Genomic DNA, 473,990 nt, shown 5'->3' with positions numbered 1-473,990 from the left:
GTGAAGAGGGATCTTCTAAGGCTAAGGGAGGCCCACAATCAGCTCGGGTTCTGTGGGCTAATAACTCGTACAACCTTAAATTACACCATTACAGGAACATCAACAATGATAAACCGGACTGATCCATAAATGGCTACTTTTGGCTTGAAAAAAGGTAACAAAATTTGGATTATGGCATGTGAGGATTCTGCGGGAAAGTGCACGACTACGACAGGTAGTGGTATGTATGAAGAGTTATGGCCGGAGCATCTTAGGATTAAGTGATTTGAGATGGAGCGAGTTTGGGGAATTGACCACCCATGATGGAGCTACATTTATATATATTCTGGAAGAACTGAGGGCGATGGAGTGATTTGTGAAGGTGTGGGTATATTGATTGACAAGGAGGCTAAGATGGGCCTTATGGAGTGGTATCCTGTGTCGGCAAGGATAATTGTGGCACTTTTATGAGAAATGTTGTGCTGATGGTGTACTATGCACCCAATGAGACAGCAAAGTAGGAAGACAAACAGGCATTTTATATCAATCTAATTAGCACGATTAAGAAACTGAGGAGGAAGTATATAATTATAGTTGGAGGAGATTTGAATGCATATGTTGGCCAAGATAATGAATGACTTGAGCACATAATTCGAAGGCATGGCCTAGGAGAACGAAATGAGAATGGACAGCTCTTTGCGGACTTCTGTGTCAGCCACGATCTGGTTATTGGTGGTACGGTATTTCCACATAAAGGTTGCAATAATGTGACCCGGGTATCACTGGATCGTAGGAAATATAATCAGATAGATCATGTGGTGATCATGTGGACGAAGGTGGGAGCGTTCACTGTTGGATGTCAGGTATAAGAGAGGTGTAGACATCGGTAGTGATCATCACCTTGTAGTGGCTACCTTTAAGGTGAAGATCCAGGCAGATGAAAGGAGGGCAGAACAGACAAGGTAGTGGTATGATGTTGGAAAGCTGAAGAATGACAGAAAGGTGAAGGAAGTCTTCAGGGTAGAACTGAACAATCGATTTCAAGCACTCACTGAGGTGGAGGATGAAACTGTTGACGAAATATGGGTGAAGAATAAATCTGACTTTATGGAATTAAGTGAAAATATCCTGAGTTTTAAGGATAGGAGGGAAAACTGGATAACCGAACAGGCATAGTAAATCATTGGAGAGGATAAAGGAGGCAATGAACACATATAAGACACGAGCAAGGAAGGCAAAACTGCAATCAAAATATGCTGCAAAGGATAGGGAAGTAAAAAGAAGTATGAGGATGGATCAAAGAAACCGGACAGATGATCTGACTCAACAGGTACAACAGGCAGCCAACGCGGGAAATTTCAAAGAACTCTATAGCATCACCACAATTCCGACAAGGAAGCAGATGAAGAAAAACCGTCCAGTCAGGAACAAAGATGGAACCCTCTGAACTAACTCTGAGGATCAACTGAAGCGATGGCAGAAAATTTTTTCTGCAGTTCTAAACAGCTCCATGGAAGATCAGTCATATGGTGGGGAAGAAGAAGAATAATAATAAATTCAATCTGACCCAAGGATTTAAACCTGCATTCCAACAGTAGAGGAAATCAAGAAGGCATTGAAAGAATTGCATATTGGTAATGCAGCAAGAGTTGACAACATTCCACCAGAAGTCATGAAGATTAATATGGACACCACTGCCAATATACTGCAGCCGCTATTCGAGAAGGTATGGGTTAATGGAGAAATGCCAAAAGACTGGAATATGTACAGTAAGTCAAGGTGGAGAAAATATTTGATATTGTTTAAAAATATTAATTGGTATATGAATTAAGCTCAAAGACTAGAAAACGCTTAATGACCAAAAATAAAGGCCTATTACGCGTCGTTCTTCTTGCAAAACAGCTACAACACGAAATTTCTGGTTCTGATGGGTTTTAACAGCCACAATGAGTAATGTGTTCATACTAGGTGACAACTAATCCTCCGATGCAGATGACGTGTGCTCTCCCGTTTACTATCTCTTCAGTCAGCCTGGAATGAAGCGGGGCTTTGTACCAGAAATTGCCGAAGGTACTTTATCGATGCAAAGTGCTGATATTGGCCAAATAATATGAGATAAAAGGCTAAGTGTCATTCGAATAGCTCTTGTAAAAATTGCTGTTGAATTAATTAGACCTCTGTCTCATTTGGTTATTGTAATGAATTAACAAAGTTATAGGCGGATTTCTTTTTACACTTACCTTTCCTGAAACTGGCTGAAAATGGTCTCAACCGAATCCGTTGAAAACAAGGGCCTTTCTTAAGGAAAGAAATGTGCTAACTTTGAACACTGATAGAGGAATTAGAAAGGTGATTCTGAATACTTTCCTCTGGAGCGGGGCATTATATGGAAGTGAAACACGGGTAATAAGTAGCTCAGAATAAAAGGAAAAGGAAGCTTTTGAAATGTGGTGTTACAGAAGAATGTTGAAGGTAAGATGGGTAAACCGAATCACGATTGAAGAGATACGAAATCGAACTGTTGAGAGGAGAACGATTTGGCGAAATTAGACGCGAAGAAGTGAGAGAATAATAGGACAGCTCTTGTGACACATAGAACTTGTTCAGTTAGCTGTTAAGGGAAGTGTAGCTTGTAAGAACGACAGCGGTGGGCCAAGGTATAAATATGACAAACAGATTAGAAGTACACAGAAATGAAAGGTTTAGCACAGGATACGATAGCATGGAAAGCTACCTCAACGCAGCCAAGTTCGATATTTCTTGTCATTTTCATGGTCACCGTTATCAGTCAATTACCGCGCGGTTTTTCAACTGAGAAGAAGAATCTTAACAACAATGGCCTCTTTATGATTGCGGGTATGAGAGGGCCTGGAGCCCTAACTTCACCCCTCAACATGGTTCCACCATCGCCAGTTAATTCCTTACTATGACGACTAATCTTTATTTACACGTCAGCGATGATCGCCTTTCATGGTCTCGGTAAAAAATGTAACTACCGCTGTTATAGCTCGCACGGCAATAATGTGTTATTATATAAATGATTGAAAATGGAATTTTCTAGAATTTGTGTCATGTACATTTCCTAGGTGGAACATTAGGAGGGTAACGTTTAGCACTATTCGTTATCGAAGGCCAGGGTTCAATTCCAGGTAGTGCCAGAGAGGTAAGAATTGCAGACGCGTTGTTATGTGTATAAAATACGCGCAGTTCACTTACATTGCGAGTGTGTATGAAAAGAGCTTCACCAGTTCGGCTCTTTGGCTAAAGGGTCAGCGTAGTGCTCTTTGCTTCAGAGGGACCCGCGTTCAATTACCAGTCGGGTCGAAGAATTTAAGATCAATTCGTTGATTCTATTTGTCCGAGGACTGGGTACTTTTACCGTCCCCAACATTTCTGCAAATCACACACACAACACAATTTTCCATTGCAATAACACGCATTTAACCAAACGCAAGGTTTCATTTCTATTAGAGCATAGTAGGATAAAGTAATACTAAAGAAATAATCTTCTGTCTAGGCGTTTAACTTTGTTGGTAATCCTTCAGTACGGTAGTTCTTGCGAATTTTAAACTTTAGGCCTAATTGCAATTTTCTTTTCTATTTGTGCTTAATAATAACCTATTGTAATTACGATACATCTGAACGTAGTTTAAAAACTGTTGTATATTTTAGTGACTTATTAGAAATTAGAGTGCTTATTCTGTTACTTTGAGTAGTCTTGCGAATTTCAAACTTTAATTGTAATTTCCATTTCAGTTTGTGCTTAGTAATAACCTGTTGTATTATAATTAGGATACGTCTGAACGTAGTTTAAAATCATTGTACCGGTAGTGTATTATAGTAGGTATCCTTTTATTAATTAGTGTGTTTATGCTATTACTGTAAAATATTTGTGCAGTATAGTATCTGTAGTATATATAGTATCTGTTGTATCTGTATTAACTCTCTTACTAGAATTCTGTTGCAGTAATCAGGGTAGACTTAACTGCAGTTTAGAATTGTGTAGACCTAATTCTTGTTTACTACTTTCGGTTTTCAGTAATTAACAGCAATTTTCATTCTGTTAGGGTGTTGTAGAAAAAACTTCGTACAACTAAGTAGTATTGTAGCGTAGTAGTAGCTTATATTAATTACCTTGTTCTTGTGTAATCTTTGTGAACTATCCTAGACTATATTTCTTTCCTTTCATTTTATATGCAATTTTTTTTCCTTTCATTTTTATTTGCACAGATTAAGATATTTTATTTTTCCTTTTCTTCCCATTATTCCGTAAATAATGGCTCCGGAGTGCAAGTGTAGGAACTGTGGGTGTGGCCAGGCATTAAGGAGTATGAGGGAGGCGTTGGAAAGTTTGAGGGAGATAATTAGGATTCTCTCAGTGGACAGGATGGAAAGTATGCCTCCCTCAAATAATGTACGGGATACAGTAGGTGTAAAGGAGGGATGGGAAGGAAATGGGGGAATTGTAGAAGACAGGTGGTCTAATATTTTAAGGGGAAGGAGATTGCAGGCTAAGGGTTCTGTTCAGGATCAGAATTCAGGAGAGGTGTTTGTAAGAAATCGGTACGAGTCACTGCAGGTAGAACAACTGAGGGAAGTTGAGGAACAGGGAACTGCTTTTGAGATGTGTGGAGGTAGGAGGAATGGAAAGGGTATGAAGGGCAAATGTAGTGTAGTGGAAAGGAAAAGACAGGTGGAACACCGTCATGGGAGGGAGAAAAGGGAGGAGGAAATAGCTTCTGCAGCACTGAGAGAAGATAGGGCTGACCAGGAGGGGAGGGGATCAAAGGAGGTGGGTAGGGTTGAGGCTCTGCTCATGGGAGATTCCATCGTTAGACATGTGGAGAAAGACTGTGCAGGAAAGGGAACCAGGGTAGAGGGTTATCCAGGAATTAGGTTGAGGAGATGTTGAGGAAAGTAGAAGAGAAGAAAGAGGGAAAGGAGAAGGTGGTAGTGTTTCATGTCGGTAACAACGTAAGACAAGCAGGTATAAGTACCAACATAGTTGGGGAAGTGTGAGATCTACTAATTGCAGCACGGGTGAAGTTTAAGGAAGCGGAGATTGTTATCAGTGGGATACTGTGTAGGAGGGATACTGACCGGAAGGTGATAGGGGATTTAAATGAGACTGTGGAGTGGGTATAAAGGAAAATGGGAGTGATATTTCTAGATCCTAATGTGTGGGTAAGAAGCAGGGATATGCGCTCAGATGGCCTTCACTTAAACCGCAGTGGTACATATAAGTTTCGAAACCTGTTTAGAAGGGTAATAGGGAGGCACATTCAGGGAAACGGGGCGGCCTAGGGAGCGGTGTTAAGCGAACATACAACTGGAAATCAAGTAGGGATGACATAAAAATATTAGTGCTCAACTGTAGAAGCTTTGTAAACAAAGGAATAGAATTAAGTAATTTAATAGATATATATACTTACCAGATGTTGTAGCAGGAGTTGAATCATGGCTGAGAAATGATATAATGGATGCAGAAATATTCTCACGGAACTGGAGTGTGTATCGTAGAGATAGGAATGGTAGCAGGGGAGTATTCATTCTGGTGAAAGAAGAATTTGTAAGCTCAGAAAAACTTAAGGATGAAAAACATGAAATTCTGGGTGTAAGGCTCATCTCTAAAGATAATAGGCAACTTGATGTCCTTGAAGTATACAGACCGGGAAAGGGTAGCGCTGACGCTGATTCAGAATTATTTGATAAGATAATCAGATATGTTGGAAATGATATGGAAAGGAATGGGATAGTAGCAGGTGAACTCAATTTACCAAATGTCAATTGGGAAGGTATTTCGAACGACAGGAAGCATGAACAACAAATGGCAAATAAGTTAATATGGGAAGGGCAGATGATTCAGAAAATGATGGAACCAACTAGAGGGAAGAATATCTTGGCTGTGGTGCTGGTAAAACCAGATGAGCTCTATAGAGAAACCGAAGTAATAGATGGTATTAGTGTTCACGAAGCTGTTTTTGTCGTAGTTAAAAATAAATGTGAAAGAAAGGAAGGTATTAAAGTTAGGACAATTAGGCTGTACCGTATGGCTGACAAAACAGGCATGAGGGAGTTTTTAAAAAGCAACTATGATCGTTGGAAAATGGTAAATAAAAATGTAAACAGACTCTGGGATGGGTTTAAAGCAATTGTTGAGGAATGTGAAAATAGGTTTGTACCTTTAAAGGTGGTAAGGAATAGTAAAGATCCACTATATTATAACAGAGAAGTAAAGAGATTAAGAAGGAGGTGCAGGTTGGAACGAAATAGAGTTAGAAATGGTTATGGAAGTAAGGAGAAATTAAAGGAACTTACTAGGAAATTGAATCTAGCAAAGAAGTCAGCTAAGGATAACATGACAGCAAGCATAATTGGTGGTCATATAAATTTTAGTGAAAAATGGAATAGTATGTATATGTACTTTAAGGCAGAAACAGGTTCGAAGAATGCCATTCCAGGAATCATGATGACAATGACATTTACAGTAAGTTACAAAAGTTGAAACATAGAAAAGCAGCTGGAATTGATAAGATTTCTGGGGATATACAAAAGGCAATGGATTGGGATATAGTACCATATCTGAAATACTTATTTGATTATTGTTTGGTTGAAGGAGCTATACCAAATGAATGGAGAGTTGCTATAGTAGGCCCTGTGTATAAAGGAAAGGGTGATAGACATAAAGCTGGAAATTGCAGGCCAGTCAGTCTGACATGCATTGCATGTAAGCTTTGAGTAAGCATTCTTTCTACTTATATTAGACATGTTTGCGAAATTAATAACTGGTTTGACAGTAGGCAGTTTGGGTTCAGGAAAGGTTATTCCACTGAAGCTCAGCTTGTAGGATTTCAGCAAGATATAGCAGATATCCTGGATTCAGGAGGACAAATGGACTGTATTGCGATTGACCAATCTAAGGCATTTGATAGGGTAGATCATGGAAGATTACTGCCAAAAATGAGTGCTATTGGTCTAGAAAAAATAGTGACTGAATGGGTGGCTACATTTCTAGAAAATAGAACTCAGAGAATTAGAGTAGGCGAAGCTTTATCTGACACTGTAATAATTAAGAGGGAAATTCCTCAAGGCAGTATTACTGGACCTTTATGTTTTCTTATATATACCAATGATATGTGTAAAGAAGTGGAATTAGAGATAAGGCCTTCTGGAGGTGATGTTATTCTGTACAGAGTAATAAATAAGTTACAAGATTGTGAGCGGCTGCAGGGTGACCTCGATAATGTTGCGAGATGGACGGCGGGCAATGGTATGATGATAAACGGGGTTAAAAGTCAGGTTGTAAGTTTCACAAATAGGAAAAGTCCTCTCAGTTTTAATTACTGCGTTGATGGGTTGAAAGTTCCTTTTGGGGATCATTGTAAGTACCTAGGCGTTAATATAAGAAAAGACCTTCATTGGGGTAATCACATAAATATGGTTGTTAATAAAGGTTACAGATCTCTGCACATGGTTATGAGGGTATTTAGGGGTTGTGGTAAGGATGTAAAGGAGAGGGAATATGCGTCTCTGGTAAGACCCCAACTAGAGTATGGTTCCAGTGTATGGGACCCTCACCAGGATCACTTGATTCAAGAACTGAAAAAAAAATCCAAAGGAAAGCAGCTCGATTTGCTCTGGGTGAGTTCCGACAAAAGAGTAGCGTTACAAAAATTTAGCAAATTTTGGGCTGGGAAGAACTGGAAGAAAGGAGACGGGCTGCTCGATTAAGTGGTATGTTCCGAGCTGTCAGAGGAGAGATGGCGTGGGAGGACATTAGTAGACGAATAAGTTTGGATGGTGTCTTTAAAAGTAGGAAAGATCACAATATGAAGATAAAGTTGGATTTCAAGAGGACAAATTGGGGCAAATATTCGTTTATAGGAAGGAGAGTTAGGGATTGGAATAACTTACCAAGGGATATGTTGAATAATTTTCCAATTTCTTTTAAAGAGAGGGGAGTTAGGGACTGGGATAACATACTAAGGGAGATTTCCAATTTTTTTGCAATCATTTAAGAAAAGGCAAGGAAAACAACAGATATGGAATCTGTCACCTGGGCGACTGCCATAAATGCAGATCAGTAGTGATTTATTGATTGATTGATTGATCGATTGATTGATTGATTGATTGATTGATTGATTGATTGATTGATTGATTGATTGATTGATTGATTGATTGATTGATTGATTGATTGATTGATTGATTGATTGATTGATTGATTGATTGATTGATTGATTGATTGATTAATTGACGCAGTATCCTATAAACGTCAGATTCCGCATACCCTCGTCGGAGAGCCGGCCTCAAAGGCATAATGTACACCCCGGCTATATCTGAAGTCAAATACCGACTTTCGAGTAATTTTGTTCAATCATTTTTCCGTAATGTTTCTACAAACAAACAGACAAGCAAGCAAACAAATATATGATACCGTACGCAGAATCTATTGTCGGTTTTTCAGTACCTAATCCGCAATAAAAAGGGAATATCAAGCAAAAATTTGAAGCGTACAGTTAAAATTATTTATTTGCACTGGAATAGTAACAGCGTTGTAAAGTACGGGCTGGTACACCGTAAATGCATAAATAAATACACGTTATTTTATTTTTTTTACCGAAAAATATTACAGATTCGAAAATACCCGTTTTATCTTTATTATAAATTTAATTTATTTGTTAGCTGTTCGAAACCTTTATAATTAAACAAACTCACAGTATTTTGATAATATGATAATATAAAAATGCATTTTATTTCCTTTCCTGAAACATTCTCAGTTTTTTAGATGTGAAGCTTCTACGGTATGTTATATTTGTGATCACTTCTTACTTCCAAATCAATCAATCAATCAATCAATCAATCAATCAATCAATCAATCAATCAATCAATCAATCAATCAATCAATCAATCAATCAATCAATCAATCAATCAATCAATAAATCAATCAATCAATCAATCAATCAATCAATCAATCAATCAATCAATCAATCAATCAATCAATCAATCAATCAATCAATCAATCAATCAATCAATCAATCAATCAATCAATCAATCAATCAATCGTTTAGGTGTATCGCCTAGGTGGCAGATTCCCTACCAATTGTTTATCTGGGTTTTTCTTAAACGTTTTCAAAGAGCGTATAAATTTATCGAACATTTTCCTTGATAATGTATCCCAATCGCTTACTCCTCGTCCTATAAATGGTTATTTGCCCCAGTTTGTCCTCTTGAATTCCAATTTTACCTTCCTAATTTTAGAAGCTGCGTTCGAGCTTATTCTTCTACTTATGTCATTCCATGCCAACTCTTCAACGGACAGCTCGAAAAATATCACATAGTCGAACATCTCGTTTCCTTACTCCCAAGTCTTTCCAGTTTGAAAAAATTTCGTTACACTAGTCTTTTGTCGAAAGCCTCCGTGGCTCAGAGGGCAACGCGCCCACCTCTCACGCTGCCGTGGTTCAAATCCCGGTCACTGCATGTGATATTTGTTCTGGACAAAGCGGACGCGGGACAGGTTTTTCTTCGGGTACTTCGGTTCTCCCTGTCACCATTCACTCCAGCAACACTCCCCAATATCATTTCATTTCATCTGTCAGTCATTAATCATTTCCCCCAGAGAAGTGTCTGACGCTAGATGGGGGCTTCATTCATTCCATCCCTGTCCCGGTCGAATGAATAGAAACAGGCTGTGGATTTTCTCTCTTTTTTCACTCTATTGTCGGAAATCACGCAGAACAAATAGTGCTGCATACCTTTGGATCTTTTCCAGTTCTCATATTCTTTGCCGGGTTGTGTTACGTAATTTATGTACAGATGGCTGACGTTTCGAATACATTACAATATCTCGCTCTCGTCAGAGAGCAATCCATGGAGGCAGCCAGGGCGGATCCCGCTACAGGTACTGCAAGGAGACTGAAACGCTACGACACATTCTAGGTTATTGTCCGCATGAAAAACTCCTACGTAACGCACCTGCCCGCCCACAATCACCACCACTCGGTTAGGAACAGTAAGGCGGCTTAATTTGCTGAAAATAATTTTTAGTCTTCGAGGAAGTTGATTGCATCGCCGACAACGGGATTACGAACCGCGTTGATACTCTTGCAATCAACACGAAAAATGCATCGGGCTTCATGAATGACACAACCATACGTTTGAAACTGGTTTAGAACAGCTTCAGCTGGTCAGCCAAGAACCTACAGTGGACTACTTTAAAGGGCGATGTAGGCAAAGTTACACTACTGAAATTTATATTTCTTTTTCATCTATCAAACCTAGCAAAATGGAACTTGGCAACTGAAAAAAAGTATACGAAATGTAACACTGCCATGTTTTTCAGTGCCATGACTTATTATTTAAAATAATGAAATAAATTATGTTCAAAATTTCAATAAAAAGTATATGTATCTTTTAATCACTACTGATCTGCATTTAGGGCAGTTGCCTAGGTGGCAGATCACCCATCTGTCGTTTTCCTAGCCTTTTCTTAAATGATTGCAAAAAAATTGGAAATCTCCCTTAGTATGTTATCCCAGTCCCTAACTCCCCTATCTTTAAAAGAATATTTGCCTCAATATTTCCTCTTGAATTCTAGCTTTATCTTCATATTGGGATATTTCCTACTGTTAAAGACACTACTCAAATTTATTCGTCTACTGATGACATTCCACGCCATCGCTCCACTGACAGCTCGCAACACACCACATAGACGAGCATCTCGGCTCCTTTCTACCAGTTCTTCCCAACACAAACTTCGCTACATTTTCGTAACGCTACTCTTTTGTCGGAAATCGCCCAGAACAAATCGAGCTGCTTTTCCTTGGACTTTTTCCGGTCTTTGAATCAAATAATCATGGTGAGGGTCCCATACATTGGAACTATACTCTAGTAGGGGTCTTACAGGAGACTTATATGCCCTCTCATTTATATCCTTGCTACAACACCTAAATACCCTCATAACCATGTGCATAGATCTGTACCCTTTATTTACAATCATTTATGTGATTACCCCAATTAAGATCATTCCTTATATTTACACCTACGTACTTAAAATGATCCCCAAAATGATCTTCCACCCCATCAATGCAGTAATTAAACCTGAGATGACTTTTACTATTTGTGAAACTCACAACCTGACTTTTAACCCCGTTTATCATCATACCATTGCCTACTGCCCATCTCATAACATTGCCGAGGTCATTTTTCAGTTGCTCACAAACTTGTAACTCATTTATTTCTCTATACAGAATAACATCACCTCCAAAAGGCCTTATCTCTAATTCCACTTCTTTTCTCATATCATTTATATATATATATATAAAACAAAATATAAAGGTCCAATAATATCGCCTTCAGAAATTCCCCTCTAAATTATTACAGCGTCAGATAAATCTTCGCCTACTCTAATTCTCAGAGATCTATTTTCTAGAAATATAACAACCCATTGTCTGGTCCAATTGCAATCATTTTGGCCAGTAGTCTCCTATGATCTACCCTATCAAATGCTTTAGACAGGTCAATCGCTATATAGTCAATTTGACCTCCTGATTCCAAGATATCTGCTATATCTTGCTGGAATCCTACTAGTTGAGCGTCAGTGGAATAACCTTTCCTAAACTCGAACTGCCTTCTGTCGAATCAGTTATTAATTTCACAAACATGTCTAATATAATCAAAAAGAATGCTTTTCCAAAGCTTACATGCAACGCATGTGAAACTTACTGGCCTGTGATTTTCAGATTTATGTCTATCACCCTTTCCTTTATACACAGGGGATACTATAGCAACTCTCCATTCATTTGGTATAACTCTTTCATGCAAATAATAATCAAATAAATACTTCATATTTGTTAATATATCCCAACCCATTGTCTTTAGTATATCCCCCGAAACCATATCAATTCCAGCTATTTTTCTAGATTCCAACTTTTGTATCTTACTGTAAATATCGTTGTTATCATAGGTAAATTTTAATACATCTTTACTGTAGTATTAGTCACCTCCTCTATCTGACATCTTTGTAACAAACAATCTTTACATACTGTTGTCTGAATACTTCTGCCTTTTGAAGGTCCTCGCACACACACTCCCCTTGTTCATTAATGATTCCGGGAATGTCCTTCTTAAAATACCTATATGTACCCTTCCACCCTTCCATTTCTCACTAAAATTTTTAACCTTAGCTGACTTCTTTGCTAGATTCAATTTCCTAGTAAGTTCCTTCAATTTCTCCTTACTTCGACAGCCATTTCTAACTCTATTTCTTTCCAACCTGCACCTCCTCCTTCATCCCTTTACTTCTGTGTTAAAATATAGAGGGCCTTTACCATACCGTACCACCTTTAAAGGTACAAACGTGTATTCATATTCCTCAGCAATTGCTTTAAACCCATCCCAGTGGCTGTTCACCATAACCTTTATTGAACTTAGATGTGCATCTGTACAAATGATTAAGTTAAAATCTCTGATAGTTTCTGGAAAAAAGGTTCATGAATATGAAGTACTTCTAGCAGAGAGTTACCGTTGCTGAACTAATGATTGGCAGCCGTGGAATAACCCCAAAATCATGTTCAAATTTTTGTAGAATTTTTCTATCATCAAACAGCTAGTGATCCATACAGGTGTTGCGAAGTCATCTGCATGGTCGATAAGCATAGCTGGTAAGTGAAAACGAATGAAAATCCACAGCCTGTTTCCAGTCCCTCGCCAGGGTCAGGAACGGAATGAATGAAGCCCTCATCTAGCGGCGAGGATTGGAATTGTGCCGACTGCCGAAGCCTGTCACACTAATCTGGGGCAATGATTGATGACTGGCGGATGAAATGAAATGATATTGGAGAGTGTTACTGGAATGAATGATTACAGGGAAAACAGGAGTACCCGGAGAAAATCCTGTCCTACCTCCGCTTTTTCCAGCACAAATCTCAAATGGAGTGACCGCGTTTTGAACCAATGAGCTGGGAAGTAATTGAGTAAAAGTGATGGAATTTCTTCTCACGATTACATTCTAAAAAAATTTTGCTTATAATATTTACATTTTAGAAAGTCTAACTTTCACTTGTAATTTACTTCTTGTAATAACATATTAATCTTTTCATTCCAGTAATTAATATACATCGCACAAAAGCAGAAGTGTGAAAAAATAAATTATGATGAAGACAACGTTTTCAGTTTTACTACAGAACCAGTAGCTACGCCAGGGCTGGATGAAGCACTTTCTTATCTCTTCAGTACTTTCAAAGACATTCCAACCATGTTCTTAAAATTAAACACAGGTATTCTTTCAAGTGTCCCTGCAGGTCGTCTTTTTGGTAAATGCAAAGATGCACTTCCCCCTTAAGACGTCGAGGATTAGCGATGAGAATTTTAAGAACCAATAAAATGTATTTGCAAAGTGAATAGAAAATCGCTTCAAACGTTAAGTCATTAACTAAAATAAAAATGATGGGAAATGATCATTTTGATCATTCAAAGGTATGTTTTATAACCACTCAGTGCCGCTATGCTGAAAAACACACACAATAGAGTAATATATTCGTTTTACTTGCCAACGTTTGTATTATTCCAGCCCGAAACGAAAAAAAAAAAAAAATAGTGATTTCCTTAAGACTAACATTCTGTAATCATTGTAATTTTATTTTCTTCCTTTCTTAATCCGTTTACTCTCCAGGCTTTGTTTTTTCTTGGACTCAGTGAGGGATCCCACCTCTACCGCTTCAAGGGCAGTGTCCTGGAGCGTGAGACATTCGGTCGGGGATACAACTGGGGAGGGTGACCAGTACGTCGTCCAGCGGTTTCATCTGCTATGCTGAACAGGGGCCTTGTGAAGGGTTGGGAAGGTTGGAAGGGATAGAAAAGGAACAGGGAAGGAAGCGGCAATGTTATTAAGTTAGGTACCATCCCGGCATTTGCCTGGAGGAGAAGTGGGAAACCACTTCCAGGATGGCTGAGGTGTGAATTGAACCCCCTTCCCCCTCTACTCAGTTGACCTCCCGAGGCTGGGGGACTGCGTTCCAGTCCTAATACCACTTTTCAAATTTCGCGGCAGAGCCGGGAATCGAACACGAGCCTCCGGGGACGGCAGCTAATCACAATAACCCTACACCACCCAGGCGGACATTGGAATTTTAATTTTACGGATTACTTTTTGTAAAAGCAATTTCTAGTCGTAATTGAATAAAATATTTCTCAAGTAAATGTAATCGAGCCCAATTACTTTTTCTTGTTCTCTACCCATCAAACCCCTGTGGGTAGGGCTGTAGAATAACACCCACGGTATCCCCTGCCTGTCGTAAGAGGCGACTAAAAGGGGCCTCAGTGGCTCTGAACTTTGGAGCGTGGATTGGCGACCACGGGGCCCTCAGCTGAGTCCTGGCATTGCTTCCACTTACTTGTGCCAGGCTCCTCACTTTCATCTATCCTATACGACCTCCCTTGGTCAACTCTTGTTCTTTTCTGACCCCGATGCTATTAGGTTTCCGAGGGCTAGGGAGTCTTTCATTTTCACGCCCTTCGTGGCCCTTGTCTTCCTTTAGCCGATACCTTCATTTTTCGAAGTGTCGGATCCCTTCCATTTTTTCCCTCTGATTAGTGTTATATAGAGGATGGTTGCCTAGTTGTACTTCCTCTTAAAACAACAATCACCACCACCACCACCACCTCTCTACCCATCACTGTCTATGAGTAAAGATAATATCCATAATCTCATTAATTATAAATTTAGAGAGATAACCACAAACTAAAGTTGATTGTTCTTTTTACGTTTATCATTACTAATGTTCATTATGGCATCTTTGTCCCTTACTGCCGTATCGGGGATGAGATGAGATGAGATGAGATGAGATGAGATGAGATGAGATGAGATGAGATGAGATGAGATGAGATGAGATGAAATTTTAAGGCATGCTTTTTACGGCCGGATGCCCTTCCTGATCGCCAAGCTCAATTGAGAAGTTAATGAAGATGAAATTAATGATGGGAAATGAAAAGGGCAGGGGGGTGGAAGGAATCGGCTGTGGCCTTTGAATAGTAAATGTCCCAGCATTTGCTTGGAAGTGAAAATGTGAAACCACACAAAACCGTTTTCAGGACAGTAGGAGTTCGAACCGGCGCATCTCCCGAACCCGCGCGGACACTCCGCTCGGTATTTTGGCATCTTTGTAGTGTAGTCTACAGTCATTATTCTTTGTCTTGCGGCAATCTGCAGTGGCAGAAAGAAGAAATAAAGTACCAAGACGCCTGATCCGAGGTAATCAGGTACGAAGTTCGTCCGTCACTGTGCCTTGCCTGACCGTCGTGCAAGAAATATATTCAAAATGTTTTCAAGGTCCTGTTGTGGCCGGATAGAAGAGAGAGAGAGATAGCTCTGATTTTAGTAGGACAACAGTCGTTTTGTGTCATGGTCAGCGTTTTCGCTTTCAGTTCAGAGGGCCCCGGTTTCGATTCCCGGCCGGGTTGGAGATTTTAATCCTAATGGTTATTTCCCCTGGCTCGGGGACTGGGTGCTTGTACTGTCCCATACACGGCAGATGCCACCTACCCTTACATTGCTGACTATTGCTTTGTTATTATATGCACCGACACAGACAGGTCTTTTGACGACGATGGGATAGGGAAAGTCTTCGAATGGGAAGGAAGTGGCCGTAGCGTTAAGTAAGGTACAGCCCAAGCATTTGCCTGGTGTGAAAATGAGGAGCTACGAAAACCATATTCAGGCCTGCCGACAGTGGAGTTCGAATCCACTATCCAGTAATCGGGAGATAGTGGGTTCGAACCCCACTGTCGGCTGCCCTGAAGATGGCTTCTGGTGTGTCATTACGTGTGAGTGAATGAGAGAAGCAGACGTGTTTCGTTACCAGTTGAATGCAACACAAAATTGTGCTCACAATAAATAAAAACGCGTGTTCATTGTCGAGTGTTCTGCGAAGCACGAATCGTGGAAAACCTGTGCGCTAGAGTTTAAGACTAGAAATGTTTTGGCAAAATATCCAGCGAAGTCTACAAATGCAAACCTTAGCGGCAAAATGGTGTGAAACAGGCTCTGTAGCGAGTAAAAACTGTAACTATCCGAAAAGATTTCCAACTGCAGAAGACATTGTTCGAGTGAATGAAAGCCTGGAACGAAGTCCGACGAAATCTCAATACCGTTTATGTGTGCAAGAGGGAATTAAGAGTTCGTCGTGTCAAAAAATTATCGAAAAAGACGTGCATTTGTATCCTTACTAATTTACTGTTGTGCATGCGTTACAGCGTCCAGACGAACCTTCACGTGCTCAGTTCTGCCGGTGGTTTCTGAGTGAAGTGGAGTCAGGACTTTTGGTTGCTCAGTTTTTCTTTTTTCAGAAGAGGCAATTTCCCTCATCTTCTGTGATGTTCATTAACAGGAGTCAATCCCGCGCCAGTCTTACTGTAAACACTTTCCGGAACAGTTTACTATTGCCCGCCCGGTACTTCAAAAATATTTATTTATTTACTTTCCTAGTACTGCAGTTTAACTTCGCGCTAACACTTCGAAAGTTTTCGGTACGGCAAGGATGGGATAGGATTAGTTTTGAGAAGTTAGCGGCCGTGGCCTTAATTAAGGTACACCAATTTGCCTGTTGTGAAAATGTAAAATCAGGTAAAACTATCCTTAGGAAGGCCGGCGGTGGGATTTGAACCCACCATCCCCCGAATGCAAGCTCACAATACTATGCACTCATTCCTTTCTTGAGTGACTGTAGATCTCCGACATTTGCTGATATAAAAATATTGAAGCACGTAAAGTCATCTTCCAGGTTTCAGATGGTGGAGTTCGAACGTATCTTCTGCCAAAGATAAGTATATCGCTCAGTCGATTCCCTTGGTGTGGTAGAATCTAAGAAGATAGCGCAGATGCCTTACGTCATTTTTCTACAGAGTAGGTCGCTTGAGGTCTTCTCATCCGGTGCCAAACTGTAGGAGTGTTTCTTTCAGAAAACATGTACCACTTAGCACATATTTCAAGATACAAAGTTGATAAATGTTGTCAGATGTCTAGTGGTTATAAGTTATGTATCCTTCCAACACCGCGTAGAGCTTCCCTCTATAATTAATAGCTTAGAAAGCCGCGGATCGAGAAGCAACCTCGAATTGGTTTTTAATGCGATATGACGAGACGCGCTATAAATAGCACTCCACTTTTAACATTTCTTTAATTAAGCAGTAGCAGCTGCAGAATGAAATTTATAAAGTCACATAGTAAATAATTATTCCACATACAGTACATGCATATATCAATACGTTTAAAATCGTCTTTCTCACAGTGCTTTTTGAATATTAACTTGATATCTGGTTTTAATACCGGACAGGGCAAATATTAGCCTGCGTCGGGTTCAGTATAATTTTTGTCTCTCGCTTTATACGTTACAACATCGCGGGAGAGTGGATTGGGGCACCTTCATGAAAAATTGAATGGAAAAAAATTCACAAATATCTTCAATGTTTTACAATATTTCACGCACCTAGCCACATTTTCCCACAAATATTACAGATATTGCTAGAACACTTGAATACAAAACAAACGACACCTTGTGTTATGAGCCATCATGTCTCAGTCCCGAGTTAAACAAATTGTACCCCACACTCCGAGCCCATCCGCGACATACAGTGTCGAATCGACGGCGTTTTTAAAATGTAGAAAATATTTCATAGCAGACAAAGTAGGAGACACCATACCACGAAAACGGTAAAATTCAGCTACTTTCTCGTTGTGCCGAAATCTGAAGGGCTCAGAAGCTCGGAATGGTTTCAGATTGGGAGTCTTGGATATCTCTCATCATCATCATCATCATCATCATCATGAGTCGTGTAACACATTGCTGAGCTTCGTGACCCCATTTGACTTCACACAATATTCTCCACTAAGCGGGGCCAACTTTGACGATGTTCCTCGTGGTCTTCTGCCGACAACTTTGCCTTCCATAATACACTACTCCAGATTTTCACTATCCCGTCTTACAATATGTCGGAAGAATTGGACGACTCTTCTTATGACGCGAGAAGAGAGACGTTCGGAGATATTTTTCTTGAATAATAGATGCATTAATTCTTCTTTCCGTCCAAGGTACACAGAGCATCCTTCTCCATCACCACATCTGAAAGGCGTCGATACCGTACTTATCTCTTGCCATGAGGATCCAAGTATCGGAACCATAAAGGAAGACAGAGAACACAAGAGAATCAACTAGTCTAATCTTTGTACTGTTTGCTATTGCTCTGCTCTGCCATATTTTGGTGAGTTTGCTCATGACAACGCGCCCTGAAGTGATACGTCTCCTAATTTCATTGTCAGAACTTCCAGTATCACAGATGCTCGACCCAAGGTACAGTATATAAAGCCATTTACAACCTTCAGTCCCCTTAATCAACCTGTCAGCTGGATCTGTGCCGCTCTGTCTATTACCATTTGTTTGGACTTGCTCAGGTTGATCTCTAGCCCATATTATAAACTTGCATCTCTTAATCTTGCTAGTAATTCTTCAAGTTCATTTTCATTGCTGGCAAAGAGAGCGGTGTCATCAACAAAGCGAAGGTTACTGATTTTTCGTCCACCAATTCATATGCCTCCAGTCCAGCAGTTCAGGGCTTTCTTCATCACATGTTCAGCATAAATGTTATATAGAATAGGTGATAATTTGCAGCCCTCTCGGACACCCTACGAAGTACTGAATAATTCTGAAATGATGCCATCTGCCTTTATAGTTGCAATGTTCTTTCCATACAGACTTTTAAGTAACGATATTAGATGTTCTGGAATGCCAAATTCACCAAGAACCTGCCATAGTTTATTCCAGACAACACAATCAAAAGCTTTTTCGTGGTCAAGGAAGCATATTAGCACAGGAACACAGAACTCACGAGATTTTTCAATTATCTGCCTCCTATTAAAAATCTGTTCCCGTGTTTCTTTTCCTGCTCAGTGGATATGTGAGGCATTATGTAAAACTTGAGGCGCTGGTTTATGATATACGATAAAATCTTACTTGCATGAGATATCAGATCAATTGTACTATAGTTGGGACACTTCCTCACTGACCGTTTCTTATGGAATGGGATTAAGGTAGAGCATGTCCAATCTTTCGGCCATTCTCTCGTCGTCCATATCCTATTACACAATGAGTGCATCACCCATTTCTTTAAGCATCTCTCCAGAAATACCATCCAGTCCAGGGGATTTCTTTACAAATGTTTAATGGTGTTCTTGATTTCGCTTTGTAAAATGGTAAGTTCCAATGCTGAAGGCCCTCCTGGTTGCTGGACTTCTACATCATCATTTCTTCCAGAGTACAGCTTTTCAGAGTATTGTTTCCATCTCTCTAACGCTTCTTTTCTATCTCCAATTAGACGTCCATTCTCGTCTTCTATAACCCATGTGTGTGGCTTAAATTGACGATTAATGATGATTTTATTGAAGAGATCATTTGTTTGATTTTGGTTCTGGTTTTGTTATATTTACTCACAAACACTGTGGATGAACTGTGATTTATCATTCCTACAATTACGCAGCACCTCTCTACACAGGATCCTGTACCTATTTTAATACTGAATGAATTGGATACCATGCTTCTTCCGACTATATCTTTCTTCAATCAGTTGCAAAGTATTGTTTGCTATACAGGGATGTTTTGCACTAGTTTTCCTCCTAACTGGCTCTGGGAGAGATAAGGAGACAATCTCTTTCATTCTGTCCCACGTCTGACAAGGTGATTCTTCTTCATTTGGTAGCAAATCTGGAAGCTTTGGCCGTAGAAGTTGCCTGAAGCGTGCAAGAGATTCCTTATTAGTGAGTCTAAACTGTCTTACTCTTATCCTCTTGGTGACTTTCAGTTTTAACCGTATTTTCATGGACAACATATTATGGTCACTGCCACATTCCGCTCCAGGAAAGGTCTTACAATCTAGAACAGATGTCTTCCAACGTTGTCTCACCAACATGAAATCGATTTCATTCCTTACTCTATCACCAGGCGATATCTAAGTGTACAGACGCCTTGGGTGATGCTGGAACAGGGTGTTGCAAACTACCATGTCATTGAAAACAAAAAACTCTAGTAGCTGCTTTCGTCGTTCATTCCGTTCGCCTAGGCCATAACGACCAATCACAGATCTGATATCAATGTCTCCAGTAGTGTCTCCAATCTTAGCCCTGAAGTCACCTTGGATTATTACTATTTCCCTATTTGCAAACAGATTGGTGGTATCTTGTAATATTTCATAGAATTCTTCTATTTCAGTATCTGATGTTAATCCTGCAATAGGAAGCATTCAGTTTGATGGTAATGGTTCTATCACTGATGGGTTCATAGCCCTGGACAGTATTGTTCAGCTTTCAGGAACAACAATTGTAACACTTTTTCGACTCATATCATCGCTTTCCGAAAAGTATACAGTATTCCTTCCATGAGTTACAAAATGTCCATATCCTTTCCAACGAGTCTCACTAAGGCCAAGGGTATCCACATAAAGTGAACTCATTTTTCTTTCTATTATTGCAAGTTTCCCTGGCTGTAGGGAACCACGGACGTTCCATGTTGCAATCCTTCTAATGACTCTCATAGGGAATTTACTTTGGCGGGTTAAATTAGGGGCTTGTCTTAATCCTGTCAATCCGGAAGATCCGACTGGGAGAGTTACTCCGGAACATTTGGAATAAACAAAGCCATCATGGGGTTGTCGAGGGAAAAGTACACTGGTGGTTTCCCGTTGCCTTCCACTGCCACCAAATCCATTGGCTCACCGACCCAGTTTCCCGCAGGGCTTGGTTACCCAGCCTTCTACTGGGTTGCTCGGCTTAAAAAGGGCAGCGCGAGTAGGTTGGAAATTGGAGGATTGAGGTGAGAGAGGCTATGAGAACCCTCTTGTTGAGTTCTTACATTCGCATCACATCCCCATTTTGCCAGAGTCTCAAGATCGTAGATACTCTCCATAGGTTACTTCCCAGGGCCCCAGATATCTCTATCAAACTTAAAAAAAACAATTTCGAACATCACTTCTGGCCTAAATGCAGAGCCGAAAAAAAAAAGCCTAAAATCGCTTGTTTCTTTACTAGCCTTCATTTTGACTCAAATTCTAGCCAAATTAACTTATTTACATAATCCTTTCTGTAATGTGCTCTTTGGTTCAATATTCTCAGGAGCATTCCGATTCTTTGAAAAATATTCACACGGAATGTATTTATAAGGGCTTAAGTGAAACAATACATTGACTCACATCAGCGCTCGTAGTGGTAGAAAAGACAAACTTCCAATCTATTCGAACGGATAACGAAGATTAAGAAAAGGATTGAAATTTTTAGGAATAAATCAAAAATATACTCTCATACTTTATTATAGTTATTTTTCTAAAATCCGTAGCCCTTTATCCCCAGCATGTTTTCAGCACTGAGTTGGTTGCCTGGAGGGCTGGAACTGTACATTTTCCGCAGTACAAAAGTATGACTACCTGCATCGGTTCTGAACCCGCGATATTGGGATCTCAAGGCCGACACTCCACCACTAATCCAAAGAAAAGACGATGATGGTGTAGAAATGATCTTGGACTTGCGCTGCGGAAATATACTGATAGCTCTATTTTAAAGAAATGTATTCTTCTTTCTTTCTTTCTTTCTTTCTTTCTTTCTTTCTTTCTTTCTTTCTTCCTTAATCTGTTTATCCTCCAGGGTTGGTTTTTGACTTGCACTCAGCGAGGGATCCCACCTCTATCACCTCAAGGACAGTGTCCTGGAGCGTGAGACTTTGGGTCAAGGGGATACAACTGGGAAGGAGGACCAATGCCTCGCCCTGGCAGCCTCACCTGCTTTGCTGAAGAGGGGGCCTTGTAGGGGGATGTGCAGATCGGAAGGGATAGACAAGGAAGAGGAAAGGAAGCGGTCGTGGCCTGGAGGAATAGTGGGAAACGACGGAAAATCACTTCGATGATGGCTGAGGTGGGAATCGAACCCGGACCTCCGGCGTTGGCAGCTAATAACGGTAACCACTACACCACAGAGAAGCGGGCTGCTTCTTCTTCTCTTCTACTTCTACTTCTACTTTTACTCCCGTTTTCCCCATATATGTGTGGTTGCGGGTGTGAACTGTGTCGCACATGTGGACTTGGCCCTGTTTAATGGCTGGATGCCCTTCCTGACCCAACCCTAAATGGAGGGATGTGTTCTTGTGGTGGCTGGTAGTGTTGTCTGTACATGAAGAGGAAAGTGTTCGGACAAATAAAAAATACCCTGTCCCAAAGGCAGAAGAATTAATCAGACGCGATGAAAATCCCCGACCCGGCCGGGAATCGAGCCCGGGACCCTCTGAACCGAAGACCTCAACGCTGAACATTAAGCCGAGGAGTCGGACATTTTAATGAAACATAATAGGAATATTATATTGAAAATTATATTTTGACAATAAGAACAGAATTTCACACTGTCTAAACCAATTTTACTAAGACGTACAGAATATGAAATAAAAATTCACAACCTGTTTCAAGTCATTCGACCGGGTCAGGAATGGAATGAATGAACCCCCCTTCTTGCACCGAAGGTAGGAATTGTGCTGGCTGCCGCACTTCTCTGGGGCTATGATTAATAAGTGGCAGACGAAATGAAATGATATTGGAGAGAGTTGCTGAAATGAAAGATGGCAGGGAAAACCGATGTACCCTGAGAAAACCTGTCCCACGTTGGCTTTGTCCAGCGCAAATGTCACATGCAGTGACGGGGATTTGAACCACGGGACCCAGCGGTGAGGGGCCGGCGTGCTGCCGGCTGAACCACGGAGGATCTACGTAAAGGTAATGAATACATCTGAATATTACGGTTAAAACTGGATACAACTGGGAGGGGGACGAGTACTTCGACCAGGCGGCCTAACCTGCTATGATCAACAGGGACCTTGTGGGGGGGGGAGGGCATGGGATGATCGGAAGGGATAGACAAGGGAGAGTGAAGGAAGCGGCCGTGGCCTTAAAATAGGTACCATCCCGGCATTTGCCTGGAGGAGAAGTGAGAGACAACGGAAAACAACTTCAGGATGGCTGAGTTGGGAATTGAACACCCCCTCTACTCAGTTGACCTCCCAAGGCTGAGTGGACCCCATTCCAGCCCTCGTACCACTTTTCAAATTTCGTGGCAGGCCTGGGAATCGAACCCGGGCCTCCATTAATGGCAGCTAATCACCCTAACCACTACAGCACAGAGGCGGACCTTTTCTCAGGTATTGTTTAAAATTTAAAAGTCTTTCATTTCTGTATTCCTAACCTTTTTTAATGCTTTGTACATAACAGTCTGCGGTTGGACCGCCCTGTGGGTGGGGGCAGTAGAATAACACTCACAGCAACCCCTGCCCGTCGTAAGAGACGACTAATAGGGGCTCCAGGGGCTTGTATCTTTTAAGCGTGGGTTGGCGACCATGCAGTCCTCAGCTGAGTCCTTGTATTGCTTCCACTTACTTGTGCCAGTCTCCTCACCTTCATCGATTACATCTACCTCCCTTGATAAACTCAAGTTATTTTCCTACCCCGATGCTATTAGGTTCCGAGGGCTTGAGAATCTTTCATTTTAACGCCCTTTGCGACCCTTATCTTCCTTCGGTCGGTATCTTTATTTCTTGAAGTATCGGACCTCTTCCATTTTTTCCTCATATTATTGCTATTAGAAAATGGTTGCCTAGTTTTACTTCCTCTTAAAGCAGTAATCCCCACAACACCATCACCAACTCCGGCTGGAGGGAGCAGAATTTAGAAATACATTATTATTTTTATGGATTAGTAAATAGATATTGTAAACATTTTAAAATTAAACAAACATGAAATAAAATTTTCCCTGAATATTTTGTGACTTTACTCATACTTTTTATTGTATGGACTCCACAATTCTTTGAATAACAGGTTTTATGCTGATTTAAACACATATACCAGAATGTGATCTTCTTGTCCCACGGGTTGCAGAACACTAGCCACGGTACAACATTCCTACCTCGGCTAAGCCAAATGCTTGGCAGATGCAGTGTGAGTCTCGGCCCACAGGTGGATATGGCTGGTCGAACTCTGCACCGTCGGCTGTCCTGAGAATGGTTTTCCGTGGTTTTCCATTCTCCTACAGCAAGGCGAATGCTTGAACAGTTCCTAGTAAAGGCCACGGCCGCCATCCCCCTCACCTTCACTGCCCATCTCCATGTCAGATACAAACCTCCTGGCCTGAGAGACTGCGTCACCCCTCAGGGGAGAAATGAAAACATTTAAGGTAATCGGTACGTAAGACTACACATTAAAAAGCAAACATCGCTACCTCATTTTCTTTTTATGGCTCATAAAATATTCCAACGAGGCATATTGAGATCACGAGACATAAACATCAACAAACTACGTCATTGTAAGTAACAATAATGGAGGTACTCTTCTTTAGCCAAGTAGATGATCAATCAAGATATTCATAATAAGGAATTAAGGAAATAAACACTCTCTCACCATCATTGATATATATTTGTGCCATTATTTTCATAGCCGCATTACTATAATTGTATTCTTCGGTGTTTGTCTGGTGTAAATAATTCACCTCCCTTCTTGAAATTTGGTGTTAACTTGTCGGGCTGAAGTGAAGCCACGCTATAATAATACACAGAAGAAAATATGTTACATGTACATATGCCGTAAGTCAATAAGAATACACAAAGGCTAAGTCTTCAAACCGTTCAATAGTCGTGACAAGACAAGTTTAAGTTAGGTTAGGTTTGGTTAGGTTAGTTTTGGTTAGTTTAAGTTGGGTTAAGTTAGGTTAGTTTAGGTTTGGTTAGGTTAGGTTAAGTTAGGTTAGGCTAGTTTAGGTTAGGTTAAGTTAGGTTAGTTTAGGTTTGATTAAGTTAGGTTAGGTTAGTTTAGGTTAAGTTAGGTTAGGTTAGTTTAGGTTAGGTTAGGTTAGGTTAAGTTAGGTTAGGTTGATAACGAAATTTCCTTCCATTTGAAGTGAATTGATTTTAGAAGAGGAGGAAACGTAGCTTTCCTCTTCGGAGCAGTTCCTGCAGATTTTTCTTGCTTCTTATACATCGTAGTTGAGTTCTATTCTTACGAAATGAACGAAATAAAGAGTATTAATGAAATGATGCGTTCGTCAATTCACACCAGCTACGTTTTAAAAGCATTATTAGAACATGCCACAATTATATTTATCTGGTATTAGGCTACCCAGCAGACTTATAATCCTACAGAAAAAGAAAATATGCTTTACTTATTCCCGAAAATGTAACACCAGTGATTTTCATAATACGGCACTACCAGTACGTTTAATTTTGCAAGTCAGGAAATTAATACATAGTGCCAACCTGCAAGATTAATAGTATATGTAAAACGTCGTATCGGCAAGTAGGGTCCCTAAACTGTATGGTTTGCGATACTGAATCGGACCCAATTGTTAGAAAATAACTATAAATCACTACCTTCAGTATTAACAGGGGAGAAATTGTAAGGTCGGCCCTTAATTTATAAGCTTACATGGCAGGAAGTATAATAGTAGTAGTACTATGGCCAATATCACCTGTGGCTCAGTTCGCCATGCCTGGTTTAACTTGACAGATTTAGTAGGCTATTCCGGATACATGATATAGTAAAATGCACCATTACTTCCTTGGAGAGCCGCCCGGGCCACAGTGATCAGTAACTTCTATCTCATGGTTGTTTCCGCTGTCACTCGACCATATCGCAGTAAATTGCTGCCTCTCTGAAAACATATAGTTCAAACAAGACTTCAAACATGTACTACTCCATTGACAAAATGTGCTCTTAATAGCCCGAAGTGTCGAGGTTTGGACCGGATGAATCACAGCTATTTTTTTTTTTTTTTTTTTTTGCGAGTTCCTTTCTAGCAATCTTCCTAAATATCAAGACATCTTCGAAGTAAAATTGATTGTCAGACCGGACACGGGTCTCTCTTTTCTATTCTGTCACGCGTGTATCTCTCAGCGTAAAGGAACTTGCTCTACGAGTTTCATAAATCATTGTCACTGCTCGAGGATATAAGGGTTCCTCAACTGAAACCCATCATTCACCACATTCAGCTTCGCGCGGAATGACTGTCGCTTGTTTACTTCTCGCGAACTTCTCGAGGAGGACGTGGTCGGGCGGTGCACAATGCTGTCAACCTGTCTAGTTAGGAACTAAGATAAGCACTAATTTGAAAGGTGAACTAAAATGAATTTCTTGTCGTGCGGACAGTATACGCCGCGACCATAGACAAAGCCTCTCGAAGGGAGTGTGGTCCGGAAGGGGCCACTGCTCTCATGACAGATGTTGGCTTAGGGCGATAGCAACGCATCTTCTTCTTGTTACGTTGAGGCCCCTTGGACCACGTGGTACCTTACTCTGGTGAGCTTTCTTCTTAGCCCAGAATTACTTCATCTTTACGCTGTGGGTTACATTCCGCTCCTGAGTCCACTTGACTGCAACTCCAGGACGCAGTGTTTTAGCTGTCAGTGACTGGAGAGTGTCGGAAGATCTGATGATCATTCTAAACTTATTCCTGTTGAATATATCTTTGGGATCCATTCTTAAAAGTTCTGAACAAGTTTCGACCATTTACCATTTGTCCCTTTCCCTCCAGAAAGGGTGTTGAAGATTCTTGAGGTCAGTCTGTTGTTGTCCAATCTGACAGTGACCATAGAAAATAAGTCCCCTCTATCTCATGGCTGATGTTATGCTCTCAAAATGTTGGCAAAACTCGTTCTTATGCCTAAGTCTGTATTCACCTCCCTCATTAATGGGGCCCATGATTTTCTAAGAATCCTTCGTTCTTTCAGTTCCATATTCCTGAGCTGTCCCTTTTGATCATGTTCAAGCATTCTGACGCATACAGTACCGAAGGTCTTACTACGGTTTCATAGTGTCAAAGTTTGAGGCGAATAGAAAGGGATGTGGACTTCTAAACGTTCTTACAGAGATGGCCTCCCCTGCGAACTATGTGGCCTTGCCACGGAGGGGAGGCTTCCGTGTCCCAACGAAGTAAATAACCGAGCCGCAGGTGCAACCATATCGGATGGGTATCTGTCGAGAGACCAGACTAACGAATGGTTCATCGAAAGGGAGGTAGCAGCCTTTCGGAAGTTGCAAGGGCGGCAGTCTAGATGTGACTCATATGGCCTTGTAAGAATACTCAGCATGGCTTAGCTGTGTTTATACTGCTTCACGGCTGAAAGCAACGGAAAAATACAGCCGTAACTAACTTCCGAGGACAAGCAGCTCTCTCTGTATGAATGATGTACTGATGATGGATTCCTCCCGAGTAAAATATTCCGGAGGTAAACTAGTCCCCCATTCGGATCTCCGGGTGGGGACTACACGAGAGGGGGCAATCATCAGGAAGATGGATACTGACATTCTACGAGTCGGAGCGTGGAATGTTAAAAGTTGAATCGTTGTGGTAGGCTAGATAATATGAAAATGGAGATAGAGAGACTGAAGCTAGATGTAGTTGGTCTAAGTGAAGTACATTGGCAGGAAGAACAGGACTTTTGGTCAGGCAACTACCGAATTATCAGCATAAAATCAAACAGGGGAAATGCAGGAGTTGGTTTAATAACAAACAAGAAATTAAGGCAGCGGTTAAGCTACTTCGACCAGCATAGTGAAATAATTCTTACCGTCAAGATAGACACCAAACCCATGCCCACCACAATAGTGAAGGTCTATATGCCTACTAGTACAGCGTATGATGTGGAAATCGAAATAATATGTGAAGAGATAGGAGATTTAATATAATATCAATCAATCAACCAATCAATACTGATCTGCATTTAGGGCATTCGCCCAGGTGGCAGATTCCCTATCTGCTGCTTTCCTAGCTTTTTCCGAAATGATTTCAAAGAAATTGGAAATTTATTGAACATCTCCCTTGGTAAGTTATTCCAATCCCTAACTCCCCTTCCTATAAATGAATATTTGCCCCAGTTTGTCCTCTCGAATTCCAACTTTATCTTCATATTGTGATCTTTCCTATTTTTATAGACGCCATTCAAACCTATTCGTCTACTAATGTCATTCCACGCCATCTCTCCGCTGACAGCTCGGAACATACCACTTAGTCGAGCAGCTCTTCTTCTTTCTCTCAATTCTTCCCAACCCAAACATTGCAACATTTTTGTAACGCTACTCTTTTGTCGGAAATCACCCAGAACAAATCGAGCTGCTTTTCTTTGGATTTTTTCCAGTTCTTGAATCAGGTAATCCTGGTGAGGGTCCCATACACTGGAACCATACTCTAGTTGGGGTCTTACCAGAGACTTATATGCACTCTCCTTTACATCCTTACTACAACCCCTAAACACCCTCATAACCATGTGCAGAGATCGGTACCCTTTATTTACAATCCCATTTATGTGATTACCCCAGTGAAAATCTTTCCTTATATTAACACCTAGATACTTACAATGATCCCCAAAAGGAACTTCACCCCATCAACGCAGTAATTAAAACTGAGAGGACTTTTCCTATTTGTGAAACTCGCAACCTGACTTTTAGCCCCGTTTATCAACATACCATTGCCTGCTGTCCATCTCACAATATTTTCGAGGTCACGTTGCAGTTGCTCAAATTCTTGTAACTTATTTATCACTCTATAGAGAATAACATCATCCGCAAAAAGCCTTACCTCCGATTCCACTCCTTTACTCATATCATTTATATATATAAGAAAACATAAAGGTCCGATAACACTGCCCTGAGGGACTCCCCTCTCAACTATTACAGGGTCAGACAAAGCTTCACCTACTCTAACTCTCTGAGATCTATTTTCTAGAAATATAGCAACCCATTCAGTCACTCTTTTGTCTAGTCCAATTGCACTCATTTTTGCCAGTAGTCTCCCATGATCCACCCTATCAAATGCTTTAGACATGTCAATCGCGATACAGTCCATTTGACCTCCAGAATCCAAGATATCTGCTATATCTTGCTGGAATCCTACAAGTTGAGCTTCAGTGGAATAACCTTTCCTAAAACTGAATTGCCTTCTATCGAACCAGTTATTAATTTCACAAACATGTCTAATATAATCAGAAAGAATGCCTTCCCAAAGCTTACATACAATGCATGTCAAACTTACTGGCCTGTAATTTTCAGCTTTATGTCTATCACCCTTTCCTTTGTACACAGGGGCTACTATAGCAACTCTCCATTCATCTGATATAGCTCCTTCGGTCAAACAATAATCAAATAAGTACTTCAGATATGGTACTATATCCCAACCCATTGTGTTTAGTATATCCCCAGAAATCTGATCAATTCCAGCCGCTTTCCTAGTTTTCAACTTTTGTATCTTATTGTAAATGTCATTGTTATCATATGTAAATTTTATTACTTCTTTGGCCTTAGTCTCTTCCTCTATCTCGACATTATCCTTGTAACCAACAATCTTTACATACTGCTGACTGAATACTTCTGCCTTTTGAAGATCCTCACATACACACTCCCCCTTTTCATTAATTATTCCTGGAATGTCCTTCTTGGAACCTGTTTCTGCCTTAAAATACCTATACATACCCTTCCATTTTTCACTAAAATTTGTATGACTGCCAATTATGCTTGCCATCATGTTATCCTTAGCTGCCTTCTTTGCTAGATTCAATTTTCTAGTAAGTTCCTTCAATTTCTCCTTACTTCCACATCCATTTCTAACTCTATTTCTTTCCAGTCTGCACCTCCTTCTTAGTCTCTTTATTTCTCTATTATAATAAGGTGGGTCTTTACCATTCCTTACCACCCTTAAAGGTACAAACCTGTTTTCGCATTCCTCAACAATTTCTTTAAACCCATCCCAGAGTCTGTTTACATTTTTATTTACCGTTTTCCACCGATCGTAGTTACTTTTTAGAAACTGCCTCATACCTGCTTTATCAGCCATATGGTACTGCCTAACAGTCCTACTTTTAAGACCTTCCTTTCTATCACATTTATTTTTAACTACCACAAAAACAGCTTCATGATCACTAATACCATCTATTACTTCAGTTTCCCTATAGAGCTCATCTGGTTTTATCAGCACCACATCCAGGATATTTTTCCCTCTGGTTGGTTCCATAACTTTCTGAATCAGCTGTCCTTCCCATATTAACTTATTTGCCATTTGTTGGTCATGCTTCCTGTCGTTCGCATTTCCTTCCCAATTGACATCTGGCAAATTCAGATCTCCCGCTACAATCACATTTCTTTCCATGTCATTTCCCACATAGCTGACTATCCTATCAAATAATTCCGAATCCGCATCAGTGCTACCCTTTCCTGATCTGTACACTCCAAATATATCAAGTTGCCTATTATCTTTAGACATGAGCCTTACACCTAGAATTTCATGTGTCTCATCTTTAACTTTTTCGTAGCTTACAAATTCTTCTTTCACCAGAATGAAAACTCCCCCTCCCACCTTTCCTATCCTATCTCTACGATACACACTCCAGTGCCGTGAGAAAATTTCTGCATCCATTATATCATTTCTCAGCCATGATTCAACTCCTATTACAATATCTGGTAAATATATATCTATTAAATTACTTCATTCTATTCCTTTCTTTACAATACTTCTACAGTTCAGCACTAACAATTTTATGTCATCCCTACTTGATTTCCAGTTCCCTCTTCCCTTATCACCGCTACCTAGGCCATCCCGTTTCCCTGAATGTACCTCCCTATTACCCTTCCAAACAAATTTCCTAACTTATACGTACCACTGCGGTTTAAATGAAGGCCATCCGAGCGCAGATCCCTATCTCCTACCCACCCATTAGGATCTAGAAATTTCACTCCCAGTTTCCCACATACCCACTCCATAGTCTCATTTAAATCCCCAATCACCCTCCAGTCAGTATCCCTCATACACAGTATTCCACTAATAACAATCTCCGCTTTCTTAAACTTCACCCGTGCTGCATTTACCAGATCCCACACATCTCCAACTATGTTGGTACTTATATCAGCTTTCCTTACGTTGTTGGTACCAACGTGAAACACTACCACCTTCTCCTTCCCCTCCTCCCTCTCTTCTACTTTCCTCAACATCTGCCTCAATCTAATTCCTGGATAACATTCTACCCTGGTTCCCTTTCCTCCACACACTTTCCCCACGTGTCTAACGATGGAATCCCCCATGACCAGAGCCTCAACCCTACCCACCTCATTTGATCCCCTCCCCTCCTGGTCAGCCCTATCTTTCCTAATAGCTGCAGAAGCTACTTCCTCCTCCCTTTTCTCCTTCCCATGACCCTGTTCCACCTGTCTTTTCCTATCCTCTACTCTACATTTCCCTTTCCTACCTTTTCTCTTCCTCCTACTTCCAAGCATCTCAGCAACAGTTCCCTGTCCCTCATCTTCCCTCTGTTGTTCTACCTGGAGTGACTCGTACCGATTTCGCACAGACACCTGTCCTGAATTCTGATCCTGAATAGAGCCCTTGGCCTGCAATCTCCTTCCCCTTAGAACATTAGACCACCTGTCTTCTACAACTCCTCCCTTTCCTTCCCCTCCCTCTTGTACACCTACTGTAACCTGTACATTGTTTGAGGGAGTCCTATCTTCCTTCCTGTCTTCTGTGAGAATCCTAATTATCTCCCTCAAACTTTCCAACTCCTCCCTCATACCCCTCAATGCCTCACCACACCCACAATAAGTACACTCGCGCTCCTTAGCCATTCTTTACGGGGGAAAAATTTTAAATTAAAAAATAAAATAAGTTATTTGCAAAAAAAATGAACGGAGGGATATATTGTCTGGGATAGTACACAACAATAAGGTAATTAATATACGACTACACTACAATACTACTTAGTCGTGCTCTATTTTTTTATCCTACAACCCCTAACAGGATAAAAGCTGCTGTTAATTACTGAATATCGAAAGTAATACACAAGAACTACACAATTCCAAACTGCAATTAAGCCTATCCTAATTTCAACAATATTTTATTAAGAGTTTCTACGGATACCTCTACTACACCAGTACTACACAAATATTTTACAGTAATAAAATAAGCACACTAAATTCTAATAGGATATTACTCGTATATGTGAAAGGTGACGAGAATCTAAATGTATTGCGAGACTGGAATGCAGTAGTAAGCCAAGGAAGAGAAGGTAATACAGTTGGAGAATTCGGATTGGGACAAAGGAACGAAAGAGGAACTCGGCTGATTGAATTCTGTACTGATATTAATTTAGTCCTTGCCAATACTTGGTTCAAAATCCACAAACGAGGGCTGTATACTGCACGTGGACGAGACCTGGAGACACTGGAATGTATAAAATAGAGTTCATTATGATTAGGCAGAGATTCAGAAACCAGGCGTTAGATTGCAAAACCTTCCCAGGAGCAGACGTGGACTCTGACCACAACTTGTTGGTCATGAAATGCCATCTGAAGTTGAAGAAATTGAAGAAAGGAAGGAATGCAAGAAGATTGGATCTAGACAAGTTGAAAGAAAAGTGTGTGAGGGATTGTTTCAAGAAACATCTTGCACGAGGACTAAATGAAAAGGCTGAAGGAAACACAATAGAGGAAGAGTGGATAGTCATGAAAAATGAAGTCAGTAGGGCTGTTGAACAATTGATAGGAAGGAAGAAAATAACAACTAAGAATCAGTGGATAACTCAGGAGATACCAGACCTGATTAATGAACGACGAAAATACAAGAATGGTAGAAATTAAGAGTGTAGAAAAGAATACAGGCGATTAAAGAATGAAGTGGATAGAAAGTGCAAGGTACCTAAGGAAGAATGGCTGAAGGAGAAGTGCAAGGATGTCGATGGTTGTATGGTCGTAGGAAAGGTAGATGTTGCGTACAGGAAAATCAAGGAAACCTTAGGAGAAAGGAAATCTAGGTGAATGAATATTAAGAGTTCAGATGGAAAGCCACTTCTAGGGAAAGAAGATGAAGCAGAAAGGTGGCAGGGACATATCCAACAGTTGTATCAATGTAAAGATGTAGATGATTTGGTTCTGGAACAAGAAGAGGCTGTTGATGCTGATGAAATGGGAGACCCAATTTTGAGGTCAGAGTTTGACAGAGCTCTGAGAGACCTAAATAGGAACAAGGCACCCGGAATTGATGACATTCACATTCACTCTGAATTACTGACAGCCTTAGGAGAAACCAGCGTGGCAAGGTTATTCCATTTAGTGTGTAAGAGGTACGAGACTGAAGAAGTGCCATCCGATTTTCGGCAATATGTTGTTATACCTGTTCCCATGAAAGCCAGTGCTGACAAGTGTCAAACCTACCGCACCATTAGTTTAGTATCTCATTCCTGCAAAATTTTAACACGTATTATTTACAAACGAATGGAAAGACACGTCGAAGCTGAGTTGGGAGGAGATCAATTTAGCTTCAGAAGAAATGTAGGAACACGTGAAGCAATCCTGACTTTACGTCTGATCTTAGGGGATTGAATTATGAAGGATAAGCCCACGTACATGGCATTTGTAGATCTATAAAGGACATTCAATAACGTTGATCGGACTAAGCTATTTAAGATTCTGAGGGTGATTGGGATCAGATACCGAGAACGGAGAATTATCTACTATCTGTATAAAACTCAGTCTGCAGTGATAAGAATCAAGGGCTTTGAAGAAGAAGCGGCAATCCAGAAAGGAGTGAGGCAAGGCTGCTGTTTGTCCCCCTCCTTTTCATTGTTTACACAGAACAGGCAGTAAAGGAAATCAAAGAGAAGCTTGGAAATGGAATCACAGTCCAAGGAGAGGAAATCAAAACCTCGAGATTTGCCGATGATATTGTTATTTTATCTGAACTGAAGAAGATCTCGAGAAGTTGCTGAATGGTGTGGACGAAGTCTTGGGTAAGGAGTACAAGATGAAAATAAATAAGTCCTAAACAAAAGTAATGGCGTGCAGTCGAACGAAGGCAGGTGATGCAGGAAATATTAGATTAGGAAGTGAAGTCTTAAAGGAATTAGACGATTATTGTTACTTGGGTAGTAAAATAACTAAGGATGACAGAAGTAAGGAGGACATAAAATGCAGACTGGAACAAGCAAGGAAGGGCTTTCTTTAGAAAAGAGATTTGCTCACTTCAAACATTGATATAGGAATTGGAAAAATATTTCTGAACACTTTCATCTGGAGCGTGACATTGTATGGAAGTGAAACATGGACGGTAACTAGCTCAGAAAGAAAGAGAATAGAAGCTTTTGAAATGCGGTGTTACAGAAGAATGCTGAAGGTGAGATGGATAGATCGAATCACAAATGAAGTGATACTGAATCGAATTGGTGAGAGGAGATCGATTTGGCAATTTTGACGAGAAGAAGAAATAGAATGATAGGACACACCTTAAGACAACCAGGACCTTTTCAGTTGGTTTTTGAAGGAAGCGTAGGCGCCCTAGAACGGTAGGGGTAGACCAAGGTATGAATATGACAAACAGATTAGAGCAGATGTAGGATGTAGTAGTTACGTAGAAATGAAAAGGTTAGCACAGTATAGGGTGGCATAGGAGCTGTATCAAACCAGTCTATGGACTGATGACCAAACAAAAACAACAGAGATGGAAAGCTTTCTCCAGCTTGGTACACTTGGCTTCCATGGCTAGATATTCACTAACGTTCGAGGTTATCCATTCTCAGAGATATTAATTTGTAGGAGTTAGTCTTCTTTATTACTGTATCCCCATGTTGGGTGCACCTCTCGTGTTGGTGATGAACTCCGTTTTGTTAATGGTAATCCTCAACCATATTTTAGTTGCTATTTGACTGAGGAAGGGGCGCATGTATTTATTTGTGCTTTTGTTCTGCCGTGGTTGGTAACGGAATCTAATTATCACCATTGATAGAAATGACGTCACATCTCATTTTACGCTGGCCGATAGGAATGCTAGTAGCTACTTCAGCAATGGAAAATGACGGGTGCTGCTCTTTATTAGTTTATAAAAGTAAATGTACTTATGGAGATAGGCTGGTGGGTTCCTGGACATCGCGATGAACACATCCCTACTCTGACACTCATTCCAAGTAAGATTTCATTAACTTCTACTTCCTTATAAACCGGGCGAGTTGGCCGTGCGGTCAGGGGCGCTCGGCTGTGAGCTTGCATCCGAGAGATAGTGGTTTTGAATGCCACTGTCGGCAGCCCTGAAGATGTTTTTTCGTGGTTTTCCATTTTCACACTAGGCAAATGCTGCGGCTGTACCTTAATTAAGGTCACGGCTGCTTCCTTCCAACACGTAGGCCTTTCCTATCCATCGTTGCCATAAGACCTATCTGCGTCGGTGCGACGTAAAGCCACTAGCAAAAGTATCCTTATGTTAAAAACCTTGAGTTGCACGGCGTCAGTTTTCGCCATGCCGATAAACGATATAAAGGTCTTGGCATGTTTCGAACAAGTTTGGAGGCTGTGCTTCAGCATAAAAGTACTTGTAATATATTGCAACGGTCGGGAAAACGATATATTCATGCCACGAGAACTTGAATTAAGAAATTAGCATGCTAGGGACAACGAATGTCAGCAGTAAAGCATGGTTCTGTTACAGGCTACAACCTCAGTGAATTACATGGCTGCCTATTATCAGAACCATCAGAATGTAATGCTTTACTGCTGACATTCGTCGTCCCTATCATGGGGCTAAAATGGCGTCCCTATTACATCCTAGGGCACCATTTTAAGTACTTTATTGCTTTCTCTTAGCAGCCATTGATGCGTCCTCTTTCCAGTTTCTGTCTTTCCCTGATGAGGAAAGTAAAGTACCTTTTGAAACGCGCGTCGAGTACGTTTATGCACTTTACTAGCAAAATACCAGTGCTTTGCTATGGGTTTTAACTGAAAGTTATTATTCAAAGTTCTACTTTTTGGAGAGTCCACTGTCGGGAAAGCCAGTAAAATACACCCTCAATTAATACGCCAAACGATTTTGGGGGAATGGTTATTTATTTTCTGATCTAACACTCATTTGAACCCCGTACAGAATAATTTGTATGTTTAATACCCTAACTTATTTAACATCTAGGACCTAAAATCGTCCAGCTTCTCATATTTTGATTTTGTAGGTAGGTCGAACAGTAATGGAGAAATGCATGCTTTTTTCTGGGGTGAATGTTTTTAAATATTTACTAACATCTAGGATACAGAAGACCACCCTTCATGTAAAAAAATAATTTTGTGCCTGAGATGGTTTCAGAAGAATGGGTACTGGGTTTTTGAGAGATAATCACCGTCTAAACGGGGTTAAATATTTTGAAGTATACAATGGTTTACACCTAGGACATAAAAAGAAGTAAAATTACAACTTTGTATTGAACCCATAATTATACGATGATAAAATATTACAGATAAATATTTCAGCTACAAGTAACTTTTGGCGCAGCCATGTTTTTATTACGAGATTATCTCACCCTCCAAGACCGTGGGACAGAACTCACCGCAGCGAGCGATCCACCCGCTCGTGAAATGCCGGGATACTTCGGCTGATTTCGAGTACTGACTATCTAATAATTTATATAAAACCTTCATAATGAGATTTTTTGGCAACATGGTTAATCCAGGAATAAAGAATTGAAATTAATAAATATTAAATGAAGATAGAAGCCACAGGGCGAAAATAAATGTAATTAAGCCTGGAGGGAAGTTGGCGTCTGCATCGGCAGATCAGTGACAAGTGTAAAGGTCAAATTCCCAGAAAGCGCGCGTAGTTACATGTCAGAAATTAATTAGTTACACCCGGTGCAAGTACGGGAAACACATAAAAACGCCATTGTGAATTGCAAATTTTTTGGAATTTTTGGAATAAATTTCAGGAAGATTGGTCCAGTGGTTGTGAAATTAGAAGATTGCACCACAAGCCTTCATGATCAGGGTAGCGTCATCTCAGGCCTTATAAAAGGAATCCCCTCCTCCAACATTGACAAACTCGATCTGAATGTTTGGACAGAGGAACCCACGTTACTTGTCTCCGAGAAAAGTGCGGGATTTGTTTCATCAGAATAACTTTTGTTATACATTCATGTAGGCGGCTCGAATTAGAATATTTAGTTGAAAGTGATATAAAATTTCCTGAACTTCCGCCGACGAAAACAGTGAAGGCATAGATATTTAACTGAAATACGTAGCTGGTTTCATTTAGGCGATTGTGTGTTGGAAATTGTCAAAGGAAGTTTGCAGACTAGCCAGAGACAGGGTCGAGTATCATATCTCGTGAACACCTGGCCTAACCGTGGTGTGAGAATGTAGCTTCCGCAGACAGTTTGCTGTCGTCCAACACAGAGAAAATACGTTCGCATGACAACGGGCGAGAAAAAGTGCATCATTTGTGTATTTATTAATAACGAATGTAAAATCTGTGTATAAGTAATTTATAAGAAGATAATGTGTTCCCCAATCATGTGTGGCTGAATCTGAGGCAAGCTGGTTAATATGTAACCAGGACTCCATGATGACTCCATGAACATTTGTATTAATGTTGTAGATAGTGTAATTTGTTTGTCCCAATAAAATTTTCCAATCCGTGTGTCGAATAAGTATTTAAAAATGTGCAGGCGAAATGTTTATTGTTCTTGTCGGCGTGCGGAACTCTTCAGCGCGGTAAAAATCACATTAAGAAACTGTAAAAATGCGAAGCTTAAATATCGTGCCGAAAATCGAAGAAATATTGTTCAAGCTGATAAAAATCAGGAATGTGATAACGGGAGAGAGAGAGAGAGAGAGAGTCGTGGTGAACATGATAAATTCAAATGTCATATTTGAATTCAGATAATAATAATAATAATAATAATAATAATAATAATAATAATAATAATAATAATAATAATAATAACAATAATAATAATAATAATAATAATTACATCAGGATAAATTTTTTCTGTGTTAAAACATGTATTTTAACAGTAATGTCGAGTGAGAGTTGCGTTCTTTTTCGAAATCCAATGAAGTCTGATAAAGTTATATTTATTTTTGGGAAGCTTAAATTTTTGTAACACAGTGTATTTTGTGATACAGAAATTCTCACAGAATACAGGAAGGAAGGTAGACCTCCCTCAAGCAATGTACAGGTTACAGCAGGTGTAAAAGAGGGCTGGGGAGGAAAGGGGGGAATTATAGAAGACAGGTCTAATGTTCTATGGGGAAGGAGATTGCAGGCTAAGGGCTCTATTCAGAATCAGAATTCAGGACAGGTGTCTGTGAGAATTCGGTACGAGCCACTCCAGGTAGAGCAAACGAGGGAAGATGAGGAACAGGGAACTGTTGCTGAGATTCCAGGAATTAGGTTGAGACAGATGCTGAGAAAAGTAGAGGGGAAGGAGGAGGGGAAGGACAAGGTGGTAGTGTTTCGCGCTGGTACCAACAACGTAAGGCAAGCAGGTATAAGTACCAACATAGTTGGGGATGTGTGGGATCTGGTAATGCAGCACGGGTGAGGTTTATGGAAGCGGAGATTGTTATCAGTGGAATACTGTGTAGGAGAGATACTGACTGGAGGGTGATTGGGGATTTAAATGAGACTATGGAGTGGGTATGTGGGAAACTGGGAGTGAAATTTCTAGATCCTAATGGGTGGGCATGAGGTAGGGATCTGCGCTCAGATGGCCTTCACTTAAACCGCAGTGGTACGTATAACTTAGGAAATTTGTTTGGAAGGGTAATAGGGAGGTACAGTCAGGGAGACGGGGTTGTCTAGGGAGCGGTGTTAAGGGTACAGAGATCTGGAAGTCAAGTAGAGATGACATAAAATGTTAGAGTTGAACTGTAGAAGTATTGTAAAGAAAGGAATAGAATTAAGTAATGTAATAGATATATATTTACCAGATATTGTAATAGGAGTTGAATCATGGCTGAGAAATGATATAATGGATGCAGAAATTTTCTCACGGAACTGGAGTGTGTATCGTAGAGATAGGATAGGACTGGTGGGAGGGGGAGTATTCATTCTGGTGAATTTGTAAGCTGCGAAAAAGTTAGATGAGAAACACGAAATTCTAGGTATAAGGCTCATTTCTAAAGATAATAGTCAACTAGACGTATTTGAAGTGTACAGGCTGGGAAAGGGTAGCGCTGACACGGATTCAGAATTATTTGATAGGATAATCAGCTATGTGGGAATCGACATGGAAAGGAATGTGATTGTAGCGGGAGATCTGAATTTACCAAATGTCAATTTGGAAGGAAATGATAACGACAGGAATCAGACTAACAAATGGCAAATAAGCTAATATGGGAAGGACAGCTGATTCAGAAATTGACGTAACCAACTAGAGGGAAAAATATCCGGGACATGCTGCTGATAAAACCAGATGATCTCTATAGAGAAACCGAAGTAATAGATGGTGTTAGTGATCACGAAGCTGTTTTTGTCGTAGTTAAAAATAAATGTGATAGAAAGGAAGGTTTTAAAAGTAGGACTATTATGCAGTACCATATGGCTGATAAAGCAGGCGTGAGGCAGTTTATAAAAAGTAACTATGATCGGTGGAAAAGGGTAAATAAGTATGTAAACAGACTCTGGGATGGGTTTAAAGAAATTGTTGAGAAGTGAGAAAACAGGATTGTACCTTTAAAGGTGGTTAGGAATGGTAAAGACCCACCTTATTATAATAGAGATATAAAGAGGCCAAGAAGGAAGGAAATAGAGTTAGAAATGGCTGTGGAAGTAAGGAGAAATTGAAGGAACTTACTAGGAAATTTAATCTAGCAAAGAAGGCAGCTAAGAATAATATGATGGCAAGCATAATTGGCAGTCATACAAATTTCAGTGAAAATGGAAGGGTACGTATAGGTACTTTAAAGCAGAAACAGGTTCCAAGAAGGACATTCCAGGAATAATTAATGAACAAGGAGAGTGTGTATGTGAGGGTCTTCAAAAGGCAGAAGTATTCAGTCAGCAGTATGTAAAGATTGGTGGTAACAAGGATAGAGGAGGTGACTAGTACTAAAGAAGTATTAAAATTTACATATCATAACAATGATATCTACAATAAGATACAAAAGTTGAAAACTAGAAAAGCGGTTGGAATTGATAATATTTCTGGGGCTATACTAAAGACAATGGGTTGGGATATAGTACCATATCTGAAGTACTTATTTTATTATTGGTTGGTTCAAGGAGCTATACCAAATGAATGGAGAGTTGCTATAGTAGCCCCTGTGTATAAAGGAAGGGGTGATAGCCATAAGCTGAAAATTACAGGCCAGTAAGTTAGACATGCTTGCATGTAAGCTTTGGGAAGGCATCCTTTCTGATTATATTAGACATGTTTGCGAAATTAATAACTGGTTCGATAGAAGGCAGTTCGGTTTTAGGAAAGGTTATTCCACTGAAGCTCAACTTGTAGGATTCCAGCAAGATATAGCACATATCCTGGACTCAGGAGGTCAAATGGACTATATGGCGATTGACCTGTCTAAAGTATTTGATAGGGTGGATAATGGGAGACTACTGGCAAAAATGATTGCAATTGGACTAGACAAAAGAGTGACTGATTGGGTTGCTACATTACTAGAAAATAGATCTCAGAGAATTAGAATAGGCGAAAGCTTTATCTCACCCTGTAATAATTAATAGGGTAATTCCTCCAGGCAGTATAATTGGACCTTTATGTTTTCTTATATATGTAAATGATATGAGTAAAGAAGTGGAATCAGAGATAAGGCTTTTTGCAGATGATGTTATTCTGTGTAGAGTAATAAATAAGTTACAAGATTGTGAGCAACTGAAAAATGACGCCGATAATGTTGTGAGATGGACAGCAGGCAACGGTATGTTGATAAACGGGGTTAAAAGTCAGGTTGTGAGTTTCACAAATAGGAAAAGTCCTCTCAGTTTTAATTACTGCGTTCATGGGGGCGAAAGGTCCTTTTGGGGATCATTGTAAGTATCTAGGTGTTAATATAAGGAAAGATCTTCATTGGGGTAATCACATAAATATGATTGTTAATAAAGGGTACAGATCTCTGCACATGGTTAAGAATTACCTGATTCAGGAACTGGAAAAAATTCTAAGAAAAGCAGCTCGATTTGTTCTGGATGATTTCCAACAAAAGAGTAGCGTTACAAAAATCTTGCAAAGTTTGGGCTGGGAAGAACTGAGAGAAAGAAGACGAGCTGCTGGACTAAGTAGTATGTTCCGAGCTGTCAGCGGAGAGATGGCGTGGAATGACATTAGTAGACGAATAAGTTTTAGTGGCGTCTTTAAAAGTAGGAAAGATCACAATATGAAGTATAAGTTGGAATTCAAGAGGACAAATTGGGGCAAATATTCTCATATGAAGATTGAGTCATACATAAGATTGGGCCAGAACCCCTGTTTCAGATATCCCTGATAGAAAATTCAAAAGCATTAGTAGGTCAAATTGTAACACAAAAGAAGCAACCCCGAAGTGGACAAAATCATAATCTACATCATTTAGTGACTAACTGTTTTCCTGTATCTCCCCCCTCCCTCACCAGATGATGCAAAGAATTTTGAAATTCTGTTAGACTTCTTTCTCTGCCAGTGGTTATAGGATACCATTCTACTTTTCCAAGTTTACACAGCAATATAAAATAATAGGCTGGAAGAATTTGGGCTTGGAGGAAGTGTAGTCCTACCTCTTATTGGTGCAGGTGGAACTGAATCAAACAGGGGTATGCAATATTCTTTGACAACTACTTTACATTCCTGTAATTCGTAAGAGATCTGGCTTCAACGGGACAAAAGGAAACAAGGACATTTCAAGAAAACTAGACAGAGAAGTGTCCCCTTCAAAGAAAGGCGGACAGTGGAATGAAGAAGGGGATGAAGCGACTGCAGGAGTTTTGGTGGTGCGTTGCTGGTGCACTGGAATGACTACAGTGTTGTCACTGCTGGTACGAACTACAAACAGATGGAGATAAACGGTGCATCATGGTGTATCATTGCATCATAGTGGTCCAGCGTAAACAAGTATGCAAAGTGTCTGCACCGCAATGAAAGCTGTTCAAGTCCTATAGTGGCAACCGATGAGTGGACCAGATTTTTTTGTACTTCACCCGAAATGCTTCTGTGGATAGATAAATATAAATAGCGTATACAATATTGTGATAAGTCTTTAGTGGAAATTGTAGATCTACTGTACGTTGTAAATTGGATAAGATAATCCAACTCTCTAACACTTTCTAGCTTGCAACATTATTGTACAATATAATACTGAGTAACTAGTGTTGTTATACTGACCTGAGTGCATAGCGTCCGATACATCGGACGGCCTGTGTAAATAAAAGTATCACTTGTATGATTGTTGAAACGTGTTTCTGCAATTATTAAGAGAAGAAATGTGTAGATAAATTGAAATAAAACGCAAGAAATTAACTTTATGCGCTAATGGTTCATTATTTCTATTTTAATAAGAATGGTTTGTTGAATTACTTTTTTCCTTTAGTAGCTTGGTTTACTTAGATGAATATTTTGGTTGATGTCTGTTCTGGTCGAAATCTACGGCCTAATTTTAACACAGCTTTGTTTTCTTCGACAGCGTCTGGGGTCTCTGCCTTTGTTTATTTTGTACTTGAATATGAGCATTCGCTGGTTTCCACTGGATTGGTGGTCCTAAATGATAAATATTTTAGGGTTTGTTTCATTCATTGAAAATCAATTTTGGCCAGCTACGGACCACGTAAATAACTCTTCATGATTTCAGTTTTCTTTGGCGACGGTTTTCAGTCATTCTCTTGCGTACAGCTTCTTTCTTTCCAGCCGTACAATGTTGCATCTTCTTGGTCGCTGTTTCTGGCTCTAGGAACTCCTCAAATGTGTGTATCTTGTTTCTGAAAGTGGTTCTGTTGTGGATGCCTTCATCCTCAATCTTCATTTCTTGCAGAACCTTCTTGGTGTTACCAAACCATTTGTCATAAGAGTTTCCCTTCCTGCTGTGCTTGATGAAATGGGAAAAAAGTTCTTAGTGAGACGTCGGGCATTCTTGAAATATGTCCAAAGAATTTAACCCCTCGTTTGCGTACTGTATCTGAAATCCTGCTGCATGGTTTGTATACTTCTTTGTTACTGCGTAATAGGTATGTGTTAGCACATTTATTTTGGTTCTAGACTTTTTCTTAAAATATTTCTTTTCTTCTTCTCAATTTATTTTATGTATTTTCTGATTGTTAATCCTAGGTATTCTGAAGCATACAGGCACTCTGGTTGGATCACAGTAATATCTAATAGTGTCGTAGATTAGTCCTATGTGTTTTTCGTAAGGTGGAATGCAAGCTTCAGTTCCTTTTTTTTGGCTCTCTCGCGGTGTCTTTTATACCGAACTCGTTAGGATATTATTTCTCACCAAGGTACATGAATTTAACAGTTTTATTTATCTTATTCTCCTTTGTTGTGAATAAGTATCCCGGGGCTTCTTTAATGTTGGTCCTGAAATGGGCCTTTTCATACGATATCTGAAGGGAGGTTTTCACTGCTATCTTTCCCAAAGTGTCAACTCTCATTATCACTGATTCGATGTCGTCTGACAGCAGCACAAGATCGTCAGCAAATGCTAAGCAGTTCATAGCGATGTTCTCTTTCTTGTAACCTATCCTTAATTGGTTTTTGATTCCTTTTTCCGTGAGTTCTAACATGTAAATAAAGCATTTCCACGCCCATGTCCATATAACATATTTTATTCTTCTGCATGTGAGAAATGTGTTCTTATAGTTTGCATATGTGTGTGTGTGTGTGTTTCACTCTGTTTTCCAAACAGTACACGTTCTATTCAGCCAATCCTCCAAATAACTCGGATAGCCTGAATAGGGCACCGCAATTTCGGTTAGAGATTCACCTCATTTTGACCGTTCTATTTTCAGACAGTCCGATGTCGAGGACAAAGTTCCTTCATCGTCTTGCGTTAGTTTGGGCATCTCAGATGATTGCGCCACTAGGTCTTTTCAACCACTGTGCAACAAGTGCTCGCGGGTGGGGAACTATTCTCAAGAGTTCTGCCGGAAAACCAGTCTCCATGGACTGCAGTACCTCGGAGAACAAGAGCGTCCTTTAGCTGAGAGGTAAGTGATATATTGCAATAAATTACCATGCCAATTTCTTTCGCGTATAACCAAATCTGTCCACAATGGCACATACGGTACCAAAGTTCGTATTCATTCTGCACAGCTGTCCGTTGACAACAGGTATTTGTTATTCACATTAGAGTGCCTAAAGGTGGGGTTTTATATATGAGTCGGCGATTCCGGAATTTCGGAAAGAAAGTATTAGTAATATTTGATCACCATAATTTGTGTGCAGAAATATGGAAGGTCTAGAGAAAAAGACTGAGCCCCCATGAACGTATACAATGTTCCCTAGACCTATCTTAAGGTCAGATATATTTTAAAATATTAATATTGTACTTTTCAAAATACTTAAATAGTACTGTGAAATATATACGTGTATATCTGTCATTAATTTATAACTCATGTGCTCACATACTTCCTTTTACTCTGTCAGTCTGCCATTCACTCATCCATTTTCCAACATAGTTCCTTTCACTCTAGCAATCTGCCATTCACTCATTCACACACACACTCACGGACGCATGCAGTAGTTCCATTAAATTACATTTTTTCTTTACATACACATGAAATTTCGGAAAAGGCAATTTCTTGACATCCCCTGACAGCGAGTTACATAGCTTTGGGATACGCCAATAAACGTGGACAAAGTATAACTCTGAGGGAAGGGATACATTTCTATAGAAGCAGAGAGGGATTTCCGGAGAAAGGTCAGATCAGTTCGTTCTTCTATTTTCTCAACTGAAGGTAACCTTATTGGATGGGAGGGGAAGTGTTCGCTCTCGTATTCGAGGTAGTAGACCATACCGCACGAGGCCTAGCTCTTCCCACAGTCCACATAAATGTATGACAGTAAGTACAAAGGGAAGGCCAAAAGAATGCACATTTTATAACTAATTTATTCATGACGCTAAATACCAATCCAAACCCCATGCTAGTACCGTCTCGAACTGAAGCCACGCTAGAGAGTGGAGTTACCTCGCATCCCCTTCCATGGAGGGTGCAGTATAACCACTGTCCTTGACCTGTGCTGCCCTCTCGGGGACAAACATATACCTGGTGTTCAAACAGGGAGTGACGGTTAATTAGCCTTTCGGCGCGGCGCTGTACTCTCTGCAGCCTACTCATGTTCTCCGCTGTCGTCGGACACCAAGCAGGTAGATCATACGTCAGTACGGGCTGACCTTATTGTTCATTGACTGAAGCCTCTTAAATTCCTATATAAGAAGCCCAGGATTTTTGTTGTCTTGCAACTTGGAACGGTTTCGCCCGGGTAAAGTTATCAATATCATCATTTCCTAAAGGCCAGGCGTTGTCGTCCAGCCACATTTGTCAATCCTCTGCAGTTCACTTCACGGTAACATATTGTTACGTGCTAGGGTTGCCGTAGCCCATTTCGGTATTTCCTGGAATGGACTAGTGAACCAACTGTCCGGAGATCTCCTAGCCAGCCTGGAGGGCATGACTGGTATTTACGTGTATTGCTCTCGTCGGCTGGCTTACCTGTGACATTCCTGGAGATTCAACGGGAAGGTTCCGCCACTAGACACCTCGCGAATATTCTGGTTCCCATCACCCTAGCTATAAGAAGGAAGGCTAGCAGCGGACAGTCAGTGAGGTGGAGCTTTAGTCAGTGTTTGTGCTAGACGCGGAGTCAGTGTCGGAATCCGTAGTGGAGACAGTGTGAGACTCAATGTGCTGGAGGTCGGGGCTGGGCTGATGGCGACAAAGGGATTGGCTGTCGCTAGTGTCCCACCGAGGTCTGACCGCGGAGCTGTGGGTGTTGGAATCGGTGTGTCCAGAGAGTGGCTGGACTGAAGACATGTAAGAAGGGAAGACTGTGTACTTCCTTAGAGTGGTGTGTGTTTGTGTATTTCTGTGGACTGAGGATCGACGTGAGTGAGCGAGGGAAGCCGCTATCGTGAGTGTGATGGCAAATGAACTTGTTGTGAGTATCGTTCTGTTGAGCTTTTGCTGTTTGGTCGTTCACTGCATGTGGCTGTATGAATTACTGGATTGTCTTTGAAGTCGAACCAAATAACAGTCTTCGTGTGTTGAGTGGCCCGTAGCCCTATGTTCAGATCCAGCTGTCTACACACAGCTGTTGTATGAGGGGACTGGACTTGAGGAAGTGAATGTAGCGATTAGCCGTCCCAGGTATAGCAATGGGCCGAACCACCTGCTGCGCCGTAAGCATGGTTATACCCTTGCCAATGGACTGCAACCTTTAACAATATTAGGCTTCGCAGATGATACGGTTATTGTAGGAAAAAACCGAGACACTGCAATAGAACTGACGAAACTAGCTCTATAAAAGTTTTGTGAACTTGTTCTAACAATAAACCCTGAAAAATCTAAAGTTATTAATATCAGTGGAGGAGAAATAAACGAAGGGCTCATTACAGTCGAAGAAGGTATGGAGATTAAATGTATTCCTAGGAACGAATGTGTCAAATACTTAGGGGTAAATTATGCAGATACCATGTTATTTGATCCCAAGAAATCAATGACACTCCTTCAGCAGAAACTCAGCTCGTTATTATCCTGTCCCTGGCTTCATCCGGAACAGAAATTTTTAATTCTAAATACTTCAGTCTGCCCTACGTTGACTTACCAGTTCCTCTGCGTTCCTGCAGGTAAAATACCACTGCGATTTCTGGAAGATGCCGATAAACTCGTTAAGAGTACACTAAAGGAGATCTTATCCCTTCCTACTGACACTCCGGATTTTATGACTTACTCAGATAAACGGTACAAAGGGTTAGATGTTTTTAGAGCAAGATGGGAAGCCTTAATTCAGAACATAAACAGCTGCAACATTCTGAAACGGGAGGAGAGCCGATATATTGAAGCTACCAGAAACCTAGACGAAGAAATTAACAGATGTTTAACTCGCCCGTGGCTTAAGCTGAACTGCTTAAGCCACGGGCGAGTGCGGACGTATTGAGTGGAGGGTCCCGAGAGTGGGAGTAGGGACTGGAAGTGCTGAGTGCAGGAAGGTAGCGAGGAGCTAACAGGCCATGATTGGTGTAGAACAGTACAGGGCGACCATAGGGATATGGCAGGGAAGAAAGAAGAAAGAAGAAAGAAGAAGTGACGCTAGGAGGGCACATAATAGAAATAGAAAAGAAAGGTGAATTAATGCTATCAGCGGCGGTGATTATAATATTATTATGGATTGCGGGGGTCGAACTGAACCCGGGTCCGACCCATAGTGGAAATGAGAGCAGGGAAGACTTCGAAGAATTCAGAAGAGTGGTAAAAGAGGTGATTGTAGAAGTCTGCCCCTTTGAGCAAATCAAAAATATGATATAAGAGCAAACAAGGGAGTTTGAGAAAATGAAGATATGGTTTCGAGAAAGGGCACAGGATACTACATCGCAAGTGAGAAAAAATGCCGAAGAAGTTGTAGCATTAAGGGAGAAAATAGGACGATTAGAAGAGGAGACGCTGAAACTGAAAACAGAAGTGGAAGCCAACACTCTAAATTGTAGGAAGAAATGTTTATTTATTTATGGTGTGCCTGAGGAGAAAAAAGAGGACAAAGTGCTTACAATTTATAAGGTGGTGGACCTAATACAGGAAAAAATGAAAATTAACTTTAGTCAAGTGGATATAGAAGACGTGCAGAGAGTGGGAAGAAGGAGAGGTAACAGACCGATCAAAGTACAACTCTTTTCTACGTTGATGGCGGATATTGTGGTAGGCAATGCGGGTAATATGCAGGAGAAAAAAATATGGATAAAGAGGGACGTGGGGATGGAAGTGATCAGGAACGAGCGAATTCTTAGAAAACACATGATACGAGCGAAACTGCAAGGGCTGAGAGCAATTATCAGAGGACAAGAGCTGGTGGTGTCAAGCAACAACTGGAGGAGGATCTGGTCTGTGAAACAACTGATGGACTTAGAAATGAAGATAAAACAAGACGAAGAAGCAGAGAGAAGTGCAGAGATCAGTGGGAAAGATAGGCAAGTGAAAGGCAGGGATATGGTGGAAGAGGGGGTAGGCAGTAATGTGAATACCAAAAGTATCAGTGTATGGTGTGAAGAGAGGCAGGAAGAGGTGCCAAGTGAAAATGGGACCATAAGCAGTGAAGAGGACAGGCAAGGAGGGGAAAGCAGTGAAGTAAGGGAAACGCAAAGGCTGGGAAGTGAAAACAGTGGAGTAAGGCAAGATCAGGGTAAACAAGCAAGGTCAGAGGTAACCCGGCAGAGTTACTGGAAAAATTACAATCAGAGTCGGGGCAGATTGAGAGATAGAGACTTAAGGGCCATGATGGTAGCTGCGAAAAGTAATGAGGGTATTGTAACAAGAAGCAAAGCAAAAGGCAGTAGTGGGCGTAATGTGGAAGATGGCTTGGTAGGCAAATCTGATAATTTAAATAGGAATACTGGAGATTAAGATGAAGTGGTATTTTGAAGGATGCGATGGTATATAGTGTGGATGCAATAGTATTGGTGTGTGGTATGAAATTTATTTATTGTTATAATATGTGAAAGGTGGTGTTGGAGAGGCGATGGTATGTAGGGATGGAGAAGTGGTATATAAGTTATGATGTGTTATAGGGCTGAAATATGGTGTTGGAGAAGTGGTGGTTTAAGATGGTGGTTGGCAGAAGGTGAGTGTAATGGTAGAAGTAGAGGTGGTATAGGAGGTGGAGTTGGTGTTATATTGCTGAAATGTGGTGTTGGAAGTTTTAGAGGGCTTGATTGTTATAATATGTGAAAGGTGGTGTTGGAGAGGCGGTAGACATGAGTGTTTGGTATCTATAGGTGAAATTTTGGTTTGGTGGCGTAATGTGGAAGATAGCTTGGTAGGTAAATCTGGTCATTTAATTATGAATACTGGAGATTAAGATGAAGTGGTATTTTGAAGGATAAGATGGTATATATTGTGGATGCAATAGTATTTGTGAGTGGTATGAAATTTATTATTGTTATAATATGTGAAAGGTGGTGTTGGAGATATGAGTGTGTGGTATTTGTAGGTGAAGATGAAGTGGTATTATGAAGGATGCGAGGGTATATGAGGGTGTGGTATTTGTAGTTGAAGATGGCTTGATTGGTGAAATTTGGTGACAGAGAGGTGATATATGAGATGGAGCGGAAGTGGTATTTGGGGGTATGAAACGTGGATGCTGGATGTTTATTTATTGCTATAATATGTGAGTGCGGAGAGGGAGTAGAATTATGAAGGTGGAGGTTGAAATGTGGTCAAAAAGAAGTGATGGTACGAGAGAGTTTTGTTAGCTACAAGCGAAGATGGTTTGATTGTTAAATGGATTATTGATTGCTGAATTTTTGGAGTCGGTGAGGTGATTTTTAATGCGGGTTGGTAGAGGTGGTTTTATTTATTGCTGTAATTTTTGGATTTAGGAGGTGATATTATTGCCTTTGTGTTTGGTCTGCAAGTGCTCAAATGATGATTGATTAGTTGTATAGTGATGTAAGTGTTGAGTGAAATAAGGGCAACTTAAGAGTATTGGAGTAAGTATGTGTAAAATGTATGTGAGTTTGTAAGAGTGAATACGGGTTGACAAATGGTGAGTTATTGATGTATTGGGTAATATATAAACCTATTGGTGGCGAAATTGTGGAGACGGAGGGGTGTAGGAGATATGCATTGTTAAAGGACAAAGTTGCAACAGGCGAGGTGTGAGGTAAACATAGTTATGGCTGGCGAGACAAGGTTTGCCTAAGCACAGCAATGCAGAGTAGGCCATGTAGAAAAACAATGGCTGTGTTGGAATGTGCAGAGTCAACAAGGACACTTGGTAGAAAGTGTCGTCTGGCTCCTGGATCGCGCATGTGATATTTTATGTTTAAGTAAGGCAAACGGTTCATAGAGGGAATCAACCGTTGGCCAGCTGATTATTAATAGTATTATTAATATTATTATTATTATATTATGATGATTATTATCATTTTATTATTATTATTATTATTATTATTATTATTATTATTATTATTATTATTATATTTAGTTATTTATTTGTGTATTTATTCAGCTATTTATTTAATTGACGTGATAGTTGCAGGGTGGCTTAGGAAGAACTCTATTGTGAACATGTATTGGGCCTAAACCCCTGTGTTGTTCATTAATAAATACACCACTATAACAGATGTTTAACTGAGTTAAACGTAAATGGTAAAACTGAGGATATGAAGAACAGACACGGTGAGTACGAAACCAAGAATCTCAGAAACAAATTACGAGAATCTGAATTTGAAAAATGGTGCCAGTTGAGAAGTAAAGGTCAGGGAGTGTGTCTGTACAAGGAGTTCCCTCCTGCAAACCGCTGGGTTAGAAACCATGATGGCCTTTCTAGCACGGAGTGGAGAGATGCGCTGAAAATGGCATGTAACGTTGCACCTGTAAGAGCTGTACCAGGAAGGTCCTTTGATGGTAACCGCTGCAGAAGATGTAGTGAGACTGAAACATTACCTCACGTCTTGGGTTCCTGTGCCTTCGGTGAAGCCCTTCGAAACACGAGACATCATAACATCAGGTCATCCATAGCACAGACGCTCCGTGAGAAAGGATATCAAGTGCATGAGGAAGTCCATGGCATCGGAGTAAATGGCAACACAAGAAGGATACATATGATCGCAATCAAAGGGAAGACAGGATATATATTAGACCCCACAGTAAGATTCGGAACACACTCCAACCAACCAGACGAAGTGAACTAAGAAAAGAAGTCTATCTACCAGCCTACAGTGCCGTATTATAAAACAAATACGAACTGGACGACATAGAAGTGAGGGGTCTCATGATCGGTGCAAGAGGGACAGTCCCTAAGAAGACGATAGAACTGATGAATACCTTTAACATCAATACCAAGGAGTTCATCGACTGGGGGCTGAAAGTGCTCAGGGGTTCTCTTTTGATACTCAGACACCACTTATACTCGCCAGACTGAAACTCTCCAGGTTGAGACATAATTTACTCATTTTATTTTTGAATGAATTATTAGTGTATTCTTTGTCTTTGGAAGCCTTCAAGTGGAGGAAGATTTTGAAAAAAAAAATTAAAATTAAGTGTGGCCATTCATGGTTAATTAGAATTTTGTGTGTGTGTGTGTGTGTGTGTGTGTGTGTGTGTGTGTGTGCATTTATTGGGTAGGTAGCCATGAAATATATTAGGGTAATAAAACAGACGCAGTTTCTTCGTAACAATATGATGGACACCGCACTTCTTCTGATGTGTTTCTGAAGCAGGAGTGTCTTGGTCGGTCTCTCGGAACTTCTTCCCAGAACTTTGCCTTCAAATATGTTGTTGAGAAAGATGTGACTCAGAATATTACCCAAGAGCTTTGAATTCCTAATTGTTATGTCTGAGAGTGGTTTCCAGTTTTCCTTTAGTTCCATCAGAACCTGTCTAATGCTCTTTCTCTATATTCAACTTGATTTTTTAATCCGCATCCGAAACACATTTTTAGCTGATTCAAGTCTTGTTTATTCATGTTTTCCTTAGGTCGAATTTCACAAGAATAACTCATCACATTTCAAACAAAGGTTTTAGTATATTTCTTCCTAATCTCCAAATTTACGTGCGATTTTTTGAGCAATTTTTAATGGTATATTTATGCGGTATTTCATAATGAACCCTTGAAATTACAGTTCTATCGTTAGTTGTCTGCCTCGGCCACTTCGGTAGAGCAATGCCGTCTCTGGGATCTTGGGGTCGTTACGAGTTTTTCTATTACTTCATTGACCAATAGATAGGGTTCAGAGGAGACGGGCACATCTGGTTCACATACGGGGCAGAAATGTACTTACTAAAACTTTTATTTAATGGAATCACGATGATTAATTTTACTAAATAGGCAATAAAAATAATTAAATTTTTTTCACAAGAAGTTACAACGCAGTCACAATTCATAACATGAGTGCTAAAAGTATCTTGAAATTTTTTATATTATTGTCTTCCAAGGAATGAAAACGCAATGTAATATTTGTGGACAGTAAAACCAGAAAAAGAATAGAAAATATGAAAAACTGGCAACATTGATCCCAACGATAACTGAGAGTTAATCCACACGATCCTTGGAAAATCTAACCTTCAACAGATTTATATTTAATTAAGGTTATCGACCAGTCGACTATCATCTCGTATATTGGATCATCTCCCGAATGGATCCTCAATCAAACCAAATTGACTATCATTTGCTTCGGATAGGTTACGAAATATTACTTGAAATCATGGGGTTGATTACAAGATAACATCAATTGTCAAAGTCGATTACGAGTTAACAGCAATTGTCACAATCAAAAATAAATTTCCACCATATATTGTCATCTCGTGACACCCTTAAGTTACAGAAGAATCCCGATGCTGAAACATGCATCAACCCATGCAGATGTTCAGAAGATACCAAGAACAATTGTTCCGAGGGATCATACGTTACATCGTTCTGAAGGAACGAACTGCGAAAATGTAGGAAATCATTAATTCATTATGCGTTTAGGAGAAACGCCAAACACTGAAGTTAAAGGAAAATGATAAATGTTCCTTCAAAACCAACTTTCAGGTTGTGAAAGAGTTACGTCGTTAAATTCGTTAAAATACAAATTCAAAATATATAACAAACGAAATGAAATATTTCCAATTCTCTATAACTACGACTACAACTAAAAATCATTTTGTCCGATGACCTTCGATGTTAGGACCCTTTAAACAACAAGCATTAACAACAAGCAAAAATCTGTCTAACCTACACTCTTGTCCCCTTAAAGCAAGCTACAAGTGATCGGTACATCATCGTCTCACATAAAAAATGTGAACAGCGAAGAATGACAAATAATAAAGTGTAATAACAGCTGAGGAATTGAAACCGCATTCGTAGTGTAAATTCTACGAAAATTAACTAAGTGTCAATACACTGCACTAGCATAATATACCGTACACCCGAACAATGCATCTTAAAGTAAAGAAAAAGAAACGAATAGAAACGAAAGGTGATCGAACTTGAACGCCCGCGGCTAAGTAGTAGGGATCAGTCTACACGTGGGACAACCCTTGCATTCATGCCGCTACTGATACAACTCTATAATGGGAGCACCTTTCGGCTAGTAAATATTATGCTGAAACATGACCTAAAAAGTACCTGCTAATATCTTCCAGACTCGTATCCACTACATCGAACACTAACATTGTTCAAGTCGATTCGCTAAAATGCCTAGCCTGTGATTTGGCTATGTACAGATGGCGACCTAATCCTGTCGTTGAGCCAACGTTACAGTGTCTACTCATTCTTTAAAGATAATTATAATAGACGCAGCATCCTGAATCTATCATTGAGCCAACGCTTTGTTATCTACACATCACTCATACTGCCAGGCGAAATCGAAACTTTAACACAATGTCCGAATATTTAAATCTGATCCTCATTGAAACTCTAACACATGAAGTGAAATTCCCTACAGAAGTGAACTCCAATCAGGAAATATTACTGTGTCTATTTCCTACGATAAAGCGTGAAATCGAAATTAAACAACAGGTTCGAATAGCTCAATCTATTCCTCATGACAATTTGAACACATGCGGTGAAGTTCGCTAAATAAATATAAACTAAAGGCACGTTTGATATTACATAATATCAATGAAAACAATAATCACAACCATCGCTATATTAACGGCATAACTCAAGTGTCAGCCTCCAACTGACTTGCAATGTCAACACTCCAAACATGCATCATCGTGAACTGTCCAGTGAAGTAAATTCTCATCAACATACGCAGACTAAACTCTCAATCTAATAAAATTCATTCTCGGAGCCGCAATGTTTCACTCCGTGATATTTTCGTCTTGCAAAGATACAGAATAAAATTTAACTTACAATAATTAAGTATTATCTTGACCTTGTGTCAGAATGTATTTTGTTCGTGAGGTCGGCTATCACACAATACACTCCGCTGGTATCATATAGAATCGTCACCTTGGCTTAACTGCCGTTACCTACGGTCTTACATAAAATAATAGCCATGGAAGAGCATCAACTTGTATTTAACGAAGGCGTTACAACGCACTCACTTGGATTTGACAACACTTACATTTTTCAATCGTTCTGGATCTGTACAGGACATCACTCCTCTTATACAGCCTGGCTCAGAAATATTACACATCAACTGATACACCATGCCGCAGAAAATCCTTTCCATCGAACTACAGGGCCTCTTGTCCCCGGCGTAATGCTTTTTCTACATCACTCATTAAACAGGTTTACTCCGCCTTCAACTTTTTCACTCCTGAGGTATGGAAATATTTGGCATGTTGGAAAATTTAAATTTCAATTTCGGGAAGTTAATTTTAAGATCATTATAACAAATACACGGTACCACGAAATCAAAATTTCACAAAATGCTAAACTTTATCATGCTTCACTGGATTTCGATATAAACTGCAAATCTCGCTTACCTATGCGCCGAACGCATTATTATTATCTCAACTTAATCCTGGCTTGAATATTGTGATAATAATAGTATTATTATCAATACTGGAAACGTTGTTACTCGACTTTTTCACACTTATAATGGCTATTTTCATCGTTACCATTATTTTTACTTTTACCGGCCCGAAAATTATTTCACTGACCAAAATATGTCTTCCGATTGAGATAGCTAAAAATAAAATTCAGGAAACTCAATCGTCAAAAGTTACCAGTGTCTCGCCCAGAGTGTGGCATGGGCTCATCAGTTGGATACCGCACCTTTTCCAAGACACTGCTCGGCTAGCACGCCGCTAGCGACACCACTGCAAGCCATACATGTGATAAGCACAATGCAGTGCCGACGTACTAGGGGAGAATTGCATCTCCACTTGCTATATTGCCCTCCCGGGCTAGCATGACCAAAATATGTCTTCCGATTGAGATAGCTAAAAATAAAATTCAGGAACTCAATCGTCAAAAATTACCAGGAATGAATACCCATTTAAGGGATCAATGTTTTGAAATATTTATTAGCATCTAGGACACTGAAGACCACAAAGTTATGTTCGTGCTTGAAACGGTTTTGGATGAATCGATCTTGTGATTTTGTGAATCAACTATCGTCTAAACCTCTTAGGGGAGAAATGTTTTGAAGTATACGGTATTTTAGACCTAATACATAAAAGAAGACTCTTTTCAAAAATTACAACATTGTACGCCAAACGGTTTTGGAGGGACGAATAATTTAATTTATGGAGCTAACCTCCTTTGACACTCTAACGGTGGAACGTTTAAAACATTTCCTATTTCACACCTAGGATTTAAAATACACACGGCTTTTAGGAATTTTGTCTCCGTACGTTAAACCGTATCGAAGGAAGGAATTAATATATTTTGTTTTGGATCTTAACCCGCATTTAATTCTCTGAGGGGTCAAATTTGTTTCAAACCTTCTGTTATTTAACACCTAGGATATCATTTGACATTTTAACTCCGTGATTCAAACGGTTTCATATAAACGTATATTTTCGGCATCATTCTTCATCCCCCAGCAAAAACCCCTTGGGGGTGTATGGACTTAAGTCCACTTCTTTTTTGTATTCTCATAGAAATAATTCAACTCCTTTTACACCCCCCTTAAGATGATTCCTTCCCCCAACATGAAAGCGTGTTCCTTTACTTTTAAAGGAGATTCCAAATACTAATTTTTACGTCCGTAAATCCTCCGTTTTTGTGATATAAGTGTCCTCATACAAACAACTGATTTATTTTTCAATTCATTTACCCAACCTTAATTGGATTTTCCGAAAACAAAAGAGGGCAAGTTTCTTTATTTTTAAAGAAGAATCCGAATACAAATTTTCATTTTTGAGATTAATGTATCCTCATTAAAAGACTGTCACCGCATTTCCGTCCTTTTTACGTGCCCTTTATTTTGATTCACGGAAAAACAAAAGAAATACGGGTCTCTTTATTCTTGAAGGCAATGCCAAATACCAATTTTCAGGTCTGTAATATCTCCGGATTTTGAGATACCAGTATCCTAATAAAAAGAATTCAACCCCTCAGTTTGTCCTTTTTACTTCCTCCCCTCAAAGTGATTTTCCCGAAAACAAAAAACTATGCGTTACTTCATATTTAAAGGAGATTGAAATACCCATTTCCAGGTCTGTTACATGTTCCGTTTTCACCCACTTGGCAGTCCTGTTTAGCCCCCCCCCCCCTCCTTTGAGTAGATTTTACAAAAAAATACTTGTTTCTTTATTTCCAAACGAGATTCTAAATAATAATTTTCATGACTGACACATCTTCAGTTTTTAATATATATTTGGTCACTCCTGTTCACCTTCCCTTAAGTAGATTTTCCTAAAACAAAAAAATACGTGTTTCATTACTTTTAAACGTGATTCCAAATACCGGTACCAATTTTCATGACTGTAACATGTTCAGTTCTTGATATATAATTATCCACATAAAAGGTATTCACACAATTTTCACCTTTTCAGCCTCCTTAACGTGATTTTTCGAAAACAAGAAAATGCGTGTTTCATTACTTTTAACGGAGATTCCAAATACCAATTTTCGTGTCTTTAAACTGTTCAGTTTTCGAGATTTCGATGCAATCATTTTAAAATTTCACCCCACCCCCCTTTATCCCTTTAGCTACTGAATATCCTAACATACTCCTTTAGTCAGTACCTACATTGTAATATGAATGTATCGCCAAAATTTCATTTCTTTATGTCTAGTTGGTTTGGCTCGGCGATGGTGAATCAGTCAGTCAGTCAGTCATGACAAGATATTTTATATATACAGGGTGTTAGGTGTATACGTGCAGATATTTATTGTAGCAATAGAGAACGATGTGACGAACCACTATATATCAAACTTTTAGTAATCCTCGGAAGTTATTTTCGAGAGCAAAGGGGTACGATGTTTTTAGAATAGGTAGTATGCCTTGTTCTTGTGAATGAATAGCTTTCCTTTGATAACAGGCAAGTCACGCGCCATCCCTGCCAAACTGGTTTCTGTTCTGTTTATGTTTAAGAGCAACTGTACTACTGTGACAGCTGAGCGCTCCCTATTCCATGCCACGTGATGTTACGTAATATACTTGCCAAACTGGTTTTATGTTTACGAGCAACTGACCTACGGTAACAGCTGAAGGCTACCAGTCTACAACATGTTACGTTACATTATCGCCAGACTGGTTTGTTGTTGTTAGTATTTAGTTTCCGTCTTAGGGGTTTCAGACAACACTAGTTATCGGTTTCGGACCCTGGAGATGTATTGAATTCTCAGCGTTAATACTGGTTCATTTGCTGTTACGTCCTTTAGGGGATAGGGATATCTGTGGTCGTCAGCCCTGTGGTCTAGTGAGTATGGAAATGACCTGAAAACCTGTGTCGGTGCGCGACCTGTACGAGCGTGTGATATAATTATTGGTTGGGATACGCACGCCGGGACGTGAAATGCGGTACGATCCCCGTTGTGCATTGCGTAAAGGTAGAAGAAGGAAGACAGTTCCTTGCGCCAACGAACAAATGCATGGCATAGGATATCCATATGAGTAGAATCAGAATTGAATTATCGAAGCACATCGAACGTTTTGTTTCAAACGAAAAATGGATATATTATACAACTAAGTAAATTAAACGTACCTACATTTCGTGCTTCCTGCCTGGTTGAGTGGCTAAAACGGTTGAGGTGCCAGCCTTTTGACTCCAACTTCGCATGTTCGAACCTGGCCCCGTGCAGTGGTATTTGAAGGTGCTCAAATACGTCAGCCTCGTGTCGGTATATTTACTGGTACACCGAGCTCGATAGCTGCAGTCGCTTAAGTGCTACCAGTATCCAGTATTCGGGAGATAGTGGGTTCGTACCCCACTGTCGGTAGCCCTGAAGATGGTTTTCCGTGGTTTCCCATTTTCACACGAGGCAAATGCTGGGGCTGTACCTTAATTAAGGCCATGATTGCTTCCTTCCCACTCCTAACCCTTACCTGCCCCGTCCTCGCTATAATACCTATCTGTGTCGGTGCGACGTAAAGCAACTTGTCATTCGAGCCAAGACACCACTGTGGTTCAGAATATCCTCTGTTGCTTAAACATACGTTCACGGAGGTCATCCGAAGTGGTTACCTCAGTTCGGTATACTTTGTTTCTCATGTCCCCCCAGGCATAACAATCCACTGGAATAAGGGCTGCCCAATTGATAGTTCCACATCGTCCTGTCTACCGTTGAGGAAATGTCTGCACCATCGTGTAAAATCCACGTGGTTCGGCGTAGTCGAAGCAACACGTCCTCTGAAAGCTCCAGTAACGTACTGTATCTACTGTACAGGAGCAAGATAACATTAATAAAAAGATGTAACCGACCTCCTACTACACCCATCCTGATATTAATTAGAACCGGTGCTGGAAACTGCCTTGTCCTATTGAATGGGGATATTCCACAGCTCATGAGTGGGATATAGTGGGTTCCAACCCCTCTGTCGGCAGCCCTAAAGATGGTTTACCGTGGTTTTCCATGTTCACACCAGGCAAATGCTGGGGCTGTAACGTCATGAATGCCACGATCGCTTCCTTTCCGATACTAGCCCTTTCCCGTCCCATCGTCACCATAAGGAAAGCTACACCGATCAAATTTATGCAAGTAAGGTGATTGGTACCGGTCTGAGTGTCTGAGACCGTTGAGGTCCTTATCTTCCGACCTCCAACTTGGCAGGTTCAATCTTGGCTCAGTCTGATGATATTTGATGGTGCACACATACGTCAGTCTCGTGTCGTAGAAATACTGGCACGTAAATGAACTCCTGCGATATGAAATTTCGTCACCTCAGCGTCTCAGAAAACGGTATAAATAGTATGTGGGACGTAAAGCAAAATAACGCTAATAAAAAGACGATTGGTCAAAGAGACAGACTTCCCACTGCATCCATCCAGATATTAATTGAGAGCCGGTGCTAGAGGTTGCCTTGGTACACTAAATATTAAACACTCCTTCTATAAAAATTGCCTCATGTGTCACTAATACACTTGACAGAAATTCTGGATTGAGTGCTTGATCAATTAACCAGCGGCAGAAATCCACTCTTAAATCATCACCGAGCTTGATAGTAGCAGTCGCTAAAGTTCGAACAGTATCCAATATTCGAGATGTACTGGCTTCGAATCCCTCTGTCGGCAGCTTTAAAGATGATTTTCCGTGGTTTTTTATGTTCACACCAGGCAAATGCTAGGGCTGTACCTTAATTAAGACCACGGTTGCTTCCTTCCAACTCCTATGCCTTTGCTATCCCATCGTCCTATAAGACCTATCTGTGTCGGTGCGTCGCACCGACACAGATAGGTTTTATGGCGACAGATATAACTAAGGACTAGGATCGGGAAGGAAGCAACCGTGGTCTTAATTAAGGTACAGCCCTAGCATTTGCCTGGTGTGAAAATGGGAAACCACGGAAAACCATCTTCTGGGCTGCCGAGAGTGGGATTCGAACCCATTATCTCCGGGATGCAAGCTCTCAGCCACACGGCCAACTCGCCCGGTAATAATAATAATAATAATAATAATAATAATAATAATAATAATATTTTTTGCTGCCGGGCAGAGTGGCTCAGACGGTTGAGGCGCTGGCCTTCTGACCCCAACTTGGCAGGCTCGATCTTGGCTCAGTCCGATGGTATTCGAAGATGCTCAAATAAGTCAGCCTCGTGTCGGTAGATTTACTGGCGCGTAAAATGAACTCCTGCGAGACTAAATTACAGCACCTCAGCGCCTCCAGAAACAGTAAGAGTAGTTAGTGGGACGTAAAGCAATTAACATTACCGGTATTATTATTAACAAGTCATTAGGAGCTGAAAGGCAGGGAAGAAAATAGTAAAATATGCGTGGTGTAGGAGGAAACAAGATGAAATATACTTCACCCGTGCCTACATCGCTCGCAGTAGTTTACTACAGGATAGAATGCGTAAGACCAGAACCAGGTCTCTTTGCGATGAGTCAGGTGTATCTTCCTATTGTGGTTAGCATTAGAGGACAAAGTGTGACAAACAGGTTTTGTGTATAAATATCAAACATGCACATCAACAGACACACACACGCAATGTACCCAAACCAGTACAGTGTAGAATGAAGAACTGCCATGCTGTGTTCAAGGTCAATATCTAGCGTTTTAACAAGCACGTCTTCCGTGTGTTTTGTTCAGCTTGCGCCACGTACAAGGCAATCGCGAACTGAAACTCTAGATTTATAATTTTTGTTACCGGTACTTCAATTTTTCTGCTCGGATTTATGAGAATATCGAACTATCGAGACTCAAAATACTACATCGATTGAGAACTGAACTCCCAACTCAATACGCTGCAGAAATGGTGTAACATCTGACATACCAATGTGAAACACGTAGCAATTGTTCAAGTGACCTCCCTGGACTACTCTGCAGGCTTCACTTCTCCGTACCCGGCGAGTTGGCCATGCGGTTAGGAGCGCACAGCTGTGAGCTCGCATCCGGGAGATTGGGGCTTCGAACCCCAATGTCGGCAGCCCTGAAGATGGTTTTCCGTGGTTTCCCAAGTTCACACCAGGCATTGCGGGGATTGAACCTTAATTAAGGCCACGACCACTTTCTTACCATTCCTAGGCCTTTCTTGTCCGATTGTCGCCATAAGACCTCTCTGTGTTAGTGCGACGTAAAGCAACTAACAAAAGAAAATCACTTCTCCGAATCCAGTCTTCCGTAATATCCATTGGAGATCTGGCGGGCCAATTGATGGGTCCATGTCGTCCTATTCGCCATAGACCAAAGGACTGATCCAAATGATCACGCAGTAAGCGGCTTATATCAGGTGGTGTACCATCGTGTAAAAACCACATGTTTCGGCGTAGTCGAAACGGAGCGTCCTCTGAAAGCTCTAATAACGTACCTATGAGGAACTCCAGGTAAGATACCCCTATGAACTGTGCAGGTAAGATGATGATAATAATGTCATTGGCTTTACGTCCCACTAACTACTTTTCACGGTTTTCGGAGACGCGGATTTGCAGGAATTTAGTACCATGGGAGTTCTTCACGTACCAGTAAATCTACTGACACAAGGCTGACGTATTTGAGCACCTTGTCAAGACTGGACTCAGAAGGCCAGTGCCTCAACCGTCTGAGCCACTCAGCCCGGCAAGATGATTGGTGCAGCACTGCGTAAAGTGCTGGCCGTCTGAACCCAACTTGGGAGGCTAGGTCTTGGCTCAGTCCGGTGGTATTTGAAGGTGCTCAAATACGTCAGTCTCGTGTCTGTAGATTTATTTGCATTAAAAAATACTGCGATAAAAAAATTCTGGCATTTCAGCATCTCCGAAAACCGTGCAAATTAGTTAGTGGAACGTAAAGATATTATTATTATTATTATTATTATTATTATTAGTAGTAGTAGTAGTAGTAGTAGTAGTAGTAGTAGTAGTAATATTATTTTTACGGAAGTTCTAATTAAACGGGTCCATTACAGTCATCATTTTACCTATCGGTACTTACTGTTCAGTAATAAGCCTTCCGTCCGCCTCTGTGGTGCAGTGGTTAGTGTGATTAGCTGCCACCCCCGAAGCTCGGGTTCGATTTCCAGCTCTGACAAGAAATTTGAAAAGTGGTACGAGGGCTGGAACGGGGTCCACTTAGCCTCGGGAGGTCAAATGAGTAGAGGTGGTCCGATTCCCAACTCAGCCATCCTGAAAGTTGTTTCCCGTAGTTCCCCCTTCTCCAGGCAAATGCCGGGATGGTACCTAACTTAAGGCCACGGCCGCTTCCTTCCCTCTTCGTTGTCTATCCTTTCCAATCTTCCCATACCCCCGCAAGGCCCCTGTTCAGCATAGCAGGTGAGGCCGCCTGGGTGAGGTACTGGTCATTCTCCCCAGTTGTATCCCCGATCCAATGTCTCACGCTCCAGGACACTACCCTTGAGGCGGTAGAGGTGGGATCCCTTGCTGAGTCCCATGAAAAACCAACCCTGGAGGGTAAACAGATTAGGAAAAAGAAAAATAAGCCTTCTATTAGAAATACCCGGCGGCAATTCCACAGTAGGTCTTTTTCCTTCGAGCAATGTTCACTACGGTTTTTGAAATTTGTCTCATTAATAACAATTTCACTGAATACTTATAGCCTTTTCTTTCAGTGTCCACCGTCCTTTCAATGACCTAAAATGTTTATGAATAAGCATAGACAACCCGCATTGTCTATTGTCAGAAATTCATCGTAGACTGTCGCAATAACAGCACAGAAATGTTGCGCCCATATTTCATTTACTTATTAACCATTTCCTTTCATTTTGTCAGCTTGGATCACTGAGTAATGCCATTGACGTCTTAAAAATCGCACACAAATACACAACACTTGATTCGCACGTATGTGCTTGTACGGATCTTCGACGTCACTGTAAGGATTCTGTGTACTTTTCACACAGAGTACCTTACACCGGTTTTCGAGTACAGCAAGTGACCTGGCACGTGAGTCATCCTCTTCTACTTGCCAAGCCTTTAGGGGAAGTGCACAACAACATGTGTTGGCCTGCGATAAGAAACAGGTTCAACAAGCCCTATACTCGGCTACTGTACTTCCGCTACGCGTGGACAGAATGACATCACTGGCGTATCCTGCTACGGCCGTTCAAAACACATTAGGTCCTGAAATATTTGGCTCAGTTATGGGCAAACTAATAGGACAAGGTAAAAAGTACATAGCATATATTATGAGATGTATTTTTCTTAGCCGACTAGCTTAATATCTGCACGTATACACCTAACACCCTGTATAAACTTAAAGGGACAAGCATTCACATCTCTAACTACAAAAATATATTATTTGAATTAGACAGACATGCAATTGTGCCGCTTGACGTGGCGTTATCTTGGCTACATCTTGCACGCCAGCAACCTGTGAATTTAGGCCAACATAATGGCAGGAGGCATTCTTCGCTTAAACACTACCTTATCAATACAGTGTTTCTGCACTCATCTTGAAGCAACACACATTCACTTTTTATGTAATTAACCTAAAAAGACATTTTATTAAATACATACAAACAAAATTTAAACCACACAGCCGCGTGTCGAGTATTCAACTGACGCAGTTTGTGGAAAATACTCACTTCCCCTTCACCAGGTGTTCCACAGATGTGAATGACCGTGAGACAAATTATGTATCTCTGCCAGACCCCAACAGTTCTCCGTTACAGATTTTCAAAGTAACCTTGTCCGAAGAATTCCTACGCAGAAGTTCATGAATCCTACTACTACATTCCTATGATATTTCCACCTACCAGAATGGATGTCGGAAATATCATGTTTCATTATTTGAGTTTTTTTCACTCCCCATTACCACTTTGTAAAAGTTTCGTATCTCAAGCCAACTGGCTTTTGAGATTCTCCAGTCTATCTTACATATTTTAATTTTAGAAGTCCTCTTCTTGATATCACTCGACGCAGGTACACCCTCTCGGACAAATGAATGATTGACTGTCCCGCTGGTAGACGAGGTATTCATGCATTCTCTAGAGACGCGGTGCGTTGCATTATTTGTTCATGTGCAATCGTTGCATTTGATGGCCTCTGAGACTTACCCCAGGGGTTCACCCTATTTTTCCAATCACAACGGCGTAGTTTGCTGATTTCTCTTCTTCTTTAACGGGCATAAGAAATTAATTCCCTGTACAATGATTTTAGTGCATTTTTACGGCATGCCCTTGACGCGTCTAATCCTACTCTGCCAGGATGGATGCTAATTTCTCTCCTAGCATAATTAAATACATTTCCACCCTGTGAATTTAGCTTCATGAAATATTTCCCAAAATTCTTAATTGATTACTTCCTCGTTAATGACTGTGCCGAAATCTCTTACAATGAGGGTTATTACCCAGACCATCATTATTAATTTCCAGAGGTTTTCCGAAATGTTCCGACCTCGTTCGATATTTTTGGGGATCGCCTACCGCTGTGAGTTGACAAGCCCCGGAAACCAAAATGAGCTTGTAATGAAAATGCGGAGGCGCGTATTTTCTCCATCGCGCAGTCGGCATTTCAGCAATTTAGAATTATGGGCTAAATACTACGTTGAATGTCCTTAATGAAGTTATTTTAATGATATTAAGATGAACCCACAACGTTCAGTTCAGGACCCAACATTCGAGCAAACGACCCCATCCATGAAAGTATCGATTTAATTGAAGAACCGGTCGATAGATATGTTGACCCGCGCACATGACGCAGTGTAGTGATCTGGTGATAATACAAGTAATTCTTTTACATGCCTTGCAAAATACACTGACTGACAGAGCAAATGCAACACCAAGAAGGAGTGGTTCGAAAGGGATGAAACTTGGGGAAAAAACAGAGACGGCACGGACGAATAATTGATGTTTATTTCAAACCGATATGCAGGTTACACAATGCGCACGGCATCGACTCAGTAGGATGTAGGACCACCGCGAGCGGCGATGCACGCAGAAACACGTCGAGGTACAGAGTCAATAAGAGTGCGGATGGTGTCCTGAGAGATGGTTCTCCATTCTCTGTCAACCATTTGCCACAGTTGGTCGTCCGTGCGAGGCTGGGGCAGAGTTTGCAAACGGCGTCCAATGAGATCCCACAAGTGTTCGATTGGTGAGAGATCCGGAGAGTACGCTGGCCACGGAAGCATCTGTACACCTCGTAGAGCCTGTTGGGAGATGCGAGCAGTGTGTGGGCGGGCATTATCCTGCTGAAACAGAGCATTGGGCAGCCCCTGAAGGTACGGGAGTGCCACCGGTCGCAGCACATGCTGCACGTAGCGGTGGGCATTTAACGTGCCTTGAATACGCACTAGAGGTGACGTGGAATCATACGCAATAGCGCCCCAAACCATGATGCCGCGTTGTCTAGCAGTAGGGCGCTCCACAGTTACTGCCGGATTTGACCTTTCTCCACGCCGACGCCACACTCGTCTGCGGTGACTATCACTGACAGAACAGAAGCGTGACTCATCGGAGAACACGACGTTCCGCCATTCCCTCATCCAAGTCGCTCTAGCCCGGCACCATGCCAGGCGTGCACGTCTATGCTGTGGAGTCAATGGTAGTCTTCTGAGCGGACGCCGGGAGTGCAGGCCTCCTTCAACCAATCGACGGGAAATTGTTCTGGTCGATATTGGAACAGCCAGGGTGTCTTGCACATGCTGAAGAATGGCGGCTGACGTGGCGTGCGGGGCTGCCACCGCTTGGCGGCGGATGCACCGATCCTCGCATGCTGACGTCACTCGGGCTGCGCCTGGACCCCTCGCACGTGCCACATGTCCCTGCGCCAACCATCTTCGCCACAGGCGCTGCACCGTGGACACATCCCTATGGGTATCGGCTGCGATTTGACGAAGCGACCAACCTGCCCTTCTCAGCCCGATCACCATACCCCTCGTAAAGTCGTCTGTCTGCTGGAAATGCCTCCGTTGACGGCGGCCTGGCATTCTTAGCTATACACGTGTCCTGTGGCACACGACAACACGTTCTACAATGACTGTCGGCTGAGGAATCACGGTATGAAGTGGGCCATTCGCCAACGCCGTGTCCCATTTATCGTTCGCTACGTGCGCAGCACAGCGGCGCATTTCACATCATGAGCATACCTCAGTGACGTCAGTCTACCCTGCAATTGGCATAAAGTTCTGACCACTCCTTCTTGGTGTTGCATTTGCTCTGTCAGTCAGTGTATATTTGTAGAAGTTATATGCAGTACGTAACTGCAGCATCGTTAATTTCTACTGTGCACATTATTATGAAGAAAATAGTAATTTACGCAATTGTCAGCGAAAGTGGTCTTTTACGTTACGAACAGAGTAACGTAAACTTATCACTTTAGTGGCAGGTCGACTTAAATGTTGTTCATCAGACACCCTCTTAAACAAGTAAACTCTTTGCAATTTACAGCGATAATAATCGTGGATGCCAACGGCGTAGCCTAGTTTAAACACGGGTCCCTTAAGATCTTGAAATGTAAGCAAGATTGGGTATGGTCACCATTTGGATGGGTAGCTTACTTGCTGCTGGCTAGAGTAGGAGCAAAAATGAACAGGTAAACTGTGACTCAGGATGGCCGAGGCTGGTCAGTGATTGCTGGCTTAGCTCATCAACGTCCAGGTTTGTATGAGTCATTTTGAAGAGAAGTTAACATGGAGGATATTAAGTAACAAGCCAACAAATAGCTCCCTCTGTGGATTCGGATCGAAATATTACGACTTAAACCCGGCAAAATGAATAGCATTTTTGAAGGGTGGAATAAAACCCATTCGACACTCACTGTCGTTGAATTCCGGCATGTGGAAGATCTCTGGTGACACATTTGTTATCTACCCGTCACAATTAATTAACAGTCTAGCTATCACAGATACTGGTGCCGCTTGGTAGAGTAAAATGGAATAACGAATTTGACTCTCAGTCTGACTAAGTGGCTTCAAGTCAAAGTTACCGCATTTAGACAAGGGCTAATCCCAATGTACACTATCAAATAATGTCGCCAGGAAAAATGCCAGGATAGTTCACTAATAAAATAATGTCGGGAGAGTAGAAATCTACGAGACCCGAATTTCACACCAACACTGTCTGCAATATCGTTCATTATCCTCCGACGATCCCCAGGCACAAGTTCTTGAATTCGTATCACTTTTTGGGGGCTGGTGCTCGTGGAAGGTCTTCTATATAGCGTTTCTTCAATGGACGTTTCTTCCACCTGCGAAGCTCCTGTGCCACACAAAACATAACGAAAAACTCACTCCCTCATCGTCATACGGTTGCCGAAGCGTTTTCAAATTCTCCGTGACCAATTTGCCCAGTTCAACGCAAAATTTCATATTGATTTGTCGTTTCGCCCTTCTGTCCATAATTTAATTGCGGACCATGTGTTCACGTAAGCACCACTATAACAACTCCGTATGTTAACACAGTGGTGTCTCCTGGTACACTGTCACTACCGCTATGGCTGCTAGCGTAGCGCAACCCTATGCTGCCACTATCTGAAGCAGTACAGAGCTAGTTCGCGAATATTTTGATACGACCTTGCACAACATAGAAAGGCCAAGGTAATCAAGCACCTCGAGCTGCACCCAAGTAGGTCTTAACTTGCTAGTCCCGTCTAGCTTTTGTAGATAGATAAACCGAAAACCACCAGAAAAGTAATCCAGTCGATCGAGACTAGACATAGATTTTAAATCACGAAAGGAAAGCCATGACAGAGAAGAAAGACTCTTTAAACCTCACCTCACGCATTCACTTGTTAGTCCGGCTCCACGGCTAAGTGGATAGCGTGATAGCTTTTGGTCCAAGAGTCCAGGGTTCGATTCATGGCCGGGTCGGGGATTTTAACCTTCATAGGTTAATTCCAATCGCTTGGCGGCTGGTTTTGTGTATGCCGCCTTCAGCATTAGAATTCACCATAGGTTGGGCCTCATTCTCGTAGACGCGTAGGTCACCTCTACGGCGTTAACTCGAAAGAACTGCACCAGGCCTCTTTGGGGACCAAACATTATTATTATTATTATTGTCCGACTCGTTGGCTGAATGGTCAGCGTACTGGCCTTCGGTTCAGAGGGTCCCGGGTTCGATTCCCGGCCGGGTCGGGGATTTTAATCGCTTCTGATTAATACTTCTGACTCGGGGACTGGGTGTTTGTGTCCGTCCCAACACTATCCTCTTCAAATTCAGACAACATACCACACTTCAAACCACCACAGAAACAGGCAATAGTGAATACATCCCTCCATATAGGGTTGGCGTCAGGAAGGGCATCCGGCCGTAAAACAGGGCCAAATCCACATGTGCGACCCAGTTCGCACCCGCGACCCCACAGGTGTGGGAAAAAGCGGTAGTAAAAGAAGAAGAAGAAGATTATTATTATTATTATTATTATTATTATTATTATTATTATTATTATTATTATTATTATTATTATTATTATTATTCCCTTGTTTGTAACGCCCCACAGGCGCTCACGTGACATATTCAGACCCAAAAGACCTACAGTCGTGGCTTCGACACAGACAATCCCCCCCCACACACACACACACACATTATTTCCCAACATTTATCACAAATTCCCCAGAGAATTTTTAACTTGGCACTACTACTCGTATTTATGCCAGTTAATTGCGTTGCGTGATGTCGGAGCGTGAGCTCAAGGCTGGTTCATGACCAATATCCATAATTAAGAGCGCCTGCTGTGAAATTAGCACCAGAGCGTTTCATCATAATGATATATTTGAGAATAATTTTAACTAGGCGTTTTAATCAGTGACTAATTCTAGATATTTGTACATTACTTGGCTCATGCTTCTGGTGTGCAGTGACAGGACTGAGATATACTTTTCTCGAGTTATACAGGAAATTTCTCAATTATACCGAGAGTTTCATGGGCAGCTGTAGCAACAGAACTAATGTTTTATAATCTGCATTTAGTTCTACATTCAAGACTGGGCTTTATTTTTAAATAGCATTAATATTGGTGGGGAGAAAAGCGGCGCGTTCTCAATATTACCTGACCCAGAAATATTACAAACCTAGCTTCATTTCTCAGTAATTATTTATGTTACTTGAGTATCAACAATGAAACGCATTGCTATACATCTATATACACTAGTGTCCAGAAGTTAAGCATAATCACTAAACGAAGCCATACCGCCTGATAGGAATGTAGGAATGTCACACGGATTGCTGAACAAACGGAAGCTGAATCACACACCATATGTCACACAACGTGTCCAAAAATACAGTGTCATAAAGGTTCTCATACCTAAGGTACACCTTCGACAACAACTAACAAAACTTGGCAGTGTCTTCCACAACTAAATATGCTATTAATAGGGTGTATGGTTACCCCTATCGGCCACACATGCTTCGCAGAGACGTGGCATGCTCTCTATCAGACGGTTCAACAGCTCTTGTGGCAGTCGATCCCATTCTTCCGAAAGGGCAATGCGAATGACTTGGAGGGTCCTTGGTGGAGACTGACGGGATGCAGTTCGCCTCCCCAATGCATCCCAGGCAAGTTCTATAGGATTCAGATCCGCAGACCTCGCTCGCCTGTCCATGCGATGAATGTCTTCCCCAGCCAGAAATTCATCCACAAGAGCAGCGCGTTGCGGTCGGGAATTATCGTCCATTGAGAGGAAGTCTAGATCAACCGCGACTCTGAAAGTCGACCATGTGGTCTCAGTACCTCATACCTGTATCTCCGAGCGTTAACAGTGTTCCTCGGACCACCCATGAAGATGTGTAGGTCCGTACGACCATTCAACATGATGCCGCTCCACACCATGACGCCACCACCACCATACTGGTCCCGTTCCACGATGTTCCTGTGGTTGTATCGGCTGCCCGGTTCTCTCCAGATTAATGTGCGATGGGAATAGTTCTGCAAACGGAAATGGAATTCATCTAACATGCCTCCATTCATTCATGGTTCAGTTTCGATGTTGACGGCTCCCCAGTGTACGGGCCCGTGTCTGTGCTGGAGTGAGCAGGACGCACACCGCTGGACGTCGAGCAAACAGTCCTGCTGTTCTGAGCCTCCGATACACAGTGTGCCGGGAAACCGCAACCCCTGAGACTGCTGCAAGCTCCGCCGACAATTGTCTTGCAGGTGCACTCCGATTTCGTCGGGTGGTTAAGGCCAGATATTGGTCCTGCTGTGGGATGGTTACCCTTGATCGACCTGGTACTGGCCTACGACTAACACCTTCTGTGTCTCGAAATCGTCTCCAAAGCCTGGAAATGACACTTTGTGGCACACTCAAGGATAAGGCGACTTCGGTCTATGTCTGGCCAGCTTCCAGGCGGCCGAGTATTCTACCCTGCAAAACGGGATCCAAATGGCGTCGTTGTACCGTTATGTTGTCACGTTCACCACGAGGCTACACTGCACACACGATAACAGGAAAAACACGACTGAGGGAATATGGGGTGCAGGCACTGGCAGTGTTTACCTTGCGGTTACGCCGCCAGTCAAAGCAGGGAACACTCCTTTCCTATACAGAGCGAACCCGTAAGTTTAGTAGGTGCATATGTCGTGCCATTTGTGGTCTATTTCCTGTTGCCCTGCTTACTCGTAACTTATACTTAACTTTTGGACAGTATTGTAACAAGAAGAAAGTCAAAATCAGAACTCACCATCTAATTCCCCGCCCCCCCCCCCCCCCAAGATTTCGATCTCCAGTAAAAAAATAACAGTTATATTTTTGGTTGGGATTATTCTCGTCCATATTAATCCCCTGCTTTCATTACAAGGAAATTAAAATACTGGTTATTCATTTGTACAGATATAATTGGATATATGTATTATGGTAATTGCGAACTTCCACAAAATGTATTAAAACTCACAACAACGAACTGCATTCTCACCGAAATGCATACCATAGTAATTAAATGACTAAAGTTCATACGGAGCACTACGTCTCTTGAATTGACATCACTCACCTGTTAACATACCTAATCAAAACTATGAGGTCTCGTTAAATTCGAGCTATTTACATATATCCTGATGTAATAAATTTAGAACAAGCATGCAATATACCTTAAAATAAAGGTCTGCCTTTATATATCCCCATTTTATTTTACTGTAATTGCGTGCAGCCTCCGAAGAGGTCTGGCCTTCCTCCTCTCCAGCTGTGTCCTCGACCAAAAGTCTCACCCGCCAGGACACTGCCCTTGAGGCAGTAGAGGTGGGATCCCTCCTAGGACCTGAACATTTTCCATTCCCCTCCCCCGAAGGGGAAGGACGGGTCATCTAGAAGGCGTCGCTTTCTCTCTTGCCAGGTGGGGGATCCCTCGTTAAGTTCGGGGGGAAAACCAACCCTAGAAGTTAAAGAGATTAAATAAGCTCGTGGTTTATCTTTTTCAGATAATTTTCTTCGCGCTTGGCGATCGTTATATTATTATTGATAAAACGAAACAGACCCGTTATATTACCGTTGATGATATCTAATATCACTTACGCTGAGAACTAGAAACTGAAAGAAACTATCCCGTTTATTTTAAGCCGGGCTGAGTGGCTCAGACGGTTGAGGTGCTGGCCTTCTGAACCCAATCTGGCAGGTTCGATCTTGGCTCAGTCCGGTGTTATTTGATGGTACTCAATTACGTCAGCCTCGTGTCGGTTGATTTACTGGTACGTAAAATAACTCCTGCGGAACTAAATTCCGGTACCTAGGCGCCCCCGAAAACCGTAAAAGTAGCTGGTGGGACGTAAAGCCTGTTACCATTATTACTATTCATGCTGTATATTATGGGTTTATGCCGATGCGTCCTGTTTCATTTGTCTGTTTTCTCCTGATGAAGAAAGGCACGGTTCCTTTTGAAACGCGTTGAGAGTGTTCATATAGTTCATTACACGGCATAAACCCAAAATATACATCATGAATTGTTACACGGGCCGTGAACGTCTAATTGACACCATTATTATTATTATTATTATTATTATTATTATTATTATTATTATTATTATTATTATTATTATTATTATTATTATTATTATTATTATTCATGTTTAAACGAAAATATGACGACCCGGCATGAATCCTGAAGGAAGAGCAGTTCGTTCAAAAATAGAGGGGAAATGAAAAGAATTAATTTAATTGGTTACGCGTACTAAAGCTCAACAATTTCTTTCGATGGCTCCTCTGTGGGAGAGGTTAGGTGCAGAGTTCATTTGATTGGCAAGCTCAGCGTACGGGCTACTCACATACACATACAAAGACTGCATTAACAAGCTAATTGGCTCACATTTGAGTAATGAAACACTGTGCCTGTCTTCAAAGATCCTCTTGTTCAAAGGATATAACACAACTCCGTACTATGATTCAACATTTCTGTCCTACACTGGTTGAGCGTAGAGCTATGGCCTCGCTTCCACTTACAGCGAGGGCACTGTTACTGAATTGTCCTTCCTAACTCACAGCTAGCTTCAGTAAATGAACACCATTTGCTCCAGATGTAACATCACTTCATTTAAAAGCTTAATAGGCATTAAAAATAGAGGAATTTGCATACGCCCCCATTTAATACACTCTCTAGAGAAATGTATGTATGTTTCTGATATTGAATACCTCCCCGTAATAAGGAAGTAACCAACAAATGTGTAATTTTTGAGAAGGTAAAGTTATTTTTGTGGTTTATTTCATGGTGGAAACTAGCTGAACGAATTGCATAATATGCAAGTGTACACATGAGTTCATCTCTCAAAAGAAAGCATTGATTCATGACATCAAACGTGGATTCACCAGAAAATTTCCCACGGGATGGTCCACAAAAAAGTATACAAGAAGCTAGTAATATTTGTATAGTAAATTTTAACTCTTACTATACTTTAAAATTGTTCTCAAAATGAAGGTACGGTAGATGATGGTTACAACAACTCCGAACGGGACCGCCAATCAGCGGTCGTTGTAGTCGATAGTCGCACAAACCAGTTTCTTGTTTCGTTGCTAAAAATATCATATCTGTAAGGTTAAGGCTGTGCACAGTTACATTGCTAATTAACAGAAAAGTTAAAACTTCTAAAAGAGTGGCTGAAATTAGTGTTGTGTTTACAACACAGTATTAGTTGAATAGGACTGAGAGGAATTTCGTTGGCTTTCGCTTGAAGAATAGCTCCACCTTTTCATGTCCAAAAAACACTTTTTTTCGTTTTTCATATTTTTTGATAGTTTAGACCTTATTTTATAAAGTACTGCTTGTTTATTTTGTACAAGCCATCCCGTAAGGTCTCAAATGCCATTTAAATGTCCCTCTGACAGCTGTGGACACGCCCACTTTTTGTATAACAGATATAGTTTTGCCGCATTTAAAAAAAATTGAATTTCGCGGCATGTACTCACGTTCTAGGGTTGTTACAAGTGTTGCGGCTTGGCGGGTGGCGCATGTCTTTTGTTTTGTGTCATGGCTGTTGTTTTCAACACGTCCTGTTGTGGAAAGTAAACAAAATGTAAAGGAGTAATTTTTTTAGGATGCCTAGCTCAACTAGATTGTTCAAGAAGTGTCGATGAGGGCAAATAGATCTGTGTCTACTCTTCTGCTAAATTTCGTCTTTTCCTTTTGGGCATTCACTTGTTGTATGCTTGGCAGATTTATAGTAGTATCCACGGACAGATGATAGTGCTGGAAAATTTAGGAATTAATCCTGGCAGAAAAATGCGAAAATTTGTAGTGAAATTGATGCAGAGCAGTGAGAAAGGCTGACTTACAGGCTGATATGGTGATCCAGAGAAACAGGGTAATGAGCAGGAGCAGGAAGAGAGCAAGGGAAGATGACTGCGATGATAGAGATGATTCAGCATATGGACCAGGGATGCATTAGGCAGTGTGTTACTTTAATTCAATTTTTCCGAAGGTATAATTTTTAAAGACATTCAGGTATTTTTCTCAGTATATATTTAAGCTAGGTAAATGAAATTTTTACCACATATTTTACTGTGCTTGATGAATATACTGACATTATTTTATGCCTCTAACTCAAATAGTTCCAAAGTTATTGAGTATAACACTTCACATAAAGCAATTATTTTTAGCAGTAAAGTTAAAAAATATGTTTCTGCTATGTGTGGGGTTAGATGAAGTTATAAAATTGTCAGTATATAAAATAAACATTCCTTTTGAGCCATACCAAGTTTCACCATTCTAAACTTCATAGTTTTGTAGGAAAATACTTTTAAATATGCACAATTTAACATTGCCAAGATAGGGTGTACCACCTCCCCTAACCACCTAAGTAAAGATTCTTCAAATATCTTTTTACTCAGATATTCTGGCACGCTTGATTTTTAAGGAATTTTCTTCGAAAAGAGACTGCATTTTCTCTGTGTCCTTCAAAATTGTAGAAATCATTCATTGAGACACACACAAATCCTTCGCGATGCTGACGTATGTCTCCTCATTTTACAATCCCAGAATGTGTGACTTTCGTATATTAAACACTTTTCTCTTACTTAGTGGCGTCTTCACAGCGATGATTGCGTTAGATATTTAACAGACAGACTGATTTGAAATCTACAATAGTAAGCGTTAGGCCTAAATTGTCATCAGCGATTCTCAAATACGTAACAAACAAAATAATTGGACATTGGACGTTATAGCCGATAAAATTTATACGAAAAAGTGATCAAAATATGTCGCTTTATTCGATATGTCATAATAAGCGATGTCGTACTAAGCGGGATTTTAAACACAGTGTTTCTATAGGATTTAGGCGGGACCGTTAGATCTCACCGTTATATCCAATACGTCGTTAAAAGCGATGTCGTTATAAACGGTTTCAACTGTATTTGAAACTGAACATTCGAAAATCTGTACCTTCTACACTATTTTAAATTCTGAAACCAAATACAAATCACATCGTTCAGAATTATCACACCTGTATGATGTTTGGTCCAAGTGGAAGCTAAGTTCCCTATTTCCATGGATTGTCATATTTAATCAGCGATGGTAGGAAAGTAATTGGGCTGAAATACACTCACCCGATAAATATTTTACTCAATTACAAATTACTTTCACAACAAGTAATCAGTAACATTACAATTACTTGACAGAACGGCTGTCTTGATGAGATCAATGACATTGTTTCACATGGGTCTGGAATGATACCAAAGTTAACAAAAAGAAATACATTACTTCATTTTGTGTGGTCTTCTTTTTTAGCATAGAGGTAGTAAGTGGTTATCATCACTATGTGAGGCTAAGCATGATACTTAGGAATTTCGTAAATGGCTTTTCCCATAATTATCATTTTAGTCAGTGATTGGTATAATTTGTCAGTTACTTCAGAAAACAATTGGTTCTTGAAATTCTCATCGCTAAACCCAAGAAGAATAAAATAGAATACTCCCATCCCCTAGTTCCAGATCGCCTGAAACTGGAGAGAGAGCCTTCACCTTTTGCCATTCATTTATTCGATACATGCATTAATTTAATCTTCTTACAATTATTTGACTATTACTATGTTAAATATTGTACTTTAAATTAATAATTTTTACATTCCTTTCCATTGCCTTTTTTACATATTTTTAAAAACTTTACATAAACATGTAAATAAGTAGAAATGCCTTATGCTATTCTTCCCTTTTAATCCTGTTTTTAATTTATATTCACCATCTAAATATTTCTAAATGAGTCCATTCTCCTACATACATGCACCTCTTCCATTATTTATCAAAATTAAACAATGATTTTCGTTATGTTTCTCTCTCAGGCACGTATTTTTATAAATCCCCATTTGCAACCAGCCCCCACACTTCTTAGTTCTCAATTTGAAAGACTTTCTTTCCTTATTGACATAGTTTGAATAATTTCACAGAGTTCGGATAATGTTCTTTCAGTCTTACATTCTGCGATAATCATTTACTTGTCAATATCTTTCACTCTAATCGTTACTTACTTGCTGAATTCCTTGTCTTTGCTCTGAAATTTTTACCCCAGTAGTATTCCTGACCTGTCGAGCATCTTTTTCACTTCCGTTAGCCAATAATCATCATTTTAATGTTTCATCTGGTGTTTTGTATGCTAAATTGAATATTTCTCTCCCATCTCTCCTTCTGAACATAAGTACATATTTGCATTTTCTGAAAAGACGCTTTACAGGGTCACTTGAAAGAATATCTGTATTATACCCGCAGCGGTGGTGGAGATCTTAGGATAAGTATGATGTCTTTGAAAGTACTGGAGAGGTAAGAAAGCACTTCCAGCACTACTGGGGCTTTTGGTTCTGCTGTAGTAAAACTGAAAAGATTTTCTTCATCAGCACTTGTTTTTAAGTTTCTACTTCCATGTGATGTATATCTATTACTAGAATGTAACGATTACCATTATATTTCATGAAGTATATTACAGTAAAAATTACATTTTTTAAATTGTTCATTATAAGTCATCCGATTATTTTTACTCAGTTACTACCCAACTCTACATTTAACATGAGGGTATTTTACAGGGTGACCCAAAAGCCTGTTAACATTTGACGAAGCAATACTTCGTGGAATATTGAAGGTAGAGAGGTAATAATTGACACGCATGATTGGCATGACATGGGGTTTTGTTGACAACAAAATCTTACTATATATAAAAATGGATGTATGTGTGTAAATGACACATCTCCTCCTAAACCACTCGAGCAATTTCAACCAAACTTGGTACACTTATGAATTACAATCCGGAGACGAGCACTGTGGGGGTAAGCCATCCGTAGCTCCCTTAGGAGTGGGGGGTCAGGGGGCAAGGAATAAAAAAATTGAAAAAGGTGTCAAATCCACAGTTTTCGGGGTCACTGAGATAAATAGTGACATTCCCGATTTTAAAAAGTAAAAGTTCAGCTCCCTTTTGGGTAGGGGGCGAGGGGGGAGTGATATATAAAATTAAACGAAAGTAGTGTCGAATACATAGTTTTCGGGCTCGCCGAGGTTGAATTGTACACTCCGAATTTTTAGTATCATGAGACAAAGCACGTGGGGGTAAGACAGCCCAGGAACCCTTACGGGAGGGGGGCGAGGTGGTCATATATTACAAATTAACGAAAATGGTGTCGAATCCATACTTTTCGGGGTCGCTGAGATGAATAGTGACACTCCGAATTTTTTTAAAGTCCATGTTCAGCCACCTCTGGGGTGTGGGGCGAGGGGGAGTGATATATAAAATTAAACGAAAGTAGTGTCGAATACATAGTTTCCGGGCTCGCCGAGGTTGAATTGTACACTCCGAATTTTTAGTATCAGGAGACAAACCACGCCGGGGTAAGACAGCCCAGGTACCCTTACGGGGGGGGGGGCGAGGTGGTCAGATATTACAAATTAACGAAAATAGTGTCGAATCCATACTTTTCGGGGTCGCTGAGATCAATAGTGACACTCTGAAATTTTTTAAAGTCTCAGATCAGCCCCCTTCTTGGTGGGGAGGTTGATGGGAGAGTGATACATAAAAATAATCTAAAATAATTTTGAATCCATAGTCGTCGGCGTCGCTGAGATGAATATTGAGAAACCGGATACTTTATAAGTCCAAGTTCATCCCCCTTTGGGGTGGAGGGTGAGGGGGGAGTGATATATAAAATTAATCAAAAATAGTGTCGAATACATAGTTTTAGGAATGGCCGAGGTGAATTGTACACTTCGGATTTTTAGTATGAGAAGACAAACCACTTGGGGGTAGGACACCCCAGGAACGCTTAAGTGCGGGGGTCTAGGGGATATACTGTAAAAATCTTCAAAATAGTGTCAAATGCATACTTTCCGGGGTCGCTGAGACGAATAGCGGCACTCCGGGATTTTTTAAAGTCCGAGTTCAGCCCCCTTCGTGGTGGGGGCGATGGGAGAGTGATATATATACAAAGAATCGAAAATAGTGTCGAATCCATAGTTGTCGGGGCCACTGAGATGAATAGTGAGACTCCGGATATTTTACAAGTCCAAGTTCATCCCCCTTTTGGGGAAATAGTGTCGAAGACATAGTATTCGGGGTCGCCGGGGAGAATTGTACACTTCGAATTTTTAGTATCAGGAGACAAACCACGTGGGTGTAGGACACCCCAGGAACTCTTAGGGGCGGGGGACGAAGGAGCTGAGATAAAAAAAGTAATCGAAAGTAGTGCCGAATCCATACCTTTCGGGGTCGCTGAGATGAATAATGATACTCCGGATTTTTTTTCAAGTTCAGTCCCCTTCGTGATGGGGGGACGATGGGAGAGTGGTATATAAAAATAATCAAAAATAGTGTCGACTCCATAGTTGTCGGGGTCGCTGAGATGAATAGTGAGACTCCGGATATTTAAAAGTCCAAGTTCATCCCCCTTTGTGGTGGGGGCGAGGGGATTGAAATTAAAAATAATCGAAAATAGGTCGCTGAGATGAATACTAACACACCCGATATTTTAAAAATCAATGTTTAGCCGCATTTAGGGTGGAGGAGGTGGGGAGTGAGATATAAAAATAATCGAATATACTGCCGAGTCCATATTTTTCCGGGTCGTTGAGATGAATAGTAACATTCCGGATTTTTAAAGTCCAACTTCAGCCCCCTTCGGCATAGGGGATGAGAAGGTTAGAAAATAAATTGTCAAAAATCACCGAGATAGTGGACGTGTGTATGTTCCAGTGTGACTTTCAAGTATGACTTACTACCTGGAAAACATACTTTGGGAGTAAGACGCCCCTAGAACCACTAGGGAAGCGGGTGAAACATAATCTGTATTAATGAATGGAAGTCAGTTGGAAGCGATCTATATATACAGTACTACATATATATATATATATATATAAATTAAGGCATTAAAATGAAAACAGACGTGATTTGATGAGACCATTCTAGGCACCTTAGAAACTTAAAACTTAGTACCATACAAGCTGATGACTTTGGGATCCCTAGAAAAATCTAAAATTCTCATAATTCTCTGAGGGGGACACGCTGGGAGTTTCAAATCTGCTTAAGAACACAGTCGGTGATATTTATCCAGAACGATAACTTATAGGTTTCATGGGCTTAAAAGTTTCCTGAAAGTCCTCATTTTTAACCTCCTCCTCCATATGAAGATGGAGGCACAATCTCCCAGACAAGTTAGAAATTTGAAATTTGGCAAAATTATAGCTTTTTTGTACGTTAAATTTGGCTGTATTTCTGGATTTACCTAAATTTTCCACTTTGTACACGTGTAATTGATGGTTTGATTCACTTATAGGAAAGACGGGATCATCAACTTCTACACGAAGATTGGCCCACCCAGTAGCCATATGTGAGCCAAATTCTATGTTTGAAGCTGTATGAAAAGTAATTCACTGTGTGGAAATCTCACACAAATTTCACCCTATTCAACGTTTCTGCTCAATCATACCTTTAAATAGATGAGATACGAGGAAATATGAGGCCAGAGGTGTCTTACCGTACAATCCGCTTTTCGATATCATGCACCGTTTAGCAGCAGATATTCTGTAAATGTAGGTGAACATGCATACACTTCCGTATGTCGATCTACGTTTATTCATTGAAGTCGATTTGTTGCGATCTAGAAGAGGGTGTGTCTGGCATTGTAATTAATACTTTACAAATCAATAGTGAATGTCAGCTGGAGGGCGTCTGTTGTTATAATCAGTACTCCCCACATCGACTTTAATTGGCAGTAGGAATGGGGACCTCCTCCAATGCCTGTGTACAATTTTAATGTATAATTCCCTTCTCGATTTGACTAGCAGACAGCAAGGGAGCGTGCATTTTTCAAAACTCTTTTAGCTGATTCTCTTTATCGTTAGGAATAGGTGCACCCTTGCAAGGGTGCCACCGATTATAAAAAAATTTACCCATCAAAATGTGACTGATGTTACGCATTGTGAATTGCGGTAGACAAGTGGACCTGTTATTATCATCACAACTCCTCAACTCGCACTTTACATTGGAAACAACGTCTGCGTACCTTCCTATGCTGTTTCTCGGATAACGTCAAGAGACATGCAGTTTTAAAAAATTTATTCACTTCATGTACAGTAATTTACTTCGATATCGATATACAATGTAGAATACCGTAGCGAAGCACGGGTACATTTGCTAGTAAACTAAATAAAGCTTCACTACCAGTGCCTTTTCTGTTAACGTCAACATGCTGCGATTGCAGAAGCATCTGATTCCCTCTCTGTCTATCAAAGTTTCCATTCCCCTCCCGGAGTGGAAGGGGTGGGCCACCTTAAGGGTGCCCTCTCTCACGACAGTTCCTTTTATACTGTACACAGGTGTTATGTGGCATCACTGACGTGTTGCTGTCCAACGCCATATGGTGATCTGTTTGTGCACTCGTTGTTGGTGTCAATAAAACCCCATGTCATGTGAAGCATGTGTAGTCATTTGTACCAGACGTGTTGCTGTCCAGCGCCATCTGTTTGCCATTTTGTGTACTTTGTTTTGGTGTCAATAAATCCCTTTGTCATGCCAATCATATGTGTCAATTATTACCTCTCTACCTTCAATATTCAATGAAGTATGGTCTCGTCAAGTGTTAACGGAATTTTGAGTCACTCTGTACATTAAGAAATAGGCAGCCGAGCTGAGTGGCTCAGACGTTTGAGGCGCTGGACTTCTGACCTCAACTTGGCAGGCTCGATCCTGGCTCAGTTTGGTGGGTGCTCAAATACGACAGCCTCGTGTCGGTAGACATACTGGCCCGTAAAAGAACACCTGCGGGACTGAATAACGGCACGTCGGTGTCTCCGCAAACCGTAAAATTGGTTAGTGGGACGTAAAACAATTATTATTATTATTATTATTATTATTATTATTATTATTATTATTATTATTATTATTATTATTATTATACCGGGAGGTACACCTCAACCAACGCCGCGCAATTAAATCTAGCGCCTAAATGAACTCCTCTATTGGTAAAACAGTGAAACTGAAATTACACCTACTTAGAAATTTAATCAGAAGGTGTCACCACTAAAATATCGAGTAATTTTGTTATTGTGCAGTTGCCTACACTGACTGAATTTATCAGTGTGTTGGTTGCCATTCATCAAGAAGTTTGGACATTTTCCCACAGATGACACTACAAAAACTATGATTATGCACCCTGGTGCGAAGTGAAAGAACCTTTGACTTAAAGAAGTTTTGTATTCATAAGTTTTTTTACTGATTGATGTTCATTTATTTTTGGGTTGGTAATATTTCCTTTTTATTTCCGCCAGTTTTGAATCTAGCCAAACTCTAATTTCTGTAATTAATTTTCTACCAATGACAGACTTCTTCCTCGATTTTGAGTTAACTTTTAAATTGACCAATAAACGTGAGATAGTGTGGCTAGTTTAATCTTGAATGGTATCGAACTTTCCCCGAGGGTTTATAAACTGCGGATGTTCACGTTTCTTGGCCAATTGATCGTCATCGTACTAAGTGTGTGTGTCAAAGCGGGAGGCGGGTGGCCTCTTTCGTCAGCTGCTAGAACTTCTACAAGGTAATGGCCACATAACATCTTTCTTTCTTGCTAACTCCGCAGTTTAACCTGAGGGAAAGGTCCGAATCATTAACTATGTAACCTACTTTTCTAAAAATGTAACTTTCTGCCGGCTAATGTAAAAACTTCATGGAATCTTTAACTGTAAATCGGGGATCGAGAGTGAATTACGCTCTCGAGCTCCCCTGCATCTTGATTTGAGGTGACTACGTTTTAATAACTGTTTTTCATTCTGTAATGTGGTAAAGTAATTTCTATTCGAGTCACCTCAGTAGTTTGGGAATAGCCCCTGTTTCATCGGCCTAGAGCCCCTTAGGTTGTTTTAGTGTTCATTTCTAGGAGTGCAAGTATACGCCTCCATTCAGTTTGTGTTTCGGGCCATTTACTTAACCTATTCTTATCCCACAAAGGCCCAGTAGGTTGGGTATTTAATACCCCTGTATAATCATTTTCCAATTGTAAATTGTGCCTTGCGAGGCCAGAAATTGTAAGATGATGTTGCCTTGAGTAGGCTTGGAAAACTGAGAGCTGGTTAGCTCTTTTTCAAAGATTTTGTAAGATTAATGAATGCCTCTTGAAGGCTAGATGTTGTAATTTTGGGAGCAAGTGCTCTTTGAATTAGGGGATTTCTGCCCTTGTACAAATTTGTGCTCTTTCGTAAATTTGAGCTCGTAGCTCAGGAAATGTAAAGCAAGGGGCTTAAATCTCAAAGAATTAAGGTTCTGAATCTTGGATTTTCCCCACTCTTGTTTGATAATTGCTACTTGTACCTGTAATATTGTCAAAAAAATTGTTAAGTTTGACATTCTGAAAATATAACCTTTAGTTTAAGTTTTAAATTCAATTCTTACATTGTAGTTAGACCCATTCACCCCAGCACCTTCTTTCACCTCTGCTTTCCACGGGAAACCCCGGGAAATAATAATAATAATAATAATAATAATAATAATAATAATAATAATAATAATAATAATAATAATAATAATAATAATTTATATTATTATTAATAATTTATTATTAATATTATTAATATTAATAATATTATTAAATTTATTATTAATTAATAATATTATTATTAATTAATTAATTATTATTTATTATTATTATTATTATTATTATTATTATTATTATTATTATTATTATTATTATATAAAGAATAGTCGCTTTGTTTGAAAATACAAAAGTGAGTATTTAAATAATGACAATTAAGAGAAGGATTTATGGACGAATGGAGAATTGCATTGGACAAGAGCAATATGGCTTTCGGCATGGTGCAGGCTCAAAGAATGCTATAGGTTTACTGAGAGTTATAGGGGAAAGGCACATAGATTAGAACAGACAAGTATGGTAGTCTTTATTGACTTAGAGAAGGCGTTTGACAGGTTGAGGTGCGATAAGCTCATGAAAATAATTGAAAAGCACGGGCATGAATGCAGAGAGAGAGGGAATACTGATCGAGGAATTGTCTTACAATGAAACAACAAGAGTGAGAATAAGAGGGGAATTAACAGAAGGAATCGAACTAGGAAGAGGGGTCAGACAGGGCTGCGGCTAATTACCAACTTTGTTTTGACTTTTAATTTGCGGAAATCATTTTCGAAAGTTTGAATGGAAAGCGAGGAGTCAACATTGGACGCAAGATAACTGAATGCATCCGATTCATTGATGATATAGCAATAATAGCTAAAAAGACTAATGCCCTCCACAAAAATACTTACAGAACTAGACCCGTAATATTCAAAGAAGCGTTTTGACAATTAAGACTGGAGAGAGGAGCAATTCTAGTGCCATTGAACGTTGTTGCCACATTCCTTTCACCTTCCCCTCGCTTCTGGTTCACTTGTTCGTTTGTTCAGACCGCTCAGAAGTGAGACGTTTGGCAACTCCATACAAAACCAGCCGGCCAGCAGCCTTACCTCCATGGCAATGGCAGTGGGTCCAGTCACGTTTCCATGGCAACCATACGCCTTAATCCCTTCTCCCCACCCAGGCGGCCAGTTAACGGACCTCTCTCTAAGGACTGTCAGAAATTACCTTTCAATATTGCGACAATCAACACTAAGTGCACAGAGTAATATACCTCCGAAGCATTATATATGAAGACCTCTATTCTCTAACCTATAAAAATCCACAGTCGTAGCCCTTCAGCCAAGCAACTCAATGTTGGAAAGGTAAGGGTCATTCTGCCCGAAGGCAGGTACGAAACTCCGCAGAGGTGTTCCTGAGCCGGAGTTTACGTGCGGTAGGGTGGCCTGTTCCTTTCCGCTCCTCCATTCCCTTACCCCCACCAACAGCGCGTGGCAACCCATCCAACTCCTGACCACGCCCAATGTTGCTTAACTTCGGAGTTCTCACGCGATCCGGTGTTTCAACACGGCTACGGCCGTTGGCTTCTGAGCTGCGAATTTTAGATAAATAAAATATAGTAAATCATGTGAATATTTTCTTTATTTTCTTAACCATCGTTATCCGGTTTATTAGATTAGCAGTTTGCCTTTATCTACCACCATGAGCGCTAATGTGAGTCAATGCAGAGTTTCACGTAAGCCCTTATATCTACATTCCGTATGGACATTTTTCAAAAAATCATTAATATCTGAGAGTATTGAACTAAGGCACACATTACAGAAAGATATATGTAAAATAAGTTAATTTTGATAGGATTTTAATAAAAAAGGGAATGAGTACAGAAAAAAGCGATTTTAAGGCAGTTTTTCCGGAACTGAAGTGATTTTCGAAATTTGATTCTTTTGTTAGAGCTATCCATGACTCACAATTTGAAACCCATCCGGGCCCATTAGCCCTTCAACTTTCGGCACAGTTGAGGACATTGCTCAATTTTACGTTTTTCGTTTGTCTGCTAAGAAATTTCTCCGCACTTATTTTTTGCTCGCTAGAGAAAGAGTTCAGAAAGCGACTAGCGCCGTATTATGTGCGGTGCATAGCTGTACACGCTGTAGAAACATGGACGCTGAGGAAAAAAGAACAGAGAAGAATAGAGGTAGATTTAGAGGAAAACAGAAGGAGTGGGCTGAAGGAATGTACCCGGATGTGCTGTAGAGTGTGGCAGAAGAGAGAACCATGCTAGATGTCATTTGAAAAAGAAAGCAAAATTGGACAGGACATAATCTACGGCATTATTCCTTATTGCGAGTGGCGATGGAAAGAGATGTATACAACATTAGAAAAGAAAGGGAAGGATATGCAGAGGTAAAGAAAAGGGTACAAGACGGAGAGAAATGGAGGACACAGCCACGATTGAACCTGCTCAAAGGCAATGCAACCTATGAAGATGACTGCAACTCGGGTGAAAATTCCTGTAAAAGGCGATAAGCAGGTCTCGGAAGTCGAAGTCCTATAAATTGCCTAAAAAGACCTAGAAACTAACAAAAAAGTAAAAATGCGACCCAAATTATTTATTCATAACTTTAATTATATATTTAATGAAGCAATATAATATTTTAAAATAAAAAATTCTGGTGGTATACAGCAGACAGTGCAAAAATATATGAGTGAAATATTTCTTACTTCAGATATTATAGATTTTTAGATTAACATTATTTTCACAAAGGACTTCCGTGTTTGTTAACAAAATACTTGCGGAATTTAGAATGAAGTGTTTTTTCCATCTAAAATGAATTCAGCGAACTCGCAATGGACATCCCGGACAAATAAATTGAAATTAGTATAACTGGAATCATATTTGGCTTCTAAGGTTACAGAAACTGGAATTCGGAAATCTTACCTCATTTGTCTTTGCAGTATATCACAGCAGTCATCTACAAGTTCTTAGGTGTAAAGGATCATCGGTTTTCAGACAGCACGTTGTGAAACATCGATAAAGTTCTGTCCTCATCAACGGGTGTTAAGGGTTCATATTTGAAGCAAGTGAGATCTTCCTCTACAAATACATTCACATCAAAATTTCCTCCTTTCAATATTTCACTTATCTTGCACATGATTTGATACCCTTGTTTTTTTAAACTTCAGCTTTACTTTTTTTTATATCATTTCGCTTTATTTTCGTTTCATTTTCTCCCTTACTACAGGAAAGATGTTTAAGAGGTGACATATGAACTAATAATAGGCAGTACAAATGGAGTCGGAAGGAGGTGAAGTTGCAAAGAAAGGCCTTTAGGACCAAACAAGGAAAGGCTAAAAATGGTCCAAAACGAAACACGCCGAAAAAGGCAGAAAAGGACAAATAAAGCGCATGATTTCCTGGCCTATAATGACCTACAATGAAAGTAAATTATGCTGGGCCTCGGCTTCGGTCACTAGTGAAGAAAAGGGATTTTTCTCAACTTCCGAGGCATAGTGATAAGATAAACATAACATACGAAACAATAAAATACATACAAAATAAACGCAAGAGGTTTAGAGATCTGTATATTTACTAATGTACTTGGAAATCTTAATGGTGTGCTTTTCTAACAACGTGCGGTCTGTATAAAAACTCCAGACTAGCTATAGCAGACAGAAATAAACACAAATGTTCCAGGCTCCCTTGAGTCAAGCGATGCTATCATAAATGAGAGATCGCTCTTTTTGAGACTTCTTGAGTACACTTAAAATTCTTCCTCTCCATCTCTTATCGCAAAACAACGTGCGAGGCAGTGCAGAACGCCATCCATGTTCTCGTCACTTCGCTTTATAATTCAAGAAATGTTTCATCATGAGAAACATATGGTTCGCATGACTCACCTTACGGATACAGTCTAGCTGTAGTATCCGTGCACTTAGCATGTACATGATTGAATTTTTGTCGATCCTTTACTGAATGTTTGCCTGTATCGGGTGCGATGGATAGAGTACCCATCTCCAGGCCTGAAATTAGGATAACCAGTGGAAATCGGTTTTAACTACTCCGAAGGGACCACCAATTAAGTGTCGTTACAGGCGATAGTCACACAAATCGGTTTTTCTCCTTTGCTAAAAATATCATATATGTATGTTTCAGGCTGTACACTAGCATGGTTAATCTATATAAATAAAGTTGTAGGGGGTCCGCTGTCTGTAATTTCTTTTGTTTTGCCAGTTTTTCAGTCATTTAACCGTTTTAAGTCAACTCAAGACCGAATCGGTGGTTTTTACTTTTCGTGTCTGTTTGTCTGTTCGTCTGTTTGTCTGTTCCACCATCACGTCGAAACGGCTGGATAGATCTCAACCAAGCTTCATATTTAGAGTATACTCATCCCGGGGAAAGTTTTGATATGCATGTCATTTTAAAATCTTTGAATAGACGGGGGTTTATAGGAAAACCAGAACGGTTTTCCTACATTTTCTCTTACACTATTGATTTTTATAAACTCCGTGGACCGTACGAGAAATGTCTCTTCATTATAAACAACTTTTGTTATGTTCATAATTTGCCTTACTCTTCACATGACGGAGAAATTTACTATTTTCTATGCATTGAGTGACCGACAGACCGACAGCGAACCTACAGGTTACCATGGCAATGTGCCTGACGGTTTGCAGCAGGGAAGTAACGTATTGCAATTTTCCTCATCATTCCTATAAATTCGTTGTTGTTCCTTGGGTAGAAAGCAAGAGAGTCGTCAATCGGCCATTCTGCGGGATATTGGCGGAATATCGTTGGAGGTTATAACCGTCCTCGAATAGCTTAAGTAATAACACCATTAGTCATCTTCTTATCTGCTCACCTAGGAATCCCTGCGCCTAAAGTTTTTCTATTTTACTGCTTTATTATATCCATAACTCACACCGGCTTAATTTATTGAGGGGCATTTGATTTTCCAATACATTCACTTGGCATTTACGTATTTGTCGTTATCCGGCTGTCCTCAGTTATAATCCATTTTCTATTAATTTCAACTTTATTAACTGTATCATTTTCTTCCTTAATTACTCCGTATATACGCGAGTGCTAGAATCTACTGGATATATTTCCACCAGACTTCATATTTAGAACCCACCTGTCCTTGGGTAGGCTTTAGGGTAAATATTGTTTCTAAATCCCTGAACTGATTGGGGGTTTATACGAAACCGAAACCGTGATTTCAAACTCCCACAATATATACACAACCAAACTTAATGGAAATCTACCTGCCTTAATGAAAAATTAATTTCTAAACTTTTATTCTCACGTACATCATTTCGATGCCGACCCCGTGGTGTAGGGGTAGCGTGCCTGCCTCTTACCCGGAGGCCCCGGGTTCGATTCCCGGCCAGGTCAGGGATTTTTACCTGACCTGAGGGCTGGTTCGTGGTCCACTCAGCCTACGTGATTAGAATTGAGGAGCTACCTGACGGTGAGATAGCGGCCCCGGTCTCGAAAGCCAAGAATAACGGCCGAGAGGATTCGTCGTGCTGACCACACGGCACTTCGTAATCTGCAGGCCTTCGGGCTGAGCAGCGGTCACTTGGTAGGCCAAGGCCCTTCAAGGTCTGTAGTGCCATGGGGTTTGGTTTTTTTTTAACATAATTTCGATACGAAGATTAATACGGGAGATATCATTAACGGACCGTTTTTCGGTACAAGTCCCATCGGACTTAACTCAAGAGCGGGTACGTGTACAGCGATTTTCATACAACTTGAAAATTACTGAAGATATTCGAACAAACCTTCTATTTAGTATCCACCTGTCCAAGGGTACGTTTTAAAGGTCAATAAGATTTCATGTTTCCGGAATGGACTGGTGGTTTATAGGCAACCGAAATGGTGACTTTACTCTTCCACAATATATACAGTACAAGACCAACCTGACTGGAAATCCACCAAACGTGGTGGAATTCCATTTCTAAAACTTTTTTTTTCATGTGCATTTTTTCGTCAGGAGGATTATTAAGGGACGTATCATGAATGGTCAGTTTTGCAGGTTAAGTCCAGCAGACATATTCCAAACGATGTTGTACGTGGAGCAGATTCCTTTCCTATCTATATAAATAAAATCGTAACGACTGTGTGCCTGTACATTGACTATTTTGGCGAAATTTTCGCACAGCTACCCGTTTAAGGGGTAAAAATGACCATCTGCATATTTTTTTGGTTTAGTTTCCTGAAAGTCCTAATTTTTACCCTCCTCGCCCAAAATCCAGATTGCTGCATAATCTGCCAGACGAAAAAGAAATTTGAAATTTGACAAAATTGTACGTTTTAGCCTGTAACGAACGGAAAACTGCCAAGAACTTTAAATTTTTCACTTTTTATCCCCGAAGAATATCGAAATATGGAGGCAATTTTAATGATGGTGCAGACCTTCGGGAAGTCCTATCACTTAATGGATTGCACAATATCCCTTCAATTTGGAATGATCTACAACCTTGGTGTTATGACTTTTTGTCGTATCTGCATCCCTTTTTACGTTTGATTTTTCTCTATTAATCGATGTTAAGTAAATTTGGACTTTTCACATGCATAATTCATACTTTCAATCACTTATAGGAAATATAGAATCATCAAACTCTTCACGAAAATTGGCCCACCCAGTAGCCATATGTGAGTCAAATGCCATGCACTCTATGTAGCTGTCACATAATTATCCGAAAAGCAATGCAGTGTGAGATAATCTTACAAAACCTTTACCCTGTTCAACGTTTCTAACTCACTCTGACCCAAGAATAGATGAGATATCATAGGACCAGCCATTTAGGCCACTAAATCCGGCATCTTATGGTACAATCCTTTGTCGATATGATGTACGTTTAGGAGCAGTTAACCTGTAAATGAAAGTCTGCAATATTGTAAACACGCATATACTTTCGTATGTCGATCTATATATATTCACTGATGTCGATTTGTAGCTATCGAGAAAGGGTGTGTCTGCTATTGTAATCAGTACTCCTTACACCGACTTTGACTGGCAGTAGGAACGGGGTCCTTCTCCAACTCCTGTGTAACTGCCATTAGTTAGGAAAGCCTACCATTGTAATGAATAGTTCACTTCTCGATTTGACTTGCAGAAGGCAAGGGAGCATACAGTTTTGTTTAAAACTCCTCCACCGGATTGCGTTTGGTAGTAGGCAAGGATGCCCGCCATTATAAACAAATGTACTCATCTAAAATGTGACTGGCATTAGGCACAGTGGCCTGCTATTTTGAATGAAACTCACCAACGTGGTATGACTGGCAGTAAGCTGGCTAGCAGTAGGAAAAGGGGCCTGACATGATAGTGATAACTGCACAACTCAATTTCGACTGATAGTAGGGTAGTTGCCTGCCATTATAATAAAAACTCCTCAACTGTTATCTGTCTGGAAGTAGGAAAGGGGATTGCCATTGTAACGAAGACTCCCCAAAATCGATTGTGACCGCGCAGTAGACAATGGGGCCTGCAATTATAATATAAACTTCCCCACTTGATTGTGAACGGCAATATGCAAATGAGCCTGCCGTTATATATATATTATCTAATATACATTATCTTCACTACAATTCTTAACTGAAATGTGGTTATGTGATTAACCTCTACGGCGTTAACTCGAAAGAACTGCACCAGGCCTCTTTGGAGACCAAACATTATTATTATTATTATTATTATTATTATTATTATTATTATTATTATTATTATTATTATTATTATTATTATTATTCCCCACAGGCGCTCACGTGACATATTCAGGCCCAAAAGACCTACAGTCGTGGCTTCGACACAGACCATCCCCCCCACACACACACACATTATTTCCCAACATTTATCACAAATTCCCCAGAGAATTTTTAACTTGGCACTACTACTCGTATTTATGCCAGTTAATTGCTTTGCGTGATGTCGGAGCGTGAGCTCAACGTTGGTTCATGACCAATATCCATAATTAAGAGCGCCTGCTGTGAAATTAGCACCAGAGCGTTTCATCATAATGATATATTTGAGAATAATTTTAACTAGGCGTTTTAATCAGTGACTAATTATAGATATTTGTACATTACTTGGCTCATGTTTCTGGTGTGCAGTGACAGGACTGAGATATACTTTTCTCGAGTTATACAGGAAATTTCTCAATTATACCGAGAGTTTCATGGGCAGCTGTAGCAACAGAACTAATGTTTTATAATCTGCATTTAGTTCTACATTCAAGACTAGGCTTTATTTTTAAATAGCATTAATATTGGTGGGGAGAAAAGCGGCGCGTTCTCAATATTACCTGGCCCAGAAATATTACAAACCTAGCTTCATTTCTCAGTAATTATTTATGTTACTTGAGTATCAACAATGAAACGCATTGCTATACGTCTATATACACTAGTGTCCAGAAGTTAAGCATAATCACTAAACGAGGCCATACCGCCTGATGGGAATGTAGGAATGTCAGACGGATTGCTGAACAAACGGAAGCTGAATCACACACCACATGTCACACAACATGTTCAAAAATATAGTGTCATAAAGGTTCTGATACCTAAGGTACACCTTCGACAACAACTAACAAAACTTCGCAGTGCCTTCCCCAACTAAATATGCTGTTAATAGGGTGTATGGTTACCCCTATCGGCCACACATGCTTCGCAGAGACGTGGCATGCTCTCTATCAGACGGTTCAACAGCTCTTGTGGCAGTCGATCCCATTCTTCCGAAAGGGCAATGCGAATGACTTGGAGGGTGCTTGGTGGAGACTGACGGGATGCAATTCGCCTCTCCAATGCATCCCAGGCAAGTTCTATAGGATTCAGATCCGCAGACCTCGCTCGCCTGTCCATGCGATGAATGTCTTCCCCAGCCATACATTCATCCACAAGAGCAGCGCGTTGCGGTCGGGAATTATCGTCCATTAAGAGGAAGTCTGGATCAACCGCGCCTCTGAAAGTCGACCATGTGGTCTCAGTACCTCATCCCTGTATCTCCGAGCGTTAACAGTGTTCCTCGGACCACCCATGAAGATGTGTAGGTCCGTACGACCATTCAACATGATGCCGCTCCACACCATGACGCCACCACCACCATACTGGTCCCGTTCCACGATGTTCCTGTGGTTGTATCGGCTACCCGGTTCTCTCCAGATTAATGTGCGATGGGAATAGTTCTGCAAACGGAACTGGAATTCATCTAACATGCCTCCATTCATTCATGGTTCAGTTTCGATGTTGACGGCTCCCCAGTGTACGGGCCCGTGTCTGTGCTGGAGTGAGCAGGACGCACACCGCTGGACGTCGAGCAAACAGTCCTGCTGTTCTGAGCCTCCGATACACAGTGTGCCGGGAAACCGCAACCCCTGAGACTGCTGCAAGCTCCGCCGACAATTGTCTTGCAGGTGCACTCCGATTTCGTCGGGTGGTTAAGGCCAGATATTGGTCCTGCTGTGGGATGGTTACCCTTGATCGACCTGGTACTGTCCTACGACTAACACCTTCTGTGTCTCGAAATCGTCTCCAAAGCCTGGAAATGACACTTTGTGGCACACTCAAGGACAAGGCGACTTCGGTCTGTGTCTGGCCAGCTTTCAGGCGGCCGAGTATTCTACCCTGCAAAACGGGATCCAAATTGCGTCGTTGTACCGTTATGTTGTCACGTTCACCACGAGGCTACACTGCACACACGATAACAGGGAAAACACGGCTGAGGGAATATGGGGTGCAGGCACTGGCAGTGTTTACCTTGCGGTTACGCCGCCAGTCAAAGCAGGGAACACTCCTTTCCTATACAGAGCGAACCCGTAAGTTTAGTAGGTGCATATGTCGTGCGATTTGTGGTCTATTTCCTGTTGCCCTGCTTACTTGTAACTTATACTTAACTTTTGGACAGTATTGTAACAAGAAGAAAGTCAAAATCAGAACTCACCATCTAATTCCCCGCCCCCCCCCCCCCCAAGATTTCGATCTCCAGTAAAAAAATAACAGTTATATTTTTGGTTGGGATTATTCTCGTCCATATTAATCCCCTGCTTTCATTACAAGGAAATTAAAATACTGGTTATTCATTTGTACAGATATAATTGGATATATGTATTATGGTAATTGCGAACTTCCACAAAATGTATTAAAACTCACAACAACGAACTGCATTCTCACCGAAATGCATACCATAGTAATTAAATGACTAAAGTTCATACGGAGCACTACGTCTCTTGAATTGACATCACTCACCCGTTAACATACCTAACCAAAACTATGAGGTCTCGTTAAATTCGAGCTATTTACATAAATCCTGATGTAATAAATTTAGAACAAGCATGCAATATACCTTAAAATAAAGGTCTTCCTTTATATATCCCCATTTTATTTTACTGTAATTGCGTGCAGCCTCCGAAGAGGTCTGGCCTTCCTCCTCTCCAGCTGTGTCCTCGACCAAAAGTCTCACCCGCCAGGACACTGCCCTTGAGGCAGTAGAGGTGGGATCCCTCCTAGGACCTGAACATTTTCCATTCCCTCCCCCGAAGGGGAAGGACGGGTCATCTAGAAGGCGTCGCTTTCTCTCTTGCCAGGTGGGGGATCCCTCGTTAAGTTCGGGGGGAAAACCAACCCTAGAAGTTAAAGAGATTAAATAAGCTCGTGGTTTATCTTTTTCAGATAATTTTCTTCGCGCTTGGCGATCGTTATATTATTATTGATAAAACGAAACAGACCCGTTATATTACCGTTGATGATATCTAATATCACTTACGCTGAGAACTAGAAACTGAAAGAAACTATCCCGTTTATTTTAAGCCGGGCTGAGTGGCTCAGACGGTTGAGGTGCTGGCCTTCTGAACCCAATCTGGCAGGTTCGATCTTGGCTCAGTCCGGTGTTATTTGATGGTACTCAGTTACGTCAGCCTCGTGTCGGTTGATTTACTGGTACGTAAAATAACTCCTGCGGAACTAAATTCCGGTACCTAGGCGCCCCCGAAAACCATAAAAGTAGTTGGTGGGACGTAAAGCCTGTTACCATTATTACTATTCATGATGTATATTATGGGTTTATGCCGATGCGTCCTGTTTCATTTGTCTGTTTTCTCCTGATGAAGAAAGGCAAGGTTCCTTTTGAAACGCGTTGAGAGTGTTCATATAGTTCATTACACGGCATAAACCCAAAATATACATCATGAATTGTTACACGGGCCGTGAACGTCTAATTGACATCATTATTATTATTATTATTATTATTATTATTATTATTATTATTATTATTCATGTTTAAACGAAAATATGACGACCAGGCATGAATCCTGAAGGAAGAGCAGTTCGTTCAAAAATAGAGGGGAAATGAAAAGAATTAATTTAATTGGTTACGTGTACTAAAGCTCAACAATTTCTTTCGATGGCTCCTCTGTGGGAAAGGTTAGGTGCAGAGTTCATTTGATTGGCAAGCTCAGCGTACGGGCTACTCACATACACATACAAAGACTGCATTAACAAGCTAATTGGCTCACATTTGAGTAATGAAACACTGTGCCTGTCTTCAAAGATCCTCTTGTTCAAAGGATATAACACAACTCCGTACTATGACTCAACATTTCTGTCCTACACTGGTTGAGCGTAGAGCTATGGCCTCGCTTCCACTTACAGCGAGGGCACTGTTACAGAATTGTCCTTCCTAACTCACAGCTAGCTTCAGTAAATGAGCACCATTTGCTCCAGATGTAACATCACTTCATTGAAAAGCTTAATAGGCATTAAAAATAGAGGAATTTGCATACGCCCCCATTTGATACACTCTCTAGAGAAATGTATGTATGTTTCTGATATTGAATACCTCCCCGTAATAAGGAAGTAACCAACAAACGTGTAATTTTTGAGAAGGTAAAGTTATTTTTGTGGTTTATTTCATGGTGGAAACTAGCTGAACGAATTGCATAATATGCAAGTGTACACATGAGTTCATCTCTCAAAAGAAAGCATTGATTCATGACATCAGACGTGGATTCACCAGAAAATTTCCCACGGGATGGTCCACAAAAAAGTATACAAGAAGCTAGTAATATTTGTATAGTAAATTTTAACTCTTACTATACTTTAAAATTGTTCTCAAAATGAAGGTACGGTAGATGATGGTTACAACAACTCCGAACGGGACCGCCAATCAGCGGTCGTTGTAGTCGATAGTCGCACAAACCAGTTTCTTGTTTCGTTGCTAAAAATATCATATCTGTAAGGTTAAGGCTGTGCACAGTTACATTGCTAATTAACAGAAAAGTTAAAACTTCTAAAAGAGTGGCTGAAATGAGTGTTGTGTTTACAACACAGTATTAGTTGAGTAGGACTGAGAGGAATTTCGTTGGCTTTCGCTTGAAGAATAGCTCCATTGATCGGCTCCTTAAACCACCTAAGTAAAGATTCTTCAAATATCTTTTTACTCAGATATTCTGGCACGCTTGAATTTTAAGGAATTTTCTTCGAAAAGAGACTGTATTTTCTCTGTGTCCTTCAAAATTGTAGAAATCATTCATTGTGACACACACACATCCTTCGCGATGCTGACGTATGTCTCCTCATTTTACAATCCCAGAATGTGTGACTTTCGTATATTAAACACTTTTGTCTTACTTAGTGACGTCTTCACAGCGATGATTACGTTAGATATTTAACAGACAGACTGATTTGAAATCTACAATAGTAAGCGTTAGGCCTAAATTGTCATCAGCGATCCTCAAATACGTAACAAACAAAATAATTGGACATTGGACGTTATAGCCGATAAAATTTATCCGAAAAAGTGATCAAAATATGTCGCTTTATTCGATATGTCATAATAAGCGATGTCGTACTAAGCGGGCTTTTAAACACAGTGTTTCTATAGGATTTAGGCGGGACCATTAGATCACACCGTTATATCCAATACGTCGTTAAAAGCGATGTCGTTATAAACGGTTTCAACTGTATTTGAAACTAAACTTTCGAAAATCTGTACCTTCTATACTATTTTAAATTCTGAAACCAAATACAAATCACATCGTTCAGAATTATCACACCTGTATGATGTTTGGTCCAAGTGGAAGCTAAGTTCCCTATTTCCATGGATTGTCATATTTAATCAGCGATGGTAGGAAAGTAATTGGGCTGAAATACACTCACCCGATAAATATTTTACTCAATTACAAATTACTTTCACAACAAGTAATCAGTAACATTACAATTACTTGACAGAACGGCTGTCTTGATGAGATCAATGACATTGTTTCACATGGGTCTGGAATGATACCAAAGTTAACAAAAAGAAATACATTACTTCATTTTGTGTGGTCTTCTTTTTTAGCATAGAGGTAGTAAGTGGTTATCATCACTATGTGAGGCTAAGCATGATACTTTGGAATTTCGTAAATGGCTTTTCCCATAATTATCATTTTAGTCAGTGATTGGTATAATTTGTCAGTTACTTCAGAAAACAATTGGTTCTTGAAATTCTCATCGCTAAACCCAAGAAGAATAGAATAGAATACTCCCATCCCCTAGTTCCGGATCGCCTGAAACTAGAGAGAGAGCCTTCACCTTTAGCCATTCATTTATTCGATACATGCATTAATTTAATCTTCTTACAATTATTTGACTATTACTATGTTAAATATTGTACTTTAAATTAATAATTGTTACATTCCTTTCCATTGCCTTTTTTACATATTTTTTAAAAACTTTACATAAACATGTAAATAAGTAGAAATGCCTTATGCTATTCTTCCCTTTTAATCCTGTTTTTAATTTATATTCACCACCTAAATATTTCTAAATTAGTCCATTCTCCTACATACATGCACCTCTTCCATTATTTATCAAAATTAAAAAATGATTTTCGTTATGTTTCTCTCTCAGGCACGTATTTTTATAAATCCCCATTAGCCACCACCCCACACTTCTTAGTTCTCAATTTGAAAGACTTTCTTCCCTTATTGACATAGTTTGAATAATTTCACAGAGTTCGGATAATGTTCTTTTAGTCTTACAATCTGCGATAATCATTTACTTGTCAATATCTTTCACTCTAATCGTTACTTACTTGCTGAATTCCTTGTCTTTGCTCTGAAATATTTACCCCAGTAGTATTCCTGACCTGTCGAGCATCTTTTTCACTTCCGTTAGCCAATAATCATCATTTTAATGTTTCATCTGGTGTTGGTATGCTAAATTGAATATTTCTCTCCCATCTCTCCTTCTGAACATAAGTACATATTTGCATTTTCTGAAAAGACGCTTTACAGGGTCACTCGAAAGAATATCTGTATTATACCCGCAGCGGTGGTGGAGATCTTAGGATAAGTATGATGTCTTTGAAAGTACTGGAGAGGTAAGAAAGCACTTCCAGCACTGCTGGGGCTTTTGGTTCTGCTGTAGTAAAACTGAAAAGATTTTCTTCATCAGCACTTGTTTTTAAGTTTCTACTTCCATGTGATGTATATCTATTACTAGAATGTAACGATTACCATTATATTTTATGAAGTATATTACAGTAAAAATTACATTTTTTAAAATTGTTCATTATAAGTCATCCGATTACTTTTAATCAGTTACTACCCAACTCTGCATTTAATATGAGGGTATTTTACAGGGTGATCCAAAAGCCTGTTAACATTTGACGAGGCAATACTTCGTGGAATATTGAAGGTAGAGAGGTAATAATTGACACGCATGATTGGCATGACATGGGGTTTTATTGACAACAACAAAATCATACTATATATAAAAATGGATGTATGTTTGTAAATGACACATCTCCTCCTAAACCACTCGAGCAATTTCAACCAAACTTGGTACACTTATGAATTACTATCCGGAGACGAGCACTGTGGGGGTAAGCCATCCGTAGCTCCCTCAGGAGTGGGGGGTCAGGGGGCAAGGAGTAAAAAAATTGAAAAAGGTGTCAAATCCACAGTTTTCGGGGTCACTGTGATAAATAGTGACATTCCCGATTTTTTAAAAGTAAAAGTTCAGCTCCCTTTTGGGTAGGGGGCGAGGGGGGAGTGATATATAAAATTAAACGAAAGTAGTGTCCAATACATAGTTTTCGGGCTCGCCGAGGTTGAATTGTACACTCCGAATTTTTAGTATCAGGAGACAAACCACGCCGGGGTAAGACAGCCCAGGAACCCTTACGGGTGGGGGGGCGAGGTGGTCAGATATTACAAATTAACGAAAATAGTGTCGAATCCATACTTTTCGGGGTCGCTGAGATCAATAGTGACACTCTGAAATTTTTAAAGTCTCAGATCAGCCCCCTTCTTGGTGGGGGGGTTGATGGGAGAGTGATACATAAAAACAATCTAAAATAATTTTGAATCCATAGTTGTCGGCGTCGCTGAGATAAATATTGAGAAACCGGATATTTTATAAGTCCAAGTTCATCCCCCTTTGGGGTGGAGGGCGAGGGGGGAGTGATATATAAAATTAATCGAAAATAGTGTCGAATACATAGTTTTAGGAATGGCCGAGGTGAATTGTACACTTCGGAGTTTTAGTATGAGAAGACAAACCACTTGGGGGTAGGACACCCCAGGAACGCTTAAGTGCGGGGGGTCTAGGGGATATACTGTAAAAATCATCAAAATAGTGTCAAATGCATACTTTCCGGGGTCGCTGAGACGAATAGCGGCACTCCGGAATTTTTTAAAGTCCGAGTTCAGCCCCCTTCGTGGTGGGGGCGATGGGAGAGTGATATATATACAAATAATCGAAAATAGTGTCGAATCCATAGTTGTCGGAGCCACTGAGATGAATAGTGAGACTCCGGATATTTTACAAGTCCAAGTTCATCCCCCTTTGGGGAAATAGTGTCGAAGACATAGTATTCGGGGTCGCCGGGGAGAATTGTACACTTCGAATTTTTAGTATCAGGAGACAAACCACGTGGGTGTAGGACACCCCAGGAAATCTTAGGGGCGGGGGACGAAGGAGCTGAGATAAAAATATAATCGAAAGTAGTGCCGAATCCATACTTTTCGGGGTCGCTGAAATGAATAATGATACTCCGGAATTTTTTTCAAGTTCAGTCCCCTTCGTGATGGGGGGACGATGGGAGAGTGGTATATAAAAATAATCAAAAATAGTGTCGACTCCATAGTTGTCGGGGTCGCTGAGATGAATAGTGAGACTCCGGATATTTAAAAGTCCAAGTTCATCCCCCTTTGTGGTGGGGGCGAGGGGATTGAAATTAAAATTAATCGAAAATAGGTCGCTGAGATGAATACTAACACACCCGATTTTTTAAAAATCAATATTTAGCCGCATTTAGGGTGGGGGAGGTGGGGAGTGAGATATAAAAATAATCGAATATACTGCCGAGTCCATATTTTTCCGGGTCGTTGAGATGAATAGTAACATTCCGGATTTTTAAAGTCCAACTTCAGCCCCCTTCGGCATAGGGGGTGAGAAGGTTAGAAAATAAATTGTCAAAAATGACCGAGATAGTGGACGTGTGTATGTTCCAGTGTGACTTTCAAGTATGACTTACTACCTGGAAAACATACTTTGGGAGTAAGACGCCCCTAGAACCACTAGGGAAGCGGGTGAAATATAATCTGTATTAATGAATGGAAGTCAGTTTGGAGCGATCTATATATACTGTACTACATATATATAAATTAAGGCATTCAAATGAAAACAGACGTGATTTAATGAGACCATTCTAGGCATCTTAGAAACTTAAAACTTGATACCAGACAAGCTGATGACTTCGGGATCCCTAGAAAAATCTAAAATTCTCATAAATCTCTGAGGGGGACACGCTGGGAGTTTCAAATCTGCTTAAGAACACAGTCGGTGATATTTATCCAGAACGATAACTTATAGGTTTCATGGGCTTAAAAGTTTCCTGAAAGTCCTCATTTTTAACCCCCTCCTCCATATGAAGATGGAGGCACAATCTCCCAGACAAGTTAGAAAATTGAAATTTGGCAAAATTATAGCTTTTTTGTACGTTAATTTTGGCTGTATTTCTGGATTTACCTAAATTTTCCACTTTGTACACGTGTAATTGATGGTTTGATTGACTTATAGGAAAGACGGGATCATCAACTTCTACACGAAGATTGGCCCACCCAGTAGCCATATGTGAGCCAAATTCTATGTTTGAAGCTGTATGAAAAGTAATTCACTGTGTGAAAATCTTACACAAATTTCACCCTACTCAACGTTTCTGCTCAATCATACCTTTGAATAGATGAGATACGAGGAAATATGAGGCCAGAGGTGTCTTACCGTACAATCCGCTTTTCGATATCATGCACCGTTTAGCAGCAGATATTCTGTAAATGTAGGTGAACATGCATACACTTCCGTATGTCGATCTACGTTTATTCATTGAAGTCGATTTGTAGCGATCTAGAAGAGGGTGTGTCTGACATTGTAATTAATACTTTACAAATCAATAGTGAATGTCAGCTGGAGGGCGTCTGTTGTTATAATCAGTACTCCCCACATCGACTTTAACTGGCAGTAGGAATGGGGACCTCCTCCAACGCCTATGTACAATTGTAATGTATAATTCCCTTCTCGATTTGACTAGCAGACAGCAAGGGAGCGTGCATTCTTCAAAACTCTTTTAGCTGATTCTCTTTATCGTTAGGAATAGGTGCACCCTTGCAAGGGTGCCACCGATTATTAAAAAAATTACCCATCAAAATGTGACTGATGTTACGCATTGTGAATTGCGGTAGACAAGTGGACCTGTCATTATCATCCCAACTCCTCAACTCGCACTTTACATTGGAAACAACGTCTGCGTACCTTCCTATGCTGTTTCTCGGATAACGTCAAGAGACATGCAGTTTTAAAAAATTTATTCACTTCATGTACAGTAATTTACTTCGATATCGATATACAATGTAGAATACCGTAGCGAAGCACGGGTACATTTGCTAGTAAACTAAATAAAGCTTCACTACCAGTGCCTTTTCTGTTAACGTCAACATGCTGCGATTGCAGAAGCATCTGATTCCCTCTCTGTCTATCAAAGTTTCCATTCCCCTCCCGGAGTGGAAGGGGTGGGCCACCTTAAGGGTGCCCTCTCTCACGACAGTTCCTTTTATACTGTGCACAGGTGTTATGTGGCATCACTGACGTGTTGCTGTCCAACGCCATATGGTGATCTGTTTGTGCACTCGTTGTTGGTGTCAATAAAACCCCATGTCATGTGAAGCATGTGTAGTCATTTGTACCAGACGTGTTGCTGTCCAGCGCCATCTGTTTGCCATTTTGTGTACTTTATTTTGGTGTCAATAAATCCCTTTGTCATGCCAATCATATGTGTCAATTATTACCTCTCTACCTTCAATATTCAATGAAGTATGGTCTTGTCAAGTGTTAACGGAATTTTGAGTCAACCTGTACATTAAGAAATAGGCAGCCGAACTGAGTGGCTCAGACGTTTGAGGCGCTGGACTTCTGACCTCAACTTGGCAGGCTCGATCCTGGCTCAGTTTGGTGGGTGCTCAAATACGACAGCCTCGTGTCGGTAGACATACTGGCCCGTAAAAGAACACCTGCGGGACTGAATAACGGCACGTCGGTGTCTCCGCAAACCTTAAAATTGATTAGTGGGACGTAAAACAATTATTATTATTATTATTATTATTATTATTATTATTATTATTATTATTATTATTATTATTATTATTATTATTATTATTATTACACCGGGAGGTACACCTCAACCAACGCCGCGCAATTAAATCTAGCACCTAAGTGAACTCCTCTATTGGTAAAACTGTCAAACTAAAATTACACCTACTTAGAAATTTAATCAGAAGGTGTCACCACTAAAATATCGAGTAATTTTGTTATTGTGCAGTTGCCTACACTGACTGAATTTATCAGTGAGTTGGTTGCCATTCATCAAGAAGTTTGGACATTTTCCCACAGATGACACTACAAAAACTATGATCATGCACCCTGGTGTGAAGTGAAAGAACCTTTGACTTAAAGAAGTTTTTTATTCATAAGTTTTTTTACTGATTGATGTTCATTTATTTTTGGGTTGGCAATATTTCCTTTTTATTTCCGCCAGTTTTGAATCTAGCCAAACCCTAATTTCTGTAATTAATTTTCTACCAATGACAGACTTCTTCCTCGATTTTGAGTTAACTTTTAAATTGACCAATAAACGTGAGATAGTGTGGCTAGTTTAATCTTAAATGGTATCGAACTTTCCCCGAGGGTTTATAAACTGCGGATGTTCACGTTTCTTGGCCAATTGGTCGTCATCGTACTAAGTGTGTGTGTCAAAGCGGGAGGCGGGTGGCCTCTTTCGTCAGCTGCTAGAACTTCTACAAGGTAATGGCCACATAACATCTTTCTTTCTTGCTAACTCCGCAGTTTAACCTGAGGGAAAGGTCCGAATCATTAACTATGTAACCTACTTTTCTAAAAATGTAACTTTCTGCCGGCTAATGTAAAAACTTCATGAAATCTTTAACTGTAAATCGGGGATCGAGAGTGAATTACCCTCTCGAGCTCCCCTGCATCTTGATTTGAGGTGACTACGTTTTAATAACTGTTTTTCATTCTGTAATGTGGTAAAGTAATTTCTATTCGAGTCACCTCAGTAGTTTGGGAATAGCCCCTGTTTCATCGGCCTAGAGCCCATTAGGTTGTTTCAGTGTTCATTTCTAGAAGTGCAAGTATACGCCTCCATTCAGTTTGTGTTTCGGGCCATTTACTTAACCTATTCTTATCCCACAAAGGCCCAGTAGGTTGGGTATTTAATACCCCTGTATAATCATTTTCCAATTGTAAATTGTGCCTTGCGAGGCCAGAAATTGTAAGATGATGTTGCCTTGAGTAGGCTTGGAAAACTGAGAGCTGGTTAGCTCTTTTTCAAAGTTTTTGTAAGATTAATGAATGCCTCTTGAAGGCTAGATGTTGTAATTTTGGGAGCAAGTGCTCTTTGAATTAGGGGATTTCTGCCCTTGTACAAATTTCTGCTCTTTCGTAAATTTGAGCTCGTAGCTCAAGAAATGTAAAGCAAGGGGCTTAAATCTCAAAGAATTAAGGTTCTGAATCTTGGATTTTTTCCCACTCTTGTTTGATAATTGCTACTTGTACCTGTAATATTGTCAAAAAAATTGTTAAGTTTGACATTCTGAAAATATAACCTTCAGTTTAAGTTTTAAATTTAATTCTTGACATTGTAGTTAGACCCACTCACCCCAGCACCTCCTTTCACCTCTGCGTTCCACGGGAAACCCCGGAAAATTATTATTATTATTATTATTATTATTATTATCATTATTATTATTATTATTATTATTATTATTATATAAAGAATAGTCGCTTTGTTTGAAAATACAAAAGTGAGTATTTAAATAATGACAATTAAGAGAAGGATTTATGGACGAATGGAGAATTGCAGTGGACAAGAGCAATATGGCTTTCGGCATGGTGCAGGCTCAAAGAATGCTATAGGTTTACTGAGAGTTATAGGCGAAAGGCACATAGATTAGAACAGACAAGTATGGGTAGTCTTTATTGACTTAGAGAAGGCGTTTGACAGGTTGAGGCGCGATAAGCTCATGAAAATAATTAAAAAGCACGGGCATGAATGCAGAGAGAGAGGGAATACTGATCGAGGAATTGTCTTACAATGAAACAACAAGAGTGAGAATAAGAGGGGAATTAACAGAAGGAATCGAACTAGGAAGAGGGGTCAGACAGGGCTGCGGCTATTTACCAACTTTGTTTTGACTTTTAATTTGCGGAAATCATTTTCGAAAGTTTGAATGGAAAGCGAGGAGTCAACATTGGACGCAAGATAACTGAATGCATCCGATTCATTGATGATATAGCAATAATAGCTAAAAAGACTAATGCCCTCCACAAAAATACTTACAGAACTAGACCCGTCATATTCAAAGAAGCGTTTTGACAATTAAGACTGGAGAGAGGAGCAATTCTAGTGCCATTGAACGTTGTTGCCACATTCCTTTCACCTTCCCCTCGCTTCCGGTTCACTTGTTCGTTTGTTCAGACCGCTCAGAAGTGAGACGTTTGGCAACTCCATACAAAACCAGCCGGCCAGCAGCCTTATCTCCATGGCCATCGCAGTGGGTCCAGTCACGTTTCCATGGCAACCATACTCCTTAATCCCTTCTCCCCACCCAGGCGGCCAGTTAACGGACATCCCTCTAAGGACTGTCAGAAATTACCTTTCAATATTGCGACAATCAACACTAAGTGCACAGAGTAATATACCTCCGAAGCATTATATCTGAAGACCTCTATTCTCTAACCTATAAAAATCCACAGTCGTAGCCCTTCAGCCAAGCAGTGTTGGAAAGTTCCTAGGGTAGGTAGGTAAGGGTCATTCTGCCCGAAGGCAGGTCCGAAACTCCGCAGAGGTGTTCCTGAGCCGGAGTTTACGTGCGGTAGGGTGGCCTGTTCCTTTCCGCTCCTCCATTCCCTTACCCCCAACCAACAGCGCGTGGCAACCCATCCAACTCCTGACCACGCCCAATGTTGCTTAACTTCGGAGATCTCACGGGATCCGGTGTTTCAACACGGCTACGGCCGTTGGCCTCTGAGCTGCGAATTTTAGATAAATAAAATATTGTAAATCATGAGAATATTTTCTTTATTTTCTTAACCATCGTTATCCGGTTTATTAGATTAGCAGTTTGCCTTTATCTACCACCATGAGCGCTAATGTGAGTCAATGCAGAGTTTCACGTAAGCCCTTATATCTACATTCCGTATGGACATTTTTCAAAAAATCATTAATATCTGAGAGTATTGAACTAAGGAACACATTACAGAAAGAATTATGTAAAATAAGTTAATTTTGATAGGATCTTAATTAAAAAAGGGAACGAGTACAGAAAAAAGCGATTTTAAAGCAGTTTTTCCGGAACTGAAGTGATTTTCGAAATTTGATTCTTTTGTTAGAGCTATCCATGACTCACAATTTGAAACCCATCCGGGCCCATTAACCCTTCAACTTTCGGCACAGTTGAAGACATTGCTCAATTTTACGTTTTTCGTTTGTCTGCTAAGAAATTTCTCCGCACTTATTTTTTGCTCGCTAGAGAAAGAGTTGAGAAAGTGACTAGCGCCGTATTATGTGCGGTGTATAGCTGTACACGCTGTAGAAACATGGACGCTGAGGAAGAAAGAACAGGGAAGAATAGAGGTAGATTTAGAGGAAAACAGAAGGAGTGGGCTGAAGGAATGTACCCGGATGTGCTGTAGAGTGTGGCAGAAGAGAGAACCATGCTAGATGTCATTTGAAAAAGAAAGCAAAATTGGACAGGACATAATCTACGGCATTATTCCTTATTGCGAGTGGCGATGGAAAGAGATGTAAACAACATTAGAAAAGAAAGGGAAGGATATGCAGAGGTAAAGAAAAGGGTACAAGACGGAGAGAAATGGAGGACACAGCCACGACTGAACCTGCTCAAAGGCAATGCAACCTATGAAGATGACTGCAACTCGGGTGAAAATTCCTGTAAAAGGCGATAAGCAGGTCTCGGAAGTTGAAGTCCTATAAATTGCCTAAAAAGACCTAGAAACTAACAAAAAAGTAAAAATGCGACCCAAATTATTTATTCATAACTTTAATTATATATTTAATGAAGCAATATAATATTTTAAAATAAAAAATGCTGGTGGTATACAGCAGACAGTGCAAAAATATATGAGTGAAATACTTCTTACTTCAGATATTATAGATTTTTAGATTAACATTATTTTCACAAAGGACTTCCGTGTTTGTTAACAAAATACTTGCGGAATTTAGAATGAAGTGTTTTTTCCATCAAAAATGAATTCAGCGAACTCGCAATGGACATCCCGGACAAATAAATTGAAATTAGTATACCTGGAATCATATTTGGCTTCTAAGGTTACAGAAACTGGAATTCGGAAATCTTACCTCATTTGTCTTTGCAGTATATCACGGTAGTCATCTACAAGTTCTTAGGTGTAAAGGATCATCGGTTTTCAGACAGCACGTTGTGAAACATCGATAAAGTTCTGTCCTCATCAACGGGTGTTAAGGGTTCATATTTGAAGCAAGTGAGATCTTCCTCTACAAATACATTCACATCAAAATTTCCTCCTTTCAATATTTCACTTATCTTGCACATGATTTGATACCCTTGTTTTTTTAAACTTCAGCTTTACTTTTTTTTATATCATTTCGCTTTATTTTCGTTTCATTTTCTCCCTTACTACAGAAAAGATGTTTAAGAGGTGACATATGAACTAATAATAGGCAGTACAAATGGAGTCGGAAGGAGGTGAAGTTGCAAAGAAAGGCCTTTAGGACCAAACAAGGAAAGGCTAAAAATGGTCCAAAACGAAACACGCCGAAAAAGGCAGAAAAGGACAAATAAAGCGCATCATTTCCTGGCCTATAATGACCTACAATGAAAGTAAATTATGCTGGGCCTCGGCTTCGGTCACTAGTGAAGAAAAGGGATTTTTCTCAACTTCCGAGGCATAGTGATAAGATAAACATAACATACGAAACAATAAAATACAAAATAAACGCAAGAGGTTTAGAGATCTGTATACTTACGAATGTACTTGGAAATCTTAATGGTGTGCTTTTCTAACAACGTGCGGTCTGTATAAAAACTCCAGACTAGCTATAGCAGACAGAAATAAACACAAATGTTCCAGGCTCCCTTGAGTCAAGCGATGCTATCATAAATGAGAGATCGCTCTTTTTGAGACTTCTTGAGTACACTTAAAATTCTTCCTCTCCATCTCTTATCGCAAAACAACGTGCGAGGCAGTGCAGAACGCCATCCACGTTCTCGTCACTTCGCTTTATAATTCAAGAAATGTTTCATCATGAGAAACATATAGTTCGCATGACTCACCTTACAGATACAGTCTAGCTGTAGTATCCGTGCACTTAGCATGTACATGATTGAATTTTTGTCGATCCTTTACTGAATGTTTGCCTGTATCGGGTGCGATGGATAGAGTACCCATCTCCAGGCCTGAAATTAGGATAACCAGTGGAAATCGGTTTTAACGACTCCGAAGAGACCACCAATTAAGTGTCGTTACAGGCGATAGTCACACAAATCGGTTTTTCTCCTTTGCTAAAAATATCATATATGTATGTTTCAGGCTGTACACTAGCATGGTTAATCTATATAAATAAAGTTGTAGGGGGTCCGCTGTCTGTAATTTCTTTTGTTTTGCCAGTTTTTCAGTCATTTAACCGTTTTAGGTCAACTCAAGACCGAATCGGTGGTTTTTACTTTTCGTGTCTGTTTGTCTGTTCGTCTGTTTGTCTGTTCCACCATCACGTCGAAACGGCTGGATAGATCTCAACCAAGCTTCATATTTAGAGTATACTCATCCCGGGGAAAGTTTTGATATGCATGTCATTTTAAAATCTTTGAACAGACGGGGGGTTTATAGGAAAACCAGAACGGTTTTCCTACATTTTCTCTTACACTATTGATTTTTTGTAAACTCCGTGGACCGTACGTGAAATGTCTCTTCATTATAAACAACTTTTGTTATGTTCATAATTTGTCCTACTCTTCACATGACGGAGAAATTTACTATTTTCTATGCATTGAGTGACCGACAGACCGACAGCGAATCTACAGGTTACCATGGCAATGTGCCTGACGGTTTGCAGCAGGGAAGTAACGTATTGCAATTTTCCTCATCATTCCTATAAATTCGTGGTTGTTCCTTGGGTAGAAAGCAAGAGAGTCGTCAATCGGCCATTCTGCGGGATATTGGCGGAATATCGTTGGAGGTTATAACCGTCCTCGAATAGCTTAAGTAATAACACCATTAGTCATCTTCTTATCTGCTCACCTAGGAATCCCTGCGCCTAAATTTTTTCTATTTTACTGCTTTATTATATCCATAACTCACACCGGCTTAATTTATTGAGGGGCATTTGATTTTCCAATACATTCACTTGGCATTTACGTATTTGTCGTTATCCGGCTGTCCTCAGTTATAATCCATTTTTTATTAATTTCAACTTTATTAACTGTATCATTTTCTTCCTTAATTACTACGTATATACGCGAGTGCTAGAATCTACTGGATATATTTCCACCAAACTTCATATTTAGAACCCACCTGTCCTTGGGTAGGCTTTAGGGTAAATATTGTTTCTAAATCCCTGAACTGACTGGGGGTTTATACGAAACCGAAACCGTGATTTCAAACTCCCACAATATATACACAACCAAACTTAATGGAAATCTACCTGCCTTAATGAAAAATTAATTTCTAAACCTTTATTCTCACGTACACCATTTCGATGCCGACCCCGTGGTGTAGGGGTAGCGTGCCTGCCTCTTACCCGGAGGCCCCGGGTTCGATTCCCGGCCAGGTCAGGGATTTTTACCTGACCTGAGGGCTGGTTCGAGGTCCACTCAGCCTACGTGATTAGAATTGAGGAGCTACCTGACGGTGAGATAGCGGCCCCGGTCTCGAAAGCCAAGAATAACGGCCAAGAGGATTCGTCGTGCTGACCACACGGCACTTCGTAATCTGCAGGCCTTCGGGCTGAGCAGCGGTCACTTGGTAGGCCAAGGCCCTTCAAGGTCTGTAGTGCCATGGGGTTTGTTTGTTTTTTTTTTTTTACATAATTTCGATACGAAGATTAATAAGGGAGATATCATTAACGGACCGTTTTTCGGTACAAGTCCCATCGGACTTAACTCAAGAGCGGGTACGTGTACAGCGATTTTCATACAACTTGAAAATTACTAAAGATATTCGAACAAACCTTCTATTTAGTATCCACCTGTCCAAGGGTACGTTTTAAAGGTCAATAAGATTTCATGTTTCCGGAATGGACTGGTGGTTTATAGGGAACCGAAATGGTGACTTTACTCTTCCACAATATATACAGTACAAGACCAACCTGACTGGAAATCCACCAAACGTGGTGGAATTCCATTTCTAAAACTTTTTTTTTTCATGTGCATTTTTTCGTCAGGAGGATTAATAAGGGACGTATCATGAATGGTCAGTTTTGCAGGTTAAGTCCAGCAGACATATTCCAAACGATGTTGTACGTGGAGCAGATTCCTTTCCTATCTATATAAATAAAATCGTAACGACTGTGTGCCTGTACATTGACTATTTTGGCGAAATTTTTGCACAGCTACCCGTTTAAGGGGTAAAAATGAACATCTGCATATTTTTTTGGTTTAGTTTCCTGAAAGTCCTAATTTTTACCCTCCTCGCCCAAAATCCAGATTGCTGCATAATCTGCCAGACGAAAAAGAAATTTGAAATTTGACAAAATTGTACGTTTTAGCCTGTAACGAACGGAAAACTGCCAAGAACTTTAAATTTTTCACTTTTTATCCCCGAAGAACATCGAAATATGGAGGCAATTTTAATGATGGTGCAGACCTTCGGGAAGTCCTATCACTTAATGGATTGCACAATTTCCCTTCAATTTGGAATTATCTACAACCTTGGTGTTATGACTTTTTGTCGTATCTGCATCCCTTTTTACGTTTGATTTTTCTTTATTAATCGATGTTAAGTAAATTTGGACTGTTCACATGCATAATTCATACTTTCAATCACTTATAGGAAATATAGAATCATCAAACTCTTCACGTAAATTGGCCCACCCAGTAGCCATATGTGAGTCAAATGCCATGCACTGTATGTAGCTGTCACATAATTATCCGAAAAGCAATGCAGTGTGAGATAATCTTACAAAACCTTTACCCTGTTCAACGTTTCTAACTCACTCTGACCCAAGAATAGATGAGATATCATAGGACCAGCCATTTAGGCCACTAAATCCGGCATCTTATGGTACAATCCTTTGTCGATATGACGTACGTTTAGGAGCAGTTAACCTGTAAATGAAAGTCTGCAATATTGTAAACACGCATATACTTTCGTATGTCGATCTATATATATATTGACTGATGTCGATTTGTAGCTATCGAGAAAGGGTGTGTCTGCTATTGTAATCAGTACTCCTTACACCGACTTTGACTGGCAGTAGGAACGTGGTCCTTCTCCAACTCCTGTGTAACTGCCATTTGTTAGGAAAGCCTACCATTGTAATGAATAGTTCATTCTCGATTTGACTTGCAGAAGGCAAGGGAGCATGCAGTTTTGTTTAAAACTCCTCTACCCGATTGCGTTTGGTAGTAGGCAAGGATGCCCGCCATTATAAACAAATGTACTCATCTAAAATGTGACTGGCATTAGGCATAGTGGCCTGCTATTTTGAATGAAACTCACCAACGTGGTATGACTGGCAGTAAGCTGGCTAGCAGTAGGAAAAGGGGCCTGACGTTATATTGATAACTGCACAACTCAATTCCGACTGATAGTAGGGTAGTTGCCTGCCATTATAATAAAAACTCCTCAACTGTTATCTGTCTGGAAGTAGGAAAGGGGATTGCCATTGTAACGAAAACTCCCCAAAATCGATTGTGACCGCGCAGTAGACAATGGGGCCTGCAATTATAATATAAACTTCCCCACTTGATTGTGAACGGCAATATGCAAATGAGCCTGCCGTTATATATATATTATCTAATATACATTATCTTCACTACAATCCTGAACTGAAATGTGGTTATGTGATTATTACAGATGGTGGATTACTATTATTTTCCCCACTCCACGGGACGGAGAATAAAAGTGTCCTGAATTAGGCCTACTGAAGAGTACGAGGTTGTCTACGATAATTTCTCAAAAACATTTCTGTCAACTACTCCTACTACTCCTACTACTCCAGGGACTTGAATTGCAATTACTGGGATATATGAACTTTATTATTATTATTGTTATTATTATTATTAGCTAACCGCTCATAAATACTGCAAGATCGAGGGAGCGAAATATAAATTACGGATACTTTAACAACCTACTGAGAACTACAAATGAATGGAATACAAGATCAGCAGATAATATCTGCCTGTTTTATTCGTGTTTTTCTTTGTGTACGGCAATCCTTTCGTTACTTAAGTATTTAACCAAACGCAAGGTTCCATTTGTATTAGAGCATAGTAGGATAAAGTAATACTAAAGAAATAATCTTCTGCCTACGCGTTTAACTTTGTTGGTAATCTCTGAGTACGGTAGTTCTTGCGAATTTCAAACTTTAGGCCTAATTGCAATTTTCATTTCTATTTGTGCTTAATAATAACCTATTGTAATTAGGTTACGTCTGAACGTAGCTTAAAAACTGTTGTAGTGTATTGTAGTGATATTAGAAATGAGAGTGCTTATTCTATTATTCTGAGTAGTCTTGCGAATTTCAAACTATAATTGTAATTTCCATTTTAGTTGTGCTTAGTAATAACCTGCTGTATTATAATTAGGAATCGTCTGAACGTAGTTTAAAATCATTGTAGTGTATTATAGTAGGTATCTTATTATAAATTGGTGTGTTTGTTCCATTACTGTGAAACATTAGTGTAGTATAGTATCTGTAGTATCTATAGTATCTGTGGTATCTGTATTAACTCTCTAACTTGAATTATGTTGCAGTAATTAGGGTAAACTTCACCGCAGTTTAGAATTTTGTAGCCCTAGTTCTTGTGTATTACTTTCGGTTTTCAGTAATTAACAGCAATTTTCATTCTGTTAGAGCGTTATAGAAAAAAATTCGTACAACTAAGCAGTATTTTAGTGTAGTAGTAGCTTATATTAATTACCTTGTTGTTGTGTGATCTTTGTGAACTATCCTAGACAATATTTCTTTTCCTTCATTTTATAGGCAATATTTATTTTCTTTCATTTTTATTTTGCACAGAATAAGTTATTTTATTTTTCCTTTTCTTCCCATTATTCCGTAAATAATGGCTAAGGAGTGCAAGTGTAGGGACTGTGGGCGTGGCCAGGCATTAATGAGTATGAGATAGATAATTAATATTCTCTCAGAGGACAGAAAGGAAAGTAGGCCTGCCTCAAATAATGTACAGGATACAGTAGGTGTAAATGAGGGATGGGAAGGAAATGGGGGAATTGTAGAAGACGGGTGGTCTAATGTTTTAAGGGGAAGAAGATTGCAGGCTAAGGGCTCTGTTCAGGATCAGAATTCAGGACAGGTGTCTGTGGGAAATCGGTACGAGTCACTGCAGGTAGAATAACCGAGGGAAGATGAGAAACAGGGAACTGTTGCTGAGATGTGTGGAAGTAGGAGGAAGGGAAAAGGTAGGAAAGGGAAATGTAGTGTAGTGGAAAGGAAAAGACAGGTGGAACAGGGTCATGGGAGGGAGAAAAGGGAGGAGGAAGTAGCTTCTGCAGCAGTGAGGGAAGAGATGGCTGTCCAGGAGGGGAGGGGATCAAATGAGGTGGGTAGGGTTGAATCTCTGTTCATGGGTGATTCTATCGTTACACATGTCGGGAAAGTGTGTGGAGGAAAGGGGACCAGGGTAGAGTGTTATCCGGGAATTAGGTTAAGGCAGATGTTGAGGAAAGTAGAAGAGAAGGAGGAGGGAAAGGAGGAGGTGGTAGTGTTTCACGTTGTTACTAACAACGTAAGGCAAGCAGGTATAAGTACCAAATAGTTGGGGATGTGTGGGATCTGGTAAATGCAGCACGGATGTAGTTTAAGAAAGCGGAGATTGTTATCAGGGGAGTACTGTGTAGGAAGGATACTGACTAGAGGGTGATTGGGGATTTAAATGAGACTATGGAGTGGGTATGTGGGAAACTGGGAGTGAGATTTCTAGATCCTAATGGGTGGGTAGGAGACAGGGATCCTGCGCTCAGATGGCCTTCACTTAAACCGCAGTGGTACATGTAAGTTAGGAAACTTGTTTAGAAGGGTTAAAGGCAGTTGCATTCAGGGAAACGGGGTGGCCTAGTGAGCGGTGTTAAGCAAACGGGGAACTGTAAATCAGGTAGGAATGACATAAAAATATTAGTGTTCAACTGTAGAAGCATTGTAAACAAAGGAATCGAATTAAGTAATTTAATAGATATATACTTACGAGATATTGTAATAGGAGTTGAATCATGGCTGAGAAATGATATAACGGATACAGAAATATTATCACAGAACTGGGGTGTGTATCGTAGAGATAGGATAGGATTGGTAGGACGGGGTGTGTTCATTCTGGTGAAAGAAGAATATGTAAGGTACGAAAAAGTTAAGGATGAAAAACATGAAATTCTGGGTGTAAGGCTCATCTCTAAAGATATTAGGCAACTTGATGTCTTTGGAGTTTACAGGCCGGGTAAAGATAGCGCTGACGCTGATTCAGAATTATTTGATAAGATAATCAACTATGTTGGAAATGATATGGCAAGGAATGTGATAGTGGCTGGTGATCTCAATTTACCAAATGTAAATTGGGAAGGTAATGCGAACGACAGGAAGCATGAACAACAAATGGTAAATAAGTTAATATGGGAAGTGCAGCTGATTCAGAAAGTGATGGAACGAACTAGAGGGAAGAATATCTGGGTGGTGCTAATAAAACCAGATGAGCTCTATAGAGAAACCGAAGTAATAGATGGTATCAGTGATCACGATGATGTTTTTGTCGTAGTTAAAAATAAATGTGAAAGAAAGGAAGGTATTAAAATTAGGACTATTTGGCAGTACTATATGGCTGATAAAACAGGCATGAGAGAGTTTTTAAAACGTAACTATGATCGCTGGAAAATGGTAAATAAAAATGTAAACAGACTCTGAGATGGGTTTAAAGCAATTGTTGAGGAATGTGAAAATAGGTTTGTACCTTTAAAGGTGGTAAAGAATGGTAAAGATCCACTATATTATAACAGAGAAGTAAAGAGACTAAGAAGGAGGTGCAGGCTGGAACTAAATAGAGTTAGATATGGTTATGGAAGTAAGGAGAAATTGAAGGAACTTACTAGGAAATTGAATCTAGCAAAGAAGTCAGTCAAGGCAGAAACAGGTTCAAAGAAGGACAGTTCAGGAATCATTAATGAACAAGGGGAGTGTGTATGCGAGGATCTTCAAAAGACAGAAGTATTCAGTCAGCAGTATGTAAAGATTGTTGGTTACAAGGATAATGTCCAGATAGGGGAGGTGAGTAATACTAAAGAAATATTAATATTTACCTATGATAACAATGACATTTACAGTAAGATAAAAAAGTTGAAAACTAGAAAAGCAGCTGGAATTGATAAGATTTCTGGGGATATACTAAAGGCAATGGGTTGGGATATAGTACCACACCTGAAATACTTATTTGATTATTGTTCGATTGAAGGAGCCATACCAAATGAATGGAGAGTTGCTATAGTAGCCCTCTCACGACATAAAATACTAAGGTAGAGCGTATAGCACGACCAGGGATTGAACCAAGAAAACAAGAATAACATGAACCAGATAACTTACCGTGCAATCCCAATAGTAAGGTCGTCGCAATGTGTAGAAGCAACCGGGGCCAAGAGGCCAGGCGAATCAATAAAAAAATAAAATTAGCTAAAGGCTGGAATAATAACCACTGAATAAAATTTGAAGAAAAGAAAACTTTAATTAATATTAACCTCTAAAGAAAAATAACCGACCTCTCAAACTACAATTGTTTTAAAATTTAAAAGTTGCAACTGGATCAATTAAAAGGCAAAATTAACTGAAAATTAAACCATCAAGGTCGATGCATTAATTTAAAGAATCAAATCACAATTAAAATCTATAAATTCACAGTTACAGTCTTGAAGGTGAAAACTTCTCCAATGACAATCTCGGTCATACCCTACCAACCCATATTACTTCGGTAATCTTCAAGAAATAACCCAAATGAAGGTACATGATCCACAAGAAGGATAACAAGAGAACATTACATCAGAGACCGAAACTTAAATCACTTGAATATCATCAAACAGCAACCGGTCCACCACAAGGCGACCAAATCAAGACCATTACATCACACGGTTCTAGCCGTCAATAATCAACTCAGATCCTCGCCTGTCACAGGCAACAGGACAACGCCCACCCACGTGTGCATTCTATTACATCGTACAGAAACAAAACAGAGTCACCGTAATTCAAAATGGCTACGCCAGTACCGAGTAGCTCAAAAGAAAAGTTTTCATCTTAACAATATTCCAATATTACCAAACACCCTCGAATAGGTTTGAAAAATTTAGTAATCAAATAATTATTATTATTATTAAAAGGGAAATAAGAAAAATGAATTAGGTTACACCGATACTACATACATATTTACCAATGAGGAGCTCCCCAAATATAAAAATCTTGTTTCATGCGCATGAAACCTTAAGTGACAGAACCAAAAGTTAAAATTAATATCATAGTTACCATTGAACCTTGAAACCCCAAACCTAGATTGAATTTTACAAGCTCATAACAAGACCAGTAGGAAAAGTCCTTCATTTTAAATACGCAAAAGAAATGTCCGAAACATCAAATATTCCATTTCTCAGATTTCATAGCCATAAATTTTCTTCATGTCTTCAAACGTCATTATTAGTAGTTTCTTCGGCGATATCAACCCAATTCAGAAGTACATATGAATCTACTTACGAGGTCGGCTAGTTAGAAGAGAATATTTTTTTAAATGACAAACCAAACAACGAGCCTAAGGCTCAGGTGGAAGTCCTTTAACCCGGATCAAAATTCACCAACATCTTCTTTCTTGAATAAATAACTTGTTGTTAAACCACAACCAAGAGCTTAGCTTCAGAGCGTCTCTTCAATTCAGTCCCAAGAATTAAAAACAAAAACGCTCAGACATCATTGTCGAGGACGGAGCCTCGCCAGGTAAACTTCACGTTTCGCAGACAGATCGCAGCACACACTAGCCACCTCGTGTTTCTATAACCAAGTCCACCCCAAGATGGCTCCCCATGCGCAAATCCAAGAAGGGACCATGGTATCTCGAACTCTTAATTCGTGGACACGCACACCATAATATTAAACTATATAAATGGAATCCAATATATGTAGTTCTAAGGTAATGGAGTAATACAACTCCATTACAGCCTCCCCCTCGAAAAGATCTACAAGGGGTGGGGCATGACGAGCAGGTCCGATGAAAATTACAATTATATATATGAAAATTTGGTTTCCTCCAACAACCAACACTGACATGTCACGAAGCGAGTAGAGGCACATGAACACACATGCCAAACCAAGTGCTACAGCTCACCCACAGTTCGTTAAAATTTCTTTAAGTTCTTTTTTTTTTCACATTACAATCTTCCTTGAAATGTTCACTTAATTCCGAAGCGATTGACCTAATACGAGTAGTACATGAGTGCACAAGTTCGTTGTAACACAATTAAACCTCAGGAACACACTACGCTGAGAAGACTGGTCTTACAATAATTTTAAGAGTAGCATAAAAAATTCTCTGGAACTTGTTTTGGGGGTTTCTCTTACGTAGGAAAAAGGCATGACTTTCTGAATGGTAAGGTATTACCACATTAAGTAATAAGATAAAATACAAGGAGAAGAAAAGAAAAGAAAAAATAAGATAACTAGGAAACACAAACATCTTCAAGACATAAGTCAGTGCACCAAATTCTACATAATCCTTAAGTGACGTTTCCACACTAATCTCCTTATAATCAGTTTCCTTTACCATAGAGGCACGTACTCCAGATCAAGGAATATTACATAAATAACTAGACCACACAATCAATAATCATGCCAACAGCAAGAATTAGGAGGAAATAACATTACAATACAGTTAAATTTAACACACATATACATCTCCGTGAAATCAAGGGCCAGCAAACAAGTAGAATTACATAGTCCCCCACAAAATTTTCTTTTAAAATCATATCTAGTTCAGAAACCAACAATTACTCAACACTAACTCAGGATCAACTTCCATACCCCAGTACACATAATCTCATTCCAAAGAGAAGCTGAAAGACTAGAACAAGAATCAATAGAAGGACACGGAACAAACATGCTTAGTATAGAAAAATTAAACTAGAGTAGAAGATATCAATGTTCAGAGCCATGGTAAAAGGTTAATTACAGTTGGAGACATATGCACAATTCAGATGTAGGGTACGCGTAAGGTGGGTCATCAACAACCGAACTAGCAGCAATTACCAGACAATTAACATACAATATGAACACCTACACCGGGACAGAAAATGACCAGGAGAAACACGGGAGACAACACAATTCTGAAATCACATATTCCTTCTACAAGCCCCCATATGCAGGTAGAGGATCGATGACTGCAATACGGTCAGAATGAGCAGAATAATCCCATACTTATTCTTCTTCATGACAGAACGATAATTTACTATACCAACGACATCATTCAGATGTAACTCCCATTATAAAAGGCCTTAGATAGGCAGGTTACTTAAAATGAACGTTTAAATCCACAAGCATAAGCAAGATGACCACAGGTGAACAAGACATGGCAGAGAATATAAGAAGTTGAAACACAAGTCAGGTGACAGACCCGAAATAAACACCTACTTAAGAATTTTTCCCAAAATGAGTTGTAGATACATAAAATGAGTTTTCACCAAATCCACCTTTGACACCCAGAGAAAAATAAAAAGTCAATGTACAACCTCCTCAAGGTGTCCATACTACAACAACCCACATAATAAGTAACTCAAATAACAACAATACATCACCACTCAAATGACCACCAGTGCCGATGTGTCAGCCACGCAGGTAAAGGACATACAAATCCTCGACAGCATCTCACAAATCACAGAGTGCCCACCCAATATCATCACAACAACCGCAATAACCATCATGACTTCAGAGGAACACAGTCACCTCTCAACGAAACCATAATGCCACCCAAATATAATTCCCAAAATCAAACCCATAATACCAAAAACTCACATCCATAATAAGGATCAGAAACCGTACCCTACAGGTCAAAGGAGGTACACTCCTTAGGTCATGAATCCTTTAACTATCTCAACATCACTTCACCATAACGGACGGAAGAAGTAAAACTCTAAGTACATTACATGAATCTACAACTCTAATTAAACAATATACAATAAAACAAGTCGCAATTTCCCTCGAAACACCTTAGAAAATGATGATAACAGCGATGAATAGGCAGGGTACCAGATCACCTTACAACGAGAAGTCCACACGGATATACAATACTTCAACAGGAAGAAATCACTTAACACAACAATCCTTACACTTCACCTTTTCAATAAGATTCGAACTCCACCAGATATGCAAGGCATCAAGATATAGTTACACCAATACTTAACTTTTCCAATATTGATACGGACCGAACAAGTCCTACGCTTATATCACAGTTTTAACTAAAACAATTACCTGATCAAATACCATCGACTTCCCACAAGATATTGAACTCAACCATCTTAGGTGGTGATAACCTATAGGGCGGAGATCTAACAGGAATCTTGTCCGTAATATCAATGTGGTATTTAAGCACATTAGTTAATCCTAATTTATCAGTGAAAACTTCAGGATACATAGCACAAAGATCACGAATTTTGCTAGCTTGGTCGGGAGGCAGATGATCAAGATCTAATTTATTACCACTGCTGTCCTCAATATCCTCATCAAGAGCACAAGCAGGATACCTTTGAAATATTATATCCTCATTAAAATTGAAAATTCTACCGGGACAAAACTTGAAACTAAAATTTCTATCTTGAAGGTTCAAAATCATTCCAACCTTGCCCATAAAATCAGCACCTAAAATTATTTGGTGAGATAAATCAGAGGCAACCAAACAATCAGCTTTCCAAGTGAAATCACCAATTCGGATCTTAACCGAAACCGAACCCAGAATCCTTAATCCGCCTCCATTAGCAGCCACACATTGAAGTTTAGAAGCTTTAATAGTGGGTAATTTACAACAATTCTTCATCTTCAAATACCAAGCTTCACTGATAAGTGACACCACACTACCCGAATCAATCAACCCCAATGCAGGTTCATTATTAACTTCAAGACAAATGGTAGAAGATTTCGGAACAGTATCACTAGAGATACCTAAGATTTGAGGAAAGGGAATCCTATTCTTTCCATGATCTTCAACCAATAAGTTCTTATTCACTGCACTGGGTACACTAATAGGTCATTGTGAATTACCGTTCCTCATTTTAGGGCACTGTCTTTTCATATGAGACTTAGATCCGCAAACATAACAGCTAGCGTTTTGATTTGAACTCACATTACCACTTTTCCTCACTGAAGGACAATTATTTCTTAGATGATCTCTGGATCCACAAGCGTAACATTTTTTTGATGATAAGGGAGTGACATGATGGTTAGAAATATCATTAGGTCTATAAGAAACACAGGGAGGAGGATACCTAGTGTGCCGAGACTCATCTCCATGTTTTACGTCTTCAGCAAAGGTACATGCTTCCTCAAGTTCTGCAAAATTACTCGGGCACTTAGTCAAGGATAAAAAGGACCGATATTGAGGAGTAATGCCTTTGATTATACGAGCTACCATCTCTTCTTCCTGTACCATGATTTTAAAAACCTCGCAATAAAATTTCAAATCCAAGACATAGGCCAATAGATTTTCATGCAAGTACTGCGTCCTATAACAATGTTTTGGAACTAGACCTTGTAACGCAAGGGACGGAATAAACTTTGCCAAGATTAACTCGTGAAATTCATTTACACTTAAATTGCTGCTAATAGCCTTAGAAATTTCCTTTTTAAGGACACCTTGACAGTTAGGAAATAACACTCTAAAAATCCCCAGAGCATCCATGCTATACACATTAGCCGACTCAGATAATTCTACCAGAAACCGCAGAAATCTGATGGTTTCGTGAATGGAATCTACAGAAAAGACCTTTACATCCTTAAAGAGATCTTTAATAGAGTTTGGGGCCGAACATGACCTAACCAACAAATTCTCTAGCACAGGACTTAGCCCACAGCAATGAGATGAGCACGGATTAGTTACGTTTTGGGGAGAAATATTCTCATTAGATTGACCAAAGCAATTACTTTCATTATTCTCAATTTCATCATTCAACGACAATTGACCAACCTTTTTGGTACTAATCATTAAGTCAAGTTCCACAGAAATGTTGATGACGAGGAAGTACACTGGGAAATCAACTCTCCTTCAGGCCCAAGGGAAATTAAATCCTGAACCCTGTTGATAAGGTGATTAGTTCGAGCCTTTAGCCTTCTCAACTGATAGTCAGATGGATTGCATTCTTTAAGCTGATTTAAAAAGACTAACAATTCACTAACTGAAACTGAAAGACAATTCACTGACTCACCCACTTGGATGTTCATGTCACCTGGTTTTACAGCAGAATCCAGGGAAGCCTGAAGCAAGGCAACGTCACCCTCCATGGAACCGGTTGATACCAAGCCGCGGACTTGCAGTTCGTACTGCAGCTCCCCTTTTCGTAACATTCGCGGCAACAACACAGCACGTGCAGGCATAATGATATGAAACAGAAAACACAGAAGTTACCACCCAACGTAAGTCTGCCTTTCCCTTCACAACCTTGAATTTTTGTCTCAATCTCCTTATTATTCCAGCCAATAGACCATTGTGACTTGGCTAAATTAGCCAATAATTCACAAGAAATATGAAAAGAAAAGGTGATACATCAGGTATCAATTAGTAGTTCAGTAAATTACACGTGCTCAGAACTAAGCACAAATAACGAGGATAACAGAACGTAGTTGCTATGGCAACCACGCAATCTGCTACCAAATACACTCTCACGACATAAAATACTAAGGTAGAGCGTATAGCACGACCAGGGATTGAACCAAGAAAACAAGAATAACATGAACCAGATAACTTACCGTGCAATCCCAATAGTAAGGTCGTCGCAATGTGTAGAAGCAACCGGGGCCAAGAGGCCAGGCGAATCAATAAAAAAATAAAATTAGCTAAAGGCTGGAATAATAACCACTGAATAAAATTTGAAGAAAAGAAAACTTTAATTAATATTAACCTCTAAAGAAAAATAACCGACCTCTCAAACTACAATTGTTTTAAAATTTAAAAGTTGCAACTGGATCAATTAAAAGGCAAAATTAACTGAAAATTAAACCATCAAGGTCGATGCATTAATTTAAAGAATCAAATCACAATTAAAATCTATAAATTCACAGTTACAGTCTTGAAGGTGAAAACTTCTCCAATGACAATCTCGGTCATACCCTACCAACCCATATTACTTCGGTAATCTTCAAGAAATAACCCAAATGAAGGTACATGATCCACAAGAAGGATAACAAGAGAACATTACATCAGAGACCGAAACTTAAATCACTTGAATATCATCAAACAGCAACCGGTCCACCACAAGGCGACCAAATCAAGACCATTACATCACACGGTTCTAGCCGTCAATAATCAACTCAGATCCTCGCCTGTCACAGGCAACAGGACAACGCCCACCCACGTGTGCATTCTATTACATCGTACAGAAACAAAACAGAGTCACCGTAATTCAAAATGGCTACGCCAGTACCGAGTAGCTCAAAAGAAAAGTTTTCATCTTAACAATATTCCAATATTACCAAACACCCTCGAATAGGTTTGAAAAATTTAGTAATCAAATAATTATTATTATTATTAAAAGGGAAATAAGAAAAATGAATTAGGTTACACCGATACTACATACATATTTACCAATGAGGAGCTCCCCAAATATAAAAATCTTGTTTCATGCGCATGAAACCTTAAGTGACAGAACCAAAAGTTAAAATTAATATCATAGTTACCATTGAACCTTGAAACCCCAAACCTAGATTGAATTTTACAAGCTCATAACAAGACCAGTAGGAAAAGTCCTTCACTTTAAATACGCAAAAGAAATGTCCGAAACATCAAATATTCCATTTCTCAGATTTCATAGCCATAAATTTTCTTCATGTCTTCAAACGTCATTATTAGTAGTTTCTTCGGCGATATCAACCCAATTCAGAAGTACATATGAATCTACTTACGAGGTCGGCTAGTTAGAAGAGAATATTTTTTTAAATGACAAACCAAACAACGAGCCTAAGGCTCAGGTGGAAGTCCTTTAACCCGGATCAAAATTCACCAACATCTTCTTTCTTGAATAAATAACTTGTTGTTAAACCACAACCAAGAGCTTAGCTTCAGAGCGTCTCTTCAATTCAGTCCCAAGAATTAAAAACAAAAACGCTCAGACATCATTGTCGAGGACGGAGCCTCGCCAGGTAAACTTCACGTTTCGCAGACAGATCGCAGCACACACTAGCCACCTCGTGTTTCTATAACCAAGTCCACCCCAAGATGGCTCCCCATGCGCAAATCCAAGAAGGGACCATGGTATCTCGAACTCTTAATTCGTGGACACGCACACCATAATATTAAACTATATAAATGGAATCCAATATATGTAGTTCTAAGGTAATGGAGTAATACAACTCCATTACAGCCCCTGTGTACAAAGGAAAGGGTGACAGACATAAAGCTGAAAATTACAGGCCAGTAAGTTTGACATGCATTGTATGTAAGCTTTGGGAAAGCATTCTTTCTGATTTTATTAGACATGTTTGCGAAATTAATGATTGGTTTGACAGAAGCATTTTGGGTTTAGGAAAGGTTATTCCACTGAAGCTCAGCTTATAGTATTTCAGCAAGGTATAGCAGATATCCTGGATTCAAGAGGCCAAAAGGGCTGCATTGCGATTGACCTCCCTAAGGCATTTGATAGGGTAGATCATGGAAGACTACTGGCAAAAATGAGTGCTATTGGACTAGAAAAAAGAGTGAGTGAATGAGTGGCTATATTTCCTTTCCCTGTGCGACCACCAGTCCCTCGATGCTACATCCCTCCTTCCCCACCCCTCCTCAAAACCTCACAGCAGGACATCCTACCGCCCTACCTACATCTGGCGTCGTGCCGACTAGCCTGCAATGTGTCGTGCCCTGGAATGCCTTCCCTGGAGTCTGCTCGAAATAGCTGATATCGAATCGGCTCTTGACCTGCTGTACGACTGGCTGCAAGCTGCAATTAAAGACGTCGTACCTGCCCAACGGGATACTACTAGCCAACATCAACACTGGATATCACAAGAGACCAGACTGATACTATTTAATAAGAGAGCTTGGCGCCTGTGGAAAGACTTCCCTAACCCACACACTCACAATACCTTCGTTAAAATCCGCCGCCACGCGAGGTTTATGGTCAGAAGAGACTACAAAACACACGTAGACACTGTCACTGAAAACGTCCGCAGCAATCCCACGCGCTACTGGAGTCTCATCAACACACGCGAAGAAGGACGGAGCGGATTCCTGTCAGCGTGAACCACAACGATGCAACAGCAGATGGCGCCGATCGCAGGTATTTCTACTCCAACTTCTCCCCTCCCTTACAAAACCAAACGCTCCCTCCCGTTGGTACAGCTTCAAACAGAAACCTATCAAGCATAACTACCACACCAAGTGAAGTTCATAACCTTCTTCAAACTCTTCGTACCAACAAAGCTACCGGTGCCGACACTATAGGTCCTCTTTTCCTAAAAAATACTGCCAGCACTCTTTGCGTCCCTCTCTCTAAATTATTTAACAGGTGTTTTGCCGCAGGCTATTTTCCTATTGCCTGGAAACAGGCAAATATTGTTCCACTTCTCAAATCGGGCAAGAAATTTAATGTTTCATCTTACCGACCAATCTCTATTCTCCCCACACTATCCTTTATCTTTGAAAAAATTATACACCAGCGTCTCCTCGCATTCACTTTGCCGTATATCTCAACCAATCAGCATGGTTTTTACCAGGTGGCTCTTGTCTAACAAACCTGGCCACTCTGCATAGCTTTGCATCACACGCCATTGCAGCTAAATCACAGATGGATATCTGCTACGTAGACATTTCAAAAGCTTTCGATTCTGTAGACCATACTCCTTTGCTCCATAAACTCTCCGAACGATTTAATATACATGGCAGTCTTCTGACCCTTCTTGCTGGCTTCCTACATAACCGTTGGCAGAGAGTGGTAATATCAGGCACTTCATCCTCATGGTTACCAGTCATCTCCGGTGTCCCACAAGGCAGTACTCTTGGCCCCTTGCTGTTTTCTTTGTTTATGGACGATCTGCCGTCCGAACTCAGCGAAACAGCGAATACCCTACTCTTTGCTGACGACTGCAAGATATTTAGGGAGATCAGGAATCCAGCAGATGCAGCTCTGCTACAGTCCTCACTTAATGCCCTCTCGAACTTGTGCCGTACTTGGAAACTTAACCCCAATCCACAAAAATGCAGCCACATGACCATAACACTACGTAAATCTCCTCTACCGTCATCATATTACCTACTCGACAAGCCCATCACCGTGGTTACGCAACAGCGTGACCTAGATGTAATATTCGATACAAAATTACAATTAAGACCCATGTAGAAACATATACAACCAAGGCTATGAAATTACTAGGCATTCTCTATCGCTTCACAGAAATTTCTGACCCCATTGCTCTTCGTCACTTCTTCCTCACGATCATTCAACCTCTCTTAAACTACTGCTCCCCAATTTGGACAACAGCCGCCCCCTCCAAAACTAAGCAGTTAGACAGAGCAGTGTCCTTCTTTGCTGCAATTGTAAGGAACAGAAACCCCAAGCTCAGAAATCTGTCTACACAGCAGGTATTAATGGCAATTAATGTGTCACCGCTGCACATCAGGCGACAGGTAGCTGACCTGAGTTTCCTCCACGGGATCTTAAATGGACACTACCGCTCGGAACATCTTGTCTCATTCTTTTCTCTCCGCGTTCCTTCCCGCTCCACCAGAACCAAAGATCTTCTCCACATTCCCCACACTCAGCACTCAATACTTCAACGATCTTTCCTAATCCGCCTCCCAACACTCTTTAACAATATTAATAGGAGACAAGAGCTTGATTTAGCATCAAATAAAAGTGTATTCGAGAGGTGTGTAAATAGTATCTTAAAGATAAGTTGATGTGAAGGGATTATACCGCCATCTTGACCCACGACGACTTGGCTATGAACATGGACATTCTCATGGTTTTCGATTTGGACAGTTATTAGTAGGATGTGCACCTGATCTTGTTATATTTTGTTATGTTTGTTATATTTTATTATGAAAGTTTACGTTTGTTAAATAGTCTGTTGACAGTGTAAGTGAAATTTGATCAGTGTAGCTGTATCTTGTGCTTCGTGAATAAATAAAAAATAAATAAATAGAAAATAGAACTCAGAGAATTAGAGTAGGCGAAGCTTTATCTGACCCTGTAATAATTAAGTGAGGAAGTCCTCAAGGCAGTATTTTTGGACCTCTATGTTTTCTTAAATATATCAATGATATGTGTAAAGAAGTGGAATCAGAGATAAGGCTGTTTGCAGATGATGTTATTGTGTACAGAGTAATAAATAAGTTACAAGGTTGTGAGCGGCTGCAGGGTGACCTCGATATTGTTGTGAGATGGACGGTGGGCAACTGTATGATGATAAACGGGCTTAAAATTCAGGTTGTGAGTTTCACAAATAGGAAAAGTCCTCTCAGTTTTTATTACTGCGTTGATGGGGTAAACGTTCCTTTTGGGGATCATTGTAATTATCTAGGTGTTAATATAAGAAAAGACCTTCATTAGGGTAATCACATAAATATGATTGTTAATAAAGGGCACAGATCTCTACACATGGTTTTGAGGGTATTTAGGGGTTGTAGTAAGGATGTAAAGGAGAGGGCGTATAAGTCTCTGGTAAGAACCCAACTAGAGTATGGTTCCAGTGTATGGGACCCTCACCAGGATTACTTGATTCAAGAATTTGATAAAATCCAAAGAAATGCAGCTCGATTTGTTCTGGGTGATTTCCGACAAAAGAATAGCGTTTCAAAATACTGTAATATGTGTATTTTTCTTTCCTTTGCGAAATATGTAGGCAGCAGGTTTAGAAGTCATGATTCAGTGAAAGAAATACTGTACACACGCACGCCAAAGGATACGAAAAAGCAAGCTGATACTCCGTTTTCTTGGTTCCTTTGTAGGAAACCAGAATGAGAACTGAAATATATGATACTGAATGTATGTATAAAGTGTTAATTTACTTACTGTAGTTCTGTCAGTTTGTATGATTAAATGTGTTTGCTTTGTTATCGCTTGTCTTTTGTGCCAGGTTTATTGTTAGTAATACTTGCTACCTATCCTTAAACTGTTTGTCATATTTTACCTTTTCTTTCCTTCTTTCTTTCTTCCTTTCTTAATCCTTTTACCCTCCAGGGTTAGCTTTTCCCTCGTATTCAGCGAAGGTTCACCTTTCTTCCGCCTCAATGGCGTGAGACATTTGTTCGGGGATACAACTGGGAAGAAAGACCAGTACCTCATGCAGGCAGCCTCGCCTGCTATGCTGAACAGGATTCTTGTGAGGGATGGGATTGGAAGGGACAGACAAGGAAGAGGGAAGGAAGCGGCCGTGGCCTTAGGTTAGGTACCATCCCGTCATTTGCCAGGAGGGGAAATGGGAAACCACGGGAAACTATTTTCGAGGATGGCTCAGGTGGGAATCGAAACCCCCCCTCTACTCAGTTCACCTCCCGAGGCTGAGCGGACCCCGTTCCAGCCCTCGTACCACCTTTCAAATTTCGTTGCAAAGCCGGGAATCGAACCCAGGCCTCCGGAGATGGTAGCTAATCACACTAACCACTACACCACACAGGCGTACATTTTTCCTTTTTCGGGTCATATTTATCTAGTTTTAGGACTTATTTGCTCGCAGATTTTGTACTTCTTTAGGTTATAAACTTCCGAGCTCTAGTAATAACAGATGCGCCTCAAGAGCTTCTTTCTGCTCTCTTGTAAAGATAGTGACATGTCACTTACGACAGTTTATGCTCAGAATTGTAATCACGTAGATTGCGTGGACCTCCAACCAACCCTCAGATCCAGATAAACATTTTTGACCTGGCCTGGAATCCAACCAGGTGCCACCGGGTAAGAGGTAGGAACAGCTATCCCTACACCACGGAGCCGGCTTAGGGTACGCTTATAGGCGGTATAAAATAAATGTATTTGGCGGTATGAAATTCCAAAATCCGGGCCAGTTGGCCGTGCGGTTGGGGGCGCGCAGCTGTGAGCTTGCATCCTGGAGATAGTGGGTTCGAATCCCACTGACGGCAGCCCTGAAGATGGTTTTCGGTGGTTTTCCATTTTCACACCGGGCAAATGCTGGAGCTGTACCTTAATTAAGGCCACGGCCGCTTTCTTCCCATTCCTAGGCCTTTCCTGTCCCATCGTCGCCATAAGACCTATCTGTGTCGGTGCGACGCAAAAGCAAACAGCAATAGAAAATCAAAAAATTGAAATAATAAGGCATTCGCATTTCTTCCATTCTTAAGTTACAGTCTTATTATTCGAAACGTGATTGCGACTGAGATCCGAATCCTTGGCTGAGTGGTCAGCGTTGAGGCCTTCGATTCAGAGGGTCCCGGGTTCGATTCCTGGCTGGGTCGGAGATTTTAATCCTTCTTCATTAATTCTTGTGGCTCTGGGGACTGTTTGTGGATGCCCCAGCAATTTCCTCTCCATATTCAGACAACATACTACACTAAAAACCACCACAGGAACACGCAATAATGATTACATCCCTCCGTAAGGGATTGGCGACAGGAAGGGCATCGGGTCATAAAACAGGCACAACATTCACATGTGCGAAAAAAGTTCGCACCCGCGACCCCATAACTATGTGAAGAGCGTGGAAAAAGAAGAAGAGGGAGAAGTATTTGTGACTGAGGTATGAGCGACGCTAATAATACCATCACTTATGCAGTCAGTCCCTGTAGTGATTGGTGCGAAAATGATCGCTCATAGAGTCGCTTGATGTGTCCATTTCAGTGGACTGAAATGTAACAGCAACTTCTAGCTCGATAAAGAAAGCAATGAGAAACTGCCTCACTCCCAATTTCCCTAATATGCCTCCTTGGTGGCGCGTATGCCATCTGTGGCACTTGATAGCGGAGCTATTGACGATCAAGCCACCGTTTGGGCTGAATACTTAACATACAGAATTGCTATGATAATTCGAAATTCAGAGAGAAAATAAGTATGAATATTTATCCTTTCTGATTGATGGAAGTTCACTGGTTCAGTTTGTGTTCAGGCCTATCTTTCTGCAGTCCTTCCATTTCACGCGGATTGCAACATTCCTAAAGTAGATGTCAAATAATAGGATAATACGTACAGTCAGATACATGAAACCTTTGGAAAGTTGCCAGGACGATATTTATAGCAACACTCCACCGAGTTAGTTACAGGCTCTTACACTACCATCGCATACAGTTCCTTACTTTTCCTTGTAGACGAGAAAGATGAAAACTAAGGTTACAATTAGGAATCTAAATAAATTTTGCACTGAACAATTTCACTGTATATCAAACTCTAAGGAACGTACATGGTTTTCACGTTTTAGTCTCCTCCTGAAGCCCATCATCTACTGCACTTTTGAGCAGCGTATAGGAAATATCGTACACATATCCTAATTTAAATTTCAAATTTCATTTAAAATTCTTCTGTTTCACTTCTTTCTTTCTTTCTTTTTCTTTCTTAATCCGTATACCGTCCAGGGTTAGCTTTTCCCTCGGACTCAGAGAGAGATCCCACCTCTACCGCCTCAAGGGCAGCGTCCAAGAGCGTGAGACATTGGGTCGGGAAAACAACTAGGAATGAGGACCAGTAGTTCACCAAGGTGGCCTCATCTGGTATGCTGAACAGGGTCCTTGTGAGGGGATGGGAAGACTGGAAGAGACAGACAAGACGGAAGGAAGCGGCCGTGGCCTTAATTTATTTACCATCCCGGCATTTGCCTCGAGGATGGCTGAGGTGGGAATCAAACCCGGGCCTCCTAGGGTGGGGGTAGATAATCACACTAACAAATGCACCACAGAGGCGAACTTCACTCCTCTCGAATAAAGATAGTTACCTTGCCTTAAAAGAATACTAAGTAATGATTGACAGCATTTTTTTTCCGACATCCTAGCTTCAAAACTCTTCCGTCTAAATTCATGGGAGCCATGATTATTGCCATCTTGTATCCATGAAGGCCAATTAATAGAGCTGAAATGTACTGCCCAATAATACTGTTGAGTAGATGTTATAAACTTTTACAAAGGCTTCTCTATAATAGAATAGGACCCAAAGTAGTCAAGATGCTCCCATTTAACTCACTGGAGCTGCAGGAATCAAGTCCTGGCCTTGAAAGGTCTGCAAAGAGGCTCAAAGCCTTCAACAGCATTTGTGGATCTAAACGCTGAGTACGACGCTGTACGGTGAGAAAGCTTAATCTACAAACTTCTTCGTGTTATGTCATAAAGAACAACAGACAGACTTGTGGGAAAACCTTTTTAATCGTAGTAGAACATTTGAAGTTGTTATTGGAAATGACACCCGGTATAGAAAACAAAGAATAACGGCCGAGAGTATTCGTCGTGCTGACCACTCGACAGCTTTTAATCTGCAGGTCTTCGGGCGGTCGCTTGGTAGACCATGGCCCTTCGGGGCTGTTGCGCCATTTCGTTTGGTTACTGGAAATGGCATGAATGCAATAAGGTCTGCCTCATTGCTCAGTTCTGGTACAGCTGCTATTTCATTTTGTATTGTCTTGCATTTATGTTATGTTGTATTAGTCGCTAGGCAGCAGACTGACAATTGTCTGACAGAAGACCTCTCTCTTCTTGGGGATTACTTCTGCACATGGTGAATGACGTGTAACTGTCACTTTCAATACTATCGTATTTCAACATGGAGCCTGGCAGTGAACTGGGTCTTTTTCCTGAATTTTAATACATTCTTACACAAGAACGAAACAAAATATATACCTGTTTTTGTATAATATGAAGCTATCAGCCATCCACATTGAAGATGTTAATCAGGAAGTGAAATTCTAAAGTAATTTAATTATACTAGTCTTATGAAAATCATAAAAAATATACGAAAACATTTATATTACACTTATACCAATAAGCCTGCTCAAAGAATAAAAAATGAGACATTTACTGCGGCTACGTAAGCCACAAATAAAGACAATTACTTTTAAATACAAAATGTACCTTTTTAGAAATAGTTTGTTTTGATATAGTAGCCATGAAATTATTGGACTATGCACAGTCCAGCCTTGCCCTCCCTGCTTCACCATCTATTTTCTTCTCGGGTGCAGGTGAATCATCAGCCTGTACCTCTTAGTATAAACGAAAAAATAGGCCCACATTTATGGAAAGGCGAAGTATTTCCATCATTTTCATTCGAAGTAAAATAATGCAGCTATAATCTTGCATTCGAAAGTGACATGACAAGTAAAATTCTTGCCCGGACTATCACTTACTGTAATATGTTATCTGGTTCGAAAGCAGAGTCATCACTGTCATCTATTTCTGAAACCACTTCTCCGGATACAATATCCAAGATATCATTATCATTGAGCCGACGTGAGGACATTTTGTACAGTAATACAGCTGACAGCGCGAAATATTTGGGCGTGATTTTTGCGAGTGTTTACAGGCATACGGGCGCCGACCACAATGAGGAGAGCAGTCCGCCCATATCCCGTACGGGCATAGTGTTGACGAAGTGTTAAACAGAAGTAACTGCTTTCACTAGCGACACGTAGAAGAGGCTTCGCCTAGAGTTAGACAACACTTTGAACATATTGCTTCAGTGACATCTAGCGGCGAACAGCTTAACTACGTCGTACTACGAGTCCTCTATCGCTTTTCACACACCTGTGGTTTTGCGGGTGCAAACAGTGTCACACGTATGGATTTGGCCCTGTTTTACGGCCGGATGCACTTCTTGATGCCAACCCTATAGAGCGATGTCATCACTATTACGCATTCTTGTGGTGGTTGGTAGTATGGTTTTGTCTGAATGTGCAGAGGGAAGTGTTGGGACAAACACGAACACCCAGTCCTCGAGTCAGAAAAATTAATCAGATGCGATTAAAAATCCTCAACCCGGCGTGGAATCGAACAGTGGACCCTCTGAACCAAAGGCCTCAACGCTTACCATTCAGCCAAGGAGTCGTACTCGGCAGCAATTGATCATATAACGATAAATTTTCTTAAAGTCGTACCGACACAGATATAAATTATGGCGACGATGAGATAAGGAAAAGCTAGGAGTGGGAAGGAAGAGGCCGTGGCCTTAATTAAGATGCAGCGTTATCCTTTGCCTGGTGCTAAAATGGGAAAACACGGATAACCATCTTCAATGTTACGAATACAAGCTCACAGCCATGCGTCTCTGACCGCACGGCTAACTCACTCGGTTAATCTATATACATTGAGTGGTCAAAAGTCATGAGAAGACGCTGAATGTGATGTTAATAGTGAGTTGCTTCTACGCGAGCCCTCAAAACGGCAGCAGTAAGACAAGGCATCGACTTTACATGGTGTTGGAATCGGTCTGTACCCTCAAATGCTACCCACAATTGGTCTTGTGTAGTTAGTGCGGGGTTCATGGAGCGTACACCAGCAACGACAGCATCCTTTAAATGCTTGATTGGATTAAGATCGGGGATGTGGAGGGCCAATCCCTGGTCGTAACTTTACTGGAGTGCTCCTCCAACCACCTGCGTGCCACCACAGAGCGATTATATGGCGCAATGTCCTGTTGAAAAATGGCATCTCCATCAGGGTACTCTTAGGCCAGAATGGGGTGCAGGTGGTCTGAAAGAATATCCACATGACGTGCATCTGTCAGCGCTTCCTGGGGCCTAATTGCGACCATGAGAATGCCCCCCCGACCAGAACTTAGCCACCTCTCGCCTGGACACAATCTTGTTGACACTCAGGATCTATAGATTCATGGGGCATTCATCACACTGTTACGCGCCCATCAGTTCGAAAAACAGGAACCGGGATTCATCGGACCATAACATACGCCGCCACTGTTCTGTGGTCCATTGCCGATGTTCGCGGGCCCATGCACGTCACTGAACTCTGTGTCGAGGTGTTAGCAAAGGGACACGAGTTGGTCGTCGGCTGGTGAAACCTATGCGATGCAGTTGCTTCCTTATAGTCCTCATAGAAATGGGTTTCTGACTCCCAACATTCAACTGTGTGGGGTGATCTGACTCACAGTAGCCCGTCGAGAGCCCATTATGATTCTGCTGAGGCGATGTAATGTCCGTTCGTTAAACAACTGTGGTCTTCCCGTGCGATATTGATGATCTAACCTCGACACTGTTGACCTCGGAAACCCGAATTCGCGTGTAATCTCCGCAATGCGCCGTGCGCCGATGATCATCCCTCGATCAAAGTCGTTTAACTCGTGACGTGTAGCCATCTTCACGACACTGGTGTCTGTGACAGACTGTTCAGCTACACCGCGGCTTGCCGCAACACTCCAAGGTCATACATGGCACATTTTCTAAGGGGTTACCCCTTCCCGTGACATTTGGCCACTCAGTATATATAAGAGTTTTGTCTGTACATTGCTCATAATTGAAAAAGTTAGTATTCCTGTGTCGGGCCAGTCTACAGTAACAAGGAAGTTTTTCGTCATGTCTGTCTGTCTATCTGTCTATATATATGTATGTTATTTATGTACGTGCATCACGAGAAAATGGCAGGTGAGAATTTAATGAAAATCCATATGTAAAGTTGGAGAGTGATGTACTACAATACAGGCTAAAAGTATTTTATTCGCGCTGAGTGAAATGGTAGTTTAGGGGAAGGCCTAAAATCTATTCATTCATAATCAATTTTGGCCAACAAAGGACCACATAAATAACTCTTCATGAATTCAGTTCTCGTTGGCGAAAGTATTCCCTTGCTAACAGCTTCTTTCTTATCAGCCATCTCTTTAGTCGCTGTTTCTGGCTTAAAAATATATGTTATTAGTGGTTCTATATATAATTACTATGTAACTAAAGTAATACATAATAAAATTCCCGATCATTTATGTCTTATACATTTTTACTGTACCGGCTATGATAGCAGAAATAATATTCATGAATTTCGATTTTCGCTGCTAAGTCCATATCAACTCCGAGCCACGAAAGAATGGGCCAACATTATTTAATACAAATTGGAATGTAATGACAGGGAATAAGGCCATATATTCTAAGCCAAAAATAATAATTTTATTCACGCAGGATGAATTGGTAGTTTAGGGGAAGGCATGTAAAATTTAATTTTTAAACACCTATGAAAGTCCAAGTCCCGGGAACTAGCTCTGTAGACTCTAAAGAGAGTTGCTATGAAGGTAGTTTCGACAAAGTTTTGAAGGCTTTGTACACTTGTAAGTATTTGTTTATGTAAATATAATATATCAAGATCAGCAACAGTGACACGAAATATGAAACTGCAAAAGGCTCGAGAGAACAAGGAACCGAGTACGTCACGATAAGCCGCTGACAGGGAGAGGCATGCCACTTACATGCCTCATATACTGGGGAACAGTGTGAGGAATGGACAAAAATGAAATCATGCACATGCTACATGCACCACAGCTAGTTGATTATAAATAAATTTGAACATCAGTCGTACGGTGTCTGAATATATTGTTTGGTTGTGCACAGATGACATAGCCTGGAATTGGTTAGAAAGACATGTCGGAGTATGATTGTATGCAATTTTTAGTACTAGTTCTGCAGTACGTAGCACCTACCGTTCTTTTGATTTCGCCAGCAAAGTATTCGACAATACGGAGTAATGTGACTATCGCGTCTTACGTTCAGTATAGAACATACGGATGATTTCTGTGCCCTTTGGAGACGTATACTCAGAGTGCTCGATAAATCACACAAAACTGTGAGAGAATATTCCTAAATTGGAAATATTAAAGAATGGACCAGAATTTCTCGAAGCTTCGAAGGCGAAAGGCCATTTGCATGAATACAATTGAATGATCGTTTTTTCTGTTCGTTGACTACTCTTGTGCAGGTAAATTATCAGAAATTAATCCAAGTTTTAAGGACTTCACTTTTTTTTGCTAGTGGATTTACGTCGCGCCCACACAGATAGGTCTTATGGCGACGACGGTATAGGGAAGGCCTAGGAGTTGGAAGGAAGCGCCCGTGGCCTTAATTAAGGTACAGCCCCAGCATTTGCCTGGTGTGAAAATGGGAAACCACGGAAAACCATCTTCAGGGCTGCCGACAGTGGGATTCGAACCCACTATCTCCCGGATGTAAGCTCACACCCGCGCGCCCCTGACCGCACGACCAACTCGCCCGGTAACTTCACTTTCATACGTTGTATATTTCACAGGAGGTAAGAAGTATATGAGGGACTGTACTGTGACCGTTCATGACCTCGTCATAGGGACATAGAGACATCCTGTATAGAGAATATGCCGTTTTCCGCGCAGTTCTACGTTAAATAGCCGCCAAACGAGGATACCCTTGACGGTTCCGGGTCTCGAGCCGCTCCCCGTAGAGTCGCGGGCCCCTCCTCTCGTTGCGCGTAATTGAGGAAAAGGGAGTACAAGCGCCCGTAAGTGGAGTTCGTGCTCTCTCTGAGCGAGAGAGCTGGAGCAAACAAGATGTCACATGACTGAGAAGTGAGGTCACGAAACAGCCTCAAAGAAGTCGTCTCAACATACGAGACGATATCACCCCATGTATTCCCTTAAATATCTAGTGGCACCAATGCGTAGTTGTCAACTGTTTCGAGGGTATTAACATTAATAACTCGGAAATACTTGATAGATAATTTCAAGTTATAGCTTCGATGAATGAGGAGATTTTATGCGGATTTATCATGCAGAGAACTATTCTACATAATAAGAATAATGGGAAGTGCGCAGGTAGTTAATGTCTTGAAGTGAGTACAGCCAGATGCCCAACTCTGACAGGACCAGGAAAACTAAAAAGAAACCGGAGTCAGGCTCCACCTAGTGGGAATTGATACTAACGCTTTGATAATTACAGACAAACCCGCGAAGGATTCGGAACGAAAATTGATCAGTGGAAAGTGGGATGTACAGGCTTTAATTTGATATTAAATTCGAGTGTAAATATATCTGCCAGCGGACCGATGTTTGACAAGGGGGCGTGGACTGATTCCTCCACCAGAAAATAAGGCTTTCCACTATATAGGCGAGAGGGAAGAAGGCAGTATATTACAGTACATCCAATGCATTCGGTCTAATCAGCAGACCTATTCGTTAGTGAACAGTCAGTTTAATATTCAGTGTTTTACAGTGTGAAGATTCCTTTTTGAACAGTGTTATGTATTGGTAACCGACAACACTCAGTGAGTGATGGTGCACTGCGTGCTAAATATTTATTAATTCCTTAATGCAGTTTGCTACGATCTGGATGTGAAAAGAATTTTACTGTGATTATGTGTCAGAGAGGCGCGGGGTGGTAAAAAGAGGTGATCGGTTGAAGTAAATTATTACGTGCACAGTTATGAAGCCGATCTAAGTGAATATAGTGGACTGTGTCGCATTATCCGAGATATATATAAACGAGGTTAAATGAAGGAAGTAATCCAATAAAGAGATAGTTCGATCACAGTGTTAAAGTAAGGCTTGAACCAACGCTGACAGTGAGCGATCAGACATCATTTTTGTAGACCGGGCAGCGTCCTCCGTATTCTCTCTAACGCAGTGAGTTGTACATCGTACCGATGATTAGTGAAGTGGAGTGGGTCAATTGATGACCGACAAAAAAATATATAAAACCTAATATTCATATCCTGTGAGTGCGACCGGTCTGTGTGTGGTACTCCGAGATCAAACAAATTTTGGAGAACTAGTGTATGCAAATGAGAGTATCGATATTGGCTGCAGGACAAACTCCGATGTGGGGCTGAGGTGCTTAAATTTATGAGTATCCTTAGTCATAACAAAGTTATAGTGCATGACACAATTAGTGCATTTATAACAAATTCGCTCTTCCTCATTTGCATATTTGACCTCCGAGAACTTCAGGTTTGAAGAGAGCTGGTTAGCGGTCCGCTGTACAGTCACTCCAACGCATCAGGGATACTCTGGACCTTCTGACGCTAGCCGAGGATTCAACCAGCATGCAGGCGAACCGACATAGGAGGACTCTGGAAGCCTTCGCAAGTGAAGACGCCCTAATGACAGCCTAAGCTGATGGCTGTATTCCCTGAGGAAAGCTGATTACAGATACCTGAGTGTTGAGTACATTGAATTTCTTTGGCATGACAGTTAGTCACATTCATATAGATAAATGGCTTGCATGTAAATACTTTGAATATTATTTGAGTATAACACAAGTTTCAGGGGATTATAGTTTGTAAGATTTTTCTGTGAGATTTTTTTTGTGGCTTGAACCACTCATTTCATTAATTAGAGGATATAGTGCATGGTAGTTAATAAGGCCCTAGTATAATTTACAGGTTACGTGACGTAAATGAAAGGGAATAAAATTTCGTAATATGATCTGATCGTCCAAGGCTAAGTTTAAATGCTATGATTCATCACAAGGATTCCCGATTAGTTATCCTGGATGGCATGTCACATAATGGTAGAAATTCCTCCTCTATAGATTTAAGACGGCATACTACAAGACGACAAAGTGCCAACTGTGGGGTGTAACTGAACTACATAGATCGCGATTAATTATAAAGACATTTCTTTATCCTGAAGGCTAGAGTCTTCTATTTAAATGTGCATGGTTTCGGGATATGAGGAATGAAAGGACGGTACTTGATTTGCAAGCTCGTAAGTATGAAAGTACAGTGGTGTTTCAATATGTGGATTCCCCTGTAGAACAGATATTTGGGACGATGGATAATGCCGTCTCGTGAACAAGATGATTGAGGCCATATGTATGATGTTACGCTGATAGCGCTAATGAATCGCAGAGAGAGAGTTATTTTACGATAATATGAGTATTTAAAATAGCAAGTAACGTGAAAAGCCTTGCTTTGCGGGGAAGGGAAAAGAAACAAAAGGGAACGGGCGGGCCGACCCGTCTGACAGTTTTATGGCCCTGTGGGGCGCGAACGAAGTTTGCTGGCCACTCTGTAACGGGATGCATTCAGTTCATTCTTTCTTTCCGTAGTAGAACGGAGACATTCATAAATCAAGAAATTGACATCGTCGTACATATCTCAGGTTTGACAAATGAATGAAACCCTCCCCATCTTTGTTATTTTTTATTAAAAATAAAATCCGTTATAGGGCTTTCAGGTTTCTACACCCCACATGTGGGAGTCCGGGGTTCGAGACCCCAGGTTCGGGCGGAGACTGGTGTCCATCTGTGAAACTGAGATGGACCGTGCCAAGATCCTGTCTTTTTTTTGGGCATGGATGCAAGGCAGGGTGTAGCGTTATTTCTTCCAGTGAGGGTATTATATGTTATATGATGTAAACTATTGGTTGTCGATTAGTATGCCTGTTATTTTAAGGACACCGTTGAATTCGAAAGGTCGTGTGTTATATCAGTGTACAGGTAATCCCTGTGAAGCAGGTGTTATGAGGAGTTAATACTCCGTATGATAAATTGGACGAGGTTATTAACATAGAGAATGTGACATAGCTGTCATGTGGTTTAAATGCGCTCAAGATATTTCGTAGTGAACCTCAGCTAACATGATATATAAATTGCAGGATAAAATTGAATGAAATGATTCATGCCATTAGGGAGATATGTCTTGGTGAAATATATATAAAATGCTTTAATGTGTTAGCTGATAAGGTCTTCGTGTGTTAAATGGTTCTGGAAGGGGACGCCCTTTCGATGTATTTTCAATAATTTTGAAGGTTATGAGGTGTTAAATGCTAATCTAGAAAGGACAGGAACAGAAATTCAAAACTCAAACCTAATTTAGGAATTAATGCTATGGCATATGAAAATATCCCGGCGTATCTTTGTGTAGCATACTACACAAGTGTTTCCTTAGATAATAAAAAAATGTTTTTGCAAAAATATATCATCTCCCTTCTTATTTGATATATTCGTATTCCTATGATGTCAGAGACTCTTTCCCCCTACTTAGAATTAAATAGTTTAAGCCCCTTTCCGTACATACCACGTACCCAAGCTCTTGAGCAAGCCGAGGAAAGACTCAAGTAGGGGTGATGGTCTTCGATTCCAGGGAATGTCCGAGGGTCTCGTTAAATAAATCTTTCCAGCCACTTCATAAGCCAATTAATATAAATTGTCATGCACTGGAACCCTGGACATGTGCAGTACTAGCATACATATAGTTTTCACTGATCTGGAAATAATAGTAAAGCATATGTTTATAATAAACGAAGAGTAAGGAAAAGGAGCAACAAGCTAGAAGCGAATGAGGTAAGGCTGCAGATTATCCCCCCTTCTTTTATATGTTTGCATAGATCGGGCGGTAAAGGAAATCAAAGAGGACTGTGGAAAGAAAATCACAATCCAAGGAGAAGAACTTGATCGTATTATTATTCACCTGAGTCTGCAGAAGATTTGGAGAAACTGCCGAATGGCACGGAAACAGTCGTGGAGAAGAAGTACAAGTAAATAAATTCAAAACAAAAATACAGTCGAACGAAATCAGGGAAAGCAGGAAATATTAGATTACTAAATGAAGTGTTAAAGGAAGTAGATGAACATGGTTACTTGGAAAATAAAATAGCTAACGATGGAATAAGTAAGGAGGGCATAAAATGCAGACCAGCACGAGCAAGGAAGACCTTTCTCAAGAAAATAAATTTGCTCATTGCGAACATTGATATAGGAATTACAAAGATATTTTCGAAAACTTTCGTCTGCAGCGTGGATTTGTATGTAAGTGAAATATAGACGAACTCTAGTTCAAAAAGAAATAGGATAGACGCTTTTGAAATGTGGTGTTACAAAATAATAGTGAAGGTGAGACGGGAATATAGAATCGCGAATGAGGAGATACTGAATAGAATAGGTGAAAACAGAACGATTTGGTGAAATCTGAACATACGATTTTCAGGTAGAATGATAGGATACTACACCCTTGCTTACCGATTGTCAACATCTGCCTCTGGCTCTTACAAATGTATATTCTTCTATTCTCAGGGGGTTCCGGGTTCTTCTGTCACTTGCTGACATAAATCGGCGGGTGGCATAAGGAAATCTAATTACTACATAAAATAAAATTTAAGAAGTTGGCTAAAATGGATTTATTATAAGATGAAATTAATTACGTCCAATAAATGTGAAGCATCGACCTACAAAAGAAAATTTGTTGTATTAACAAAACAGCTGACATAATACTGACACAGATAAAAATATGAAGACCTCAGGAATTATTTTATTGGTATTCAGCTAAGTTGAACGTTAATTGTCATTCCGGAATATAATTCAATATCAAAAACAACGAAAAGAGAAAAATCCTAAAAATTACTATCGGATTTCTAGTAACACCGTCGATCGATTCACTTGATCCGTGAAGATTCAGTTTCCGTAACCGGACTCAAGAATTTTTCTTTAATTAAGTTTATCCGCCGATCACAAATACCACGTAGGATATCATCAGCCACCGAATGGACCCTAAATCGAACCGAAACAACCTCTGGTTTTATTTGAACCGATTAATTATACACAATAAAAAACTTATTTCACATGTTAACTTGCTTCTTGGCAAGGCATAGTGCGCAAAAATTCAATGTTATCATTCCCTAATATCTCCATTAAAAATACGTTATCGCACCATGTTGTGCCACAACCAGACACCCAGAAATAAATTTACTGCATTAATTAATTATTCAAAATGATATAGAATATTGTTCCATTGAACTCCAATATTTATAAAATGTAATTAAATGCTTGAGTTTACATTTAAGTTAACACGCAAATAACTTTCAGATTATGTTAGTTTATAATAAACTGATTTAAATAGAATAAACCAATAAGCACGGATTTCTGAAAATCAATCTTATCGTTTCACTGAATAAAAATTAAATTACTTTAGTACAGCCATTTACGAACGGTACCAACAAACCGACCTGACAAGAGTTACGTCAATGGACGGTGCCTTAGTAAACATCACCATGTCATCAATAGCAACTTAAGCGAATTTATTAGACAAATGGCCTTCATCAGAATGCAGAAAATATTCTCATTACAATAATCATGACCACTACTGTGGTAAGGAGCACGGATGAACGTCTCACTCATATAAAAATGTTATTTTATTTTAGTAATCACAACCATCATCTTGACCAACGAATAAATGTGCTACTCAGAAAAATATGGTTAGTGCTGTCATAAACAAAAATACAATTTTATCACAAACACTTAACTTTAGTGATCATCATCAATAAAATTTAGCTAACGCACTACTATCGCAGATTAAACAGATAGTGTAGTAATTATCCACAAAATGTTAACTCTTACCGGAATGAACAAATCAGAAATACTCGAAGACTGACCTAACCATATAACTTGGATAATGAACATTAAAAATAAACCGGACACTGGTCATTGCAGACTGAACTAGCCGTCTAAGTAATTCATGAACATTGAAAATAAACCGGATACTGATCATTTCAGACTTAACTAAGCATCTGACTGAATTCATAAACATTGGACTGGGAGTTTATAAGAACGAAACAGTGATTTTAAACTGCCACTAAATATGTATGACCAACCGTATTGGAAATCAATTTCTAAAATTGTTTTCCCATGTTCATCTTCTCGATAGGAGGACTATTAAGGGAAATACCATTAACGGACGGTTTTGGAGTCTAAGTCTCAGTGGACATAGATCGAAAGCGGGTGTAATTTGTAATCTACTCATTCAGGATTGTGTTATCATGTGCATATGACGTCAAGGTATCACTTGGCGTTAGCGTTTATAGAAAGATTATTCCCAATACATGTTCGTTGAATGAGGGCTATCAAAGGACTGTATAAAAATTAAGAATAAGTTATTTCCATTATTTTTTTGCCGTATACACTTACATCCTAGTACGGATGGGGGATAATAACGGAGATGTTTACGAAAAATTGTTTTTTTTTTGCTAGTGGCTTTACGTCGCACGGACACAGATAGGTGTTATGGCGACGATGGGATAGGAAAGGCCTAGGAGTTGGAAGGAAGCGGCCGTGGACTTAATTAAGGTACAGCCCCAGCATTTTCCTGGTGTGAAAATGGGGAAAAACGGAAAACCATCTTCAGTGCTCCCGACAGTGGGATTCGAACCCACTATCTCCCGGATTCTAGCGCACAGCCGCGCGTTCGTAACCGCACGGCCAACTCACCGGCTCGTAGATAATTATCAATTTAACATGTTGTATTGAACGTTTGAATACAGGCATGTAACTTCGCATATGTTCATGAAGGAAACATATCATCCATTACAAATTCCCCTGCAAAGATCGGGTACAAATGCTAGTATGGAGTAAATTCTCTTATTTTTAAAGTAGTAGGAAATGAAAGATGAACTACCTCCAAACATGTTCTGTGATTGGACAGAAGTTTGACGGCGGTCATTCGAAATGTTTAAAGTTTTATCTATTGTACGACTGAATGAATCTGATCACAGTCATCAGTATGGTGCACTTTCTCTATGAATGTCTGTTTTATGCTCTCTGTTCCAGAGCCTGCTGGATTCTAGTCATACTCATCAGCATAGCTTCCTGTCTCGTGGTCATCATGAAGCAATGGGATAAATGGCAGACTTCTCCAGTGATAGTCACGTTCTCAGAAACTTCCACCCCGGCCTGGAACATTCCTTTCCCCGCAGTTACTTTCTGCAGCGAGATGCAGTTTAAGCAGTCTACTTTTAACTTCACAGAATTTTATACGAGACACATGGAAAATAACATCACTGAGGACGAGTGAGTACAATCAGTCATCGAACTCATTTCAAAAGTTTAATAATAATAATGTTAACATTGATGCTTTCACGGCCCGTACTTGTAGACATGATATGGGCTTTTGGACTTATGCCGTGTCAAGAAAACAAGGTGAAGCGTTTCGCAGAGGACTTTGCTCCGCGTCTTCAGAAGAAAATCTTCACTGTTCACCAAGAAGTCTTCTACAATAATGAGGGTTTGAATTTAAGAATATATTTTACCGTTGGAGTGGTAGTAGTAAGCTCGTTGGTCACCAGGTGGCTCACTGTATGCTGGCACAGCGCTCCAAGCGGGGGCTGACGGCAACATTAAGCTCCAATTAAGATGTTTATCACACCGTGTGTGTGAGAGGAGTAACAGAAAGGACATCAGACGAACTAGGGACGAATATTGTAGAAGAAATAAACAGAAACTAATAAAATGAAGTCCAACGAAAGACACAAGGATAGAATAGAACAGAACTGAAGAACGGAAAGGAAGTATGTAGAGAAAACGAGAGGATGGTAATGATATGAAACGGTGTCAGATGTACGTCATCACCAGTTGGTTCATTCCAAGCTATGTGTTATGTGTTTATGGTGTAACTTCATAACGTGTGTGCACCTGTTATGCCCCTCCCTATAACAACAATAATAATAATAATAATAATAATAATAATTGTTACCGTGTTTTAGCGGTAGGTAGAGGCGTAAGAAGGTGCGGGCGTGAATGGGTTTCAAACTACGGAATCAAGGTTAATGTAAAATTAATTTAAAATTTAACTAGGTTATATTTTTTTTTCAAAAACAAAGCAATAACAGACATGGCAGGTACAATGTAGCAAAACAAGGGGAGATACAATATTTACAGGTTTTGGGCTTCACGCCCTAACTTCAGTGATCAGCTCAGTTTTACCACAAATACAAGTTTTAACAGAGGGGCAGAAAACCCCATTCATCCCTAGGAGCCCCTGGCTCCGAATTACACAGAAAAGCCTGCACGAGGCATATGACACTCCATTTTCAAAAGAGCGATCCGCTCTTAAAATTTAAGCCTCTCAAAGGCCACACCAAACTCTACCTTCAAGATGTCCTCTAAGGACGTATTCACAGGGGTAAAATACCCAACCTACAGAGGTCTATTACATGAAAAGAAGGTTGATTACATGACCTCTAAAATAACAATTTGAGAGGAGGCGATCTTGCACTCCTAATACACTTTGTTTTTAAAACCTAATCTGGCTCTGGGCCGCTAACGCAAGGGCTAATCCCATACTACAGAGGTGACTTAGAGAAGAACACTTTACATTACATAAACGAAGAATAGTTTGAGAAAATAAGTTCACCTCAAAACAAATGTGAGTGGGAGCTCGAGAGGGTTAGCACTCTCTATCCCAATATGTAGCTTTACAAGAAAAGATGAAAAGAGTAATTACATTTTAGGAAAAGGTTACATGATGGAAATGCTTCGAACCCGCCGCGAGTGTTAAACTGCCGACCTAGCAAAAAAAGAAGTTATTAATAGGCCATTACCTGGTGTTGAACGGCTGAAGAAGAAAGAGGCGCTTCCCGCCTCCTGCTATGTACTTAATACACTGAAAGATGGAACAGAAGTGGCCTGGAGACCCTAAAATCAGCAGTTTATATCCTCTCGCGGAAGATTCTAGGCGTTAGGGGAAATAAAACACCCTCCCTCAAAGTTTTTATTGGCTAGGGAAAAGAAACCCCTACATAGAGGAAGAAGAAACACATTATTGGTGGAAAATTAATTAAAGAAATTCGGGATTGGCTAGATCCAAAATAAGGGGGAAAAGAGGGGTATACAGCCAACTTAAACCATGACAGAAAGAAATTTAACAAAGAACAAACTCTTGAAATAAAAATTTCTCCAACAAAATAGTTCTTTGATTTCGCACTAGGTTGCACTATTGTAATTCTTCAGTAGTGTCCTCTAGAAGAGAAAGTTCACACTTCTTACTTCAAGCGAAACAAAAACACATCAAAAGTGACACAGTTCAAAAACTCAAAATTTTCCACGTGGTGACATCTTCTGAGAAAGTAGAGAATTAATAGAATAGATAAAGTTCAACCTTCCTCCAGAAGAGGAGTTTCAACTGGCGCAACTTTTAAATAAACGGTGTAGAGGTGTACCGCCCGGTACAGACCTCCCCCCCCCAAAAGTTCCTCCAGGGGTGACACATGAAATCAGTTTGAAACAAAGTCCAAGTAATGATGTTGATACGAAGATAGATAGCAGAAGCATTTACAAGATTTCTTAATTCAGTTTCAAAATGTTGTTGTTGCAGGTGAATGAAAGTCTTTATGTTTGTAGAATTTGAATTTCTGAAGATAAACTTTTAATACTTAAAGGTGAAGAAAAATTTTGCAATGTCCACCAAATATTGTAGTTGAATTCCCAAGTGTAGTTATTGCTTATGGTGACTGTCCATGTAGTTGATGTAGATTGAGTCGAATGGCCGGACCGGCCGTTGCAGCTTGCGTCCAACGGAGGCCGCTCGGACCCCTCAAGTACCCTGAGATACCGCTCGCCCGCACTATGAGGGGAGCAGAGGTGTTGAAGTACGCCGCGCCCGCGGTGAACAGATACAGGCTGCGGGCATGTAGCAGGTCGTGCGCCGCACATCAGCCTTGGCCGGGAGGTGAGCTCCGGCTCGCCGTGCACATGTCGTCCTCGCTGGAGAGGAGGGGGCCCATCCCCCTCCCCAGTCGCTGCACGGCGCTGCGCGGCTGCGGGGGCGCTGAAACATTAAAGCTAGGCGGCAGAATTGTGTTGGGCAATCATTTTCTTTGAGGGTACAGGCTTGTGGAGAGGTTGAGGGGCCAGCGGCGTGTAGATATCCATGGCATTTACTATTATGAAGCCACAGTGTAAGGTGGAGCAGGAGACGGGAGCGTGGTAATGGCCGTGGCAAGAACAGGATGGCAGTTTAACGGGTCGGGGCAGGTTTTACACCAGGCTTACATCCAAAACCAAAATATTACAGAAGGGGCAGAATGCCTTAAAGTGAAACTCAAAAAAATATATAACCTTCATATCCTTTCAAAATAATATGAAGCAAGTTAACACAGAAATTACACCGGTTTCACCTGGGACAGGTGAACTCTAAATATCCTCTCGGTGACTGGATTACTTAGCAATAAGGTAACCGGCGTAAGAAAATCGAGAATGATACAAGGCCCATGAAATCTGGGGGCAAGCTTGCCCGCGGGAACAAAATTTTTGACCATAACCTGGTCACCTACCTTCAAGGTGGTGGGTCTCCGTCCACGATCATACCTTTCCCTAACCTTTTCATGAGATACTTTAAGATTAGCTTTAGCCTTCTTCCAAAGATCTTTAATGTTGTCCGGATCTATTGTCTCGGGCAGAATGTCATTCAGAGACCAGAGGTTAGAGAGCGGCGTGTTGGGAACGAACTTAAACATCAAAGAAGCTGGAGTAAATTTGTGAGATTCATGAACCGCCGAATTCAAAGCAAAAGCTAACCAATGCAGGGACGTGTCCCACCTAGAATGATCTTCATGATGATAGGCAATAAGTGCGGACCTGAGATTACGGTTAACCCGTTCAGCCAGAGATGGTTGAGGGTAATAAGCAGATGTAGTTACATGAGAGATGGACAAGTCAAAACAGAATTTACGAAACAGATTTGATGTAAAAGCTTTAGCATTATCAGATACAATGTATTGGCACGGACCAAAAGAAGCAAAAATAGAATTTAGGCAAGTAATGGTGGACTGAGCGGTAGCCAGCTTAGTCGGAAATAACCAGGAAAATCTTGTAAAACCATCTACACACACAAAGATGAACTTGTTGGCATTACCCTTTGACTGGGGGAAGGGTCCCACATAATCGATATACAGGCGTTCCATGGGGCGCGACGCTTGATGAGAAGACAAAAGGCCTACTTTAGTGGACATGGTGGGTTTACTGATCAAACAAGATTTACAAGCTTTTACAAGTTCTCGAATTTCACCGTCCATACCTTTCCATATGAACATTTCACGAATCTTTTCACGAGTTTTAAAGATTCCAAGATGCCCCCCCAATGGGATCTCATGATAGTATTTGAAGATCATAGGTACAAGAACCGCTGGAACAACAACTTTCATCAACTTATCATGCCTCGAAGGGCAACATAGAACACCATTCCTCAGAACATAAGGGACAGCATGTTCCCCAGAAGAAAGGGTTTCCATTATCGGAGCCAGCGTCGGATCTTCACGTTGGTATTTCTCAATATCCCTAAAAAGCATGGGAGCATCTGTTAAGATGGCATTAACACCAGATAGTATGGACTCGGAAGGTGATGAACTGTCGACCGGTTCGTGGGTCTCTACGTCGTTATGAAAACATACGGCTGAGTCCATCAGCAACAACATTTTCAGTACCTCTGATATGTCGTACATCGAATTGGAAGGCAGAAATACGGATGGCCCAACGGGCTATACGACCAGTACGACGCGGCCTACCTAAGACCCAGCTTAAGGCTTGATTATCTGTCTCCAGATCGAATTTGACGTGTTCCAGATAGAGACGGAACTTTTCTAAGGCGAATAAGACTGCCAAACCTTCAAGCTCATATATGGAGTACTTTGCTTCTTGAGCTGACAATGTCCTAGACGCATAGGCGATGGGTCGCCTCCCTAGTTCAGTCTCTTGAAGAAGAACTGCAGCTACTGCTGACGACGATGCGTCGGTTTGGACGATGAATTTCTTCGAGAAATCAGGCATAGCAAGTACAGGGGCATTACAGAGAGCTAATTTCAGATCTTCAAAAGCGGCTTGTTGAGAAGGTCCCCACTCGAATTTGATGCCTTTCCTACGAAGAAGGTTTAAGGGCGCCGCTCTATTAGCAAAATTAGGAATGAACTTCCTGAAGAAATTCACCATGCCAATGAACCTGGCGATACCTTTAATGTCCTTGGAAGGTTTAAAATCACGGATGGCCTGTGTTCTAGAATGATCGACTGCTACTCCATCGGGTGACACAATATGCCCTAAGAATGACATAGAGGGCTTAGCAAAGGCAACCTTCGACAACTTAACAGTTAACCCAGCCTTACGAAGGCGATCGAGAACTTCTCGCAGATGATCTAGATGTTCTTCAAAAGTCTCTGAAAATACGACGACATCATCCAAGTAATGATATAAGTACTCAAATTTGATGTCGGAAAAGACCCTATCTAGTAGCCTAGTGAGCACAGCTGCCCCCGTGGGGAGCCCGAAAGGCACGCGGTTGTATTCATATAAATTCCAGTCCGTGGCAAACGCTGTAAGATGTTTAGACTCTTCGGCAAGGGGAATTTGATTATAGGCCTGATTCAAGTCCAAGATGGTGAAGAACTTGGCCTTACGAAACCATGAAAAGCAAGAATGAAGGTCAGGAAGGGGCACAGATTGCAACACCACCTTCCGATTGAGAGCCCTGTAATCAATGACAGGCCTGAAGCCTCCTTGGGGTTTCGGGACTAGAAAAATAGGCGAAGAATACGCTGACTTAGAGGGCCTAATAATACCATCCTTCAACATCTGATCGATGATTTCTTTCAGAGCCTTCATTTTAGGTGGAGATAGCCTATACGGTGGAAAACGGACAGGAATTGAATCCGTGACCTCAATTTTGTATTCAATAAGGTCAGTAACACCAAGAGTATCAGAGAACACCTCGGGAAACGACTGACACAGTTTCCGAATACTATCAGCCTGCTCCTCAGGTAGATGTCTAAGGTCTAACAACATCTCATCCTGGGTAGGCGAAATAGATGAACATGATACAGAATTACACTTTAACAAGGGAATTCTACAATTGGACGCAAATTTGAATGTGCACGACCTACTCTGGAGATCGAGCACCAGACCAGTGTGAGAAATGAAGTCCGCTCCCAATATGATGGGGCAAGACAAACGCTTGGCCACAAACAATTTGATCTTCCATGTAAATTTAAAAACCCGAATTTTGACATGTAAGGAACCTAGAATTTCTAATGGAGATGAATTAGCCGAAACATATTTAACAGGAGATGAGTCATAGTCAGGGAGTTTACAAACAGATTTCAATTTAGAATACCAATCAGCCGAAATAATGGAACAAACACTGCCTGAATCTAAGAGGGCTGTTATAGGCTCGTTATTTAACTCAATCTTAAGAAAAGGAACAGGTGCGGGGGTATCCGCCGCAATCCTAAGACACTCTTTAGGGCATTCAAAAGATGAATTTGAAGGCTGGTCGTTCTCTGCATTTACAACCTGTTTAGTAGGGGCTAAGTCTCGGGAAGATGGATTAGTCGGCTCAGCCGACGCCACTAGTCACTTTTTATTATTGGAATAGCTGGAATTTGCACCAGAAGTTGAGCAGGAAGGGGTGCTATTTGAGTTTGGGCAATTCTTGGCGATATGTGAGAAGGCCCCACACTTAAAACAGCCTTGTGATGACCCTGCTCCATTCCTTGTCCCACTTGACTTGATCAGAGGACACTTATTCCGCTGATGTTCAGGCGACCCGCAAGCATAACATTTACGGGGATTGACTGGTCGGCGAGGTGGAGGCCGAGTGTTACTAAAGGAAGGCGGGGGTTCTTTCGCGACACGCAAAGAATCGGCGTATCTAACTCCTTCCGCTGAGACGGCCAATGCTTCAAGTTCAGAGAAGGTTTGCGGACACGCCGCGAAACACAAATATGACCTGTAGGATGGTGAAATACCTTCCACAATAGCTTGTACAATTTGATCCTCAGGGAAGTGAAGAGCAAACACCCTAGTATAAAACTTAATATCTTGGATGAAGTCTGCCAGGTTTTCATCCAAGCGCTGTACCCGATAATAGTATTTCTGAATAAGGGAGGACCTGGCCCTAGCCGGGATGAAGTTAGCTAGTAAATGGGCATGGAAATCCTCAATAGATGATTGCTCGGCAATGGCTCTTACGATTTTATCAGAGAGAATACCAATAGCATACGGATAGATAATTTGCAAAATTTGACATGGCGAAAGAGAAAAAACCAGAGCATGATCCTGAAATTCCACTAGAAATCTTAAAAATGAAATTACATCACTGGTGGTGTTGACGGAAAACTTAGAGATACCTCTAAGCAACATTGCCAATGGATGAGGCAAGCTACTGAACCCAGGTGACATAGTCGTTAAAGGTTTCAATGGCAAAGAAGTTAATTCCGAGCGGATGTTACCCAATGACGCACGGCGTTCAGATTCGTTGTTCGATGGGGCAGAGATAGTTTGAGCAGCAACGGTTATCCTATTGGCTTCTCCCTGAGGAGGCTCTTCATCACTACCTACGTTCACTGTGGCGGGTTGATCAGTTTTGGGAGGAACTTCGCCGGTTAGCAATTGAGTGACCTTATTAGACAATTCAGAAATAGTTTCAAGGAGCGTATTAGCGTCCTTCCTCTGAACGTCATTCACCTTTAGAGACAACAGATCATTAACTCTATTTGCAAAGTGATACAGCCTGCCTTGCACACGCTTAATTTGATTAGGAGACGGATCGTTTTCATCAAAAAAGCTGACTACAGATGCTAGCCCAGTAATATTCTCGACGATCGTGGAAAGAGAGTCATCAATTTCTTTCTCTCCCAAATTGGGGATGGAAATGGGCAAATCAAGGGATTCTCTAAGCTTGTTGGTGTCGATTGCAACCGTGCCTCCAGATTGCACATTTCTGATAGTTAACTCGTATATCAACTCCTCTTTGCGCAAATAGTTAAGGAGGAGAACATCGCGAGGGCCGGGCATGATGACAGAACAATTTTGAAAAACTCAAAAAATTCCAGCAACTGAGACAATTGTTAGAGTTCGAATTAAAGCAATGTTTAGCCGTCAAAAGGGGCTAAATTGAGACCCATTCAACCACGCTCTGCTACCACTTGTTACCGTGTTTTAGCGGTAGGTAGAGGCGTAAGAAGGTGCGGGCGTGAATGGGTTTCAAACTACGGAATCAAGGTTAATGTAAAATTAATTTAAAATTTAACTAGGTTATATTTTTTTTTTCAAAAACAAAGCAATAACAGACATGGCAGGTACAATGTAGCAAAACAAGGGGAGATACAATATTTACAGGTTTTGGGCTTCACGCCCTAACTTCAGTGATCAGCTCAGTTTTACCACAAATACAAGTTTTAACAGAGGGGCAGAAAACCCCATTCATCCCTAGGAGCCCCTGGCTCCGAATTACACAGAAAAGCCTGCACGAGGCATATGACACTCCATTTTCAAAAGAGCGATCCGCTCTTAAAATTTAAGCCTCTCAAAGGCCACACCAAACTCTACCTTCAAGCTGTCCTCTAAGGACGTATTCACAGGGGTAAAATACCCAACCTACAGAGGTCTATTACATGAAAAGAAGGTTGATTACATGACCTCTAAAATAACAATTTGAGAGGAGGCGATCTTGCACTCCTAATACACTTTGTTTTTAAAACCTAATCTGGCTCTGGGCCGCTAACGCAAGGGCTAATCCCATACTACAGAGGTGACTTAGAGAAGAACACTTTACATTACATAAACGAAGAATAGTTTGAGAAAATAAGTTCACCTCAAAACAAATGTGAGTGGGAGCTCGAGAGGGTTAGCACTCTCTATCCCAATATGTAGCTTTACAAGAAAAGATGAAAAGAGTAATTACATTTTAGGAAAAGGTTACATGATGGAAATGCTTCGAACCCGCCGCGAGTGTTAAACTGCCGACCTAGCAAAAAAAGAAGTTATTAATAGGCCATTACCTGGTGTTGAACGGCTGAAGAAGAAAGAGGCGCTTCCCGCCTCCTGCTATGTACTTAATACACTGAAAGATGGAACAGAAGTGGCCTGGAGACCCTAAAATCAGCAGTTTATATCCTCTCGCGGAAGATTCTAGGCGTTAGGGGAAATAAAACACCCTCCCTCAAAGTTTTTATTGGCTAGGGAAAAGAAACCCCTACATAGAGGAAGAAGAAACACATTATTGGTGGAAAATTAATTAAAGAAATTCGGGATTGGCTAGATCCAAAATAAGGGGGAAAAGAGGGGTATACAGCCAACTTAAACCATGACAGAAAGAAATTTAACAAAGAACAAACTCTTGAAATAAAAATTTCTCCAACAAAATAGTTCTTTGATTTCGCACTAGGTTGCACTATTGTAATTCTTCAGTAGTGTCCTCTAGAAGAGAAAGTTCACACTTCTTACTTCAAGCGAAACAAAAACACATCAAAAGTGACACAGTTCAAAAACTCAAAATTTTCCACGTGGTGACATCTTCTGAGAAAGTAGAGAATTAATAGAATAGATAAAGTTCAACCTTCCTCCAGAAGAGGAGTTTCAACTGGCGCAACTTTTAAATAAACGGTGTAGAGGTGTACCGCCCGGTACAATAATAATAATAATAATAATAATAATAATAATTAAATAATCACATGAAAGTAGTAACGGGGTACCGCTACGTTTATTTAACGCTATTTAGGCTATCTGCGTCTGCGTGTCAGTTTCGACCTCCCATTTTATTCTGCCTGAGTTTTAATTTACGTTGTCGGGTAAACAAGGAAAGTGTCATCAAACACCTTTACATGCCGGCATCGTACGGCATAGAGGGCCGAATTGATTTCTTTTCCTTATTCAAAAAATCCCGTCAATCTCTGTCGGTTTTGGGATTCCGACACCGACACACTGCCTCTGATCCACAGCAAGTCCGCAAGATGTCTGATCACACAAGTCAGAAGCCACGTTAGTAGGATATCGTAGTGGAATAATTAATCTCATGATAATTGTTACGGGGTTTTCTGGAGCACAGAGGTGTAAGAAGATGCGGGCGTGAATGGGTGGACAGAGAAAATATCAAAGTATAATTTAAAACTCTAAAAATTTGAAATTTTATTTCTTTCCTTTTTTGTCTTTTCCGAAGTCAAGGCTTGATGAACAACACAAAATAACAGTTGGATAGACAAGGTGAGCTCGTCAGCTCTTGTAACAATAATGATTAAACTTCAGGAACACAATAATTTCCAGAATGAGCTCGAAGTTCCAAGTTACAATTTCAAAAGAGCACCATTGCTCCATTCAATTAATACTCAAGGAGACTACTCTCCAAAACTTGTTAGAATCAAGCCTCTCCAAAGCAAAATCTAAATTTTACATTAGATCAACTACAAACAGTTTTCACCGCCTTACTCGCTCGGCAGTCTAAGTTATATTTAAATAAGAATAATTAAACTTTAGCAGAGGCCAGAAGTGCCCATTCATGGCCTTAGTGGAAAAGAAAATGTTTAAAATATCGGCCGTTACCCAAAATGCTAGGAGCTTTCTGAGACTATCACATGATTAAAAGATGTCTGGCATTACCTTGTACTGGTGGGACTTCCGACGACGGGCAACGCTTTCCCCCTGCCTCCGCTACGAGCACACACTAAACCTCTTGACTGAAGTGATTGAGAAAGACAATACAGCCCACAAGGTCCTAGCTTGTATAACGGAGAGGAAGGTTCCAGAACTCTCTGGACCGAAGCCCTGTACATACCCTCAATTTTGATTGGTGATTTTAATAAATAACAAAAATATATGACCGGTGGAAAATTTTCATAAAGAAGGAAGGCATAGCAATGCTACTAACTTAAGAGCTCAAAAGGAATCTACAAATATTTCAGTTTAGCCAACGGATAAATACCAAAATTCTCTTGAAAATTAATTGCGCATCCCCTCACCAGACTGGGCACATAAGTCGACAATAGAGACGCCTGAAGTAAAGTTAGAAAATTCTTCTGATAGACAGTTCAATGTTCGTATTACAGATGGCCTTCTAAAAGGCTCTCGGTTTAAATGTACCGAGTAGGTGTACCTCGGGTACAATAATAATATCCGCCTCTGTGGTGTAGTGGTTAGTGTGATTAGCTGCCACCCCCGGAGGCTCGTGTTCTATTCCCGGCTCTGCGTCGAAATTTCAAAACTGGTAAGAGGGCTGAAACGGGGTCCACTCAGCCTCGGGAGGTCAACTGAGTAGAGAGGGGTTCGATTTTTCCTTCAGCCACCCTCGAAGTGATTTTACATAGTTTCTCACTTCCTCTCCAAACTTAAGCCCACGGCCGCTTCCTTCCCTCTCCCTTGTCCATTCCTTCCCATTTTCACATCCCTTACAAGGCCCCTGTTCAGCATAGCAGGTGAGACATCCTGGACAAGGTACTGGTCCACCTCCCCAGTTGTATCCCAGACCCAAAGTCTCAAGCTCCAGGACACTGCTCTTGGGGAGGCACAGGTGGGATCCCTCGCTGATTCCGAGGGAAAACCAACCCTGGAGGGTAAACGGATAGAGAAAGAAAGAAAGAAAGAAAGAAAGAAAGAAATATTGATACTACAAATAATAATAATAAGAAGAAGAAGAAGAGGAAGAAGAAGAATACGAATAAGAATAAGAATAGTAATATTTGAGCCCGAATGCCCGACTCCCTGGCTAAATGGTTAGCGTACTGCCCTTCGGTTAAGAGGGTCCCGTGTTCGATTCCCGTTTGGGTCGGGGATTTTTAATCGCTTCTGATTAATTCTTCTAGCTTGGGGATGAGTGTCTGTTATTGTGCCAACACTCTCCTCTTCATATTCAGACAACACAGCACACTACCAACCACCTCAGAAACATGCAGTAGTGATTAAATACCTCCATATAGTGTTGGTGTCAGGAAGGGTATACGGACGTAAAACATGGCCAAATCCGCATGTGCAACTATGTTCACACCCGCAACCCCAGATGTGTGCGAAAAGCGGTAGAGAAAGTAGCGGAAGAAGAAGAATTCAACCTGACGGTTTAGACAGTAATAAGAATAAATCGAAACAAATTTGGCTGGTAAGAAGTGTTGTCTACCCCGGTCTGCCGTAACGTAGAAAGAATAACATACATTCTAGGAGTAATAATAGGCCAGCCTCTTTTATGTACATTTAAAAGCAGAGCTTTCGTCCGGGCTACTGTATGCAGAATTTGGTATCTATAAGCTTGACCATAATGGCCACCAATGGTTCATATTGACGTAAATTGCTGCTAAATAGGAAAGCCCAAGAGGGCGATAAAATGTCAACTCCCCTCCTGTGCTGCAAACTCCTCCCACTCCACCCCTCCAGATATTTAACTCGCTACGTAGCTAGTGTCGGCCAATTGAGCTTATTGAACGAGCAGGCCATTTCATCCAATGTAAGTCACTTTTAATTTCATCATAGGCTCCTTATTTCGTTATGTTGCATTAGAACCATTATATATTAATTCTTTTTTCCTTTTCTTACAGACAAAGAAAGTTCAATTTAACCTGGCAGGGTTGAACTTCAAATACGAATATAATAATTTCCGTTAGTTGCTTTCTTTCATCATCTGATTACCCTCCAGGCTTGGTTTCCCCGCGGACCCAGCGAGGGATCCCGCCTCTACCGCATCAAGTGCAGTGTCCTGGAGAGTGAGATTTTGGGTTGCGGTATACAACTGGGGAGGAGGACCAGTACCGCTCCAGGTGGGCCTCACCTTCTATGCTGAACTGGAGCCTTGTGTGGGGGGATGGGAAGATTGGAAGGGATAGAGAAGTAGGAGGCAAGGAAGCGTCTATGGCCTTAAGTTAGGTACCATCCCGGCATTTGCCTGGAGGAGAATTGCTAAACCGCGGAAAACCACTTCCAGGATGGCTGAGGTGGGTATCCAACCCACCTCTCCTCACATGACTTCCCGCGACTTAGTGGACCCCTTCCAGCCCTCGTACCACTTTTCAAATTTCGTGGAACTTCCGTGAATCGAACCCGGGTTTCCGGGGAGGGGGTGGCTGCTAATCACTCTAACCACTACACCACTCCATTAGACGCGTCGAGATAATCGATTTCGAATAAGCATACCCATCCTGTTTTAACTATCTGTTACCCTCGGCTTCACACGCGTGGATTTCGTAATTTGATAAAAGTAATCATTCCTCGGTACTGCACTAAGACGTTATCTGAAAATCCCTTAATAAAAAAAATACCGGAAAATTGAGTTCCATGTACCCCAGAACCTTTAAGTAAATCACGTTTGTTGTATTGCCTTTTAAGGAGATTCTAAAAATACCTACTTCCACGTCTGTAACATCATCAATTTTTGAAATATAAGTACCCCCATAAAAGTTCAACACCGTTATCAGTCCTTTCCTTCCCCTACCCCCCCCACCCCACAACCTAAGTGTATTTACTGAAAATAATGTTTTTCCTAATTTTTAAAGGAGATTTGAAATACCAATTTTCACATTTGTAACATCTTAAGGTTTGAAATATAAGTACCCTCATAAAAGGAATTCAACTCCTTTTTCACTCCTTTTGACCCCCGGTAAATGGCTTCTCCGAAAGAAAAAAATACATGTTAATGTATTTTGAAAGGATATTCCACATACCACTTTTAACGCCTGTAACATGTTAAGTTTTTGAGATATACTGTGGATACATTCATTTTAAAAATTCACCCGTTTCCAATCCTTTTCACCCTCTCAAGTAGATTTACCGAAAACAAAAATGTACGTGGCTTTTAAGGGAGATCTCAAGTACCAATTTCGCCGTCTGTAACCTCCCCAGATTTTCAGATACATGTATCTTCTTAAAACTAATTAAAATCTTCCACTTCTTTTCAGCCCAATCCTCCACAAGTAGACTTTCCCGAAACAAAAATACGTGTTTCTTTATCAAAGGCGATTTCAGATACCAATTTTCACGTCTGTAACATCGTCAGTTTTTGAGATATAAATATTCTCATAAAGAGAATTCAGCACCTTTTTCTGCAACCGCCACGCCCCCTCCCCCCGGCCACTCCCGGCACATAAACGGATTTTTTAAAAAGAGATTACTAATACCAATTTTAACATCAGGTACATGTTAAGTGTTTGAGTACTGTAGATATACTCAGCTTAAAAATCTGCCGAATTTTTCAATCGTTTCCGCTCCCCTAAGAGGATTTTTAAAAAATACCTCTTTAGTTATTTTTACATTATCACGTCTGTAAAATCTTCAGGTTTTAAGATACAGTGCGTTTGCTTACGGGTAACAATAATTTCGTGTGGCTATTTCTGGCCGAGTGCAGCCCTTGTAAGGCAGACCCTCCGATGAGGGTGGGTAGCAACTGTCATGTGTAGGCAACTGCGTGTTATTGAGGTCGAGAATAGTGTTATGTGTGGTGTGTGAGTTGCAGAGATGTTGGGGATTGCACAAATACTCAGCCCCGAGCCAGTGGAATTAACCAATGAAGGTTAAAATCACCTATCCGGCCGGTAATCGAACCCGGAACACTCTGAACCGAAGGGCAATACGCTCACCATTCAGCCTACGAGTCGGACTGCTTGTGGGTGGGGCCGAGAGATACCTCGCTAGCCACGGGCGGGCGCTTGAGAAGAGCCAGTTACGGCCGAGAAGGCCGCAGTTGTAAGCCAGGCAGCGGTGCAGCGCAGTAAGAAATGCAACAGACTATATACCTACATGGACAGAGAGTTTTTATGTACGATACATGTGTAAAAACAGAGGAAAACCCACAATTTGCAGTGTGATATGCGCGTGCTCCAATTCCAGGTAGAGAAACTGTTTGACGACTTGTCAGCTAAATAAGGAAAAGAGGATGGCTAAATGCTTCAATTCCCAAGCGATAACAAAGAGTATTGACGGAGGACAAAATTGGTGAAACCAGTGCATCATTCATACGCTCTCCGAATACACCTCTAAGACGTGTTTCACAGGAAGTTAGTGTTTAAAAACATCCGTTTTTACTGCTACTACACTTCTAAAATTAAAACCATATAGAGTGCATATCGTGCATGAATTGTGGCCCAGAGACGATTAAAAACGAGTCCAGATTTGTAATTGGATATTACAAAGTATTGTGGATTGTAGTGCGGATCCTCATTTAATATTTTTGTCCGATAAGACGTGGCTTCATCTACGAGGACATGTTGTCTCACAGAACAATCGGTATTGGAGTGTACGTAATCCCGATTTAATACATGAGGTTCCATTGCATGACGAAAAAATTGGTGTTTGGTTCGCCGTTACAGCGAAGTGAATTATTGGGCCCATTTTGATTTTTCAGGATACAATAAATGCACAAAGATATCGCACTCTAATACTAGCGTCATTTTTCCAAATGTCTTCAGATAGGGAGAAATTTTATGGGTATTTCCAACAAGATATGGCTCATGGTGTGGGTTACTGTAGTCATGTCGTAGTTCCTGAACCATGGGCAACGGCTGAGTGGCCTAGTAAGTGGCCCTGAGAGTCGGGAAACCAGTTACTACGGGATGGGAGTGGGCATCTCGGACACATTCTGAGTCATGGCCCTCCTTGTGCTCAGGCGGCTAGCACTACACAATCCAGCGGTGGTCCCTAACCCGTTAGAGGAGAGATCCTCACTTGGACTATGTGTCAGCACGGTAGCATCCTGCTTCCCTAATTAACCGAGCTCAGAACATTTTAAGCAAGCCTCGGACGTATGGGAGTAGCGGAGTCTCACTCCCATTTGACAGGCGAGGGAATCCATGGAAACAACTTAGCGAACGAATTGAAATTCGAAGGGGAGCTATAAATATTAATGGGGCTTATGGTCAGCAAAGAGGATGCATATGGATGTGCTAGGTGTAAGTGATATTCGGATAAGGGGAGATAACGAGGAAAAGATAGGAGATTATAAAGTGCACTTGACGGATGTTAAAAAGGGAAGGGCAGAGTAAGGGGTAGGCCTCTTCATCAGGAATACTGTTCCACGCAACTTAGTTTCCGTTAGGCACGTTAATGAGAGTATGATGTGGGTAAACTTGGAAGTTGGAGGAATTAGGATGAGAGTTGTCTCAGTGCATTCCCCATGTGAGGGTGCAGATGAAAATGAAGTTGACAAGTTTTATGAAGCATTGAGTGACATCGTAGACACGGTCAACAGCAAGGATAGGATAGTGGTAATGGGCGATTTCAATGCGAGAGTTGTATATAGAACAGAAGGATGCCAAAAGGTGATTGGCAAATGTGGGGAAGATATGGAAGCTAATAGGAATGGGAAGCGTTTGCTGAAATTCTGTGTTAGTAAGCGTTTAGCAGTTATGAGTACATTCTTCAAGCATGGCCTCTAAATAATAGTTCCTGATTGTCGACCTCTAAGATCATCAATCATAAGGCTATTAGCTCTACACATGGGAGGGTAGGTGTACATGATCTATAACAGACTATATCTTAAACGACTTCGAATTCGGGAAATCCGTTAGGAATGTACGGGTTTTTCGGAGATTTGTCGATGATACAGACAGATGATCTGTAGTGAACTAAGTATCTCTATGCCTAGGATGGAGACAGTAGCATATGTCCGCAAACGAATAAGGGTAGCCAATCTCCAGGACGGCGAAATTAGACAGGAGTTCATGGATGTGATTAGTGAGAAGTTCCGAACAGTGGACAGTAAGCAGACTCAGGATACAAAAAAAGAATGGGTGGCATACAGGGATGCTGTAGTGGAAACAGTAAGGGAATGCCTAGGAACAACTGCGTTTAATGATGGCAAAAAGCAAACATCTTTGTGGATCGATGAAGTGAGAACAGCTTGTAAACGTAAAAGGAAATGTCTCCAAAGAAGGGCTGATGCATACAGGGAATTGTACGTGCTGTACATGAAAGAAACAGGGTGAAACAAATCGTTGCTGGATACAAAAAGAAGTCGTAGGAAGATTTTGGAAATAACCTGGAAAGGCTAGGTCCAGCAGCAGGGAAACCTTTTTGGACAGTATTAAACAATCTTAGGAAGGGAAGAAAAAAGGAAATGAACAGTGTTTTGAGTAAATCCCAAGGAATCACTGGACAGGTGGAGGGAATATTTTGAAAATCTTCTCAACGTGAAAGGAAATCTTCCTGATGGTGTCACGAACATCAGAGCTCATGGAGAGGAGGAAAATGATATTGGTGAAATTACGCATTAGGAAGTGGAAAGGATGGTACATAAACTCCATTGACATAAAGCAGCAGGAATAGATTAAATGGTGAAGTAATGTGGGAAGGCACGGATGAAATATCTTCATGGAGTAGTAACATTAACATGGAGTGTTGATAAGATACCTTCAGACTGGACAAATCAGTAATTGCACCTATCTATAAGCAAGGGAACAGGAAGGATTGCAACAACTATCGAGGTATCCCATTGATTAGTATACCAGGCAAATTATTCACTGGCATCTTGGAAGGGAGAGTGCGATCAGTGGTTGAGGGGAAGTTGGACGAAAACCAGTGTAGTTTCAGACCACAGAGGGGCTTTCAGGATCAGATTTTCAGTATGTGCCAGGTAAATGAAAAATGCAACGAGAGGAATAGGCAGTTGTGTTTATGTTTCGTAGATCTAGAGAAAGCGTATGGGATGGTACCGAGGGAAAAGTAGTTCACCATATTGAGGGACTATGGAATTAAAGGTAGATTATTAAAATCAATCAAATGCATTTATGTTGACAATTGAGTTGCATTGGAGAATTGATGGTAGAATGATTTTTTGGTTCAGGGTACTTACAAGGGTTAGACGAGGCTGTAATCTTCCACTTTGTTGTTCATAGTTTATATGGATCATCTATTGAAAGGTATAAAACGGCAGGGAGGAATTCAGTAAGGTGGAAATGTAGTAAGCAGTCTGGCCTATGCTGACGACTTGGTCTTAATGGCAGATTGTGCCGAAAGCCTGCAGTCTAATATTTTGGAACTTGAAAATAGGTGCAATGTGTATGGCATGAAAATTAGCCTTTCGAAGACTAAATTGATGTCAGTAGGTAAGAATGTCATATTGGTCATCCAAAACTGGAACAGGTAGATAATTTCAAGTATTCAGGGTGTGTGTTCTGCCAGGATCGCAATATACTAAGTGAGATTGAATCAAGGTGCAGTAAAGCTATTGCAGTGAGCTCGCAGTTGCGGTCAACAGTATTCTGTAAGAAAGAAGTCAGCTCCCAGCGAAAGCTCAGGATATTTAGTTCATAAGTTAGAAGTAACAGACATGAAAGTAGCGAGAATGATTGCTGGTACAAACAGGTGGGAACAATGGCAGGAGGGTACCGGTACCCGGAATGAGTTGATGAAATATCTAGGAATGAACTCGATGGATAATGGTGGAAGATAGGTTATGTAGGATAATAATGGACTCTGTTATGGAGGGTAAGAGAGGTAGACTCAGTTTCTAACGTTTTGAAGATAAGAGGTACAAAACTAAATGAGGCCACAGCACTAGTAGCAAATAGAGGATTGAGGCGACGTTAGTAATTTCAGAGACTCTTGCAGACTGAACGATGAAAGGCATAACGGTCTAAAATGATGATGTATGTATGTTCCAACAAGGTTCAGCAACAGCCCATACAGCTCATGAATCCATGAACGCATTAACTGACGTGTTTGGAGTAAGGATCATTTCTCGGGGTTAATGGCCGCCACGTTTCCCGACCTTACAGTGTGTGATTTCTATTTGTGGGAAACACTAACAAGTAGTGTTTATAAGAATAATCCGCAGAGCATAGACGAACTGAAGGAGAATACAACAACAGGAACTGTGAAAGTTATCGAACAAGAACTTACCCGTGTGAACCGTTATTTTATTAAACGCTGTCAGAACTGTGCGTCAGCAGACGGACATCACTTCCAACATCGCCTGAAACAACGTAAGTACTGCGTAGACGAATTAATTACTTAATGTGCCTTGGTAGCACTGTAATAAAGTATTGCCCCCTTACTCCCGGTCCAGCTTAGCCTGTGCACGAGGAATCCCAAATGTGGACCGTTCGTTCACCGCTGTCCTTCTATCGAGGCATTTAAAAAGAGGTAGGATTGACGACCAAGGAAAAAATATATAAAAACCACAGGTGTACATTTAAGCAATCATAAATTATAATTACAAAATATTCTTGCTGGCTCAAGACTGTAATATTTCACGTGGATAACTTCTGATCTGACTGTACATTAATCTGGAATTACACTTCGGCACGGTAGGCAAAATATTATCCGCTAGAAAATAACCAAAAATCAAATTAGGCCTCTACTGGTTTCAAAGAAACCGAGCTCGATAGCTGCAGTTGCTAAGTGCGGCCAGTATCCAGTAATCGGGGAATAGTGAAATACCATTAAATACGACTAAGTGTAACAAATACTGCTAAAAGATGAAAGATCATCTAGTTTCTACAAAGATGGGACAGAAACAAATTCAAAATTTACTTACATTTTACGGTGGGGTTCGATTCTCGATTAGCACCTTCCTTACATCAGCATGTCCTTCACGTCCATCCCCTCGGCGTTAGAGGTACCTCACATATTTAGTACATCATGCTGGCAGGGAAGCTGACGTCCTTCGATGATCTTGAGCCTCTTGATGCGGTGAAATGCATTTTAGTAGAGGCGATGATTTCCGTTGTCTACTTCATGTGCTGAGTCGAAAAGTAGCTGTAACTGACACAATGAAATTTTAGTATACGTCCGAACCAGGTAATACTGCACTGAATTCAAGAGTACGAGACTTACTGAGGGCTCGACGATCGTACAAAATAACGTGATTAAATTATATGATTCAGCATGTTAGTCGAAGTGGTGGAGGGAATTAATGTTCACATTTGAGAATGTGACAAAACCCACGTTAACTTTCATAAGATTTAGTCCGGCTGGCAATCGTACTGGTTTGTGTTCTGCTCTTAGTTTGTAGACGATGATAGCCGAAATATCGGAACGTAAGCGTACCAGAACGCAAAGTATAGGAAGAAGTTCAGATATAAGATTAAAGAGAGTGATTTATCGACTGCATGGTGTCCTACAGCCTCTGGTTCGGAGGTGTGTCTGTAGCTCGACAGGTCATTGATTCGCTGGTCCATTTTTATTGGCTCAGATTATTCCAGAAGTGTGGCCCGCTCTCAGCTGTGCACACGCGCACATCCCTGCGGACGGAGTCGCGAAGAGTCGAGACTGCTACCTCTGGAACCGACACTCTCGACTCCAGTGTCGATTCCACTGATGCACTAACGCCATCTAACAACTATTGTCGGGACTGCTTGGAATTATAGTTCCACGTTCCTCCCTTGGTAACCCGTGATACGATGAATACAAGGTGATTATTAGCCAGCAAACATTAAATATTGTTTCGGGATTTTATCATCGTTAGTGTTAATGTTGTAGGTCTATTTTGGCGACGATGATGATAATGATGACGATAACTGTAGTGGTAATAATAATCTGACAGTATACGTTTACATAATCGCCAGTATTAAGTTCAATGAGTTCAGCCCCGCGGCGTAGAGGGCAACGCATCCGCCTGTCATCCGGCGGCCGCGGGTTCGATTCTCGGCCAGGTTAGGTTTCTTTAAAATTGTAAATGATTAATACCCCTGGCCTGGGGCATGAAACAAAAAACAAAAGAAGCGAGTGCCTGGAGTATTACTTTGCAACAAATATTTTACCAAATATTGTGCGTCATAATAGCCGCCTCCGCAGTCTAGGGAGGTCCCGGGATCGATTCCGTCCAGGTCAGGGATTTTTACCTGTATCTCAGGTTTCGTGATGACGGTGAGGTAGAGACCGGGTCTAGAGAGCCAAGAATAACGGTCGAGAGGACTCGTCGTGCTGAACACACGTCACCTCGTAATCTACTGGCCTTCCAAGCCAAGGCCTACCAGGGCTGTCGCGAAAAGGGGCTTTTGTGAATAATAATAATAATAATAATAATAATAATAATAATAATAATAATAATAATATATTCTGACAGAATAATCTTCAATAATCGCCAACGTGAACTTGAAGTACATAATACAAACAACTTTCATGTTCTAATGGAATATTACGTCCGCCTCTGTGGTGTAGTGGTTAGCGTGATTAGCTGCCACCCCCGGAGGCCCGGGTTCGATTCCCGGCTCTGCCACGAAATTTGAAAAAGTGGTACGAGGGCTGGAACGGGGTCCACTCAGCCTCGGGAGGTCAACTGAGTAGAGATGGGTTCGATTCCCACCTCAGCCATCCTCGAAGTGGTTTTCCGTGGTTTCCCACTCCTCCTCCAGGCGAATGCCGGGATGGTACCTAACTTAAGGCCACGGCCGCTTCCTTCCCTCTTCCTTGCCTATCCCTTCCACTCTTCCCTTCCCTCCACAAGGCCCCTGTTCAGCATAGCAGGTGAGGCCGCCTGGGCGAGGTACTGGTCATACTCCCCAGTTGTATCCCCCGACCAAGAGTCTGAAGCTCCAGGACACTGCCCTCGAGGCGGTAGAGGTGGGATCCCTCGCTAAGTCCGAGGGAAAAACCGAACCTGGAGGGTAAACAGATGATGATGATGATGATGATGATGGAATATTACAACAAATGTTCCACCAATTGTTGTTTCAATTATTAAATCCTTGGCTTTGACAATATGAAAGTGACTGAGGTATGAGCGACGCTAGTAATGCCAATCCTTCTGCAGCCAGTCCCTGCAGTGAATGGTGTGAAAATGTTGCTCATAGGGTCGGTTGGTGTATGCATTTCAGTGGGCTTGGCAGACTGATATGTAATAGCAACTCTGGCTCGGTGAGGAAAGCAACGGGAAACTACCTCACTCCTCCTAGTACGCCTCTTCAGTGATGCCTAGGCCATCTATGACAGCTGATGGCAGAGCTGTTGAGGATCCAACCAGCCTTAGGGCTGAGGACTCAACATACATACATTATGACAGAATCGTAAGTAATCGCCAATATGAAATTCAATTACGTAATAACAAAACGCCGGCGAGCGTATTACTATGACAACAATTTCTTATCAGTTATTACTTATAATAATAATAATAATAATAATAATAATAATAATAATAATAATGCAACAAGATTTAACGTGGTCCTTGAATTATAAAGAAAACCTGCAACCTCTTTTCCAGTCAGTGACCGGGTCAGGAATGGAATGAATGAAGCCCGCCTCCTGCGGCCAGGATAGGAATTGTACCGGCTGCCGTGGCCTGTCGCACTCCTCAGGGGCAGTGATGAATGACTGACAGATGTTGGAGAGTGTTGCTAGAATGAAAGATGACAGGGAAAACCGGAGTACCCGGAGAAAAACAAATCTCACGTGGAGTAACCGGGATTTGAACCACGGAAACCAGCGGTAAGAGGCCAACGCGCTGCCGCCTGAGCCACGGAGGCTTGTAACGGTGTAATCTATGTTCGAATTATGTTAGTGGATTCACCCATATTAGATTTGTTTTCATCGTTCATGTGCAATTCATAATGATTTACCATCGATATCTGTTTATCAATTTTCAGATCACGACAAATAAAGACGTGAAATTAAATGTCCATGGTCTGCTATGCCGATACTTTCTGACTTGACACGTTTAATTTTATTTCACCTACACCATTACGCTCGTCGTCTTCGTTAACGATATCGTACTTCATTCTACAATACTCTTTTAAAAAACCCAATGGGAAAATGAGCAACAACATGTATGATATTTCATGTTATTTTCCGCGCCTCGACAGGCAAGCGGTCCCGCAATGAGAGTCAAGTTAGCTTAGATTCGCGAGGCTACATGCGAAGCGAAACCGGTGTTTGGAGTCGATGGAGTCGACGCTCTCGATTTCAGGCTTCAGTCGCGCCCATCCCTAATTTCTGCTCGCTGATCAATATTTAGCTCCCCAGAACTTGTTAGACGACTTGACATATGCTGGGAAGACATAATGTTAATAAAATGTGGCCCTTTACAATAAACCAAATGTTTTATGCTGGCACACGAGTAAACGATTAATCGCCAAATTTGTCGGGTACAGTATAGACAGTGGAAGCATGCATATAGCTGATTCCCGCCAGACAGCGATTCCTCGACCTTTACTGGTGTGTCTCAAGCCTACAAGTGGCTAGTTCCAGGCAAGCGAGGTTTCTCCCAGCCCCACCCGTCAGCGAACGCACTGTATAAGTACACCTTCATTAAAAAAAAATCCAACACTTTTTCGATCCTTTTGAAAGGAGATTCCAAATATCAATTTTCACGTCTGTAATATCTTTAGTTCTTTTTTTTTTTTTTGCTAGGGGCTATACGTCGCACCGACACAGATAGGTCTTATGGCGACGATGGGATAGGAAAGGCCTAGGAGTTGGAAAGAAGCGGCCGTGGCCTTAATTAAGGTACAGCCCCAGCATTTGCCTGGTGTGAAAATGGAAAACCATGGAAAACCATCTTCAGGGCTGCAGATAGTGGGATTCAAACCTACTATCTCCCGGATGCAAGCTCGCAGCCGCGCGCCTCTACGCGCACGGCCAACTCGCCCGGTATCTTTAGTTCTTGAGATATAGCCTGATAGAAAAAAATTCAACCCATTATTCGGTTCTTTTCACCCCCCCCCCCCCGAGGGGCTGCCTGGCCGAGGCGGTAAAGGCGTGCTCGTTTCGCCCGGAAGTACGTGGGTTCGAATCCCCGTCAGGAAGTCGTAAAATTTAAGAAACGAGATTTCCACTTCCGGAGGTGCATATGGCCCTGGGGTTCACTCAACCTACACCAAAAATGAGTACCAGGTTAACTTCTGGGGGCAAAGGCGGCCGGGCGTAGAGCTAACCACTACCCCATCACGTGCCGAGGTTAACAATGGTGGAAGCCTTTACCTTCCACTTCTCCAAGGGCATTCATGGACTGTACGGAGGTGACTTTGCTTTTCTGCTTTTCACCCCCCCCCCCCCCCCCCGTTAAATGGATTTTCCGAAACAACCCGTGTTTCTTCATTTTTAAAGGAGATTCCAGACACAAATTTTCATGTCTGAAACCAATTAAGTTTTTGAGATATACTCATTTTAAAAATCACCATATATTCACTTATTTTAAACCCCCTTAGCTGGATTTTCCGAAAACAAAGAAGTGCGTGTATCTTTATTTTAAAGGAGACTCTAAATACCAATTTTTACATATGTAATCTACTAAGTTTTTGATACACACTTATTTTAAGCACTCAACCCATTTTGAAGTTAGTTTCACCCCACCCCTGAAGTGGATATTCCGGAAACACAAAAGATGTGTTTCCTTATTTTTAAAGGAGATTCCATATAGGCCTACCAAATCTTCAGATTTGAAATGTAAATATCCTCATAAAAAGGATGGAATCATTTTTTGCACCTATCTTTATCCCCTTAAATGGATTTTCCGGAAAGAAGAAAATACGTGTGTCTTTACTTTTAAAAGAGGTTCCAAATTCAATTTTTACGTCTTTAAACTGTTCAGCTTTTTTTAGATATGGAGATAGGGATATATATAATAAATAATATTACGGAATCCTCTCATGGTGAGGCGGTAAATACCAAGATATCCGGTGGTGTTGTCTGAGCACACCGGCAGAGCAGGTGGTTTCAGGAGGAAACTAATATTACGGGTTGCACAAAACTACATTGGAATGGGGCGGCTGAATCACACGGTAAAAGTACATACAATATACATTATTGTTATTAATGGGGAAAATGGCGTCATCCTCTCGACAGTGGTTTGATTCCTGGTGTGAGGAAGGGCAAATCATCGGCTACTATTATTTTATGCCTCAGTGTGTGCAGTGCTTCGGAGCAAGCGGGATAAACTGCGCAAGGTGAAGACAATGACCATTTTTTTTTTTTTGCTAGTTGCTTAACGTCGCACCGACACAGATAGGTCTTATGGCGACGATGGGACAGGGAAAGGCTAGGAGTGGGAAGGAAGCGGCCGTGGCCTTAATTAAGGTACAGCCCCAGCATTTGCCTGGTGTGAAAATGAGAAACCACGGAAAACCATTTTCAGGGCTCCCGACAGTGGGGTTCGAACCTGAATATTTTTAAAATTCACCCCCCTTTTCACCCCCTTAGCGACGGAATATCCAAAAATTCTCCCTTAGTGAGCACCTACACTGTAATGTAAGTATATTCCCAAAAATGTCATTTATTTATGTCCGGTGGTATTGGCTCTGCGATGATGAATGAGTCAATCAGTCAGTCAGTCAGGACATGTTTTTATATATACTGTAGACAGATAACAACTTGAGAGCCATGAAGGACGAAGGGTCTATGAAGGTCATAAAGATGCTACACCATAACAACATTAGATAATTATTAATCAGCTCAATTTTAGTACCAATAATGAACTGTTTACAGGACAATATGGACATAACGTGAATGATAATCATTTGTGAACTTTTAATATGTTTTTATTTTATTGCTGTTTTTAACCAGTTCTATGTGAGGACATTTTAAAATAAGGTATTTTACATGCACGTGATTTTAATCTGTAAGCTAAAGAAGAGAATATTAATTATCGAAACATATATATATTTATGTATTTGATGTATTAGTAAATATACTAGACATTTAATTGTATTGACAAAGGGGACCTTGAGTAATTGAAAGAGTACTCGTTTAGTAAGTTTGAGTTCTAAGTTATAAATGCTTAAATATCCGAGCTCTGATAATAATTATTATTATAATTGGGTACATGCATATTCATTATAGACCAGTGATAACCGAGCTCGATAGCTGCAGTCGCTTAAGTGCGGTCAGTATCCAGTATTCGGGAGATAGTGCGTTCGAACCCCACTGTCGGCAGCTCTGAAGATTGTCTTCACCTTGCGCAGTTTATCCCGCTTGCTCCGAAGCACTGCACACACTGAGGCATAAAATAATAGTAGCCGATGATTTGCCCTTCCTCACACCAGGAATCAAACCACTGTCGAGAGGATGACGCCATTTTCCCCATTAATAACAATAATGTATATTGTATGTACTTTTACCGTGTGATTCAGCCGCCCCATTCCAATGTAGTTTTGTGCAACCCGTAATATTAGTTCCCTCCTGAAACCACCTGCTCTGCCGGTGTGCTCAGACAACACCACCGGATATCTTGGTATTTACCGCCTCACCATGAGAGGATTCCGTAATATTATTTTTTGTTCCTTTCTTTCTTAATCGGTTTAACCTACAAGGTTGGTTTTTCCCTCGGACTCAACGAGGGATCCCGCTTCTACCACCTCAACGGCAGTGTCCTGGAACATCAGACTTTGGGTAGGGGTATACAACTGGAGAGAAGTGCCAGTACCTTGCCCAAGCGGCCTCACCTGCTATGCTGAACAGGGGCCTTGTAGGGGGACGGGAATATGGGAAGGGATAGACAAGGAAGAGGGAAGGAGTTGGCCGAGGCCTTAAGTTGGGTACCATCCCGGCATTTGCCTGGAGGAGAAGTGGGAAACCACAGAAATCCACTTCGAGGATGGCTGAGGAGGGAATCGAATTCCCTTCTACTCACTTGACCTCCCGAGGCTGAGTGGACCCCGTTCCAGCACTCGTACCTCTTTCCAAATTTTGTGGTGGAACCGAGAATCGAACCCGGCCCTCCGGGGGTGTCAGCTAATCAGGCTAACCACTACACCACAGAGGCGGACGTCGTAATATTATACTCGCATTAAACACTGGAAGGCATGTTTTTGCCTTCTAGATCATATGAACCTAACACGCCGGCGAAACACTAAATTGCCATGTGACCGTAGTAACCTTATACATGCTATAAGCCGCACAGCCTGCGGTACGGAACCGTAGAGTAGTCGGTAAAGGGCCGGGGGAGAAGGGTTGCGTGTGAGGATAGAGGTTCGATTCAGGGGCGAAGATAAAACTTTCTTGAAATATTTGTTTAAAACGTATCGCACGTAATGTAAGTTCAATACCCGCTTGCATGCAAATTGTGTGTGAATAAATGTGTTTGTAGGCCCTAAGAAGGGCCGATTAGTTAGCAGGCCGGACACACACAGACCTGAAATAACAGGAACACAACTGTCGTGACCATGTTTTATCGCAGCTTATGCTCGATGTGATGACTATTTTGGATTATGCAATTTTGGGCCCGGTGTCCTACAGATCGTTTTGCGCGCTGAAGCATTCCAGTTGTAATTGTTCGGCAGGCGTCCGTAAAGAGTTGCCGAAGATGGCCGGAGTTTTCCGGCAGGTGAGTGTAAACGACGTCCTTCAAAGGTACCCACAAGAAGAAGTCTGACGGCGTTAAATCCGGTGATCTGGCGGACCAAGAATCATGGCAGTTGCTCGTTCATATGGTTACGAACGGATGAACTCGAATGTGGCGGAGCTCCATCCTGTTGCAACCACATCGTCAAACGATCGTGCAAGGAAACGTCTCACAGCAGCCGTGGGAGTTTCTGACGCAGAAAGTGCAGGTAGCGTGGGCTCGTCCACTGGCCCTCAAAGAAATAAGGTTCAATCAGGCCATCCCCCAAGATTTCACACCACATATTCACTCCCCATCGTATTTCATGGGACGCCTGTCGCACTCAGTGACGATTGTCCGGACTCCAACAGTGCATGTTGTGGCGATTGACGTTCCAACTATTGTGAAAGCGCGATTCGTCCATGAACAAGATCTGCATCATTGTCCAACCTGCCTAATAGCCATAGGGAGAACTCCATTCGAACTTTGAAATCCCATCCGTGGAGCTCTGGTGTAGCTCAATATGGTATGGGTGAAATTTATGTTCAAGCAGTATTCGCCAGACGGCTGGTGTTCACTTGTTGTGCAGTCGCGCTTATAATGATGTATGGATTATTACGAGCTGCCTCCAGAACGGCCTCTTCTGTTTCACCCGATGTAATGGGCCCATCGCGGACTGCTGGCTGGTTGGAAATCACGCCTGGTCCTTAGGCATCTTTCAACACAGCGGCATGTCGTACCTCGCTCGGGTTTTGTCTTGCTCGCCCATAAATGAGGAGCATGTCAACGTATTCTTCTGTGGAAAACATGCCGAATGACAGCAGAGATTACATTCATGTAGCGCTGTGAAGAGGAGGTGGCCCACTTGTTGACTGAATCGGTAATACGTTTACGATTACAGCGCTCATCCGGCGATGTCCGGTACTACCGACGGAGGCAAAGGATTTACGGAGCTTCGGAGGTTAACCGGAGGGCAGCCTCCTGTTCGCAGGACTAGTTCCGACTGAACGGACGTATTGGGCCGTAATTTTCAAATTTAAAACCATGAGTGTAGGCACCATATAAAAAAAAAGCGTTGCCTACATACACAGAAATTTATCTATCTCACTGATATTCTATACAATATCATTTAACAAGGAACGTATAGTCATTCAGAAAAATGAATACATCCTAGCATTAAAATCTTTAATCAAAGAATTATCATCGACATATAATTCAAATCTCATTTAGATAAAAGCCCTGTGAATACTCACAACAAATATATCTTCATAGGTTCAATTGTTTCTCGGAAATGTGTAGGTCCTACCCGTGAAGAACTTACACACAATACCCTGCGTTTAATATTATCATGATGATTATACTATTTGGAGCTTGTGTGGCTTAGGCGGCAGCACTCCGACCTCTCGCCGCTGGGTTCGTGGTTCAAATCCCAGTCAATCCATGTGAGGAGGCCAAATGGACTGTATTGCGATTGACCTATCTAGGGCATTTGATAGGGTAGATCATCTAAGACTACCGGCAAAAATGAGTGCTATTGGACTAGGAAAACGTGTGACTGAATGGGTGGCTATATTTCTAGGAAATAGAACTCAGATAATTAGAGTAGGCGAAGCTTTATCTGACCCTGTAATAATTAACAGGGGAATTCCTCAAGGCAGTATTATTGGACTTTTATGTTTTCTTATATATATCAATGATATGCGTAAAAAAGTGGAATCAGAGATAAGGCTGTTTGCAGATGATGTTATTTTGTACAGAGTAATAAATAAGTCACAAGGTTGTGAGCGGCTGCATGGTGACCTCGATAATGTGAGATGGACGGTGGGCAATGGTACGATGATAAACGGGGTTAAAAGTCAGGTTGTGAGTTTCACAAATAGGAAAAGTCCTCTCAGTTTTAATTACTGCGTTGATGGGGTGAAAGTTCCTTTTGGGGATCATTGTAAGTACCTAGGTGTTAATATAAGAAAAGACCTTCATTGGGGTAATCACATAAATATGATTGTGGTTATGAGGGCATTTAGGGGTTTAGTAAGGATGTGAAGGAGAGGGTGTATAAGTCTCTGGTAAGACCCCAACTAGAGTATGGTTCCAGTGTATGGGCCCTCACCAGGATTACTTGATTCAAGAACTGGAAAAAAAACAAAGAAAAGCAGCTCGATTTGTTCTGGGTGATTTCCGACAAAAGAGTAGCGTTATAAAAATGTTGCAAAGTTTGGGCTGGGAAGACTTGGGAGAAAGGAGACGAGCTGTTCGATTAAGTGGTATGTTCCGAGCTGTCAGTGGAGAGATGGAGTGGGAGGACATCAGTAGACGAATGAGTTTGAGTGGTGTCTTTAAAAGTAGGAAAGATCACAATATGAAAATAAAGTTGGAATTCAAGAGGACAAATTGAGGCAAATATTCGTTTATAGACAGGGGAGTTAGGGATTGGAATCTTACCAAGGGAGATGTTCAATAATTTTTCAATTTCTTTGCGATCATTTAAGAAAAGGCTAGGAAAACAACAGATAGGGTATCTGCCACCTGGGCGACTGCCCTAAATGCAGATTGATTGATTGATTGATTGATTGATTGATTGATTGATTGATTGATTGATTGATTGATTGATTGATTGATTGATTGATTGATTGATTGATTGATTGATTGATTGATTGATTGATTGATTGATTGATTGATTGATTGATTGATTGATTGATTGATTGATTGATTGATTGATTGATTGATTGATTGATTGATTGATTGATTGATTGATTGATTGATTGATTGATTGATTGATTGATTGATTGATTGATTGATTGATTGAGATTTGTGTTAGACAAAGCGGAGGGGCGACAGGTTTTTCTGTGGGGCCTCCGGTTTCCCCTGACATCCTATATTCCAGCAACACTCCAATATCATTTCATTTTATATGTCAGTCATTTATCATTGCTCCAGAGGAGGGCGACAGACATCGGCAACCGGCACAATTCCTATCCTCGCCGCTAGAAAACGCAAAATATGCGACCGAATATATAGGATGATTAGTTTCGAGGTGACGGAGAAGTTCAAGTGTATAAGTGCTGCGCTGTAAAACATGGCAGAATGGAATTGGAATCAATCTGTCACCGCTAATGTGCATTCAGGGCAGTCGCCCAGATGGTAGATTCCCTATCTGTTTTTTAACTAGTCATTTCTTCAATAATTGCAAAATAATTTGGAAATTTATAGAAAATATCTTCTTCTTCTTCTTTATCTGTTTACCCTCCAGGGCCGGGTTTTCCCTCGGACTCTGCGAGGGATCCCACCTCTACCGCCTCAACGGCAGTGTCCTGAAGCTTCAGACTCTGGGTCGGGGACACAACATAAAGGATGAGCAATACCTCACCCAGACGGCCTGAATTGCTATGCTGAACAGGGACCTTACGGGGGATGGGAAGATTGCAAAGGATAGACAAGGAAGAGGAAAGGGAGCGGTCGTGGCCTTAAGTTAGTTACCATCCCGCTATTAGCCTGGAGGAGAATTGGGAAACCACGGAAAACCACTTCCAGGATGGCTGAGGCGGGAATCGAACCCACCTCTACTCGGTTGACCTCCCGAGGCTGAGTGGACCCCGTTCCAGCCATCGTACCACTTTTCAAATTTTGTGGCAGAGCACGGAATCGAACCCGGGCCTCCGGGGTGGCAGCTAATTACAGTAACCACCACACCACAGAGACGGACATTGAACATCTCGCGTGGTAAATTATTCCAATCCCTAACTCCTCTTCCTGTAAACGAATATTTGCCCCAATTTTTCCTCCTGAATTCAAAGCTCCGAATGAAAGTGCACCTCCGCTCCGTTAAGAACACTAGAAACTTTCCGCTGTTCGCAAGATTCATTGAAAGAGGTTATGACTAGTACAGTAGCGTAGGCAGGATAAGCGGATGGTGAAGGGTTATACAGTAGTTATAAAATGATGATAGAACACAAGGAGGGGCTTGTGCATGTGTGGTGCGCGCATGCCAGACTTGTCATTGTAAGGTCACTGATACAAGTGAATTATGTTGTTATTCAGATTGTAGCACACTACAAAATCTTACATTAAAATATACAAGGAGAACAACATGATCAAGGTCAACAGTTTTACAGCAAATGGAATGTTCAGTTTACAATCTAGAATCTAACTTTCGAGGCTTCTTAGAAAATGGTTTGAACAGATCTGCTTGTCTGTCTGAAGCTCCAGGACACTGCCCTTGAGGCGGTAGAGGTGGAGGGTAAACAGATAGAAAAAGAGAACACTAATACAACAATTACTATTGCACTATATGCACTGCTTACTTACTTACTTAATCTGTTTTCACTCCAGGGTTGGTTTTCCCCCGGACTCAGCGAGGGGGGTTGGGAAGATTGCAAGGGATGGACGAGGAACAGGGAAGGAAGCGGCCGTGGCCTTACATTATGTACCATCCCGGCATTTGCCTGGAGGAGAAGTGGGAAACCACGGAAAACTACTTCCAGGATTGTTGAGGCGGGAATCGAACCCATCTCTACTCATTTGACCTCCCGCGGCTCAGTGGACCCCGCTCCAGCCCTCTTACCACTTTTCAAATTTCGTGACAGAGCCGGGAATCGAACCCGGACCTCCGGGGTGGCAGCTAATCACGCTAACCACTACAACACAGAGGCGGACATATACACTGCTACTGAAAAAACTGAAGTGAAGGAGTAGATTTCGAAATTACAAATAAAAAGAGCAATGCGGCTTGAGTGAGTATTTTCATACACCTTGTCAACGGGAGGTACAAAATAACATATTATAGAATGAGCAGTTCGAAGAGGGGACTGTGTAATGGAAGATTTTATTGAAACTTTTACTAATTCTGTGCCAGGCTGAGTGGCTCAGACGGTTGAGGCGCTGGCCTTCCGACGCCAACTGGACAGATTAGATCCTGGCTCAGTCCTGTGATATTTCGAGCTGCTCAAATACGTCAGCTTCGTGTCGGTAGATTCACTGGCACATCAAGTTTTGAAATACTTAAGGTACGTATGAATTTGTATATGACGATGTTGTAATGTTAAGCTAGAAGTAAACTCAACCTAAAGTACTGTAAGCCGTAGTGTTAAGCACGGGAAATACTTAAGTTGCATGTTAATTTGTATATGGCGAAGCTGGATTTAGAATGTTAAACTAGTAATAAACTAGTAGTATATGACGTAATATTTTCTTTCCGTGGAATTGCATCGTGTACTCTTGTTGTTTTTGCTATAGTAGTAGTTGTTGAGTTATTATGTTTTAATTTTACTTTATTACCATATTACTGTAATAATTGATCATTGCCGCCGGAATATTTCCCAGTTGCGATGTATTTGTTAATAAGAATAAGAATACCGGGCGAGTTGGCCGTGCAGTTAGCAGCGCGGACCTGTGAGCTTGCATCTGGGACATAGTGGGTTCGAACCCCACTGTCGGCAGTCCTGAAGATGGTTTTCCATGGTTTTCCATATTCACACCAGGCAAATGCTGGGGCTGTACCTTAATTAAGGCCACCGCCGCTTCAATCTCACTCCTAGGCCTTTCTTATCCCATCGTCGCCGTAAGACCTATCTGTGTCGGTGCGACGTAAAACAAAAAATAATGAAATATATCCTGCGGAACTAAATTCCGGCACCTCGGTGTCTCCGAACACCGGAAATGTAGTTAATGGAATGTAACGCCAATAACATTATTTTTATTATTAGTTCTATGACTTCGTTCAGTTCCACACCTCTTATTTTTAAACCATTGGTCACCATGGTCTATCTCTTCTTCTCTTACCCTCCATGGCCGAGTCCATTATTCTCGTAGGTTACATTTCATTTGCTTCACATGGCCCTACTACAGGCGGCGATTTATACGTACCACTTCATCCACCGAGTTAGTTCCTAACTTAGCCTTTGTCTACCTTCCTGCCATTATTTCCAACTGTTTGTGCCAGAAATTACACTCGCGACTTTAATATCTGTTACATATCCTGAGTCTAGCCGGCTTTCAGTCCCGTGCAGCAAGTTGGTCTCAAAACAGACCGGTGTAATGGCAATTTCGTCCGGGAGCTGACTTCTGAATATTGTTGATCGCAACTGCTTGCTCACTGCAGTAGCTTTGAGTGGTATTACCATCATGGAAGCATTCCGTGCCAGTAAGTCTACGGACCCGAGGCTAACGTATTTGAGTATCTTCAAAGTCTACCGGATTTAGCGAGAATCGAACCTGTCAAGTGGGGGTCAGAAGGCCAGCGCCTTAACCGTCTGAGCCAATCAGCCCACACGAGAGAACATTGAATAGCCTGTAGAATTGTTCATTGGAGTTAACAGAGGTAATTTAGAAGTATTTGCAGTGTCATTTGATACAGTATAAGAACTATAGTAAAAAGATACGCAACATTCTCATTGCCCATATTGTACCCGCTCAAAGCCTGAGTCCCAACCAACATTTATCTCAGGGAGTGTTACGGTCCGAATCTATCGCAACTCATAAACAATAAAAAATATTTTGAGATATAAGATCTCAAACTAAATGTAAGGGCGCCATCCAATCAGTACTACAGGGTTGAACGGGACACTCTAATCTTTAACTTTAAGGCTCATCATAAAACACGCAAATTATATATCTATTCAGATCAAAGGGAAAATTATGAAGGCTCCATCCTAGGGATGGGGACGGATATTTAAACGGTCACCAAGGGTTTACTATTCTACAAGAACAAGAACCTGGAACTGTTTCCTTGCAAATGCTAAAGGAGCATTTTATTTAAGTAAACAAGATAATTTTTACACACAACAAAATCTGTTGACCCTTGATTTGCCGGTAATTTGGCAAATTATTCCTGAAAAATGATTACATAATATTTGTCACTTTTGACCACCCTTCCATTTGGGTGGTGGAACCGTTGATATCTGAAGGTATCAGGTATCAGATGGACCATATTATCGCCTCCACTTTGATTTAGATGAGACCAACCCGGGAAACTACAAACTCTCCCCGGGTTCCTAACCAAGATATGCTAATCGTTAGTTGAAGGAATGCGACAAAGGGACTCTAACCTAATGGTCCAGATGTAGGGATTTGCCTTCATTTTACACATATTAACTTAACTTATTATTTACAACCAATTGACATTATTACGTTAATTCGCCAGCTGACTTCCCTAGTATCATCCATCATCAGCATCCGAAATAATAAGAAAAATAAATAAAATTGAAAAAATATTTTATTAAATATTATTATTATTATTATTATTATTATTATTATTATTATTATTATTATTATTATTATTATTATTATTTGTGGATATCATGATTATCGTAACCCGTAATCATCCTCGGACTAATATTTCAACTTTTCGCGATTTTTATTTTCATCTGAAATAAATAAAAGTAGCTTCTTTGATAATTCTTCTTCTCCTTCTTCAAATATTCTCATTATTATTATTATTAGTTAAAAATCTCAAATTTTTCATTTCAACTCCCAACATCATTATTATGTCCAAAATATAAAAAAAGTAAATTCTTCTTCAAAAATAGTTTTTTATATATATTTATTATAATTTTAATTTAAAAAAAAATAATTTCGCCTGTTACACGGTAGTCCACTCTTAATATGTTTAACGCATAACCCCTTTTACAATTTCGATTTATTTTGGCACTAATCAATCCAGATATGATTTACTTGGAATATTATTATTATTATTAATAGTATTATTATTCTTTCGAGAATCTTTATTTTTATTCCCCATCTTTATAATTTAGTCACATACGTTCTCTCCCAAACAGAAATCACCAAGATCCGAATTCACATCGGTCGGGACATAATAGTGTTCGAACCCGCAACCTTATTTTCGTACTGTCGTTAATTCATGGAGACCATATGCTCCTAAGACAATTCTCAAATCCCCTAACACCTCGCAGTTGGGCAAATACCTCCAATCTCTGCAAGTGTTAAATTATTCCTTCTTTTTCCATTTTGAAGTCCATTTATCCATTGGAACTCTTCAAAACATTTTCACTAATTAACCCTCGGTGTGTGGACTCTATTCTGCCACTCAATACACCGGTATATAAATACAACCTCTATGTGGGCCTTAAGATCCATCTATTTCTTCATCAACATCAGTATAATTCACTTTCATTTCGGGCCGGATTTCTGTCCCACAAAACTCCAAATCTCAACTTGTGGCTCATATCACTCTGGGCTTCAAACATAGCGTGACCATATTATCAAAATGCCTATCTCGTTTCTACCAAAATTATTTTATGATTATTATGGAGTCCAAAAACGTTAAATCAACAATTTGTGTTAAAATCGGATTCAATGCCCAAATTAATTATTCACGGCACATGTGATCTCCACATTTAAATTACTTTAATTTGCAATCATTCTATCCAACTAGGCCCGTGCCTTTATTCTCAAAGATTATTATTAAACACGCCTTTACACATTACCAAATTTTAATGTACTACTTCGACACTTGTACAGATTATTATTATTATTTTGTCCACTGGCGAACTTCGCGATATTTACAAACAAATCAATGGACTTCATTCCGTCCCACAACAATTTAAATCACTTGGCAATACTACCTCTGGATTATCTTAACAACATGCCTTAATATCTATAAAGGTTCCGATAACGGAAAAACACTTTGGAAGCACTTCTGAATGAATATTAACATTATCTGTACGTGAAACGTGCTCCTTATCATATCAAACAACTCAAGCACTTGAATGAACAACTCAACCCTACTATACTCTATTTAATAATCAAAATTATGATGAGTGCTCGATCTAATCATGTACATATTAATTTGTCCCTTTGTCTATCTATCTTTGAATTTATACGAGCCGGAAACGGCTCGTTTCACAATCAAGTTACCATGATAAAATAATATGATTTCCTCCCCCTAACGATAGCAATCTACAAATATTTTAAAAGGTTACTCATCTCTGCCATTGTAGTCTGCTAAAACCGGACAAGAAGCACAGGCCCCGTCCAGTCTTTAGCCCTGCATTCCACTGGTATTCATGCCAGCTTGAAGAATTAATCCTTGACCCTTTTCAACTTTACACATTTTGAATAAAAACAAATAAAATAACTGTTGCACTTTGGAATAATTTCCACCCTAAGTTCTACTCACAAATTTTACACTCTCGGCCTTGTATCTAGCCCACTTAATGTAGATATACATTCTTCATTCCTTTCCCGGACACTAGGAACATGTGATACCTCGGGATTCCCTTTACAACGGCCCGTGCGCGCACTTGAATTTCCCGTCTCACGTTCGTGTAGCTGACCAGGTATCAGTTTAGAATCGACTGTTTACTAGGTGACATAAACACTCGTGACCGTTCTCATGTAACGCACTTCCTAATCTGTTGGTAGAATCTCACACTCCGTAAGTTATGCTTTACTGAGTCCTGTCTATTTGAAACACTTCATACTAGTAGACTGCTCAAGACTGTAATATGAGCTACATCACGTCATGAATCACTGTACTATGTAACAATATAATACTTCGAACCCTACTCCACGAGTAAGTACACAATCGCACCCCTGGCGTAATCACGGCTCGAACAAATATCAGAGGTTGTCACGCACCCCTGGCGTGGTGACCGCTCGAACGCTTTGTCAAAAGTAGTTGTCAGTCCTTGTCCACGACCTCATATTTATACTTGTATCCCCTCTCTTCCGAGTTCACCGGAGTTCATCTTGGGACGCGCAGTCCCGATATCTTCATACGACACTTTGCGGTTCGGCCCGTGGCTTAAATATGTGATCCAGTGATGTAATTATGTTCTCAAAGGCTCTATACCAATTCTCAACTATTATCGTTCGCTGGTAATGGATACATTCGCGAATTTAGCTGCCGTATCCCGGCTTGGGATTTCGCGCTCTTTTGTGGCTTCCTTTGCCTTCAGCCAATCAACGAATAGCGTCCATGAATTCTCAGAATTACACCATGCAATCTCCCGCAATTATTAACTTTTTATAAGTTTTATGATATAGTAAGGCTCCTAAATTCCACTTTATTCTGAATTGATAATTCACTTCCTTCTATCAGTTTAATCCACGGAGTTAGCCTCGCTAGTGCTTCTTACAATACGAAGTTGTCGCCTTGCTTTGGTCAAGTGAATTTTTCCATTAGTCCACCTAAACCACGTGACCGGGAAGGCTCATATTTTTTTCTTCCAGTGCCAACCCCGCGTTCAACTCCCGCTAGTTACATGGAGATACCCCGCCAATCATTTCTCAGAAATTTGCACCCGGCTCTCTGCGCTCTTGTCACTACCTATTCTGCTCGGGGCTATGAAAACCTTCCGCAACTAGTCAACAACTCGTGCCTTTCTCTTTCGCCCTCGTCACGATTTCTGAGAATTATAATTCTGCTGTTCATTGTTTTTGTTAATCTCAATGGAGACAACGGTCTGTGGTATGGTGAAACCTGCCATCTCGGCCTGGCCTGCCCTTACTGTATGTACAGTAAGATACTATTTATTCTGAATATGAAATATATATTCCTCAATAATTCATCATAATTATAAATGCATGACGCTTATCACACCCCCATCAGGGCGCAATATATGGATCATAAAATAGTAATATGGCTTTCAATTATTGCTTGGAAAACACCTTTCAATAAATCACGAGAAACTTTGTACTTCAGTCTGTTTAGAATGCCGATAGCCAGGATCAGTTTGTCGCAGATCGATTCGACATGGTAATTCCACGTTAGTGATTCATCTAAAATTAGCCCAAGAAATTTAGTAGCATTCGCTCTAGGTATGAACTGTCCAAAAATTTCAATTGTAAATGAATTAATTTTAGGTTAATGAAATAGAATTGGTTTTGTCAGATTAATTGTAAATCGCTTTTTACAGAACTATATTTCAACTAAATTTGCACCATGCCGCCTGCATATCTTGTTTAAGTTTTTGAATGTCCTAGAATTCATTGGTGTCATCAGCAAGAAGTCATAATCTACCTTTAACAAGGAAGGATACCCAACTGCTGTACATAGTGCGTTGAATAAACAATATCAAAATATGCGTACTGTGCAAATTGCAGCTGCTATGGGCAAGAAACGTAGGAGCTACGAGCTGCCAAATCTAGACAATGAGTACAGTACACATAAAGACTGGATCATGGTGCAGATTAGTCCAAACGCTGCTGAATATCGTAGGTGTGCGAGCAAATGCATCCAGTGACGCTTAAATACTGGAAATAAAATACATTACGCACCCATGGCAGTTTAAGTGCAGTAGATATGAAGGTCGATAAGTAATCCGTGGTCTAGACATAAACATTCTTACAGTGAGCACATCGAACGAAAGCGAACTGAACACAGTCACCTTTGAAACATACTTCTTCCAAACCACTCTCGAAACGGTATTCGGAAGTTGTCTGAAATGATGCCAAATGTATCGTGGTTTCATAGGTATTCTTCAAAGCAATCATGTTATGCGTTACAGAAACGGAGTATAGTGTGAACCTCCCAGTCTTTCAGTAGGGTCGTCAGCAACCTAGTACCTCAGCAATCAAACTGATGCAAAACATTTCTTCATGTGTGAACTTTTATTTTGCTAGTTGTTTTACGTCGCACCGACACAGATAGGTCTTACGGCGACGATGGGACAGGAAAGGGCTAGGAGTGGGAAGGAAGCGGCCGTGGCCTTAATTAACTCATTGCGGACCGTGGACGGCGAAAGACGTTTAAGCTTGCTCCTATGCTGCGGGCCGCGGACGGCGTAAGACGTTTAATGTTCCGCGTGAAGCAATGCTGTTTATATTCGTCATCTATGCATTCCTACACCTTAGTCAGCATTGCTGGTTGTAGCAGGAAGTTGGTTGATCTTTTTGAGATAACCCTCGCGCTGAGTGGGCTCATGTTTATCTTAGCAGTTTTAGCGGGAATATCTCAGCACTTTCTCGCGCGTCAAGTCGGTACTTCAGATTCCAATGCAGTGCGTGTCGTTCTTACCGAGTGTAGTATAATGGCTTATAAAACACAGTTTCTTACGGAAGATTAATTCTTAGATATTGTTCACAATGATTATTCTGGTGATGAGCTTATTCCTGAAATAGACTCAGACAGTGAAAGTGAGAGTGACGAGGAAATTCCGATTCCCGAATCCGATAGGCCTATAGAGGAATGTGCTGATAAATATCATCCTAGTTATTGTCCACCCGTTCCACCATTTACAGAGAATTCAGGTATAAACTTTCAAATAGAAAATAAGCAGGATATTTTGAGTTACGTGAGTATTTTCGTGAATGACGAATTTTATCAGTATGTGTATGAGCAGACCAATCTATACGCGAGATAAGTGGTAAGTGCGGCGCCCCGGCCTTTCACAAAGAATTCGATCATGCAATCGTGGAAACCGATTAGTCCAAAATCCTGATATAAAAATGTACTGGACCGAAGATCCTGTTTTTCATACTCCGATATTTTCTAAAACAATGTTCCGAATACGCTTCCTTCATATTCTTTCATTTCTTCACTTCGGTGACAGTAATCATTATGCCGAAAATACAGATAGGCTGTATAAAATTAGACGTATTTTGAAACCTGTGACACCAGATATCACACCCTAAATATTTGCTAGAGGTAAGCACAAAGTATCATTTTTCTAACATTTGTAGGTTAGGAGTAATTTTAAATTGTATTAAGTGATGCACATCAAGAGGGCCGGGCATGAAAATGGCTGGTCCAGGCATTCAAGTGTCCCGCTCAGAAGCAGGTACTGAACGTGTTAAGGTACAGCTCCAGCATTTGCCTGGTGTGAAAATGAGAAACCACGGAAAACCATTTTCAGGGCTGCCGACAGTGGGGTTCGAACCTACTATCTCCCGAATACTGGATACTGGCCGCACTCAAGCGACTGCAGCTATCGAGCTCGGTCATGTGTAAATTATTGACTTGTTGAGTTTCACTCGTTTCTTAACGTGCAGTTTAATCAGATGTTCTTTTATTACGTTTCAGATCAAAGAAATTGTACTACACACACCTGCTCTGCGAAACGAAGATGTATGATCTTCCCTTCTTAAATGGAACTGTGGACGGAGGAATATTTGAGCACTTCCTAAATGTAAGTTTCATTTCTTTAAATCTATGATAAAGTATTCCTGTCAAAAAGATATATGCTAAATCTCTCATACCACGTGACACAAGGAAAGAAATACACATTCGAGATGTCTACAGAATACAGGTCCAAATTCATGATTTCTTCCTTGACAGTTAATTGGATTTACTTATTACAGTTCTAGGGAGTGTGATAGCCGACTGACGAATTCTACTGGCTTTCCATCGAGGCAGCTACTCTTTTTCTTTACAATCCACTTTACGTCGCATCGACACAGATGAGTCTTATGGCGATGATGGGATAGAAAAGGGCTAGGAGTGGGATGAAAGTGACCGTGGCTTTAGTTAAGGTACAGCTCCAGCATTTGCCTGGTGTGAAAATGAGAAACCACGGAAAACCATTTTCAGGGCTGCCGACAGCGGGATTCGAACCCACTATCTCCAGAATGTAACCTCACAAGTGCGTGACACTAACCGCATGGTCAACTCGCTCGGTGTTTCCACCTTTTGAATTCCAGCCAATACAGAGTGGTGTCTTCAGATGAAAATTGCATCCCGGTGGCGAGATTTCCACGCGAAACTGAAGTTCCTCTGGCGATGATCACATCACCAGTCACGAGAAATAAGAAGAATTGTAGCTTCCACATTCAAAGAATCACCACCAAAGAATTATTGTCAGAATGTAGAATACGTCTTTCAAATCGTTCGGGTACCGTGCCAAACGCAGAAATTCGAGCATCACACGCGGATGCGTTGTGAGTTCGGGTTTAGGAAGTATTAACCCATTGAGGATCAGTTTGTAGGACTGCCGCACGATAGAGCATATACAGGAAGTATTTTACCTCAGTGAGGATCAGCTTCCAGGATCACAGCATGATATAGCATACACAGGAAGTAAACTGACTTAGCAAATGTCATGGGATAGTCACCTTATAGCGTGTGGGGCCTCCTCTGGCCCTGCGAACTGCAGTGAGATGCCGTGGAAGTGAGTCGACAAGTCCCTGGTAGTCCTCTGGACGCAGCTGACACCAAATCGTTTGCAGAGCGGCCGCCAATGCTGGTCTGTTCGTGGGTGCAGGATCCATGGCACGGAGCCTGCGTTCCAGGACATTCCAGATATGCTCGATAGGGTTAATATCGGGATTCCTGGGTGGCCATGGCAGTCGTTGGACCTCCGCTGCATGTTCCTGGAACCATTCCCGGGCGACGTGGGAGCGATGTGGCGGCGCGTTATCATCTTAAACACCGCAGAACCGTCTGGGCGCTGGAAGGCCAAAAATGGGTGGAGGTGGTCTCCGAGAAGCTCAACATACCGCGTACCATTCAAAGTCTGTTTCAGAACGACTAGGGGGCCCATTCCATACCAGTAAAATGCACCCCACACCATAACAGAGGCACCAGCGCCCTGGACCACACCTTCGAGGCAGGCGGGATCCATCGCTTCATGTGGTCTGCGCCAAACACGGTGCCTCCCATCGGCATGGTGCAGTTGAAATCGTGATTCGTCCGAACATATCACGTTACGCATTTGTTCCAGTGTCAATCCCTGGTGACTTGCGACAAATGCGCGTCGTTGTGCCCGATGACGTTAGGTTAACAGTGCCACCCGTGTGCGGCGCCGGCTTCCATACCCCATAGAACCCATGTTCCTAAGGATTGTCCCCTGGGGGACGTGTCTAGCACGGCCTGTGTTGAATTGAACCGTGATTTGTTGCACAGTTGCCCGTCTGTCACTCTTGAAAATCCGTCTCAGGAGTCGCCAGTCACAGTCATTGAGGGTGGCTGGACGGCCGGTCGTTCGTTTGTTGTGGACGGTGACACCCGCATTCAACCATCCACGATACACCCTGGACACGGTTGATCGCGTGAGGTCGAATTCCCGCACCCCTTCAGAAATCGCACTTCCCATCTGTCGGGCACCGACCACCATACCCCGTTCGATCGGTGTCAGCACACGACGACGTTCCATCTTACACCTGTCACATGCACAGCCACTGCTGGCCGCTGGCACAGAGGATGTGTGGTGCGCAGAAAACACACCTGCGCATCAGTGCTCCGCTATCCCATGACATTTGCTCAGTCAGTGTATTTCCCCAGTGCGGATCAGCTGGTAGGATTACAGCATGATATAGCATATACAGGAAGTATTTCCCCAGTGAGGATCAGCTTGTAGGATTACAACATGATATAGCATACACGGGAAGTATTACCTCAGTGAGGATCAGCTTGTAGGATTACCACATGACAAGCTGGTCCTCACTGGGGAATTATTTCCTGTCTACAAATATCATCTACGTAGGCTTGTCCTTCCTAGTTCCAACAACTTGAACAACCTATTTCTACTTTTCTTCTGAAGCCAAACTTATCTTCTCCAAACTCAGCTTTAACTTGTCACTCCATTCTTTTGTAAGTAATACACGTTAAAGTTTTGCGAGCATGAGATACTAAACTAATTTTGCGGTAGATTTGACACACTATGTATACAAACTTAATATGTCTTGTCCTTGTACTGCTTTATGCAAAATGGTTTTTCATGTGCTCATGTATTGGAGTAACCTGTGTGCTCCTTGTAGATCACCTTACCCCCGCAGGAGATGATTTCAATATGCATATGGAGAGGCGCTGCAATTAACTGCGAGGTGGTCTTCACCCTGACCATCACTGATGAAGGTGTCTGCTACAGCTTCAACAACCTCCCCGCCAGCGAGCTCTTCGCTGATGATGTGTAAGTTAATTAGTGTTCTCCAGATATTTAAATTATTAATCGAATTTTGTCCCACAGGAGTTCTTTACTTGTTATTATTACGAGATTCCAAATACCAAATTACACTGACTGAGCAAATATCATGGGACAGAGAAGCACTGATGCGCAGGCGTGACGTCTGCGTAACACACGCCCCCTGTGCTAGCGGCAGTTGCATAGGAGACCTTGTGAGCAGTAGCTGTGCATTGACAAGTGTAACACGGAACGTCGTCGTGAGCTGACACCGTCCGAACTGGGTAAGGTGGTCGGTGCCCGACGGATGGGAAGTGCGATTTCGGAAATGGTGCGGGAATTCGGCTTCACACGATCAACCGTGTCAAGGGTGAATCATGAATGGCTGAATGCGGGTGTCACCGTCCACAACAGACAAACGACCGGCCGTTCAGCCACCCACGATAACCGTGACCAGCGATATCTGAAACGGATTTTCAATAGTGACAGACGGGCAACCGTGCAACAAATCACGACTGAATTCAACACAGGCTGTGCTAGACACGTCTGCCAGTGGACAATCCGTAGGAACATGGGTTCTATGGGGTATGGGAGCCGGCGCCGTACATGGGTGCCACTGTTAACCCAACGTCATCGGGCACAGCGACGTGCATTTGTCGCCCCTGCTTCATCGGCCTCACGCCTCTTAGGTTTTAAGAAGTTTCTTGTAGGAGTGCAAATTCCCGCCTCCATTCATTTTGCATTTTGGGGCCAGTAACTTAACCTGTTATTTTTCTACTAAAGCCCAGTAGGTTGGGTAAAAGATACCCCCGTTTCATTTGATGTAAGCTGTGCCTTGATGGCAATTTTGTGTAGAAGTCTGGTATTGCCTTTAATAGGCTGGAAAAATTGAGAGCGGGTCAGCTCTTTCTTGTACTTAGATATGTGCCTCTCGGAGGCCGGACAGTGCTAGGTGGGAGCAAGAACTCCATGAAATGAGGGGATTTCTGCCTTTTGGTAATATGTGGTTGTGAGCTGAGAGCTCAGAAATGGTAAAAAGTGGGGCTTGAAGCCCAGATCGTTAAAGTGTATCTAAATCTTGGCTTTCCTGGTCTTGTACCTGATTTGTTAACTTGTTGTTATTTGTTGGATGTTCAAATTCTATGTCAAAATTGTTATGTTTTGATAATTTCGAAAATATAACCTTTAATGCAATTTTAATCAATATCTCGGCTTGGTAGTTAGACCCATTCCAGCCCACACCTTCTTTCACGTCTGTATTCAATGGATAAACCCGTAACAAGTGGTAGCAGAGCGTGGTTGAATGGGTCTCATTTAAGCCCCTTTTGACGGCTAAACTTTGAATTTAATTTGAACTGTAAAAATTTTCTCAGTTGCTGGAATTTTCCTTTTTTTTCTAAATTTGTCAAGTTTTTGTCATCAAATCAAATCAAAATCTCTTTATTTGCAAATGAGGTGTCTACCTCGGTGGCAAATGGTACACTAAAATACATTATTGTCAAGCACTAAATTTTAAATTAACAATAGAAGAAATTATTTTTTCTAAAATACGATAATATACATTTTATGCTAACAATTTTTTCTATTAAACAAACAGATCATCCTTAATAAATTTATATTGTTTACAAAATTCTACTTATAATATCTCCTATACTTACAAACATAGTCAACTCATATACAGTATGTGGAATCACTTCAAATAATACTATACAACTGGTATAAGGTTAAAATTTACATTGCATTTATTTACTTTTTTTTTACCCATTTTGGAACCTAAGTAGCATAACGACCTGCTGCGTCTTAACCAGAGCCCCCTTTTGCCACCACTTTTCAGAGTTCCTGAAGGGCCTTCACAGCTACCGTAACGGTCCCAGGGCCCTCGAAGTTCCCACTGTACTTCACCCCTACAGGCAGTCCCCTACTTTGGCTGTCCAAACTCCATGGACCATGGGATGGAATTAATTCTTTTAACACACATTTTTTATTTACAATAGCCTGCACTGGTCGAATGCCCTCTAACATTTCATTTATTTTCCCTGTTGCTGTTTATTCTCTTCTTGAATACCTGTATAGATTTTGGAAAAAGATCAAACACTACCCCTGGTAAACTGTTCCACTCCTTCACGCCCTTCCCAATGAATCAAAATTTACCCCAGTCGCTTCTGCTAAAATTCCTTCTAATTTTATACTTGTGGTCAGTTCTGCCAATATAATTATTTTCCAACTGAAGCCTCTCACGGATTTCTCCCCGTGCTTATTCTCCTGTATAGGCTCTATATAATCCTAGAAGTCTAGTTTTCTCCCACCCAAGTTCCTCTAACATTTCTGATACACTACTGTTTCTCCTGAAATCCCCTGTTACAAATCTTGCTGCTTTCCTCTGCACACTATCTATTTCTTTTATTAGGTATTCTTGGTGAGGATCCCAAACACTGTTTGCATATTCCAATAATGGACGAATCATACTTAAATAACTTTTTTCTTTTAATTCTTTGTTGCATCCTTTAAGTAGCCTCATTATGACATGTAACGATCTGTATGCTTCCCCAACAATATCATCAACATGACCCTTCCAGTGCAAATTACTTTCAAATCTCACACCTACTGTAAGTATTTTCACTTGCCATCTTTTGGGATAACTACCTCATCCAAAGTATATTCAAATTCAGTTTTAAAGCTCCTGTTTGTAAATGTTGTAACAGTTGATTTATCTCCATTAACCTTCATATTATTTTCTTCAGCCCACTGTAGGATACATTCAAGGTCCCTTTGTAATTCTGAACAATCCTCAATGTTATTTATTTCCCTATAAACAATTATATCATCTGCATACAATCTTATTTTTGATGTTATATTGTTCCCTAAATCATTTGTGTTTATTAAGAAAAGTAACGGACCGATTATGCTACCCTGTGCGATTCCCTTCCAAACTTTCTCTACCTGTGATATATTATTTCCTACTTTGACTTTTTGAACCCTTGAATTTAGAAATGTTCTTATCCAATGTATAACCCTTACATCCAATCCTATTCCCTCCAATTTCTTTAATTATATTCCATGTTCCACTCTATCAAAGGCTTTGGAAAGTTCTATGGCTATGCAATCTAACTGGCCTCCTGAATCCAACTGATCTGATATGTCCTGCTGAAATCCCACCAGTTGTGCCTCACAAGAAAATTTCTTTCTAAATCCATACTGGCTCCTCATGAACCAATTTTTATCATCACATATCCCTCTGATGTACTTTTCTATTAAACTCTCCAGTATTTTAAAAATTATACTGGTCAGGCTGATTGGTCTGTAGTTCTCTGGTTTCCTTTTATCACCCTTTCCTTTATAAATTGGTATTATTATAGATTCCTTCCATTCTTTTGGTATTACACTATTATTTATGACATAGTCAAAGAGAAATTTTAAATAAGGCACTATGTACCACCCCACTGTCTTTAATACCTCTCCTGTAATTTGATCTCTTCCTGCTGCTTTTCCTTGCTGAAGCAGTTGGATTTCTCTGGAAATATCTTCATTTGTGATGGAGAAGCTTCTTGTTTCCCTATGTGTCTCTCCCTCTCTATCTTCTGTTACTGTTTCCAACTCCTGACAATCTTCTACTGAATCTCTGAATTCCCTACTAAATAGATTTGCTTTCTCAGTATATGTTGAATAGTGTTCACCCCCTTCTCCCACCATTGTAGGAATTTGGATTCCTTTTCCTTTCTGATTCCTAATATATGAATACATCTTTTTCCATTTCCCTTTGTGGTCATTACCCTCTTGAAGTATGCCATTCATTTATTTCTCTTTTGCTTCCTTTTTCACTCCATTCAGTTCCCTCATTAGCTGTTTTCTAGTTTCTCTATTCTCCCTACCCTCTTTGATTTTCCTGTTTACTATTCTACATTTTCTTTTTAATTTACTTATTTCCCTTGTATAATAAACAGGGTCTGAGGTCATTTTACCCTTCTTAACAGGTACAAATCTCTTCTCTCCTTCCCAAATGATTCCTTTAAATTTAGCCCAAAGTGTATCCACATTACTCCCTTCACGTATCCAACAACTGAATTGTGATTTAAGGTAAGTCCCAAATTCATCAAGTTTGGTTTTTCTGTATAATTTCTTGTCTTGTGTGACCCTCTTATTAAGCATTTTTGGTACAAGTCACACATCCATTATTACAGCCTTATGGTCACCTATTCCTTCAATTACCTCAGTTTTATCAACAATTTCCCATGGTTTAACCAAGAATACATCTAGCAAGTTGTTGAGACGAGTCGGTACTTGTACTACTTGTGTAAATCCTCCCTCCCAAATTAACTTATTTGCCAGTTTCTGTTCATGGGCTTCACTTGCATCTCCATTCCATTGAACTTCAGGCAATTTTAGATCTCCCCCAATTATTACCATATCATTATTATTGTTTTTATGAGTATAATCTATTATTTTCTCAAATATTTCCATGTCTCTTTCCTCTCTTTCAGGCCTATATGTTCCCATAATTCCCACCTCCTTCATATTATCACAAACTAATTTTATCCCTAATATTTCATCCCTTTCATCGGTAAACCATTCATGTGAACAATAAATTTCCCCGGCCCTCGCGAAGTCCTCCATCCCGACTATTTGCACAAGGAGGAATTAATTTATGAATTAACCATTAGAAATGTTCAATCTGGAGGCACGGTTGCGGTAGACACAAACAAACTGAGGAAGTCATTAGAGTTGCCAATTTGTATCCCAACATTGGGAGAGAAAGATATTGATGAGGCTCTCTCCACTATACTGACAATACTACTGAGCTACCATCTGTAGTTAGTTTTTTGAAGTGAGTGATCCATCTCCAAATCAACTCCAAAGAGTACAGGCTAGATTGTACCATTTTTCCAATAGAGTTAGCGATCTATTGTCTCTTAAGTTAAATGAACTTCAGGGTAAGGAGGCTAGTGCTCTTGTTGAACACATTTCTAAAATATCCAGTAAAGTTGGTCAATTGTTATCTGGATCCGCTACTCCCAAAACCGACCAGCCCACCGTGGTAACCGTAGCTAGCGAGGAGGATTCGTCCAAGGGTGAAGAAGGTAGAAAATCCGTGGCAACTCAACAAACTTCTGCCCCATTAGAAAATTAATCTGAGCGCCGTATCTCAATACCACCATTTGTGTTGAATAATGCACCCTCTGAAGCACCTTCTCCACCCCTTAGGCCTTGACCTACCATGTCGGTGGTTTGCCTCATCCATTAGCGATGTTGCTTAGTGGTATTTCCAAGTTTTCCGTTAAATCTACAAGTGATGTAATTTCATTTTTAAGATTTTTAGTCGAGTTCCAGGATCACGCCCTTGTCTTTTCTCTTTCCCCATGTCAAATTCTTCATATTATTTATCCCTATGCCATCGGTGTCCTTTCAGACAAAATAGTAAGAGCCATAGCTGATCAATCCTCCATAGAAGACTTCCATGCCCACCTGTTAGCTAATTTCATTCCGGTTCGAGCTAGGTCATCTCTAATTCAAAAGTATTATTATAGAGTACAGCGACTGGATGAAAATTTTGCCGACTTCATCCAAGACATTAAATTTTACACTAGGGTATTTGCTCTACATTTCCATGAAGATTAAATTGTACAGGCCATTGTGGAAGGAATTTCACCATCCTACAGGTCATATTTGTGTTTCGCATCGCGGCCGCAAAATTTTGCCGAGGCAGAGGCTATGGCTGTCTCAGCCGAAGGTGTTAGGTATGCTGACACATTACGTGTCACGAAGGAGCCCCCTCCGTCTTTAAGTAATTTTCGGCCTCCACCTCGCCGAACTGTCACTGCTCGCAAATGTTATGCGTGTAGGTCGCCTGACCATCTCCGGAATAAGTGTCCATTGATTAAAGCAAGTGGGACAAGGAATGGAGCAGGGTCATCCCAAGGCTGTTTTAAATGCGGCCCGTTTTCCTATATAGCCAAGAATTGCCCTAATACTAATAGCACCCCCTCCTGCTCAACTTCAGGTGAAACTTCCACTAATAATCAAAAGTGACTAGTGGCACCGGCTGAGTCGGCACATTCATCTCTCCAAGGCTCAGATCCGGTTAAAGCCTCCGAAAGCTTGGAACCGGATAGAAGTTCTTTTAAACCGGCAGTTGAATGCCCTAAAGAATGTCTTAGGATTGCGGTGGACTCCCCCGCAACCGTACCATTTCTCAAAATTGAATTAAATAATGAACCTGTTACTGCTTTATTAGATTCTGGGAGTGTTTGTTCCATTATTTCGGCTGAATGGTACTCTAAATTAAAGTCTGTCTGTAAAATTTCTGATATTTGTTCGTCTTCGGTTCATTGCATTTCGGCTAACACTTCTCCATTAGAAATTTTAGGTCTCATCTTTGCCAAAATTAGGATTGCTAAATTTACTTGGAAAGTAAAATTGTTTGTGGCTAAGCATTTGTCTTGCCTCATTATATTATGAGCGGATTTCATGTCTCACACCGGTCTTGTGCTCGACATTCAGAGCAAGTCGTGCACTTTCAAATTTGCTGGTAATTGTAAAATTCCTTTGTTAAAATGTAATTCTGTATCATGTTGATCTATTTCGCCTACCCAGGATGAGATGTTGTTAGATCTTAGACATCTACCTGAGGAGCAGGCTGAGAGTATTCGTAAGCTGTGTCAGTCGTTTCCAGATGTTTTCTCTGAAACTCTTGGTGTTACTGACCTTTATTGAATACAAGATTGAGGTTACGGATTCGATTCCAGTCCGATTTCCACCTTATAGGTTATCTCCACCTAAGGCTCTGAAGGAGATCATAGATCAGATGCTGAAGGATGGTATAATCCGGCCCTCTACGTCGGCATACTCATCGCCTATTTTCTTAGTCCCGAAACCCCAAGGTGGCTTCAGGCCTGTAATTGACTATAGGGCTTTAAATCGGAAGGTGGTGTTACAATCTGCGCCCCTTCCCGACCTTCACTCTTGTTATTCATGGTTTCGAAAAGCTAAGTTCTTCAGTATTTTGGACCTTAATCAGGCGTATAACCAGATCCCTCTAGCTGAAGAATCCAAACACGTTACAGCTTTTGCCACGGATTGGAACTTTTATGAGTACAACCGCGTGCCTTTCGGGCTCCCCACGGGAGCAGCTGTGCTTACGAGACTGCTAGACAGGGTCTTCTCCGACATCAAATTCGAGTACTTATACCATTATCTTGATGAAGTCGTCGTATTTTCTGAGACCCTTAAAGAACATCTAGACCATCTGAAAGAGGTCCTTAATCGCATTCGTAAGGCAGGGCTAACTGTGAAGTTGTCTAAGGTTGCTTTCGCTAAGCCTTCCATGTCATTTCTAGGGCATATTGTGTCGCCCGATGGTGTCGCAGTGGATGATTGTAGAACACAGGCTATCCGTGATTTCAAACCTCCCAAGGACATCAAAGGTATTGCCAGATTCATTGGCATGGTGAATTTCTTCAGGAAATTTATTCCTAACTTCGCTAACAGAGCGGCGCCCTTGAACTTACTTCGTAGGAAAGGCGTCAAATTCGAGTGGGGGCCTTCTCAAAAAGCCGCTTTCGAAGACCTCAAATTAGCCCTTTGTAACACCCCTGTCCTTGCTATGCCTGATTTCTCGAAGAAATTCATCGTCCAAACCGACGCGTCGTCGTCGGCGGTGGCTGCAGTCCTTCTTCAAGAGACTGAACTAGGGAGGCGACCCATCGCCTATGCATCTAGGACGTTATCGGCTCAAGACACCAAGTATTCCATCTATGAACTTGAAGGTTTGGCAGTCTTATTTGCGCTAGAGAAGTTCCGCCTCTATCTGGAACACGTCAAGTTTGACTTGGAAACAGACAACCAAGCCTTAAGTTGGGTCTTAGCTAGGCCGCGTCGTACTAGTCGCATAGCCCGCTGGGCCATCAGGATTTCTGCCTTCCAGTTCGATGTTAGGCATATAAGAGGGTCTGAAAATGTTGTGGCTGACGGACTAACCCGTATGTTTTCCAATGATGTGGAGACTGTTGAACAGGAAGACAGTTCTTCACTTCCCGAGTCCATACCTCCTGGTGTAAATGCCATCCTAACTGATGCTCCCATGTTGCTTAGGGATATCGAAAAATATCAACGTGGAGATCCAACGCTGGCCCCTATCATGGAAACCCTTTCTTCTGGGGAACATGTCGTCCCTTGTGTATTGAGGAATGGTGTTTTATGTTGCCCGTCGCGGCATGATAAGAAAATTAAGGTTGTGGTTACAGCTGTTCTTGTACCTATGATCTTCAAGTATTATCATGAGACCCCATTAGGGGGCATTTAGGCATCTTCAAAGCCCGAGAAAAGATCAGAGAAATTTTCATTTGGAAAGGTATGGACGGTGAAATTCCTGAATTGATAAAGGCTTGCAAATCTTGTTTGCTTAGTAAACCCTCCATGTCCACTAAGCCGGGACTATTAGCTTCTCATCAAGCGTCGCGCCCCATGGAACGCCTCTATATCGACTACGTAGGACCCTTCCCCCAATCAAAGGGGAACGCCAACAGATTCATCCTTGTGTGTGTAGACGGCTTCACTAGATTTTCCTGGTTATTTCCGACTAAGCTGGCTACCGCTCAGTCCACCACTTCTTGTTTAAATTCCATCTTTGCTTCTTTTTGTCCGTGTCAATACATAGTTTCTGATAATGCCAAAGCTTTTACCTCCAATCTCTTTCGTAAATTCTTTTTTGATCTGTCCATCTCTCACGTAACTACTTGAGCGAATTATCCTCAACCATCCCTGGCTGAGCGGGTCAATCGTAATCTGAGATAATCTCTTATTGCTTATCATCATGATGATCATTTCCATGTGGGATACATCCCTGCATTGGTTAGCCTTCGCTTTGAATTCGGCGGTTCATGAATCTCATAAATTCACTCCAGCGTCATTGATGTTTAAGTTTGTACCCAACACGCCGCTCTCTAACCTTTGGTCTCTTAGTGATGTTCTACCTGCGACAATAGATTCTGATAATATTAGAGATCTATGGAAGAAGGCTAAGGCCAATCTTATTCTCATGAAAAGGTTAGGGAAAGATATGATCGTGGACGGAGCTCCGCCAATCTGAAAGTAGGAGACCAAGTAATGATCAAGAACTTTGTTCCCGCGGGCAAGCTTGCTCCCAGATTTCATGGGCCGTGTATCATTTTAGATTTCCTTACTCCGGTTAAATTATTAGTGAGCAATTCAGCCACCGAGAGGATCTTTAGGGTACGTGTAAAATCCTAGTTAACCTTGCCACTAAACATTGCTGAAACTCTGAAGGTTATATTTTTCTATTAATCTTGGGCCTTCTGCCCTTTGCCTCTTACCTACTCTGTATAAGTATGTAAGATTTCCCCCCTGGTTACTCTGCTGTCCTTCCCGTGCGGCCATTACCAAGCTCCCGTCCCCTGCTAAACCATACCAGTGGCCAACCAAATTTCTACGCCGCTGGCCCCTCTGCCTCACCAACAAGTTCGTACCCTAAAATATCCAATCACCAACAACAATACTGCCGCCGAGATCTTATTGTTTCAGTGCCCCGCAGCCGTTCGTCGCCTTACCGCCACAGTGGTGGGGTAAGGGCCCACTCCACTCCCGTGATGACCTTCTGTGTACGGCGCGCCGGAGGCTATCTCCCGGCACAGGCTGAAGTGCGGCGCACCAACCGCAAGCTTATCTGGGGACTGTAAACAAACTTCGCATCTGCGGCGTCCTTCACCACGACTACCCCTCTCATAGTGCGGGAGAGAGGTATCTCGACTGAACATCGGCAGCGGCGGCTGATCTTGCCGTCAAAAGTTTCATCGTGTGGTGGGCATTCTAAGGCAACAAAGACACTCTCAAGCTGGAATTCAACTAATTTCAAATTATCAATCACAAAACATGGAACTTTTTTGGAAAATAACTTTTGTTAAAAAACTTCTTTTGTGTCACCCCAGGGAAGGACATTTGGGGGGGAGGTCTGTACCGGCTGGTACACCTCTACGCTGCACATTTGAAATATCCTCCTTAAAGTACTCCTCTACAGGAGAAACTCTGAACTTTAACAACTGTATCAACTCATAAGTTTTTTCAGAAGATGTCACTACCGTAAATTTTGTGATTACAAAGTTGTCAAGACTGTGTGGATTTCAACTTGTTTTGTTTTCCATTAATCAAGAAGTGTGGACATTCTCTCATAGATGTCACCGCCTAAAACTATGATCATGCAGCCTGGTGCGAAGTGAAGGAACTTTCCCGAAGCAATTTTGTATTCGTAAGTTTCTGTTTTTAGTAAATTTCGTTCTCTCATGCGTGGGTTGGCAATATTAATCCTTTCTTTCCGCCTGTTTTGAACTTAGCCAATCAAATATTTCGGTAATTAATTTTTGACCAAACGCGTCTTTCTTCTTCTTCGAATTTGCATGTAACTGTGTACTCTAGATAATAAACGACTGTGGGTGTGTCTTCATTATTCATGAAAGGTCTCGAATCTTCCCCGAGAGTATAAAAACTGCTGATTTTCTTATCTCTCGGCCAGATCATCAACATTTAGCTTAGTGTATGGACGTGTAGCAGGGGGCCGGTAGCGCCTCTTCCTTCGGGCAGCAGCTCTTCAACAAGGTAATGGCCGTTTAACATCTTTATTTCTGCTAGCTCAGCAGTTTAACCCTCGGGGAAGGTCTGAAACCTTTCTATTATGTATCCTATCTCTTAAACATGTAAAATTTTGTAAAACTTCACAGATCTTTAACTGTAAATCGAGGATAGAGAGTGCTTTACCCTCTCGAGCTCCCCTTCCTTTTGATTTGAGGAGACTACGTTTTCGTAACTGTTTTTCTACTCTTCCTTAATGTGTTAAATTTATTCTGTATACGAGTCACCTCCGTATTTTGGGAATAGCCCCTGTTTCATCGGCCTTGCGCCTCTTAGGTTTTAAGAAGTTTCTTTTAGGAGTGCAAATTCTCTCCTCCATTCATTTTGCTTTTTGGGGCCATTAATTTAACCTGTTATTTTTCTACTAAGGCCCAGTATGTTGGGTACAAGATACCCCCGTTTCATTTGATGTAAGCTGTGCCTTGATGGCAATTTTGTGTAGAAGTATGGGAGGCCTCTAGGAGGCCTGACAGTGCTAGGTGGGAGCAAGAACTCCATGAAATGAGGGGATTTCCGCCCTTTGGTTAATATGTGGTTGTGAGCTCAGAAATGGTAAAAAGTGGGGCTTGATGCCCAGATCGTTAAAGTGTATCTAAATCTTGGCTTTTCTGGTCTTGTACCTGATTTGTTAACTTGTTGTTATTCGTTGGATGTTCAAATTCTATGTCAAAATTGTTATGTTTTGATAATTTCGAAAATATAATCTTTAATGCAATTTAAATCAATATCTCGGCTTGGTAGTTAGACCCATTCCAGCCCGCACCTTCTTTCACCTCTGCATTCCACAGATAAACCCTTGACAGAAATCGTAACGACCGTGTATCTGTGCAATGACTGTTTTGGTGAAATTTACGTACAGTTATCCGTTTCAGGTGTAATAATGGCCATCTGCATATTTTTCAGCTTTGGTGTTGTTTTGTCTGTTTTTGTCTGTTTGTTTGTCTGCCTGTTTGTCTGTTTGTCTGTCTTTCTATAGCTGGAAAACTGCTGGATATATTTCCACCAAGCTTCATATTTAGTATCCACCTCTCCTTGGGTAGGTTTTAGGGCAATTATTTGTTTCTAAATCCCTGAACTAACTGGGGGTTTATACGAAACCGAAACCGTGACTTTTCACTCCCTCAAAATATGCACAACCAAACTTAATGGAAATCTTCCTGCCTTAATGGAAATTAATTCCTAAACCTTTTTCTCTCGTGCATCATTTCGATACCAGGATTAATAAAGGAGATATCATTAACGGACCGTTTTTCGGTACAAGTCACACCGGACTTAACTCAAGAGCGGGTGCGTGTAAAGAGTATTTCTTACAATCTGAAAACTACGAAGATATTGCAACCAAACTTTATATTAAGTATCCGCCTGTCCAAGGGTAGATTTTAAGGTCAATACCATTTCAAATTCCCCGAATAGACTGGAGTTTTATAGGGAACAGAAATGGTGATTTTACTCTCCTCCAACATATACAGCACAAGACCAACCTGACTGGAAATCAACCAAACTCGACGGAAATCCATTTCTAAGTTTTTTTGTAATGTGCAGTTTTTCGACAGGAGGTTTAATCAGGGAGATATCATGAAAGGTCGGTTTCTCAGGCTAAGTCCAGCGTACATAGCCCAAAAGAGTTATGCGTGGAGCAGATTCTTTATCTATATAAATCAAATCGTAACGACTGTGTGTCTGTGCATTGACTAATTTGGCGAAATTTTCGTAAAGATTTCCGTTTAAGGGGTAATAATGACCTTCTGCATATCTTTTAGCTACACTTTCCTGAAAGTCTTAAATTTTACCCCCCTCGTCCGAAATCAAGATTGCCTCACAATCTTCCACACGAGCTGGAAAAATGAAATTAGGCAAAATTATACGTTTTAACCTACAGAAAACATCCAAGTCATTTATATTTTTCACTTTTTATGCCGAAGAATATCGAAATATGGAGGAAAGTTAATGACGGGGCAGACCTTCGTTTCAAGGTATTTCGCTCCTAAACTGTAAGTCCTATCACAAAACAGATGGTACAACCTCCGTTCAATTTGGAGTGATCTACAACTTTGGTCCTATGACACATTGCCGTCTCTCTCTCTCTCTCTCTCTCTCTCTCCCTTGTAGGGTAGATTTGGCTGTATATTTCGATTGTTCGTCAATTTTGGGCTTTTTACACGTATTGTACATAGTTTGAAACAGTTATAGGAAAGATAGTCATCGAATTGAATTTGGCACGCACATTTTACACGACCAATGGCTATATGCGAACCAAATTTCATGATTCTAGCTTCCACATAAGTATGTGAAAAATAATTTAAAATGTTTAAAATGTACCCAGATTTCACTCCATTCAAAAATCGTAACTCAATCGAACCCATAAATATGAGAGATACAAGAAAATGTTTTAAGACCATACATGTAGGGATGTCTGAGGGTACAACCGTTTGTTGATATGATATACCGTTTAGGAGCAGTAAATCTCGAAATGAAGGTTTGCACTTACAAACGTGCCCATAATTATCAGTCATCTATATAAATGTAATAGTAACGATCGTGTGTCTCTGCAGTGACTATTTTGGCGGATTTCCTTAAAGTTATCCGTTTTTGGTGTTATAATGACCATCTGCATTTTTCTTAGCTTTGGTGTCTGTTTGTCTGTTTGTTTGATTGTATGAGTTCTTATAACTTGAAAACCACTAAACATATTTCTACCAAACTTGATATTTATAATCCACCTGTCCCTGAGTATGTTTTAGGGCCAATATTATTTCTAAATACCTAAATTTACTGGGGGTTTATCCGAAATCGAAATTATGCTTTTGCATTCCCTCAGAATATGCATTCCTGAATTGATGGAAATCTGCAATCCTTCATTGAAATCCATTTCTAATTTTTTTTCTCATATGCACTTTTTCGACAGGAGGATTAATAAGTGAGATATCATGAACAGTCAGTTTAGCAGAATACGTCCAGTCGGCATAGCCCAAAAGGTGTTGTACGTGGAGCAGATTTCTTATCTATCTATGTAAATAAAATCGTAAAAACTATGTGTGTCTGTACTATTTTGGTGAAATTTTCGAACAGCTACCCGTTTGTGGGGTAATAATGACAATCTGCTTATTTTTGGTGTAGTTTCCTGAAAGTCCTAATTTTTACTCCCCTCACCCATATTCCAGGTTACGGCATAACTTGCCAGGCAAGCAAGAAAATTGAAATTTGGCATAATTATACGTTTCATCCTGTAACGGACGGAAAACTTCCAAGATCTTTAAATTTTTCACTTTTTAATCACGAATAATGTCGAAATATGGAGGCAATTTTTAATGATGGTTCAGACCTTCGTTTCGAGGTATTTCGTGGGATAAACGGGAAGTCATATCACATAACGGACGGCACAATCTCCGTTAATTTTGAAGTGATCTTCAAGCTTGATGTTATGACATTTTTGTCGTATCCCTTATACGTTATATTCGTCTCTAATTCTCGATTTGGAGTAAATTTGGAATTTTTCATGCATAGTTCATAATCTCAATCATTTACAGGAAAGATAGAATCATCAAACTCTACACGAACATTGGCCCACCCAGTACCCATATGTGAGCCAAATGATATGTCACATAATTATCCGAAAAGTAATGCAATGTAAGATAATCTTACACAAATTTCACCCTAATCAACGCTTCTAACGCAATCTGACCCATGAATAGAAGAGATGCAAGAAAGTATCATAGGACCAGCCATTTAGGCCGCTAAATGCTGCGTCATATTGTGCAATCCTTCGTCGACATGACGTAACGTTTAGCAGCAGTTAATCTATAAATGAAGGTCTGCAATATTGTAAACACGCATATACTTTCGTATGTCGATCTATATATATTCATTGATGTCGATTTGTAGCGTTCGAGAAAGGGTGTGTCTGCTATTGTGATCAGTACTCCCATTACCGACTTTGACTGGCAGTAGGAATGGGGTCGTTCTCCAACTCCTGTGTAACTGGCATTAGTAAGGGGGGCCTACCATTGTATTGAATAATTCACTCCTTGATTTGAATTGCAGAAGGCAGGGGAGCATACAATTATGTTCAAAACTCCCCTACCCGATTGTGTTTGGCTGTAGGTAAGGGTGAACTCCATTATAAACTAATGTAACAACCTCAAATGTGACTAGCATTAGGCATAGTGGCCTGCTATTTCAATGAAAACTCACCAACTCTGTGTGACTGGCAGTAAGCTGGCTGTCAACGGGAGGAAGGGCCTGTCATTAAAATGATAACTGCACAACTCAATTTTGACTGCTAGTAGGGAAGTTGCCATTCATTATAATAAAAGCTCCTCAACTGTAATCTGTCTGGAAGTAGGAAAGGGGGCCTCCCATTGTAACGGAAACACCCCACATCGATTGTGACCGCGCAGTAGGCAATGGGGCCTGCAATTTTAATGTAAACTTCCCCACTCGATTGTGAAAGGCAGTAGGCAAGTGAGCCTGTTGATATCATCACAAATCCGTAACAAGCACTTTACATTGGAAACAACGTATGGGGTCCACCCCATGCTATTTTTCGGATAACGTTAAGAGACATGCAAATTTAAAACAAATTTACTGCACGTAGAGTATTTACTTCGATATCCGTATACAATGTAGAATACCGTAGCGAAGCACGGGTACATTTGCTAATTTAGATATAAGTATCCTCATAAAAAACTCAACCCCTTTTTTCAGTCCAGTGAACATCCCGAAAACAAACAAAAAACCTGTTTATTTTAAAAGGAAATTCCAAATACCAATGTTGACGTCCAAAATTCCTCCCTTAGTCAGCACGTACACTGTAATGTTAATGTATGCCCAAAATTTAATTTCAATGTTTCGAGTAGTTTTGCCTGGGCGTTGATTGACAATCAGTAAAAGCATTGCCCTTTATATATGCAATTGTTATTATTAAGCGTATGGCACTATAAATAGTTATTGCATGTTACATTTCACTATCACGTACGAAATAAAAAGAAAAAAATAATTACGACAACATTTTTTTGCAAATGACCAGTTATATTTTTATAGGTGTATCGCTTCTGGTATTGTGTCTAAGAAGTTTCCGGTGTTTGAGCGTAGTAGCTCAAAATGTATTCCTTATTATGAAGCTAAGCGATCAGTATTTACACCTCTACCTATGCACGCAAGAAATCTGTATCGTTCTGCCCAATAAGTCCGTGCGGAACATCGCACGGTCCCAAGAAGCTAACATCAAGGGCTGTAGAGGACTGGATATCATGTAAGGGGGTCCCAGAGGTAGGTTAGACACAGATAAAATTTATTCCCTGTCATGTGACGGTGATGCTAGTAGTATGAGCTATGTATGTTCTACGCCACCTCGTCAGCATTTTTTGTGCTGAGTCAGCACCTGAGGTCATTGATCCCGTCCAAAGGTCATTGACCCAGGCCACGTGACCGTTACGTCACGAGCACGTGCTATTGTTTACCAAGAAAGTCACGTGTTTATGACAGCTGTCAAGATGAGAGCTGTCAGCTTGACAGACGCTAACCTCACCTTTATGAGCACGTGGGCGCAGCTAACTTCACTGCTGTCATCTCGACAGGTCCTAACCTTACTTTTTGTGAGCAAGTGAACGTGGCTAACCTCACTGTTGCCATCTTGACAGGTCCTATTTTTTAGCCGCTTGGACTCCTAATTTGATAAACGAACGTGGCTAACCTGACAACCGTTATCTTGACAGGTCCTAACCACGTGCACTTGCTTTGGCGCGGAGTTAGAAAAAGTATGCATGGCTAACCTCACTGCTGTTATCTTGACAGGTCGGCGCGGAATTTCTGAACAAGTGAATGTGGATAACCTCATTGCTACCATCTTAACAGGTCTTAACCTCGTGCACTTGCTTTGGCGCGGAATTTTGGACGACCCTAACCTTTGACGGGACTTAGCCATGTGCGACACCACCTTAGAGGGGCCTAACCTCAGAGATCCTAGTTTTATGGCTACCTGCCCTTCTCGACACCATCTTTGAGGGGCGTAAGCACCATAGTTTAATGCATGTTGCCCTTATCGACATGTTACTATCTTCGAGGGGGGCCTAATCAGAGAGGACCCTAGTTCTAAAGTTAGCTGCCCTTTTCGACATGCGACCGAAGTTTTAATGAGAGATGCCCTTCTCGACAGCAGCCTAAGGACCCTAGTTTTATGACTATTCGCCCATCTTGCTGGATAACACCTTCCCCGACACTATCTTGGAGGGGACTAACCTCAGAGGATCATAGTTTTATGGTTATCTTACCTTCTCGTAACCATCTTGGATGGGCCTAACCTCAGAGGACTCTACTTTAAGGCAAGCTGCCCTTCTCGACACCATCTCTCTCTGACGCATGACCTTGACCTCCTGAAAAAAGGCTAAACATGTCGCCAAACTGTACAGGCTCAAACCTGTGTTACAGAGGACCAGAAATGCATTGTACTGCGCGGTATATTGTACATAAAACAAACCAAAAGAAATTAACACGCAGGCAGACGATCATTGCATGGAATAAAACTCAGCGGGACACTACCTCTCTCCCCTTATTTTGCGAATACAACATAATCTTATGGAATCGAACACTGAAACTCTATGTCCGTCGTCTAATGTAGTTTGCAAAGAATAACGGATGTAAGGATCAAAGCAAATAATAACACCTATTAGCCCATTTTGCTGTAGATATACACTACTTACGTTATGTTATCAAACTGGTAAGCATGGTGTAGAGTTACCCTCTTGTTCTTTTCATCTCCTGATATGATATGTTGTATAAGATTTACTTATATTTTAAACTCTTTTTGTTAGACAAAAGAAGAGGAGGGTGCTGCAGATGAATAAAGAGGGTACGGTAGGGGGAGAATGTGTTATCATTTTTTACCTTTTCGATTTTTCACTTATTCATAACAGGTTTTACTACATATAATATTAATTAGATGGACAAAGGAAGATGAATAGACGTGTGTGATGTTAACCTATTATTGCAAAAGTAAAATAATATAGCATTTTTATTATTCATCATCATCATTATCATTAACATCATCAGCATTATCATTCTTAGTGATTATTTTGAATATTGCAAACAAATATTAGTATTATTATTTTTCGGGATTTTATAAAAATATAGAAATGCTATAAGTTCTTGAAAATGTTTTATATACTCATTATTCTTTGAAAACAAACATAATGTTACATTTTGAATATGTGAATGATGCTTTACATCTTGTATATAGAATATGATTTTATAAAAATATGGAAATAACACAATTTTCTGAAAATTGTTTACATATTCATTTTTTGAAAATAAACCTAATGTTATATTTTGAATATGTGATTGATATTTTACATTTCGAATATAGAAAAAATAGAATTTTTAAAATGAATGATGATGTAATAATCTTTTTAGATAACCTTTCCCCTTTTTACACATGTTCACAATAATAAAATTTTTATGAATATTACTTCCATTCAAAAATTCATGGCATAATAAACAACTATATGTCATTGTACCCACGTGGTACACTCGTAAAAGAAACACTATTCCACACACGTTTATTATCATATGGAATTAACGATTATTTATTCTGCTCAATAGTAAAACATGATGCCTGCCCGATTGTATTCATATCTGTCTACAAAAAGCAGCATTTTTAGATGCTAGTACATTACGATGGTGTTGAACATGTAAATGGCTAACTACACTTGAACGTATGCCTTTTGCTTTTTTACACAGATTGTGAATTTTTTGTCCCATATGCATGCATTTTTTGTGCTAAACCAATAAACTCTGTCATAATATTTGTACCGGGCGGTACACCACCACGCCGCTAATTTAAAATGTGCGCCTGTTGAAACTCCTCTGCTGGAGGAGGGCTGAACTTTATCTACGCTGTTAATTCTTTACCTTCTCAGAAGATGTCACCACGTGGAAAATTTTGAGTTTTTGAACTGTGTCATTTTTGATGTGTTTTTGTTTCGCCTGAAGTAAGAAGTGTAAACTTTCTCTCCTAGAGGACACTACTCAAGATCAACAATAGTGCACCCTAGTGCGGAGTCAAAGAACTATTTTGTTGGAGAAATTTTTATTTCAAATGTTTGTTTCTTGTTAAATTTCTTTCTGTTATTGTTTCAGTTGGCTGTATACCCCTCTTTTTCCCCTTGTTTTAGATTTATCCAATCCCGAATTTCTTTTAGTAATTTCCGACCAATCCGATGTATTTCCCCCCAACTTGGATATGTTTCTGTAACCTAGCCAATAAAATAATTGTGGGCGGGTGTTTTCATTCCCCTAACGCCTAGAACCTTCCACGAGAGGATATAAACTGCTGATTTTTGGGTCTCTGCGCCACTTCTGTTCCATCTTTCAGTGTGTTAAGTACATAGCAGGGGGCGGGAAGCGCCTCTTTCTTCGGCAGCGGTCAACAACAAGGTAATGGCCGATTAATAACTTCTTTCTTTGCTAGCTCAGCAGTTTAACTTTCGGGGCGGGTTCTAAGCGTTCAACCATGTAACCTTTTCCTAAAATGTAACTACTCTTTTCATATATTCTCTTTTAAAACGACATATCGGGATAGAGAGTGCTTAACCCTCTCGAGCTCCCACTCACATCGTCTTGAGGTGAACTTATTTTTCTCAACCAATTCTTCCGTAATGTAATGTAAATTGCTATTAAGTCACCTCTGTAGTATGGGATTAGCCCTTGTATTAACGGCCTAGTGCCAAGTAGGTCTTAAGCAAAGTGTATTAGGAGTGCAAGTTCGCCTCCTCTCAAATTGTATTTTAGAGGTCATGTATTAACCTTCTTGTCATTTAACAGACCTCAGTAGGTTGGGTATTTTACCCCTGTGTATATGTCCTTTGAGGACAGCTTAAAGGTGGAGTTCGGAGTGGCCTATGATAGGCTTGTATTTTAGGGGGAAGTTGCCCTTTCTTGAAAATTGTGTTTCTGCCTCAAGCAGGCTTTTGGGTGTAATTGGAAGCAAATGTTTCTGGCATGTTTGGGGGTTTTCGGCCCCTTTGTTGTATGGTGTTCATTGTAAGGTTGGGCTCATTGCTCAAGAATTATGTTTCTGACTTTTGAAGCCCCAAATGGGGTACCTATGTAAATGTATTTTTCAATCGTGTTTCGGCTACTAAGTACCTGTTCTATTTGTTATTACCTAATTTTGAAAAGAAAATATAACCTTGTTAAATTTTAAAATTAATTTCACTTTAGTAGCTTGAGACCTATTCACCACCCAGCACCTTCTTTCATGCATAACTACCACAAAAACACGGTAACAAGTGGTAGCAGAGCGTGGTTGAATGGGTCTCAATTTAGCCCCTTTTGACGGCTAAATATTGTTTGTTCCGAACTCTAACTATTTTCCCAGTTGCTGGAATTTTTTGAGTTTTTCAAAATTGTTCTGTCACCATGCCCGGCCCTCGCGATGTTCTCCATCTTAATTATTTGCGCAAAGAGGACTTGATCTATGAATTAACTATCAGAAATGTGCAATCTGGAGGCACGGTTGCAGTAGACACTAACAAGCTTAGAGAGTCCCTAGATTTGCCCATTTCCATCCCCAATTTGGGAGAGAAAGAAATTGATGACTCTCTTTCCACGATCGTCGAGAATATTACTGGGCTAGCTTCTGTAGTTAGTTTTTTTGATGAAAATGATCCGTCTCCTAATCAAATTAAGCGTGTGCAAGGCAGGCTATATCATTTTTCGAATAGGGTTAACGATCTGTTGTCTCTAAAACTGAATGACGTTCAGAGGAAGGAAGCTAGTACGCTCCTGGAAAATATTTCCGAATTATCTAGTAAGGTCACTCTATTGTTGACTGGGGAAGTTCCTCCCAAATCTGATCAACCCACCATAGTGAATGCAGGTAGTGAGGAAGCGCCTCCCAAGGGAGAAGTTAATAGGATAACCGTTGCTGCTCAAACTATCCCTGCCCCATTGGACAACGAATCTGAACGTCGTGCATCATTGAGTAACATCCGTTCTGAATTAACTTCCTTGCCATTGAAACCGTTACCTACTATGTCACCTGGGTTTAGCAGCTTGCCTCATCCATTGGCAATGTTGCTCAGAGGTATTTCTAAGTTTTCTGTTAATACCACCAGTGATGTAATTTCACTTTTAAGATTTCTAGTTGAATTTCAGGATCATGCCCTTGTGTTTTCTCTTTCTCCATGTCAAATTTTGCAAATTATTTATCCGTATGCTATTGGTATTCTCTCAGATAAAATCGTAAGAGCCATTGCCGAGCAATCATCTATTGAGGATTTCCATGCCCATTTGCTAGCTAATTTCATCCCGGCTAGGGCCAGGTCCTCCCTTATTCAGAAGTACTATTATCGTGTACAGCGCTTGGATGAAAACTTGGCTGATTTCATACAGGACATTAAGTTTTACACTAGGGTGTTTACCCTTCATTTTCCTGAAGATCAGATTGTACAGGCTATTGTAGAAGGCATTTCACCATCTTATAGGTCATACTTGTGTTTCGCGGCGTGCCCGCAAACTTTCTCTGAACTTGAAGCGTTGGCCGTCTCAGCGGAAGGAGTTAGGTACGCCGATTCCTTGCGTGTGGCAAAAGAACCCCCTCCTTCGTTTAGTAATACTCGGCCTCCACCTCGCCGACCAGTCACACCCCGTAAATGTTATGCTTGCGGGTCGCCTGACCATCTTCGCAATAAATGTCCATTGGTCAAAAGTAGTAGGGCAAATAATGGAGCTGGTTCAGCACAAGGCTGTTTTAAATGTGGGGCCTTCTCACATATCGCCAAGAATTGCCCAAAGTCGAATAGCACCCCCTCCTGCTCAACTTCTGGTGCAAATTCTACCTATGCCAATAATAAAAAGTGACTAGTGGCTTCGGCTGAGTCGACTAATCCACCTTCCCGAGACTCAGCCACTGGTAAACAGGTTGTAAATTCAGAGGACGATCAGCCTTCAAATTCATCTTTTGAATGCCCTAAAGAATGTCTTAGGATTGCGGCGGATACCCCCGCACCTGTTCCTTTTCTTAAGATTGAGTTAAATAACGAGCCTATAACAGCTCTCTTAGATTCAGGAAGTGTTTGTTCGATTATTTCGGCTGAATGGTATTCTAAATTGAAAACGGTTTGTAAACTTCCTGACTATGTCTCTTCTCCTGTTCAATACGTATCGGCTAATTCATCTCCATTAGAAATTCTAGGTTCCTTACTGGTCAAAATTCGTATTCTTAAGTTTACATGGAAAGTTAAATTGTTTGTGGCCAAGCAATTGTCTTGCCCCATTATATTGGGAGCTGACTTTATTTCTCACACTGGTCTTGTGCTCGATCTCCAGTCTAGGTCGTGCACATTCAAATTTGCTTCTAATTGTAAAATCCCACTATTAAAGTGTAATTCTGTGTCATGTTCGTCTATTTCGCCTACCCAGGATGAGATGTTGTTAGACCTTAGACATCTAACTGAGGAGCAGGCTGATAGTATTCGCAAACTGTGTCAGTCATTTCCTGAGGTGTTCTCTGATACTCTTGGTGTTACTGACCTTATTGAATACAAAATTGAGGTCACGGATTCGATTCCTGTCCGTTTTCCACCTTATAGGCTATCTCCACCTAAAATGAAGGCTCTGAAAGAAATCATCGATCAGATGTTGAAGGACGGTATTATTAGGCCCTCTAAGTCAGCGTATTCTTCGCCTATTTTTTTGGTCCCGAAACCCCAAGGAGGCTTCAGGCCTGTCATTGATTACAGGGCTCTCAATCGGAAGGTGGTGTTGCAATCTGTGCCCCTTCCTGACCTTCATTCTTGTTTTTCATGGTTTCGTAAGGCCAAGTTCTTCACCATCTTGGACTTGAATCAGGCCTATAATCAAATTCCCCTTGCCGAAGAGTCTAAACACCTTACAGCGTTTGCCACGGACTGGAATTTATACGAATACAACCGCGTGCCTTTCGGGCTCCCCACCGGAGCAGCTGTACTCACTAGGCTACTAGATAGGGTCTTCCCCGACATCAAATTTGAGTACTTATATCACTACTTGGATGATGTCGTCGTATTTTCAGAGACTTTTGAAGAACATCTAGATCATCTGCGAGAAGTTCTCGATCGCCTTCGTAAGGCTGGGTTAACGGTTAAGTTGTCCAAGGTTGCCTTTGCTAAGCCCTCTATGTCTTTCCTAGGGCATATTGTGTCACCTGATGGTGTAGCAGTCGATCATTCTAGAACACAGGCCATTCGTGATTTTAAACCTCCCAAGGACATTAAAGGTATCGCCAGGTTCATTGGTATGGTGAATTTCTTCAGGAAGTTTATTCCTAACTTCGCTAATAGAGCGGCGCCCTTAAACCTTCTTCGTAGGAAAGGCATCAAATTCGAGTGGGGACCTTCTCAACAAGCCGCTTTTGAAGACCTTAAATTAGCTCTTTGTAATGCCCCTGTACTTGCTATGCCTGATTTCTCGAAGAAATTCATTGTCCAAACCGACGCATCGTCGTCAGCAGTAGCTGCAGTCCTTCTTCAAGAGACTGAACTAGGGAGGCGACCCATCGCCTATGCATCTAGGACTTTGTCGGCTCAAGAAGCCAAGTATTCCATCTATGAGCTCGAAGGTTTGGCAGTCTTATTCGCCTTAGAGAAGTTCCGTCTCTATCTGGAACATGTTAAATTCGACCTGGAGACAGATAATCAAGCCTTAAGCTGGGTCTTAGGTAGGCCGCGTCGTACTGGTCGTATAGCCCGTTGGGCCATCCGTATTTCTGCCTTCCAATTCGATGTCAGGCATATCAGAGGTACTGAAAATGTTGTTGCTGATGGACTCAGCCGTATGTTTTCAAACGACGTTGAGAACCATGAACCGGTCGACCGTTCATCACCTCCCGAGTCCACACTATTTGATGTTAATGCCATTTTAACTGATGCCCCCATGCTCTTTAGGGATATCGAGAAATACCAACATGAAGATCCGACGCTGGCTCCGATAATGGAAACCCTTTCTTCTGGGGAACATGTTGTCCCTTATGTTCTGAGGAATGGTGTTTTATGTTGCCCTTCGAGGCATGACAAGATGATGAAGGTTGTCGTTCCAGCTGTTCTTGTGCCTATGATCTTCAAGTACTATCATGAGACCCCATTAGGGGGGCATCTTGGAATCTTTAAAACTCGTGAAAAGATTCGTGAAATGTTCATCTGGAAAGGTATGGACGGTGAAATCCGTGAACTAGTAAAGGCTTGTAAATCCTGTTTGATTAGTAAACCAACCATGTCCACCAAGGTAGGCCTCTTGTCTTCTCAGCAAGCGTCGCGCCCCATGGAACGCCTGTATATTGATTACGTAGGACCATTCCCCCAGTCAAAGGGTAATGCCAACAAGTTCATCCTTGTGTGTGTAGATGGTTTTACCAGATTTTCTTGGTTATTTCCGACTAAGCTGGCTACCGCTCAGTCTACCATTACTTGCTTAAATTCTATTTTTGCTTCTTTTGGTCCGTGCCAATATATTGTATCTGATAATGCTAAGGCTTTTACATCTAACTTATTTCGTAAATTCTGTTTTGACTTATCCATCTCTCATGTAACTACTTCTGCTTATTACCCTCAACTATCTCTGGCTGAACGGGTTAATCGTAATCTCAGGTCCGCACTTATTGCCTATCATCATGAAGATCATTCCAGGTGGGACACGTCCCTGCATTGGTTAGCTTTTGCTTTGAATTCGGCGGTTCATGAATCTCATAAGTTCACTCCAGCTTCCTTGATGTTCAAGTTTATTCCCAACACGCCGCTCTCTAACCTTTGGTCTCTGAGTGACATTCTACCCGAGACAATAGATCCGGATAATATTAAAGATCTTTGGAAGAAGGCTAAAGCCAATCTTAAGGTATCTCATGAAAAGGTTAGAGAAAAGTATGATCGTGGACGGAGACCCACCACTTTGAAGGTAGGTGACCAGGTGATGGTCAAGAATTTTGTTCCCGCGGGCAAGCTTGCCCCCAGATTTCATGGGCCTTGTATCATTCTCGATTTTCTTACGCCAGTTACGTTGTTAGTAAGCAATCCAGCCACCGAGAGGATATTTAGGGTTCACCTGTCACAGGTGAAACCAGTGTAAATTTTGTGTCAACTTGTTTCATATAATTTGAAAGGAATATGAAGGTTATATTTTTTTTTGAGTTCAACTTTTAAGGCTTTCTGACCCTTCTATAATATTTTGGTCTTATATGTAAGCCTCGTGTAAAACCTTCCCCGATCCGTTAAACTGCCATTCTGTCCTTGCCTCGGCCATTACCACGCTCCCGTCTCCTGCTTCTATACACACTGTGGCTTGATTTGAGTAAATGACATGGATATCTGCACGCCGCTGACCCCTCAACCTCCTCACCAAGCCTGTGCCCTCAAAAAAATGATGATGGTCCAACAATATTCTGCCGCCTAGCTTTAATGTTTCAGTGCCCCCGCAGCCGCGCGGCGCCGTGCAGCAACTGGGTCCGAGGACGGGCCCCCTCGGCCCCAGCGAGGACGACGTGTGCACGGCGAGCCGGAGCTCTCCTCCCGGCCAAGGCTGATGTGCGGCGCACGACCTGCTACTTGCCCGCAGCCTGTATATGCTCCCCGCGGGCGCGGCGTGCTTCTACACCTCTGCTCCCCTCATAGTGCGGGCGAGCGGTATCTCAGGGTACTTGAGGGGTCCGAGCGGCCTCCTTTGGACGCAAGCCGCAACGGCCGGTCTGGCCATCCCACTTCATCACCATCAACTACATGAACAGTTACTATAAGTAATGACTACACTTGGGAATTTAACTGCAATATTTGGTGGACTATGCAAAATTTTTCATCACTTTTAAGTATTAAAAGTTTATCTTCAGAACTCAACTTCTACAAACATAAAGACTGTACTTCACCTGCAACAACAAATGTTGAAACTGAATCAAACCAAATTAAGAAATCTTATAAATGCTTCTGCAATCAATCTTCATATCCACAGCATAACTTGGACCTTGTTTCAAACAATTTCATGTGTCACCCCTGGAGGAACTTTGGGGGGGGGGGAGGTATGTACCGGGCGGTACACCTCCACGCCGCTAATTTAAAATGTGCGCCTGTTGAAACTCCTCTGCTGGAGGAGGGCTGAACTTTATCTACGCTGTTAATTCTTTACCTTCTCAGAAGATGTCACCACGTGGAAAATTTTGAGTTTTTGAACTGTGTCATTTTTGATGTGTTTTTGTTTCGCCTGAAGTAAGAAGTGTAAACTTTCTCTCCTAGAGGACACTGCTCAAGATCAACAATAGTGCACCCTAGTGCGGAGTCAAAGAACTATTTTGTTGGAGAAATTTTTATTTCAAATGTTTGTTTCTTGTTAAATTTCTTTCTGTTATTGTTTAAGTTGTCTGTATACCCCTCTTTTTCCCCTTGTTTTAGATTTATCCAATCCCGAATTTCTTTTAGTAATTTCCGACCAATCCGATGTATTTCCCCCCAACTTGGATATGTTTCTGTAACCTAGCCAATAAAATAATTGTGGGCGGGTGTTTTCATTCCCCTAACGCCTAGAACCTTCCACGAGAGGATATAAACTGCTGATTTTTGGGTCTCTGCGCCACTTCTGTTCCATCTTTCAGTGTGTTAAGTACATAGCAGGGGGCGGGAGGCGCCTCTTTCTTCGGCAGCGGTCAACAACAAGGTAATGGCCGATTAATAACTTCTTTCTTTGCTAGCTCAGCAGTTTAACTTTCGGGGCGGGTTCTAAGCGTTCAACCATGTAACCTTTTCCTAAAATGTAACTACTCTTTTCATATATTCTCTTTTAAAACGACATATCGGGATAGAGAGTGCTTAACCCTCTCGAGCTCCCACTCACATCGTCTTGAGGTGAACTTATTTTTCTCAACCAATTCTTCCGTAATGTAATGTAAATTGCTATTAAGTCACCTCTGTAGTATGGGATTAGCCCTTGTATTAACGGCCTAGTGCCAAGTAGGTCTTAAGCAAAGTGTATTAGGAGTGCAAGTTCGCCTCCTCTCAAATTGTATTTTAGAGGTCATGTATTAACCTTCTTGTCATTTAACAGACCTCAGTAGGTTGGGTATTTTACCCCTGTGTATATGTCCTTTGAGGACAGCTTAAAGGTGGAGTTCGGAGTGGCCTATGATAGGCTTGTATTTTAGGGGGAAGTTGCCCTTTCTTGAAAATTGTGTTTCTGCCTCAAGGAGGCTTTTGGGTGTAATTGGAAGCAAATGTTTCTGGCATGTTTGGGGGTTTTCGGCCCCTTTGTTGTATGGTGTTCATTGTAAGGTTGGGCTCATTGCTCAAGAATTATGTTTCTGACTTTTGAAGCCCCAAATGGGGTACCTATGTAAATGTATTTTTCAATCGTGTTTCGGCTACTAAGTACCTGTTCTATTTGTTATTACCTAATTTTGAAAAGAAAATATAACCTTGTTAAATTTTAAAATTAATTTCACTTTAGTAGCTTGAGACCTATTCACCACCCAGCACCTTCTTTCATGCATAACTACCACAAAAACACGGTAACAATATTAATACCACATTCATCTATCACAAGACCTATAACTTTCTTATTAAGTAGCTCAATGTCAAATTGATTACATGGTGAAAAGGAAGAAGTATCGAATTATTCAGAATGGTTTCCATTACATTGTAGATGTCTTTATTCCGAATATGATAAATAAAACTCTCTGTGTCCATTTACAAAAGTGAAGGATCTGAAAACTGACGCTTTTCAAAACCATAATGAAAATCGTACATTTTTATTTTTGAGTAATCTAGTATGACCATTCCCAGATAAATCGGCTTTGCATAAACTATTTCAGGTTTTCATTTCAACAGTAATAAGTAATAATGACATGATATGATTTGAAATTCGGGTTCGACATATACTTGCGTTTCCCATACCGTCCATCCCACTTATTAATTATATGAATGTCGCGATGTTTGCGAACATTTTCCATATATTTTCCATAGATTGAGTTATTCATAAGTTTGAAAAACGTACTTTCGGATGTTGATGTAGCACGTTGATGATGCTCTGTATTTAAATCCATGTAAGTTTTAAGCCATGCTTCCTGCTTAAACGCAATAATACGATGAATATACTCTAAGTGTAAACCGTATTCTAGACACTGAACAAGACATTGAATGTGAAGAACATACCGCTTTTTTGGAAATAATGTAACTAGCAGCTTAACATGCGTTGATGTATTATCAGGCGGAATCATTTTTACAACACAAAAATGAACGTCAGATTGTGAATTATGCAGATTAAGGGGTAGGCAAGAGAGACCTCTAACACGAAACACGAAACCGCGATTAGGATCTTTAGCAGCTAGATATACATCAAGATGTTCAATTTCATTTTCTGTTAGCCATACCAAACTTTTATATAGTAAAGCCTGAGACATGGCATGCCCATACAGATTATTAACTTCAAAATACATAAGATAAGAATCATCTTTCTCTGAATCATAATTCTTGAGGTATGGATTATTTGCAATTGCATGTCTGTTAACAAGCGAAACAAGTCCACTGCGAATTCCGCATTCAAAAAATTAAGCGTATCAACATCAGTTAACTCGATCTTTAAGGCTCCGAACACACGACCGGAGCTCAAATTTTCAGACCACGGAGTATAGGATATGATAACCAAAATTAACGATGATAAGTGCCCAGAACCCCTATGGAATTGATGGAGCAATTGTTGAAAGTATACACAATACCCTAACAAATTTTTTGAAAACTATTTTCAATGATTGCTTGCATTTGGGTGCTTCCCTAAAATATGGAAAAACGCTAACGTAATATCAATTCTAAAGCAGACAGAGGAAAACTGCAGTCAGCAGCAGGATACCGAGGGATCAGCTTACTATCAGTCCTTGGTAAATGTCTGTAAAAACAATCTATGGAGAGGTTAAACTACTTTCTTCAAGCGAACGGGCAGGTACCATCACAACAGTACGGATTCACAGCAGGAAGATCCACTACAGATGCAATAAAAGCAGTGTCAGATTTTGTTCACCAGTTTAAAAGACTTGGCCTGGAAAGCTGTCTTCTTGCTTTAGTTTATGTAGATGCTTTCGACAATGCATGGCACCCTAGAATTCTAGCTCGCTTACGGGAACAAAACTGCCCTTCGAACATTTTTAACATCATTAAGGACTTCTTACAAGATCGCGCAACCAAATTCACTCTAGGAAAGACTTCAACTTCAAAAGCCATCACCAAAGGATGTCCCCAAGTTTCTGCCGCTGGTCCCACTCTATGGAACGTGATCATTAGCGGCTTAATCGTACAGCTATCAAATGAGCCCGATCTGGATATTGCTCTTCATGCTGATGATGTTATGCTCATGTTCAGAGGTCCTTATCATTCTCACATCCTCTCCACGCTTCAGACAGCCCTCGAAATCGTGCGGGACTGGTGAGTAAAACACAAACTTGAAATATCTAAGGAAAAGTCAGCACTAATGCCAATATATATCAGGAAGAAGGATGAATATACCAGTCATCCTTCAGTTACAGTTTAGGATCTCAATGCTGTGCAAAACATGAAGTGTTTGTGAGTAACGCTGGACAACAAAATTGACTGGTACCCACACATGCAATACCTGGACATTAAAATACTGCAAATCCGGAACAACTTAGTCAGATGTTCCAAAGCGACTTGGGGCATGTCTTATCATCATTTGATGACGATATACAATCATGCTATTCTAGCCGTCGTATTGGAGCATCTCCATATCAGAAAGAGCCAAATTGAAATTGCAACAAATACACCAGTATTTTCTGATATTTGCAACAGAGGCATACATAACAGTCTACAACAATGCTTTGAAAACTACAGCCTGTACATTGCCCATAGGTGCAGCCATTCTTTTACATAACGACATCAAAGCCATCCCCAGAGGTCAACCCACAAACGCATTAGTTCCTTCACTGAAAGAAACTCAAATCCAAACAAGATCAAGAAGAAACCATCTCAGAGAGAATCATATGAACATAAATACTTCAGGAGCTGTAGATAAAGCAGACGTTCTTATCTTCACAGACGTATCGAAAACGCAAAACCATGTCGGAGCAGGAATGGTGGTCGAGAAAAACTCGAAGGAAATCTTCATTGGAATAAAAAGGTTAGATATTAATTGCTCGATATTCCAAGCCGAACTATTCGGCATCATCATGGCTGTGGAATGGATAGAACAACATAAAATCTGTACTTCAACTTACGCTATTCATGTTGACTCAAAAGCTACAACTTTTGCCTAGCTAATGAGAAAACTACCCAACCCCTCGCCACTCATATCACAGACATTCTAATTACCCTCAACAAAACAAACAATATTAATCTTCACTGGATTAAAGAACACACAGGACTTCGGGGGAACGAGAGAGCTGACTATCTTGCAAAGATTGCCGCCGGCTATAAATCTACAATAGACTACAAGTCACCACCTCTAATTAATGCCAAACAAGTAATAATAGAATACTATACAACAATTTGGAACACCATATATACAAGCTTCTGAGATTCCTTCCATAAAAAATTATTCATCCTTAATATACCACACAGACTGTCTTCATCTTTCTGGCCCAACTTCATAACCACCCAGTTTATTACACATCATGGTCGCTTTTAATCCTATCTCCATAAAATGAACATAATGGATTCACCACTCTGCAGCTGCCCGGGAAAATCTCCACAAACTGCTCGACACCTGTTGACTGAATGCACCACGTAATCAAGAGAACGACCAGCTGTGCTACGATCAACACCCCTACCAACGATTCTCAATTACCACTGGAACACTGTCAAAGTAACAGAATTCCTTAAGAAAATCTTCCATTCACTTCAATAATTTATCTATATGTTGTTATCATAACGGAAAATATCCCGTGATATACCTGTAGGTGAAACACGGGTTGTAAATATATTAGCTAAATAAAAAAAGATCAAGTTTAACTCCTGTATACTTTAACATTGCATCCCACGAAAGAGCGGAAGTCGTATAGTAGTAGGAGGGGTCTAGTCCATAAATAGTTAAATAGTTAAAAAAGTCAGCAAATTCACGTAATTCCTTTATATTAAATGTAGACCACACCTTAGATGTAAGCAAATAGTCTTCATCTTAAATCGATATTGTATGCTTATCATATGAGGATGAGCCTAGCGATGGTGTACTACATTCACTTAATACACTAGTAAATGCAGACTGAGGCGGTAATTTTGTTTCTTCTAACGTTTGAAAGCCTTGAACATAGTCATATGGCAGAATACTTTACCTTATACAAAGTTTGAATTTCTCTGGATTTAGAAAATACTCATGAATGTACTTTAAGTCCTCGCTCGAAAGTTCATTTACAAGTGTATCAAGAGAAAAGTTTATAAATTTATAGGATAGAAAGTGAATGCTAATATCGCCTACAAGTTGACTGAATGGAATGAAGCGCTCATGATTTTGTGCAATTTAATCGTGCAAATTCTCGAACAATGAAGTGGCTCTCATAGCCTGACAAGTTATGAAAAAGCAAGGAATAAATTTAGGAGCACGATACGACATGTTGCATGAATGATGTGCAGGTCCACGATATTTTCCAGTAAAGTGGCTGTGATCTCTAACCTTAATCTCTGGGAATGTAATAGGCCGTTTAGACATGTGACATTCATCTGTTTCATCAGGCATAATCATATCATCCAATGACATTTGAATTGGAACTGGATGTGATATAAGAAAATGAACACGATGTGCTAACTCTTGTAATTCATTTAACAGCCATTCAGTACAGTTTTCCCCACGATACATCTTAAAAATGATAATGATGAATAATATGAACAAAAAACTTTGTATGCTACAGAAAACTGTGTATGCTTCAGTATATAATCAGTATATGGTTCAGACAAGCCTGGTTGGCAACTATGAAATGGTATTGTAAAAATTCAAAATCTGCACAAACAATAAACGGAACAGTTTCTAACAATAATAATTCTCAAATTTCATTTCTGGATTTTCACTATTTGGAAGAACAAGCTTTACGGCTGGGTGTGTTGTAGAATCAATTATATGCGTAGCTAACATGTCTTCCGTTGAAAAGTATTGCAATCATCTGTCACATATAAACTTCTTTTCTTTGTGCGATGAAGGTTGTGAGCTTAACAAACGTGAAAGTTTTGTTATAAGACAGTAGTGGCTTGTATTTTCAACGCAAACGTATAAAAGATGTATATGGTGTAGTTTTGGAAAAGAAGCTGTATAAAGTGTTCCGACAATATTATCTCCCTTTACACCGTACACAGAACATAAAAAATTCGGATTGATTTTCTCAAATTTGGAAATGTTTGTTAAGTCCATTGGAAAAGTAACACTGTCAAAATTTAATGTATGTCGCAACTCAATAAACACATCTTTATACCTTGAAGATTTTGGAGGATGATGTGTTGCTGGTTTTAATGCCATTGCGACACACCATAGAAAGCAAGAGTCATCATTATTCTGCATATTGATAACAGCTTTCTTATCTGCAATGGCTTTGGGAAGTTGGATATATTGTCTTCCTGAATTTAATAGATCAAATTTACAGATATTAATCTGAAGATGAAAAATAATTTTTACAGCTTGATGGCTCACACCCTCTTCAAACTTTTGGAATTTTGCAAGCAATTTGTTTACAACGTGTTCGCGAAACCATTCTGGAATATTATCAGAACATAACAGTTTTTTTTCATTTTCGATGACATATAAAAAACGTCATGAATTTCGTCATTATCTTTAAAAAGAATAAATGAACATGCAAGTGAGGCATTTAACTTAAGCGCAGTATGCGTAGTTAACAAAGAAGTCACTTTCTCTTTAAATACATTAGAGCATGATATTAAAAACTAATTTGTATCTAAAATATTCGATGAATTTTTATAGTACCACTTATTGTACGTGATGAAAAACATGTATTAATAGTTTCCAAATTAGATGCCATGACATTGAAAATAAAAAAATTATTTCATATTGAATTCATGCTATGTGTGCTTTAATATTTTACTTGATATAATATTAATTAATTATCAACAAAACCAAGAATACAGTACATGTATTGATTTCTAATCAATGATATGACAAGGCAATTGTTCGTTGATTTATATGTTGTAACTCTGAATCTGCAAACGCATGAAATCTATTAGGTAGAAATACCTTAAATTCTTCACAGATACACAATATTCTATCACCAAATCTCGTAGATAATTTCTGAAGTGAAATAACTCTAAATTGTTCATTAACAGGTAGATCAGTTAGTCTTATTGAAGGTGTCCCTGTGAACCGCCCCAGATTATTAACCCATTCCATTTATCTAAAAATCAAATACTATTATTAGACCATTTTTATAACAATCGCATAATTGAATAATAAAAACATACAACATAACTTTAAAACTGAAATGATGTACGCGTTGAAAATGGATACAGCAAAGCACCCCCCCCCCCCCGTCCTTTCTGCGATTGTTGGAAGTGGATACAGCAAAAATACTCCAGTCAGTAAGCGTTTGTCGCTCTGATATTATGTGTCTTCTTTTTACAAATAAAGATAATATCTAAAAAGAAAACAAAAAGAAAATAATAATAATAATAATAATAATAATAATAATAATAATAATAATGAAAATAATAATAATATTTTATACAATTTAAAAATCAACTTACTTTTTCAGATTAATGTTGAAAATCAAGCCGCAAGATTTTTGTTAATAAGAGTAGACAGCAGATAACAATCACCGATGATAATGGAGTAGACAGCATATAACAATCACCGATAATGATGGAAATGATGATGATGATTTTATAAAAAGAAACATCGTTAATATATAATTCATTTTAGTTTAAATATAAATATATATTATTTTTACAAACAGAACACACATGTGCTTACCATTAGCTGAACTTGTCGCGAAAGCTGCTTCGATAAAAGTAAGCGAGGGGGGGAATTGATTGTCCGCTTATATATATATATATATATATATATATATATGCACGTATCGATCAAAGTTCATTATCCGTCATGATTTTTGTAAGACGATGTGCACATTGAATTGTGGTCTGCCCCCACATTTTACACACACCCAGATATTACATTTCTTCACTGCTGTTAACGAATAACAAATAATAATTTTTCAATTGTACTATAAAATAAAAAATGCACAGATAAACACAGCTAAACAGAGCAAGTGTCTATGCGTAACTGTTTTCGGAAAAATATCTTCAGGGCTGGCGACTAGCATTCGCCTGGTATGAAAATGTGAAACCACGGAAAACATTTTCAGTAGCTGATAGATAAGTACATTGGTTTGTGACCACCTCCACGTTTACATACATACACACGCACAAGATATTTGTTTACTGCTGTTAACGAATAAACAATAATAATTATTCAATTTTACGATAATATAAAAATGCACTGATAAAACACATCCAAACAGAGCGAGTAACTAAGCCGTAACTGCACTGCGCAGAAGTACTACTCCACTCCTGTCATTTTTTCACATGATACGGCATAGACAGGGGAAGCCAGTAAAGATTGTATGGCAACACATGAATAATTCGTTCAATAATTTATTTTGGTAGTGCCTTTACGAAACCCCGACACAGATGGATCGTATAGCGACGATAAAATAGGTGATAAAAGAAGCGACCAGTGTCCCTAATTAATGTATAGTCTAGAGCAAACTAAGGAAAACTAAATTTTTGCGCTGTTAACAGTAGGATTCGAAACTGCCATCTTCCGAATGCAAGCTTACAGCCGTATGCCCCCTAACCGCACGACAAACTCGCCCGGTACCACGAAATTAAGAGTCATTCTAGACCTCACACATATAGTGTTATTATTATTATTAATATTGCGTGCCTCTTACCCGAAGGTCCCGGGTTTGATTCCCGGCGTGGTCAGGGATTTGTACAAGCGACCGTGTCCTTAATTAAGGTACATCCCCAGCATTTGCATGGAGGAAAACTACTTTTGCGCTGTCGACTGTGGGATTCGAACTTACTATCTTCCGAATGCAATCTTCCAGCCGTGAGCCCCTAACGGCATGGTCAACTCGCTCAATACATTTAGTATTTCAACAGACATGTTAAAACCTCAACACTGCATGCTGATTACCTACAAAGGCATTAAATGAAACAGACCTTCTCCGAGGGGAGCGGCTACATGCTATTATTATTTTAGAAATTGCTTCTTAATTATCATAATATGACTGTTGTAAAAATAGTGTATCGTACCCAGGGGTAGGAACCGTCTAGGACGATACCTCCATTTCCTGACTAAACATCAGACTAACTGAGAAGGGTAGAGAGTGGGTTAAGTTGTCGCGGGTAAGTCTAAAAGTCGAAGTTTAAATTTACCTCTACGAATCATGACAGGAATAATGGAGGTTTGTATCGAATGAGAAACACTAATATGGGTAATGATAGGTTTATTGCACAAAATAATCCGAACCATTCTAATGTTGACAAAGTGAAAATCAAATTAAAACGGCTTGAAACCGGCATCGAAATGAGATTAAATTCAGCAAATTAAAATATAAAAAACACAAACATTATCCACGCAAAACAAAACAAAATAAGAAGAAGTAAATTCAAATTACAAAATTAACTACTGAGAAGTTTTATTATGAATCAATGTGATAATCCAGAGTTCCTGTTCACATGGAGTAACACCGTCGTATGAATCACAAGTTAACGGATTCGATTAATTTCGTGACGTTTGCCGCGATAAGCGCATCTAGACGTGATCTAATTCCGGATGTATTGGGACATGACGATATGAAATACGAAAAATGCTAGTGACATTTCCCTACTCTATATTTACAACAATCATAACAAGCTAAGATAATCAAGGTATTTACACTGGATCAGGTGGATGAAAAACTAACAAAATACACTGACTCGACCTGTGAAACGCGGTTCACCAAAGATCTAGTCGGAACTGGATTAACCTTAATCATCAACTCAGCACTCGGGCTGTTCCCCATTAATCAACAAGACATCAAACCGAAATCACAATGAAATCACACAAATACACAATCCTGTAAAATTATAATTCAATAAACACAAGGAAAACAACGGGCAACAATCCCGTTCATTTAACTGCATCGGAGTGGAGGCTATCCCCCTTCGTTAATTATGGAATTTGGTCTCTGTGTTGACAAGATAACATCGCGGAAATTACTCTTCGCTTCACAACTACGGTATAATTTTGGCTGCTAAACTGACTTTCATAGCGATCTAATATTTCAACAACCGCACGGAAACTCGCATTCAGACGTACACATTGCCGGCATGCTAGCACATTCCTCAACACACATGTAATAACCTCTTGGACTGACATTTACTTCACGGCACACAGTGGTCTAAACGTCGATTCTAGCCGGCAATAAATCGTATCATCCTTCCGGGTTCGCGAAAGCCGATGAAAATTCATACTCGGAGGTTTTCGAGGTCGCTGATTACGAATCCGTTAACGGATTTTCGATTAACATAGTAGCGGATCCACTACGCGTCCTCTAACTGGCAACATTTAAGGTAGCCGGAAAAAATTAGTATTCCGCGAACGGATTCATGGTAAACGGCGCGCTACGCTCCCATTAAGAACTCTTTAATGAAATTATGAACAGGGTTTAGAAAGAAAAACGTATGGAGTCCTTGAAAAATTACATGATTTTATTTTCATGAGGATCGGTCCTCTAAATCCATGATGTACTACATATCAACGGTTGTATAAATTAGGCCATTTTGGCGAGGAAAGTAACCTGAAAATGAATAAGAATATATTACGTTATATTTGAAAAGATTCAATTTCTTAGCGCCATCTTAATGAATAAGACTACTTACGAGACATGCCTTGGGTTCACAATCTGTATTTGACATTTCAACGTTGTCTCCTTCTGCTTTGGAAGTCTCTTCTTCGGAAGTCTCTTCATCCGAAGCCTCCTCTTCATGTGTGTCCTCATCGAACACGAGCAAAGCGTGTACTTCAGGGGGCAGTACATTAAAGTGAATTTCTGCTTTGATGAAGTGCCTTGTAACTACTGGGTCCGACGAAAACAGGAGACTGTGTATTAGATTAGTTGTTGTGTCCTTTCTGGAGGACTTCCTGGTTTGGTGCTCCCGGAAGAACCTGTAATCCTTATTTCGGGATTCTTGGGCCTCCTCGGACAGCTTTCCGATTGGCATTAGGGCGTAACTGATCGCCTGAGCACCATGAATTAAAACTTTGTGTACGGTCGGAGGCATAGGATACCAATTATACAAGGACGCGTACAATTTTGCAGTGTCTAAAGCGTACTCGCTGAAAGCCTCATCGTTCACCTGATGATCACTGGACAAAAACTAAAACCCAGAGAAGAGTATAAATATCGTGATGCGAAGGAACTAAATCCATATATAGTTGAATTGGATTTTGGTGTTGTACCTGCAATATAACAGCAAATCTGATTATTGCAACGCCCTTAATAATAAAACAATAAAATTACGTACGTCATAGGGATTGCGCACACAATACCAACATAGAAGGAGCAATAATTCAAAACAAATCAGAATAATAACACAACAAGCAAGGGAGAGTACTGGAACCAACCCAAAAGTAACGAGAGAGGAGTGGATCAGGGGACTACGTGACAAGCAACATCAAAATGACACCCAAAAGTTTCATAAAATTAAAATAGTAATATAGTTAATAAATAATGGTTTCCACTATACATCAATTTTAAAGAAAATTAAATACCTCAGAGGAATCATTAAAAAATTGCAAGAGAAAACCAACACATTATTAAGAGGTAAGATAAAAATTCATTAAATAAAATTAAATAAATGTAAATTAAATGATATCTCTAATAAATAGTACCTTTCTGTTCCCAAAAATCTATATACATATGTACCGATGCATTAGCTTAACTAAATAATTATTATTAATAGACACATGTCTGGGGAATGTTAATATTAAGTTAATTTAAAATTTAATACAGGAAAGGGAAGCTTTTAGAATGAAAATCAAGAGCTTTTGACAGCACCCCAGTGGAAAAATAAGAACCCACCAACCCACATATAAATGAAGAAACCCGACGTATTACCATTAACACAGAACACAACCAATACAGACATAATGTCCCCTCAGGAGACACGCCCAGAAAAAATCTACGACATAAATAAAACCAAAATATAAGACCTCGACGTCATGTTAGGGAGAGGCAATAAATAAAATACTGGCACATAATTTACAGGATAGAACCAGTTTACAATAATTGACCATAGCATTACTAATGGACAGGAGGTATTAGAACAATTAAACAATATGGATTCACAGATTAAATTTTCTTTTGAAAGTAAAAATAATAAAGCATTAAACTTTCTTGACATTACAATTATTAATGACTCTAATAAACTTAGATTTAAAATATTTAGGAAACCTACTCAAACGGCAAACGTAATTAAACAAAATTCCGTACACCCGGCAGCACATAAGAGAGCCTCCTTTTACAGTATGATTTATAGAGCTTATAATATACCCATGTCAGAAGCAGATCGTAAAAATGAATTGGATACTATTTATTTTATAGCAAAAAAAACGGGTTCAACAGGCAATTTGTAGATAAAATTATTAGCAAAATTGAGAAAAAATCATTTTCCACATTAACCAAAGATACCAAAAAGAAAGAAGGTAGTTACGCCCTTTTTACTTATAGTCACAGTAAAATATATGAAATTACGAATGTTTTCAAGAAACTTAATATGACAGTTTCTTTTAAAACAACCAATAACAACACTCATCTTTTCTTCAATCAGCACACTATCAATAACGGCAATAGCAAATTTCAGAAATCAGGTGTTTACAAATTAAAGTGCCAGCATTGTCCCGCCAGTTATATCGGACAGACAGGCCGCAATTTTAACATAAGGTATAACGAACACGTTTATGCGTCAAAGTACGGAAGATTCTCAGCATTCGGTTCTCATATGGACGATACCAATCGTACATTCACGGCCATACAACAAGACCTTCAAATTCTCCATTTATGTAAGAAAGGAAATCTATTGAATATTTTGGAAAACATATTTATAAATATTGATCAAAAATGCAACCCGATTTATAATCTTAATGAGATATCGGGGGATATCAATATACTTTTCGAGGAGATAATCAATAAATTCTTTTCACGAAGGCGCGTGAGTATTACGTCACCTCACGCCTCTCCTCTTACGTCAAACTCCTCTCAACCTCCCCTCACAGTCAGTCCTCAACGACCTTCGAGGTCGTCACTTAGTTAGCCTTAGCACTTGAGGTGGAGTGGTCGATGTAGGACGGGCAAGGAGGTGAGTGACTGGATGGGCACTTAGTTCACATTTTAACGGCATTTTATTCTTCAGTTCATTCATATTTTCTTTTTCTTTTTAGGCCCCTATTGTCAACACACAATCAGGTTCAATTTGCATCAGTATTACTCCACCTCCTAATCAAGAAATCTATTATAATGTGGCATCACCACAACACTGTTTTATGTACAATATGCACATACAGTAATTTTATTTACATAGCCACTTACGGTGTTTTATAATTGACAATCGTTGTTTTGAACAACAGTTTTAACATATGATTTTAATTGGACTTCATGCTTCATATCATGTTCACACCGCACCATTTTAACATTGAAGATTGACAAGACGCTATCACGCCGCGTCACAAGATACAAAGACTTTGCATTTACTTATTTTAATGTGTCCTCGCCCTATTTTTAATGTTATGTATTTGGATTTGTGACTGAAGATGTCCTAGAAGAGGACGAAACATGTTTCACGAGTGTAATTTAATGTAGTCTTTGTAATAAAGACAATTACAGTATTCTAAAGGTGGAATTATAAAATCTAAATTTTTACAAGTTGATACTTTGACAATACGGGCTCTAATATGAAATTTATAACGTGCACTGTGCTGTTATCATTATAAAGACAGGCCTCTTTCCTTAATGGCAGACACACCGAGTCGGTGAGTTTCCATTATAATACCGAGGCCACTATGCCTAATGCCAGTCACATTTTAGATGGGTACATTTGTTTATAATGGCGGGCACACTTGCCTACTCCAAAACACAATCGGTTAAGGGAGTTTTGAACAAAATTACATGCTCCCTTGACTTCTGCCAGTCAAATCAAGAAGGGAATTATTAATTACAATGGCATTCCCTCCTTACTAATCCTAGTTACACACGCGTTGGAGAAGGACCCCATTCCTTTTGCCATTCAAAGTCGATGTGGAGAGTAATGATTACAACAGTAGACGCCCTCCTGCTGAGAGTCACTATCGATGTAAAATATTAATAATAATGGCAAACACAACCTTTCTACGTCGATACAAATCGGCATCGCGAATATATCGTCCGTGTTTGGGCAAAAGGACATATCTCACAATGCTCTTCCTATCCATTACTCTCCTTAAGACTGGTCACGCCTCCCAACCGCATATGTACTCGTATATTTATTCCATCAAAACTATATTCGTTGCGTAAATTTTCCTATGCTTACGTATAGAAGAAAATGAACCTTATCGTACCGCACTCTAGGAATATATGTTTGCATGACTTACTTACGCACGCCTACAGTATACTGTACTTAAGGTTAATTTTCCTTTATTCGTTAGCATACGAAAATGAACACAAGGAAATTGTTCTGATGGACTGCATATCCATGTGTGGCTGGGAGGCGTGACCAGTCTTAATGAAAATAATGGATAGGAAGAACATTCTGAGTTATGAGCTTTTGCCCGAACAGCGACGATATATAGATCGACATACGAAGTATATGCATATATTGCAAAGTTTCATTTACAGATGAACTGCTGCTAAACGATACATCATATCGACAAACGGATTGTACCATAAGACGCCTCATTTAGCGGTCTAAATGGCTGGTCTTAAGATATTTTCTCCTGTCTCATCTATTTATGAGTAAACTTGGTTAGAAACGTTGAATAGTGCGAATCTTGGGTAAGGTTTTCTCACAGTGCATTATTTTGGGTCCTAATATGACAGCTACAAACATAGAATTTGGCTCACGTATGATTACTGGGTGGGCCAATGTTCGTGTAGAATTAGATGATTCTTCCTTTCGTATAAGTGATTCGAACTAAGAATTATACATGTACAAAGAGCAAAATGTAGGTAAAATCGAGAAATAGAGACAAATCTATTATATAAGGAATAGAAGTACGACGAAACGTCGTAGGACCAAAGTTGTAGATCACTCCAAATTGAACTGAGATTTTGCAATCCGTTTTATGATACGACTTACAGTTTAGCCACGAAATACCTCGAAACAAAGGTCTGCGCGTACATTAAAATTGCCTCAATATTCCAAAAATTTTCGGGGGTAAAAATGAAATATTTAAGATCATGGAAGCTTTTCGTCGATTGCAGGCTAATACATATAATTTTGCCAAATTTCAATTTTCTAGCTCGTCTGGCAGACTGTGCCTCAATCTTACTTTGAGGGAGGGGTTAAGAATGAAGACTATCAGAAAACTAAGCCTAACAAATACGCAGATGGTCATTATTACACTTGAAACGGGCAACTATATGAAACTTTCGCTAAAATAGTCAATGTACAGACACACGGTCGTTACGATTTTATTTAAATACTTAAAAAATCTGCTCTACGTAAACACCTTTTGGACTAATCCGCTGCACATAGCCTGCAAAACCAACCGTTCATGATATCTCCATGATTCATCCTCCAATCGAAAATATACACATGAGAAAAAAGTTTCCGAAATGAATATCCATCAATGTTGGTCGATTTCCAGTCAGGTTAGTCTTGTATATATTGTGGGAGAGTAAAATCACTATTTCAGTTGCCAATAAACCCCCATTCCATTCCGGGAATTTGAAGTGTTATGGACCTCAAAACCTACCTTTGTACAGGGAGATGCTAAATATGAAATTTGTTTGACATATCTCCAGTAGTTTTCAAGTTATAAGAAATATGCTTTACACGCTCTTGAGTGAAGTCCGGTGGGAATTGTGCCGAAAAACGGTCCATTAATGTTATCTCCCTTATTAATCCACTTATCGAAATGATGCACATGAGATAACAGTTTAGAAATTGATTTCCATTAAGGCAGGGAGGTTTCTATTATGTTTGGTTGTGTATATTTTGTGGGAGTGTAAAATCACGGTTTCGGTTTCGTATAAACCTCCAGTCTGTTCAGGGATTTAGAAACAATATTTGCCCTAAACCCTACCCAAAGACAGGTGGATTATAAATGTGAAGTTTCGTAGAAATATATCCAGTATTTTTCAAGTTATAGAAAGACAGACAAGCAGACAAACAAACAAAAAGGCACCAAAGCTAAGAATTATGCAGACGGCCATTATTACACCTGAAACGGATAACTGTACGGAAATTTCGCCAAAATAGTCAATGTACAGATACGCGGTCGTTACGATTTTATTTATATAGATAAAGAGGAAAAATTTGCATATTTGTTTGTAACGGATAGACTCAAAAACTACTGGACCGATTTTAAAAATTACTTCACCTATAGAAAGCTACATTGCCAGTGAGTAACATGGGCTGTATTTTATTTTCAAAAAATTCGAGGGAGTTGCTATGGGGGGAGATATAAAAATATCAGACTGATATGGGCGAAATATCGAATTTGTCGTACAAGGACGAGGCAAAGCTCATTTTAAGCCCCTTGATGCAAAGAACAAAACTCGGTAAGACCTACGGATCCGAAAACGATGTTTTAAGTCCCTAAAACTAACCGTTGTGGATACATTGTCACCACACTACCTCTGCTCTAGGAATCTGATAGAAGAAATGAACTGCCGTAACCATGGCAACGCCAGCTCCAGGATTCTAGAGCAGCGAGATCATGCATGTACGTTTGGGAATAGCTGCCTACCAAAATTGATACACATATGACTTTCTATCTGGAAAAAATATACTTTTGTGTAAGACACTTACAGGACTCCTTTGGGCGGGGTTGGAAAGAGGGTGAAGTAAAAAAATAATATATATAAATGTCATTGTTTGTTTGTATGTATTATATCTCCTCCTAAACCACTGGAGCGATTTCAACCAAATTTGGTACACTTATGACTTAGTATCAGGAGACGAACCGCGTGGGAATAAGACACCTCTAGCACTCTTACGGGAAGGGGGGCGAGGGGGTATAAGAATAATCTAGAATAGTATCGAATCCATAGTTTTCGTGGTCGCTGAAATGAAAAGTGACACTCAGAATGTTTTCAAAGTTCATGTCCAGCCCCCTTTGGGGTGGGTGTGAGTGGGGAGTGAGATATAAAAATAATCGAAAATAGTGTCGAATCTACAGTTTTGGGGTCACTGGGATGAATGGTGACAATAGAGATTTGTTAGCTCTTTGGGGTCGGGGGGCGGGAGGGGGACAGTCTCATTGCCAGTTGAAATGCCGCACATCGTATCCATAGTGCGACGGCTAAATACACTGACTGTCAGAGCAAATGCAACACCAAGAAGGAGTGGTCAGAACTTTATGCCAATTGCAGGGTAGACTGACGTCACTGAGGTATGCTCATGATGTGAAATGCGCCGCTGTGCTGCGCACGTAGCGAACGATAAATGGGACACGGCGTTGGCGAATGGCCCACATCGTACCGTGATTTCACAGCCGACAGTCATTGTAGAACGTGTTGTCGTGTGCCACAGGACACGTGTATAGCTAAGAATGCCAGACCGCCGTCAACGGAGGCATTTCCAGCAGACAGACGACTTTACGAGGGGTATGGTGATCGGGCTGAGAAGGGCAGGTTGGTCGCTTCGTCAAATCGCAGCCGATACCCATAGGGATGTGTCCACGGCGCAGCGCCTGTGGCGAAGATGGTTAGCGCAGGGACATGTGGCACGTGCGAGGGGTTCAGGCGCAGCCCGAGTGACGTCAGCACGCGAGGATCGGTGCATCCGCCGCCAAGCGGTGGCAGCCCCGCACGCCACGTCAACCGCCATTCTTCAACATGTGCAAGACACCCTGGCTGTTCCAATATCGACCAGAACAATTTCCCGTCGATTGGTTGAAGGAGGCCTGCACTCCCGGCGGCCTCTCAGAACACTACCATTGACTCCACAGCAAAGACGTGCACGCCTGGCATGGTGCCGGGCTAGAGCGACTTGGATGAGGGAATGGCGGAACGTCGTGTTCTCCGATGAGTCACGCTTCTGTTCTGTCAGTGATAGTCACCGCAGACGAGTGTGGCGTCGGCGTGGAGAAAGGTCAAATCCGGCAGTAACTGTGGAGCGCCCTACCGCTAGACAACGCGGCATCATGGTTTGGGGCGCTATTGCGTATGATTCCACGTCACCTCTAGTGCGTATTCAAGGCACGTTAAATGCCCACCGCTACGTGCAGCATGTGCTGCGGCCGGTGGCACTCCCGTACCTTCAGGGGCTGCCCAATGCTCTGTTTCAGCAGGATAATGCCCGCCCACACACTGCTCGCATCTCCCAACAGGCTCTACGAGGTGTACAGATGCTTCCGTGGCCAGCGTACTCTCCGGATCTCTCACCAATCGAACACGTGTGGGATCTCATTGGACGCCGTTTGCAAACTCTGCCCCAGCCTCGTACGGACGACCAACTGTGGCAAATGGTTGACAGAGAATGGAGAACCATCCCTCAGGACACCATCCGCACTCTTATTGACTCTGTACCTCGACGTGTTTCTGCGTGCATCGCCGCTCGCGGTGGTCCTACATCCTACTGAGTCGATGCCGTGCGCATTGTGTAACCTGCATATCGGTTTGAAATAAACATCAATTATTCGTCCGTGCCGTCTCTGTTTTTTCCCCAACGTTCATCCCTTTCGAACTACTCCTTCTTGGTGTTGCATTTGCTCTGTCAGTCAGTGTACATATAGTTATCACGTATTAATTTTTGACAGGATCAAATACTTCCCCGTTGATTCGACCTTCCATAAGGACAAAGTTTTACTCGAAAATTAAATAATCCAAAACTTGATATCGAACCCATCTAAATAATTCTAAAACTACATAATAGATCGTAACATATTAATCTGCAAGGCATAAAGGAATTCTATAAAAATTCACTTCACACATAACTGACTGGTAATACAAGTCTTAAAGGTAAAAATTCAGAAACTCTCTGGGCAATGCCGGGTACTACATCTAGTTTGAGATAAGGAACCATAGTCCGTAAACGTTCGAGTCAAAAGTTATTAATAAATCAATATTGTTTAACGTCCGTCCGTTCGTAAAAGACGCCGGGGTGTCAAAACTTTGTGCGAAGATGCCGTGCCTGCATTGACGCAGGGGGACGCCATTTGGAATATTTCCCTGAAAGTTTATAACATCATCACGAATACACCCTGTATGTAAGGGATTGGGATATTCACTTTCAATTCGTTTTACACTGAGCACATAATTAAAGGGAGACATACGAATGGTGTTCATAAAGAAGCCGAACTTTTGAAATAGCGCGCTACTGAGCACACGTAGCGTCAAGTTTAGACAACAGACTGCCACATGAACGGCCGACTGGATCCCTCGCATCAAGTCGGCCGTGCCATATGCCTTGTTTCGCTCTGGCCGTCAGTTGGCGAACTACAGCCGCTGAGGAGAGCACGAGCACAAGCTGTTTGTCGGATTAGTGCCATAAGGACAGAGAAAGAGCTTGAAGAACAAGGTGTGGGTGTAAAATTTTGCTACAAACTTGGCAAAACTTTCACGGAGACATAATCACAACAGGTGATGAGACACGGGTTTATGGCTGTGATATTGAAACATACGTAAATGGTCACAGTGGGTGGGCAAAGGGTCTCCTCGTCCAAAAGATAACGCACGAGTCGGTCAAATGTCAAGGTGATGTTGGTTATGTTTTTTGACTCCAAAGGCATTGCTCATCAACATTTTGCACTACGTGGTCAGATGGTAAACAAGGAATTGAAAAGATAGGACAGGAAAAGGCTAGGAATGGGAAGGAAGTCACCGTAGCCTTAATTAAAGGAACAGGAAAAAACAGAAAACCATTTTCAGGGCTGCCGACAGTGGGGTTCGAACCCACTATCCCCCGAATGCAAGCTCACAGCTGCGCGCCCCTAACAGCACGGCCAAAACATTCGGTAATAATAATAATAATAATAATAATAATAATAATAATAATAATAATAATAATAATAGTTCTCCTAAATCTTCAGTAATCTAACATCGTTTTCCTCGGTACTCTCACATGCCTTCTCCAGAACTACGAAACATAACTGTCTATTCTCTCGCGCAGCACTTTTCAATTACCTGGTGCATACTGAAAATCTAATCCCGACAGTCCCTCTTGGCCTGAAACCACAGTGGTTATCGTCCAAGTTACCCTCATCCATTAATAATAGTATTAATAATATGCTTTCCTGTTGCTTAGCTCATATTGTATGAATTATGATTGTGAGAAAAGGAGTGAAATGTATTTTTTCAAATACTTTCTCACCATTCAAGGATTCAGGCGAACTTAACCAATAACACGCCGCCGACTAAGAACTGGAGTCCAGAGAATGGCTACAGTCTGAAGAAGGATCTGCCGGAGACTTACCCACGTCGCACAATGTCTGCTGGGATTGGAGCTGGGTTAACTGTTTACGCCATCACGCAAGATCAGGAGGCCGACTTCAAATGTAGAATGCCAATGGAAGGGTTTAAAGTAAGTACATTTACCAGTGAAATAAGCCATATTAGTATAACTGTTGAAGAGATTTGTTGAGGATATGAACCAGAATACCTGCAGGGTAAAGAATGGAAGTCCACCGGATGATAGTGAATAAGATTTGAAAATTGGAACAAAGACTGGAAACACAGATTAACAAATTTCTGCGTTTTATTGCTAATTTAACCAACAGTAACAATAGTTTAAGCCGTAAAAGACCATTTAATGTAAGATAATTAATTAATTCATTTATAGAGGCTAAGCCTGACATCTGAAGGCAGAGAAGCTGCAATTTCATTTTACATGAGCCATCTTCTTAAGTATTCAGCCCATGGATTGGTCTGCGGAGTTCTCCAGTCGGCTCTATTCATAGCTTTCCTCTTCATTGCTTCATAGCTTCTGCATCCTATATCAGATATTATTTGCTGTACATACTGCAGGCGTGGTCTTCCTCGACATCTTTTGCCTTCAATTATTCCCTCTAATACCGTTTCCAACAGGCTATCGTGCCTCAAAATATGTACTATCCGTCTAGTTCTCTTTTTACTTTTCCAAAACGAATAGTTTTCCTCCACCATCTTAAATACTTCAGCATTCGTTACTTTTTCTGTCCAGGTAATTGTTTTATAACATCATTGCCAAAAGAATGTAACCTCCTCCTCCCTTCTTCTCCTTCTTCTTCTTCTTCTCTTCTCAATCTGTTTACCCTCCAGGGTTGGTATTTCCCTCGGACTCAGCGAGCGATCTCACCTCTACCGCCTCAAGGACAGTTTCCTGGAGCGTGAGACATTGGGTCGGGGATGCAACTGGGGAGAATGACCAGTACCTCGCCCAGGCGGCCGCACCTGCTATGCTGAACAGGGGCATTGTGAGGGTTGGGAAGATTGGAAGGGATAGACAGGGAAGAGGGAAGGAAGCGGTCGTGGCCTTAAGTTAGGTACCGTCCCGGCATTCCCCTGGAAGAAAAATGGGAAACCGCGGAAGTAGCTGAGGTGGGAACCGAACCCACCTCTACTCATTTGACATACCGAGGCTGAGTGTACCTGGGTCCAGCCCTCGTACCATTTTTCACATTTCGTGGCAGAGCCGGGATTCGAACCCGGGTCTCCGGGGGTGGCAGCTAATCACACTAACCACTACACCACAGAGGCGGACCTCCTTTTTCTTCTTTTCCAATTGGCCACGTTTCGCAACCATAAAGGGCAATGCTCCAAACATACACTTTCAATAATCTTTTTTTTTTCTTGTGTGTGTTTTAATATTAATGGAATTTGTAGCGAATAAACATTTTTTTTGTGAAATGCTAAATTGGCTTGTAAAATTCTACTTTTGATTTCCTTCTTGCTTCTTCCATATTTGGTATTTTTGCTTCAGAGGTATTTAAATTCGTTAACATTTTCCAGTGTTTTGTTGCCCACCATTGTTTTCATACTTGAGTCTGCTCTTTTGTCACAGACAATAACTTTCCTCTTTGCCTTACCTCTTTTCATGTTGTATTCATTACCCATGATTTCCTCCAATTTTACTATTATTTGTTTGAGATGTTGTTCACTGTTGCAAACTATGGCAATGTCATCTGCAAATATAACCATATTTATTTGTTCACCCTGTATCTTTATTCCTGTATTCAAATCCTCTCGAACCTAATTCAATGCATCCTGGATATAGGCAATAAAAAGAATGGGAGACAAAGCAAAACTTTGTCTTACTCATTTCCTTATTTTTGCTTCCTCTTGTTCATTTCCAATTTTAATTACGGCAATTTAATTTTGGTACAAATTCCAAATCATTATTTTATATCGATATGGCACTCCTATGTTTTTAAGAATTTTAAACATTTTTATCCAGTGTACATTATTGAAAGCCTTTTCATTATCCACGAAGCATAAATAAGTTCTTTTGCCCTTTTCTAAATTTTTTCAAGTATAAGTCTCATTGCCAGTATAGATTTACTTGTACCCTTAACATTAACAAACCCAAATTGGTCTTTAGTCAGATACTCTTCAATTTGCTTTTCAGTTCGTTTTAATATTATGTTAGTGACAATTTCTTTGGTACAGGGATCATGGCACTTTTTTCAAAGCCAGGAGGTAATTTTCCTTATACGTAGATGTACATGATTATGCAATCTCTCCTTCATACGAGATCCGTTTTTCTTGAGGAGTTCAGCTTAGAGTTTATCAATGCCTGGCGCCTTATTGCCCTTCAGTCTTCCTAGAGCTAATTCAAAATCCTCTCTCAGTACGTTGAAGCCTAAATTAACTTCTGCTACGTAGTCTTATTTCTCAAGAACTTCATTTTATTGTAGATTTATATCCTCGCAAAGGGTTTCAATGTAATTTTTCCACCTCTTTGCAATCTCGCTATGATCATCGACAATTACTCCCTATGCATGTCCTTTAGCAGTTTATTTTTATATCATTGAGAATATATCCCCGTAATAATTTTCTCTTGCTATTCTTGCTTTCCTGTTTATAGCATTGCGCAATCTTCTATATTCTTCTTTGTCTTCCGTCCTTGTTGAGTTCTTGGGTCACAGTTTTTAATCTGTTGCATGTTCCGACTCGTTGGCTGAATGGTCAGCATACTGGCCTTCGGTTTAGTAGATCCTGGGTTCGATTCCCGGCCGGGTCGAAGATTTTAACCCCCATTCGTTAATTCCAATGGCCTGGGGGCTGGGTATTTGTGCTGTCCCCAACATTCCTCCAACTCACACACCACACATAACACTATCCTCCACCACAATAACACGGAGTTACCTTTCCTATACAGAGCGAACACGTAAGGTTGGTAGGTGCATATATCGTGCAATTTGCGGTCTGTTTTCTGCTTCCATGCTTACTCGTAACTTATACTTAACTTTTGGACACTAGTGTATATTGTATAAAATCACCATACTATTAAATAAATAAATTTTTAAAAAGTAGTAATAGCTGGGAAATTTTTAAAAATAAGTTTGGGATAATGAGCACAGCTAAATAAATTTTTATAAGTTTCAACTACAATCATCATGGATTATAACCCATGAAAATAGAAATAACGTATACACAGCCTAGTAAATTCTGAATTCTTTCAAACAGTAACATTAGTTAAAATATAAATAGGCCAAGCCTACAAACATCGCAAAGAACGGCAAAGGCCATAAAAAGTAATCGCTAGCGAACCATAACAATTGATTTAACCCTAATGGGTATGAATTTATCTTGAGGAGATTTCTTGAATAGTAGATAAAAGTGCTTGGTCAAACCCTTCTTGTGACTTGATAGAAAATGTAAATAAGGCCAGCAATATCTCTTAATTCATGTTAAGTCCTTGCACCTTACGAGATGAAGCATCTTTCAAGGTAGAACTATCGGTTAGGCCGCATGCCTAGTTAGCAAGCTCGTAGAATAGATGCAGAGTGAAGGTCCAGTCCGGCCAGCGCTAAGAGGAAGACTAGCAAGCAGTTCGAAGAGTAAGGCCTAGAGACATTACTACTACTAAAATGTTCTCATTCCTCCCCTGAAGGGGGAGGCGAGCCTCTTAGACGGTGATGCCGTTTCTCAGACCGGGAGATTTGTTACGGTGAGGGAGATCGTCGGTGAAAGTGAAGATGTTGGTGGCCGCGGCCTATAATAGGAACTGTCCCGACATTCACCTTAGTGCAGGAAAATGGAAAACCACGAAAACAATTCTCAGGACAGACGACGGTTGGGGCCTGCCGTGAGGTCCAGCCCTGTCCCTTCTTCCGAATGCAGAGGCGTAGAGCCACGGTAGAGCCGTGGCCACTCCTCCTCTGCTCGGTTGGTCAGTCAGAGTGCAGAGCTGTTGGACCACGGACCAGCCGTGACCCAAACTGCATCTACTGAACCCCCAAGAGACAGGTCAGGTAAGTTCTTTATATTCGGTGAATTGCGTGACGGAGAACACACAAAACAATAGTACTGAAACAGACTAAACTAAATTTACTAATAACGTAATAGGCTTTACGTCCCACTAACTACTATTTCGCTTTCCGCAGACGCCGAGGTGCCGGAATTTTGTACCGCAGGAGTTGTTTTACGTGCCAGTAGGCCTAAATCTACCAACACGAGGCTGACGTATTTGAGTACCTCCAAATAACACTGGACTGAGCCAGGATCGAACCTGCCAAGTTAGTGCCAGAAGCTCAGCGCCTCAACTCTCTGAGCCACGCAGCCCGGCAAACTAAAATTACTAAACAGCAAGTAAATAAAATTCAAAGTCTTGTGCACCGGTAATCCTTAAAGGAATATAAGAATCAGTCGAAAGTAACGAAAGAACCTAATTAATACAGCCAAACAAAAAATAATGACTGCGGCTGAATACATTACGTCACTCTCACCCAATCAAAGGCGAAGTTACCGTTTCGTCATGATGACGTAAATAGAAAGACCTCGAAAACAGATGTAGACATATTGAACAAGCAGCAAAAGCTGCAGTGTGAAGTGAGTCGCTAAACGAGCCGTGTCGATCAGGGCAACTTCAACAACGGATGGTTAAAGATTAAGACATCAATAAGGAACACGCAAGTAGAAATTTGAATTTATAAATACGTGACGCGAGGTAATCACACTAAATCATCATAATTTAGATTTAAACAAATAATTTAAATGCAGCACTCCAATATCTTCGTGAAAACACGAGCGACTATTATACAAATACATGACACTCAAATTAGCCCACCTGGTGTCGTTGATCGTTAAGGTTCCAAGTCTGTACGGTCTGACACCGTGCTTAGCCGGTTCGAGGCCCTTCGGCGGGAAATAATTTCACCATTAGAATGTTGGACGGCAGGGCAGGAGAGGAGGTGGCATAAAAGTTACAATCACTAGATTGCGGGGCAAAAGCTTGGATTCAATTTCAGGCTTCTCCGCAGTATTCATATAGAGTGAGGACATGACGCTATTGGTCGTGATTCGTCCGCTGGACGGAAATGTTAAGCCATGAGCAGACGCCTTGATGTATATTCGTCAGCAAGTTTCACCCTCTCCCTTCCTACTATCACATGGTCGTTGCTACTATAAAAACCGCTATGTGATTCTATTTCAGCTTAAACTCTGACCAGAAAGATTCCGTCATCTAAGGTTCGGTATTGCACGAGGTGTATCAACGAAGTGATACCTGTGCTGCGGGTCAGTATTTCTCCCTTCAACACTTTCACATAACGGTATTTGGAGGCGCAACGACGATATATTGCTTCATTAATTTCATTTCATTGTCTCCTCCGTCCATCTCCTTAGCTGAATGGTTAGTGTAGTGCTCTTCGAATCAGAGGGTGCCAGGTTCGATTCCCGGCTCGGTTAGAGAATTTAACCTTAACTGGTTAATTCCATTTGCCCGGGGACTGGGTATTTGTACTGTCCCCAATATCCCTGCAACTCACACACCACATACAGTATCATCCTGCACTACAATAACACACAGTTTCCTACACACCGCAGATGCAGCCCACCCTCTTCGTAGGGTCTGGGTTACAACTAACTCCACTGATGAGGTTGACGTCAGAAAGGGCATCCGGTCATAAAAACTTGTTACGAAGATTCATCTCACTTCATACCCGAACACAAGGAACGAGTTGGCCGTGAGTTCGCATTCGGGAAATGGATTCGAACCCCACTGTCGGCAGCCCTGAAGATGGTTTTCGGTGGTTTCACATTTTCCCACCAGGCAAATGCTGGGTCTGTTCGTGAATTAATGCTACGGCGACTTCCTTCCCACTCCTAGCCCATTCCTATTTCATCGTTGCTGTAAGATGAAAGATCGTTCTCTGTCGGAACGGCGTGAAGCAACTTAAAAGAACTGAACAAGTAGAGAAATGGGACAATGGTTTGGCATATATGCATACGTACAAATATCTGGTGATCAAATTAGCCCACCTGTGGACTTGATCGTTAACAATAATAATAATAATAATAATAATAATAATAATAATAATAATAATAATAATAATAATAATAATAATAATAATAATAATAATAATAATAATAATAATAATAATAATAATAATAATAATAATAATAATAATAATCGTATGGCCTCAGCTACCGTGTGCAGACATTTCAATTTGACGCCATCTGGCTGTCTGCTCGTCAATTTCGACGTTCCGTTTTACTCTAGGTCCCCACTAGATGGCAGACCGAGTAAACCGAAACTCTCTTGGGCGTCTATGGCTGAGTTTTATAATAATAATAATAATAATAATAATAATAATAATAATAATAATAATAATAATAATAATAATAATAATAATAATAATCGTATGGCCTCAGCTACAGCGTGCAGTCATTTAATTAATTTGACGCCATCTGACTGTTTGCTTGTCAACTTCGACGTTCTGTTTTATTCCAGGCCTACTACATTGCAGACAGAGTAAACCAAATCTCTCCTGGGCGTCTGTGGCTGAGATTTAATGAATTTTGTCGGGTAAACACCAAATATGTCACCAGAGATCTTTCTCCGCCCTTCAAATATCCGTCTACCTGTGTCGGCTTTTAACCCGCTATCTTGGGATCCGGAGGCCGACACTTTACCAGTGATCCACAGAGGCGTCGTCTATATGGTCAGACACCGTGGTTAGGCGATTCAAGTCCATTTTCATGCCAAATGCCTGTATTCAATTCCAAATATATCCTCAGTGTTCGTATGAAGTGACGACATATGATGCTCTAGATGGTGATTCGCCCGTCGGACGGCAGCGTTAAGCCTTGATGTAATTTAACAGGAGTAGGCTATGTGCCGAAACCGGGTTGCATCCAATTCCTATCTCGTTATCATAAGATCACATCCAGACGTGCAGGTCGCCCGTGAGCGTCAAATATAAACACCTGCACCAGACGAGCCAAACATCCATTCGCTTGTTATAGCGGCTTGCTCCACGCTGGGCTCCCTGCATATTCCTCTGACGTAAGATAATTGACGTCTTTACCTTAGGCCGTAAGTCTACATGACCCTTTCAGTTGAATACAGGGGAGGCTCGGTTAAATCCGCAAAAACTGAAAAATAACTTTACTGTGACTTTATTCCACCGTGAGAAGGATCTGATCGGCTTAATACCAATTTTGAGGAAATGTAGGTTCCAACTTCCAAGATTAAAACTAGACATGAAATGAGCTTTAGGGCTTATGTCGTGTCAAGAAAACTAAATACTAAACACTACAGGTCTAGTATTATATGGAAAGCTGTGGAAATACGTAAAAATCCTAACAATTTCAACAGGGACACTGGCTATCAATTACGTAATACGTGATTGCCGGCAATTAAGGATTTACGTAGGTAGTTCTCTTCCCTGTCTTTCTATATTGTTATTTCGTTTCGGTGTTTTCCAGATTCGTACGTTCGTCATCACCAACTGGTTCATTCCAAGCTACGTTGCTTGTTGTGTAAAGGGGCCTAACATCTAGGTCATCGGCCCAGTAGGTGTGTACACCGGCTATGCCCTCCCCCTCTCTCTCACACACCGTCTCACATCATTATGATCCTCTCGTGTTCTCCACATACTTCCTTCCCATTCTTCAGCTCTCTTCTATTCTGTCCTGGTCTCTTTCGTTGCATTTTATTTTATTAGTTTCCATTTCCTGCTAGCACGTTCGTCCCTGATTCGTCTGATCGATTCTTCTCCAGCACACACGGTGGAATAGAACTTCTTAATTGGAGCTTAATGTTCTCGTCATATCCTGCTTGGAGCGCTGTGCCATCATAGAGCGAGCCACCTGGTGACGAACTAGCGTAACACTACAGCTCTCCAACGCTAGAACATTCTTAAATTCAAACCCTTATTACTGTAGAGGTCTTCCTCGTGAAAAGTTGAGATTTTCTTCTGAAGATGCGGATCAAAGTTCTCTGCGAAACGTAAAGAGTTTCACTCTGTTTTCTTGATACGGCATAAGACAAAAAGCCATACATACCACGTCTAAAAGTACGGCCGTGAAAGCGTCAATGTTAACAACAAGACGAAAACTTCCCATACCCATAACCCTATGCAGCATCTTCCTTTCTCTCGGCCGCCTTCCTTTTTACCTTACTAATGTTTTGTATTCGAGCAATAGGGTATTAGAGTAAACCAGATAGATATCCATCATCAAATACAGAAATAGCATCTAAAACACCAATTGTATTTGGGTCTTTGACAAAAGATTTATGGCATCTGTTCCAGATTTTATTTATTTAGAGTAGGCTACCTCACTAAAAAAAATATTTAACTGCAATGCGCACAATCACACGCAATTAATATTCAAACACAACAACAAATCAAACAGAATTAATATTCGAACACAACAACAAAAATCAAACGACACATGTACATGGTACAGAATTTTGCTTGCGCTTCTATCTGTGAGGAGCCTCCGTGGCTCAGACGGCAGCGCGTTGGCCTCTCACCACTGGATGCCGTGGTTCAAATCCCGGTCACTCCACGTGAGATTTGTGCTGGACAAAGCGGAGGCGGGACAGGTTTTTCTCCGGGTACTCCGGTTTTCCCTTTCATCTTTCATTCCAGCAACACTCTCCATTCTCATTTCATAGCATCTATCAGTCATTACTACATCACTTCGGGAGTGGCGACCCCATCGTACTAATAGCCTATATATGATTCATTCATTTCATTCCTGACCCGGTCAATGACTGGAAAACAGGTTGTAGGTTTTTTCTATCTGTGACTATGAAAAACGTACTAATCTCATTAGAGGGAAACGCAAAGAAATGAGCGGCTGAAGTTTTCCGAGTCCAGCGATGTGCACGGCAATTTTTTCTAGTCGCCATGAACCACTTCAAACTTTATCAGCGCATAACTTCGAAGTGTCGTAGCCTCCGTGGCTCAGGCGGCAGCGCGTGGGCCTCTCGCCGCTGGGTTCTGTGGTTCAGATCCCGGTCACTCCATATGATACTTGTGCTGGACAAAGTGGAGGCGGGACAGGTTTTTCTCCAGGTACTCCGGTTTTCTCTGTCATCCTTCATTCCAGCAACACTCTCCACTACCATTTCATTTCATCTGTCAGTCATTAGTCATTGCCCCAGAGGAGTGCAAGAGTCCTCGGCAGCCTGCACAATTCCTATCCTCGCCGCGAGATGGGGGCTTCATTCATTCCATCCCTGACCCGGTCACTGACTGGAAAACAGGTTGCAGGTTTTCATTTTTCTTTGCAACTCCGAAGTGTCACATATATTAACTCGAAACTACTTTTCCTGGAAAGTTTAACGTCTACATCATTCAAAAATACAAAAATGTGAAACTTGAAAATAAAATAAAAACCCACGAAAACATAAAGATCATGGAAGTTACTTTAAAATGTTAAAAATACTCAGGAGAAAGCTTGAAAAGTTATACACACCTCTTTTCATTTTTCCGTTATAGAAACAGTTGAAACGGTCTGAGGGGCTCAGACGGTTGAGGCACTGGCCTTCTGACCCCATCTTGGCCGATTCTATCCTGGCTCAGCCCGGAGATATTTGTAGGTGCTCAAATATGTCAGCCTCGTGTCGGTAGATTTACTACCACGTAAAAGAACTCCTGCGGGACTAAATTCCGGCTACTCAGCGTCTCCGAAAACCGTAAAACTAGTTAGTGGGACGAAAAGCATATTATTATTATTATTATTATTATTATTATTATTATTATTATTATTATTATTATTATTATTATTATTATTAGAAACTGTTAAGTTTTCCCCCTAGAATCCGTTGTGTTTTCACATTCAACGGCATTTAATGCTTGTCGAATTCCTAATTTCTTTACCACCTGCCCACCACTTATCCTTTCTTTTATTAGTTCACGTGTCCTTTGGCACTTCAAATAGTTTTGTTTCCTTAATGTTGGTTTTGAAATTCCATTTTATGCATTGTTCAGCAATTATTGTGATGGTACTTTGCATACCAACTGATGTTAGAAAGAACGGAAGGAAAACCTGATCAGGAATGACTTTGTTTAAATGTAGGTTCGCTTTACTCTCCATGTCTTTATATTGCAATATATATTACAATATTACAATATATCAACAAAGCTCTCTACACTCCTCTTTCAACCTGACAAAGGATGTCGTTATTTTTTTGCATTATTACGCAGGTTTTCCTTGCCTGCGTGCTTGCTCAACATACTGATTTGTTATTATTATTATTATTATTATTATTATTATTATTATTATTATTATTATTATTATTATTATTATTATTCGTGTTTTAGATGATGTTACACAACCCAGCTGTGTTTCCAGAAGTTAAAAAACAATTCTTCCGGGTTCCATCCAACCGCGATGTAGTGATTGGAGTCCATCCGAAGATCATCAAGACAACCATAGAGCTACACAATTATTCTCCACAGTTACGGCAATGCTTTTTTGTGCATGAAAGAAGGCTGCGATTCTTTAAAATCTACACGCAAGAAAACTGTGAACTGGAGTGTGTAACCAACTACACCTTAAAACACTGCAGCTGCGCACAATATTTCATGCCAAGTAAGTTCAACAGATTTCATAATAGGATATTATGCACGGAGCCCATAATCAATCAATCAATCAATCAATCAATCAATCAATCAATCAATCAATCAATCAATCAATCAATCAATCAATCAATCAATCAATCAATCAATCAATCAATCAATCAATCAATCAATCAATCAATCAATCAATCAATCAATCAATCAATCAATCAATCAATCAATCAATCAATCAATCAATCAATCAAATCACCACTGACCTGCATTTAGGGCAGTCGCCCAGGTGGCAGATTCCCTACCTGTTTTCTTACCTAGTCTTTTCTTAAATGTTTGCAAATAATTTGGAAATGTATTGAACACCTCCCTTGGTGATTTATTCCAATCCCTAACTCCTCTTCCTATAAACGGATATTTGCCCTAATTTGTCCTCTTGTATTCCAACTAACGAAGTTGCATCGGTGGAAATTGTTTCAATTTGTACAGCATTATCGAAATGGACCTTCGCTGGTTGACGAAGTATATTCATACGACCATCTTAATTACCGTACGACTGTTTATTGCTCAACCATAACTATAGGCCTAAGTTTTGCGTTTTTACTATATGTCTCATCTTGTAACATTACCTTATTGGACTACTTCTACTACACAAATTTTCATTCCGTCCATGAAGGGGGAGGCGGGCCTTCTAGACGGTAACGCAGTAACTCAGGCCAGGGAGATTTGATTCGCTGAAGGATATGTTCAGAGAAGGTGAGGGGGTTGGTGGCTGTGGCTTATACTAGGAACTATCTCGGCATTCGCCTTAGTGCAGCAGAATGGTAAACCACAGAAAACCCTTCTCAGGATAGCCAACATTAGGAACCAGCTTCGCTCCGACTCCAAAATACAGAGGTGTAGAATCGTGACCACCGCGCCTCTACTCGGTTGGAGGCTGTGGAGCCTCGGACTAGCCGTGACCACTTCGTCTCTGCACCCACCGACCCTTTCTTGAACTACTACTGAATGTTTCCATTCCTTCCCTGAAGGGGGAGGCGGGCCTCCTAGAGGGTGACGCCGTCCTTCAAACCAGGGGATTTTTATCGGAGAAAGGGGGAGCGGTGGCGGTCGTGGCTTATACTAGAAACTGTCCCGGCATTCGCCTTAGTGCAGGAAAATGGAAAACCACGGAAAACCATTTTCAGGTCAGCCAACGGTAGGAACCAGCCCTTCTCCATCTCCATTTCGAGCCGTGGCCGCTCCCCTATGCTCGGATGGTCAGTTGGAATGCAGAGTTGTGGAGCTTCGGACCAGCCTTGGCCACTCCGCAAAGTTTTCATTACCCTCCCTGAAGGGGAGGGGGGCCATCTAGAAATTACGCCCTCTCTCTGGCCAGGTCTTTATTGACTTCTACCTGTATGCTGTAGTGTAACACTGAGTGTACAACATCCACGAACACTTTCATAAAATCTAAAAACGAACAATGTTTTCAAGAAATACCTCGTAACAAGATATACATCACTGAAATTAAAATATTGATATTCATGGAACACCTTTAATGGTTTTACCAGAAATGACTAAATGATCCAACATAGTGGAATATCGTGTGAAAAATATACAGATCCATCCACACTGATCAGTTCAGTTTCCAGCTTAGAATAATCTTTTGTTAAGCTTTCATTCCTGAAAGAGTAAGTTGGGCCATTTAGAAGGTTCTGTCCACTCTGGCCAGGAGGTGTGCGGTGGTGATTTGAGACGCGATGAAGGGTGGGAAGGGATCGGCTCTGGTCTATATTAGGAACTGTCCCAGCATTTGCCTGAAGTGAGAATGGATAACCATTGTAAACCATTCTTAGGACAGCCTTTATAACCCAGTAACTGTGCCTTTTTCATAATAATAATGTTATTTGCTTTACGTCCCAAAAATTACTTTTACGGTTTTCGGAGACGCCGAGGTGCCGGGATTTTGTCCTGCAGGAGTCCTGTTTTTCGTGTCAGTAAATCTACTGACACGAGGCTGACGTATTTGAACACCTTCAAATACCACCGGACTGAGCCAGGATCGAACCTGCCAAGTTGGGGTCAGAAGGCCAGCGCCTCAACCGCCTGAGCCACTCGCCCGGCACTGTGCCTTTTTTTGTGTGTAATTCTATATATATAAAGAATCCGCTACGTGGTAACTGATCGCACACAAAGGGAGCTTCTTGTTAGACGGGAAATCACTATTGGATGCGTCGGTCTCCTCAGATTATAAAAGGGAAAGCGTGAGTGCAACCTCTCTCCAAAGTGTCACAGATATCCGTACTGTGCGTATCGTCCGCGAGTTCCGGATAAACAATGGTTTTCACCAGGCAGTGATACAAGAAAGTCTTGCATTCTTATTTCAGTTCATCCGAGCAGTGTTAACTGTACTAAATAGTGTAAATTATGCAGAGTCGCTGAGGACTGAAACGTAACCGGGGGATATCCCATAATTAGGTTGCTATTGGTTAACCGTACCAATGTCGTAATAGCGGATATCGTAATATGTATACTAATCTAGGTTTTGAACGTGTATTTCTGTTACAAGCTAAGCAGTGAAGAGTTCCGATATTAGCCTGTGTCACGAGGTTCTAGGCAGCTATCTACGGTACGAGAAAGAAGACGACTCATCATGGACCCATGAGGAGTCAATGCGATGACTTCTGAACCACTTAAGAGCACCGCTGTCATACACTAGACGCAAATATGCATTGGCTAAGAGCGCGTCTCAGGTGGCTTTGGGGACTGAAAGATAAGTTTGACTAATTCATATTTGGATGAAGTGTAGTGATTAGATTCGGATTAGGGCCATCGTAAGTAGGTAGATATTAGCTGTAAATGTAAGCCAGGCTGGCATTTGTGTTTTGCTCATTATCTATGTAAATAAAGTTGTAGCGGGTCCACTGTCTGTAATTTTGTTAGTTTTGCCAATTTTCCAGATATTTATTCGTTTTAGGTCAACAAAAGTCCGCATCAGTCGTTTTCATTTTTCCTGACTGTTTGTCTGTTTGTTCCACCACCACGGCGAAACGGCTGGATAGATATCGTACAAACTTCATAATTAGAATATACTTGTGACGTACCGGTACCCACTTTTGCCCACAGATGTGTGACAAAATTGTGACGTGGCGGGTCACTTTAGTTTTAATATAAATTAATAGTATCTCATTGTTTCTCCATAAACAATATCCCATGGGCGCAAGCCTTCAATCTTATGGCTTGAAAACGATAGTTGATAATTAATAATGATAATAATAATACGTAATGGGACTCTAAATACTCCCAGGGGTGGGGTGACGGAACACTAACCATTAAGTACACTCACTTGGAAGTTAAGGATCATTAATAAGAATTTCGGAAAATATAAATTAAAGCAACTATTTATTAGGATGATAAACTTGACGTAAAAGCGTATTAACGAAATCTGAACTTACGGAAAAAAAGAGAAATTGAATGAAGTAAAATCTAAGAACATGAACTGTAACGCGGAGACTTGCATTAATTTATGCCATTAGATCTGATGTACTATCCCTTCTCCTATCCCTTGCTGTGAATCCATCATGTTGCTTCATTACGTCCATTCACATAGGTTGAACTTTCCCGCGGAATCAAAGCGTCAGGTAGCTAACTTCGAAAAGTAGACGTTAACAAGGCTTGAACTGTCTTTTCATAACGTGGAATGTGTAAGGTCTCTCGTAAGCTTGATGACGTACATTTCCTGGCAATGGGCTGAAATTAGCCTGGTGACTCCCTTTACCTTACCTCGGCTATTGGAAAATTTACTGCAAGCTATAAATACGAATGATGATGTAGTACTTTACTCAACAAGTCGTTCGTTCAGAAAAGTTATAGCTGCGGTACGAAGAAATGAAATGATGATGTGAAATGGGTGATTAAAATCCTAGGTATATATTATACCCGTAACACGGTTCTAAGTTAAAGTCCCCGATGAGTTTGGAGTTATGTTACCGACCGAACACGCCTCCCCTGCGAGCATGTCAGCTGAGAGCAGCGCGGAAGTGAGACGTCTCAACTGGGTAACTTGGTCAAAGTTGTATTACGTCAGACGACGGAATGTTTTGTTTTCTTCCTTCATTAATTTCTTCTAAATGAATTAAGATATGAGGAAATGAACTTCATCACAGTGTAGCCTATTTTTTATAATCATGATATGCAAGTTTCAAGAAGTTCTGTTGAAAATTACGGATGATATTAGCCATTACAATTTCTTGGGGATACTGAATAAAAAGGCAGGCATTTCGCTTGTCAAGCCAGTTCATCTTGTACCACAGCCGAGATCGGACGGCCGGCTGTTGGCTATTCTGTGGTCACGATGTAAGCCGTCAGTTCGACTCTCTACGAAAGTTTAAGTCCGCGTGTTACGACGCACTACAAGACTTAGAATATTTTCAGTGTCGTGTGTGTGGTGACAGAAACTGCGCCTTAGAGGAAATGTGAACAGTTGAGGAATATTATCATTTACGAGAACAGTGTGACTGAAACTTACATTTTTCACCAGTACGATGTAACACTAATATAATTTGATGTTTGTATTTGAATGAAAGAGATTAACTTAACTGAAAGTGTTGAAACGTGATCGTCAGTAAGACGTCAAACTGTCCATGATTTTCTATTTGATCTTGACAAATGATAAACTGTGCTAGTAGTGGAATATAATCCGATATCTTCAGACTGTTCAGGTTATTGAATTTACGGTAGTGAAGCACCACAGTGCGCAGTTGGTATACCAAAGGTGTTAGAACATTTTTCATACTGTACGACTATGTTACGAACGACTGATACAACTAATCGTATTTAACAGTGTCATCGAACTTTGATTCTATTTTACAAGTGACCAGATTCTTAAGTGAGCATAAACTGAGTACTGTATTTAAACGATCTGGTGCGTTTAATATTCCTTAACTATCCCGATAAGACTTGTGTCGAACCCAGGACGGCTCCAGGAAGGACAGTGTTTCCTTTTCCATTTTCGATAGTAAATAGGACTAAATTCACGGAACTTATTCCTATTCATTTGAAGTTGTGTGAAGTATTAAAACGGATACCTTGTTTTCTACATCGTTAATCGAACAATATTCTCACACTTAAATTTAATAAGGTGACTTTTGTTTGACGTGATTACTACGTCACAAGTTTTAATATTGAGTTCAATTTTGACTGTGTTCTTCTAACTAATCAGTGAAAACCCACTGTGAAGACAATTGAGTGTAGCTTGTGACTCGTTAAAGATCACTACTAATCGTAATTTCATTTGTGCAGACCAATTACTTTGAATTCATTTCACGCTCCAGTGCCACGTTACAACCAAGACCACGAGTGCTCCTAGACCATTCAGACCTCCGAGATATTCGAGACTTTCCAGATATTCGAGACGGGCTCGGAAGATGCTGGCACCATGAGCAAAGATTGCGACCCCTCAAGGTATCAGAACCAGTTCAACCCCAAGGAGATGTAATTATTGTAACTGCTGTGCTGAGGCGATGTTCAATTCTGAATTTATTTCATGAATACACTTGTTTAAACAATTAGTGTTCAATTATAGTTATCTTATTTCCCTCTCCACTCTAACAAGTCAGATAAGGACCGGTCACCCCTGTGCCGAGTCTTGTGTTCAGTTAGCCATCAAAACGAACTTTTACGGTTACAATATACATATATAATTTTAAAATGACCTACCAGTGTTTAAATATATACATCTTTTCTATTAATTACACGGTTCAATAATTTAGTACATGCTGTGATGTGCCTAACATTACATTCACTCCTCTGAGCCCGAAACAAGTGGCACTTCCGTTGAAGGCTCACACCTACACTCTGCCACTTACGTTTCACTTGTTTTTAAAGCAGCTCCACATTCCCTTATTGTATAACATAACATTGAAATAACATTTTACAAAATTACGTCTTGGTCTCTTCAACGACCAACTGTTTGTCATCTTGATGATTCCACATACAACTTAATTACAACAGATAATATTTAACACTTCAAAATTTCCTAAAAAACATAATATTATAAGTTAGCGAACTTCTGATGTCTCACTTTCTCAAATGTTCATCATATCTTCTTGATTTCATGAATCCAGTGTATGCAACACTTGACAATTCTATTTATACTTGTACAAATTTAGCACAAACACCTTCCCGAGAATGATCACTCCTCACCGCGACAGGTACATTCTGTAAGAGATAAGAGTGGCCTGGCCTACTGACCTATATCCCATCTCTACGGAAAATCCATCGGACTCGTAATATATTTACCTAGACTCCTAATGTTGTACGATCCCAGTAAAATGCTATCGCCGTCGGCTAATTTATAAGCAAAAATATGTTTATTCTTCTCTCTCGCGTCAATACAAAGTATTACGCTTCCATCACTCTTTGGCACACCGATTAAAGAATTTAAATACTGGCTATTTGACACTTCAATAACCCCATCGGCTAACATCGTTTGTATCTGATCGTCAACTGCCTTGGCATATTTGTGTTGTATTGCATACCGTGGCCCGCTGAAAGGACTGTCATCCAGCACTGAAAAATAATGTTCATAAACATGTTTTCTACCGGGTTTTTCAGAAAAATCTTAGTGTGTTCACATAACACTGCCAACAATTCGTCCCTCTGGACTTCCTCTAATTTACCGTTACTCGCAGCTTCAAATAAGGCCCGCTTCTGATACTTTTTCAACCACAACTGGCATAAATTAAACCCTTCACTGGGTTTCTCCTCATATCTAGAAACCTCAGTAACATTCCACATGGCGCGACCATTCGTTTTTCTCTGAATTCCATTTTTCAGTTCGAGTTCGACATACTTATTATCATACTTCAGATTTACCATTGCTTCTTTGTAATCTAACTGGGCCGATTTCAAAGTCAGCCAGTCACATCCCAAGATGAGATCAAATACCAGGTGAGGAATAACCAAACATACCTGTACTAAAATTAAACCCTCTATACTAATCGGCACCACGACTTGCTTGCAGATTAGTTTCGACTTTTTACCAACAGCTGTAATAATGAATGTTTACTTAACAGGCATCTCTTCAACCTTAATACGTTGTTTAACTAAAGAATCATACCATTCTGAGCAAATGCATGATTTCGGATTTCCTGTATCAATTAACCCATTAACATTCGCCCCCCATACTTCTACTTGAACCACAGGATTAACCACTTCATCACCCGAATCTAAATAATTATGATCTGATTCACACATAAGATCTTCCTTAACATCTAGGTCATTTGGTAATAGTTTCATAACACAGTTTGTAACTATTTCCCGATAAGGCTGCAATTCTGACCCTTCATTACAGCCTGCATTTAATTTAAAGGTAGCGCTCGTGTACCTAGTGTACCTACACTTGGATCGTTAGTAACTTGTCCTCTGACTTGTTGGGCATTTCCCGTTCTATTTTCAAGTTCTCCGCTCCTACCGTTATTCCTTGGCTGAAACTGATTACGATTCTCGTAGTTCTGCTGTCTCCTATTGTCCCTTGGCTCACTATGAGGAACAAAATTATGTGAGTTTCCTGTTCTATGCCCAATGTTCCCTAATGCAGCAAAACTCCCTAATAACTGCTCCATTTCCTGAATAGTTTTAATACTTAGCATGCACGCTGCTTCACGTACCCTGTCCGGAAAATGTTGTAACAGTAATCTGACTACATCTGAATCAACCGTGATTCCGTCTAAATTCTGGCCAATCATACCATGTGACGGGAAATACTCAGTCATAGAGACGCCTTCATTATATTTGAACTTCCCAAATACTACCCCTTCTCTTTCGCGGATTCTAACGTGTTTGTTCCAATATTTGTCTGTGAACTTCGTCTTAAATTCCTTCAGACTTTTCATGTTGCTTTCATCGACTGAAAATCAGGAACGCGTCTCTCCCACAAAAGCATGATCAATAATGTCGATCGCCTCTTCCCAGTCTATATACCCTTTCTAAATCCGTTTCCCAAACCGTTTTCCTACTATCACAAGAAATTCTAGTGGATTAGTTTGTTTCCAATTGAACTTCGGTAATTCTATTTCCTTACTGTAAAACCCTCCATGACTTTGTCTCTCAATGTTACCTTGTATTTCTCTTACTTCTGGTCGTATGCGTGTTTCTGCTATCGCTATGAGGTTATCTACATCTTTATCTCTTCTTTCAATTTCATTCACTACAGTATTATGTTTTCCTTTAATCGTCTTAATTTCCACTGTATTGCCTTCTACCATCGCAAACTTTTCTCTTTGTTCCCTAGTGCTGATTTCTATTATGCTTTTAACAGTATCGATATTGTTTTGTACCTGTTCCTTAAATTCTCTTATTTCTTTGTTTTGGGTATCAACTTTATTTTTAATACCTGTCACATGTGTCTCTAACTCCATTCTGGTGTTGTTGCTTTCTTTTTCCATTAATCCCAACAACTCACTCCTCTGCTCTACAAATTTCTTTTCTATCTCTTGTTAGTTTTGCTTAGTTGTCTCTTTCTATTCCTTTATCTCCTTGTTAATTTTTCATTTTGTTTAAATAATTCCTTTAACTGTTTGCTGTGTTCGTCCATCCTTTTAATACCTTCGTCCTTGTGTTCATGCCATAGTTAACTCTCGTTTAGTTTGTTCTACTTCATTTTGAACTTCAGATTTAGTTTGTTCCAATTCCTTATTTATTTCACATTCATTTTGTTCCATTTCATTTTTTATTTCAGATTTATTATCCTCAATTTTGTTTAACATTAACTGCATCATTTCTAATAACTTATTATTATTTCTTTCACTGTTTGGGCTAACCTCCACCACGCCCCCCATCGTACCATCATCTGAACCTAACTTAACTTCGTCAATCCTACCCTAATTTCCTTCGCTATCTTCGCTCCTATTATTTGTTTCCTCCTCTACACACTCATCTACATCTCCCGTAGAATTACTTAAAGCACTACCCTTCAGCACGTGGCCACTACGCAGCGTCATGTCTTTCTCCTTTTGCTCAGCCATTCTACCCACAAAATCAAACACACAAGGAAAATATAATGTGTATACACAACAGTTACTCCCAAAATACTGATTCTATCCGTTCTATACACGTACTGAATGGTTTACGAGTTCCACGCTTGCGGTGACAATATGTGATGTACCCACTCTTGCCCACAGATGTGTGAGAAAATTTTGACGTGGCGGGTCACTTTAATTTTAATATAAAATAATAATATCTCATTGTTTCTCCATAAACAATATTCCACGGGCGCCAGCCTTCAAGCTTACGGCTTCAAAACGATAGTTGATAATTAATAATGACAATAATAATAATAATACGTACTGAGACTCTAAGAACTCCCAGGGGTAGTGTGACGGAACACTAACCATTAAGTACACTCACTTAGAAGTTAAGGATCATTAATAAGAACTTACAAAAGTTCAAATTAAAACAACTATTTAATGGGATGAAAAACGTGACGAAACGGCGCATTAAAGAAATCTGAACTTACGGAAGAAAAATAAAAATTGAATGAAATAAAATCTAAGAACATGAACTGAAACGCGAAGACTTGCAGTAATTTATGCCACTAGCTCACCATTTGTAGACTGTGTTATTTGCATACGATCTACGTAGTAGCTGATGGTTGATGGACCTCTCGTATAGACGACGTCATCTCTTGTTGTGAATTCCAGGCCTACTTCTGCTTCATGCATAGTACATTAGCTGTACTACGACTTTCCTGACTTTAACACTTCCTACAGTACTCCTTACATAAAGCCGTAATGAGTCCTAATTTTAATAGTAAAACCACCATGGGTTACGTTCATGGAAAGAATACACTTGTATTCTTCCGTATTACGGAAATGTAGCGTAACAAAATGTATAATAAAATCTCTCCTGCCTATACCAGTCAAAACCGGTCTCCCGTTGACTTTAACTCTCGTATTTGAGATAACAGGTCACAATGAGAGTAAACTTTTAGTAGTACACTACTCAGATGCGAAGTGAACTAAGTTAAGATCTTCTCCGATGTCAAGACGTACAGCCCTCCTCTAATGATAGATTAGAATCGTCCTTCCAAGTAGTAAGTAAGACCCCAAGTGCCTCCCCAGCTCTTGTCGTCGGTGTATATGTTCCAAAGCTTCCCTCCATCAACCGTATCACATGGTCCAGTAAGATCTGATGTACTATCCCTTCTCCTCTCCATTGCTGTGAACCCATCATGTTGCTTCATTACGTCCATTCACATAGGTTGAACTTTCCCGCGGAATCAAAGCGTCAGGTGGCTAACTTCGAAAAGTAGGCGTTAACAAGTCTTGAACTGTCTCTTCATAATGTGGAAAAGGTAAGGTCCCTCGTAAGCTTGATGACGTAAATTTCCTGGTAATGGGCTGAAATTAGCCTGGTGACTCCCGTCACCTGACCTCGGCTATTGGAAAATTTACTGCAAGCTATTAATACGAATGATGTTGTAATACTTTACTCAATAAGACGTTCGTTCAGAATACGTTATAGCCGCGGTACAAAGAAATGAAATGATGATATGAAATGGATGATTAAAACTCTATATATGTACATTATAATTTAAAAATGACCTACAAGTGATTAAATATATACATCTTTTCAATTAAATACACGGTTGAAAAATTCAGTACATGCTGTGATGTGCCACACATCACATACTCATCCGGGGGAAAGTTTCGATATGCATAGGCCTATCATTTAAAAATCTCTGAACGGACGTAGGTCTTTTAGGAAAACCATTAGAGTTTTCTTTCATATTCTGTTATACTATTGTTTTTTCAAAATCTGTGGACTAAATGTGAAACGTCCCTTCATTATAAATAACTTTTGTTATGTAGGCTTACATAATTTCGGATATTCTTCCAATGACGGAGAAAATTACTATTTTCTGATGGTCTCATGCTCTGCACTGCGTAACCGACAGACCGACAACGATCCTACATGTTACCATGGCAAATTCTCTGTCTGCTCGCCAGCAGGAAAGTAACGTATTGCTATTTTCGTCATTATTCCGGTAAACTTGTGGTTGTTCCTTGGGTAGTGTAACGGTTCTAATCCTGTTACAAGCATTCATCTATATTATTATTATTTGATTTGTATTATTATTGTTGTATGTGTATTATTTTTACAATTATTTTAACTATTATTATTGTTTGATTCAATTCTATAATCTGATTTCACTATGTATTATTTAATTAATTATTGCTTGATTTATTGTTTTTAATTATGTATATACTGTATATGTGTGTGTGTGTGTGTTAGCATTAAAATTATGTAAAGCAAGAGTTGCTGCCTAATATCAGAGAGATATACAGTATTTTGTAATAACTGTTAGACATTCCAGCATATGGTGTAATATTTTTTCAGTAACTGTCGAGTCATCGCTCTGTCATTGTATGCTTTTAGATGTGATATGATGTGGGAAGTTTCTAAGTTTGCCTGCGGCTATTTCAACACAACTGTAACACTTTGTAGTTGGGTGGGAGTGACATCAAGGCTTTTTTGAGAGATAATGTAGGAGTGACAACTAGTGTCTATATGTACAAGGACCAGTCTTCTATAGAAGTCAGTCAGATTGATGGAGCCTTGGTCGGTGAACCAGTCAGAAGGAAAGTGAGGCCGTAGGTGGTCAGGGAGTTGAATGAAGAGGTTTTCCATGAAGTGTTGTATTGAGATGGATGGTGAATAGTGAGGTGGATAAGAAGTCAGTTCAGTTGGTTGGAAGTAGTTGAATGGAGAGACTTGCCATGAAATCAATTGGAGTCAATTAGAAAGAGACGGATGGTGAACGGTGATATGGGTACATAATCGTCAGTGACCAAATGGATTACATGTTCGAAGTGTGTTTCGTGTATCTGTTCGGTCGAGTTCTTGTGTCAGTTCGGTGACAGCCGAATATTGAGTCGTCATTATGCAGACTAACAGTTATCAGTGAATTACTTGTAAAGTTCATTATGAAGAGTGTATGTAATTTCAAGTCATGTTATATCTCGCTTGTGAAACGAAAATGATACATCAACAAATTAGGTTTGAGATACCTACAGTTGATACCAACTCAAAAGAATGCTCGTAATAACACTCAATGTGTTGAAGGTACTGTTACGTGAACAAGGGAGGGACAAATTTCTTGTATAACTTTTAAATGTCCAGTCAAGAGGATTTTAATGCCTAGAGTTTCCTTCAGTTGTAATTTGAGAAATTTTTATCATACATATATTATCGCAACAAGTCTTGCCATTTCAATTATCAATTTAAAGAGTGTATTTCGTCTAGTATCAAATATAATTAATTGTTTCGATTCAATGTTAGATAAGATAACCTCAAATTTTAACTGGGAAACCAATCGACCATGTCCTTTTCCCAGAACCTATATTTTATGTTGTCAAAGTAATCTTACTACCTTACACCCTAGATATATTCAAGATTCCCATTCTATTATCGTTATATTTATTTGTAACTGGCGCCCATCAACAATTGTATGCGTAAGTAATCAGATAAGTATTAAGTGAGAGTACATAGTCCGACGATTGAATATTTTATTTCATGAATATTTTAATTTAGTTTCATTTTTAAATGTTTCTTCAGTCAAAGTAGAAAGCAAGAGAGACGTCAATCGGCCATTCTGCGGTATTTTGGCGGAATATCGCTGGAGGTTACAATCGTTCTTAATTAGCACTAAGGAACATTGTTAATATTTGAACAGTACCGCGGAGTGTAGACCATTAATTCGCACCGTAAGATGTTTTCCGGCATTTGCTATAGTAGTATAATTGGGTGGTTCGGCCGCCTCCTCCTCCTCCCGCGGCGCGGGAAATTTGAATTCTGGCGGGAAATTTGAATTTTGGCGGGAGATTTGAATTTCGGCGGGAGATTTGAATTTGTAAACAAAGCCACGTGCTTTTTGACAGCTGTCATCGACAACAACGCATCGCTAACCTCACTGCTGCCATCTTGACGGGCCTAAACCTCAGTAGTGCCAACTTAACCTAACTAGCGTGAGGTAAACAAAGCCACGTGTTTTTTGATAGCCACGTGCTTTTTGACAGACAACAACGCATCGCTAACCTCAGTACTGCCATCTTGACGGGCCTAAACCTTAGTGGTACCAACTTAACCTAACTAGCGCGTGGTAAACAAAGCCACGTGCTTTTTGACAGCCACGTGCTTTTTGACAGATTTGTAAACAAGGCCACGTGCTTTTTGACAGACAACAACGCATCGCTAACCTCAGTACTGCCATCTTGACGGGCCTAAACCTTAGTGGTACCAACTTAACCTAACTAGCGCGTGGTAAACAAAGCCACGTGCTTTTTGACAGCTGTCATCCGCCATCTTTAATACAGAGAGAACAGTACTGCCCTCTTTAGCTACTTACCTTTGACAGCTGTCATCCGCCATCTTTAATCTAGAGAGAACAATACTGCCCTCTATGTGGTGGCGGCAAATTCCACGTGCTCTTGTTTGGAAACAAAGCCACGTGCAGCTGTCATCCGCCATCTTTGAGCACCGTGCTGTCCTCTTTAGCTACTTACCTTTGAAATGTGGTACGTCATCCGCCATCTTGCATCCGAAACCACAGTGCTGCACTCTATGTAGTGGCGGCAAATTCCACGTGCTCTTGTTTGGAAACAAAGCCACGTGCAGCTGTCATCCACCATCTTTGAGCACCGTGCTGCCCTCTTTAGCTACTTACCTTTGAAATGTGGTACGTCATCCGCCATCTTGCATCGCAAACCTCAGTGCTGCACTCTATGTAGTGACGACAAATTCCACGTGCTCTTGTTTGGAAACAAACCTATGCGCTTTTTTGTCAGCTATCATCCGCCATCTTTAATCTAGAGAGCACCGTGCTGCCCTCTATGTGGTGGTGGTAAATTCTACACGCTTTAGAAACCCATGTGCTTTTCTGACAGCTGTCATCCGCCAGAGAGAACAGTGCTACCCGGTGGCGGCAAATTCCACGTGCTCTTGTTTGGAAACAAAGCCATGTGCTTTTTTGACAGCAGCCATCTTTAATCACCGTGCTGCCCGGTGGCGGTAAATTCCACGTGCTTTACAAACCCATGTGATTTTCTGACAGCTGTCATCCGCCATCTTTAATCCAGAGAGAACAGTGCTGCCCTCTTTATGGCTACTACCTTAAGCACGTAGTAGCGGGCAATTTGAAAAGTTCTGTTAGCTATCATCCGCCATCTTTGAGCACCGTGCTGCCATCTTTAGTTGAAATGTGCTGGCGGATAATTTGAAAAATGCTTTTTGACAGCAGCTATCTTTGAGCACCGTGCTACCCTCTTTGTGGTGGCGGTAAATTCTACGTGCTTTACGAACCCATGTGATTTTCTGACAGCTGTCATCCGCCATCTTTAATCCAGAGAGAACAGTGCTGCCCTCTTTATGGCTACTACCTTAAGCACGTAGTAGCGGGCAATTTGAAAAGTTCTGTTAGCTATCATCCGTCATCTTTGAGCGCCGTGCTGCCATCTTTAGTTGAAATGTGGTGGCGGATAATTTGAAAAATGCTTTTTGACAGCAGCTATCTTTGAGCACCGTGCTACCCTCTATGTGGTGGCGGCAAATTCTACATGCTTTACAAACCCACGCGCTTTTTTTTGACAGCCATCTTTAAGCAACAGAGTACAGTGCTGCCCTCTTTGTTGTGACGGCAAATTCCACGTGCTCTACAAAGCCACATGCTCTTTTGACAGCTATCACCCGCCATCTTTAACCAACGGAGCACTATCATGCGGGCAATTTCGTTAGCTGTCATCCGACATCTTTAATGAACAGAGCACCGTGCTGCGGGGGCAATTTCGTTAGCTGTCATCCACCATCTTTAATGAACAGAGCACCGTGCTGCGGGAAATTTCGTTAGCTGTCATCCGCCATCTTTTAATGAACAGAGCACCGTGCTGCTCTCTATAGTAGCGGGTAATTTGAAAAGTTCTGTTAGCTGTCATCCGCCATCTTTGAGCACCGTGCTGCCCGGTGGCGGAAAATTCCACGTGCTACGCGCAGCTGTCATCCGCCATCTTACATCGCAAACCTCAGTGCTACACTCTTTAGTTGAAAAATGGTGGTGGATAATTTAAAAAGAAAAATTCTACAGCAGCCATCTCTCGACGCTAATTACACAAGATGGTGGCTATACATGACTCCTTAAAGGTGCTTATGCAAGATGATCGCTATACATACACGCCCTTGGGATGCTTGCGCAAGATGGCAGTTATACATGGCTCCTTATGAGACACCCTAGGGATGCTTGCGCAAGATGGTGGTTGCTCTTATGAGGCGGCTTAAGGATCCATGGCTAGAGACGCCCCCTAAGGATGCTTGCGCAAGATGGCGGACGCAAGATGGCGGCTATACATAGCTCCTTATGAGACAGCCAGTACTCGATACAACACGTGATCAGAACATTGATTGATGTGTTCAGAACACAAAATAAGTAGAATCGAACACTGTACTCGATGTCGTTAACTTCAACATGTGATTAAAACATTGTTTGGTGTGTTCAGAACACTACATAAGCAGAATCGAACGCTGTACAACATGTTAGGGGATACCTTTGTTCTAAGAAGATCAGATTGAAACATAACAAGACTAGAATTGAACACTGCACTCGATGTCGTTACATGTGAACAGAACAATGATTGACGTGTTCAGATCACTAAACAAGTAGAACCGAACACTGTACAACATGTTAGGAGGATACCTTTGTTTAGATTGAAACATAACAAGACTAGAATTGAACACTGCACTCGATGTCGTTACATGTGATCAGAACAATGATTGATGTGTTCAGATCACTAAACAAGTAGAACCGAACGCTGTACAACATGTTAGGGGATACCTTTGTTCTAAGAAGATCAGATTGAAACATAACAAGACTAGAATTGAACACTGCACTCGATCTCGTTACATGTGATCAGAACAATGATTGATGTGTTCAGATCACTAAACAAGTAGAACCGAACACTGTACAACATGTTACGGGATACCTTTGTTTAGATTGAAACATAGCAAGCCTAGAATCGAACATTGTTTGATGTGTTCAGTACAACTTCAATGATTAACACACACACTGTACACATATCGCATAGCTATCTCGCCTAGTATGAAAATCAAAAAACACACTGTGTACATATCGCATAGCTAACACTTCAAATGATTTGCTTAGTACGAAAAAAAAAATCTATACCGCGTCAGTACAACTTCAATGATTAACACACACACTGTGCACATATCGCATAGCTATCTCGCCTAGTATGAAAATCAAAAAAACACACTGTGCACATATCGCATAGCTAACACTTCAAATGATTTGCTTAGTACGAAAATAAAAAAAATCTATACCGCGTAGCTAACTCGTTCATCACACTGCTAAGACGCTTAGTAATTGTGAATACACTCATACGAAAATCAAGAAAGCACACTGCGTAGCCAACTCGCTCGGCTCACTCGCTTAGTAATTACAACACACGCGGATAAGAATGTTGTGAGATACTACATACTTACATGTTTTTTAAGGGGGGTGAAAGATCATAAATTATATGTACACATGTTGTCTCCTCCAAGTTGTAAGACGAAATAGACGCAGTACTGCGAGTTTCCGCTCTAGCTCGCGAACGGAAGTAGAATGATATCTCAGCAAAAAAAAATACGCGTGAGCTTGCAAGTCAGACACAATGATGTATACCGCGATTCAAATCCTGGCAACTTATGCCCGTCGGGAAGGGCATCTGGCGAGCATCTAGCTGTAAATCCCCGATTCTCGACAGATTCTTAATCCGAGTTCTTTGACGTCAGGAAGGGCAACCGGTTGAAAACAATAGTGTATGATGTAAGAGGCTAGATACTGCTAGTTTTGCGTCAGGAAGGGCAAATCAACAAATTCTTGCGAATTAAAATCTTAGTCAGGAAGGGCATCCGGCTGTAGTGATACAGCGATTTAAAATCTAAGAAAATCCTAGTCAGGAAGGGCAACTAGTCGTAAAACTATGGTGTATGATCTAAGGGGCGGTGTGTGCAAAAAAGCTAGCAATAAGTAAGGGCAGTTGATGGCTGCGTTAAACCGTGTGCAGACTCCTTCGAGAATGATTTTTTGAGTACAAGACGTTGAGGGTGATTCATCTGTCGGATGGAGGCATCAAGCCTTGTGCAGGCTTCTTTGGTAGGAGTAGGCTATGTGCCGGCACCGGGATATCTAGTTATAAAACCCGCTATAACAAATTTATCGCGTATACTGCGATTTAAAATCCTAGTCAGGAAGGGCAACCGGTCGTATAAAACTATGGTGTGAGGCGGGGTGTGCAAAAAAGCCAGCAATAAGTAAGGGCTGTTGATGGGGGCGTTAAACCTTGTGCAGACTCCTTCGAAAATGATTTTTTGAGTGCAAGACGTTGAGGGTGATTCATTTGTCGGATGGAGGCAATAAGCCTTGTGCAGGCTTCTTCGGTGGGAGTAGGCTATGTCGGGATATCTAGTTATCGATTTAAAATCCTAGTCAGGAAGTGCAACCGGTCGTAAAACTATGGTGTATGATCTAAGAGGCGGGGTGTGCAAAAAAGCCAGCATTAAGTAAGGGCTGTTGATAGGAGGCGTTAAACCTTGTGCAGGCTCCTTCACCAGGAGAACCCTATATGTCGGTACCGTGCAGGTTCTTTCGATAGGAGTAGGCACTGTGTGTGTTTTAACCTCTCCGTACAATCATGATAGTTTACGTTAGGAACTTACATAGGCTAAATGCTACACATTCCGTAGCAGAGCCGGGAATCGAACTCGGACCTCCGGGGGTAGCAGCAATCACACTAACTACTACACTACAGAGGAGGACTATTTCAGAATATTTTACAACCTTAATTAGTACTGTGTTTTAAGAGCTTACATAGCTGAATGCTACTCAGCTAAGAAGACGTTCGTGAGTTACAAGTCGCTTATCAGCACACCGTGTTTTCGTTCAAGGATACACAAGCCGGAAGATACGTGTACAATTTCAGCTAACACATGCATTCCGCTCCTCGCCCAGAATGACTGTAGAACAAACCTATAGCCTACAGTGTGCATGCCTCTCACCCAGTAGTCTCGGGTTCGATTCTCTTGGGAATAAAAATGTGTTTAAATCGCAAGAATTTGTTGAGTTGTCCTTCCTGACACAAAACTAGCAGTATCTAACCTCTTACACTATAGTTTTCAACCGGTTGCCCTTCCTGACAACTCGGATTAAGAATCTGTTTTGTTTTAAGACTAGTTGTCCTTCCTGATGCAAAACTGACAGTATCTAAGCTCTTACATCATACGCTATTGTTTTCAACCGGTTGCCCTTCCTGACGTCAAAGAACTCGGATTAAGAATCTGTCGAGAATCGGGGGTTTTACAGCTAGATGCTCTTCTTAGATTTTAAATCGCAGTATCACGAACTATTGTTTTACTGCCGGATGCCCTTCCTAACTAAGATTTTTAAAATCGCAAGAATTTGTTGAGTTACCGTTCCTGACGCAAAACTGGCGGTATCTAGCCTCTTACACTATGGTTTTCGACTAGTTGCCCTTCCTGACAACTCGGATTAAGAATCTGTCGAGAATCGGGGATTTACAGCTAGATGCACTTCTTAGATTTTAAAACGCGAACTATTGTTTTACTGCCGGATGCCCTTCCTGACTAAGATTTTTAAAATCGCAAGAATTTGTTGAGTTGGTCTTCCTGACGCAAAACTGGCAGTATCTACCCTCTTACATCATACACTATTGTTTTCATCCGGTTGCCCTTCCTGACGTCAAAGAACTCGGATTAAGAATCTGTTTTGTTTTAAGACTAGTTGTCCTTCCTGACACAAAACTGGTAGTATCTAAGCTCTTACATCATACACTATTGTTTTCAACCGGTTGCCTTTCCTGACGTCAAAGAACTCGGATTAAGAATCTGTCGAGAATCGGGGTTTTACAGCTAGATTTTAAATCGCTGTATCACGAACTATTGTTTTACTGCCGGATGCCCTTCCTGACTAAGATTTTTAAAATCGCAAGAATTTGTTGAGTTGCCCTTCCTGACGCAAAACTGGCAGTATCTAGCCTCTTACATCATACACTATTGTTTTCATCCGGTTGCCCTTCCTGACGTCAAAGAACTCGGATTAAGAATCTGTCGAGAATCGGGGGTTTTACAGCTAGATGCTCTTCTTAGATTTTAAATCGCTGTATCACTACAGCCGGATGCCCTTCCTGACTAAGATTTTAATTCGCAAGAATTTGTTGAGTTGCCCTTCCTGACGCAAAACTAGCAGTATCTAGCCTCTTACATCATACACTATTGTTTTCAACCGGTTGCCCTTCCTGACGTCAAAGAACTCGGATTAAGAATCTGTCGAGAATCGGGGATTTACAGCTAGATGCTCGCCGGATGCCCTTCCCGACGGGCATAAGTTGCCAGGATTTGAATCGCGGTATCCATCATTGTGTCTGACATGCAAGCTCACGCGTATTTTTTTTTTTTTTTTTTTTTTTTTTTTTGCTGAGATATCATGCTACTTCCGTTCGCGAGCTAGAGCGGAAACTCGCAGTACTGCGTCTATTTCGTCTTACAACTTGGAGGAGACAACATGTGTACATATAATTTATGATCTTTCACCCCCCTTAAAAAACATGTAAGTATGTAGTATCTCACAACATTCTTATCCGTGTGTGTTGTAATTACTAAGCGAGTGAGCCGAGCGAGTTGGCTACGCAGTGTGCTTTCTTGATTTTCGTATGAGTGTATTCACAATTACTAAGCGTCTTAGCAGTGTGATGAACGAGTTAGCTACGCGGTATAGATTTTTTTTATTTTCGTACTAAGCAAATCATTTGAAGTGTTAGCTATGCGATATGTGCACAGTGTGTTTTTTTGATTTTCATACTAGGCGAGATAGCTATGCGATATGTGCACAGTGTGTGTGTTAATCATTGAAGTTGTACTGACGCGGTATAGATTTTTTTTCGTACTAAGCAAATCATTTGAAGTGTTAGCTATGTGATATGTGCACAGTGTGTTTTTTGATTTTCATACTAGGCGAGATAGCTATGCGATATGTGTACAGTGTGTGTGTTAATCATTGAAGTTGTACTGAACACATCAAACAATGTTCGATTCTAGGCTTGCTATGTTTCAATCTAAACAAAGGTATCCCGTAACATGTTGTACAGTGTTCGGTTCTACTTGTTTAGTGATCTGAACACATCAATCATTGTTCTGATCACATGTAACGAGATCGAGTGCAGTGTTCAATTCTAGTCTTGTTATGTTTCAATCTGATCTTCTTAGAACAAAGGTATCCCCTAACATGTTGTACAGCGTTCGGTTCTACTTGTTTAGTGATCTGAACACATCAATCATTGTTCTGATCACATGTAACGACATCGAGTGCAGTGTTCAATTCTAGTCTTGTTATGTTTCAATCTAAACAAAGGTATCCTCCTAACATGTTGTACAGTGTTCGGTTCTACTTGTTTAGTGATCTGAACACGTCAATCATTGTTCTGTTCACATGTAACGACATCGAGTGCAGTGTTCAATTCTAGTCTTGTTATGTTTCAATCTGATCTTCTTAGAACAAAGGTATCCCCTAACATGTTGTACAGCGTTCGATTCTGCTTATGTAGTGTTCTGAACACACCAAACAATGTTTTAATCACATGTTGAAGTTAACGACATCGAGTACAGTGTTCGATTCTACTTATTTTGTGTTCTGAACACATCAATCAATGTTCTGATCACGTGTTGTATCGAGTACTGGCTGTCTCATAAGGAGCTATGTATAGCCGCCATCTTGCGTCCGCCATCTTGCGCAAGCATCCTTAGGGGGCGTCTCTAGCCATGGATCCTTAAGCCGCCTCATAAGAGCAACCACCATCTTGCGCAAGCATCCCTAGGGTGTCTCATAAGGAGCCATGTATAACTGCCATCTTGCGCAAGCATCCCAAGGGCGTGTATGTATAGCGATCATCTTGCATAAGCACCTTTAAGGAGTCATGTATAGCCACCATCTTGTGTAATTAGCGTCGAGAGATGGCTGCTGTAGAATTTTTCTTTTTAAATTATCCACCACCATTTTTCAACTAAAGAGTGTAGCACTGAGGTTTGCGATGTAAGATGGCGGATGACAGCTGCGCGTAGCACGTGGAATTTTCCGCCACCGGGCAGCACGGTGCTCAAAGATGGCGGATGACAGCTAACAGAACTTTTCAAATTACCCGCTACTATAGAGAGCAGCACGGTGCTCTGTTCATTAAAAGATGGCGGATGACAGCTAACGAAATTTCCCGCAGCACGGTGCTCTGTTCATTAAAGATGGTGGATGACAGCTAACGAAATTGCCCCCGCAGCACGGTGCTCTGTTCATTAAAGATGTCGGATGACAGCTAACGAAATTGCCCGCATGATAGTGCTCCGTTGGTTAAAGATGGCGGGTGATAGCTGTCAAAAGAGCATGTGGCTTTGTAGAGCACGTGGAATTTGCCGTCACAACAAAGAGGGCAGCACTGTACTCTGTTGCTTAAAGATGGCTGTCAAAAAAAGCGCGTGGGTTTGTAAAGCATGTAGAATTTGCCGCCACCACATAGAGGGTAGCACGGTGCTCAAAGATAGCTGCTGTCAAAAAGCATTTTTCAAATTATCCGCCACCACATTTCAACTAAAGATGGCAGCACGGCGCTCAAAGATGACGGATGATAGCTAACAGAACTTTTCAAATTGCCCGCTACTACGTGCTTAAGGTAGTAGCCATAAAGAGGGCAGCACTGTTCTCTCTGGATTAAAGATGGCGGATGACAGCTGTCAGAAAATCACATGGGTTTGTAAAGCACGTGGAATTTACCGCCACCGGGCAGCACGGTGATTAAAGATGGCTGCTGTCAAAAAAGCACATGGCTTTGTTTCCAAACAAGAGCACGTGGAATTTGCCGCCACCGGGTAGCACTGTTCTCTCTGGCGGATGACAGCTGTCAGAAAAGCACATGGGTTTCTAAAGCGTGTAGAATTTACCACCACCACATAGAGGGCAGCACGGTGCTCTCTAGATTAAAGATGGCGGATGATAGCTGACAAAAAAGCGCATAGGTTTGTTTCCAAACAAGAGCACGTGGAATTTGTCGTCACTACATAGAGTGCAGCACTGAGGTTTGCGATGCAAGATGGCGGATGACGTACCACATTTCAAAGGTAAGTAGCTAAAGAGGGCAGCACGGTGCTCAAAGATGGCGGATGACAGCTGCACGTGGCTTTGTTTCCAAACAAGAGCACGTGGAATTTGCCGCCACTACATAGAGTGCAGCACTGTGGTTTCGGATGCAAGATGGCGGATGACGTACCACATTTCAAAGGTAAGTAGCTAAAGAGGACAGCACGGTGCTCAAAGATGGCGGATGACAGCTGCACGTGGCTTTGTTTCCAAACAAGAGCACGTGGAATTTGCCGCCACCACATAGAGGGCAGTATTGTTCTCTCTAGATTAAAGATGGCGGATGACAGCTGTCAAAGGTAAGTAGCTAAAGAGGGCAGCACTGTTCTCTCTGGATTAAAGATGGCGGATGACAGCTGTCAAAAAGCACGTGGCTTTGTTTACCACGCGCTAGTTAGGTTAAGTTGGTACCACTAAGGTTTAGACCCGTCAAGATGGCAGTACTGAGGTTAGCGATGCGTTGTTGTCTGTCAAAAAGCACGTGGCCTTGTTTACAAATCTGTCAAAAAGCACGTGGCTGTCTAAAAGCACGTGGCTTTGTTTACCACGCGCTAGTTAGGTTAAGTTGGTACCACTAAGGTTTAGGCCCGTCAAGATGGCAGTACTGAGGTTAGCGATGCGTTGTTGTCTGTCAAAAAGCACGTGGCTGTCAAAAAACACGTGGCTTTGTTTACCTCACGCTAGTTAGGTTAAGTTGGCACTACTGAGGATTAGGCCCGTCAAGATGGCAGCAGTGAGGTTAGCGATGCGTTGTTGTCGATGACAGCTGTCAAAAAGCACGTGGCTTTGTTTACAAATTCAAATCTCCCGCCAAAATTCAAATCTCCCGCCAAAATTCAAATTTCCCGCCGGAATTCAAATTTCCCGCACCGCGGGAGGAGGAGGAGGCGGCCGAACCACCCAATTATACTACTTGCTATAATTTTTACTGCATTTATAATCTACTTTTGTTTTCCGCTTTAATTCCTTGCCTCTTCCTTTGTCTCTTTAGGCGAAAGTAGTTACACCGTAAGTCATCTTCTTATCTATTTGCCTAAGAATCCCTGTACACAAACGCCTCCTCTGTTACCGCCTTAATATATCTCTAACTCATACCATCACAATTTATTAAGGGTCATCTATTTTCATATATATCCGCTTGGTATTTAAGTATTTGACCTATGCGGCTGTCCTCAGTTATAATCCAATTTTCTATTAAATTCAACTTGCTCAACTGGATCACCTTCCTCCTCAATAACTCCGTATGAATGCGAGTACTAATCCCTTAACCTGGACACTCTTTCCTTTGGGGAAAATTCCGAACTGTTCAAATATATAACTTGTGGCCCCGAATATGTCGAAGTATGGATGCAATTTTAATGACAGTTCAGACCTTCCTTTCTGGATAATTGGTGGCTAAACGGTAAGTCATATCACGAAACAGATAGCACAGTCAGCATTAAATTTGAGAGATCTACAACTTTTGTTCCTATGACTTATTGATGTGTCTCGATTGTTGATGTGTTAGATAGTGCTGCATTTCTCTCGTTTATAATAAAATCTCTCCAGCTCGATTGTGATTGGCATTAGAAAAAGGGGCCTGCCTATATTGTGAAAACTCTCCGTCTCTATTGTGTAGGGCATTTACCAAGTGAGCCTGCCGTTACGGTAGAAACTCCGGAACTCGATTGCGATTGGTAGTACGAAATGTGGCCTTCTTTTATCAGCAAAACTTCCCCAATGCCTACCTTACACCGGAAACAACGTATGGTGTCCTCCCTGTTTTGTTTCTCGGATAGCGCTAAGAGAATGCAATTTAATATATTCTTACTCAATGCCTTTAAATTATTTCACGAAGAAATCCGTGTACTATGTAGAATACCGTAGCGAAGCACGGGTACATTTATTAGTATCCAATAAATATGTTTGGGGCTGAGTAAAATTTCCTTTACCCTTATTTTCATTAGTAAGTGGTTATAATGAGTCGAGGGTTGTATTAGGATTTCTTTTATTAGGTGTGTTTCATAGTATTTCGAAAATGTTTTTCGGACATTCAAATTGATGTATTGTTAATGTCATAACAGTAAATTGGATGTCATTACGCCTCCCGAGAATCGACGGGAAATCTAGAGAGAATGGTACATCAGCCTGAGGATATGCATGAGCAGAGTTGATACATGTATTACAGCTAGCAGGATAAATGCAGAGAGGTTACTTTCAACGTTAAATTTATTACGGTCATCCTAAGAAAGCGGCAGGCGGATCCTAACCGTGCGCAGACTTTTAACCGGGGACTATTGAATAAGGGGCCGTGATGAGCCATTATTATTGGGTTTAGCTCTAGAATTGAAGAAAATATTGTGGCTGACTTACCTGCGAGATTGTGTACCCAAGACCATGTGTTTGCAATGAATGATTAATTTAAGGCCATAGTGCTGAGATTTCCTTCCGCTAGGCAAGCGATCTTGCAGGTATAGGGCGATGCTATTTGTATCCCCATTGAGGACGAGGCCATTGAAGCACAGTTGTACACACAATCCCGTTAGTCGAGAGTAAAATACAGATTGCAGGGCGCCTGGACCACGGAACTAGGGTTGTATTTGTCTCCTCTGCGGCCAGCTGATGTCTTGTTTGGAAACATGAAAACCGGATTAATGCCTGCGTGTTGGAACGCAACCTACTGACTACCAGACGATCGACAACTCGTGGGATCGTTTCCCGCTATCACCATCCAGTCAACTGTAAATATTTTTGGGTGCTCAAGTGACCGTCAGCTTTGTCGAAGCCCCTTCGGTATTACCTGAAAGAGGGTGACTAAGCCAGCTCGGGGAACTTCCCAGCTCGTCCGAAGACGTGCCACGGCCCTTCCTCTATTGTTCCCGTCATCTAGTTTCTCCATGCAATTTCTGGCAGATACGACGGTAAGGTTCGATCTCCAGCTGAACCCTAAATGTTCTAGTGGCCCAACATAGAGGTATAAATACACTGACTGACAGAGCAAATGCAACACCAAGAAGGAGTGGTCAGAATTTATGCCAATTGCAGGGTAGACTGACGTCACTGAGGTATGCTCATGATGTGAAATGCGCCGCTGTGCTGCGCACGTAGCGAACGATAAATGGGACACGGCGTTGGCGAATGGCCCACTTCGTACCGTGATTTCTCAGCCGACAGTCATTGTAGAACGTGTTGTCGTGTGCCAGGCCGCCGTCAACGGAGGCATTTCCAGCAGACAGACGACTTTACGAGGGGTATGGTGATCGGGCTGAGAAGGGCAGGTTGGTCGCTTCGTCAAATCGCAGCCGATACCCATAGGGATGTGTCCACGGTGCAGCGCCTGTGGCGAAGATGGTTGGCGCAGGGACATGTGGCACGTGCGAGGGGTCCAGGCGCAGCCCGAGTGACGTCAGCACGCGAGGATCGGCGCATCCGCCACCAAGCGGTGGCAGCCCCGCACGCCACGTCAACCGCCATTCTTCAGCATGTGCAAGACACCCTGGCTGTTCCAATATCGACCAGAACAATTTCCCGTCGATTGGTTGAAGGAGGCCTGCACTCCCGGCGTCCGCTCAGAAGACTACCATTGACTCCACAGCATAGACGTACATGCCTGGCATGGTGCCGGGCTAGAGCGACTTGGATGAGGGAATGGCGGAACGTCGTGTTCTCCGATGAGTCACGCTTCTGTTCTGTCAGTGATAGTCACCGGAGACGAGTGTGGCGTCGGCGTGGAGAAAGGTCAAATCCGGCAGTAACTGTGGAGCGCCCTACCGCTAGACAACGCGGCATCATGGTTTGGGGCGCTATTGCGTATGATTCCACGTCACCTCTAGTGCGTATTCAAGGCACGTTAAATGCCCACCGCTACGTGCAGCATGTGCTGCGGCCGGTGGCACTCCCGTACCTTCAGGGGCTGCCCAATGCTCTGTTTCAGCAGGATAATGCCCGCCCACACACTGCTCGCATCTCCCAACAGGCTCTACGAGGTGTACAGATGCTTCCGTGGCCAGCGTACTCTCCGGATCTCTCACCAATCGAATACGTGTGTGATCTCATTGGACGCCGTTTGCAAACTCTGCCCCAGCCTCGTACGGACGACCAACTGTGGCAAATGGTTGACAGAGAATGGAGAACCATCCCTCAGGACACCAAGCGCACTCTTATTGACTCTGTACCTCGACGTGTTTCTGCGTGCATCGCCGCTCGCGGTGGTCCTACATCCTACTGAGTCGATGCCGTGCGCATTGTTTAACCTGCATATCGGTTTGAAATAAACATCAATTATTCATCCGTGCCGTCTCTGTTTTTTCCCCAACTTTCATCCCTTTCGAACCACTCCTCCTTGGTGTTGCATTGTCACTGTCAGTCAGTGTATATGGTCCCTGCGAGCGAGTTGTGGTTGTAGTGTCGGAGGGACCAGTGAGTGTGTAACTGGAGGCGTCAGAACGAAAGACTGTGTACTGCCTTAGAGTAATGTGTGTGTGTGTGTACTTCTGTGGATTGAGGACGGCCGTGAAACTGCGATTGAAGCAGCTATCGTGAGTGTGAAGGTAATTGGACGTGTGTTAATATTCGTTGGTGTGAGTATCGTCCTGCTGTTGGATACTGCTGAGCTGTTGCTGATTGTTGTTCACTTCATGTGATTGTGTGAAGTACCGGACTATCATTGGAGTTCGAACCAACGAACAGTCGTCTTGTGTTGTAGCCTATAGCCAGAGACACTGTGTTCAAATCCAGCTATCCACGCACAACCGCTGTATGAGTTGATTGACTGGACTTGGGGAAGTGAAAGTGAGGCTTAGCCTTCACAGGTAGACGAGCGGGCTAGACTTAATACTGTGTGTACATAAGATAGATTTGCAAATAGGCTGTAATAGTGTGGCCGTTCATAACTGGTTAGAATTGCTTGTGTTAAATATGCGTGTGTGACTATTTATTAGGCCATCTTGAAATAAATTAGATTCATGAAGCACGTGAAGTTTTATTCGTAACAATATTTATATCTTTCTTTTCAGGTACAGTATGTTTTGTGATTTGTCTGTTGTTGTTTATGTCTTGTGATTATGTCAAATTGGTGTGTGTATTACAAGGAATGTTAGCACACTGGGTGTTTTCTGGGGGGGAAACGAAGTTCTGTCCTTGATTCAAATGGAGATGGCTTTGGTTCCCGTCAGTCGAGCCAATGTAATTTTGGAAAGGTATTTTTGTGGACCAGTCCCAAACAAGTGTATTATTGCTGTATGTGTGTATCCGATTAACTAGGAAAATAGAGTAAATTGGCCCTTACAATTCCAGTCTATCATTGATTTTCACATGTCTGATGACGGCATTAAATTGAAGCCTGTGGGCTAATGTTTCAGTCAAATTGATCGGGATCTCCGCCACGATGACATAAATTCATTTTGTACAATGTTATTTAAAACACTATTCTCTCGGGTACGTGAGACGATGTATTTTAATGACCGATGGAGTCAAGTTATGTAATTTTCCACGTACCTTTAAATTCAGTTTGAGCCTATTAAGGGATATGTTCAATTTGATCTGATCTTAATGTTTTTGGTTAAACCCGCTCTTTTTACCCCCTGTATCTTGCCAACTTGTCATACACCCAGATGTATTGTAAAACCTGTCCCAATATTTGATGATAACTTTAGTTAGACTTTTTTTGACCCATTCTTTCGGACGCACCACGCAGCGTCTCCGCTGAGCTAGGCTAAGTAGGGACAGGGAAAGTACACCATGAGTGTTCCCGACTAGTTCAAGAGATGGCCTCCACGAGCAGTGGAGTTGTTCTTGATCTTTTAACTTTAAAACAAGGCACTTACAAACAAACAAAGGCAATGAATTCAATTTTTTCTCCAGTCCATGAATTGCGCATACAGATTGTCATACATTTTCCTTGTCTTTTGCTGCTATAAATTGTTATAGATCATTCCATGTAAAGAACGCAGTATTTCTCTTACATGGTTGCCATTTCGAACGGCTCTGCTCGACAGTATCACGCGAAAAACGTGACATGTATATTGGTGAAACTCAGTACTCAAGTTCAAAGTAAACGAAGGAAGAAAGTAAGCAGCAAATTATTTTTACAGTAACATGGATAAACTACTGCACATACAAAACCTCAGTATTGAAATTCAAGGCAAACTGGGAGAAAATAGACAACAGACCATTTTGATAGGCTCGGAGTGGGGTATGCAGTTAGTTGCATTTATTAAATTTGCCCAGGCAACGCCGGGTACTACTGTGCTGGCATATCGTCCCACGAAAAGAATGGTATCAACTAAACGCTTGTGAAAATGTTGTAACAACATAGCAAAAGTAAATTGTCCTTAAGAAGCAAAAATTAATGGCAAAAAAACCAAGCAGAGATCAAAATTTTCAGTAACAACTGCTATACAGCAGTGGCGGCTCGTGGCTGTAAAGTATGGTGAAGAGCTATTACCCGTTCGGTTTCGAGCGACAGATTTAGGAACTTCTTTCTTTCTTCCTTTCTTTCTTTCTTTCTTAATCTGTTTACCCTCCAGAGTTGGTTTTTCCCTCGGACTCAGTGAGAGATTCAACCTCTACCGCCTCAAGGACAGTGTCCTGGAACTACAGACTCTGGGTCGGGGGATACAACTGGGGAGGATGACCAGTACCCCGCCAGGCGGCCTCACCTGCTATGCAGAACAGGGGCCTTGGTGGAGGATGGGAAGATTGGAAGCGATAGACAAGGAAGAAGGAAGGAAGCGGCCGTGGCCTTAAGTTAGGTACCATCCCGGCATTTGCCAGGAGGAGAAGTGGGAAACCACGGAAGACCATTTCCAGGATGGCTGAGGTGGAAATCGAGCCCACCTCTACTCAGTTGATCTCCCGAGGCTGAGTGGACCCCGTTCCAGCCCTCGTACCACTTTTCAAATTTCGTGGCAGAGCCGAGAATCGAACCCGGGCCTCCGGGTTGGCAGCTAATCACACTAACCACTACACTACAGAGCAGGACAAGATTTATGAACTACGTGTTGATTTTGGTTGTTTTGTACTCGTACCTCGTACCTGTGACTGGCGGAGGGTCCAGCACGTGACCACGATTTATTGAATTTAATGTTTCGTCATGACCACGAAAAGCTAGTTCTTGCTTACTTAAATAGAGCACTGCATCAATTACCAACTGAAGGAAAAGCCTATTTAAATGTACATTTTCACTTAACTGTACAATTACAATATACAGTCTGGCATTTTCCTTCAGGACATCAGAGATCGTATTTTGGTTTGTTTCCAATGTCTTGAAATCTAGCTGCCGTATTTTATGTTCTGCAGAGTCTGAGTGCTTATGTAAAGAACGTGTTATGTTCAAAAGGGCTGAAAATCCTTCTTTATTCCAAACGTGACTTTTATTGATAAAAGGCAAGCAGGCCCAACAAAACAACTTCTGTAGAGCTGGAAAGGAGCACAACCATGGAAATTCCTTAAACCACGACCGTTTGAAACTAAGATTGTAAGATTTACCGGAATGTTTCACTTCTTTTATAGTACAAATTTGCAGTGATTCAGTAGGGCGATCGAAACGTAGAACTTCATTCTGATCTTCGTTTCTCCAACGTGAAAATGGTGTTTATAATAAAATGCACACTATGTCATAAATAGGACACATATTTAAATAAAACAGCACAACACTACGAAATGAAATGAAATGGCGTATGGCTTTTAGTGCCGGGAGTGTCCGAGGACATGTTCGGCTCGCCAGATGCAGGTCTTTTGATTTGACACCCGTAGGTGACCTGCACGTCGTGATGAGAATGAAATGATGATGAAGACGACACATACACCCAGCCCCCGTGCCAACGAAATTAACCTATTAAGGTTAAAATTCCCGACCCTGCCGGGAATCGAACCCGGGACCCCTGTGACCAAAGGCCAGCACGCTAACCAGTTAGCCATGGAGCCGGACACAACACTACGAACGAACCACGATGCGTAAGTACTCGTACTTCACACAGGATGACGCACGGAAGAGGAAACATTCTGCTCTTCCGACAACTTCACTAGCACATTCCGCTATGTAGAAAGTACGCGGGTGACGTCACGGTTGTCATGGCAACCGCCAAGGCCAAGCGCTAGGAGGGAGCACTTGGGAGGTAGAGGCAGCTGCGGAATCTCTCGTCTTCACTCAGTCTCACGCGCCGTACTGTGGACGACAGCCGGCGCTTTCGTGAGTTCCCCTGGTTCTCATCAGATGATGAGGTGCTCCAAACGCCGTACAATAAAACATTTTCTTTCCGTAAAACCAACAAATGTCATAAGAAAAATAAATTTCAGTAATTCATTATGGTAAAAATAAGTGGTGAAGTGGCACTTCACCTACTTCACCTGAAAAGCCGCCCCTGCTATACAGTACAAGAATATTAGAACTCGCACATAAATAGATGACTTGTCTTCAACAGCGATAAGCTGCCGGCTATTCACAGAGTAACGGATTACGCGTTGCATGTACCAGAGCGACTCGGAATTATAATGAAGGAAGGTAATAAAGCGATGGTTGTTCCCGCCATTTTGCTTCCTCCCTGCGAATGTATTTATTAAATAGAGAATGATAATTAATTATTTTAATAACTCACGGGCAAAAACGTGCCTCATTCATTTTCTTTCTTCCATAATACAATAGAAAGTACATTATGAAAAATGAAAATTCACAGCCTGTCTCCAGTCATACGATCGGGTCAGGAGTGGAGTTAATGAAACCCCATCTAGCGGCGAGGATATGAATTGTGCCGGCTGCCGAAGCCTGTTGCACTCCTCTAGGGCAATGATTAATGTTTGACAGATGAAATGAAATGATACTGAAATGATGTGACAGGGAAAACCGGATTACCTGGATAAAAACCTGTCCCACCTCCGCTTTATCCAGCACAAATCTCACATGAAGTGACCGGGATTTGAACCACGGGACCCAGCGGTGAGAGGCCGGCGCGCTGCCGCCTGAGCCACAGAGGCTCTTGGTATAACGTATATTATTTAATTACGAGGAATTATGAGTGTCTATTAGGGAGTGTATTCACTCCTTGTAGGTCCATACGAGCAATACTGTTTCCTTAACATGGAATGAGCTATAGCAACATTCAACACATCCGCCGCAATTTTCGGCGGTGGATTCGAAATCATTGTCGTTTTAAAAATTCGCATTTGCTATTTTGGATTGTTGGGTCTCGTGATTTCAATATGTACCTAGTCAAGTTGGCAGCGGTGATGAGCCAGTAAGAAAAGAGAATAGGGCGGCAAAATTTACCTTTTAGTGTATAGACTTACGTTTGCTATAGGCTTTTACAGGTTTATTGTCCACCTCCATAGCGTAATTACTGTTAGCTGCTGCCCTCGGGGGCCCGGGTTCGATTCTATGTACAGGCAGAAATTGAAGATAGGCAGGAGAATTGTTATGTGGTTTAGAACATGTATGCAGCTCACCTCCAACGCGGGTGTGCCTGAAAAGGGCTACACCACCTCGGGAAGATTACACGAATTTACTTTGCTATTGGCCTTTATTCAAATTCCCAAATTAAGCCGTTGTCAGTCACAACATGTTCAATATTTTTCTCACAGTTACATTTCAATTTTACTCCTCCCTCATCTTTGCGGCCAGGTTGAGTGGCTCAGACATATGAGGCGCTGACCTTCTGATCCCAACTTGGCAGGATCGATCTTGGCTCAGCTCGGTGATATTTGAAGGTGCTCAAGTACGTCAGCCTCGTGTCGGTAGATTTACTGGCACGTGAAAGAACTCCTGCGAGAAAAACCGATGTCTCTGAAAACCGTAAAAGTAGTCCGTGGGACATAAAACCAACAACACGATGCTAATTATTATCATTATTATTATTATTATTATTATTATTATTATTATTATTATTATTATTATTTTTAATTTCATTATTATTACTATTATTATTATTGTTATTAATTTACATACATAGATAATCATTATAGATCGTTATGCCTTTCAGCGCTCAGTCGGCAAGCCACTGTGAATTTTACGAACCGCCACAATCTCTACTTCCAAACTAGTGTTGGGGCCTCATATATTTGTAAACCTTGAGTCTATCCATCGTCGTATTGGTCTTAACCCTCCAAAACAGAGCCAATTATTCTCCTAGGTAACCTATCCTCCTCCATTCGCCTCTCTTGACCCCACAACCGAAGCCGGTTTATGCGTGCATCTTCATCCATCGATTTCATTCAGCACAAATCACCAAATTCTAAGTACCTTATTGCCATTGTTCCCACCAATTTGTACCAGCAATAATTCTTGCTAAATTCACGTATGCTTCTTCTAACTTACGAAAAAGATATCCTGAGTGCACACAGCTTTTGCTCCCGTAAAGCAAACTTGGTAATGATGACCGTCTGCAAATTTATTAGCTTTGGTGTCCGTTTGTTTGTTTGTTTGTTTGTTTGTTTGTTTGTTTGTTTGTTTGTTTGTTTGTTTGTTTGTTTGTTTGTTTGTTTGTTTGTTTGTTTGTTTGTTTGTCCGGTTTTCTGTTTGCCTGTTTGCCTATAACTTGAAAGCTAGTGGATATATTTCTACCACACTTCATATTTGGAATCCACCTGTGCTTGGGTAGGTTTTGAGGCCAATATTCTTTCTAAATCACTGAATTTACGGGGGATTTACAGGAAACAGAAACCGTGATTTTGCACTCCCACGAAATATACACAACCAAACATAGTAGAAATCTACCTGCCTTAATGGAAATCAATTTCTAAACCTTTTTTTCTCATATGCATCATATCAATACGAGGATTAATAAGAGAAATATCGTTAACGGACCGTTTTCGGTACAAGTCCCACCGGATTTAACTCAAGAGCGGGTGCGGGTTAAGCCTATTTCTTATAACTTGAAAGCTACTGGAAATATGTCAACCGAACTTTATATTTAGCATTCACCTGTCGAAAGGTAGGTTTTGACGTCCATACCATTTCAAATTCCCGGAATTGTTTGGGGGTTTATTGAGAACCGAAATAGCGATTTTAGTCTCCCACTATATATACAAGACTAACCTGACAGGAAATCGACCAACTTTGATGGAAATCCATTTCTAAATCGTTTTCGTTATGTGCATTTTTTCGATAGGAGAATTAATAATAGAGATAACATGAACGGCTGGTTTCGCAAGCTATGTACAGCGGATACAGCGCAAACAGTGTTGTACGTAGAGCAGAATTTTTGTGTATATAAACAAAATCGTAACGACCATGTGTCGGTAAATTGATTATTCTGGCAAATTTTTTGTACAGTTACCCGTTTCAAGTGTAATAATGACCATCTGCATATTTGTTAGCTTTAGTTTCATAAAAGTCCTCATTTCTAACCCCTCCCCAAAATCATGATTGAGGCACAGTCTGCTAGACGAGCTAGAAAATTAAAATTTGGCCAAATTATATGTCTTAGCCTGTAATCCACTGAAAGCTTCCAAGATCAATAAATATTTCATTTTTTTTACCCCCAAGAATTTTCGGAATATTGAGGCAATTTTAATATGTGTGCAGACGTTTGTTTCGAGGTATTTCACGGCTAAATGGTAAGTTGTATCACAAAACGTTTGTCACAGCCCCGGTTCAATTTGGAGTGATCTACATCTTGGTCCCATGACTTTTTGTCGTATCTCTCTCATTTATACGTTAGATTTGACTGTATTTCTGGATTTTTCGTAAATTTGGTGATTTTTACACGTACATTTCATTGTTTGACACACTTTTAGTAAAGACAGAGTCATCAAGTTTGGTACGCACATTGACAACTTGGACCAAATTTCAATGTTTCTAGCTTATACATAAGATTGAAAAAATTATTTAAATCTTTAAAAATGTACCCAATTTTTACACTATTCAAATTTTCGAACTTATTTTAACGTATAAATATGGGAGATACGAGAAAATATTTTATAAACAAACAAATAGAAAGAAAAAGGAGGCGTCTGATGGCACAAACTGCTTGGTAATGTGATGTACCGTTTAGGAGTAGTGAATCTCATAGTGGAGGTCTGCACTTTAAAACGTGCTCATGCTCATTTGTCATTTATCTTTATAAATAAAATCGAAACCACCGTGCGACTGCATATTGACTATTTTGGTGAAATTTCCATACACTTATCCGTTTCAAGTGTAATAATTACCACCTGCATACTTTTTTAGCTTTGATGTCTGTTTGTCTGTTTGCCTATAACTTGAAAATTACTGGATATATTTCTACCAAACATCATATTTAGAATCCATCTGTCCTTGGGTAGGTTTTAGGCCCAATATAGTTCCTAAATCACTGAATTCACTTGGGGTTTATGCGATACCGAAAATCGATTTTGCACGCCCACAAAATATACACAACCAAACGTAATGTAAATCCACCTGACTTAATGGAGATCAATTTCTGAACCTTTTTTCTCATATGCACCATTTCGATACGAGGATTAATAATGGAGATATCATTAACGGACCGTTTTTCAGCACAAGTCCCACCGGACTTAACTCAAGAGCGGGTGAGGGTGAAGCCTATTTCTTATAACTTGAAAACTACTGGAGATAATATGTCAACCAAACTTCATATTTAGCATTCACCTCTCCAAAGGTAGGTTTTGAATTACATGCCATTTCAAATTCCCGGATTGGCCTCTTGGATTATTGGGAACCGAAATAGTGATTTTGCTCTCCCACCATACATACAAGACTAACCTGACTGGAAATCGACCAACCTTGATGGATATCCATTTCTAAATCGTTTTTGTCATGTGCATTTCTTAGATAGGAGAAATGATAAGGGAGATATCATGAACGGTTGGTCTTGCCGACTATGTACCGCGGACGTAGCCCAAAAGCTGTTGTACGTAGAGCAGATGTTTAATATATAAACTAGCAAATGTACCCGTGCTTCGCTACGGTATTCTACATTGTATACGGATATCGAAGTAAACTACTGTACATGAAGTGAATAAAAAAATTAAACTGCATGTCTCTTGACGTTATCCGAGAAACGGCATGGGAAGGTACGCAGACGCTTTTTCCAATGTAAAGTGCGAGTTGAGGAGTTGTGATGATAATGACAGGTCCACTTGTCTACCGCAATTCACTATGCGTAACATCAGTGATATTTTGATGGGTAATTTCTTTTATAATCGGTGGCACCCTTGCAAGGGAGCACCTATTCCTAACGATAAAGTGAATCAACTAAAAGAGTTTTGAAAAATGCACACTCCCTTGCCGTCTGCTATTCAAATCGAGAAGGGAATTATACATTACAATTGTACATAGGCGTTGGAGGAGGTCCCCATTCCTACTGCCAGTTAAAGTCGATGTGGGGAGTACTGATTACAACAGCAGACGCCCTCCAGCTGACATTCACTATTGATTTGTAAAGTATTAATTACAATGTCAGACACACCCTCTTCTAGATCGCTACAAATCGACTTCAATGAATAAACGTAGATCGACATACGGAAGTGTATGCATGTTCACCTACATTTACAGAATATCTGCTGCTAAACGGTGCATGATATCGAAAAGCGGATTGTACGGTAAGACACCTCTGGCCTCATATTTCCTCGTATCTCATCTATTTAAAGGTATGATTGAGCAGAAACGTTGAATAGGGTGAAATTTGTGTAAGATTTTCACACAGTGAATTACTTTTCATACAACTTCAAACATAGAATTTGGCTCACATATGGCTACTGGGTGGGCCAATATTCGTGTAGAAGTGATCATCCCGTCATTCCTATAAGTGAATCAAGCCATCAATTACACGTGTACAAAGTGGAAAATTTAGGTAAATCCAGAAATACAGCCAGATTTAACGTAAAAAAAGCCATAATGTTGCCAAATTTCAATTTTCTAACTTCTATGGGAGATTGTGCCGCCATCTTCATATGGAGGAATGGGTTAAAAATGAGGACTTTTAAGCCCATGAAACCTATAAGTTATCGTTCTGGATAAATATCACCGACTGTGTTCTTAAGCAGATTTGAAAATCCCAGCGTGTCCCCCTAAGAGAATTATGAGAATTTTAGATTTTTCTAGGGATCCCGAAGTCATCAGCTTGTCTGCTACCAAGTTTTAAGTTTCTAAGATGCATAGAATGGTCTCATTAAATCACGTCTGTTTTCATTTTAATGCCTTAATTTATGATGTGACCGTATCGGTCATGTACATATTTATTTACTAATTATTTTAGGCAGTGCAAAACCTTTGTTAAGCTCCCTCGTACATGTTACAGAAAGTTACATTAGGTTGCACATGCTTACACAACCTTTCTAGCCTGGTAAACACCACTCCGTCTTAACCAAAAGAATCCCCAGACAGAGAGAGAGAGAGATGAAAAATGTAAAGCCGGATAAACCGATAATGATACCTCCTCCCTTTGAAAAAATGGCCGAACGCAGCGATGCTAGCTTGCAAGCTTCATTTGTACGATAATATTTCGAGATATGGATAACAATTAGTATGGGAAACCTCGGGACGTTATATGACTTCATTACCGTATAATTAATTAAATCTCAGCCATAGACGCCCAAGAGAGATCCGGTTTACTCTAGGTCCGCTAGATGGCAGACAGAGTAAGCCGGAACGTCGAAATTGACGAGCAGACAGCCAGATGGTGTCAAATCGAAATGTCTGCAAACGGTAGCTGAGGCCATACGATTATTATTATTAATATTATTATTATTATTATTATTATTACCGTATAGACCTCTGCCAAAATTCCAATTTTTATAAAATATTAACGTGTGGAAAAATACGCGATCATCTGGGTTATATAAAAGCTTAGCGTCAGTACGCTTACTATGTGCGCAGAACTACCATGGAAGACTCTGTAGGGGAAATATTTGAATAATTAATTGTAAATAAACGGCAAATCGACGCAGTTCCGCACATAACTAGACTACTTAAGAATCTGAGTCACAGTCACACGTTTGAGTGCATTACCGATGTCATACGACACGTTGAACTATTAATTAAAAAAAGTAGTGGGGATTTGCCACTGTCTGTGGCGTGAGTAGGGGAAATCTTTTAAAAGGGATGGCGGTGATGACACCAGTATCCACTTGACGCGAAGGATTCAAGGCAGAACCACGGTTTGCTGGTGTTCTGATTTTATTAGTATTTCAGACTGGAAATATACATTTTACATCTTCGAGACTATTATGATTATCTCCAAATGATAGTATTAAAAGGGTTGAAGTAATGTGACCGCAAGAACAGTGTTATTGTAGTTTTGTAAAAGTGACGAAATATATGTTAATATCATTAAAGTGTTACAGTATTGTTTTTGTTGTTAACATCATCAAAGTTGTTATAAGTGTAGAAGAGGACCATGGATTATGACGCGCTCAACAGGAGTAGCAGTGGACACGAACCTGTGACCAACCTCAGTGCCATGGAAGCTTAAAAAGTAAATGAGGGCCTTTTCCTGGGCTCTGACCTTGGATTTCACGACATGATGATAAGTACTAAAATGGAATAATTTTTCTAAATAAATGCGCGGTTATTAACATGTAGATCACATAAATTAGATTACAAATGTAAATTGCATGTATTCTTGAATTAGAGAGAGAACTTGTGAGTGGTCTTCATATCGCTTATATTCATCTAGATGGAATTAATAGTCTACTACATAGGCTTCAATATATATTTAACGTAATGCATGTCCATGATTTGATGAAAAATATTAGTTAGTCTGAGAGTGCTTAGATTAGATAAAAATAATAAAAATGCAGATTTGTATTTGTACTGATCCCAAACCGTGATACGTATAATTTATTTACGAGATATCCTAGCTTATTGTGATAATGCATGGTGATTATCTCTTCAAAAATGGACTATCGGTTCATTATATCAAGATAGGAAGGCACTCTTATTTCCACGTAATTTGCATGATAAAATTTGTAGATGGCTGTATTAATTATTTGCGTAACTTGTGACAAGCCTGGACAACGAACAAACGCTCTCCCATTGAGGTTAGTGTTTTCCTTTAATGTCAAATATGCTCACTTTCTGTATACGAGAATAACATTATGGAGATGTTTAAAATCCATATTTGATTTTATTTGTCTGAGTTTAAAATGTAGGAAAACCTAGGCTGTGTACCTCTGTAATCGGATGGATACGAACCCGGTCATTCTAATTTTAAGGATGTGAATATGAGAATATAAAAGGTGGCTTGATATTGAGTTAAAGAATTGTGATAAGGCGGTGAACTAATAAGCCAGTGGAGCTTTGGAAATATGATATGAGAATATGTATTGAAATGAGATTATATAACAATGATGAATTCTAAGGGAGACGATTTGGTCTCGCCTTGAGCTGTTGACAAGAAATTTCTGCCACACCAGGCCATTACTTGCTATGGCATTGACGTCGAAAGATTTACAACTTGAAGGGGGACGAGAGAGCTTGTCCATTGTAAAGGGTTACTGTATATTGTATTGTTCGAGCTATTCCACTTAGAATGATGGCAGGGAAGTCTGCACAAAACCGATTATAGTTTAAAGGATTCTATTAACTTTTTCATGTTTAAATTTATAATGAAATGAACTAACTGGAACGCCAGTGTTATTATTTATTTTGTGGACCCTATGATTAATTAAGAAAGGGAGTTCTTATAAACCCGTTTGTCGATGCCATCCTGGAAATCATCGGTTCGAGTTCTGAGGCAACCATGGATTTTTGTTGTCACATGATTTCTTTTTCTTTTTCATTATACAGCCAATTGCATGCGTATATTGTTAATTGTTCTTTTTAAATTGTGTGTACATATTTTCCTCTTTTATACGTTCTTTTAATTGTGTTTTACAATTTTATTTGGATGACAAAACGAGCTCTATTTCGTTATTTCGTCATTAGATACTTTGGGATATGGGTTCGATTTCTGGACCCGACATCGGTCATTGTTATTTATTTTATGATTATGATCTCATCGACTAGTATTCACTTATTCTTTTGTTTACTTATTTGTAATATAATTAATTTAGCTATGTGACCACTTTAAGTTATCTTCAACTTTTGTTGTATAGATAATTGTTTCTTCTGATTGTGAAGAAAGTTCTTAATGATAACCGTCGCATTTATGAGGATATTTCAGATTTTAAAAAAATATGTTATACAAATTTTACATACACATACATTATCATTATAGACTGTTATGCCTTTCAGCGTTCAGTCTGCAAGCCTCTGTGAATTTACAAAAGTCACCACAATCCTCGATTAGCAACTAGTGTTGTGGCCTCATTTAGTTCTATACCTCTTATCTTTAAATCGTTAGAAACCGAGTCTAACCGTCGTCATCTTGGTCTACTTCTACTTCTCTTACCCTCCATAGCGGAGTCCATTATTCTCCTAGGTAAACTATCCTCCTCCACTCGCCTCATATGACCCCACCACCGAAGCCGGTTTATGCGTACAGCTTCATCCATCGAGTTCATTCCTAAATTAGCCTTTATCTGCTCATTCCGAGTACCCTCCTGCCATTGTTCCCACCTGTTTGTACCAGCAATCATTCTTGCTACTTTCATGTCTGTTACTTCTAACTTATGAATAAGATATCTTGAGTCCACCCAGCTTTCGCTCCCGTAAAGCAAAGTTGGTCTGAAAACAGACCGATGTAAAGATAGTTTCGTCTGGGAGCTGACTTCCTTCTTACAGAATACTGTTGATCGCAGCTGCGAGCTCACTGCATTAGCTTTACGACACCTTGATTCAATCTCACTTACTATATTACCATCCTGGGAGAACACACAACCTAAATACTTGAAATTATCGACCTGTTCTAGCTTTTTATCACCAATCTGACATTCAATTCTGTTGAATTTCTTACCTACTGACATCAATTTAGTCTTCGAGAGGCTAATTTTCATACCATACTCATTGCACCTATTTTCAAGTTCCACGATATTAGACTGTAGGCTTTCGGCACAATCTGCCATTAAGAACAAGTCGTCAGCATAGGCCAGACTGCTTACTACATTTCCACCTAATTGAATCCCTCCCTGCCATTTTATACCTTTCAGCAGATGATCCATGTAAACTACAAACAGCAAAGGTGAAAGAATACAGCCTTGTCTAACCCCTGTAAGTACCCTGAACCAAGAACTCATTCTACCATCAATTCTCACTGAAGCACAATTGTCAACATAAATGCCTTTGATTGCTTTTAATGATCAGCCTTTTATTCCATAGTTCCCCAGTATGGCGAACATCTTTTCCCTCGGTACCCTGTCATATGCTTAAACACAACTGCCTATTCCTCTCGTAGCATTTTTCAATTACCTGGCGCATACTGAAAATCTGATCCTGACAGCCTCTCTGTGGTCTGAAACCACACTGGTTTTCATCCAACTTCCTTTCAACAACTGATCGCACCCTCCCTTCCAAGATGCCAGTGAATACTTTGCCTGGTATAATAATCAGCGAGATACCTCGATAGTTGTTGTAATCCTTCCTGTTCCCTTGTTTATAGAAAGGTGCAATTACTGCTTTTGTCCAATCTGAAGGTACCTTACCAACACTCCGCTAATTTTACTACTCTATGAAGCAATTTCATCCCTGCCTTTCCACTATACTTCACCATTTCAGGTCTAATTTCATCTATTCCTGCTGCCTTATGACAATGGAGTTTATTTACCATCCTTTCCACTTCCTCAAGCATAATTTCACCAATATCATTTTCCTCCTCCCCATGAGCTTGGCTGTTCACAACACCACCAGGATGATTTCCTTTTACATTGAGAAGATGTTCAAAATATTCCCTACACCTCTCCCGTGATTCCCTGGGATCTATTATGAGTTCACTTGAATTACTCAAAACACTGTTCATTTCCTTTTTCCCTCCTTTCCTAAGATTCTTTATTACTGTCCAGAAAGGTTTCCCTGCTGCTTGACCTAGCTTTTCCAGGTTACCAAAATCTTCCCATGACTTCTTTTTGGATTCAACAACTATTTGTTTCGCTCTGTTTCTTTCATCTACATACAACTCCCTGTCTGCCTCGGCCCTTGTTTGGAGCCATTTCTGATAAGCCATATTCTTACGTTTACAAGCTGCTCTAACTTCATCATTCCACCAAGATGCTCGCCTTTTCACATCTTTACACACAGTTGTTCCTAGGCATTCCCTTGCTGTTTCTACTACAGCATCCCTGTGTGCCACCCATTCACTTTCTCTATCCTGAACCTGCTTACTGTCTACTGTTCGAAACTTCTCACTTATCATATCCATGTACTTCCGTCTAATTTCCTCGTCCTGGAGATTTTCTACCCTTATTCGTTTGCAGACAGATTTCACTTTCTCTACCTTAGGCCTACAGATACTTAGTTCACTACAGATCAGATAGTGGTCTGTATCATCGAAAAATCCCCGGAAAACTCGTACATTCCTAACAGATTTCCTGAATTCGAAGTCTGTTAAGATATAGTCTATTATGGATCTGGTACCCCTAGCCTCCCATGTGAAGCGGTGAATAGCCTTATGCTTGAAGAATGTATTCGTAACAGCTAAACCCATACTAACTCAGAAGTCCAGCAAACGCTTCCCATTCCCATTAGCTTCCATATCTTCCCCACATTTACCAATCACCCTTTCGTATCCTTCAGTTTTATTCCCAACTCTCGCATTGAAATCCCATTAGCACTATTCTATCCTTGCTGTTGACCCTGACCACGATGCCACTCAATGCTTCATAAAACTTGTCAACTTCATCCTCATCTGCACCCTCACATGGTGAATACACGGACACAATTCTAGTCCTAATTCCTCCGACTGACAAATCTACCTACATCATTCGCTCATTTACGTGCCTAACAGAAACTATGTTCCGTGCAAAGGTATTCCTGATAAAGAGCCCTACTCCAGACTCTGCCCTTCCCTTTCTATCACCCGTCAAGTACACTTTATAATCTCCTATCTCTTCCTCGGTATCCCCCCTTACCCGAATATCACTTACTCCTAGCACATCCAGATGCATCCTCTTTGCTGATTCAGCCAGTTCTACTTTCTTTCTTCCATAAGCCCCATTAATATTGATAGCTCCCCATCGAATTCCATTTCGTTCGCCAAGTTGTTTCCAATGAGTCCCTCGGCTGTCAAATGGGAGTGGGAATCCGTTACTCCCATAGGTCCGAGGCTTGCTTAAAATGTTCTGAGCTCGGTCGATTCATGAAGCAGGATGCTGCCCTACTTGCACATAGTCCAAGTGAGGATCTCTCCTCTAACGGGTTATGGACCACCGGTGGATTGTATAGTCCTAGCCGCCTGAGCACAAGGAGGGCCAGGACTCAGAATATGTCCGAGATGCCCACTCCCATTCCATAACAACTGGTTTCCCGACTCTCAGGACCACTTACTAGGCCACTCAGCCGTTGCCCATGGTTCACGAACTAGGACGTAACTACAAATTTTAATGTAATATTTATCGTCATGTCGGGAAGAGGAAGAGGGAAAGGAGAAATCAATTTTGTATTTAGTCCATTGGACATTGCATATTATATTAAGATTATATTATAAGTATTCAGGGTCAATTTTAATTAATTTGATTTATCAAGGAATAATAAATAGGTAATTAAACTTTTGTTTGCCTGTCATTTTGCCGCAAAACATTGTAACCCAAGTTCCCTTCCGTTCATTTATGCCTTTAAGCTAGTTATGTGTTATTTTCTTTGATCTTTTGCCGCGAACGCACCATGGCCCTGGGAGGTCGGTGGTTTGATTCTATGGAACGGAAGGGTGCTGTTGATCCTTATACGGTCGGAAGAGCTTTTTCTTACCCATCATTCTGAAGATTTTCCTTTCCGTTCTTTCCAGATATGGTGGCAGTTGACTCTAGACTAAAAATGTCCCTTTCCATCAAGCGCCTTGGCGTATGGTGCTATATGGCGGTATACCGATATTTTAGGGATTATCACGCAGTCATTTGGTTCTATGGGGCAAATGGCGTGGGGTGGAAAGGTAGCAATATGTAGTACAGTATATATAGATCGCTCGAAACTGACTTCCATTCATTAATACAGATTATATTTCACCCGCTTCCCTAGTGGTTCTAAGGGCGTCTTACTCCCAAAGTATGTTTTCCAGGTAGTAAGTCATACTTGAAAGTCACACTGGAACATACACACGTCCACTATCTCGGTCATTTTTGACAATTTATTTTCTAACCTTCCCACCCCCTATGCCGAAGGGGGCAGAAGTTGGACTTTAAAAATCCGGAATGTTTCTATTCATCTCAACGACCCGGAAAACTATGGACTCGGCAGTATATTCGATTATTTTTATATATCACTCCCCCCCTCATCTCAGTGACACTGTTTTCGATTATTTTTAAGTTCAATCCCATCACCCCCACCACAAAGGGGGATGAACTTGGACTTATAAAATATCCGGAGTCTCACTATTCATCTTAGCGACCCCGACAACTATGGAGTCGACACTATTTTTGATTATTTTTATATACCACTCTCCCATCGTCCCCCCATCACGAAGGGGACTGAATTTGAAAAAAAAATCCGGAGTATGATTATTCATCTCAGCGACCCCGAAAAGTATGGAATCGACACTACTTTCGATTATTTTTATATCTCAGCCCCTTCGTCCGCCGCCCCTAAGAGTTCCTGGGGTGTCCTACACCCACGTGGTTTGTCTCCTGATACGAAAAATTCGAAGTGTACAATTCTCCCCGGCGACCCCGAATACTATGTCTTCGACACTATTTCCCCAAAGGGAGATGAACTTGGACTTATAAAATATCCGGTTTCTCAATATTCATCTCAGCGACGCCGACAACTATGGATTCAAAATTATTTTAGATTATTTTTATGTATCACTCTCCCATCAACATCCCCGCCAAGAAGGGGGCTGATCTGAGACTTTAAAAAATTCCAGAGTGTCACTACTCATCTCAGCGACCCCGTAAAGTATGGATTCGTTACTATTTTCGTTAATTTGTACATCTGAACCCCCCGCCCCCCTCACCCGTAAGGGTTCCAGGGCTGTCTTACCCCCACGTGGTTTGTCACATGATACTAAAAATTCGGAGTGTACAATTCAACCTCGGCGACCCCGAAAACTATGTATTCGACACCATTTTCGTTAAATTTTATATATCACTCCCCCCCACCCCTACCCAAAAGGGAGCTGAACTTTGACTTTTAAAAAATCGGGAATGTCACTATTTATCTCAGGGACCCCGAAAACTGTGGATTCGACACATTCTTCATTTTTTTAGAGCTTGCCTCCCCTCACCCCCCACTCCTAAGGGAGCTACGGATGGCTTACCCCTACAATGCTCGTCTCCGGATAGTAAATCATAAGTGTACCAAGTTTGGTTGAAATTGCTCGAGTGGTTTAGGAGGAGATGTGTCATTTACACACATACACACATACACACATACATCCATTTTTATATATAGTAAGACAAATTCGTAACGACCGTGTGTCGGTACATTGACTATTTTGGAGAAACTTTCGTACAGTTGCCCGTTTCAAGTGTAATAATGACCATCTGAATATTTGTTAGCTTTAGTTTTCTGATAGTCCTCATTTTTAACCCCTCCCCTAAAGCAAGATTGAGGCAAAGTCGGCCAGGCGAGCTATAAAATTGAATTTTGGCAACATTATTTGTCATAGCCTGTAATCGATCCAAAGCTTCCAAGATCTTTAAACATTTCACTTTTACCCCCGAAGATTTCGGAATATTGAGGCAAAGTTAATGTCCGTGCAGACCTTCGTTTCGAGGTACTTCGGGGCTAAATGGCAAGTCGTATCACAAAACGGATGGAACAATCTCATTTCAGTTTGTTGTGACCTACAACTTTCCTCCTATGACGTTTCGTCATATCTCTGTTCTTTATATGTTAGATTTGTCTCTATTTCTCGATTATACCTATATTTTGCTGTTTGTACACGTAGAATTCGTAGTTCGAATCACTTATACGAAAGGTAGAATCATCTAATTCTACACGAACATTGGCCCACCCAGTATCCATACGTGAGCCAAATTCTATGTTTGTAACTGTCATATTAGTACCCTGAGGTAATGCACTGTGAGAAATCCTTACCCAAATTTCACCCAACTCAACGTTACTAACTGAATTTTACCCGTAAATAGATGAGGCAGGAGAAAATATCTTAAGACCAGACATTTAGACCGCTAAATGAGGCGTGTTATGATACAATTCATTTGTTGATATGATGTATCGTTTAGCAGCAGTTAATCTGTAAATGGAGGTGTGTAATATTGTAAACAGCCTTTTGACAATTTGCTTTACGTCACATAAACACAGATAGGTCTTACGGCGGTGATGGAATAGGAAATGGCTAGAAGTGGGAAGAAAGCGGCCTTGGCCTTACTTACTTTAGGTACAGCCATACAACATGCATATACTTCGTGTGTCGATCTATATATATTCAATTAAGTCGATTTTAGCGATGTAAGTGTGTGTTTGCCATTATAATAACTGTTTTACATCGATAATGACTTTCAGCAGGAGGTCGTCTGCAATTGCAACTATTACTCTCCACATTGACTTTGACTGGCAGTAGGAATGGGATCCTTCTCCAACTCCTTTGTAACTACGATTAGTAAGGAGGGACTACCATTGTAATTAATAATTCTCGATTTCACTGCCATAAATCAGGGGAGCATGTAATTTCGTTCAAAGCTCCCCTAACCGATTGTGTTTGGGAGTAGGCAATTGTGCCCGCCATTATAAACAAATTTACCCATCTAAAATCGAAATGGCATTAGGCATAGTGGCCCTGCTATTATAACGGAAACTCACCAACTCGTTGTGAATGTCATTAAGGAAAGGGGCCTGTCATGGTAACGATAACAGCGCAACTCAATTTTGACTGGCAGTAGGGAAGGTGCAGGTATTATAATAAATCTCCTCAACTGTAATCTCTCTGTAAGTACGAAAGGGCGCGTGCCATAGTAACTAAAGCTACGAAAATCGATTTTGACCGCGCAGTAGGTAATGGGGCCTCCCATTATAATGAAAACTTACGTACTCGATTGTGAATGGCAGTAGGAATGTGAGCCTGCCGTTATCTTCACAATTCCGCAACTCGCACTTTACATTGGATACAACTTATGGGAACCTCCCCCTACTGTTTGTGGATAACGCTAAGAGACATGCAATTTAAAAAAACTTACAAGAATTTGCTTCGATATCCGTATACACTGTAGAATACCGTGCGAAACACGGGTACATTTGCTAGTACATATTATAATATCTTCCTCGTTTACCCCCGTACACGAATATCATTACTCCTAGCACATCCGGATTCATCCACATTGCTGACTCAGCCAGTTCTACTTTCTTTTTTTCCATAAGCCCCAGTAGTACTGAGAGCTCCCCATTGAATTCTATTTCGTTTGCCATGTTGTTTCCGAGGAGTCCATCGCCTGTGAAATGGGAGTGGGACTCCGTTACTCCCACAGGTCCCAGGTTTGCTTAAAATGTTCTGAGCTCGATAAATTCTGTGAAGCAGGATGCTACCCTACTTACACATAGTCCAAAGGGAGCATGTTCGAGATGCCCACTGCCATTCCGTAGCAATTGGTATCCCGACATTCAGCACCACTTACTAGACCATTCAGCCGTTGCCCATAGTTTACGAACTAGGACGTGATTACAGCAACCCACACCATGAACCATATTACTATTATTACTATTATTACTATTATTATTATTATTATTATTATTATTATTATTATTATCTCGGCGTCACATCTACACACCAAGCTACATCGTACAGTTACCTGTGATGACGTCAACTACCGCGATGACGTCGTTTGTTTTCATACTTCATCTTCAAAGTATAGTAACCATATCCATATATAAAACATTGTTTCAACTAAGCACTTCTTAAAATACAAAAGGAAGAGATAAACTTTAAAGTTTATGAAATGATAGTCACCTCAATACCAAGTTGAAGGGGAATAAAAGAGTGTTTACACTCTTTACTTCCTAAGTTAGACTAAGGACTTTAGACCTGGTTGAAAAGAATGATTATATTAAGATAGTATTTTGAAACCTTCCCCTCGAGTTAGCTTTTGAGACTATTACATGATTAAAAGATGTCTGCCATTACCTTGAACTAGTGGGCCTTCCGGAGATGGATGAAGCAATTCCCGCAAACTTCTCTATGAACACATTCTAAACCCCTTGACTGGAGCGATCAAAAAGACTACATGGCTCCAATTTTTAGAGCGGAGAGGAAGGTTCCAGATTTCTCTCGGCCGAAACCTTGCACACACCCCAAAATCATATTGGTTGATTAAATAAATAGAAAAAATTCATTATTGGTTACAATATTAAGCAGGCGGGAAGAGATAAAAGTACTACGAAGGCCATTCGGAAAGTGATACCCGTTTGCGCACTAAATATACAGGAGTAAATATTAACAAATATGCACATTTTTATTGGAAGGAGCATACTTTACACTACTTCTCCACATAATCTCCAAGCAAATTTGGGCATTTGTCATAACGTGGGACGAGTTTTTTGTATTCCAGCGTCATAGTACTCCGCCGCCAGCGTATTGAGATACGTAGTCACGGCTCGTTTAAGTTCTTCATCGCTGTCAAATCTTTTTCCCGCCAGAAAGCCTTTAAGCTTCGTAGAGAGATGAAAATCCGAAGGGGCCAAGTCCGAGCTATACGGGGGATGGTCGAAGGTTTCCCACTTGAATTGCTGCAAAAGTTGTTGTGTTACCGCAGCTGCATGAGGCCTGGCATTGTCATGAAGGAGAACGACGCCTGTAGACTATAGACCTCGCCGTCGATTTTGTATTGCCCGCCGTAATTTCTTTAATGTTTCACAATACGCATTAGCATTAATTGTGTCTTCACGGGCCATACAATCAACGAGCAGTACACCTCGGCGATCCCAGAAAACGGTTGCCATGAGTTTCCTGGTGGACAGAACTGTCTTGAATTTTTTTGGTTTGGTTGGTGAATGAGCATGATGCCACTCCATTGACTGTCGTTTATTCTCAGGTGATGCATAACAAACCCATGTTTCGTCCCCAGTAATGATGCGAGTCAGGAAAGAGTCTCCTTTATCGAAATAACGTCCCAGAAACGTCAGTGCTACAGCCATACGCTTGGTTTTGTGCTCCTATGTAAGCATGCAGGGACCCACACTACACACCTCCATTAATTGGCGATGAATATCAAAAGGTCGAATGTTTCGTGTATTAAGAAATTTAATCACGGCTCTCACTTCACAACTGGCGGGGTTCTCAATTTATTTAAACAATCACAGACACAACACAGGCAATGCTAGCGTCACGCAACCTCGCACAGAGCAGGCAGACAAGCCACTGACGCGGTCTGACCTTGCCCAGCGGCTACCCGAGTCGTCAGCGCTTCATGTGGCGCTAACGGGCACTATTTTCCGGATGGCCCTCGTAGTAACCTTAGAACACCACGAACAATATACAAACAATTCATTTAGGTAACCAAACAATACCAAAATACACTTGAAATTTAAATGTCCATCCTCTCTCCAGAGAGAGCACATAAATCGACAGTAGAGACATCTGACAATAAATGTTCAAACATTTTCCACTAGGTGTTTCACTGTTCTTATCACAGATGGCCTTTTAAAAGGCGCTTGGTTTAAATGTACGGAGTTGGTGTACCTCCAGTGCAATAACAATAAAGATAATAATAATTATAATAATATAATGTTACTTACTTTTAGTCCCACCAATTACTTCCATGGTTTTCGGAGACGCCAAGGAGGCGGAATTTATTCCCACAGGAGTTCCTTTACGTGAGGCTGTCGTATTTGAGAATCTTCAAATACCACCGGACTGAGCCAAGATCGAATATGCCAACTTGAGTTCTGAAGCCCAGCGGCTCAACCTTCTAAGACATTCAGCCAACCTAACCCCTATTTGAACAATATTTCTCGTCGATATAAAATCAAAAATGCTATACAGAACGTTGCAATAGAAATTCGTGGCTCTCAGGTCATGTCCGATGATTCGCGAATTCCGGTGGTGGGTTTTACCCAGCGTTGAGAAAACTACAAGGTGGCTTCGAAACTTCTAGAGACTGCCTGGCTTGGACGATAAAGGGGTGTTCGGTTTACACGGAAAAAAAGTGGCTTCGATTCTCCGTTAGGAAGTCGAAAAATTTAAGAAACTATATTTACACTCCGGAGGTGCACATGATCCTGAGGTACACTCAGCCCGAGTACCAGTTTAATTCTTGGGGGCAAATGTGGCTGCCCGTAGAGCTAACCACTATACCCCATCAAGTGCCGAGGTTACGGATAGTGGAAGCCTTTACCTTCCACCCTTCCTTGGGCCTTCATCGTCTGTATGAAGAAGAGTTTGCTTTTAGTTTGAGAATTCTACGATATCGCCTACAAATCACCTGTTGTTCCAATGACCGTTGTGGTCGAGTAAATCTCTGATTTACCTAATGGTCAGTCCTTGAAAAGAGAAAAGTATCAATTTAGGAATATATTTCAACATTTCGTTGCGGTAAAATTCTGGGTTCCTGGCGTAATGAAAATAATTGGCATGTTCCTCGTCAGTCAAAAATCGTTTTTACTGCATGATGTACGTATGCTGGGTTTTCAGGCCGAAGGCTGGCTTGATCCTCCACAGCAAAACTAACAGCTGCAACAGATATCCTAGGCGCAACTGAAGAGGCATACTAGGGAAATGAGGAGTGAGGTAGTTCCTGTTGCTTTCCTCACTGAGCCAGGATTTGCTATTACACACCAGTCTGCCAAGCGCACTGGAATGCATGCACCAACCGACCCTATGAGTGACATTTTCATACCAATCGTAACAGGGACTCACTGCATAAGGAATGACTTTATTAGCAACGCTCATACTTCGGTCACTTTCATATTGTCAACTAGCAAATGTACCTGTGCTTCGCTACGGTATTCTACATTGTATCCGGATATCGAAGTAAATACTGTACGTGCAGTAAATGATTTCTTTTTAATTGCACGTCTCTTAGCGTTATCCGAGAAATAGCATGCGGAGGTCCCCATACTTTGTTACCAATGTAAAGTGTGGGTTGCGGAGTTGTGATGATAACTGCAGGCTCACTTGCCTACAGCCATTCACAATCGAAATGGGAAGTTTACATTAAAGTTGCAGGCCCCATTTCCTACTGTGCGGTCACAATTGATTTGGGGAGTTTCCGTTACGATGGCAGGCCCCCTTTCCTACAGATTACAGTTGAGGAGATTTTATTGTAATGGTTGGTACCTTCCCTACTACCAGTCAAAACTGAGTTGTGCAGTTATCATTTGACTGACCAATTTTCCTGCTGCCAGCCAGGTTATTGCCAGTCACGCAGAGTTGGTGAGTTTCCATTGATATAGCAGGCCACTATGCCTAATGCTAGTCACATTTTTGATGGGTATATTTGTTTATGAGGGCGGTCACCCTGGCCTAAAGCCAAACACAATCGGGTAGGGGAGTTTGAACAAAACTGCATGCTCCATTGTCTTCTGCAAGGCAAATCGAGAAGAGAATTATTGATTACAATGGTAGGCCCTCCTTACTAATGCCAGTTACACAGGAGTTGAAGAAGGACCCCATTACATCTGCCAGTCAAAGTCGGTGTGGGGAGTACTGATTACAATAGCAGACACACCCTTCCTCGATCGCTACAAATCGACATCAATGAATATATATGGATCGACATACGAAAGTGTATGCATGTTTACAATATTGCAGACCTTCATTTACAGATTAACTGCTGCTAAACGGTGCGTCATATCGGCAAAGGATTGTACCATAAGAGGCAGTAATTAGCGCCCTAAATGGCTAGTCCTATGATATTTGCTCGCATTTTTCTATTCTTGTGTCAGATTGAGTTAGAAACATTGAATAGAGTGAAATTTGTGTAAGATTGTTGGATAATTATGTGACATAGCATTTGGATCACATACGGCTACTGTATGGGCCAATGATCGTGTAGAGTTTGATGATTTTTTCATTCCTGTAAGCGATTGAAAGTATGAATTATGCATGAAATAAGTCCAAAAATAACTTAAAATTGAGAAATAGAGAAGAATCTTACCTATAAGGAATACAGATACGATAAAAAGTCATAAGACCAAGTTTGAAATTCTCTCCAAATTGAACCAAATCGTGCCATCCGTTATGTGATAGGACCTCCCGTTTATCCCACGAATTACCTCGAAACGAAGGTTTGCACCATCATTAAATTGCCTCGGTATTTCGATATTCTTCGGGAATAAAAAGTGAAAAATTTAAAGACCTTGGAAGTTGCTCGTCTGGCATATTATGCCGCAATCTACATTTTGGGCGTGGGGGGTAAAAATTAGGACTTTCAGGAAACTACACCAAACATATGCAGATGGTCATTATTACCCATAATACGGGTAACTGTACGAAAATTTCACCCAAATAGTCAATATTCAGGCACACATATTCGATACAATTATATTTACGGTATACAGATAGATAAGGAATCTGCTCCACGTACAGCACCTTTTGGGCTATGTCCGCTGGACTTAACTTGAAAAACCGACCGTTAATGATATCTCTGTTATTAATCCTCCTGTCGAAAAATGCACATGAGAAAAAGTATACAGCCATTAAGGATTGTAGATTTCCATTAATTTCGGATGTGCATATTTTGAGGGAGTGCAAAATCATAGTTTAGGTTTCAGAGAAATCCCCAGTAAATTTAGGTATTCAGAAATCATATTGGCCCTAAAACCAACTCAAGGACAGGTGGATTCTAAATATCAAGTTTGGTAGAAATACGTAGGTGTATCAAAAGCTTAGTTGCACTAACGCGTCGCAGCAGCGCGCTGTGTGTCGAAAACTTGGGTACCGCGCAGAAAGGGACAGACACTGCCCACACGTCTGTTAGGCAGGTCGCTGTGGTGTCTCGTCTGGTATTGTGTAAATAGCGGCCAAATGCAATGATGAGTCAACTGGACGTTCACTCCAAATATGAGGTGCGTGTGACAATCCGATTCCTATGGGAAAAAAGGAAGAATTGCACGGACATTCATCGTGAAATTAGTGTTGTGTATGGAGAGCGGACCATTTCCCGGCAAGGTATCGTAAAGTGGTGTCAGCAATTCGAAGCCGGACGCACGGATATCACGGACAACCATCGCGAAGGCAGGCCCGCAACGTCCAGGACCCGTGCAAAGGTCAACAGTGTGAATGCGATCATTAGACAGAACCGGCGCATTAAACTGAGAGAAATCGCGACGCAGCTGAACATGTCGTATGGCAGTGTGTTCGCCATTGTTCACGAGGACCTTGGATATCGTAAGCTGTGTCAAAGATGGGTCCCACGTCTTCTCACCGATGAGCACAAGGGACAACGTTTCCAATCCACCCTGGAATTTTTGCAACGCTATGCCGCAGACGGCAACGGGTTTCTGCGGCGAATCGTCACAGGCGACGAATAGTGGGTCCACCTCTTCACCCCCGAAAGGAAGCGAATATCAATAGAATGGGTGCACCCCTCATCACCACAACTAAAGAAGGCCAAGGTTCAACCTTCAGCCGGTTAAGTTATGGCGACAGTGTTCTTTGACATGGAAGGTTTGCTGCACGTGGAATTCATGCCGAAAGGAACGACGATCAACGCGGCGTCGTATTGTCAAACGTTGTACCAGTTGCGTAAAGCGATTAAAGAGAAGCGCCGGGGGAATTTGAGCACCGGTGTGATTTTGTTGCACGATAACGCAACACCCCACAAGGCCCGCCAAACGAGAGAACTGCTGCAGCGATTCAAGTGGGAGGTCTGGCAACATACACCCTACAGTCCCGACCTAGCGCTATGTGACTTTCATCTGTTCGGTAAGCTCAAAACGGAGCTCGGTGGTCGACGTTTCCAGACCGATGACGAGGTGAAGGCCGTTGTCTCCGAGTGGTTGCAGAACGCTGGAGGAAATGTCTATGCATCCGGCATCGATAAGTTGGTTGTGCGTTCGCAAAAATGTTTGGAGTCTCTTGGAAACTATGTGGAAAAGTGACGTTACAGTGTATGTCGTTATAGTCGTGTTGCTGTTGTATAGGTGGTGTAATAAATGGCCATAACTGGGAAGTGCAACTTATTTTCTGATCTGCCCTCGTATATTGAGTAGTTTTAAGTTATAAGGACTCATACAATCGAACAGACAAACAGACAAACATACACCAAAACTATGAAATATGCAGATGGTCATTATTACACCCCAAACGGACAACTGTACGTAAATTACGCCAAAATATTCAATGTATAGACACACGGTCGTTACGATTATATTTATACAGCGTACCAGGAATGCATATGGCCTGGCACATCATTATTTATTAAAGAACTGCTGAGTTTTAGTGTCAAGAACAGCTGTACGAACGAAAGTTCTGGACTCCGTTGCTTACTGCAGGAATGAGAGAGACAGCGCGAGGGGGGAACAGGCTGAGTGACGTAATCGCCACACGTTCTCAACTTCCCCTATGGAATACTTTGAACAGGTTGTTGTAACTTTTGAATGGCCTAAGACACAGAAATGAGAGCTACATCAGCGTGTAACCCACATTTTGAAAGGATAATAGCCGAAATTTCGGGTTAATACATCCAGTGACTTGGGAGATATTAATGGTAGAAGTTTTTCGTACGAAACCACTTTTCTGTCGCTTGGCGCAGTGAGCCAGCACACAGCGGGGTATATAAAGTCAACGACTTGACAGGTATACTCATTTGAAATCCGCAACTCAAACATGAGAGAAGATTATGGTGCTGTATCGCTTTACGCGAAGTTAAAGTGAATCGTGCCGTAATACATAGAAGTTCGTCGTACAAGACCACGATACTTAGAAATTTCTATCGCGTCGTGAACGTGTGAAATATTTTAAAGGACTTCAAAATTTAACTTCATGTTATAAGACTTAAGAATTTTCCTAACAAGTTGTAAACTTGTTATTTCGAAGGTGTATTCAGGTTTAATCCAACACAAGTGCTAGACTTGTCAGTTTACAGCGCATTGTGGACTTAACTAGTTTCAATGTGTATTTGAACTCTGTCACTATCACGCACTGTGATAAGAACATTGAAGGACTGTGCGCGATAATTTACACTTGTGACTGTTGACAAATTCATGAATTTCGAGATGTTTTGACGTGTGTTTTGTCGGTAAAATATGATTTTGAACTGTTCAAGGTGTTATGCTAGTCAAATACTCAGTGATTAATAAGATTAAATGTGGTCAATTTTCAAGTATTTTGTGGATGTTTGAACTGTCATTAGAAAAGAGACTGAACCTTAAGGACAATTTATGTCGGTAATAGGAAATATGGACTCTTGTTAGGCTAAATTACACAGAAAATCTACTTAAGAAGTGAACCCTGGAATTTTTAGAGACTGTCGCATACATCGTGTGAACTGACTTTACGCATGATTTTCCATTGAGTGTGGTCCTAATATTCATGCTGAACTTTCTACGTGATTTTTGAATATTCTGAACTGTGCCCAGTATTCAATTCCATGCTATAAGAACTGTGCATTTAAATCTGTGCATTTAACTTCGTAACTTAAGAAGTGATTTCATTTTTATCATACGTACTTCCCACAGCGACCTGACTTTTATTTCAGACTGTGCTAAAAGACTGTGTTATTTTGTGTGACCTGTTAACTGCTGCATTATAAAGTGCAAGTATGAACTATGCCTTCAAACTCATGTAAGTGTAAAGTGCCACACTAATCACTCTCAACTGACAGTGCTACGTCTTGTATTAACGAGCCAACTGAACTTTCCCGTGTGTCCATTTTCTCTCTGACAAACACCAGAAATCGTGGTAAAGTGTAGAAACCTCGTATTACTTTAAACATCGCATCCAACGTGAGACAGGCTACATCGATGGAGGTGCGTGGTGACATCGAGGCATGATACGTGGTAACATCGAGGGATGAAACGTGGTGCGCCGCTGTTGGTGCTGACTTCGATCTCAGCTTGATCACCGTGGGAGTTCCAGCCGCCGATCTGCGGAGCCGCATTTCAACCATTCCTGTTGCTGAATTCAGGTGATATAAGTGCATTTTACAATCTTTTTTGGGTGAATAATCTCATCATATTGCACTAAAACATTAATTGACTTATTACCAAGGCACTCTGTCAACCAAAATACTCTAGTGCTACGTTAGTCAAATGCAAGTGCCTAATCCATAAACATATTTTGGTCGTGTGAATTTCAATCCTACTACCTATTGAAATTGTAGGAGGTAACTTAACAGAACTGTAGGTCTATTTATAACGATTTAAAAAGACTTTAGGAATTTTGTAAGCAAAGTGTAATTTGAAATCATTCTATTACAACTTAATTCAACTCTAGGATTTTCTAAAACAAGTGTATAATTTAAAATCATGATTAATCTATTTAAAAAACTTAAAAATTTCTGAAGCAAGTGTAATTTGAAATCCTATTTAATCTATAATGAATTAGACAGACTTTAAGATTGCATAGAAGTGATTTTTAAGATTTAATATTTAATTTGAACTTTGAAAACTTAGTCAGTTGATGAAGTAATTTAAACTTTAAGTTTATTAACAAAGTGTTTATTTTGAATTTTAGTTTGGATATATGAGTGAAATTTAATTGGACTTTAAGGTGTATTTAAATGAAGTTAATGAGAACAATAATTCTTTCTGCACATTTTACAAACATCAAGAGGGTACATGCAACGAAGATTATATTTTGTCCAATCTTAACAGCTTTTAAAATTCTGCAATTTGATTTCAATCTGAACATGTTAATGGAAGAATTACTTTCAAGACAATCTTTACTATTTGAATGAATAATAGAAGCAGGGTGATTTTTTTCAAATAATTAATACATACATTACATACATTATCATTATAGACTGTTATGCTTTTCAGCGTTCAGTCTGCAAGCCTCTGAGAATTTACTAAACGTCGCCACAATCCTCGATTTGCAACTAGTGTTGTGGCCTCATTTAGTTCTATACCTCTTATCTTTAAGTCGTTAGAAACCGAGTCTAACCATCGTCGTCTTGGTCTCCCTCTACTTCTCTTACCCTCCATAACAGAGTCCATTATTCTCCTAGGTAACCTATCCTCCTCCATTCGCCTCACATGACCCCACCACCGAAGCCGGTTTATGCGTACAGCTTCATCCATCGAGTTCATTCCTAAATTAGCCTTTATCTGCTCATTCCGAGTACCCTCCTGTCATTGTTCCCACCTGTTTGTACCAGCAATCATTCTTGCTACTTTCATGTCTGTTACTTCTAACTTATGAATAAGATATCCTGAGTCCACCCAGCTTTCACTCCCGTAAAGCAAAGTTGGTCTGAAAACAGACCGATGTAAAGATAGTTTCGTCTGGGAGCTAACTTCCATCTTGCAGAATACTGCTGATCGCAACTGCGAGCTCACTGCATTAGCTTCACTACACCTTGATTCAATCTCACTTACTATATTACCATCCTGGGAGAACACACAACCTAAATACTTGAAATTATCGACCTGTTCTAGCTTTGTATCACCAATCTGACATTCAATTTTGTTGAATTTCTTGCCTACTGACATCAATTTAGTCTTCGAGAGGCTAATTTTCATACCATACTCATTGCACCTATTTTCAAGTTCCAAGATATTAGACTGCAGGCTTTCGGCACAGTCTGCCATTAAGACCAAGTCGTCAGCATAGGCCAAACTGCTTACTACATTTCCACCTAACTGAATCCCTCCCTGCCATTTTATACCTTTCAGCAGATGATCCATGTAAACTACAAACAGCATAGGTGAAAGATTGCAGCCTTGTCTAACCCCTGTAAGTACCCTGAACCAAGAACTCATTCTACCATCAATTCTCACTGAAGCCCAATTGTCAACATAAATGCCTTTGATTGATTTTAATAATCTACCTTTAATTCCATAGTCCCCCAGTATGGCGAACATCTTTTCCCTCGGTACCCTGTCATATGCTTTCTCCAGATCTACGAAACATAAACACAACTGCCTATTCCTCTCGTGGCATTTTTCAATTACCTGGCGCATACTGAACATCTGATCCTGACAGCCTCTCTGTGGTCTGAAACCACACTGGTTGCCATCCTACTTTCTCTCAACGACTGATCGCACCCTCCCTTCTAAGATGCCAGTGAATACTTTGCCTGGTATACTAATCAATGAGATACCTCGATAGTTGTTGCAATCCTTCCTGTTCCCTTGCTTATAGATAGGTGCAATTACTGCTTTTGTCCAATCTGAAGGTACCTTACCAACACTCCACGCTAATTTTACTACTCTATGAAGCAATTTCATCCCTGCCTTCCCACTATATTTCACCATTTCAGGTCTAATTTCATCTATACCTGCTGCCTTATGACAATGGAGTTTATTTACTATCCTTTCTACTTCCTCAAGCATAATTTCACCAACATCATTTTCCTCCTCCCCATGACCTTGGCTGCTTGCAACACCACCATGATGATTTCCTTTTACATTGAGAAGATGTTCAAAATATTCCCTCCACCTCTCCAGTGATTCCCTGGGATCTATTATGAGTTCACCTGAATTACTCAAAACACTGTTCATTTCCTTTTTCCCTCCCTTCCTAAGATTCTTTATTACTGTCCAGAAAGGTTTTCCTGCTGCTTGACCTAGCCTTTCCAGGTTATTACCAAAATCTTCCCATGACTTCTTTTTGGATTCAACAACTATTTGTTTCGCTCTGTTTCTTTCATCTACGTACAAATCCCTGTCTGCCTCGGCCCTTGTTTGGAGCCATTTCTGATAAGCCTTCTTTTTACGTTTACAGGCTGCTCTCACTTCATCATTCCACCAAAACGTTCGCCTTTTCCCATCTTTACACACAGTTGTTCCTAGGCATTCCCTTGCTGTTTCTACTACAGCATCCCTGTATGCCACCCATTCACTTTCTATATCTTGAACCTGCTTACTGTCTACTGTTCGAAACTTCTCACTAATCATATCCATGTACTTCTGTCTAATTTCCTCGTCCTGGAGATTTTCTACCCTTACTCGTTTGCAGACAGATTTCACTTCCTCTACCCTAGGCCTAGAGATACTTAGCTCACTACAGATCAGATAGTGGTCTGTATCATCGAAAAATCCGCGAAACACAGGTACATTCCTAACAGATTTCCTGAATTCGAACTCTGTTAAGATATAGTCTATTATGGATCTGGTACCCCTATCCTCCCATGTGTAGCGGTGAATAGCCTTATGCTTGAAGAATTCATTCGTAACAGCTACACCCATACTAGCACAGAAGTCCAGCAAACGCTTCCCATTCCCATTAGCTTCCATATCTTCCCCACATTTACCAATCACCCTTCTGTATCTGCTCCAGAAAGACCGTACACTACCTGAGATCCTTCCCATGCTCTTGTGCCCAATACCTTTTCCTGGTAAAATATATGACTGATAAATTTGGGCACGTTTGTAAGTGCAAACCTTCATTTCGAGATTTACTGCTCCAAAACGATAGATCATAGCAACAAACGGTTTGCACTCCCAGACGTCCCTTTCATCGCTCTACATGTTTGGTCTTAAAACATTTTCTCGTACCTCCCATATTCATGGGTTCGATTGAGTTACGATATTTGAATGGGGTGAAATTTCACATACTTATCTGGAGGCTAAAATCATGAAATTTGGTTCGCATATAGCCACTGGTCGTGTCAATGTGCGTTTCAAATTCTATGACTCTATCTTTTCTATAAGTGTGTAAAACTAATTAACATACGTGTAAACAGCACAAGACTTACGAACAGTCGAAATATACAGCCAAGTCTACCCTATAAGGGAGAGAGAGAGAGAGAGAGAGAGAGAGAGAGAGAGAGAGAGAGAGAGATTACAAAATATCTCAGGACCAAAGTTTTAGATCACTCCAAATTGAACGGAGATTGTGCCATCCGTTTTTGATAGCACTTACCGTTCAGCCGCGAAATACCTCTAAACGAAGGTCTGCACCGCCCTTGAATTGCCTCCATATTTCGATATTCTTCGCAATTAAAAGTGAAAAATTTAAAGATCTTGGAATTTTTATGTAGGTTACCGGCTAAAACTTATCATTTTGCTTAATTTCAGTTTTGCAGCTCGTGTATCAGATTGTGAGGCAATCTTGATTTTGGGCGAGGGGGGTAAAATTTAGGACTTTCGGGAAGCTATATGTAAAAACGGTGCAGATGGTCATTATTAACCCTTAAACGGAAAGATGTACTAAAATTTCGCCAAAATAGTCAATGCAAAGACACACGGTCGTTACGATTTGATTTATATAGAGAGATAAGGAATGCATTCCACGTATAACATATTTTGGGCTATTTCCGCTGGACTTAGCCTGAGAAACCGACCTTTCATGATATCTCCCTTATTAATCCTTATATTGACAAAAATCACATGAGAAAACGTTTAGAATTGGATTTCCATCAAGTTTGGTCGATTTCCAGTCACGTTCATCTTGTAAAATGATATGGCGTATGGCTTTTAGTGCCGGCAGTGTCCAGGGACATGTTCGGCTCGCCAGGTGCAGGTGTTTCGATTTGACTCCCGTAGGCGACCTGCGCCTCGGGATGAGGATGAAGTGATGATGAAGACAACAAATACACCCAGTCCCCGTGCCAGAGAAAATAACCAATGATGGTTAAAAATTCCTGAATTAGCCGGAAATCGAAGCTGGGACTCCTGTGACCAAAGGCCAGCAGGCTAACCATTTAAGCCATGGAGGTTGGTCTTGTACTTTATATATTATGGGAGAGTAAAATCACCATTTCGGTTCCCTGTAAAACCCCAGTCCATTCCTGGAATTTAAAATGCTATTGACCTTAAAAACTACCCTTGGACAGGTGGATGCTAAATATAAAGTTTGGTTCAAATTTTTGTAGTAGTTTTCAAGTTGTAAGAAATACGCCTTACACGCACCCGCTCTTGCGATAAGTCCGCTGGAACTTGCACGTAAAAACAGGTCGTTAATGATATCTCCCTTATTAATCCTGGTATCGAAATGATGCACGTGAGGAAAGAAGGTTCAGAAATTAACTTTCATTAGGCAAGTAGATTTTAATTAAGATTGTTTGTATATATCTTGATGGAATGCAAAATCACGGTTTCGGTTTCGTATAAACCTCCAGTCAGTTCAGGGATTTAGAAACAATATTTGCCCTGAAACCTACCCAAGGACAGGTGCATTCTAAATATGAAGTTTGGTGGAAATATATCCAGTAGTTTTCAAGTTATAGAATGACAGAAAAACAAACAGCCGAACAGTCACCAAAACTACCTACCCTTGGACAGGTGGATGCTAAATATAAAGTTCGGTTCAAATATCTTCAGTAGTTTTCAAGTTGTAAGAAGTACGCTTCACATGCACCCGCTCCTGCGTTAAGTCCGGTGGGACTTGTACCGAAAACGGTCCGTTAAAGGTATCTCCCTTAGATAGATAGATAGATAGATAGATAGATAGATAGATAGATAGATAGATAGATAGATAGATAGATAGATAGATAGATAGATAGATAGATAGATAGATAGATAGATAGATAGATAAAGAATGGGTGAGCCCTGCTTTCGCAGGGCTCCACACGTAGGTCTGTGAAGACCCTTTGTGTCCCTTAAACGGGTTTGCCTAGTCCAGTCATAGTGCTCCTATAAAGGATACCAGTGTCCGGATGTTGGCATACCTGATGTCTTCCAGGCTCGCGAAATGTGAGCCAAGGTATCGATGTCTAGTGCTTGCAAGAGCCTCGTACTGATGTAACACATGCGCGGAGGTCTCCTCCTCCTTACCGCATCTTCTACACATCGGATCCTGATTGATTTTCATGATGTGTAGGTGTCTCTGTAAGGTATTGTGGCCTCTCAACAGTCCAACTACCATTCGCATTCTGGTCCTATTCAAATTTATCAGAACCTTTTTATAACTTTGGTTAGGCCCTTTGATAAGTTCACGTACCTACCTTGCTATAGTTAACCTCTTCCAAATGTCTAAGTGAGACTGGTTTGTCCACTGGGATATTACCAGTTTCACGATTCGGAGTGACACTCCCAGGAAGGGCTCTGGTCCTGTGAAAGAACCTTTTGAGCCTTGTTTCGCTAGTTTGTCAGCTTCTTCATTTCCACTGATACCTGTGTGCCAAGGGACCCTTAATAGGGTAACTGAGCTAAGTTCACACAGCTGATCTAACATCCTTTGGCATTCCCATACCATTTTTGATGTTGTTTTAACTGCACATAGTGCTTTTAACGCTGCCTGGCTATCGCTGCAAATGGTGATGCATCTTCTGTGTCCAGGCATCTTCCATATACATACAGAACAGACCAGTATTGCGTATACTTCGGCCTGGAAAACAGTAGCGTATTTACCCATAGGAAGGGAGAGCCTTGTCTTAGGCCCCCACACCCCGGCGCCTGTGCCCATCTCTGTCCGCGAGCCATCTGTATACCATGTACAGCCCCCAGACCTAAGACGGGCCCCAGCATCCGTGGCCAATCCTCCCTTGTGGGTATCACCACAGTGAACTTATAATTCAAATTAAAACTAGGCTTCATCAGATCCCCGACCATCATTGTCGTAGGGCAGGTCTGGTGAAGCCTTGTAAGAATAGAGGCATGACCTCTATTCGGATTCTTGAAGGACCATCCTCCGAGTGACCAGAGGCGGTAGGCACATATTCCCGCTATTTCCTTAACATATAAATGTAAGGGGGCAAGACCTAAGATGGCCTCCATTGCACATAATGGTGTAGTATCCAGTGCCCCTGTTAATCCTAAACACGCAAGTCTTTGGACACTGTTTAACTTGGTGGTCACAGTTTTACTCACCGAACCCGGCCACCAGACTAAAGATGCGTAGGTGATTGTGGGGCGTACAATAGAAATATAGAGCCACTGGACCACCTTAGGTCCTAGGCCCCAAGTCCTTCCGACAGCCCTGCGACAGGCCCACATAATCTTGCGAGCCTTATCCACCTTATGGTCTATATGTTTCTTCCAACTCAGTCTTGCCTCAAGGATTACCCCTAGATACACTGACTGACAGTGACAATGCAACACCAAGGAGGAGTGGTTCGAAAGGGATGAAAGTTGGGGAAAAAACAGAGACGGCACGGACGAATAATTGATGTTTATTTCAAACCGATATGCAGGTTACACAATGCGCACGGCATCGACTCAGTAGGATGTAGGACCACAGCGAACGGCGATGCACGCAGAAACACGTCGAGGTACAGAGTCAATAAGAGTGCGGATGGTGTCCGGAGGGATGGTTCTCCATTCTCTGTCAACCATTTGCCACAGTTGGTCGTCCGTACGAGGCTGGGGCAGAGTTTGCAAACGGCGTCCAATGAGATCCCACACGTGTTCGATTGGTGAGAGATCCGGAGAGTACGCTGGCCACGGAAGCATCTGTACACCTCGTAGAGCCTGTTGGGAGATGCGAGCAGTGTGTGGGCGGGCATTATCCTGCTGAAACAGAGCATTGGGCAGCCCCTGAAGGTACGGGAGTGCCACCGGCCGCAGCACATGCTGCACGTATCGGTGGGCATTTAACGTGCCTTGAATACGCACTAGAGGTGACGTGGAATCATACGCAATAGCGCCCCAAACCATGATGCCGCGCTGTCTAGCGGTAGGGCGCTGCACAGTTACTGCCGGATTTGACCTTTCTCCACGCCGACGCTACACTCGTCTGCGGTGACTATCACTGACAGAACAGAAGCGTGACTCATCGGAGAACAAGACGTTCCGCCATTCCCTCATCCAAGTCGCTCTAGCCCGGCACCATGCCAGGCGTGCACGTCTATGCTGTGGAGTCAATGGTAGTCTTCTGAGCGGACGCCGGGAGTGCAGGCCTCCTTCAACCAATCGACGGGAAATTGTTCTGGTCGATATTGGAACAGCCAGGGTGTCTTGCATATGCTGAAGAATGGCGGTTGACGTGGCGTGCGGGGCTGCCACCGCTTGGCGGCGGATGCGCCGATCCTCGTGTGCTGACGTCACTCGGGCTGCGCCTGGACCCCTCGCACGTGCCACATGTCCCTGCGCCAACCATCTTCGCCACAGGCGCTGCACCGTGGACACATCCCTATGGGTATCGGCTGCGATTTGACGAAGCGACCAACCTGCCCCTCTCAGCCCGATCACCATACCCCTCGTAAAGTCGTCTGTCTGCTGGAAATGCCTCCGTTGACGGCGGCCTGGCATTCTTAGCTATACACGTGTCCTGTGGCACACGACAACACGTTCTACAATGACTGTCGGCTGAGAAATCACGGTACGAAGTGGGCCATTCGCCAACGCCGTGTCCCATTTATCGTTCGCTACGTGCGCAGCACAGCGGCGCATTTCACATCATGAGCATACCTCAATGACGTCAGTCTACCCTGCAATTGGCATAAAGTTCTGACCACTCCTTCTTGGTGTTGCATTTGCTCTGTCAGTCAGTGTACTTAACTGCGGTTGTCCAGCTATTGTTTTCCCAAATAGGAAAGGCTCTGACAGTCCGTCTAGCCTCCTCCTCCTGGTAAATACCACGAGCTCCGTCTTGTCGGGATTAACCGACAAGTCCGTGTCGTGGCACCATCTTTCCACCCTACGTAGGGAGCTCTGTACGAGCTCTGAAACCGTACTGGGGAAATTTCCCACCACCATCTGTCTAATGTCATCTGCATAGCCTTGGGCGTAAATTCCTCCAATATTTAACCTGGTAAGTAATTCATCCACTACCAGACACCATAATGTTGGTGATAATACTCCTCCCTGTGGACACCCCATGTCTATATTAGCTCTCAACATTACTGCGTTGAGGGTAAACAGAACTTGACGGCCCTGCAGTGAGGCCATAATATATTTTATGAGAATCTTGCTCACTCCTCTTCTCTCTAGACTAAGTTCTATGGAGCCCAAAGATGTGTAGTTAAAGGCCCCTTCTATATCTAGGAATACAACCATAGCAAGTTGTTGCTGATCCAAGGCACTCTCCAGCCTAGAAACAAGCTGGTGTAGTGCCGTCTCAACCGACTTCCCTGGTTGATATGCATGTTGATAAGGATGCATGGGACAGTCTCTTAATATTTTATCCCGGATATGTCTATCCACCAGTCTTTCTAAGGTCTTAAGAAGAAAAGACGTTAGACTAATGGGTCTATAATCCTTAGGTCTAGTATATGAAGACCTTCCGGGTTTGGGTATATACACTACCTTCGCCTGACGCCACAAGGGGTACACGTACCCCATAGTGAGACAGGCTCTAAAAATTCTGACCAGGTATGGTATAAGGACCCCCCCGCTTCCTGAAGAAGCGCCTGGAAGATCCCATCCATTCCTGGGATTTTGTAAGGGGCAAAAGTTTCTATTGCCCACTTCACCCTTCTTGGAGTAATAATCTCTGCGGCTTCCTTCCAGCCACTTCTATCGGGTCTGAAGGATCCGCTCGATTCTACTTCACTATTCGTGACTACTGAACCTGGAAAGTGGGCATCAAGCAGTACGTTCAGGGTCTCCCTCTCTGTGAATGTATATCCACCCGAAGGTGACTCCAGTGAGCCCAGCCTTGCCCTTCCATCCAAGGTTAGAATTTTATGAAGCCTTGCCGCTTCATGTTGACTTTCAATGGAGTCGCAAAACTGTCTCCAAGATTTCCTAGAAGCCTTTTTGACTTCTGACTTATACCTTCTTTTGATTCTTTATAAGAATCTAGGCTTTATTGATCCTGAAGTTCCCTATCTTTATTCCAGAGCCTTTGTGTGTTTCTCCTCAGGTGTTCAAGATAGCTGTTAGACTTGAAGCTTCCTGTTATTCTTTTTGCCTTAACAACTGGGCAGTTTAATTCACAAGAGGTAACCAGTGTCTGTGTGAGAAAGCTCACACTGAGCACCAGCTCCTCTTTGTTCTTAATTATATTTGAGGGTCCTCCTTCCAGTCCCCTCCTCACGTCCTCCCTGAAAGACGTCCAATTGGTTCGTCTAGGGTTTCTATAAGATGGGATCTCGAAGGAGCCATCTATATGAAACACAATGTGTCTATGGTCTGACAAGGAAGGCTCCAAAGAAACTTTCCAGTCTTTAAATTCCTGTATGATTCCCATGATACCCAGGGTAAGATCTATGATCCCCTCACTCCTATTATTGATGAAGGTAGGGGTATCACCTGTGTTCATGATCTCAAGATCAGCTGTACATAGAAATTCTATGAAAAGCTCTCCCCTTCGGTTTGTGTGTTTACTTCCCCAAATGCTGTGATGAGCATTGGCGTCACATCCTACTATAAGGTTTAATCCTTGTTTCCTACAGTATATCACCAGTCTCTTGAACTCCTCCGGCGGGGGTGAAGATTCAGACTCTCCTGGGAAATATGCAGAACAGACAAGCAGGTCTCCTGGCTGTCCGCCCTCTTCATATCTCACTAGAATTGCTACAATGTCTCTAGTAATGAAGCCTGGTATAGCCCAAGCGTTATGATCCTTAACTAGTATACATGCTCTAGGTTTATCCTCTGCTACTCCACTGAATAGAGTGAAGCCTGCACATTTTAGTCCCATGATATGCCCCTGTCTCAGCCAGGGTTCTTGTATCAGGGCGACCGAAAACCTGCCTTACTGGATACTTCTAATAAGTACCCTGGAGGCCGCTATACAATGTTGTATGTTTGCTCGTATGAAAGTAATCATTCCTTACTTTCATGCAATACTTTACCTTATGCGGTCTCCGCAACGTGCAGCTCCGTCTCTCGCGATGTATCTTGAGGCTTGGCTGTCCCCGGTTCCTGTCCGGGCTCCCGCTCTTCGCCCCTGCTAGTCTCAGTGTTGTCTGTGGTGGGGTTGGTCCTCTGTTTGTCGCGCTTGCCCTCCACCAAGGTGAAGGTAGCAACATGCACCCCGCAGAAGATCTTCTTCCCCACCACTTTCTCCACATCTCTGGAGTCCATGCTGACCACAAGTCGGACACCTCTCTTCTCCTCCTTGCGGTCGTAGACCCTCCAGCTGTTGGGATTTAAGTCATGGTTCTGGCGTGCCATTCTTCCCAAAAGGACGTTATTGTCCTTTGGTTGTCCTGGTATCCAGACCATGACTCTCTTATAGGAAAGGAGTTTATCCATGCCCACAATTGTGAGCCTGGCTCCTTCCCACGGTTGTATACCTGTAACAAGACTAGAAAGCCATGCTACAGTCTCATCATTCTCTGCGATAATGACGGCAGCACCTCTCGACAGATTGCAGTCCAGGAACTGACGCTTGATGGGCCCCTGCTCCGGAAGCTCGTCTATCAGATTGGTGATAGCCTCTTCCACAGATTCCACCTGTTTCTCATTTATCTGCTGGTCAGGATATCCTACAGGTACTATGGCCATCCTGATCCCAGCTTTAGCTATCCTGGCATACTCCACCTTGAGTTTTTTGTGGGTCTGCCGATCTTCTTTTGGGGTTGCCCCCGACAGAAGTTGTTTCCCCACTGGCATCTTGGTGGGTGGAGTCCTCTGTGCCTTAGAAGCAGAGCCCTTTTCAGGGTCCCGCCTCTTGTGCCCATTGGATCCCCCCACCGTCGTCGCTGTCGTGGCAGTAGAAGGCCTCTCAGCTCCAGGAGTTAGGCCCTCTTTGGCCTGCTCCCGGGCCTTTAAAGCCTTCTTAAACCTTCTCTTCTCAGAGCTGAAGCGCTGTTTATTCTTCTTCTTCTGGACTAGTAGATTGCCCACCTCTAGAGTGAGCTCTCTAACTGTCGAGGTTGTACTATCCGAGGGTATCTCCGAAGAGTCCCCATCGGTTGTTGTTGAACTGGTGTTTCTCTCGGAGGCCCCAGAAGAGCTCTCCGGTTTATGGGTAGCTACGGTACTCATTTAGGTCCCACGAGTAGCTAGGAAAATATATGTCCGCCCAGGCAGAGCCCCGCATACCTGGGTAAGGCTACTTACTTCTAGAGGGCGCCAAGTATCTCGAGGGCTCCGTTCAAGACACATCTCCCATGTGCCATGCACCCCATCGGCACGGGTCGCGTTACACCTTAGGGTTGGGTGGTGCTTTTTAGCTTCCTCCTCCTTGTATACCGAATGGTTACCCAGTAGGGCTCCATTCGGCATCGCAAGAAAGGAGCTACTAGTCCCCCTCACCACGCAGAGGATCTTCAATTGAAGAGGGTAACCAAGGTTAGCCCCCTACAATTGTAGAAGCACACACGAGGGGGTGTATCTCCCTTATTAATCCTGTTATCGAAACGATGCAAATGAGAAAAAAGTTTTAGAAATTAATTTTCATTAAGGCAGGTAGATTTCCATTAAATTTGGATGTGCATATTTTGGCAGAGTGCAAAATCACGGTTTCTGTTTCGCATAAATCCTCAGTGAGATCAGGGATTTAGAAACAATATTTGCCCTAAAACTTATCCAAGGACGGGTGTATTCTAAATATGAAGTTTGGTGGAAATTTATCCCGTAGTTTTCAAGTTATACAAGGACAGACAAACAGACAAACAGACACCAAAGCTAAAAATTATGCAGATGGTCATTATTACACCTGAAACGAATAACTGTACGGAAATTTCGCCAAAACACTCAATGTACAGACACACGGGAGTTACGATTTTATTTGTATAGACGCTAAGGGTCCGAAAGTATATTATATTCCTCTAAATTACGTTTTATCCGTGTCGTAATTTTTATTTTATTTTTTACTGCTCAGTGTATCATGGTCAAAAGAACGAATGTTTCACATTTTCCCAGGAGTGGAAATTTCTTATATGCTGAAGAATGGAAATAAACTTTTAGAAGTTTACAATCTCCCTCACAAAGAGCTGAAGACCACCATAAATTATTGTGTAATGTACGTTTCCATTCTGGCGGAAAGAAACTTTTATCATAGCTGTTATTGATTTTCTTCATGAAAGATATCTCTAACGCCGAACTTGAAAATCGTTATTTATATTTTTGAAGTTCGTTTTCGAGAGAGATCCGATTCCTGTATAACCCTTCTTTGGAAAAAGAAAGTAAAGTTATGACACCTGATGGAAATGAAGACCTGCATTTATCACGAGCACAATAACCGCCTATACAAGGACATTTTCTTAGCCAACAGAACATGGAAAATAACACATAATAAGGACACTGAATTAGGAGAAGTTTGGATAAAAATATTGAGGTAAATTGTATTATTTCCCTAGCCTAACTTGTTTTATAGAGTAGAAAGTAACAATGATATCAAAGTATATGTTATAATTTGTTGAACTTAAATATTATTCAGACATTTTTACAGAGAGGTTGTGACTAAAGAAACGTAAGTCTCTACGAATTAAGATGTTTTTTTTTTTTTGCTAGGGGCTTTACGTCGCGCCGACACAGATAGGTCTTATGGCGACGATGGGATAGGAAAGGCCTAGGAGTTGGAAGGAAGCGGCCGTGGCCTTAATTAAGGTACAGCCCCAGCATTTGCCTGGTGTGAAAATGGGAAACCACGGAAAACCATTTTCAGGGCTGCCGATAGTGGGATTCGAACCTACTATCTCCCGGATGCAAGCTCACAGCCACGCGCCTCTACGCGCACGGCCAACTCGCCCGGTAAGAATTAAGATGTGAGGCTGTGTGTTGCTTAGAATAATCATAATATAGAGTTCAATAAAATAAATACAGTTCATTTAATTCCAGTTAAATCTAACCCGATTATTCAAGTTAGAGGTTGTATTTCTTAACGGAAGTTAAGTTTATAATTAAATAAAGAATATGATCTTTACTTGAAGGTGAAAATTTGTTTGATATAACATCCCATTATAACTTAACAATCAAAAAAACGAAAATGCGTACATTGTACTTAGTTGATTCTTCATACAGTGTTTGGTATTTTCTCAAATGTTTTGTCAGAATGACATACGCCCCTCTTTTCAAAAATCTATTTATTTACGGTCATTTGATTTTCCCATAGGGCATATGATACTATTTTTTCTTCTCTTTATGTGAGGACATTCCTCAAATTGATAAACACTGTATTATTTATTTTACCGGATAATGATTAGGAGCTCGTGAATGAGTCGTTCAAAGCTCCAAAGAAGTGTGAACTACTGTAACCACTCAATTTCAATGAACTGGTAGTTCAAATACTTCATAGTTCTCATACTTCACAACGTTCATAACATTCGATTCGTTTGTCGCTCGCTCACTTGCTCTATTTCCGCTCCAACTAACTGCGTGCCTTATTTACCCTTTCACTCCCAGGCCCAACCTACAGTACCTGTCAGCTATGTTCTTACACGTATTTTCTTCTTTGGTGAGACAGGCTTCACTGTTTATCTTTTCCTCGTTCGTATCAACCATTACCTATAGTTCCATTTCCATAAGATTTAACTTGACAGTTAACCGGAAGTCAGACATTGGGGCCAAATCGGTACGAGTACAAAACGCTGATTCCTAACACACAGCACGAACGAAAACTCGAATATAAGTCCAGAAGCAATTATTCTTTGTAACAAAATGCGTAACTCACATTAGATGAACAATAACACATAATATATCTAGGATAAGGCTATAAGATAAAAACGATCAATGCTTGAACAGATAAAACGCTAGAAAATGAAATGAAATTTCTACTCACCATCTAGATGAGCTCGTGTTGATGATAGATTTAGTTTCTCTATGGAAGGAAAAATATCCTACAAAGGGAATACAACACTCGTTTCTGAGTCACTATCACCATTGTCATCGTCTGTTGGGGTTCCATTCTTCTGGCTATTTCATCCCCCACGTAAAATGGGTACTAGGGCTTTCTGTATCACAAGGTGCTCGAGTTCCCCCTTCCTTATATATATCACGAACCGAAATATTGTGCTTCTTCAACCGCTCAATCAATTCATTATTTCTAGCCCCTAGTGTTGGTGCTTTGTCAAGAAAGACCGACTGAACTGACAAAGACCTCAAAAAGAGCTGAGCACAATAAAATACACAGTTGATAGTACGCGGTTGCAGAAAACAACAGATCGACAACACTGGTAATGGAAACTAGTGTCTAACGCGCTTTATCGGAAAGATCGGCTGCCTATGATTGGCTGTTTATTTATACACTTAGCGTCCGCCAAAAGGCAGCGCTCAAATGTCAAGTCGAAACTCTTAAGAACTGAAGTATAGGTGCTGTAAGCGGCTAAGCGTTAGGTGTCCATAATTACACAGGGCGGCCATCTGTTGGTAACATTAAAGTACAGTACCATCAAGCTTTATTGAATGAGTGAGACACTGTGAACAAAGTCACTGCTGAATGACATGATGAGGAGCTTCGGCAGGCTTCATTACTTCATGAACGAACTATTTCATTTGAACGATTCACAGTAGAGAGTGCGAATGGGTGATGCAGTTCATACGAATTAACTGCTTCGACCCATCGCTAGTAACGCAGCTATCTAAGCACTTACTGAAGCAACGATATGTGTGCCGCACTGCATTACCTTCACATCTTACTTTACTCATATCCCAATCTTTACGATATCATAGTGAACCCATAATTCTATGATGAAAAAAAAAATCCAAATATTTATTTCAGCTACAAACAACTTTTTTGAGAGTAGCCATGATTTTATTTCAAAAGCCTTGTTCGCTCGTGGGGACGAACTTACCGTGACAAGCGAGCCGCGAGTTCGTGAAATGCCGGGATACTTCGGTGGACCTCGAGAAATGAATAATGTATCGATGTCGAAAATCCTTCATAACGAGAGACTTTGGCGACATGATAAATCCTTGAGTAAAGGATCTAAATTATTTATAAACCGTATGTGAAAATAGAATCTCCAGGATAAATATAAATTCAGTTAAGCCTGGAGGAAAGTGCGTCCTGCTCGCGGATTCTGCGACACGTGGCGAGGCCATTTTTCCGAAGAAAAAGCCGCGAAACTACACGGCAGAAATAATTCATTACGCCCGTTGCAAGTATGGGAAAAATATAAAATTGAAACCATAATGAATTATAAATCTATCCGAAGTTATGGAATAAATTTCAAGAAAATTGGTCCAGTGGATGCAGAATTAGCAGATTGCATAACCAAGCCTCATGGAGAGGGTGGCGTCCGTCTCAGAGGGTATAAAAGAAACCCCCTCCGCCTATTTTACACATTCTGTCTGTTCGTATGAACGGTAAAACCCACGTCACTAGTCTGCAAGAAAGTGCGGGGTTTTCTTCTCAAAGTAACATGTTATATATTTGTGTCACTGGTTCAAGTAGAATATTAAATGGAAGGTGATAGAAATTTTCCTGACCTGCCGCCGATAAGAACTTTGAAAGTTTACATATCTGGTTAAAATACGTAGCTGAGTTTCTCTCCGTATTACAATTGCGTGTGTGTGATGTTGTCAAAGGGAAGTCTGGAGGCTAGCCGCGAGGTCTGATTTTTGTTATCTATTTGAAACCACCTGGCCAGCAGTAGCGTGAACGAAAGCAGGGACCTGGGAAAAAAGTGGCAGTCGCCAGTTGAGAAGGGTGCTCGGTGCATGTTAAAAGCGAAGAAAGTGTCATTTGCGATGTTAACCGATGACGAGTGTAAAATTTAAGTTATATATATAAGAAGATGATGTCAAATGTAGCAATGAAAGGCTAAGCACGAGGCCTGCTGGCTAAATGTGGCCAGAAGCTCCAAGTCGACTACGATTACAAGTCTGTGACTATATTTTTATCAATGTTGTAGTTAGAATTTGTTTGTCCCAATAAAGTTTCAGTGCGTGTGTCGAATTAATATTTAATAATGATCAGGCGAATGTGTTACATTTCTGGTCGTCGTGTGAAACTCTTCAGGGCTGTTAAATTCACGTCGAGAAACTATAAAATGCGAAGTTTGAATAATGTGTTAATATTCTTTAAGATATTGTTCAAATTGAGTAAAATTAGGAAGGTGGCAACCCTGATGTAGTTGTGGTGAATGTCTTAATTTCGAATATCGTTTGAGTTCAGAAAATGTTTGTCGGATTAATAATAATAATAATAATAATAACATTTACCGCAGGATAGAAATTTTCTGTGTTAAAAGTGTATTTAACAGATATGTTCAGTAAGATTTGTGTTGTCTCTAAATCCAGTGAAGTCTGATAACGTCATGTTTTTTGTGGGAATGTTATTTTTGTGACATCGTGTATGTCGGTGATATAGAAAATCAGGGTGTGTTATTGTATTCTTGAGGTACGAAAGTTGTAGTGAAAATAAATAAAAAGGATTCTTATAAAAGTTGTTTGCCACGGGAGGATTGAGGTAAATAAGTTTTGGAACAGGAAGAAATGGATAGTGCCAGAATGATATGTTGAGATAAGAGTTGCATAGATGTTGAAGGTAGAGGAAGCCTGTATTTCATGCGCGATGCCGCCGTGAAAGGCGATGAAGATGAATTTTTATATTTGTTGATGGCGAAGAATTTTTGAGACAGGCTGTATATTAAATGTGATATTTCTGAGGAAGGCTGTAGTGATATTCCGCTAACAATCCGGAACAGCTGGCTGGGTGAAGGTTGGTTCGAGATGAGTATTTTGTGATGCACAGTAAGAATTCAAGTTAAGATCCCCAGTGAAAAGCAATTTCTGTTGAAGATTATAGCTCTTGGCAGTTAAGTCCAAGTGACGAGTTTACGTAAAGTCAGCATAATGAATATTATATTATACGACCTCATGGGTAGAAGAGCATTCTCAATACACGTTTGGTGTTATTTGACTGTAATAACAAATTTCCAATCAGTAAATTTCATATATTATGAGACGATAATTTATCATTAATTCGGAAACATTGTGGGATGAGATATTGGACGTTATTAAAGCGATAGCTTGGCTATGTAGACTTATTGAATTTCGCTTCACTGGATAGTTCATAGATACGATATGTTTGGAATAGTGAGATGGTTGGCGATTTGTGGGCCTCACCCCAGAATTACAGTGTGGATTTTTGCGGTGGTGATGATTATGTTTTGGCGATATTCACGTATTGTTAGACGTGTGCTAAAAGTCGGTATTATTTTTCCAAACTTCATTGCGTATGTCGAGATCGTGTTTGTGTTGCGAATTGTTTGCCACGCGTTATTTATTTTCAATTTCACGGTTTATTAACAAGATAGGGACTTAGTTGCATTTCCCGACTTGCCTTCATTCATTGGTAAGATTCATTTCATTGTGTGCTATTAGTTTCGACTAGGTTTACAGCTAAAATATCAAGGAGTGTGTTTGAAGTCACGATTTCGCCTGACATTCTAGAGGAAGCGTAGACAACCCAGTTTCCGCTCGACAATGGATTTAGGACGACACATGTTATCCTAGGACTATACTGATGATAAGACGTCCCAGTTTACGCTCAACGATAGGTTTAGGAAAGTGTGTGTGTGCATAGAGGTTAGTGTTAGGGTGTGCAGACATTATGTAGGCCCGACGATAGGTTTAGGATGTCGGCTGTATATACTCAAGTCTTAGATTAGGTGTTTTTGCGAAGTGACTTGAGCGATGGTAGTGTCTGCAGTAGTGTATGCAATGCGAAGAGTGTTAGCGATGGTAATATTGAGGCCATGTCTTGGCACAACCCTTACCAGCTGGAAGGTGTTTACCTAAGATTTGGAACCACTAGTGGCATGAACGTTAGGGCTTTCCAATATTGGATACTGAGCTAACGGTGAACGAATATTAGTGCGGTTTGCCACGTGCGTTTGAGTTCATTGGGCTTCAGTATTTTATTTCAGTTACGGACTTAATTGTTTTGTCGTTCAGACGTTTGATTGCGTTGCTAGTGTGCGTGTTGACACTTAGGTTATTTATGTGAGACTTGAGTTACGAATGCGGGTTCGATTCGTCAGTCGGGAATATATATTTTATTTTCAATTTTTCGTTCTTTCAGTTTCATATACTTGATTGTGGTCGATCAATAACTTCGTAGTTAGTTTGTTGCGACAAACACTAAGTAGATGGATCTGTAATGGTAGTCGTTGTTGTAAAGGAAAGAATTCCTAGATTTTTGATTTTATTTTACCATGTGGACTTGTAATTTTATTAAGCGTAACGTAACCATTTATAACCTGAATGTTGGTTTTATAAGAATATTTTCCAAGTGATTTACCACTTTTATTTTGACTTCAGTGTTTGGCATTTCTTCTAAATGCGTGATAAATAAGTGTTTCCTGCATTTCGCAGTTTTGTTCCTTCAGAACGACGTAACGTAAGATCCTCTCGGATCAGGTTGTTGTTGGTTCCTTCTGAACAGCTATTTGGGTGGTGCACGTTTCAGCATCGGGATTATTCTATAACTTAAGGGTGTCACGAGATGACAATACATGGTGGAATTTTATTTTCAATTATGAATGCTGCTGTTAACTTGTAGAGAACAACATGCTTTCCAATAGTATTTTGCAACCTATCCAAAGCAACTGATAGTAAATTTGGTTCGATTAAGGGTCCATTCGGCGGGTGTTCCCATATGCGACAGGGTATTTGACTGGTGGATAACCTTAGTTAAGAGTATATCTGGAATTCTACTTGTTGAAGGTCAGATTTTCCACGGATCGTGTTGATTAATTCTCAGTTATCGTTTGGATCAATAGGTGCCCGATTTTCAGGTTAATTTTCTTTTTTCTAGTTCGCTGTCCACTAATCTGTGATGTTTCTACTTTTCTCCGAAGAAAATTCTTCGATAATGTAACTAATAAAACTAACGCCATGCATTGTGACTGCGTTTGAGACATTAAATAATTAATTTTTCTTGATCAATTATTTTTTGTGCAGTTAATTGATTCAATAAAAGTTAGTAAGCACATATTTACTCCTCATTTCAAGCAGTTAGGCTCTCTTCTGAACCTCATCGTTTGGTTACGATCGTGAACGAAATATTCCCGCTACGACTCCAAGATTTAAGAGTTCGATATTGCACTACTGCAGCAGCTGTGACCAACCAACGATGGAATGTTAAGTCAAGGGTTCCATAGACCAGTCAGTTGTGACTGGTTAGTTTCTCTATGCCTAACTTGACGAGTAGTTCATCCCGATTAGACAGATGGCACCTCATGTAACGGTGGATTTCCAAAGCATTCCTTTCTATCTATCTTTGACTCTTTTGATCAAGTGACAATAATGGCTTGGATAAAAAGGATGGAGACATTAGTGTACGAGATGATTTTCATCTGATATAATTGATATTTCCAAAAAGATTCTTACTTTAACTCGTATGGCTCTCTCAGTTCAGAGTCAATGAATATGATTACTTAGAATCAATGCAATTGATTTCTTCAAACTCTAGGTAATTATCCTATTTTTTCCTTCATTGGCTTGCCATAATTATGCTGGTTTCGTTTACTGAGAGATCCCTGTTCTGTGTATTATTCTTTTATTTATTTACTGTAGACTTATTTCAGTGTCCTTCATTTTTCTTCGTGTCTGCTTATTGTGTTATCGTTCTACGTTGAGCGAAAGGTAGCATTGATCTAAATGTTTCGTGTGTGTGATGAGTTTGTTTGCGGTTTTTGATTGGAGACGTTTTATTTCTTTTCGGCTTCGACGTTTGACTTGTGTTTATGTTCTGTCACATGGTTTAACGCTGATGCTGTAAGACTCATTTTCGCCTTGATGTGCGATATGAATGCGTGGCATGCGGCGTGTAAGTTATTTTGCTTACGGTGTCGACTTGGTGAGCTAGGCCTATTTGCTTCGACCCAAATATCTGATATGTGCTCTCAGATCAAGCTCATGAGCCATCGACTGATTCTTGACATGCTGTCACGACTCTTATCGTAATGTGTCTGATGATATATTATCTATTCATTCTGATTCGCATATTTGGTCTCTCTCTCTCCGTGTGTGTGTGTGTGTGTGTGTGTGTGTGTGTGTGTGTGTGTGTGTGTGTGTGTGTGTAGTACAGTTATCGGGCCTGTGTTACTTTTCAGTATCTTATGGATATTTGCTTTCATCATTATTCTTGTTTCTTCTCGCTATTGTTTCCAGCTTGCTCAGCCGATTTACATTTTTGTTTCCGGATTTTACTCTCATTTTACTTGTTTCATTTGACTCATATTTATTTGTTTCCGTAACTATGACAACACTTTTAACCTCCTTGTGTTCCATATTTGTTTTCTTTTTAGCCAGCATTGCTTCTCTGGCGTTTTTTTTATTTCTGGGAATACTGTCTCTATGGAGATTGTTGGGAGCCACGCTTCCTTTTATAAAATCCTTGACTTTATCTGGGAATCTGTGATAACATTTCCTTGTTTTCACACAAGGCAAACGCTGGGGCTGTACCTTAATTAAGGCTACGACTGCTTCCTTCCAACTCCTAGGCCTGTCCTATCCCATCGTCGCCATATGATCTATCCCTGTCAGTGCGACGTACAAAAAAATTCTTGTGTGAAAGGTGTTAATTTCACCTCTTTATGACATCTGGTCCCTAAGAAAGAAATAGTTTCGATCACGTTTTAATTATCACTCTCTGGTAATGATTGAATATAATTGTATCGCTGTTCATGATACCTCTGTTGCGACAGTGTAAAATTTCATGAGATCCAATTTGATGGGTCAAACGACTCGATTGCGATTGATATATCTTCCCAAACTACGTATGTGAGTATTCGACTCCCTGTGTCTCTCCATTTTGCTTGTTCTATGTTCATATCTTAACCATTCCTTGCTAAGCTTATGTTAATAAACCTCATCCGTTTTAACTGACCTATTCTCTAAGTTATTGTCTCTCTGCTTTGGGGACATGCCTTTTACACTTTGCTTGTCTACTCTAAGAGGCACGGATTCAGCTCCTGGCAGTTTCTAACCGGTTTCGAAAGACATAGAGTAAATAGATAGGTGGTGTAAATGGTATGCAGAGCGTGGTTCGGTTGGAATATTTCATCGAAAGATTGAATTTCGGTGAAGCAGATCTGAATTTTTTCACGACCAAGATTTCCCTAGCGTAGTGTATGTACGTCATTGTCATTGTACTTCGAACCAACATAGTTTCTCTGTATGCATTTTGTTATGTCCCGCGCGTAACCTCCGTGCTTTTATTTTGGTTTTCATCATTGTTCTGTGATATTCCCTTTGTGCTTCCCCGCCAACTTTATCTGTCAACTATGGATAATGAAAGTAATACTATACCCAAAAGTCCTCCCAGTGCTGATCCACATAAGAATAATGATATATCGAATGATTGTTCCTCCGCTCAATCCAGTGCAAATCGCAGAAATGCTGATGTCGTTGTTAACAATTGTTGGAATGAACTTATCCCAGATTCGAATATGAATGTTGTAGACCAGATTTCTCATTCTGTTACATGTTGTCCATACATTTTAGTCCTGCTTTGGACATCGTTCGTAAAAGGGACTTAAAATTCTCTGGAGAAGAAAAATGACTTTCAGTTGTAGAATTCTTGGAAAGGGTTAAAGACATGGCGGAATATACCTCAATGTCCCTAGGTCTATTTGTTTCCGTCATTGCTGGTACGTTAGAAGTGTGTGCTAGTAAATGGTTTCGGTTGCACAGATAGAAAACTCGATGCTGGGATAATTTAGCAAAGGAACCTAAGGTAAGGTTTGGCCTATCTGATATGGGCTTCATCCTTAAACAAGAGATACTTAGAAGAACGCAAGGTCAAGAAGAACCTATCGAAGAATACGCTACCTTATTCAATCGCCTTGATGTTAGCATACACGAAGCGGAAATCTTCGACATTTTCTATCTTAATTTAGCCCGTCGGTACATGCTCTTCATAAAGAGGTTTGAAGTAAATCGTGCGGACGGCATAATCAGTCTTGGTCATGAATTCGAGTTGACTCTTCACTTGAACAATCTATATCAACCTTCTGTCGATAACCAAGCACTATCCTGGATGAGCGCTAATGTCAAAAAGATTAGGAAGGACAGCTCGTTGGATTCTTCGATTATCATCCTATAAGTTTACTGTGGCGCATGTAAGAGGTAAAGACAATTTCGTTGCCGACTGCTTATCACGCATGTTCGAAGACATAGGAACAACTGACTGTGACGTCTGATGTAGCCCCGACACTCATCTTCTCGTCTGTATTCTTCAAAATTAACCCTTTAGTTTTACTGATATGGCTGAATTTCGAAAGAAGGATGATGAGTGTGTTTGTATAATCGGCAGAATCTCTAGGAACGAACAAGATTGGGAATCTTTCGAGATGATAAAAAGGTCTGTTATGTCATAAGAGTCCTCGTAACAAAACTTCAGAAATATTCGTTCCCCATGCCTTAAGGCCTATGATTTAAAATTATCATCATGATTCTCATCTGAGTGCTCATCTTGGGCAATTTAAAACCTTCCTTAAAATCACTCGGGTCTATTAGTGGCCGAATTTATGGAAGGATATTTTCGAATACGTTAAGACTTGTGACGTTGTCAAAAAATAAGCCTGTTCAAAATGGTCAATTCGGTTTTCATACCTCCGATGTTAGCAACTCCCTTGGGGAGAAATTGTTCATCGATTTTTGGGGCCGTTAAAAAATCGCAAACTGGTAACATCGGTATACTATTTGTCATTAATGGTTTCTCCAAGTTCATTTGGTTGTTTCCTGCTCGTAAGATTAATTCCAATGTCACTATAAATATGTTAACTAAACATGTGTTCGGCATCTTTGGCCCTGCTAAGATTTTAATATTAGAGAATTTTTCTGTTATTACTTGTGCTAATTTCCAGAATATGTGTTTTTCTTAGGGAATTAAACACGTCTGTCTCAACCCTCACCATCCCCAACCGAATCTTGTCGAAAAATTTCGTCGTAATATTAAAACATGTGTGTCTGCATTTCGCCATAATAATCAGCCCCATTGGGGTTCCTATCTGTCTTTTTTAGTCTAGGGTTCAACGCACCCATCCATGAGTCCGGCCGATTTACTCCTGCTGAACTGTTCTTGGGGAGAATCCTCTACGATCCACTCGCACTGAAATGGAATACTGAATACCTCTCTGGACCTTCCCGCCACCTGGATGTTAAAGAGAAATGGAAAATAGCTTCTGAACACCTGATCAAGGTCAGAGACAGAGTTGCCTAAAGACACAATGAGGGAAGAAGACCTGTTCCTTTCCAAGTTGGAGATCTAGTCTTAATCAAGAGATTTCCCGTTAGTTCGGCTACGGACCACATCAGCGGAAAGCTATGCCAAGAATGGTCTGAACATTAGAAGATCGTTGAATTTCTGGGGCCTGTGACGGTCAAACTAGAAGACGTCGCCAGCCATGCTTTTCCACGGCCGTACCATTCAAAGAGCCCGTAATAATTTAATTAGTATATTTCTCCTAAATTATTATACCATTTAATTCTGCTGAATTAAAGTAGAATAAGCCTGTAGTGGAGAACAATACGCTCAGACTTTTTTGTTTCAGGTGTGTACATTCCTTTCTACAAAGGAGGGTTATGACAGAAGGTGACATAATCTGAGTACTATTCCAAATCGGCAAAATGAAGATGAAAAACAGATCAGTCAGTTGTGAGTGGTTAGTACTCTCTATGTCTAACTTGACGTGTAGTTCATCGCCATTATACAGATGGCACCTCATGTAACGCCGGATTGCCAAAGCATTTCTTTCTAGCTTATCTTTGATGCTTGTGATCTCAGATCGAGTTGGCAATAATGGCTTGGATAAAAACGATGGAGACGTTAGTGTACGAGATGATTTTCATCTCATAAAATAGGTATTTCCAAAAAGATTCATACTTTACTTTGTATGACTCTCTCAGTTCAGAGTCAATGAATATGATTAAATCAATGCAATTGTCTTCTTCAATCTCCAGATATTTATCCTATTGTTCCTTCCTTGGCTTGCCATAGGAATGATGGTTTCGTTTACTGAGAGATCCCTGTGCTGTGTATTAATATATTATTTATTTTCTGTAGACTTCTTTCAGTGTCCTTCAGTTTTCTTCATGTCTGTTTATTATATTATCGTTCCTACGTTAGGCGAAATGTAGTAAAAGGTCTGCAATCAAAAACCACAAACTCATCACACACACGAAACAATCAGATTATTACTATTTATTACTCTTCGGCTTCGACGTCTGGTTTGGGCTTTTGTTCTGTCATATAGTTTAACGTTGATGCTGTACGATTCATGTTCAACTTTATGTGCGATATGAATGCGTGTTATGCGGCGTGTAAGTTCTTTTTGTTATTCTGTCGACTGGGTGAGCCAGGTCTATTTGCGGCGACCCAGATATCGGATCTGTGCTCTCAGATCAAGCTCATGAGCCATCGACTGGTTCTTGTCATGCTGTTACAACTCGTATCATAACGTGTCTTGATATTATATTATTTATTCATTCTGCTTCGTATATTTGGTCTCTGAGTGTGTGTGTGTGTGGGTGTAGTATAGTTATCGGACCTGTGTTACTTTTCAGTACCTTATGGATACTTGCTTTTATCATTATTTTTATTTTATGTCGCTATTGTCTCCAACTTGCTCAACCGGGTTACATTTTTGTTTCTGGATCTTCTCTCATTTTGCTTGTCTCATTTTACTCGTATTTATTTTTTCCGTAATTATGGCAACTACATTTTTAACCTCATTGTGTTCCAAATTTATTTTATTTTCTGCTAGCATTGATTCACTGGCCTTTTTTCATTTCTGGGAATACTGTCTTTATAGAGATTATTGGGAGCCATGTTTCCTTTCATAAAATCCTTGTCCTTGTTTGGGGAGCCGTGAAATAATTTTCTTGTGTGAGAGCTGCTACTTTTACCTCTTCATGATATCTGGTCCCTAAGAAAGAAATTCTTTCGATCGCGTTTTAATTACCACTGTCTAGTAATGATTGAATATAATTTTACCACAGTTCATGATACCTCTGTTAAGACAATGTAAGATTTCATGAGATCCAGCTTGATGAGTCAAACGACTCGATTGCGATTGATATATCTTCTCAAACTATGTATGTGGGTATTCGACTCCTTGTGTTTCTCCATTTTGCTTGTTATATGCCCATATCTTAAACTTTCCTTGCTAAGCTCAGGTTAATAAATCTCATTCGTTTTAGTTGACCTCCGCTGTATGTTATTGTCTCTCTGCTTTGGGGACATGACTTTTACACTTAATTTCTCTAGTCTAAGAGGCCTGGATTCAGCTCCTGGCAGTTTCTAGCCAGTTTCGACCAATCCAGAGTAAATAGGTAGGTAGTTAGGAATGCGGTGTATATGTTGTCGGCATGTATTGCACAATGTAATAAAGTTCCTTTGTTTTAGTAACGTCTGCGACTTCTATAGCGATAGCGATAATGCTGTAGGCTACTTACCTTCAGTGGCTGTCATCATAGTGCCCTTTCTGTGTCAAACCGATAGAGCCGGGAAGTATCGACAATTTTATCTCACTCCTTTCACTAATATAGTATTTTCCACTAGCCAGGGGATAGTCTGTATCTTTGATATTTTATAGTTATTCAGTGATATGTGGATGCAGTTTCCATGCTTACAAGCTATTCAGTGTGTTTTTAAGAAAATTCTTAATTGATAAGCGATCTCACCGAGGTTTCATTGTCACCATTCCGTTGTCATTGTCAAGTGGTTAGTCACGCATGTGCGGAAATGGCTCGAGAAGAGCTAACGTATCCAGAGAGAAAGTATTCGGACACAGCAAGCTGTAAAATGACATCTATACCTAGGTATTATATAACATGTCCAGACTGACTGACTGACTGACTGATTCATCATCGCCGAGCCAAACCTACTGGACATAAATAATATAAATTTTGGGATAAGTATATATTACAGTGTAGGTGCTCACCAAAGAAGGATTTTTGGATATTCCTTTGCCAAACGGGTGAAAAGTGGGTATGAATTTTAATAATGAGTATATCTATATTTCAAAAACTGAACAGTTTAATGACGTGAACAGTGAAATTTGGAATCTCCTTCAAAAATTAATAAAAACGTATTCCTTGAGTTCGGAAAATCCACTGAAGGGAAGAAAAATAAGTGAAATAGTGGTTGAATCCTTTTTATGGGGATACTTACATCTCAAAAACTGAAGATGTTAAAGACGTGAAATTTGGTACATGGAATTTCCATTCAAAATAAGGAAAGGCGTATTTGGTTTTTTTTCAGTGAATCCACTTTGGGGAGGGATGAAACAAGGGCCGGATTTTTAGAATGATTGTATCTCAATAGCGTAACATGTCGCAGGCTTAAAACTCGGTATTTTTAATCTCTTTGGTTGAATCCTTTAATTTGGATACTTATATCTCAAAAGCTGAATATGTCACAGACGTGAAAATTGGTATTTGCAATCTCCTTTAAAATAAAGAAACGCTTTTTTCGGAAAATCAATTTAAATTGGGTGAAAGGGACTGCGAAAAGGGTAGATTTTTTAGAGGATACTTATATCTTAAAAACTTACAGATGTAGAAATAGGTATTTGGAATCCCGTGCAAAAATAAATATACACGTATTTATTTATTTCGGCTTGAGAGAGGACTGTTTCTCACATATCGCATGTTCCAGAGTTAGCTCTGCCAGTAGCCTGGTCGTCTGAGTCACAAAAGGCAATACCACAAACTTGGTTTATAAGGTGTTTCTGGGGTGAATGTAACTATTTGGCGAGTTTTTATACTTTAAGGGTTTTCAGATAATTTCTTGATACATTACCGAGGAACGATTATATTTATAGAATTACGAGATCCACGCGAGAGAATACGCGGGTAAGAGCTAGTTATACATATGTGAGCTTGAATACACAGTCATACATAGTATCGGGCACTTATACCTTCATGAAGCACTGACGAAAGTAAGATACAATATAAATAACAACATTAGAAACAACAGGTAAATAGATGAATGTTTGCACAATTGGTCCTCTTGAATTCCATATTTTCCTTCATACTATCATCTCTACTACTTTCTAAAGCTCCACTCAAACTTATTCCTCTATTAATATCATTCCACGCATTCTCTCCACTGACAGCTCGAAACATATTAGTCGAGCATCTTGCGTCTTTACTGTCGAGACTTATCATCCCAAAGATTGCAACGTTGTCCAAACATTATTCTTTTGTCGGAAATCACCAGGAACAAATCGTGCTGCTTTCCTTTGGATCTCTGCCCATTCTAGCATCAAGTAATCCTGGTGGGCCACCCATGCACTGGAATCAACTCTACTTGTGATCTTACTACAGACACATACGCCCTCTTCTTTATACTTTTACTACAACCCCAACTCTACGTGGTCCAGTAGAGTAGTGAATTTTGGATGTTCCTTGTCATTTGGTTTTTGTATGTATTCTCATTTGCAAAGAATGTTAACCTTGTTTTAGGGACCCCTTTCCCCTACATCTGTTCCATTTTGTATTATATATTATTAATAAAGAAGCACGGAGGGAGGGCACCCTTCTGGGACTCCCTCGCTGCCTCTCTCGCGGCTAACGCCCGTGCTGCCTTCTCGTACACGCGAGAACCCGATTGCCTATAAAAGGCCGGGTCTCAGGCAGCTCGGGGTCAGTTGGTCGTGAGAGAGGTAAGCAACTATATATAAGTCTAATAAAAGAAGCATTAGAGAGGGACATTTCCCTCTCGTGGTGGCCTGTCGCCTCCGCAGCCAATCCCGCTGATGCCCCGTCCAGGGATGTGCTTTCATCCCTACACGCGCATCCCGACTTGCTATAAAAGCCGGGAGCGCCCCTGGACGGGAGCTCAGTTGAATGGTGGCAGCGGAGGAGACAGGACATCACAACTTATATACAGTTGGTACGATCTCGTGCCCTAAGTTGTGGTGTCACCTTGAGAGCGAGTCTCTCACTCCCCCCTTCCTTGTTGGAGGGCCATGCTGAATGTAGCCGTGCGACGCCATGAGTCGTGACTTGAGCAAGGCAGCACGGGCGTTAGCCGCGAGAGAGGCAGCGAGGGAGTCCCAGAAGGGTGCCCTCCCTCCGTGCTTCTTTATTAATAATATATATAATACAAAATGGAACAGACGTAGGGGAGCCTTAAATTTGCCACTGCTGAAGATATAAATAAATAAGATTTTTCGTTCTTAATTAACATTTGGTGTCTTTATTCCACAGGGGCAAAAGGCAATAAGATCTGTGGTCCGATGGATACAGGCTGTACCATTGCAGTACAAGGTAAGAACAATTTTTTGCTGACTTCTCTAAAAGTTAAGAGCGTTATTTGAATTTTCAGTGACTGAATATTAGGCATGACATTGATAGTTATTTCATGTTGTCACGTTGGTGACGTGTTTCTTGCTCTTCCCCAACCTTATTTCGAAACGGCATTCGTGCTGTAGAAATTACAGTAGTATCTTTCGGAAATTATTTCCGTCTTGTATTCCCCTATTACCTTCTGCGTGACGTTGCTCACATTATTCAGTTAATACCATCTTCGTCATGGAGCCTATGCGCTTATATTGCTTTAATGTTTTCTTCTGTAACTCTTAAACTTGTGTTTGGTACGATCTCGTGCCCTAAGTTGTGGTGTCACCTTGAGAGCGAGTCTCTCACTCCCCCCTTCCTTGTTGGAGGGCCATGCTGAATGTAGCCGTGCGACGCCATGAGTCGTGACTTGAGCAATTATTTAAAAATCAAACCAAACGTTATATTTCATTAGCACACATCGTTTTTAAATAGGTAATTGAATTAAGTAGAGTATTTTTATTTTTAGTAGCTGTGCCCGCGACTTCGAACGCGTTGATCTTTTTTACTTATAAAGCTTCCTTGTCAACTTTTGAATAATTTGGATTTTCTTTGCCTTTCTTATTAATCTCATTGGAAAATCTCTGTATATGCAAAGTTTGGTGTACGATTTCCTTGGGTTATTTTGACTTATAAATCTTCCTTTTCAACGTTTGAACGTTTGAAATAGTTCGATATTTTCCCTTTCCTTTCGTTTTTGGCTTTTCGTATTAAACTAATTGAAAATCTCTTCATATACTGTTTGGTTTACGATTTCCTTGGGCTAAGACAACAACACTAGTGGCAACCCTCGCTCGTGGACATGCGACGTATACAGTAGCTGCCCATGGGTAAAACAACCCTTAGTTAAATCTATGCCAGCTTTGCTCAACGTTTGCCCTTGTGACTTGTTGATTGTCATAGCAAAGCCTTTGAAATCAAAGGCAGAATTAGACGGCATGATGGGAACCCGTGGTATAAATACCGCCTCACATTATCGTAATCCGGTTATAATAAGACCTTCTATAACGTTTCTTTGCAATGGCACTACTCGCAATCTAGTGACCACTCCAAAGTTTCAGGGGGTGTAAATAACCGAGTAGTATGAAGGGCACGCCAACGTTCTAGTTTGTGAGAGCGTAGACCAGGCACAATTGTACCGTTTAAAATTTCTGTTGGATAATTAACAGCTTCATCGAGATTGCAAACTGTATTGATGGAAAGGTATGCTTGCGATTCACCAGGGAGCTTATCTAAAAATAGGCTGATTAAGCGCAGTAAGCTGGTCATACATAGGTGCTAACATTGATCTTTCACACAACCACAAATCTTCTTTTATATTGAGATTTTGAACATCATCGTAAATAATATAACTTTTCAGTGTCCGCCACAACCTGACAAAGACCGGTTGGCCTTTCTATATCATGAATATCATTCACTTCTGGACACTTCCCTTCTCGAACATCAAGGAGAATTTTGCTAAATGTTGAATCAGCTGAATTTGCTCTCATGTTTTCTTTTAAAGAAAGTTTATTCAATGTGTCCAAAGTATAGAAATTTTTAAAGAGGCGTTAATTTCATCCGCTCGCGTACTTTTAGTGAAAATTGGTAATATTTTCTGAAAACTCCGGCGAATAAAAATGTTACTCCTCCAAATAATAGAGTATTACCTCTTGGGTCTTGCACTGTTCTGTTAATGGCTTCGACTGAAAGTTTGTTCGCCATAGTGCATTCATCCCACACTACAAAGACACACTCTTGTAATACTTTGGCATCACGACTATTTTTCGATACACTGCAGACTGGATTTTCCATACGCTCTGCTTCTATTGGTATTTTAAAGATAGAATGTGCTGGTTTTTTCCCACACAAAGTAAAGTTGCAGCTATTCCCGAAGATGCGAGTGCTATGAAAATCTATTTTCTGAACGTATTTTGGCCAGTAAAAGATTTATCAAAAATGTCTTGCCAGTACCACCTCGAGCGTCTAAAAACTATACACCACCAGCGTTACCAGCATTCACACTGTCAAAGAGGAGTCGTTAAACTTGATTTTGACCGAGCTCGATAGCTGCAGTCGCTTAAATGCGGCCAGTATCCAGTAATCGGGAGATCGTGGGTTCGAGCCCCACTGTCGGCAGCCCTGAAGATGGTTTTCCGTGGTTTCCCATTTTCACACCAGGCAAATGCCGGGGCTGTACCTTAATTAAGGCCACGGCCGCTTCCTTCCACTTCCTAGGCCTTTCCTATCCCATCGTCGCCACAAGACGTATCTCTGTCGGCGCGACGTAAAACAAATAGCAAAAAAAAAAAAAAAACTTGATTTTGTTCGTTGCTTAATCTTGGTTCATTCTAATTTATCGTATGTTGAAGTTCAACTGGATCAAAATTTGTGTTTTCTTGTGGTCGCTTGTGGAGATGGTAAACCATAATGAGGCAGAGTATTGCCACCTATGGAAAGGAGAATGTCTTATAACGCAATAAGAGCACGATTAGTAACGTTTTGTAAATGAGCATTTATGTCTGCATCTGGGTAATTTCGTTGGAGCTCTCTTACATAATCTTCCATGAAATGACCCTTAAACTTGCCCATAATTATGAGGAATTAGAAACATTGCAGAATACCAATATAATGACAAATAGCTCTCGCATTTGAGATGTATTGCTGCTTATACTGGCATCTGTTAATGTGTCGCACCAGTGATTATCGCCTTTCAGTAAGCCAAGTGCAAGGCACGCTGCTTGATATGTAGGATGTAAAAAACCATTCATGCATTTGAGACTTTCGAAAAAAGCTGGTCCTTTGACGACATTTAACAACATCCTTGGATGATAACATTCCCGATTATTAGGATGAATTGTATAAATTCTACCAAGAGTATGCTCGTGAAATATTCCGGGATGACCCTCCATAGGAGTACTTGGGCGTCGCCGCTGGAATGTGCCATTTTCCTTATTAAATGTGTAATAAGCAGGTACTTCTTCATACAATAAACTGGCTGCGAATTCGTCGTTATGGCACACATCGAAAAAGGCCATCAATGTGGTATTCCTCGTATTCTCTACCTCTCCACAGACATTGTTTGGATCAAAATAAATTCTCTCAACATTTTCTAAATGGATAACCAGGTGTGTTACTGCGGGGAAACGATCATGAATAGAAAATGACAATATGTGCCAGATTGCTTCGGAAGTACTAATATATCTAGAATTTTGATATGATGCCACTTCATGGTTAACATTTATACATCAAATACAGTACTGCCAAGTCTGAACTGTTTGTTAAAAATGAAGCCATGTTTTCCAGTGTTGACTTAGTTAAATGTAGCAAAGGCTTTTCAGTCTGTCAAACACATAGCAAATACAATGTAAATTAAAACACTAAAAGCATATCTGTAAAACACACACTAACATACAAAGAATGACATGTTTCGTTCTACAAGAACATCCTCAGATTCTATCAAATCACTTAAAATAAGCTTATATATGTACAGTATTGTTTACGTAGCGTAAACTTGTCAATGATAGAGAGATGAGTGATAACATGAAACAGTAATGACAAAAAATAAAATATATACAATTATAATATAGTGAAAAACTTACGTATTTATCTAGACTGCCGATGTTAAGTCTGTTGTCACCAAACACTATTTCAGGACTGTGGTAATGGAAAGTTTGTGGTGAGCCACGCTGTGCGTGGGGAGGGGAGGGCAGGACAGGGAGGGGCCTAGTAGATCGATGTGGATCTCTCCTATTGGATGATAAAAACGGGTAGACTATAGAGTGGTGAGGGGGGGGGGGAGATGTGCAGGGCGGAGCGGCTGGAGCGCTGTGGAACTTTCCATCAACATTGGAGGGGGGGAGAGATGTTATTGACCTATTTCATGTTAATTGTACCTGTATGTAATATGGATGAATGTAATTATTATAATTTTTATTATTTATAGTAGGTGAATGAAGTACGGAACGGTATTATTATTATTATTATTATTATTATTATTATTATTATTATTATTATTATGAAAAAAGCAATTCACCTTCCGTCAACATTGGAGAGGGGAGAGAGGTTCTTGACCTTTTCCATGCGAATGTACCTTTATGTAATATGGATGAATGCAAATTAAAAATTTTTAGTTGAATAAAGTAAGGGACGTTATTATTATTATTATTATTATTACTATTAATATTTACGATAGAAGCAATTTAAGGAGTAGGTGTTGTCAGATATTATGCGAGTAGAGCAAATAGGGGGGAAATTATTTAAATGTGTATTATTATTATTATTATTATTATTATTTACGATAGAAGCAAATTAAGGAGTAGGTGTTGTTAGATATTATGTGAGTAGAGCGAATAGGGGGGAATTATTTAAATGTGTATGCTCATTCAGGTTATTGGCATTAGTATTTTTGCGACGTAAATTTCTATTGCCTCTTTTATATTCAAAGATTTACTTTTATTTTCGAAGTGTAAAATTTTTAGATCAGTGTTGATGTCTGTGAAATGGTGTGAACAGTCGTAGATGTGCTCCCCGAAGGCTGAATGCCGATTATATCTGATCGCGTTTTTGTGTTCTTTGTATCTTGTATGGAAATTACGTTTTGTTTGACCTATGTATGTGGCGTTGCAGTTAGGTTCTTGGCATTTGAGTTCATACACTCCTGACTTTGAGAAAGGGTCCTTTTTGTTTAAGTTGCACCTGCTGAAGTGTCTCTGTAGTGTGTTATTCGTTCGAAAAGCTACTTTTAAACCTTGTTTCTTAAAAATGTTAGCTACTTTGTATGTGTTATTGTTAACATAGTTGAGAACCACGTAGTTTTCTTTGTCGTGTGTGGTGCTTTCCCGGCGACTTTTCTTATGTTTATTTAAAAGTTTATCCACTGTGCCTGGAGGATGGTTGTTTTCTTTCGCGATTTGTTTAATTATTTGCATTTCTTCATTGAAATCTGTTGTGCTCATTGGTATGGAAATAGCTCTATGTATCATTGTATTCAGTCCTGCTATTTTGTGTGTGTATGGGTGGTTCGAGTTGTTGTCAATAGTGTGTGACGTCTGAGTGGGCTTTCTGTATACCTTGTAAGATAGGTTGTCATTATTCCTGTTGATTGTGATGTCCAAATAGTTTATTTTCTTGTTATTTTCTGGTTCCATTGTGAAGCTGATGGATTTGTGTAAAGAATTTAGAGTGTTTAATAACTGGTCTGCATTAGTGACGTCATTATCATATATGCATATGACGTCATCCACAAATCTGCTCCAATGTAAGATTCCTTTTGAAAGCTGGCCCATTAAGAACATGTTTTCGAAGTTATTGAGAAAAATGTTTGCTATTATACCTGATAACGGTGAGCCCATGGCTAACCCTTCTGTTTGGCAATAGATTTTGTCGTTAAATGCAAAGCAATTTTGGTGTAGTGTTGTTCTAAGAAGGTTAATAATTTCTTTGGTTTCTTGTAGAGAGGTGTTTTCCTTAAGAAGGTTTTCGATAATTTTAATGGATTCATCTATTGGTATGTTGGTGTACATGTTAGTGATGTCAAAGGATATCATACGTGTGCTCTCTGTTATTTTAAGTTTATTTAATTCTTTAATTAGTTCTAGGCTGTTTTTAATTGATCTGTCTCCTTTAAGTGAAATTTTCTCTTTTAGAATGATGTTCAGTTGTTTGCTTACATTGTAACTTGGCGCACCTTTAAAATTTACTATTGGTCTAATGGGACAAAGCTCTTTGTGTATTTTGGGCAGGGCTCTTAGTGTGGGGAGTTTAGGATTTTTGATTATGAGGCTTTCTTTTTCTTGTTTCGTGAAAATTAAGTCTGTTTCCTTGATAGCTTGCTTTATTTGGTTTTGAAATTTATTTGTAGGGTCGCGTTGCAATTCTTGAATACCGTTGTTGTTGATAAATTCTATTGTTTTTTCTATGTATTCGTCTTTCTTCATTATGACTGTTGTGTTACCTTTATCCGCTTTCGTGATGATAAGGTTGTCGTTTTTAATTTTGTTCTTAACTGTTTTCATTGCCGAGTATTGAGTGGCGTAATTCGGTTGCTTAGTGGAATTTTCATGTGCGATTATTTTTAGGGCTTCGTTGGTGGCTACGTTTTTTATTATTTCTCTTTGTGGAGAGGGTATTTTGTCGCAGGCAATTTCTACGTCAGTGATGAGCTGTTTTATGTTGTTTTCGTTATGACGTTCCTGGCAGTTGAATTTGAGACCTTTCTCTAGCAGATCTATTTCATTCTTTGAAAAGGTAGTGTCTGATCTGTTAATTAATCTAGGGTGAAAATTCGCGAGTTTGTTGTGCTTAGCGTTATCTGGACTTTTCTGTTTAATCATTAGGTTACGTATTTTATTGTCAATAACCTTCTGTTTCCGGACTGCTTCCTTTTTAATGTAATCGTGTAAAAAGTTGGAATAGGATGTCCATTGTGTGCGGTGCCAGAAGTTGCTTAGGTTTAAATGGATGCGTAGAATTTGTTTATTGATTTGCTGTTTCTTTATGTACGCGAATTTGATTTCGTTTCTGATCCATAGTAACTGTGATTGAGATGTTGATATTTTAGCAGAAGTTGTTGTGGGTTTAGCTTTTATGGGTATGTACTTAGGAACGAGCTCTAATTCTAGACATTTCTTATTAAATGTGATTGACTTGTCAATGTTCATGATTTTAATTTTAAGTGATTTGAGCTTTTTGGCTTCGTAATTTGCCTGACTGGCCGAATAATTTGTTAAAAATGAAGCCATGTTTTCCAGTGTTGACTTAGTTAAATGTAGCAAAGGCTTTTCAGTCTGTCAAACACATAGCAAATACAATGTAAATTAAAACACTAAAAGCATATCTGTAAAACACACACTAACATACAAAGAATGACATGTTTCGTTCTACAAGAACATCCTCAGATTCTATCAAATCACTTAAAATAAGCTTATATATGTACAGTATTGTTTACGTAGCGTAAACTTGTCAATGATAGAGAGATGAGTGATAACATGAAACAGTAATGACAAAAAATAAAATATATACAATTATAATATAGTGAAAAACTTACGTATTTATCTAGACTGCCGATGTTAAGTCTGTTGTCACCAAACACTATTTCAGGACTGTGGTAATGGAAAGTTTGTGGTGAGCCACGCTGTGCGTGGGGAGGGGAGGGCAGGACAGGGAGGGGCCTAGTAGATCGATGTGGATCTCTCCTATTGGATGATAAAAACGGGTAGACTATAGAGTGGTGAGGGGGGGGGGGGAGATGTGCAGGGCGGAGCGGCTGGAGCGCTGTGGAACTTTCCATCAACATTGGAGGGGGGGAGAGATGTTATTGACCTATTTCATGTTAATTGTACCTGTATGTAATATGGATGAATGTAATTATTATAATTTTTATTATTTATAGTAGGTGAATGAAGTACGGAACGGTATTATTATTATTATTATTATTATTATTATTATTATTATTATTATTATGAAAAAAGCAATTCACCTTCCGTCAACATTGGAGAGGGGAGAGAGGTTCTTGACCTTTTCCATGCGAATGTACCTTTATGTAATATGGATGAATGCAAATTAAAAATTTTTAGTTGAATAAAGTAAGGGACGTTATTATTATTATTATTATTATTACTATTAATATTTACGATAGAAGCAATTTAAGGAGTAGGTGTTGTCAGATATTATGCGAGTAGAGCAAATAGGGGGGAAATTATTTAAATGTGTATTATTATTATTATTATTATTATTATTTACGATAGAAGCAAATTAAGGAGTAGGTGTTGTTAGATATTATGTGAGTAGAGCGAATAGGGGGGAATTATTTAAATGTGTATGCTCATTCAGGTTATTGGCATTAGTATTTTTTGCGACGTAAATTTCTATTGCCTCTTTTATATTCAAAGATTTACTTTTATTTTCGAAGTGTAAAATTTTTAGATCAGTGTTGATGTCTGTGAAATGGTGTGAACAGTCGTAGATGTGCTCCCCGAAGGCTGAATGCCGATTATATCTGATCGCGTTTTTGTGTTCTTTGTATCTTGTATGGAAATTACGTTTTGTTTGACCTATGTATGTGGCGTTGCAGTTAGGTTCTTGGCATTTGAGTTCATACACTCCTGACTTTGAGAAAGGGTCCTTTTTGTTTAAGTTGCACCTGCTGAAGTGTCTCTGTAGTGTGTTATTCGTTCGAAAAGCTACTTTTAAACCTTGTTTCTTAAAAATGTTAGCTACTTTGTATGTGTTATTGTTAACATAGTTGAGAACCACGTAGTTTTCTTTGTCGTGTGTGGTGCTTTCCCGGCGACTTTTCTTATGTTTATTTAAAAGTTTATCCACTGTGCCTGGAGGATGGTTGTTTTCTTTCGCGATTTGTTTAATTATTTGCATTTCTTCATTGAAATCTGTTGTGCTCATTGGTATGGAAATAGCTCTATGTATCATTGTATTCAGTCCTGCTATTTTGTGTGTGTATGGGTGGTTCGAGTTGTTGTCAATAGTGTGTGACGTCTGAGTGGGCTTTCTGTATACCTTGTAAGATAGGTTGTCATTATTCCTGTTGATTGTGATGTCCAAATAGTTTATTTTCTTGTTATTTTCTGGTTCCATTGTGAAGCTGATGGATTTGTGTAAAGAATTTAGAGTGTTTAATAACTGGTCTGCATTAGTGACGTCATTATCATATATGCATATGACGTCATCCACAAATCTGCTCCAATGTAAGATTCCTTTTGAAAGCTGGCCCATTAAGAACATGTTTTCGAAGTTATTGAGAAAAATGTTTGCTATTATACCTGATAACGGTGAGCCCATGGCTAACCCTTCTGTTTGGCAATAGATTTTGTCGTTAAATGCAAAGCAATTTTGGTGTAGTGTTGTTCTAAGAAGGTTAATAATTTCTTTGGTTTCTTGTAGAGAGGTGTTTTCCTTAAGAAGGTTTTCGATAATTTTAATGGATTCATCTATTGGTATGTTGGTGTACATGTTAGTGATGTCAAAGGATATCATACGTGTGCTCTCTGTTATTTTAAGTTTATTTAATTCTTTAATTAGTTCTAGGCTGTTTTTAATTGATCTGTCTCCTTTAAGTGAAATTTTCTCTTTTAGAATGATGTTCAGTTGTTTGCTTACATTGTAACTTGGCGCACCTTTAAAATTTACTATTGGTCTAATGGGACAAAGCTCTTTGTGTATTTTGGGCAGGGCTCTTAGTGTGGGGAGTTTAGGATTTTTGATTATGAGGCTTTCTTTTTCTTGTTTCGTGAAAATTAAGTCTGTTTCCTTGATAGCTTGCTTTATTTGGTTTTGAAATTTATTTGTAGGGTCGCGTTGCAATTCTTGAATACCGTTGTTGTTGATAAATTCTATTGTTTTTTCTATGTATTCGTCTTTCTTCATTATGACTGTTGTGTTACCTTTATCCGCTTTCGTGATGATAAGGTTGTCGTTTTTAATTTTGTTCTTAACTGTTTTCATTGCCGAGTATTGAGTGGCGTAATTCGGTTGCTTAGTGGAATTTTCATGTGCGATTATTTTTAGGGCTTCGTTGGTGGCTACGTTTTTTATTATTTCTCTTTGTGGAGAGGGTATTTTGTCGCAGGCAATTTCTACGTCAGTGATGAGCTGTTTTATGTTGTTTTCGTTATGACGTTCCTGGCAGTTGAATTTGAGACCTTTCTCTAGCAGATCTATTTCATTCTTTGAAAAGGTAGTGTCTGATCTGTTAATTAATCTAGGGTGAAAATTCGCGAGTTTGTTGTGCTTAGCGTTATCTGGACTTTTCTGTTTAATCATTAGGTTACGTATTTTATTGTCAATAACCTTCTGTTTCCGGACTGCTTCCTTTTTAATGTAATCGTGTAAAAAGTTGGAATAGGATGTCCATTGTGTGCGGTGCCAGAAGTTGCTTAGGTTTAAATGGATGCGTAGAATTTGTTTATTGATTTGCTGTTTCTTTATGTACGCGAATTTGATTTCGTTTCTGATCCATAGTAACTGTGATTGAGATGTTGATATTTTAGCGGAAGTTGTTGTGGGTTTAGCTTTTATGGGTATGTACTTAGGAACGAGCTCTAATTCTAGACATTTCTTATTAAATGTGATTGACTTGTCAATGTTCATGATTTTAATTTTAAGTGATTTGAGCTTTTTGGCTTCGTAATTTGCCTGACTGGCCGAATAATTTGTTAAAAATGAAGCCATGTTTTCCAGTGTTGACTTAGTTAAATGTAGCAAAGGCTTTTCAGTCTGTCAAACACATAGCAAATACAATGTAAATTAAAACACTAAAAGCATATCTGTAAAACACACACTAACATACAAAGAATGACATGTTTCGTTCTACAAGAACATCCTCAGATTCTATCAAATCACTTAAAATAAGCTTATATATGTACAGTATTGTTTACGTAGCGTAAACTTGTCAATGATAGAGAGATGAGTGATAACATGAAACAGTAATGACAAAAAATAAAATATATACAATTATAATATAGTGAAAAACTTACGTATTTATCTAGACTGCCGATGTTAAGTCTGTTGTCACCAAACACTATTTCAGGACTGTGGTAATGGAAAGTTTGTGGTGAGCCACGCTGTGCGTGGGGAGGGGAGGGCAGGACAGGGAGGGGCCTAGTAGATCGATGTGGATCTCTCCTATTGGATGATAAAAACGGGTAGACTATAGAGTGGTGAGGGGGGGGGGAGATGTGCAGGGCGGAGCGGCTGGAGCGCTGTGGAACTTTCCATCAACATTGGAGGGGGGGAGAGATGTTATTGACCTATTCCATGTTAATTGTACCTGTATGTAATATGGATGAATGTAATTATTATAATTTTTATTATTTATAGTAGGTGAATGAAGTACGGAACGGTATTATTATTATTATTATTATTATTATTATTATTATTATTATTATGAAAAAAGCAATTCACCTTCCGTCAACATTGGAGAGGGGAGAGAGGTTCTTGACCTTTTCCATGCGAAAGTACCTTTATGTAATATGGATGAATGCAAATTAAAAATTTTTAGTTGAATAAAGTAAGGGACGTTATTATTATTATTATTATTATTACTATTAATATTTACGATAGAAGCAATTTAAGGAGTAGGTGTTGTCAGATATTATGCGAGTAGAGCAAATAGGGGGGAAATTATTTAAATGTGTATTATTATTATTATTATTATTATTATTTACGATAGAAGCAAATTAAGGAGTAGGTGTTGTTAGATATTATGTGAGTAGAGCGAATAGGGGGGAATTATTTAAATGTGTATGCTCATTCAGGTTATTGGCATTAGTATTTTTTGCGACGTAAATTTCTATTGCCTCTTTTATATTCAAAGATTTACTTTTATTTTCGAAGTGTAAAATTTTTAGATCAGTGTTGATGTCTGTGAAATGGTGTGAACAGTCGTAGATGTGCTCCCCGAAGGCTGAATGCCGATTATATCTGATCGCGTTTTTGTGTTCTTTGTATCTTGTATGGAAATTACGTTTTGTTTGACCTATGTATGTGGCGTTGCAGTTAGGTTCTTGGCATTTGAGTTCATACACTCCTGACTTTGAGAAAGGGTCCTTTTTGTTTAAGTTGCACCTGCTGAAGTGTCTCTGTAGTGTGTTATTCGTTCGAAAAGCTACTTTTAAACCTTGTTTCTTAAAAATGTTAGCTACTTTGTATGTGTTATTGTTAACATAGTTGAGAACCACGTAGTTTTCTTTGTCGTGTGTGGTGCTTTCCCGGCGACTTTTCTTATGTTTATTTAAAAGTTTATCCACTGTGCCTGGAGGATGGTTGTTTTCTTTCGCGATTTGTTTAATTATTTGCATTTCTTCATTGAAATCTGTTGTGCTCATTGGTATGGAAATAGCTCTATGTATCATTGTATTCAGTCCTGCTATTTTGTGTGTGTATGGGTGGTTCGAGTTGTTGTCAATAGTGTGTGACGTCTGAGTGGGCTTTCTGTATACCTTGTAAGATAGGTTGTCATTATTCCTGTTGATTGTGATGTCCAAATAGTTTATTTTCTTGTTATTTTCTGGTTCCATTGTGAAGCTGATGGATTTGTGTAAAGAATTTAGAGTGTTTAATAACTGGTCTGCATTAGTGACGTCATTATCATATATGCATATGACGTCATCCACAAATCTGCTCCAATGTAAGATTCCTTTTGAAAGCTGGCCCATTAAGAACATGTTTTCGAAGTTATTGAGAAAAATGTTTGCTATTATACCTGATAACGGTGAGCCCATGGCTAACCCTTCTGTTTGGCAATAGATTTTGTCGTTAAATGCAAAGCAATTTTGGTGTAGTGTTGTTCTAAGAAGGTTAATAATTTCTTTGGTTTCTTGTAGAGAGGTGTTTTCCTTAAGAAGGTTTTCGATAATTTTAATGGATTCATCTATTGGTATGTTGGTGTACATGTTAGTGATGTCAAAGGATATCATACGTGTGCTCTCTGTTATTTTAAGTTTATTTAATTCTTTAATTAGTTCTAGGCTGTTTTTAATTGATCTGTCTCCTTTAAGTGAAATTTTCTCTTTTAGAATGATGTTCAGTTGTTTGCTTACATTGTAACTTGGCGCACCTTTAAAATTTACTATTGGTCTAATGGGACAAAGCTCTTTGTGTATTTTGGGCAGGGCTCTTAGTGTGGGGAGTTTAGGATTTTTGATTATGAGGCTTTCTTTTTCTTGTTTCGTGAAAATTAAGTCTGTTTCCTTGATAGCTTGCTTTATTTGGTTTTGAAATTTATTTGTAGGGTCGCGTTGCAATTCTTGAATACCGTTGTTGTTGATAAATTCTATTGTTTTTTCTATGTATTCGTCTTTCTTCATTATGACTGTTGTGTTACCTTTATCCGCTTTCGTGATGATAAGGTTGTCGTTTTTAATTTTGTTCTTAACTGTTTTCATTGCCGAGTATTGAGTGGCGTAATTCGGTTGCTTAGTGGAATTTTCATGTGCGATTATTTTTAGGGCTTCGTTGGTGGCTACGTTTTTTATTATTTCTCTTTGTGGAGAGGGTATTTTGTCGCAGGCAATTTCTACGTCAGTGATGAGCTGTTTTATGTTGTTTTCGTTATGACGTTCCTGGCAGTTGAATTTGAGACCTTTCTCTAGCAGATCTATTTCATTCTTTGAAAAGGTAGTGTCTGATCTGTTAATTAATCTAGGGTGAAAATTCGCGAGTTTGTTGTGCTTAGCGTTATCTGGACTTTTCTGTTTAATCATTAGGTTACGTATTTTATTGTCAATAACCTTCTGTTTCCGGACTGCTTCCTTTTTAATGTAATCGTGTAAAAAGTTGGAATAGGATGTCCATTGTGTGCGGTGCCAGAAGTTGCTTAGGTTTAAATGGATGCGTAGAATTTGTTTATTGATTTGCTGTTTCTTTATGTACGCGAATTTGATTTCGTTTCTGATCCATAGTAACTGTGATTGAGATGTTGATATTTTAGCAGAAGTTGTTGTGGGTTTAGCTTTTATGGGTATGTACTTAGGAACGAGCTCTAATTCTAGACATTTCTTATTAAATGTGATTGACTTGTCAATGTTCATGATTTTAATTTTAAGTGATTTGAGCTTTTTGGCTTCGTAATTTGCCTGACTGGCCGAATAATTTGTTAAAAATGAAGCCATGTTTTCCAGTGTTGACTTAGTTAAATGTAGCAAAGGCTTTTCAGTCTGTCAAACACATAGCAAATACAATGTAAATTAAAACACTAAAAGCATATCTGTAAAACACACACTAACATACAAAGAATGACATGTTTCGTTCTACAAGAACATCCTCAGATTCTATCAAATCACTTAAAATAAGCTTATATATGTACAGTATTGTTTACGTAGCGTAAACTTGTCAATGATAGAGAGATGAGTGATAACATGAAACAGTAATGACAAAAAATAAAATATATACAATTATAATATAGTGAAAAACTTACGTATTTATCTAGACTGCCGATGTTAAGTCTGTTGTCACCAAACACTATTTCAGGACTGTGGTAATGGAAAGTTTGTGGTGAGCCACGCTGTGCGTGGGGAGGGGAGGGCAGGACAGGGAGGGGCCTAGTAGATCGATGTGGATCTCTCCTATTGGATGATAAAAACGGGTAGACTATAGAGTGGTGAGGGGGGGGGGGAGATGTGCAGGGCGGAGCGGCTGGAGCGCTGTGGAACTTTCCATCAACATTGGAGGGGGGGAGAGATGTTATTGACCTATTTCATGTTAATTGTACCTGTATGTAATATGGATGAATGTAATTATTATAATTTTTATTATTTATAGTAGGTGAATGAAGTACGGAACGGTATTATTATTATTATTATTATTATTATTATTATTATTATTATTATTGTGAAAAAAGCAATTCACCTTCCGTCAACATTGGAGAGGGGAGAGAGGTTCTTGACCTTTTCCATGCGAATGTACCTTTATGTAATATGGATGAATGCAAATTAAAAATTTTTAGTTGAATAAAGTAAGGGACGTTATTATTATTATTATTATTATTACTATTAATATTTACGATAGAAGCAATTTAAGGAGTAGGTGTTGTCAGATATTATGCGAGTAGAGCAAATAGGGGGGAAATTATTTAAATGTGTATTATTATTATTATTATTATTATTATTTACGATAGAAGCAAATTAAGGAGTAGGTGTTGTTAGATATTATGTGAGTAGAGCGAATAGGGGGGAATTATTTAAATGTGTATGCTCATTCAGGTTATTGGCATTAGTATTTTTTGCGACGTAAATTTCTATTGCCTCTTTTATATTCAAAGATTTACTTTTATTTTCGAAGTGTAAAATTTTTAGATCAGTGTTGATGTCTGTGAAATGGTGTGAACAGTCGTAGATGTGCTCCCCGAAGGCTGAATGCCGATTATATCTGATCGCGTTTTTGTGTTCTTTGTATCTTGTATGGAAATTACGTTTTGTTTGACCTATGTATGTGGCGTTGCAGTTAGGTTCTTGGCATTTGAGTTCATACACTCCTGACTTTGAGAAAGGGTCCTTTTTGTTTAAGTTGCACCTGCTGAAGTGTCTCTGTAGTGTGTTATTCGTTCGAAAAGCTACTTTTAAACCTTGTTTCTTAAAAATGTTAGCTACTTTGTATGTGTTATTGTTAACATAGTTGAGAACCACGTAGTTTTCTTTGTCGTGTGTGGTGCTTTCCCGGCGACTTTTCTTATGTTTATTTAAAAGTTTATCCACTGTGCCTGGAGGATGGTTGTTTTCTTTCGCGATTTGTTTAATTATTTGCATTTCTTCATTGAAATCTGTTGTGCTCATTGGTATGGAAATAGCTCTATGTATCATTGTATTCAGTCCTGCTATTTTGTGTGTGTATGGGTGGTTCGAGTTGTTGTCAATAGTGTGTGACGTCTGAGTGGGCTTTCTGTATACCTTGTAAGATAGGTTGTCATTATTCCTGTTGATTGTGATGTCCAAATAGTTTATTTTCTTGTTATTTTCTGGTTCCATTGTGAAGCTGATGGATTTGTGTAAAGAATTTAGAGTGTTTAATAACTGGTCTGCATTAGTGACGTCATTATCATATATGCATATGACGTCATCCACAAATCTGCTCCAATGTAAGATTCCTTTTGAAAGCTGGCCCATTAAGAACATGTTTTCGAAGTTATTGAGAAAAATGTTTGCTATTATACCTGATAACGGTGAGCCCATGGCTAACCCTTCTGTTTGGCAATAGATTTTGTCGTTAAATGCAAAGCAATTTTGGTGTAGTGTTGTTCTAAGAAGGTTAATAATTTCTTTGGTTTCTTGTAGAGAGGTGTTTTCCTTAAGAAGGTTTTCGATAATTTTAATGGATTCATCTATTGGTATGTTGGTGTACATGTTAGTGATGTCAAAGGATATCATACGTGTGCTCTCTGTTATTTTAAGTTTATTTAATTCTTTAATTAGTTCTAGGCTGTTTTTAATTGATCTGTCTCCTTTAAGTGAAATTTTCTCTTTTAGAATGATGTTCAGTTGTTTGCTTACATTGTAACTTGGCGCACCTTTAAAATTTACTATTGGTCTAATGGGACAAAGCTCTTTGTGTATTTTGGGCAGGGCTCTTAGTGTGGGGAGTTTAGGATTTTTGATTATGAGGCTTTCTTTTTCTTGTTTCGTGAAAATTAAGTCTGTTTCCTTGATAGCTTGCTTTATTTGGTTTTGAAATTTATTTGTAGGGTCGCGTTGCAATTCTTGAATACCGTTGTTGTTGATAAATTCTATTGTTTTTTCTATGTATTCGTCTTTCTTCATTATGACTGTTGTGTTACCTTTATCCGCTTTCGTGATGATAAGGTTGTCGTTTTTAATTTTGTTCTTAACTGTTTTCATTGCCGAGTATTGAGTGGCGTAATTCGGTTGCTTAGTGGAATTTTCATGTGCGATTATTTTTAGGGCTTCGTTGGTGGCTACGTTTTTTATTATTTCTCTTTGTGGAGAGGGTATTTTGTCGCAGGCAATTTCTACGTCAGTGATGAGCTGTTTTATGTTGTTTTCGTTATGACGTTCCTGGCAGTTGAATTTGAGACCTTTCTCTAGCAGATCTATTTCATTCTTTGAAAAGGTAGTGTCTGATCTGTTAATTAATCTAGGGTGAAAATTCGCGAGTTTGTTGTGCTTAGCGTTATCTGGACTTTTCTGTTTAATCATTAGGTTACGTATTTTATTGTCAATAACCTTCTGTTTCCGGACTGCTTCCTTTTTAATGTAATCGTGTAAAAAGTTGGAATAGGATGTCCATTGTGTGCGGTGCCAGAAGTTGCTTAGGTTTAAATGGATGCGTAGAATTTGTTTATTGATTTGCTGTTTCTTTATGTACGCGAATTTGATTTCGTTTCTGATCCATAGTAACTGTGATTGAGATGTTGATATTTTAGCAGAAGTTGTTGTGGGTTTAGCTTTTATGGGTATGTACTTAGGAACGAGCTCTAATTCTAGACATTTCTTATTAAATGTGATTGACTTGTCAATGTTCATGATTTTAATTTTAAGTGATTTGAGCTTTTTGGCTTCGTAATTTGCCTGACTGGCCGAATAATTTGTTAAAAATGAAGCCATGTTTTCCAGTGTTGACTTAGTTAAATGTAGCAAAGGCTTTTCAGTCTGTCAAACACATAGCAAATACAATGTAAATTAAAACACTAAAAGCATATCTGTAAAACACACACTAACATACAAAGAATGACATGTTTCGTTCTACAAGAACATCCTCAGATTCTATCAAATCACTTAAAATAAGCTTATATATGTACAGTATTGTTTACGTAGCGTAAACTTGTCAATGATAGAGAGATGAGTGATAACATGAAACAGTAATGACAAAAAATAAAATATATACAATTATAATATAGTGAAAAACTTACGTATTTATCTAGACTGCCGATGTTAAGTCTGTTGTCACCAAACACTATTTCAGGACTGTGGTAATGGAAAGTTTGTGGTGAGCCACGCTGTGCGTGGGGAGGGGAGGGCAGGACAGGGAGGGGCCTAGTAGATCGATGTGGATCTCTCCTATTGGATGATAAAAACGGGTAGACTATAGAGTGGTGAGGGGGGGGGGGGAGATGTGCAGGGCGGAGCGGCTGGAGCGCTGTGGAACTTTCCATCAACATTGGAGGGGGGGAGAGATGTTATTGACCTATTTCATGTTAATTGTACCTGTATGTAATATGGATGAATGTAATTATTATAATTTTTATTATTTATAGTAGGTGAATGAAGTACGGAACGGTATTATTATTATTATTATTATTATTATTATTATTATTATTATTATTATTATGAAAAAAGCAATTCACCTTCCGTCAACATTGGAGAGGGGAGAGAGGTTCTTGACCTTTTCCATGCGAATGTACCTTTATGTAATATGGATGAATGCAAATTAAAAATTTTTAGTTGAATAAAGTAAGGGACGTTATTATTATTATTATTATTATTACTATTAATATTTACGATAGAAGCAATTTAAGGAGTAGGTGTTGTCAGATATTATGCGAGTAGAGCAAATAGGGGGGAAATTATTTAAATGTGTATTATTATTATTATTATTATTATTATTTACGATAGAAGCAAATTAAGGAGTAGGTGTTGTTAGATATTATGTGAGTAGAGCGAATAGGGGGGAATTATTTAAATGTGTATGCTCATTCAGGTTATTGGCATTAGTATTTTTTGCGACGTAAATTTCTATTGCCTCTTTTATATTCAAAGATTTACTTTTATTTTCGAAGTGTAAAATTTTTAGATCAGTGTTGATGTCTGTGAAATGGTGTGAACAGTCGTAGATGTGCTCCCCGAAGGCTGAATGCCGATTATATCTGATCGCGTTTTTGTGTTCTTTGTATCTTGTATGGAAATTACGTTTTGTTTGACCTATGTATGTGGCGTTGCAGTTAGGTTCTTGGCATTTGAGTTCATACACTCCTGACTTTGAGAAAGGGTCCTTTTTGTTTAAGTTGCACCTGCTGAAGTGTCTCTGTAGTGTGTTATTCGTTCGAAAAGCTACTTTTAAACCTTGTTTCTTAAAAATGTTAGCTACTTTGTATGTGTTATTGTTAACATAGTTGAGAACCACGTAGTTTTCTTTGTCGTGTGTGGTGCTTTCCCGGCGACTTTTCTTATGTTTATTTAAAAGTTTATCCACTGTGCCTGGAGGATGGTTGTTTTCTTTCGCGATTTGTTTAATTATTGCATTTCTTCATTGAAATCTGTTGTGCTCATTGGTATGGAAATAGCTCTATGTATCATTGTATTCAGTCCTGCTATTTTGTGTGTGTATGGGTGGTTCGAGTTGTTGTCAATAGTGTGTGACGTCTGAGTGGGCTTTCTGTATACCTTGTAAGATAGGTTGTCATTATTCCTGTTGATTGTGATGTCCAAATAGTTTATTTTCTTGTTATTTTCTGGTTCCATTGTGAAGCTGATGGATTTGTGTAAAGAATTTAGAGTGTTTAATAACTGGTCTGCATTAGTGACGTCATTATCATATATGCATATGACGTCATCCACAAATCTGCTCCAATGTAAGATTCCTTTTGAAAGCTGGCCCATTAAGAACATGTTTTCGAAGTTATTGAGAAAAATGTTTGCTATTATACCTGATAACGGTGAGCCCATGGCTAACCCTTCTGTTTGGCAATAGATTTTGTCGTTAAATGCAAAGCAATTTTGGTGTAGTGTTGTTCTAAGAAGGTTAATAATTTCTTTGGTTTCTTGTAGAGAGGTGTTTTCCTTAAGAAGGTTTTCGATAATTTTAATGGATTCATCTATTGGTATGTTGGTGTACATGTTAGTGATGTCAAAGGATATCATACGTGTGCTCTCTGTTATTTTAAGTTTATTTAATTCTTTAATTAGTTCTAGGCTGTTTTTAATTGATCTGTCTCCTTTAAGTGAAATTTTCTCTTTTAGAATGATGTTCAGTTGTTTGCTTACATTGTAACTTGGCGCACCTTTAAAATTTACTATTGGTCTAATGGGACAAAGCTCTTTGTGTATTTTGGGCAGGGCTCTTAGTGTGGGGAGTTTAGGATTTTTGATTATGAGGCTTTCTTTTTCTTGTTTCGTGAAAATTAAGTCTGTTTCCTTGATAGCTTGCTTTATTTGGTTTTGAAATTTATTTGTAGGGTCGCGTTGCAATTCTTGAATACCGTTGTTGTTGATAAATTCTATTGTTTTTTCTATGTATTCGTCTTTCTTCATTATGACTGTTGTGTTACCTTTATCCGCTTTCGTGATGATAAGGTTGTCGTTTTTAATTTTGTTCTTAACTGTTTTCATTGCCGAGTATTGAGTGGCGTAATTCGGTTGCTTAGTGGAATTTTCATGTGCGATTATTTTTAGGGCTTCGTTGGTGGCTACGTTTTTTATTATTTCTCTTTGTGGAGAGGGTATTTTGTCGCAGGCAATTTCTACGTCAGTGATGAGCTGTTTTATGTTGTTTTCGTTATGACGTTCCTGGCAGTTGAATTTGAGACCTTTCTCTAGCAGATCTATTTCATTCTTTGAAAAGGTAGTGTCTGATCTGTTAATTAATCTAGGGTGAAAATTCGCGAGTTTGTTGTGCTTAGCGTTATCTGGACTTTTCTGTTTAATCATTAGGTTACGTATTTTATTGTCAATAACCTTCTGTTTCCGGACTGCTTCCTTTTTAATGTAATCGTGTAAAAAGTTGGAATAGGATGTCCATTGTGTGCGGTGCCAGAAGTTGCTTAGGTTTAAATGGATGCGTAGAATTTGTTTATTGATTTGCTGTTTCTTTATGTACGCGAATTTGATTTCGTTTCTGATCCATAGTAACTGTGATTGAGATGTTGATATTTTAGCAGAAGTTGTTGTGGGTTTAGCTTTTATGGGTATGTACTTAGGAACGAGCTCTAATTCTAGACATTTCTTATTAAATGTGATTGACTTGTCAATGTTCATGATTTTAATTTTAAGTGATTTGAGCTTTTTGGCTTCGTAATTTGCCTGACTGGCCGAATAATTTGTTAAAAATGAAGCCATGTTTTCCAGTGTTGACTTAGTTAAATGTAGCAAAGGCTTTTCAGTCTGTCAAACACATAGCAAATACAATGTAAATTAAAACACTAAAAGCATAACTGTAAAACACACACTAACATACAAAGAATGACATGTTTCGTTCTACAAGAACATCCTCAGATTCTATCAAATCACTTAAAATAAGCTTATATATGTACAGTATTGTTTACGTAGCGTAAACTTGTCAATGATAGAGAGATGAGTGATAACATGAAACAGTAATGACAAAAAATAAAATATATACAATTATAATATAGTGAAAAACTTACGTATTTATCTAGACTGCCGATGTTAAGTCTGTTGTCACCAAACACTATTTCAGGACTGTGGTAATGGAAAGTTTGTGGTGAGCCACGCTGTGCGTGGGGAGGGGAGGGCAGGACAGGGAGGGGCCTAGTAGATCGATGTGGATCTCTCCTATTGGATGATAAAAACGGGTAGACTATAGAGTGGTGAGGGGGGGGGGGGGAGATGTGCAGGGCGGAGCGGCTGGAGCGCTGTGGAACTTTCCATCAACATTGGAGGGGGGGAGAGATGTTATTGACCTATTTCATGTTAATTGTACCTGTATGTAATATGGATGAATGTAATTATTATAATTTTTATTATTTATAGTAGGTGAATGAAGTACGGAACGGTATTATTATTATTATTATTATTATTATTATTATTATTATTATTATTATGAAAAAAGCAATTCACCTTCCGTCAACATTGGAGAGGGGAGAGAGGTTCTTGACCTTTTCCATGCGAATGTACCTTTATGTAATATGGATGAATGCAAATTAAAAATTTTTAGTTGAATAAAGTAAGGGACGTTATTATTATTATTATTATTATTACTATTAATATTTACGATAGAAGCAATTTAAGGAGTAGGTGTTGTCAGATATTATGCGAGTAGAGCAAATAGGGGGGAAATTATTTAAATGTGTATTATTATTATTATTATTATTATTATTTACGATAGAAGCAAATTAAGGAGTAGGTGTTGTTAGATATTATGTGAGTAGAGCGAATAGGGGGGAATTATTTAAATGTGTATGCTCATTCAGGTTATTGGCATTAGTATTTTTTGCGACGTAAATTTCTATTGCCTCTTTTATATTCAAAGATTTACTTTTATTTTCGAAGTGTAAAATTTTTAGATCAGTGTTGATGTCTGTGAAATGGTGTGAACAGTCGTAGATGTGCTCCCCGAAGGCTGAATGCCGATTATATCTGATCGCGTTTTTGTGTTCTTTGTATCTTGTATGGAAATTACGTTTTGTTTGACCTATGTATGTGGCGTTGCAGTTAGGTTCTTGGCATTTGAGTTCATACACTCCTGACTATGAGAAAGGGTCCTTTTTGTTTAAGTTGCACCTGCTGAAGTGTCTCTGTAGTGTGTTATTCGTTCGAAAAGCTACTTTTAAACCTTGTTTCTTAAAAATGTTAGCTACTTTGTATGTGTTATTGTTAACATAGTTGAGAACCACGTAGTTTTCTTTGTCGTGTGTGGTGCTTTCCCGGCGACTTTTCTTATGTTTATTTAAAAGTTTATCCACTGTGCCTGGAGGATGGTTGTTTTCTTTCGCGATTTGTTTAATTATTTGCATTTCTTCATTGAAATCTGTTGTGCTCATTGGTATGGAAATAGCTCTATGTATCATTGTATTCAGTCCTGCTATTTTGTGTGTGTATGGGTGGTTCGAGTTGTTGTCAATAGTGTGTGACGTCTGAGTGGGCTTTCTGTATACCTTGTAAGATAGGTTGTCATTATTCCTGTTGATTGTGATGTCCAAATAGTTTATTTTCTTGTTATTTTCTGGTTCCATTGTGAAGCTGATGGATTTGTGTAAAGAATTTAGAGTGTTTAATAACTGGTCTGCATTAGTGACGTCATTATCATATATGCATATGACGTCATCCACAAATCTGCTCCAATGTAAGATTCCTTTTGAAAGCTGGCCCATTAAGAACATGTTTTCGAAGTTATTGAGAAAAATGTTTGCTATTATACCTGATAACGGTGAGCCCATGGCTAACCCTTCTGTTTGGCAATAGATTTTGTCGTTAAATGCAAAGCAATTTTGGTGTAGTGTTGTTCTAAGAAGGTTAATAATTTCTTTGGTTTCTTGTAGAGAGGTGTTTTCCTTAAGAAGGTTTTCGATAATTTTAATGGATTCATCTATTGGTATGTTGGTGTACATGTTAGTGATGTCAAAGGATAACATACGTGTGCTCTCTGTTATTTTAAGTTTATTTAATTCTTTAATTAGTTCTAGGCTGTTTTTAATTGATCTGTCTCCTTTAAGTGAAATTTTCTCTTTTAGAATGATGTTCAGTTGTTTGCTTACATTGTAACTTGGCGCACCTTTAAAATTTACTATTGGTCTAATGGGACAAAGCTCTTTGTGTATTTTGGGCAGGGCTCTTAGTGTGGGGAGTTTAGGATTTTTGATTATGAGGCTTTCTTTTTCTTGTTTCGTGAAAATTAAGTCTGTTTCCTTGATAGCTTGCTTTATTTGGTTTTGAAATTTATTTGTAGGGTCGCGTTGCAATTCTTGAATACCGTTGTTGTTGATAAATTCTATTGTTTTTTCTATGTATTCGTCTTTCTTCATTATGACTGTTGTGTTACCTTTATCCGCTTTCGTGATGATAAGGTTGTCGTTTTTAATTTTGTTCTTAACTGTTTTCATTGCCGAGTATTGAGTGGCGTAATTCGGTTGCTTAGTGGAATTTTCATGTGCGATTATTTTTAGGGCTTCGTTGGTGGCTACGTTTTTTATTATTTCTCTTTGTGGAGAGGGTATTTTGTCGCAGGCAATTTCTACGTCAGTGATGAGCTGTTTTATGTTGTTTTCGTTATGACGTTCCTGGCAGTTGAATTTGAGACCTTTCTCTAGCAGATCTATTTCATTCTTTGAAAAGGTAGTGTCTGATCTGTTAATTAATCTAGGGTGAAAATTCGCGAGTTTGTTGTGCTTAGCGTTATCTGGACTTTTCTGTTTAATCATTAGGTTACGTATTTTATTGTCAATAACCTTCTGTTTCCGGACTGCTTCCTTTTTAATGTAATCGTGTAAAAAGTTGGAATAGGATGTCCATTGTGTGCGGTGCCAGAAGTTGCTTAGGTTTAAATGGATGCGTAGAATTTGTTTATTGATTTGCTGTTTCTTTATGTACGCGAATTTGATTTCGTTTCTGATTCATAGTAACTGTGATTGAGATGTTGATATTTTAGCAGAAGTTGTTGTGGGTTTAGCTTTTATGGGTATGTACTTAGGAACGAGCTCTAATTCTAGACATTTCTTATTAAATGTGATTGACTTGTCAATGTTCATGATTTTAATTTTAAGTGATTTGAGCTTTTTGGCTTCGTAATTTGCCTGACTGGCCGAATAATTTGTTAAAAATGAAGCCATGTTTTCCAGTGTTGACTTAGTTAAATGTAGCAAAGGCTTTTCAGTCTGTCAAACACATAGCAAATACAATGTAAATTAAAACACTAAAAGCATATCTGTAAAACACACACTAACATACAAAGAATGACATGTTTCGTTCTACAAGAACATCCTCAGATTCTATCAAATCACTTAAAATAAGCTTATATATGTACAGTATTGTTTACGTAGCGTAAACTTGTCAATGATAGAGAGATGAGTGATAACATGAAACAGTAATGACAAAAAATAAAATATATACAATTATAATATAGTGAAAAACTTACGTATTTATCTAGACTGCCGATGTTAAGTCTGTTGTCACCAAACACTATTTCAGGACTGTGGTAATGGAAAGTTTGTGGTGAGCCACGCTGTGCGTGGGGAGGGGAGGGCAGGACAGGGAGGGGCCTAGTAGATCGATGTGGATCTCTCCTATTGGATGATAAAAACGGGTAGACTATAGAGTGGTGAGGGGGGGGGGGGGGAGATGTGCAGGGCGGAGCGGCTGGAGCGCTGTGGAACTTTCCATCAACATTGGAGGGGGGGAGAGATGTTATTGACCTATTTCATGTTAATTGTACCTGTATGTAATATGGATGAATGTAATTATTATAATTTTTATTATTTATAGTAGGTGAATGAAGTACGGAACGGTATTATTATTATTATTATTATTATTATTATTATTATTATTATTATTATTATGAAAAAAGCAATTCACCTTCCGTCAACATTGGAGAGGGGAGAGAGGTTCTTGACCTTTTCCATGCGAATGTACCTTTATGTAATATGGATGAATGCAAATTAAAAATTTTTAGTTGAATAAAGTAAGGGACGTTATTATTATTATTATTATTATTACTATTAATATTTACGATAGAAGCAATTTAAGGAGTAGGTGTTGTCAGATATTATGCGAGTAGAGCAAATAGGGGGGAAATTATTTAAATGTGTATTATTATTATTATTATTATTATTATTTACGATAGAAGCAAATTAAGGAGTAGGTGTTGTTAGATATTATGTGAGTAGAGCGAATAGGGGGGAATTATTTAAATGTGTATGCTCATTCAGGTTATTGGCATTAGTATTTTTTGCGACGTAAATTTCTATTGCCTCTTTTATATTCAAAGATTTACTTTTATTTTCGAAGTGTAAAATTTTTAGATCAGTGTTGATGTCTGTGAAATGGTGTGAACAGTCGTAGATGTGCTCCCCGAAGGCTGAATGCCGATTATATCTGATCGCGTTTTTGTGTTCTTTGTATCTTGTATGGAAATTACGTTTTGTTTGACCTATGTATGTGGCGTTGCAGTTAGGTTCTAGGCATTTGAGTTCATACACTCCTGACTTTGAGAAAGGGTCCTTTTTGTTTAAGTTGCACCTGCTGAAGTGTCTCTGTAGTGTGTTATTCGTTCGAAAAGCTACTTTTAAACCTTGTTTCTTAAAAATGTTAGCTACTTTGTATGTGTTATTGTTAACATAGTTGAGAACCACGTAGTTTTCTTTGTCGTGTGTGGTGCTTTCCCGGCGACTTTTCTTATGTTTATTTAAAAGTTTATCCACTGTGCCTGGAGGATGGTTGTTTTCTTTCGCGATTTGTTTAATTATTTGCATTTCTTCATTGAAATCTGTTGTGCTCATTGGTATGGAAATAGCTCTATGTATCATTGTATTCAGTCCTGCTATTTTGTGTGTGTATGGGTGGTTCGAGTTGTTGTCAATAGTGTGTGACGTCTGAGTGGGCTTTCTGTATACCTTGTAAGATAGGTTGTCATTATTCCTGTTGATTGTGATGTCCAAATAGTTTATTTTCTTGTTATTTTCTGGTTCCATTGTGAAGCTGATGGATTTGTGTAAAGAATTTAGAGTGTTTAATAACTGGTCTGCATTAGTGACGTCATTATCATATATGCATATGACGTCATCCACAAATCTGCTCCAATGTAAGATTCCTTTTGAAAGCTGGCCCATTAAGAACATGTTTTCGAAGTTATTGAGAAAAATGTTTGCTATTATACCTGATAACGGTGAGCCCATGGCTAACCCTTCTGTTTGGCAATAGATTTTGTCGTTAAATGCAAAGCAATTTTGGTGTAGTGTTGTTCTAAGAAGGTTAATAATTTCTTTGGTTTCTTGTAGAGAGGTGTTTTCCTTAAGAAGGTTTTCGATAATTTTAATGGATTCATCTATTGGTATGTTGGTGTACATGTTAGTGATGTCAAAGGATATCATACGTGTGCACTCTGTTATTTTAAGTTTATTTAATTCTTTAATTAGTTCTAGGCTGTTTTTAATTGATCTGTCTCCTTTAAGTGAAATTTTCTCTTTTAGAATGATGTTCAGTTGTTTGCTTACATTGTAACTTGGCGCACCTTTAAAATTTACTATTGGTCTAATGGGACAAAGCTCTTTGTGTATTTTGGGCAGGGCTCTTAGTGTGGGGAGTTTAGGATTTTTGATTATGAGGCTTTCTTTTTCTTGTTTCGTGAAAATTAAGTCTGTTTCCTTGATAGCTTGCTTTATTTGGTTTTGAAATTTATTTGTAGGGTCGCGTTGCAATTCTTGAATACCGTTGTTGTTGATAAATTCTATTGTTTTTTCTATGTATTCGTCTTTCTTCATTATGACTGTTGTGTTACCTTTATCCGCTTTCGTGATGATAAGGTTGTCGTTTTTAATTTTGTTCTTAACTGTTTTCATTGCCGAGTATTGAGTGGCGTAATTCGGTTGCTTAGTGGAATTTTCATGTGCGATTATTTTTAGGGCTTCGTTGGTGGCTACGTTTTTTATTATTTCTCTTTGTGGAGAGGGTATTTTGTCGCAGGCAATTTCTACGTCAGTGATGAGCTGTTTTATGTTGTTTTCGTTATGACGTTCCTGGCAGTTGAATTTGAGACCTTTCTCTAGCAGATCTATTTCATTCTTTGAAAAGGTAGTGTCTGATCTGTTAATTAATCTAGGGTGAAAATTCGCGAGTTTGTTGTGCTTAGCGTTATCTGGACTTTTCTGTTTAATCATTAGGTTACGTATTTTATTGTCAATAACCTTCTGTTTCCGGACTGCTTCCTTTTTAATGTAATCGTGTAAAAAGTTGGAATAGGATGTCCATTGTGTGCGGTGCCAGAAGTTGCTTAGGTTTAAATGGATGCGTAGAATTTGTTTATTGATTTGCTGTTTCTTTATGTACGCGAATTTGATTTCGTTTCTGATCCATAGTAACTGTGATTGAGATGTTGATATTTTAGCAGAAGTTGTTGTGGGTTTAGCTTTTATGGGTATGTACTTAGGAACGAGCTCTAATTCTAGACATTTCTTATTAAATGTGATTGACTTGTCAATGTTCATGATTTTAATTTTAAGTGATTTGAGCTTTTTGGCTTCGTAATTTGCCTGACTGGCCGAATAATTTGTTAAAAATGAAGCCATGTTTTCCAGTGTTGACTTAGTTAAATGTAGCAAAGGCTTTTCAGTCTGTCAAACACATAGCAAATACAATGTAAATTAAAACACTGAAACAGTAATGACAAAAAATAAAATATATACAATTATAATATAGTGAAAAACTTACGTATTTATCTAGACTGCCGATGTTAAGTCTGTTGTCACCAAACACTATTTCAGGACTGTGGTAATGGAAAGTTTGTGGTGAGCCACGCTGTGCGTGGGGAGGGGAGGGCAGGACAGGGAGGGGCCTAGTAGATCGATGTGGATCTCTCCTATTGGATGATAAAAACGGGTAGACTATAGAGTGGTGAGGGGGGGGGGGGAGATGTGCAGGGCGGAGCGGCTGGAGCGCTGTGGAACTTTCCATCAACATTGGAGGGGGGGAGAGATGTTATTGACCTATTTCATGTTAATTGTACCTGTATGTAATATGGATGAATGTAATTATTATAATTTTTATTATTTATAGTAGGTGAATGAAGTACGGAACGGTATTATTATTATTATTATTATTATTATTATTATTATTATTATTATTATGAAAAAAGCAATTCACCTTCCGTCAACATTGGAGAGGGGAGAGAGGTTCTTGACCTTTTCCATGCGAATGTACCTTTATGTAATATGGATGAATGCAAATTAAAAATTTTTAGTTGAATAAAGTAAGGGACGTTATTATTATTATTATTATTATTACTATTAATATTTACGATAGAAGCAATTTAAGGAGTAGGTGTTGTCAGATATTATGCGAGTAGAGCAAATAGGGGGGAAATTATTTAAATGTGTATTATTATTATTATTATTATTATTATTTACGATAGAAGCAAATTAAGGAGTAGGTGTTGTTAGATATTATGTGAGTAGAGCGAATAGGGGGGAATTATTTAAATGTGTATGCTCATTCAGGTTATTGGCATTAGTATTTTTTGCGACGTAAATTTCTATTGCCTCTTTTATATTCAAAGATTTACTTTTATTTTCGAAGTGTAAAATTTTTAGATCAGTGTTGATGTCTGTGAAATGGTGTGAACAGTCGTAGATGTGCTCCCCGAAGGCTGAATGCCGATTATATCTGATCGCGTTTTTGTGTTCTTTGTATCTTGTATGGAAATTACGTTTTGTTTGACCTATGTATGTGGCGTTGCAGTTAGGTTCTTGGCATTTGAGTTCATACACTCCTGACTTTGAGAAAGGGTCCTTTTTGTTTAAGTTGCACCTGCTGAAGTGTCTCTGTAGTGTGTTATTCGTTCGAAAAGCTACTTTTAAACCTTGTTTCTTAAAAATGTTAGCTACTTTGTATGTGTTATTGTTAACATAGTTGAGAACCACGTAGTTTTCTTTGTCGTGTGTGGTGCTTTCCCGGCGACTTTCCTTATGTTTATTTAAAAGTTTATCCACTGTGCCTGGAGGATGGTTGTTTTCTTTCGCGATTTGTTTAATTATTTGCATTTCTTCATTGAAATCTGTTGTGCTCATTGGTATGGAAATAGCTCTATGTATCATTGTATTCAGTCCTGCTATTTTGTGTGTGTATGGGTGGTTCGAGTTGTTGTCAATAGTGTGTGACGTCTGAGTGGGCTTTCTGTATACCTTGTAAGATAGGTTGTCATTATTCCTGTTGATTGTGATGTCCAAATAGTTTATTTTCTTGTTATTTTCTGGTTCCATTGTGAAGCTGATGGATTTGTGTAAAGAATTTAGAGTGTTTAATAACTGGTCTGCATTAGTGACGTCATTATCATATATGCATATGACGTCATCCACAAATCTGCTCCAATGTAAGATTCCTTTTGAAAGCTGGCCCATTAAGAACATGTTTTCGAAGTTATTGAGAAAAATGTTTGCTATTATACCTGATAACGGTGAGCCCATGGCTAACCCTTCTGTTTGGCAATAGATTTTGTCGTTAAATGCAAAGCAATTTTGGTGTAGTGTTGTTCTAAGAAGGTTAATAATTTCTTTGGTTTCTTGTAGAGAGGTGTTTTCCTTAAGAAGGTTTTCGATAATTTTAATGGATTCATCTATTGGTATGTTGGTGTACATGTTAGTGATGTCAAAGGATATCATACGTGTGCTCTCTGTTATTTTAAGTTTATTTAATTCTTTAATTAGTTCTAGGCTGTTTTTAATTGATCTGTCTCCTTTAAGTGAAATTTTCTCTTTTAGAATGATGTTCAGTTGTTTGCTTACATTGTAACTTGGCGCACCTCAAAGTCAGGAGTGTATGAACTCAAATGCCAAGAACCTAACTGCAACGCCACATACATAGGTCAAACAAAACGTAATTTCCATACAAGATACAAAGAACACAAAAACGCGATCAGATATAATCGGCATTCAGCCTTCGGGGAGCACATCTACGACTGTTCACACCATTTCACAGACATCAACACTGATCTAAAAATTTTACACTTCGAAAATAAAAGTAAATCTTTGAATATAAAAGAGGCAATAGAAATTTACGTCGCAAAAAATACTAATGCCAATAACCTGAATGTGCATACACATTTAAATAATTCCCCCCTATTCGCTCTACTCACATAATATCTAACAACACCTACTCCTTAATTTGCTTCTATCGTAAATAATAATAATAATAATAATAATAATACACATTTAAATAATTTCCCCCCTATTTGCTCTACTCGCATAATATCTGACAACACCTACTCCTTAAATTGCTTCTATCGTAAATATTAATAGTAATAATAATAATAATAATAATAACGTCCCTTACTTTATTCAACTAAAAATTTTTAATTTGCATTCATCCATATTACATAAAGGTACATTCGCATGGAAAAGGTCAAGAACCTCTCTCCCCTCTCCAATGTTGACGGAAGGTGAATTGCTTTTTTCATAATAATAATAATAATAATAATAATAATAATAATAATAATAATAATACCGTTCCGTACTTCATTCACCTACTATAAATAATAAAAATTATAATAATTACATTCATCCATATTACATACAGGTACAATTAACATGAAATAGGTCAATAACATCTCTCCCCCCCTCCAATGTTGATGGAAAGTTCCACAGCGCTCCAGCCGCTCCGCCCTGCACATCTCCCCCCCCCCCTCACCACTCTATAGTCTACCCGTTTTTATCATCCAATAGGAGAGATCCACATCGATCTACTAGGCCCCTCCCTGTCCTGCCCTCCCCTCCCCACGCACAGCGTGGCTCACCACAAACTTTCCATTACCACAGTCCTGAAATAGTGTTTGGTGACAACAGACTTAACATCGGCAGTCTAGATAAATACGTAAGTTTTTCACTATATTATAATTGTATATATTTTATTTTTTGTCATTACTGTTTCATGTTATCACTCATCTCTCTATCATTGACAAGTTTACGCTACGTAAACAATACTGTACATATATAAGCTTATTTTAAGTGATTTGATAGAATCTGAGGATGTTCTTGTAGAACGAAACATGTCATTCTTTGTATGTTAGTGTGTGTTTTACAGATATGCTTTTAGTGTTTTAATTTACATTGTATTTGCTATGTGTTTGACAGACTGAAAAGCCTTTGCTACATTTAAGTCTGAACTGGACATACTTACAAATATATTTTATTTATTGTACACTGCTACAAAGTTCTACGTTGATATGCGCTCTTAAAGTGCGCGACAGTACCGGGGCAAATGGAACAATCCATCGATTATCGATATTATTAGAGTTAGTTCGTGATCGAACTGTCGTTCGTATACCACAGTTTTGAGGTGAACGACGTCTGTTAAATGGATAACCATCCTTACCTTTAACAGTTTCTGTACTGAAACGTTTAAGAAATATTTTACTTCAAATACCGTTATTCATACACGGAGACTGAGGACTGTAAGGGCCAAATGGGCCGTGTACCATGCGGGTTTTTAAAACATCAAGTGTTTCTGGATCATCTTCTCGGTCTGGCAATTCTGCTCGAATAATATCATCAGTTTACTGTGGTTTAATTTTTTTTTCTAAGCATATCAGAAGGTGAGCACGGGGCAAAACACGTTTCTTCCATTCTACACTATACATAAAACAGAGAAAGGAACCGTAAATGTTTTCTTTCACCAGGAGATCCATCATTTTTTTCAGTTTTCTAAAGAACTTTTGCTTCATCATGCCGATCAGAAGCCAACTGCCCAGTAAAATGTTCGTTTGCAATTTTATCCCATTTAGGGTTGGTCGTGAATGTTATTAAAATATCGGGACGTCCATAATTGTTAACATAACAACACGTATCCTGTGTGTGTTGGTGCATATATCTAGGTCTTCCCGTAAACGATAATGGTAGAATAACTAACTGGCCCAAGCGATCTACATTCTCATTATGATTGATAGAGTCATGAAGGTGAATATAATAGTCAACTCGAAGCTTTCCTTGATTAGTTCGTATAAAAATGAGTCTCTCTGTTTCAATTTTACCGTATATGTCAACTAAGTATTGATTAAATAAATGTTTGTAATAATGCAAATGATTGTACTCATTATCACTAATCATTAATCGGTAACAATAGTATTGTATTGCGGAAGCGGTTTTTTGAACATTTATTTGGCCTGTGTTTGGGTCGACTTGACAGACCGAAAAGTTATATCCGTCTTCCTCATAAACAAACATTAGAGAATACCGCAGGACATCATAAGATCTGTGAGTTACGGCGATTTTCTGCAATCTACTGTCATATCTGCGAGGTACTATGTCCCGTTTATCACAACATGAATTACCAATAACACAGGTAGTTCGTTTGTTGTCGTTTCGTTATGGCGACCTCTGTGCTGTGCTGAAGGTCACCGATCAGCCATTATAACTATTTTATAGACATTTGCGTTTTGGTGTGAAGGATTGAAGAGCAGTTTTGAAATGACGAATATAACTGTTTATTTCAATAAGCATACGTTGCAAGCTTTCTACTAACGAAGTGTTTAGATGTGGAAAACATTGTAACCTTGCGTCCGTTTGTAGTACATAATCGCTAATGAAATATATTTGTAAAAATTATTCTCTCGAATTATCTGCTGGAAGAAGGGAAACAATTAAATGATACACCCGCTCCTGTATTTTAAACGTGGGCATATAACTCCCTTCATTAACTTGTTTTGCCCCGAAAGAAGTCATTTGAAAAGCCGAATTATAACGTCTAATATTATTGATGAAATGTTAAGTTTGATCATGTTTGCCACATAACAAAAACTTAAGTGGCTCAGGTGGCTGCTGAATAGAGTCCAAGTGCACTTTCCCAGAATGACAAAAAGTCTTTTTGACTCATGTTTTCAATATTAACGCTTTACAGTAAATGCAACAAACATTCATAGAGACTATCTCTGATGCTGAAGAATAATTTATTTGGGCATCTTAACTGAACCCTCTCTCCTCATTTTCTTGTCATGCCATATTACGTATATTAGTTCTTCTTATTTGGTCATTATTCAGTCGTAGTCGCCGGTTCTCTTCACTTTCAATATCCCACATAGCACTTGTCGTTTTTCGGGCAATAACCGGACGCCTTTCTCGTTCAAAATTTGCTTCTGACTGATGAGTGGTACCCACACTTTTACGGAGCTGTGCTAAGCGCTCGATTCTCTGTCCTAGTGACTTATGATATACATCAAATTTTTCAATAACACGGATCTCATGTTGTTCTTCATTTTCAAATTCACATTGATTTTGGTATTGACGACGATCACTTTCCAAACGTTGCTCTCTAGAATCATATGTTTCTAGACATTGCAACACAGAGTGTCAAATACGGTCATCTCCTAATCTTTGCTGTCTAGAATCATCCGATTCTAGAGATCGCAACACAGAGTGTCGAATACGGTCATCTTCTAATCGCTGCTCTCTAGAATCGTCTGATCCTAGGCTTCGCGAGACAGCGTGTCTAATACGATAGTTTTCTATACGGAGTTCAGTAGACTTCTGAGATTATTTACCCCTTAACAATGAATTACGGGTCCCATCTAACTGTAATCGTTCGTTCCTCTGAGAACAAGTCATGGATTGCCTCAATCGACAATTTTTTAAGACGACTTTCTCTATCCTGCTGAGATTCATTATCACGTTGCAATATTTGACTTTTGGCGTACCTCGTGTTTTTAGGGAGATTTTGTTTTCTTTTAGGCATGACTAATAACTTACCTACTCAATACGGACGAACATAAACACAGTGCGCGTTAAGGCTGAACCATCCACAATAGCCCGCTCGTGCGTACTGAGCCCGCGCGACAGCCAATCTCTGTGAAATTAATTCGGTGGAGGGGGAAGCGGTGGGAGGCGCCTTTCGATGTGGCGAAGGGGAACGCATGGTACTGGACACTGCTTATTTAGTTCATTATTATATTTTCGCCGACCACCAGGATGGCTACCAGCAGTAGGCCAAGATTTGTTGCCTTAGAAACGCCTTCATGGAAGAGTGGAGTTATATATTGCACCTGAACAGGGCCCCAGGGCATAATTAATTATCTGCGTTCTCAAATACAATGACTGAATGGAATATGTATATGATGAGACATTCGGAAATCAAACCCCGGCTTCGAAGTCCATCCTTCCTACTTTCACATCTTTCACGGCTAAACTCAAGAGCATACGGGTTGATGGCCTGTTCGCATAAAATGGGCAATAAATTAATTGTCTAGAAGGTAGAGAAATCTAAATATGAGAGGAATACGACTTTCACTACCAAATGAGAAAAATGGTGTCCTCTACTTTAAAAACTCAATCTTTAATGAACTGAGAAAACACATACTCAATAGTATACGAGGAGATGTGCCATAATGTTTACATAAAATAAATATATATTTGATTCATGAGTAGAGACTTAAAAGTCTTTCAGTGTCTATCCGATTTGCACCTTTGCACTTCATACTCTCAACGATATCGGAGAAGCGTCCCCTTACTAACTGACAAATGATCGTTGACCCTCACTATATTATTACACACTGATCAATTAAGTAAATACCCATAATATAAAGGCACATCTCATAGAATAAATGCAACTATTCACAAACCCGTTATCATGGTTTCATAGTTTCACAATTTCATGGTTCATGATGGTTAATGTCATGGTGGTTGAGGCGTTTAGTAAAGCTATATTAAGCACACTTCCAAGACACGTCAAAGTCATATCACAGCTTTAGCCTATTACGGTAAACCCTATCTGAATACATTTGTGAATGATCAGACTGTCGTATAACGCTTGTTTCACCAGGATATTCTTAAACATTATCTGACCAAACAGATTTTAAACAACGTTGTTTCCTGTAGGACAATACATTCAACGAACCAAATAAGCACACAATATACGACATGAACAATATCAATCTTCTGAAAAAGAAACACAAGTAATACAACATTTTATGTACAGTAAGGCGTATGGAAAGTATGATCCACCCAGGATCACTGACAGTGACCATAGTCATCATTGCCGCATGGGATCGAAGCCATGCTCTTCAGACATCCGGGGTATATTTTCCTGAAATTCTCTATATCGATTTTAATGCAATAAATAAAGAAAATTGGAGGAATTCTTTCATCTCATGAAATATTGATTCTACAACGACGATGGTAATCTATGACTACTATCTGGCTACTATCAGCCTCAATATCATTCTCTGGATTCTATTAGCCTTAACATCATTATACCTGGTGCGACATATTACTTCGCATTAACGTATAATCATGTGGAGACTCACATGTCTATCCACAGTTCAGCCTTCCCGACATTGACCTACGGGATGGGCCCCCGCTCTCACCCCGATATCTTGAACACATACATATTTATATAGAAGACTCTATCCTTCTGGAATATAAATTAACTCTAACACTCACGTACTAAATCAATCATGGTTCGCACCCCGCTGTCACGTCTGCACATCCTATAGATTGGGGGTTCATCTATATTACGTGTGAAGTATAAAAACATAGAACTTTCTGACGACGCATAGAAATTTGTAAATCAATCTAAGCAATCTAAAGAACACTAACCCTTTTTCATTACGATACTTCACACTTAATCAACTCTAGGATCTTATAAATACATCATGCATTAAATTCCCCGGGTCTTAACAAAATGAATGTCCGACTCGTTGGCTGAATTCTCCGGATACTGGTCTTCGGTTCATAGGGTCCCGGGTTCGATTCCCGGCCAGGTCCGGGATTTTAACCTTCATTGGTTAATTCCAGTGGCCCGGGGGCTGGGTGTTTGTGCTGTCCCGAACATCCCTGCAACTCACACACCACACATAACACTATCCTCCACTACATTAACGCGCAGTTACTTACACATTGCAGAAGCCGCCCACCCTCATCGGAGGGTCTGCCTTACAAGAGCTCCACTAGGCTTGAAATAGCCACACGAACTTAAATTAAAAAATAAAATGAATGCTTACAAAAGCATTGAAGACACATGAAAAATATGATAAACTAAGGAAACTCCAATCCCTTTGAAACAGCTTGATACAGTTACCTGTACGCTAATTTATTTACATGCATAAAGTTATCTATTTACAGTTATGGGGTTGATACAGCTTTCATGCCTAAAAATTTGGAAACATACTTATCGCTTCAGCTTTGTGATAAGTTGTCATCAGGCAGGTATATCACGGCGGCTTCAGTAGTGGACAATCCTGGGTTCGTCTGCTCCTGGGTCCCTTTCATGCTGTCTGGATCTTCAACTGGCCTCGAACAATCTAGCAGTTCTGTGGCGCACTAGTGGTTGACACAAGGCAAACAGCTCGAGACTCCTCCTGGCTCTGACGATCTCGCTCTTTCATATATGCAAATGAGGAAATTATTCTATTACTGTTATAGTAATTTTATGCAACATACTATAACATGCGGCGACTAGTATCACTCATAGACTCACGTGTACTAGCCTGGTAACGATGTTGTTCCTGTAGCCCGTTACCTATTCCCTATCATTTGCATATCACATATAATAATGATCAGTTAAGTATTGAAGAATCACACGCTCACTAGAACACTGACTCTGTATACAAGAACGCTTCTGACTAGTCTCACACCTTGCGTATTATTGATGCTACCTTTGACTGATTCACAGCATTTACTATTGGTAAGACGTACCACTCACTGAGTTTTATGGTAATTTGCCGACACTGCCCGTTCCATCCTATCATACACATAAGCCGCTATTTTGTCTAGCAAATCTCCACTTTCCAGATACGCTATCGTGACGTTATCAGCATTCCTAGAACAATTCCTTTTCTTTGTCTGACTCACGAATTAATTAAGTTATGTACATATTAATCCGTACATAATAAATATCGCCGAATACCACACGGTTCAATGTAAGCGAATAGCACTCGCTTCATGTACGTATGTTGTTTCACTCATGACATTAAAACTTCGCAATGAGTGAATAAATTCATAGATCCGTAACACTCAGACAAGAAATTACACAGGTCAATAATTATTACCGTATTTGACCGATCACTGGGTAACAAAGTACATGCGAACCGCACAAGATGTTGATTACACTGTATACATAAATCACTGCGTACCCGCACAAGCTGTAGAATAGACTTACGCTGAATATAGACTGTAGAATTTAGAAAGACGAGTGTTTTACTTCAAGCTGCACATTTTTATATACTGTAGATGAGCTGGCTCGGCACTAGGGGATGTGGTAGACCACGTCTCATGTCCAAACATCGGTCCGCTAATACCTACTTGTTAGCGTTGATTGAGGTATCAAGAGAAAGCTCAGATATTCTTCTTTCTACTGACCAAATTTCATTCTGATAGTATCGAAGGTTTGTTCACAATCGCTCAAGCATCATTAGATAATTTTCAGCTTGGGACGCCATGCCATGGGGATTTATTAATTTCTGTCTCACGGTCAAGACCCAAACATCTGTTTGTCATCAAATGCTCCCGCATAAAGTGGGTCATTAGTAATATATTAATTATGTAATACATATCTTCATACCATAATTCAGTACAAATTCCTTGATTCACGTGACTCCTTACCCATAAATATCCGTCACGTATTTCAGAACTTCGCTTATTAATATTATTATTATTATTATTATTATTATTAACAGCTGAAGACTGTATATTGGTATCATTTAATTTGTAGGGAAAATCGCAGAGAATTACTATTTCAAGCGTTGATACGCCGTAATAAGTCCCTTCTTTTGACGTACATCAGTTCTCACGTGCAGCGTTCCCAGTCTCTTCTCTCTCTCTCGCAAAGTGAGAGCGTTTCTCAAGTAACTTACCTGCTGGTGCGAGCTCTCTTTACCTCGTTACGCACAAATAGACTGCAGCTCTCCCAGGCAGCATAATGTCACTCGGGTCCCGGTTTGGGCAAAACATGCTGAATATGACACTATTTATCGTAGAATGTCGTGGAAAACGGCATATCGTATTAGCAGGGCATTATGACGTACTCATTACGACGTATTGAACGGTTTCAATATCTAGTTAGTAGTATCTATGGAGACCAAGAAAATTTAGTGAGTGGGTGGTTGTTAGGGCAAGCTTAGCAACCAATATACACCCTTGGTAAGTTATCTATGGAGCAATTGTACCAACATCAAATATGGAGGCACAGGGCAATAAAATTGAACCAAAGTATCCCCTCAAATCAATTAAAATAAGTTGTCGACTCTTATGATAACACGTTCACACAACAACTACACCAAATAAATGCACAGATATTCCCCGATATCCACTAAAACTGCACAGAACACGAGAAAATAGGTTAAGATCGCGGAGCTCAACTACACATGACCTCTTCCAGCAAGTCCCTACTTTGATCTTAGCCAAGAGGTCGAGAAGCGTTTACAGTATAATTTTTCCAGACAGTAATTCACATGTGTACCAATTTTGGGTGGCAAATCTTGCTGCTGTAGAATCCCTGAGCTGACATTGCCATGGTTACGGCTGGTCGTTTCTTTATCGGACTCCTAGAGCACAGGTAGTGTTGTGCCAATATCTCTATTACGGTTGGTTTTAGGGCCTTAGAACATGGTTTTGGGCCCTTAGGGCTTACCGAGTATTGTTATTTTACGTCGTGGGGCTTAAAATGAGCTTTGTCTCGTCCCTGTACGAAAATATCGACATTTCGCCTATCAAACATATCCCGCCGTCGCTCCCTCTAATTGTTTTGAAAGTTTAAAAGTAGCCTAATTTACTCCTTATACCATCAGCTATATGCCAGTGAAAGTACCGTCAAAATCGGTCCAACCTTTTCGGAGATTAGCAGGAACAAACAAACAAACAAACAGACAAAATTAATAAAAAGTGGTTTGTGGTTATATATACCGTATATGTACTTTCATATGCTCTTAGTAAAATGCTGATATTTTGACATTACAAACAGACACTTCAATTTTATTTATTTGTATATAGATAATAATAATAATAATGATAATAATAATAATAATAATAATAATAATAATAAATGACGTTAATTTTGTTGTTTTATTACCGCATAACTCCATGTACACACCTCTTATACTTTCACAGCAACACACACATAACAAAACAAAGAGCGTCAGTGTTTGATGCCTGTAAAATAATGTTGATATAGCTGACATCTCACCACGTATATAATCCATGTTTGACACGTCGCCAGTTCTCTTGGCCCTTAATCCATTTACCCTCGAGGGTTGGAATTTTTCTCGGACTCAGCGAGGGATCCCTCCTCTACCGCCTCAAGGGCAGTGTCCTGGAGCGTGAGACATTATGTCGGGGATACAACTGGGGAAGAGGACCAGTACCTCGACCACGTGCCCTCAGTTATTGTGCTGAACAGGGGCCTTGTGAAGGGATAGACGAGAAAGACGGAAGGAAGCGGCCATGGCATTAAGTTAGGTACCGTCCCGGCATTTGCCTCGAGGAGAAGTGGGAAACTAGGGAAAACCACTTCGTGGATAGCTGAGGTGGGAATCGAAACCCCTTCTACTCAGTTGACCTCCCGAGGTTTAGTGGACCCGTTCCTGCCCTCGTAACACTTTTCAAATTTCGAGGCAGAGCCGGGAATCGAAACCTGGCGTCCACCTCAAACGGAGACCGCGGTTTGACCCTCTGTCAATGCACGTGAAATTGTAACGTTCCAGTGGTTCAGATTCCACATAAAACTGGAGGTCCCCTAGCTATGATCACGATATCAACAATCACGTTGCTTTGCGTCCGAAAGTGATGCACATAAGGTTTTATTATGATTTCACAGCCTTAAAAATTCGACGCAACTTAGACACTAACTACAAAATGGTTCCGGTGTATCGGACCCTCACCACGATTACTTGATTCAAGAACTGGAAAAAATCCAATGAATAGAAACTCGATTTGTTCTGAGTAGTGATTTCCGACAAAAGAGTAGCGTTACAAAAATGTTGCAAAGTTTGGGCTGGGAAGACTTGGGAGAAAGGAGACCAGCTGCTCAACTAAGTGGTATGTTTCCAGCTGTCAGTAAAGAGATGGCACGGAATGACATCAGTAGACGAATCTGCGACCTGGGCGACTGCCCTAAATGCAGATCAGTAGTGATTGATTTGATTTGAATTTGATTTAATGGTTCTTAATATTTTATCGTAGTATAATGACCAGTCCACCTCTGTGGTGTAGTGGTTAGTGTGATTAGCTGCCATGTCCGGAGGCCATGGTTCAATTCCCGGCTCTGCTACGAAATTTGAAAAGTGGTACGAGGGCTGGAACGGGTCCACTAAGCCTCGGGAAGTCAACTGAATAGAAGGGGTTTCGATTCCCACCTCAGCCATCCTCATAGTGGTGTTCCCTAGTTTCCCACTTCTCCTCGATGCAAATGCCAGGATGGTAACTAACTTAAGGCAATGACCGCTTACTTCCCTATTCCTCGTCTATCCCTTCACAAGGCCCCTGTTCAGCATAAAAACTGACACCGCCTGGGCAAGGTACTGACCCTCTTTCCAGTTGTATCCCCAACCTAATGTCTCACGCTCCAGGACACAGCCTATGAAGCGGTAGAGGCGGGATCCCTCGCTGAGTCCGAGGGAAAATCCAACCCTCGAGGGTAAACGGATTAAGAAAGGAAGAAGAATGACCAGCGGGCCAAGAGAACTGGCGACGTATAGAACATGGACTTTTTTCTGTGGCGACGTGTAGAACATGGACTTTTTTCTGTGGCGACGTGTAGAACATGGACTGTTTTTTGTGGCGACGTGTAGAACATGGACGATTTTTGTGGCGACGTGTAGAACATGGACGATTTCTGTGGCGACGTGTAGAACATGGACGATTTCTGTGGCGACGTGTAGAACATGGACTTTTTTCTGTGGCGACGTGTAGAACATGGAATTTTTTCTGTGGCGACGTGTAGAACATGGACTTTTTTCTGTGGCGACGTGTAGAACATGGACGATTTCTGTGGCGACGTGTAGAACATGGACGATTTCTGTGGCGACGTGTAGAACATGGACGATTTCTGTGGCGACGTGTAGAACATGGACTTTTTTCTGTGGCGACGTGTAGAACATGGATTTTTTCTGTGGCGACGTGTAGAACATGGACTTTTTTCTGTGGCGACGTGTAGAACATGGACGATTTCTGTGGCGACGTGTAGAACATGGACGATTTCTGTGGCGACGTGTAGAACATGGACGATTTCTGTGGCGACGTGTAGAACATGGACGATTTCTGTGGCGACGTGCAGAACATGGACGATTTCTGTGGCGACGTGCAGAACATGGACGATTTCTGTGGCGACGTGTAGAACATGGACGATTTCGGTGGCGACGTGTAGAACATGGACGATTTCTGTGGCGACGTGCAGAACATGGACGATTTCTGTGGCGGCGTGCAGAACATGGACGATTTCTGTGGCGACGTGCAGAACATGGACGATTTCGGTGGCGACGTGTAGAACATGGACGATTTCTGTGGCAACGTGCAGAACATGGACGATTTCTGTGGCGACGTGTAGAACATGGACTTTTTCTGTGGCGACGTGTAGAACATGGACGATTTCTGTGGCGACGTGCAGAACATGGACGATTTCTGTGGCGACGTGCAGAACATGGACGATTTCGGTGGCGACGTGTAGAACATGGACGATTTCTGTGGCAACGTGCAGAACATGGACGATTTCTGTGGCGACGTGTAGAACATGGACTTTTTCTGTGGCGACGTGTAGAACATGGACGATTTCTGTGGCGACGTGTAGAACATGGACGATTTCTGTGGCGACGTGCAGAACATGGACGATTTCTGTGGCGACGTGTAGAACATGGACGATTTCGGTGGCGACGTGTTAAACATGGATGATTTTTCTAGTGACGTGTTAAACATGGATGATTTGCGTGGTGAGGTGTCAAACATGGATTATTTCTGCGGCGACGTGTCAAAATGGATGATTTGTGTGGTGATGTATCCAAATTATGTATAATATTATGCTGAATTTAAAGAAAACTTAATTCACCGCAGTATGCAATAAACAGCCACTCTTAACCTAAAACATCGCATTCCGTGGCTGTTGCGTAATTACCTTCCTTTCTGTGTTTTAATAAAAAAAATTAATGTGCTTCTCGAATTATTGGACCTCTGTTATGTACCGACCACATTCCGATCATTTAAATTACGAAGGGTGACGTGATAGCTGTGTGGTACAGTCACTGGCATCTCAAAAGGAGGCCGCGGTTCGACCCTCTGTCAATGCATGTTGTATTTGTAAAATTTAAATATAACGTTCCAGTGGTTCAGATTCCACACAAAACTGGAGGTCCCCTAGCTATGATCACGATATCAACAATCACGTCAAACTATAATCTTGCTTTGCGTCTGTAAGTGATGCACATAAGGTTTTATTATGGTTTCAGAGGCTTACAACTTCGACGCAGACAATCTGGAAGACTGCAATTGTCTTCCCGCCTGCACAGAGATCAAATATGACGTCGAGATATCACAGTCTGGATACATGTGGGAACCTCTCTTTAAAAGAAACAAGTGGAAAAAGTGAGTATAAATTCATTTAAGTGCTATTATGTTCAATCATAAATATTACTTCTGAATCTCTTAGAAACGTTAAAAATTACGCAGTCATGTTAATATTTTTTAAATGCACAATACTTGAATAGTGTGTAATCACGTTCATCGCTACAATCTTCAGAATTTTTTGAACACATTGAGATATTGTGAAGTCATTAATTTCCATAGCGTGAGAGTAGGCAGTGATTATATGACTGATATACCAGTGTGGATATGGGTACCAGCAGTAATGGATGGAATATTTGAAAGAAAGAAAAATGATTCTGCGGAACTTGAGGAATATCTTCTTCTTTCATTTGACCCAGCATAATCCCAAAGGATTATCATGTGCATATTCCCAATTTAGTTTCTCTTCTTGTAAAACATAGGATATTAGAACTAAGCTATATACTGTACCGGTAAAAGAGCCCGACTCTCAGATTATATTTTAGAATAAACTTTAGTCAGATAGACATAGACGATGTAGAGAGAGTTGGTAAAACCAAAGGTCGGAGGCCAATTAGGGTTAAATTTTTCTCAACCTTAATGGCAGAAATTGTGTTAGGTAACAGTAAGAATTTACAGGGACTGAAAATGGGGGTTAAAGGAGACATGGGAAGAGAATATGAGAATCTTGAATAGGCACTTATGGAGAGCGAGGAACCAGGGGCTAAAGGCCCGAATAAGAGGACTGCGGTTGGAGGTGACAAACGGGCGATGGGTTAGAGTGCACTCAGTGGCGAAGCTAAAGAAGATGGACGCAAACGAGAGCGCTGAGGGTGACGAGATGACAAGACAAGATGAGAAGAAGAAGGAAGAAAAGGGGAGGAGGAGGGACGTGGAAAGGGAGGAGATCATCTCAGAAGAGAACGGACAGTGCAGTCGGGATACAGAAGATCAAGATAGTGAAGTGGTCAGCGAGAGAGAACAGCAAGAAACCGTGAGAGCAGAGTGTAGTGTTTTAGTGAGCGAGAAAGGACAAGGGAAGACGAATCAACAGGAAGGTAAAGCAATTTTGAGTAAGAAGTATCAGTCTGAAGGACCTATGGGGAAATGGTCGGAATGGGAAGGAGGATAGGGAGGAGGGGGAAGGGAATAGATCGGTTAAAAGATATGGGAGGGAGACAAAAGATGAGAGGGCGATAACGACTGATAGGTCGATAATGACTAGGAGCAAGAACAGAGGGGGAGATACAGAAGGGAGTGAGGGAAAGTTATAACTATATTGGAAAATAGGATGTGTAAATATAGAGGGATTAATGAACAAATTAGGAAATAAGAAAGTGCGGGAAGAAATTGAAAGCTTCGATGTGATGGCACTACTGGAGACGTGGCTGGAAACAGGGAAGGAGATTACATGGAAGGGGTTTGTGATAAAATATAAATATAGAAGAAAAGAGAGGACTAGAGGCCGCGCACCAGGAGGTATGATAGTTCTAATTAGGGAAGAAATTAGTGAAATGGTGGAGGATATAGAGACCGATATGAAAGAAACCATATGGATGAGATTGAATATGGGAGGGGTTGAGGGAAGGAGGAGAAAAATAAATCTAGCCTTTGTTTACTGCCATCCTAGTAATTCAGCATATGCAAATAAATATTTTTTTGAAGAGTTACTGGTAGATATTGGTAGGATAAGAAGAATGTTTCCAGGGGAAGAGGACATGTTGTTATTCGGGGATTGGAACGCGAGAATAGGGGAACAGAGCCCAGTATATAGTAGGGAGGATGGAATGTGTATGCTGAAAAGTAGAAGGAGTGAGGACAAAATTATAAATAGTTATGGAGAGAAGCTCCTGGAGATGTGTGCGGTGGGAAATTTGTATATTCTGAATGGGTGGATAGAGGGGGACAGGATGGGGAAATTGACATATGTTACTGAGAAGGGTGGTAGTGTGATAGATATGGTTTTGAGCTCGGAGGGGATGATTGAGGATATTGTAAGAATGGAAATAGGAGACTGGATTCAATCACACCATTTCCCGGTGGGGGTTATGTTGAAAAGGGGGGAAGAGAATTGCACAAGGAAGTTGGATGGGACGAGTGATAAACGGGGGAGTGGATATAATAAGTATAAATGGTCAGAGAAAGTGGGCCGAGATTGGAATAGAGTAGTAAAAGAGGAGTTACAATTCCTGAAATATGGGTGGGAAGGGGCCTTAGAAGAGAATAATACTGATAAAGCCTTAGAGTTGCTGCTACATCCAATAAAGATAATAGCGCAGAAGACGAGATCTAGTAAGAGAAATAAGAAGGAGGGAGAAGAATGATTTAATAGAGAGTGTGAAGGAATGCGGTGGAAGGTGATGATTGCGTTAGAAGATTATAGAAGGAAAGGTGGGGACCAAGAATTGAGGAAGGAGTATAAAAAGAAAATTTGTGAGACAAGAAAGGCGTGGCTAGAGGAACAAATTGAAGCCATAAACAAGGATTGCAAGACAAATAATTTTGAGAGAGTTTGGGACAAGATTAATAAAATTATTAAGGGTGGAAGGAACAAAGATAAAACGAGTATTGAGGAAGAGCAATGGGTGAGGCACTTTGATGAATTACTAGGGGAAAAGGGGGAAGAAGGATGGAGAGGGACGGGGAAAGAGGTAATTTGGAGGAATAGGAGAGTGGCAATATATGATCCGGATAAAGAAATCTCAAGGGAGGAAATCCTGGGAGTGATAAGCAGAGTTAGAGCCAAGTCGGCCGGGGGATGTAATGGTATAAATAACAAGTTTTGGAAAGAAATTGGCAAAAATGAGATAATGATAGAGGGCATAGTTAAACTATTCAATAATATATTTGAGGGAGGGAAGTTCCCGAAGGAATGGGAAACAGGAATTATATGCCCAATATACAAAGGGAAGGGTAGTAGGAGTAGTGTGAACAATTACAGGGGCATATCTCTGCTGGATTCCGTAAGTAAAATATACACTGGAGTGCTAGCGAACAGGATAAGTAGGTGGGCGGAAGAAAATGAAATATTGACAGATTATCAAGGAGGATTTAGAAAAAAGAAAAGAACGATAGACAATATTATGATAGTAAAGACTATTCTAGAAAAGTATAAGAGTATGGTTAGAAGTACGGTTTATGTAGCAGCAATAGATTTTGAGAAAGCTTTTGACAAGGTGAATAGAGAGGCCCTATTAGAGAAATTAGGCAGTTTAGGGATTTCGGAAAAGATGTTGAGGGCAGTGGAAGGAATATATAGGGTGGTTAGGTTTTGTGTAAAATTGGGAGAAGAGAGACTGAGTAGGCCCTTAGAGTCCAGGGTGGGTTTAAAGCAAGGGTGTAAATTATCGCCAATACTGTATATTTTATTTATCAACGATATTTTAGAGGGGTTTGGGGCAGAAAATTGGGCTGTGCCGGTAATTAATGGTTTAGAGGTACCAGGACTGATATTTGCGGATGATGTGTTATTGATGACGCTAACTTCAGGGGGGATGAATTGAGCGTTAAACGCAGTGACGCTATTTGCGAGGAAATGGGGATTGAGAATTAATGGAAATAAGTCTAAAGTATTAGTAGTCCAGGTAGACAAAAGAAGAAAGAAGGTAATTGGGTAATGCAGGGAGAAAGTGTGGAACAGGTAAGGAAGTTGGAATATCTAGGAGTTATTTTTAATGACAAAGGAACGTGGAATGACCAGATCAGAAGGGCGAAAAACAGGGGATTGGCAGCCCTAGCCTCAGTAAGAAACATGCTAACCAAATATCCGGGTATCAATTATAAAACCCTGAGGCTAGTGTTAAGGTCGGTAATATTCGGGAGGGTATTGTACGGCGCAGAAGTTTGGGGGCTGGATGAGAAAAGAGAAGAACTAAGAAGGATTGTTAGTAGTTTTGCTAAGTTAGTAATGGGCTTACCGAGGTGCACAGCAAATGCAGGGGCGGAACTAATGTGTGGGGAGGATTTGGAATCAGAGGGGATAAAAAGAATAGTGAGATACTGGATGAATTTAAAAAGACAGGAAGGTGGGAAGATATTGCAGGCAGCGTCTGAACAGCAATGTAAGAGCATATATAGGGGGGGGGGGGCTAGAAAAAATAAAGGGATATGTGGAGAGGATAGGATTAGGACACCTGTGGGGGGGAGGTATGGTCGAAGACAGAAGTTAGAGGGATGAAGATACTGGAAAGGAGGATTAGAGATATCCATAGGCAGAAATTATTAAGGGAAAGCAGACTGGGAAATTCGCTAAAGGTTTTGACGAAAATAGAGGAGATAGCAGGGTTGAATATTAGATACGTTGATAGGTCAAAACGATATGGAATGATGTGGTGGTTGTTAGGTTTGCCAAGGAATACAGGTTGGCTGCAGGGGAGGGACAAGACAAGGTGTATACTTCGTGGAGCAGTGAATGATGAATTTCATTTGCTAAGAGATTGCGTGGAAACGAGGGAGATAAGACATGGATTATTGAGTGAAGAGCATCGGAAAATATTGGGAAGGGGGGATGAGAAAACAATCTTGAGGTGGATTATTAAGCAGTGGGAAAAAGGGGGTGAATTGAACAGGTATTTATGCGCGGCAAAAAAGGCCTGCGAGAGTAAAATGAAGGTGGCTGAGTTAGAGGTTGGACAAGGGAGTAGGGGGGTGGACTAGTTTTGTATGTATATGGGAAGAGTGTGTATATAAGGGAAGGGGATAGTATGATAAGATTCAAATGAGCTAAGGAAGATAGGAGTTGTGTACTTAGTTGAGTATGGGGAGTTGGGTAATGATATGGGATTACATAAAGGCAAAGTCTTTCTGTTTGTGTTAGAGTTGGTGGGAATGCAAGTGTTGAAATGCTGAGTGGTGTTGTTTGCAGTATTGATTAGGTGTAGGTCAGTAACAATAAAGTGATGAAAGCGCAGAACGAAATAAGGACACTTGATGAGCATGCTTGAATATTGAGTAAGAGACAGCTACAGCAAATGACTGTTACGAATAATATTCTTATACATAGATTATTATTATTACTATTATTATTACTATCATTATTATTATTATTACTATTATTCTCTCTTTTAGTTTTACTCTCTTGATTCTGGGGTGTTAATTCTACGGAACGAGGGGCATGGCACGAGGCTCTGAGGATGACTGCTGTGGTGGCTCTACTTTAGGGGTTTCACGTTTCCGGAGTGTCCAACGAGCCTTATGACATGCCCAGGGGATACGATAATTTTCTCTTCTTTTTATTTTTTGGTGATCTGAGTGGTTTATTATTATTTATTATTATTATTACTATTATTATGATCTATTATTATTATTATTATTATTATTATTATTATTATTATTATTAAATTAGGGCAGAAGAAACTAAGGCGGACCTCCAAGAAATAAATATTACAGACGACATCATGGAAAATCGTGGAGCTTTTAGAACCAAAGTAGCTAATCATAAATTTAGGGAGAAACCAAAAAAGACAACTGGTAGGAAGTGGTCGACAGAACGCAAGATGCAACACAGTGCATTCATGAAGAGATTTTGGGAGGATAAGAAGGCACAAACCATCAAACCAACTATCAAGTTCAAACGCGCTCTATGAATGGGCATAACGAAGGAAGAAGAAATTAGGGCAGGTGCCTTTTATCGCCATTCATCCATATTAGGGGGGATAAGGGAGGATGGGCAAGGGAAAATGACGGGGTGGGTAAGGCCCACTCGAAATAAGCAAAGGAAGGGAAGAATGCGATAGGTGGGATAGGAGTGGAGAGTGAATCCAGTTAGATGTGGTTTGTTGCAATGGAATGGTGAGAATAAACGCACTGTCATCTGGTTAGGATTGTTGGGGTTTCGCCTTAGGGCTCCACAGTTAGTGCCGGCTGTGTCACCATGAGGAGGGCGGCCTTTTTCTCACCAGGGTGATGACACGGCCGGACGGTAGCAGTAGTTAGTAAATTTGTATTCTCTATTGTTTATTTTTCCTTTTCTCTGTATGTGAACATGTATAGGGGCGAAATCGCCTGTTATGTTTAATAAATGTTCAGTTCAATATTTTAAAATAGGCAAGAATATAGTTCTCAGGGCTAAAACTGGGTGACTAGTAGCTAGGGCTCGGTACAGGAGGTAGGGTCCTATCTGCAAGAAAACTTTGACTCTGACTGAACATGAGTTTATTCATATAAGACATGAAATTGCACATCACCTCCAGGTAGATATAAGTTGTCTTCCACATAGTCCTATAATATGGCTCGGATTCGCCAGTTCACCAAGCCGAGCAGGTTGGAACACGTTCCAGAAGATTCCAGACACTCCGTACAGAAGCGGCTGGACTGTCTGGGTTGGTAGAAGGTAGAGATGCCTCGAACTTTCGAGGCCCAGGTTGAACCCCGATGATCCAGGTTATGTTGCAGATGATCATTTGCTACCCCAGTCCAATGTGACTGAGAGGGTTGATGTCTCCAAGGTCACTCGCAGTACTGATAGATCTGAGTTCATACAAACCTTGGGTGATTAACCTATTAGCGAAGTCACTGGTTATTATTCATCAAGACTTTCAAAATTTAACACTCGTAAAATGATATGTTTCTGTATACGAGGAAAATAAATAATTTCAGAGTTCACCACTAGCAAAGTCTTCGTCTCTGACTAAATACAGGCAAAAAAACACAAGTCCCTTCTCATGAAACTATGACCAAATATAAAGTTCATCACTGGCGGAGGTACAAGTCTTTGAATGAACACGGACGAAAAACATAAGTCCATCCACATGAATAAATTTACAGTCTATCACTGACGAAATTTATAAGTCTTTGAATCAACACTGGCGAATGTACATGTCTTTGAGTGAACATGTACGAAAAACACAAGTCCCATATGAATACATTCACAGCCTATCACTGACGAAATTTATAAGTCTTTGAATCAACACTGGCGAATGTACATGTCTTTGAGTGAACATGTACGAAAAACACAAGTCCCATATGAATACATTCACAGCCTATCACTGGCGAAATTTATAAGTCTTTGAATAAACACAGGAGAAATCCTAAGTTTATGTTTAAAGACGTTGAATGAAGTTAGAGTTCATCACGGGCAAAGTTTATAAGTCTTTGAACCAGTACCGGCAAAATCACAAATTTATGCTTACGGGAACTTTGAGCACATTCAAAGATCATTATTAGCAAAGTTTATAAATCACTGTTTATTAGAGGAATGAGTCTCTTAACGCTCGCAAATATTGCAGGTTCAATTTATGAAGAATTCACACGTAAATAATACAAGTCCAATTAGGAGTTTAGCACACGTAAAAAATGCAAGTCCATTTCATGAATAATTGGAAACATTCCCGTCTCGAACACCCGTAAATATTGTAAGTTCAATTATGAAGACTTAGAAAATGTTCTTTGACACTCGAAATATTGCAAGTCCACTTGAGAATACTTGGAAGAATTCGTTCTCCCACACTCGAAAAAAATACAAGTTCACTTTATGAATACTTAGAAAATTACAAAGTTCCTCGTCGGGACTGTCACTACACGACGATAGTAGCAGTGAGAGTGTCCACGCTGACTACTCAGCTGTAACTGAGTGAACAGGCTACAGTGGGCCCTCCTTTTATTCGATCCGGGGCGTCTACGTCACAATACGGCTTGATTGAATATCTCCTACATCCCTCGATGGATTTACTTGAAACTTGAGCATTGCGACGTTCAGGTGATCCCAAACAAGATGACATATCGCGCACGCCGCTAGCATAATTATTACGGGAGTTACAAAATTTTCTCCGTCGAACAATCTGGAAGATGTGACGTGGAATCTAGAATATACGAGTCCAGGCTGGGAACACGTGTTGTGGCGGGCGGGCGGTCTAGCTAGCCCCTGTGGCTACGCCACAGCTCACAGCTGTCCTTCACTCGCTTGCTTGCCCCGCTGATGGTAAACAAACCAGGCGTGCTCAGAACATTACGCGTGATAATTAAATGTTATTTATACTCAAAAAATACTCATGTACAGGTCGTAACCGGTACAATACCGCCTACAATAAATATAAAATTATAGCTATTATTTTGTACCAAGAATACCCCCACCCTCCCGTATCCCTGATTGCCCCTACTTGGTCTTACACTGTACCGTCATTCCGGCTAACAATGGCTCCTCGAGCTCGATGTGTGGCACATTTCAGCACTCTTATGTCTCTCACGCAGTAAGAGGAAATAAGCAGTTTATGATCTACTTCGATCTGAGGGATTAGTAATTGTATTTTCTTCCCTCTTTCCCCGATGACCCTGTTTGGCCGTGGTGTCTGGTGGCATAGGAGGCAAGTTAGACGTGAGTTTTCCGGCCCATTAGGCACTGGGCTGCCATTTAAAATTTTCCACTAACGCCAGGGCGAAGGGGAGCATATTTAAGCTAACGAAACCATGTAAACGCAGCCTAGGATTCCTCCAAAATTCTAAGTTATAATGTAATGTAGTACCTTAAGCTTCAATTAAGTTTTACTTATTGTTATTATTATTATTATTATTATTATTTATTTATTTATTTATTTCTTAATTTGTTTAGTCTCAAGGGTTGGTTTCTCCCTTGGACTCAGCGAGGGATCCCACCTCTACCGCCTCAAGAACAGTGTCCTGGAGCGTGAGACATTGGGTCGGGGATGAAATTGGTGAGGTGTCAGTACCTTGTCCAGGCGGCCTCACCTGCTATGCTGAACAGGGGCCTCGTGGGGGAGTGGGGGGGGGGGATGGGAAAATCGGGAGGGATAGACAAGGAAGAGAGAATGAAGCGGCCGTGGCCATGAGTTAGTTACCATCCCGGCATTTGCCTATAGGAGAAGTGGGAAACCATGGAAAACCACATCGAGGATGGCTGAAATTGTAATCAAACCCTCCTCTACTCAGCTGACCTACCGAGGCTGAGTGGATCCCGTTACAGTCCTCGTACCATTTTAAAAATTTCACGGCAGAGCCGGGATTCGAACTGGGGCCTCCGGGGGTGGAAGCTAATCACGTTAACCACTACACCACGGAGGCGTACCTGTACAATATTTTGGTTTTTCCTTGTCCACTGAGGTACCTGTATAGCCATTTACATAACTTTTGGTTATACCTGATATAAATTTTAATTATCCTTGCCTTTCGCCAGCCCCACGGTGTTGGGTGGGGTAGTGTGCCTGCCTCATACCAGGAGACCTCGGCTTCAATTCGTGGCCAGGTCAGGGATTTTTACCTGGTTTTGAGGACTGGTTCGAGGTCCACTCAGCCTACGTGATTACAATTGAGGAGCTATCCGACGGTGAGTTGGCAGCCCCGGTCTAGCAACCCAAAAATAACAGCCGGGAGGATTTGTTGTACTGACCACATGACACCTCGTAATCAGTAGGCCTTCGGGCTGAGCAGCGGTCATTTTGTAGATCAAGGCCCTTCCTAGCTCTTGTGCCATAGAGTTTGATTTTGGTTCATTGCCTTTCATTTAAAATAAATTATGTATTCACTTCTTGCCCCCATTTTGTTTTTCATACCAATAACTGGCAATGTTCCTTCTTGGTCTGATTTCCTGCATTATTATTATTATTATTATTATTATTATTATTATTATTATTATTATTATTATTATTATTATTATTATCTCAACACAATTTAACTACCCGGTCTTAATTCTTTCTTTTCCTTTTTCAGAAAGCGCATAGGGAGTTTCAACATATTTCTTAAGGACATGCATGTGATCACCAGGAAACGCAGCGAACTGTATGGTGCCTCCGACTTTCTGGGTAAGGGACCAATGTAAATCAAACTAAATGAAATAGAGTTTTCTAAAACTGAGGAGTAACCTTTTGGACGGAGTCGTACGATATGGGCATGTAAATTATCTCTGATGACACATTTGGTGCTTAACCGACAAAATTTATTAAAATTCTCCTACAGACGCCCAAGAGAGATCAGGTGTACTCCGTCACCTTATAGGCCTAGAGTAGACTGGAACGTCGAAATTGACGAACAGGTAGCCAGATTCCGCCAAGTTACAACGCCTGCACATGATAGCAGAGGTCATATTATTATTATTATTATTATTATTATTATTATTATTATTATTATTATTATTATTATTATTATTATTATTATTACTATTATTATCATTATCATTATTATTATTATCATTATTAATGTCCGGATGTTTACGACCTAAAATGTTAGAAATATGTAAGCATTTATGAACTAAAATTATTAAAATATGACTTCGAAATTTATTGGGAACATTTTCGAAATCTTGCCGCTGTTTAAGATTGTAATGAAAATATACTTTCAAAATCTAGCAATTCAATAATAATAAATAAGTAATAATATTAATTTTTATTATTGCACGGTATTTTTTCTTCTTTTTAATTTGTTTGGTCTCCAGGGTTGGATTTTTCCTCGGACTCAGTGAGGGATCCCAACTCTACCGCCTCAAGGGTAGTGTCCTGGAACATGAGACAATGGGTCAGGGGATACAACTGGGGAGAATAACCAGTACCTCGATAGGCGGCCTCACCTGCTATGCTGAACAGGGGTCTTGTGGGAGGATGGGAAGATTTGAGGGGATAGACGAATAGACAAGAAAGAGGGAAGGAAGCGGCCGTGGCCTTAAGTTAGGTACCATCCCGGCATTTGCCTGGAGGAGAAGTGGGAAACCACGGATAACCACTTCCAGAATGGCTGAGATGCGATTCGAACCCACCTCTACTCTTTCGACCTCCCGAGGCTGAGTGGACCCCGTTCCAGCCCTCGTACCACTTTTCAAATTTCGTGGCACAGCCGGAAATCGAACCCGGGCTCCGAGGTGGCAGCTAATCACACTAACCACTACACCACAGAGGCGGATGCACGGTATTTTCAGTTTATTTAATTACTCAATCCAGAGGTAACATTCGACTTTGCACAGAATGAAATAAATGTCACATTTTGATGGGCGTTCAGAAAGAATTACAATAGCAAATTACACACATATTAAAGTTTTCAAATAGGAACGATTTTCTATTTTCACGCAACATTGACTTGTAACGGGGAAACGACCGCTCATCATCGCAGGACGTTATTCGGACATATTTGAAATACGTCAAATCATTATTCAATTGAGGATCATCTTCCTGTCGTTTTCTACGCATCTGTTTCTTTCTATACAGCTTACCCTCCTAATTCACCATTTCTACAATCCAGGCTATAAATAATAAATTCACCGTGAGCGAAATGGTAGTTTAAGGGAAGGCCTAAAATTGAATTCTCAAATATTTACATTATTAGTGGCCCTATCGATAAATACTACATAACTAAAATTATATAGAATTAAATTTCTGATCATTCATTTCTTATACATTTTACCGTACCGGCTATGATAACACAGATATTCATGAATTTGTATTTTTGTTGCTAAGTCCAAATAAATACCGAGCCACGAGTAAATGGGTTAACAGAATTTAATGAAAATTGGTATATAGAGTCGGGGAATAAGAAACTATAGTCTAATCTATAAACAATTTCATTCACCCTTGATGAAATTGTAGTTTAGGGGAAGGTGCCTAAAATTTAATTTAATTTTTAAATACATATATTATTGGTTCTATCGAAAGGTACTACTACAGAATAAAATTTCCGATCATTTATGTTTTATTCAGTTTTTCCGTACCGTCTATGATAAGAGTGGTAGGGGCCTATTTCGGAGTCGGAAGGAAACTAAATGTGAAGGCCTACAATATCAAAAGCGCGTAAGAGTGATCAACAATAACAATACATTGACCATTGTTTGTTGTTTTGTTCTGTCTCTTATGGTGCCACTCATCTCCAATCGATGGGATTACTGCTGCGTACCGAGTATAACAGTCTGCCTGAATATTGGCGGGAAATAGGTGGGGAGTTAGGTAACTTTCTTCTTTAGCATGCCATTCCCCTGGTTTAAACATTTTCTGATAGTGCTGGCACGTAATACATTGGTTCATCATAGTATTCAAGCTGTTCGATCCCTACTCTGGCGCGCTGTTTTGAATGAGCCGTGTCACTGGCCGTGTGCACACTTAAAGCACAGGCTCACTTAGTAGTAGTAGTAGTAGTAGTATAACCTGGTGTAGAATTACAATGTCAGCCTATTCCCAATTATAGCACCACAATTCACTAAATAACTCAAAATTAAACCCTGAAAAGAGCCGTTTCTTAAGAAAAGCTTCTTCCTCTTCATTTTATTAAATTAAGACAGATTTTTTCGCCGCCAGTGTAGTGAATTGAGACTTTCCGACTCCTCGGGAACTCCTATTAAACAGATGAGTAAGAGGGCATAGTTTTTGCCCTTGGACTCTACATTATTCGCCCCCTCATCCCGTCTTAAACCTCCCCCCTCCCAAAATTAAAGAGTGTTCACAACTCACGACTGTCTGCGGCCTGGTCATTCCAGCTCTGGAACTTTGGAATGTTAGATCGGCAGCGTAGTACTGTTCGTTAAAAGTGAGAACATGTGTGGTTTTTAATTTGATCGAGTATTTCATATGATAGCATTGGTTTGAATTGCGACATTCCTACTGGCACCATTGTACTGATCTATGTTGGTTTCAGTTGGGAAAACCACTAAGACAGTTTTTCTGAGGATGTAAAAAGGCAGGTGGAGATTAAGTATAATGATTGCGACTGATGGTAGGCAAGAGGGCCTTCCGTTTAAATAAAGATTCCCTCACCCAGTCTTCACAAAAGAAAATACGTTTGGTGACTTACCCATCGCGTTTCTAGGGTAACGTTAAGAGCTATGCAATTTAATACAAGTCTTGCTAACAACGTGTACACTACCTAACCTAGAATTCTGTATACAATGTAGAATTCCGTAACGAAGCGCGGGTACATCTGCTAGTTAAAACATAAAAATATGACAAAAATACAAAAATTCACGGGAAAACATGGCCATAGGCCCTAATAAGAAAAATTACCGGAAAATGACAAGAAAACGTTAAAAAAGCCAAAATATGACTTTATATAACCCATGGAAATTGCATAATTGTAATCACCGTATATAAAATCATGCTTAACTTGTATTTTACATGGGAATAATATTTTGAAAATATGACGTCATAAACATCCGGGCCCTAATTACTATTATTACCAGAGACTCCGTTGCTCAGGTGGCAACGCGCCGGCCTCTCACCGCTGGGGGGTTCCGTGGTTCAAATCACGATCACTCGATGTGAGATTAGTGATAGACAACGCGGAGGTGCGACAAGTTTTTTCCGGGTACTCCAATTTTCTGTCATCTTTCATTCCAGCAAAACTTCCAATATCATCTGCTTTCATCTGTCAGTCATTAACCATTGCCCGAGGGGAGTGCCACAGACTTCGGCAGCCGGCACAATTCCTATCCTAGCCGCTAGATGAGTGCTTCATTCATTACAATCCTGACTCCGTCGAATGACTGGAAACAGGCTGAGGATTTTCATTATTACTATTATTATTATTATTATTATTATTATTATTATTATTATTATTATTATTATTATTATTATTATTATTATTGTTGTTGTTGTTATTGTACCAGGGCACACCTTCTCCGGCTATTTAAACGGCGCGCCTTCTCCACTGTGGCCATCTATGACAGTGATTGAGAACTTTCATGAATTTCAAAAACTTTCTTCTCTGATGGTTAAATGGCACTAGCATCTATTTTCTAGCGTTATCTGGTGGGCTAAGTCTATGTCTACCGCCAGAGAAATTTAATTTGCTATAGTTGGTAAACTATTTTACTGGGTTTTGTTTTCTTCTATGTGGCGAAATTGCCAATACTTCACCTGGTTCCTACTCTAATGTAATCTGCCTATCACATGCCCGTAGGCCTATGTCACTTCTCAAACCAATCATAACACGGGGGATTTTATGGAAATCCAGCGCTCTGGATCCTACTATAGTCTCGAAATTACCCCTCTGGAGCTATTAAAGGAGAGGGATTTCAGGTCGTCTTGTCTGATTTGCTCCGGTGATTGAGAGTGCAACTTGACGGAGGATAGATGGGGCAGGAGGCAGGAGGCAGGAGGCAGGAGGCAGGAGGCAGGAGGCAGGAGGCAGGAAGTAGCTGGCTTGAAGGAGATCCAGCGCTAAGAGGTAATGGCAGAATTTACCTGTACCGGCGGGTGTCTTGACGGGAAGATTTAATTAGTTTTCCGTAAAATCTAATATGTAATATTTTCATATTTCGCTGAAATATAGGTCCTTCTGCGCAGGATTCGCACTCAATTTATATTCCCTACTGGTAAAATATTTAAAATAAGGGATCACGAGTGATAACCCTCGCAATTCTCCCCTTCTACTTTTGAGCTGGGTGACTAAAGTTTTTCTTAATTTTGGAAATTTGTCTCACCCTTTAAACGTTCCCCTTTAGTCACCCTTTTTGGAATGGGATTAGCCTCTGTGTCTTTGGGCCTAAAGCCAACTTAGGTTCTTGCTTTTGTTAATGGCCTGTTTTGTTGTAACAGTTTCCTTTCCTTCTTATTGCCTGTAGAATGGGTAATATACACCCGTATGTTATTTGTGGTTTTGCGGGTAACGTTGTTTACGTTTAGCTTCCCTTGGGGCATAGTACTTAACCTGAGTGTGAAATTTTTTAACTGATAAGCCCACCAGGGGGCAACCTGTGTATGAACGCCATGAAGTGAGGTAATTCAATTGGTTACTAGTGTAATTGAGAATGTAGCAAGTGACGCTTCTCTTTGCTGAGGCTAGACTCTATGTATTTGGAGCTCAGACTCTATAATGTTGTACATGTTAGGAGCAATGACTGGGAGTTTCTCCCAATTAAACTTGAACCTGATTACGCACCTGTAAGTCTAAGGGGTTGTTGGGGCTGACAAGCTCTTTGTTCAATGTGAATATTCTCAACTAATTATTCAACTGCTTCTTGTCAAGTCATTAAATTGCTCTATCTGGATTTTAAGAGAGGAAAGAAATAAAATTCCCAATTTTTTAAAGTAAATTTCTGCTCTAAGTGATTCCCTGCCCAGCCATTAAACCCACGCGCTTTCTTACCTCTGAGTTCTACGATAAATCCCTGTGTCTGTTATACTATTAGACTATTATTAATATTATTATTTGTACATTATAATTTTACTACTCCACATTGGGTATGAAGGCTTGAGCTGTTGCTGAACATAAACAGAATATTGTCACCTATATTCATGACTGTTAAAAACTCTATTTTCTTAATATAAATGTTATATTGTGCAGAATTGTTAAAGTCGGAGTCTCTGCCTAGGTCCTATTCCTGTGTTAACCAACATTTGAGGTAAAGGTACTTGAATTCTGACAAGGTTTCAATGGCTTTTCTTCCAATGTTGTAACATTGCTGATTTTCTACTCGCTTATTACTATGGATTTAGTTTTCTGAATGTTTATTTTAAGACCGATTAAATTAAAAAAAAGGATTCTTTATTCTTTCCCCAGATCTACAAAATATGTATATGATCCATTAATGTGGAGAAAAAATTACAAGTCTTACCTGAACCAACTCAGAAAAAGAAAAGGAAAAGAATGTCACCAGATATACAGACACATGAAAAAAACCATACATAATAATAATAATAATAATAATAATAATAATAATAATAATAATAATAATAATAATAATAATAATAATAATGTAAATAATAATAATAAAATGGCAATGAGGCAGGATAATCACTGTCGCCTAGCCCGAGATCAACCCTTATTGGTGGTCTGTTGACCATGGCAGAAGGCAGTATGGCAGTATAATAATAAGAAAAAGACCGATTAAATAGCTACACGATTTGAGTCACGTAGTTGTCAGCTTGCATTCGGGAGATGTGAATTCAAATCTCACTCTCGGCAAACCTGAAGATGCTTTTCCCTCTTTTCGCATTTTCACAGGGCTTTACCTTATTTCCACGGTCGATTCATGCCCAGACCTAGCATTTTCCTATCTCTTCATCGCCACACAATCTTTCTGTATCGGGGCACGTAAAACAAATAGTAAAAAATCAGTTTATTTTATGATCGAACCCTTTGGTCGCTTCACTGTTGCTGTTCAGAAGGATTTGAAGACCTCCTAAATTGTTTCTGACGTGTTAGTAATCAATATATATATATATATATATATATATATATAAAATAAGAGTTTTGTCTGTACATTGCTCAGAATTTCAAAAGGATGGTATTTCTGCATCGGTCGTGTCCACAGTAACAAGGAAAAGCACTTTTTAATATTCCGTAATTTCTGTCTGTCTGTCTGTCTGTCTGTCTGTCTGTCTGTCTGTCTGTCTGTCTGTCTGTCTGTCTGTCTGTCTGTCTGTCTGTCTGTCTGTCTGTCTGTCTGTCTGTCTGTCTGTCTGTCTGTCTGTCTGTCTGTCTGTCTGTCTGTCTGTCTGTCTGTCTGTCTGTCTGTCTGTCTGTCTGTCTGTCTGTCTGTCTGTCTGTCTGTGTGTACACGCATCACGAGAAAACGACTGAAGAGAAATTAATGAAAATCGGTATGTAAAGTCGGGGAATGAACCACTACAATCTGGCCTATAAATAATTATATTCACGCTTAACGAAATGGTAGTTTAGAGGAAGGCATAAAATATAATTCTCAAATATTTATGTTATTAGTGGTCCTATCGCTAAACACTGCATCACCAAAGTTATATAGAATTAAATGTGCGATCATTTATTTCTTATACATTTTTATCGTACCGGCTATGATAACAGAGATATTTATGAATTTGTATTTTTGTTGCTAAATCTATATCAGCGTCGAGCCACGACGAAATGGGTAAACAGAATTTAATGAAAATCGGTATGTAAAATCGGGGAATGTTGCACTACAATCTAGGCTGTAAATATTTTTATTCACGCTGAGAGAAATCAATCAATCAATCAATGAATCAATCAATCAATCAATCAATCAATCAATAAATCAATCAATCAATCAATCAATCAATCGATCGATCAATCACTACTGATCCGCATTTAGGGCAGTCGCCCAGTTAGCCATTCCCTATCTCTTGTTTTCTTAGCCTTTTCTTAAGTGACTGCAAAGAAATTGGATATTTATTGAACATCTGCCTCGGTAAGTTATTCCAATCCTTAACTCCCCTTCCTATAAACGAATATTTGCCCCAATTTGCCCTATTGAATTCCAGCTTGATCTGCATATTGTGATCTATCCTACTTTTAAAGACATCACTCAAACTTATTCGTCTACTGATGTTATTCCACGCCATCTCTCCACTAACAGCTCGGAACATACCGCTTAGTCGAGCAGCTCGTCTCCTTTCTCCAAAGTCTTCCGAGCTCAAACTTTGCAACATTTTTGTAACGCTGCTCTTTTGACGGAAATCATCCAGAACAAATCGAGCTGCTTTTCTTTGGATCTTTTCCAGTTCTTGAATCAAGTAATCCTGGTGAGGGTCCCAAACATTGGAACCATACTCCAGTTGGGGTCCTACCAGAGACTTATATGCCCTCTACTTTACATCCTCACTACAACCCCTAAATACCCTCATAGTCATGTGCGTACCCTTTATTTACAATCATATTTATGTGATTACCCCAACGAAGATCTTTCCTTACATTAACCCCTAGGTCTTAGAGTTATCCCCAAACGGAACTTTCAACCCACCAACGCAGTAATTAAAACTGAGACTACTTTTCCTGTTTGTGAAACACACAAACAGACTTTTAAACCCGTTTATCATCATACCATTGCCTACTGTCCATATCACAATATTATCGAGGTCATTCTGCAGTTGCCCACAAGTTTTAAACTTATTTAATACTCTGTACATAATAATATCGTCTTGAAAAAACCCTATCTCTGATTCCGCTACTATACACATATCATTGATATATATAAGAAAAAAGGTACAATAATACTGCCTTGATGAATTCCCCTCTTAATTAGTGCAGGGTCAGATAAAGATGTGCCTACTATAATTTTCCGAGTTCTATTTTCTAGAAATATAGCAATCCATTCAGTCACTCTTTTGTCTAGTCCAATTTCATTCATTTTTGCCAGTAGTCTCCCACGATCTACCCTATCAAATGCCTTAGATATATCAATCGTGATACAGAACATTTGACCTCTTGAATCCAGGATATCTGCCATATCTTGCTGTAATCCTATAAGTTTAGCTTCAGTGAAATAACCTTTCCTAAACCCAAACTGCTTTCTGTCAAACCAGTTATTAATTTCGCAAACATGTCTGATATAATAAGAAAGAATGCTTTCCCAAAGCCTACATGCAATGGATGTCAAACTGACTGGCCTGTAATTTTCAGCTTACCGGTTGAGTTAGCCGTGCCGTTAGGAGAGCGCAGCTGTGAGATATTGGGTTCGAATCCCACTGTCGGCTGCCCTGAAGATCGTTTTCTGTGGTTTCCCTTTTTCACACCAGGCACATGCTGGGGCTGTACCTTAATTAAGGCTAAGGCCGCTTCCTTCCCATTCCTAGGCCTTTCCTGTCCCATCGTCTCCATAAGACCTATCTGTGTCGGTGCGACGTTAATCAAATAGCAAAAAAAAAAAACAGCTTTATATCTATAACCATTTCCTTATACACAGGGGCTACTATAGCAACTCCCCATTCATTTGGTATACAGTAGCTCCTTCCCGCAAACAAGAATCAAATAAGTACTTCAGATTTGGTACTATATCCCAACACATTGTGTTTAGTATTTCCCCAGAATCCTTATCAATTCCAGCTGCTTTTCTAGTTTTAACTTTTGTATCTTACTGTAAATGTCATGTAAACTGTGGTTTATAGGAATGCCTAAAATGCAATTCAAAAAATGTGTTTTATTAGTGGTGCTATCGAAAATACTTCAAAAACAAAGTTATGTAGAATTCAATTTCCGATAATTTATGTCTGAAACATTTTTACCCTACCGGCTATGATAACAGAGATATTCAAGAATTTCGATTTTTGTTGCTAAGTTCATATCAATGACGAGCCAGTAGAAAATTGGGGAACTGAATTCATTGAATATCGATATGTAAAGTCGACGAATATAACAATACAGTATAGGCTATAAATAAATTTATTCACGCAGGATGAAATGGTTGTTCTTGGGAAAGCGCCTAAAATTTAATTTTTAAATACCTGTGTTATTATGCAATTTAAACCTCGACTGGCGTTGTGAATTAAGCTGAAATGAAAACAAATTTTAAATGTTCACTGCTCCAAAGCAAATTCAAAGGTACATCTAAATATTATAGTATAGAAAACTCATAATACTTTTGAATTTCACAGTCATTTGCATCATTTTCACAACCACTTAAGAGTTGGAAGTTTGACAATAATGTTCTGACTTTGACGTCTCACTTGCCTGTTGGGTTCGGTAGTTGACCACTTTTATCTGTTCTAGGTTGTCCCTCTTCGTCTTCCTCACCTTCTTGTTCCGATTCCATTTCGTGCTCGAAATTGTGATCTGGATCATTTTCTTCTGAAAGATCTCTGTCGTCACTTCCTTCGGCATCTTCCTTTAAAACACTGCGATCCTAGGATCACACACTGCCATGCCAGGACGAGATGTGGAAGCCATAGCAAGGCTTACACGAAGAAAAAGTACCAAACACGCACTTCGAATGAAATATGAACACTTACAAAATTTTAGGTCACGACAAACTTCGTAACAAAAACGCCGTTGTGGGGTCGTAAAACGAGCCACACAATATTTAAATCAAGTTCCTGAGAAAACCAGTATTTACTAAACGCTACAACTCCAGATAGCAGTTCACCTTGCACTAAGTAACAGCTACAGTGAACGGCGATACGGAGTGAACGCCAGGGTTGTACAAATTCACTGGTATCTTTTCACAACGCCCGTCGAGGTTAATACAATGAATTGACTTCATCTAGAATTCTGTATACAATGTAGAATTTCGTAGCGAAGCACGAGTACATCAGCTAATGTCAAATATACTGTTGACATTTTATGTTTTCATCTCTTTACAGCAAACTGTGGCGGTTTGCTGGGCCTCTTCCTAGGTTTCAGCATCCTGAGTCTGGTCGAGATCGTCTACTTCCTCTCCCTACGTCTCTTCTACAATGTGGGACACTATCGTCGATGAGCATCCAAAGATAAGAACAACCAGTGACTAGTATTAGGCGATAACAGATCTATAATGTTCCCAAGTCAATTACTCTATCTTAATAAATGGTAAATGTATAATGATTTCTATATTATTTTCCTGTGAAACCTACAGAACTTCGAGACAACAGCTAAATGAGAAAATAAACCACTTTACCCTTTGCCAAAATAAATACGTCTCTCGGTCATGGACATCCACCAACGGCTGCTAATTTCACACGACAACCAGACATAACACCATTTAATGTAACACCATTAGGAGAATTAATGTCATCGAGATGTGGGTTTTCCGAAGGGTGTTAGGATCTCGTCGACTGACTGGGTCTTCATGAGCATGAGGAGGGATTTTTTAAATTTTAATTTCGTCTGGCTATTTCAAGCCGTGTGCAGCCCTTGTAAGGTAGACCCTCAGATGATCTGCCATGTGTAGGTAACTGCGTGTTATTGTGGTGGACGGCACTGTTATGTGTAGTGTGTGAGTTGCAGGGATGTTGGAGACAGCACAAACACCTAGCCCCAGAGCCAAGGGAATTAACCAATGACGGTTAGAATGCTCGACCCGTCCGGGAATCGAACCCTGCACCCTCTGAACCGAAGGCCAGTACGCTGACCATTCAGCCAACGAGTCGGACGAGGAGGGAAAGAATGTTGGTGTGTACAATCAAGGAAAGAAAGACTTTCGCATATTATGGTGAATTACAAGCACAACCTACTAAAATTGATCATGCAGAGAGTAAAATTGATGGACATAGAGGTCGCGGTCGAAGGAATCATTCTTGGCTGAGGAACTTAGGAGACGGGACAGGACTGTATTCAAATAGAGTGATGAGGCCAAGCGAACATCGTGCAGACTTCACACCCATTGTGGCCAACCTCCAGTAATGGAGAAGGCACTACAAGAAGAATACCAGCCACAAGACATAGCTTGCACGGGTTCTAGGTTACACTTAGGCTACATCCCACTAACTTCCGTAATGCCAATTTTCAGGTGAAGACATATTTATGTCAAAATACCATTGAGGAATGAATATAAAAGTCTTACCATGTACAGTAGATTTGCTACTCGAAGGTAAAAATGAGATTGATCCAAACCTGTTTGGGCGTGAGTAGTAGTGCAGGGCTGATTCTAAAACACCGAGTCAGCGCTGAGTCAGCATTTTCCCACGAGGTCATTGACCCCTAGTTGAGTAGGTAGGCTAGGGGATCTGACCCGAGATCATTGACACCAAGTTGAGTAGTAGTACGCTGGTTCGCGGATTTTGCATAACAGGGCAAGCCTAACCTCACAGACGCCATTTTGATGTTGAGTAGTTCTATATATACCGAGCTTGAGTACGTGAGCAACCCTAACAGGCACTCACCTGGCCTCCTTCTAACCAACACACGGCCATCACTGGCGCCAAGGCAGAAACGTCTTTCATCCGAAAACACCACGAACCTCCACTCCATTCTCGACCTCTCGTTTGACACCACTGAAGTCGCAGACGGTGGTAGTTTGGGGTAAGTGGAATGTACGCCGCAGGGCGCCTGGCTCGGTGGTCTCCTTCAAGTAACCGATTTCGAAAAGCTCGTTGAGTTATTGTGGTACCAACTGACGTCGAATTGCTGCTGCAGAAGGAGTCCGCTGCGCCACAGTCACACGCCGAATACAGAGGTTCTCCCTCGCGGTGGTGCCACGGGGACTACCGGAGCCCGTTCTCCTTACGAGCATACATTATCGTGACCACTTCTGCCAGCACGCATGAACCGGGGAGACATTCCTGCGAAGTCGTTCTGCAATACCGCGGAAGGAAAATCCACTTTCATGCAGCCCTAATATACGGCTCGTTCAACTGCAGTGAGCACTGGCCTCTTCGTCGTCGTAATGGTTTTCTTGACCTACCCACAGCCACTTCGTTAAATTTCACAGGTAGCTAACGCTCTCGCACAGCACAGCCCGTATTTAAAGCAAACCTAATGTGCAACGTCATGGGGCCGCTTCTAGCGCCACGCTAATGCCGTCTTTGGAAAATATGAATCTACGCCATCCCTCAGATGTTCAAGCACACTTACCAACGTTCGTTAATGTAGCACAACCACTTCGTGATGTTTACTCCTGTGAGGAGGGCGAAAACATCCCTTAATTTAAAAATGCATTATCTCCTCCGCTGATCGTAGAAGAAAACTCATTTTTAGCTTTAAATATACTAAATATTTTCCATAACAACTCACCCATAACAGTTTCATTTCAAAGTTTTGGGATAAAAATGACTTCTAAGATTGATATGTTTCTAATGATATCTTAAATAAAGTAAAAAAGTAGGTTTGGGTGAAAACAATCCCTAACTGTTGTCTCATTTTCCGGGGTCGCTCAGCCATCAGACACTAGAAAACCCAGTGTGGAACGTTCATGTGACTGATCACTCTGTAAAAGAGCATTTAATTAATAATTTATTATCATAAGGGATGTGAACGGATAGGCTTGTGGAAAATTACACAGCAACTACAAAACAAGATGAACTTTTATTACAAAAATGAATCACGAAACAATTGTTGTTATTTTATGATTTTCATTCCATAAATATCACGTGGAATTTTTCTGCGAAGTATGTAGTTTCTACCATTAAACACTCCATCTCAACTTATAGTTTGACTTAAATAATTCAAAATAATTAGATTAGTTAGTTCATTGTCAGTGAAGTCATTTATTATTAAATATTCTTATATCCCAATCAAGATTAAAATTGTCACAATTGATGATTACTACTTGCACTCCATTACTAACCAGAGCTACATCATGCATGCCTCTATTCTACCAACACATAGTAAAGATTGAAGTGAATAAGATATCAATAAAAACATCAATTTTAATACTTAGCTACACGGAGTCGGTCTTCCAGACGTCGAGAGATCCCTAATACTTCGATAAATCCGCTTCCATAGTGATTGTGGACTCGTACGGCCTTGTAATCGCTTAGCTCGGTAATGAAATGGCGTATGGCTTTTAGTGTCGGGAGTGTCCGAGGACATATTCGGCTCGTCAGGTGCAGGACTTTCGATTTGACTCCATAGGCAACCTGCGCATAGTGACGAGGATGAAATGATGGTGAAGACAACACATACACCCACCCCCGTGCCAGAAAAATTAACCAATGTTGGTTAAAATTCCCAACCTTGCCAGGAATCGAACCTGGGACTCCTGTGATAAAAGGCCAGCACGCTAACCATTTAGCCATTGAGCCGGACGCTTAGCTCGGTAATTCAAAATAACAGCCAGTCGAGAGGCAACAATGGCCAAGTTCTTCGGAAGATATAACTTGTTATAGCGCTGCGTACGCCTTACAGACCGTACCCGGATGTAAGTGTAATACGGAGGGCTACTGGGATGTCGGAAACTAATGTGTTTAGTGACAGTAATTTTGATAAATTAGTACAAGAGTGGGTAGATGATGTTTCAGAAAGTGAAGTGTCTGGAGAACTAGACATATATTTGTCCTCAGATCATCGCAATGCTTCGGACCAAGAAGATGGATACGTAGGTGGATAAAATTCTAAACATAACAGTGATGATTATTCATGCAATTCATCAGACGATGCTAGGGTCAGCACACCCCAAAGCGTTTCAAGGTACGAAAAGTTCAAATGGAGTTCCTTTTCCTGAATTTACCACTCCAGAACGAGGAAACAAATCATCGTGGTGAAACTTCCATGACTTACAGGACAAAGAGGAAGTCTGAAAACATGTGCATGTAATATACCGACAATTTTGTAGAAAGCATTGTTCATTTCAAACAGTCTTTTGCATTGTGTTCATGTATCAGTGTTTTAAATATGCTTAAACATCGTCTCCATCGTTTTGTTAATATATATATGATGTTCCTAGGAGCAAACATATGCAAATAAATGTTCCTTTTTATAACGATACAACATTTTGAAAATACTGCTTGTATTTTATTACAATATTTCGCTTTATCATTTTAGAACTTAGTAATAGGTCCTTCTCGATAATGCAATAGGGAAATAACAAAGGAAAGACAGCAGTTTATAATATTAAGGTACATTCTGTCAAAGGTCTTTTAGCAGGACCAGGTGTGTACAGTGTGTTCTTATTGTGGTACCCGGGTAGTTCAAGGTTAAGAAGAAGTTCATACAATAATCTACTCACATGAAGGATTATTAACATAAAATGGTGCTTACATTTCGTTGATATTGGTCGATTCCTTCATCCAGTCTCTCATGATGTCGGATGTCCTATATATTGTGTTCGGTTGATCCACTTCATAGTCCTGACTGAATAACCATTTTAAGTTGCCATGGTGATGATTTTGTACCACGTATCATACATATTTGGTTTTCGGTGAGCAGAATACGGTTATTCCACGATGAGATGATGACTTGATGACGATGGCCGTGTAGTTTCTCCGTTGAGTAGCTGAAACTGGTTTTTATATATGTTCACGACCAGATTTAAACACACAAGCCCATTTTTAAATTATACTTAACTTATAACATAGATCACTAATTTCCTACAGATCCACAGTACGATTGCATCTCACTCATGGTTATCATAGGCTTGTAGATTAAGTATGGAGTGGAACACGAAGACAATTTTGGCTTCCGGTGAGTTGAGTTCATTCTCACACAAGTCGACACTGTCCTATCCTTCGCCGCAGAATGAGCTTAGCTTGCTTCTCTCCATTTCTCCCTGTCGACTGGATATACATCAAGATTTACCATCCGAAGTCTGTCTTTTTCAAATGCAAAATTGATAATAGTGTGTGAGATTTTAAGATGATCGATGGATCTGAATGTTCCACTTTATAGAATCGTCTGTTCTTCGACTAGGGCCTTATTCGTAGGATATCACTTCTACCACCGACGACTAAACTAGGTACGCTGCCAGGACCATGACGTGAATCAACCGGAGCCATGATGTAACTCATCCAGCACCAGGATGGACCAACTACAGAATAGACACCCATCAGCCAAAAAAAAAAAAAAACATACATTTGTAATAATTTCCTTCCATTTCAGTAGATTATATTGTGATCTTCTTCATAGATTAGATATTTTCACTAATTTGGCTGTAGAATAGAATTCTTTCTCTGTTTACTTTATTAGGTTGATGGTGGATGAGAGTATGCCTGTGTAGATCTAATAGGAGGAAGGACTGCATATAGCGATAATCTAATGTTCCTAAATCACATGACATTCGTATATACAGATAATTAATATAAAAGTAACTAACCTACTCGACAATTAATTCATTAATTTAATAATTTTGAACTAATTAGAATCAAACTAACATTATGATCAATTTACAGGTGACATTGAAACATTCATCTGAGAAAATATCCGAGTGTTATTTAACGTCTTGCATCACTCAATTTCAAACGTATGTATGGAGTAAAAGTAATGAATTAATTAAAAAGCTACTAGTTTCATTGCGTGATTTCGGGAACATTGCCTATAAGCGAAGTTGTTGAGCAGATGGTATAATTTATTTGTTGGTGGATAATTTTCTTAAAAAGCGAAACATTGCTCAATTCAACCGGTGGAATAAACTGTCGGACGAGTCTATTCTATGAATTAAGAGCTAATTAAAAGTGTAGAATGCTACTATGGTAGCCCGCGTTGCAATGGGGAGCAAACGTGCACAAATGAAAGTATTTACCATTCAGTATAATGTTCAGCAGGGACAAATGATGGAGGTAGATTAATCCCTCATGTGTAGAGAAGAGAATGATAGTGATAGTAGGAGATGATACTCTTCTGATTGAATCTCATGTCGTAATAATTTGAAATATGGTGTCCAGTTCAACAAAGTGATATTTACGGATTCAATCACAAGATGCATAAGTCGATAATGAATAATTTAGATTGGTACGTAAAAGGTATGATCATCAGTAGTAATTTCTGTTGAGAGAAATAAATATAATTTGGGATTCTGATGATAAATTGCTTATTGCTAAAGTGAAGGAATTTGAATAATGTAAATTGCAGATCCTAATATGTTCTATTGAAAAGGAAAATCAAATGAAAGTTAGAAGAATGGATGTGTTAATAAAAGAAACTGCCATCAATGCTACGAAATAAATAAGTCCTAGGTAAACTAAAATGAAAGCACAATGGAAGTATACGTGACGTAAATGTGATAAAACTGCAGTAATACTTTAAAGGTAAAAATAATCAAAACGTGAAATTCACTGCAATGGCAAATAAAAAGTTAATCCATACAATTCAGTGGGAATAATAATAATTTATTCTAAACAGATAGTAGAATTTTCACTGGACGATAAATAAGTGATTAATTTATTTGGATAGGATTATTTGAGAAATTAAGTATTGAACATTGATTAAAATGTCCAAATTGAATTTTAACACTAGGACCGCCGGAACATGCTGTATACCTAGAACCGCCGATGCGGTCATTTTGACCGCTGTATTCTAATTATTATTTTTATGCTCAATACGTATAGTAACTCATTATCATCGTTTCAAATATGTATTACTAAGTTTATAAAACATTAATTATGGGATCTAACACGGAAAAGATTCAAAATATTTAATAGTTTTGCAAATGTAGTATTTTCCTAATTTATTACAAACACAAAAACGTTTCTATAAAACACACTTATCTAAAAACAAACATTGTTTTTACTTCAAATTCTTTTAGTATAAACGGTAAAAATAGTTATTACTCATTATCAGAAAATAGAATTACTGTAACATTCCATTTAGTGCAATTTATGACCTGAAACTTGTTTGCCAAATCCACGTACCACAACATATTTGTCTCCTTGTTAACCTTCAGTGTATTCGCACACGCTGATGCAATCCTGCGTCTTTAGAAGCAGGAACTACGTACATTAGTTATGTACTTTGAGCAAGAACCACATACTCGCTGTTTGCACTTTCTGTAGGTAAAACTTGTCTTATTCCTGCATTTCCTCATTTGGCATTGCCTATTCTGTACATTTCCTTCCACAGGCTTCCTAAATTCGGGTTCTGTATCCACAGACTTAGGTTTCGATCCCATGTACCCCACACGAAGCTCCACTGCTATTTTCAGGATGTCATTTCGGCGACTGATCTTCTTCCTGATCTAGGAGTTGAAATGAAATGGCGTATGGCTTTTAGTGCCGGAATGTGACCGAGGACACATGATGAAGACGACACATATACCCAGTCCCCGTGCCAGGGGAATTAAGCAAATTCGGTCAAAATTCCCGACCCAGCCGGAAAGCGAACCCGGGACCCCTGTGACCAAAGGCCAACATGCTAACCTTTTAGCCATGGAGCCAGACATCCAGGAGTTGATAGCTGCCAAGTCAAGAATATTATGAAATACATGAACAGGTCATCTTCGTGTAACGGATCGAATAGTATATTTTCTTCCCATTTGATCTACCGTAGCAGTATTCTGTTGCGGGAATCCTTTTGGGATTAGCTTGAAGTTCAACTTCTGAGTGCAAAGTACTGTATAGAAGGACGTTCTTGTTTCGTTTTCCTTGATAAACAGTAAGTGTGTCATTGGAATGTTTCACGAGAGTTGAGTCGTAAAGACTAGCTTTCATAGCCTTCAGAGCTTTAGGAATTTCTCTCTTTGATCGTCTAACGGTTCCAACAATATTCGAACCATTACTTTTCAACTTCTTACCAAGTTTCACTGTTGCAAAGAAAATTATCTGTAGTCACTTGTCGCCCCTTCTTTTGAAACGGCTCCACCAACTTCATTACTACACTTTCGGATAGAGCCTCGTCACGTGGTCTGAGATCGTCGTAAGGAAACCCACTGCACGGAAACTTTGAGTCAACGTCCACAAGAAGCCAAAATGTAATTCCAGTTTTATCTGGTTTGTTGGGCATGTACTGCAAGAATGGACACCTTATTTTTCTTGGAAAAAGCTGCTCATCAGCAGGCAGATTTTCACCTGGAATATGACAATTGACAATTTTCGATGAATTTGTTCCATACTTTTGATACTAACGCAAATTTATCAGTTTTCAAATGTTCTAATCTTGTAATTCTGACGTCGAAACGCAAAATTTTTTGGATTTCTCGACAAAAATTCCTCCCCATTGTTTCACTGAAGAATGGTGGTCCCCACTTTTCAGACCAGAGTTCATTAGGTATAGTGCTACTGGCTCCAAGTACACCACGATCATACACTAAGACAATGAATGCCTACAGTTTTCTAAACTTACACTCCACAATTTATCTCCTAATACGCGTTTTGCTTCAGTTTCCGTAGAGTGTATGATGTCTTTCAATATAGATTCATCAATAAAAAGACGACATGCACACGCTGCACTGTCGTCAGAAACATACCGCTTTGAGTATGGAGTAGGTCCTGGATTTTCTTTCAAGATGTTGTGACAAGCCATCCTGCCAGGTGTAGTCTTCACAAACTCTCCTACAGTCCACTCCATGATGTCATCTGTACCTAGTAACATATTACTTGGTCCTGGGAGGCTTGTGTTGATGCGTCCCTTCTTTCATCCAGCTTTTCCTATCGCATTTTCTACTGCTGTAATAGAACAATCGGAAACTTTCAGTTCTCGGCCTACACCAGGCATAATTACAGTCTAATTGCTGAATTTCAGTACCAAGGTTGTAATGTTGACATCAAAATAACGTATATCATTAAGGAATCGTGACAGTGGAAGAATGTTCGCTACTCTCAGAGGACAGTGACCCATTAGCCGCCTTTAGAAAAATGAATAAAGAAGAGAATGAACAATGGCCGTAGATATACTATCAGTTTTTCATAGTTATGCTTACATTATTGCAGGGAGAATAATGACAAACAAATGTTATCTCAAACAGAGGAATAAGCACATGTTCTAATACATTTTATTATGATAATCAATACAGCGGTCAAAATGACCGCTCCGGCGGTTCTAGGTATACTCGTTACCTACGTCCTAACCAATGACGCAAAATTAATTACATTTAATACGGATGATTCTGACCGGTAATCAGGAAAAGTCACTGAAGCTCTTTGCAATACGACAGAAAATGTGGTCAAAATAAGGCTTTGAAAAAGTGTAGCGGTCATTTTGACCGCTCCGGCGGTTCTAGTGTTTTAATAGATTTAAAAAATGAGGGCATAGGCGGGAATAACAAATTATTAATTCAGTGCTAGGGATTTAAAAGCTGAATTAATGACAGATACTGTAAATGGATTCAATGACTGAACTAATTTATGAGAACATTACTCAGAACATGATTTGGTATAGTAATTGAGCAGAAAACTTTGCTAAAGAAATTACTGTAGAATGTTTGTGACAGACCACATGTTTCCGAGCACGGAATAATTTCCTTGGAGAAAATTAGATTATTTATTTATTTACTTATTTATTTGTTTGTTTGTTTGATTGTTTATTTATTTATTTATTTATTTATTTATTTATTTATTTATTTATTTATTTATTTATTTATTTATTTATTTATTTATTTATTTATTTAATCGTACCTTTGATACAGTGGTGAAGTTAAGGGCTCGAGGCCCTCCCTTACACTCAACCACATTCTACTCAAAATATTAAATAAAATACTAAGGTACTTAAAAGAGTTAAAAGTACAAAAATTAATAGAAATGAAACCGAATTTAAATAAATTACTAACTAACATTAATATTAAAACTAATTAATATTAAATGCTCTTCAAAATGACTAATCCTCAGACACGCACATATTCATACTTCAACCATTCAGTCAGCTGTCCTCAGCAGGTAGTCTCGGCGGGCGACCTTAAATCTTGACTAAGAGCTAGTTTCTCTGACCTAGGCTGTAATGGAATTCCATTGTCTGGCACCGGTCACCACAAATGATCTACTAATTGTATTTGTGCGGTGCACTGGAATAGAAAAAAGGATCACGAACGCGTATTTAAGTTGTGGAATGATGATTGAAACAGTGAATTTAGAAGAAATATACTGTGTCTGCCTTTCAGGTAACACTCTAAACACCATCGTTAAATGTATAACTGTCGACGTTTTTCATGCTTCAGCCATGAGATAGCCTGAGAGTATGGGATGATATGAACATCGTACCCGATATTGTAAATAAATCGCAGGCAGGAATTCAGTGCTCATTGAAGTTTAAGTGTTACTTCTCTCGTCATGTCAACTAAAACAACGTCACAACAATCAAGAATAGGGAGAACGAGTGTCTATATTAGTTTGGTCTTTAGTTCAAATGGAAATACATCCCTCTGCCGTTTAAGAGGGTGAAGCACTCCAAAAATCTTCTTACGTACGTATTTCGTGTGATCAGACCAATGAAGTGTTTCATTCAGAATTATTCTGAGATTCTTAACCGTTTTACTGTAGGAAATAATGTTTCCATTCAGTAGGATAGGTGGGATTGCTACACTGTTTGAGCAGCGCAGCAATTTTCGTGATCTAATTGTGATTGCCTGAGATTTTGTGGAGTTTAGCATAAGAGAATTTCGTTGTGCATTTATACTGAGTCGTTGGAGATTATTGTTAATATCTTGTATTGTTTCATTTAAGTCTGAAGTCTTGCAGTGTCGATAAATTTGTAGATCGTCAGCATAGAGTTGGTGTGTGTTATCTCGTATCACTGATGGTATGTCAATGATACGAATACCGAAAAGTAAGGGCCCTAGAATACTGCCCTGTGGGAAACTACTAACTTTCATTTTCCATTTAGAGGCCTTGTCGTTTATTGTTACACGCTGCTGACGGTTACTCAAATAAGAACTAAAAAATTCAGCGCAGCCAGGTCGAAATTTAGCAGTTCCATTTTCTTTATCATAGTCTGAATTTCTATAGTGTCAGGAGGATAAGTATAGTGAGCAGTCGTTTGTCCATAGCGTTTCTAGTGTCTTCTCTAAACTTCAAAAGTGCTGTCGCAGTACTGTTACCCTTCTTAAATCCAGATTGCATAGGGTCCAAAAGAGCATCTTTATTTAGGTATTTCAGAACTTGCTCTTATACTAAACGCTCAAAGACTTTAAAAAGCGCAGGGAGCATGGACACAGGAAGATAGTCAGAGGATGATTGTGGGTCTAAATTATTAGGTACCTACCGGTATTATATTGACTGTTTTCCAGACAGTAGGGAAAGTTCCATTTAGTAAACCGTAATTCAGTACGTGCGTCAGTATAGGCAGGACAGCACCCATAATCGTATGTATAAAAGTAATAGCAATATCATCTACACATTTAGCCTTTAAATCGAGCACAAAGCCCTTTTAACCTGATTCTCTGTGACACTGTGAAATGTGAATGGTGGATTGGCAGGAGGGAAGGGCGGTGAGTCGGTACAGTTAATTTGGGTAGGTGGAATATTTATCGTACTAAAGTAATCGTTCAGTTCGTCAAGTGGAATGTCAGGATTTGTCTGTCTCAGTTGACGTTTTCCTATTCCCAGAGCTCTAAGTCGGTCTCATGCGCGATTAGAATCTAAGTTATTAGCTAAATTTAGGAAATATCTATATTTTTTATTTCTGATCAACTGATTTTTCGCTATTTATTAAGATGCGGTAAGATTCGAAGTCTGTGTCATCTAGGGCTTGTTTATAATGTCGAAATAACGAGTCGCGAAGGGCCATCATTCTCTTTGTTTCATCATCTAGCCATGGACAAGAAGGGCGAGAAACCCTGATTCGACGTTTAGTGACATGTCTGTCATATAATTTCTTTACCATCGTATTAAACAAGTTAATTTTAGCGTCAGTGTCATTTAGACTCTGTATGTCGTCCCACGGTAGTTGATAAGCGTCATAATTCAAGTAATCCACGTTCATGTCCTTCGTATTTCTGACTGTTATGTAGTTAGGTTTGTATGTATGTACTCTGAGGGAATAGGATACATATATAAGGTCGTGGGTCGAAATGGATAGTACAGGGATTTGCTCGCGGGTTAGTACTTTACCTGGGTTGTTCGTTACAATGAGATCGATGAGTGTGTGTGATGAACGGTTAGTTGCATACACGTGATCCGCAGGTTGTAGCGGGAGAATAGTCATGTTACAAGTAGTAAACCAATCTACTAATTGATTACTGTCATGGGTCGTATTAAGTAGGTTAAAGTCCCCCATAATGATTATGTGTTAAAAAATAGCCTGGAAGTCTAGTAAATACGTTTCAAATTCGGTCATGTCTGTTACACTAGGCGGTTTGTATATGACAGAAATCATCACATTTTGTCTGCTAATATTTACTTCAACGAACATGAATTCCGGCCTTGTTCGTACACTCTGGGAAGATGTACATATCACTCGGCTCATTTGGTCATTTCTATAGTAAATCGCTGTCCCGCCTCCACGCCTTCCATCCGATCAATCGAAACGTGTTAGATTATATCGATCGATATCAACCATGGAGGACGGAATCCTAGGAGTCAGTCAGGTTTCAGGAATGAAAAGTATATGTGCATTATTTTCCATTAGTACTGTTTGAATTTCGTCGTAATGCGTCGGAAGAGGAAGAGCATTTACATGACAACACTGCTGGCTCTGAGTACCTGCTGAGAAGGGAAAGCCCAGGAGTGAGAGATTATTAATACCGTCACTGCCAAGGTCAGGTCCATTATAATAAGTGTAAAGCAAGAAGTAAACCCTTATTTGCAAAAATGAGGTAAAATTACAGTTGTAAACCAGATTTGTTAGAAAACATTAGGAGAGATTATTTTCATCATCCTAAGTTTATTAATTCCCTAACTAATAGATGTTTTAATTGATCGTTTATTATTAGTTACAACTGTGATAAGGAAATCCAGAGGGATGGAATACGACTGTTACTCGTACTTGGAATAAATAGGTTAGATTTCAAATCATGTAATCATAAATGCTGGAATAAGTGTGTAAACAAGTATATTGCAGTGTTCTCTTGAATAAATATTGTATTTATATTGGATTTCGTATGTTATTTGCTCATGCCTATCGTCATATGCCACTAATGCCATATTTACCTCTAATAAATGCCTTATAAATCAATTGCTCTGTACACATGAACGTACCACAACTGGATACCTTACGTCTGGTGACTGAGTACCAGGGAATGGGGCACTACAGATCCAGAAAGTATGACTCTGACGGATAATTAGTTCCTAATATAATCAGCTATGTGCGAGACGACTTGAAAATGTACGAAATTGTAGCGGGAGATCTCAATTCATATAATATTAACTGGGAAGGCAATGCGAATGAGGGGAAGCATGACCAACAAAATGTAAGTATGTCAGTCTGGTGAGGAAAGCTGAATCAACAATTAATGGAACCAACTACTGTAGAAGGTGTTAAAAGTCAGGTAAGTTCTATAGAAGAAATGGAGTGTTTGGTGCTGTAAGTGTTAACAAATTCCTTCGTAGCAACAAGTAAATGCGATGGCAAGGAGTGTGATAAATGTAGGAATATTTCGCATTTCAACGGGGTTGATTAGACGGGGACGTGGAAGTTTGGATAGTAATGATCGGTAGTATACAGTAAATGAAATTGTAAACAGCCTGTAGGACAGGTTTAAAGTAATTTTGGGGAATGTGAAAAGAATTATGTAAATTTATAGGTAAAACACCATGAAATTGTAAGAGATGAACGAATAATTTAGGATGGAGGAGCAGGTTAAAAAGAAATAATTAGGACTGTTTGTGTAAGAAAGGAGAGATTGTAGAAATTTATTAGGAAACTGAACTTAGGAAAAAAATTGAATACGGATAATATGAATATTAAGAAAATCAGGCAGTCACAACAACTTCTAGTATAGGCATATTTATTTTATTAGCAATTAGTGTGCTTATTTTATTATTGAGAAATACTGGTGTAGTAAGTGGAATATTATCTAGAGATTTAGAACTTCTACATCTGTAATTGGGGAAAGTCTTAACTGCAGTTTATAACTGTAGCGTAACTATACTTATTAGACAGTATCTTACTTGCTTTTCCTGTTTGCAAAGTAGAAGTATTAGTAATAATTTGTGTATTCTTATATGTGTTTAGTGTACCTAAAAGTTTGTAAAGGGTAGGAGATAGGGATCTGCGCTCAGATGACCTGAACTTGAACGACAATGGTACAAGTAAGTTAGGGAAATTGTTTATAAGAGTTTCGGAGAGGTATATTCAAGTCAACGGGGTGGAATAGAGAGCGGTGATGAACTCAAATATGGATTACATAAAACTGTCAATATTGTAAAAAAAACATATAGGATTAAGCAAATTAATATATATGTATATATTTACCAGATATATTGTAGGAATTGAAACATGGCTGAGTAGTGATATCATGAATGCGGAAATAATTTCATGGAATTGAAGTGTTTGTCGTAGAGACAGCTTGGGAACGATAGCAGTGGCGTATTAATACTAGTGAAAGAAGAATTTGTAAGATATGAAAATATTACGCCTACGAACATTACATTCAAGGTGTAGGACTTACCTCTAACGATAATAGACAACTTCATGTTTTTGGAGGGTACAGGCTTGATAAATTTGTCGATGACACAAATGGGGAATGATATGATAAGGTAATCAGGTATGTGAGGAACGACCTAGGAAGGAGCGTTGTTGTAGCGAATGAAATGAATTTACCAAATGTTAACCGTGGCCAACACGTGGTGAATATGTTAATTAGGGAAGGACAGCTGAATCAGGAACTAATGGAACACATTACAGGGGAAAATATTTTAGATGTGGTTCTGATACATAGAATTGGAGTAGGGGAAGCATTATCTGAACATGTAGTAATGAAAGGGGAATACTTCAAGGCAGTATTATTGGACCCTTACATTTTCTTACATATATATATATATAAATGATATGAGTAGAAAATTGGAATCAGAGATAAAACTTTCTGCGGATGACGTTATGCTGTATAGAGTTATGAATAAGTTACAAGATTGTGAGGAACATAATCAGCTATATAAGGAACGACCTCGGAGGAATTACCTCGATAATGTTGTGAGATGGATAGTTGGCAATGGTCTGATAATAATCGAGGTTAAAAGTCCAATTTCCAATTTCTTTGCATTGATTTGAGAAAACTCTAGAAAATCAGCAGATATCTATCTGCCACCTGGGCGGCTGCCCTAAATGTAGATCAGTAGTGACCTAATTTTGATTTTAACCCGATGAGTTTTAAAGAAAAACTGAAGTGATAGATGGCATCTCTCTTTGTCTTGATCAAAATTAAATCTGATAGAAAAGAATGTCGTATAAACAGGCCTAATTAAAAATACCACATTATTGATAAGAAAGGAAAGAAAATTTAAGGAATAGCAGTTATGTTCAACGGAGAATGGTAAATAAAAAATTGAAACAGCTGGGTGGAGGGATTTAAAGCCTTTTTAAAAGACTATGAAAATGTGTATAGGTATACATGTAAATGTCGTAAGGACCAATTATATTACAACAGAGAAATTATGAGATAAGGAAAAGTGCAGATTGGAAAAAAATAGAGTCAGGTATGGTTGAGGGTGTAAGGAAAGCTTGAAGAAGCTTACTTAGGAAATTGTATTTATCAAAAATATCAGCTAAGAATAACATGAGGGCAAATATATTCTGAAAACATACGAATTTTTGGGAGCAATTGCAGGACATGTATAGGCACGTTATGACAGTAATAGGTTCCAGGAAGGATATTTCAGGGATCATTAATGAATAAGGGGAGTGTATATGCGAGGAGATAAAGAAGGCAGAATTATTCCCTCAGCAGTAGGTAAATGTAGTTTTATATGAGTATTATGTCCAAGTATAGTTATATTTAAATTTACCTATGATAATAGAGATATTTACAAAAAATCTGAAAGCAAGAAATAAGGTGGGATTTACAATCTATCTTGTGATAATTATATTAAATGCAGTATGTTGGGATATGGTACCAGATCTGAAATACTTATTTGATTACTGCTTGCATGAAGTAGTGATACGAAATGAATGGAGAGTTGTAATAATAGTCCCAGGGTACAAGGAAAAGTGTGATAAACACAAAGCGGATAATTACAGGCACGTCAGCTTGATATGTGTTGTTTTAAACTGTGGTAAAGCATTCACTATGTCTTTCTGACAATTGTTATTTTTAATAATTAATGTATAGTGACTATGCAACCTGAAACTGGAGAAACATCTCTGTTGGTGGTGTGAAATAAATAAATAAATGAAATAAATTATTACATTAGACACATTTGTGAAATTACTATCTTGTACGATAGAAGGCAGTTCATGTTTAGTATTTACTATTACAGTAGATTGTAGATTTCAATCAATACTGATCTGCATTTAGGGCAGTCGCCCATGTGGCAGATTCCCTATCTGTTGTTTTCCTAGCCTTTTCCTAAATGATTTCAAAGAAATGGGAAATTTATTAAACGTCTCCCTTGGTAAGCTATTCCAATCCCTAACTCCCCTTCCTATAAATGAATATTTGCCCCAGTTTGTCCTCTTGAATTCCAACTTTATCTTCATATTGTGATCTTTCCCACTTTTATAAACGGCACTCAAACTTATACGTCTACTAATGTCATTCCACGCCATCTCTCCGCTGACAGCTCGGAACATACCACTTAGTCGGGCAGCTCTTCTTCTTTCTCTCAATTCTTCCCAACCCAAACTTTGCAACATTTTTGTAACACTACTCTTTTGTCGGAAATCGCCCAGAACAAATCGAGCTGTTTTTCTTTGGATTTTTCCAATTCTTGAATCAGGTAATCTTGGTGAGGGTCCCATACACTGGAACCATACTCTAGTTGGGGTCTTACCAGAGACTTATATGCCCTCTCCTTTACATCCTTACTACAACTCCTAAACACCCTCATAACCATGTGCAGAGATCTGTACCCTTTATTTGCAATCCCATTTATGTGATTACCCCAATTAAGGTATTTCCTTATATTAACACCTAGATACTTACAATGATCCCCAACAGGAACATTCACCCCATCAACGCAGTAATTAAAACTGAGAGGACGTTTTCTATTTGTGAAACTCACAACCTGACTTTTAACCCCGTTTATCAACATACCATTGCCTGCTGTCCATCTCACAACATTAATCGAGGTCACGTTGCAGTTGCTCAGAACCTTGTAAATTATTTATTACTCTATAGAGAATAACATCATCCGCAAAAAGCCTTACCTCCGATTCCACTCCTTTACTCATATCATTTATACATATATATAAGAAAACATAAAGGTCCGATAATACTGCCTTGAGGAATTCCCCTCTTAATTATTACAGGGTCAGATAAAGCTTCACCTATTCTAATAAATAAGTTACAAAATAAATAACTTACAAGATTGTGAGCAACTGCAATGTGACCTCAAAAATGTTGTGAGATGGACAGCAGGCAATGGTATGTTGATAAACGGGGCTAAAAGTCAGGTTGTGAGTTTCACAAATAGGAAAAGTCCTCTCAGTTTTAATTACTGCGTTGATGGGGTGAAAGTTCCTTTTGGGGATCATTGTAAGTATCTAGGTGTTAATATAAGGAATGATCTTCACTGGGGTAATCACATAAATGGGATTGTAAATAAAGGGTACCGATCTCTACACATGGTTATGAGGGTGTTTAGGGGTTGTAGTAAGGATGTAAAGGAGAGTGCATATAAGTCTCTGGTAAGACCCCAACTAGAGTATGGTTCCAGTGTATGGGACCCTCACCAGGATTACCTGATTCAAGAACTGGAAAAAATCCAAAGAAAAGCAGCTCGATTTGTTCTGGGTGATTTCCGACAAAAGAGTAGCGTTACAAAAATGTTGCAATGTTTGGGTTGGGAAGAATTGAGAGAAAGAACAAGAGCTGCTCGACTAAGTGGAATGTTCCGAGCTGTCAGCGGAGAGGTGGCGTGGAATGACATTGGTAGACGAATAGGTTTGAATGGCGTTTATAAAAGTAGGAAAGATCACGATATGAAGATAAAGTTGGAATTCAAGAGGACAAACTGGGGCAAATATTCATTTATAGGAAGGGGAGTTAGGGATTGGAATAACTTACCAAGGGAGATGTTCAATAAATTTCCAATTTCTTTGAAATCATTTCGGAAAAGGCTAGGAAAGCAACAGATAGGGAATCTGCCACCTGGGCGACTGCCCTAAATGCAGATCAGTATTGATTGAATTCTCTGAGATCTATTTTCTAGAAATATAGCAACCCATTCAGTCACTCTTTTGTCTAGTCCAACTGCACTCATTTTTGCCACTAGTCTCCCATGATCCACCCTATCAAATGCTTTAGACAGGTCAATCGCGATAGAGTCCATTTGACCTCCAGAATCCATGATATCTGCTATATCTTGCTGGAATCCTACAAGTTGAGCTTCAGTGGAATAACCTTTCCTAAAACCGAACAGTTAGACCCACTTGTAGGATTCCAGAAAGATTTAATGGAATTTTAGATTCAGGCGGTCAAATCGACCTGTCCAAGGATTTTGGTGGGGTAAATGTGGGAGATTAATGGTGTAAATGTAGGCTATTGGGCTATAAATAAAAATGGTTGAATGAGTGCTATATTTGTAAAAAATGGAACTCAGTGAATTAGAGTAGGTGAAGTTATATCTGATCATGTAATTATTAAGCGTGGGGGCCCTCAGGGCAATGTTATGTGTCCTTCATATTCTTATATGCATAAATGATATGAGTAACGGAAAGGAATAACAGATAAGGTCGTTTGCTAATGACGTTCGACTGTATAGAGTAGTGATGACGTTCAGAATTGTGAGCGACGGCAGCAGGACCTAAACCATGTTGTGAGATGGAAAACGGGATGAAATGTCAGATTGTACTTTTAACCAGCAGGAAAAGTCTTTTCACAATTAATGTGGATGGAGTGTTTGTACCTCATGGAGAACACTGTAAGAATTTGGTGTTAATATCTGGAATGATCTCCATAGTGTAATCATATTAACGAGGTCGTTAAGAAAGGTTACACATCTCTTCATATTTTTGAGGATGTTTATGGGTTGTAGTACGGCCATCGATTCAGTACACGTTGTTTTTTTATGAAATACCCATCTTGTTCGTAGGAGTATTACAATCCGAAGGCCATTTACACAGTATACGTTGTTTTTGTGAAATAGCCACCTTTTTCATAAAATTACTACAATCCGAATGACATTTATGCAGTACAGGTTGTTTTATGAAATAGCCATCTTGTTCGTAGGAGTATTACAATCCGAAGGCCATTTACACAGTATACGTTGTTTTTGTGAAATAGCCATCTTGTTCATAGCATTATTACAATCCAAAGCTCATTTATCCAATATACTTCGTTTTTGTGAAATAGCCACCTTTTTCATAAAATTATTACAATCCGAAAGCCATTTATCCAGTATACGTTGCTTTTATGAATTAGTCATTATGTTCACATAATCATTACAATACGGAGGTTATTTTCCCGACATAATTTGTTTTATGAATTGGCTGTATTATAATATTTTTGTGATTTCTGAGGCTATACCTTTCTGTTTCCACTCAGTTGATTCATAACTGTGAGCTTCCCCAGTCGTTCTTCAAAATAATGTTTCTTCTATCATGCTCTTTATAAATGTATTTATTTAAAATTAGTTTCTAAAGATGCTGACAGTTACAAATTAGCCAACAATTGTTAAAATCCTAATACCATTTCCCCGAAAATATGCCGTATTTTAATTTCCGAGAATAGAAAACTTGATCGTAGCAAGATATTTTAAAATATGTATTCTAAAAATAGTTTCGGAATTATTGAAAATAACAATACAGACGTTATGTACTACTACGCATTTCAGTGGTTAGTCTCCAAGGCTCTGTACATTCACTAAGTATTGAAAATACACTTTGTAAATCTAGAGAATTTAATAATAATAAATAAATATTAATTTTATTATTATATTTAAAATTTATTTAGTTACTCGTTTCAGAGGTAACACTCGCCTCGGCACAGAATGAAATACTGTAAATGTGACATTATGATGAATGATTACAATGAATTACAATAGAAAATTACATATATTTTAAAGTTTTCAAATATGAACGAGTTTCTGTTTCACGCAACATTGACTTGTAACGGGAAAAAGACCGCTCAACATCGCAGGATGTTTTGGGGGCATATTTGAAATACGTCAAATCATTGGAGTTCAATTGAGGATAACTATTCTCTCGCTTTATACGCCACTGTGTCTTTTTATATACAGCTTACCCTTCTAATTTACATAAATATATATATCAAAGAAAAATAATTGTAAAAAGTACAAACAACAATTAGGAGATGTGAAAAATCTGTCTTTGAGATGACTGAAAACAGGTATGCAGAAATGGAATAAAAAGATATGACAGACAAAGAAACTCCGCGTATGGTCATAAAATGAATTATTACCGGAAAATGACAAAAACTTTAAGTGAGCCAAATATGACTTCATATGACCCGGGAAAATTGCATAATTTTAGTCATCGTAGACAAAATCATGCTTAACTTGTATTTTCCATAGAAATAAAATATGGCATGTCATAAACATCCGGGCGCTAATAATAATGTTATTATCTTTACGTCCTACTAACTAGTTTTACGGTTTTCGCAGACGCCAAGGTGCCGGAATTTAGTCCCGCAGTAGTACTTTTGCGTGCCAGAACATCTACCGGCGAGTAGCTGATGTATTTGAGCACCTTCAAATACCACCGGACTGGGTCAGGGTGGAGCCTGTCAAGTTGGAATCGGAGGGCCAGCGCCTCAACCGTTTGAGCCTCTCAAAACGCCCTCCTCCCAGGTCTAGCCCTTCCCTATACCATCGTTACTGTAAGATATATCTGTGTCGGTGTGACCTAAAGCGACGTGTAAAACGTATTTGAACCTTTCGTAATATTCAATGACCTTACTTATAACTTAACATGTTAAAAGGTCACTGAAATGGATGTTTTCTATATCTCCTAAATTATCTTTATCACTTTATTAATCTGTATACCATCCAGGGTTGATTTTCCCTCTGACTCGGCGAGGGCGCCACCTCTACCGCCTTAATGGCAGTGTCCTGGAGCGTGAGACTTTGGTTCGGGTAGATAAAACTAAGAAGGAGGACCAGTACCTCGCCCAGGTGCTATGCTGAAGAGGGGTCTTATGAGGGAAAGGCAGAAGTAGATGGGATGGACAAGGAAGAGGGAAGGAAGCGGCCGTGCACTTAAGTTAGGTACCATCCCAGCATTTGCCTGGAGGAGAAGTGGTAAACCACAGAGTACCACTTCGAGGATAATTGAGGTGGGAATAGAAACTCCTCTACTCAGTTGAGCACCCGAGGCTGAGTGGACCAATTTCCAGCCCTCGTACCACTTTTCAAAATTCGTGACAGACCTGGTAATCGAACCCAGGCCTCCAAGAGTGACAGATAACCACGCTAACCGCTGCGCGAGAGAGGCGGAATCATAAATTAACTTGCGAAAAATTTATCAGCTACAGTGACGAACACTTTTTAACGAAATATTTAACGAGTTGGAAAACCCAAAGGATGTATGCACAAATAAGACCGCAGATTGTATCTAATTTTCAACAGGTATGAACCAAGCCTGTTGGGACATATCTTCCATTATACTTCAGGCTGTATACATTTCGTTCATAGAACTACATTTTCTGAGGGGTTCAACAACATTTGTACGGCCAATTTCATGTCTGCATTCGAACTGGAGCGTTTATCGCCTAGGACAACAGCCCCTTTGTTGCGAGTTCCATTCTGGTAAAAATTGAAAAGTATGCCTGGGGGATGTCCAATCAATCACCATACAGTCCGGAACATACACTGTCTGGCTTTAACCTATGTGTGCCTGTAAAGAAAGTTCTAGGAGTTCAACATTTCAGTTCAGATGAAGAGTTGCGCAGGTGGCTGTACTCCCGAGGAACTGAGTTCTATGGACGAGACGCTTTCAATTTGGTGTGGGGATGGGAGAAATATTTTGAAACACTTGGTTCATAAGTTGAAATTATGTTGTTCCTTATGTATAATGTTACCATTTTTATACTCATAAAATATATCGCATGAGGTGTTATGTTTCCCTTGTCGATCCACCCTCGTAAATAATACCGTTTACTGGCCCTTTCTGAAGCAAAATAGTTTTAAGTCAACTTTAAATGGATTAAGATCACAGTTCACTGGAACTATGCACTTCAGAGTTAAGGAAGATTTGTAAACCCAACAGAGTCTCAGTTTATGGCTATCAGTAAAACTATCGCCTCCCAAGTGTCCTATCATTCTGAGAATGTGTGTCAGAGGAACAGCGACCTTCATTTAATGGGATGACGTAAGAGGAGTTCGATGAACCACAAATAAGGCCGACTTAAAGAAGAGAATTTTAGCAGCTGGTGTCAGTCGCTAACCATGGCTCCGTACGGCTACGTTCAGTTGTTCCTGTTTGGTGTGCTTTGTATTGGGGCTGTCATCGCAGAAAATGCAACATGTACAAACCCCCGAGCACTAAATGATATTGATATGGATAAGGTAAGGTACAGTACTTTTATTTACATATTTTAACTCTCAGATGGTGGTGTGGCTTTTTCCTCAAGGAATACGCGTATAGTTTCAGAACCGTACTTGCGCCTGAGTGTTAGAAAACACGTAGAAGTTTTAAAAAAGAAACAATTTCTAGACAATATGTACGTTGTTCAGTGTCTCATTGTAAAGAAGAACTGCCATTCTGCCTTACCGCGGTATGATGTCATCCGATAATATTAACAATAGTAATGATATTGGATGTACGTTTCACTGACTACATTTACAGTTCTCGGAGACGCCAATGTGCCGGAATTTACTTCCAATGGAGTTATGTTACGTACAGTGGCTCAAAAACGTATTGGTCTGTCGAGATATGCTACATGTGAGGACGAGGAATCTGAGGAAATTATGATAAAAATTGGCATATACTAGAATCCCTGATTATTTATCATCTTGTGTAACATGTACATTGTAAGAAGAACACAATTCTTTCATGTCCATATAACTAAAAAGCCGCAATTTAAAACAATCATTTTCACTTGGCACCAAAAAAGTATTGGTCTGAATTAACATAACGGAATTTCTTGATCCTTCTTGAGTGCTTCAGTACTTGGTAGGTCCTCCTTTCCTCTTTATAATTTCAGCTAAGCTATTTGGCATCGATCGTACCGATGTTTCCGTAGTTTTCGTTGGTATGTTATTCCATTCGGTGAGTAAGGCTTCTTTCAGGTCAGCTTTGTTTGATAGTGCATGCTTTCTCACGTTTTGCTCCAAATAGTGCCACAAATTCTCGACAGGGTTGATCTAGGGAGATTGTGGTGGAGTTTCCATCCAACCCGGTGTATTATATAACAGCCATAGCTTCGTATTCAGGGCTGTGTGTTTGGGGTCGATATCTTGCGAAAACATATACTTTGCTGAGAGTCCATTTTTTGTACACTTGATGGAAGATGTGTCTTGAGGGTGTTAATGTATGCTTTGTGATCCATAGTTCCTTCAGTAAAGGCTAATTCACCTACTCCATTCGCACTCATTCAACCCCACACCATCAGGGATCCACCTCCATGTTTCACAGTAGCTGTCAGGGTCCTCTCTTCAAGTTCAGAATTCGTCTTCCTCCACACATTCACTCGTCTGACCTGAAGAGGGTAAATTTACTCTCAACAGTAAAAACGACTGTCTTCCAATCCTTATAGCTGTCATATCTGTGCTCTTTAGCGTACGCAAGTCTCTTCTTTCTGTTAGCCTTACTGACGTACGGCTTTCTACGGCCTGTTGTGCCCTCATATCTTCTTTCGCGTAGCACATTTCGGATGGTTTAAGATGACACTTGCACTCCTACATCTTTTTGTAACGCAACTGCTATCTTCGGCGCACTTAGCTGAAGATTTTGGGCCACTTTACGTACAACTTGCCGTTTGCCTTGTACTGATAAGTTTGTGGGACGGCCACTTCTTTGTCTATTTTCTATTGTCTTTGTTCTTTTGTACCTGTACACAATATTTTTAACAGTTGTAACAGCTCTTCCACTAATTTCACTTATGCCCCGGAAATATTTACCTTCCTGAAATAGTCGCACTACAATCCTTCTTTCTTCCACGGTTGTTTCTTTCATTTTCCTTCCCATTGCAGCTGAAGACGGAAACAATGCTGAATATTACATTCCGACATTTCAGCACAGACACAATGAGTCAGATGCAGCAGACAGCACGATGTCACGATGATATTGTGTACTAGACCAATACTTGCTTGGCGTGTAATGACGCACGCCGTTGTATTACTGGTCCGTTTGCAAGCAGCGTGAATCTTCTTGGCTCTACATTCAACCTACTGATGTACTTGACCGTCTTACATATCTGCATATGTATAATTCCATTATATGCACCATTATTTGTACCATACAGTTCCGTTCATACCACGGCTATGGGCAGACCAATACTTTTTTGAGCCACTGTACGGGAAAATCTACCGAAACGAGGTGGACGTATTTGACCACATTCATATACCCCCTGACTGAGTCAGGATCGAACCTGCCAAGTTTGGGTCAGAAGGCCAGCGCCTCATCCATCTGAGTCACTTAGACCGATATCTGATTATGTTATAGCACTGGTAACATGGCCCAAAAATTACCGGCAGGGTAGAATAGGAAATTTGTGGCTGAGTGGGGACTGGTTGACTGGTTCTTCCACCATGACAATGCTCTGGCTAATGCAGCCATTTCTATGCGGGACTTTTAGGCCAAAAACTGCTTAACACCTCTTCCTCACCCACCCTACTCACCAGCCCTCACCCCCTTTTGATTTCCTTGTGTTTCCTCGGATAAAAAGGGACCTGAACAGGAAACGTATTGCAGGCATTTTGGACTTGGAAAGAGAATTGAAGGCCGAGCTTCATGAGGGCATATTAAAAGGCGATTACAAAAAAATGGTTTATGCGTGTGAAAAAGCGTTCGAACGAATGTATTAGTGTTATTGGAAAGTACTCAGAAGAGGACCACCGTCTATAACTCGAAAATATAAATTCTATATTTTAAGAAAACTATGTCCGTTTATTTCTGGGGTCCTCCCGTGTTACAATCGCCGTGTCGCGCGGCTAACACCGTAGCTCAGGACTTCGGCAATGTAGCAAGTGATGTGCTGTCGTGTGATTTGTACAAGTGAGTTCTACAGGTTTACGTCAAAGAAAATCAGCTACGTAGTGGGCATCTCAGAAAATGACAGTGCGAATAATTCTGAAAATGTCCTTCTGTGGCAAAATGTAACATACTGACAATGAATGGCTTAAAACTTATCGGAAACGAATTGGAGAGGACGGGGCGACTTTCCATAACGCGTAAAAGTCCAAAATCACTAACAATGAAGTTGAGGCGGCGGACCCACATGAACCGACTTCCACAGCTCCACTTTATCATGTGGTACTAGCGACCGTGATCAAGACACAGCCCCCTTCGAAATTTTAAACCATAAACGGTATTGTAGGGACAAAAACTATGCCAATTTGATATGGCCTTAAAAATACCTTATTTAGTTACCACAGATGTTTATTAACCATCTGTTAATTTGCACGTTTTCACATATATCAATAATTAAGATCACACGATGAGAATGATTTAAAACAGCACTACTACCGCTACTACTACTAAATTATTTTCATTCCAGCCTGATATGCCTTATTACGGGGCCACCTGCAGTTTACCTGCAGTTTCCCGTATTTGGATGTTTATCACGTTTTCGTCATTCATTTTATCCTCATTAGATCACCACCAAATCTATAGAGATGCCATGCAATATTATTACTATCATTAAATAAAACTTTACAGGATACCAGCTTGCGTACACACTGTTCGCTGGTTTATTTGCTTCCTCAATAGATCAGAGGTGGTGTCCGACCCTTGATCACAGGTTCGATTCAAAAGAACCAAGGAGAACACTTAACGTGAAAGAGTGCATTTCATTCTAGCTGGTCTACCTACTACTCCTGTAACAGTAGCCTTGCTGTGTCTTTCTACAAGGCTGTAGAAGCAAAAGGGAGTAAAATACCAGCACTGTGTCACCTGCATAATGAAGTCATAAGTATGGGGTAAGGAGGTATGTACGATAAGGAACGCATGTGCCGATTCGGGATCTTCCGGAGAACTTCGAGTCCTTGAGGTATCTCTCCTTCGTTAGCAGAGGCGATCTTACCGACCGAAGCGTAGCACACCGATCCCTCCGAACTCCGCATCTATCCGGCATTCGGCTGCAAGTCGTGCGATGTGAGGCGAGGGGAGAGGAACGCAGTGCCTAGACTGCGAATCTTTCTCCGATGCCTTGCATTCAGAAATGCGAACGAAGTTTTATTTAACTGCATTCAATTTTACGCCAGATGCTTAAAATATAATGTTGTTTATATTTTCATCGTTCTCATTTGAGGTTAGAGCTTCACCGATAGCCTTGGCGGCCCACAGTATATATCGCTGGATGAAATTGGGCAGTTCCAGTTACAATAACTTGAGAATGGATAATCCCAGCTACGGTGTTCCTTCCATGTTTACAGTGTCGCTATTGCTGAGAGTGATGAAAACCATGTGTAGTGGAACGACTGGGAGTGCGACTAGGGTAACTATCGGTCCCAGTATTGCTCGATTGCCTGAATAATAAATTTTTGAACCACTAAGGGAAGGAAACGATCATTATTTAATGTAGATTCCACCTGATGCGTTGAAGGACAGAATTTTCCTGTGTAATAATAACAATGTCCCTAGTTGCAAATAAGGAATAATTTGATTGGATGATCGATTGTTAGAATATTGCATTCAGTTAATAATATAAGAATTAAAATGTAACATTGGGCGCTCAGTTATTCTTTCACGTAAGAATTTAAATTCTGCCAGTAAAACTTCATTATCTAAAGTAAATGAGCATGAGCAACAGTCTCCAGCCAGCAATACAAAAATCAATGAATAGTTATACATTCCGTGGGACAAATTTTTATCACTTATATCAGTTTTTACTTGATTCAAAAAGTAAGTAAGAAAGGTTATTATTAAATACCGAAAAATTCAAGAACAATACTAATACCTTCAGAGGGTATTGAACGCTGTAACGCGAAGGCTATTTCCCACACATTTTCATTACACTCACGTATGTAGAGATGAAAGTAATACAGATTCACACCTTCTATTTTAGTCTTGTCTCTTCTCCAATTGCATTACCTAATTTTAAATAATTGACTAGTACACGCACATCAGTTTATATTATAGGTAAGGTAAGGGTTATACTGCCTGAAGGCAGATCCGAACCTCCGCAGAGGTGTTCCTGAGCCGGAGTTTGCGTGCGGTCGAGTGGCCAGTTCCTATCCGCTCCTCCATTCCCTTACCCCCCACCAATAGCGCGTGGCAACCCATCCAACTTCTGACCACGCCCAATGTTGCTTAACTTCGGAGATCTTACGGGATCCGGTGTTTCAACACGGCTACGGCCGTTGGCGTATATAATATCATGTGTAGAATTACCTGAATTGCTTATATAGATGATTGGTAATCTAATGACTCAAAGGTATTCTATTTTTTATTACTTCTAACCACGATGTCAGATTAAGCTCACAGAGGGCATGTCAGTCCATACCTACAGCGAGATCAGACTCAATGCAAAGAGACCCAAGAAGGACACTTTCGAAGATTTGAATGGTGAAGCTGTATGAGGCCGGGTTCACATGGAGCAGGCCGTCCACGTAAAGAGTGTATGAGACTAAATTCAGTACAGTCGCACTCCCATAAAAGAAATTTTATGGCCTCAAGCTACCATGTGCAGATATTTTAGTTTGACGTAATCTGGCTGTCTGCTTGACAATATCACCGTTCTGTTTTATTCTTGGCAAAATATAGTGAACTTTTGAAGAATACAGTGTCAATGTAGGTCTTTATTGCGTTTTACTGTCCAGTGTATTTTCGTTTAAAATCTTTAACAAACCCTCATTTGTCTTAATTTAGGCATTAGACTGTATTACATAAAATCCATTCCACTGAATGATACATGATTATATTTTGGAAAGATGACAGAAAATTACATTTTAACCCTAGAACGTTAGCCCTCGCCTCCGCGACGGCAGGTGATGCACTTCAGCGTCCCCCAATTCTCCTTTCTGTTCCATCCCCACTTACGTCTGGCAATGTTTAGCCTTCTTCCTGCTAGCAGAAAGAGTGGACGAAAGTTGAGGTAAGTATTGTTTAGGATCAGTTTCCAAAATTGTAGTTGTCGCCGATACGAAGCGCTACATATAAACGTTTACTATATCCTTCGTCTCCAAGACGAACTGCTACTAATGATCACTGCGTAGTTTATATTTAATATATAAAGTGGAATATTTCACTTGGTACTTGTGTGTAAATATACACCGGGACTCTAGACCTTTTTTGTATATGGTCAACAGTCTGAAATGGATGGAGATCTCACGGAAAAAGAAATCAAGAATATTCTCGTTGAACCTTTCCATGAACAAGGAGATATTGACTGTATTGAATAAGACGACGATTTTGAAGAAGAAGTGACTTTTTACCCAGTGGACAGTACTTTAATATAGAGAAAGATGAAGATAATAGCAATATGCCCAGCATTACAATTGAATAGTACGTCATGTACTATTATTCACTGTCTCTTATAAAATGTTTCGTATAAATGTTATATTGCTCCTCCGCTGTCCGGCTCCATGGCTAAATGGTTAGCGTGCTGGCCTTTGGCCACAGGGGTCCCGGGTTCGATTCCCGGCAGGGTTGGGAATTTTAACCTTAATTGGTTAATTTCGCTGGCACGGGGGCTGGGTGTACGTGTCGTCTTCATCATCATTTCATCCTCATCATGACGCGCAGGTCGCCTACGGGTGTCAAATTAAAAGACCTGCATCTGGCGAGCCGAACTTGTCCTCGGACACTCCCGGCACTAAAAGCCATACGCCATTTCATTTTTGCTCCTCCGCTCCTACTCGTATATCTCACTAAGTATCAGGTGTACTTGTAATTATAATTTAGTCGTACCAAATGAAAAAATGAAACATATCATTGATGTACAATCACGGGGTTTAACAAATGTTTAACCCTCTTAAATGGACAATGAAAAATAACAATTCATAACAACTAGCAACAGTGTACGAGTTATCGCCCCGACGAAATGCTACCGATAACTACATTGCGAGTAGCACTAGCATTCTAGGATTACAAATAGGTAAATTTAAAAAGATAATATGTGTTTCCTTAGCCTAATAAACTTTGAAAAATGCATGGCCATAGAATTAATTGAAACACATTTTTATTACAGCATCATTTTTGCTATGTTGTTAGATTTTCGACCTGTTTATTAAACGTTGAATCCATTAATATATGTTAGTATTTATCTGAGGTGCCACAGAAGTCACAGAGGTGTCATAAGTTCGCCATCCTTGCTCTAGGCCTACTAGATGTGAGAGTAAACCGAACCTCTCATGAGCGTCTATGGTGAGTTTTAATGAATTTTGTCGGCTAAACACCAAATGTGTCACCAGATATCTTTAAATGCCGACATCGTACGACATTATCCACCCTTGAAAAGTCCGACTACTTCTTCCGGGTTTGACCCTGCTCTCTTGGGATCAGGAGACTTTCACTCTACCACTGATGCACGAAGGCAGCGACAGGATTCGGAGAATAATAGTGAATGTAAGTCTAGTTCAAAGCAGATGTGCTCAGAAAACGCGCTCTCAGAGTATCGATTAGCATCTGAGCAGCAAATCAATCAATCAATCAATCAATCAATCAATCAATCAATCAATCAATCAATCAATCAATCAATCAATCAATCAATCAATCAATCAATCCTGATCTGCATTTAGGCCAGTCGCCAAGGTGGAAGATTCCCTATCTGTTGTTTCCTAGCCTTTTCTTAAATGACTTCAAAGGAATTGGAAATTTATTGAACATGTCCCTTGGCAAGTTATTCCAATCCCTGACTCTTCTTCCTATAAACTTCAAATGCAAGTTTCTCCAAATAATAGAAATGGCAGATAGAACCTTGTCATTCCAAGGTCACGATTTCAAAAATTCTTTCATTTCTTCTGCTCAGAGCACAACTAAATTTCTACATTTAACATTTGTATATCGCAAAGCTGAATTGACGTTGGTGATGAACTGACGTACATGTATATTTCCAATGATGTATAATTGTGAAACGGTGCCATTTGTCGCCCTCTCTTAGCAGCATGTAAAGTTATTAGGGACGTTCTGCCACCTCTTGAGTATATTTACAAGCTGGAGAAGGTCAGGCAAGAGGTAATCAAACATGGCTGCATGCAAATACATTACTAAGGGCGGATGCATACAAGCGATTCTTGATACAACTCAATAGTTCAGTCGTGTCGTTCACGTTCCACGATTTCTTTACTACTAAACTGTGTAGTCGTTGACGCACGCATACACACGACAATCGAGGAGTAGTCGTAGTACAATGAATAAAAGAAAACGCTCTCGCGTGTGCACTACTGTATTTTCCCCCATGTGGGTGGGGGCGGTAGAATAACACCCACGGTATCCCCTGCTTTCCGTAAGAGGCGACTAAAGGAGGACCCAGGGGACTTTAACTTGGGAGCGTGGGTTGGCGACTACGGGGCCCTCAGCTGAATCCTGGCATTGCTTCCACACACTTGTGTCCGGTTTCTCACTTTCATCTACCCTATCCGACCTCCCTTGGTCAACACTTGTTTCTTTTTTACGATCCCGACGCTTATTAGAGTACTGGAGACCTATGGGATCTTTCATTTTTACGCCCTTCGTGGCCCTTGTCTTTGTTAGGCCGATATCTTCATTTTTCGAACTGTCGGATCCCTTCCATTTTTTTCCTCTCATTAGTGTTATATAGAGGATGGTTGCCTAGTTGTACTTCCTCGTTAAACAATAATCACCACCACCACCACCACCACCACTACTGTACCTTGATGTTAAAAGGAAAATAAAGAGAGAATTTTCTGTTCATCCATTATTCAGTACCAGATTATCGAGAGGAAAATTCCATACATTGCATTCGTAGCTGCAACGGTGCGCAGAAACTTCTTCATGTGTTATCGAATGAGATCAAGTAGTTATGAGCTTATCTCATTAATTGTTCTACATTTACGTCAGGACATTGAATGGATGAAGGCTATTTGCCGACAAGAGAGACTGAGTGTTACATGATAATTAAAACACATAATGATACATAACCAACTGTACGAGTTGGCCGTGCGGTTAGGTGCGCGCAGCTGTGACATGGCATCCGGAAGATAATGGGTTCGAACCAAAGCCTTGCATATGGTTCCCCATGGTTTCTCATTTTCGCACCAAGCAAATTTTGGGGCTGTTCCTTAATTATAGCCACGGCCGCTTCCTTCCCACTCCTAGGCCCTTCCTATCCCGTAGACGTCGTAAGACATTTATCTGTCGCTGTCGGTGCGACGTAAAGGAAATATTGTAAAAAAAAAAAGGCCTTTAAAAATTATGAATAAAGAGCAGGTCCCTTCTCCACAGCTTCAATGAAGTTATAATACTTGCCATAGTCAAATTCAATCTTAATCATACATCTTCTACTATATAGAGAGTAGTTTCTGCTCGACTGTCGTGCCGATTGTATGCGCACGCTGAGGCACGATAGTTGTTCGACTCAATAATCACAAATCCTCCTCGACTAGTTGATGACTGCTAGGTCGATCTGCAGTCGTCTTGATTGTATGCGCACTCTGATTTCAGGCTGTAGAAGTTTGAGATACTACTAAAATGGCGAACAATTAAAAATCGTATATCGTTTATGAGCCTGTCCTGAGGAGGAAAATGGCATAAATATCAGTATATTCATGAAAGTGTTAATCGTTTATCAACCTGTTAAGTGCAGAAAATATTTCGGGTTAGGGTGATCCTTCGTCTGAAATTATTGGAGTGATAATTTAATGATAGTTGGCTGATCTTAGAGAGCTATCAATGTCTCATGATTCACCAACAGGTAGTTCCGGAGGGAATAAAAGAGAAGTGAAGCAAATCGGTCCAGTAGAACGGACGGACGGATTTGACAAAGCTATTTTAGTAAACTCTTCTAATATTTACATTGTCTGTTTTATCTTATCAGGTGTATGGTGACTGGTTCGTGGGAAAGTGGTACGGACCATTCAACTTTACCTATGACAGAAGTCGGTGTTTCAGTTTAAACATAACGAAAGTCAATGAAACAACTTTCGAAATGATAATGGAGACGCCTTCCACACCATCGAGCAAGATTTTCACCATAGAAGACTCTGAGAATGCTGGAATATGGTTTGATGTAGGTCAGTATGAAAATATACTCTCGTCTTAACATTGTGTGTTCGAAAATTCTATCCTAAAGTCTTGTGAGTCTTGTCTACCGGCTGTCTGGCTCATGCCTTAACAAACACGGTGACGTTAAGTGGCGAGCACAGGACTCAAAGTTCATCTATCAGCCCTGACATACCAGGTGTTTAAGTTGAATACAGGCTGACTCAAAAGTTCTTTAACATTTGGTGAGACAATACTTCACAGAATATTGGAGGTAGAGAGGGTAATAACTGACACACATGATAGGCATGCCATGCGGTTTTATTGACACCAAAATAAAGCACACAGAATAAACAACAGATGGCGCTGGACAGTAACACCTCAGGTACAAATGGTCACGCATGCTTGGCATGACATTGGGTTTTATTGACACCAATAACGAGCACACAAAAGGGCCAACAGGTGGAGTTGGACGGCAACACGTTGTGAAAGGAGCTGTCGCGAGAGAGGGCGTCAGATGCACCTCCAATGCGGTATATTGACGTTGCCAGAGAAGGCAATGTTATTGAAGATTGTGGGACTTTGGGACTTTTTGTGGCACCCTGTAATTTACAATGCGCGACCCGCTGCGCGGGACGGGACCTTAGTCGGAATTTATATTTCTGATATTATTATATAATAATAAAATTGGCGTGAAATACTGAGCATTAAAAACAGGTTTCATGCTTCTAGGTGCAATACTTCAGAATATAATAATTATCGACTCTTGCTATTAAGAATACTCTATTTTAGAAATAAAATACAGTTATAGCTTTTACTAATTTTCTTAGCAATTGTACAAAGTTTTCATGACATCGAGTGGAGGGAACTCGAAATGCTGCGTAACTTACTTTCTTTAGAAAACCCATAGGTAGCGCAATAAATCACAACATAGAAATGCAAATTTGTTCAGAACTGCTTCAATGTTTCCATTGCAGATTTTGTGTCTCTTTCCGTTGGATTGCCGCTCCTCGCAGGGGCGTACTCTACTGTCTGTTGGGTTGCCGCTCCTCGTACGGGCGTACTCTACTGTCTGGTGCGTTGCCGCTCCTCGTACGGGCGTACTCTACTGTCTGTTGCGTTGCCGCTCCTCGCAGAGCGTACTCTACTGTCTGTTGCGTTGCCGCTCCTGGCTGGCCTAGAGGACCACCGTACTCGACAATCGTTCTCTACTAGTAGCGACACGAGGGACACTGCCAGTGGCTGTATACATTGTCTCGAAGGAGCATTGTTCATTGTTCAGCAGGTTAATGCTTAACCACACATGGGAAAGGCATCAGAGGATTGACTCCACAAGGTTACTTTTCTTCCATGGCCAGCATGATCACCAGATTTATCGCCCATAGAACATAAATGTAACCACATGAGGTGCTAAGTTCAGCAGCCTAGGAGATATGTCGCAGTTTATCATACTATCACTGTATGCCTCCAGGACTCTTCACGTCACATGCTATATCTAGCTGGACTTTGACATACAGGATAACAGATTCTCCCTGAAATTGTTATTGCATACTCTATATCGACGTTGAAATCACTAATATCAATTTTCATGCGAATCCAGCAACTCTTTCATGCATGATTCTTTTTGACAATAAACAATACTTAATCATTTTTAATATCTCAGGGACATAAAACCTATGATTAGGGAATTTGGCACAGGGTTTACTTCCACGTCACAACAAACTGCTAAACAAATTTCATCAAGGATCTTCCACATGTCAAATAACAGAGATTCTCTTAAAAGAGCTCTAGAATGAACGGACAATGATATGATCTTATGGTATTAAATCAAGGAACATGTAGTTGATTTGATGTGAGAATCTTCTATAAGAGCGAGTCAAGTGAAAACTTTAAATACCTTTATCAGTTTATTTTTCCCGCGTAAGTCGTACACAAAGGAATCATTTTTATATGCAGCCTTCGTTACGATCATTGCAACTGTTCCAGCGCTTAGAAAGTACATGGATTCCTCTTTGGTTGTCTTCGCAGCCATTCGTACACTGCCACCATACTTTATTATTCCCCCACAATGCTTCCCCGAGTAGCACAAGGATGTTGCAATCACTAGGGGCGAGGTCTATAGAATGTGGCGCATGTGGAAGACAGTCAAAGTCATTGCCATTCATGTAGCATAGTTTGCACGATCATTACGGGGCGCAGCACTGCCATGTTGCTTCTGTAAGAAAATGTACCACCATAATTAATCGTCATTTGTCGATGAATTTATTTATTCACAGCTCAAGAAACTGAGTAACAGACCGCTCTTATTATGTGCAACTCTTAAGCGGTGCGGCCATGTTTACACTAGAACCATGACGCTGTCTACTGATCTGCATCGTGTTTATACCTGTACGATATTCGTCAAAATGCTTGTTACAGTACTGGTAACGGACATAATTTTTATTACACTATTAAGGATTTCACTTTAGTCACTCTCCCCTGACGTTGGTAACATTGTTTTATCACTGTGAACTCCTGTCCATTCTTTGATGTACCAAGCCTTGATGTTCGTCGTGTTGCCAACACTTCTTCTCTCCACTGTGTGTCCTATCCGAACCGTTGGCAGTTCTTGTAACATTCCCTTCTGAGGAAATGTATGCCCAATGTAAGAAATTTTACGGAGCTCTACTGATCCACTTGCCTTTGTGCGGAACTCCGTGACTGTGCGGGCATTGCGCACGGAATATATTTTCCGACTTCCACTTGACTTTCCGAGTACTCCTTCGTTCCATAATGGAGAATCCACGAAACACTAAAATAACTCCCGTGGTTCCATATCTCAAATCATTCCCAGCTGTCAATGAGTTGCTTTTGAGGGTCCATATTTAAACACCTAATGGCAAGCGTAGTCATGAACAGTGTTAGATCATTCCTTGACTCAGGTGGTTAATAAAAAAATTGTAAATGATATCCGTGTCATTGTTCCGCTCTGTTTCATTAATTTTTCAGAATCTGTTTGTTCGGTCATCAACCGGACATTTGAATCTTATTACTCTTTCAATCTGCGGGTTGTTCAGTTTTACTTTCGTCCCATTTTCGACTTGTCTACGGAAGATGGTGAACTTGGTAATGTTTGATTGTATTTCCTGTTCCAGTTAAAAACCATAATTGAGAATATTGATGCACTCAAGAGAGATTTTCTTGTGCGCGTCAGCCTATGATGATGCCTCAAGTACATCATTAGGTTCAGTTCCTACATGCCTAGCAGTTTGATCTTTGATAATCCTTGCTGGCATAAAGCCACAACGTAAACATGCTCAAATGCTTCTCACCGCAGCTTATTTTGCGTAGATTGCTTACAACAGGATAGCAATGCTTCTATCCCGTTGATACTGAGCTACTCAGTTTTGCAAGTGCCTGTGTAGAAGTATTAGCAAAATGATTCATATAGTTCTGACCTCAAAACTCTTCCTTTCTATCGCATTATTACCCTGTTTGCAAGTGCCTGTGTAGAAGTATTAGCAAAATGATTCATATAGTTCTGACCTCAAAACTCTTCCTTTCTATCGCATTATTACCCTGTTACTTTCATGCAATGTTTCCTTCCTCTTCTTAATTTTCCGTCACATCACCCCTATGCTGAATTATATATACCATAAGACCTATCTGTGTACGTGCGACGTTACGCAAATAGCAAATTATTTATATCGGTATATTTTGAAAATTCGCGTTCTTGAACACACTCTCTTAATTGATAAATTTACTTCCGCTATATTTAATTATTCTAATATTCTTACCATATATTGCAACTAGTCTAATATTTTATTTATGACACCTGTGTGCAGTATGTTATAAATTACACGATTCTATTTTAGTACCTATAGATTAGATCATATTGTTAACACTATGTTTATTATTGTTATACTTCTTTCTTATTGTTATTACTATTATTGGTACTTTTTGAAATAAATCGCTATATTACAGTAAAGTAACTTTGTGATACTGATATTCAGCTGTGACAGTTCCAGAATGCAATTAAGGCTTCGCGTCTAGAGCTGTCCTTGAAAGCAGCCAATCCGCTTCGTGCTCCACCTCGCCCTCTCTTGCCATTCGGTCGGGCGGCTGCGCTACTCACGTGTCTGAACCACAAAGTCAGTTTAATTCTGCTGTAGTCATTGTGCACTACGTTAGACTGAAACTGGTAAATTGTAGGAAAGGGAATGAAAAAAAGTTCACAGGCTGTTTCCAGTCATTCGACCTCCTTAGGATTGGAATGAATGAAGCCCACACCTACCGGGTAGGATATGAATTTTGCTGGCTACCGAAGCCTGTCGCATTCCTCTGGGGCATTGATTAATTACTGAGAGATGAAATTAAAATCTACTGGAGAATGTTGCTGGAATGAATCTTAACAGACAAACCACAGTAGCCGGAGAAAAACCTCCGAGTTTTCAGAATAAATTTCACATACACTGACCGAGATTTGAACCTCGGAACCCAGCGGTAAGAAACCGGCGCGCTGCCGTCTTAACCACGGAGTCTATTGTAGGAAAGCGTATGTATTCTGCAATTATCGGGGTAAAAACTTCTTGCCTTTTATTATTGTGTATATATGTATTATGTGTGTGTGTTTTTCGCTTTAAGACATTTTTTCTTCCTTCCGATAATGTGGGATATTTATGGCCAGTTTAACGGACTGCTCTATTAATTGAACTTTGAAGACACTTACATACATGTGAGTTTACGTTTTATAAATTACTCGTTCAGATTAACTAAAATAATTGTATACTCCAGTTGATTTCTGTGATGTTTCAGATATACACAGAACAGTCCAGGTGATCTATCAGTCTGCAGATGGTACTGCCATGGCACTGGCCTTCTGTGTAGAAAATGAAACGGATCCTGCTCTTACACTGCTAAGTAAGCAGGTACCAGTAAGCCCGGAGAAAATAGCAGAATTCCTTCACGCCCAGGAGACTGCAGGAATGTTGGGACATAATCATCGCTTCAAGTGGGATTCTGGGGCTACCTGTCCTTCCGCCTAATGTCCAGAGTTGAAAGAAGCCAAAATAACATTATTTTTACCACTTTATTTCCTTAGAGAGTGTAAAAATATGAAATTTAGTAATTAAAATATGTATAAGCATTTATCAAGAAAGCATCGCGCGTAGACCCGTTATTTTACATCTACGTAATGACACAAATATGTAAATATCATTTGGACTAGACAATGATGCAAAATGCCTTTTAACCCTGACAAGTGACGGAAAGTGTTTTGTGACCCATGACAATTTTATTGAGTAGGAACTTACATATTATAGGACTGACTATATTCCGCATATACGTTTCCTCGCATGCTTTCTGTATTTCCTGAGAGAAGTTACCTCTAAGGAAAAGGGATACATTCTACGAGAGAGAGGTATTAGTTAAAATGTGTTCCATTAGATTCATTAGGTACCAATGAAGCCTGCAGGGCAAACAGCTGAGTAATTAATTTTCAGGACGGCATTGTAAACGAACTAATTTTTCAGTGTATTATCACATATAATATATAGCATACTCCCATCTCCTAGATTCGGATCACCTCAAACTGGGGAGAGAGCATTCATTTAAAGCAATTATTAAGTTTGATATAGGCATTTAGTTTAATGTTTTTGTACATATTTGACAATTGCTACGTTAAATACTGTACTTATTGCACAAACTATCATCCCACTTTTCGGTTTTTTCCCTTTTTTCCCTAGATGTAGTCCAGTCCTACATATTCTAGCACAAGCATGTGTCCTATCTTTCGTTCATACACTTAGTTGTTTTCTTTTAAGTTTCCTTTTCATACATATTTTCCAAAATTAAAAGAAAACATGTTGATATTCTTCCCAGTGTGATCCATTCTTTGTTTAATAATTCAATAACTGAATAAAACTCTTTCTATTTATGATTTATATTCACACCCAAATATTTAAATCTAAGTGCGTCCGTTTCCCTACATACTCTCAATAGATCTGCCTCTTCCATTATTTCTCCACAAAATAAACAATGGTTTTCGTCATTTTTCTCTCTCAGACCCTCGTCTTTATATACCCAGTTAACCATATCTCTTAGTTCTCCACTGGAAAATATTTATCTCCTTATTCACATAATTTGAATAATTTCACAGAATTCCGATGACGTTCTTTAGTCTTACATTCTATACTAGCACATATAGTACATATCGAAGATTTGTAAAGTACAGAAGAAAAATGGCCAATCAGACAACAGTGGTAACAGTGCTGTACATGTAGCACAGATCATTTCCGACAGACGAAATATTTATGATCTAGGCCACTATAGCTCACTTGGTTAAAGCATCTGTCGCGAAATCTCTAGTTGTTGTTTAGGACCCCACATTTCCATGTGTTCATCTCAGGCACGCTAGTGCATAATTTTCAATTTTATTTCTCTTCTCTTTTTTCATTTACAACATTGATGCCTACTAGGAAATGAAGGGTATATCTAAACGTATGTAACGAACACCGGGGATGATTCCTAGGATGCAAACACGGAATAATATCTCCATGAATATATGTCCCTCCTTTCTGACGACTTTGTAGTTTATCGTCCGTTTTATTCACTGACGATTCATTATTCGGTAGATACCTGACGTTGTTAAGGGGCTTCTGGAACACGTCCCTTTACTGTAGAAATTACACCACACCAGGTGATCCATGCAATACAGCACCCAAGCACACTTCAGTTTGTATGTGCGCAGAATTTTGGACGAGGTTGAATGTATTGGCCTTCCCGGTCCCCTGACTTTAATCCACCGTGCTTTTGTCAGTGGGGACTAATGAGAAATATGGTGTGCGCTACTCCGGTTAGTGACATCAACGACCTGGAACAGTGTATCAATAAAATCTGTGCTGTTGTTCGGCAGGACTCAGGTATTTACGGGCGGCTGCTCATGATGGATACGTTGCTCATCTCCTGTGATATGGCCGATGAATATCCTGTAACTCCGTCGTGTGTGACTCGGTAAAATCATATTATCATGAGGATATTTAGTCTTGTTTTCAGCTCAGTAATCATACTGCGTTGTTTATTACAAATGTTTGAATACACCCAGTATAAACTTTGTAATAAGCTATTGTACCGGAGAAGTGGACTTTGTTATCAGTGGAATACAGTGTACGATGGATACTGACTGGCAAGTGATCGGGGATTTAAATGGGACTACGGAGTGTATATGTGAGATAACGGGTGTGAGATTTTTAGATCTTTATAAACGAGAAGGATATAGGGATCTACGCTCAGATAGCCTTCACTTGAACCGCAGTGGTACGTATATGTTAGCAATTTTTCTTAGAAGAGTTACAGGGAGGTTCCTTCAAGTAAACAGGATGGACTATGGATTGAACTGGAATTCAAGTAGGAATAGAATTAATGAAATAAATTTGCCGGGCTGAGTGACTTAGACGGTTGAGGCGCTGCCTTTCGGACCCCAACGTGGCCGGTCCGATCCTGGCTCAGTCCGGTGGTATTTGAAGGTGCTCAAATTCGTCTGCCTCGGGTCGGTAGATTTACTGGTGCACCCTATTTCCCGGTAAAGCTCAGCCAGCGCAAGAGAGATCCCGAGGCGGACCGTTCGTTAGCGGGCTGTCTTTATTTTTAGAGGCATTTAAGAGACAAGGTTTGACTGCTATAAAAGAAAAGAACAATTTAAGGACTTAGACTTGACATATATTATACACTAGTGTTCAAAAGAAGCATAAGTTACGAGTAAGCAGGGCAACAGGAAATAGACCGCAAATCGCACGACATATGCACCTACCAACCGTACGTGTTCCCTGCTTTGACTAGCGGCGTAACCGCAAGGTAACCACAGCCAGTGCCTGCGCCCCATATTTCCTCAGTCGCGTTTGCCCTGTTATAGTGCCCGGAGTGTAGCCTCGTGGTGAACGTGACAACATAATGGCACAACGACGCTATTTGGACCCCGTTTTGCAGAGTAGAATACTCGGCCACCTGGAAGCAGGCCAGACAAAGACCGAAGTCGCCGTATCCATGAATGTGTCACAAAGTGTCATTTCCAGGCTTTGGAGACGATTTCGAGACACAGGAGATGCTAGTCGTAGCCCAATACCAGGTCGACCAAGGGTAACCACCCTACAGCAGGACCGATATATGGCATTAATAGCCCGAAGAAATCGGAGTGCATCTGCAAGACAACTGTCGGTGGAGCTTGCAGCCGTCTCAGGTGTTGCCGTTTCCCGGCAAACTGTGTACCGGAGGCTCACAACACCAGGGCTGTTTGCCCGACGTCCAGCGGTGTGCGTCTCACTCACGCCAGCATAGAGACGGGCCTGTTTACTGTGGAGCCGTCAACATGGAAACTGGATCATGAATGAATGGAGGCATGTGCTCTTCACAGATGAATCTTGCTGCAGTTTGCAGAACGATTCCCGTCGCACATTAATCTGGAGAAAACCGGGTGGCTGATACAACCACATGGACATCGTGGAACGGGACCAGTATGGTGGAGGTGGCGTCATGGTGTGGGGAGGCATCATGTTGAATGGCTGTACGGATATGCACATCATCATGGGTGGTCCGAGGAATACTGTTAACGCTCGAAGATACAGGGATGATGTACTGAGACCACATGTTCAACTCGTCAGAAGTGCGGTTTGTCCAGACTTCCTCTTAATAGACATTAATGCCCAACCGCACCGCGCTGATCTGATGGATGGATTTCTGGCTGGGGAAGTCATTCACCTCATGGACTGGCCAGCGAGGTCTGCGGATCTGAATCCTATAGAACATGCCTGGTATGCATTGGGGAGGCCAATTGCATCCAGTCAGCCTCCACCAAGGACCCTCCAAGACCTTCATATTGCCCTTTTGGAAGAATGGGATCGATTGCCACAAGAGCTCTTGAACCATCTGATAGATAGCATGTCACCCCAGTACGAAGCATGTGTGGCCATTAGAGGTAACTATACACCCTATTAACAGCATATTTTTTGTGGAAGACATTGCCTAGTTTTTTAGTTGTTGTCAAAGATGTACCTCAGCTATCAGAACTTTCTGACACTTTTTTTGACAAGTTTTGAGACATTTGGTGTGTGATTCAGCTTCCGTTTGATCAGCAATCCGTCTGATATTCCTATCAGGCGGTATGACCTCGTTTAGTGATTATGTTTAACTTTTGGGCACTAGTGTAATATGCACAAAATAATAATAAATAACAAATGGAAATTATGCTTGCTGCTGCTAGTTTCGACCCTCACGGAACTAAGGCCGGTGAATGAATTTACAAAAAACTGATTCTGATCTTGAGCATCGTAGACATTGGATTATTCTGAAATAATAAAATAAAGTTAAAAGTAGCCTTGCATTGGTTTGAAAATTAATTAAAGAGCATGAACTCCATCCTAAATCATACTTGATCTCAAATATATTCTAAAGCTTAATTTGCCTCGCTTATCTCACTTTAAACAAACAGAAATACTAAATTTGACGAAATTGAGTGTTCGATAACCATGGTAACCTTTCTGCAGTTTCATCTGTACAATATTTATAAATATATATTACTCTCTAACTCAATTGCTGATAATATATTTAACAACACACGCAGATATTATTTACTTGCATATTTGAGTAATTAATACTCTCCGAAAGTTCTCAAATGACTTTGTAAAGTGAAATAACGTTATTAAATGTAGTTGTCAATATTAGTTGTTAAAATAACAAATTCTTCTCTCGAAAATCATTAAATGAATGGATATAATCATGTCGTTACATGCATTAACGTTACAAAAATTTATTTTCATTTTACACACTTGCTTATGCTTGATTTTGAAAATTGTACGATCTTATTTCCTTGTTCAAATCCAGTTATTAAATACCTGAATCTATACTTAAGTTTTGCATAGAAATTATTCAACAACAATCAAAGAAATGAATCAAAGACACAGACAACGCTGGAATAACCTGACCCACCGTGCTAAATACGTGGTCAGGTTTAAAACTAAATTTCAATAAATAACACTTCAAATGATCAAAAAGGACTTCACACACACATATGATAAACAGTTTTTATATACAAAATGTACACACGGATCTTAGGGTTTTATTATTATTTTATGATTATTATGATAAATGACGGTCGAATGGACTAGGCAGATAAACCTCCATGAAGTTACACATGTTGAACAAATTCTGAGACTCGTGATCGAATTAGAAAAATCAATTCAATGAGCATTATAGTGGCATTACAATAACGATATTTCAAAATCCCAAATCTTCATTCAAAAGATTCAATAGGACAATAATCACGCACATCACTTGGGTTCAAACTGATACCATCGAGCACATGTTCATTGAGCGTTGATAAATTATTATTAGCTCGTAAACACATGAAATATCACTCAACACATGCTCCACATTTATCTCGGAAAGCACTGTAACCTGTGACATATGCTTCTAAAATTCAATAAATATCTCACAGGACTACCGTATTCCAGGCTAATTATACAATAATAGAGCATATATTAAATAATTAACAAAAAATTAACCACATATATCACTCATGACCATTAAAAACCTTATTTAACCCGATATTAATTTCTTATTATTATTATTAGCAGTGATTCTTAAATTTATCTTCAGCATCTGAATTAATGTTCAAATATTAAGATACAATCGGTATAATCGTAGAATTATGTAGAAGATGAGACACAACTAGAATTTTCTAGGTGGAACACAACCCAAAACCTTGTCCCACAACGTTTCAAAAAATGTCGGAAATAATCAATTAAGTTTTCATTAATCCGAGAGGTCATTTATATTTAGACATGAATTTTGAATAATTGCCTAGAGTTGAGATATTCTCGGAAGACAATCTACTACAAATCTACACTAATCGATCCCAACTCACATTTACTCATATTGAAATACTACCTTTACCAAGGTAAGATAAACTTGGGAAAATATCGCTAATTTACACAAATCTACTAGAAATTATATCTAAGAGAAGAAGATAGTTCAATTTTCTAGAAAATGGACTGGAAAAAATCATAAAAGTGTGCTAAAATTTGATGATGCAGCTCGATTCCAATGGCGGCCTATTCTGCTCCCATATTGAAGAAGTCCGCCACGTGCTCCCTGTGATGTTAGAAATGCCTACATCTTAGAAGCACATGGTAACAGAAAAGTCCATATCCTTCGTTGAATCAAATGCTCCTCTTGACGGAAGGATAGACATCCTGAAGTAGATATTGGTCTTGCCTTGGTTGAGGTCATCTCCTTTCTTCAAAATTATTGTTAACTGAAACTGACAAAAATGAATTTTTGTAGAAGTTCGAGGTAGACCAGGCTGAATTATTTAATTTCAGACGAAACTTGATTCGACTTGTGGGCTCTCGTAAAATCGCATAAGTAAGGCGTTGATTAAGGCAAATCCTGAGGTTTTATATCCTCTCACTTGTAGGCGTGGTTCTCATTTGGATGAATATTGGTTCGTAATTGCACTCCGTAACTGCCTGGAATTGTTCTGGGTGTTACTTGAGCAAGCGAGCAGAAACACGAGGCAGCGCGTAACCTTGAAACGGGCCAGTTTGTCACGTGATTCGCCACATGTTATCGAACGATGAGGTAATGCGAAAAATATATACTCTGGGCTATCAAAAACCCTGTTAAGCAGCTGACTGAATGATGATGCTGATTGTCACAAAAAAATTAACACAACTCCCACAATAAATTACAATGGTTATTGCGGGCACATAATTAAACACTTACAAGGAAGAAAATTGACCGGGACATCGGCACGTAAAAGATCTCCTGCGGGACTAAATTCAGACACCTTGGCGTCTCCGTAAATCATATAAGTCGTTAGTTTGACGTAAATAATATAACACTCCTAGAATTATTAATAATAATTAAATAGATATACATGGTGGTTCAGCAGCCGATTAGTTCTTCGGAGATAGGCAACCCAAAGAACGCGTACAGCCTAAAGATCCTTATAATTTTGTTTCTTGAACAACAAATAACTTGAAATTTCTTATTATGGTCGATAGGGCTCTCCCCTACCTTTGCGAGATCACTGTAGATTGATTCATGGACCTATCAAAGGAAAAACTACTATGTGCAATTCCGTGCCAAACACTAAGTACCATTCTGCGAACATGTAATGTATTGTGCCTTGAAATAGCACAGGTACCTATAATACGGTAGAATTAATAGATTAGTCCACGTACTCTGTAATGTAAAGAAGTTAAATTAGCACTGTAGAACATCATTGAGCAATTTTACGTGCATATTAACTTTCCAGGCTCTACGGCCATACGTAAGTCCCAAAGCTCTAGCACGTATCACAAATATTGACTTCATGGCTGAATCGGATCAGGGCTCAATCACAATGTATGTATCGGCAGTGTATTAGTTGGAATCCAGCATGCGGCAATTATTTTTGAACTACAGATGTGCTCTGTTTTTGCGGGTACACAATAATAATATTTGTTTTAAGGGGTGCGCTCTAATTTGGCGACTGTCCCCTAAGAATACGTTGAGTAAGGTTTGGGAAGTAAATCGGCCTTGGTCTTTTAATAAGGTACCAAACCGTCATTTGACTGGTGGTTAAAAGGTTAAACTGATGAAAACTTTTTTCAGGACGTCCAGCATGGGATAGGAATTCGCAAACTCCCGAGGCAAACGCACAAATATAATAATACACACCTACCAGGTCACATCACAGAGCATTTTCCTTTCCTCACGCTTTATTTCTATGAAGTATAAGTTGATTTTTTTTATTTATGGAGAAAGTATGGTTGAAGTAATGGGTATGCTCCATAATAGTAAAAATTTAAGTTAACGGTTAAGGACCGGTGACACGAGGTGTCTGAATACCTGTAATGTAGCGGTTCAATTCCATCCTTATGCATACCTTTTTTACCGACAGATCTTGCCCCATTTTAACCGACGCACGATGTTTATGCACACTTATTAGGCCACAGAAATGAACGTGTTCATTCACTCACGATGTATTCCGGTGACGAATACGTTGATATGTTGCTCATTTATGGGGAAACATGACAGAACGCAGTCCAGTCGCGAAGTCTCTATCACAAGCGTTTTCCTGACAGAAGACTACCGACTACCAATATATTCCGAAACCTTCAGCGGAGATTACATTCATCTGGGACACTTGGAAGTGTACCTTCCGTTAAACATGCTCCTAAAACGTCTGGTCCAAATCAAGAAGCTGTTTCGGACGCTGCTCCGATTAACCCTCATGATGGTACTGAGCCAAGAAACCATTTCTTCACGTTTCACTATCTGTTCTGTCCTACTAATGTTGTTAGATTTTAATATGGTGGTCACAACAGAGGGTAGTGATATCGCTCTTGTGATCTCCGTCGTCTCTTTGATCTCCTGCAGGAATGAGCTATTCTATTCTGCGAATTTCTCTAACCTGATTTCTTTTTGCTATCACGATTGAGTGTAGTGTTCTTTATGTGGTATGGAACGTTACGATTCATAATCTGACTAGGTTGGATTATTTAATGACCGTATTTGCACGGTAGGTAAGGCATAGTTCTAGGTGGAAGGCTCATAATTTATACTTGGTAATATCTTAACCTCATGCAACATTATGGTTTTCCTTCACGTCTGTACCGGTGTTTAGGCAGACACCATGTCCTAAATTGTTGTTTCCATTTTGCATGTGAGGTGTTTTAGTCATCCTTTCATTATTCAACCAGCATATTCCGAACGGCGGTGTCCTTGTTTTTATTTATTTCCCTTTTATGTTCATTGTACCTTGATTATAAACAACGCCAGATATTTCGATGACACTTTGTTTTATGCCTGTTTATTTTATTTGCCATGGTACTGTTGGTTCAGTTGTGCGTGCTTCCGCTGCATATCCGTCCACACGTTCCGTCAATGTAAGGTATTATGAACCTACACAGCGTTCATTTACCTGTCGCAGAAATATGTGTATTTGTACTGAAGTTAAATGTTGGGATTGTACCGTCTTATAAGATGATATGAGGAGCTATTCAATATTGGTGCTCTATTTACACGCGATAAAATTGCGTACCAAAAGCGATTTTGCTGGTCCCCATGCTTGTCTCCCTAATTGTGTGATCGAGTTTTGAATGACCGTGGTAAATGAAATGGCGTATGGCTTTTATTGCCGGGAGTGTTCGAGGACATGTTCGGCTCGCAAGGTGCAGGTCTTTTGATTTGCTTCCCGAAGGCCTGCGCGTCATGGTGAGGATGAAATGATATTGAAGACGACATATACACACAGCCCTCATGCCAGCGAAATTAACCAATGATGGTTAAAATTCCCGACCCTGACAAGAATCGAACCCGGGCCCCTGTGAACAAAGGCCAGCACACTAAGCATTTAAGCCATGGAGCCGGACTAACGACCGTGGTAATGTCCCGCCTTGTTTATGGATTTAATTCTTTGATTTTGTATGCCATTATATAACCTTCTCTTTTCTCTTGTGAGAGGAATTGTGATATCTTGACGTCAAGCGTCCCAAGTAGACGTAAGTCTTTTCCCTTTTCTAGTACACTGCCCTTTAATTTTACTCCTTGTGGCGCTATGTCTGGCCCTTTCCAAAATAGGCTTTGCATTAGGACCGTTGCATTGGAAACAGAGAATAATAACAACTGATTTTGTAGTGCACAACAAAGAAAGTATGGCAAGGAGAAGGTGCTTAAATGAGATTAATATTGTTTACCGACGTCAATTACAAGTGTGATTTCGAAAGGAAGAATTACAGGTGAGAGGAAGTTTTAGAGTTTTAAGGGCACAAGAGAAATAAATAAATAAATAAATAAATAAATAAATAAATAAATAAATAAATAAATAAATAAATAAATAAATAAATAAATAAATCAAAGTCCGTAAGATCTAGCCTATCACCAATCTTTTATCCTTTGTATACCTATGTTATTAATGAATGTCCACGGGCTCTGCCCCGCAATCTTTTGATTATGAGTTTGTATATTATATTAGCAATAGAATTACTGAGCCTCTTTTCTCGGTTTCATTAATTGGTGCCTTAATGAGTACGCCTGACATCATCTTATCGTTTCTATCAAGTAGACTAGTTTATTGATGGTTAGCGTAGGTCTTAAGAGCCTGGATATGGACGATTTTCGGTCCGCTGTGAACCACGATCACGGCCGTTTGATCTAACAATTTAGATAGCTGGGTACAAGTGGTAGCAGAGCGTGATTCAGAATGTTCTCATTAGAGTGAATTTCATGGGGATGGATCCAGATTCATTGAGAATTCGTATTTTTTTGGGTATTTCGTTTTAATTAAGGCATTACTTACGTCTGTCCGACACACGAGCTTTATTTCTTCTATTTCTTGCTTAAGCCTGATGTAGTTTATTTTTGTTCGTATTTAAGTTACCTTGTATTTAATTGAAGCTATGGCCGCAAGGATTAGTACCGGCAGTGGTAGTGAAAATGGAATATCTATAAGGCCCACAAACTGAACTTCTGCGAGAGTAGGGCCCCCCAGTTCTTCAGCAAAGAGACCGGTTGGTACCATGCCAGACAGTACAAATTGTGACAATTTACTTCAATCGGAGACTATTGTAGGTCGAGGGAACTCTGTTCTTGGCGTAATTAGACAGTGGAATCTGAATTTACAGAAGGTAGATCAGGTACGGCGATAGAATTTATTGAAAGGACAGCCGAGATTACGGAATGTGGTTAGTTATCCAAGGACCTTTTTGTTCCATGAATTCCCGTTAGGTTAGGGAGAGAAGCACTGCGTTGGTTTCGTCTTATTAAAGGCAATATTCGTACATGGTCCCAGTTTGAGGTTGCCGTAAAAGGTACTGCCCCATGAATCTAGACCTTTGTCTACGTAACGAAATAGCCAATCGTACACAAGGTGTAAATGGGAGTATACACGATTACATCATTGGTATAATGACCCTATATAGCAGATTAAGCGTGCCTTAACCTGATGCAGTAATCCTTGACAAAATGCACAGAAACTGAATGCAACCTTTTCATTAAGAGGAATAGTATAACCACCCCTCAAGATATTATACGTCTAGGCTACGCTTCTACTATAGTGCAAAACAAGGCCTATCAACCTATCCCCAAGCCTGGCGACTCCCTTTACCCTGATGCTGCCAGCTATTCCTATACTAAGGCTGTTTCCTTCTCCCAATCCTCGACCCGGGGCATTCCAAGCATTTATTTCAGCCCATAGCCGATCTTTTGCCTCGCTCGCCTTCCTATATCAATGCTATTACCAAAAAAATTCTTTGCAGGACAGGAGAGGTAATTATGTAATTTGATGGAATTGCGGTAAGTCGGGTCATAGATCATGCCACTGCCAAAGTTGTGTACCGTGACAATCATGTAGTGATTGCAATGTATTATACGTAAATAGAAATGTGAGTCCGCGATGCATCCCTGAAAAGGGAAACCAACTGAGCACCGGCGTGATGGCCAACGTCTTTGCCTATGGTTCACCAACATAAAGAGATTTGGGGCCTGCCCTACCTTTCTCCGTGAGTCAAAGTCTCTTGTGATTCGATTGGTTGACACTGGCGCTATATCCTCATTCTTTGATTCGAGTCTTTTCAAATTGTTACCACATAAATGGTGTGCTGTTGAGACTATCCCAGTTCTCTTCTGAGCACACGGGTAGCAAGTGACTCCGATAATCCAAGTCCGTTGTCATGTTAAAACGCATGGCTTATCGTGGTATTGAAATTTTTATTTTGTTCCTAATTTGTCGGTCCCTGTCATACTAAGAGTCGGATTTCATGCATTCTACTGGGCTTTCCCCTGATTTCATGTCCAGAACATTTTCCTTACGTATTCGCTCCCACCGTGTTTCCCCTTCGAGATATCCTTTGGGAAGCCATACCTTTGTTTCAGCTTCACCCCAGGGTGCTTCTTCCCTTGTGTTAAGATAGTGATATCAAAAAGTTAGTGCCGAAACATCTTATTGATAATTTTCCTTACATGTTAACGGAAGATTTGTGTAGTGAGACACATTTTTCATGTAAGTTTGAACTTCAGGATAATAACCCACATGGGTGTTATCAGTCCTTCCAAATCAGCATATAGTGGTCCTGCCTTCCTCATCCCAAAGAAGGGCAAACAACACCAGAATGATAGTGGATTACCGTAACGTCAATGGCAGAATCAACTTTGACAGATTCTGTCTGCCCACTATTGAGAGTGCCTTTCAACACTTTGGAGGGGCTAAATTTTTCACTGCGCTTGATCTGAATTCTGCATATTATCCGTTTCCTTTGCATCCCGACTGCGGAAAGCTCACGGCCTTCGCTAACCCTTTCGGTATCTTTCAATTCAATAAAGTACTTACTTACTTACTTACTTACTTACTTACTTACTTCCTCTTCATGGATTAGGCTAATAGCCTGTTACGACCTCAGATTTCATTCCATCTCTTCATAGGACGACCAATATCTCTTCTTCCCGTAGGATGGTATTCCATAGCAAGTTTTCGGATTATGATGTTATCCATCCTCAGAACGTGGTTTTTCCAATTTATCCTGTTTTGGAATATTCTTTCATTCACTGAGAATATATTTAATTGTTGTCTTATCTCTTAATTTCGTATTTTATCTTTTAGGGAATATCCTTTCACTGATCTTAGGAATCTCATTTCAGAAGATTGTATTTTATTCCTATAGCTTGTTTTATTCACCCATGTCTCACTTCCATATAATAAATTTGATACAGCCATAATCTTATAGAATTTGAGTATCTTCTCTTACTTTTCCTTTCAGTGTTTGGCGAATTGTCCCACACATATGTTGAAATCGACGAAGCTTCTTCTTCATCTCGTCATCATCATTAAAAGATATTTCACAACCAAGGTTCTTAAAATTTGTGACTTGTTCTACTGGTTGATTGTCAATTACTATCTTCGCTCTGATAGGATACATTCCTTGCCATGCCATAACTTTGGTTTTCGTTCTGCATAGCCGAAGATTACAACACTTGGTGTTTAACTGATGTATTGATTTCTGGATTTTATCTTCATCATCCTGCAGGATAAATTGTTCATCTGCAAAGAGCATAGTATTTATGTACGTAACTGTGTTCAATTTTATTCCAGAGCGCACAATTAGTTTCCAATTTCTGATTACGTCATCAATATATATTTAATAATACTGGAGAGAGGCTGCATCCCTGACATACACCTTGAAAAACATCTAGATCTAACACAATTCTCGTCCTTTTGTACAGACTTTGGATAACTTGAATAACATGCTTAGGGTATCCATTTTTTACCATTATATTCCATAACGGTTCTCTATCTACCCTATCAAAAGCTTTTCCATACTCGACAAAAGCGACTTAAGTATTCAAGTTAAATTATCTTCTTCAGTATCTGTTTGGGGCTAAATATATTATCTTTACAGGATCTGCCTTTTCTAAATCCACATTGTTCTTCCAATAAGAGATTGTGTGCAATGATTTTAAGTCTATTGTTTATTATTTTAGCATATATATTATAACCAACATTTAACTTCGATTTCCTTTCTTGAAAGTGATATTATTTTAGTTTTCCTCCATTCTTCGGGTACATTTCTTCTTTTCCAACAAAGATTAATTAAATGTAACAATCTAAATTTAAGAATGATCCCACCATATTTGAACAACTCCACATTTACATTGTCTAACCCTGGTGCTTTTCTATTTTTGAAGGATTTCAGAACAGTATTAATCTCATCTATAGCTATTAGGTCAATTCTTTCAACGTCGATATCTATATCCTGATCTTCCTGACTCTCTCTGTACTCTCCGTTATGTCACAATTCTTTGTAGTGTTGTATCCATGATTATTCTTCGATTACATTTATATTAGCAGTTTTTCTTTCATCACTGTTGAGGTGCTTCATTTACTTATACGCCACCTCCTGCCTACCATGGATATCATTTTCAATTGAGTTTATTGACCTATCCCATGATTCTTGCTTGAGTTTTCTCATTAGTGACTTGAACTTGTTCCTGCAGTTTTTATATCCTTTGTGCGGTGTGATGCTGTTTCATTTTCAAGTGTAATATTTGTTTTTGCTTGACAGCCTCTAAAATTCCTTTATTCCATATTTTAAGCCCAGTTTTTCTCCTACATTTCTTCTTCATTCCAATAGCTTCATCTGCTGCCCTCTGAATTGCTGAGGTAATGATTTCCCATTCTTTGTTAATATCAGAATTTGTCGGAATTTGAACTCAATACTACAGCAGCTGATTTTGATATACTCATTTTATTCCATCATCCTGTAGTAAATATACCTTATATATTTCTTGGTTTCTGTGTATATTTATATTCAGCCTTTTCTTCCATTTAGCAAGAATTCTGTTTTTTTCAATGACCAGATAATGATCTGTCTATAAATCGCTGCCTCTACGTAATCTGAAATCTGTTACATCTGCGCCTAACTTTTTATTGACCATTATATTATACTAAATAACTGATCGCTGTCCTCTTGCAGTCCATGTAAATTTATATCTTTCTTCTTAAAGAAGGTGTTAGTAATTTTTAATTGATCATAGGATGCAAATTCTATCAATAATTTACCATTTTCATTTAAAGTCGGTTCCCCTTTCTTTCCCACTTTTTCTGCAATTGGTTTGTACCCTACTCGGGCATTGAGAACACCAGCCAGAACAACAGTCATTTTTATATATGTTAGCTAACAGTGATTGAAGAACTTCATAAAACTGTTCAGATTCTTCCGGTTTGTTTTCTTCAGGCGCATACACGGCTACCAAGGTTAATTTCCCTCTCTCTGCCCTCAACCTCAGCACTAAAATCCTTTCATTTATAATAGTGTAGCTTTCTATTTTGTTTTTACACTTCCTGTCTATTAATATTGCGACTCCTGCTGAAGCTCTTTTATCCTGTGTAAGTACGCTATAAATCATAGTGTATTTATCAATTTCTTTTATCCCTTGTAATTTCTTTTTTGTCTCAGTCATTACAACAACATTGATTCCTTTCCTAGCCAGCTCTATATCCAGTTCTTCTTTGTCTTTCATGGCTCTCACTTTCCAAGTTCCCAACTTTACCTCTAATTCCAAATCGTTTGTCCTTTGATCTTGCCTTTGTCGTCATCATGTAATCCGTCCGGTTATTCATCTGAGATTTATGAGCGAGGTAAATTTCTAAGTGGAAGAGTTACCAGCCCTTTGCACAACCCCCAACCTGGAGTATCAGGGACACTTCTGTCGGGGTTACCATACCTTAGCCGAGGGACCCAGTTTTAAGGCGCCAGGTACTCGCCCTAACCCATCCCCATGAGGGATAGGATTTGCTGGTTACAGTACCAGATGGACTGTCAACTAAAGCATTTCTTGAGTTTTAATGGCAGCACTTACTCGGCATCAGTGCAACCCCCAAGGCTCAACAACTAGCCACTGACCCTCCTCCTTTACCGGGCTTGGGACCGGCACTAGGAAGTCGTAGTCATTCCTATTGGCGGAGTTTTTAACAAAGTAACCATGGGAATTTCAGTCGGAGGGCAAGCCCTAAGCAGAATATTAGATGAGATATTTGGTGATCTCACTTTCTCTTGCCTGTTCAATTTTTTAGACGACCTGGTTATCTAGAGAGCTTTTTTAAAAAGAGCATATTTCCCACCTTCAAGAAGTGTTTTCAGTTGCATCATCACGCATTCAGTCAATCCCAAAAAGATATCCCTGTGCTCGGGGCACACCTCCTTCCTAGGGCCGTAATATCCGACGAAGGAATCATGGTAAATCCTGACCGTGTAAAAGTTATCCTTGATCTTCCACCTCCCAAAAATATTCGTGGTGTACGAAGATTTCTCTGGATGGTCGGTTTCTACGGCCATTTCCTCGAAACAATTCTGATCTGACAGCTTGTTTAAATTTGTTGCAGAGGAAGAATTCTCGTTTTGTGTGACGTCCAGCTCAAGGCACTGCCTTCAATCAGCTGAAGTATGTTGTGTGTGAGGTTCCCGTTCTGCAGAGCCCTGATTTCTCCAAAGGAATTTGTTCTACAGTGCGGTGTCACTAACATAGCTGTCTCTGCAGTTCGAAACCAGCGCGTAGAGAATGATGAGCTGGCGCCTATCACCTATTTCAGCAAGCTTCTCCATGGATCCGAATTAAAGTACTCCATTTATGAGAAAAAATGTTCAGCTGTGGTCTTACGGGTATAAAAATTTCACACATTCCTTGAACACCATCATTTTGGGTCCATACCGATAATGAAGTGCTTTCTTGCATGTCAGCTTACGTAAAAAATTTAGGACGTTCTGCGCAATGGATTCTGTGTTTATAAGGATACAAATTCACCATAGTACGCGGGAAGGATAATATCAGGGGTGACTGTCTGTCGCGCCCATTTGAAGGACAGCCGATTAACTCCGACATTGCTGATGCGATACCTCCAGAGAAAGGTACTATCCCAATCCTTCAACACTTCCCTTGATCTTTCACCAACCTACAAGATCAAAGGAATTGACGAAAAAATGTTTGGGAATGGCCTGACGAAGAGCGCCGGTTCCTAATCAAGAATTAAGTATTCATGCATCGTGGATCTCTTAATAAGATCCCTAAGATTTTTCTCCGGTGTCATTAAGACCACATGTTAATGCACTATTTCCAAGAATTCGTTCGCGGAGGACAACTGGGACAATTCAAAACTCTACACAGAATGTCCTGACACTCTGGTGGCCAAATATGAAATATGATATTTAAAATTTCGTTCGCAGTTTTGACTTATCTCCGAGTTGTAAAGCCGATCAGAATACGTCAGTTGGCTTACATACTGCGGGTGCCTTTTGACCGTTTATTCATTGATTTTTATGGCCCCCTCGTCTGGTATAAGGAATCCAATTAGGCTATTTTCTCCGTCGTCTATGGATTTTCCAAGTAGTTTGACGGTTCCATGTGGGGAAACATAAATTCTAACTCTGTTATTGAAGCTCTGACACGTCATATAGTTGGTCTCTTCGCCATCACCCCCCTACCCCCACCAACGAGAGTACTTGGCTTTAGACAACGCCAGCAATTTTACTTCATCAAAATTTAGGAGCATGTGTTCTAGCCTATCACCAACCTCATATCCTTTATACTTTGTATGCCTATGTAATTAATGAGTGTTCACGAGCCCTGCACCACAATATTTTAATTTTGTGTTCGTATATACTAATAGAATTGCTGCGCTTCTTTTCTCAGTTTCATCAATGGGTGCCTTAATAAATACATGTGACTTCATCTTATCGTTTCTATCAAGCAGATCAGATTATTGATACTTAGCATAGGACCTAAGAGCCGGGAACCGGATGATTTCCAGTCCGTTCTGAACCACGATCACGGCCGTTTTACCTAACAATTTAGGCAGCTGGGTACAGCACACGGATACTTGCACAACAGATAACCAGCCATGCGTATACTGCGTAACAATGCATTTCACTCTTTCCATCTGCAGTTACACCAGTAGCTCCACGAACGTGAATTCGATGCTAGTTTCATGTTGTCAATGGGCATTACGCAGTGTAACCATCAATGCAGCCTCTTTGTCAAGAGTCCTGTTTTAAGACGAATCAGAATTTTACAACAATGGCATCATGAATCTGCACAATATCCAATACTGGAGCGCAGAGAATCCACATTGGGTAAGACAGGGTCCATTTCAACTGCTGTGGGGAGTAAATGTCTGGTGTGGGATCTTGGGTTACTGCCTCATTGGACCCTATTTAATCGACGGACATGTAACAGGAGCACGATACCACTATTTTCTTCAAAATGAACTTGCAGAGTTGCAGGGGAACCAGATTAGGAATGTGGTTTCAAAGGAACGGGCGCCACCTCACGGATTAGCAGTCGTCCGGAACCATCTTCATGCATCACATCAGCCTGATCACCCGATCTAACATCACTTGACGTCCTCCTGTAGTGTCACTTAAAGCAGGTAATATATGCAAAGGAGACTGAAAATCCTGGTCACCTTCGGCAAGTGATGACCGAGGCATGGCAAGGAGTTACACCAGACATGATTCAACGTGCAAGAATTACTTCATCCGCCTCTGTGGTGTAGTGGTTACCGTGATTAGCTGCCACCCCCAGAGGCCCGGGTTCTACTCCCGCCTCTGCCACGAAATTTGAAAAGTGGTACGACGACTAGAACTGGATCCACTCAGCCTCGGGAGGTCAGCTGAGTGGAGGGGTTGTTCGGTTCCCACTTCAGTCATCCTCGAAGTGGTGTTCTGTGGTGTCCCACACCTTCCTCAGGAAAATGCCGGGATGGTACCTAAATTAAGGCCACGGCCAGTTCCTTCTCTCTTCCTTGTATATCCGTCCCAATCTTTCCATCCCTCTGCAGGGCCCCTGTTCAGCTTAGCAGATGAGGCAGCACGCGAGAGGTACTGGTCATCCTCCCCAGTTGTATCCCCGACCCCAAATCTCACGGACCAAGACACTGCCTTGAGGCGGTAGAAGTTAGATCTCTCCCTGAGTCTGAGGGAAAACAACTCTGGAGGTTAAACGGATTATGAAAGAAAGAAGAGTACCTTTACAGCGTCGTGCTGAAAACTGCACAAACCGAGGTGGTAAATATTTCGAACTCTTGTTACACTGAATATGCAGAGTACCCTACTTCCTACCCACAGTCATCATGTCGTAGTCCAATCTGGCGAGGTTACTTTGGAAATAATTTATCCTCTTCAGGACCAAACAAAAATTTACTCTTTGGAACAGAATGATATGCGGTTATATCGCAGTCACTGTAAGTGGCGTTAATCGAAAATAAGTGTGTACCAGGCTGTGAACCAAACATACTAACACACAGCTTAGCTGATGCAACAGCAGCGATGCGTAAGTTAGCCACCTTAGTTACCGCGAGCCGTGGTGCGCAGCTAGCACGTTGTAGACACTTCCTATCCAAAAGTAAGATGATATTATTCACAGCCGTGATCGTTTTAAATATGCATTATTTTTTGAGTAATAGGTTTGTGGGTTACTGTAGTCACGTCCTAGTTCGTGAACCATGGGCAACGGCTGAGTGGCCTAGTAAGTGGCCCTGAGAGTCGGGATACCAGTTGCTATGGAATGGGAGTGGGCATCTCGGACATATTCTGAGTCGTGGCCCTCCTTGTGCTCAGACGGCCAGGACTACACAATTCACCGGTGGTCCATAACCCGTTAGAGGAGAGATCCTCACTTGGACTATGTGCAAGTAGGGCAGCATCCTGCTTCATGAATTTACCGAGCTCAGAACACTTTAAGCAAGCCTCGGACCTATGGGAGTAATGGAGTCCCACTCCCATTTGACAGGCGAGGGACTCCTTGGAAACAACTTGGCGAACGAAATGGAATTCGATGGGGAGCTATCAATATTAATGGGGCTTATGGAAGAAAGAAGGTAGAACTTGCTGAGTCAGCAAAGAGGATGTATCTGGATGTGCTAGGAGTAAGTGATATTCGGGTAAGGGGAGATAAGGAGGAAGAGATAGGAGATTATAAAGTGTACTTGACGGGTGTTAGAAACGGAAGGGCAGAGTCTGGGGTAGGGCTCTTTATCAGGAATACCATTGCACGCAACATAGTTTCTGTTAGGCACGTAAGTGAGCGAATGATGTGGGTAGATTTGTCAGTTGGAGGAATTAGGACAAGAATTGTGTCCGTGTATTCACCATGTGAAGGTGCAGATGAGGATGAAGTTGACAAGTTTTATGAAGCATTGAGTGACATCGTGGTCAGGGTCAACAGCAAGGATAGAATAGTGCTAATGGGCGATTTCAATGCGAGAGTTGGGAATAGAACTGAAGGATACGAAAGGGTGATTGGTAAATGTGGGGAAGATATGGAAGCTAATGGGAATGGGAAGCGTTTGCTGGACTTCTGTGCTAGTATGGGTTTAGCTGTTACGAATACATTCTTCAAGCATAAGGCTATTCACCGCTACACATGGGAGGCTAGGGGTACCAGATCCATAATAGACTATATCTTAACAGACTTTGAATTCAGGAAATCTTTCAGGAATGTACGAGTTTTTCGGGGATTTTTCGATGATACAGACCATTATCTGATCTGTAGTGAACTAAGTATCTCTAGGCCCAGGGTAGAGAAAGTGAAATCTGTCTACAAACGAATAAGGGTAGAAAATCTCCAGGATGAGGAAATTAGACAGAAGTACATGGATATGATTAGTGAGAAGTTTCAAACAGTAGACAGTAAGCAGGTTCAGGATATAGAAAGTGAATGGGTGGCATACAGGGATGCTGTAGTAGAAACAGCAAGGGAATGCCTAGGAACAACTGTGTGTAAAGATGGGAAAAGGCGAACATCTTGGTGGAATGATGAAGTGAGAGCAGCTTGTAAAAGTAAAAAGAAGGCTTATCAGAAATGGCTCCAAACAAGGGCCGAGGCAGACAGGGATTTGTACGTAGATGAAAGAAACAGAGCGAAACAAATAGTTGTTGAATCCAAAAAGAAGTCATGGGAAGATTTTGGTAATAACCTGGAAAGACTAGGTCAAGCAGCAGGGAAACCTTTCTGGACAGTAATAAAGAATCTTAGGAAGGGAGGGAAAAAGGAAATGAACAGTGTTTTGAGTAATTCAGGTGAACTCATAATAGATCCCAGGGAATCACTGGAGAGGTGGAGGGAATATTTTGAACATCTCCTCAATGTAAAAGGAAATTATCATGGTGGTGTTGCAAACAGTCAAGCTCATGGGGAGGAGGAAAATGATGTTCGTGAAATTATGCTTGAGGAAGTGGAAAGGATAGTAAATAAACTCCATTGTCATAAGGCAGCAGGAATAGATGAAATTAGACCTGAAATGGTGAAGTATAGTGGGAAGGCAGGGATGAAATGGCTTCATAGAGTAGTCAAATTAGCGTGGAGTGTTGGTAAGGTACCTTCAGATTGGACAAGAGCAGTAATTGCACCTATCTATAAGCAAGGGAACAGGAAGGATTGCAACAACTATCGAGGTATCTCATTGATTAGTATACCAGGCAAAGTATTCACAGGCATCTTGGAAGGGAGGGTGCGATCAGTCGTTGAGAGGAAGTTGGATGAAAACCAGTGTGGTTTCAGACCACAGAGAGGCTGTCAGGATCAGATTTTCAGTATGCGCCAGGTAATTGAAAAATGCTACGAGAGGAATAGGCAGTTGTGTTTATGTTTCGTAGATCTAGAGAAAGCATATGACAGGGTACCGAGGGAAAAGATGTTCGCTATACTGGGGGACTATGGAATTAAAGGTAGATTATTAAAATCAATCAAAGGCATTTATGTTGACAATTGGGCTTCAGTGAGAATTGATGGTAGAATGAGTTCTTGGTTCAGGGTACTTACAGGAGTTAGACAAGGCTGTAATCTTTCACCTTTGCTGTTTGTAGTTTACATGGATCATATGCTGAAAGGTATAAAATGGCAGGGAGGGATTCAGTTAGGTGGAAATGTAGTAAGCAGCCTGGCCTATGCTGACGACTTGGTCTTAATGGCAGACTGTGCCGAAAGCCTGCAGTCTAACATCTTGGAACTTGAAAATAGGTGCAATGAGTATGGTATGAAAATTAGCCTCTCGAAGACTAAATTGATGTCAGTAGGTAAGAAATCCAACAGAATTGAATGTCAGATTGGTGATACAAAGCTAGAACAGGTCGATAATTTCAAGTATTTAGGTTGTGTGTTTTCCCAGGATGGTAATATAGTAAGTGAGATTGAATCAAGGTGTAGTAAAGCTAATGCAGTGAGCTCGCAGTTGCGATCAGCAGTATTCTGTAAGAAGGAAGTCAGCTCCCAGACAAAACTATCTTTACATCGGTCTGTTTTCAGACCAACTTTGCTTTATGGGAGCGAAAGCTGGGTGGACTCAGGATATCTTATTCATAAGTTAGAAGTAACAGACATGAAAGTAGCAAGAATGATTGCTGGTACAAATAGGTGGGAACAATGGCAGGAGGGAACTCGTAATGAGGAGATAAAGGCTAATTTAGGAATGAACTCGATGGATGAAGCTGTACGCATAAACCGGCTTCGGTGGTGGGGTCATGTGAGGCGAATGGAGGAGGATAGGTTACCTAGGAGAATAATGGACTCTGTTATGGAGGGTAAGAGAAGTAGAGGGAGACCAAGACGACGATGGTTAGACTCTGTTTCTAACGATTTAAAGATAAGAGGTATAGAACTAAATGAGGCCACAACACTAGTTGCAAATCGAGGATTGTGGCGACGTTTAGTAAATTCTCAGAGGCTTGCAGACTGAACGCTGAAAGGCATAACAGTCTATAATGATAATGTATGTATGTATGTATGTAGGAACAACACTGCTGCTAATCATTTCCACCATATTCGCGAGTATTATACAAACGGTATAGTTGTACCAAGGTCATAAAGAAGAAAGTACTAATGCATATTTATTTATTTATTTATTTATTTATTTATTTATTTATTTATTTATTTATTTATTGGCTTGTTTTATATGGCGGGACTCAGGCTATGAATCCTTCTATTCTGTCCGACCATATATACACCTACATCAAGAGTTAAATATACACTAAATAAATTATCTACAATTTGATATCTGAAGGTATCAATTAAATGTTTAATTAACGTAATAACTTAGCTACAATCTAATTCTACTATATTATGAGTAATAATTATTATTATTTATTAACAACGTTTGACAGAGTTTCTTAAAGCGGAGGTGCTTTGACGCGGTCTTAATTTCAGCAGGTGGGGAATTCCAAATTTGACTGGCGGCGACTACAAATGATCTATTGCAGCCAGTTGAATGGTGAACGGGAATGTTTAGTACTGAGGTGGACGATGATCTGGTGGGAACAGTAGAAGGTGATGCTAGGTAATGGTATTGTGTGGCAAGGTATTCAGGATTGTTGAGGTTTTGTATACGATATAACAGGGAAACTCTGTAAATTTCGTCGCTCTCTTAAGCGGAGCCATGGCATTCTGTCAAATGCGGGAGGAATATGGTTAAACCTTGGTATATCTGAAATAAATCGAACACATGAGTTACGTGGCTTTTGGAGCTTGATGGAACGTGAGGCGTTCAGGTAAATGTACACTACGTCACAGTAGTCGAATATTAGCATTACCATACTTTGGATAAGGAGTTTTCGTACATTTTGTGGGAGTAAATCTCTGAGTTTCTTCGTGGAATGTAAAGAACAAACACTCGCTGACATACAACTATTACATGATCTTTCCAACTAAGGTTTCTGTCCATTACCATCCCTAAGTTTTTAACTGTGTCTCTGAATTGTAACTGAGAGCCTCTTCATGTTACTGAGTGGGTATGCACGTCTGTAACGCGTGCGTGGGTTTTATGGGTAGCTAAAATAATACATTGCGATTTTTGTGCATTTTTTTAAATGCATGGTCATCGATCCACTTAGATATTCTTTCTAGGTCGTCATTCATATTGTTTATTGCAGTCGGTAAGTCACGACGATGTGCATATGTATATATTTGTAATTCATATGCGTACACATGATACTGACAATGTTTAATTACTTGTATTAGTCCTGAAATGAAGATCGAAAATAGGAGTGGCACTAGCACTGATCCCTGTTGTATTTCAGTCTCTACAGATTGCCATGAAGATAAATTTTCACCTGTTGATACACACTCCCGGCGATCAGAGAGATAGAAATACATCCAGGGATGTGTGCTTTGTGAGAAATTAAGAGCACATAATTTTGCCATCAGTATGTCCATGTCAACGCAGTCGAAGGCCTTACTAAAATCTAGAAGGGTTAGAACAGTAACTTCTCCCTTATCCACAGCTACTGCTATGTCATTTGTAACTTTAAGTAGTGCAGTAGTTGTGCTATGTTTGTTTCTAGAACCAGACTGGTATTTGTCACTAGTATATTGTTATATTAATAAGGGGTTATTTGTCTTTGAACTATTTTCTCCAACATTTTGGACAGAAATGGTAAAATGCAAAACGATCGAAATTATTTTGGTTCCACGGGATTGTTGAATTTAGGGAGTGGGCGAACAATTGCACATTTCCAAAGGGAAGGGAATATGCCGGTTATCAGCGAGGTATTAATGATGCGGGTTTGATAGGATTACGTCTAGAATTTTTAACAGTAACTGTGGAACAATCTCGTCACATCCTGTCGCAGTCGTCTTTATTGATCATGCAATTTGTCTCTCTTCCGCAGGAGTTACGAGTGAAAAATATAACTGTTCTCCTCCATTGTTAGTATTGTCATGTTTTTCGGACGAATATGAAATACACATTTGTTGGGAAACTTTTTTGTATCTTATCCCGTTTTAAAATCCAGAGTTGATTTTTCCCCTCGGACTCAGCGAGGGATCCTACCTCTACCACCTCAAGGGCAGTATTCTGGAGCATGAGACTTCGGTGGGTTAGAACTGGGAAAAGGACCAATAATTAGCCCAGGCTTCCTCACCTATTATGCTGCATAGCGGACTTGTACGGGGTTGGAAAGATCGGAAGGAATGGACAAGGAAGAGGAATTCAAGCTGCCCTAGCTTTAAGTTACCATACCGGCATTTTCCTGAAGGGAAGTGAGAAACCACGAAAAATCACGTCAAAGATGGCTGACTTTGGAATCGAAGCCTCCTCTTCTCAGTTGACGTCCAGAGGCTGAGTGGACCCCGGTCCAGCACTCGCACCACTTTTAAATTTCGTGGCAGGGCCGCGAATCGAACTCGCGACTCCGGATGTGCCAGCTAATCAAACTAATCACTACACACTGAGGCAAACGTTGATATACCTACCTCAGGAAAGAGCAAGTGTGTGGTGAATCACTCGGTATTGTACCTTATAGACACGTGGAAAAATAAATCAAAATGTGTGGGTACAGAGATAGGCAACTTACCTATTGTTCCTATCCTTTCTTCACCTGGCTAGGTATTCGGAGAGCGCGTGCTTGGTTCGGTATAAATCTATTCATAATTAAGGAGGATCTTAAAGGTCTAACAGGTCAGAAAACGTTGCTGTGTGAGTAAATGAGGAACGGGATTAAATAAACTAGATTTAATGAATGAAAAACATAAACGAAAAATGTAAAAAGAGATCACAGGTAACACAAATACGTACATTACATTACTATAACTTTTTAGTCGTTGGCAATGAGGTGGCAGCGATACAATAACTTTACAGAGTCCACGTTGCCATTGCTTTAGCTAATATTTGACTTTGCGACAAGTTTGAACAGGTTGTTAATGAAAGTCCCTTTGCACAACGTTGATATCTCATGATGTTAAAAACAGCAATACTTCGCAGCTTTGAAATTAAACCTAACATCAATTCCCCCACATACGGGAAGTAACTACACGTAAATATAACTGCGACTTTTGATTGCCCCCAAAATCACAGAAGTTAAGTGTGATCCCGAAATTACAGGTAAGAATGGGATTTGAATACACGACCCCTAACTAGCGTACGTACTACTGCGCATTCTAACAAAAACACATGACAAATCAACAAGTAAAAACAACACAAAAATACCGTACAATAAAAACAACAAACTCTGCATCACCTGACAACAGTTATAAGCCAAGGGAAATAAACACTTCACTCATGTTGCAGCCTTTATAAGGGATGGAATACTCCCTTTACTCTGCTGGGCTCTGGCAATGACCTACTCGTGGTAAGGGGTGGAGGCAAGGTCTATTATACTTCCAGCCATACAAAAAAAAAATAAAAAAAAAAATAAAACGTAAACAGACCCCTTCTTGCCTCGGCCTGACTGACACACATCTGGCGACTCTCTCGCGGTAATGGGACTTTAACATTCCGTTTCCCTCAAAGCGAGTGTACTCTCTCGGCTTTCTGGGCTTCTTTGTAATACACATGGGGATCATTCTATTCTGATTCACATCAAGGCATACGTGCCAGACTACAGATCAAGTCAATTTCATCCAATGGAAACTCTTCCGTATATCATATCTCTATCAAAATCTACGGAGTTTCATCCGTACATTTTAGCTCTTTGTCCTTAAGTCCACGGTTCAAATCGAGTGCACAGTTGTGGGAAGGCCCCCCGGCAAAATTCGATAACCCTCATTGTTACGACACTGATGTGCTCCTCTGCATCGTGCTTCCTATGAAATTCATGCACACACATAAACATGCAAGCCGTGACTTTAAGTAGCCCAAATACATCAAAATGATTTCCCACTCAAAACTATAAGGCAGCTGATCCTTATACTTAAAGACCCTGGCTTTACAACAATTGTCGCGGCCACCAAATTAGGCGGGTGAGGCAAACTGCGCTGTCGTCAGATATGGGAACGGCAAAGCAACAGATGGTCGAGAGTCGCTTACCTCCGAGCACGGATTGGCAACACTGATCGTGCAGTGCCACCTTACCCTAATCATTCCCTGTCATGCAGCTGTTGAGCTCGCACCGTAAGTGCGGTTAAAATCGATGTGAATGTGAATGTGAAGTCAAGAGAGAAGTGGCAGAGAGGACCAAGACATTCAAAATAAAAGACGTAGAAAAACTCACGTCAGAAGCCATCGACCGTGTGACTGTTGCAGATTGGGAAAAGTGCTTCAATTGCGCGGAAAATCTTCAAACAGACGATTGGGCCAAGTAAGGGACGAAAGAATGGAGCCATTCATCATCAGTGTAAAAGACGACTCGACAGATAGTGAGATGTGTGATGACAGTGACTAAGAAATCTTAGACTGCCTTGAAGCTAGAAACCGATTCTTAATTCATTGTAAATTAATGTTAACCTATTATTTAAAGTAGTTCTCTTTCCATATTACTCAGTACAATATACAGTATTCAAATATTTAAAGTGTATAATGTAATAAAACTGATACGATTAATATTAATCCGAAAGTATTTACGGCGTCCTGCAGCCTGTGCTGGCGCGCGCGCCCCGAACTGCCTCAACCAGCGACATTTACATGATCACTTTCCGGGCCATTTTCCAGGAAAATTAAAAGACTTACGGAATTATGTTTCAGATAAAAATGTAAGTCAGGCATTTTTTTACATTTTTCCCACAGACAAAATTTCATTGCCTGAAGAAATAAAAACTTGGCCGCTTACTGAAATTTTCAATACATGATTCTACGGATTTAAATTTTCTCGTTAGAGATTTTATTTTTAATAATTATTTGAAGTGGTTTATATGGAAAATGGTTATCCCACTGAAATCAGCAATCTATTCTGAAGCTTGTAGTATAATTTGTTTTGAAACATTGTTTGAAGTAACATCAGGAGCTTGACAGAGAACAACTTGCCTCGCGCTCCGAAATGATGTGTTCAGTTAGACATTTCTTCGCCAGTTGCTACATAACCTTGGCAACAGCGTAATTTCTCCGACCCGCCTAATTTGGTGGCCGCGACAATAGCTACGTTATCACACACAAAGGAATACAATAAAATACACTGACTGACAGAGCAAATGCAACACCAAGAAGGAGCGGTCAGAACTTTATGCCAATTGCAGGGTAGACTGACGTCACTGAGGTATGCTCATGATGTGAAATGCGCCGCTGTGCTGCGCACGTAGCGAACGATAAATGGGACACGGCGTTGGCGAATGGCCCACTTCGTACCGTGATTTCTCAGCCGACAGTCATTGTAGAACGTGTTGTCGTGTGCCACAGGACACGTGTATAGCTAAGAATGCCAGGCCGCCGTCAACGGAGGTATTTCCAGCAGACAGACGACTTTACGAGGGGTATGGTGATCGGGCTGAGAAGGGCAGGTTGGTCGCTTCGTCAAATCGCAGCCGATACCCATAGGGATGTGTCCACGGTGCAGCGCCTGTGGCGAAGATGGTTGGCGCAGGGACATGTGGCACGTGCGAGGGGTCCAGGCGCAGCCCGAGTGACGTCAGCACGCGAGGATCGGCGCATCCGCCGCCAAGCGGTGGCAGCCCCGCACGCCACGTCAACCGCCATTCTTCAGCATGTGCAAGACACCCTGGCTGTTCCAATATCGACCAGAACAATATCCCGTCGATTGGTTGAAGGAGGCCTGCACTCCCGGCGTCCGCTCAGAAGACTACCATTGACTCCACAGCATAGACGTGCACGCCTGGCATGGTGCCGGGCTAGAGCGACTTGGATGAGGGAATGGCGGAACGTCGTGTTCTCCGATGAGTCACGCTTCTGTTCTGTCAGTGATAGTCACCGCAGACGAGTGTGGCGTCGGCGTGGAGAAAGGTCAAATCCGGCAGTAACTGTGGAGCGCCCTACCGCTAGACAACGCGGCATCATGGTTTGGGGCGCTATTGCGTATGATTCCACGTCACCTCTAGTGCGTATTCAAGGCACGTTAAATGCCCACCGCTACGTGCAGCATGTTCTGCGGCCGGTGGCACTCCCGTACCTTCAGGGGCTGCCCAATGCTCTGTTTCAGCAGGATAATGCCCGCCCACACACTGCTCGCATCTCCCAACAGGCTCTACGAGGTGTACAGATGCTTCCGTGGCCAGCGTACTCTCCGGATCTCTCACCAATCGAACACGTGTGGGATCTCATTGGACGCCGTTTGCAAACTCTGCCCCAGCCTCGTACGGACGACCAACTGTGGCAAATGGTTGACAGAGAATGGAGAACCATCCCTCAGGACACCATCCGCACTCTTATTGACTCTGTACCTCGACGTGTTTCTGCGTGCATCGCCGCTCGCGGTGGTCCTACATCCTACTGAGTCGATGCTGTGCGCATTGTGTAACCTGCATATCGGTTTGAAATAAACATCAATTATTCGTCCGTGCCGTCTCTGTTTTTTCCCCAACTTTCATCCCTTTCGAACCACTCCTTCTTGGTGTTGTATTTGCTCTGTCAGTCAGTGTATTTATGTGGTAACAAATCTAGATGGCACCTATCTCCCTCGTTAACCATAATAAACAAAGCTAAAACACTGGCTACGCACGCATTATTCCTGATATTGACATTTGGTTGCCACAAGGGCTTAAATAAAGATCTAATTAAATTGAATGAAAAATATCTGCGAAAATTGCTGTCCCTAACTCATATCAAAATACCTGTTGAACTTATCTCAGTGCTGTAGACCCCATGATCCCTCCATTACGGACTCGGTAGTTGTAATTAGCCCATCATCAGGCTGTCATCATCCTGGGAATGACATTCCTGGTCTCAGCTCCTGGAATGACTTCATCGTGATGCCGTCTTCTTGAAATTGAATTATGGATAGTCTCGTGCTATTGACAGCTCCTGTCGTAGTTTCCTTTGGACTAATGTAAGCAAACACACAGTCAATCGTCTGCGATGCACTCCGGACTCTCCTACTCCTTCTTAATTACGTTAGTGTAGAAATTTGCGGTGTATCAGACCAAATATACTTATTGAATGCTTAATGCCCAACTGCACGCGAACTCGTGTTATAAATCTAACTTTATATTTAGGCAGATTACGGCCTAGCATGCCGAAATGTACATGGTTAATGCCTCGTGCTCAACCACACACGAATTCTTGTTATAAGTCTGACTTTACGTTTAGGCAAAGATTGTGACCTAGCTAGCCGAAATGCACATGGTTAATGCCTCGTTCTCGATGGCACACGATCTTCCAATAGATGTCTCTAACTCTTCCCTTCTAGTTCATGCTCTAGCTACACTCCTATCTCGGATTGCGCACTGTTCGCCTATTCAGCTTCTATGATGAAGTCTTTGTTCTGTGGTAAGTTCACGGCGCAGTCATCAGCCGGAGTAACACGCTCGCGACAGCACTGAGAAGAATGTTACAATGGAATGTTCTCCGGCAAGACCACTTCTGACGTGACTACGTTGACAGCTCCCACATCATTTCCGTCGCCTATGTCCTCTATTCCTCCGTCATGTATATCCACAGGCTCCTCAGCTCCTACGGCATCGTCTTCTTCTTCTACATCTATATCGTCATTCGCCTGATCACCTTCTGCTTAAAATTGTCCTGGCGGGTAGTATATATACAAGTTCGCCGCGTTGAACGTCCTTTCTATTCTACCGTCCAGGCTTCGCACCTTGTAGGCGTTGTTATCGTTACTCTGGTCTATACGATACGGTCCGATGTAGAACTCGGCAAATTTGTGTTAGAATATCGCTGGAGGATTTGATAAGGCCGGTCGCTTGGCAAGAACAAGTTCGTTCACCCTTAAGGGACGGTGATATCGCCTCTTCCTAGTTCTTCTTAACCGCTGTTCCGCCCGTGCTTTAAGGTGTTTTGCAACTGCTTGTACACATAACTATGAAGACGGTCTCGGGTCACTAAGAATGATGTCGTGTCACGTTCGTCTAGGATATTAATTATGATGCACAGCTGATAACATTTGCTCTGTTGACTCAGTGAATTTAATACATTCAGTGATAATGGGTATCACATTAAACCATTTATAATGTACCGTAGGGCATTAAACACGGCAAAATTTCGCTATTTCATTCATTATTCTCTCATTAGAATTCGACTCTGGATGCCGTATACTGGAAAGTACATGATTTATTCCCAAACGTTCAGGGTCCGTTTTAAAAACCGCGGTGTTAAACTGAGTTCCGTGATCGCTCAAGAGGCTTTCAGGTTTCCTCATCCTTGGAAAAATCTTGTTTTTCAGCTGGTTAATCACTGCCCTATTGTTAGCCTTTTGAACGGGGCACAGCGTCACTAAATTGCTGAATACGTCCATATAGACGAGAATGCACTTGAGACCTTCGGTTGCAGCAGGAAGAGAACAGTAAAAATCTATTGCGAACAGTAGTGGGTTCAGTAGCAGGCAGGAGTTCTGGAGCTTATCGTTCTCTATATGCAATTTTCTATTTTACGCAATAAAAATATCACACGAGAACACTTTTACGTATTTCTAAAACTACTTTATTATCACTACGAAACTTATCCTGTCAGAAAAAGAAAACATTCAGTGCCTCTCTCAGAATACAAAACGAACAATCGCTCTCTAAAACAATCTACATAGTATTTATACATGTTTCACATCAGAGATCTAATGGTGCTGTTCCTAGACGCCATACTGGAAGTCTGTGTGTCCGTACGTCCGTTGCTATGTTAACCAGGATAAGCATATGCACGTTATACGTCCATGGACACGAAACATAAATATAATAACGTAATACTTTCGGCTAAAAGTAAACCTTCAAAATACGAGTATTGGAGGTTTTATCATAATTAGGATACCTGTCCTACGACAAGCTTGCTTAAGTAGGTATGGGTTCGGCTTTATGCGTTGACAGATATTCCAAGTTTTAAGTACTCTTTGTACCATGGTTCTCAATTTAGGCCATATGAATGTTTCCTGTAGTGTTGATGTAACTATATCAATTCCTGCATGTCCGGTGGTATGATGAGCAATCCAAATCAAGTATAACCTAAGATTAGGGGGCACCACAATCCGAAATTCTGTGTGCCCTTCGTTCAAAAATTTGTCGTTAAAATGACATAAGGCGGCCTTCTTCTCTGCTTCTATGAACTGTGGTGTACCAAGTTAAAATTCCTTTCTGAAGTACTCTATCAGAAGGCGGGTATCAGGATAATTCAGCTGTTCTTCTCGAATATTTATAAGTTTTCCAAAATTTCTTGATCATCCTCTCCTAGCGTTGCCAAATTGATCAAAAATTCCTCGGGATTCGGATTACGGCTCAGTGCATCCGCAAGAACATTCATTCTCCCTGGGCAGTGCTCCATAGTTAAATCAAACTGTCGGACGTAGAGCGACTAGCGAGTCACGCGTCCACTTGCCGTGTTTGTTTTAAGTATGTAAATAAGGGCCTTGTGGTCGGTCCTGATCACAATTGGAAACCCGTATACATATTTTCTCCAGTGATTTAAAGCAGTTACGTTCGATAACATATCTAGTTCGGATGTAGCGTATTTCACATCATGGGATCGCAATTTCTGGCTCATGTAAGCTAAATACCTGATTTCTTCCTTCTCCGGCGTCTTCTGGTACAACACTGCTCCTATTTCTATCTGTGAAGCGTCAGTCTGAATTATGAATTTCCGATCGATATTTGGATGACCCTATTTAACAGAGTTTCTTCGTGTTCTGGAAAGAAATTGCCGTATGTGCTTTACACGACAGGGTGTCGGAAATTTTTGGAAAGCGGCTACTTTCATTGGTTTTGGTTTTATCCCAGCGCCACCGACAACGTGGCCCAAGAACAATAAGCTCCTTTGGCAAAAATGTGACTTCTCTAAGTTCACCTTGAAGTTACTCTTATTTTCTCTATAATGACAGGCTCCTTTACCTACTGCGCGGTCACAGTCGATTTGGGGAGTTTTCGTTGAAATGGCAGGCCCCGTTTCGTACTGCCAGACAGATAAGAGTTGAGGAATTTTTATGATAATGGGAAGCATCTATTCTACTGTCAGTCAAAATTGAGCTGTTTATCATTATGATCACAGGCTCCTTTTCCTAATGCCAGTCAGCTTACTGTCAGTCACACAGATCTGGTAAGTTCCCATTAAAATAGCAGGCCACTATGCCTAACGTCAGTCACATTTTGATGGGTAAGGTTTATAATTGCGGGCACCCTTGCCTACTGCCAAACACAATCAGGTAAAGGGGTTTTGTAAACAAATTGCATGCTCCTTCTGCCAGTGAAATCGAGAAGGAAAAAAGCATTACAATGGTACACAGGAGTTGGAAAGGACCTCATTCCTGACGCCAGTCAAAGTCGATGTGCAGAGTACTGACTACAATAGCAGACGCCCTCCTGCTGACAGTCATTTACGATTTGTAAGGCATTAATTACAATGGCCCACATACAGTTTGTAGATCACTACAAATAGACTTCAATGAATAAATAAATTCGATATAAGTATATGCACATTTACCTCCATTTAAAATTTAATTGCTAGTAAACGGTCCTTCATATCGACAATTGGACTGTACGATAAGACGCCAAATTTAGTGGTCTAAATTGCTGATTCTATGATACTTTCTCGTATCTCATCAATTTTGGGTAAGACTGTGTTAGAAACGTTGAATAGGGTGAAATATGGGCAGGGTTTCTGACAGTGCATTACTTTTCGGATACTTATGTGACAGCTACAAACACAGAATTTTGCTCACATATAAGCTACTTGGTGGGCCTATGTGTGTGTGCAGAATTTGATGATCCTATCTTTCCTATAAATGATTAAAACTGTCAATCATACGAGTAAAATATGCTAAATTTACGTACAACCCTGACATATAGCTAAATTTAAGGTATAAGGGAAGGAGATAATGAAAAAATGCCATAGGACCAAAGTTGCAGATCACTCCAAATTGAACACAGATTGTGCCATCCGTTTTGTGATACGACTTGCCGTTTAGCGACCAAATAAATCGAAAGGGAGGTCTGAACCGTCATTAAAATTGCTTCCATATTTCGATACGTTTCGGGGGTAAAAAAGAAAAATACATACATCGCGCAATTTTTCCGTCGTTTACAAGGTTTAAGCTATAATTTTGCAATATTTCAATTTTCTAGCTAGTCTGGCAGATTGTGCCGCCATCTTGATTGCGAGAGTGGATAAAAATTAGGACCTTCAGGGAACTTTTAAGCCTATGAAACCTATAGGTTATCGTTTTGGATAAATATATCCGACTGCGTTCTTACGCTGAGCACCAAATTTGAGACTCCCTGCGTGGCCCCAACAGGGTATTTTGAGAATTTTCTATTTTTCTAGGGATGCTAATGTCATCAGCTTCTCTGGTACCAAGTTTTAAGTTTCAAATATGCCTGAAGTACCTCAATAATTCACGTCTATTTTCATTTTTATACCTTAATTTATGCTGTATATTGTACCCTCACGGGCCTCGAATGGACGACCCACGCACAATAATGCCTCAGCGTAACCTGGTAAACAACTACGGATGAGACTATAGTGAAGAGCGGCCCGGATTGCCTAACGAGCTTCGAACCGCTCCCCTCCTACTTTCTGTGCTGGCCTCGGCAGCTCGAGCACACGGGGGGTGGTATCTTCGCAAACAAATACTTAAAATGGAGCCTTAGATAATATGAATGCAGGATCTACGGGTTCAACTGTCTACTGGATACTGCTTAGCACTGCTAAAAGTGACAGGAATCAAGTAATGGGGTTTCGATGACTAATTTGTTATGAATTGTGACATAAGAGAAACACCCGATACAATGAATTCTCCGCATACGGAGGGAAACAAAAGGAAAACAATAAATACTTTAAATTGACTCGCCTGCGGGCGTTCATTTAACACAAGGGTATAATTGAGGTTTGGCGACTAATATCGTCTATCTTTCTCTCATTAATTCGTACCCTTTCCGTTTATTTTATTCTTCTGTCGATCACACCGTGTAATATGAGATTATGTCCCCTTACATAATACATTCTATTCTTAGCACGTAATTAACCGGTCCCTACGTTACATAATTGACACATTAGGAAGATATTTACATAACACACAAAAAAACACATCCCACTGAGCTAAGCTCCCCGGACTCCCTCATCTTGCGCCAAGACCAACAACGTTGGACATCGGTTCTGTTTGAACTCAAAGAAATGCACATTAACACTAAAAACAATCATATATACACATCATGCATAAATTGAGCCATTCCTGTAAGAAAAACATGGTTATCAATTTCTTCTGCCCCGGCGCAAGTTTAATGGAAGCTCGCACAAAGCGGCCCATTCTGACCTGGGCTCGAACTGGACGCCTTCCGAATGAGAGATACATGTCTGAAAATCTCTAGACTATCCACGGCTTCATATTACCGGGTATCGGGGGATCCATAATTATTTATTAACTACCCTCTAAATCCTTGTGATATTATCGCTTACACAAGTGTTCTTAGCCGAACCATTGAAACATAAGACAAACTGGCACAGTGTAAAATCCGGATTCCTGGGTCTTTAAATTCAGTAACACGGTAAGGCCGCTTTGCTGCTCGGAGAGAGAAAGCGAAAGGGGACGTCACTGTGCGCTACTACTGTCACCCATTCATTGGCTGCGCAGGGTTCCTGACCCCTTCACAATCACAACGGCCAGTTCTACTTTCCCGGATACACATATTTCTTGCCCACTTCATTTGTTTATCCCATCTTACCGCAGAATTCCCAAGACATCTTCACTTATTCTCGATCCTCTCATTCTTATCGTTGAGCGCTGAAAGTGGCGCAACATAACATCCGAATTATCTCATCGTAGACTATCTGGGCATTCGGCCGTCTCATCACATCTCATATTGCGTGTCTTCTTTCCTCTCCCGACCCTTCTCAGTTCACTTTATACATCGCAAAAAAACAATATATATTCTGACTGTTTCTTAAATCCTCCGGCCTCTCGGCATCTCACACTGTTTACAGACAAGAAAACCACGCCAGACAAATTCTGGTTAAATAATCAATAATCAAGGGAAAATGCATATTGTCCCTCATAAAATTTACCTAAATAACCCAGTTCTGTACCTCTCTCAGTCGGGGCTTCTTCTCTTGATGTTCATGCCTTAATTGTACGTATCAGCTAAGCATGCATCGTCTAACTGACCCATGAGCTCCCCCAGCATATGAGCTAGCCATATTGGACATTAAATAGCCAACTTCGGACATGGTATTCCTTGCTCATCAACACTACTGTTCCAACCCACCGTAGGGGAACTCGAAATACTCTTCTATCCTTGTTTCCCATACTGGCTAGGATATTATACATATTAATAATAACTACTCCTCACGAAAAACTAATCACTAATAAAGAAATGGGTTGCCCCGGTGGTTTAGGAGGAGATGTAATACATACATCCATACAATGACATATACATATTGAAATTATTTAAAGACAACGATAGCAGTTGAAAATAAACCTACAATAACCCTAGACTCTGAATTTACGTTAACATGACAAAAAGAACAATAACATTTCTATATTAGGACATTCATTATTTACAACATTTAGGTATTACAAAAGAAAAAGCTCATGCTATGACCCAGGTTATACATTATCGTGCTAAAACATTAAATTTTGACATCACTCATCTGCTTGGTGGCCGTGTTTTTTCCTTCCACGGGAGACCCATGGTGGAGTTTACTGCTGCGTCACCTCGGCGCTCGAAACGAGCATGTTGTCCTTCGATCCTGGTCTGCAAAATTCCGTCATCCTAGTTCACTGCTACAATCTTAAAGTAATCCAAAAGGGTGTCACTCAACAACTCGTCACACGTTCCTCTGTTTACAGCGACACACACACACAGAATTTACACAAGATATTTCCTTAGGCAGGCAGGTCCTCCTAATCACAATCATCACGCATTCACAGAATGAGTCGGTTGGCTCATAGGACTTGAGAACCCTGACTAAGAGTAGCGGATTGGATAACACCAATTTATTAATACCACGTACTCATTCGGCCGGCCTTGTTCATAGCCGACTCCCGCTACTCGTTCCCAAATTATGCTAGCAGCCTAATTAATTGACACGCGGCACTGAGACACTTGCCTAGGCTCGCTTGGCTATTACTCGACTTGCCACCTACAATTCACAAGATTTTTAATAATCAACGGCCGCGATGGACACAATAACTTCGTCTTTGTAAGCGGTCAATAGACTGCGGACGGTAGACTGTAAAAACTGGAACACAATGTAACACACTGTCCTGTCTCAACTCCCCTCTATGAACTGTCTTTAGCGAGGGCCAGTCCAGCTTTTACTGTTTCCGCGCCGGAAGGCTGGGGGTATAGGCCTTTCACGGTTCATTAAGGACATCAGCTCCTTTCATCCCGGGAATTCAAGACATTTAAATGGTGTGTATTGTAACCCTCTACTTCCTCTTTCATTTGAGCCAGGTGTGATCGGACTGCGATCGGCAGTTCTCACGTAATTAGGCTCCCGCCATTAATTATTTGACTAGCGTTCACTTGGGGGGGGGGGGAGGAGCTATCTTTGAGCGCGATGCTTAGCTTGGGTGACGCTCTACATTCACATGTGTTAGTAATACATTACAGCTGGATATCTAGTGACATAATTTCCCCCTTGAATAAAGTATTCCATATTTTCAGTATGGGTAACGCAGAAAATTCAGCTCTATTCATTGGTGTGCCTCCCATAATTTTCCCATGATTGGATCAAAATACCATAGAATTTTACGCGCCAAAATTTGACATTGGCATCCGTGGAACGAGCATAAAAAACCGGAAGTTCCTTCTGTTAGTGTGAAACCCTGAGAAACTAGGCCACACCTCTGGGCGTATTAGACTATCGTAGCGTCGCATCTCCAACCCTGTCTACAAGTTGACAGGGCTTTTTGACGAGGGCTTGGCTTCAACATTACCTTTGTTTTCCAAGCGATCTTTTCGCGGGACTCGTTCTGGCCACACGCCGCTCGAATCCTTTTGCCCACCATACTACGAATGACGCGACTTTTGAAACGATTTTAATAGGGAAAAAAGGCACCTTTGATGTCAACGAGCCGTACAGGACACTGTACGGTTTCAATATACAGTGCAGTATATGCAGATCGTTCCATACCGACTTCCATTTATTAATATATATTATATTCACCCCCTTCCCGAGGGGTTCTACGGGAGCCTTGCCCCCAAAGGATTTGTTAGAGATGGTAGGTAATATTTGTACGCCCGTATACAAAAGGGGGGCGAACTAGTACTTTAAAAATACCTGGATTTTAGCTATTCATCTTAGCACCCCCAAATATATAGCTTCGACACTATTTTTGATTAATTTGATATATCACTTCCCCCCACCCCAAAAAGGGGCTGAACTTGGACTTTAAAAAATTCCGGATTGCCACTATTCATCTCAGCGACCCCGAAAAGTATGAATTCGACACTATTTCGTAATATTTTTATCTGTCACCTCCCCTCGCCCCCGCACCCGTAAGTGTACTATGAGTGTCTTAGGCCCACGCGGTATGTCTCCTAATGCTAAGGTGTAAGTGTACCAAGCTTTGTGTAAATCGCCCCGATGGTTTAGGAGGAGATGTAATACATACATCCATACAATGACATATACATATTGAAATTATTTAAAGACAACGATAGCAGTTGAAAATAAACCTACAATAACCCTAGATTAATTATAACGGTTAGCTATGTGCTAGTTGTTTGCCGGTACATTGATATTAACGGCAATGCGGATACCGTTAGGTTAATCTTGACAAAAGCTGTTAGTATTGTGAGTTCGCCTCTCAGTGATGCAAGGGAGGAGTACTCTTCTGAAAATTACGAATTGATATTCTATCAAAATATATAACGCAGACTTAGCGTCTCATTTCAGTAATTCATTTCACTCTTACTCGCCGAAAGATTGTGGAAGATATATTTAATTTAAATGAAGTTTGACGTGAGAAAGTCTCACGTGCGACCACTCGTGTTATAGTTTGGCTGGCTGCCACTCATGGGTTAAGAAAAGAATTGATATTTTAGGAATAAGTAATAATTATATTCGCATATGTTATATAAACTTTGTAGCTCATATTCTTTGGATTGTTTTCAATTTTGAGCCACTTGCCTGAAAGACCAGAACATTGATTTTTTGCGAGGAAAAGTTGCCGGTACTGCGTTCCACCAAAAAGGAGCAATGATAATGTATTATTATTAATAATATTATTACGAGCATTGTTATATCATCATTGTAAAGAAAGGCGTACGGAATCTTATAAATAAAGTTGTTCGTGTCTGTTTGTTTGTTCCACCATCACGTCGAAACGGCTGAATAGATCTCAACCAAACTTCATATTTAGAGTATACTCACCCGGGGGAAGGTTTCGATATGCATATCATTTTAAAATCTTTGAAAAGACGGGGTTTTATAGGAAAACCACAACGGTTTTATTTTCTCTTATACTATTATAGGCAAAATAACGAATTTGTCGTATAAGGACGAGACAAAGCTCAATTTAATCCTCTTGACGCAAAGAACAAAACTCGGTAAGCCCTACGGGCCCGAAAACCATGTTTTAAGGCCCTAAAACCAACCGTTACGGAGATATTGGCACCACACTACCCCTGCTCTAGGAATCGGATAAAGAAATGAACTGCCGTAACCATGGCAACGTCAGCTCCAGGATTCTAGAGCAGCGAGATTATGTATGTACGTTTGGGCATAGCTGCCAACCAAAATTGGTACAAATAAGACTTAATATCTGGAAAAAATATACTGTTGTGTAAGGCATTCATAGGACTCCTCTGGGCGGGGATGGAAAGGGGGTGCAGTACGAGTATAAAAATATTACTATATATAGAAATGGAAGTGTGTGTGTAAATGACACATCTCCTAAACCACTGGAGCAATTTCAACCAAACTTGGTACACGTATCACTTACTATCGGGAGACGATCACTGTGGGGGGTAAGCCATCCCTAGTTCCCTTAAGGGAGAGGGTCAGGGGGAGGGTTAGTTACAATAATAATCTAGAATAGTGTCGAATTCATAGTTTTCGGGGTCGCTGAGTTGAAAAGTAATACTCTAGAATTTTTTAAAGTCCAGCCCCCTTTTAGGTGGGGAGCAAAGGAGGTTGAGATATAGAAATAATTAAAAACAGTTTCGAATCCATACATTTCAGGGTCTCTGAGATGAATAGTATTACTCCGGATTTTTTGCAAGTTCAAGTGGGGAGCGAAGGGGGTGAGATATAAAATTAATCGAAAAACTACATATAAAAATATTATCTTCTTCTTCTTACTATATATAAAAATTGATGTATGTGTGTGCGTGGGTGTGTAAATGACACATCTCCTCCTAAACCACTGGAGCAATTTCACCAAACTTGCTACACTTACCAATTAGTATCAGGAGACAAACCGCGTAAGGGTAAGACACCCCTAGCACCCTTATGGGCAGAGGGGCAAGGGGGTGGTATAAAAATAATCTAGAATATTATTGAATCCATAGTTTTCGTGGTAGCTGAAATAATTAGTGACACTCCGAATTTCTTTAAATTCATGTTCAGCCCCCTTTGGAGTGTGGGTGAGTGGGAGTGAGATATAAAAATAATAGAAAACAGTGTCGAATCTACAGTTTTCTGGGTCACTGAGATGAATGGTGACAATCCAGATTTTATATCTCTTAGTAGTAGAGGGCGGGTGGGGGACAGTCTCATTGACAGTTGAAATCCTGTACATCGTATCTATAGTGCGACGGCTAAATACATATAGTTATCACTTATTAATTTTTGACAGGATCAAATACTTACCAGTCGATTCGAGCTTCCATAAGGACGAAGTTTTACTCGAAAACTAAATCATCTAAAACTTGAAATCAAATACATCTAAATATTTTTTTTTGCTAGGGGCTTTACGTCGCACCGACACAGATAGGTCTTATGGCGACGATATAAATAATTTTAAAACTACATAATAGATCATAACATATCAATCTGCAAGTCAAAAAAAAAAGAATTCTATAAGAATTCACATCACACATAACTAACTGGTAATGCAAATCTTAAAGGTAAATATTCAGAAACTATCCGGGCAATGCCGGGTACTACAGCTAGTGTGGAATAAAGGCTAAGTCAGCAATGAACTTGTGAAAGATTCTGTGACCATAGAAGAATCAAAACTCGGCCATGACGCATAAGGGAAGTAGAGGGAGGCCAAAGGGTAGTTTGGTAAATTCTGTTTTTAATCTTTTAATGATATGAGGTGTCCAACTAAACGAGGCCCTAGTGCTATGGAGAGACTTAGTGTATGCACAGAGGCTTGCAGACTAATCACTGAAGTGCGCAGTAGTATATAAAGTGTGAATATATTGATACCTGCAATCATTTCGAAACTATTTGTAGATCAAACATTCTAAAGTCTGCCTCTGTGGTGTAGACGTTAGTGTGATTAGCTGCAACCCCCGGAGGTCAGGGTTCTATTCCCAGCTCTTCCACGAAATTTGAAAAGTGGTACGAGGGCTGGAACGTGGTCCACTCAGCCTCGAGAGGCCAACTGAGTAGAAGGCATTCGATTCCCACATCAGCCATCCTTAAAGTCGTTTCCCAATTCTCCCCCAGGCTGGTATGGTACCTAACATAAGGCCACGGCCGTTTCCTACACTCTTCCTTGTCTCTCCCTTCCGAACTTCCCATCCGCAAGGCCCCTGTTCAGCATAGAGGATGAGGCCGCCTGGTAGAGGTACTGATCATACTACCCACTTGTATTCCCCCGACCCAAAGTCTCACGCTTCAATGTAGTGCCGTTGAGGCGGTAGAGGTGGGATCACTCGTTGAGTTCGAGGGAAAAACTAACCCTGGCGGGTAAACGGATTAAGGAAGAGAGAAAGAAGTAAGAAATATTCAAAAAGGGCTTTCTACGATCAGAATCCCTAATTTCTGAATGTAATCTACGGCATATTTTGTGGAAATGACCTTCAGACTGTAATATGTACCTGAAGGTCCATTTAATGAAACCGTTTTATTGGAGACATAACTTATGAGAACTTCATGGGTATTTTACAATATTACATCTCATAAAAACGACTGTGAAAAGGATATCTCATTCAAAAAACAACGTATTCTAGAAATTGCCTTCTCATGATAACAACTAGGACTCGGAAGTTAATGAACTATAAAAAGAGCTATAATATTAAAAAGGGCTAAAAACTGCCAAAAGGAGGTGATAATGCAATCCAAATGCTTTCATAATTTTAGTTTCAATTACATTTAATGAGGAAATAAAGTATTTTTCATGTGGCATGCAACACACAGTGCCAAAATAATGTCTGAAATACTACTACTTTCAGACATTATATATTTTATATTAACATAATTGTAAGAAAGGAATTCATTGTCAGTTAAAAAAGTACTTGCTTAATTTAGAAAGAAATGTTTTCTCCACTGAAATTGGAATTATTAAAAGTTACTTCGGTTTGATTTGGGTGATTTGTTGATATAGGGTGGAGAAGTTGAGTAGGGATGTAAGTAGGACTTGGAGTAGGTAGGAGCACTGCATCGGCGAGAATAACCTGCATGGTTACCACCACAGTTGTGACACGGGGGATTTGAAGAGTGTTGGGGCACTTTTTTGTGAAGTGGTGTTGGGTGCAATGCCCGCAGATGGGATGATTTGCTTTGCACTGTACAGTTGGGTGTTGATTATAAAGGAGCTATTTTTCACATCTCAGAGACTGTGGAGGTGGAGCGCGGGACGGCTCGTCTTTGTGATGATGACGATGGATTGAGACACCACTGGCAAGTAGTCTGTCCACGTCGGCAGGTGTTGGTAGGATGATCCGCACCATGAATGTTGACCCCGGCGCATTCCTGATGCGGAAGGCCCTCAGAGCTGGTATTCCTCCGCACTGAGCTCGGCGACAATTGTGTCCTCTGCGAGTGAAGGATCCACACCACGGATGACACAGCTTAGCTGATTATAACGAGGCGGTGGAATTGGTAGTTGCATGGGTGGTGGTGGGAGGGGTTGAAGAGAGGAGTTTGATCCGAGGGGGTTGCTCCGATTTGGTTGGCGAGTTGATTAGCTGCAGAGTCTTCACTGATTCTGATGATTATTCCTTTTGATGCCTTCCTATATCGGCGACGTCTTCTCGGCGCAGGTTGAAGTTGAGAAGCGTGGAGAAAATGGCTTGGGGTGACTGAAGTTTTGAGGAAGGGTTGGATAGGAGAAATGCAAGTGTTCCAGAGGGGGTTGGCTGGAGAAAACGAAGGTGGGTAACGGGTCGTCTAGTGCCGGAAATGGAGGATTATGCGAGCTGGGAGCTGGTGGTGGTAGTGGAAGTAGTGGGAGATGGTGGAGAGTGCTTTACTCCGGTATCCATGGGAAGAAATGTATCGTCTGCTGTGGCCAAATGCTGTGCTGGCGCTGAATCCACTGCCAGGCGACGTGGTGCTAGTACCTCTCTGTGGGCTGGTCGAGTGACCCCTCTCGTAGATGGTGCTCGGGTAGTGTAGGGATGATGAGCTGATGTCACAGGTAGAAAGCGGGCTGCATGGCTGGACATCAGTGCCGTGTGAAAAGCACCGGCGGCGAATTGTGCGAAGGTGGCAATGGAGGTACTTGTGGTGCTTGTAGTAGCAATAGTACTGGCAGGAAAATATGGCGTGTATGGGTACATGATTGTTGACGCAAGTCCCAAGAGAGATAGAAAGAATGCAGGAGAATGCGGTTCGACGCTGGAATACAAGCTAATGCACCTGCAGTGCGATGAAGCACGTCCCGAGGTGAGACCTCACTGATTTGCTTTCTTCCACCTGGCTAGTCCACAATTTTCAAGAGGCAATAAACCTCCGTGGTTGTTTGAAGTGTTGCAAACAGTCGGACGGCGAAGGATCTCCACACAGATGAATTTATCAGAAGCCTATTTAACAGGCACAGTCTGATAACTGCATAAGGGAGATAAAACTCCACAATGGAATTAATGCCCGCCTAGCAATTCCGAATGGAAATTCTAAGTTCGCATGGAGGGAATTAGATATTTTTCCACCAATAGAACATATCAAAAATCCGATCAAAAATTAGATGTATGGCTTTTCAGGCGTTTCCTCTATTAACCAGCGTTTCCTCTCAGGTCTGACACTAGACTCATCAGAGTGGGATGTGTCAGACCCTCCCCACTGACGCTGGGGTGTATCCAGGTGAACTACTACTATTCTCGTTTTCATTCCCCACCCCTTGGCCACCTAGAGGTATAGGCCCCCGTTCTGGCCAAGAGATGCGGGCGGGTTGGGGAGATATGCGGGAAGAGGGAGTTGGGTAAAGGATGTGAGAAATGAAAGAGATGAAGGGGGAATTTTTGTCTATTGGGCTAAGTTTTATTGATTTTCATAATTGATTACAATATTGTTAGACAAGGTAAATAATTATATATAGAAGTAGATAAAGACATTCAACATCAGTATATTGTTTCAGGAGTAACGGTTTTTTAAATCCTACGCCTGATATACATGACAAATATTGGGTTGTGAATGCATATACAGGATAGGCAATTGCGTGTTTCTGACTGCACTTACACCCCTATTTTATGCTTGATGTGGTTGTCCTTAGTGCATGGCAACGTAACATGGAAATATAAGATTGTACTGGATATGCGTCCAAGGCTGAAAATACCATGAAAAGAGTTATACAAGAGTTTCTAAAGGTGTACAAGTTGAAATGGGCACTTAAACCGTAATGTGTTGTGAGGAAGTGTAAATTGAGCGTCTGATTTGCTGCAGCCTGAAGATGGTTGAGAACTAGCGATCTATTGTATGGGTGGGTATTGACCAATGGAATTGTTACAAATCTGATCGGATCTTCAACTGTAGGATGGGGAAATAGTGAACGAGTTGGCGTGGTTGGTGAGTCGATAGTGCGAACGGGGGCTATTAATACAGGGTGGTTTGGGAGAGGTGCGCGACGGCCTCTACATCGGCGAGAATAAATTGCATGGTTAACACCGCAGGTGTGACACCGGGGGATTTGAAGGGTGTTGGAACACTTGTTGGTGAAGTGATGTTGGGTGCAATGCCCGCAGATGGGATGATTTGCTTTGCACTGTGCAGTTGTGTGTTGATTATAACGGAGATATTTTTCACATCTGAGAGACTGTGGAAGTGGAGCGCGGGATGACTCGACTTTGTGATGATGACGATGGATTGAGATACCACTGGCAAGTAGTCTGTCCACGTCGGCAGATGTTGGTACGATGATGCTCACCATGAATGTTGGCCCCGCCACATTCCTGATGCGGAAGGCTCTCAGAACTGCCATTCCCTCCGCGTTGAGCTCGGCGACAATCGTTTCTTCTGCGAGTGAAGGATCCACACCACGGATGACACAGCTTAGCTGATTATAACGGGGTGGTGGAAGTGGTGGTTGCATGGTTGGTGGTGGGAGGGGTTGGAGATATGCGTTAGATCCGAAGGGAGTTGCTCCGATTTGGTTGGCGAGTTGATTAGCTGCAGTGTCTCCGTTAATTTTGATGATTATTCCTTTTGATGTCTTCCGGATATCGGCGACGTCTTCGCGGCGCAGATTGTAGTTGAGAAGCGTGGAGAAAATGGCTTGGGGTGACTGTAGCTCTGGGGTAGGATTGGAGAGGAGAAATGCGTGTGTTCCAGAGGGGGTTGGCTGGAGAAAACGAAGGTGGGTAATGGGTCGTCTAGTGCCGGAAATGGAGGAATATGCAAGCCGGGAGCTGCTGGTGGTGGTGGAAGTAGTGGTAGATAGTAGAGAGGGCTGTACTCCGGTATCCATTGGAGGAGATGTTCCGTCTACTGTGGCCAAATGCGGTGCTGATACTGGTGCTGAATCCACTGCCAGGCGACGTGGTGCTCGTTCCTCTCTGTGGGCTGGTCGAGTGACCCTTCTCGTAGATGGTGCTCGGGAGGTGTAGGGATGATGATCTGATGTCACAGGTAGAGAGCGGGCTTCATAACTCGTAGCTGCATGGCTAGACATCAGTGCTGTGTGAAAAGCAACGGCGGCGGTGTCTGCGGCGAATTGTCCGAAGGTGGCAATGGAGGTAGTTGTGGTGCTTGTAGCAGCAGTAGGACTGGCAGGAAAATATGGCGTGTATGGGTACATGGTTGTTGATGCAAGTCCAAAGAGAGATGTAAAGAATGCCCGGGAAAGCGGATCGACGCTGGAATACAAGCTACCGGGCGAGTTGGCCGTGCGCGTAGAGGCGCGCGGCTGTGAGCTTGCATCCGGGAGATAGTAGGTTCGAATCCCACTATCGGCAGCCCTGAAAATGGTTTTCCGTGGTTTCCCATTTTCACACCAGGCAAATGCTGGGGCTGTACCTTAATTAAGGCCACGGCCGCTTCCTTCCAACTCCTAGGCCTTTCCTATCCCATCGTCGTCATAAGACCTATCTGTGTCGGTGCGACGTAAAGCCCCTAGCAAAAAAAAAGGAATACAAGCTGATCCACCTGCAGTGGTATGAAGCACGTCCCGAGGTGAGACCTCGTTGATTTGTTTTCGTCCACTTGGCTAGTCCACAATTTTCAAGAGGCATTAAACCTCCGTGGCTGTTTGAAGTGTTGCAAACAGTCGGACGGCGAAGGATGCAGGTGAACTTCTTTTTTACTTTTTCTCGTTTTCATTCCCCGCCTGGAGGGCGAAGCGGGCCCGTTAGAGCGTGACGCGCTCGCTCGGGCCACCAGGTGAACTTATCAGAAGCCTATTGAAGAGGCACAGTCTGATAACTGCATACGGCAGATAAAACTCCAAAATGGAATTAATGCCCGCCTAGCAATTCCGAATGGAAATTCTAAGTTCCCATGGCGGGAATTAGACATTTTTCACCAATAGAGCATATAAAAAATTAGATGTATGGCTTCTCAGGCGTTTGCACTATTAACCAGCGTTTCGTCTTAGGTCTGACACTAGACTTATCAGAGTGGGATGTGTCAGACACTACCTACTGATGCTGGGGTGTATGAAGATGAACTTATCAGAAGTCTATTTAAGAGGCACAGTCTGATAACTGCATACGGGAGATAAAACTCCACAATGGAATTAATGCCCGCCTAGCAAATCTGAATGGAAATTCTAAGTTCCCATGGAGGTAATTAGATATTTTTCACCAATAGAGCATATCAAAAATTAGATGTATGGCTTCTCAGGTGTTTGCTCTATTAACCAGTGTTTCGTCTTAGGTCTGACACTAAACTCATCAGAGTGGGACGTGTCACACCCTACCCACTGACGCTGGGGTGTATGTGGGTGAAAAAAATCAATCAATCAAAGTAGTTATTTCATTCCTTCCCCTCAAAACGAGGAGAGGGCAGGCCAACAGCTATACTAATAGCTCTTTGGCCACTGAGAGAGGAAGAACATTAGAGAAAAACCAAAAGAGATAGATGAGGTATGTCTGGTACATACCGTGAAAGGACGAAAAATAATTAATTGGCGCAAGGTGACCGCGACAATAATCCAGATCCCGGGGAGGGTACCCGCAAAGCACCCCGCGCAGGCGGACCCCAACAAACTTCAAAGGAAAGGGACGAAACTTTATTAACGTATCTCGGGCGCACAAATTGGAGAAGATAGAGTAGACCCTGCTAAAGAAAATGACGGGTATTTACATACAGTGAACAGGCATTACAGAAAGTGATAATTATTTACAGATATTGAGCTGGTATGGTAGGGGGGTGTGGGGTGAAGTTGGAATAAGGAGTAAAGTAGGTTTAGACAGAAGGTAGTAAAGGGTAGTGGTTATATTGTTGATGGAGGTAGCAAGTATTCGGAGAAGATCCAAGATCGGGAGGAGCGGGAGGAATAAGTTAGGTTGGGGAGCGGGTTGGAAGGTGACTTTTGGGGGTGGCCGGGCAGGTGGGGAGCTAGGAGGAGCGGTATGAGGGGAGGAACGGCCAAGACACGGAGGGGAGCGAGAGGGCTCCACGCAGTAAGTTCTGCGTAGACTGACGCTTATGTTGATGAGGTGTTTGACATCGGCTTCAGATGAAAGTTGGAGACGGAGCATAAACGTTAGTCCATGCGCGTTGAAAATACGGATCGCGCGACGAACTGGGATGCCTGCCAGTTGAAGTTCCTTCAGGAAATCCTCATCGGTGATCGTAGCATCAACCCCACAGAAGTTGACTCGCTGATGTCCATACTGTGACGTTATAAATATCTCAAGCGATAAATTATACTTTTAAAATGTTACTGCTATTAGGTGAAACGAAACGGAATTCAACATATATTCACCCAAAAAACTCTAAATGGTAAATAGAAACATATTTTAAAATACAATATTGTACCCACCCCTACACAAAGGCTCCGGCAAAATCTCTACAGGGCATTGACAGGTTGAAAGAATAATAAAACAGACGCTTAACTAAAGAAACGTTAAAGGCATACAGGGTAGGAGAAATGGGTCACACGTAACTAAAATTAGAATACATTCGAATTAAAATTTTAACTAACATAAACAGTTTATTCAACCTTAATGATGATAGGGATGTCGCATTTATATTCACAGATGAGTTACATTAATTGTTGATGATTATCGTTATGGATTATTCAATGGATTTTTGTCCTATGTGATAGAAATGAGTAGGTTTATCGCAAAGCGATGTAGCGTGACATGAAGCGAACGGAAATATTTACCATAAACACTGAGGCTATATCACGTTATTAACAAATGAAACTAACATGCATGCAACATTCTAATGCACACACAAAAATCCCAATGAAATACGATAAAATATACAAATGTGGAATGAACTTCTGGATTCGAACCAACCCTCGCTGGGATACAAACCGCCGTGCCGATGGGACAGAACCATTGCCGACCATAATTATAGTCCCAGCATGACACATAAAACTACGTTCAAAAATCACACATTATATGCAATAAATACGTAAGGCACTCCAATCTTCCTTTCAGCATTGTAAACTTCCAATGCCTGGTTAAGCATTGAACTGACAACCCGTTGGGATGAAGACATGGTACTGAAATCCCTAGCTAAATTATATTAAAATAATTAACAATGATTCTCTAGCAAACATTAGCATCATCCACCGTGTCATGTCAATGCATACATCATTCCGGCGTGTTGAATATTTCACATTATTAGCAGTTCAGACAAGCCTACTTCCCTTTACTTTAAGAGCCCCTCTTTTCACAGAGATGGGACACACAAAAAACACTTCTGGTGGCAGGGTCAGACGGTTCCGCTCCTTTCCACAGGCGGTCAACAGCCCTGCCATTAGTAGGCCTAACATTTCCTTTCATAAGAAAACAAGACCACTTCGCTCTGAAATACATCCACAATAACCTCAGCCCTATTCCTCACAAATCGTGCCAGCTTCCGATAAATCTCCTCGAATTCAACACATATATTTCATGGCCAAACCATGGCTCCAACATCAAATCAATCTTACAACACGACAACGGTTTTAGGATGCTAATAATAACATGACTACCATTGTTATTATTATTATTTTCATCTTTAGACTGTCATTCCACCTGACTTACCTGGTGCTTAGATCATACCGGTCTTTCGTGTGGAATCTACTTCGCAATTACAATATAATTACATACTCAAACGGCAATTCACACCTAACCACTAATTAATTGATGGTTAGCACTTGGTTACTTCATTGTCACAAGGCAATACAATAATCAATTCAATATTCACACGATATTTATCTCACACTCGAATGGTAATTAAATCCTGATAAATTTAATCAAATAATCCAACTTAAATCATAACACTCCCTATCTAAATATTTTAGGGGAGGCCTATGGGTATAAGTTCTGTTGACGGATAGGCTTGACTTCTGCTGCGTGCCCCCATTACACAAAAGGAAGTAGTGCACAATAGATCGCAATCCATGAAATTCTGTATTATAAATTTAAAAGACTCATTAGCTGTCTTAATGATATGGATGCTAATTAGTTTCGGTATCCCTTTCCTTAAATAACATTGCATCTATAATTTGAAAGGTCAGTATTGACCAGAGGACCTTGGAACATGCCCCTGTCGGGTTCAATAAGTATTTTTAGGTCCAATTTCGATACAAGCCACTTATAGCTCATAAAATGCGTGATCAGCTCGTATACATGGAACATTCACCAAGGTTAATATGTGGCTAAATTCTTGATTCATCGCTGAAATTATGACCATTTTTATGTATCTTATTTTCCATCTTACTGAGCATGTGGGTGGAGTATTCACAATGAGGGTAGATTGGATAATTAAAGTTATATTATTATTTGCGAATTTTTCAAGTTTGATTCTTAGAAACTAGCAGTGACTTTATTTGACCAATTCTGCAGCCAGCACTTTGATTAGATTATTTTCTTTATCATTATTACGATTATTATGGACAGCATGGTGCTGCGAACAAATGCTTGCCAAGAAACATACATCAGTGTGGCTTATCGGCAGTGTGAGTGCTCACGGGCACATTCAAGCTGCAAGACTTGATATTTTCTAGCATTACTCAGAACTTTTTTACCTTCTAGCACGTAAGCTACCATATATGCATCAACAGCGTGCGTTTCTGGGTGTATGAGGCACGGCTCCTAACCGGTATGTAACTGAGAGTGTCTGGTCAAGGCGCCTTTCTGGCTAAATCCTTTGCCACATATAATGCAATAGTACGGCTTCGCACCTGTATGCCGGCGCATATGGATAGTTAAAGTGCCTTTCTGCCTAAAGACCACTCCACAAACATTGCAGGAGAACGGTCTCTCGCCCGTATGCGTTCGAAGGTGTAAAGGAAGACTGTTCTTATGGGTAAAAGCCTTCCCACAAATATCGCAGGAAAATGGCTTTATGTCCTTATGAGTCAGAAAGTGTTTGGTCATATCGCCTCTAACGGTGAATCCTTTTTCACATATATTGCAAAAGTACTGCTTTTCTCCCGCATGCCGCCGTAGATGCGTGGTTAAATTGCCCCTATGCCTAAAGGCTCTTCCACACTTATTGCAAAAAAAAGGTGTCTCACCGGTATGCGTCCGCAAGTGTGCTGAAATACTGGCACTCTGG

At 40.4% G+C, this 473,990-nt stretch overlaps 2 protein-coding genes across 2 annotated transcripts; both read left to right on the top strand.

Annotated features, from left to right (window-relative positions):
* The first annotated feature begins 43,415 nt into the window (after window positions 1-43,415).
* Window positions 43,416-386,534, top strand: LOC136874564 (pickpocket protein 28). The gene is made up of 11 exons (XM_067148201.2): window positions 43,416-43,483; window positions 43,760-43,957; window positions 140,078-140,317; window positions 180,211-180,316; window positions 182,883-183,034; window positions 229,167-229,368; window positions 239,546-239,816; window positions 323,959-324,018; window positions 366,322-366,457; window positions 376,076-376,167; window positions 386,350-386,534. The coding sequence occupies exons 1-11, from the start codon at window positions 43,416-43,418 to the stop codon at window positions 386,463-386,465; spliced, it is 1,641 nt and encodes a 546-aa protein (XP_067004302.2). The 3' UTR covers window positions 386,466-386,534.
* Window positions 386,535-408,753: 22,219 nt separating this feature from the next.
* On the top strand, window positions 408,754-423,690 carry LOC136874988 (uncharacterized). The gene is made up of 3 exons (XM_067148699.2): window positions 408,754-408,879; window positions 418,473-418,668; window positions 423,431-423,690. Exons 1-3 carry the CDS (start codon window positions 408,760-408,762, stop codon window positions 423,658-423,660), a joined length of 546 nt encoding a protein of 181 aa, XP_067004800.2. The 5' UTR covers window positions 408,754-408,759; the 3' UTR covers window positions 423,661-423,690.
* Window positions 423,691-473,990: the final 50,300 nt, after the last annotated feature.

This window comes from Anabrus simplex, chromosome 5 (genome assembly GCF_040414725.1).
Source record: "Anabrus simplex isolate iqAnaSimp1 chromosome 5, ASM4041472v1, whole genome shotgun sequence".
Taxonomy (NCBI): Eukaryota; Metazoa; Arthropoda; class Insecta; order Orthoptera; family Tettigoniidae; genus Anabrus; species Anabrus simplex.
Note: the sequence above shows the minus strand (reverse complement) of the source record. Positions and strands in the feature narration are given on the sequence as shown.

Excerpts from the sequence above, each read along its gene's own strand:
- LOC136874564 (XM_067148201.2), top strand. The coding sequence starts at position 43,416 with ATGTCGTCTGACAGCAGCACAAGATCGTCAGCAAATGCTAAGCAGTTC. Across the intron at positions 43,484-43,759 it reads ATAGCGATGTTCTCTTTCTT|ACAGTCCGATGTCGAGGACA; the intron begins GTAACCTATCCT and ends TTCTATTTTCAG. Across the intron at positions 180,317-182,882 it reads TATTTGAGCACTTCCTAAAT|ATCACCTTACCCCCGCAGGA; the intron begins GTAAGTTTCATT and ends TGCTCCTTGTAG.
- LOC136874988 (XM_067148699.2), top strand. The coding sequence starts at position 408,760 with ATGGCTCCGTACGGCTACGTTCAGTTGTTCCTGTTTGGTGTGCTTTGT. Across the intron at positions 408,880-418,472 it reads ATGATATTGATATGGATAAG|GTGTATGGTGACTGGTTCGT; the intron begins GTAAGGTACAGT and ends TTATCTTATCAG. Across the intron at positions 418,669-423,430 it reads TGGAATATGGTTTGATGTAG|ATATACACAGAACAGTCCAG; the intron begins GTCAGTATGAAA and ends GTGATGTTTCAG.